This window comes from Heterocephalus glaber, unplaced genomic scaffold (genome assembly GCF_053883595.1).
Source record: "Heterocephalus glaber isolate CG9 unplaced genomic scaffold, H.glaber_assembly_v1.0 deba00001606, whole genome shotgun sequence".
NCBI classification, from domain to species: Eukaryota; Metazoa; Chordata; class Mammalia; order Rodentia; family Bathyergidae; genus Heterocephalus; species Heterocephalus glaber.
Genome location: NW_028258377.1, coordinates 29681539 through 30149302, shown reverse-complemented (window position 1 = coordinate 30149302; position 467764 = coordinate 29681539). Strand labels below are relative to the sequence as shown.

Below are 467764 nucleotides of genomic sequence, written 5' to 3'. Positions count from 1 at the left end.
TGAAGTTACAGAGAAATTGAAACTCTCATACATTGATGGTAGGAATGTTGAATGGTAAAGCACTGGAAAATAATTCAGTAGTCTTCAAGATTCCAGGGCCAGGGATTTAGCTCAGGGGTTCTACTGCCTGCCTTGAAAACACAAGTTCCTGAGTTCAATCCCCAGTACAAAAAAAAAGTTAGCAATTCCACTCCTGGTTTTACACCAGGAGAATTGAAAACATGTTCACACAAAAACTAAAACTCTTTGTACCCTAATGTTCATGGAGGGCGTACTCACAATTGCTAAAAATGGAAACAACCAAAATATCTGTGAAAAGCTGGTGTATATGCACAATGGACTATGATTCAGCCATGAAGAGAAATGAAATACTTAGACATCAATGAATCTTGAAAATATGATGCTAAGGAAAATAGACTAGACACAAAATGCCCATATTGCTATCACTATTTTTATGTGAAATGTTCTGAAAAGGCAGATTCACAAAGTCAAACTGTATTAGTATTTGCCAGAGATGGGAAGAGAAGAGAATGTGAGTGACTGCTAATGGCTGTGTCTATGCTCATGTGAAATTACACAAAAAATGTGACATATATTATATGTCATTCATTATATGTGGTGCATAATATAACACATGCGTGAGCCTATATGGGAAAGTGTATAGGATTAAACATTTGTATTTAGGAAACATTTATATTTATATTATATTATAAATATTTATATTTAGGCAAAACTGTTTTGAAATTGTGCTAAACTTTTACATTTATAACCTGAAAAAGAAGAGTAAATTAAAGCCAATGTAAAGGAAGTAAATATTAAAGATAAGACAAGAAATCAATGAAACAGTGAACCACTACTAGAGAAATCAACAAACCTAAAAACTGGTTGCTTGCAAAGATTATTCATATTGATAAAAACTCTACAAAGGTTGATTGTAAAATAGGAAGAAACACAAATTACCAAAAAACAGGAATAAAAGAAAGACATCATTCTAGGTTTTATAGATATTAAAAGAATACTTTTTTAAATTGAAAAATACTATGTACCAATAAATTTGATGATTTGGATTAAATGGATAAATTCTTAGATTCAAAAAATCAAAAATGACCAAAAGAAACAATTATAATAGCACTTTATCTTTAAAAGACATTGAATTCATAATCAACATCCCAGGGAAAAGCAGACAAACAAAAACCAACTTCTTGACCTAGAGGGTTTACCTGATTTATTCTAGAAGGCATTTAAAGAAAAAATAATTTTAATTGTACACATATTTTAGGGGAACTAGAGAAAAAAGGAATACTTCTCAATTTATCTTGAAACTTTTACAAGTAAACTCAACAATAAAAAGACAAATCAATTAAAACTGGATAAAGAATATACATAGACGTTTCTCTCAAGAGAAATGTGCAAGTTGTCAGTAAGCACATAAAAATAGACTCAACATCATTAGCCATTGGGGAAATGCAGATCAAAACCACCACTGGAATAACAATGATCAAAAACCAGACAATAACAAATATTAGTGAAGATATGGAGAAAATGGAACCCACACATTGACTATGAGACCAGCATGCCCCTGATAACAAATCCTTCAAGAATATTATAATAAAGATTGCTCTACTTTGTAAATGTAGACCAAAAAACTGCTAACACATATCAGAAAATAGAATCTAGCAATATTTAAAAGGACAAAGTATCATGATAAAATATGGTTTACTCATGGGAATGGAGCGTTGATTTAACATCTGAAAATAAATCTGAAATTCGCCACTATTATGAAAAACAAAGAATATACAATCATCTCAATAAATGCAAAAAAAAGCATTTGAATTGAGTTGAATAATTTTGTCAAACTGTGCCTACCCAAGATTATGCTCTCTACCAGAGAGTCTTCAGAATTCCTTCCTTTTAGGGTGTCTGTAATAGAGATTTTGTTATGACTTCTATGCTCATATAAATAGGAACATATTCTATGTGAGCAGAGCCTCCTCTTCCAAAGTAACTGTATTAGTTTATTTTCTGAGCTTCTGTTCACTTAACAAATGCCTGTGGTGAGAAGTCCTATAAGGGAATTAAACAAGGTGATAAGAGGCGTTATAACAGAAGGTGTTATTTTGAGAGCAGTGGGAATCAACTGAAGACTTTGTATGAAATGATCTGATATGCTTTGTGTTTCTAAATGACTGCATGGCTACCAATGGAGACTAAATCCAAGACAGGAGGCACAAAGTTCTGTAGTACCAGAAGGAGCTTTATTTAGGTGGCTATCTTGGTTCTCTAAGCAATAGTGATGGTGATTTGATTAGGATTTAACCAGTGGAGATGTAAGGGTGGCTGATCCAAGATCTAGTTTATAGATGAAAATAAGACACCAGCAATAGATTGTACTGGATTGGGAAGGGAATGGGGAAATAAAAAAGGAATGTTGGTGTCAACTTGAGCATTTGAGAGACTCCTAATATCACTTCCTCTAATGGGTTGCCAGTTTGACAGGGGAAAGAAGCCATGCATTTTCGTGTTTAGGACATGCTACTTTGTGTCTGTGAGATATCTAAGAAGACATATTAATTAGGCAGATTTTATAAATGTCTAAGTCAGAGATAGAAAGTTTGTAGTCCCCATAGCTTATGTGGTGTGTAAGACACTTAAACAGGATAAGATTATATAGAGGGTTGAAGGAAGACTGCGAACCCAGAGACACTAATGTTTCACGTGTCAAGTAGGGGAAATCAAGAAGTCAACAGAATTGAAAAGAAACTAGGAAAATACCTATAAAACAGAAGTAAAAAGGCAAGTGTCTGAAAAATGCTTCTAAGAGGACTTGTTCTCCAGGACACAGGAGTTCCACAAACTTCCACCAAATGTACCAAGTTGTGGGAAGAGAGGAAGCGAATATACACTGAGCTCCCATTGTGTGCTTTATGTAGACTAGTTCATAGTAACTCCATAGAAATCAGTTTGAGAATGAGAAATAGACATTCAGAGACTTTGTAAAATTTGTTTATGGTCTTACTCTGAGAAGTTTCAGAGAGAAAATTACAACCCAAACCTGTCTGACTTTCAAAGTAGTTTTTTTAGCAAACCATGCAGCCCTTCTAAATTATATTTCTCAATGCACTATTGTTGATTAATTTAATTGTGTCTAGAGAAGGGTGATACAGGAATAGCTTCAAAAAGAAAAGGATTTTATCATTTTAGTTATAAATTAATGCATACTAGTCACTAGGGAAATGCAAATTACACTCACATTGTGATACCACTTCATGTTAACTAGAATGGCTAAAATAAAAGCAATAGAAAAGATCCAAGTGTTGACAGAAATGCAGAGCAAATAGAACAGTCCTAGCTTGATGGTGGGAGAATAAATAGGTATAACCAATTTTGAGAACTATTTTATTAAAAGTGAATGTTGCTGTACTCTCTGTCAGATCAAGTCCATCACCAGGCATATAACCAACAAATAGGAGGTTATTTGTTCACAAAGACACATGTTCACAAAGACATGCTCTATAATATTCATAGGAATGGTATTTATTGTAGCCCCAAACTGAGAACTGTACAAATCTCTATCACAGCAGAATGCATAAATTAAAGTATGTTCACATGACGGGACATTCTGCAACAATGAGAATGAACAAACTACAGCCAAACATAATGATTTGGTCACAGCTTAAAAACACAATGTTACATGAAAGAAACTAGACACAAAAGAATATATTTTACATAACTTTCTAATATATGATTTACGGCTTTGTTTAAGATTCAAAACAAATAAAACCATTCTATGCCTTTAGGAGTCTTAATAGTGATTGCTCTTGGGATACTTATTAGTGACTAAAAGAGGAGAAAAGAGGAATTCTGGGGTACTGATAATATTCTGTGTCTTGACCTGGGTTCTAGTTACATAGATTTGTTTTAATTTCTGAAAATGCATCAAAGTATATACATATAATGTAGATACTTTTCTGTGTACATATTATGAGTACACAATACACTGAAAAATCTGTGAATACAAAGGAATAGTCTAAATAAAAACTATGCATGGTCCCACTAAGGCATTTAACCATTTATATTGAATTTATATTGCACTACATTCCCTGTTTAACATGCTTTTGTCTTACGGCTATGGTAAATGTCAGTATATTATGTTTTGTTACTTAGTTCTGGAATCTATTCAATCTTGTGAATATAATTTAATTATCCAGAACCCTATTCTTGGAGATGAGGGTTGGGTCTGGTTCAATCTTTTATGTGAGTTGTTATGGAATGAAGAGTTGTACAGGTCTAACTTTTTCTAGGAGTAGAATTAATAGGTTCTTTTTTTCTAAGACTATAATTGTTGGTCAAGAGGAATGCAATTATAACTCTTTTAAAAGCCCTTGATAAAGTGTTTTAAAATCATTTTCCAAAAAAATAAAACAACAAAATTATACTAAAATTGTGCTTCCATCAAATTTTATGGACTGACCCATTTCCACTGCCAACATTGAGGATTTTGATTCTTGTTTATATTTTCCACTTGTACTGGGCCAAATAAATTATGTCTTTATTTTGTATTTTTTATTATTGCACATTATTTTTACAGTGCATCAGCCATTTATAATTCTTCTTGTGTGAACTGCATATCCATATACTCTCTACATGTCTAGAATACTTTGTCCATTTTATGTTTCAAATATTATTTCCCAAATTAGTGTTTATTGATTTCCCCATACCATTTTAGAAATATGGGATCATAATTTTCCTATAATTTATTTTATTACATTTTCTTAATTATTGTTTTATTTTAAAATTTAACTTCTTAATTTATCTAGATGTTACCTCACTTTTTTACAAGAACCATTTCTCTTCATTTATTAAATAATCTTTTGTAGGGCTGGTAAATTGTAGGAAGCATTTGATTTTTTTAAAAAAGGCTGATAAAGTTTTAAGCAAAGATCTTAGCAAACCCTAAAGTTCAGAGAAGTAGATTTCTCTGATGATTTAGTATTTTATTTAATATACTAAGAACAAAGTTGTGCTTTTCAGCATTCCATCTTGCTTGCAAACCTTTTAGCCCCTTTGGTCTCTCTCTGTTGAGGATGTTAAAGCTTTGTCTTCTAAGATACACACAAAACTCTGTTTGCGTCCATTTCTGTCTTCCTGCTTAAGAATAATATACTATGAGCAGCATTCCTTGAATCTGGGAATTGACAAATCTGAACACAGCAAAACAAACACAAGAAGTCCTACTGTTCATTTCCTTCACAAATGGGATGCTAGTCATTTGTTAGGTTGTGTAAGATGCTGGGGTTGCAGGGAAAAAGAAAGCATATTTCTCCTTTTTTCTTTTTTCTTTTTTTTGCATTTGTAAACGAGAAGGGAAGAAGGGTTGAAGGGAGGGGAGGGGGATGGGTAAAAGAAGAAGAATTAAGATATATTATGTACAGGTACAAATTCCTTATGAAAAATGTAATCAATATGTATGACGAATATCTACTAATAAAAAAATAAACTTTAAAAAAGGAAAGCATATTTCTTTGTGTCTTTCCTGAGTTCACACTTAGATGTCATATGGCTGGAGTGGTTGAGTTCATTCTATCTTTACCTGTTTTATTATGTGAGATGAGGTATCTGAGATATATGTGGAACTGTTCAGAATTCGTAACTAATTACATGTAGCATAATGAATACATTGACTCTCAAGTAGTTATGAGACTATAAATATGTTTGCTTGAGCTCATTCCTTAAAGAGATTATTATATGTACAGCTTTTTTATTCATTGCTTGTGAACCAGGGTCCCCACCCATTTGTCCCTTTGAATCATTATAACCATTGATGTATGTTAGACTTCTTTATTATCACATTGGTAATAAAGAAGAGGAACTGGAAGATGAGGCAGAAGAAGGAGGAAAGAAAACCTCACATTGGATAAGCATAAAAGGAGTTTATTAACTCATGTAGATGAAAAGCTCATCGTGGTCAGACCAAGAGCCTATCTTTTTGCAGTTTTTATCCCTAATTTCTTTGTTCTTGGCTTTTCTTCAACAAGACTTCATTATATGGTTGCAGCTGCTCCAGAGTTTTAGACTTCTAGTTTAGCAATTTCTCCAGGAAGTAAAAGAGCCTCTCTCCTACTAGCTCTGGCAAATTTTCCATGTATAGTTACTATTGACCTGCTCATGGCCCACACATGTTAGAGATGAGTGGACTATTCCCATCAAGCAGGCCTGTGTCACGTGCCCTGGGCACCGACGGAGTGGAATGATAGGGTTTTTGTTGGCAGTTATGTGAGCAGAAGGCAGAGGATGTGTGCAGACTAAACAAATACCTGTACTCTAGAAAATTGAATAACAGGCGATCTTGTTTCCTTGTTCCCAAACTATAGAGTACTGCCTATCATAGAAATAAGAAGAGCTATCTTATAAAGGGACTTTAGAAAGTGACTTTTTAAAAGCACTTTCTTTTAAAGAAGAGAGACATGCCTTCACCTGCCTCCTTAGCTACTAACATTGAAACACTTGTAACATTATTTTCTTGCATTTTGTTTTGCCATATGCCATTGACTGTCACATTTCACAAGTTAAGAAATATGTTATTTCTTTGTTTATTTTGTCAGTCTTTGGTATTCTCTGGAGAGAAATTATATATCTCTGTTTCAGTGGAATAGATTTAATCTGTTTGTCTTGTCTCTAGACTTATCTAACTCCTTGTCTTTCACAGTCAAAGGTTTTTCTTTTTCCTCATTTGGAGAGAAGGTGAATTTTTCCCAAATTCTGGAAGATACAGATTTGTAAGTAATCGTGTTGAGGACTAGAAAATATAGATGCCTAAGTATATCATATTGAGGAGTTTCTAATGTAGAAGTTGCCCTGGAAACTTTACCTCTTCTCCAGTGTTTTTGAAATTGTTCTGTCAGGACAATTACTCAACAACTCAAATGGAGCCAGGACCTTATACTTTTAATTTTTACATCATTCTCATCATCCTTTGTCTGCAGACCCTCTTGTTAATTCTCCTATATAGCAAGCATTAGCTTAAGTTACATAGTACATGTATACTTGCACATCTAAAGTTGAGGTCTGGAGCAAATCCTTAGAATATTTGTCTTCTGGTCAATAATAAGGATTGATTGGAGAATCTTGATCATGTTGCAAAAGAAGAAAATAGGGCACCACCTGTATGTTTTACTGGATGTGTCAATATTTCCTTAATAACAATGTTTGCCTCCTATCATTTAAAGTTTAAGAAAGTTTAGAGCTCTCCATTAGTCTTCTTTATTTTATTCATCTTAAAGCTGACAATTTATTTGCAGGTTACACCTATATATTACAAATTATTATCAGCCCTATGTATTACAAATTATTATCAAATCATTATATATTACAAATTATTATTTGTACCCTATATATTACAAATTATTATATATATAGCTTAGCATGTGTATATATAGCTATATATACATAAACTGTATATATATTCTTAGCATATAAATTTCTCATTATCAATAATTGAATGCAATAAAGTTTTCACTAGCTGTCTTCAAAACATTAGTGGGACAAAAAATAGAGTCCTCTGATTCATAGATTCTCACCAGGAATTTGCCTCTATTTGGATCTCACTAAATTATCCCAGAGTTTATCTAAAATACAAACCAACGAGGGCATATTTTAGCAGATAAGAATTTATGGAATTCTTAAATCTCACTACCTATACATTCTTATCTAAATTAGTATATGAGAGCATGCAGAAGAAATCCAGTTCTTTGCCTCACCTGTATGTTATGGTCAACTGAGGTAAAACAAAAACTCAGTTAAGATGTCTGCTGCAAATATTTTGTTATTAGCCTTTCACCCATATTTCTAGATTTCTAATAGCTAAGTATGAGGTACTTAAATTATCATCATAGAGTGAATTCTTAATTCGCTTAGTTATTGAAAATAAGTTTCCATATGCTCTGAGTTGAGATACTAGGTATTGGAAAAATCAAAAACATGTAAGACTTGATTCCTCAAAGGGAAGATATGATTAACACAAATGAATACTTAATATTTAAAATAATATATTGTTAGCAACCAAACTGAATATAGAGTAAGCTCTTGATATTCAGAAGAGTTAAGTCCAGAAACCATTTGAATCCCCCAGTATGTACAATTTTATTACAAAATGTGTAGGATGAGAACAACAGTGATTGAGATGTGAATGATGATTAGAAAATTCAGCTCACTCACCAGGTAATAGAGTGGCTCATTCAGAGAAGAGCTACTTAGCTCCAGTTCAGAATCTCTGCTTTGGCCCAAATGAACAGTAATTCTGAGTTGGACATTTTGGAAAACTACCACATTATTAACCAAATGTTAAATATTGAATGCCAGAAGTCTACTGCAATCATGTGAATGCATATTATGTACATATTTTAAAATGTAAATATCTGGCCACTTAAGAGAAGTGTCTAGCTTTGATTATGAAAAATAGAAATCAAAACATACACTGGAATATTAATAGAATTATAAAACCAGAAGAACAATGTTCCAGAAGATTGAATGGAAATTAGGCAAGTCTAAGCTCTACCTCAAAGTAGGGGCAGTCCCTGGGAACAATATTACAGTTAGTCCATATCCTCCTGAGAGCCCTTCTCCTGAACTCACACTTCTCCTTTTGACAGGTAATCTCCTGTCTTAGTCACTTTCCTGTCACTGAGACACAATACCTATTTCGGCTCATGGGTTTTAGAGGATTTAGTTCATAGTCAACTGGCTCCAAGGCAGGAAGGCACGGTGGAAGTATTTGGGCAGAGGGAAACAGCTTATGTCATAATGGCCAGGAAGCTGAAAGGAAAAGAGGAGCCAGGTGGGGAGATATGACTGCCCAGGTTACACCTCCAGGGACCCAACTCTACATAAGCCCTACCTCCTAACAGCAAGTCTGCTCTAGCCCCTCAAGATCCAATCACCTTCCAAAGCCCACACTCCTGGGCACATAAGAGTTTTGAGGGTCATTCTTGACCTAAACTATAACATCATCCAATCATTATGTCCCATCTTCCCATTCATATTCTGCCCCAGGACCACTAGCACCACATAGAATCATGTGAGAGAAAACACTTCATAGAACAGACATATTATGTTGGTAAAATTATTATAACAATTTTTATGTGGATGGCACTGAAATATTCACTGCAAACAAAATCAGTGTCTTATACTTGTTTCATGACTCATGGAAATAATGTTTTGAAGAAAGAGGTATCATTTTCTAATTTGTACAAAGGTACCACAAGGACAATTGGGAGTCTCCACTCTGTTCCTTATTGAGTGGTCAGAATCATGGGCATGTTTGGGAGGAATCAGTAGTCTAGACTCTCCAGCTTGTCAATGAACGTGAAGTAAAGGAAGAATAGCCCATTATCTTTTTTAATGGGTTAATTCTATTTCTTGACTTTTGTATCTTTCCCTAAAGTGCTTGGAAGATGAAGCAGTCTGTGCTTAAATTGTTGTTCTCATATTACAAAAGATCAAACAGTGTTATCTGATCCGTTAACATTTTTGTGCATTATAAATTGTACCCAAATGTGCATTCTTTTTCTTTTAAATTTAGTACTTTGAATTTGTTGTATTCTTTGTGTACATGATATGAAGCCTCACAGTGAAAAGATTTCACAATCTGGAGAGTATTCTGTAGCTTGTACACTTTTTCCTTTTTTTTTTTTTTTTTTTGGTACCAGGGATTGAACTTGGGTCTTTGCGCTTTCAAGGCAAGTGACAGAACCATTGAGCTAAATCCCCGGCTCTCTTGTACACTTTTTAAAGGAATGATTGGTAGTCACCACCTTGTCCTAGTCAGCTATGTTTACTGTGGCACACAGATGCATTTCATGTCCCTTGGACAAACTCTAGATCAATTTTCCAAAACCAGACTCACTAACTGATCTATCTGACAGATTATCAAGTTGCTAAAAATGTCAAATACTTTTAAATCAAGGCTAGAAAAATCAGCTAGACTCCTGAGTCCCAGGCCCTAAGCAGAAACCACCCAAAGGTCAAAATAATCTACATTATTTTTCTGTTCTTTGAGGCTTCTGCATTTTTCGAATGAAAACTCCTTTTATGTTTGAAGTGATATATTTTTAATTGCTGTGTATATTGTAAATGATAGCTTGAAATTCTCTTCCTCTTTTCAATTCAGTCTATTGTGCTACTGTCATCTCTTAGTCTAAGGATCTGTTAAACTAGTTTGATTAAATGTGTATTGTGTCTGATATCCAAATTTGAAGTCTCAATTTTTCATATAGAAAAAGGCATATATAAATATACATAAACATATATCTTAAATTTCATCCTTTTGTATTTTTATGGACTTGTTCTCCAAATGGTGAACTCATATGCATGTTAATTTTCAAATATCTATGACAACTTTCCTAATTGCTGGAACCAAAATATTTGAAAAGCAAATCCTTAAAGGCTCTAGAAATCATCTTGTGCAATACAAAGTCTATAAACTTGATTATTTGACCGATTGATTATTCAGAATTGCTCATCTGGCACATTGATCCCCTTTCCATGAAGCCTCCTGCATACATCCCCCATCTCAGTACACACATCCTGGTGCTCTCCTCTGGAAACAAGATGCTTCCGGGTAAGAACACTCCAGTGTTCTTGTGTGTAGGCTTGGGAGGACATGCATATCTCTCTGCCGTGTTACTGTGCCTCACTGCTAATGTGTCCAAGGTTCTTGACACAATTCCACCTTAGTTGTGTCCTGTCCGGCCCCAGCCACTACATTTCCCACTTCTTAAAGCTCGAGAGACCTCTGCAGCTGGCTGTAACTCCTTTATTTTGCTTTATAATGAAACAACTTATAATGGTGCTTAGGGAGCGATCCCTGCTGTGTCCACTGTAATTCTTTATTGCTGAGTGTCTAAGGGCTGAATTTTCTTTTGACTTCTATTTTGTTGGTGGTGTCTACATGGGAGTTTGCAGCTGTAACAACGAAGCACAAGGATCCTAGTAAGGCTGTCTCTGCAGCAGCTAACAACTGAATGTGCAGTAAAGACACTGATATCTGGTAATGTTGAGTCATGCTCACTAATCTGGATTTCTAGCTAGAGTGACCGTCACTACTACATGTAGATTATTGCTTTTCCATGTCATAAAGAGATAGCATAATTTCCTGTAAAATTAGGTCAAACAATTGCACCTTTGACAACCGGCAGTGTGCTTTAAGAATTTATGAGGTTTCAAAGTCTATCTTATTCCTATCAATTTTGAGTTTACCATAGATGTATAGAAATTATTAAGAGAGGGTTGTAACTGATAGGATATTGGATGATAGAGAGCTACAGGGTGCTGATTTTTCTAAAGGTATGTGATTCTTTAGGATTGCTGGTTGGTTTTTGTTTGGGTGGAAGAGTAGTTAGTAGGGAAAAATCGGAGTGGAAAAGATTTTCTGATTTCTCACTAGAGTATAAATATGATTACAGTTCCAGGGCCTTTGCTTTGTCTAACTGAGTCATGCTCACGGAGGTACTTATTTAATCTAATGAATTAGGAGGTACTCCTCTCTTCTCAGCCATTGAAAGAAATACCCAAGGTTCACTAGAAGAAGTGCACACTGGGCAGATCTTATAAATTAGTTCTTGGTTAACTTGACCTGGAGTTAATTTCTCTTTTTAGTAACTGCACTTCCTTGGCCATTGACAGAAACCTCAGGACCCTCTCCTCAGCCTTCGGGTGTATTTCTAGCAATGCTCAGGGTGCCTGTGTCTTCAGATTAGTAATCTAGGCTGTGTGGCTGTCAGAAATGGCTTGGAGGAAGATGGAGGTGTGATTAGCTCTAAATGAAGTTCTAAACCACTGGTACATGAAATGAAACTATTTTTCTCTCTCTCTTTCTTCTTCCCCTTCCTTTAACCTGAGCTCCTGATGTAAGTGGCTCTAATTTACTTCCCCTGAAAAACAAAGCAAAATAAAATGAGGAATGGCAAAAAGATCCCTTTGTGAAGTGTAGTGCTTCTGCTCCTGATAAAAGGGAGTCATTTGCTGCTTTCATGGTGTCAGTATTAATTTCCAAGCCGTCAAAGCCACTGCTAATTTATTTACAGAACAATCTCCTTGCCCAGGAGCCAGGCTGGTGAGGCCATGGTTTCCAGCCTCAGCTTTGTTTGTTGACAGCCTGATTTCCCACAAGGCCGTTTCCACCTGTGTTTCTGTTGTTTTTAGTGCGTGTCTCCGTTTCTTCTCCCCCGCCACTGCCTCCCCAATGGCTGCTGAAGGCCCTTCTCATCTCCGGTCTCTCTCATCCACTTCCTCCCTCCAGCCTAGAGGACTCCCGGCAGGGCTTTGCAGTCACTCTGCACTTAGAGTCTCTGCTGGGAAAGTCCCAGGGGGAACTGCATTTCTTTCTTTCTTTTTTCCCCTTTTTTTTTGTTTCAAGGACACAATTCAAAAGAGACTGCTACAGACAGGTTGTAGGGTGCACCCTCAGATGTGCCTTCAAATAGGTCTTGAGCAAATTTGAATATTTGTGCTCCTGGAAATCAGTCCATAAAATTGTCCCCCAAAGCCCATTAAATTCTGCAAAATTGCTCAGCTTTGAGGGCTTCATAATGGAGTCCAATTTGGGGCCCTGGCACCTGGTTGCCAAAGCACACATCCCCAAAGACTTCCACGGTGGAAAATATAGAGCTATAGAGCAGCTGATTTGGCCCTCACTCGTTGCATATCAAAAGGCAGGAGGCTGGGAGGAAAGTATCCTCAGAGCAGCAGAGCTGCTCTCTGCACATGCCAGAGCCAGGCAAGTAATATTTTGGGTTGTTTAAAGCATACTTCTCATGTACACCCATCCACTTGCCTCTCTGCCATTTTATAGCTCATCTGCAGGGAGACACACACAAGGATGAGGGATGTTTTAAATCAGTGGTAATACCGCATGGGGATGGAGCGGGAAATAGGTAGCAAACAGCCCATTTTCTGGATTTAATATTTGCTAAATCCATACCCATACATTGAGACCAGAAAAGAAATTCATTACAACCTGCTCCACATGTTGCCTCCTTGGACCTGTGATATACTTACTGGTTAAAATATGCCAGGGGCTGGGGATGTAGCTCAGTGGTGCTGCAATTGCCAGGCAAGTGAAAGGGCCTGAGTTCAATTCCCGGTAATGGGAAAAAAAGATTGTAAATGTGGCAAGAAGTGCCAGCAGTAGAATTTTGACCAGAAAATGTGCCTTGGGCCTAACTGTTCAACCTCTGCACACTATGTGCAAATTCTTTTGTGCATTTTCTTTTGCAGTTGCTATTTGTCTGGATGCTGAGGTTGTTATTAGTTTGTGTTTAAAGGTGCTGTTTAAAATACCCACTCTGCTCCCAAAGGAAAGTAAAGGGAAGGAAGAGCACAAAGCTTTGTCTATTGGAATCATACAATTATGCTGTGGGGTAATGTGGAAAATTATAAAGAACCCGGGGCCTGGTAAAGGGAATTTTGTTTTCTTTGGTAGTTGAACAGAGCAAAAGTCTAAGAAATATCCTGTGGTTTCCATCCCTTGGTAATTAAGTAATTAAACTGAAAAGCATGCACCTTGTTAACAGACTCTGCCTTACCTCTTTTACCACCCACAAACTCCTGAGTCTTTTTTATCCAGGCTGTTTTCTCCCAAGTCTCTGAGATTTGTTTTTTGTTTTGTTTTGTTTTGTTTTTTAACCAAGGATGCAGTACTCCTGGAGTTTGAAAGTTCAGCCATTTCTTAGTTCTCATTCCTGAGCTCTCCGTGACCAAAAACTCTCCTATTTATTTTGAAAGCAGAAACAGTGTCATTTCTTGCCTGCATGCATAACTCCAAGATGCCTGAAACAATTTCACTCAAACTTCCTACCAACTCACCTTTGGGCTGAGACTAAACAGGGAAAGTTTGGGCCCCAAAGGACAATTTTTCAGAGAAGTTGGGAGCGGATAGAAGCAGAGCCAGCCGAGTGATGAAACTCATCTGACAATTGTCATCTGCCCTCCGTGAGTCTCCGGTCTCATTCCTCCTGTCTCCTGGGACGCCTTACTTTTCTTTGCTCTCTGTAAAGCTAGCAGTTCCCCACTCCCCTCCTCTTGCCTGCTTGTCCTCTGGGATGGAGGAAAGGCTTTAAACCAGTAAACTGTATACATTTTCTCCAAAATCAACTTGAAACTCAGTTTAAATTGGATGGAGAGGAGACGCTTAAGGAAGGCACAGCTGTGGACCCGCACGCTGATGGAGCCCCTGCGTGGCCGGCTGCAGTCCGACGGCGCGTGGGAGCTGGCCGTGTGTCTGCAGATGGCACTTTCTAGTGTGTATCTATAGGAACCTGTCCCCCTGCAAAACTCCGAGGATGTGAGGTGAAGCTGTTTTTCGTTCGCCAGCAGAGGCTCTTACAGGTCAGAGTGCTCTTTAGCCTGCGTGTGGGAACCAGCCGAGGTCTTAGGAAATGGACAAGATAGCTACAACCCTAAGTCCACTGGGAGGTTCCAGGAACGGGACTTTCTCTTTCTCAGTGTGTAGCTGTGGGTTCGAAACTGATTCCATGGGCTTAGCCAAAACTTAATCTCTGTCAGTTTGGGGCTTTCCCAGTCCCTTTCCCCCGTGGGTGTATTTTAGCTCTGGACAACCACTGGGGTTCCCAGACCTTGGGAAGTCTGACCTAGGCAGATGGCTGCACCCTGGCTGGTCCTGGGTGGGAGTGATGCCGGTTGTTGCTGAGCCTTTCCTCCTTTCCATCTCATGCCGTCTGCCCTGGCCTTTAACCTATCCGGTTCTGTGCCATCTGTGGCCAGGGGTGCTACGCTGTGGCCAGATTCCTCGCTGCAGTGCGGAAGCCCTGGAGAGGCTCTCCATACACCTTGACCTGCTCTCTGCCCTGGCTCTCTCTCCGCAGGCCTTGGGGCACAGGAGGCTCTGCCCCAGGGAACACGGACCATCTTTATCTGAGATCTGGGCATCTCTGCCTCACTGCTTCCCTTCCACCTCTCCTCTTCCTGATTTCCTGGAAAGCCCAGTTCTTCCTAGACCTCCTTGCTCACTCTTGGCTCCCTTCCCCAACTTCTCATCAATACCTGGAAGCCTCTTTATTTTCTCTGAGGGTTGTTGGAGCACCAAGACCTGAAAGAAGTCCCTCTTTCTTAACTTGGCATCCTCTTACAGCCATTCACAGAATAGGTCACTTGGACCACTGCAGCAGAATGGCTGTCGGAAGAGGAAATCTGGAAGACAAAGGACATATTGCCATTGTTGCACCACTCCCCGCTTGGTATTAGTTACAATATCCCCACTTATTTAACCAGTCTTTTGATCAGTGACTCTTGAAATAACATTCCTATCAAAAGCCAGTGAGAACAGGGTACAAAGCTAAGGCCAGAGATTAGTATTTTCTTACTAAGCAGCTCCTTTTAATAGTCTTTTAGATCCCTTACGTGGCCGGTTGTAGTCTGTGAATTACCACTGTGATTAAAAACATGAACCTGGGAGTCTGACACAGCTCTGGACTTACCCAACAGCCCGGTGGCCTCATGCAAATTAAGGAACTGCGCTGAACTTCCTGGTCCTCAGGTGTGAGCTGTTGTGGCATTGTTAAAAAGTGTAGATGAACTAATGTGTGCAAAACTCCTAACACATGGTAAATATTAATGCTTCCTTTACTGGCTTTAGTATTCATCTTATATTTCCATGCACTGCCACTTGAAAATATTTCCTCTTATGAAAAAGCATGCATAGAATAACTACTCAGAAAATGACGTGATATGGACTGAGGTGGTAATTTATAGCCAAAATTACAGGGAAGCAGAGAGAGGTGTACTTCTGGTAATCTCACTGGACAAGCACAAGAGGAACAGTAAATAAATTCTAAGTTAATTGTTCTATAATCTATAATATACTTTTAAAGTTTAAGACTGCTCACAGAATAGCACATTATACATATATGTAGATGAGAGTGGGTGCTGAGAAGGATCCTGGATTTGACTATCTGTTGATAATTTCTCCTGATGTTTCCAGTGAAATCTGGCCATGTGTTACTGAGTGTATCATTAAATCAGTTTCAAAAATGATACAGTATGTGGGCTATTGTGTGAAAGCCCTGGAATAAAAAGAGGGCATTTGCCTTTTTATTCAAATCTTCAATTTCAAAATGCCCCTTTACAAATAGCTATTTTTACTAATCCAGAAAAGTGAACTGGAAACATCAAACTCCTGTTTCACTTTGCTCTTGCTTGTTGTGGGAGACAAGTCCCTTTTCCTACCTGAGTCTGTCTTCTGGGCTTGTAAGTAGGGACATAGAAGGATGATCTCCAAGGTTATATTTTCTGCTCATCAGGGTCTGTGATCCTTTGGTTTGGGGTCAGAGAAAAGATCAAAAAGTGCATCATTAGCTACTGATTTTTGTCATTGTGTACCTGGTAGGAAAAGGTTCATATTATAGGTTCTCTTACTATGATTTTTCATTCCTTTGCCTAAAACCCTATGTTGGGGTTTAACATCTTGATAACACTCTTTGAAAGTAGGTAGTTTCCAATTACTTCCTCCCCACCTTCTTTTAGCCAAGTTAAGCTGGGCCATGCTTACTGCTTGCGTTGATGTATGAGCCAGAGCTCTGAAGCAGAGCATTTGGGAGCTGGCTTGTCATCATGCTAAGTCTCAGAAGCATCACTTCTGTGCGCATTTCTGGGCTCTCTTGCTAGTTTCCTCTTCCTGCTGGCCACCTCCAGGAAAATGTGATCAATGGCACAAGTTCTCTTTCTGTTCCCACTGCCCACAAATCAAGCTCTTAATAGCCCAATAAAATCATGAGATTCAGGATAAAAAAGTGATTGCCTTGCTTAGATGCTAATGAGGCACATATATCTGAAACAGCTGATTAAAGACTGTGGAAAGGAGGTCTCGGCACAACATGTGGGGCGGCTAATTTACAAAAGTATGGAGCATTCCAGGTAACAGAATGACAGGCACATTTCCTTCCAGAAGATGTGTTTAAAATATCCTTCTTTTCCTTACATATTTTCCTAAGAATTACTAGGATACGGATGAGGTGAGTAAAAGCAAGAGAGGTGAGTGACTCTCCCTTCAGGGTCCTTCTGTTGGCCAGGTCATAGCCACCAAATGCACCAACCTGGCAGGGCAAATGTCTCCAATACATGTCTTGAATGTGTTGTGCAGTTGGTAATAAATAAAATGCTAAGATGTGTGATTACATAATGATAGCCACATTCATTCACTTGTCTATCAAAGGAGCCATATTTGAGTTCGAGCTCCCTGAAGATGGAGTGTTATCACATCGTCTTTAAAATTCCTAGCAACCCTGAGCTAAGTGCAGTGGGGTGGAATATAGTCCCCTTTGCTCAGTAATCCATTAGCTAATGGGTGTGAGCCTGTCAGTTTTCTATTTATTCCTTAAACCATTAAGGTTCACCTGCTGTGCCTGAGACTACACTTGACAAAAAAGAGTGATAGTTGAAATAAAATAAATATCAAGCCTTACGAGATCTGATGGGTATTGTTTAAAACATAATGGGTTTCATGGAAATGCAAAGGTGAACAAACTATTACAAGTTGACGCATAGCACCCTGGGTGTGATGAGGCCAGCAGAGCTCCTCATTGGTGTCCCAGGCAAGGCATTCACTAGTGGGGGAGAATCTCTTAAGAACTGTCTTCCAGGTGATCCCTGATATTTGCCACCAGAGTAGGAGCATCTTGCAAGATGGATTTCTTGGATCCATTTCGATGGATTCTTCTAGTCTGTAGATAACATTCTAGTCCATCCTGGTTCACTGGAGGCTCCGAGTGGTGTGGGTGTCCCCTGTGTCTCGCCTCATCTTTTATCTCTCTTTCCCTGACCCCAGCCACAGTGATCCTTTTCAGGTCTTTTGCAGCTAATATTCCCTTTCATGTTCTTCCTTAACCTTATTCATCCTTCCAATCTCAGTTTACACTCAGTTTTCTCCGGGGAAGCCATTCTTGATTACTCAAACAAGGTCAGATCTCAAACTTAATCCTCAGGTGGTTTCCTGTCCTCCTGCATAACCCTAAGAACAGTTTAATGTATTTGGTCACATGAGCATCTTATTTATGTCTGCCTCTCCTCCTACAAGAAAAAAATCACTCCTGGCCTTTCTTATCATGATTTTCCAAGTACCTTCCATAATGCTTATTAAGTGAATAAAGAATCAGTTCCATTTTGAGAGAGTTCTGTGGACAGAGAATATGTATAGTAGAACATGAAAGGCTACTGAACATTAAGTCTTGGCAATTTCTTATTTCATTCTTTACATTCGAAGTTTACTAGGTGGTACCTATCTTTACCCCATAAGTTTCTATTATTAACTCCATAATTACTACTTGGCCCATATAAAGAAACTTATCAACAATGAAAATATTCAAGATGGGCAGATTGGAGTTAGGACTGAAGCAAGGAACTGTACTCCAGCCAGCTTCTGCTACATTAAAATGGATCATTAGACAATTGTTTTCCACAACTCATGGATCTTCCCTCTGGGGATTATTTTGCTCTGCTATAACTTCTGAAGGTGTAAGGAAAGAGTTGAACTTATTGGACAACTGAGCAACTTTTCTCCTACTTAACTCAGTCATCTTTTTTACATCTCCAACAGCCACAGTCTTTTCTAGGTCAAGATGGTTGCATATTTTCCAATATAACTCTTTCAAAAACTATGTGGGTTTTTTATGTGTTAGGCTGCAGTAAATTCCATATGCTAGAGCCACACCACACCTCTTTTCAAAAATGTCTTGATCTCTAGACTTGTGATTCTTAATTTGGCCACCTCAACTTCTGTGTGATCTTGGTAGGAGTCCCTTTGTGCAGTTGGAAGGGTCTATGAGGTGCCACATTACCCTCTCAGAGGTCTCCTGGAAGGTTGTGATGGCCCCTTCCTTAACTTGGAATGTGCTCTGGGCTCTATCTTAACGGCCCCATTCTTATTTTCGTCTTTGCCCTCGGGCTGTATTTTACTTTGGGGAATATTTCATTGCATGGAGGGTAAAGATCAGAAAGAATATCATTTTCCAAAATGCACCTCCTAGATTCTCTGAGTTATTCTACTCTCTCAATTGTGTTTGTAAACTGGACGGCTCTTTTTGAGCTCATGTGTTTTGTGCATCACTTTAAATGTACTGCAGTGTACTGCACAAATGTGGCTACCTATAGCCAGTTCAGACATTTAACATTCTATTTAAAATATTATCACCCCTTTCCAAGTTCAAGAGGCATGGGTCTGCCTTTCCAGATGACACTGGTAATACTTTCACTAACTGTTTCTCCACTGCACAACACAAGTCATAATTTTCCGAAGCTTCCTATTGCTATTTCCCCACCACCCACTACTGGGATTTAAAATAAAAATTCTCAGGTTTTTCCTCCAACAATGCCTACTTCTAGGTTTCTTTTTGAGTCTTGTAGTTAGTGCCATGAAACAAATCACAGGAAGGCGCAGTGGCTTACAGCAACATCAAGTGTTAATTCTCATACCTAGACATGCAGAGTACAGCTGCCATGGGTAGGAGTGGCTCAGTGATTTAGCTCCAGGCCACTGCATTCCCAACTTTGCCTACCTTGCTCACCATGCCTTGTTCAGGTCTTCTCTCAAACATGAGCAGATCAGTCCATCTTGATGGACATGCTTATGGCTCCCTATTCCTGGCCGTCAGAAATAAAACAGGTCAAAGCTTATGAAAAAGAGAACATTTATAGTCTCTTCCTTCCCACAGCCTGCCAGAGGAAAGCACATTTGACCAGCACAGTGTCTTCTTTTTTTCCTACTCTGCTAGACAGGAAAGATTTTCTTGCTGAAAGAGACTTAGTAGAAAATAAAGCAGTGAGAGGGGTTTGGGGTGGAAGAAAGTAGGAAGAAAACCATGAAAATTCAGAATAGAGAAGGAGCTCTGGGTCAGATGGACTGAGGAAAATAATGTCTGAATTAGGCATGCAGTGAGAAAGAAGACAATAGCAGAAAGATTATTTTCATAGGTATCCCTGTGGACTTTAGATTCTTTTTAATGCCCTTTGAAGGATATAAATAAGGAATTTGATTGTTCTTTAATTGATTTTGGCTTTTGAGCTAGGCTTGCCTCTATGCAGATTTAAAGCCACATGCTCACTCAGATATATTAGGGTTACAGTAGCGTTTATCTATGTGTCATTATGTTTCTGCAACAGTTTGAGTCATGTCTCTCTCTTCCTAAGGCAGTCATGAAAGAACGAAACAGGTCATTTTAAGATGCGACCATATTCCCAGCCCTTAGCATAGCGCCTGACTTTACAAAGGAGATATTCAGTAAAATGTGTTGAATGAAATAAATGCTTTAAAGAAGGCCATGTTTGGCTGGTTCTCGCTCATTTCTCCTTGCTTTCCTGGAACAATCTATCCACATCTGTGTTCTCGAATGAGTCACCTTCAACAGGTCTTCTTCCTTTTTATTGACATTTCATCACCATCTTTGTAAAATACTGAATTCTCTTTACAGGATAACTCCTGGCACAAGCTATTTCCTGCAGAAGGCCAATTATCAGGCCTGTGGTTAATTCAGGGCTCAGAACGTTTGTTCTTAATATAGAATGTGAAAATTCTACAATCAAGGGGGAAAAATGTATGCTAAGTAGATAAAAAATCAGTCCCACTGTAGCATAACTCTCCAGAGAAAAGAAATAAAACTGCTTGATGCTTTAGTTAAAAAAAAAAAAATAACAAAATATTTCCAGTTCCGGAAACTGAATTTCATTCCTAATGTAAATATAGAAGCCTCTGGAGAAGAGGATCATATTTGGAAGAAGAAAGAAAAGCAAAGGGAACATGGGTAGAAATTTCATCATTGGCTCTGCAGTAGGGAGAAAGCCAGAGAAATCAAACCTTCCTTAAACAGCAGTTGCTCTTGTCAGAGAGCTGAGCATTGTACATTGAGCTCGGTGGTAAAGCCCTGGCCAGCGGTGCGTAAGACCCTGTGTGCCATGTTCCATGTTCCTTCCCCAGTACCAAAAAACAAGACAAACATGAGGATTATCCTTTTTTTTTTTTTTTTTGGAAACTTGTGTTTTATTTTCCATCAAGCTCATTTCCCTTTTTCTCAAGAGTACTGTTCCATCTGGAAATCCAGGTTGGTGCCACCTAAGTGGGTTCCTGTGGCAAGGAATTTGAGGACATCTTCCTCCTTTGTTTTCAGGACATCAAGGGCTCTGGACATTGTGAAAGTTTCCCTGTAAGTTACGATGGGAATCAAGAACAATGCTGTATGGACCCCTGCCTGGGCAGCACGGAAAGGCTATCTTGACTTTTTCTTCTCCCTCAATCCCCACATCGCGATCATCAAATCCTGATGGTTCCATCTTCCATGGAATTTTAGTCCTCCCTGTTTTCCTCCTGCTCTCTCTCCTCATCCAAGCTATGCATTTCTTGCTTGCTCTGCCACAATGGCCTCTTGGTTGCCCATAATACCCCTCTGCCCCTCCAGTTCATTCATATAGCTACCAAAATGACACCCATAACATGTATAAATTGAGATGCCTTGTTTACAACATGTAAAACTCCCACTATTCATCATGACAATAAACATCCATTGTGATGGGGATCATGAGAAAATCTAAAAGAAGGAGAGACAACTCTTCAGAGTTTGCTATAAGGGGCCAGGACAGTGGGTAGATGAAAAACGAAGTGAAGTCAAATCATTTTTATTTTTCCAGTGGGATCATATCTGTAGGCTGATCAGAATATAATAGTGAGAAATTGATGGTGCTAGAAAGAAAGGAGATGATCATTTCAATACCAAAATTCTTGACAGTGTGAATTATTTGGAGCATGGTATGTTAGAAAAAGTTTACTTCTCTGAAATTTTACATAAAATGAATTCATTCATGAGGAGGTTTCTGCAAGGCAAAAGAGATTTTTAAAAATTGACCTATACATTGTACACTGAATGTGACTGCTGCAAAGGATAGAGGATTTTTCCACAAGTATATGATTCCACTTTCCCATATCTCTGGAACTCTTTGTTTTAATAGTTTTTTTGTCCTCAAAGAGTCAGCTCCCAGAATACTGACCATGTCTTCCTTCTATGTTTGGAGAACTCCTATCTGTCCTGAAGAGCACCACTTGGTTATCTTCTTTGCAGTATTCCTTTATCTCCAGAGACAGAACATACCATCGTGGCTACAGAAACGCTGCCTTTAGTAACTTGTCTGTTGGCCAGAATATCAGCTCTTCTAAAAGTAGGGGATCATGGGCTTTGTTTGCCTTATACTGTATTTTAAGGCACTTTTTTGAGTAGATGCCGTTTGAAAAAAAAAAAAACACATCCCCAAACAAGTAACATAGCTGAAATTCCCAAAAAGTGAAGATGAATATCACTGGGTCCACATTCCAAGGTGACAGTAATTATATGGAGAAAGCAGAGGATGCTCCCTTGAATGGAGTGTGCCATCCTCACCTCTTTCTGGCTGTTTTACCCCCAGCACACCCCTTTTTAATCACCACTGCCCTGGCGTGATTTGACAGTGGGACTAGGTTGACAGTGCCATGCATGGGGAGGTGTTCCGTGCATGCTCTGAACTGAACTTCCAGGCCGCTCAGTCCCATCATGTGCATCTGTACTCTATTCACATAGTCCTTGAGCTGAATTTGCCTCACCCACCCCATGGCTTGGAGTCCTGGCACCTTCGGCCCACTCATCCTTCCCATCTCAGCTCAGTTGACACACTCTCAGGGAGCTTTTCCCAATCCTTCACATTAAATCAGATACCACTATGGTGTACTAGCCAAGATTCCAGACTTTTTCTTCATTGCCATTATTAGTTGGTTAAATCTGCATGTGTGGCTTAATATCTGTTTGCTTTAGTCAAATAGAAGCACCAAAAGTGTGAACAGTGACAGTGTCTTGGGTGATCCATCTGTATCTCATCTGGTGCTGAGGGACAGTGAGCACTCAAGCTCTACATGAATAAATGCATGAATGAATGAGAACATTGATAAGAGGCAGGACTTAAGGAAGGAGGAAGCCAGCATGTCAGAAGTGTGCGTGACAGTTTTATTCTGTGGAGGATTGTAGCATTCTGCCTCATCCTGTCTAACCATTCTAGTCTAGCATGATTTGAATACAAGGTTGTCTTGTCTGAGACTATGAACATCCAGAGGACAGGAGCCCTTAGCTCAATTTTTATTTTCTGTGTGTAATGCAGAATTTCAAAAACATATTGATGACCAGCCTGGGTTCCCTCTTTAAGAAAAGAATGGCAGTTTCTCCACATATTAGCTTATGCATTAAGCCTTTTCATGACCTCAAATTGGGTCACTTTCCACAGCCAAAGTATATCTTATCAGTAATGCGCATCATAAGTGATGGTGTTGGTGGTGACCTTCTGACATCTATTACCTCTGGCCATCAAGCGTCTGTCTGTCCAGGGCTTATTTGCTGAGGTTTTGAGGCATTTTACAAGCATCATTAGCCTTATTATGTCCAATAATTGCAAAAGTAGAAAAAAAATAATATGTGCAATTTTATGATGGAACTGAAAATGAAAAAATGTCACAAGACTGCCTACTTAGTTTGTGGAATGTTTGAATCTCGATAAATGTGTTTTTGTCCAATAGGAAAAGTATCTTAACACAGGAGATTAAAAAATACAAGTCATAGAAGGTTCTGAGTTCACACGTTTCATCAATGAGCCAGGGCACATAATTAATTGACCAGAAGGCTCCGTGGGATTAATTAGCAGCTGTGTGTGAAAAGCTTTGTTCAGACTGGTAGCATAGGGGATAGCTTTCTGGAATGACCAGCACCTGGGTTCACAATTTAATCACTGCAGTGGGGAGTCTCGCTGTTTGATGGAATTGGGGCTCCTAGCTCTTCTGTGGGTCAACACAGGTACTTGTACTTTCGGCTACAGCCAGCAGAGGGCAGCAATGCGCTGCGTGTGTTCAATTTGCATCCCAGATGAGCAAATCCCCAGGGACCTACAAAGAAGGAAAGTGGGTGCCCCAGGACTATCTTAAATCCTTTCTTCCAGGTCTCAACACTGGTCTGAGTAATTGCAAACACAGACCTGTTGAGTACATTGGACTTTGGCTCATCTGAAATAGAGAAATGAATACACAACTAGGAGCTGCCATCACAGACAGGAAGTAACTTTAATTAAATATCGTGAAAGTTGAAAAGTTTTTACAGCTTGAATTTTTGCAAAAAAAAAAAAAATTATAACAATCTCTACAGTAGTTAGGTTCTCTAACAATTGAACTGTACAGTGTGTGTCTATTCAAAAAGTTTTTGATAAGAAGGTGAAAGGTTAGTAGATTTAGAGATGACTTCGTTAAGCTGCATCCTAGTACAATGCGAGGCCAGGGCGTGTTACACGATCCAGTCATCCAGAAGTTCTATTCTTCCCCCAAAACTGAAATCTCAATTTAATTCTCTACTTCACTTCCTTCTTAAAGCCATATTCTGCATTTAGGGGGACAAATTTTAAAAGAACTTGTGAAACTATTGTGTAGAAGAAAGAGGGTGAGAGGGCCAGAATATGTTTCCATCTAATCAATATAAATAGAAGAAACAAAACACAAATTATACACATTTTAAAGGCTCTTTGGACTTTCAAGAAGAGTTCGAACCATGGCACATGGCTAACAGATTGGTGGCATCTTTTATCAGGGTCTGAACCGGACACCGCACCGGCTTGACCATTCTTTCCTTTGCAGTTAAGGGGCTCACCAGACAAAATATGGCTTTAAATTGTATACATCTTCAGGCCAGCACTTACCACACGAATTCAGACAATCTTTCTGAGTACCGAGAAGCAATGCTAAACCTCGCTTACATTTTCCAGTTTATTGTTATTATTCATCATTATTTCTCACCGTGAAAAATCAGCTTTCATCCCTCCCTCCCCCCACCACCACTCCCCTCCCCCACCCACCCCAACCCATAAAAATCGCACTCTGACAGTCTAGTGAAAACCATTGCAGTATCCATACGGGGGCATGCACAGTTGCAGCATTGTTGTAAATGATTTCTTGCTCTACTAGAAAAAGTTACATTGTCTTAAGGTAACAAAACAGTTCTTTTGTGCTTTTCAATTTCTTTTTTTTTTTCTTTTTTCTTTTTCTTTTTTCTTACAATGTTAGTGATGACTGACAGTTCTGGTGCACAGTTACAATGTACAAGTGAAATGAATATGATTTGCATTGTTAAGGCATCCAATCTGCTGGTTTATATTTATGTGAAAGACAGAGGAAATATACAAGCAGACTTAAGAAAGAAAGTATGTTCATTGATTTCTATGAAGTTTCTCCCCCGAATTTAATGCACAAAATGCGTCACTCCAAAGGGAGAGATCCCATGCATATTAATAGAGTAAAACAGCATTAGGTTTTTTGTAAGCTTCCAAAGCAAAGGATACATTTTTTTAATCTACAGAACTAAATACTACAAGAATAATATGCTACTATTTTTTGCCATATATTGGGAAAAACTTCTTAACTTACAAATAATACAAAAATAGACAATGGCTTTTGGGTAGAAATAAAAAAAATTGAAGCATGGTTTAAAACAATACTAAAAATACAGTAACTATAAATGAAATGTTTAAAAATCACATTGAAACAGCTAATACAACTGTAGGTGACCAAACAAATACGCACTTTTCACATAGCAAACATACACAATAAAATAAACTAGGGGTGGGAAGAAGAAGGAGGGAAAAGCAATGTACAAATTCCAAAGATAAATACATTATTTATATGGATATTTTACAAAATCCCCATTAAAACAAAAAGCCTTTTAATTAACGTTGCAAATATGTGCAAGCTAAAGGTAGTGAGCTTTTTTTTTTTCTTTGCAAAATATGCAGTAAAATCTTTTTGTGAGATTGGAAAACTGTCTTAAGACAATAAATGTATAAATAGAACAACTTTGGCAAAAAAAAAAAAATCACAAAAAATCTACAGTATTTATAACTACATACAAAAACACAACAGCAAAGAAAAAAATCAGGCAAATGCATCCTAAGAGCTTTGCTGCATCTTTGCTATTAATTCTTATTTTTAAGAACACTTCTCAGTTAATGAGAGCAAAAATTCCCATAGAACAGAAAACTCGAGGCTTCAGCCTTCTCCTCCTTACCCCCAGTTTCCTTTTACTCTTCATTCCAAAGCACTTAACCTGTTGTTTTAATCTATTATGTTACAAATAATGTAAAGTCGGTGGATGGATAGAGGCCCTATCTTGCCAGGTTGCTTTTGTGGGGTTTTTGGAGTATTGGAATAAAGTCAGCATTTCAGATTTCAGGATGAGTAAACTTTAAACCTGTGGATGGCAGAGCAGAAGTGAGATTTTGGCTTGCTAACTGCAGGGCGGTATGGAATTCTGTGCCTGGACCCTGTTCCATGAAGTCTCAAAGAGATTCTCACTCAGCATGTGTGCCACCAAGCTCTTGAGAGGCCATTGGCTTCAGAAGAAGTTGACATAAGTAAAGAGAGAATGACATCAGATTTAAGAATGCAATTTTAACGATCTGTCTAGAGGCACTGGATTTTTTGAGTAGAAGGGAAAAATGTAATGACTTACATCACTTTTTAACGTTCCAGGCTGCATTTATTTACACAGTTACTTAAGACAACAATACAAAAGAGATAAATAAGCTTGCACTGCTAAGGGATGGCATGTTAAGTTAGATATTGAAAATGCACTGTCTGAGCTAACTACCACTTGATATGCTTTAAGGCGTAAAAGCCGACCCTTAGTTTTCTAAAAAATCTAACTGGCATTCCTATTCTGTCCCATACAAGCTTTTTTTTTTTTCTTTTTTATTCTTTTTTAACTTTTTTGTAAATATCACCACTTCATTCTCCCTTTACACATCTTTAAAAACATCATAAATTAAAACATGGAGTCTTATTTATAGTGTCCCTTGGGTAGAGCTTTACGGTTTATAAAAGACAAATGATTGCAGAGTTAAGCTTTAAAAAAAAAGAGAAAGAAAAAGTGGATTTGCTTTTGTCGATACAGAATAAATATATCCCCCCAACACTTGAGAGGTACAACTTTAAACAACACCCTGCACTTGCAGATCCCTTCCAATTTCAGTGTTTGTAAAGTCGGTGATTTTTGTTCGTTTAAAAATCTGCAGTTATTGTGATTCCTCTTAAAAAGGCCTGAGTTAAAAGTTCCACTCTGGGACTTGTATCAGATTACTCTTGTAGCAGAATCCAACTTCTTCATTAATAAAATTCTTCAAGGCAATTCTTTCACATGGGAGGAACAATCATGCCAGATATCGCTATGGAAAGAGAAGACAGAAATCAATATTTTTGCCTAGAAATATCTCACTGAGGAAAAAAATTAAAAAGACCCATGCATGGCTATGTTGATTAAATATTAACCACTGATGTGTTCTCATCTTCTTGGGAATGAATTTTTTACAGAATATATGTACTTTATTAAAAATTATATCAGCATGTATATAACTTTAACAGAGCAGAATATCCTAAATATCCCTCCAAACCTGATTTCAATTTTAAAACACAATTTCCCAATGCTGCTAGGAAAGTTGCAGTCTCAAAACTTGCAAAATAGTGAGAATTTTCAATTTGTCACTGTTCTTTCCCTCCCTTTCACAACCAAAAAATAAAAAATAAAGAACTGGCTTATCACAAATGCTAGTGATTTCTGGAAAAAAAAAAAAAACCATGGCCCTCCCTGTGCTCTTTATTTTAGCAGGAAAAGTGAGCGACCAAGGAGCCATCCAGTGCCTTTGCTTCAGTCTGGAACTAGAAAAGGAAATGCCAGAGACCGAAGGCATTGTTCCCTCGGACTATAAAGCTGGGAGACAGCTTGGAGAGGGAGCAGAAGACAAATTTGCGTGAAATGGTAGAGTATCTTCCCTATCACTGCTTCACTCAAGATTTCGAGAATGATGTGACCAAGTTCGCCAGAAAATTGTAGCCTAGGATATTTGGGCTGGGATTCTGGGATGAACAAAGGTGGTTTGAGGGAACCAGAATTCTTTCAAAAGGCCTGGAGTCAGGAGGTCACTCCTAGTAGTACTTAGACAGCATGGAATGGGTCAGGCCCAGTCTCCACCTCCAGCTCCTCTGCTTCTGAGTACATTGCCCTGAGGTAGTTCCTTGACCCTCAGCCTTCCCAGCAAGAACATGCAGTTGGTCACAGCACTCAGGGTGACTGGAGATTTAAATAAAATAACAGGTGTCACATGCTTAGCCTAGGTTCAGCTCCTAGACAGGACCTCAGAGAGGCTAGCAGCTAGGATTTTTAACCCTCCCCTTCCGCTGCTCAGCTAGCAGGGTGACTGGGCTCACTGTGTAACTTCTCTGGGCTGTGTTTCCTCTTTTATCAGCTAGGCACCATCCCACATGCATGCCTCACCTAACAGATGTGAGGGATAAGGGGACTATTGTAAGAGAATTAAAGCAGGGTGGCAACTTGAAATACATCAGAGTAAGAGAGATGCCTACATGGGAAGCAAGAGGCAGCCATCCTTGGCTCTCAACGATGGCTTAGTGTCCTCTCAGGCACGGACAGAAAAAAAAGGTCATTGCTTTCTTTTAAATGGCAAGTCTAAACTTCAATTAATGACCTTGTCAGTGATAACTGTCTAGGAAGTGACCTTCTTCACTTGTCAGCCGTTATGTCTGGGAGAATGTGCCTTTTGGGGAGTGAACCCCACTACCACAAATCCTGCCATGGTCTCAGGGAGGCCAGGTTGGGATCCAATCCCTGAGGCCCCACATTCTTCCTGCTTCCCTACCCCCACCTGACATTTTAGATCCAATTAAAAGAAAAACCAAAAAGTATTTTGCTAAACACTTTTTCCGTTAATTTTTAAACCCATCTGTATTCACAAGGAAATTCAATCCACATGTTTCTGATTCATTTACACGTAAATCATCCAAATGCTATTTTGTAAGAGCCATTTTGCAGTCCAAAAGCTCTTGGAGTCCTTTTCATAAGCCTTCATAAGCTCTTTTTTTCCTTAGAAACAGGAAGTTGTCTTTGGCCAAATGCTGACCAATTTAAGCCCCCAAAGATTTGGGATCAGTTGAAAATGCAGTTCTCCTAAGATCCAAGTGAGCCCTAGATTTGCCTGAAATGGGGAGCTCAGTATTTCAGTCCCTGCCTTAACTTGAGAACTCAAGACACTGTAGTTCCAATGGCAAAGAGGGGTGCAGGTGCCTGCAGGGTGACATCCCAGTGTGGCTTTGCCTCCAGGAGGATCTTTTTATCCGGGCTCCAGGGGGGCCCAGGCACCCTTGTTAGACACTGTGGAAGTTGGAAACCTGTGGCCAGAGAAGCTAGTCTTCTGCATCTTCTAAAACCTACTCTGTGAGCCCTGCATGAAAGGGCAGTCCCCTGTCAGACAGTTGGGCAACTCAGGCAGTGCCCATATGATTCACAGCAAAGCAGAAGGCTGACAAGCTTCCTGCTAATTTGGTACATAGATCCAGCCAGCATTTATCATTTGGGCCATGAAAGCATTTCCTTTGGAGGGCCAGAATTTTTTAAAAAAGTCCTAACAGTGTGTTGGTACCTGAATAATATGTTAGATTCGATTAAGCATTCACTTAGGGTCACATTAAAAGTTCTAAAGCAAAGAAAACAGACAGCAGTCTGTAGCAGATGGCACTGCTTAACATGGAAAACAGGGCTGCAAACTCCAGCGACGGAAGAGACCCAGTTGGGCACCTAAGCAAGCAAAGAGCCCAGGACAGGAGTGAAACAGGTGCTGCCTAGTGCTGCAGAGTGGGTGGCATCTTAGCTTCCCCAAAATGTCGCTGCACGAGAATGCCTGCTCATAGCCACCAGAGCTTCTAGATTATTTTAAGAGAAATAAAGATACGCATTTTTTAAAAGATTGAAATAATCCAGTTTATCCATGTTAGCAAATAATTGACATTAACAGCAATCAAATACAGTATATCTGAGGAACCCTTGGGGTGGATTTGGCCCATCCTGCTTTCCCTCTTCTTTGTTGGCCACCAGTGTTTTCTGGGGGTCTAGTGGAAGCTGTGGAACACCTCTGCAGAAGGGATTTTTCTGGATGCCTATATAGCATCAGGAAATTCCAACAAATCTCATGTATAACTTCCTCAATTCAGAAGGCAGGAAATAAGTAAAGTTTAGGAAAAGATTGCTGATGGTAGTCTCTCTGCCTGTGCGCCTCAAAAGAGACCTTCCATAAGGAAACCCTCCCTCACGACCTTCCCAGGCCTAAAGGCTGTTCTTCCCATATGTGTGCTGCAGTCTGAAAATCAATCATGTGGGGGCGGAGGAGAATGGGTGCCTAACCCTTGGAATGTTCTAGAAATGCCACTGGTATGCTGAGCTGCCCGAGTGGAGCCCCAGAAGGTTCCCGAGAGGAAACCACACTGCACACTGTGTGCCAAGACGTCACAGAATACAGTAGCTCTGCCATTTCCCCTAGCAGCTTAGTGACCACATTCTCTGGTGAAACCCAAAAAGCTATAGGTTTGAAAGGAAACACATTTTCAATACAGTGTCCACGTTGTGATAAGAACAAAGGCAAAAATGGAATGTTTTGCAGAGCTGAGAGAATTTGGGATGGGAGGGTGAAACATGCTCTTCCCTAAACCACCACATGGATAAGAATTGTGAGTTAGTCAGGTATGGGGTAAGAACAGGAGTGAGATCTTACACAAACTGAGTATGTACATGGAGGAAAAAATTTCACACGATTTGGTACTAGAATGCATGGTATCTAGGCACAAGAAGAGGTAGCCAGTCTGAGCTTCAACAAGGTGGAGAGAAAGAGAATCAGTCTATGGGTACTGTAGTGGTACCTCAGTTCACAAACACTTCTGATTGCAAACAAAAATGTTTGGAAAAATTTTGTTTTTGTTTGCAAACTCTACATCGGGTGACAAACACTACTACACCACCTTTCCTGGACAAACACAAACGTGACCATCTTTTCCAAACTTGTGGAGCAAATTAAGCTCCTGAACTGAGTACCACTGCATTTCCATGCATAGTACCCTGGCCTTTTGTTTTTAATATTTCCATTGCACACACTGACCAGGATACGGTGAGGATTTAGAATTATATTAGTGGGGTTATAGAGCATGTGACAGCTTTCTTGGGGATGCCTCTCTCCAGAATGAAGCCTCTTGTGTAGAAACCATCCTCTGAGAGCCATACACTGTAGGAGAAGAGAAAGGATACACTTGGTCTAGGGTCAGGATTTATTGACTTCATCTGTTTAAGAAGGGGAGGAGGGTTCTCTGCATGTTCACTTTTCAATCCTAAGTACAGCTGCATTTCCCAAATCATGTAGGCATTTGTCTTTCTGTGCCTGGTTTATTTTGCTTACTATAGGACTGGGGGGGCTGGGGATTTAGCTCAGTGGTTCTGCTGCCTGCCTTGCAAGCACAAGGTCCTGAGTTCAATCCCCTGTACCAAAAAAAAAAAAATAGAATAAAAAAAGAAAAAAAAAGGACTGGGGATTTAGCTCAGTGGTGCCTCACCTGTCTTGTAAGTGCAAGGTCCTGAGTTCAATCCCTGGTACCGAAAAAAAAAAAGGTAAAATATTTTGCTTAATATAATATCTTCCAGATATTTTATATCTGTGGTTGGTTAAATCTGCAGGTACTGAACTCATGGATGTGGAGGGCCAATTGTATTCTATTTAGTTTGCTAAATTTATTTGCCTATGTAGTACTTTTTCACATATTAAGACCAATTAACATCAAATGAACAGCTTTGTAAAATGAAGCTAAAAGTTGATTTCATAGAAGTAGAGAATAAAACCGTGGTTACCAGAGCCTAGGAAGGGTACGGGTCGGGGAGGGAAGATAGAGAGAAGATGTAGTAGAGAGAAAAAAAGAACTTCTAATGCTGTATAGTAACAAGCAGGGTAACTGTGGCTGACAACAATTGAAAGGGTCAGGGATTTAGCTCAGTGGTTCCGCCACCTGTCTCACAAGCACAAAGTCCCGAGTTCGATCCCCGGTACCAAAAAAACAAAAACAAAAAATAATTAATTGAATAAGTCAAAGTAAATAGAAGTTGTTTCTGCATCTTCTAATCTATTCCACTGATCTTCGGGTCTGTTTCTTTGCCAGTACCATACTGTTTTTATCATAGTAGCTTTGTAGTATAGTTGCAAGCTGGGGATTGTAAATAGAAATAGAAAAGACTGTAAGTATTCCTAACAAAGAAATGATAAATATCAGGGGTAAAAGATATGCCAGTTACTCTGATCAGATCATTAAACAGTATATATGTATATATTAAGATGTCATATTATAACATATGCAATTGCTATTAATAAGATAAATGATTAAAATTTTTAAAATCTTTAAAAATTTCTAAAATTCAAGGCAAACTGGATCTGTACTGAACATGTAAAGATTTTTCTTGTCACCATCTCCTAAGCAATACAGTATAACAACCATTTAACATTTACATTGCATCACCATTTTTGGTACTGTAGGTACTCTAGAGACGATTCAAAGTATACAGGAAGATACAGAAAATCCTACACCATTTATATAAGGGACTTGAACATCAATGGATTTTGGTATCCATGAGAGTCCTTGAACTAATTCTCTGTGATTCTGAGCAATGACTTTAGTCATTTTTATTTAACTGCAAGATTTCTCAGCACTATGTACATAGGCTTATGTACATGGTGTCTCTTCAAGACAGTGGTTCAGAAAGCACTATCTTCTAAATTTGCTGAACACAACAGTTTTACTTTTTTAACAGAACATCCTGTGAGGCTCTGGATGTACTGAGCCAAGAGTTACTTTGCCCTAAAATAATGTCTTGGACATAGGGTAAAATTTCAAAGGTTTTATCTACCTGGGAGACAGACCCAGTTGGAATCACAATAGAACCTGTAAGTTACTAAATACACAAGGAGGAACAGAACTTATGACCTCTCGGCAAGGACTTCATTTTCCAGCCTTATCCTTGCTTCCTGGCCCCTCCACTATGGGTTGCTAAGCCACATACTGGTTACTGCACATTATCTGGGATGTGCCTGGCTCTGCTTCTTGTCTCGGCTTGCCGTAAGCCCTTCTGCTTAAAATGACCCTCTCTCTCATGCTGGAATGCTGCTTGTCATTCATCTGAGATACAGTTTCAAGGCAGCTTCTGCCAAGAAGTTTTCCCTCCTCGGTAGCACAGCTGGGTGCTCAGCGTTCTGATGCCTCTGCCCTGTTGACTTTGGTGTCTTGTCTTCCGTCATGAGGGGAAAGATTTCAAAGTTGGGATAGTGTGGTCCTGGTGGGCCTGAACACAGTACAGTGCACGTCATGGAGGCGAGACAGAGGAAAATAGAGTTTGTGTGCCAGACTTCCCTCTCCCTAACTGAGCAACTCTGGACAAGCCATCTCTGTCTCAGTTTCCACATCCAGAAAGCGGGGATAATAAGCAGCCCACATCAAAGGGTGGTTGGGAGGGACCCAAGTGATCTCCAGGAGCCCGGTCCCCTCCCGGGTCTGGGTGGACACCATCCTCATTGCTGCCACGCTTAACTGCAGTGCTATGATGGAAGGAGGCTAGGTAAAAGGCTGCTGGAGAAGAGGTCTTTAAGGAGTAGGCTTAAAAAAAAGGATGATGTATAATTAACAGAGTGGTAGTTGAAGGTAAATAGGCCTTTAAAATACTTAAACTGTCTAAGTGTGTCACCTCTAATCCTGTTTACATGGTCAATTTGCTTAACCAACTCTTCCTTCATCACTTGCCCTGTCTTAATGATCACAGTTCTGAACTAGATGGGTCCCAATGAAGTAGGTGTCACTGTACCACTGAAAAGGAGGAGGAGGAATACAACACTTCAGTGAGCCTTACCCACCTCAGTCCCCTTTGAAGGATAGAAGTGGAGTTTAGAAAGTTAAAGATGAAGTAATGCTGGAACCCACTGTCACAATGTCACTTTTCCCTAAGACTCAAGCAACAGCGTCACGAAAAAAGGTGTTGCCTCCTCTAAGACTGGTTCCATCCTCCTGGTTCTGCCTGCGATGGCATGGCGGGGGGGGGGTGTGTGCAATTCCCAGTGGGGGTTCCACCTGGTGAGTGCAGAGGCTGGGGCAGATAGGCAAGAAGTACACTTTAAAGTAAGATGGTCTCCATTAATTTGCCCTGAACTTCTTAGCCATTGTCCCACTACTGCCTCTCCTCAAATGCAGGGATGTTTATACATGACAGGACTACAAACATAATAGGTGCCTTTTTTCCTTTCTTTTCATCATGCTCAATAGTCAAAGTATCTCCTCAACACATGTCGGACTAGAGGAGGGCAGTGTCAACCACAATGGCAAATCTAGCACTAAGTGTGTCCCTGGGTCAGACTCCAAACCATCCAGGCCCCATACCTCATGTTAGAAAGAACAACATGAGAGCAGAGACTCAGCTGCTGTGAGGTAGGGAACAGACTCTGTACTTTCTGAATCTGTAATTGAGTTGGAATTGGGTTGGATAAGCCCTGGAGGACAAAAGCACAAATCTTGTATGTGACTGAAGCCTTTTTATCGCCACTTCAATACACATACCCTTCCAATACTAGATCTGCTAAAATCCAGGAGGTTTACAGTCTGGACTCAGCCCCTATTTTCTGCCCCTCTTTCTCCCTGTTAGGTCCACATGGCAGGATGACATTCGGCCTCACCTTGGGCTGGTGATACAACTGCGGACCTTCCAACAGCAGGGACAACCCTTCACCTATTAAATGCAAACCCTGTTATATCTTGTTTCTGATGCTTAGCCAGGATTGAGACTCACAGCTCAAGAATGGTAAATTTCTGCTTCCAGTTCGTATTACTGTTGGATGGTACAGTTACAAGTCATGGGTGCTTAAGCATTCTATCCCTAGTGTACCAGCTGGAGTAGAGTGGGGGTGACAAAGCATTATTTTTAGATGAAAAGAGTCATTCTGGCATGAATGGTTGGCTCCCTTTTGTGGGGGCGAGCATTTCCCATCACAAATAACATTGCCTGGGCTCTAGTTCCACAGTGATCATTTCCTTCTTTTCTCAAAGAAGATGGATTGGCCAATAGATGTTACAATGAGGGCATCAGTGTGCTATGCTGGGCACTGACTTAGCTGCACTGGGCAGATTTGCCAGCAGGTTTCTGAAAAGGTTTGAAAAGCCCTGGAGGAGGCAGAGTGATAAAGTCCTCAGGCTCTGGAGTCATAAGGTTTAGGTTCAATTTTGGCCCCATCATTAACAGGGTGACCTTGAACAAACCAAGCTTCAAGTTTTCCTTCTATACAATGGAAAGAGTGTTGGCTTTGTACAGTCCTGAGGAGAAACAGTTCATGCCTGCATCAGAGTAAAGCATCCAGCAGAATCTGTGCATGTGAGTGGAAACATGCATGCGCTTAGAAGAAATAGACTGCAAAGCCCTAGAGGGGTCACTGCCCTCTTGACCCCTCTTTGGCCCCCATGGCTAACCACTGAGTGACATGCCAGCCACATGGGAGGGAGGCACCACTGGAAGCTGTGTAGAGAAGGGGATGAGGACATAGACCCCACTGGGGTTCACATTCCTCTCCACTGTTGGCTGGCTCTGTCTGTGGCAGGTACTTGCCCAAAGCTTCCTTTCATCATTTGTAGGATGGTGATCCTGAAAGCCTTCGTACTTCATCAGGAAGTTGTGAGGATTAAATCAGATAAAGCTAGCTCCATGCTTAACACAGAACCTGACACTGTTCAGTGGCTGATTATTTTATTGATCTTATTTCCCTGCTGGCTGCTTTGGGCATCTGGGATGTGTCCTCTTTACCCTCAGTGAGTAATAACATACTTGGGAGATGGAAAGAAGAGATGAATTTTTGAGCCTGACTTTGAAGCTGTGTTCTGCCACACACCAACTATTAGGAGTCAGGCACCCCCTCCAACCTTTAGTTTTCTCATCTCTAAGGTAGGGGCTATGAGTGCCTCCCACACAGTCCTGCTGTAGGGGAATGGATGAGGTTGTGCAGGCCAACACTGTGTGCCATGCCAAGTATATGAGAAAAATGGGAGAAACAGTGGAACCATTTTTAAAGGGTGGATTTCTTTTTCTCAGTGAGTGAAAGATCACCTGAAGGCTTGATGACTTTGTTACTTTCCATATTCTGCGGTTAGGCGCATGCTTGAACAATTTTAATTTTAATCAGAATACTCTGGTGCTATTTTTAGGGCTTCTGGTCCTGAGTAGTAGATCTTTGGCCTTTGGTGTACAATGTCTTAACCTTGAGGCTCTGACTGGGCTACAGTCCAGCCCCTCACAGTTATCAGCCCTGCATAGGTTTGCTCTGATACAGGGACAGGAAGAAAGGTGGAGTGACCTGCTTCCGGAGACGAGAACCTGCACTGGAGAACTTGCTAGAGTTCACAGAAGGCCAGTCTGATAATGGCGACAGTAGGAAATGAAAGAGGACTAAAGAGAAACAAAGGCAAGTAAATCAGGATGCCAAAGCAAATCTTGGGCCTGAGCAGAATTGCTGGATTTGGAAAGAGAATTCCTCAGGCAGCTTCAGCCGAGCAGGGATGAGTAGGACCAGTGGCCAGGACCAAGGAGAGGGAACAGGGAGCAGCGGGCAGGGCCAGGGCTGATCCCTTTAGCAATAGGGTGCACCTGCTTTGGGCCCTGGGAGGTGAAGTCCCCAGGATCCGGATAGGCTGGTTGGCCTGGGGCTTACCTTGCAGGCTGTTCCCATTGGTGCTGGTGCAGGTTGGAGGTGGGGAGGTCTGGGGTCTGACAACAGGTGCGAATGCACTCTTCTGTTTCACGGCCGAGACCATGTTGGCTGGTGAGAAGGAAAAGATGCCAGAGGAGCTGCTGCAGTTGGAGGGGAGGCTTGTAGAGGAGGCCATGGTGGGGCTGGATGGCACAACTGAGAGAGACAAAAGCAAGGAAAATCAGGGCCCCTGTGGCATCTGGAGACTAGGAAGCTCAGATCCCACCCTTTCCTGGCCATCCTGCAGGGGCTTGATGGGCATGAACCTTCCCTAAACTCTTAGGTCCTGTCCATGTTCAGCATTTGGTACTTAACATGTTTGTGTTCCCTTTCACAGTTGGTGATCTTCTGTGGTTTACTGTGGGCTTGCTGAGTGTCTAGGGTAGTAGTATACTAGGCATTGGACAGAGCACTTTCCATCAGGGGAAATGACCCCTTCTAATCAACCCCAGGCAGTACCCAAATAAACATGCTCACTGAGCACACTATGGAGCAGAACACAGATGCGTCTTCCTTTGCATTTTTTTAGGTCAGGAAGCAAAAGTACGATGCCTTCTTATAATGGATAGGGCAGCAAAAAACAGCAACAGAAGTGGGCATGGCCAAGTCTGTGGAGAAAACCAAAGAGGGCTGCACAGAAGAGGTGTCAGGAGCACGGCAGATGGGGATAAAAGGAGGCCAGCCTGAGAGGACGTAGTCACCGATAACAGAATGAGGAAGAAGGTAGGTGGAAGTCAAGGCCAGGGTTCCAATTTAAGGCACTGGCAGATGGTGGTGTGGGTGTGGCTTATTCTCTCCGGGAAGTTGTAGGTCTCTTAAGGATGTGACAGTACCTTGATGCTCCACAATACAGAAATGGGTAGGCAGGATGGCGGGTGGGTAAACAGACTGCCAAGTGCAATATTTGTGGAAGATGCAGAAGTCCAAGTTCTAAAGTCTTCAGACTCACCTCCTATGGAGCTCTACATAAATGTTTGTGAATTAAGCAGAGGGCTAGCAGCTTTATGTAAATACTCATGGGCTGGTAGTAGTGGGGATGTAGATAATCAACAATGACAGAACTTTGGCAATTCAGAAAGAGAAAACCCAGCTGCTTGGGGCATGAAAGAGTCTGGTGAATGTACGTTCTGTACTAATCATAGTCCTCTGCCTGGCATTTCATCGTTTGCTTAGGGTTATTAATCTCTTGGTCACTTCAGGAGACAGAGATTTTGCACACACTATACCAAGGCTAATGTCCATTTCCTGTAGAAAATTATGAATCTTGTCCAGTGATTTCCAGGCACTTAATCCGAATCCTAGGCACTTCCTCCTGTTTTATGTTTCATATTATTCAATAAATATCAATATTTCTTCGTCATGCACAAGAATCTTCACATTCTTTTTCATGTTGTCATTGACAAAGCAACATTAAGTGAGAAGTCTATAGCATATTTTTTTACATCTGAGCAAACTGAAACTCAAAACGCCAAGAGACATAGCTAGAGTGTGGTAAAGGAAAGAATCAAACCCAAACTCAGTGCTCATTCCACTAGCTCACCCTGGAAAGGAAACAGATCTCCAAAGGAAAAAGTCCTCTTCCCTGAAGCCCACCAGGGTCCATCAAACTATGTGGGTCATCTAATCCTTAGCCTACTGGCTTTGGAAATTTAGAGAAGTGGGACTCAAATCGGTCATAGGCAGCAGCTGCCACGGGGGAAATAACCCCTTGTCCTCAGACCGAGGCACTACCCAATCGAAATACACTAAGTGCTTTATGGAGCAGAACACAGAACTGACATCCTTGGAGTTTTCACAAACATTTTCTAAACTGTACTTTTCTTTTAATGAGGCCAGCATTTTTATACATCTCTTAGGATTTGTAAATGTGAAAATACGTTCAATAATAACACCCATTTAAATTGCAAAACTACTGCACTGGAGGTTTGATTTTTAAATATTCGTAGACTTGAAATCCTGCTGGTTCACTGAGGAAGGCAATTAATCTCCTTGGCAAATGTGATCATTATGTGTATTTAGAGGTGGGGAGCTTGGGGGGCTGGTTAACAGAGAAAGGGGTGAAATATAGTCAAGCAGCTCCATTTGTTACATCATTATTAGTTATCAGCCACTATACTAGAAAGTGTGTTCACCAGTGGAATGTCTTATTTTATTTTTTATTCTGTTGGAATTTTTCAACATGAATGGTTTATGAATAATTAAACATTACAGAGGCAAAAATTCAAATCAGCTGGGCTTTGTGTTTATTGTTTTATTTGCATTCATGCAAATAAAACCGTCCCATCTGAGGGCTTATTTGAGAATTTAATACTATATTTGTGAGCACTGAGGAAATCAATTAATGGAAATTAAATGTTCTAAGTTTCACAGTCTGACAGATGCAATCTCAGGCTGAAGTCACTGGGTGCCTGTACAGGCTTGAAAAGGGAACCAATCCAAGCCCCTAAATTGAATTGCTACCATATAGCAATTAGTTTATTGATTTAATTAAGAATGCCACCTTTTAATTTTCAGGTCATGACTGAAACATTTTCTGACTGACTAGATGGGAGAACACTGAAATGATAGATGTATGAGGAACAATCTTTCAATACCTCAGGATCTAATGTGAAACTGACCCTAAACATTAACTCTGCCTCTCTGTCAGACAGCCGTGATATATGCAGAGTATTTGGGGAATTTCAAGTGTTCAACAAACTGCTGGCTCCAAACAAAGTATAGTAGAAAAATAAAATTTAGTTATACCTTGAGCAAAAAAAGGAACCTACAAACTATGTATACTTTCAGAAGTAACCCGTAAAGGTCAAAGATGACATTTCCTCTTTGAAAAGATTAGTGCATCCCTTTGCACTATGGATGACAATATTGTTTTTTAATATTTTTAGCTAAGGCTAGTTTTTTAAAATCATGACTATTCTTTCACCAAACAACGCATCTTCTGATTTTCTACAAATGTCTATGAGTTTGACCACATCTTACTTATCAACAAAGTCCCTCACTATATTCAAGATGTACTTGGTTGCATATGTAAAAATTCTCAGAGGGAAATTGAGAGATTGTGAAGACAACTCACAACATTTTATAGAGAGATGCTAGTCTGGCGAGGTTCTTTAGATGTATTTTATATATAAAGATGCCAATTTGCTGAACTACCTTAGATACGATCTAAATGTACCTGAATATATCCCTTTAGCTAAACTTCTTTAAAACAAGGGACAAGGCACCAAAGAATATTTGTTATGTGTTTTATCTTGCCAAAGTTTCAGAAAAAAATAGAATTAAAAAATTTTTTTAAAGAACACACTAAACACAATGAGGAAAAATCCAAGCATTAAAAAATAAAGAAATCATTTTCCTTGAGGGGAGCTTGTAAGTTTTAGACTGCTGTTACTACACTATAGCACCACAACTTATTCTCTTTCTATCACTGTCATTATGGCTTAGTTTTCTGAACTTGTTTCTTATGTGCCAGGCCTCAGAACAAAGCCAGAGTGAGCACTATCATGCCCACGTCTCACAACAGTGGATGGGGGGTGCTAATTCCTTCCCTATCATACAGGTGAGAAAATAGAGGCTTGGGGAGGAGACAAGTTTGCTTAGGCTTCCAGTTAGTAATCAGTAGTAGCAAGCATCGACCCTATCGCCATTTGACTTTAAGCATGGTTCTTGGCATGACATTCTGGGCCTGCTTCTGGTTCCAACAAAGTTCTGACTGCTGGGACGACACTGGGTGTGGGCAAGCTGGGAGCTCAGAAGTCTGCTGCATTGGCAGCATGACAAGGGCAGTGCCCTGCAGAGGGCCCTCAGACAGAGGAGCCCTTCTGTGATGTGCTCTCCTAGGGAGGAAAGATGGAAGGACAAGGACCCGCATCTACTTACTGGCATAGGGCGAGTTGGCAGCTGAGCCGTTGAGGAAAGTTGGGGAACCACCCAAATTGGACATGGCAGCAGAGCCGTATCCGTTCATGCTTGTGGTGACAGAGTTATAGTTGGTCTGCTGGGGGGTGGTGCTCGGCACGTATCCATGCGGTGACACACTGCTTGAGTTGCGGGTGAAGCCTGAAGTGGGGGACAGAACCAAGGGTGAGGGTAGCATTCAGACAGCAGCAATCCCGGAAGACTCGGGGCAAAGCAGGACTGCTTCTTGCCCCTTACCACAAACCCTGAGGGAAGGGAGCGGGTGATTCATGTGCGCCGGTTGGTGGTGCTAGCTCTGTGATTAAAATGGGAAGCAAGCGAGCAAAAGACACATTTCTTAACAGATCATAAATACTTAGCAGGGCCATAAGAAGTGGCAATGCAGGGCCTATAAATTATCATTTTGGAGCAGAAATAAATCCCAATCTAAGAGATGTACCCTGGAGTTAGCAGGTTCCTATTCCTTGGGCAGGAATGATGTGCTCTGGCCCCTCAGAACTTTAATTCCAACCCTCTTTGGGGTCTGTCATGCATGGTTTATGGTGAAAGTCAAAGGTAGAGAAGGCTAAATGCATGCATCCTTTCTAGCCCCCATACCAGATTTCCAGACATGGAAACTAGAAACAAAATCCTACAATAACATTTGATATATGAGAACTAGAAATCTTATTGGGAAGAAAATCTTCTTTAAATAAAAACTTGTTTTATGTCAAGGTGGAGCATGAGGTTGGGATGGGTCAGGAAAAAATGGGAAGGAAGAAAAGAGCAGTCTTCTGACCCTGGTTGGTGGCTTGCGACGCCTCCGAGACATTCACAGCCAGTTGTCCACTGAACGAGTTCACACCCATCATCCCTGCATGGACCGAGGTGTTGGCGAGGGCCGGAAGCTGGTTGTGGTTGCGAGGGACACTGTAGAGGGCCTCTGCGATGTCGGCCGCTCTCTTCAGGATAATTTCCTGAAAAGTCAAAGGAACATCCCCTTCAGCTGTCCCAGTCGGATGATTACTCCCAATCATGCCGTTTTCCAGGTGCTTACTGCCCACCAGCTACTGTGCTCAGGCTGTCAGTGGCTCACTCTGTCCATGCCTACATCTCTGCCTCTGCAGACAAACCTGTGAAGTTAGTCTCATCATTGTGCCACATCACAAATGGGAAAACTGAGGCTTGGAAAGGTAAAGAAATCACTTAAGAACACTCCTTGTTTAAGGACAGAGCTGGGGTTCCAACACTGTCTGACTTTGAAAGCCCATTATAGTTAGTACATGCAGCACCCCGGCTTTTCCTTCTCTGTATAATACATGGGACCCTGAGGCTATTGAATGAGAGGAAGAGAAGGAAAAGGAGAGGGGGAGAGGGGGAGAGGGGGAGAGAGGGAAGGGGTAGTGAGAAGGAGAAAGAGAGACTGTGACTCATGTTCCCTTGACCTAGGATCCTGAACTCAGGAGACAAAAAAGAGTGAAGGATTTGTCGTACTTATAGTTTCCTGAGCAATTTGAGTTTTATATGTAGAGTTGCTCTATGAGACAGAACCAGACAGCACTATTCAGGCCTCATTGTACTTTTTTGGGAGAAGAAATCAAACCCCTTTCTCCTCCTAAATTTGCTTGAAAACCTAAGAGACATAAAATAAAGCACCAGTAACTCTCTTCTTCAATTATGAAGTACATTCCCAGTAGAGATTAGTTTTAAGTGGAGTACTTTTTCTGGTAAAGAAAAATGATTCAATAGAAAAGGCAATAAAAGATTACAAAAGAGAGAAGGGTTGAATAGCCCTGCAACATACCATATCTGAATTACTTATGCTCTTAACTCATGAACATGGCTTTTATGTTTTCTATGCTTTTTCATACAAGAAGGAACCTGAGATCTTGCATTAAATGAGGAAGTGCACAAAGCTATGAGACCCAGAATGCTCACCTGGTTGTTGTGGGGCATCCCATACAGGGCTTCCACCAGGTCTGCAGCCCTTTTGAGTATCACTTCCTGTCAAGAGAAAGTAGATACATTCCTCTGAGTGAAGACAGGTTGTCATTATCTCTTCATATTATTACATTCCAGTCTTTCTGGCCGTACTTTGCTAAGGTACAGCTATAAAAGTAGCACCTTGGGGATCCCCAGAATGCTGCTAAATCACCAATTTATCCATGTTCACATACACACTTAATCAAGTCAAAAGGTGAGCATCATCGGTACTGCAAGATAAAATACATTACTCAATAGTCTGCTATAGGCACGATAAAGCACTCATATGTTTATTGCTGAATACAATTCCGGGATCATTTACTAGATTACTTACAATCGATGTCATTCAGTGCATGTTATGAATCTGTAAGATGTGTTTATTTTGCACTTAATTGCTTATTCCAAGAACCATGACCTTATCAGACAGGTCATTTTCGAGGAATTTCCAATCAATCTTGAGCTACTAGAAGCATGTAGCATTAAACTTCTTTTGTTTATCTCTCTGGTGTGGCAGAGGCATGACAGAAGGGGGTGAACTCATGTACTGAGGCAATACGCTGTTTATCTAAGCCTCTTGCCTAAAAATTCTCCTCTCCTCAGAAGCCCCTCTGTACCAGTTTTCATGACTGACAGTATGTTTCTTTTACGGAAATTCTTTGCAGTGTCAGTATTATTTGTCATTTTCCCTTTTGTGCCCTCCTTCTCATCCTAGATAAACACTTTGGTGCTTATTCTGGTTGAAGAAGAACTGCCTCCCTCTATTAATTTAGCTGGGCTTCCACATTTAACTGGCACAGTTCTAATAACATGAGATATGCTAAAAAATGCATGGGCTGGTAATTTTTTCATTCTGACAAAAAGAAATCATTCTTCCTTCTTTTTTGCCCTAATTATCTGAAAAGTTGTTTATACTGGTATGTGCAAAGGGAGGCAAAGCTAAGCTGCATGCATGCACAAATGAAAGTTTAGCAGAGAATCAAACCCAAGAGTGGGTATGATTATCAGAGGTGATTTGCAAGAAGATTTGTTTACTATTTCTTGCTGTTGGGAAAGTTTCAAACAAAAGTTTAACTTTAAATATTTTACACAATAGAGTTCTGCATGGAGAAGCAGTTCTGTTCAATTTTCATATACTGCAGACACTGATCAGAAAATAGGGATATAATTGCATTCATTTTGCTGTCACCATAGCCTCTTCAAAAATCCTTGAACAACTCTTGAAATGACAAGCTTTTAGATACATATTAGCATTTTTCAATTTTAAATTCTCTATAATATAAGATGAAACAGTTGTCATACCGTAGTAAGTACTTATGACATACATAATGTCCTAAATTCAAAAATGAGATAGAGGGGTTTTCAGTTCTCAATAAACATTTATGCCTCCCTTATGCTGCCTGACCCCCTTATAAAACAATTCAGTGATTTTTCATGTAGGGAGTGAAAGGAATTATATAATCAATTGGGTTTGGACCAATATATCTGAAATCATTTCTTTACTTCTTAATGCAACCTACAAGATAATTTACTACTTTTTGTTTGCAGTATCGTCTGACCAAGCAGCTAATAATTTACTATGATGTGTGTGTGTGTGTGATAAACCCTATCCTCAGATCAAATTCAGCTTGTGCCTCTTTCACTAAAACCTCGAGGCTTTACCTGGCTCCTAAGAAAGATTAAAACGAAACAGATCAAGTTAGTTTATTTGCTAAGATTTGACTTCTCTGAGTCTATGTTCAGTTATTTCCTCAAATAAATGTCTATGCCAATGTTTTGGCTTGGTAGAGAGTATGTTTTTTTCCAATGTAGGAAAAAAAACCCCAAAACAAGTCTTCCATTTGTCAAAACACAGTAAGGTGCAGAAAGACACTATGCTTGTGAAGTTCACTCCTGCGGCACTATAATTGGGGACTTTCAACACACCCTTCCTTATCTTAATAAATTTCACAGAACCAGGAAAGAGAAAAGTTCAAAATTAACTCAAAGGTCTTTGAAGGTTTTATAACCCTGGAAAGTTCCATCCTTTCGTGTATATGATGTACTTTTGTCTTACATGTCATTGGTAGTAAAGTTCTGATGATATAGTTCACCAGGTATTTTGGTACCAGGGCTGGTCACCATTTAATCCTTTAGGGTGAAGCACATGGATCTTGTCTCCTCAAGTTGAAGCCTTCTTTGATCCCCGACCACGTTGCCTTTCTTGATCCGTGACAGTGAGGCCTGTTTCCACTCGGCATAGTGCTTCAACACAGTGTCATCAACACAGACTTCCTTCAGGCCAGTGGACTTAAAAACTGATGAGACTGAACTTGGGCTTCTTGTCCTGGAAGCTACGTCCTTAAACGATATTGCTCCCATTTTAAAGCGCCCTTAACTACAATGCCAACTTCGGGGTTTAAGGGAGATCCACATTTGGCACAGCACTGACAGTGTGATTCAGCTTCTATTATTTCTGCAAATGGGGAGAGAGGATATTTCTGGGTCCTCCATGAGTTCGTGCAACAACCTGGAAGATGCCTGGATTTCGGTGACCGGAAAATTGCTCTCACCTCCGTGTCATTACGTTCCCAGTGAACTAGCCCCTAAGCGTGTTTGTGTTGGGGATCTAATATATTGCCTTTCAATCAGAGCTGAGAGCCACTGAACACACAGACAGAACATGACGAGCAGGTCAGGAAAGCAATAAAGATTTTACAGAGCTGTCCAAGGTGCTAAATTTACTCAATAATGGGTTTGGCACCATAGTGTTAACCTCTCATTTACTACCAGTTTGAGGGACTAAATTGAAGTAGCTGACTTCATTTACCTTGAAATGTATATTTTATGACATTATGTAAGTAGATTGAAAGGGCACTGCAGTTTTAACAATTTAAAGGCTAAAGCGTGTTTAAGATGAAACTTGAATATTTATTGTATATTGCACTTAAAGTATATAGAATGTTAAAATGTATTGATTAAATTTGTAAAAGGCATTATAAAAATGACAGGTAGTATAAAAGATATATGCCTTTTAAAATCAAATTGATAGTGTATGCTATCTCTTCTGTGGTCACAAGTGTAATTTTTTTGCAGTTTTATATGGTAATTTGAAAAATCTGTAATTTCACATTAGAAAATGATTGAACCTGGGATGTTAAGAAAAAAAAGAAATTTCCCATAAGAAGAGCTGGATATTTCACATAGCTTTGTGTCCATGAAATTGTTCCTTAAAGTCCTATTTTTTTGTGACATTAGGAGGGAACATAGGATAAGGATCCCTTGATTCTAATATTCAATTTTAATAATTCTGAAAAGAAAAAACACTTGGTAGAACTAATAGTTAATTTTTCAAGGCATTGATTTGTCAGGAGGGATTTTATCTTCTTTTCATAATATTTAAAATGTCTCCCTGCTTGCAGTTTCAAACACAAGTGTAGAGATTAGACTCTTCTAAAATAATCCTACCCTTGGATTTTAAAAAATCTCATTCAGGGATTAGATTATGAGGACAAATCCTAGTATTGTAAAGCTCCAAGTCCTCCTTAAAAAGGCAATGCTCGTTCTCCAATCTACATCCTGAGTCACACTATTTTTTCTTCTCATAGCTTTAGATTTTCTCTCTTAAAGAAACAGAAAATGTGTAGACCTTAAAAATAACTTTCCATCAACCTATTTCCTCTCATAATCGAAATTTGTCTTCACCTATTTTGCAATGACCATCGATGATTATGTGAGTGAGGAGTTGTAGGAAAAAGTGGATTTGTTATTCTAAGTCTATTTGGAGTTGACAAAAATACTGGGGAGACTCAATGAGAAGTAGGGTTCCAAGAAACAGTTCAAATGCAATTGTTGTGGGTTTTACTTATGACTCAGAACCTTCATAATAAAAATGCTAACTGGGCTACAAATACAAAGAAAAGATTCAAGCTTACTTTCCACGTTGCAAACCAATCAGTTGGTGAATAATTCTTGAGCTCCTTGCTGTTCCAGTTATCTCGTGTGGATATGATTCTCCAGCAACTTTCAAGACTCCTTAACTTTGTAGCACTTAGCTACGAGGTTCTGTAGGGGTTACACAAGATTGCCTGCATTCTCTGTTTCTGTTTCTTTATTTAGTCTCCCCTGCATCTGAATAAGTGCCCTCTATTCTGGTCTACTTACTCCTCTCTGGCCTAGAAGCAAAAGGTTTGGCTCCTTCCTATCTCTACACCCTCATTCCTTTTGCCATTCCTTCTGCTGGGTTCCTTCTCTGGAACACACATGTGAACTGCCTCTTGCTCTTCAAATGCCTGGTACTACTGAAGGTAGTGGTAGTGGTGTGTTAATGAAAGACAGAACTATCTATCTTTCACTGAAAATGAAACACGAACTCAGTCTTTGCTGAGAGCCTCTTATTGTACTGTTCTTGTTACCATTTGGCAAAGGAGGAAACTGAGTCTAAGGCCAGATAACTTACCCCGAGTTTACCCAGATGATCAGTGGCTGAGCAGGGATTTAACCTCAGGTATGTTAGATGTAAGAGCCTGAGCTCTTGACAAGTATGCTAGTCTCTCAGGAATATTCTACCTTCACCAGTACCCCAGCTCCTAATCTCTCACATTTTTCCAAAAAGATAGTGTTGACCATCCGTACCACCCAGTATGGCACAAAGTACATGCAATGAAGGCCATTTTGCTCTGATACAAGTATGTAATTTTTCACCCTCCACAGCTAGAATGTAGACTCTCTTTGAGGCCGTGGATACATCTTAATCTCTTTCTTTAAACCCCTGGCACAATCAGTAAAATATAGGCCTTGAGAAATTCTTGCTGAAGAGTTTATTCTCAGATAACATAGCTGATTTTAAGAAATGCATGGATAATTTATATGATGAAATGACAGTCATATATTCAGTACAGTTTATAAAAGCAGACTTAAATTTGGTGTTCCATTTGGCTGCAGACTTTTAAATCCAATAATAAATTCCCAAAGGTCAAGTTTTGATCACTGTGAGTTTTTATGTCACTTTTTTAATGAATTTGCTCTTTCACTCTTGCTAGCTTGTGCTTACACTTTAATTTTGTGATTAACATAATGAATCATGTCTAGCACAGACATTATCTCAAGTTATAGGCTGTGAGCAACATGAGGTTGGTCTTCATGTACATCAACCTTTTATTAACTGTATTCTCGGGCCCTTAAAAACACTGAGGTATTTGCACATTCACAGAAAGCCACCTTGGGAACTGGGCATATCATGTCAAATAGGTAGACACAGCTGACTCATTTTTCCTTCTACTTAAAGGCAATAAGTTCTGAAGATTATTTACTATACCTTGGGATCTTCTCTTTTGCATTTGTGCTCGTAGTCACTGGCTACATCTAGCCTTCCACACTGAAGGGGAAGTTGTCCAATTGACCGATATTGTGCTCATTTATAAACCAAATTCAATACTTTGAGAAACTCAAACCCAGATGAGCAGGGGAAATGGCCTGAATTTTCTTTTACTCACACACATTATAGACCAACTCATAAAGCCATTTAGCAACATGACATTAATTTTCAAATCCCAGTTAGATTTTGAGACACTGAGAAGTCTCTCATAAAATTAAGACCCAGGGATGCTTCAACAATTGGAGAAGATGATGTGACCTTGACCTTACGCTTGCCCGACTGGGGTATGATATTCTGAGGAATGTAGAAGAAAGCAGAAGACACCTATAACCATCAACTCACAGAATCAAGTTGGGTTAGGTGATTCCTGAGAACGAAGTGCATTTCTTTTCTGTCACAGCACATTTTCCTGACCCCTACTTAGCACAATGTACTTTGTGGTTTCCAAAGACCCAAAATACAGCAAGCTGAATATCAGCAACAGAAACTGAACTGGAGTGGTAAAATTCCTCCTGATTTAGAGACGATAAGCATCTATCAGTGAAATCAGCCCTGATTTCACCTGCCCTCCTCACTCCAGAGTTCAGGTTTCGCCCTGATCCCAGGACTTTGAACCCAACTCTTTTCCCACTCGTTTCTGAAGGTCTGGGTGGTATTACTGACTGGGAAGGAAAATGCTGACAAATTGATTGCAAGTTTCTTGTGGCCCATTTCCTGCACAGCCAGTGTACAATCCAATAAATACTAGTTGTACCAAGACATATTCCTTTGGAGGATACTTTGATATCCCAACTTCCTTTGTGTTTATTCAGCCAAATGGAAAATTCCACAGTGCAGTCTAAAAAATCAGTATAATGAGAGCAGTGAGGGAAAAAGTAAAACAAACCAAAATAACACTTGGGTACTGTTTAGCTTCCAATCCTCTGAGACATTCCTCAAATTTTTCATTTTTCTTGTAATATGAACTTCTCGAAATAGAGCTTACCGCAGATCATTAGAAGACTTCAGTGTCACACTTTAAACACTCTTTACTCAGAAGCTTTATGTCTGAGAAGAGTCACTCACACTTAGCATGGATGTAATTAAACATGTTTCTGTGGAAAGGGGAATTCTCATTATGGCTAAGGACCACTTCAGAGTAATTGAAATGGAAAGGAGGAGCATAGATGAGGTGTAGGTATCAAATGGTTATTTCCAGGGAGGGATAAAATGCCAAATGTGTGACAATTATTTTTTACAACCCTTCATTCTAAAGACTTCAGAGTATTTTATTATAGAAGATTCAGCTGAAGTTTGACTGCCCTCCAGAACATTCTACACACTTGTTGTCCGTAGTCTTTCCAAAAATATTCAAAGCACAATCAAAACATGCAGCCAAATTCAAAAATGAAGGAATTAAATATTTTGAAAGTGTTTACTGTTATTACTGTAAGTTAAGGTATCAAAAGCATTCTAGCCTAGAGAAACTGTAGGGGGGCCTTGGGATACTCCTCTAATTCTAAAGTTGATTTTATGTTCAGATTAGATGACAGCTTCCCAAACATATTATTATGTATCCTCATCCAGCATGGCTGGAGGTACACCAGAAAGCCCTGCCTTTGTTGAAAACATGGTGTAGGAGACTTCTGAATCATATGAAATTAAAGTAGGCTGTAAGCTAACACAGCTGTATCCAAGTAAGACACTAACTTACATGATCGACTTTTACAGTGCAAAGAAAAGGGTTGTTTTCAAGCAGCTGTTATGGCCTCAATAGAAAAAAAAATCAATGAAAGTGAAATGAACAAGAGATTTTGTCTGAGTTGCAGTTAATACCACTGAAGAGCTATGGATATTAAAAGGTCAACAAATAAATTAGCCAGAGTGTTATAAAATGAATGATTTGGCTTATCATTTTATTGAGTGAAAATTGTTCACTGCCTATTAGACCAGGTAATTTTTATCTGGTACCTCAATTATTGTTCTGTAAGCAATAATATAGTTGTAGGAGCTGCTGGTTCGATCGTGTGACCTCTGAAAAGCTGGCTAGGACAGCTGAGTTCACTATGATGGATAACTAAGTTGGTATCCATGAGGTGCCAAGCCTCCCCTTCCTGTGAGGGGATCTCAAAAAAGAAGCATTATAGCTTGCTTCATTTTGCCAAAATGTTTGACTTTTCAGGGGTCAGCAGTGAAGTGTACATTGTGAAAACAGGTATTCCTTGAAGTTGTGACAATGGCTTTCCCTCCTCTCTTTGGTCTCCTGGCCTTCCCTTCTAAATGGTGTCATCGTAATTGGTGAATGGGAGCCTGGGGTGATTCCCGCCACACATACAGTGAAGAACGGCATCTGCACCCTTGAGGATGTGACCTGCTCAGAGGAACAGAGCTGCACCTGGTAACCTCCAGCCGGCTCTTCTTATTCCGATTCATTGTACTGGTTTAAGACCAGCGCTCTGGGTTAGGTCCTGCCGAGTGGCCTTGGAAATCGACTTTCTGATCAGGATAAAAGTCTCTGCCGAAAGAGAAAGCGCTGGACAGAGGGGCCTTTTTCAGGGGCAGGTTGTAAAGTCAGCACATGAAACAAAAACTGCCTAGAGTCAAAATTATCCTTGAAAATCTTTTAAGTCACCTTTAAGTAGCCAAGGCCTGGCCTTTCAGAAACACATAAAAGGCAAAAATTAACTATTTCTGATTTCCTTTGTCTTTTAACTGTGGCTTTTCTTTCCCTAGAGCAAGGCAGAATAAATATCTAGCTTGAAAAGAAAAAGACTATTGAATAAAGACAGAGATGTCCTTGTCATATAGATGTGTGTGTGTGGATAAATACACAAATATAAAATAAATTTTGGGGCATCTGCTATAGTTAAATTTGAACCCGTTCCTGCTAGAACTACACTGCAGTTTAAACATACTTAAGGAGGAAAATATAGTTTCTTTGTGATTCTTAAATTATTGAATAGCATCAGTTATTATATGACTTTTAGATGAGTTTCTGTAAATGATGATTCCCAAGGTCTTTACAGATGGTCCTGACAAAACTGCGATTAAAATGTACCAACTCAAGTCTGCTGGGCTTACAAGTCTCACTCCGACGCTTAGCTGAAATGTAACTCAGGCCTGTGAACAGTGAGCAGACCGTGTAAGGTCCCTGCTCCTCCTGAGGGTTTTGGGCTGTAAGAGGACAAGGCTGACGGCTGGGAGGTGGAAATGAGCTTGCCTCTTGTTCTTCCTCTTATTTCTTCTTAAACTCAGGAGTAATTATATTCAGGGCCCCTGCACATGGGCTATGATACGAAGGAGGTTAAACTGGGTCCTCCTCATCAAGAGTTCAGAGCTAAAAAAGAACGCGAGCAAATCCCAGAAGTCCGCTGTTGGAGGACTGGTCTTGGAGTCCTCACCACAATGACTCTGCAGCCCAAGAGAATGATCGCCACGATTTGTCTGTGTATGTTTTTAATTCTTGCTGCCACTTTCGTCTAGCTCAGCCATTTGTGAGCTAACCTCAGTCGATGCCACCATTTCCCTCCTCCTCCCATACAAGCCAAGGGATTTTGCGATTAGTTTGCAAAAATGCCTCTCCTTGAAATTCCCTTTTCTTCCTTCTGGGAGGCAGTGCTTACTACACTGGCTCTGGGCCTCAAGTCCAAGGGACTTGGCTCAGATCCATACCCTTCCCCATGTGAGCAATGTCCAGTGTGTGCCTGTGCTTCCTCACTGGTAAAATAGAGTTGGTACCGGCATGAGGTTCAGCTGAGTATAGTCAGTGCTTATCTAGCAACAGCCAGCAACAGTATTTACTGGCAATCTTTACTTATTTTCCAGAGAACTTGGGCAAACTACATATATTCCTGTCTGTAGTCAGTGTAGATTGTGTGCCTAGAGCACTGTTGAGATATAACCTTATTTACAAAACACTACAGAAGATTCTGAATGGACTAATGGTGAGGAAGTATGGTGCAGTCAAAAATTCTATTTACTCCTCTCTGAATCTCAGTTTCCTCATCTCTAAAATGGGTATAGTACAGTAAAAACAGGAATCATCTACCACAAGTGAGTTAAGCATAAATAGTTTAAATAACTGAGAATTATTATTTTGTGGGAGTCATGGGTTTTTGTTTTTGGTTTTTCCCCTGGTACCAGGTATTGAACTCAGGACCTTGAGCTTGCCAGGCAGGCTCAGTCCCACTGAGCTAAATCCCCAGTCCTGTCATGAGTTTTTTAATGAAGCTACAATCTCTTTCCCAGAGGTACACACACACATACACACACACACGCACACACACACACACACACATGCACGCACGCGATGCTGCATACAATTTCATACGTACACAGGACAGGCCTAGGCTAAACTCCTCAGATAAAAACAATGTAAATAGCAGGGGCTCCCAAAGCCCTATAATGAATACATTATTAAAATGGAGAATGGAATTTGCCTGTAACTTTTCTGGCAGATATAGAGGAGGGAGGGAGAAATGGACTGCATTCCAAAGTATGAGTTTTTTACAAGAGAATGCAAAGACAAAATGTTTGCAGAGACAAAATGTTTCCTGGAATCAGAGTGGTTTTTCATAGAGTTGAGTATAGCATAAGATTTACATTTATTTCTGTGTTTTTGTTTGAGTAAGGTCACTTTCATTTCTACATGCAATGTTAATAGAGTTTCCTTACATCAAAAAGGAAACAATCTAGGCATGATGACACATGCCTGTGAGCTCAGCATCCTATGAGACTGAGGCAGGAGGACTGCAAGTTCAAGCCCATCCGAGGAAACCTAGCAAGACCCTGTCTCAAAATACAAGGTAAAAGGAAAGGAATATGAAAGGGGGAGAGAGCGACAGTGAGGTGGCGGGGCGGGGGGGGACAGTGATGTAGGATTTTTCTTGATCCTTTACTGAAAGAAAGCCTTAGTCATCCCCTTTTTCTGCTAGGAGGCAATGTGGTTATTCAAAGATTTCTTATTTGTATTTTCACTGATGCAACTCCAGGTTTTGAATTACTGATAGTCTTTGTATAAAGACTAAAACAATAAAAGCATAATTAGGATACATTGTATACAGCCGACTCCAGTTTTATTTTGCCCCAGCTCTGTATTTATGATAAATCACTAAACACGAATGCTCTTTAGGGAGGGTGATTTTGGGTCTCGTTTCTCTGCTGAGCAAAAACAGTGCCTGTGACTGGAGTCTGAATTTCAATTTTGCAAGTGTACAGTTGAACTGAATATTACTTGGCACAATGTAGCACACAACTGAGCCACTAAATGGCTGATTTACTAAATTATTATTAGATGAGCCCTTGCTGTTCCAAATGAAAGTGCAGTCACTGGCTTCCTTCATGGTGTGTTCAAATTGTTCTGTGTTTAAATATTCAGCATGAGGCTAATGTGAACTGATGAACTGAGACTATAAACATTCACTTTCGATACAGATAGAGCGACAGAGAGGCAACATATCATGTGGCCCACGGAGGTGAAAATGATTTATATTTAAGGATGTTGCTGCCTACTTCCATTACTTTAAGGTACTATTAATTAGCCTGGTGTTTGAGATGACTAATTCCCATGTACAGGAAGAGCTGCTTCATGGAAACAGAATTTCAGATGCCAATGAAAAGAGGCTACCAGGAAGATTTGCTGCTTCACTTGTGCCAAGCTTTGAGTTTTATTCGTGGCAGGCTCTACAGCAAAAGCAGAATGGTGGGTCTGCCAGAGCAACGGTGGTGTTTGGCATTTGTTGTGTTTTCAGCCCCCCCCCCCATAGGATCTACTCTCTGTCCTGTCTACTACCCTTCCCCTGCAATCCAGCTCCCTGACAGTACACGTCTTCTCGCTGGCCACACCGGCACGCACCCTCCGCCATGGACAACTAGCTTCTGTACTGACACCTGCTGGAATGAACAGCCCTTAACTTCTTGGACGGATAGAAGCCCTCCTGTCTCCCCTCCTTTGAGGGCAGTTATAGGCAAGCACTTAAAATACTGTGATCACTTACAGTAGATTAGAATTTTTTATTGGTGCTGTGTTGCCATAACAACACGAAGACAGCAGATGACTTAAGCTAGGCTTGCAAAGCAAAAGGCTGCTCATCTGGCAGTTAAAATGAATACAGTTCATTTCACAAGTTTCCCATATGGACTCTTAGTGTATGGTAATGAGGAGACCATATGGTGAGAGAAAATGCACTGAGAACAATTGGGTTCCACTGGCTGAGTGGGAAGCTAGGAGAGAAAACCCGGGTGAGAGATTCTCGTATGCTCTCTGGGTTCAAGGTTTGGCTGAGGTTTGTTTGGGATGATTGTTTTCCATAAGGGTTTCGAGTTTCTTAATCCGTTCCTTAATATGTCGGCTGTGCGAAATGACAAACATCTTGCAAGTTTTGCAATATCATTCATCACAAACTGTCAGCAGTGTTTGCAAATCTGACTTGCAAGATCTTTTAAATGTGTTGTTCTTAAAAGGCAACAGTACCAAGTTTTTAGACAAAGTGCAGGAAAATTTAAGCACTTCTGACAAGCAGAAACATTAACAGTAATCATTTTTAAAACACTCACATCTTTTGCCTGCATGTTTAGCTGTAAATAATGCTAGAATGTATAAAAGCTTTAAAGTAAAAAATGTAATAAATACTTTTTATTATGTTGCATAAAGGATAAAAAGTGCTCCCAGCCATGCATGTGTGGTATCTATACATGTGAACATATAGAGATGGATCACTCCCGCTCTCCTTACTACTAACCAGATTGGAAACTGAGGAGGACAGCTTGGAAAAGCCTCTACAGTGGATTCTGTACTATACATGCTTCATAAAAGATGAATATAAATGCATTAGTTAGACACGGTGAGCTAAATTAGAAGGTCAGGCAGGGCTGGGAGGACTGAAAAATCACACAACCAATGAGTGTAATTACTCTTTTTTAAGTCTATTAAGTGGTGTTGTTCTATCAAGGCTCAGGGGTATGGGACATGAAGAACAAGATAAAGTAATGTGTATTTATTACTCCCACTGGATCAATTTACCAGATATTTTCAGCTCCATAAAGCAAAATACACAAATGCAGCCTTTGTTACTTTCCTCAAACTGCTTTATTTTCTCTAAAAGAGGGACTGACTCTTGGGGGGAAAAAATCTTCGCCCTGTGGAGGTTCCTATGCCAGCCCCTCTCTATGGAGGGGTGAGAAAGCTGCTGAGAATCTAAGCAGTATAGAAGCTGGGTTCTGATGAGGAAGAGGAAAGAGGAGCTAATCTAGACTCCAGGAAGAATTATTTGGGTAGCCAACAGGGTTGGAAGGAAAAGTGGGAACTCAGTGTGGTGGCCAGTGAGGCTTTTGAGCTCGAGGACCTGAGCTGGAATCCTAGCTTTCCCACTTGCTAGCTGTAACATCCTAGCAAATCTCCAGACCCTGGGGCTCTGAGTCCTCATCTGTGGAACGGGGGACACACACTGTGCAGGAATTAGTGGTCCTCATTGACTGCAGTCTCCCTATATGCAGCCATACCTCCCTGCCTACATTATCTCCTTAACGCCTGACAACAGTGCAAGGGGCAGCTGCTGTACAAAGGAGAAACCTGAGGCTGAGGACTTGCATGCTCCAAGTGGTGGATCCAGTTTCCACAATCCATGTCTGTCTGGCTTGAGAGCCCACTCTCTTGGCCTCCATGCTGTACAAAAGCCTTGAATAGCACTGCTAGGCTTACAGTAGGCACAAAGTAAACATGTCCTTGCTTCCCGGGTTCACAGCTAACACAGGGAATGTGAAGCTCAAGGTGTGCTCCCACTGCTTGTGTGAGCTAAAGCTCATGGACCACTCATGAAGAAAGCGAGGCACTGAAAAGGAATGGAAACATCTCTGGCCTTCAGAACTGAGAGAGTGCTTTGCCCAGTGTTTTTGGATTGCAGCACTGAGCCTCCAGTAACTCAGAGTTTCTGGCTGTCCACACTCCCCACTCCCTTCACCTCTACATTACAAGGAAAGCCAACCTTGACCCCAAAGTCACATTCCTCCCCCTCCTGCCATGATCCACAGAAGGCAAGTCTGGTGAAACAGAACAGAATCTGTGATTTAAAACCCTTAGCCTCCCCTTCTCCATGTGCATATGAAAAAGGAAACCAAAAAACATCTAGGGTTAGCATAATTATAGTATTTAAAATATGTGTGTACAGCAACTATCACTGATGGTGACTTTCAGAGACAAAATAATTTACAGAGCAGGATTATGCTTGCTCCTGTTTGGGAAATGTGAAAACTGCCTGCTTTTCCAGCTTCTCTCAAAAGTGAGGCTCCAATAAAACAAAGCCTGTCCAAGCTCTCAGAAAACGCATAAGCCTGTATACAAAGGCATATTATTATGGAAAGCTGTCTGTTTGGTCTTTGGAGCAGTTTCATTTGACAGGATATGTGGGTGGTTGTATGAATCTAGCTTTGTCTATTCACAAACACATGGGTTTAATAAAGTGGAGTTTGTTTTTTGAGGTGTGTGGTCCACAGCTCACGGAAACACTCTTGTTTGACAAACACTGACCATGATTCTGAGAAAGGTGGAGCCCATTTTCATCCCCCAAACAATGGACGGTGGGAGTATAAATCTCCCAAGTCCACAGGAATACCTTGTGCTGGCTCCATCCGCCACTTCCTGACCCTGCCCTTGAACCCGTGCTCCACCTTAACATTCAGAGCCAAGAGGACAGACACGGTGCTCTGAGTCACACTGAGAGCTTCCTGGGGTGGGCTCTGGCCACAGTCCTTGCACGGTCAAGTAGCTAGATGCAAGCTGCGGAGTGTTTCCTTAACACACAAATCCATTGTGTCTTTGATTACTCTTCTTAAACCCAGGAAAAGGGGGTTGAGTATTTCACCATCAGGCCACCAGGGACAAAGTGACACGTGTCTATGCTATTTATCCAACATTTCTGAACATAACATGCAACTGTAAAAATATTTTTAAAAGTAAGCACACAAAACTCAACCCTAGGTCCCTGTTTCCTTTCTTCACAAATAAGAAAAATACTGCTTAGCTTCTTCAGATCTCAACCACTAAATAATCAGCTTTGTCTCCTATTGTTCATTAAGGTTTTTAGAAGGCCAAGTATGGGCCAGGTACTATGTTGACCGCACATGCAAGATTACCTCTTGATGCTTACATGATCCTGTGGAGTCAACATGATTATTATTCCCATTTTATAGTCAAAGAAAATGAGGCACAGAAGATACTCATCTGGGCCAGGGATTTAGCTCAGTGGTTTCGCCGCCTGCCGTGCAAGTGCAAGGACCCAAGTTCGATCCCCGGTACAAAAAAAAAACAAAACAAAAAACAAAAAAAGAAGATACTCATCTGCTCACAGGATTAGCATTTCCTGAGCTGCAGAGATTGGGTAGAAGAGCTGTCACAGGCAAGGGTTCCACTCTCAATCAACTGGCAAATAATCATAGCTGCTCTCTGTTGAGGGCTAATTTAAAAATGTAACAACCTGACAAGGTAGGCCATGCCACCATCCATTTGACAGAGAAGGAAACTGAGACACAGAAAGGTAACCAAGTTTGACTTAGATTGCATTACTAGCAGGTGGCTGGGCTCTGAGTCCCACCTGGTCCATCCAACCATTCTCCAGTCTGCACTTTCAACCTCTCCAGCAGACCCTAGAGATTGGATGCTAAATCAAATGCTAAACATGAAGTGAAGATGCTCCCCATATGGGAACAATATCAAGAATCTAGGATTCTGTTCTACCACTAAGACAGGTAGAGCACTGAACATTATACACATACACATCATTTTACCAATGTACCCAACAGGAAATAGGTGGGAACTATGTTCTTGCCAGACAGAGGGACCTAACGGTAAATCTCTCCATTCAACATCTATGCTATGCAAAGAGACCAGTTGCTCACCAAGAATCAGTCAAGGTCAAAGGGGGAAGGGATGGCCCCTTTCAAAGACAAGGATGTGGACATGTTGATACATTGTAAGATTCCTTCCTCAGGTGAGGAGCTTTCCAGATGTTTTAACCAAAGTGAACAGATTTCCATACACACACACACACACACACAGACACACACACTTGTTCTGGGGCTGAGTGTGAAACCCTTGGGGTCAGGGTAGTGGACAGAGACATCTGTGCCTATCATGGTCCTTCCTCTCTTTGGGCAGGTATCACCTCTGGGTCCCCCACCCCTCACATCTGTGCAGTGGCCTGGGAGGCAGTTGAGTGCCTGGCAGGACCTGATCTGACTGGTGGCTATCATAACTGCAAAGGCAGCCAGGACACTGGTAGGCTTTGACAATGACCTCATCTCTCAGGGAGGTTCACTGAGCTAGGAAGGACACCAGCTTTGTTTTGTGCATGTTATGCGAGAATCCATTGTCCTAGAGATGACATAGCTCTGGACTGACTCCAGCAAGAAACGGACCTCTCAACTAGTCATTTAATTGATGATTTTCACCTGTGTCACAAATGACATTTCATCTTGCTGTCAATATACAGTAGTCCAATTAATTCTGTACTTTGAACTTCTTTAGCATCTAACTGTTGTCTATGCTGAGTTCTCATAAAACTTTGGTTGCATTTTTATTAATGATCAGACACTAGTTTTTATTATGCTCAGCTGAGTTTTGCAATCTCTCCCACACAGGGCCCAAGTTCCTCAGGTACACAATAGTCAACACAGGTCCATTTCCTTCTTTCTGCATTGACAATAAATCTGACCTGAATGTTTGTTATGTTTCTTATATGTTTGTGCTTTCTTTTCCAAATAGGCAAAGATAGGGCCAGAGATTTAGCTCAGTGGTTCCGCTGCCTGCCTCGAAAGCTCAAGGACCTGAGCTCGATCCCAGGTACCAAAAAAAAAAAAAAAAAAAAAAAGTTGCATCTACCAAATAGGCAAAGATGCCTCAGGATGAAAGAGGGTGTCTTTTCTGCCCAGTCTCAAGATCTTCCAATAAATTTTCTTTTGAGCTCTTTCTATCTTCGACAGGGCTAAGAACAGATCCTTGTGTAGGTAAAATTTGGTGTTCTCCTTGTTCACAGGAACTGGCGTGATGTGGTGATTGATTAGCTCAGACTCTGGAGACAAACTGTATAGGTCTGAGTCTCAATTTAGCGATCTGCATGCTGGGTGATCTTGGGCAAATTATTTAAGCTCTCTTGGCTTCATTATTTTTCTCCCTGAAAATAGGAAAGTTAATAGTACCAACCTCAGGGAGTCACTGAGAGGGTGAAATGACATAATATATGTAAAAGTGAGCACAGCATTGCCTGGCACATAGAGCTTACTACTTTTATTATTTCTTGCCGTATGGAAGCAAACTCACAAAGCACAAACAGATGAACTTGTTATCAATAAACTAACTTTTATCCAAAGCAGGTTTTCTTTGCCATTCACTTCAGTCCAACATTCCAAAAAACATAATACAGAAAGGAAATATTCTGACCTTCGGCAGACGCTCAGGGTCACCAGGATGCCTGGGAATGACCTTTTGTAATCTCTGGAAACCATAGTCGATGGTGGGTTCGTTGAGTGCTGCAATGAGAAGTCAGGCAATGAGAATATTTTCAAGAAATAAAGCAGAACCTGATTCGCAAAATGGACGCTGCAGAAATAACTGAGCAGTGCAAAGTTTAATTGGTACTCTTGAATTAGATCATCAAGCAATCCTATGAAACATCTCTTTGCTGAGCATTTCCACCATCTACTTCTGCTATTTACCATGCAGGGAGTTCAGTGACCAAATTCTGTGTTCGTGGTCATAAATGGAAAGTAAAATGGTATTTGATGTGAGGTTTTAGCATTCATTCAGTTTAGTTCAGAAGCTCAGATCAAAACACACAAGGGCCTATCAAGGGGACATCTACCCTAAACAGTAGAGGAACTAAAAGTTTCCACAAAATCTCTAGTGCACCACAGCTGACCCCATTATCCCAGCACCTTCTATGCATGGGATGGTGGGGGCACAGGCAGGGGCCAGAAATGGCTCTTCTGGGACACTTGACAGAGTCTGAGAAGAGATGGGTACTGAACATGCCCTGACTCAAAACTTCACATCTGACATTACAGATTCTTCCACCAGCATTGGTATCATTTCAAGAAGAAAACAAATCTCTGTGGAGCACTAGCTTAGAGTAACTGAGTGTCCAAGAATAATTCCTTAAAAAGACTCAAAGAGCAAACCTGTAATAACATTAGGAGATAATTGGCCATCCTGTGCCCTATTAATTAAACTCCCATACATTAAACATAACATAGTCTGGTCTATCATTTTCAAGAATTCCTCCTTGAGATACAAAATATCTTTAGCCTGTCTCATCTGAGAATGTGGAAAACACGGCAGCACTGTCCTCTGCCCTTTCATTGTGTATCCTCTAACTAGTGGATAGGTGGCACTTATTTATCCCCCGCTTTTTTGTTTAACCAGAGTATTCAGCCACACATTTTCTCCCTTCCTGAATAAAAAGACAGTTTTTGTCATACCAGCCTTCAGCTATACATTAGGAAACAGTTGCCACATACTTTAAATGCATTTTCCATTAACCTAAATTTTAAAAGTAAGATTCATACTACTACTAACTTTAAAAAACTGTATTAAATTCAAATAGGTCCCAAGGCTAATGGAAGCAATTTGTATACCAACCCAAACTGACTGGCCCACTTTTCAAAATACAGGTATGATAATCTTGTGGTTTTAAAAGGACATTTAAATTGAAAGACTGTGAATTTAGTACATAATTATACCAATAGAACCCTTTAACTTGTCAACTTGTAAATCTAAAAGGCTATCAATCATTTCTAAAGAGGAAATAAACCTTAAAACTCCTTGATTGACAGTGCTTACTTTTTATGTAAGAAAAAAAAAGGGGGGGGAAAAGGCTGCATAAAGTGGCCAGAAATCCATTTACAAAAGTACATTGTTTTACATAGGTGAGTAAAAAGCCAATAATTACACCCCCAAAAGACACATAAAGCAGAGTAAGTACTTTTCCCACATTTGTATATTTTAAGTTGGAGTAAACTTCAAGTAACTTTTTATTAAAAAGATTTTTCCCAAATGCAATGCTTATTGAAGTTAATAAAGTTGTATTTTCACTTAGGATATTATAATCATTTTTTCAACTATTCGAGTTAGCCAACCCTCCCCCTTACCAAACAGTCAGCTTTCAACTCATCTCTTCTGGAAATTAACTCCAATTACACCCAGGTGTACCAAATCTCTCGGTGCTGGTATTTGAGTTAAGGCACAATATTTATTATTCCTCATACTTTATGAATTACTTTCTAAACCCTTGAGAAGTCTTTTCTCAAATTAAACTTGTAGAGTAAAAGCCATAGAACTGGTTATGCAGGAACCCCCTTACTCGTAAAATCTATGGTGTTTAATCAAAAAATGCATATGACAGGAATGAGGGAATGAGTACTGAGGAATAAATTATTTATCATATCTACCCCACCCATAATACTAATTGCTAAACAAAATGTTTAGCCATAAATAGTAGCTTGAGGCAATTAAATGCATCATTTTAGCATCTGAAAACATAATTCAGCATCCTAAAAAATTCTAATTCTTGATTTTATTTTTTTAAGTCTAAGCCACCAATAAAATTTGAATAGTTGACCTACCCCTTCAATCATTTGCCTAATGAAGTCCTATTATGTCTAGAAACTGGTGGCTCTTAATTGAAAAGATTAATATATTGGGGGATAGTGTCATTTCTGGCTAGAAAGCCAACTCACAGCAAAATGACTGACAATATCAACAATCAAAAGAATCAATTCAAATATCATATGGAACTAATAGCTAAAGAACTGAGGAGAAGTCATTCTGCTACCACAAAGAGTAACTGAATTAGACATATTAAATTCATTATTCAAAGAAAAATAAGCATCTGCTCTATGAAAGTACAGTATGAGAGAGGACATACAAGGTAAGGCTGCCAATTTATTTTCCATGCCTTTATGATTTGCTTTCTGCTCATAGTTTTAAACACATTGTGCAAACTCCATTTAGGTATGGAATTTTACAAGGGAATTGTCTAAAGCTACCAACCATGCTCACACTAAAGGTAAGCAAGAGAAAGCACACTGTCCTAAATCGAAAGGAACTGGTGATTTCCCTGAGTGCACTGACTACAGAAAAATCTTAAATCAATTACTAAGTGGGAGGGGACATCTAATAAAGATTGTTACTTAGAAACACAGTCCTCCCCCCGAAAAAAGATTAAAAATTGTGGAAGGGGGTGCAGAGTAGAGAATATGATGCAAAAGAGGACAGAATATGATGAAAAGGATGTGATACAATAGAATAGAATGTGATGGATCACATGGAACGGAATATGATGTAGTCCATAATAGCAATGTCATGGGAAGACATTGTTTGCTGACATATATTACCAAATTGAAAAGCAAACTATGGGATCATGTATGATATGGTTAATTTTTTAAATGAGCACAAATGGAGTAAGGAAAATTTGTCTATGTGCAAACTGCTGAATATTAGTTGTTTCTAAGTAGCAGGTCTGAAAGTGCTTTTTCCCCCTTTTTATGCTGTGCATTTTCTGTTTTCCACAATGAACATGTATTACTTTTATAATCAGAGAAAAAGGTTAAGAGCAAGAGATTGTTGCCAAGCTGGGATTTGACCTGCTTACATAAAGTAATGACATAAGAAACTATGCCTTAAAAGGGGTCTGTATACCCTTTAATAACCTGGCATAGGTTATTACAGACCATAAGAAAAATAAGTAGTATACTTTTGGCCAGTTGTATAAATATGTGACTATTCGTAAACTCTCTGAAAATCAACAGAGAGGGTAATGGAGAGGAATCATAAAGAATGGTATATTTATTTCATCAGTGGGGTCAGTTGTACCTTAGGGACATACATCTACTCAGCAAGAATGTAATATAAAGTTAGCTCTTCAACAAAGTGACCTCATTGTACTCAAGTGCAGGGCTCAGGGAGCACCAGTAGAAATGTGTCTATTCGACATTTTCTCCCACAAACTTGGGGCAATTCCGAAAATCCAGTAGAAAAAAAAAAACCAACTTAATTGGACATAATTAGCCACAAATAAAGAAGCACGAGCAACTTAGTGGAAAACAGAAGAACAGATCAAGATGTAAGCTGCAAAGGAAATGGAGTCATCAGAGCAGCTCATGTGGCCCTGATTCCAAACACCTCATCCTTTCTGTCTCTCTGAAAGATCTGAGACAGTGCTGTCCAAACTAGTTAGAGATGATAACAGAAAGGCTCAGTGGTTTGGTTTATCCCAAATAGGCAGATCTTAATGACTAAATCCTCAGAATAAAATGGGCCCGAGGTATGCATTTTTTGAATTGCAAAAGACATCGGATTATCCAATTATTCAGTCATCATTTGTAGAGCCTACATTTGTAAGAATTAGCTGTCTTGTATCACAGTATCATAAGCCATTAGAAATAAACACTCTGTATCCATAATCCAACCCAAAAGGATAGATGGAATAATTTTTGATTGTAGAATTGGAGCCCTGCTCAGACTCTCTCAGCCAGGATTCTCGTCCTGTGCAACAGCCCACTGTCCTGTCTCCATCGGTAGCACTTCTGCTCTTCTTTCTGACAAAGCCTTCACTAGGGTCACAGGACATTTAAAAGGGACAGGAGCTTAAGTGGTGATCAGGCTACTGTGGAGCCACAAGCAATTGAATTCAAGACGCTTTTCACTCGTCCCTTCCATATGTCTGTAGACATATTTACTGAATAAGCTTAGTAGGACTTTGCAGAGCTGGGAGCAATGTGCTAGGAAAATCCTGGAACTTTCCTTCCTTCTGATAAAAACAAGATCAGCTGTCCTCCAACAGGAGAGCAAGTTTCCAGGGCACATGTGAGGTGTCAGAAGGGCCATCCTGCACAGCTATGATGGGACCCTGGGAATGGATACTCTGACAGAGGTGTGTGGTAAGCATGGGGTTGGCATTTCAGATACATTAAAGCTCTTTCTGTTGAAAAAAAGTTAATTAAATGGTTAAAAAATCAAGCCATTCCTCTGACTGCATGGGGCTACTTGTAAATAACTTCAGGTTCCTTCTCTAGCTCATCATCTTAGAATTCTCTAATGGAAACCAGTAACTTTCCATTCTGAACCAGTCTCTGTTAAGCCTTTGTCTTTATGGGCTTCAACCCAGTTGCTGGGCTCTGGTTATAGAAAGTTATTTTTACAATGTTCAAATTTTCATGCAGCATGAAATGCTAGAATCAAAGAAAATTTAGATAACACAACTAGATTTTATGCATTAATACTAATCATAATATTATCAGATTTAATTAAGACATCTAGTAATGAGTAAATTTTAACCAAATTTATACGTGGCCTTTTCGTTTTTAAAGGAAATCTACTTCACTAACATGTTAAGTTAAAAAAAATAAAACTCTTTCAGGGAATTTATTTGGAACTTAAAATCCTGTAGTTAAGACAGATAGATATATTGTCAGTTATGCAAATTGATTGTTCTCTGTTAGGGGATTCCTTCTAAAAAAAAAAATCACTTCTCTCCATCCTCTTTAACTTTTTGAATACTTACTCCTAGACACAGTGGAAATGAGAGACTGGAGAGCAGTGTTTCCAAACACCAAGAAAAAGTACTCTGGGTGCTTTTCTACCTGAGCTAGCAGAGTTCCCCACTTTTATAGCTCAGCATCTCACTTAGGTGCTTTAACATATTTCTAGGGTTTTAATTTCCTTTTTTTAATGGTTTTGTGACATGATGTCATTTTGACTGGAAATAAAAAGAAAAGCAGATATTAGGAAGGTAATATTTATATTCTATTGCCATTTAATGTCCAAACAAATATGTAGACTCTACGCCAAGTAATAAATAAAACCTCATAGCTGAGGCAATGATAAAACTAGCACCTGGGTCTCCAAGCTTCCCTGGTGCCTATTCTATATTTGAAGTAGAGGAGTAACAGTCAAGCATTTCCTTTCAAGGCAGATCCATTCTGGATATGAGAGTTATTGCATATGTGTTAGGCAGAGCCTTTTCTTCCATAAGGGCCACATTTTTCTCTCGGTCACTAAATTAACAACCAGAGGTAAACAATAAAACAGCAAGTTATCTTCACGAACTTATCATTAAGACACGACTTTAAAAGATATAAACAAGGGGCCAGGGATCTAGCTTCCTGGTTCTGCCTCCTGCCTCGCAAGGTCAAGGATCCGAGTTCGATCCCCGGTACCAAAAAAAAGATATAAACAAAAAAAATCAGGCAGAAACCTAAACAAGAACCAGAAATATGGTTACTGAAGATACTTACTACATTTGCAGCCATTTGATTATTTCATTACCTGCCTACATGTTCAGTGCCAAGCAGCGTGCCAGGTCGTCAATGAAGAGATCATCATCAGTGAAGAGATATACTCTCTGAGAAACTGAAAACCGAAAACCAGATCCTTTGCCAGGGGAGCCCTGCTTTCAGTGTAGAATACTCTTCCAGCCTGGAGGCTGCTGCAGGAGCCCGGGAGCTCAGGATAGCTTCCTGAGCAGGGTCCCGCAACTGGGGAAAGCTGTGATTTGAACCAGAAGGGACTCAAGATGAAACCAACATGGGCAGAATTAACCCATAGGGGCCAAAGGAAAATTGGTCCCAACTTATTTGTTGTCTTCAAACTTTTTGATCTGGTGCAACAGCTTCAAGATTCAGTAATCAAGCAAAGGAATAATATGTCTCTTTACCAAAGGCACAGTTAGAGCTACCAGGTAGCTTGCATGGCGAAGTCCTTGTGTGAAGGACTTCACATGGGAAGCATGCAAAGCAACTGGCTAGGAGAAAAAGCCAGCGGAAAGGAAAGAGCCCAGGATGGAAAAACAAAACATGCAGAGGCCGAAAAAGAAGACCCTGAGGACAACATTGAAATGCAAAGAACTAGTGTGTTCATGTTTACAAATTAATAACTCCTCAAGAAGCAAAAGCAATCATAGAGAGGAAGGAAGGATAACTTGCTTTTGTTTTTAAAAGTGAAATAGCTTGGCTGGCTTTGTAAATCTATAAGCAAAACATTCTTATTATATAAAAACATTTTTAAAATACAAAAATGGGAGGAAAACCCCAAAATATCTCAATTCATATATTAGTATTTATATTTTAGTATGTATGTATTCTTTCAGACATTTTCAAAATACTGTTTTGTATAAACATAGATTATATGCATCTCTATATACACGGCATTCATTTTACTGGTTGCAGCATATTATTTTATATAGATTAAAATAATTTACATAACAAACTCCCTATTAAAATGGATGTAGGTTTCCTCCTCCTCTTCCCCAAATTTTCACAGACTTAAGGAGTACAAAAATTAACAAAACTCAGGACAAATTCCTGCATGAAAGAATATGCACATTTCAAGTCTTTCCATACATATATTTCCTAACTGTCCTTCATAAAATTTATACTGATTTATACTTCAGCGAGTGACTTTTAAAGGCATCTGAAAATGAAGACTAATTTTTAAAGATTTCACATCTTGAACTCAATTATTCTGTAAGTTATAAGGACCTCTGAAGATTTTTAGTAGATGTTAATGATCACAATGATTCCTTGTAGAGGTGTCATTTCAAACATACCCTGAAGTCATATAAGACTCTTTTCCCAGTAATACTAAAGTGTTTTATAGACATTACTTCATGGATACCTATAACATGCCCTTGACATAAATGTTAAAAATTACTACTGTCAATTGAGAGATGGGAAACTGAGGCACAGAAAGAACTGGTTGCATAAATTACTGAAGAACCCTGAGGATTTTTCCACAGGGCAACTATACCGATGTGACTATTTTATTTTAATATTGATGAATCTCAATTTGCAGTCTATGGACAAGTGCTGATACCAAATTAATTAAATTGTTCATCTTTTACTATATAACTATGAAACAAAACCCTAGCAGCAACAGGCATCTTTATGTCCTAAATCCTGACTTTATACAGATGAACAGGTACCTTGTTGGTCTGATTTCTTTACTAAAACTCACTACACTAACAAACAAAATATTTGGGGGCTGTTACCCTGGGATTTTAAACTTGCCCGGTGAATCATCAAGAAACTGTTTTCTGTCTCATCAAGTTCTCCTTTTACCTCTGAGCTTAAAAAGTCTTTTGGGAAAAAGAGACATAGTGTTGTTGAGGTACATTAAACCAATTTATTTCATTTCAAAACCACCCGGTATTTTCTAGATGATCCAAAGTGCGAAGTTCCTGGCAGAAGTGGGGCATCTCCTCGTGAGCAGACCCCTGCTTCCCTGGAGGCTCACACTATCTAAAACAGGATAGAGGTGAGCTGACAGTTAGGAAAAACTGTACTCTCTCTAAGTGTGATAGAGTTGATAAGAGAACTTGCCCCTGTTATTGTGCATGATGTGCTGTGATCAGATGGCCTTCCAGGAAGCTTAATTTAGATTTCCAAGTTTAAAACCAAAATTAAATCCCTCAAGCAAGGGGAAGTTTAATCTTCATGATTTTTCCCCCATTTTAATCTTTTACTTTGGATTATTTTTTAAATTGGATCATTTGTGATTGGTTTTAAGGCCAGATTTACTCCTTTAAGGGAGAAGGGAAGGATGGTTCTCCCTGTGTAATAGATGATGGTGTTTAAGTACTGAAGGCCAACATACTCTGTCTTTCTTAAGGATAAATCCATAATTCTCATCCCTGCTGACATATCTTCTGATATAACAAGAGTAATATTACTTCTATAATTGTTCTTCAGATTTCTTCCCGAAGAGTTTTGACAATAACTGTTATCAAGAGGGTAAAATCACCTAGCCTGTCTGATAAACATGTTTTCTTAGCCTCCCACTCCAGCGAGTGCTGTGACACCGAACTTTTATCATCCACTGTGTTCAGAATGAGCTTAGAACAGCAATTGCCAGGAATAGGCAGGCGATAAACCGCATTGATTTAACACATCTTGTTTTCAATCATGCTTGGATTTTCTGAGCACGCATTTTTCCTGTACTCCAGCTTGTAGCTTTTATCTGACGAGCTGATCCCTTTTCACTGGAAAATGAAAAGGTCGCACAATAAGACACGGTTTACTGGAACTTGAACACGCACCAGGGAAAGTATTTTAGATAAATACTGTCAGACATAGTGGAGCTGAATTTCAACAACACAATTGCTAAACAACAATACTTATTACTCTCCTAGAACAAGCCTACCAGCAACTTAGGGCTCTCAGCAGGGAACTGCACCAAGTCAGGCGCCAAACCTGAAAAACCCTTTTCAGATCCTCACGCTAACCAAGCACAGAGTCCTAGGCTGAGGTCTTACTTGTGATTGTTAATATCACAGTTTTATGAGACAACTTGAAAAACTACTCCCACTGTTCACAGAGTCATTTTCTCTAAACAAGTGGGCAGGTTCAGAAGAGTTTGGATAAGGAAGTGACAGCAGAACTCTGAGAACGGGATGATAGGGGAGAAAAATATATCCCAAGAAAAGTGAAATGGAAGTGGTTCCAAAAAATCCATTAATTCCACAAATGTGACAGGAAAGAACCTATACCTGGGAGATACGAGAGGACGAATGGCGTCAAAAAGAAATCGTAACATGCATTCCATGCCGACAGCTACATTAGCCTTGCAGATAAGCCTAGAAATTTCCATTGGCCTGAGCTCTAACTTAAATAGCATCTTATTGGGAAATAAATGAAGTCAGTTTTCTTCAGCATAAACTCAGCTGAAATAGTTATTTTTGTTGAGCACCATTGTCCCATAACTTAGCCAGAAGGCCTCCTCTACCTGAACCTTAGAGTCTGCAACTCTTTCCTTTGGGCCTTCACTTGCTCCTTTTACCTGTATTCAGTGTTGGACCCCAGAGTCATTTCCAACATCTCAGGTACCTCAGCAATCCTTTCAAAGTATCTCTAACCCAGAAGAAGGGCCCAACAGTTCTCTTAACTACTTACATCCAAATAAGTTAATATTTATGTTCTGAACAATTTAGTAGCAACTTAGTTAAAAAGGAGATACTGAAAGAAAAATTATAACACCTTTATTTCATTTGAAAATCCCAATCACTTACTAATAAAATATGTACTCTGGGTGGGTACCACACAACTTTGCAGATCTTGGAATCAGACTGAACACCAGCACCTTCATTTTCTATTCCACGTAAATTTCCATGTGGCACTTCCTTTTGACAGAGTAACTGCTGAAAACCCACTTCTGCAATGGTACGATATTATCCAAAAGAATGCACTGCAATCTAATGTTAAGCTATAGGCTAGCTTGAACTACTGGGAGCAGTTTATGTGCTATCTGACAGACTTAAAATATCACTATTTCTTCCAACTTTAAAATATTCTCCAACATCTCTATTAATTTGCAGAAGTTCAGGAAATATGGAACTACACAGAAGCACACAATTAAAGTAATGCTAAGGTGCTGCAGGGATCCATTCCATTCATTTATATGTGACTTGTCTTTTAACAATAATTATTGCTATGACAGCAGTGGCCCCAGTAGCTAACACTTCCAAAGAACTTAATATGTGCCCAGAATTTTACATAGATTAACCTATCTAACCTTCACAACATCTCATGAGGAAGCACCATTATTATTCCCATTATACAGAGAAGGAAACAGGCTCAGAGGATTTAAGTATCTTACCTAAATCCACAGAACTAAGAAATGAAAGAACAGGGATTCAAACCCAGACAGTCTGCCTCCAGAGCCCTTAACTTCTTTACTAGAACAACCATATTAGGACAACTAAGGAGACTTCAAAACAAGTCTCAGATAATTTTGGCTTCTGGGACCTTTGTAATATTTTTCTTGTCCTCCATATACCCTTATATCTACAGTTTGTACTAGTCCTTTTCTAATTCTCCACTTCTGTCCCACAGAAACTCATGTCCCTCATTTGACTTCCAGTTGTCCAACAGCACAATCGTCCTCCCTTCATCCCCACCCTTTTGGAGCGACACACAATTACACTTACATCCAGGCTACATCACTCACCAGCTATGTGTCTTTTGGAAAAGGCACTTACATTCTTTGACTCTTCCTTATCTGTAATGTGAAGATTTGATGTACTATTTGTTCAGTGTTTAGCACATAATAAATACTCACTGGGCAGTTCCTGTTACTACAAATAGAATACTCACCATGGGCTAGAAGTAGGAGAAGAAGGAGGGGATATGGGGTCAATAAGACATCCTTGCATATTTCTCACTCTCAAGGCACTCCAGAGTCTAGATTGGCAGAAAGACACAAACAAAACTCCAACACAACAAGACAAATGTGACAAATGAGGATGCGAAATTCTAGCCAGAGCCCTGGGGGTTTGCTTGTCTCTGGGCCTCAGCCTTTCTTCCTTCCTTTACATGAGCTTGAAGCTACAGTTCAAAGAATTCTACTACCTCTGATTCTCAAAAACTATTCTAAAATATGGCTTTATTTAGACTAAGATGCAACCATTTTTAAAACAATATAAATTCTGTGAATGAATGGGAACAAAAATAGGAAAGTCCAAAGTTAGATAAGATTCTTTGCCAGACCTAGGATATTACACATTCCTTAATGAAATAAAACTGGATGCTGTATACAAGGCCTCATGCTTAAGAAAATGGGGCAAAAGGAAGTATAACACAGGTGCAATGTTCTATGCATCCCCAACTACAGATGATTCAGCTTGAAAAACTCCTCTAGATGCTTTGCTGTATCCTTGAGGAATGTAAAGCTCAGTGAGGAGGCAGGTCTGTAATTAGCTACTCAGAGAGGTACAAAACCATAGCATTACCAGGGTACTCACAGTTCAGTGCACAGAAGGGCAAAAAATGATTCTCTGAGTGGGAGAAATATTTACCAAACAGGCTATTTTTGAGCTGAATATGGAAGGAAAAGCAGGATTTTTCTACAGTAAAGGACAGGAAAAGTGTCATAGGCAGAAGGAAGAGTATGAGCCCAATCAGGGAGCTATAAAAAGGAGTCTAGCCCGAGTCACGTGGAACACACTGAATCAGCCCACTGCAGACAGGCAGGTCTGTGAACGCCCTACAGAGGTCCTGAGTCACGCGGAACAGGGCGAATCACCCTGCGCCCTGGCAACAATCCACTGGACATCCCCCCACCCCCACCCCGCTCCTCTGTACAGCCACCTGGTTCCACACTCCAAAGACCCAGAGGACACTGGACCACCAGACCACGATACTGAGTCTCGCTGTTCCTGGTCCAGAGGTAGGGGCTTCTGAGCCACCATCCCACTGCTCCTGGACCAGAGGAAGGGGCTTCCCAGCCACCATCCCTCCCACTGCTCCCAGCCCAGAGGAAAAGGCTTTTGGGCCACCTTCTGTCCCATCGCTCCTGGCCCAGAGGAAGGGGCTTCTGGGCCACCATCCATCCCACCACTCCCGGCACAGAGGTAGGGGCTTCTGAGCTGCCATCCCACTGCTCCTGGACCAGAGGAAGGAGCTTCCTGGCCACCATCCCTCCCACTGCTCCCAGCCCACAGGAAAGGGCTTTTGGGCCACCATCCCTACCACTGTTCCTGGCTGCTGTCCCACCTCTCCCAGCTCAGAGGAGGTAATCTGTGCAGGTGCCAACAGCACCCCCCCCAAGTCGAAATGAGAAAAACACCTAAATAAGTCTCAAAAGAAGACTTCCAGATCACCTACAGCAACCCCAAAGGGAAATGAGATGGAACACTCTGATACTCAACCACCTGGACCCACTCAACTGGCAACAAAAGGGGATCTGGAAAAAAGGAAATCAGAAATAATGTCTCAGATAACAGGAGAAATTGTGCCCATAGTGCAAGACATGATTAATAAATCTTGAGAGGAGCTCAGGAACATGATGGAATCCCAACATAAGAAACAAATGGAATCCATAAAACAAATGCAAATAGACTTCCAGGACATGAAAAACTCCACTGAAAGTCTACACAGCAGAATGAGCCAATGTGAGGACAGAATTTCAGATACAGAATATAAGATTGCAATTAGTGACCAGGAAATGAAAAATTGTTTCAAAATTATAAGGGAGCATGAGAAATCAAATCAGCAGCTGCTATATGATGCAAAGAAGAATAACATAAGACTGATTGGAGTCAATGAAGAAACAGGAGAGAGTGGAGATGACATAAATAATCTCTTCACAGAAATAATGGCAGAAAACTTCCCAAGGAGGGGAAAAGAGCTTGACATACAGATAAGTGAGGCATATAGGACTCCAAATAGCCTTGATCAAAAATAATCTACACATAGGCATATAATTGTTAAGATTCCAGAAACTCAACAGAAGAACAAAGTTCTACAAGCAGTTAGAGAAAAGAAACAAATCACCTACAAAGGAAAGCCCATCAGAATCACAGCAGACTTCTCAACACAAACCATCAAGGCAAGAAGAGCTTGGAGTGACATATTCCAAGCCCTAAAAGAAAACAGCCTCCAACCCAGATTGATGTATCCTGCAAAACTATCTTTCAAAGCTGATGGAGAAAAAAGACACTTTCATGATAAAGAGTACCTTAGGAACTTCGTGAATACCAAACCAGCACTCCAAAGAATTTTACACAATATCCTAGGAACAGATATTGAGGATCACAATCCCAGGAAGCAAAGCAGAATGAACCCATCTGGCATGACAAGAAATTAAATGGAAAGGGGGAGAACCCAACAAAAAGAAAAAGTCATGGCAATGACAAGTCAATACGTTTCAGTTATAACCATCAATGTTAATGGTCTCAATTCACCAATCAAAAGAAATAGACTGGCAGAAGGGGTCAAGAAGCAAAATCCAACAATATGCTGCATACTAGAAACACACTTAATTCAAAAGGAAACTCATAGACTGAAAGTCAAAGGGTGGAAAACAATACTCCATGTGACAGGAACCCAAAAAAAAGCAGGAGTCGCTATCCTCTTTGCAGATCAAGTAGATTTCAAACCAACACTGATTAAGAGAGATGAAGAAGGACACTACATCCTTGTAAAGGGAAGAATCCAAGAGAAGAGATGACAATCATAAATATCTATGCACCAAACACTAGTGCACCCAACTATATAAAACAAATACTAATGGGCATGAAAAATCATATATGCACTAATACAATTGTAGTGGGGGACCTCAACACTCCACTGTCACAAATAGATAGATCAACTAGACAAAAAGTAAGTAATGAACTACTAGAACTCAATCGAACTCTTGAACAAATGAACTTAATAGATGTTTACAGAGTCTTCCACCCCACAAAATCAGAATACACATTCTTCTCAGCTCCACATGGGTCATTCTCCAAAATAGACCACATACTCACACATAGAACATGTTTAAGTAAGTGCAAAGGAATTGAAGTTATCCCCTGTATATTATCAGACCATAGTGCGATGAAATTGGAGATCCATAGCAAAAGAAACTGGAAAAATTTCATAAACACGTGGAAATTGAACAACACACTTCTGAATAACCAATGGGTCACAGAGGAAATTAAAGAAGAAATCAGACAGTTCCTTCAATTAAATGACAATGACAATACAACACATCGGAATCTGTGGGACACAATGAAAGCAGTCTTATGAGGGAAATTCATAGCAGTAAATACACATATTAGGAAAACAGAATGAGCCCAATGAAACAACCTGATGCTGAACCTCAAGCTTCTAGAAAAAGAAGAGCAGGACAACCCCAAAGCTCATACAAGGGAGGAAATTATAAAGATCAGAGGAGAAATCAATGCAATGGAGACTAAGAGAATGATACAAAAAATCAATGAAGCCAAGAGTTGGCTCTTCGAAAGAATCAACAAAATTGACAAACCCTTAGCCAACCTTGTCAGAGAAAGGAAAGAAAAGGCCCAAATCCATGCAATTAGGAATGAAAAGGGTGAAATGACAACAGACCCAGCAGAAATCCAGATGATCATCAATACCTACTTCCAGAACCTATATGCCAATAAGATGGACAACACAGAAGAAATGGACAGATTCCTAGATACATATGAATTACCAAAGTTGAACGAAGAAGACCTAAAAATTCGGAACAACCCAATATCAACCAATGAAATTGAAAATATAATTAAAAACTTATCAACTAAGAAAAGCCTGGGCCCTGATGGCTTCACTGCTGAATTCTACAAGACATTTAGAGAGGAACTACTGCCACTACTGTTTAAACTCTTCAATGAAATTGAAAGGGAAGCAATACTCCCAAATTCATTCCAGGAAGCAAGCATCACCTTGATCCCCAAAGCAGAGAAAGACACAACCAAAAAGGAGAACTATAGACCAATCTCACTAATGAACATAGATGCAAAAATCCTTAATAAGATAATGGCAAACAGAATGCAGAAGATCATCAAGAAGATCATACACCCTGATCAAGTGGGATTCATCCCAGGGATGCAGGGATGGTTCAATATATGAAAATCAATCAATGTAATACACTATATCAATAGAGCCAAGGACAAAAACCGTATGATTGTTTCCATAGATGCAGAAAAAGCATCTGACAAAATTCAACATGCATTTATGATAATAACCCTATAAAATATTGGAATAGATGGTCTCTACCTCAAATTGATAGAAGCCATCTATGAAAAACCAACAGCTAATATCATACTAAATGGTCAAAAACTGAAATCCTTCACACTAAAATCAGGAACAAGATAAGGATGTCCACTATCACCACTCTTGTTCAATAGACAAGGGAAAGAAATAAAAGGAATAAAGATAGTAAATGAAGAAGTCAAATTGTCATTATTTGCAGATGACATGATACTCTATATAGAAGACCCCAAGAACTCCACCAAAAGTCTTCTAGACTTAATAACCAAATTCAGTCAAGTAGCTGGTTACAAGGTCAACACACAGAAATCAATAGCTTTCCTCTACATGAATGACAGACTTACTGAGAGAGAAATAGGGCAAACAATTCCTTTCACAATAGCATCCAAAAAACTGAAATATCTAGGAATCAACCTAAAGAAAGAAATCAAAGTTTTCTCTGAAAACTATGGCACTCTGAAAAGAGAGATTGAAGATGATATCAGAAAATGGACAGACATCCCCTGCTCCTGGGTAGGAAGGATTAATATAGTGAAAATGGCCATACTTCCAAAACTGCTATATAGATTTAATGCAATTCCAATTGAGATCCCAGCAGCATATTTCATAGACCTTGAGAAAAAAATCCAAAAATTCATTTGGAACAAGAAGAGACCCAGAATAGCAAAAGCAATTCTAGGTAACAGAGACATGGCAGGGAGTATCACAATCCCCAACCTGCAACTCTACTACAAAGCTACTGTGATAAAAACAGCATGGTACTGGCAAAGAAACAGACCTGAGGACCAGTGGAACAGATTAGAAGATGCAGAAACAACACCAGACACACTCAGCCATCTCATCTTTGATAAAGGAGCCAAACACCCTCACTGGAGGAAAGATAGCCTCTTTAATAAATGGTGCTGGAAAAACTGGGCTTCAACTTGCCAAAGATTAAAACTAGACCTATATCTCTCACCATGCACTAAACTAAAATCAAAATGGATTAAACATCTAAATATTAAAATAGAAACTCTGAACCAGTTGGAACAGAGGTTAGGTAGAACCCTTGAAGACATTGGTGTAGGAAAAGATTTTATGAACAAAACCTCAGTTGCCCATTAACTAGCACAAACAATCACCAAGTGGGATCTCTTCTTATTAAAAGGCTTCTGCACAGCAAGAGAAAGCACCAGCAGTGTGAGGAGACAACCCACAATGTGGGAAAAAATCTTCACCTGCTATTCCTCAGACAAATGTCTACTATCTCGAATCTATAAAGAACTTAAAAAGATCAGACCTCCCAAATTTAAAGACCCAATCCAAAAATGGGCATCTGAAATGAACAGACATTTCTCACACAAAGAAGTAGAAATAGCAAATAAATACATGAAAAAATGTACAACATCACTAGTCATTCGAGAGATGCAAATGAAAACAACCTGAGATTCCACCTCACCCCAGAAAGAATGGCTGCTATCATGAAATCAACCAATAACAAATGCTGGTGGGGCTGTGGGAAAAGAGGAATCCTGCTCCACTGCTGGTGGGAGTGTAGACTGGTGCAACTCCTGTGGAAATCAGTATGGAGATACCTCAAAGAACTAGGACTGGAAGTCCCATTTGGCCCTGCTATTCCACTGCTGGGGATCTTCCCCGAAAAATTAAAAGAATCATACCACAGTGATATATGTGCGCCCATGTTCATAGCAGCACAGTTTGTAATAGCTAAAACTTGGAAACAGCCCAAATGCCCATCAACTGGAGACTGAATAAAGAAAATGTGGTTTTTTAATAAAATGGAGTACTACTCAGCCATTAAAAAATTAGAAATTAGAGACATTTATAGCTAAGTGGATGCACATTTAGTTGATACTCTTAAGTGAAATAAATAGGACACACATGAATAAATACCGAATAGTTTCTCTGGTGTGAGAAACTGAAAGTGTAAATAAGGACTAAATGTATAATAGGTAATGTGAAATAGGAAGAAAAGGGGCAAAGGGGAAGGAAGTGGGAGGGCTAGGGGAAAGGGTAGAAGGGAATGGGATTAATATGAGAAAATGGAAAAATCGGAACAAAATCTTTGTGAAAAGGGAGGAATGGAGGGGTTGAAGGGAGGGCTGGGCAAGGGTGAAAAATGAGAACCAAGAGAGACTATGTAAAGGTGCCAATTTCCAATGATGAATGTCATTATATTGTATACCTAAAATGTACCAATGATTAGAATGAATAATTGATAATGCAAAATAGGAAGAAAAGGTCCAAAGGGGTAGGGGTAGTTGGAGGGGCAGGGGAAAGGAAAGAAGGGAAAGGAAATATGCTGAGAAATGGAAAAAATGGAAATAAAGTCTTTGTAAATAGGGAAGGGTGGAGGGGGTGAAGGGTGGGCTAGGAATGGGGAAAAAATAAGAACCAAGATGCATTATGTAAAGGTACAATTCCCAGTGAGAAATGTAATTGTGTTGTACACCTACAATGTACCAATAAAAGAATTTAATTTAAAAAATAAATAAATAAATAAATAAATAGAAAGGAGTCTATCCAAACAAGGCCAGATAGTGCAGTGTGTGGGGAGATCACAGCCCATGTGGTAGGCACTGAAGATTAACCCTAGGGAACAGTACTGGCCTTGAGCATCTTGCTGAGAAATTTCTTCAACAGCAAGAAGGAGCTATATTTAAATTTTCCATATTTTTTGAGTGACATAATCTGATCTGTATTTCAAAGAGATAATCATGAGAGTCAAAGAGTGCATTTTAAAGGCAGCACTATTGAAATAGTCCAAATGGAAAATGAAAGCCCAACTAATGATGGAGTGGTCATAAAATAAAAAAGATTTCAGAGACATCTTAGAATAGAATTTAACATGGCTTTAGTAATATGTTGGAGGTGAGAAGTTAGAAACAATGGAGGATGATTGATATTTTCAATTTATCTGACTGGGTAGAGCGGTCTTTTAGCAAGATAGAAAACATAGGAAGAAAAAACTATGAGAAGGAAAGAAAATATGAGTTCAATTTTAGACATGCTGAATTCTAGATGCCAGCAGGACATTCAGGTAAAAATATTTAGTAGACAGTTGGAAATAAAGCACACAAGCTAAGGAAAAAGATGAAAGACTGAGTTAATGCTATGGGTAACACCAAGATACAGATAATAGTGAAACCATTCGTATGCGAACAGAACCAAGGGCAGATACCACTGTGAGGAACACCAACCAGCCGTGTGTGGTTAGAGAAATAGCCAGAAATAAGAAAAGACAAAGGCAGTTCAAGAAGGTAGAACGAACACCAGGAGGGAATATCTCTGATATCAAGTGAGGAGCTTAAAATGGAAGGAGTCGCAACATCCTATGAAGCTGGATAACCATCCAGTAGAGGACTGAGGAGAAACTGGAAAGTAGACCATTCTAAGATTTTTTAGTACTCATGGCAAGCACCATTTTAGAAGACTCATGAATGGTTTAATCCTAGGCTCTGGTTTTGTTTTATTTCATTTAATAATTCCCAGTTCAAAGATCTGAATACAAGTAAGTGTTGTCAGCAGACTTGGTAGCCCAGTGATAGCTTACCTTGTCCCTTGAGGCAGAGAGGGTGGAGGGTATGCAGCCTCAGGTCAGATGGAAACTCTGAGGTTCACCTTGAGAGCTATGATGAGGAATCTAAAAATCCACCATCAGATTTGATGATTTTTGTTAGTCCACTTGGAGGGGTAAAGATAAGGGAAATCCCATGGCTTTTGATTTTTTTTCTGCTTCTACTCTCTTTTTTCCTATTAGTGCATATCTATAATCCAGAATACCAATGTTCATTTTGGGGAAAGGGTATATTCATATAACATATCTTGATCATTTCAATCCTTTTTACCTCTCTCCGTTTCCTCCCTCTCAATTCCCTTCTTCCTCTCTAAGAATCTGTGTTCTAGTTTCCTAGCATTATTTAGTTATTTATATTTGAGGATCCTCACATAAGAGAAAACGTGATATTTAACTTTCTAAGTCTAGCTTATCTTACTTAGTATTACAGTCTTGAAGTTCCATCCCTTTTCCTGGAAAATGGATTTCATTCTGCCTTAGGCTGAATAATATTCCATCATATACATGCACCACATTTTCTTTATTTGTTCATCTGTTGAACGTAAGGCTGTTTCCAGAGCTTAGCTATAGTAAACTGCACCATTATAAACAGGAGTATGCATGGATCACTATAGTCTGATATCTAATTCGTTTGGAAATGTACCCAGAAGTGGTATTGCTGGGGTCAAAAAAATTTGTTTAGGAATTTCCATGTTGATTTCCATAGTGATTGTACTAGTCTACATCCCACCAGCATGGTAGAAGGTTCATTTTCTCCTTCATCTCCATCATCTCATCACTATTCATTCTTTTTTGTGTTCTCAATTACAGCCACTCTGGCTGGAGCAAGATGGAACCTCAAAGCAGTTTTGATTTGCCTTTTGCTATGGTGAAAGATGTTAAACGTTTGTCCTGTTTTATTGACCATTTGCACTTCTTCTTTTAAGAAGGGTCTATTCAGTTCATTTTCCCATTTTTTATTGGGTTGTTTGTGGAGGGTTTTTTTAGTTCTTTTATATTCCAGGTATTAGTCCTCTATCATAAGGTAGCTAGCAATAGTTTTCTTCCATTTTGTAAGTTTTCCCCTCACTCTGTTGATTTTCTGCTCCCACTCTTGAAGCCTGTCTCTTAAGAAACAGATGGGACTAAGATGACTACTTGATGGACTTCAATAAGGTTTTACTTGTTTTACCCCTAGGTTCAAATTTGAATCTGGGATACATTAAAGAATGGGTCTCCTGGCCTTAATATTGAAAAAATACAGTGTATATGTAAACAGAATCTAATCTTCCCTTTTGGATCCTGGTGGTCTTAATATTGGTCCCTGGTGTCTTACAATCAATAGATGTTTAGTAAGCAATTCACTTGTTTTGGAGCAACAGTTATTATGTGGGCAATAGGTATGTGGCCACTTCCTCAATAACCCCATGTCTCCTGATAGAGTGAACATTACAGTCACACATTTGTTGCTCTTAGCTCATGAGATGCTAGAAACTAATTTTGAAAAGCAAGTAATAAAGCACCACATAAAAAATAATGGTGTAATTATTTCTTGATCAGGTTAAACCTACTGTGACGATAAAAACCAAAGGCCACACCAAGAATCATAAGTGGATTTGCTGTAAATTTGACACTGGTCCTGAACTTAAAAGAAAAAAAGTTTGAACCCTGCAGTCACCTACCTAAGCCAAGTATACAGGAGACCATTTATGCATGTGTCTTCACCAAGGCTCTATTCAAAGCAATTTAATGGTTTTTTCCCATTAATGTCTATGTCAGCTCTCAGGAGCCTGAGAGACTAGACCAGTCACCAAGCAACAGAGCTAAAGGCTTTCAAATTCTCCGTTGAATTTAGGCCCCAAAGAAGAGGCATCAGAGGAAAATTGCTATGCTGATATAAGAAGGGATTGGTGTGGGGAGAGGGGGATCGAATTGGAACCTAAACTACACTGTGCAGAGGAGTTGAAGGAAACACGAGCTATTGCTTTTTTTTTTTTTTTGGTATGGGGCTCGAACTCAGGTCCTTGTGCTTGTGAGGCAGGCGGCAGAACCGGTGAGCTAAATCCCCAGCCCACATGAGCTATTGCTATTCATCTGTGAGCAGATACCTTGGTAAGTCTTGAAGACAGACACAGGAAACAAACCAGCCTCCACTTTCAGGCAGACTCTTTCACTTACCATCCAAGTGCTAAAGAGGATTCCCTGACTCACATGGAATACTTTATGTGTGTGAGTGGGTGTGGAGTGTAGGAGTCAGGTTTAGCCAAAGCTACAGCAAGAACTTTAAGGGTGGCACATCACAGTCCACATTTAAGGGTACCACGATTAGGTGTTCTTTAGTGCTGCTTTGGGTTATTTCCAGCTCTTGGAGAGACTTGTAGTTAATATCTCTGTTTATCTCATTCCATACATTTCTCCTAATGTTTATGTATCATGACGTTTTCTATGGAAGATGCTGTTGGAATAGCACCATTGGGTACAATACAGTTGGTAATTGTTACTAGTATAAGTGACATATAAGTTAAATTCTCAATGACAGCAACTTGATTGTAAATGTGACAATTCCTGTACACTGACCCACTCAGTGGTTAGCACTGGGTATGAGCTTTCTGGAGGACAAATTCCTACCTAGAGACAGAGCAATGGAAAACTAAGCTTAAAGACTGGATATTCATGAAGTACAGAGGTATCCCCAGGAGGAGGGCCAGTGGCGACACAAACCATTACTACTGCCTCTATTTCCTCCAGCGCGAAAAGGCCCACACCAATCATAGCAGTGTTTTCAACCTTCAGAAATGCCATCTGATGCTGCAAGAGGACATTTTTCCTACTAAGGCTCCTTTGAACCTCTGCGTCCTTCTCACTGGCATAAGAGACCGAAGTGGCCAGAACCAAATCTTCTATTTCTCTCTCTCTATTGATGGGTGCAGTGTACCTGTTTAAACTGAGTAGCAAATGGGAACAAGGAAAAAGAAGTGACCTTCCTTCTCCACTTACTCTTTATGATTTTCCTGCCCCTACTGAAGGCTGGTGAATATAGAGGAAATGAAAATTCATATTTAGCTCCATCTGTGGAATTCATCTTGCCCGAGGCCACTGTGTCAGATACTGTTACTGGCTTTTTTCAGAGGACTGGGACATATCTGCAGGGACAGAGATCAGCTTGATAAACTGCTGACCTATTCCCAAATGGAAAATTTTTATGATTATATTGGGATAATAGGTATTGTGACCCTTTGAGGACAAAATCAAACATACTGGATTGCATTTTTGAAAAGCTACCAAAACAACTTTTAAGTACAAATACATTCGTCTAAGTCTCCCTTCTAACTCTGGAATTAAGAACACGATCTTGATGTGGGCATGTAGAGGTGTAAAAGCACATGCATTCAATCAGCTTCAGGACTTTATTGCTGCAAAAAGCTTATTTTTTTACAGAAAACACAACCAAGATTGGAGGGTGCAGCTGACCAGTGTGAAATAAATAGCTAGTTAACAGTTCAACCCCAACTACACTCCAGTGTGGGACCCAGTGCCCTCAGGTAGCCTGCATCATTCCTCCAGGTAACCCTGATTTAAAATGACAAAGATCAGTGTTGTGAAGTGGTACTATGCACTTTACTTTTATTAACTTCTTTTCTTCGACACCCAAAGAGGTAAATATTCCTATTTCACTGGTGAAAAAACTGATGCTGTTAGGATTGGCAGGCAATGAACAGAAATGGGACTGAATTGCACTTATAGAAAATGACAATGTCAAACCTGCCCTTCAGACTCTGTCTTCACATCCAAGATCCATGTCCTATAACTACGTTAGGGTCATTTCAAAGGTAAATGGGGCCGGACAATTTGTAAAATGAGCACTCATGGTACAAAAGACCAAGCAAGACTCTCAGCACCCTGACAGTATCATGGAATCTATCTGCAAAGTCCACATTGTCTTTAACCATTGCCAAAATGTCCTTTAACGTCTATTTTGCAAAAACTCTTAAGGTTATAAATATACGCTGACTTTACCTAACTATGTGTAGTGGAAATGAGTTAGGAATAGTAGCCTGTACTACCAGATGGCCAGTTACTCTATGTCAGAGACCATGCCGAGCACTATAGTGTAAATTATCAATTCTTAGCTGTGTCTACGAAGTCTCTACTATTATCTTCACCATCTTTATAGACAAGGGAAAACCCTGAGGATGAGGGAGAGCGGGCAGATCTTGTCCAAGCTTCACAGTAGGAAGAGCTGAACCAGGATTCAGAGAAGCACAGTTTTTCAGTCCCTATTTCCACCCCCATTCCCACCCTTCACTCTTGGCTCCCCAGTGGAAGCATTTAACTAAGATTTGGGAAGGGGTAATGTTATTGCTCCTTTCAGAGCAACAAGAGAAAATAAAAGCAAGTAATAAAAGCTGTCTCGAGCAAAACTATCTAACTTTGATGAGAAAAATAAAAACTATATCCACCTATGCTAAATAAAGACAGAATTCAAATAATAAATTTCAAAAGGGAAATTTTCCAAAATGGATCACACTTAAGCATAAAGCTGTTTTCTGTGAGATGCATGGTGGTGATGTCACCCATAGAAAAGATGAGAAATGACACACACTTCCCCATTATCACCTTCCTGCTTGTTTTAATCTCACCTGGCAAGCTTTCCTTCATTGAGTAACTTGAAAATTGTACGGGATCTTGAGGCAGCTCCGGGGAACATGGGTGGGATTTTGATATGCTTTCTTCATTAACTGCCCATGCCCCAGAAATGAGAATAAAGCTGCTCTTCCTGGGGAGTCTTTTAAGTGAAAAACTCATCTTAATTGAACGCACACATCAGTTTGCTATCTTCAGATTCACCAACCATTAACATCCCATTTGCACCAAGTGCCTGCTCTTCTTTCTGGCTTGTAGAAGAGCTGCACTCTCAGGGCTGTGCTTAGAGGGATGTGAAATTCAGCAGGAACTCAGAGAGGATGGGAGAGGGAAGAAGCAAGCATATTAAGCACTTGTCTTCACAACCAAATGAGTGTTCTGGGGCTGAGCGGGAGCAAGTGCAGCAAATAGTGCTGCCCTTGCAAAACTGACATCCTCCCATCACTGCTGCGAGTCAATTGCAAGGGAATCACAAATAATGCCATTCTGCCTTCTGAATACCAGTTAAGCAGGCTTCAAATGTGCCTTCAGAGGAAAGACATGGCTTGCAAAGAGAGCCCCTCATAAAAGGATGGGAGAAAGACGAAAAGTGGGAGTATAGGGGAGTGGAAACTAATTGCAAATATCTCTCCTGAAATATTTGACCTGTTCCAAAGTTGCACTCTTCGTTCTCTACAGCAGAAAGACCTGGGCAAGGGTTTGAGGCAGGGGCCCAAAGGAATCTTGCCAAGTTGCTGCCCATAGCATGGCAAGGCTCTGTGAAAGACAGTCCAGATTAACTGCTCTTTGATGCCAACAGCAGCAAGCTTCAGGAGGAAGAAGTATGCCCGCTCTACCTCTTACTGAGCATGTGGCCTCTTTAAGTCAGAAGGGTGTGAGATTACATGTTGCTAATGATGAAGACATTGTATATAATTAGATTCTGTAAAAGATATAAGGATAAAGTTCTTAGCACATATAGAACGATTTGGGCCCTATTGAAACTTTTCAGAATTGACATGAAAATATTGGAAAACATCAGGAAGATCCACTTCCCAACATATACAAGGCTATTATTTCAGACATCCTGCTTTTGCTTTGGAAATAAACTCAGAATCAGACAGTGTTCCCCTTGGCCAAGATTCTAAAACCAACAATGACTATAGTCCTACAAACACAGAAAGAGATTCCTGACTCAGTAGAGCCCTGACCCTGAAATGTTAGGATTGAAGACACCAAATCAAGTTATTTGACTCCCAGACCAGCCACACCACAGTGAAATCCACACTTGGTAGGACCAGTGCAGAAGGCTGTGCCAATACACCTGTGAGCAATGCCATTAATTGTGACATAAGCCAAAAAACTCACATAGAAGTCAGGACTGGGGGAAAACAAATAATAATATTACATGAGGGAGATAAACACACCAGGGAACAGAAATTATGAGTTTCCTTCACATGGCAGGAATATTTTCTTGGCTGTGGGATTAAGCATAGAACAAGAGAGTCTGGGGATGCCAATTCTTGAGTTTCATAAGCCTGCCAGAACATTTAGAGGTCTGGGCACGGTAAACTAACTCTTTCCTGTTTGTGCTAAAGGAGAGTTGTCATAGACATGTCCCAGTTTGAGTGTTAAATTATCTTTCTTCATGATGATACCAACATTGACACTTTATAGAAAGCTTCTTTTATAATCAGCAATATGGTACACTGCATTTTATTTCCCTTTGGACAATGAGATTGTGGTTAGCATGACACTGTGAATCTAATATCATTGGCCTGTGAAAGATCTTTTTACGAAAGCCAGAGAGTTTGGGTAGAAAAAGGCACACCCAGTTGTAGATATACAAATCTCACAAGAGAAACTAAAATCAATTCTGCAAGCAGCAGAAGCCAGAGAAATATTGGGGTTATTAAGCACCTATCATTTTTAATATTCAAACAATGAGGTATTTACTGAAATAGCAGATCAATTTTTAAAGGATAGCTATTCCCAGTGGGTTTATTTGTGGTCCTCTTCCAACATCCATTAAACAGGGTCCCTGTCTTTAGTAGAGTGGGTTCAAATAAACAGGAAGAGAGGAAATAGATTCCATTCTCTCTGTTTATTTTATTACTATTGATTTCTGAATTCCTTCCAATCTATTTCCTAACTGAGCAGATAATATACATTTAGTACCAAAGGTAATTATGCAAAATGAATCCAGTTTGCAGTTGGGTGATTAAAAAAAAAAGAGAAGATGCTGATAGATTAAACACTTCCACATTAAAACCTACAGCTGATTGTATTTACATATACATACAAGGCCCTGGACATGCTCACTTCATGGCTAGATGTAATTTTCTAGGCAAATCGAGAGTTCATGTGCATGCCTGGACATATTTTATTTCCATTTATTCTATATTACTTTATATTATAAATACTAAGATAATAAAAATAAAATCACTTCAAATAAGTTTTTTAAAGAAAGAAAGTATCTCTGACCAAAAGGAATTATTTAGGACAATATTTTTCAGATCTTCAAAAGTTTTAGAACATGTAGGTGCCAGAAATTACAGTGGGGATCATTTTGGTTTTATGTCTTGTATTCAACTCTAAATATGGTATAGTGAACACAACACTACAATTAATATTAGCACATAGTAACTATTACATTGAACATTAATACAATCATTATCACTCTGGATAGAAAAGTATGGATGGACAGATAACAGAAAAGCCATCTAAAACCACTTTGATCTCACATTCAGCAGAACATGAGCACCGAAAGCAGAAAAGATAGGGAAGAGCATACCACATATAAAACAATTTAAATATCCAAGACTAGCAAGTGGATAAATAAATATTATAAATTCACACTGGGAAATTATGTAGCTTTTAACATTATATTTATGACGTTTTAATGCATGGAAAATGCCTATTAGACTATGTAAAAAAAGCAGGACATGAAACTGTATAAACACATACACAGTATAGTAAGAAATATTAAAAATTCATATATAATCAATATGCATGGAAAAACAAAAATGAAGTTCTTATCAGTGGCTATCTCTAGGTGATGGATATTATATGACTATTTTTGGTATGGAGGATCGAACTCAGGACCTTGAGCTTGCAAAGCAGGTGCGGTGCCACTGAGCTAAATCCCTGGCGGGTATTATATGATTTTAACTTTTAAAATTCTATTCTGTTTTCTCTGCATTTTCTATAATTAGCACATGCTATTTGAAAAATTATTACTATGAAATATATTTAAATCATTTTTCTAACACAGAGTGAGGGACCACTTGGCTTGGATGGAAGGCTTGGCATGGGCTTTGTGTCCCCCTGGCCTTTAGTGATTCAAGGGCACTCACATTCCTGTCCTGGCACTTCTTTGGAAACTTGCCATTTGCAGGGGGAATTTTCTGCAGGATCCTGACAGATATGTCCACACATCAGATGCTCAGGGGTCACTGTCCTTTCTAAGAAGGTATATAGCATTCTAGATATTGACATGCTTCACCAAGAATTTCACTGGCACGGGTAAGATGTGGAATTCTGGAGTCCAGTGGTGGCTCTTCCACTCACTACTTGTGCTATAACTGGCTAATGACTTAATCTCTCTGTCTCAGCCTGTATTTGTAAAACCAGAACAAAAGAGTACCTATCTCATAAAGATGTTAGGAGATTAGGTCTGTTTAGGTTTATAAAATACTTAGAGCAATGCAATGCATAACAACTATTTAAATTATTTGGTAAATAAATATGTAAAATAAAATTCTCACTTGGTCAGAAGAAAGTTACACAGAAAAAAACCAGACAAGGTTAACGTATTTGTAAAATATTTGAGCATTTGTAATTTTTCTGAGAAGCTTATCTAGAGAAAGGATATAATTTTTTGCTGAACATGAGATTAAAGTGGTTTTAGATGGCTTTTCTGTTATCTGTCCATCCATACTTTTCTATCCAGAATGATAATGATTATACTAATATTCAATGTAATACTTCCTATGTGCTAGTATTATTTGTAGTGTTGTGTTCACTAATCTATACTTAGACTCTAATATAAGACATAAATCCAAAGTGATCCTGGGCCAGGGATTTAGCTCAGTGGTTTCACCCCCTGCTGTGCAAACGCAAGGACTGGAGTTTGATCCCCGGTACCGGAAAAAAAACAAAAACAAAAACAAAATGATCCTCAGTAAATAGTTACTCAATGAAAAAAAATGAATGAATAACTTCACCACAGCTGGATCAATCTGTCTAATTACGGATATATTTCCACAAAAGGTCCACGGTCAAATGAATTTTTCCTCTAATTAAGAACTAAGGTTGAAGTCAGTTCAATTCCTAGAATCTAAAACTTTACTATTAAAGCGTGGCAACAATGAGATGGTAATTTTTAAAAAATCAGGCAAATGAAAAAACTATTTAATCCATAAAAAATAAATCCCAGTTTGACAGTTGAATATTTTGAAGGGTTCTCTTCCTGGGGAAACCACAGAGAAGTGAGAGTGTTGGGAGAGGAGCTACCAGGACAGCAATAGCAGAAATGATGAACAGAAGCAGGCAGTTCACCTCCCTGGCTCTGGGGTTTTCTCCTACTAGGTGGAGCGTGACCAGAGAATGTCAAAGCAACTGAGATCAAGGACAAGGCCTGAAATAAGAGCTGTCCAAAATGGCAAATTTTACGGTAGTAAATTTCATTACTGAATGACGAAGGAAAACCACGTTTTAGACACTGCCCATTGTTTTGTATGTATTCAGAGTTTCTCGTCACACATTTAATTTTTAAATTTATAGTGTAACTTTGATCATTTTATAGAGGTCTTGGCTCCAACAGCAGAAAAGAAGTGAAATGCCCCATGGCTGTAAAATCTTGATAAGTTCTCTGTGTCACTTTCTTCAAACGTGGAACTGCTCAAACCACACAGATAATTATAGATGACCAGATTGTAACTGTCTTATTGCTTCTTTTTCTCCATAAATTTTAATTTTGGAAAGTTAAGTGAAAAATGTGGTTTCAATTTTCTACAAATTGTACACAATTTGGTTTTAACAAGAAAATAGAAAGAAAGAGTATGTTTTTAAAAGTGAATTATGAACTAGAGTTTGTTTTTGCTCACTCAACACCGCAAGAATAATAAAGCACAAAATTTAGAAAAGATGCCTTACAAAATGGAAATCATGAACTGTAGTCAAAAAAGCAGAAAGTAATGTTTTATCTAAATGTGATTTAAGCAATCTAATGGAATAATACAATTGAACTACTTTTTTCCCCTCTAATGAACAAACAAATGTTAAAAAGGAAAGATGGAAGGAAACAAAGAAAGAAGAAAGAAAGAAAGAAAGAAGAAAGGAAGGAAGAAAGGAAGAGAGGAAGGAAAGAAAGAAAAGAAAAGGAAAGAAAAAAGGAAGGAAGGAAGGAAGGAAGAGGAGTTGAAGCTGACAAACTTAATACATGTATAACGGGAAACCTCTTAATAAGAAAAGGCTGTGCACATCTTATCTTATTCATTCCAAACGTGCCACCACTAGAAAAAGAGCAATTAAAAACTATTATAATTGAGGGCCAGGGATTTAGCTCAGTGGTTCCGGCGCCTGCCTCAAAAACACAAGGTCCCGAGTTCGATCCCCAGCACCAAAAAGAAAAAAACCTATTAATATTGAAATCATTTAAACACACACCTCGGAACAGAACAAAAGACAGGAATTGTTCAAGGGTTCTTGAGTAGAAAGACATCACAGCCTTCTCTTGGATTCTAGCTGTTATCTTAATGTTAGAACATGCTTCCTTTCGTCCAGGTAGTGATCTTCAACAACTACCATGTTAAAGACAGGAAATCCATGAAGTGTTTCTACCACACCAAACCCACCAGCTGTAAAGCAATGAATAACCAACCAGCTGTTTTTCTCCTTTTTGCCACACTTGGGTGATTGCATTATTTTCTTTCTTAAATTGACCTCTGCTTCCATTTTATTAGCAGAGTAGATTATATCTAGGTGTTGAGCAAAATAAATTCTTTAATATCAAATTTTTATTTTATTAAAATTTTTATTTTATCAAAATTGTCTATCTATATTGCACAAATTCTGTTACTTGATAGCACCCCTATTAACTTTCCCAAATTTCCATTGCAGTGATGTTTACTTTTGGACATATTGTGACAACTACAAAGACTACCTGTGTTAAGTATCCTGATCACCAGATGTTAACATGAGCACCTGGTAAAATATCACATCCCTGGGTTTTCCTTTCTGTCCAAAATATAGTATTTGCTAACGCTTTTCCTAACCAGAATTAATGTTGCAAGTCCTGAAGGCCTCTGCCTGTTAGAACACTAAGTTCTGGCTTAAGAAGGTCTAGCTATAAACCAGAACTTGGCAAACTTAAGGTATTACTCATTGACTAATAATCCCATTAGTCAAAACTGCAAACTCCTGGTCAACTACATACTTTACATATTACTGCATGAAACTCTAGCAGAAGTTCCCCATCCCAAATGTCCTTTGAAGGCATCACAATTAATGTGAGGGGATTTACTTTCTTGAAATACAAAAGCTAACTTGTCTTACCCCAAATTGAATAAATCTTTGGCCTTGCTGAAAGGCCATTCCTTACCTGTAATGATGAAGTAATACAACCCCTGGGCAATGATTTTTCAGTGAGCTCAGACCTGGCTGACCACAGGATTCACATGTGTCTCGGACCCAAAGATTCAGTTAATAATGCAATCTAATAGCAATAGTGGTGCAGGAGAATGGGAGCATTTCACAGCACAATGCTCAAATATTTCAATAATCTCAGAAATTATACTAGGAATTTGAGAAGGTGCTGTCAAGTAACAGAGGCTTACTCATAAATCCAGGTTGGGCCTTCTTCTTTCACTCATTCTTTCAACAATTTTTCCATAAGCCCCCTCAACCTATGCCACCCATTTCCACTAGTTTTATTTTCAGGTCTATGACATCAGAAAAATATGCCATCCTCACTTAACAAGCATCCCTAGGTACTTGACTTTTTGCCATACACACTTTACTTCTCTCTAAGAAAATGTGTCGAGGACTCCAGAGGAACACAGGAAATGCTGCTCATGTCAATGCAAGTAATCTCAATTGCAAGTAGTTTTTCTTACTCAAAACTGAATTCAAGTCAATGTCCAGGATTTCCAATAGTGAGATGAACAAAACAAAAATACCTTTTGTGCCCTCACATCACTCATGAAGGTTGAGAGAGAGAAGAAAAGAAGGCAGTCAGAACAATGCAAACAATGACCTGGGGAAATCACTTGTATATGGATCGTGGAGTGTTGTAGAACATGTTCTGACTGAGACATAAAAATAAGAGGAGATGAATGGGGTAAAAATTTTTCCCATAATTTCTTGAAATATATAGTTTTCTTACAAACTGATATTTTATTTGATTTCTTTAGATATAAAGACTGCACACTGTGTACTCTTAAGAGGGTGGGACTCGATAATTAGGGAGAAACTGGAACACTGGAACTCAAAGTAAACCTGCCTGGGCTCACTCCCTAGGTGAACACCTTCTCCACTTTTCTAGTTCCCTGAACTCACTGGCCACTTCCAAGACTTTCTGCAGAGGACTGTGACCCTCTGATTTGCATCACAGGCAGCACAGCCCACCTGTGCTCCTATTTGCTGTGTGTCCAATTCACGTTTGTATTCCTAGTGCTATGCACCACACTTGGCACATAGTGGGTATTCGATAAGAGGCAGAGAATGACATTCAAGAGAACAACAGGTTTGCTTCTACTTTGGGAAGTTCATTTTCTTATCAAATCCCTAATCCTTTATTGAGATTTGTTAGTAGAAGGCCTAAAAGCACAAAGGACAGGGATGGGGAGGGGATTTTGAGATATTTTATGAACTTGGAATTCCCACAGAATCAAAAAGAAAGAAACTGTGTCATGTAAAGGACCTATGACAATGCCTGACCCAAAGCAGGTGCTCATTCGCCACCTGAGCTCTGTGGGACATGGTGGCCCTGGGTGGGATGTTGGAGAACCTGCCGGGACAGGGCCTGCTAATAAAACCAAACACTACAACCCCAATATTCAGACCTGTTTGGTGAAACATCATCTAGTAATCACCGAAGATGCTAGATGAACTAGTATGACAACATCTGAGGGTTTTTCCTACTAAAAAAAAAAAGCAAAGCGTAGAAATGAACTTTTAAAAGGCTTTCTTCCTGAAAACTCTAACCTGGACAGATGTCTCTTAACAGCTTACAGAGCTGGGTAAGCTCTGGAGTTGGGCCCTCATGGTGCAGTCACACTTGAGCCTTCAGATCCAGCTCTGGCAGCCCTCCTTCCCTCTGGCCAAATCCCACCCTCAGCTCAACTTTCCCAGTCTCTGCCGACGAAGTGTTTGAGCTGCCTTCGGACCAAGTGGGAAAGAGTTTTGGGGTTCTGGGGTTCTTTCTGTTTCTGACATAGGGTACAGAGCTTTTTCAGGATATTCAGTCCTCTTGACTGGTGACCCAGGCAGAGGCAGACGGAACTAGGAGATCCTACATCAATGGCCTACTTTGTAAAACTACTGAATTCTCTTGGGACAGGTTTGATTTGGTTTTTATTTTTACTTTTTATTTACCCTTCTTTATCTAATGACTTATTCTTCAAGAATTACTTGGAATATTTTAGTTGAATTCAATCCTTATTAAAAATAATCTCCTGAAGTATAAACATAGTGGTTTTCTAACTCTTGTTTTATTCTCTCGTCAACCTGTCTTTCCACAGCCATTACTGACTTCTCACTTTTGCCCAGACATTGTGCCCAACATGCAAGCTCTGTCCTTCCAGGTGTGTACCTTCTCATTCCTTAACAAATACTTGGTAAACAGAGAAACAAATGAATGAATGCACTAATGAGTTAACTGACTAATGAAGAGAGGAGATCCATACAGGAAAACCCAGCAGAGTAGTATGAAATTCATATATGAGCATGGTTAGCACAAATAGGTCAATCTAGGAAATTCAGCCATAGATATAAAATGGGAGCACTTATTGACCCTAATTCCTAGGGACTTGAGAGTGAGGTCCTGTACATAAATGACAAAGTTGTTGGGACTTTTAATAAAACACATGGACTTCTGGCTTAGGTAGTCAGAAGAGAAGATAAAGAGGGCTCTTTCCAGATACCTCCTCATGGGCTGAGCCAGGAATTTGTCTCCTCGTAGTCAGGCTGCAGGAATATTTGGCTCAGTCTGGACCCAGATGTAAGAGATATGGTGTGGACAGCAAGGCCACACATTTGCTCACACTTGTAGATTCTGGGAAGAAGGTCCTTGGTGACTTCCAGGACCCACATGCATCCTACATTCTCTATAGAGAATTTGGAATGTATGCTGGATAACCCGTAACAGTCAGTACAGTGTCACCTTGGCTTCCATCGGGGCTTTCCTACACTCTCATTTCCTCAACTGCTTGTAGTCTGCCTTTTGTCACATCAACCCAGGCTTCAGTCCTGCACTGTAAAGGTCACTGAGGATGACACATGATGATCTTAAATGTGAGGAAATCAGACCTATTAAACTATGATCGCTATGAGGCAGAGGACTATCCCCATCCTGTATATGGCAGCTCCAGTAATGAATGTGAAGAGAATGATGAATCACGAATGGGTGGATGGAAGGATGGATGGATGGATGGATGATGGATGGATGGATGGCCAGGGCATAATGCAACCTCTCTGCAGACCTCTGTGTCTCGATACTGAATATCATGCAAAATGCTCCAGAGCCTTGGCTCTGAAGCCTGGATTCAGATTCTGGCTCTGCCACTTCCTAGTTGTACAGCCTTGAGCAAACTCAGAAACCTTCTTTGGTTCAGTTTCTTCATTTGTAAAGTAGAAATAATAGTACTTGTCTCATAGTATTTTTATTTTAATGGTTAAAATACGTTAGCCAGGTGTGGTGGCACACACCTGTAATCCCAACTTGGGAGGCTGAGGCAGGAGGATCACTGCAAGTTCAAAGTCAGCCTGGGCTACACTGTGAGTTCAAGGACAGCCTGAATTATATAGTGAGACTATGACTATAAAGCACAAAATAAATGCCTTGTGAGTGTTAGCAGTGATTGTTGTAATTTGTTAATAGGAATCAGGGGAGTGTTCATTCCACAAACAATTTGGGGCCATCTACTCTGGGCTAGGCATGGTAGTAGGTATTGGAAAAACACTGGTGAAAAAAATAAAACCAAGTCTCTCAGATAATCACTTCATAAGTGACAACCTCTTAAAATCTTCAACAATGGAGACTTCTATTTCTAAAGTTCTTGGATGCTCATGGTTTATAATATGCTAACACCATTACTCACAGTATCCATTTCAGACATCCCAGTAAACTAATGAAGAAAATATGTGTATTTCTCCTGTTATTCAGTTAAGAAAGTAGAGGTTTAATTGGTCAAGTAACCTGTCCAAGGTCAGAGAGCAAGGTCCTGACTCCTCCCACTTATTCATTCATCATCTACTCTGTACCTCAAATAAATAGCTCTGAGCTGATGAGAGAGAATGCTGACACACTAGAGTACTACAGTGACAGCCACTGGCTTGTTTTTCAATAATCAGCCTGTCTCAAATTAAAAGAATCACACAACAGAGAAGGCTTATCATAGATTAACTGTGATATGACATTTATCTTCATGAATTTGGGACAACAAGATGAAACAACCAACACAATGGCCGAGTTCATTTTGACAATTATTTGCCAACAAGGGGGAAAAAACTCAGAATTTTAAAACAATCCAAATGCATCTGCCATTTATAAAGCACCAATGATTTTTTAAATGAGCTATTAGAAAAGTAATCTTAATGTTCTTTTTAATTCAAGCACAGCAGAAGCTAGATAATCACTGTTGCCATTAATTGCTTTCTTGTTGCTTGCCACTGTTTTCATTACAAGAAATTAAAGGATAGAAGCAAATTATACAATATATATTTGAGCTGAGATGATGTACGTCATTTATTGTATTTGTATTTTCGAAACATTACCTGGTTATTCTTTTAAAACTAAAATTCTTCTAGCTCCAGAGTGACTTAGCATATGCCCTGCAGTGCTCCACTTGATAATCATGACTCAAAAATATGAAGCTAGAAGAAGCTGAGATAATATGTTGTCACTGCCATATTTATCACATTTCCTGAATCATCCAGCTTCGTAATGATGATTTCTTTCCATTCTTTGCACTGTTTGGCAACTACATGTTTTGTGAATACTGAAGAACGCTGATAAATATTCTCTTCCCTTGCAGCCAATAAATCTTTAAAATTAAAAGACAAAGTTAACATGACTTCTGCACTTCACCAATGTCTCCACTAAATGTACCATACATCTCACAATTTCAATATTCACAGTTTAAGGCTCAGTGATGACTATCAATCTTCCTGCGTGGAGGAAGAAGGAGGGGTATTTTTTGCAGTTTATTGAAAGCTATTTGGAGAGTTAATCTTGGTGGTTAAATGTCTTATTCTTTCTCCTTCTCCACCCTTCCCCCTCCATCCACTTCTATTGGAACCACACATCAGCCTCTTCTTATTCCAAAGAACTTTTTTCCCTTCTGGTTAGAGTCAGAAATGGAGAGACAAATATTATAGAAACAATTTCAAGGATCTGGCGCAATGACATGGATCAATGCTTATTGAAATTTCAGGAAGGTTGATCTGCTGAGGACATAGTCAGCTGGTACAGCTCATATTTCTAGATAATGATCACAGAGCGGCTGGGGGGTGGGATAGGGACAGAGATGCTCCTGGGTAAATGACAGCATGGCTTTACATGGGGGAGAGTCCACGGATGCTTGGAAACAAAAACATGGCCACCTGGGTGATGCCTTGTGGGTTCCAAGTGCCAATCCTTTGTGTATTTCACTAATTCTAATGGACAAGTGGCTGTCTAAAGAAGCCTTCTCACCCTCGCTGTACTCCATGAGATCACCCTTCCCCTTTCTTTCTTAATATTGTTGCCAATCTGTCAAATATCTGCCTCTTAACCTGTGTGTTGCCTTCTTTCCCTCACCAGAATATGTGTGTCTTGGGGCAAAGAACTCAACTTTCACAGGACCTGTAAGAGGCATGGAACATGAACCGGCATTTAAAAGTTTATCACTATTATTATTAAATTGGAATTTGAATATTACTGGACTCTCCCCATCAAAAGAAAAGGAAAGACAAAATTAAATGAGACCAAGATATTCATATTTCCTCAACATTACTTATAGGATAACCCTGAAGTCTGGAAAGAACCTAGAATTCTTCAGCTATGAAAGCCAAGCTTCCATTTGAAAGTGTTACTGAGGTGACAGTGCCTCAAGTTAACTTGTCATCTACAACCTTAGAAATCACAGATAGATTTGTAAATTCACAGTAATCATGAAAATGTCAGGTTATATTTATTCACATATTTTGCCTACAGACGATAACTTCCCTGCCTAGTCCCCTTCCAAATTATCTTAAAATATAAAACAAGGCCTTATTTAATCTTAGCAAAAGCTAAGATTTTCCATGGGTCAAAGTAGCATAAATGGTTTTTTTTTTTCAATTTAGTGACTTTACAAGATATACAATGCTTCCTCACCCATCACAGGAATTCCTCCCAGACAGGAGAATCCATTATGCAGGGTTAAGACTGTTTGGGCCCTAAATGAACCACACAGCATAGGAATTGTCATTAGCTATTATAAGGCAATGAAGAACTTTAAAGCCAGGACCAATGTGTTATTAAGACCAGGCATGGTAGCTTTAAGGCAATATAGATTTCTGAGCTATTTATTTATTTATTATTATTACTGCAGGCCCCACTCTCCTAGCTGCAACAATTCTAACTCTGCAGGACCCGTGTAACAAGGCGATAGTATCTGAGAAATAATGAGCGAAGGAATGCTGTGCTTTCTTTCAGAGCAATCTCAGGTGCGATCTTATACCGCAAAGGACTGGATCAATACTCCCAGCAGCAAGCCGCTCGATACCCCCTGAATTATTGCTTCATTTTTCTTCTTATTAGAGATGAGTTGTGTTATTATTTTCCCCAAATCGATATTTTACAACCTTTTTTATCCGTTTCTCCATAAATTTTGTGATTACTTTAAAGTGGGAATTCCGGTACACTAAATAAGATGCAGTATCTGAAAGGGACAGAATGTACTGACATGTTTTTTGTTTTTGTTTTACTCTTTTAGACACAATGCCCTGTTTAAAGGCACATCATAATCAATAGCCAAAGCAAAATTTTCATGGAGAAAAGTTTAACATAACCCTGTGCTTGCAAAATAAAAGTGCAAATCCTTTAAAATGGCAGAAGCCCAAAACAGCACAAAGCTGAAAAACACAAAAGAAGTCATGATTGATCAGCACTTTGCATCTGAAATTTCATTCCTAATGCTTTTTCTCCCCTCCAGTTAAAGGGCCAATGCAATCCCCTTAAATTGTTTCTCACAAAGGAGATAATTCTATACACCTTGGAGAGATTTAATTGGCTTCTATAGCTGTCTCCTGCTAAGTGTTTAAAACATCAGCAAATCAAATCATGTAAACTCATACCCTATTCTGCTGTCGGTTTGTTCCAAGCTTGATTAGTTAGATGCTAACATTAGCAGTGCCTACACAACGAAAGAGATCTGAAATATACTCCACTCCATGAGTTCTGGGATGACTTGAGTTAATTCTGTGCTTCCTATGAAATAATGTGTGTTATTTGGCAGAGAATACTCAGTGGTAACTAAATAATCATTACAGTGCAGCCAGTGGTAATTACATGGTAATTCGCATTAACTTCATAATAAGCACAGTATTTTTCACTATATCCATTTGAGAATGAGGCAGAATCATAGTCTTTCATTTCTTTTTAATGCCACCCAAAATAAAAATAAAGTAAAATCATTTTAAGGGCAGAGGGACAAGGAATGTAATCCTGGTGAGTTAAGTTACAGATTTCATTAAAGAAATACTTAAATCCATTAAGTCCAATTAGACATGACATCCCAGAATTCACAAACAGTGGTTCTAATAAACTCATTAAAAATTTTGGGCAGTTCCTTTAGAAAATGGGAGAATATTATATTATAGTCTGCTATATTACATTAAGGTTTTATAATTTTATGTGGCTCTTCTCTTTTTATGTAAAAGCCTATGGAACTTTATAAGAATAGTTCTACTTAAATCAATGAGTCTTAAACAACAATGTGCTTCTTGTAACATGTACTTAATAATTCAATAAACTATTCTAAGTATCATAGAATAAAATGGGAAGCACTTTATTCTGATTGGCTGAAAGATATTGGGATATAGGGGTTCAATTCCTTATAGCATTGCAGTGTACAATTTATACTCAAATCTCCATTTGTATACATATTATTTAACTTGGGAAATTATGAAGTCCAGCAAGCATTTTTCCATTACCACTTGGACCTTATAAAGATTCACACCGTGAATGCATCATACAGAAGTATGTGAACAAGTGTTCTGAGGAGAAGAAAGCACTGGGAACAGCGTTAATTGAATACTTATATTAGCGAATTAAATTAGGTCTGTTTTTAAATGAGCTGTCCTTAATTAGCTGCTGTGGGGAAAGTGGAATGAATATATTTTACTTTTTACTCACCACTCATTCCATTTAGCATCAGTGGACAACTGGCCATTTTGGGCTTTTCACTAACAACTGAGAACCTTTCTTAGGAAGGCCTGAAGAAATATTCTTTCATTTGAATTCCAGGGCATGCTCCAAATAAAGTTTAGAACAGAAATCTCTTATACAATCATGACTTTTTAAAGAATGAGGATGTGCACTGATACAGTGATGCTGTTCTCATCTCTGGCTGCAGTAGAAACCGGTTAGCAGTGCGCACACTCACTCACTGTCAGCCTGTCACCCTCCTTTCAGGCGTGCAGCAAGCAGTGACCAAAGCAGCTCAGAGAGCTTGGCACAGAGCAGAGAACTTTTTTCAGGCAGGTTGTAACCTTGGGCCTGAACCATCATCATCTTGCAAGTATTACTCTCTCATTACCCCCAATAATTTTGCCTCCATATCCACTAAGATCACTAAACACAGCAAAAGCCAATGCCTCCTATCTCTGAGGACCACCAGGGGACTGAGGTTTCAAGGCAGAAGGGAAGCTAGAGATGCCCTGTGGCTGAGCGGAAACACCACCTAAGTGGCTTTACACTGTGCGAGTCCAGTGAGGGACAGTACATTCTGGTGGATCCCACCACATCCCTGCTTGACAGGACCCTGGGAAAATGATTCTCTAGTCCCAGTGAGGTCCCCCAGCAGTGTGCTGGCATCTGACAGACACCCACCCTGCTCTTATGCTGGGTCTCCACAGACTGGAAGAGGAGATGCCCTTCAACTGCATGACCACACTTCACAGATGGTGCCACTTGGGTTTTCTGTGTGACTGATTGACTGAGAGGTGAAGAAACGCTGCTTTTTCTTTTGTCAACAAAAAGACAAGGATGTAAACAGTCCAGAACAATGATGTCCGTGACTCCCTTTTGTCAAGAAATAACATGTTGGGAGGTACAAAGAATCACGAGTCCACACTACCTCCACCTTTTCTTGAGAGTTTACTCAAAGCCTGAGAACCTCAAAAAATGAAAGAGGAGCTAACCACTGGTTGTGATGTTGTTTGCTGAATGCATTTCATGTATATTCAAACATCTGATGTCTCTACATGTCTGGATATTTGGGGACCCATTCACAGAGCATTTAGTAAATCCACTTAGATATAATTTGCTCTGGTTCTGTATGCAATCCTATGTTGGTTTGGAAAAGGCTTTTCCCTTATTTGTGCCTCTATTTTTTTTAATTACTAAAATTGGTTCAGGCTGTCTCTGAGGGCCATTCCATTTTGTAACTCAGATTTACAGGTATCTGTTCTGAGGGATTCTTTTTTTGATAAGACCCACCATTAACTAAATACTTACTCTATGCTATGTACTACACTAAGGTTTTCATACACATTATTTCATTGAGTCCTTCCCATAGTACTATGAAATATTTTACAGTTGAGAAAATGAGGTCTCAGATTGGATTTTTTAAAAATACCAAGAAATTGGGCCAGGATTCAGACTGGAATCTGCATTCCAGAGATCTGTGGCATAATAGCTTTGGCTAAAAGAACCAAACAATTTAGAAAGTTACGCAGAGTGAAGACAAGCTCTTGCTCAAGAGAACAAAGCAAAGGAATCTGATATAAAGATCTGCTGCTAGTGGAGAGACTTCAGCTCAGGGTTTAAAACTCTGTAAGCCTCATTTTCATTATCTATAAGGAAATCAATACTCATCTAACTAGGTTATCTCTAAAGCTTTTATAAACTTATGTCTTCATATTTTTACCATTTCTTCACTCACATCCATTCATTGATCTGACTAGTATCTATTCTGCCCAACTCTGGCTAATCACAGAGAATGCAGAAGTGAAGGAGACCCTCAAGGACCTTCCTTCCTGTAGCTGATATTCCAGAGAGACACAGACCAAACATACACAGAAAAATCATCCAGATCTCATCAACTGGTGATAGGTGTCACTGATAAAACAAAAGTGATGCATGAAATCAAAAATGTCCATGCTGGGAAGGCAGCCTCAGACCCTGCAAGCCTTTCTCATTGATGAATCATGCCCATAGAAAACTAAAAGGCAGAGATATCAAAAGGTGTAATCAGTTACTTGGAGGAATACAGATCTGATATCAGACTCATCACGAGGTGACCTGTGACCAACCACAGATGAATCACTTCACTTCTTTCTAAACTTTATTGTTCATATTTGAAAACGGGGTCAAAAATATTTTCCCTTCTTACTGCACAGGAAGCAAAAAAAAAAATTGATGAGTGGAGAAGGCCTGGTCAACTATAAAACTTCATTTAAGTAAATTTATATATTTATATAGTCATACAATAAAGATGAGACATACAGAGATTCAATAACCAGGCCTATACTTCGGCCTCTGACATATTCTGAGAAAGTCTCAATAATTTTTTTTGTTTTGACACTAATAATTTTATTAACTGAAACTTCTAAACCTTCAGATGATCCTCAAATATCTTCTGAGCTAACCAGGGCAAATATTTCACTTTTCTGATGTTGAAGAAATTGGAGAAGTACAAGAGTTACAAGCTTGCTCCAAATTGAGTCTCCAGAGATAGCCCTCAACCCAAATGCCCCAACATCCTCAAAGAGGAATCTTGGCCTTTATGCTGATCTTAAAAATCAGCTACAACTAAAAGGAAATGATGCAGGTGTGTAGATGACTAGGGAGGTCAGACTCTATGCAGACATTTCAATGTGAATGTATTTCTGACCGTAAACCAAGTTCTAAATTAACTCCATATTAACTGGGAGTCGGTGCTTCCTGATGCTCATCACAGAGGCCAGACCCAGGGGGCTCTGCCCAGCAGGCCAGCCTCCCACCCAGGATGTCTAGAAGTTAACCACAGTCGATTCATAAGAAGAAGATCAACAATTACATGTACGAGGTTGACAAGCAGTAGGTAGAAAGGGAAATCTGCTCTATTTTGTTTCTGCCTGTGATTTAAACTTCTGTCTACCCCTTGCCACTGAGAGCGATTACAGAAAGTCTCCAGCCTCTGTTAGTGGGGTTGGGGGCAGGTAGCCACCTGCACTTTCAGTACCTTGAATAACACAGGGTCCACAGAAGGGGTGAATAAACCTTATTCAAGCTGAAAATACTACATAGAATAGATGATCAGTGTGTACCAGGCATACGGCAGATGATTCAATGGCAGGAAAGGGCTATCAATACACTGAAATAGAGCTTTCCCCTTCAAAAAATTGTGAAGTCTATGACAAAGTACTTTCTCAATTACATTAGTTTAAACTCAATAGGGGCATGAAGCAACTATAATCAGTGGTGGTTTGGGGATGCTTGCAGAGGTGACAAAGTCAAGAAAAACTGAACAGGAAATTAACATAAATTTAGTAACTTTTCCCAGGAGATTGGCCTCTTGCCATTACAAGTGTTTCTCAACGCGGGCTTTTTGAAGGTCGGTTTTAGAAGCATTGCCAAGCGTGGTTCTATGTGGAAATTTAAGTATAGCACGTGGTTCTGTAAGGCACAGGCTAAAACTTGTAGTGAAAGCCTTGGGTGCAGGGTTGAAAAGAACTCTACCATAAACAACTCTGATGGAAGAAAATATACTGTGACAGTTTTCAAAATGGCTTTGGCTTTGATTTAAAAAATGCTCATGTTAAAGATAACTATGAATAGTTTGAATAAAGGTGAAAGTCCTCAAAGGATGGAAAGTTATATTTGAAAAGTATATATTTGATTTTTTAAATGTATACATAACTAAATTAATATGTAAAATACTGTAAGTATACAGTTGATAATTCATTGGTATCTATAAATATGGTTAACTGGGACCTAAAACTTTAATATCTCATTAGGAAAATAGGGAACACCTCATATTCAGTATCATCCTATATCTAATCTATGTTAAAAGTTCTATCAAAGAAAATGTATATTGTCTAACAATACAGGAATGATTAAGCAAATTACAGTGCAGTCATAAATGGACTATTATGATGATATATATTCAGAAAGAATTTGACCAGAGGAAGTATTCATTACATAATATGAATTACAACATAGGACATAAAGTTATATAGACATACAAGTACTGTGAGTCACTGATAAAATACATAAGAGTACAAAAAATATATTGGTAATCAAAAATACTAATAGTGAGTATATCTGAGGGATGGGATAATGGCTAATAATTTTTTCATGCTTTTCTGTATTTTTAAAATGTTTTCTATGAGCATGCATTATGTTCCCAACCATCTAACTTGATTAAAATACTTAAGGCTTCAGTTCCTGTCAGCCTCACATGTCCTAGAAATGCCCTCATTCTCCCATCACCAACAAAGTGATTTCAAGGAATCAGATAACTGCAAATCAGCAAGGCGAAGCAGGCCCAAGGAAGTTTACTTCCTATAGGCTTTGGTATCCCTTGAGACAGAAGATTAGGGTGTGGCAAAACTGGCTGGGGAAGTACATCTGGCCTGTTAATTACAAAATCCCAGGACACTTGTGAAGAACAGTTCCCAAAGCCCAGCATATGGATTTCTTGCAAGAATTCAAACAGGTTTTCCATAGAGTGGCCTAGACCTGACGTCAGCCTGAGGAGTGAGTGATACAAAAAGGATCCACACTGACCACTGTGACAGAACACATTGCCACTGTGTTTGCTTTTGCATGGTGGTCCACCCTCATTTTGTAGGACAGTAGTGGCGAACCTATGGCATGCTTGCTGCAGCATGCAGAGCCCTCTCTGTCTGCACACAAGCCAAATCACCCCAACATTGCCCCAGCAGCCCAGCATTGGATAACAGTGCAGATAAGGGCAGTGTTGGCACTTTGCCATATATAAGTGTGTTTTGGGTTGCAGTTTGGGCACTCAGTCTCTAAAAGGTTCACCATCACTGCCGTCGGGTATACTTCTTTTCCTACTTTTACTTGGCCCAAACTCACTCTGCAGAGCCTGTTTCTTTTACTACCTATAATAAAGCTTTGCTACTATTTGCACTTGTCCTGACCAATTCTTTGCTCAGAACAGAAAGAACCTAGAAATCACCTCTATAAGGAGACTCCAGAAACCCAAACCCTGATACCATCTTGGCCAGGGTCTGAATCTTGACTCCACCACTTACTACTTAAAAACCCCAGGCAGTCATTCCACCTCTGTAAGTTTTTATGTTGTAGAAATAGACTACTGACAGAGCCTGCCTGATGCAGATTGGGAGGGTGTGCTGTGTGTTTCAGTAATGTATAGAGGAAGAAGACTGAGATAAAAGATAGAGTTAGCAGGGAAAAAGCGGAATAGGAGGGAACAACAGGATAAAAGTGAGCAAAGGATGTCAGTTGCCCCTTGAAGTGGAGAACCAGTCAAGGGGGAGGAAAAAGGGCTCCACAACTCTAGTGAGAAAGACTGCTCTCCTTGGGAGAGCATAAGGAAGGACCTGTTAGCTACTTACAGTTAACAATGTTGGATGTGATTTCAGATATGGTACAGGTTCTAGGTGATTTCCAATTTTACTTATAAGAAGTACAGTTGTGCATTACCTAGCAGGGGGACACGTATGAAATTCATGGACCCTGGAGATTCTGGAGGATGAAAACGGAAACAGCTCTTGGTTGTGGCTGAATGTGCTTTGGGGAGCAGGTCCCAACTCCCAGCAACAGCAGGTCCTAGGAGCGACATCCTCGTGCTCACCTAGGAATGGCTGAGAAGTCCCAACCAAAGTGGCTCCCTCAGCATTCCAACCCCGAAGAATCCAGGTACAGCACTACTGACTCTGTGCTGCAGATTTTTCAGAAACATAAACAAATAAGAACCCCAATTCAAGGTGCCTATGCTTTAACAAGAAGAATATATATCATTATAAAATTCCTCTGAGACATGAAAAGATTATCAAATACTAGAAATTGTTTTAAACTCATTATGTGCTGATATTTATGATGTCCTGTTAAATGAAACAACAAATTACATAATATCATATAAGGTATTACTATTTTGATAACAAATCAGGAAAAAAGAATGCAAGACATAGACCATGAACAATAATAGTATTAGCAAATTGGGCATGGTGGCACATGCCTATAATCCCAGCTACACTGGAGGCTGAGGCAGGAGGATTGCAAGTTTGAGACAAGCCTGGACAACTCAGCGAGACCTTGTCTCAAGAAAGGGGGGAGGGTTGGGGGCTGGGAGCTGAAATTCAGTGGTGAAGCATTTGCCTAGCATGTACAAGGGTCTGGGTTCAAACTCCAGTATTGACACAATAACAATATTAACAGCTCACATTTGTTGTTTATGTTCAAAAAAATTGATAGGAATATGGCAAATTGTAGTATTATTTTAATTGTTTTTTATTGATGCTTCTTGAGTTATCTGAAAATAGCATGTAATACTTTGCAATGTAGAATGAAAAACAAGTTTTAATGCTGTACTGAACACCCCATTTCCTAGTTAGCTTTCACTATGAACTTCCATACTACTGCAAACATGGACAAATAAAATAGAAAATACCTCTCCACCAAACATTGGGAATAAATCTTAGGAAAAGATAAATAGAAAGAAATTTATTTTCCTTTCCTCTTCCTACATCCAAGATATTACAGAAAAGTCAAGATATGTAGTTTAAAAACTGAAGGCCTAATTTATCACGATGCTAGATTTTTAAAAAAACAACAACCTTATCCAAAAAGAAAAAGAAAAAAAATCTTGAAAACTTCCAAGTAGTTTATTGGCTTTGAAAAGCAAATCATGTTCTATCATCCTAAAAAGATTAGAGCTTCGAGATTTTATCATATTGCATTACATTGGCAAGAATACATATAAACCCTAGTTCCTACCTTTATTGTTAATAGCTTTCTAATCCCTTACCAGAAATTTATAGTTTAGAAATGGCAACATATCTTAAAGATTAAAGCCATGTGACAAATAGTTCATGTCCCTTAATAACCAAATCACATGCCTTAGATTGGGCAAGCTTATCTGCCTTTTCCTTCTATACGGTTACATTGGTAGGAAATACTTTATATCCCTATTACATGAATGATGAATGAGATCGTTGGTTATGGTCTGTTATTTGCTTGGCTGTAGTCAATATGTTTTCTTTGGACAGGGATTTCCGTGATTTATCTCTCTCCCGGCCTTATCACTTATTAACTCTGAGTAGACAGGAAAAAGCCAAGGTTGTATATAAGGCCTCATGGCCATTTAGACCTCTAATGTCACTGAAAATATCCCTTTTAATGATCCTGTTACACTAGCTACTCAAGCCCTGATTACGCTCCACTCCAAATAGGAAATAAAGGTCATATTTCTTGGAAAGTATATACATAAAATATGCAAAATAATATGCTTCCTTCAGACTAGCTTTATTCTTGGCAGAAATGGCTTTCATTTTATAGATGTCACAGAAGTACAATGGTTACTTTTAGTGATTTTTGTTGTTGCTGTGCGTGTTATGTTACCAACGGTATTTACTCATACAAACACCAGCAGATTCAGAATCACCAATCCCATCAACATACATCAGATTAGGGGCAAAATCACATTTTGTGAAAAAGAAACAATACTCCCTTCAATGGAAAGAAGATGGGGGCCTACTCTTCATATCTCAAAAGCTGAAAGAATAAACATTCCCTCTGCTTGGAATTTTTTCCTTTGCATGTAAACGGCTCATTTGGAATCTTATTTGAGACATGTGGACAGAAGTAGCCTATGAATATTTCTTTCTTATTTGGTTTTTTCCAACTAGGACACCACTAAGGCAGAACTACTAGTCAAGTGTTCATTACATGGCTGAATCCTGAGTGAAAACAGTCTGATAAAAAAGAAAATATATTTTTGCCTTCCTTTCCCCCATTCTTTGTGAGCTTGCTTAGGCCTGTCTTTGTAACAGTTAACATATGTGTAAAATATTACCCCTTGCAAAAATTTTCATGTCCATTCTTCCACTGATAATCACAAGACCCTTGGGAAACACAGAGAAGTGATGGCCCCACCACCATCAAGCTAGAGAAGCTGAGAATCTGGTAGCTTTAACCCTTTGTCTCCTGAAATTCCACATCCAATCAATCTCAAAGTCCTTTCCACTCTTCCTCTTAAATGCTTTCTGAATCCTCTCACTTCATTCCCTCTCCACCCATTACCAACTTAACTCAGACTTGCCAAATCTCTTCCTGTGACTACTGCAATGACCTCCCAAGAGGTTTCTGACATCCATACTGCTCTACGCTCCTCCCACTAAGTTATTTTTCTTCTGAAATGTAGATCTGGTCAGGTCCATCTGTCATTTCAGACACTGCAAGAACTACTCAGAAGAGCACCACGGAACTCCTCCCCACGGCTTACAAAGATTTGTACAGACTTAGGCTTGGCCACTTCTCCAACTTTGTCACTCACCATTCTCATTCACACTGTCAAGTCTCCAGTCTCCCTGGAATTACTGCAGCCCTCCAAGATGCCACATTCCATCCCACCCAGTGCTTCGTACACACCTTATCTGCTGGAACACTCCTTTTGTTTCCCCTACCCCCACCCTTCAATGATGGCTGCCTTAACTCTTGGTCTTGCTTCAAACCTCAGCTTTGGCATCTTTTCCTCTGGGGAAATATCTCTGACTCCTCAGTGTTCCTTTGTTATATCCTTATCTGAAACCTCTTTGTTGTATTTCTGGAAACTTACCAAGTTTGGAATAATAAACTTATGAAAACCCACATTCCCTGTTGAACAATAAGATCAATGAAAACAGGGACTGTATCTGGTTTTGCTCAACACTCTTTCAGAATATCACTAGAACTGGTATAGAGCATCGCCTAGAATAGAACAAGGAATCTGCAAACATTTGTGAGATAAATGTATGACATAACAAAAAGGAAGTGGCAGAATCAGAACAAAAACCCAGATCTTCTCATTCCTACTCTAATACCTAGAAAGAAACAATTTCTTTCATCATGATGAAAGTTGGCACATACATAATATAAATCAAAGCGTGGTCTACTAGCCAGCTTTTTGGATTTTCAAGAGAGACAACACTCCCACTATCTGCTTTTCTTGTTTTAAATGAGCATTCAAACTGGAGCAGACATGGTCAGCCCTACATTATCTACACTGAACCATATACTCCTTAAATAAAAGTACTTTTAAAATATCTCCATTTTACAGATGAGAAAATGAAGAATATAAATATACATTTTTCTTTAATAGAAACCCCAACTATTGTGTTCCATGCATAAAAATTCAAATGAAATGGGATAGATTCTTAATTAACAGCTCTTATTTACATTCCGTGTCATCCAGAGCACAAAAATCAATGAGGACCCATTGATCCTTAGCAATACGTCAATCAATTATTAGAGAACATCTATTGTGAGTAAGATACTGAGTGGAGATACTTCAACACAGTATACAAAATAGTATAAGATTGAGAAGGGCCATTTCTTTACAAAGTGAGTGGACTTTTTATGATTTGTCTACCTAAGAACAGAACAAGAGAGGTATGGGTATAAGAAAGTTAATAATGAATGAGTGGTCTAAGCACATGGAACAAGAGAGATCCAGTCAATCAAGACAAGCATTAGGGGATATCAAAGTCACCTTGTCTAATTGGCTCACTTTACACTGCAGAAACTGGAGTCCAGAGCACATAAGCAACTTGTCTTAGGTCTCATGGCCAGTTAAGAGCAAGGCTGGGGCAGAATACAGGCCTCTGTGCTCTCAGTCTTGTTCTCTGTCTGCTATACCTATAGTATCCAAAGAACACTCAAAGGAAACAGAGTTTGAAGTGGAACTAGGTCTCAAACATGCTGGTGCAAATGGGAATTGCCATGTCCATAGGAACTGAATATGAAGTGATCCTGTGTCTCAGCAAGGAGACTGGTTTCAGTGGACCTGAGAAAACACTGTTCCCAGAGCAGAATAAGCTGAGAACACCAAGCAGACAGACGGTTTGGGGCTACCTGTTATATACAGTAAACAAACGGAAGCTTTCTCCACAGGGCAGTGGCAAGAAAGTGGCTTTTCAGTAGCTTAACAGGCAATGACCTAGTATAAGAACAAAAGCTAAAGAATGAAGGGCCGAGGGATTTAGCTCAGTGGTTCTGCCGCCTGCCTCGAAAGCATAAGGACCCCGAGTTTGATCCCTGGTACCAAAACAAACAAACAAATAAACAAACAATGGGACATGCATTAGGTTCCAACTCATTTCTCCCTTAAAACTGATGACTTTGTTCATACTCAGGTGGTAGGTTTCATTTTGTGCAGGAGGTTTCTAAAACACCAAAAACAGCACTTTCTGGCCTGAAACCTCTTGAATCTGGACTTGTAGCTGATTGTAAACTGAACAATCAGGGAGGTGGTGCACTATGGCCTGCAGAAAAGAGGCAGGAGTTTGAGATGGAAAGAAGAGGGACATGAAAAATTCTAGAGAGCTTTACAACTCAGGGCTGCCTTATCCGAATATGTATTGTTTGAGGCCATTCCTGAACAAATATTTCTTATAACCTGCTAGAGTTCAAATGCCTTTCTTTCTCTAAGGGTTCAAGTACTGGAGGGCTGGTTTCCAATGTAATATTAAGCCAGGACCCTACTGGAAAGTAATTAGGTCACTGAGGGTGCAGTCTTTGGAAGGGATTAATGTAACGCTGACAGGACGTTGAGTAGTTCCCCTGAGACTGGGTCGTTATCCCTAAAGTAAGCATGACCCCTGAATCCCTCTGGCTTCCTATCTCGCCATATGATCACTCTTGCACACCCTCCTGCCACCTTACCATCTGCCATGGTGTAAGGCAGCCCCAGGGGCCCCTCACCAGAGGCCAAACAGATGAGACCATTTGATCTTTACTTTTTAGTCTCCAAAAGTGTTAGCTAAATTGAAACCTCTTTCCTTTATAAGGATTCAGTCTCAAGTATCTTGCTATAGCAACAGAAAATAGAGTGACATATAAGAAAGTGTTATGTTCACATTTATTTAAATCTTGTTCATGATACCATATTCGCACTTTGCTCTTTTTTATTTGTGGTTGACTCTCACCAACTTTTTAGAGAGCAAGTAGAATACAGCTCTCAGTGCACACCTGTGCTGACTGAACATCATCCTACAGCTCATTTTCCCCCTCAGACTATCCCCAGACAGAGAGGCCTCTCTGATAGTCCCTGGAATGAGGGCAAAACCTGCGTTTGGATTAGGCCACTTCTTATCAGGAAAACCAAGTCTAAGAACTGCAAAGAAGTAGCTAAAGTCTCCTACAAATCTTTTATTAGAACCAAGGACATTCAGAGTTTAGCAGGAGAGATCAGTTTTAAAAGATCCAATTCACTTAAAGATTTAATGACTGCAAGGAAGCATGCTGTGATAATAATAAAGGCACAAGAGAGACCCCTAGAAGGAAGTGGAGATTCCTATTGGATTGAGGGGTGGGGCACAAGATCATAGGGCTTTCAAAACAATCTTGCCATTAGAAAGGGTTTTTAGTTCCTTCTTTTAGGATTTTTGTTTAAAATTTAAGGTCAGCCTTGCTCTGAATCTACATAAAAATAATTGAACACAATAAAGTAAGATCTGGAAAGTGCTACTGAGCTTTTTTGTTCCAATCAAGTTGGGATTCACTCCCCCTGATTGTAATTGGTCAAATAAGAGCACTGTACATCCGGTGGCTGAGAATTCCTTATGTGAGCTGTGCTCACCACCCTCACGCAAGTGGAACTAGCTTGCAGGGAGTCTGTGCCTAGTCAGATTCTTTCCTCACTCCCCTAAAAATCTGTCTGTATTTGCATAGATGAGATGAGACCAGGTTGCTTCCCTCCCTCCCTCTCTTTCTCTCTCCCTTCATCTTCCCCCGCCCAATGTTTTAATAATTATAAATCAATTACTGTATAAACCTTTAGAGCTTTCCACATCTATACACCCAAACTGTCCCGCACACTCTGAAAGCACTCATAGCACCTTAATTGTGGAGTGTTAATCTTCAGCTCTATGATATTTCTTTTTTTTTTTAGGGTAAAAATTTCACGTGGCATTCCACTAAGAAACAAGAGATTTAGCTCACCCAGTCCAGAAAAATAAGTATCACATTTTGAAATTCTATGGACATTTGAAAAAACTGAAGTGTAAATTTGTGTGGGTGGACAAAGGAAGTGTGCGGTACATCTATAGTGATCTGAGTAATTGTTTGGATTCAAAGAACAGAGATGTTTTATGGCCTCTCTCTGTACTTCACTAGTAAGTGCTGAGGACCAGAGAGGTAAACTGAGCAACTCACAGGAGACAGGCGCCCCAGCCATGAAAAAGGGACCCTTTGCAAACACCTTTAATGCTAATGATTATGAAGCCTACATATGATTTCGCCAATTAAGAGATGCCTTTTTTTTAGAAACATGATGTCAAAGTGACTGTTAATAGCCAACAAGAGCAATGGGGAACTCTTTATGCCAATGGCTTCAAATTTTTATTTCTCTCTCCCTCCCCCCCCCCCCCCCTCGTCTTTCTGCCTGTTGTCTACAGTGTGAGACAGGATGACCAGGGGCATTTTCCCCTATTCTAAATTTCCCACACATGTATATTTGAGCAGACACGCCAACTTATCATTCTGCTCTTTAACTACTTTCCTAGATTTGCAAATCCACCACTTTTATCTCTGATCTTAATCCCAGTATGAAACAGATTTTCCAAGATGTGATTTCTTAAATTGATGGCAATTTTTTTAATGGTTAAAAAAACTCAAAATAATGATGGGTCCCTAGCTATTTTCTTTTGAGAATTTAAGTAATTTAATGGGGATGAAGGGTTTTTTTAAAAAAACTTTTATGGCCAGGTGGCTCTAGGGGATATTTTGTTGAACACTGATTAAAAATAATTTCTTCTAAATGAGACCTGACCACAAAATGGAACCATTAATGGGTAGGGACATTGTCACCAAAGCGGAAACCATGGCTGATTGCCTCTTGTACCTCCCACCACACAAGCATTTTCTTCTTTTTCTTCTGCTTTTCTTGTTCTTAATAGCAGAGTAAATAAGCAGCCAGTGAGGCCTAAATGTTTTCAGCCAAAAACAGAGTCCAAACTCCTCAGAGAAAACATTTGGCCTCTGTGGTTTTGTAATATGTTCCAGAACACCGAGTTCAGTGAGGAACATTGTGAAAAACTCCCATCCATTGGAATGATGGTGGGGAATGTTACAGTATCAGAAATTTCAATTGGTCCTTTTCCTGCAAGCCCATAATGAGGCTTGTAAAAAAAAAAAAAATAGTGCTATGTGGAAGTTCTCATGGGAAAAATGAATGGCAAGAAATCCTAGCTTTAAAAGAAACAGCTAATCTGCTAGTTTGATTGTTCTTCAAAACTTACACTGAACCAATGAGCCTAATTAAAAACACTTGGCCTACTTCTATAAAGCATCATAGCTTTCTCTATGCTTCGTTTGTATACACCACAAAACTCCAGATAGACTATTATTTTTTCAAGTGCTCACTAACAAAGTGCTGACTTTGTTGGGATGGCTGAGCTAATTTCTTGAACTCAGTGTGAAACCTTAGCTAAACAAAATTGTAGTAATTTTCCTTAATTTGTAAAAGTGATTGGAGTGCAAACAAAATTTTCCTCTTGGGTCAATCCTATAATTTTCAATTAACTAAAACTAATCGTCAGGCAGGCACCAAACCTGCATTTTGTTTAAAGGGCTGGGAGGCATTTCCAAGGGTCAAGTTGCATTAATTGTTTTTATAATTTTGAGAGGGACAGAGAAACAGAGACAGACAGACAATGACTAAGAACAATGTTCGTTTTTGTTTCTGGTATTAAAACACAAGGGAAAAATGCTTTGAGGTAAAATCTCACAGCAAAATAAAGTCTGTCCGTTTCATTGTTTGGTTATAATTAGAATGTATTAACAGAGCTATCCTTTCACTGCTCTGGATGTCTTTGTGTGAAATCAACTTCCCCTCTGTCCTTCTCTGGCTTTATTGTCCTTTCTGGGTAGAGAAGGAGACCTGGAACCAGTTCATAGTGACGACTAGCCAGATATGACAAAGATTCACCACTCCACGTGTAGTCCTCTGACCAGCACCATAAGCCTCGCCTTTGCCTTCCAGGGTGTAAGGATGAAGAGTCCCGGGATCTACCCAGAAATACTATAATGGAATCTGACTTGGAAAAAGAACCCTGAATGTTTGGTCAGCAGACTACAACCTGGGGCACTCAGACCATGCACTGGGCATGTCCCCACATCCTGCCTTGCCAGATCCTGCCTGGTTTGCTCCACATGATGAGAGGGAATTCACAGTCGCCCTGTAACCCTAGCTTCCTACCACAAGGCGGGTCCATGTGCCAAGGCTGTTTTCAGAGGACAAAATGCAGTTCACTGGGAAAGAAAGCACTAACCCAGAATCAAATATAAAAACTACCACTGTATTTAATACAAATGTTATGTGCAGCTAGAAGTAGGCACACTAAAGTGCACTGTTCATTAAAGTGTACCTCTATACCATAAAGCAAATAAATCCCAAAAAGCTAGCTTAATATACAGAGACCACAGGATTAACTAGCACCTCTTTCCCCCTCTCGTATTTCTCATGCTGCTTCTTTGGGTATCCAACCAATTATTTCAACAGATCCTGTCATTCAACATGGACAACTAGATAAATTCTTAATAATAATAATAATAATAATAATACCAATTCAGTGGGCCAAAGGGGGAAATAAAGTAGGTCTTAACAGAAACTAGTGTTCTGAAAAGTACACACACATACAAGATATAGCAAAGGACCCAAAAGGGCCCAGGAAGCTATGAATTCACTGTCTGCAATGGTTCTTACCTGTGTAAATGAATCTGCCCGGGGTCCCTTTGCAGAACTGCTTAGATTTGTAGGACAATGTAACTTCCACAACACCCGGGATGTGCCGAGGAGGTGTCTGCACACGGATGGCATGAGGAGTAATCAACTGGAGGAGACATTTGGGGGGGAAAAATGGTCATTGCAATATGTAAAGGACTCGTTTCACAGTTGCCTTATCAGCTCTCCATAAATGAAGGTTTAAAACACATAATTAACCTGTCAATGTTTAAACACAATCTTGATGGAGACTGTATAAAAGACACTGGCAACAATATCACAAGTGCTCTAAATACAACCATAACAACATTATCTGAGTTTTCCTACACACCAGGCACTGTGTTTCCTGGTCTGAAAAGGGAACCTGGGCTAATGAAATGATTTATCTACTACAGGATATCCTTTGGAAAATCTCTGTTTGAAGCAGACACCCAAATCAGAGCTGAGCTCTGCTGTGCCCCTCCTGAAGCTGACGGACCTGGTGTTTGAAATGAGCCCTGAAACATGTGGGAGACCCAGAGGTAGAAGAACAGTAGGGCCAGGCACTCTGATTAGCTGCAGAGCACATGTCTGAATAAGAGCTCCCGAAGACCGTTTGGTGCATTAACTACCAGAGGCTCAATCAAAGAACTTTAAAGGAGAAAACCAAGAAGCTACCTCCCTGGAATCGCTTATGGATCTGGCATAACTAAGGACTCTCCATAAAAGGGAAGTAGAAAGTTGGGAGAGGGCTGCAGAGTGGTCTCTAGCCCATTATACACAGCCACATGCATGGTGAGAAAGTTCATTTCTGAACTCTGTTGGCAATCAGATTACACTGTGAAGCAGAATTTATTTTTTATTACTCTTATCTCTGTTTATATAACTAAAATGTTATTAATGGCCATAAAACGGGCATTATCTGGTTCTTTGAAAAATCCAGCCCTGGTATTTGACTGGTTGACCTCTGAGGGGCTGGATTCTCCATGTTCCTTCTCTATGAGGTCACCCATTGCCCACACTGACTCCCCTCAAATGCACTTAGCTCAACATTTGTGGTACTGAGGCCGTACACAGTGGATCTTGTGTACAGTCCATAATGAGTTTACACTGATTTATGCTTCTGCTATTCTCAGGAGGATAAGTGAGATAGGACTTTTATTTTAATGTGCAGAATGGGCCCAGCTCAAGCGTTTTACCCAAAGAATCACAGGTGACACAATGAAAAGCCAAATACAGCCCCAGAGTCACCCACCCCCTGTGTAAACTGCCCTAAAGCCAGGTCCTGGGGAAAAGAACGAGAGAAAGTTGCTGCAGTTGAAGTCTATACGTGATTTCTGTCAAATGTTCCTGCTTGAAACAAAGAAAAGGCATCGGGATAAAAGTCATCTTAATTTAGGAGCCAGAAATACCTTAATCTGTCCCAAGAACATACAAAGCCTGAGCTAATTTGCTAAGGATACTTGGGGAAGACCACGATTATATAGAACCCCTTGAGACTGAGCCAGTTTCCAGGGCTGAGTGAATGTCTTAGACAGCTGAGGGTTTATTCATAAAAGCACAAAGAATATTGTCTTTAAACTTAGTTCTTTGCATACTGAAAAATCTTCAAAATATATTGTATGCTTTGTAAAATATGTAAAGTATATATAATTTAACTTAACCTTGGTAAATCAAGATCATCATTTGGAATACCCTGTATTATGTCTTGCTGTAACATTGAAAAGCTCTAAGTGATGACTGTGGGATGAAGGGTTGTTTTCATGCTCTAAATGCTTCCAAATAGCTATAATTTGAAAATTATTTCTATTTTATTCTGCTTCTTTGTCTTTTTCCTCCTGGTGTTTCTTGTACCTTCTAATCTGTGCTTATAATATGTAAGCATAGAAATCAGGAAATTAAATTTAATATTGTTTAGAGAATAGGAGAGGAAAGAAGTTCTGAAGGGCAATAAAAAATGATCTTCCAAAATCAAGGGCATCTTAATCTCAACTCTTCCAATGGTGTTAGTTTAAGGCTGAGAACTAACTCTTCTGCAGGACCTTTGTAGTATCTGCCCAATGTTGCAGATTTTAATTTTTACATATAACACTAATTTGATCAGGTCCAACCCCACCCCCGTGGTATTGATGATTGAACCCAAAGGCACTTTACCACTGAGCTATGCCTCCAGCTATTTTTATCAATTTTTTTTGAGATAGAGTCTTGCCAAGTTGCCTAGACTGGCCTTAAACTTGTGACCCTCCTGACTCAGCCTTCTGAGTAGTTGGGATTACAGGTGTGCACTACAGTGTCCAGCTCAGTAGTGTGTTTATAATCCCTTTTTTCAAATGTGAAACCAGACTTTGAAAATGGCTAAATTGGTTATATAATACTTTCCTTGTAATCTGTAAAATAACCCTATAAAATAGCATAGGGGACCAGGTTAACTCTGTGGTAGAGCATGTGCTTAGCATGCAGGAAGCACTTGGCTTAATCCCTAATACCAAGAGGAGAAGCAGGAAGCAGAGGGGAAGGAGGAGTAGGAAGGGGAAGTGACAGAGCAGAAGGAAGGACAAATCTTCCTTCTTTTATTCACCAAGAAGAACTGTTCATATGGAAACTTTTTAAAGCTAATAGTAATAAACTACAGATTTTCAGATCCAAAGACTATATGTTTAATTTTTTCATTTCCTTGTCATCTCCATTTTTCATTTATTGCTCTATCCTTTACTATATTTTTGAAGGTGAAAACTGTCATGTTGTTATGTATGAAATCAGTGCGATGTTCCTATTTCAAGAGTTACTTAGGATGCAGAATAATGTTCATTCTCAATGATAATTAGAAGAAATTTCAGCCAGTCAGAAACACTTCCCTTGCCTTCCCTTTTCTTGAGGGAACCCAAATTTTAAAATACGGGAAAATATTAGTAAGTAGACGGATGAAAATCTTTTAAGTCTAAGAACTTATTGCTTATGAGTTGCAACACTAAAGGACAAAATTTGTGGGCTTTATAGATTGATTAGATATGACCATGATGAAACTAATAATGAGAGAGAAATTTTAACATAAAGCACTATGCTCAGGAAAGACGTGCAAGTTTTCATTTATAATTTCATTTTCAATTTTAATCAATCACCCTAACTAAAGCAGATATTCCTTCTTGAAACAACTACCCTTCACAAGCGAGGTTAGAGTCTGAGTCATCACAAGAGAATGAAATAGTTAATATTTCCCCCACAGTGGATGTCATTCTGGGAACAGTCTGTAGCACTGACCCATGATATTGATGATTAACAGAGGAAAAACATCCCCGCTAACTTCTACCATTGGAATGCATAGGCTTATTTACTGTAACTAAAAGAATGATATAATTATTGCTGGAAGCAATGTTAGTGATCACGTACAACTAATCCCTTCAGTTGGACAGCTAAGGCCAGGACAGTCCAGAAAAGTCTAGTGGCTTCAAAAAATGACCCAACATCTTAGGAGAATGACAAGATTTAGATCTTAGAATCTAGAACTCAAGACCTTCAGATCACAACCCAGGACCGTTGTCACATGCTGTCCCAGGCCAGCTGAACTGCAGCAATCGCTAAGCAATAGCAGGAGTTCGGGCTGCACAAACCCTGACTTTCCCAGCGGCCTTCATTGCACACCCCTTTCTCAGCGTCATCGTAGCTATATATCGCCTGTGCGAGTGCATATTTAACCTTTTTTCTTAAAACTTGAGTAACAGTTTTAACAATTTTTATTTTATAAAAAATCTGGTATCACTAGCATAATTAAAACACTAGCATCCCCAAATAAGAAATAAATACATAAGTACATAATAAATACATAAATGAATAAGTACACGATAATTTCCTTTTTCAGTACTGAGGATTACACTCCGTAATAAGCTATGTCCCCAGCCTTTATTTATCTTTTATTTTGAGACCAGGTCTCATTAAGTCATTCAGGGTGGCCTTGAAGTTGTGATTCTCTTGCCTCAGCCACTCGGAGCACTGGGATTACAGGTGTGTTTCACTACAACTGTCTTGTACACACTAATTTTAAAGTTAACGTGTTAAATTCCAGTTGGAAGCTCTCAATACCTGAAGCAGTTTGTTGAGAAAGGAGGCTACTTAGTATTAAATATAAAAAACTTGTTGCCACCTGTTGAGACTTCTTTTGCCCTTAATATAAATCAGAGGATAAAAAGAGAAACAAAAAGATAGTAACTTTTTCACTATATGATTCAATTCATGTCTGTATGAAATACAAAACTGGCTCCTATACTGTATGGGGAACACGTTTAATACTTTGGGAAATACTGTTCTAGGTGACTAGAGGACAGATTCACTCTTTTGATTTAACTTTCTTAAATCAAAAAGAGCCAAAGAAGTGCTGTAGAAATAAAGAATTAAAACTGCACAGTGTCCAACACTGCCTTTTCCCTCCTTGGAGGCTTTTATTTGCTTAACTTTTGAGACGCTAATTATAAGACTTACAAAGGTAGAATCTTTTATAATTTATCTTTGTGAGATTCATATTTGAGATAAGAAAAGTTGAAAGGCCAGTTAACTGATACTATTTAAACATTTGAAAATAAAATAATGTTTTAAATCTGTAAATAAGATTTTTCCCAAACTTGTCACTTAGCTGTTGGTTCATGATTATTTTGATTTTCCCCATTTGCTCCACTTTTCTGCCAACTTGCTAAGTATGGAGCCTTCAGTTTTGTCCTTTTTTCCTTTTTACATATACTTCCTGATCTCACTCAGCCACCTCAGCTGCACTAACTTTCAAATTTACACCTGTTGACGTGATCCCTTTGGCCAAGCACCAAGTTTTATTTCAGAGCCCCTGGAATCTCCCCAATTAACTTTCCTCCACCTCCATCTCAGTGTGGCCCCAGCTGCCACTCTGTTACTGTTGCTACCTTTATATTCCTTACTCTTGTCTTCCCTGTCTCCATTAAAGGAATGCTATCCTTCAAAACACTCAAAATAGAGCACTTGGGGTTATTTTTCTCTCTCCAGTCTTTAAGCCATGTTGGTTATTGTCCCCACTAGGCCCTCTGGCTCTTCTTTGCTTCTCCACTTTCTCCTGTGTAGGCCACAACCCTTTGTTAGGTTATCAAAATACTATTACTTCTAAATTGTCTCTCTCTACCTCTACTTTCCCTGCCAAACATTATCTTCTTCAAATACAATCTCATCATCTTATGCCGTGACATAAGCTCTCTACTACCCTGTTTGCCTACCAGATACAATCCACACTCCTTGGCCTATCTAATATTCGGGTGCTCCAAAGTCTGACAGCCAGTGTCCCTTACTAGTCCTATTCCCCATGCCTTTCTACATTCTGCAGTGCATAAACACACCCTACCCTTGCCTAACATCTTTTGCTTTATTCTTAACACTTCTTTCCTAAACATTCCCCTATCTAACTTGTCCTCTAAAGCCCTGATCATGCCTTCTATGCCAGTAAGTTTTACAAGACCCTACAAGTCAGAATTACTTGTCTCTTTGTAGAAATACATACAATTCTAGCATTTATACTCTAACTTTAGCAGTTTATACTGCTTTGTGCCATAAAAAGTTTCCTACCTCTCTGTCTCTCATTAGATAGCCCTTGAGATCAAGGACAGAATCTAATTCACATTTGTGTCCTCAAAAGTTGTAAAATTAAGGCTTTACACATATCCCAAAGTACCTTTGGAACAAATGTGCATTTGCAAATTAGGTCACAACTGTACCAGTAGGCATAGGAGTCCTTATCCATAAGTTTACTCATCTTAATCTGGTAATACTTAACTCTCATTCCCTAAATTGTTCTTTATTATCAACTGCTTCAGTACTTGGGTCCCAATATGAGCACTGGACTTCTGCTTTTACGTCATCCAAGTGGTAAGAAAGAAGGGCATGTTTCAAGGTCTATGACCCCAGTGAGAAGTGATAATATTTTTTAAAAAGTGTTAAGAAAACAATACCAAAAATATAGACCACAAAAGAGCTATGCTAAATGTTAAGTGTATTTATTCCTGAACTGACAACTTTAGATGTGATTTTTATGTCTTCCTTATATGAATGCATGCAAGTACATGTATAAATTCTTCATATTTGCACAGGAAATAATAATCATCTAAATAATTACAGAGTAAATAGTTATACATATGCAAAAATTACTTCTGCAAGAAAAAATACTAAATATTTTTAAAATAAAAGCAGAATAATATAAATGCAGAGCAATATGTATTCCATGGAATTATGTAAGAATTAGATATAGAACAGCATTGAAGGAAGCATGTCAAGGACACACCGCCTGCAACAATCCTACCCACTCTGAGCTGCCCATATGAGTGTTCTCCTCTCCAGACTCAGAACTCAGGACCAAAAGGCCAGGTGAGGGACATTCATTGTGGCCTCTGGGTGCAAAGAGAAGCTACTGTGAAGGAATGAAAGGGCCTGGACATGAAGGTGGTCCAATGGGCCATTTCTGACAGAAGAGCTGTAGTAGGAGAGAGGATGCTTGCAGACTGTGCAGCGGTGCACGAGCCAGCAGAACTCCAAGACTGCAACCTCCAAAGTCTGGAAACCCAGAAAAGGGGCACAGGAGAGGACAACTCTCCAAATTGGCTGTCTCAAGTCTCTAATAGACTCAAAAGTATGGCCCAGTGGTAGGCAAATGAGAATACCAAGTGTTTAAAAACATGAATGAACATGTTGTAGAATTACAGGGAAAGGGGGAGTCGTGGAATTGCTTTCTTCTCTGAGAGGTAGTTGCATTTATTATCCGTTTCACTCTAGGCATCACTAAGCTGATGAGGGGGATGACCTCGGCAGTAAGGGCCTTTCACTGTGTTCTTATGATGCATCAAGCACTGTGTTAGAGTCTGTCAGTGACTTATATCCTGCGGTATTAGGAACAGGTATGGGCATTACCTGGTCCACAGATGAGGATAATGGGTTTCAGGAAAGTTAGGAAACATAATCAAGGAGCTAAGGAGCAGCAAGTTGGCCTGCCTAATGACCACTGTTACACAATCACAACTGTCTCTCCCTACACTGTTCACGGTCTTTCCACAATTCCCGGCACATGTACTTTGTACCCTCCCTCTGCCTTTAGCAGGAAGTGTACCGTTAGTGTTTCCTGTACCTGCAATGTCCTGGGAACAATTTAAGGACTCATAAAAACCTTTCTCACTGGTAAAGGTAAGACAAAAATGATTTCCCAGCAAAACAAAACAAAACAAAAATACAGTTCCAGGATAAGCTTTTATGCATGTTTTCTAACTAATGGAACAATATGAAAGAAATGCAGTTGAACGTTCCAAGCCACAAAGCCAAAAAATAACTGGGATTATTAGAAAACACACTACTGATTTTTCATTACTAGTCTTAGGATTTAATATCTTAACCTTAATCACATTCAACACTAAAAAATTAAAGGAAAAAAAAGTCCCAAGCAAGCAAAGATTCAAAAAAGAAAGGTAAAAAGAAGGAAAATTTTGTTCTCTGGAAAAATCATTAACACTGTAGCTAAGGAAGTCCTAAAGTGGAGACTAGTACAGTGGTATACAGGGCCTGGGTTCTAAGTCAGCTAGCCCATTAGCCATTGTCATTCTGTGTGCCTCAGTTTACCAATCAACTCATGTACTGAACCACTGGCTCCAGTCTTCTCTGTGGAGGAACTGATAATAATATTAAATATGTTTTGTGTCTGTGTAGTGCTTCTCTGGGGACCCAAAAGTGCTTTCCAGATTAATTTTTTAATTTATGTATTAATAATTCTCACAGCATTCGCCCTGTCCCTCAATTAGGGTGATACTATCCATCTCTTTTGAGATAGGCAGGGGGTACTGAGTGATCGACATGAAGCAGACACTTAAATAAGAAAACTGTAACATAAAAACATAATTAAAGCTTTGAAACCAAATCAATCTAAGGATTTTAAAGAGATACCACAGTGTTAGTGAACAAATAAGCAATCTAACTTCCTCCTCCCTCTGAAGCATTCATTTTTTTGTAGTTAGACACCACATTTTAAAAATATTATTTTCAGGAGCTGCTAAAGCAAGCTAAAATATAAAAAGTGCATATTCTTGGAGCCAGTACTGGCTGAACCTCTATACTCTATTCCCCTGAAGAGGATACAACAATATAAATCAGAAGATGCCTCCTGAGTTCCTCAGTGTATTTTGGTTTGTTCCCTAATCAGAGTTCTCTGGGTTTCGTAACACAGATTCTTTCATTCTCAAGAACTGCCTGTCTCAAAGGCAGTGTATGATTTCTCAGGGAACGTGAGAGAAAGCCAGTGGAGGCATTTACTGTTTCACAAACATTCTGGTCTCCTTTTGTCTTTTCAAGAAAATAGCTTTAAACCAATGTTTAGCAAAATATGTTGGGTCACATGAATTCCCAAAGATAAACTTTATGCATGAACGTCATAGGAGACTTTGGAAACTAAAGTCTAGTGAACTGAATTAAATAGGGGATTTAAGCGCTAGCTTTTGAATAGTCAGCAGTCTTTCTGAACACTCTCTGAAATTTTCCTCAATATAGATAGAAACTGACACGGAAAGATAGTAGAGACACGTGGATATGCTTCCTTTTTATTGTCTACATCCGACAAATAGAATATAAGCCCCAGCAGGACACACCCTTGGGCTTTCTTGCTTTTCCTGAGTTTCCAGTATTTCATAGGGCCTCGGAACTAATGAGCCCTCAATAAGTATTTGTTGAACATGAAATGAATACATATTGTGCCACCATTAACCACAACAAATAAAGATTCATTAAACTTCCTTATGAATCTACAAAAATGAAATTATCAGGGAAAGGGGTGGAACTCAGTGGTAGAGTTTTTGCCTAGAATGCTTGAGACCTTGAGTTTGATCCCCAGCACCACATGAAATAACATCATTCCTTTCAGAATTAGTTGTTTTATATATATATATTTATTTATTTATTTAATATATAAAATATATTCTATGTATAATATATTATATATTTGTAATTTCTATATATATGTATATATATATAATATATATACTTCCAGACAGTATTCATATATATTTATATATATGTATATGAACCTTTTCTTGCCTGCCACAAATTCTCTAGTGTCCTTCTTAAATATGTACAATAAATATATTACCCAGCTCTTTTGACCAGGAAGCTATCCAAGACCCTCAGTCAATGCAGTTAATTGTACAAAGGAAAACAACAATGAGCATATTTTTTTAAAACAACAGATCTGGGGGGAAAAGACTAAGATAAATACATTATGATTCAACTACCTTTGGGGTTTGCGGACTCATTTATTTATGTATTTATTTTGTCATTTGTTTTTTAAATAAACTTTCTCCAAGTTTTTTCCCAGGATATAGAGCTTATGCCAGTTGGGCCTCGTTAAAGACTGGACCTCATCCTGGTCATTTGGGAGCTGCAGAAGTGCCGGTGAGCTCAGGAGATCTAGGAGAGGAGAATCAGACACCAGCACTGCCAGCCCCTGCTGTCTGAAGCTGCACAATGAGCGCTTTCTCAAGGCTTGTCCTTCCGCATTCAATCAAGAAGGAATATTAGGGCTCAAGGTCCTGTGTCCCTGCCTGTTTGTTTAGAAATTGAAGTATGAAAGAAAAGAGAAGGCCAGATGCATTTATAGGAGGGGCTGAATATTTGTTATCACAGCTGGTGGTTTACAGGGAATCTCTGCCTGTGGAATTAGGAAAGAAAGCTACAAAGACCAAAGACTGATAAATGGAGTAAGCAGAGAATGAATTTGGCTTTGACTAAAAGAACTTTACAGTCTTTCAAAGGGCTTTTAAAAAATGATATCAAGGCAGTAAGACACAGAAACTCATTCTGCTATCTGCACGTATGTTCAATGACTTCTCATGTACCATGTCCTCAGTAATTGTTCATTTACCATGTCCCCTCAGGTAGTGAGATATTAATAAGGCAGTGCTACAGAAAATTGAAGTAAAATCTTTGAATACTGTACTCCTCCAACTGCTTTGAAGTATTTTAAGAATGTGTTACATACTTCCTGTTGTTTTAAACATAATTTATTGAATATAATTGGCAGCTCTTTCTTGATGACTCAGAGCCACCATCATTATGAATAGACATTAATATGCTGCACAGTAATACAGTTCCATGTCTGCTTTTTATATATCCCATTTGTGCTCCTAGGCACGAGGCCATCAGCTGTCACTTCTGCTGTGAGTGAGCCTGTTTCTAACAACCTGTCTCCACATATGACCTTCTCTAGATTGCTCCTTCCAATGCTCTGTGATCATCATTTGTTAAAAACTATGGTTGTGGCTGGGCATAGTGGCAAACACCTGTAATCCCAGCACTTGGGACACTGAGGTGGGAGGATCTCCGTGAGTTCAAGGCCAGCCTGGGCTACATAGTGAGTTCAAGGCTAGTATGAACTAATAGCAAAATCTTGTCTCAAAAATAATTTTTAAAAAATCACAGTTATGGTTATCTTAAAGTCTTTTATTCTTTTTAGTTTGTTGTTAGATTTGGTTTCATGCTGAATTTTTCAGTATTGAGGTTATTATAATACTCTAAATAAGTTTTAGATGGTTAGGAAATGGTTGTAGAATCAGACAGACTTGGGTTCAAAGCCAATTGTGGGAAATAACCACCTGTGCCACCTACAGACACTCATTTGACCTCTCTGATCTTTAGTTTCATTATGAGGGAATGGGTTTGGGGAATGGGAGGAAGACTAGCTATTTACTAGTGTCATTATAAGGATTAATTGACACAATATCTATGAGTGTTATGGCTTGTATCTAGATGTCCCTACCTAAAGTCTCATCCACTCAAAGTTGGGGCTTTTCAGAGGTTGCTGGATCTTGGGTGTATGAAAATGGATTAAAGGTGTGTGATAACTAATTTGGTCCACTGATTGGTTTAGCATAGGTCTGGGTGTGGATAATGGGGGGGGCCACCAATAGGCTTTGTAGACTGAGTGGAATAAAAAGAAAAGGAAGCTCCATGCTGCTAGTTCTCTGCCTCCTGCCTGCCATGCTATAGACTGTTTCTCCTTCATGATACCCCTCTGCCATGCTGGCCTGCCTTGGAGCCAGCCAACTATGGACTGAAACTTCTATAAACTGTGAGCTAAAATACACCTTTCTTCCTTTAACTTGTGGCTGTATGGTGTTAGGTCTCAATGATTAAAAAAGACAGTAAGTGGGCCAGGGATTTAGCTCAGCGGTTCCACTACCTGCCTGGAAAGCACAAGGTCCCAAGTTCAATCCCCAGTACCAAACAACAAAGAAAAGACAGTAGTTTAAGGAGCATTTTCACCTCTCTCAACCACTCAAAATGTGCTAGCTTTATCACTACTTAATCCTTATCATTTCCAATAGATTAATACTAAGTTATTTATGAGTGTATCTATTACAATAAATATATCTAAGTATAAACTACCTCCCCACATATGCATTACCAAAAACCAAGCTACATCTATTCTGTATTGACACTTTGAAGCATAATGAAATATAATAGTTGCTAATAAAAAGCATTTGCTTGAATGAATGAATGAATGAAAAGAGAAGTAGTGCCACTCAACAAACTTATTGCCTCTAGTGAGCAAGGCCTCGTACTAGCCATAACAGAGATTAGGCTGTATTTAAGGGATAGAATAGCCCTTTAATTCACAGTATTTAAAGATAGAACAGTATAAGGAATACAATATGGTAGAGATAAGTCAGTGGAGGAATTTGGACACAAGAGTAAAATATATTGTACTTGGAGCTGTGAGAGAAGATCTCACAGGAAAAGGTGATATTTTATAAGATCCTAAAGAGCAAGGAGATATGGGCACAGGCAGGATGGAAAGCATTAAGAGGGGAGGAATGGCATGAGCCAGACAAGAGCACAGGGACAAAGAATGCTACAGACCCAAGACCAGCCAACAATTTGAGGCGAATAGACTACGGGAGAGGGTAGGTGAGGAAGCAGAAAAGAAAGAATCAGAACTTTCAGTTGGTATGCTTTATTCCCACACTAAAAAGTAGGAAAGAGGAAACCAGTAAAAGTTGTGGAGGAGGGAAGTCTTTAGTTCAGAGCACCAGGGAACCATTCCGGGGATCAGTGCTGAACATCCATGGGAAAGGAATACAGAACTATGTAGATATCCATTTTCTTCATAAAAGTTGCATGATTGCAGCCAGGTGTGAATTTTCTTTGATTAATATTAAAATTAGAAATGCATCACACTTTCAGGCTGCTATTTTCAAGTTATGGGCACATACGTACACCTCCTGAAACACGCTATAAACAACTAGCTGAAAATGCCATTTTAAAGTCTTTTTGAGTATACCTTAATTATCAACATAGAGGATAGATCTGAAATTCCTTGGCCATTAAAATTAAAAATATAGACAAAAGCATTTCTAGGAATACAGTGAGCATGGCTATAACTATGCAACTATATTAAAATGGCCATTAGACTATTTTGACCTGGGATTTTTTTTTAACATACTAGCTCATTTAGAAAAGATTCCTCATAAGACTACTTGGGCTTGAAAGTTGCTCTTTTCAAAGCATATTCAGAGTTTAATGCAACTAATTCAGACAAATAAAATTTTTAATTTTCTATGAAACATGTTCCATATAATAAGTGGCCAATAAGTACATGTCAACTATAGACTGAAATACCTATTTAGGAAAAATTAGACAGATACCAATTTATTTCAAATCAAATCACTTAATCAACTTTGAATTCAATTTGTACATGTAAGCCTCAGTACATGTAATAAATGAGCATAACTATTTTCATTTATCATATTTTTATTATGAAGTTTGGAACAGCTGATATGTGAGATAATGTCTTTCCCCTTCTTAATTTTCTTTTTGTTTTTAGTGAAAATGTACCTCACGTATAATGTGATTTATAGATAAGTCACTAGAATGCTAGTACAAGCATATTTAAAATTTGGATAGTTTGGTAAACTTATAAAAGTATCTTAAAAGGTTATGGAAACTTCTGAGAAAATCTGGTACCAGTGAAAAGGGAAGGACTCTGGGCATCAGGAGAATTGAGTTCTGACCCCAGTGGTTTACATGCTCCTAGGGTACGTCATGGTACCACTCCAGAGCTTTTTCCTCTTCACAAAATAAAAAGTTGCACTTGGTGACTGAGGAACATGACTCAGTGTCCTGAAAGATTCAATGGCATGTGGTTAGATCAGTCAGAGTTGGACAGAGAGGCCTAGGAACATCCCCAATGGGCTGCATATGTATGTTTTAGTCTTTATTCTTTATCATCATGAAAAAGTCATCTTGGTGCTTACAATCAGTCCTTTAAGTCATATATGTAAATGAGAATGGAAAGTAGAGATAGATACGAGGAATTAATCAAGACATTCAATCTTTGTTTTCCAGTTTGGGGATTCAAGTGGCAAAATTGCTTCCCAGCCCTTCAAACTACAATTTACCCAACCACATTCACCCCCAGATCTCTCCAGCAGTTTCTTTTGACTTCAGTCCCTCTCTCTGGGAATGCAGTTGGAAAACATTCATCTGGATGAAGAAGACAACACACAGCCCCTGTGTGAGGCTAATTGGTTTATACAGCGATGAAACTTTGGCTTCTCCCATCTGACCTGAGCAGTACTGCCAATCTTTATATATAGCTGTCCTACAAAATCACATGGCATCTAATGCCAAGTGTGCACTGACTAAAACCAGATGCAAACTATGAGAAAGATTTTGTTCAAAGCCTTATAGCATTACAGAATAATGGCTCTACACATTCCTGGCCTAATCTGAATAATATTCTGCAAATATTTCAGGCCAGTTTCTCACATTTATTCCAGGCCAATCACTTCATGATTGAATTTCATGACTTGGCTTTATTAACGTAAAATCAAAATGCACTTCAGCCAGCACCAATACATCTTCCTGTAAGGTAATCCTGGAAAACAAGGGTTCTATGGTTACAAAAGTTTGGGACATATTGAATACTGACTTACACTGAATTTGTTTGACTCAACATTTCCCCAATTTACTTGGGAAAATCTCCCTCCCTCAACTCCCAGGGGATCTCTGCTAATAGCTCTAAGAACTAGTATTCCACAGAACTACCAGCAAGATGAATTAGGGCACTATTGTAATATAAGTCTCAGGTTTATATCAGATATTAGAATCTAAGGTAGAGAGAGTAAAACGATTGACTGAAGGCATATCAATAAGGAAATCTGATTTGGTGGCTAATCAAGCTGTTTTGAAGAAATTCAGAGAATTCTTCCACAAATAAACGTGATATTGGTGTGGCACAAGTATGCAAAGAAAAGAACAGCTGTGGAAGAAAAGAAATAGCTTTCCATCCACCATTACTATCTCCTTCTTCCTTTAGGGAGAGTCTCAGGGAATAAGTTCTAAGGAAAAGGAAGTACAGCACTGATTTCGAAGAGGTCTTGGTCTAAAGTCTTCTTTTTCAGATGGGGAAACTAAGCCCCAGTGACCAATGTTACCTAAATCTAGACCATCTGGGCAACAGGACTGCAATAATTCTCTAGGTCTCTCAAATCTCTCCTGTCCACTGCAACCCCATGAAATCAAAACCTTTGCTTAGGGTATTATCTTCTGTTCCTCACCAATCCCAATGTAGTACCATTTTTACAGGCAGATTGAATATTTTAAGCTGTATACATTTTCTCAGATATTCCTGTGATACAATAACAGGATCATGCGGGCACAAAATACCTAGCAGAGAACCATCCACATGTAATTGGAACTTGATTGGGTTTTTGAACAGTCTCTTTCTGACTACTCCATTCTTTCTGCCTTCTAGAACCCTGCTTTGGATTTTAAACCACACATAAATTTAATAGTAGATTATATAAATATATTATGCAACTCTCTAATTTGCTTCGTGGGAGCAAGTTGACTTTCCAAATAAAACACCAGATCCCACAAAGCCCAACTTTAATGACGCATGGTACCTATCCCAGTGTTAGACAATCAGAAAGCAAGCCAACCAGTACTCACTGTTTAGAAATTAAAGGAATTCAAAAGAAGACACTAAAATAATGATGAGCTCTACAAAATAGTAGCAGGAGCCCCTCACTGCTCCAACTCCCATGTGGGTAAAAAAGCAAAACAACCAAGTGCATTTCTGGTTAAGAAAAAAATTCAACCCACATAAAACATTAGCACACATCACCCCCACTGGTTTTCCTAGATTTCTATATAAAGCACTACAAGGATTTTTCTTTTAAGTATTTGGAAGTAAAGCAGGGAAAGGTACCCAAGAATATCAGAATTTACTTTAAAGGAAGGAGAGGATAAAAAGGCAAGAAACAATACAATCAAAGCAGCAAACCCAATTCATAAGAAAGCCTTATGAACTTCGGAGCTCACAGAAGGCAGGCCTGAGTTAGGAGCAATGGAGGCCACCTTTCTTTTCTCTAACCCTTAGGGGACAATCAGGGAGCTAAACTGAACTACTCATTTGCAAAAGATTGGGTTAGTAGAGGAGCAGCACAGATGAGGGTAAATTAAGCCAACCCTATTTTCCCTCGCTCTTTTTAAAATTCTTCAGCTAAAAATAGACTCCAAATAATAGCATCAGCTACTAATCTAAAATGTTATCTGCTTGTCCTGCCCTGACAGCCCACTTCCATGGTGCTTTGGGCTATAATGAGGAAATGGAGATCAAAGGATACGTGTAATCAGATGTCCTAGATCTTAGAGATGCCAAGAACCTTAAAAATCACGTGGTCTGGTGGCAAAGACTGTGGATAAATAGGGGTCCAGTTCTAGAGATGAGGTCCAAAAAGGTGAACTGTCTTGTCCTGGCCTAAGGCTTGTATTTTTTACTTCATAAGGATAAATTCCTCCTAGAATCCAGTGGCTCCAGTCAAAATGATACCCAACTAGAAAATGAAGAGCCTTTCTCTTAACACTCTGATCCCTACCTTGGGAGGTGACACTACCAGCATGAGCATCAGTGGCAAGGTGGGGCATAAGGCCTTGGTCAGATAAGGCAACAAGCTAGGGTAAAAACTGGCAGATGCTAACCATGAAAGGTTAAAAAGTTGAGCCCTGGAGCCTTGGTTCAAATCCTATCTCTATCACTGCACAACTTATTGACTGAACAACTGCAAGTTCATCATCAATAGAATGAGAACAACATCACATACAGCTGCCAAGAGGCTTACATGACAGCCATTCCAGACCCTTGATGTATTTCCCAGCAGGAACTAACTGCTCAATGAATGTTACCTAATCTTAATCAAACTACATTTTCCTATAATTTTTCCATAGCTATCATCCCTTAAATATTCACAGTATCAATTTCTAATTCTATCTAACACGTGCCTTGAGAAATTGATTTCAAACTTGGTTAATTTTTTCTTCTAAAAAAACAAAAAGGCCAGGGATTTAGCTCAGTGGTTCTGGTGCCTGCCTCGCAAGCACAGAGACCCTAGTTTGATCCCTGGTACAAAAGCAAAACAAAACAAAACAAAAATTGCCAAAACTTTCTCCTAGAGATTTCTTAGTATTTTCTCTGTAGATGATCATTTCATCTACATATAAAGATTTTACTTCTACCTTGCCAATCCTATGCCTTAGTTTATTTTTATTGCCAGACTATTTTGGTTTGGGCCTATGTTTCAAAGTTTAATGGACAGATAAAGAGTAAGCATATCCGCCCTTGTTCCCCACCTTAAGGAGAAAGCATTGTATCTTCTTCATTCATATAAGGCATTTTTGCTGGAAGTATGGAGTACATGTCTTTAATCTGTTGAGAAGGTCCTGTTCTACTTCTAGTCTCCTGATAGCTTTTACCATGAACAGCTGTGGAATTTAGTCCAATACTTTTTCTCCAACTAATGACAGGATCATATGGCTTTTTCCTTTCCACGGTTAAAATGATGACTTTTGGGGGTGGATCTTCCAATGCTGAACCAACACTGCCATCCCTATAATAAAATCACTTTCTACATACTGCTAGATCTGACTTTTAAGTTTGTTTTGTTAAACAAATTTCTATCTATGTTCATACATTTTTCTTCTATTATCTTTATCCAGTTTTAGGATTAGCATAATGTTGATTTCCCAAAATGAGGGGAGAAGTGTTCCTTCTTTTTTCTGCTTTAAATGTTTGAAATAATTTATCAGTTAAAATGTATATGAGCCTGCTGTTGTCGTTATATAGGTAGGTTTTCAAGCTAGGAGTATACTTTCTTTAATAGGTGCTATTCAAATTTTATATTTCCTCCAGCGTTAGTTTCATTAATTTGCTTTCCAAGGTACTTCGTAGAAGTTGTCAAATTTATTTCAAAAAAGATTTTTGTAATATGCTTTCTATATCCTTTTAAATTCTGTAAAATCTGTGGTAATGTCTCCTAGATGTTGATATTGTAATTTTAAAAATGTATAATTGATATTGTGTAATAGGATGTAAAGGTCTAAAGGAGCAGGGGAAGTGGGAGGGGTAGGGGAAAGGAAAGAAGGGAAAAGAAAAAATATGAGAAAAGGAAAAAAATGGAAACAAAATCTTTGCAAATAGGGAAGGGTAGAGGGAATGAAGGGAGGGCAGGGGAAGGAGAAAAAATAAGAACCAAGATACTGATGTAATGGTACAAGATCCCAATGATGAATGTAACTGTATTTTACACCTAAAATGTACCAATAAACTTAATGGGAAATTTTTTTGTTTTAAATATAAGGTCTTCACTTCATTTTATTTGATTAAAAGCAAAAACTCGTATTACTACTACTATTGGTACCACTATTATTTTCTACTACTTTTTCACTTTGTCTCTGTTTCCTTTGTCATTCTTCCCTCTCTTCAAACTCCATTTTCTCTCTTATAAACCAGAACTTTTACTTCTTCAAAGTATACACTATAGTTCAAACCCAATCTCTAGTATTACCTGGCTGTGTGGCCTTATGCCAGTTTCTTAACCTCTCTGAGGCTCAGTTACTCATATGTAAGCTTAAAATAACTAGAGTGTCTAACATGGGACTTTTGTGAGGATTAAATGAAGTAATACCCATAAAGTGCCTGCATATAATTGCCCTTAGTGTGAGCCACTTCTCCATTTCTCACCATTATACAATGAATTTTAGGCAGTACCAAATGCTTTTTGCACAAAAAGGAAAGAAAATTGTATCTGCTAAATATTTTGTATGAAATAGAAATAGTTTAGAATATCATACAAAAAGGTGCATCTCTGTGAGATGCAATATTCTGACTATCAGAACATCGTGAGGGTAACAGTCCACATTAAACTTCTTTATCCAGATATGCATCTGCTAATGCTGTAGGGGTTTGGTTAATTTAAAAGAAGAGCTACTCAGGTACTTGGGGAAACTACACAGTCAGTCTCCTCCAGAATAGGGTCATAGTTGATTTAGGACACAGCCACAAATGAGGGCAGCTGGGGAGGAGGGAATGGTAAGGAATCGGGGCTTCCCTACACCACCTCCTGGGGGAGCACCATGACTTCTGGGGCATGATGAAGAGGGACTCTGGACACACACAGACAGAGGCTGGGGAGGCAGAGGAGAGGGAGGAGGACAACAGTATTGCTTCGGTGGGTTTTCCTTCCTATCATTTCTATCAGTCTTGCTATATGCAAACAGAACTTTAAAGCAATTTGAATAAATCTAAATTAGATGATAATCTCCCTTAGCTGTTCCCAAAAAAAAAGGACTACACTTGGGAAGTGAAATAGTGACCTTGTCAAGGCTAGTGAGGAGATAGAGAAGCAAGCGAATGATTTCTTGATGTGCCCCTTTTCCACATCCAGTGGAGTCCACTTGGGTCAAGATGGGCACGAGCTTTTACAGGAAGCTCAGAGGAACCCACCCCCTTCTCAGAAGGTCAGTAAGACTCAATGCCCATTCTGATCCCCCTGCAGCCTCGCTCTGATGACAAGAAGAAGGAACAAATATTAGATTTATTATTTCCTCCTTCCAAATTCCATGGAAAGCAACAGAAAGAGTATAGGAAGGGATGAAGCTATAGCTCACAAGACCAGGGAGAGGCTATCTTTGTGAGGACTGTGGTCTGCAGCAGGATGAAGCCACCAGGCTGGCATCACAATAGGCCAAGTGTGTGCCAGTCCTCAGTCACACCTCAGTGGTTCCAGTGAGTAGTTAAGGGCAGTGGGCAGGAGGAGTTTGGACCACCTTTCTGGCCTGCAGTATTTCAACTTGAATAACAATTAGTTGCACGGACTGAGAAGCCCATGTCAGACTCAAAGCTTTGATTCTCCAGCCAAGTGCACAACTCTTGTTGGCTGAGAAGGAGATACAAAGGCAGCACCTGCACAAGCCGGCAAGGGTTCGAATGAATGGGTTGCGGGTGGTGAGAAGTGCACATAGACAGCTTTAAGAGAAGTGCAGGCTCTGCTGTGGGTGTTTTGTTGGAGACTCATGCACGACTACCACAGTCTAAACTCTCTGCTCAATTACTTGGGACCCTAAAGAGAAACACACACATCTTCATGAACCAGACTGGTGTCATGGAAGGACAGCTAGAGGTAGAATTAGAAGATCCAGGTTCTGGCTCCTGCTGTGCTTCTGGTTTCTTGTGTGGCCGTATACCTATCACTTGTGCTCTATGGGCACTGAGTGGCTGCTCTCTCATTATGTAACTATCTATCTCTGAGTCCCAGAATCCTCATCAGAAAAAGATACATCTAAGAGCATTTACTTAGTATAGAGAGAAGAGTGAGATAATCTATGTAGAGAGGTCAGCACACTACCTATCAAACTGTAAGTCTCAATAAAGTATAGCAGTTAACATGGATACTCAAAAAGCAAGTGGAGAGAATGCACTACGGTCTCCTGTATCGTTTAGCACTGTTTCTAGTCTACACTTTGGTGGGTGAAAGAAAAGGGCCTCTGATCCTGCTGGCTAAGAAGTCTAGGCTAGAAAGCAAAGACAAGTTTGTCATGACATCTCTAAATGGTGATGTTTATGCTTTGTGAAGTTAATGCTAATTTTTTCCATAAAAGTCAAACTGCAGTTAAAATAATGATCACAGTGCTGAACAAACAGAACACAGTCATTGTCATGTGGTTGCAGTCACACCCTGAGGTATTCTCCAGGGCTATAAATTCCTTGAGCGGAAAAATGACCTGGGTTCTTGCAGGTTCCCTCAGTGAATTGCAGTATTCACTCTCTGATGAAAAGTCATTGCATAAGTGGAGAACCACCTGGACCTGGATCACTACTGTCACCTGAACGATATTCTTTGAAAACTGGCTACAGTCGACTCTGCATACAGAACATCCAAGATTACGCCCTTGCTAAAGTTTGTATAGCTTTTCCCATACTTTTCGTAACTTTGCATCTCCTTTGCAATTTCTAGTATACAAGAAGACCTCCACACCATGGCAAACCCAAGAGGACAAATTATGAAACAAGTTTCCTCCATGATCATGGACTGGAGGATGGAAGTCATTCCAATAGAAATTGCTGCCTCCTGGCAAACACATTTCACCCTTCCTAGTTTCCTAAAGTTCTATGGACAGACTAGAGCCAGCCTATCCAGGGTGGCACCACTAAATTCTACACACTCTATTAGAAATTCAAGCATAGGCACTATCTTCAACTACACCAAGCTATTAGATATTAATGTTCAGACAACACCTACCTCACTCCAGACCAGCATGGTACCGAATATGACCTGTAACCCATCAAAGAAATTGTCCCCTATGATGATCACAGTCGCACCTCCCGTTGTCCATCCTTCACTCGGGCTGATGGCTTTGATACAGGGAGTAGCTGCTTTTCAACACACATGAAAAAGAGAAGGAGTCGGCTGTTAGAACCAAACTTTAATGATGGGAGACTTGAGAAAAAGAAAAAAAAATCTTTTATCTTTTTAAGAACAGAAAGTCCCTCAAGATCTCAGCATTTCCTAGCTGCATTAGGACTCGAAACCTAAGGGTGCAACTTCAGTTCTTAAAAGCATTCTTTTCATTGTTTCTATTAAGAAACATACATTTTACCCAGATCTTTGGCAAACTTAAAATCTCATAAAATGTAACACAGAAGTAAAATTGAATTTATGAAATACTAGGGATTCTTTAAAATTGGGTGACTTTTTTGGAATGTACTGGAAACCTTATAAAACTGTTTCATAATTAACTGTATCTCCTGAAAAGAAAGCTTACACATTTTTAGATAAACATTTCTGACCAATGAGATGCTAAGAAAGGGAGCAGGCCTGAGTAGGAATGATGCTTGCTCCGTGCTTCCCATCTGTAACACTAACATAGCAACATTCCTCGTTAAAAATCATTGCAACTTTTTTCAAATAAATGTCATGGATCCCATTTTATAGATTCAAAGAGCACAGGTCACTAAGAGAGAGTTATGTAACCAAATAGCTGAGGCAGGGCTCCCCATGACCTTTGATTTGTTGTGTTTCCCAGGCATAAAACCCTAGGACAACATTTTCAAAATTTCATATCTCTTCTCTTTCCATTTTAAATGGCCCTTGGAGATGGGAAATAATTTGCAAATACTGCAATTCCAAACAGACTGGAAGTGATTTGCCTAATGAGAATGGCACACTTTCAACAGAATTGCTAGGCATAAATGCAATTGTTGGATTATGCCTTTGAAATCTCTCCTAGGGCACCTTGGTACCACTGAGGGTTTTTGACTCCAGAATACCATGCTGCTTTTCTCATGATTACTTTTATAAACAGCAACAAAGCAGAAGTCTAGAGTAAGGGAGATATTGTATACGAAAAGAGAATGAGGCCCTTCACTTTAATAAAAGTTTATTAAGTATTCAAGACTGACTTTTTTGAGCATTGAAGCCAATGAGAGCACTAGTTAATTTTAACAGGGTAAAAATTGGCAAAATTATTGGAGTTTGTCAAATTTGGCAGAAAGTCATGCTTTAACTTTTGCAAGACTGAAAGAAAACACAAGCCCATCCCCATGGGAGCATTGCTCACGTGCCACCACACAAACAAGTAGAATGGCTTTGATTCTGATTCAAATTAATCTTTAAAAATTGTACGGAGAAATTTGGAAACATCCAAACTAAACATTTCATATTGGCTGGACTCATAGCCATGCATCTGCAACTAAAACCAAGAAGTTCGGTTGACTTTATTCCCCTCCACTTTATCCCCTAAATAAAATAATTACTCAAGAAAATGTAAATGACTTATGACTTGATTTCAAAACTCTTGTCCAGTTTTGGCAAACATAGGGGTTGTGATTAGTGTTCCACAGGCAGCAAACTTTTTCTAAAACAAAAGCTTTCTTTAAAAGTAAAAATGTTTAAATACTGAAACAATGGTAAAATATGATGTATGCCTCCAAACAATTTATAATATAAACAATATTTAACACTATTAAAATTCTTAAAATATAAGCCATTTTAAAACATTTTATTACTATCTCCCAACTGTTATTTTTTAATTTATAACTCAATATGCTTGTTGCTAGAGTGGAATAGAAATGGTCTTGTTACCTATCTGGCACTTCTAAGAAACACTGGATATTGGCTTAATGGAATATCAGTCATGATAATCCAGCCTAGTAGCAAAGCAGGAATCCAGTGGTATCATTGAATGCTGACCCTGTGATTACACACATGGACTGAAAAATGGTCATTATGCTTACTATCTATATTAACTTTGGGATTTCTGTCAATGTTTCCTCTTTTAGTGAACAGACGTATTCATTTAGATCAATAATATCTCCTCTAGGCTTCTCAGCATTGAAGAAGAGGAGCCTGAAGGGTGTGTCTGCGCACCTTAGAGAGACTTTCCTGTAGTAAGAGCTCGGTGGTGACAGTCACAACCTCCTGCTTTTACACCCAACTCCTTTATCTTATTTTCACTTGTTGTGTGGAATGTATGGGTGTGTGTGTGTGTCTGTCTGTGTGTACTTTCAAACACATATATCAACTAGTCAGAGGAATGAAAGAGCAGTGAGCTATGACCTAATGAGAAAACAATATGTGACATCATCTTCTTAGATTTTTGGAGGAAAAAAGTCTTGAGGGAAGTGGCCCAGGAAGAGCAGCATACTCTTCTGTCACCCTACCTCCATATTCAGCTCTTTCTCTCTCTCCTGCACAGGCTACAGGCCATTCTTAGAGCAGCTAAATCGTGCAGCTCTTTCTAAGTTTACACGCCAAGGAGTTCTCAAGGTGCCACTTATCCCTATCTCTTAGCTCACATTTGTCTTTAGAGGAAGCTCAGTGGTCCTTCCCTGCTGGCAAGTTGTCAAAAGACATAAAGGATTTGTGGGCTTTTCCACTGACAGACACGGTGGCAAAGAGAAGCCATTGGCATTTAATAGCTAGAGGTCCAGAATGCCGTGCATCCAACCATGCACGCGATAGTCCCCCAAAACGAAGAACTCCAAAGTGCAAAAAATGCAAAACAGAAAATGTTCTGAATAGCTAAAAGGAATGAGCCCCAAGAGCTGTTACTAAGAATTCATAGATCCATATGGGACAAGATGACAAACACAAATGAACGCAGCACCTCAGGTGTCAGAACAGGCATGAGAGAAAGGGCTGCTGACACTCAGCATCAGAAAAGCCATGGGAATGAGGCCTCATGGAAAGCTGGCCAGGAAGCTCAGCTCCAGCCTTTGGCAATCCCGTGCAAATGCAGGGCCAGCATTCTCTAGCCTTCTGATCTTTCAAAAGAAGCCAGGAACATAGTTTTTACATGAAATTTCCCAATCTTTAAATGTTGGACTAATTCAGTATTTTTTAAAGAATGCAATGTCTCTGAGCTGGCTTTAACTCATAGGCTGCCATTTTATACTTTTACCCTACAGTCACAAACAAATCTGCCAGACTAAAGCAGACCAGGAAATACTTGCAATTGTGGCCAAAACTACAGGTACCCAATGTTAATTGCAAGACTGACAGTAAAAACTTCTAACAGGTAGGTGTCCCTAAAAGGAGAGTGCTTTAAAAATCACAGTACCTCTATACTGTAAAGAATGAAGAATTTCATTAGAATGGATGAAAAATTCTATGAAATGACATGAGGAGATGTCAAAATATGTTAGTAAGTGAAAGAAGTAATTTGTAGGCTAAAAAATAGTATGATCCTGCTTATTTTTAAAATGATATAAATGAATATATGCATGAGTGTGTGTATATGCACTTGTGTTTAGTCATCTGTGAAGCAGCTATGCTAGAACTCGTGGAAGGGAGGATGTACATCAACTGCCCACCAACTGCCTTATGAAAAGGCAATGTGACTAGAGGGGTGTGGACAGAAAAGGAAGCCTGCTAAGTTTTACTCTGCTGATATTTACATAGTTCGAATTTTTTCAATGAGCACACAATATGATAATAGGCTATAATAAAAGATTAAATGACAGCAGAACATTTGATAACAGTTGGACTTTTAACAGCAAATCGATAATAAAAGTCAACAAACTACCCAAAACCAGCAGAGCTGATTTGTAGACCCTGAGCCTCTCTTTCTGTCTTCCTTTTGGACAGGTGTTGTCTGGGGATGCACAGAGAACACCAGAGGAAGCCGGGGACTTGTTTTTGTTTCACTCAGGATACCCAGAGACAAGCGGAGGGAAGACAGAGAAAGACCATTTTTAGTAGTCACGGTGGTGGATGGATTCAGCAGAATTTGAGAGTGAAAAGATTTGTAAAAGCATTCAATTCAGTCTAGAAATGTAAAGATCAGTACAATTCTATCTCCAAGAAAATATTATAGAACGAGGAATGAGGGGGTATGGCTGAATACAAAAGTATTTTTTTACCAGTAAATTCTTGATTTAATTAATAAAAGAGCCTTTCTCCCTCATGGATGAATTTCTACACTCTGTCCACCAGACAACAAGCCAAATTCTGGTTCTAAATTTCACTAAAAATAAGTTTAGGGTTTTTTTCTTCTTGCCTCTTTTCTTTAATCCCTCCCCCACCCTTCACCAGCCACCAAAGTAGAGGAGATTTTCCTTCCTTCAAACTATGACAATAACATGATTACCCCACCAGTTTAGCATAATGGCTCTGAAATGCTCGTGGCACATTGCAGAGTTAAAGTGGAAATTATTAGGTAGCTCTTCTTTGTTATAATAATGATCACTCCACAAATAAAAGCTCTTCTCCCAAAGGTACTGCAAGGCACAAAATGCTAATTCTGAAGATTATGTGTGCGCTTTTATTAAATATTACTATGCCCTGCCTGTCTGAGGGCTTCTCTGCTCTGATTGTTTTATGAGTACCATGTTAATGCCATTCCCATCCTGCTAGCAGCAGGCACACATTTTAGCGTTTGTATGAGAGTTGATCAAAGGCCACGTGCTGGGGGAATTGCTGAGAAAACACGGACAAGCGATAAAAATCTAACAGATTAATTGGTTTAAATTTCATTTCAGGGTGTTGAACTTTGGCTCAGGACTTTAATACTACACTGTGAGTCAGGGCCTAATTACCAGATTTCCAATTTGCTTCTGAACAATGGTTGTGGTGAGACTGGAAAGAGAAGGAAGAATTAAATTTTTTTAAAAAAAGAAAGAAATCGTTCAATCTTCAGTACATATTTAACAACTCATGTTCTGTGTGCAGACAATTGCACCGGGGGACAATAGCTATCACCTGCTTTACCTCCACAGCATTTATATTTTCTTCCAATAGGCTCGGAAAGCAGGAAAAGTCATGGATGCCCTCGGCACTTTAAAATTTTCTGATTTACAGAATCAATGGTACACGATTCGCACGCCTGCACACACGCACAGAAGCAGCAGGCTCTTTATTAGCAAGGTGAATTTATAAGCTAGGCCTCCAATAGAAATGATCTATTTCATTGATAGAAAGCAAGGGCCAGGAGAGCCATGTTTACCTCGGAGTTTATAGGTGGCCTTGGGAATAAGGGTTAATTGAGCTCAGAGGTGCCTGCCATTGAGGTGAATTAGTGGTGTGTGTGGCTATCAGCAGGGTCCTGAGCTGCTCTTGCCTTTGCCTCTGAAATCCCTTTGTGCTATGATCAATACCTCACTTGTTTGGGGAAGCCATATACTGTAGATGACCCCAGTTCAGCATTTATCATATCTCATCCCCCACATGAGGTTTTGCTGACAGTTGATGTCACTTCATGGAAGCTGATTAGAGACGCATTGTTTGGCTTTTCCCCCCATTCCTGTTGGAAGGAATATATTCTATTAGTTGGTAAAATGTACAAATTTAGAAAATCCCTAATCCTGTTCGAAATCTCAATATGAAATTCCACTTCAAAGCGGACAAAAGGTCACATTCCATTTTGATTGTGTGCAATGTATGGGAGCAATGGCAGCTCTAAGAATCAGTATTTGTGCAATGCAGACAACTGAGACTTGCAGTGGAGGTGGGCGTGCTGCTACTTCCCCTTATTGGTGTTTAAATGACAATATTATGGCACACTGATTTTTAACATGTATTTAAAAACGGCCTAGTCCTCCAGTTGTTAAAATTCTGTATCTACCACTTCGTGCATCCCTGAAATAGTCACTCACCCAAGTTGTAGTTTCCACATGGGTGATAGCTCACAGACTTCCAGCAAAATGCGTAGAAAACATCTCCTTGTGTTTGGCTTTACTGTGTCGGTCAGGCACACAGAATGCTAGTTGCTTCCATCATCAGTATTACCATCATTGGCTCCTCATTAACCAGGGTTTATTTATTTTCTAGAATAGCCTATCGTCTCCTCATTTCAGATTGTATCATCCATTGTAAAACTTTCCTAAGGACTTCCAGTTCAGCTGCTTGCTAACGTGTCCAGCTTATGGCATCAGTTCTTTCCAAAGTAGAATGTTTTCTTTTTTAAAGATCTCATTTGCTTGGAATGAAGAGTAATTGGAAACTTTTCAGATAATTTTCAGACAGAGGAACTGGCTTTACCATAATTGTCTCTAATTTTGGGACTTATCAGAAAATATTGTAAAACCCATGAACTCAGCTCACATCTATGGAATATCTGTGATCTCATAAAATCTCAGGCCTTTCTCTCTTTTATCTGCTCAGTTTTAGGGTTTTAGCGATGTTTTGTTAGTGAGCAATTCTGTCCCAGAAGCTGATGGGGACACAAAGTAGCCCCACTGGAACTCTGTACAGATACTTGCTTCTCCCATTCAGAACAATTGTTTTTGGTGGGTTGTTTTTTTTTTAAGTAAAACCAGGATTTTGCCCAAGTGCTCATAGATCAGTAGCACCAAACCTACTTGCTTTGATCCTTAAACTAGCATGATAACTGGGACACTGACCCTCTACATTGTCACCATGTAGAGAAGCCAACTGGATGCCTTAGAAACCAGTGGTGGTTATAATACCCAACCTGAGCTCCATGCTAGTGGGTGCCAGCTTCACTTTGACAGCACTAAAATCACCACTGGCTCCAGGAGGTATGTAAGCAAATGAATTTGATGGTCTCCTCCTCCAGGTATAGCCATCTTTGTAACACATGCTCTTGCTTTGATTTGAGTCACTAGAAATTTGTTTCTGCCTTCTTTTATTGTCTTCAATAATTCCATTATGCAGTTAAGCATTTTATTGTTTATAAGGGTTTTATTTCACTTTGTTTTTTTACTGGTCTGCATTTATTGCCCTCTCCACTAGAATATCAAAATATTACTTTGAAAAGCATCACACATTTTTTATAAGTATGCATGTATGTGATAGTCTGTCTCTCTGTCCCTCTCTGAGTGTATGTGTGGTGTTTGTCCCTTTAAAGAGAAATGTAACCCATGATATAGAGATTTCTTGATACAGATGCAATTAAACCTATTAAATATTAAATGAGGAGATTGAGAATTTCAAGTGTTTTTCATCCTTTATTCCAAAGTGACTTCATTTGGCAAGAAAACCTTTTGCTTTGACAGCATTAATGGCCCCCATAGAAAAGGAGGAAAGGAAAAACCTTCATAGTCGCTGGATGGAAATGTTGCTCTGATGTCCATCTGCATCGAGGCAGAGTGAACCTGGTGGTGGATGTCTGGATGTACTCACACACAGAGAAACAGCTTTCAGCCCCTAACTACACCATTTGCTAAGTACAGCCCAAGCCCGAATCCTCCCTACTTCCTGCTTACTTTACAGTTTTCTTATTTTATTCTAGAGTTGCACAGTACCTCAGCAATTGGTGGACGTAGCACTTGAGAAAAGGAAGGACTGAAATATTACTTTAATTGGAAATATTCCAGTGCCAAGTGCTTTTGGATTTCTGAATTTGTCTGAGATCCAGAACTCTGTTCAAGTTTACTCTGCAGGGTTATTTAACAATTTAGCAGTGAAAAATCTTGACATTTTGATGTACCTGTAAATTCTAAATTGCACTTAAAAGATTTGTTGAAGGCTGTTTGATTTAATGACACACAACATAGCATTGTTTCATAATATGCAAAAATTGTTTGTTAAATGTGGTGCAGAAGTTCAGAATTTTAAAACTCAAGGAGGAGTGAATATACTGTTTTCTACCTTGTGTCTGATATGCCAATCCAAAATTAAAATATACAAAATACTAATCCTACAACAACTAAAGGCAAATATTACAATCAGTTCTTTCTCTTTTTTTCCCCTTGTTCTATGATTGTCAGCTACTTTATCACAAAGTAATAGGGAAAAATTGTCATGGAGAGTAAGAGAACTCTGAATGAATTATTCATGTGTCCAATTATGACATTTGTTAAAATAATAGTAAATTCACTTGCCTCTGATTACACAATAAGCAAATAATCATTTTTTCCCAACAAGGAACACTTTCATGTAAAAATTATTTTTATCCCAATTCTCCTTATTATCCTGTTGTAAGAAAAGTTTGAGAAATAAAAACCAGGGTAGAAAAGGTAACAAGAATAACTCCAAAAATGGACACCCCATATTGGGAAAAAGAAAAACAATGTTCAGGTTTAAAAAGAACAACAAAATATCATGTAACTGTTTCTTCAAGGAATACTCAAGTCCTTATTTGAAAGCAGTCTTCCTGGGCCTAGGAAATCATAAAGTCAAATATAGGCAAGTCTAGTGGAAAATCTGTGACGTTAATCTTGGCTGGAGTTGTATTTTTAACAGGCCTTGAATGTGTGTGCCGGATTATCCAGATGGCCATACAGGAATCGGCCTGATAGGATTAAACCTTTATGCTGAACTCTGCTCCATCTGTTCACCTTTGCTTATCTGGATATGAATTTTTAGTCTACTTATGTCTGGGAGCAGGACTAGATACAGCATTAAAAATATAGATGCATGCAGTTAATTAAACATCTGATTAGTTGGTCCCTGTTGATATTGTCTTGGTCTTTCTCTAGAAAACATTTTTGTTAAGAATTTTGCTAGTAAGAAATTTAAAAGCATGCAGAATCTTTTTTTTTTCCAGTCGGAGTTCTGTCTTTCTCTTCCTACTGAACTCTAGGTCTGATTCCATTCCCTGCCATTACAGGGGTGTACATCGACATTTACCACAAGACAGAAAAGGAAGGCATGGCATGCCCTCAGCAGAATTTAACCCTGATGATAGTTGGTGTATAACTCTGATTGGATGATAGACCCAAGCAGAAGACATTCATGTATGTTTTGCCCTTTCTTTCCTCACAAGGGGATGGGCACTGGTTACCATTTGACAGACTAGCCACAACAAATACCTCTATCATTTTCATTAGGTCTTCTATATTTTTAAGGAAGTTTTTTTGCTGGGGGGAGGGGTTCTGAGGGGCTGTGATCCAAAGCTTCATCTTGAATGAAGCAAGCTGATGTTTGTTTTGTCCTCCCATGCATTATTCCTAAAGGTAGTGAACTTATATATCAGCGGGCTCAGGGCAGGGTTCGGGGTAGAGCCTAGTGAATTAGAAGGCCAGACCTTGGTAGATGGTTCTGGGGTTTCCAACTCCATGACAAAGACAAAGGGTGGCTGGACCACAAGGTTTGGTGAAAAAGGGCACTAATAAGCTGCCCGGGCAAACAACATGAGAATGAATAAATAAGTTGTATGGGAGAAGGATCCTTTTAGGGTCTTACTTGGAGGCTGGGTTACAGCAATGTGATCATTAGATACGTTCAGTATATTCATAATGAAAACCACAAAATGGCAGCCTGTGGGGCTTCGGCTCTGAGAATATAAAACAAAGATTTAACAGTGATTTCCATAGTACCATAAGCCACACTGGCTCTTGGCTAGAACATCCAGGGAATAGAGTGCAGTGAAACTCCCCATTTAAGTGTAAGATGACTTTATTTATAAGTAGGAATGTGCATACACATATCTCTCAAACATATGTTTTGGCTCCTTCAGATGACAAGAATTCTACTCAAGTAAAAAGGGATGGTTATCCTTTTGGAAACAGATGAACCTAAGCAATAGAGGCCACCATAAGCCATCTCTTGTGATATGGCTAATACACACACACACACACACACACACACACACACACGTCTAATACTTGTCCTGCACATTTTAGTCTAAATCAGGATACTGAACTGGATGTTTAAGCCCAATGTTTAATCTACTTTTCTCAATTCAGTAGCCATTAGCACGTGAAATTTAAATTTAAATTTAAATTAATTAAAATTATTTTCTCAATCATACTAGCAACCATTTCAAGTGGTCCATAGCTTCAATGGTTAGTACCTATAATAATATTGGTTAGCACATCCTTGTCTTCCATTATCATAGAATATTCCATATTGCATTGGACAATAATGAACTGAGGACCAAGTTTGGACAACTGAGCCTATAAGTGGTTAAGACTAATCAGAATTGCCCTTTACAGGGTGCCCTCTGTATACCAGAAATTGTGCTAGGAATAATAAATCTCTAATTCTTCCGACAGGGATCACAAAAGTAGGGCCAGGCAGGAAGTTAAGTTAATGAAATGGGCTAGGTGTAATACAGTAGGAGCAGTGGGAATCATGGCTAAATATAGTGTGTGCACCCCATCCAAAGAGACACAATTTTCGGGTTTGACCTAACTATTGGCGTTTAAGAATATGGATCCAGCACTACAAGATCTTCAGATTATAAAGGGAATTTATAAATCTAGATTTTTGTATAAAATCTTTTAAAATTTTAATTGTTACCAGCAAATACATAATTTGCTAAAATATCATGCAAGCCAGGCATGGTGGAACAAGCCTATAATAACAACACTCAAGTGGCAGAGGCAGGAGAATTATGAGTTCAGGGCCAATCCTGGCTACATAGTGAGTTCAGTGCTAGCCTGGACTACATAGTAAGTACTGTATCAAAATAAATAAGTAATTAATTAACTAATTCAACATTCAAGTCATTGCTATATTTGGGTAAAGGCTGGATTCCATCCATGATCCACCAGTGTATAACTTACTTAAATCCTCAGAAGGCCAAGATCATCTTTTAGTTATCAATTTCTGTAGCCACACAACTAATCCTGCCACTGACTCATCAAGCAATGAACATAAAACAATAGGGAAAATTCTGTTCTGTTGAAAGTCTCTTCCTAAATACACAGAAGTCTCCAGCAAGCCTTCTTTTGCTATGCATAAGATTTCCTATAAGCAGTTTGGGAGAAGGGCTTCCAGCCCCTGAAGGATTTCTATTGTCATCAAGCAAGACGGCATAGATAGTAACTTTTTAAGGAAACCGTGTTTTGAATGTGAACAGTATTTCAAAATCAACCTTGCCAACCTTTAATAATGCCCAAGTCCTGCTCTATGCTTTTCCAAATAGTTCTGCTTATATATCTCGCCACAACCAAGGCTGCTATTACTGGTGTGTTTGAGCAAACTTTCATTACTGAGAGCCTTATCACTTTGAACCAGTTTCCTCTCCTCTCTGACACATGCAGTGATGCTTCCATCCAGCATTTGTTATAGCACAGATGTTTCCGTGGTGATGATCTGTGACGTCATAAACACAGGTGTGTATCATCAACGGTATCCATGCAAGATGAGCAAAGAAGGGTGGGAACTCTACTTTTGTCATAGGATATTCCATAGGACAACCCAGAGTTTAGGATATACTGACTCAATTTCCTCAAAAATAATTCTCTGGGGTCTAGTCTTTCCTACTTGGACTGTGAAAAGCAAACATTCAAACTTGTTTGCGATCCAGTCTTACTAACTGATTATTAATTATGTACAAACTCCAGGCTACCTACACGAATTTAGGTTAGCCTTGCTCAGATGCCAGGTTTCAAAAGTTAGGATACAAGATCATCTACCTCAAGAGCCTGACTGATTTTCCCTTTCTGGGTTTATTTCCTGGCTCTCCCAACCAGGAGGCAGGATTCAGTGGCAGTTAAGAGATTTGGTTCTGGCTTCAGGAAGCCTTGAGCTTACCTGCCAATTTTGCCACTTATAAGCTGGGGGAAAATCACTTTTCGTGAGCCTCAGTTTCTACCCCTTTAGTTGGGAATAATAATTGTAAAAGAGCCTGGCTCATCAGGTTGCTGTGCGGGTACTATCAGTTAATCCATATACAGACCTTGCATGAAGTAAGGAAGGAATATATGGGAGAAGATAAAAAGAAGGAGAAGAAGGTTGGTTGCAAGAGGAGATGATAAGAAAGAAAAAATGGAGATGATGATGACAGGTTCTTCAAACCCACTGTCTCCTGACATCCCTGGCATGTTCCCACCATTTCTTTTTCTGGAAAGTTACTTCACACACTGCTAGCCAAACAATTCTTTGCCAGAAAGACCCATCTCATAGGCAAAGCTGTCTCTTTCTATCCCCTTTTACAAAATACAAACCCTTTAATCAACTCCTCCTGCCTTTTTCATTCATTGTCTCTTTCTGAACCTGTATTTAAACTTCTATCTATCTATCTATCTATCTATCTATCTATCTATCTATCTATCTATCTACCTGTGTATATTTACAAGTGGGCATGCATCCATGCAGATCAACCCAACCACTCAGTTTTCTCCAGAAGACAGAAATCTCACTCATCCACAAACTGAATCTAACGCTTGATGATTAGCATTGTTAAGTTTTCAAGGGCTTACTTACATATTATCTCTATTATTGCTAATATTAACTTTGAGCACTAAGAAAGCAGATGCTATTCTTAAATCCACTTTACAAATGATGCAGCTGGATCTCTGAGATTCACTTACACTTGGAACTCTTGAGAATCAACTTGATTGACACAACCAAATACTTCAAATCCCCAAACCTCCTTTCACTTTTGGCATTTTTCTCAAATTTTTGCTCAGTTTGGCTAAAATATTCACTTCAATCATATAAATACAGCCCAAGTCCATAAAATCATAATTGTATAACTTCTTATCCCCAACACAGAGGATGGATATTTACTAACTTTATAGACTATTACTACTCTATTTCCAAGGAAAGTTATCTTCTCCCTAAGACTCAGACCCACATATGAATTATAGTAAAACCCTTCTCAATTCTATTTCCAAGTTCACAAAATGCCATCCTATCATAATACCACAGGTGCCAATTTAAACACAAGAACATTGAAAATACTACCAATCTTCTATTGTTACAAATTGGCCTGCTAAACACACACTCAAGGTTTGAACATCTAACACCAGTGAGTGCAACACTGTGAGAAGTCACAGTTGTAAAGTTAAGGCACTGTTTCTTCCCTCTCGTTTTCAGTGTGGAAACAGAGATGTTGTCCATCTCTATGGCATTTGTTACAGAACTTTGCATGAACTGTATAAGTAATACAAGTTTGCTGATTAACAAATAAGGAACCTTGAAACAATTCCTTAATATTTTCCCCAACTTTTGTTTTCCTTTTGAGCAACAAAGATTGGATTCTATGGGCCTTTAGCTAACCAAATCAAGAAGAGTTTCTAGAATTCTGTCAAAGTTGAAAGGTAAAGGTATAGAGATCTGACTTTATAGATTTGCAGCCCATAATAGTTACTATAAAAGCACAGCTGGTTTGGTGATTCAGCCAGAAGATACTGGCAAGGACAGACCAAAGATACACTCTCTTCTTCTATCAAGAAATGATAAAGCACATTTAGGCCTGGCTGGGACACCCCCTCACCCACCATCCCACATATAATATGCCTAAAAGCATGTGCTGCAGGCCCAGAACAAGTAGGGCCTCGGTATTTGTTGGTTTCTCCAACTTGTGCTCAAAAGAAAAATGGGTAAAGAAAAACAAAGAATTAAAGAAAAGCCTCAATTTGCACCAATCATGGTTTTATGAGAGTTTTTGTTTGCTTGTTTTTTTGTTTGGTGTTTTGTTTTATTTTGTTTTGAGTTTGGGAGATTAAACCCAGGGTCTTCCCACTGAGCTACATCTCCAGTCATTTATTTTTATTTTTTATTTTGAGACAGGATCTTTCTAAATTTCCCAGGCTGGGCTAGAACTTAAAATCCTCCTGCCTTAGCCTCCCAGAGTCATAGGATTACAGGCTTGTGCTCAGCCCAATCATGTTAATTTTAATCATTCTTCTAAATAATGTTCCAAGTATATTGCTATGTGTTCATATTTTACATATGTATGCATCTTCACATTTTTATTGCTTTGTCCCAAGGTTGATGGAAGAGGCTGCTGTGTTGAGAGGGGCTTCAACCTTATAATCTCATGTTTCTGGTTCCCTAAATTCCCAGCTACATTTCTGCCCAGAACCGTGGATGAAGAACGTGGATCTCAACAGCTGGTGTCCTGCTGGTTACAACTGTCAATTAAATCAGCCAGCAACACAGGAGCATAGGTTCGTGTGTAAAATATTGATTAATTATACAGATTGGAATAAAAATCTATTAATACCTGGTTCTGCTTTCATCTTTAGTGGTCAGATCCGTGTTCACTCAATGAAGATCTATTTCTGTGCCCTGTGCACTTGAGAGTGTTACTTTTGTGTTTCACTTTTCCTTCTCTGGCTTCCCACCTTGGTGCTTCTGTTATGACTGACCAGCACATAGGTTTAAGTAAGATTTTAGTGATGGGGTCACCTTCCAGCCAATTTGCCCATGGTGGGCTGGCAGTGAAGCCACAGCCTGACAATCCTTGGACTTTCTCTTGCACCTCTCTAGGTAAATCTCTTATTCTCGAGGATGCTAAAATCATGCTGATGGCATCGTGTTCATCTGATAAGGACGATGATCACCTAATTTCTATAAAGTTTCATTGTCTGTCCACTGAGTATTTCAGGTTGCAGAACTGGCACAGGGAGCTCCAGATGGGGCACGTGATAGTGAGACATGATACCAGGAGGTTTTATCTCAACCCAGAAAATTCCTTCCCGTATATCACCACACATGCCAACTAACTCACCCTTGGGATTGAGCATAGATCTGGCTTTTCAGGTTGCCTTTGAGTCATGTTGTCAATTTTCTTCAACTGAAGCAGGTTTTACATTACGTGCTCAAATAGCAAGAGAATTTCTATCTCCGATGTCCAATGTGTGGGAAGTAGCACTAACTAAACAATGGGAAAGAACAATGATCGTGGCCCTGTTTTTCAGCCACTTGGAGGTACAAAAGCTGCACAGACAGAATCTAACTCTCTTTCTGGTTAGCTGCAACGAAATCCTTAAAGGATGGCCTCGGTTTCCCTTAGTCATTAAATGGACCTCATAACAGCAGTGGCCCCCTATGGCTGTTAAGAGCCTTAAAATAGATTATGCAAAGTGTTGAGCCCTGAACTTGGTGCATAGAAAGTGCTAAAGGTGCTGTCATAACAGCAAAACCATCATTACTGGAAACACTGGTCTAAAAGCCAGCATTTTACTGGACTCTGCATTCTATTAGCCTGTGATTAATAAAATGCAGCAGGTTCATATGCCCAAGTCAATGAGAAGGTTCCAGATGTGTTTCTCTAAAATGGATCTTAGAGCTAACTCTCCTTCTCTATTAGCCCTACCTCAGGCTTCTGATGTTTTGCCCTGCCTAAAATGCTCTTCCCTCTTTACTTTCACTAAATGCTACTCATTTTGATTTTACAATTTTGTTTCCTTGATTTTTCAGATATGGCTGAGTCCATTAGCAGTCTGTATTTCTCTAGTATGGCACTTATCAGCACTGCAATTTAAATCATTCTATGTGCCATTATTTCCTTAATATCAACACATAAACATGCATATGCATGTGACTGTATACTTCATAATGTCAATAATGGTCATGGTTCACTCAACTCTGTACCCCAATGGTCTACTATAGCAGGCAGTCAATCAATAAGTATATGTTAAATACATGAATGATTGGATGAAAAAGCAAATGAATGGAAAAGGTATTCAAATATTAAAGAATTAAACTGAGTAGCTTGAAAGTTGAGAAGTTATCCAGCACGTATTAACAATTGCCATTGCACCTACAATGAGTTTCCTATGTGGATAAGCAGCAGCTACACAGAGACCTGTTTCCTGGGCTGATGGGGCCCCCATTCCGGCAGCAGACGCTCCATTCTCTTGAGGGTTAAAATTAGTAAGCTCCCCCGAGGTGGGCTCTAATCATGCAAAGACCCAGGTGGATCTTGCTGACAGATGTTAAGGTTAGAAGGAAGGGTAGCCAGCAGATGAGAAAACAGAACCACCCGCTTCCGGAGGTACCAGGACTTCCTGTCTTTAGGCCCTGCTGGTTCCTGCCCGCCCCGCCCCTCCCCCACACATCAGCTTCAACACAGTCGCTGCTCTTTCTGTCATTTGAACTCAAATCCTATCTCGGAAATTGATGGGCGATCCTGCCCTTGACAACACAATGTCAGCTTTGCTCAGTGTCCAGCTGGTTCCGTATATATTATCATAATGTGCTGCCTGGGTGGACCCTGGCTGATGCTCTCTCTTGACTTAAGTCCTCTTTCCAAACTGATTTCTGCTCCGTGACGTGCAGACACTACTTATTTAAAAATAAAAACAGCGTTAACAGCTTGGGAGAGGATTTGATTTTTAAAATCCTATTAGGATATTAAGACTCTATTCTAATGGTAAGCTGAGCCTAAAAGTCTTTTAAAAAGCAATATATTACTCTTTTTAAAAATATTTCCAAGTGCCCTACACAGTTTCCGGGAGATTCAAGAGAATTATTACTTCCCTCAATCCTTTTAAAGCTCTTTCTAACAGCATTTCCCAAACTTCAGTCATGGTTTTGCTCCATTAAGTGCCACTTCGACTACTATTTATTTAATTTTATTTAGTTGTGAACTTTGTTTATATCAACTTTTTCTTTAAATTTAGTCATACCCTAAGCAATAATTAGCTGTGAGATCACGATTTTGGAGTTGTACTTTTTTTTTTGCTTATGTGTTGAGATAAACATGGCTATATAACATATTTTAATATTTGCTCCTCTCTCCTAAAGTTATGCCTCATACTGGTCTAAAAGGTTACTGCTAACCATCAGGTGGATTATACACAAACACCCTCTCGACACTGAAGGGATTCAGGAGAACATCCACTGTGTGCCTACAGCATAAATGACTCTGTATGCCATACATGGTGGCTTTTTCAGGCCTCCCTGGGCAAGCTGCAGACCTCCTGCAGAGAGGCCAAGGTACAGGGAAGTGGCCTTACATCTTTTCTGTGGAAGGACCATCACCTCGGCATGTTGGTAGCTGCTCCCTAAGGCTGTGTGTGTGTGGCTCCTCAAGAAAGAGAGCTTCCCACAGAATTAGCTGATTTCCAACAACGAGTGTCAGAGACTGAGGGTCTCTACCAAGCCTGTTGAGGAAACTATGGCCTAGAAAATTCTAAGCTCATACACACAGTCATGCTGCAGAGCAGTACAAAACTTGGTTGTATGTCATGTATTTCTGCAAGTATACCTGAAAATGCCCAAACACATATAACACAAACCTAACTCCTAAATATCTCATTGTAAGAAGAGTTTAGGAACAGTGAAGGGAAGCTTTTATTTGCATATCAGAATCACTTGGGTCTCCTGAAATTCTCAAGTGAGAGAAGCTCCTGTGTTGGCCTGGAACAATCATCACACGCAAATCAATACAATTGGAATAATGATATGTGTATAGTCAAATATAAGACAAAAAGTAGGCTTCAGAGGAGTTCTGGCCAAAACATGGGCAGAAAATACACCGCCTCCAAAACATCACACTGTGCTTATAAAAATAATGAAGTGTAGCCTGGTCATGTATTGGATCAAACAAAATACCAACTGCTAGAAATTTCCCACAGCTTACAGGCTTGTCAAGAAATTCATATAAGAAAATAGCCTCTTCATTTCCCTGTCCGCTTCCCATGGTATTTCAGCACGAGGATCGGTAACCCTTCACACCCTAACACTTGCTTAGCCTACATTCCCACTTATCTCGGAGTCTATTTCCTTTCCATCTTGTGAATGTATCAAAGAGCCTGTACAGTTAACAAGTGATTTCCAGGGAGATGAGGCTTGGTCACCAGCAAGCAGAGCAGCAGTCTGAGCACTAGTTCACCTCTGTCACCAGTTACACTCACGAACTTTTCAACCTGCATGAAGCTGAGATCTTGCTGGCTCCCAAGTCACCAGTGTGGATTTCTGGCATAACCTGCCTTGTGAATTACTCAGGGAGACTCTGGAAATAGTCCTCACTTACATCTTTGTTCTTATCTAGACTACTGTCATGTCCTTTCTATTTTAAGGGGAAACAAAAGGCATCTTACTAAGCAGTCAAAGCAAAAGGCCCAATCTGACGCTGGAAAATCTGGGATCTTCATGCTTTATTTTATGAAATGGCTGGATATTCTTAAGCCCCTTATTGCTTTTATCTTCCGTTTTCAAGTGGGAAAATCAATTGGCAAGTTGTAATATCCCACCTCCAGTTCACAAAAGATGACACTAATGTTTTTCTACTTAACCTGAACCCTTCACCCACATGCTCTTGCCTAAGTGAGTCTGGATGCAGCTTTCTACCACACCCCATCATGTCAAGGGCCACTGTCTGTGTGGGGAGCTCTGGGTCATTCATCCTCTGTCCCTCTGTTCTGAGTGTGCATTTCTGTCAAGGAGCCGGAAGGACGGCATGGACATTCTTCTCCTCATCCCTGGGATCCCAGATATCCTGGAGGCAGTCTACATCAGCCAGGATTGTAAAGGCATCAGGACCCCATTCCTCCTCCAACACTGCTACCTAGAGAAAGGGAGCTATACAACCCCCAAATCTATACTTGTGGGCCAGCATCCCATGGGCAAGTGCAAAGGGCTATCAATGAATTTTGACAGAAACTAGGTGGGTTTCTTGTTGTTGTGTGTGTTTGTCTTTTTGTTCCTTGGTGTGAACAGGTTACCTGCCCTCTCCAGGGTCTCCAGCTCCTCCGTGTACCTGGGGAGGAACGGAAGTGAATGATGTGGTCTTTCCATGCTTGCTCCACCCAGCAAGAGCTCAGGATCAAAGGGGAGAGAGAAATTGGGAGGGGAAATTTTCTCTGTTGTTTTAGTTTGTTTTCACTCCTCCAGTGATTTTGTTTCTTTGGGGGTAAGATACATCTCATAAGTAAAATAATGCAGCAGCCTTCCAGAAGGCGAGATCTACACATGCTCAAAAACAAGTCAATAGGTAAATTCTTTTTATGCTACTTCCAGAAAAGTAAATTGATCATACCAAACCATCTGGTGAAAGAGTTCTCAAAATTCTGAACTGTCTTTTAATATTGAGCACAGGCACTATTGATGCATCCAGGAGCAATGGGGGCCGGCACCAAGGCACAGCCAATGACTTGCTAAGCTTCCAAAGGCCAGCAGGGAAAGGCAAAGTTAGAAAACTCTCAGAGCAATCTGGCCTAGGGCTTTTAGGAGACACCAGGACCTCACGTAACTGAAGCTGAGCTCATCCCAGCCCTGTTCTCACTCCCGTGCCCTTTCATAAACACGAGGCCGGGGCTTAATGGGCCCAACAGCAGTGCTAAGGGATGAGGTCCTCACAGCCTCACCAGCCTCCTCTCTCACCACTCCAGTCACCTTTGGTTTCCTCAACTCAGCTAAGTGAGCAAAAGAGCCTCTGCCTACACTGTTCCCTCTGCCTGGTGAAAATTTCTTCACTTCTTAGATTTTGGCATAAGTGAGATTCCCTCACAGGCTTCCCCAACACCTCACTATTCCTCATCCTTTATGTTTTTGGTCTTCCTTTACATGGTACTCTCATTACTTACTTGCAAACTTTGTTAAATATCTTTCTTCTCAGTTTACATCAGGAATGCTGTGAAGACAGGGACCATGTCTGTCTTTTGCTGCTCTATGCAGCTGAGTGCCTGGGAGGTAGCGTGGATGCTTAGAATGAATGAATGATTTGAAGTCCACTTTACTGAGACCTGGGTCCTTGGCCAGAGATTCAAAGAAAGATTTATATTGGGAGCCAGTTGTGGCGGTATATGTCTGTAACACTCTATGGCACTCTGAGAGGCTGAAGCAAAAGAAACGTAAGTTTGGGCCTACCCTGGGTGATTTAGTGACTTAGACCTTGTCTCAAAATAAAAATAAAAAGGGTTGGAGATGTAGCTCAGTGAAAAGGCCCTGAGTTTAATCCCTAAAAGCGGGGGGAAAGAGTAAAAAGAAATAGCGAGGGGATTTCTCCATTGCCCCAAAGACTTTTTTCTCCAAAGATCCCTTCTGCAGGAAGGCATGTGTGGGTGGCTTCATTCCACAGCCTCGTACAGCGAGTGAGGCACACTGAACAGAAGTCTAGGAATGACTCGACTCAGTTCTCATAGGACCACATGCAACGAAGGCCCAGACAAGCAAAGTGATCCACTCAGAGACACACAGCAAACTAATGGCAGAGTCGGGACTAACAACGAGCTCTGCAATCAGCCTGATCTTTTTCCTAGCAAATTCTTAAGGCCTTGTTCCACAGAGGGAGAATGAAATGGGTTGCTCCTTTCTGTTAAAAGCTCTGTGTGATTCTCTCAATTTGGAGTAATCTCCCTAAGCTTGAACTATCTTTCTCCACATGGCCATAAAACAGCAGATTTACGTGCAGCTGGGTAGAGGAAAGGCAGTGAGGCTGGACCCCCAGGGGCAGACAACAACAGCAAAAACTGCTCCTGTCTGGAGCAAAGGGATTAAAGAAGGTCATATGCCAAAGATCAAGAATAACACCATATTGTCAGGGACAGCTGGAGCCAAACGGTCAGAACTAACTGGTAGTGGTGAAAACCTGATTCTATTTCTCTAACGCTGTAATTACAACCAGGGGATGGGTGCGTGCAGGGAGCCTATTACCACTCTTTACTCTCCAGAATATTTTTAGTTTGACCAAAGCCCACTTTTATTTTGATTTGTTCTATTTTGGGATCCTAGCACATTTATGCTTCATGTTATAATCTTTGTAATTACTTTGAAGGGAAATTGAATTCATTCATATCTGATGCCCACAAAAGCTAAATTTCAGTCATTTTCTATGTTTAAAAGGTGGGTGTGTTTTAAAAATAACTATATTTTGAGCAAAAAAAAAAAAATGAAATCAACATCAGGTCAGAGCCCATTAAATGTTGCTACTCTGAAAACTCCTGAAAAATTCTTTCACTTATTTCTTCCCCCAAATAATGATGGTTGTACAAATTCGTAAGAAAAAAACAAAAAAACCTAGATGTGACAAAACACCCAATTGGAAAGAAAGGGCCCTACTGATGGGTGAGCCTCTGAGCTTCCCAGCTTTCCCTGGTCATCTGGAGGGAGGAAAGGCCTCCAATAATCCAAAGAGGGAAAGAGGCGAAAAGGGAGAAAAACATGTGCCCACCAAAATGAGGAAACACATATATATCCCCCCCAAAACAAGCATTTAGACTGCTTGTCAGCTGGCTTCCTGACAAAGCTACTAGAGTGTATTCACAGGCATTTGCATAAATGCTGCTGGTGAGTTCACCATCGCTACTAGCGCTAATGGTACATAAAGTAATTTAGTCACTTCTCCCGGCATTCTGTGTCAGGATGATGAGCACCGGCACTTTGCCTTGTTGCATATTAGATCATTAGATAATAAAGTGTTAGTGCATGCAAGCTGACAGGGTCTCTGCACTCTTGCATGGTGAGGGCACCACATTTTGCCACAGGGGAAGAAATAAAGAAACTGATGCCACAATTGGCCTTAGATTCAAGCAAACACAACCTGAAACTCAAGAAGAACAGCAAGGACAATAACAACACTCCCCAACTCCTGCAAAGCTCCCCAGCACACAGCTACTGGAGGACGAAGCAAGCATACACATGCCAGTGCTGTCTATCTCTGCAGGAGGCCACAATGCAGCTCCCTTGTTTCCAAGCCCCTGCTTTTTCAGAACTTGGAACCCTGAGAGCAGTTTCATTTTGAGGCTGCCTCTATCCACAACTGTACGTCTTCCATAAAACTACTGCTTAAATGCTCCCATAAATATCCAGCCAGAGAAAATCCCAGTATTTATGAATGAAGAAGATGTGAGCGGGGAGGGGAGAATTACCATGAGCTACTATGTGCCAAGATTCACCCTCATTAGGCCATGCAAGTTTCTATGAAAACAGTTTGCCTTTGTCAGCCCTCATATGTGAAATCCAGGGACATTTATCTTAGCATGGGACTTTGAGGCCATGGGTCACTCAGGGAAGACTGCATGAAATGTAAACCATGATCTTGTCTCCACTTATATGCAGAAAGATAAGCCACGAAAGGAACTTTCCTCCAACAGTCTGACAAGCAGGATATAAATAGAGATGTGCAGTTGCTCAAAATAATTCAGGCTACCTGTAAATGAGGTGGTAAAAAGCCCAGAATGGGGGAAAATGAAGATTGCCACAGGTCTCCAGGGGTGAACACGCTTTCCAGGCTCGGTGCAGTAGCTGTCTGAGGCAAGGGTGGGGGTGGAAAGACAGAGGGGTGAATGATTCAGAAACGGGACATTTTAAAGTAGGATTTTCAGTGGTGAGATCCAGCATCACTCTCAAACCAACGTGAGTTGGCAACTAGGTCCACTCCCACACATAACCAGTGAAAGAGTTCAGTAGTTACCCTTTGCTGAGCAGATATTTATGTATCAGCTTCAAATGTCTAAAAGAGTGGGTGGTTATGTGTGGTTAGTTGATTCACTGCAGAGGAACAGATTTCTTGTGTTACTGTACAGTCACTTCATCATTACTAAGGATCTAAACGTGTCTACCCTTTCATTCCACTGGCAAGAAGTAAAGTGAGGCTTTGGGATGAATGTGAAGACCCAAGCTGAGGGACATGGGGCATAGTTAGGTCCCCAACAATGGCTAACTATTGATATGTAGTGAAATGTCACCATTTTCTTGAGGAATATCTTAATAAGGCCATTGTGGGCTGGTAAACTGAAGCAAAGGAGTAAAACATTGCCATTAAAATTTGGAGTAATACACTATCCCAGCTAAAATATTAATAAGTTCTCCTAGCAAAGAGAATTCTTGAGCTGGGAGAACATTTAAAGCTGTTTTCAATCAGGGTCTCAAGTAGCCTGTGATGAATCCTAAGTGTCCCTCCCTCTCCCCATCAGCTTCCTTCAGTGTTCATACATTTTGTAATTATTTATAAACAATTAAAATTACAAGGGTTTTAATCCTTACCAAACATCTGGCCCCGGTGGGTTCTTTTTCCCCTTAGCAACACTGGCTGGGGCTGGGGCAGCGGAGCATGCACGTGCTTGTCTTAACAGCCTCCACCCAGCCCACTTCCCTCATCAACACTACCTGTTCCCACCCAAAGCACAGATTTGATTTTTCTTTTTACAACCCTTCCAAAATGGAAGCCTAACCTCTGTAAAGAGAAGGTGGTTTGTCCAAGATCACACAGAGGCCACAGTGACATGAAGAAGTGAGTCTAGGTTTCCTGACACCTATTTCAAGACTTAGTCCTACACATTACATTCCAAAATAATGCTACAGAGTTTCACCCCTAGAGACATTCTTTCTAGCAGGCTGTATTTTATTTGTTTGCTTTGGGTGCTATTGTTGTTGTTGTTGGAGGGATAATTGGCATGGTGTCAGAATCTCTCTTACAAGTTTCCTGAGAGCAGGGATGGGAGAGAGATGTGACCTGAACTTGGAGCATCTTTTGAAACTGTGAACTCCACAGATTTCAAACTGATGGTTAAATCTGTCCCCCAGGCTGGGCAAACCCACTGCAACTACCCAGTCACAGTGAAAGACACAACTGCAGTTCCTAATCCAGGGCCCCTCAAATTGTGTCCACTAAGTACTTACGTAGCTTTTCCTCCTTTCACGTAAACACCTTTAGTCATACAATGCCTTGAGTGACTCCAAAGGTATTAAAAATGCAACATTACTTTAAAGCGAGTATCAGAATAATTTTAAGTACAGAAATGGAACTAGGAATGTAATCATGAGCAGGTGTTTCAAATGGCCTCCTGCAAAAAGTAATATCCATCCATCTCAGCACTAATGAAACCATAAAGAAGCAGCTTTTGAAAGATGATGGTTTCCTTTAAAGGACTGTAAAACTGGATGTGGTGAAGAATTCCTTCTAGGAGTGTTACATCTGGCTAATTAATAAAATGTACTGTTTGTGCATTCCTCAAGCGCAGGGTGGGAAAACAGGCAAAAATGATGACAGTGGTGTGTTTATTAAATTGGGATGCTGGTAGGAAAGGCAGTTTTCTGCCTTATGAATTATATCAAAGACAGCCTGTGGCCCATGGAAAAGTCAGGCAATTGGCTGATAATTTGTGTGGTAGTATTCTCAAAGAATCCTGCTGACCTAGCAAATTGGAAAGTGAAGCGAAGAAAACAGGTTAAGAGTTTAACTAGAGTAGATTAGAGAAAATGTAGCATGATGACTGATATCCAGTAGTCTCAGTAACTGATTCTTGGATGGATGGATGATGCACACATAGATGGAAAGATGGATTTGTTAAATAAACATGCACCCAATTCAACATATGCTTCTGCTGAGTAGTGTTCACTCCCCCGGAAATAAAATTTTATCTGGTTTCCTCCAATCCTCTCATAGGCACCACTGATTTGCCCTAATTCTCAAGACAAATATGATTTCTCCCTACCAAAGTCTGCCTCCAGAAAGCAAGCTCTATCAAATGGCAATGAAGGGAGAGCCGTGCACAGGATACAGAAGGGACATTTGGCCTGAGTGCCACATTCAGAAGGCACTTCCAACTCAGACTTTGAACCTGATTTCCAACTGAAATTCAATAGGTGCACCAGCAGGTTTTTATGGTCTTTTCTGATTTTTCCCTATGGCCTGGCATTTCCTTATTTTGTAATCAAATGGTAGCTTAAAATGAAGCAGAGTTATAGGTCTCTTTCTCCTCACAACCTGAAGCAAAAAGTTATCAACCATTCCCAAGCCCTGAAATAAAACAGAGGGGACCTCTTAAGTTATCTCCCTGTCTTTACATACCCAGAATCTTATCTGGAGGAGTAAAAATCCTAGAGAATCAATATTGATCAAAAGAACATTTGGGATTTGAAATAGTAGAAAATATGGTGGAGTGGAAGAAAGAAACCAAATAAATTCACAGTTAAAGTAACAATGCCAACCAATGAAAATGATTCGCCTACCATGTTCCAGATAAGAGGGCGTACCTTCCGAGGGGTCAAGCCTCCGAGCCCTCCGCCCATGCTTCGAGTTATTATGAACAAACATGTTATCAGAGACTGCCAGGACATGGCCATCCACGTTGACTGTTGTAGACACCACGACCTAGAGACATGAGAGAAAAATGAATGAACATTTTAATATAAAAGCATGGTGGGTAATAAACTCAAGTTAAATAAATAACAGCTGGGAGCTGAAGAAAATTGCATAGCTATTTCACATAATAACTGGTGCTTATGCTGTACAAGTCTAACAAGAGGAGCTATTGATGAGTGGGTCTTTGGCATGGAACGCTTTTGATGCAGTTTTAAGTAAAATTGCACAGTTTATAGTTATACAGCAGAAGGTACACTGTTAACCATAATTTTAACAAGAGGATCTTTATTAGCATATTTTTTACACAAGGGTGGTTGTGTTTCACCTAAATTACCCTTCAGTTTAGACGCTGAAGCAGATATCACAGTTGATCATGCAAATAAAAGTCTTTTGAATCTTTAAAATATTTCCTCCCCACTGTGTCACGATGAAGAGGATAGAGAAATGAAAGAGAGAGTTCAGTGGGAGCTGAGATGCATTTTTCTCTCTTGGGTATCTCATTGAGATTTTTTGTACTTTTTTCTTCCCATGTTAGTTTGATTAATAAAACCAAAATGCCCCTCACAATTATCACCCTCATGGCCTCCCTCAAAAGAAATCCCTGTTAATTAAGGGTCTTAGATCTGTTGCAAAGAAATAAAAAATTGTGGATCTGGCCCAAGGCATCCTTCAGACACCCAACCCATCTCATAAACTGACTCTCAGGTTTCCCAGAAGGGACCAAGGCAAAGTGCGTCAGAGAACTTTCACCAGAACAATGAGCAGAAATGACCTACACTTCTCCTTATATGAAATGGGGAAGGGGATTAACACTGAAGCCCACAGAGATATGTTTATTCATGTGACCTCTTACAACCAAATATAATAATTGTCTGTAATTGCAGCCTCAGCTCCTACCTCATGCTTTGACACGAGAAACAGCAATCAGCCAGCTCCCATTTAATCCACCTATTATGTTGACTAATTAACTTTGCCCGACAGTTTATTTCTTCCTCCATTATCAGCCCCTGTCAGCCACAAGCACCCCGCAGCATAGGGGAAACCTCCGGCTCTTTGATTGATCACCGATAGATTGACATGCAGATTAATTTAATTAGAATCACCTCACTTGAGAAATGAAAGACAATGGCAAGAGGGCTAATAGATCTGCTCTCATAATGAGGCAAGCCTCCAGAGCGAAAGCTGAGGATTTCTGATTTATTTTGTTCAATTCCCCAGTTGCTTGGGAAAGATTCTAGCTTTAATTGTTCTTGGTGTTGAGAGGCATTAACCTCTGAAGAGGTGAACTGCTTTACAAAGGTTGGCACAAACTGAGGCTTCAGTTTCTGAGGAAGGCTTTTCTCCCAGCTGGCTAAAGGGGGCACTAACTTCTAGAGTCTACAGTGATTTTTATCGCCTGATGGGCCCTGGAAAACACCAAGATTTGGCCCCTGCCTGGGAAATGTCAGCCCTGCCTGGCGAAGTGCTGCCCTCTTTCAATCCCAGTTCTCACCAACCATGCCATGTGTAAAAAATCCACTGTCTCTCAGGCTTACCTGATGCATCTTGGAAATATAAGCCCTTTCCCAGAGTCTCAGAGATGGCAATGAAGTGAAAAATACAAGCACATGGCTCACAATATATCACTGAGCTGCGTTAATTTTCTAAATCCGTTTTATTAAAATGCATAGTAAGTAACTAAGGGTGTTCTCTTTAGTCATTGTAAACTCCAAAATTCCGTCTAGAACAAATCATTCTTGGGAAGATATGGAAGGTTTACGTGGTAGTTTGCAAGGTGGTTCTCCTCCTTATTCATGATTGGCCAACCGGTTCTGACAACCTGTGGCTGCTATGTCCGCTCCATCAACTTTAGCTTCATTTAAAAGGAGGAAGAAGTGGGGAGGTAGTCTGTTATTTTCCAAAACCATTAAGTGCAGTGGCAGAGTCAATATCATTTAGGGCAACAAAAACTCACTTTCCTTTTTGTCAGGGAGATGATCTTGTAGGACAGTAACAATTATGTAACAGAGCTAGGTCTTTCAAAGAAATGTTGATTTACTACAAGACCACATTTGAGTGGTCACTGGAGTCGTTGGCAGAAGATACTATAAAAGGAATCCCAAATGTGTCTGTTTCCAGGGTCAGGAAATAGAAAGTGGTTACTCTAGAAGTCTGTTTTAGGAGGAAAAGAAAGCAATGACATTTCAGCGTGCACCTGTAAGATACAAGCACTACAAACTTATGGTTTAAAATAGTATCTTTGAAAAACACTGTCATCTAATTCCTAACATTGAATTAAAATGTGCAAAAAACGGTTAAGGGGAGAAAAACTATACCATGTGTATTTTCCTTTGCTTAGTGAGAGGAGGGCCACATGCATAACAGAATCACTTGTGAGGCCAATCAAAACTGGTGAAAAGATAATACAGAGAATCCTGTGCCATTGTTTCTTGAAAATGGATGGCTCAGTTGCCCCTCAAAAATTCATAGAACAACCTCACTACCCCAAAATAATTTCTCCCGTTCCAATTTGAAACGATCGAGAGAGATTTAAATAAAATGTGCATATTAATTCACAGAGCAATTTGTCAATTTAAAAGAAAAAAATCTGTGAGATATAAAAAGCATACTGAAGATTCCTTTAAAATTAGACCAATGGTAGAAGGGAAGGGGACCTTTCTAGTTCAACACAGATTAATGAGGTGCTGATAGACGGCCTGCCAAATCTTCAGCCTTCCCAAATTCTGTCAATAAAACACAGCTCGAACTGGGGACACGTGAACAAAGAAAACTATTTTGCTTTTGGCTTCAACCACCTCTTTCCTCTCTGTCACCCTTCTCACTCCTCTGTCCCAAGAACGAGATGATGCAACTCTGAAGAACAGGTATGTTTGCAATTGTACAGTGTCTGTTATAATTAAACCTTTACTTTCCAGACTTGCACTGAGCGATCCAGTACAAACATGTGGCTGTTTACATTTAAACTAAGTAAAATTTAAAATTCTACTTCTTAGTCTCAGTAGCCACATTTCAAAGGCTCAGTAGCCACAGGTGGTGGGTGGCCAATAAAACATGTTTTTCCTTATAGAGTGCTCTACTGGCCCTGGAATGATTTTGAAAGAATTTGTGTCAATTTATTTATAAGGATAAACTATATCTCAAGCTGTATCTCCTGAAATAAATATTGGACTAGTACACAGGTTTAGGATTGTGTACATAATACACTTTTGTTGCTGTACTTTTTAGAATCAACTTTCTACTGGAGGAGGACTGTGTTTTTAAATATAGTAATCCAGAAACATGCTAATTAATAGTCAGCAAATTCCATGGTACCTTTTACCTGACTCCCACCCTCTAGGTGAGGGCATTTGGTGGGAGGGGTTATAATAACAGAAGAGAAATCTATGGCAACCTGAAGAGTTTTGAGATTTTACACTAGTATTTTCAATCTCATGACTTACTATTGGTAATTCAGAATCTGCTCTGTTGTATACTTTCCTGGACCTAGATATCCCTAAATGTTATTATTTTTATTATCTACCCCCTCTATTTAGAATTTGAAAGAATTCGACAAAAAAATGAATGATTCCTGGCTCCCTAGATTTCTTAGTTGAGGTGACTCTGGCCAGGTAAACCTTTCTCAGTCCCAGTGTCCCTGACTCTCAGATGGGAATAATATTGGCACTTAATTCCTAAGATTACTGTGAGGCTGAGTTCATCAAAGTGGCCTGCTTGGTTCTTGGTCCATATCAAAGAGCTCATAAAAAGCAGTGTGGTAGTTGTCATTTTGTAATTGATGTCAAACAAAAAGTTCAAAAGAAGGTGCCGTGATGATAAACTGAAGCATTGCCTCTAAAGAACCCAGCATAAACTGTTATTTAAAAAAAGAATAGAGTATTTCTCCTATGCTCAGCAATCAATGAAATCTTCCAGTTTTAAAGACTTTTGTCCTTACAGCACAATACCATATAATTTAGCCCTCTTCTGAAATGCAGTTCTCCCTGATTTGAGTAACTTTGCTTTCTAGGATATTTCTCCACCTTAGGCTGATGAGTTCTAGACTTGAAACTGAATGAATCTTCGCTGCTTTGAAAATAGTCTTTAAATTAGACATCTTGTCATTTTATTCTGCTTTTCCCAGTAGCTTACATCAGGGCAGGTTTTAGAGGAGTTTTGGTATTGATTAGTTTTTTCCTCACCGTCATTTCGTAGGCTGTCCTTCTTCCCTTGATGTGACACAGGAGGCATTGTATGTCCTGACTATAAAATCTAGAATTCAAGGACTATACCCTCTCATGAGCATATTTCCCCAAAATACAAGTGGCTAAATCAATCACAGCAAGTAGCAGCCCATGTGGAAGAAGGGTTAAACAAAAGCAACCAAAAGACTTGAAATCTGCACTTTGCACATTTCCCCAACAGACATAGAACAGAGGAAAGATTAGACTACATAAGTATTTTCAAACTTTAAATTTATAATATTTTGTCAGTAAGTAACTCCCTCCAGAAAATAACCACTTCAGCAAGTTAATTTTGAGTAATTATTAAAAATTATACACCTTGGTTTTCCATGCTTGCACATGGAAACTTGGTAGAAGGAACTTAGTAGTAAAGCTGCTTTGTTCTATTGCTGCTTTACCCCTGAGTTCAGCTCATTTTATTTTTGCATTAATCCAGAGACTTTGATAATAAGGCTTTAAAAGGAGTAACTTTAAGCATGTGAAATAAATAGCCACTGAGCAACATTCCATGAAATGGTACTCAGCAATTTAAAAATACAAACTATTGACACATGTGTTTTAATCTTCAAAAAAATATGTAGAGTGAAAAAAGCCAATTCTAAGAGATTACATGCTGCATGTTATGGATTAAACTCTGTTCCCACCACAAAAACTCAAAGGTAAATCCCTTAGCCCCAGTACTTCAGAATGTGGCTGTACTTTGAGACAGGACTTTGATTACTTTAAAACTATGCCATTGAGGCGGTTCCTAATCCAATCTGACCAGGGTTCTGATAAGAGGAGACAATTTGGGCACATGGGAAATAGGTAAGCATGAGTGCTATGAAAGTGTGAGGGAAGGATCATTGTGGCGATGGAAATGCACAATACTCTGACTGTGGTGGTAGATATACAAACCTATACCTGCCATAACATTATATAGTATTAAAAAATATACCCACACAAGGAGTACATTTAGGGAAATTTGATAAGTTGAGTGGATCGTGTCCTGAATATTGTAGTACAATTTTGAAAAAAATTATATTACTAGTGAAGGCAACTGATTAATGCATATGTGGATGTTTCCGTATTACTTCTTACAACTGCATGTGAATCTACAATTACAACAATGAAATATTCAGCTAAATATAAGGCATCCGCAACCAAGATGCCCTTCAAAGGGTGAATGGACAAACAAACTGGTAATCCATACAATGGCATATCATTTAGTGATAAAAAGAAATGAGCTGTCAAGCCACAAAAAAGGCATGGATGAATCTTAAATGCATATTACTAAATGGGAAAAAAAGCCAATCTGAAGAGACTGTACACTATATGATTCCAGCTAAATGACATTCTGCAAAAGACAAAGCTATGGAGACAGTAAAAGAGCTCTGGCTGCCAGGAGTTTGGGAGGAGGGAAGAGTGAATAGATTCATAAGGTAGTGAAACTCTTCTGTGTAGTATTGTAATAATGGATACATAACATCATGCATTTGTCCAAACCTATAGAATGTATAACACACATATGGACTTTAGTTACCAATAATGTATCAATACTGACATACCAATTGTAACAAATGTGTCACATGATATTAATAATAGAAGAAAGTGAGGAGGAGTCTTGTGGAGTCAGAGGGTAACTCTCATGGACTTCCCACCAATTTTTTTCCTATAAATCTAAAACTTCTCTATAAAATAAAAGTCCATATATTTTTTAAGGAATTGATTTCTACCCTGAATCCCTTACAGCCTGCATTTTTCCCCTACTTGTCTACTGAACCACTTCTTTACAGACTTGTCAAATGGCACAAAATCAACTAATCTTACAGTTTCTAAGAGCTTTCAAATATAGGAAAGGGGACAACAGTTGCAGAAAGGAAATCCTAAATACTCCAAAATAAGGCTTATATTAAGAATTCAATAACTTTTCTTTGTCTGGGACTATATCTACTCCATATGGAAATTCTGGTTATCTCATGCACATGAGAAGCTCGGAACTGACAGTTTTACATAGCTTAGAATAGTTTTAAAGCAAAGAGTGATTTTTTTACTGCAAAAATGCAACTAGATTGAAAAAATATGCCGTCATATGAGATCTGTAGAAAAAAAATGATAAAAGGAGACCTCAGCAGTTATGACACTGCAAATTTGTGCAACACCTCCTTTTACAGCTTAGAAAACTAAGGCTTGCGATGTTTTAAAACATCCTCAAAGCCATAAGACAAATTAGGAGCAGAGACTAGCCTGAAAGGAACCCTCCAGATCCTCAGTCCACTTCTCAGCCACGGTAGTACCCAGCACAGGCTTAAATTGGCTGCCTGGATTCAGCTGGTACCTTCCAGAACAAATCTATGGTGTCTGCATGGCTGACTACAGTTTAAGTATTATTTACATAAAAATGGTCTGAAGCATTTAGGTCATCATTAACTTTGTCCTTTAAAATATCCTTGACTGGTATGAAATGAGATATTCTCAGAAATGTGCCTGATTGCTAGTTTCTATCTGGTTGAACGATCCCAAATAACTCATTAAAAATTATGAGGGACACGTGAACCTACAGAACGTAACAGTGTGGAACTGCTGGAGGAAGGGAGTGGCTAGCTGAATTAAATCTACATTAAAGATTCAAGGCGAAACCATCTCTTAACAGAAAGACAAGAGCAGACACTTCAGACATTTGTGCTAAACAAGTTCAGGCCTTTGAAAAGGTAGACTTAGCTTCTGACTCCCAAATGGTGACACATGCTAAACCTGAAAAGCTCATCAATGATCTAAACCTCACTCTCTCCACAGTGGATCAAGACACATTTGATGATGTCACTGCTGTGTAACTGTTTAACTGAAACTGTGTAACTATCACTGGTGCCCTCTGTTTATGTGTCCCCATTTCAACTAGGCATACAGAATTGTCTCTAATGAGGGTACTACGGCAGACAGACACGGGGAAGACAGGAGCAAGCTAAGGGCATTCCTCAGCAGCTCAGATTACAGGTCAGGTAGTCCTGACGTTCATCTCCAAACTCTGTCACAACCAGTTTGTAACCTTAGATAAATCAAATTATAGGATTGAATTAGAAGCCTACTATGTGCCAGGCATTATTCTGTGTCCTGGAGAAGGGCCAATGAATAAGACAGATACAGCATTTCCCTACCAGGAATTTAGTTATTACTGGGGATGTAGAGGGGGTCAGACAATCAATAAGTAAGCAATAAAAGCAAATTTTAGACTTTAATAATGTCTAAGAAAAAATAAAAGAAGGGAAATGCCTAGATAGGAGCTAGTTTTGATGGAGTGATTAAGAAATGCCTTCGAGGAGGTGACAGTTTGGCTGAAATAAGAGTAATGAGTATCTAATCATTCAAGGATGTGACAGAAGAGTTTCCCAGGGAGATGGAATAGTAAATGCGAAGATTCTGAGGCACAAATGACTTCATGTATTCAAAGAAAATGAAGGAAGAGAAGAAAGACCAATATACTTGATTGGAGCCAAGTAGAAAAAGAGACAGGGTGATAGAAAAAGATGTATACACTTGTTACACTTAGTACTTACACTTAGTACACTTAGTACAGTGTAATAAGAACTCTGTAAGGCACAATTTAAAAAGTGGATGAATATAAGAATATTTTGTTGTTAAATCCCAATGACTATAAGCATCAACCAAACCAACACCCATTGGTGACTACTGATCAAACCAAATATTTTACATCTATCTTTTAATGTATTTTACATTTTCTTCAAAGACAACTATACTTAATGTAGAAATTCACTCCCTGTAAGTGCACAGCTACCACTCACAGAATCCTGTTCATAAGGATCCCTTCTCAGGAATGCATATTTTCTGCCAAGACTTAGCATAAGGCTCAGGCCAAGTTACATATTTGCCCAATCAGCCATAATGGTTTAATATATCAGGTTGAAAATTCACCATTTGTATTTACCATGTTAATGTGAATTAATCCTGTATTCTGAAACTATCATTAGAGCTGCTTTCAGTATAACTAATCAGCATGGCACATTTTGAAACTATTCTGTATGGGGAGAGTGAAAGCAGCTCAGGTTCCTGGCATTCTGTTGGTAAAGAATTTAATTGCAAGATGTGCTGTTTGTCAAAACAATATAAGTACATCCGAGATAGAGGTGGAGGGGAGTGGGGGAGAAATGGAAGAAAGAGTATTTCTCTTTCTGTGTAAGTGCCTTTAAAAGCAGACTGCAACTGCAGAGGCTGGGCACATATTTTAAGAATCACACCCTGAACATACTGACTGGGGACACCATGGTGTTTGTTTCTTTTACCATGGTGTCTTAAATAAATACAAATCCTCCACAATTTCTAGACTTTACTTTTTAAAATTAACTTCTCAAGTTAGAGCTCATGTCATCATTCTTAAAAGGAAAGCATATTTTTGTGGGAACTGGGAAGAATAACCTGATGGTTTCCCATATCTCCTATGCAAATGACTAAGCAAGAGAGACTGTTCTTCGTCTTAGCTCAACACGAGCTTATGTTTGTTGTTCTCTGTGCTCAGACCTTTCCTCTGACCCTTCTCAGCATGACCCCAGTCGTCCCTTGGTGTCTGTGGGGAACGGGTTCCAGAAAGCCCTCCTGATGGATGCTCAAGCACCCTGTATAAAACAGCACTCTATCTGCACAGAGCCTGTGAATCGTCCCATGTTCTTCAGATAATCTCTGGATTACTCACGGTACCTAATGCAGTGTGAACCCTATGTGAATAATTGTTATGTTGCAATGCTTGGGAAATAATGATAAGAAAAAAAATCTACCCATATTTAGTACAGATACAATTTTTTCCCAAATATTTTAAATCTGCAATGATTGCACCCATGGATGTGGATCTGTGGGTATGGAGGATGATTGTACTTCTGAGCTGTAGCTCTGAGCTTTAATGCCACCCTCTCTGGTCACCAGCTTTAAAGTAGTTTCCTACATCCCACCCCACACTGTTTTTCTTTCATAATATCTTGTTTAATTTTCCTTAGAGCAATAATTAAAATTTCTAGTTATTTGTAATTATTTGTACACATCTTCATTATGGTGGCTAATGGAAATTATTCTTTATTCACTCATTTAATCTTCTGTTTGGGCTGCACAACTAGATACTACTGGCAGGCCTCTCTGTGGCTATTGTTGGCCATGTGGCTGATGCCTAGCCAATGAGATATGAGCAGATTTGACAAAGACTTATTTCTAATCCAAGGATTTCAGGTCATGCATGTGTCCCTTTGTACACCCCTCATTCAGATAATTGAGGCATTCAGATAATATTCTAGAGGATGGAGGAGGCATGGAACAAAAAGACCCCAGGTTCCAAAATCCCTTCAAAGACAAGATCTTCTCATCAAGGCAGAAAAAACTCCCAGCTACCATTATGTGGGCAAGAAAGAGCCGTCTGTTGTATGAGAGCCATTGTATATCTTTTGCTGTATTGGCTCTAGCAGTTAGTGTTATCCTAAAAAACAGACCTGAATTGAAATATAAGTTTCATTAGGGCAAAGTCTCTTTCTTCTTCACCACGACAGACTTATCAACTAGCACTTCAATAAATACTACTGGGTGCAATGCATGTGTGGACGAATGAAGATATCTTACACCTATATTCATATATGCTGATGCTCTAGATCTAGTATTTATATGTGGATACAGATTTAAAGCTTATGTAAAAACGTTTTTGAAAGAAGAAAATGAATGTAGAAATTTATGTGGTATTCCAGTCTCTCGGTATCACGGCATCATGGTGACAATTTGAACCCAATTCTTGTTCCTCTTCTCAGTACCTTCATTCTGCCAGTCCCAACAAGGAAAGCTATAGATAAGGATTTAAATCTCAGCCTTAAATTGTCTGGTTCCTGTCAGTTAAAAACCAGACTGTGACAAGGTTTTAGCACAGTCCTTTGACATTAGCATCTTTTTAGTGTCAAGATGAAGAAATGGGCTCATTTAGACACATTTAATTTCTGCCTGTGTCATGGGCTCTTTCATCCCCAATTCCTCCCTCCCCCTTCCTCCGTCTTTCCCCACCCCCTCCAGACCTGAATGAAGGCTATATCCACTGTTGTATTTGAGCAAGTTTGTTGCTCTAACCACAGCCTAGGGATTTCAGAAGAAAACATTCATTATGAATTTTTTTAAAGAGATTGTACCAGATTTTCTACAAGGTTTATGCTATACTGCCTTAAAGTACGAACGCAGCCAGCTCTGCGGAAAGTGATTAATTTCTTGAAAACAGTCAGGTCACACTAATTGACATGACCTGTGTAATTAAGCAGTCTCTGTTTACATACCAGAAACCCAGCTGCTGTGAGGCTGAGTTTGCTTGACAGAATGTCTTTACATGTCAGGGGATCAACAACCTTTCTTATGTCCTTCTCAGTCACCTACACAGGCCCCTGATTGCTGTTCAGAAGAGACACGCTCTGCCACTGCTGTGTGAAGATCAGGCTGGCCTGGAAAGCATACAGAATGGGATGGGACAGACGCGCGGTGACAGTGACAGCTAGAGAGAGCCGCTTAATAGGCAGCGGAGGGTGTTTCCCGTCAGACGTCTCAGGACTCGGGTTTGATAGGTTAAGAGTAGACCCGAGGTTTTTCATGCCAAAAAAGATACTGTTTCATTCCCCCTCAGAGTCGAGGGAGACATAAAAATGTTTGAGACCAGCTTCTCAGTTCATATGTTATGAGGAAAATCATGGAAACATATACCTTTTTCATAAGACATCGTCAGTCAATGTCACTATGACACACAGGGAAGCTTTGGGGAAAACTTTCTCTCAGTCTTGCATCAGTTCTAAGACCTAGGAACCTCAGTATGATTTTTTTTTCCAGTTCTAGAGACTGAATCCAGGGTCTTGGCATTGAGCTACATTCCCAGACCTCTCTATTCATTGATTTATTTTATTTTGAAACAGAGTTTCACCAAATCGCTAAGTTGCCCAGACCAGGCTCAAATGTGTGATTTTCCTGCCTCAGCCTTCCAGAGTGGTGGGATGACAGGAGTGCACCCCTATGTTCAGCTCAGTATGATTTCCTAACGGGATCCTCTGAGGTGTCTGAGGGCTGTTCATTCCCACCCTGTGTAAGGAAATGGGATTTCTTGCCCTGAAGAACTTCCCAAACCTCTCTGGCTGAAGTGAAGCCTGGGCTGGCTGCTGAGGGAGAGCTCCTTTATCCAAAGTTCCTAACCTGCAAACTGCCCGCTCGGGGGCTCTGTTCTGGAACAGTGCTCAGGCCAGTTCCCTTCCATATAACCCCACCCTACTTGATGAACTTTGGTGGTGTGTCACTGTTCTTCAGGTAGATGGCATCTTGGGCCTATCTTAGGGTGAGTGCCTTTTGGAAAACCCCTCTTGGGCTTTCCGGGGACTCCAGAGCTTTTTCTAAAGTAGTCTCTATGACTCTCAGGTGTTAAGAGCTCTTCCTATTGCTTCCCTATGTACCTGCCCACAGACTCTGGACAATTTCTTTATTGTTCTGAAGTGTTAGATAATATCTGAATCAGACTGCTTGGGTTAAATCATGCCCTCACCACCTAATAGATGTGTGACTCTGAGCATATGACTTAACTGCAGTAAGCCTGTTTCCTCATGTATAAAATGGGAATGATCCATATTAGCATGTTTCTAAGAGGGATACTGTGAGGATAAATGCAATTCATTTCAAACAGTTCTCATAATGCCTCTCACAAAGTCATTACCCAGTAAATGTTAGCTGTACCATCATCATCAATATCCTTGGGTACACATAACACGTGTGTATTTGCACACACAAATATGGAACACATTGAATGTAGACACTGATATAAACAATCATCTACCCCATGTTTAATGAAATTAGAAATGAACCAATGCAGTGAACCAGGGATCAGAGAAGGAAATTCCAGCTTAATGTGGAGGAAAAAAAGTGAGAATGCCAATGAATTCTGTTCGGGGCTTCTGAGATGAACTTTCTGGAGTTGTACAGCAGGCACTTGGACAGCTAGACCTGAACCTAACCACAGGTCTTGGAGACCCACACTCCAGAATCTTCAGTGGTGGCACAATGATGCTAGGAGCAGAGAAGATACTCAGGAGAGCCTGGAAGTGAGAAGAGGTCTTAAATGTCTGAAGGAAAGGTGGAAAACGCCAACCTTCACAGGGTGACAGACAGTTGCATCCAGAGTGGGGGGAGGCGAGAATGAGTGAATGGGATCATAAAATCCACAGGGGAAAAAAAAGGGATTCCAGAAGGGTGGAATGGCCAGCAGCATGAAATGATGCAGCGGAAGATGGCACTAAATAGTCATGAAAGAAAAAGGCTAGAAAAAAAATTAAAAGACTTGGTAAGAGATACTTGAGGTTTGCTTCAATTTCTCAAATCAATTCATCCACTTCTGGTTGCACAAATGCCCATGTGCCTACTCAGACAAGACCAAGTGATAACTGCATAAAAACTACAATGAAAGAAATGTGTGAATGTGCAAAAATACAATATCAAATGAGTGTTCATCTTGCCACAGGGTTAATCAATCTTCACCTGGAGGCAGCAAGGGTGTGATGGCTAGAAGGCAGGTTGAACTTGAGGTCCAGTAAAGAGTTTGTCATCCCTCATAGAGATGTACCTCTTCTTCAACTCAAAAACTGACTCTGTGGTAGCCAAAGTAGCTGTCCCTACTGAGAACATTTTTAGAATTGTTGAGAATCGCAGGCATTGTCAGGGTTCAGATAAATCATACCAGTGTGACGGTCATTCTGTACCTTGGGGTGGGCAGTCCTCATACTAATCAAAGGTTCCACTCTGGGGATACTAACACTGTCACCAGGAAGATTGGTAAGAGGTCACCAGGTATAATACAGAACCAGAGGTTCTCAATCAGAGGCAGTTTTGTCTCTCTTCTCCATGAGGAGATATTTAGCAATGTACATTTTGAGTTGTCATGGCAGGGGAGGGGGCTGTTCTCTACTGCTATCTAGTGGGTAGACACCAGTGACACTACTAGACATCCTACAATGCACAGAACAACTTCCTCCCAAAAGAGCCCAGATCGTTCAGTCTGAAATATCAATGACATTTCATGAGAAATGTTGAGAAACCCTAGTCTGAATTAATGATCTATCTTCAGTTTACCACAAGGATTTCTCTCCAAAGGATTTCATTTATATTTTATCTTTTACAAATTACTTCTATAGTCAGGTTCAAAATGCTTATCTTTTACATGTAATGAAATAAACAAAATCATCATTCTACAGCAGTACCTCAGTTCACGAACTTAATTCTTTCCACAATTCTGGAAATCATTAATTCTGGAAAGAATTAAGTTCATGAACCCAGGTACCACTGTACCGTCATTTTAAAGTAGAAGAAATTAAGGCCCTAAAAGATTAGCTGACTTTTCATAAATACAACTTGTGTCTCCTTATTTTAGTAGACCTTCTAAGAAAAGAATAATATTTTATGTGCAAAATTAAAACTTTCTAGACACTCTAATAAAGAATAGATTGAATTGACTTCTCATCTTGTATAAGAACTATATTCCTACAACCCAAGACTTCCAAACATCTTACGAAGGCTCAAAGAATTCTACACAAACGCTCATTTCGGTTCTCACTGCCACCAAAGTCCATCTCAATTCTACTGCTCTGAGAGGCACAGCAAAGCTGATCCTGGTATTCGTGAGTCATTAGACATATTTACTAGGTATAAATTGTTTCATGCCTGGATGTGCTTAACTCCTAACCCAAACTTGGCCAAAAGAGAAATATGGCTCATCTTGAGGCCAAAGCAAACCATAAAACAGTGTATACCAAAACCCAACTCGTGTTGCAAGACACTTAGCAACACAGACTTTGTAGCATTGCATATGTGGCTTTACCAGCTTAATTGCAAAGCTGACTCCTGCTCACAACAAAGTCCTGGGGGTCGGGGGTGAGGGCACTTATGTTTACAAAGTTGGGATCGGGAGCTGGCCAGCAGAAACATATTCTTAAAAACTAGAAATCTCTGCGTTCTCCCTGCTTATTTCTGTTAAGATAAAAGGTAGGAAGGCCAAGATGATTTTTCCAAAAATACCTCAGAAACTCAAGAGACAAGGTCTTTTCCCCATTGAATTTGTTCTTTAATAAAGCTAGCAAGTCTCACCTCTTTTTAAAATATCACTTGGGAGACTATGTGCAGCTAAATTTTTTCAAAAGCCTCTCAGAGATCATACACTGCGATCTGCACTTAAAGCTGATTAAATAGACATAAGAGCATACTTTAAGCACCACGCTATTGCTCTGATGGACTGTACAAGCATACATCTATGGGTCATTACTCTGATGGGGAAACTAACATTGATCATGCAAATAAGTTAGCCATAAAATTAGATGGAGAGCAATGCAAGGGTCTATAACTTTGCTACTCAAAATGTGGCCCATGGCTTTGCCATCACTTGGGAGCTTGTTAGAAATTTCAATCCTACCACAGACCTCAACCAGTATTTTAATAAGATCCACAGGGGGTTCTCAGCACCTTAAGTTAGAGAGGTACAGTGTCTAGAATGCAGCAACCTTTCCTAAAACCCACACACATTTTGTGTGTTAGACATTAGCACATTCGTTTTGGGTCTTTGACCTTTTGTTAAGGTGTAATTCTGTGATGCTAACACACCACTTGCGCTGTAACTGGTGGCAGGCCTGAGAACATTTCTAGATGCTGTGTAAGAACATTTCTGAAAGAGAACTGAGGATCACCCACACCACTTTAGACAGGCTCTATTCTTAGGAAGTCCTTTTAGAATAGTCAATTGTTACTACTACCAGTTTCCAAGATTGCAAGAGGAGAGCAGAAAGAAAGAGAAGGGGCCATGTTTTTTTTTTTTTAATTTTAACAGTTTTCCTCTTATGTATTAGTTTTCTGGTTATGAAACTTTTAGGAAAGAATTCATCATTTTATGTACTTTACTAAACTGGGTGTTTCTGCATGTGAGTCCATTCAGGTAGACACAACTGGACTCCAAGGACATTTATGTCTGCACCAGAGAACACAGGTGGTTCAGGGCCAATTCCTGTTGAATAAAAACAAAAAACTCCTAGATAGCAGATGCCCAAGGGAGCAAGTGCCTCACCTGCTCTTCACCTCTGGGGAAACACCTGCACCCCACCTCTTCTTCTGCCTAAAGCTTTACACCTTCTCCTGATACACATGTCATTGTTAAGATTTAAGAAAGATCAGACTGACCCACCTGGAATCTCCGCATGTCACGTGGGTTTCCTGCATTCTTTAGGCAATTTTGGTTGCATTTGAGGAAAAACTTCAAGAAGAACCTGTCAAGAAACAAATTATCACTGTTAACATTTCAGTTCTCATGCAGGAGGCAACAAATCAGGAAGTTATTTCTGAGTTGTGTGTTCTGTTCTCTTTATGCATTTGCTGAAATATTCGCAATGATTTTAGATCAGGTATTTTGTTTGAGGTACTAGTCTATGTTTTGCATCCAAGCTGGACCTTCTTTATGAAAAAAATGTTCTTGGTACTGCCAATAGATCTCGCTAAAATGTAAGCCCTCAAGGAGAAGGAAGATCTCCATCATAGTTTAAGATAGGTTCCAATTGTCTCTAATTCTTTAAGAATCCTCAGGGTCCCTAAACACAACATGTAACTTCAGCCCTACAAATTCACAGGTGATGAATGGCAAAATACATGCTTGATGAAAATAAAGACCCCATGAACACTTTTTTTGAAATCTTAGCATCTCCAAACAAAATGTTCTAATTAGTAGTACTCAGGAGAAGTAAGTAGGATTCACAAGTTAACTAAATCTCTTTGATTGCTCAAATATTTTCTAGATGTTTTTATTAGATTTCCTGCTGTAGATAAAAACTATTTGTGATGGAATAAGAATCTGCCTCACAGTACCATGGTTTCTAAATTGGTTCTATAATGAGATCCATGCGTTTTATTTGCTAAAGTGACCAAAGTTTCCAGTTTCACAAGAAAAATCCTAGCTGCACTAGTATAGGTATCAATAGTGGCTACTTTAACTCAAAAATATCTTGCTATCGATGATACCTTATAACTTTCTGACTTATTATTTATGTAACTATTGTATTTGTCAAGGTCCATTGTAGAAAGATGGCAAGTATTTAAGGTATCATGTAGCCAAGGGTGGTGGCACATGCCTATAATTCCAGCCTTTTGGGAGACTGAGGCAGGGAGATCAGAAATTTGAGCTTAGCCCAGGCAACTTCAGAACTTGGCAAGACCTTGTCTCAAAATAAAAAACACAAAAAGAGGAGGCTGAGGATATAGCCCATAGTAAGGGCTCTGGATTCAATCTCTAATATGGGGGAAAAGATTAAGGTATTCATGTTAAGGCATTCATGTTAGCTACCTACATTTAAACCCCTCCAACTATTTTCTCTTTGGCAATTTTTTTTTTCCTTTTTTGCTACCAGGGATCGAATGTTTGACCATTTTTTTTAATGATTTTTTTTTTTTGGGTACCAGAGATCAAAAGGACCTTGCACTTGCGAGGCAGGCATGGTGCCACTGAGCTAAATCCCTGGCCCTAAAAAAGTTATTTTTAAGGCTGTATAAGTTCTGTGATTTCTTTTATGTTTAGGCCTAATGTACCTATGGATTTCTAGCCTAAATATTTTTCCAATAATATCAGAATGCATTAAAATGTTAGTCAATTAAATTTTTTGTAGAAATTATCTTTTCTTCAGCTTGATCCCCCCCCCCTTCAGGTCTATACTGGAGTAAAATTCTCATTCAATTCAATAATATGTGAAGAACTCTATTATGGCTTGTGTCTAGATGTCTCCCCAATGCCTTATGCAGTCATAGGGTCATAGGTGGAGCTTTTTAGGGATGGCTGGATCTAGAGTATGTGATGCTGGGATTAAGTATGTGATTCTGATATTGATGCATGTTGTGATGCTAGGATTAAGGGTATCCCACCCCAGGTGTAAGTACTACCTGCCCTAAAGGTGGGTAGCCTGGATAGAATATAAGGGACACAATGAAGGCTGCTGTCATTGCTTGTTGCATGCTGCTTACTACCTTACCACTTTGCTGCCTTCTGCCTACCATGAGCTGTTTCTCCTCTGCGATGCCCCTCTGCCATGCCACCTTGCCTTGGGACCCGTCAACAATGAACTGAAACCTCTACAAACTGTAAGTCAAATAAACCTTTCCTACTTTTTCTTTGGGAGTCAGGTATTTTGTCTTAGCAATGAGAAAAGTAACTAAGAAAACCCCTCACTCCATGATGCCTCCATCTGAATTTTACTCTGAGCACAAAGTCAACGACTTTGGTGCCCTATAAGAACATTACACAAAATACACCAAATATTTCTGAATACTAATATGAGAAAAGTCCCAGAACAACTTCTCTCCTGCCTGATCCCTTAGAATCTGCCACAATGAGAGTAGCTCTTCAAAGGAAAAAAATGACTTTTTCAACCAAAAAAATATGATTGTAAAATGGAAACATCTTACTAGAATGGCTCAACATTAGGAAACCTTAAACAACCCATCAATGAAAGGATTCTGGATAAGCATTGACCTCCACTTCTGGGTTCTCTCCACAGAGAATAAAGCTATCAACTTTTTATCCAAGCTAAATGATTCATAGGATGCTGCTGAATGAAGCCCAGCTTTGGGCCCCTTCCCCAGAGCCAGGAGCCACACTGACACTGCACAGGCCAACTAACAGCCACTAACTTAGGTAGGGCAGGCCCCAGAAAGGAAAGATTGAGGGTATGGTCAGACCCTAATGCCTTTGCATTTCCCCATTCCTCTGAGCTCTGAGGAAAGGATGCTACTGGTCACACATAGCTTCTAGAAACTATCTGCTGTGGCAGAACTGCCAGTAGTGACCCCCCCCCCATATAGCTGGGCTCAATTCTGTACCCAAAGATAGCTGAAATATGAAAGCTAGTTGCTTCTTTCAAGTAGAGCTGGTTAAAAGGGCATATCTGAAAGGCACTCAGGTCCCAGACAGGACTGATCACTACTAAATGGACAACATGAGTTGATGGGGTATGGTGGAGAAGCCACCACATTTAGAAACACTCAGAACAGAATTCATAACCTGACTCTGCCGGATGCTACCAGTGTGATTTTGCATATGGAGCTGAACCCTGACTTTTCTTATCTATAAAGTGAGTATAATAAGAATGTCCACCTTAAAAGACAATGGTGAAAATGAACGAGATAATGTACAGTACCAAACACAGGACAAGCATGGTGATGGTGGGCATGATAATGGGCTCTACAGATTAGGTGCTTACCATGTGCTCAGTACAGCACTAAGAATTTCAAGCACGTCTTTCCATTAAGTCCTTATAAATACTATTTTCCATCAGTCCTAATAAATACTCTTTTCCATCAGTCCTATTTTGCAGATGAGAATATAGAGTCAGAGAAGTTAATACTGTAACTTGCCCAAAGGTGAGTAAACACAAATCTAGAATTCAAATTCAGGCAGGGCAGCTCCAGAGGCTGTGCTCTTAAACATCATGCTACCAATGTTATTAGTAAAAATAGAAGCAGTGCCGTATGATATTAATACTAATTGTACCATTGATAGCAATTGTACTATAATAGCAATTGTACTAACAGAGTACATAAGAGTAATGATACTACGAAGAGGTATGATTAACATGCTTATTTCCACAACAGCAATGTGAACGTTATGGTGAGGGATCACACTACCACTTCCCCTCTAGTGAGCGCCCCCCACCCCAGCTTCCCCGGAGTTGATAATATTTGCCACCTGTGTGTGTTTAAGCCTTTTGAGCCCAGACCCTACAGCCGGATTCAGGTTGCATTAGAAGGACCTGTCAGCACACCCTCTGGCATCTTCAAGTCAGACAACTGCTAGCAACCATGAGGGGGTCCATCTGGTGCCAAAATGGATTTTAAAAGACAGGCAAACAGGACACTAGCTCTGCCAGACAGAAACAGAATCAAGGGAGCAGGGGATCTTCTGCCTCGGAGATGAGCAGGGGCAAGGCACCTGTCAGCAGCCCATCGTTAGCACAAAAGCTATGCTGGGCACACACCAGATCCCCGTTACCCTAAGCCGCCCTGCCACTTGGTCTGCTGGCAGACTCCCCTGCCCACCCCTTCAGCAGCGGATCACTTGCTGAAATTGAAGTCTTGACCATCTGTCGTGAGCAAGACACAGCCGTCAACTGGTGCCTGGGGCCTCGCACAAGCCCTTATGTGGCAAACACTCTGAAAGCCAATTCTTTTGGGGAAAGCCAAGCCTACCCCAGGGAGAGCCTAGGAATTCTCTCAAAGTTTTCCTCTAAGTAGAAGCCAAGTGTCTGACCCCTTCGGATCACACTTCCTTAAAGGAACTGTGTAGAGTTAGTAGGAGTTAAAAATATCCTCACTAAGAGGCAGAGTTATACATAGCACACAAATTTGGGGGATGATTTGTGAGCCTAAATGTATAAGGCATTTGTAAACCCACACCTTGCATGTCTGCATGACTACAGAAAAGATCTCAGGTTCCGAAGGGGCTTTTAACAAAGTAGAGGTTATTGTAACTCAAAACCTCACTTTTGTCTAAGGAATTGCTGTATTTTGTGTGGCGGTTGTGTTTGATAAAGTGTTGTCAGGAGACAGAGTGTGGCCATCTTTACCCCTTCTGTGGGAAACTGACCCACAAGTGGACAAAGCTTCTATTGACCCTGAAGAGTTCCAAGGAGTTCCATAAACTCCAGGACACAGCCCAACTGGGACTAAATTCCCTTTTAACTCTTTTTTTAAGAGATTCTGGGGTAGGTGGTGAGAAACTCAACACCTTTCTGTTAACTTTCAATATGAATAATATCTGTGTTCATGCAATGTGTTATTATTCAAAGCACTTAAATCCCTAATATCTCATTGAATCCTCATAGAAGTCCTATAAATTAGGCATGGCAGGAATTATCAGATCTATTTGAAAGGCAAGACCTCAAAGACTCAACAAAATGAAGGGATTTACTAACAGTCAAAAACTAATCTCCTAGGTTACCAATAGGACTAGTCATGGTATAAGATCTCCATGAATTGTAGGAGTTTAAAAGTGACCTTAGCCACTTAATCTAACCATTGCATTTTATGTAAGAAAAATGAGAGATCTGGAGATATGAAAATGTTCACATAGTTAATAAATGTTATGAGAGGTAGAGCTATAATCCACTTGCTCTGGCGTTTAGTTGTATAATTTTTCCAATGTGAGGCTAGTTTCTCAAAAGCCAATCAAGTCAGAGTTCAACACTTCAGCTCTTGAACTTTTTAGTCTACTGCTTCAATTAAGGAAAGTGACAGTCATAAAACCAAAAGTGCCATCCTATTGAAGTTGAGTTTAGGTTCATCAACCTGGCTGATGTAAGACATTAACCCATCATTGAACTAACCGAATCAGACACACATACTGTACAACAAAACTGTTTATCCAGTGGTGCATTTGTATGGCAGTTTTACCAGCCAGCAGATATTCAGTACCTAGCCTAACTACTGTATGCAAGCTTCTAAGTGACTGGCACAGTACTGGAGAGCAAAAAGTAACTCTGGACTCCTCCAAAAGGAAAAGTAATTGAATTAACCAACAGGATCAGAGTTATCTATATGAGGTTTTAAAATAGCAATAGAAAAGCTGTCTCTATCTACACAGCGCATGGCACAAACTCTGGAACCACTGGATATTAATACATACTAGTTTGAATAAACAGAATCTAGGGCCCCCTGAAGGGATAGAAATGGGAGCATTCTGTGATAAAGACAGCACTGGAATATCCTGGAAAAGAGACCTAGGGTTGGAGACAAGACAAACTTGGGTAATTTTCAACAACTCCCTGAACTTCAATGGCCTCAATAAAATAATGGTACCTCTCTCTCAGGACTGCAGAGCAGCTTTCATCATAATCTTAGCTTTATTGTTTAATTAACTGTTTGACTTTAGACAAATTATTTAACCTCTCTGTGCCTCAGTTTTCTCATCTTTAAAGTGGGGGAAATAACCAAACTGACTTTAGAAAGTTAATGATAATGAAATGAGATAACATATGTGGACTATTGAATAGTTTCTGGCACTGAGGAAGCTGTAATTCTCTTCATCATGATTTATCCCTGACAACTGCCCACTGTCTAGCACCAAGAGATGTTAAGAATTTCAGCTATGAAAAGTATTATTCTCTCTGTGACTGTCAAGATTAAGGAAAGAATACCCTATGTACCCTATGTAGTGAGAACTACAAGTTTCACTGGATGACCTACAGAAAGAAAAACAAAACAACAACAACAACGAAAAAGACAGCAACCAAAGAAAGGCAATAATGAGTACAGCAGCTTTACCCAAAAGCTAAAATGCAAAAAGGCAAGAGCTACGGGCTTAAATCATGGAGGACTCGAGCTCGTCAGAACTGAAGGGTATGCACAGTAAAACTGCCCATTAGATACCAGCTTGTGTGTCATTAATTATTATGCAGAGCACTGTGATGGATCTGCACTGAGCAGGTTGAGTTTTTACCTCCTCCGAACCAAATTCCGAAAAATCACGTTTGGATGTTTGCAGCTGTTCTCATAATGTCCATGCTGGCAAGGAAAAGCATCAAGGCACACCTAAACCAAGGCATAAAACCCCCATTTGCAATCTAAAATTCTCCCAAAGTTCCCTTGATGTATTCCCACAGATGGCTACGTGGCAGATGATCTTTCCCAAAGATATTCAGGACATGAAGATGCACTCTGGTCCAATGCAGGAAGCAGCTGTGGGGAAACAACTCTGGGGTCTCTTCTGTGTAAAGTTCAAGATGCTCCCACATACAGAGTGGATGGTATGGAGGGAAATGCCTTGTGGTTAACAGGACCTCTTTGGAGTAGTCATTTCCATAAACTGTGCTGTCACCTTTGCTACGACACAGCATATAGCACTACTTGCCTCTCAGGCCAAACCTACAGCCCAGAAAGAATGAAGTCAGTCTTTCCAAGTGTAGAAGGATTTCCCCCACTTGAAAGTATTTCATTAGAAAACACCTATCTCTCCCCCAGAGTACCTAAGCTTCCAGGGTCTGTCTCAGAAATCCCACCAGTACCTCATGGTGGCCCTCAAAGATGTATAGCTTGGTGAAGAGGTACACAAGAGCCCTGTGGCTGCTGCCTTGAAAACAGGCCACTGCAAAACAATTTGAAAAAGAAAACTCTGTTTTCAATGTCAACAAAAACTCTTTGGCTCCTGATACACAGAGGGAGTTGTAGAGTACAGTTCATCCATGTGAAAATATGATACCCAGAAATCTGCCAATGTCCCAGGGATGCCCCAAGGGCAGGCTGAAGAGGCTGATCCTCTTCTCCTCTCCTGACACCAAAATGCACCACTGACAGAGGCCCCCCGACTCAATCCCCTGCCCCTAGTTCTGTCACAAGGCTAGAAAGCTGAGGGGAGAAGCAGGGACTTCTACACAGATGAAGCAAATTCTCTCCTTTCCTGCAGCAGCAAGGGGAATGATACCAAGCTGCAACGCTATCTTGGGGGGTTCCAGAGTGTGAGCGTGTGGCTGTCCTTATTGTTGGCCATTGACTTCAAGAAGTTTACCTTTATCCCTGGCCAAGGTCCCTCAGATCTTGGCCATTTCTGGAAAGTGTTGTGAGCCTGAAGGGATGAACATGATCAACCTGAAGAAGATTCATTACCTCAGAACTCAGTTGGCCCTAGTGGAAGGACATAATTTGGGGCAAGAAATTAAATGAATTTTTTAAAATGTATTAGAATAGCATAGACTAAAGAAGATAAAAATAATTTTAAGGAAAAGGACGCTCTGCAGAAGGTCTCCTTATGACAGAATTTAAATGTGAAAGGCAGTTTCACAATACCATCCAAAAAACTGAAATACCTAGGAATCAACCAGCAAAAGAAATCAAAGACCTCGTCTCTGAAAATTATAGCATTTTGAAAAAAGATCTTGAAGGGGATATCAGAAAATGGAAAGGCATCCCTTGCTCCTGGGTAGGAAGGATCAACATAGTGAAAATGGCTATACTTCCAAAATTGCTATATAGATTCAATGCAATCCCAATTGAAATCCCAGCAGCATACTTCATAGACCTTGAGAAAACAATCCAAAAATTCATCTGGAACAAGAAGAGACCCAGAATAGCAAAAGCAATTCTAGGTAACAGAGACATGGCAGGGGGCATTACAATCCCCAACTTGAAACTATACTACAAAGCTACTATGATAAAAACAGCATGGTACTGGCAAAGAAACACACCTGAAGACCAGTGGAACAGATTAGAAGATGCTGAAACAACTCCAGACACACTCAGTCACCTCATCTTTGACAAAGGAGCCAAACATCCTCACTGGAGGAAAGAGTCTCTTTAATAAATGGTGCTGGAAAAATTGGGTTTCAACTTGCCAAAGATTAAAACTAGACCTATATCTCTCACCATGCACTAATCTAAAATTGAAATGGATTAAAGATCTAAATATAAAAACAGAAACACTGAACCGGCTGGAACAGAGGTTAGGTGGAACTCTTGAAGACATTGGTGTAGGAAAAGACTTTATGAACAAAAACTCAGTTGCCTGTGAACTAGCACAACCAACAAGTGGGATCTCTTTTTACTAAAAAGCTTCTGCACAGCAAGAGAAACCACCAGCAGTGTGAGGAAACAACCCACAATGTGGGAAAAAATTTTTATGAGCAGTCCCTCAAAGGTCTACTATCTCGAATCTATAAAGAACTTTAAAAAATGGGACCTCCCAAATTTAAAGACCCAATTCAAAAATGGGCATCTGAAATGAGCAGACATTTCTCACACAAAGAAGTAGACATGGCAAATAAACATGAAAAAATGTTCCACATCACTGGTCATTCAAGAGATGCAAATGAAAACAACACTAAGATTCCACCTCACTCCAGAAAGAATGGCTGCTATCATGAAATCAACCTATAACAAATGCTGGCAGGGCTGTGGAGAAAGAGGAACACTGCTGCACTGCTGGTGGAATTGTAGATTGGTGCAACCACTGTGGAAATCAGTATGGAGATACCTCAAAGAACTAGAACTGAAAGTCCCATTTGACCCTGCTATTCCCCTGCTGGGTATCTTCCCCCAAAGAATTAAAAGAATCATACCACAGTGATATATGTGCACCCATGTTCATAGCAGCACAGTTTGTAATAGCTAAAACTTGGAAACAGCCCAAATGCCCATCAACTGGAGACTGGATCAAGAAAATGTGTTTTTTTAATAAAACGGAGTACTACTCAGCCATCAAAAATGAGAAATTAGAGACATTTATTGCTAAATGGATGCACATTGAGCCGATACTCTTAAGTGAAATAAACAGGACACACATGTGTAAATACCGAATAGTTTCTCTAGTGTGAGAAACTGAAAGTGTAAATAAGGACTAAAAGGTATAATAGATAATGTGAAATAGGAAGAAAAGGGGCAAAGGGGAGGGGGAAGTGGGAGGGGATAGGGGAAAGGAAAGAGGGGAATGGAATTAATATGAGAAAAGGAAAAAATGGAAACAAAGTCTTTGTAAACAGCGAGGGATGGATGGAGGGGTTGAAGGGAGGGTAGGGGAAGGGCGAAAAATAAGAACCAAGAGAGTATGTAAAGGTGCATATCTCCAATGATGAATGTCATTATGTTGTACACCTAAAATGTACCAATAATAGGATATACAAAAAAAATACGTGAAAGGTAAAGAAAAGAGCCAGGATAGTAAAAGGTAGAGGAGAGGATAAATAACCAGTGAGCAATGGGAAAGAATTCATTGCAATTCCTTAGAAATGACACAAATGGATGTCAGAGAGAGGGTGCTGTGACTAAACCCTGGCTCAACTGCTTCTCATCATCCAACTGACTCTCCTAGCAAGGTTTGACTGGCCATTCAGCAGAAGGGATGACATCTCCAGAGAGTCCATAAGCACCTGTGTGGCAGAGGTGTTCATCTTACAGGAGGTTCTGCAAGGTTTCTGCTAAAATGTGCGAAGGTACAATCTGGGTCTGGGAAGACATTTGAAGCATCCTAATAGTCTGATATTCAGGAGGAATGAGGCAGACAACAAAAACTAAGGGTTTGTCCTTCTTGGGGTTAGGAACAGACTGAGGACACATCCGTCTCAAACAGAAACTCAATCAGCAGGGAATCACTGGGTACCAAGCTCCCCAGGGAGTCTTGGACATAGGTGTCAAGCCAAGTATCAGGTCTTGGGCCCTGCGTGACTGATGCAGTCCTTCCCCGGGCTGGGGAAGGTTTCAGCATAGGTGGCAACTTTGCTACAGTAACAGTGGCCCACCCACAACTCCAAGCATAAAGAATGAGGCAGGAAGAACCTCCATACCTTAGTGGTTTTTATAATAAGCACATGAATGATACCACATGTAAGGCTCTGTTCTAAGTGTTTTACATGTATTCACTCATTTACTTCTCACAATAGTCTTGTGAGGTTCTGTTTCTATTCCATCTTACAGATACTGCTACTGAAACATTATATAATTTGCCCAAGGTTTCCATTCTAGCAAGTGGCAGAGCTGGATTTGAATGTAGGCAATTTTAAACTATATTTCTTTATATGAGATATATGGCATATATATATATATATGGCCAATAGTAGATCATTGGCCAAATCTGGCTATACTCATCATCACCAGATTCATTAAAAATGAGAGTTGAAGCCAGCATAAACGTTTCTGCCATTTTAAATAGAATAATCCCAATTATAAAATTATAAATTTTAATGTTTCAGTTTTGCTCATGACCACTGTCACTCTATTAGTGATCCCTCAAATAATTTTTTTGGCAATATGAACTACATCCCCAGCCCTTTTTATTTTTTATTTTGAGACAAGGTCTCATTAAATTACTAAATTACAAAAGATGAGTTCAAATTTTCGATCCTCTCACCTCAGCTTCCCAGAGTGCTGGGATTAGACATATGCACCACTATGCCCAGGTCACATTTTTTAACCATAATAAAAAACTAGAAAATGAGCTTGATTACAGAACCAAACCAAATATGGAGAATGATGGCTGAAGCAAAATCAATATAGTCTGTGTTTGCTAGAGGAAGTATATGTAGGTATGAATCCACAGTCACTGCCTTTGAAAGTCCTTCATTCAGACAGAAAGCCACAGGTTGAAAATGAAAGGCTTTTAGTACCCTTGTTCAATATACATGCATTTAAAATTCTGAAGCATATTCATTTAGAATCTGATGTTAAATTTTCACTTTTCCCTTCTAAGAACTCAAAGGGTTTCGATATTACTTTCCCCTGTGGAAATCACAGATGCCAGAGAGAGATCAAGAAGCATAAGTCCCCAGCAACCGAGGCATGTAGCTTTCCCTGGACATTTAATTTATTACTCTTTTCAAGTCCTTAGAAAGTATAAACATTCATTGTCATTCATTCATTCATTTAACCATCAAACCTTTCCAGAGAGCCCAACAGATCAAGATTCTCCCTTAATACCAAGTGTACTAAGACCACAATCACTTTAACACAAGTTTTATTCCAGAAGAAAAACAGAAGAGGAGGTAAGCATTTAAAAATTCAAAATTTCAGGCCAACTTTTGACTCTTAGAATGGCCCAGTATTTGAGTCATTGCCAGGGAAGGTTGACTAGCTTTAAAATATTAATGTAGTGAGAGTTTTCTGGCAGGGACTGGCTCAGTGAATCTTTCAAAGTCCCGAATAATGTCAACAGCTGTACCTTTCCAGGCACATTGCTCTCCTGCCCTTTCCCTCTACCATCCTCGCTTAGTCTCCCTGCACAGGAAGTCCCCTTCCTGCCTTCACCCTAGGCTGCATCCCTGGGTCTGAAATGCCTCTCCCACTCCCACATCATCTCAGCTTCCCATAATCCCACTGCCCCTCCCCAGGGTAGCACCAACGCCCTGTACCCATGAAACCTTTGCAAATACCCCAGCTACAATTCACCACTTCCTCTCTATTCTGTGACAGCACTCATCACACTTGGCCTTCATGGTCAGTGCTGTGGTTCCCCATGTCATCTCCTGCACCCTCTATGGCACCCAGGACCCTTCAAAGAGCCTTTCTGTTCTCATAGTGGTGCCTCGTATAGCTGTACTCAGGAAGCACCAAATGAGTACCTGGCTCAAATTGACTGTGAATATTAATGGCAGCTAACTGATTTATAGTACAAAGATTATTTCTTCTTTCCATTTCCTTCTACATTTCTGAATATACACACATTATTTCAATGGAAAAATAAACAATTTTCTTGTTGTAAAACTTGAAGTGAATATTATTCAGCAGAGACTAGGGAAGGTTGCCCCCATTTTGCAATGGATAAATTAGGAAATGAAAATGATGAGTGGTTTTCTCAGTCTCTGCTCTCTAACATTTGCCATTTAACTCACACAAGAATAGTTAAGGGTTATCCATCTCACACTCTGTAAAAGGTAGATCGCTTATTATTTTCACATATGCATAATTCATAAATGAGGAGATTCCACACCATTGGTGTCCTTAATTTCCTACTTAAAACTTTCTCAACATCGAAGTTTAACATATGATCTCTAAGTTAAACCTGTCATTGTTCTTAAGACACTTAAGTATAACCCAAAGGGATAAAAGGCCATGTAACTAATAGTCTGAAATGGATCTCCTCTCTCTAAAATTCTACAGGCTATTCTGTTGACGTGTTAAAAATCTAGTGCTTAAATTCCTTAATGGCTTGCTATTTCTTCATTCAGCCTCCTTCCTTAGGTCATTCATTTATTAATTCAGCACATTCTCCATTCACAGGTATTTACTAAGCACATGTGCTAACTGCAATGCATACAGAGGCCACCTCTTCCTTACTCTTTTAGAAGCTCATTAAAGTACAGTTCTCAGGCCATTTTCATCAGAATTAACTGAAAGTTGACCTTACAGAGACAGTGGAGGAGAGAAGGCGTTCATACAATTACAGTGCACTCTGAAGCCTGAAAATTGATAGCGAAATGACTTTAAAAATCAACAAAAATGTAAAAAGTGAATTGAAGAAGGCATGTGCAAGAAATAATGAACTGTAAAGAAAGGATGGATGGATATCTCATCCTGTAGCACAGAAATTTAGCACAAAAAAATTAATATCAAATCACTAGTGAGTAAAAAGAAAAATGAGATTTCCTTACACATTCCTTCTTATCCCTACCCACAGAGATGGCAAAGGCTCTCTTATATTTGGTTCAAGAAAAAAAAAACATAACTTTTCTATAGAAAATAGAAATATAGAATAGATAAATTGGCTGGATAAGCTCTTCCTTAGGAAAAAGACATATAGCCTTTCCAAGGACGGAAATTATTCCAAAATTATTTTAAATCATCATCACCTTTAAAATTTCATACCCCATATGTCCACTTTTCCTGACTTGCCCTCCCTGACTGCAGTCTTGGCACCTGCACATGCCCTCTGCCATCCCCTGAGCTCACACACAACTGGAGTTAATGAATTTAATTGGAGCAGTGGCTTCCACTGGGAAAAAAATCCCTGCATTCCAACATGCCACAGAAGCTGAGTTCAAATAAAAACAAGTGACTCCTTAATTTGGATTCAAAACTCGAGACCAATCTCCAAATAAAAGTGATGTGGGGGCTTGATGGCCAGAGAGCACTGAGAATAATCTCATAAGCATCCAATTATCTGAGTTCATATTATGGACAATCCAATAAGTCGGTGTGTTGTAGTTCATACAAATATAAGAAGAAATTTATCATTCTGAAATCAGAATGCAAAACAAGAGCCTGACACTTTATTAAGCACTATTTCTCATGAGAGCATACAGATGCTGGTGGAAAATGAAACTAAAGCAATATCACAGAGGAACAATGACACCATTTGAACTTTCTGAGGTGCTTTGTAGCTCACAGGTCACTCCTCACTTGCCCTCTCCACATGTCACTCTTGAACAGCTTCAGTTTGAACCATCCACAGTGGAAAGCAAACTCTGGGAAAGTATTTATTACAAAAATTAGCCAATCATTCATTAAAACAAACAAGGCTACCATGGGAAGAGGATTTAAAATGATCTAGTCCAGATGTTCTAACTTAGAGTGCCCAAGTGGTCTGCATGCAACCTTTGGATACCCCAGTATTTTATGCAAACGTGTGCATACATCTTTTTTTGTGGGATGGGTCCAGTTGTCTCACAAGACTATGGAAGGTGTCTGTAGGTTGACTTCCCAGAAAACTTTTTCTCCATTTTTTAGAACAGTTACTGATCTTCCCTTTGGAGAACTTTGCCCTCATTCAAGAGTTTGTATTTTAGTGGCATGAAATTATGCCACATTTGGACAAGACAGGTACATGTAATTGGGCCCGGGCATCCATCCCTCCTAAATATGGCTACTTTAGAAAAAGGTATGTGGCCAAGTCAACTCAATCAAGCCCAGTCTGAACTAATTTGCAGGACTTTGTTTAAGTGGCTTAAAGAATAGATGAGTTTCCATCTGCTAAAGTTGAACCAGGAAAGATATGAGACTGGGTTGCTGGAATTTCAATACATTAGAGATGAATTATAGACTATAGTCTATTTGTATTCTTCCATCACAGATCACAGGGCAAGTGAATTCTGACAGGTGTGGGAGAAGGAAGGTAGGGAGAGCTCACATTTTCCAATGGCCCCCAAGAAAGTTGAGGTAAAGTGAAGATGGAAATGTTGACAGAAGGATTATACTGAGCAGGTAGCAAGAAAAGGGAAAGCCTCAGAAAGTATCAGTGTGAAAGACAGAAACTGTCATATAGAATCCTGGTCATTCTCAGGTTCTATAACTTCAACATCCTATACCCTCCTCTCAGGGCAATCATAAATGCACACACACATATGTAGACACACACAGGGATTTGTTTTCCTTTATGAAAAGTGCTTGGTACTGGAAGTGTTTGGGATTTTGGGTGTTTTCAGATTTTAGGATACTTAGCTATCCATAATGAAATGTTTCAAAAATGGAACCCAAATCTAAACCAGAAATTCTTTTACATTTCATGTATATCTTATACTAATAGCCTGAATGTAACTTTATACAATATTTTTAGTGCACTTGCGTTTTGATTGTGAGAGCCATCATATGAGGTCATGTGTGAAATTTTCCACCTGTATCTTCATGGTAGTACTCAAAAAGTTTTGATTTTGGAGCATTTTGAATTTCAGGTTTCCCAAATTAGGGATGCTCAACCTGTACCCATTCACATGTACACAAACACAAACACACATATATTTTACTCATTAGAGAATTAATGTATACTTTAAAAGTGGCAGAAGCTTTCAAATTAGGTGCCTAGAATACAGAACCTATGGAGCCCAGGCAGATAGCATCAATGAGCAAACCACACACAGTAATAGCAACTGTAAGAACTGAAAGGTAATGTCTTGTCCATAGCAATGGTTCAACTCTTCTCTGGCCAGCTGGAGTGACATAGACAGTGCTGCCAGATCTTTCCATCTGAAGAGAAGCTGGAAGTACATATTGGGAAGTGTAAAATTTGCCAATCTTCTAAACAATTAAGGGCCAGACATAACAAATGTGGGAGAGAGGCTTGAATTTGCATCTCCTGCCCTAAAACATAACCAAAGTAGCAGCAAATCATTTGACTACAATGTAGGGCAGGGCCTCTCTGTGCCCACATTTAAATTTAAAAAATAGTAATAATAAAAGACAGGTCCCTATGGCTCCACTAAGTGGAACTCTTCTAATTAAAATAAAAGTAGTTCTTGCTTCTGAAATAATATGTCTTTTTGTTTGATTTGTTAAAGAATTGTGTCACTTGAACTCCAGTTGTAATCAAGCTTGCTTTTCTCCCAGCCCCTTGGCAGCTGATATGTTAAGGGAAGGGAAAATTTGGGGAAAGCATCTGGGCTCAGAAGCAAAAGTGAAGGTGTTGCATATATACCAGCATGAGGCCATCCACAGACAGTGAATAGAGACACAGGGAAAACCTCCAATGCCCACCTGTTCTCAGCTGGATTTCCCAGGGCACTTACTGCAATCAGAAGCTGTAAGTTTCAGTAGCATGTTGCAACCAATTAACCATGCAGGAAACAAAACATCTGACTCTGGTGCCTTCCTCCCTATTTGCAAGGCATCTGTGGCCTCAAAAATCAGCAAATTAGAACTCTCTGTACGGAAGAAGCCACCGCAAGCAAGCCTTCCCCTTCTTCCACTGAGTGGGATGACTCGTGAATCTGGCCCGGCATCCCAGGCTTGGGAGCCGTTCCCACTTTAACATGCAGAGTCCCTATTTCACTCAGCATGTGCCAGGCCCTGGGCGAGAATCAGCCCTATGAATCCTCACCACTACCCCATACTTAGGGTCCATTCATATCCCTACTTCACAGATGAGTAAAGAAGGGCCAGACAAATTGGGTCAAAGAGGCCAAAGTCACACATGCCAGAAGTGGAAACACCAGGATGTGAACCCAGGATATATAGTTCATAACAGAGAACAAAATTTTAATGTAGAGTTCACTGCTTACCCTTGGAAACTATGTGATGAAAGTGGACTTTTCATATTGCAGAGATAAATCTCCTTATACATTAAATAGGTATGCCGACTTGTTTTAAGTTCTATTTGCCATAACTCTTCACTAAGTTAGTAATAATTTTAAAAGGCTGTACTTTTTAACTATGTGTAACTTTTTTAAAAAATAAAAAGTCTAGGGCCAGGGATTTAGCTCAGTGGTTCTGCCGCCTGCCTCGCAAGCGCAACATCCCAAGTTTGATCCCCGGTACCAAAAAACCAATAAATAAATAAATAAATAAATAAATAAATACAATACAATAAAAAGTCTTTCTCATCTATACTTTTAACTTGATCCTCACAAAAACTCTTGAAGGATATGCAGGAGCTGGACAAAGTCACCTCCATTTTATCAATGAGTCAGCCCAGTGTGGCTCAAAGAAATCAAGTGTTAGGGCCACAGTCACTCAGCTGATTCGAGGCAGATTCTGGTCCTGACTCCTGAGCACTCCTGCCAGGAGGTTAGGAGAAGTACTCTTCGTGTCCACAAATATCCAAGCCTTCTTCACTCTGGGTTCTGGAATGATGCTCTGGCTCTAGTTCTTTCTCATCCTTCAGATCTCCCTTAGATAACTTCTCCCCAGGGACACCATCCTCTGCGACCTCCTGCTCAGCCCTATCACTGTCATTCTTATTCAGAGCCTATCACAGTGCTTGGCATTTGTCATATATTTACTGAATGAATGAGTGAGTGAATGAATGAATGGAAGCCTGATGGGTTCCCAACTTTCTGAATTGTCTTTTGCTAGTGGTAGAGTAACAGGAGTTTCTCACCCTGCACTTCTGCTCAATCCCCTTGTAGAGTAACCAATCAAAATAAATCCTGCCCTCCTCATGACACTTAAGGACCCACCTCCTGGAATGTGACCATGGTGGGACATTGCCCAGCCCTGACTCAAACACACACACACTTGCTCTTCAATGTCTTTCCAGTTGACTCAAGACTGGATTCATAACTGTGGTTGATGGGAAGTCCCACACAACATGGTAGAGAGAAATAAAACTGTAATAAGCAAATAGTTTTTCTTATTACAACAAAGCAGAGTCTTCTAAGTTAAGCAAAGAAGAAGCCGCAGGTAGGGCTGGAACCCTAGGACAGACATCCCTAATTCTCCCCAAGCTTCCTCTTCGCCCTCTGGGTTTCTCCTGCTGGTGGCAATGACAGGTGAGGGAGAAGTCTCTGGTGGAAACTGCCACAACTCTCCTCCCAAGCTTAAGCCAAGAGGCATGGCCAGAGAACACTGGGTCTGCTTGAGCCCTACAATATGTGCTCCTCCCAACCAGTCTATTTCCAAAGCCATTTCCCTGAACCCTTACAGTGTTTTGAATATTATTTTAATAAAACTTCTTCCTTTACAGTATGATGTTGACAAAGTATTCTTAAAGCAAGCAGACTGGGAAAGTAAAGGATTCCATGTATTTCTTTCCTTGACCCAGCAGATCAAGTTTGCAGGAATATGCTGGTGTGATGACTGTCAGCCATGAAGATTTAGAATTCCAATTTCCTCCCAAGGAAAGGTTGATCACTTTGTGAAAGAGTGCTCTGAAGGGGCCGGGGATTTAGCTCAGTGGCAATATGCCTGTCTCCTAAGCACAAGGTCCTGAGTTCGATCCCTGGAACCACAAAAAAGAGAAAAAGAAAAAAAAAAAAAGAATGCTCCAAAATAGCCCATCTGAATACTTTACCAAAGTGTAAGGCTTTACAAAAATGAGAGTGGGAAAATCATAGCGAATGTTCATTGAATAGTTACTTTGTGCCAAGTCCTATGCTTAGTACACACTTTGTTTTCATCCTCACAGCAACCCTATGCTCCCCTATCCACTCACTCACCTTCCATCTGCCCCACTTCTCCAGGTAAGCAAAGAGGTGAACCATGGAAGAGAAGTAACTTGTCTAGCCAGTGACACTTCAGGGACAAAATTTTTCACAGACAAAATTTGAATGCAGTCTTCCTGGATAGCCTGTGGTTCTCTGAACTGGGGCACAGCTCTCTGAGAACCTAGGCTCTCTCTGTCAGTGGAAGGTATGGATGCCAACACAAACATAGGAACTAGAAGATACTATGCTCCTCGTGAGGTCTAAGTACGGTGTGTAAAATCTGCATACACCCGTATGGAATTTAAAATAAACTTAAAGCAAACAACACTTCCTTTTGCCAGCAAAGCAATCACCTCTTTTCAAGATCCAGACAAAACCTACCCAGCCAGCTTCCCGCTCCCATGCTCTGCCTCAGTGTTTATGTTGCAGTCACACTGGACTCTTCCCTCTCTCAGGATCCTCTCTGCTTTGCCAACAATGCACTGTGGCACGGGTTGTGGGTCTCCCTCCTAGCACACTCCTCTGCCTCTCCTGTTTCTCTCACCTGAATGATTGATCACCAAATATCACACACCCCAGGGCACCGCCCTGGCTCTCTCTGAGAAATACTTCAAACTCTCTCCTCAGTGCCTGTACCACAATTAGATGTTGCAAACAATCAAGTTTCAGATTTCTGTTGCCCCTAAAGAAAGCTTCCACCTACTCACTATGTCATAAATTTTTATCAAAGTTCTAAAGATCAACATTTTACCAACATTCCAAGTATAACTTTTAGATGCTATTAATTATTGGCCTCAAATCCTGCACCAGGTTATTTATATTATTTGTATTGTTCATGTTTCTTCCCTCCAGAACTAAACAGAAAAGTAAGCAGAAGTGTTTTTGTGCCTCAAATAAGACGGTCCTTTCACCAATATTGTCACGATGGTGTTAGGTGGCAGTTTTCTATACTAAACACAGAGAGAGGGAAAAAATCCATTTAACACTGATTTGTTGCTTTTTGCTAGAAAGCTTTGTTAAGTTGCTTCTTGGTCTTACCTAGTGGAAGGGTCGCTGCCTTAGCTGGAAATGTGACAAGCCTCTCAGGAATTAGAGTACTTTATTATCACATTAGTACTGGAAAAAGTCACATAATTAACAGAATTTATCCTCATTTACTCTGTAAAAAGCACTAATATTCTATCTCTCTGCCTCTGTTTAATTACTTTCTTTAACACAACTTCTTTTTTTCTGAGTTGACCCTTCATGGACTCATCTACATAAATGTGTTAAAACTTTTTTCCCCTCCACTCCATTTAAGTCGCTAGACTTTATTCACTTGAATAAGCGTAAAAGGTGCACCAGGGTCTGTCATAGTTCACACAATGCCTATGAATTAGCAGCCGTGACAGTGTCGTGCTTTTGCTGGAGATCCTCTCTTCAGAGCAAGTGATGACAGCCACCAGAATTACTGTTAATTGTAATATGACACTGGCATTTCACTGGCTGAATCTAGTGGTAAACTAGCATTAGTTCAGGTGCCTAAGAATTCAGAAGCTGAGACATAGCAAGGCTTCAAAGAGAGCAGCGGACCGCCTCACACATGCCGCCTTCCTGGGGGCCGTTTCTTTATACGAGTCTGCTCCAGGGACTGAGAGGAACACACAACATATGCACTCACACACAAAATAAGGGTGCCATTATATAACAAAGTCATCATTAGGTACCAAATCTGGAAGGCACCGCGCTTGCTCTTTCTTTCTCTTAAGACAGCCTTTTTTTTCTTTTAGGAAGCCAAGTATAAAGGGCAAAAATACAAGGCTTAAATGACAAACATTTAATAGAGGCTGACTTTCTGTTGCCCTTTTTCGAAACATAGATTTCAAAAAGATGCCTCTAGCCAGGCATAGTGGTACATGCCTGTAATAATAGCACTACTGGAGGCTGAGGCCGGAGGATCGAAAGTTTTGAGCCTAGCCTGGCCAATTTAGTGACTTAGTGAGACTCCATCTCAAAAGAAAAAAAATAAATAAAGGGCAGGGGTGTAGCTCTGTGCAAAGGCCCTAGGTTCAATCTTCCGTACAACAAAAAGTACCTCTGTGTGGCACATGCACAGTCAGGAGAATGGGGGCTTGGAAGAAAGGACCGGGTCTTTGCCTTGGACAGACCCTTTGGTCCAAAGGTACAGGTTCACTTCTCCTGGAAGGTAAATCCCTCCTGATGAGGCCAGGGGCAGGGCCTAGGTTGGTCGCAGTGATGCAGCAGATAAAATGGGCAGTGATTCTGGATCCTTAAATAGTGAGTTTCAGAAGACAAGGGCTCAAGTAGTCCTCTCTAGCCTAGGATACCCAGGTAGCCTGAGAGATGTTTGCATAATTATCATTCCTTTTGTTTTTCTGTCAATGGAAGAATCAGCCTCATTTCGTTTTCCCTACAAGAGATGCATCTGGATCGGGATGTGAAAAAGGGAGATGTCCATTTTATCCAAGGCACAAAATCCAAACTATATTCATCTTTGTCCCCAGTTAGTGGGGACAACTTTGTGGGCCTTCATACCTTACACGGCCCATGTTTATTGGAAAATAAGGGCCTCTCCAGCCTCCAAGTTTTAGCTTAATAGTCCTTTTTTCCTACAGTTCCTTTCTGTCCATCTCCAAGTCCCTCTGTCCTTCAAAGTCTGGTTAAGATTCTTCTATCTCCTGGATTTTCCAATTTGGAGTTATCGTCAATGTGTTCAAGTTATATGAATATCTTTTATGGTACTTCCAAGGTCGTTTTATACTCAGGAAATCTTTACATGACTATGACCACTTCACTTGACTATAAACACTGAAAAGGGATTAGAGGAGTTGAGGCTCTGCCTATGCTTAGTGATCACACGTGAGGTCTCTCCTGGCTAAAACGAATTCATTGCACTTCGCTTCTTCCGAAACTGCTCTTCATTTAATCTTTGATCAAACACTTCATTATTCCCAGAAAGTTTGCCATTTCCCATCTCTAAGCCTCTGCACATATTGTTCCCTCTACCTGGAATGTTATCCATCTACTAGAAGAAAATCGAGTTCATTCTTCAAAGCCAAATCCAAAATCACCTTGATCAGATTGGCCAAAATAGCACTATCAAAAGCCCCACAGCTTTGCTTATACATCACTGGCCTATTTCTACTTTATAATTGCATATCAACATTTTTATTTCTTTTCTAGCCAACTAGGCCACAAGAATCTATATATTTGGATATATTTTATACCATCCTGTTTCCTCCACAGTATTCAGTAGGACATTGTTTACCATTGTATAAACAAATGACAGCTGGTCACATATTTTATTTTTAGATCTCCAGGAAAATAAACCAAATAGTAATGGAGAAACTCCCTTAGGACTGCCAATAAACTTCATCTGCTGCTACTCTTAATGGTGATATTATCATACTTACTATTGTTCTTAAAAGCGTTACTATCGAATGCTTATATGAGCAAGGTATTTGCTAAGCACTCTACTAACCTCATCTCATTTAATCCTCATAACAACCCTAAAGTGGCAACTATTAAGGTAGATATTACTCACAGTCCATTTGCCTGAGGTCAGAAATCAAATACATAAAGTCTGGATTCAAATCCATGTCTGACCAAGGCCAAAACCCAAGAGCTTCTTCATAACACCATGTGCATCCAGCCTGTCGCGACTCAGAAGGTATTCAGAACGTTTGTGAAGGACGCCTTTCCTTTTGCCACCACATACTCAGCCTAAATCTCAGATAAAGGAATGAGGATCTGGAGTATATAAAAGCCCTCAGAGTTTGAGACAAGCCACCATTAGGCGGAAAGAATGCACTTCTTATGGTTTCCATTGGTAACCAATTTGGCAGCCATCTTGGCAGGATTCTGTTCAGTGGAACTGAGTCCTCTTCGGTTTAAAAGGGCAAGAAAAATCTCTCACCCTCCTGACTCTCCCACTGCTTGCTTTCTCTCAAGCCACGGGATCAGCTTGAACTCTGAAAGGATTGTTGCTTAAGGCTATGAAAGGTAAACAAACGCCATTTCTGTCCTTCCTTTCTGTCTCAGTCTGTGGTACATCCTATGACTCCATGGACACAAATACTTTTTGCCTCAGAATTCTGGTATCATCATGATGACATCCACCTCCAATGCCCCAAACGGAGGTGAAGTTGAGACTTCTCACCTCCACCTGTTCCACTATGTCAGTACTATAGCAAGCAGGACACACTTCCAGAGTGTGGTGGATTCACCTCCAAGATGACACTCAGTTTTAGCTGTAGCTTCCCTAAATCCTCAACAAAAACTTTAACAGCCAGATCTGATTTAGGACTTTAACAGTAAATCTCCTCTCTTCTCATGCACTCGCTAAAGGGATGAGTAGAATCAATTCAGACCTCTTCTCGTCGCTTGTGCCCTATATTCCCTGGCGGATTTCAAGGTGATACATAAGAACTTTTGTCATCACGAGGCTCACTCAAAGACAGGCTAAAAAAACAATGAGAGAAACTGGAAAGTGGAGAGAAACATTAGTAATTTCTTCTATCACATGAGAAGCACAGAATATAAAACACAGATGGGAATTTCTGAAAATATTTAAAGCCAAGTCATTCATTTATAGAAAGAAAGCCAACCTAGTGGAATGTTAAAAACAACAGTAACTGAACTTATACTCAATTCTTAGAGCCTTGCTGATCAGTGACTGAGCCTGGCCTTGGGAACACATCTCCTTTTCACTCAAGCTAGGATCTGCAGGGGTATTTTCAAAAGTAAATAAATGGGCACAAAGAACAAAAAGGATCAGTAAAGAATTGAGCCTCTCAAGAACATCCCTGACAAAATAAACCCCATGTTTATGTACACTCACTCCCTCAATTGGCCTAAGCCAGAAATCTTCCCTGCAACTTAAAACCAACTGCACAGGAGTTGAGAGAAATGTCCGGAATTAGCTTAGTCAAATGCTGCCTTAAATAAATGCCCCTCTGGTGCTTAATGACATCCTAGTGCCAGGGCAGTTTAGTTTGACTTTAGCAATTCTCACTTTTTTAGCCATCATGCGCTACATTATTTTTTCCTTTGTTTATATAGCATCTTAAATAGAGATCTCCATAAATTTCCAGATGTGTGTGTGTGTGTGTGTGTGTGTGTATTCTTCTTTTCTGGTGTTGGGAACCACATCCAGTGTCTTGTACATAGAAAGCAAGTGCTCTACCACTGAGCTACAAGGTGTGATCAAAATATATCGTGAAAATGTAAATTTTTTTTTTAATTGTATAAAGTAAAAGAACACATTGCCATTAATAACACTCAATATACTACCCTTAGTTGAATTCACTTATCCCATCATTCTTGCCACTTTCTGAAGCAGTTCTGGAACTCCTTTTTAGTAAGCACCTTTATAAGTTGTGATCAAAAATTATGGTGAATTCTGTTGCTGAGTGTCATTCAAAAGAAAGTCAGGCATGCAAAAATATTATAGTGTGTTCTTACCACCTCATTCACTCGACTTCTGGCTCTTCCTCAGAGTCAAAATGACCCTGAAAAGTAAACATTTTGAATTGATTCAAGACATCAAGGCAGCCATGATAGTGCAACTAAAGACACAAAAGAGGACTTCCTGAACTGATTTAGAAAGTGGCAAGAATGACTGGATAAATGTGATCGAAGCAAGGGGGGAGTGTATTTTGAATGGGATTACTGACAGTGTGTCTTTTACTCCAGTCAGTTTTTTAAATTTAAACATTCACCATATTTTTCTCTCATACCTCATATATCCATGGCCCTGAGTGACAATTCTTAAATAGTGTTTAGATTGTTCCTGATAATAAAAGTTGATTTATTATTTTTTTAAATGTTTAAAATTCAAAAGCAGCAAATAAAAGCTGTTCACTTTCTATTTCTTTCTAGTATTTTTATAGATTATATATCCTTTGTTTCATGTAATCAAGGAATCTTCAAATGGTGATTTTTTTCTTTTTCTACATGAAATTCTGTCATATATAGCAGATATCCAACCAATGTTCTAACTATAACAAGATTTTGCTGTTATAAATAGTGCTTAGTGAACACCCTTGTAGATAAGATGTATCTGCATATCTAGGTATTCCCTTAAAATAGCTACCTAGGGCAAGAATTACTGGTTATGGTAACATATTGTTGGAGAGGGAGTGTAAAATTGTTTCATTGGAAATGTTGCCATAGGTCAAAGTAATCTGATATTCAATCAAACGAGGTTGATAAAACTCCAAAAAGTAGATCTTTCTGTACCATTGGGTACTGGGGGTTTGGTAACTTAGGTTCCAGGGCCATCAAAGTTTATAAAAGGCAAGACACAGGGAAAACCCCACAGTGAAACAAGCAGCATGTATTGCATAACCATAGGTCCAACATATTTTCACCTGCAGCTGTACAATGGGTCGACACTCATGACAGCATAGCATCATCTTGTGTTACAATTAAGCACAAATGGAGGCTGCCTATGCTTATCTCACTCTGCTTACTACACGGATGACAGAGTGACTCAACCTCAGTGAAACTAGCTATAGATTGGACATGCCTAAGGTTTCTGCAAGGCCTATGCTACCACCAAGACATCATGTCAAAGAGCAGGGTCAGAGACAGCTCATTTTAAAAGATCTCTGATCAAAGCATGAGAAGCTGCATCCTTTGGAAGGGATTCCACATTATGAGCTTATGTATGCTTTAAGGAAAATTCAAAACAAAGGACTTGCAAAGTGGTTATTAGGGTTTTCTTAAACTATACATAGAAATAATCCAACAGGATTATTCTATCAGAGAATGTTAGACTAACATTCTCAAATAATTAAATTCCAGAGACCCTAACTCTGATTCTTGATGATATTTTGTTTTTTCTTGAGACATCAGCCTCCAATAACACTGTTTCCTAAACCTTCTAAGTTCTCTTAGCTCTCTCTCTTTCCCCTGAAGTGGACACTTACTCTGCCATAAAAGAATTCTCTATATTTCAAGAATTATCGCACTTGCTACCTCTCTTTGTAAGAAGCCTTCACACGTTCCTCTGGGCACAGGTGGACTGCTCCACCCCAGGCTTCTCTGGTACACTGCCCCAGAACCCCATCTGTCCCAGAGCTCCTGGACTTTCTAATTACTTGATGATCTCTCCAACTGGAAAGCAAATCCCTGAAGATAAGATCCATGGTTTTTCATCTTTGTATCTTCATAACTTTAAATGCAGCCTATAAAATCTACTTGATTCTGACAAGAACTAATGATAAAGTGCTACCTACATTGAGAAATAATTGAACATCCAAAACAAACTAGCAAGAGTACCAAGAGCCCCAAGACACTCTATGCAGAGCATCATGGTTTATCGTAAACTATTTGAGAAACCAAACTGTACTAATGAAAAACAACCACAGCTTTATACTTCATGGCCATCATCTTGACATTTTTTTGTAAAATAGAGAATATCAGTGTAGTAATAAATACAAACTATAAAGTTGCACAAGCATCATCTGAACTTTTTATTTGGTTCATTGTAAATATATTTTACATAAATGATGCCAAAGTCTCATGCAAACACACATGACGCCAAAACTGAATGGCAGTGCATGTACAGAATCCCAGAGTTACTGAGGGGGTAAATCAAATCTCCTAACCAAGTCATTTTAGATATGAAGAGTACTGATTTTTAAATCAACCAAGGGGTGGCAGTGAGATGTCTCAAAATCTCAAACACTCCCCCACCTTTCTAGGCAAAGGAACAAGGGTAAACCTGTAACAAGGAGATACCTGTGAGCTACAAAAATGAGAATGAAATCTAGGCATTATGTAGTGCAGCCTCCACCCAAAGATGGAATACCTCCTCCATTGTCCCTGACAAAGGGCATGAAAAAGGATTCTGTTCTAAGAGCCTGAATGGAAAAGGGAAGAAAGTTGTCTCCCACCATAGGTCTGCCATGCTAGTGGGGAAGACAGACAATAAGCAAGGTAAAATAAGTCACCAGTAAATGAGATGATGTCAGTTATTGATTAAAGCTATTGGAAGAGTGGAGATGGCTGGTGGAGAGTGATTGCTATTAGAAAAAGAAGAACTTTCCAGAGAGTAATCAGGGAAAATCTTACCAATCTTGACCTTAGAAATAATAACATTTAGGCTGAGTCCAGAAGGACAAAAAGGAGTCAGCTATGCCAAGATCCAGAAATGCTTTCCAGCTGGTGCAAAGGCCAGTGTGGCCAGGACATAGTGAGCAACATGGAAAGTGAGGTGAAAGAAATCCCAGAGGGAGGCAGGATTATCCCAGCTGTCCAAGTGAGCAGTCCATGGTAGGAGGTGTTCTTTTCCATCCCAACTGGATGGCTCTGCAGGAAGCCCCCTTCTCTTGGGAACTGAATTCTGCCCTCTTGTCACCCATTCTCAGAAATTCCCATTTAAAACCTAGGTACGGAGAGCAACAACATAATCCCTTCTTTCCTAAGATACTCCACAAATACTGTGAAAATGGGCAGCTTCTCTTGGGGGGCGAGGGAAGTAGTTCAGTGGTGCTGCACCTGCCTGGCCAGTGTAAGGTCCTGAGTTTGATCCCCGGTTCCTCAAACAAAACAAAAATGGGCAGCTTCTCTACCTCGGGACAGGATTCTCAGGCCCTTCTCCAACCTGTTGATCATTTTTTCCAAAACTCTCCAATTAGATAACAGCTCTCCTGAGTTATACCAGAACTGAGCCAGCCCTCAGAATATTAGAAGCAGTACAGGAGGTTGGTTAGGACAGAAAGTTGGTCAAACCCAGTTCCAGTCTGGGTTCTGCAACTTGTCAGCTGTATGAACTTCACTCAGTATCTCTGAGCTTCTGCATCCTCATCTGGAAAATGGGAATCATAACACCTGTCTGGGAAGATTATTTTGAGGATTAAATATGAGAGTACATGCAAAAATCGAAGAGCCATAGATGACATACATTGTATTCGTGCAAATACACTTAAAGACATACTTCTGTCATGCTGTGTTGCAGACCTGGGGCTGGGAGAACAGGTTGGGCTTAGCAGGCATCTGAATGACTATGAACCTCTTTGTCCTAGGTCCTTTTGCATATAATCTAATAGCCCTAAACTGACCACAGAAATAGAGAAAGATCAATTAAGAGCTAAACCATGGAAGTGGGATGCATCTAGACTCCAGTTACTGTAGGAAGTATAAGCATCTCCCTATCACTTAGATAACACCACATATACTAAAGGGATGGTGATGAGCATCTTCCAGGGCAAGAGAAGGGTCATATCCATCTCGGTGGTCATCACTAGAGCTATACCTCAGTCCTCATAAACATCAGTCAGAGTGAAGGAAGGGGGGGGAGGGAGTTTGGTTAGAAGTCTCTGTAGGCTTACAGTGTCACATTTAATGATCAACCCCACACAATGTTTGATCTCCAAAAGACCCATCTGAAAAATATCACAGGCACAGAAAGAGAAGCTCAGACAGGGTAAGGAGACTTGCCTAGGATCACAAAACTGATTTGCACCAAAGCTGGGTCTCTTAATCTCTTATGAGAAAGTCATTCTGACTTAACCACAGACTGGACATCTTGCTCTCCTTCGAAACCTTTTCATGGACACATCTACAGGGCAGGGGAGAGCCAGCCTTGCCCATCTCCAGGCTGTGCCCCGAAGTCATCTGAACTCTGAGCTCCTAAGGGAGTAGAAAGCCAGGGCTGGCATCGCCAAAGCTCCGTAAATCTCTCACCTAGGGAGTATCATCATTTTTCTCTTGTCACAACCCTCTCAGCCTAATATTTGACAGCTCCGATAGGGTACTGTCCAAACATTTATTAAAACATTTTAAATGATGAATATATCCAATTATTACTATTAATGCAGCTAATACTGACTAATGAGGGGGAAACGCAGGAGCCGGTGTCCTGCAATTCATTACCCCTGCCTTGTCAACAATTCCAAGCCCGAAACCTAATCATCCATACCGGGCCCTGTTATATTTCACACGTCACTTTTAATAAGTCACTCAGTGCCTATAAATTAATGTAACATGTCGGCGTTTATGAGTGTGGCTTTGTCGCTGTTAACAAATGATGTTCTGGCCTAGTCTACAATAGCTAGGCAGTGACGAATGATGGAAGATGATTTCTTCCCAAAGTATAAAGTATACACTGGGGACTCCAGTAATACGTATGTATATATAACTACATATTACACATATCTAAGCATACACAGACACACACAAGCTAACAGTGCATGGCAACACATACAAAGATACAAATGCAAAACAAATATGATGCGTACTTTGTGGCAAACAGCTATGTGATAGCCCCTGTACTTCCTTCTCCAAAAGATTAAACATGCAGCCCTGGGAACCATGACAGTCCCATAAATGTGGTCAGTGCCAATTTCGAATTTGTTGTAAGTTCTGGTCTACTGCTTCTGGCTGGGTTTCAGGACAGCCTGACATCCCAACTAATAGCAAAGGCCCATGGTACTGATGAGACTGGGAAGGCCGATGTGACTGCCTGAAACATCAGCAGTTAGAGGAAGAACCTGCATTTTTATGGCAAAATTGATGGTCACTGTGTGTTCGGGTGGAAGAGGGTACTTAGTTGCTTCTAAATAGACCTCAATAATTTATATCCCCTTCTAAGCCATGACTTCATAGTTCACAAAATCATTAGTGCGTAATTTGGGTGTAACTTGACCTCCATATTTTCAAACTCAGTGTTCAAGAAGAGATATGGCATTCCTTTAATGAGTGTCCCTTTTTAGTTTCTTTGCACACATCAGAGGCAGCTCCGGCACAGATGACAGTCTGGATTTTCACACACCTTGGGTTGAACACACTATACAACAACAAAACTCCAGGGGCGAAAAAGGCCAGAGATTTCCTCAGAAATTAGTCTAGGTACCAGGCAACAGCTGTGAGCACTAAGTTTTTGGCAGAGGCAACAATTCTCTTTACTTGCCTAGGTTTTAGAGAAAAAAAGATTCTCATTTTTTGGAGTGTGCCAAGACTCGAGTGTGCTTAGATATTTTGATTATTATTTTCTCTCTCCCTGCCATCCTCTCTTAAATTCAGATCTAATTGTTATAATAGCCATAAGAATTAACAAAATTTTAAAAACTATATACTGGAAAGTTTGGAGCAGATCCTGCAGTGTTCTTATTTGTCTCCTCTTTGCCAAGCTTTCAACCCTTAGGGCCTAAGAATCTGTTTTTACTTATTTTTTCTACTTGTCTATAAAATTCATTATATAACATCATCACTGAACTATATAATCCCTTATATAAGTGTTAATTTCCCCCTTCTAAAGATTATATACTATACCTGGGAATTCTTTATGTAGTTTTATCACAAGGGTTTAGCCCAAATATAGTGGCCAGAATTCAAATTAGATTTGCCCAAGAAACAAACAACAATGAGGTAACTCCTATAAATCTGTGTCAATACTCCCCATTCTACCATTAAATTAATATGGATAAGTTATAGTCTTGAGATTCATGTTTTAAAAACCCAAAGTTTAGGGAGTTTAATCATGTGCATGTATATGTGGCTGAGAGTTTTCTTCTGAACTTTATGTTAGAAACATTAGAGAGATAAATGTATTCTTTTTTGTCCCTTAAAAATATCACTCAAAATTTTCAAGAAAATTAAGGTAAGTGCTACAGACACGCTTTAACTAGATGTTTATAAGCAAAATATTGCATTGCACTTATTTTAGTGGGGGTGCCTATTGTCAAATTTGTTTTTCTGGGGTTTGGGAATTTCTAGTTCAAGTACTAACACCCTTTACACTCGCTAATAGATCAGACAGAACTAAAAAGTGATGCAAGTATATTGCTCTTTTTGTTATTTCAAAATTAGGCGATGTCTAAAGCTCAAGGAAATAGTTTCAAAGTATAGTCTGGAGACCCAGCCTCGTACATGACATAGCTGGAGGCACTATCGGTCCAACAGGCTACATCATGGCTTGGTGTCTCAATCTCTGAGAGTTTGCTCAACTGCTAGGCAGGAAAGAGGTTGAAAATGCTACACAGTGGTCAAGAGCTATAGCACGAGCTTGTCAGGGGCAAATGGGTGGGAATGGCATAAGCAAAACTGGAGATGATTTCAACATGGGTGACGCTGAAAGCATTTACCTATAACCTATTTTGAAAAGGTTCAAAATGACTTCATAAAACCAACTAACAACAACTGAAGGATATTCGATGTTTCTTTGGCAAAGAGGGACCAGAAAAGAAAGAATGACAGACATATACTTTCCCTTCAGAATCATGAAGTGTGGCCTATCTTTTTCCTTCAGAATCTTGAAGTTATTTCTCCTGCCAGGACTGCTATCTTCTAAAGGGTGCCAGAGGGAAAAGGCACTGAATTTGGGCAATATGTGTGTGTCATATAAAAGTGAGGTAGAAATGCAAAACACTAGAACTCTGGGCACAGTGTGGAACAAAATGCAGAATGCTTTCTGCTCTGGTCGCTCTATAAAGATATCAAGCTGAAGGAGACAGCTGAAAAGCACTTTCGGCAGACAGGGCTTCACAAGGTGCAGTGAAATCCTGCTGGGAATAGGAACGATTTGCATAACAATGTACTGTTGCTTATCCAGAAGAACCCAGAGAAGGTGAGAACCCTTACAGAAAACACCACACTTTCAACACACATCCTTGCAGAGAAAAGCAGAGCAGGTCAGGTGGTGGGGGAGAAGAGGGAGGATCTCCCTTTGAGCATGATTTTACCATCCAAAACCAATGAGACTCTCATATTTCCCCTTCTCCAAAACACTCTGTTATCTTGTTGTTTTTCCCCCTCTAACTTTGGCATAGGTTCTAACACACACACACACACACACACACACACACACACACACACACACACACACTGTTCTGTTCTGTTTTGTTTGTATCTTTTGGAACCTGCCCTACTCCAAAGTTTCCCATTCCTTTTCTGCCTTTACATGCAGGTCGGCGGGGTAGGCTCAAATACACACCCACTCTCTTATTGATGATTGTCCTTATTCTTTCAGGAAGATTATTAGAGAGTTTATTCTCCCGGTACTTGGTGATACTAATTTGTCTTTCTTTTAAAATAAAAAAGAAGCATGTCTAAGGATGATACTTAGTCCTGCTGGTTTGTTTGTTTTTTGTCCCAGTTAAGTAAGCTGTTGAAGCCAAAGAAACCCAGAGAAGTTAAAACACTTGTTCCACAACATGCCAAATACTCATAAAATCCAAGATTTCACTCTCCAAAGCTGCGTGTTTATCAACAAGGTGTCCACTTGGTGACAATTTATAGGGGGATTTTGGGGTTTGTTTTGGGGGATTTGGGGGTTTGTTTTGGGGTTTGTTTATTTGCTTGCTTGCTATTTGTCAAAGCACATTGACAAGGGCTAGATTTAGAGAATCTGAAACAAAGATCCTTATGTGCTCCACTCAACCAAAGGTAAAGTAACCTTTGGCCATACTACTGAAAAAACAGAATTGAGGTGGTATAAAGATTCTACTCCATTCCCCAGTAGATTGACTGACCACTCCTGAAATCCCAGCTTTTCCAGATGTCATAATTTAGAAGAGACATGGTAAAAAGTTAGGGAGTTGAATTAATAAAAATTTATTTAGCATCTACTGTAGCCCCTGGATGATGTTAGATATCTTCAAATACTATCATCATTTTAAGGACCAGAAACTAAGGCTCACCCTGCGGCCCAGGGCCACATGCCAAAGTGAATGGCACATCTGGTGTCTGACATTGGTTGGACCCAATGCCTGTGCTCTTGGTAATTTGGGCATATTTAACATAGAGGGACCAGATGACTCAATGGAATGCCATAGGGAGAATATCTGAGAACATATAGCCTGAAGGAAAGAAAATTTAATGGGACAAGATAGCTGTTTCCACAAGTTGGAACTATCTGCTCTTTGGATGACGGGGAAGAGTTATTCTTAAAAAGTATATATGACAGAACCTATGAAAATTTCACCAGATTTGTACTCAATAGACAGGCTGTGCTAACCATGAGAGTCAGGCTGCCTTATAAGATGACTTTCTCAACAAGGGCACATGTTCAAGGAAAGACCAAGCACCACCAGTAGAAATATCCAAGAAGTGGAGTGCTCAGTTAGCTGGCCCCTAACTTCCTTTTAAGTCACAGGAACTTAAGGTGTCCAAAAGCTTAGAGAAGTTCAGCTTCTGACATACAGATCGCTGCAGAAAACAAATTAAGATGTCAAAACCAAATGCCAGGTACTTAAGAAAATACAAAGTTCTGTATAACAATTCATGACCACCCCCTACTTTGGTTATTAAATGGTGTTCTAGACACATTTTATCTCCCTTGGAAAAAATTCCAAATAATTATATTAACACAACTGTTGCTATTAAGGATAGTTGCATAATAAAAGCAATATGCAAAGAAATGGAAACATGGAGGGAAACAGCCAGTGAACTTGCAGATGCCCACACATGTCTAGATAGGCAGAAACAAAACATACTCAGAAAGCCATCCATCCCGTTGAAGATTATGACAGATGACATTCTGACATTATCAAGCCCCTTGGCCAGGGAGATGAAACTCCTCCCTCCAGTTATGAACAGGGGTAAATGGAACCATAAAATGTTAGCCAGAGAACCCCTAACTCACTTCTGTCATGCTACAGAAGGAAAGGCAGAAGTTCATATTACATTCAGACTTGGTTAATGACACATAGTTCATCACAGGCAGAGTTGGGGTCACAGTCTTCCTCAGATCTACGCTTGGGGTTCAGGACCTCTTCCCACACAACAGTGTACCAAGTTCACCCATCTAAAATTGAACTTCAAGAATGCACAGGCACCAGCTTGCAACAGTCATCGACAATGGAAGGAGAGCCTAAAAGAAGGCTGACAGTCACACGAGCAGGTGCAGAGTATTTGCTGGAATTGCAGCTGTAGTTTTTCCAAGACACAGAATGTTGGCTAGGAAAATTTTAAAAAATGCTTCACAACCAAATTCTGTTGCCAAAAGAGACACTAACAAGTAGCCAGGAGGGATGCAAGAGACCCAGCTCCAAGGTGGCCATAAGCTTCCCTCCCACCCTAGACAAGATTTCCCTGTTTACCCTACTAAAAAGGCTTTAGTCTTTTCTGATTTGGGTGATAAGGTGGAAGGAAATAAGAACACAAGACACTGCAATGTAAATTTTCATTTGAAACCCTGCTTAGCACACAATTCACTCTTACCAAGTGAATTGTCATAAGTCCATAAGAACTCTATAATTTATTCCTAGGCCACCCCCAGTGTACAGAAATAGGCATTTACTCTGTGGGATACACTGAGTGGATGAAACTGTGATCTAATTTCATCTTTAATCATATTCTACTTTCTGTGTGTCTATTTTTTGAAGACATTCTAGTTAATCAGAGCCTGGTTACCTAGCATTTACTCAACTCCACGCAATAGGTATGCACTGAGCTCCTACAAGATGCCTTGGGGAGACACCAGAAATCCAGCAGGACATATGCCCCTGGGATAACAAAATATGCTAATATCTTGATTTAACAAGAAGAGTAGCTTTGTGCAAGGGCTCTTTCTAGAAAACCGAACTAATTTCCTATGCTTTTATCGACATGACTCTTCAAGATCCATGATGGCTCGCAGTGACCTACCTAATCCCTGAGAACCTTTGTGCACTATGATTGCCAATTTTCCCCCTACTCTGTCTTACTAAGATGGGAAAAGGAGGGTCCTACACCTTAGATGTAGATAATAGGAAGTAGGGAGGTAGATCTTTCTCAAATGGAAAGGGATCAAGAGATGGAGGAACAGAGGAAGGAGGGGAAGGAAAGGGATAACAAGGGGAATTAAAATGTGTTATGTATCTGTAACAACTCCACACGAGGAACGTAAACATTATGTATTGCAAATGTACTGATAACCTTCAGTTAGTCAGAGAAGAAAACTGAACAGAACCCCATTTAGTTAGTGGAAATTCTACTGTCTAAAGACAACGATAACTGAAGGTACACGTCTTCATCTCCTCCTTCCTCTCTACATCTTTGTGCCCCTCCCTCGGCCTTACCATTCCCTTTGGTTATGTGGAATCCTCAGTTCTCTAGAATCATTCACTGCTGTTTGTCCTCATTACAGTGTTCATTGAACTTCAATCATTCATAAAAAGACCTTAAAATTTTTGTCATTTTATCTGTAATATCATTTGCTTAACATTTATATGTACTGAATTACTGCTTTTTACCCCCAATAAATTTATTTTTAAATGACTCTTTCCATTGCTATTATGAATGAAAACCTGTATCACTTGCCTGAGCACAGAGAAGAAATACAATTAAGAGTCTATGAAAACAAAACAAAATTTACTAAATTTTAGCTAGATCCAGGTGTCTGCCACAGAGTAATGAAAAGGAGTGTGTGTGTGTGTGTGTGTGTGTGTGTGTGTGTGTGTAGGGGCGTCAAATGTGAAAGAAGGATTACAGATAGATTAACACCAAGCTGAGACTGTGGCCTAATCAGAAGGACGAAAAATTTTTTAATGGAATTACTTCCTCATCACTTAATTCAGTACCATTTAAAGTCACCTATGGATACTACTTAAAATCATCCAGCTACCAATTTCCTATCATACCAACCACCAGCAGTGTGTAAGAATAGAGCATTGATGATATGGGTTGCAGGAAAGTGCATGTCACATACAGAAAGGAAGACAACTTCAGTGGTAGACAGAAGGCCAGAGGGAAAATATTAATCAGTCTTTGGAAGGGAGAGGTTTGTTAAACGATTTGGAAGGAATTGGAAGTTCCTAGACCAGCAGAAAATCCTTGAGTTTCCACTGATAGAGGACAGAACTAAAATATATCAGTAGTAGGTTATGAGCTGCCATGAATCTTTTGGTTTTCTTCTTTAACCTGGAAAATAATAGTGAAATACCAGAAAAGTACACTCTGTGGTGAATCTGGCTTTTGACATTCATCAACATGAACATGTACTTTTGAAAACTAGATAGCATGAGAAAAGGGGGGGAAAATACAACTACAAAACATTCCTACACTCGGATAAATTTCAAAATAGTAGGATGTACGTGAAATAAACATTAGTTGGCAGGAAAGGGGCAGGGGGATTAGGAAGGCGAAATGAATAGGTGCAGAGAAACTGTCACACAAGTGAATGGAGACTCAGTACTTAATTAGAGACAGCAACCTTGCAAGCTTGCAAGGCTCCTGGGTAAATATCCATGGAACCAACCACGTGTTGGTTAACACTGAGACACGCAAACTGATCAATAGTACAAAACAAAAGGGCTCAGGTATGCATGTAAAGTCATACATCATTTCAATAAATTATGCTGTGTGTAAAGACAGGTTTTTTTCTCAGAACAATCATTCTGAGATCAAAAACTAAATCATTGCAGCCACATCCTGATTTCTGCAAAACATCGGCAGAAATTATGAGGTTTAATAGCCTTCTGACAATTAGCATATTATAAATACAGAAATGATATATTAAAGGGAGAGGAGAAAAAAAGGCCAGCATTTTACACCTTCAGTAATATAATTCCACTACTTAATGCAAAGTAACAGGCCTCAGAGTGTTTGGGATCCTCTTGTATGGTGTTATCTTCTCTATCAGTAAATGAGACTATGTGAACGGTACAACCTATAAATAATTCAAGGCCTGAGATGGCAATTATAGAACCATGCACAACTAGCATGAATATTTTATGAAGGCTAAAACAGCCCTCAGAATGAATCATGGAGAGATGAACACACACACACACACACACACACACACACACACTCACACACATACAGCAGTTCTGGCCAAATTGCATTCTAAGACAAGGCTTCTCTTTGATCCCTTGAACACTTATTTTATAGACACAGTGCTGATAGTTATATATTTTTTCTTTCTTGAATTAATTGCCTCAAATCCAAACACAGAGGAATGAAGGGGTGGATTTACCAATAGTGCAGAAGAGCTTCTTCAAGCTGAAAGGACAAGCCATTTTTGACCCAAACTGGTGCAGTGAATTCTGAGTGATTTTTTAAAAATCTCTCCAAATGGATACAAAAAGGTAGACTTCCAGTGCACTAAAATTGAAACTGAAACCAAGCTTACTTCTTTATGACTTAAGAACACATCCCAGCTGAAAACTTCTTTGGTATAAATAAGCTTTTATTCCTAATTACTCCTTAAGGAATACCTGTAATCCTGCCTTTCACTACATTTATAAGACAAAACAAATATTACTGAGCCATAAGCCTGAGCAAACAAGCTACTGTATTTAAAGGAGCAGCCCAAATGTCACGGTCTACTAAGAAATGAGGAATGCCATTAAATCCAGAGTTGCTTCTGTAACCAAAGGGTGTGCTTAGATGAAAAAAAATGAAATCATATGAATTCACGTCTTGGTGTCTCTGTGCAACGCACTTTACTATTTGAATAAGAGTTAGTACTCATTTGAATTTTGCAGAGATTAGTATTCATCTTTTTCACCTCTTATTTACATATACCCAGATAATATCAATATAGTTAGAGAAAACACTATTGATTCCCTACAGTCAATTTTAGTGTAATTCACTTTCTTAACTACAACCTAAAACTTTAAAGATTTTCCCCAGTTCCTACATGCAAGAACTCTAAATTTGTGATCCTTATGGTGGGAATATATACATTTCTCATCTGATTACGACAAAAAGAGTGAGACATAAAGACTCTAGAATCTTAGTACAGGAAGAAACCTTAATATCACCTGGCCCAACTGGTTCATTTTACAGACAATAAAAGTATTGAAGCTAAAAAATGATGTTGTAGGGCACATTCCAAATTATTTGAATCACTAGGGCAAATAATAATATAAAATGTAATGCAATAATATTAGCAAGAATAAAAATCAATAATGACTCCAAATATTTATGGTGAGCTTACAATAAGGCAGATAGCACCCTCCTTTAGCCTTGTAATATCTGAGACAGGTTTGTACCATGATTGTTCCTATAAAAGAGAAGAAAACAGAGGCTTAGAGAGATTGCTAACCTCAATCCCTTGACCCTTCATTACTGTACTCTTCTGGAAGCCACATCAGAATTGTCTCCTTCAGTTTTGGCTCTTAGACATTTTTATGACATGGAAGCTGATTTTTACCGGAGACTTCCTAGATATGAGACACACTGATGTTTTTCGTCTTACTGTGCCTGCTGCTTTGTGAGACCTCTGAGGGCAAAGCAAAAAAGAAAGCTCCTCCAATCTATACCATAAGCACTTCAGGAAAAATAATAACTTGCTATATAAAATGTTTGGCATTGCCTTGTTACCCAGTCTCAGAAGTTCTTAGACACTGGTCCACCAGCATAGCCTGGATTATACCTTTACAATCTGCAAATCTAGAGGTAACAAAATGAAATGCCTTCTACCACCATTGGCATAGGGCAGGCTAGTGCTTTTTGGTATCCCACATTTGAATTTATTAATACCAAGGAAATAAAACATACCATGACTCTCCCTTTCTCTCTCTGCTGGTGCATAGCACTGGATTTTCATAACAAGAGGATAACATATGCAGGTGCACTAGTCTGGTACAAACAAAATTGCCCCATTTGCTGTTTTCTTTAGGTGCTTCCTCCAAAATATGCACAACCTTAGACCACAAGGTCAGAGAAACACCCTGTTATCTTGTGAAAGTACAAGGATGTGAGAAAATGAATTGGCTTTTGGCACATCGTATTTCCTTTAAACCTCTACCTCTTCCTCCTCCTCCTTTTCCCACTGCACCCTGATTCACTTCAGAGCCTCAATCCTGCAGTGGTGAGCTCAAGCTTGAGAAGGTATCGAGAAAAGGAAAGCCAGGTAAGTGAACAAAAACCGCTCTCTGGACCCCTCCTCCTTTATCACAGAGACTCTAGGGAGCTGGAGTGTCATTTATTATTTACATGCACCTGAATGGGTTAATCTTCCCTTTTCCTTATTTTGACAACTATGTTTATCTTTTTAAAAGGCTAGCAGAGGCACAGTGTGGCACCAGAGTGCTAACTGCTAACCCATGGGCTGCACTACATCTCGGCAGAAATTTCTCTCATACTTGTACAGGCATCCCAGCCAAGATCAACACTGTGAGTTTGATTTTCTTCATCATGAATTGACAGCTTACTTATCTCCATGGAAGAACTTTCTAAGCCCTTTAGGCACCCAGGCCACTTAGGAGGCATTCAGCTGACTGTTCAAAAATATTATTGCTTCATAAAAAAGAGACTAAATTATTTCACTCCTGTTAGACTACTTTCTCTTTACAATGACATTCTGATGACCCTAAGTTATGATCTTAGCTTATAACCAAATACTACAAACACACATACCCTTTCTCAACTGGCATTCAAAACATTTCTAACCCTAATGCCCTGCTGGCAGTACTAAGTTTCATGATGATGCACACTTTTCATAGATTCCTTTTCCAATATTGCTCAGGAGGGCTCATTAGAATAATTAGGGAAGAACTTGTTTCTGTCTGCCATGTCTTGCTATGGAAATGATGACTTCTGGTGCCTGAAAAACCAGCAAGAAAAAGAATGTAAACTCTGGCTCCCAATCCCCAGTGGAAAAGAACATAACCCCACATTGCTATATGGAACCCAAACCAAGTGCAACTCTGTCAGGCTTTCTCATCCAGAGAAAGCTTGCCACTGCTCATGGAAGACATTTAAATCAATTTGCAAGTAGAAGATGACCCAGGAAATACTAATGAATTGAGTATAAATTCAGCATCCCAAAAATGTTTTTGCTAGTTATAAATCACCTCCAACGTTGCAACAAACAACCGTGAGAACAGCAACCTGCTTTGGGGTGCAGACAAATGTGTCAAAAAAAATTATGTGAGCATGAGAACTGGCCTGGAGAAAGGGAGGGGAGAGAAAAAGGATCATTGACTAGATTTGTCTAATGTATGAATACAGAGCTCCCAAATCAAAGCTGTGCCCATTTCTCTGAGAGATCATATTCAAGTAAGACACTGTTTCTGGTGTTATGATTTCCACATAACAATGACAACATTAAAAAATACAGAGTCCTTATTGTGAGCCAGACGCCCTACTAAATGCTTCCATTCATTTTCATCTCATTATCTCCTTTAATCCCCACCCCAACCCTATGATGCAGGTATGGTATGTATATTACTGCCTGCAGTTTTCAGAGAGAAAAATAAAGCTTAGAAAAGTTCTTTGCCCAAGATCACACATTTCTGCTTTTAGTCAGCCTAAATCTCTTCATATATTTCTAAAATCCAATAAATGGGATAGAAAAATACTCACCCTCCTTACAGTTTTGAAAACACAGCTGCACTTTTCTTCTGTCCTGTCCACACCACACTAGTCCCTGTTTCCTGATCACTACCATCCAACCTGCCCAGTACTGTCAGATATTTCCCATCTGTTGGCTGAGTGCTTTGCACCTAAAGGTCTAGAGTAGGAAGGGTGGCACTCTGCAGTCTGCAGCTGAGGACGCACACCTAGCAATGATCACGGTGATGAGCGCATAAACTGGGGGTGCCTTCCGCCCCTGGATCAAACCTCAACTGTGCCAGTATTCGTAGGTGGGCACATTATAGGAAAGAGCGCACATTAGGTGAGTCTTCCCAGGAGGCCGCTCCCAGAGAAGGAAAAGTTCAAGTAGAAACACTCTTTTTTTTTGCTTAAATTCCTTTCTTGGTACATTTTAGGTATACAATACATCTACATTTATCATTGGGTGCTTGTACCTGTACATGATGCATCTCAGATCTTAGTTTTTCCCCATTGCCTGTGTGCCCTTCACTCCCTCCACCCTTCCCTATTTACATAGATTTCATTTCCATTTTTTTCTTTTCTCATAATTTTTCCTGTCCCTTCTTTTCTTTCTCCCTTCACCTCCCACTTTCCCTACACCTTTGGACCTTTTCTTCCCATTTCAAATTATCAATTATTAATTTTAATCGTTTTAATTCTTATTTACACTTTCAGTTTCTCACACTGGAGAAACTGTTCACTATTTACACGTATGTCCTATTTATTTCACTTAAGAGTATGGCCTCAATGTGCATCTATTTAGCTATAAATGTCTCTAGTTTCTCATTCTTTATGGCTGAGTAGTACTCCATTCTATTAAAAAAAAAATCACATCTTCTTTATCCAGTTTAGAAACACTCTTGAGTCTTTATTCCTGCATGCTATTGAGTGTGAGAGAAGAAAGGCACAAAGCAAATGTCACCTTAGAAGAAGGTATATAGGAAAGAACATCTTATGGGAGCCAATATGGAGTATGGTAAAGTTATTTGCAAACTGCCACTGCCTGTTTTAGGGGCTCTTGAGAAGTACAGTGCAGGGTCAACTGAGGGTATTTGGAGAAAGATAAAAAGAGAAGGTCTTAGTCACAGACCTTAGGCCCACACAGATACCGGTCACCATCCACTCCTTGCTCACAAGCGCTATACCCACAATCAACTAGAAACCACCACTTCAGAAAACTGATAAGGGTGCCATGAAAGCTCTACATTAATGATGTTTAAATGAAGAGGGTCTGTTGGAAATGTGGCAAAAAGAAAATTTTGACGGACTTACCATCAATTTGGTCGTAAAGATTATTGGGTAAGACATGTGCTGTATGCACACACACTAGTTCATTCTCACACCTGTGCCCCGCATGGCTTTAATTTGTGTACATATTTGTTCAGCAGAATCATTCAAAGTCCTCTCACTTAGAGTCGTTTTCAAATATTTCTCCAACATGATGCAGATCAAAATGCAATATACAAAGGCAGGTAATGTTCCCAGCACCAAATTAAAATAGCTAACCGGCCAACAGATGGCAGCTCAAGCAAATCACTTGCCTATTTAAATAAGAACAGTGTTCGGTTCAGTTGTGTACATTTTTCCAGACAGAAGTTGACTACTAAATGAAGTCAACTAACTTCAGAGCCCAGTTGTTGGTAGTGTAAAGGGGAAATTACAAAACACAAAAATGCCTCTTTTGTTCCTGGAACCCAAGGTGATTCACAAACATGGACATCCCCAGGACTTCTGATTTTAAATCACTAAGGTGGAAATGTCATTCACCCAGGAGATTATTGATTAAAATAAAGAGCAGGAATGTTTTCTGCATCAACTTCACTTCTATTGGTAAGGTTACATCATTTAGATACTGAAAGGAAAGAAGGGAAAGAAAGCCGCAGAAAGAGGAAGGTTCAGAACAGTCACAGATCAGGAATAAATAACACGAAGAAGCTTTCTGGCCTGAGGACAGAGGCAGAGGTTGACGTTATTTTACATTAGAAACACTTCATATTCAAAACGGTAATTGATAGCAGTGAGTGTTGGGGGAAGAGCCACTTGCGTCTAGGCAGGCTGCCCTGCCAATCAAACTCAACCTTTCTTTGAATGAAGAAAAGCTTCATTGCCCTATTATGCTGATACAGTCAGACAGGACTAAAGTAGCCTGTTGGTCAAGTTTATGTGCACTGCCCCAAGCTACTTAAATTCTGACACTTAAATAATCCCCTCAAAATCAGCCATGATTTTGGATTCAGTTCTCTTTTTACCAACACAATCTATATTTACCCTGAAATTGCCCACGACTCGCCCCAGACGGGGGTGAAAAGTGCCAGATCTTCTCTGTTTCGGTGCAAGGACATTTGGCTGTCTTTTGTTTACCATCCCCAGGGCTAAAGTGTTCTGCACGCGAGTCCATCTGTCCTGCAGGCTGTCTGAAGCCTGCAGACTTTTGCCAGATTCTGTGTTCCCAGCTCTGCAGGAAGTCAGTGTAGAGAAGACTCCCCAGTGCCTCTCCAGTCATTAGGGGTTGGGGTAAATAGCAGCAAACCTTGCCTACTACTTAGTGATCGATGAAAACTGAAGGGCCTGGGGGGATTTTTCGTTGCCTCCAGCATCACATCAGGGATTTGGAAAGTGACACTGCACCCTGTTCCAGCAATGCAAGGATTCAAAGGGCAGTCTTTAAGCACTGGGGGAGTAGGGCTCTGGAGAGCTAGAAAGGAATCCACTCCCCTGCTCCCTTTACAAGCCTGTGTGCCTTTGGCTTCCTTGGTTGCTTCTGCTTAAAAATACATGTGACAAAACTGCTTTGTATTTGCAAAGAAGGAGTCGTGGGTAACAATGAACATGCAATTGGGCTGGAAATAGATTTATCAGGCTTCAAGGATTATTGTTTGCTGAGAGATGGTACACACATTACTATTTCACAGTTCAGCTATGACATTATTAACCTACTGTGCAAGGATTTTATTGCCAGATTGGTCCATTTATCAAAAATAAGAGAAACTCAAAACCCCATAAGGAAGTTAACATTTCAGGCAGGCTTGGCTTTCACTTAATGCCATTAATCTATCTATTTACACAAGAGCAAGAAATGTTCATTTAGTAATGTCTCTCCATTTGGTATAAAAGCTTTGAGACAGTACTGGATGCAAGCATGTGAATGTCATGCTCATTGTCACAGGAAAAATGACTGTTTTCTCCTTAAAATGAGTTGGAATCCCCAGAGCCTCCCATATATTCGGGTTACAATGTGCTAGCAGCTCAGAACTCAACCTGCAAAGGGCTAAATCCCACCACTGGAACCTTCCAATGTCTAAGCCCACAAGAGAGGTATGGAGGAATGGGGACTCTTGATCACTTTGTGACAACACAAGATAAAAATACATAAAATTTCTTAAAGGAAGAAAATCTTATGCAATTGTATCACCACAATGAAATCTTATAATGGAAAGAAAGGGACAGGAAAGCAATGGCAAACAACTCAATAATTCATAGAGACACAATTGATTTTGGATTACAAAGATAGCAGTCTTTTGACATATCTTCTCCAAGGGGGTTTCAACAGCACAGGCATACACATGGAGCAATATATGTTGTCATGTTACACACCATCAAGTACCTAGCACTGCATGTACACCCTGAGATGTCACAGAGCCCCACTGCTCATGTAGGAATCTGCATGACTGTGTTAGAAAACTTACTTATTTATAGGCACAGGCCCTTAAGAAAAGAAAATGGGGGCCAAATTACTATGTTCCATTTGTCAATTTTTCTTTTTGTTTCCTTCTTTTTTTATTTCATTATTTCTTTTTGGAAGACAGAATAATCCTTAAGTCCATCAAATGTTTGGAATCACTAAAGTTGATCTCAGCCTTTATTTAAGGTGTTGGAAAAAGTGAAAAGAGGCTGTGGAAAGAAGAGGAAGATTCCTTTTTTAGACGTGTATATACACGTGTGGGTGCACGTATGCATCTATGTATGTATAGATGCATACATGGATGCCTAAAAATAAAGGGAAGCTTTTGCAAGACAGACATTCATTTTTCTATGTGTTATATACGCATTATGTACACACACATAGTACATATCAAAGATGAATGTCCTCTCTTGTGAAAGCCTCCCTTCACTTTTCTGTGTACTTAAATGCACACACGTCAGTATCTGTAAACACACACTCAATAAATGTAAAGAGTTAACAAACTATTCACAAGCCCTATTGAGCATGCTCTCTTGAAAAGGCACTGTATGTACTGGAGAAATAAGTATTCCATAAATAGTAGCCTTGAACCAATACCAAGAATGTACCAAGTGAATTACAAATATCACTGTTTCCAGTTCTCACAACAGTCATACGAAAAGTGGTGTCTGGCCCCATTTTATGAAGGGGAAGCTGAGGCTTTGGCAAGTTATAGCAGCTTACTCAACTCATGCAGCTGACAAGCTGCAGAGCCTAACTCCAAAGCCTGTGTGCGTCCATTTCCCCTGCTGCTCAGAACCACCTTACTTGGGCATCATGCAAGGAACCAGACAGCGTGTGACAATAAGGAAGTGGTGGCTTCTCTGGAGGAACTCACAGTCTGGCAGAAGAGCTACATACACAACTGAAAGATAAGAAACCAACAAGCAATATCCCAGCAGGGTAGAAAGTTAGGGAGTTCGGCGCTGACTTGAGAAGGAGGCATCTCCATGGAAGCTTTCGCTCCAGTGCACATGTGCCCCATCCCTTCCCAGGTACGAATCTGCTACAGCAGGTACACAAGCACGGTGCCATGTTGTCTGGCATAATACTGTTATCTGTTAAGATTTTCTTCCCTGAAAGCTTTCATCACTTCTGCCTTTATTTTCAGGGGTTTATTTTGGTTCAAGGAACAGAACAGCTATGATGATAGGAAATCAGGTGTCATCCTATTCCACTCACTAAGAATCACAGTACCCAAATATGATGGGTAAGTGATAGTGGAATATACAAAGGGTTCAAAGCCAGGAAGTCCTAGCTCCATCAGGTATCTGATTATAACCCCCTCCCTTTGCATGTAAGAAATATGAGTCAAGTGAGTTATTTAAACACTTTAATAAACTTCTCAAATTATCCTAATCTCACTTTTCTTGTCTGTAAAATGAGGATAATGTATTCAATAAGCATCTAATTAGGCATAAGTACTTGTCAAGCACTATGTTTGTTGCTGGAGATAGAAAAATGAAAAGGAAAAAAAAGGAAGCAAGGATGGCCCTCTGAGTAGGGGAAAGACAGAGAGACAACCGGAGTGCTGTACGCATGTTTTCTTCTGCAGAACCCAGAGCAAGATGGGGGGTATGCAAGGGACAAACCCATGGGTCACAGACACCATAGTTATACACCATAGTCAGAATCCTGGAACATTAGCAGGAACAACTCTAATAACTATTATTAAATTACTGATATTACTATGACATTAATATCTTACTATGAGAAAATATTCAACATAACGCATAGCTATTTGTTCATTTGTACCTACTGACAATAAAAGTAGCTGGAACTATTATCCATAAAGGTGAGAAACTGTGGCACAGAGAAATTAAGTAACTGACTCAAAGTCACCTAGCTACTGAATGGGAAACAGGACTCAGATACAGGTGACCTAACCCTGAGTCTATCCCCTTGGTTTCTGTGCTGTTTATCTCACAAAAGGAGAGAAGGGTGTTTCAGGCACTAGGTATAGTATGCACAAAGGTGCATTAGCCTGAGATTAAACAGTCCCCTCTTGCAATGGCAGAGAGCTCTGTGTGGCCAAAGGCCAGGTCTATGACTTTGCTGAGGATGCAGAGGAAGGAGAAGTGACCTAGGGATGATCGCTAAGGACATGTGCTACCTGCTTATGCATCAAGGTTCATCTGGAAGGCAATGGGAAGAACCTGAAGGGGTCAACCCAGAGACTGATGCTTTAGAACTAGCTCTCTAGCTGCCTTCGAAACCAAATGAAAATAGAGCTGCATAGAACAGAGAAGGGGAACCGTCCTAAGACAGCCATAGTTACTGGGAGAGAAAAGAAGGCGGGCTTAAGGAAAGAGAACTGAACCAAGATGTTATGGCAGCAAAATAGATAAGAGATGACAGACTAATCCCAGCTTTGGGCCAATCAAGTTGGATGAATGATGATAAAGTTGGAAAAGAAAATTTTTTTAGTAGATCAGTTAAATAATGCACATGGTCCAGGAGTACTGTGAGGAACAGAAATGGTACAAGTGACAACCATCATATTACACTAGGTTTACTGAGCACCTGGATAGGCCAGGCAGCCACCTTGCACTTTAGCCACTTGCTCATCAGATCCTCAATACTCCTCTGGAGGAATGATTCTGGCTCCCTTACAGAGGCAGAAATAGCATCCACAACATCTGAGCAAGCTACTTAATTGTCACACTACTAAGTAGCAGCACTGGGACTCAAAGTTAGGTCTGCCATCCCCGAAAGACCATGTTCTTAACCATTGCTCTCCACCATAATGTTCTATGTCATTATTATTTTATCTTTCTAGCATAGTAAAATGTCAGAAAATACACAATTGAACATAATGAGCCTACTATGCAAAGTGCTTATTGAAATTCCTTTTCCACCTGGGTCCTCCCCATGACTGCCAACTCTGCTCCAAGCGCAGCTGGAAGAAGGTTGTAATAAGGCAGGAAGAGGAAAGGAGTCTGGCCCTGCTGGTGGCACTTGCAAATGTGCTGCCTTTGCCCAATGCTTAAAAGGCACTCATCTATAGCTGCCTTCCAGATTATTTGCAAGGATACAGCTGTTATCTGTGCCTTGCAAGAAGAAAAGTTACAACTTGAGGTATTTCTATCATCGGCATGTCACACTGGTGTGGACCAGCAGCTACACTGCAAGCTATTGAAACCCAACAGGCATTCCCTGCATTGGCAATCAAGTGCTGGTCTGAAGCCAAGTGCTCAGTGTCTTCCAGCAATACTCATCAATAACTGACAAATTCCATGCTATTTCTGAAGTATAATATTCCAAGATAGATGGATGGGCATTTGCTTTGCATTGGTGTACTCAAGCCCCCCCAAAATTCATAAATACATTCTTTAGATGAAAGCATTTCAGTACAGACTTGGGGGGGTGAAGGGAGAGTTGTACCATGGGGAGAGCCATGCCTAGAGCCTATATGTATCTTAAACAATTTAAAGAAGAGATATTCCTGCTTCTCTTTCAAAATAAAAGGACTTTATCCTGGCCCAACTTTATATAAGAGGACACTGCTTCACTACTAGCAGATTAATATTTAAGAACAGATACAGTCACTGTGAGAAAATGAATATTTGTTTTGGTTACAAAACACAAGTAGGATGATGATCCTCTTCACAAAAGAAGTGATGTTACAGAAAAGGGCACCATGGAGGGAGAAACCTACATTTTTTCAAAGATCCTAATTTCAAATGTTCAGCCTCTTCCTGGCACTCTTAAAGGGTCTTTAATATAGTTTGTCAATTTTTATTGGGATGTGGTAGAGGTATGCATTTTATATTAAAAAGATCCAGTCATAGAAAATGTTTTCCTGATAACTCACTAAACAAATTTAGCTCACTGGGTGTGAAAACTTTCACTTAAAGAGTATTTATTCCAGATTATTTGCAAGGACACAGCGGTGATCTATGCCTGCATGAAAAAAAAGTCATAGCTTGAGGTATTTCTATCATCAGCACATCACACTGGAAAAGCAGTGTGGACCAGCGGCTACACTGCAAGCTAGAGAAATTCAACAGACCCTTAATGACCATTATGTCCCAATTTGATCTGAAAAATACATACAACAGAACTTAACCAATGCAGCGATGTCCTTATCAATAACTTACAAATTCTTTGGCCCTAAGAATAAGCCACAAAATTTACCATAGTTTAATTACCCTAGATTTTCAAAATAGGTTTCAATTTATACATAGTTTCTTCAGAAAAAGCCATTGTACCCAGTGAAGTGTACCCGTAGTGCTGCTCAGTTCCTGAGCCTGGAATTAATGAGCTTTATGTTAAAGCTTATCCCTGGAATGTCCTGTTTTTCAAAAGTGGTTAGGACTTGATTTTCATATTCATTACCGTGTCCTTGAACATTTTCCCAGATAATTATTAAGAAAAGCTTATGGTTGAGTAACCATTTTGATTGGCCACCTTCATGGGCAGATTCTACCTTCAAACCCAGTAAATCTCTCTGTGGTTGGAAGCTTCTTTTACACTCCTCTATTTATTTTCAATCTAACCCAGTATTCCACAAGTGATTTCCACTCCATTTTATATCACCTTGTAGGATTCACTTCGGTGGGAGGCCAGGTTATGAAACAATATATTTAAAGCATTTCATGTTTATGACTCAGACAGGAGGTAGGTCTAACCCTGAGCTCTAAAAAGTTTGCCAACAAATTTCCAGGGGCCAAGGTGAAGAATGATTTGTTTTGCCTCCATATGAATTGCAAAATTCAAATGATTAACCTCACTTCTGGGCTCTCTGTTTGCAGGGGAAACGGGAGAAAGGATGTTTTCTCTGCTTAAATCTCTAAATCAGACCGCATGAAGTAGTGCTGGCAGGTGAGGTCTTGGCAGAAGTCACATCCTTTTGTCATCGAAACCTTACAAATTATTTATTTGATCTGGAAAGAGAGCCACAAAAGGAAACATATATTGACAGTTACTACTACTGAGGGTTTTTCTCCCCGTTTTTTTCCAGGCGGTGAAGAAATAAAAGAGGCTCTTGAAATTCAATCCTCATTTTTGTGTTCTTCTGTATGTGTGTAGATGTTGTGGGTGTAGAGTGGGGGATCAATGTCTGAGTTAAAAATAAAAATATCAGAGCATTGACTAGGGTTGGTGTATATTATGACTAATAAAATGTAACTGGGCAAGACTGTTTTCGGAAAAAGTTGTGTACATTCCTAAGAGGCAAGAACATGAACCCAGTGTATAATCATAAAGGTAATAAATCTACATAGCTACAGAAAGCTTTCACACCCAAGGAGCTAAATTTGTTCAGTGAATTGGCAAGAAAACATTTTCTATGACTGTATCTTTTTGATATAAAATGCATACCTCTACCACATCCCAATAAAAATTGACAAGTTATATTAAAGACCTTAGAATTGGCACTGATATATTTTGAATAGAGGAGAAAAATTTGCAGTGAGAAAAAGAACAACCAAAAGGGTTTGATTTGTGTCTCTAATAAGAATTTTCTTCTATGTATTCCTGTGAATCTCCCTTCATCCCTTGCAGAATAAAGTTTTCCCTGGGCTTTTCCACCCCAGGAATCCTCACCGCCAGTTCCATCTGTGTGCCTAAGGGGCTCCTCATCCTTCTTCCAGTCCACCTTCCCACTAGATTTTCCTCCTGCTGCCCTCCCCTAGAGTAGATGTGTCCGACTCTCAACCAGCACAAGTACATTTTCTTTCCTCTCCTTTCCCTACCAATTCCTTATCTTCCTTTCCTGCCCTCTCACCTGTATCTTTAGTCTCCAAGTTCCCATTGAGTGTAGTAGAGTTTTCCTCCCAGTCTATACCCCACTGAGAAAGACATTCTCACTCCACTACTAATACCACCTTGATTTCCCATATCCTCAAACCCCACTTTTGAGGAAATGCCCAGAAGTCTGTAATGCTAATTTCAACACTGACTACAATTTGCCTAGCCCATGGTAAGCATTCAGCAAGAACTTGCTGAGTGAACCACTAATAAATATCTAAGTCAACAGATGGAGGATGATATTTGAAAGTAGAATACAGATAGAAATGAAGGATCCTGCTAAACTCAACCAAGCCTTTAAGTAGGAGCAGCTGAAGAGATTCAGTGTCTTTCTACTGTGATTTCTTAAAGTAAAAAATTCTTTTAATGAATTTGTACAGTTCCTAGTAATTTATCTACTGCCTAATGATGCTATATACAAGACTTTTTTTTTTTTTTTTTTGAGTACCAAGGACTGAACCCAGGGAGCACTGAGCTACATTCCCAGCCCTTAAAAAAAAAAAAAAAAAACAGTTTATTTATTTATTTTAGAGCTCACAAAATCCCCCAAGCTGGCCTCAGACTTTCAGCTTCCTATATAACTGAGATTTACAGGTGTATACAACAATGCCCAACTATAAAGGGAAATTTTGAAAACTCAGAGGATGGCAAAAATGAGTAGAAAGCTTGAAAATAATGCATCTAAGAGAATTGTGATGCTGAGTCAAGACAGAAGAATTTTAGCCTCTGCCATCCCCCTTTCATTGGTGAACCTGAGCAACCAAAGATTCTTAGGACTGAGAGCACAAAGGCTTTATCAATTATTTGCTCAGAAACTCTCACTGTTTGGGGAAATTAAGGGAATTTGTGAGAAGCCAGAGTAAGCTACTAGCAGAGCTGAAGCAAAACCTTCATGTCTTCATTACTCACATTCTATATTCTTCTTCTGTTGTTACTGGACATAATAATATCCTCCCTTCTTACATTCTAGCTGTGAGAATTAATTAAATGAAAATGTATTTGCTAGATACAAAAAATGTTACAATGTCAAAGCTATTACATAAGGCATATTATAAAGGATCGGGCAATATTGGTTTGTTTTTTTTTAATTTTCCCATAAGTGTTATGCTGATTTAATTTTTTTGGAATCTTAAACCCCTGCTGTTCTGGCCACAAGGCCTTTATTCAATAATTATGCTTCCTGACAAGGAAAGTCAAAGATGGTCTCTGTACTTCATTCATTTAAAAGCCCTTATCCTCATGTTTAACACAGAAGACATAGCTGCCAACCCCTTCTGCATGCCTCTCAGAGTCAGGCAAACTTCTTACCAGGTCCCTATTAGTCTTTTATTTTTCTTTTCTAAAGACACAGACTTTTTTCCTATCTAAACTCTGGGACTCTGTAGCAATACCTCAGTCATTTCTCTCACTGTTACAAATGGAGACAAGAACTGAAAGTGCCATTATAGTAATTTCCTCCAGGTTACTGTATATTCAATACTTCTATTTATACTTTTCATTTTGTCTGCTGCCTTTTGTTTTCAGTCCCTCCCCCACCTTTGCCACCCTGCTGCTAAGCCTTGTATCATATATATAAGAATTTTATTATTGCAGCTGAGATTATGCCATTTTTCCTTTGGCTGGAGATGGATCACTTTTGAAGGAGTAGGCTTTCTATTTAACATTTTAAAACAAAACTTGGTAAGTTTTAATGGTATTAGCTCTACACTCTCCTGAGTCTTCACAACGTGATTCACTGACAATTAGTATCAAGGTTCTTGCTCTGCACCCCCCAGCTAGTGTCTATCTTATTATGGGCATGGAAAGGGCCATTCTTAGTTTTCTTACCCCTGCCTGGAACATGAAAGACAAATGAAACACCTTGACTCTTGAACACAAGACAGATTTACTAGTATCTCTTAAGGAAGCTGATTCACAAACCAATTTGCTGCATTAGTCTCTTTCCCATGACAGAATTGCAAGGTATTCTGAAGTTGGAGGAAATTAAACTCAGTTTCCTACTGCACACAGTGGATCTTATGGGTATCTGTTTTGTTTTAGTTTGAGCACAACCACAGCTCCTATTTTGGGGGTTGGAACACCATTTTTAAACCCATGTCTCCTTCTTGCCACTGCTTCTTATTTTGGCTTTTAAGATAAGATTTCCATTTTTGCCAATTTCTGAAATTAGAAAACTAAGTGCACTGGCTTCTGAGCAAGACAAACTGCCTTCATTGGAAACAGTATGCTTGCAGCTGTAGGAGGGAGTGCACCATTCCCTTATGGTAGCAGAGGCCTCTTCCCACTGTACTGATAGAGCACATGTGTGCCTTTCCCTACAACTCACTTCCTTGCAAGTAGAAACAAATCTCCCTAGCAGATCTCCCTTGTTATTTCCTTTGGAACTGAAGCAGACCCAATGCTAAAGCTTGCCTTTTCCAGAACCACCACTATCCCAGGTCATCTTTATTTCTCTGATACTTGGCCCTAGAGCTAGCTGACTATTGTGTGTTTATATATGTGTATATTTGTGCATACATGTATATGTATATATATATGAATGTGTCTATGTGGAATATAGTGAAGACTATATATAATATATAATATAATAGTATTATATATAGAATAGTATATATATATATACACACACACACACAGTAATTAACCATCTCTTGGTTCATAAGTTCTCCTTGGCAATGTTTTGAATATTCAACTCTCACTGTACAGCTTTCCAATTTCTGTGGACCAGGAAATCTTGGGAGGATTTATATTTCTCATGAAAAACAAAGAAGCAAAAATCAAAATTGGCTTTATTTTCCCTTTATTTTAGCTGATTAAATAATCTGTTTTGCCAGTTGGTTACTTTTCGTGCAAAAGGTCCCCTTGTACTATATGTACGGTCGATACAGCCTCTATTGAGTGCATCTATAATCACCATGATTGTGCAACATATCAAGGGTTATTATATGGCAAGATATTCCCCTATATTTTACTCATACACATACACACATATGCATACATAAATATATATGCATACATACACATTTACAGTCCTTCCTGATAATTTTAAAACTCTATCCTACAGCATTTTATTCTTCCATCTATATACAACTGAATACAACATGTGTGATAAATATTATTTTCCCATTTCACAGGTAAAGATGGGAAAATTGAAGTAGAGAATTAACAGGCCACCCGGAATATAACCAGGACAGGAACTCATTTGTGTGTGTATAAACAACCTCTCAGTATTCTCAGTTCTGATCAGACTTTGACAATGTAACTTTTCATGATAAAATTCTTTCCAAAAGAAAGAAAGAAGGGAGCATGGAGGGAAAAAGAAAGAAAGGGAACACTCCATTTCTCTTCTTACTCTTTCTTATCCTTTAATTTCAAGCTATAATGATTTCACTTCCTCAGCATGTATTCCAAGGTCCCCTTTTACCTCTTTTCTCTCATCCTTACTTTATACAGTATGCTATTCTTTTCATTTTATTGCCACCAGCCTGACACTTTCTTCCTTGCTGATCTTTTCTAAATAGTTTATGTCCCACAATATTTATCCTTCTCCCCCCCACACACCATTCATTTTCATTACTCGTCCATGATTTGGCTATACCCATCATTTCTGAAATAGAGAATGCCTGAACTTCTTTGAAAATCCACATGTCAAAATGTAATAAAAATGTTTTCATTGTTATATTGTTTAAGAGAAATGAATGGCTTGCTCAACCACCAATTCCAAATTTATATTCAATTTTGGGAATATATATTATTAAGCCTCTTTTCTCTTCCCCTGGTTATAAAAGACTCGGCTTGACTCTGGTCGTGCATGGCTGGGATTAGGAGTTAAAGCAGTCCTTATAAATCAGTGTAATCTTCACAACAGGGCATTGCTGTATTGAGAATTCCTCTTTGTATTGTGCATTTTCAATTATGTTACATGTTTCTACTTAGTAAGCCAGCTTAATTCTACACAGTGTCACAATATTAGAACATGTCCAGGTTGGAAAAAGGGGCAATCTTACTTGTCTTGTAAGTTGTTTAGCCTTTGGCACTTATAAATCCACCCAAAACACATGGGAAATCCCTTTTCCTTGCTTTTAATATGTCTTTAGATTTATTACATGAAGAACCTGCTCACTTAATCCTTTGCTGAGGCCAAGGTTCATCGGTCTTCTAATAGAGGATCCACAAAGGGGAAGGAAGGAAACAAAAATCACAAAATCAGGTGTTCATGGGATGCTTCAAACTTAAAATGCATTTGCAAGTACATTCTCCACAAAAAGACAAGACTAGGCAGTAGCTTTAAATTACTCCACATAAACCCAAACCCATTTATCTTAGGCTTTATTCTTAGACAGTTCAGTGGGGTAAGCCGGCAGGCCAGAGGCTGAAGGGCCCTTCAGGGACCAAATTACGGTTTTAAAATGGGTGTTGTGTTCCAGGTGCAGGACAATATTATCTGAGAAATGTTACAGAGACTGTTGTTCTTCAAAGAGCTCTGCTAAAACATTTTAAATGATTGAAGGTTATGTCATTTTTTTAAAAAAGAGTGGGTTTAAGAAGCTTTAAAATGTACTTTAAGCAATTTTGGCCTAAATATCAATATATGTCCTTAAATGACTGAAGGAAATAAGGTCACTCGAATAAAAAAATTAACACCCTACCTAAAATGCCATTCCCAAATTCCTGGAAAAAGTGGCATAGTCCAAAAAGTGTTTAGTACAAGATAAAACAACCTTTAAATCCCCTATCCCAAAGTATAAAGCTACAAGAATATGTATGATATGGATCAAATCCTATTTTTATTCTTTTTCCAATTTTGAATTAAGGAAAAGGGAATTTATTTTTTTCCTTTGGTCCTTGAAAGTCATCTGTAGTCAAAACCGTGAAAAATATAGAGTACGGGGCAGAGAAATAAAAAGTAAATGTCTTCTAATGTCTAAATACATCTTTTACCTTTTTTACCTTCTCTCTCCTCCCTCTTCCCCTCCCTTCCCTCCCCTCTCCTGACTCAGTCTTGAAACTTCCCCAAGTTAAATTATGTCAAAAGGCAAGTTCGTCTCTATGACACTAAGATTTCAAACCAGGACACGTCATTTCTCTCTTTCTGTAGTTACTTGTGGACCTAGAGACTAACTCATGCTTTAAATCCAAGACCAGATATCACCTCCTCTGTGGTCTTGGGTCTTACAAGCAAGATTAGGTTCTTTCAGCATCAGAGCAGGCACTGTGGTAGGAAGAACACAGGACTCAGCCACTTACTATGTCACATGGGCCAGTCATCTAAATTCCCTGAGTTTTCATTCCGTCATCTGGTAAAAAGAGTTCACAACTGCCCTCCCAATTTCAATGGACCTTTGCAACAATCAGATGGGGCCAGTGGATGTACAAGTATCATAAAGTACAAGTTCCTCTACATCTCTAAAGTTCAGGATTCCTTATCGGGGTCCTTTTTAAAGAGCCAGATGTGTTTCAGAATTCTTTAGATTTTCTAAAGGTGATACAGCACATGTATTACACATACTACATATTCTGTAATACCTCATCAGTGAGATATGTGAATCTAAATATTAAATGGGATGAAGATTACAATGAATGCCAAAATATATTTCAATCCATAAGCATTTTGTCCAAATCCTTTCATTTAACAATGGAGGAGAATAAATTAACATTTTCTTGTATAGGACTAGAAAATCAATAATAAGTGAGATGCCAGATAGGAAATGTTGATCATAACAATACTCACTGAGCATTCACTATGAGCAGAGTTCTCACTGCACCACATTTTGAATGAATTAAAAAGCAGTAAAACCATGTTTGTTTGGGTGTTTGATAATAATAATGGAGAGAGTAAAAAACTAATAATAGTATCAGTGAATAATTACGGAGCACTTACTATGTGCCCTAAGTATTGTACATGCATTATCTCATTAATATTCAAGTACTATACACAATCTATGGAGGAGAGACAACAGATAAAAGAAAAGTCACTCGCCCAGGCGAGTAGCTAAAGATAAGGCTATAGTTCTACTGAGGGCCATGAATAAAGCAGCTTTTTGCTGAGAAAAGAACGGTAAGTAAATCACAAGGAAGGCATAATCTAGCCTAGAAGATTCTGAAGTCAAGCGGCCTGAGCCCCACCTGCGATCCCTTGAGACAGAGGTGAAAACTGCTCCCAGCTGTAAACATATCCGAAGACTGAGCTCCCCAACCAGCTGCTGAAATGCAACTTCCAAGTTCTAAAAATAAAACTTCCAAGATCAGGCAAATCATGCTTTTGGAACTATTGATACATACAAGCATTTCTTTTTGGAAATCATTCTTGATGCAGCATAAAGAGAGAGGCAAAGAGGAGAGAAAGTTTTAAAAGGATCGAAGACAGAAATTTCCATTTATTCTACTCAGTGAATAACTGGAAGAAAAATTAAGGGCAGGGGCAAGTTGTACAAGGAAAGATCCCTTAGACACAAAGACTATAAAAGAATAATATGGATTGTGACCTCTTCACAGAAGGCAAGTTCCAAATCACTTTCAATCAAAATAAAATATTCCCTATATTGACGGGAAGTTGGGTTTGTCCCTGCAACTATTATAGATTAGAAAACAATCTCCATAAGGCAGAAGCCCTGCGTCATTCTTTCTTCTATGCCCTTAAATCTTTACACACGTGAAGGGCTAAACACTCAATAAATAGTTCATTCAAACATACTGTAATAACTACCATTTTTTGAAGGCTCATAATATACCATGTGCTGGTTGTTTTTCATAATTCTCCCATTTAATCTTTTCTTTAGGGGAGTGGTATTGCCCACAGTTTCCTGACGATGAAATCAAAGCTTTACAAGCTGAAGTAACTGCTCAAGACCACACAGCTAAGTGGCAGAGGCTGGGATGCAAACTATGATGATTTCAAAGTTCCTGTTCTCTGATGTTCTGCACATGTGCTGTGCCTATTTACACACATAGGCAAATCCTCACGGGTGGTTGTTTTATTTTCCATGAGTCTGCAACCTTCTTCCATTACCCCTCAAAACTGTCTACTAGTCCAATGATTCTAACAGCTTTTTATTTAGTATTTTCATTTGGAAATATTTGCAGTACATAATGATTATACTCCTTGCATGGAGTTGGTACATGTACATAACACATCTTAATTCCTCTTTTCATTTCCTTTCCCTCTTCTCCCTCCCTCCATCTATCTCTTGATCCTCTTCCCATTTGAGAAAGACCTATCTCTATCTCCCTATTTCCTATTATATTTTATTTTGCTCTTTACTTATAATTTGGGTTTCTCATGTAACAGAAACCATGCAATATTTAAGCTTGTGTGTCTGATTTATTTCACTTAATATTAAGGTCACAAGGTGCATCCATTTTCCCACAAACGACTCAAGTTTATCTTTTTTGTGGCAGAAGACTACTCCATTGTGTGTAAATACCACATTTTCTTTATACATTCATCTGTTGATGGACATATAGGCCACTTTCAAAATTTAGTTATTATGAATTGTTCTGCTTTTAACATGGGTACACATGTATCACTGTAATATGATGTTTTCAACTCTCTCAGAGTGATACCTAGCGGGGTCAAATGGAATTCCAAGTTTTAGTTTTGTTTTCTGGTTTGGTTTGGTTTTGTTTTGTTTTTGGTACCAGAGATCAAACTCGGGACCTTGCATTTTCGAGGCAGGCGGTGGAACCACTGAGCTAAATCCCTGGCCCTAGTTTTAGTTTTTTGAGGAATCTCCATACCTAACAGCTTTTTAGAGCCTTCTGTAAAACAAACAAAACATAGAAAGAAATTCTAATTCTGATCATTTAATTTTTCTCTTTCGGACATCAGGAGAAACCTGGATGCCTCTCCTCCCCTACCAATTCTATTCAAGTGGCCCAAATAAAGTCCAGCTGGGCAGGACTGGGAGTGGAATTTGGATCCTTTGTCTTGTGACTTTGTGATCCAGTCTCCACATTAGATTATACCATAGTCCTGGAAAGCTCCTTATCCTCAAGTAATTAGAAAATATTTTAGTTTGATTTAAAGTGATTTGAAAATTATCTTCTGTGAAGGGTTAACAATCTATATTATTTTGTTCTTTTATTGTCTTTGCGTCCATGGCACATTTAAACTCAAAGAATATTTTGAGCCACCAGTTCATATTTATTAAATATCTGTTACACACTTGGCACTACTTGGGAAAACTAAGAAATGACCTGTTCAAATTGACAAAGCTTGCAAAACAATTTCAGAGAAACCACCATCCAATGGTGGAAAGAGTCCAGGCCTGAGAGTCACAAGACTTAGCTTCAAGTTCAAGTCGTGCCACTATCCCCATGGTTGTTTTGGCTAAGTGACTTTCACCTTTCTGTTATAAGGAGATTCACTTGGGAAAGGAGAACAATGTCTTGTCTCCAACACTGAAGGGTGACGTGAGCTTCTGCAGTGGAAATGGAGATATTAATAGTACCTCCACTGGGCTCCTGAGAGGAGAAAATGAGACAATGCACAAAAGGCACTGGGCAAGGTGTCCAGAGTGGCTGATGATTATGCCTTGCCATTGAAAGGTCATTGCTGATTTCAAAACTGTGTAAAAGGGAATATTTTGCAAGAAGGCCCAGTTCCACAGAAGACTCCAATCCCTTGCTATTTAAAGACTATGAGAGTTTTAAGTTTACCCTTGATCTTTGAAACATTAAAAATAATTATGCCATTATTATAGAGCACATATAATTAGGTACTGAATACTGGAGACATCTGTCCTGGTCTGAACAGCCCCTGGTCTGTTTTTTTGAGATCTCGAGGTGCTCTGCTTTGACTGAGATTTGCATTGGCCACTGTTCCACATCATTACTAAAGACTCGACATCAGGATGAAGCATTTCTAATGCTGGCAGAGGAGTTCTCACCTCTTCCAATACTTTCTCAGAAATTACTCATTGTCATCAAATGTCCCCAGGTCCCTGAAGCATATGTGATAAACCACTGACAAAAATCAAAAGTTCTTTCCACCACTTAGCCTTAAAGTGTTTGACCCAACTTTAGAATAAGATGTTTCTTTTTATTTTCACAATGCAACTTTAATTTTTCTCCAAATCTCCAATATCAGAGATGTTTCTAACTATGGCACTTGTAAACCTTGAAAGTATAAAAAACAACTGTGACTGTAAATTGACATCACATTTTTATTTCCCCCACTTTGGCTATTTTTAAAACCTCAGACTTTCCATGAGTACAGCTACATTCAGTGTAACTGTCACCCCCACATTAAGCAAGGGATTATCTTATCTCTCAGCACCTCTTTTTGCTATTAACAACTTCAACAGACAGAAGATGCAATGCAGTCTAACAGTGAATCTTTAGGAAGGACCCATGTCACAGGGCAGCAAGAGGCTGCCTGTGGCCATAGTCCTGCCAGTCCTGCAGAAAGAAAACTAGAAAGGAAGCTTAAAATAGCCCCCTCTGCACAGTGACACACAGCCAGGTTACAATGAGCAGTGATAATGGGGTTTCAGCAGATGTCCCAGCCACTTTCCTGATGAATGCAGAACCATCAGCAACCCAAGATTTTCAACTTATATAATATCATTTTCCCAATATGGTTAAATACAGATAACCCCTTCCCAATTTGTAAACTATACAATAATGTATCTGAACAATTATGCAAGATTGAAAATTATATGTTAAATTACTCCAACAGGTGCCACTTAAAAATTAGTCTCTGCCTTGCCTGCACCCAGAAAATGCTGCAATTATTTGCAAGTTAAAGCATGTACACTAGAATAAAAACACATTACAGACATATTACAGCACACTACTCACACTGAAAATAGGCCTTAGCCAAAACTAAGGATTTAGTATAACACACATATGACAGCTACAATGTTCACCATGTTGCTCGTGTAGGTCTGTCAGTGAGCAATTATAAGACAGAAGACATTCCTGAGTGGTGGGAATCAGATGAAGCAGTAATCTCATCTGGAATTTAATAGTCCTTTTTGTGTGTGTGGTTTTGATCATTTTCCTTTTATGAGTGCCGTATGCACAGACCCTTGATTGCTTCTGCAATGGAAAAAGAAGAGGATGTCCCTGTGAATCCCAATGACCTGCTTTGGCCAAAATCAGACACCAAAGCTGTTAATAGAAGGAAGACTTGCAATACGGGAAATCCTTTAATGTAATGGCTGTTGCATTTGGTTAGAAACTCTTAATACACTCCCGAGTTGACAGAAGATGGCAGTTCTCCCTGACAACTATACAGCTAAACCTATTTGTCCTTTCCATTTAGACCAAAGGAAAAGGAAGGGAAATTGAATGAGTAAGTCTCTCTCTGTAGGTTCTGGGTGGCCAGGGCCATGTGTTTTAGGATGGTCTTTTCCCTGAGGAAGATGTGGTTTTGTGGGCAAACGTTGTAACCACCTTCCTCCTCTTTCCTCTGTGTCACACAATTAAGAACTGCGGGTGGGAGGAGATGGATTGCTCATTGCCCTCCCACTCTGTGGTCTTTCTTTTGGATGGCATCATCGGACCCAGATGACAAGCTGAGAGGCAAAAGGCTTCCAGCAGCAGCATCTGGCCCTCTGGCAGATGGTCAGGCCCTCCAGTTCCCAGCTTGGGCTCCCTCCAGATGTTTTCTAGTTCTTCTCCTCTTTGTGAGCTTCCTTTACCTCTGCAGGGAATTTCTCACTCGAAGACATTTTGGACCAGAAGAACTGGCAGGTCCTTATCTTAGAAGAGGATCTTATGGCTTTCTCTCTGGGGTTATATTTTATATAAAGTTACCTGGATCAGAAAGATATCTCTGAATGTATTATCAAGGCCATCTCCTTGGAAACCTGGGGTGCTCATCTGGTGGGGGAGGGATATGCAAAACAAATCACACTGTACCTTTCCCCCTCCATCACTTTCTACTCCTATGTTTTCCTTTCCTAGTGAAGTCAAAATTTTAATTAACACTAATGCTAGCTCAGAAAGGAGAAAATGAGAAAAGAATTGTCATCTGGGTGGAGCAGAGCTCTCTAGGTAGTTCTGATTTGGTAATGGCACAGGTGTAGGGCCTGGGGATTGGTAGTGTTTATATGATCCTCTGTTTTCAACAAGCCAGCTGCCACCTATTCCCCACTTACTTCCTTCACTTACTCCCTCATCATTGCCTCAGCAGGGAGGATACTCTAGAGCAGAAAAGTAAAGTAGTTGTCCTCGGGTCTTGATGACAATTATAACCTTTAAAAAGCCAACTGCAACCACAAATGCCACTTAAGGGACACTAGGTAATTTTCAAGCCTTGGTTAATTTAATTCTCGGGCCATTCCTAATGGATGTATCCATTCTACAGAGGAGGAAAGTAAAATGAAAAAAGTTAAGTAAGGTTCCACAGGTAGTAACTAATAGACCTAGGATGTGAATCATTCCATTCCAGATCCCGAGAGACATCTTTATCCAACTATCAATTGACAATAGAGAATCTTAGAGGCTTTACCCTGGAAAGAACCACTGAGATTATTCAAAGCAACCTTACATATCATGCTAGCATATCCCCAGACTCTATTTGCACTCCTCTTCTGATGATGAATTCACTGGTCTCAGGATAGTGGATATTACTTCTAGAGCAGAAGTATCTAAATTATCCAGGCTTGAATTCAGCTTCCTTGTTAACTTCCACCACATGGATCTACTTCTCTGGACTGACATAGGACAAGTCTTTCTCTCTTATGACTCTCATTAGACATTTGAATCTGTTCTCCAGTCTCCACTGTGGGATAAATAGAATCTGTTCTCTAAAACAGCCCTCATATTCAGCTAGAACCACTAAAAATTAGCACTATCTGAAAAGTAAGCTTGATTATTTCTTTAACTTGCTTATTATCTGCCTGCCTCCACTAGGACTGAAACCCATGAGAGCAGGAATATTAATTGTCTGGTTTATGGCTATATCCCCAGCTGCTTGCTGCTCAGTAGGCAGTCAACAACAAATGTGAATATATCTGTGTCTTCTGGATCAAGTTTATACTGCTTCCCATCCACTGATAATAAGGATTGCTTGTCTATGTGATTTTTTATTGCTTTGGGAAAGGAGAGGAAATTCTTTGGAGACTAACAAGAAAGCTTCTGACAAATCAGAGAGACAACCACACAAGGCGATAAAACTCTACCCATAATTACATATCAATTACAGAGCCAGAGTATTGAGAGTATGCTATACCCAGATCCTAAACTGCCTTGAGTAAGGCATCCATCACAATAGGGTGTGGCCAAAAAGCTTCTTGTAGAAAGAGAACAGATTTTAGCACAGTCCCCAAGGACACTCAGCTTCAGATAGGAAGAAGCAAGGGTTCCAAATAGGAGTATCTGACCCAAAATCCAGAAATAGGAAAGGTTCTGGGAAGTGTAGTGAACTTTGCTTTGTAGAATAAAAGGACAGTGCTAAGGACAGAGAAGGAGGGGAAGCTGAAAAGTTGAGAAGGACATCTAGGATGCACAGAAAAGATATTTCCAAAGAAAAGTACAGTTTGTAAATTAAAATAGCTGAGATCCTTACAAAACGCAAAGGACAAATCAGCACTGCCATTAGGCTGAGATTCGAGTAGGGAGGGGAAGTTTTTCTCCAAGGCTTTGGCTGTCAATGAGGGGAGAGCTCTTCTGTGGAGAAGCTTGTCTTGTTGGATTGTGATTATAATCCACAAAGCTCCCCTTCCCCAGGTCAGCTCACTCATTTATAAATAAGAAGATTACTCACTGCCTACATGCATAAACAGCTTTCTGAATCATCCTTGGGGTATTTTCCCTAAACCTTTCTGCATGCCTCTTTTCTCTTTTCCTCTTCAAATGCTCACAGTGTCTGGGTCAGGGTGCATTTCCCTTACTAGCTGTGTTCAATTAACAGTTCCAAGTCAGACCAGTGATGGCCTTTCTCTCTGGTTTCTCCTAAGGGGAGTCCCTTGATTAGGGGGTGTGGAAGGCACTGACAGCAGGGTGCTCTCACGCTCTGTCCTCCTGTCACAAGCTTGGCAAACAATGGGCAGGGTTTGGGCTGTTAACTCCTATTCAGAGATGGGCTTCTTTCTCTTGCTGGCTTTTCTCACTTAAAATAAATGCAATCTGCTAACTTTCCAGCCATTAGTGGTGGCTGATTAATTTTCAAAGTGAGTTCAGTTTTAAGTCAGTTCTACAAATAGACACCTGATTGAGTTGAAGAGTCAAGAAAGGACGCTATTTAATTGTATTTGATACAACGGCAATCAGTGGCTTCCCTATCTCCACTCTCTGTATCCACTGATTAATTATGAGTAATATTCTTTCCCTTTGTGTTGACAGAGCGCTTCATAATTTTCCACGCTCTCCTGCACAGATTCCTAAGGTAATCTTCCCCCATGCCTTGTGAGGTGAATAGGGTAGGTAATGTTATGTCCACCTGAAGAGGGAGGAAATAGAAACTTGGGGTGACAGGTAAAAGACCAGTCACTCAGGACCAGTAGCAGACATAAAACCAAAACCTAAGTCCCTGACTCCAGTTTCTTTTTATTTCCTGTTGTGTGACACCACCGCATCGAGAATAGGGACCATAGTCTGTGCTCGAGATCGCACAGAGCTAGCTGATATGAGTTCTGAGTCCATGTTTGCCTTGGAGGGCCTCAGTTTCTACCCTGGCAAAATGGAGACATAGTGGTAGCTGCTCATCATGCAGCTGAAGTCATAAGACTTCAGAAACTCCAATAAGGTAAGCCATGCATCCATTGCCCAGGACAGAACCTGCCACACACTCAGTCCTTAACCTCAGGAGTTCTATCTTCATGGCTGCCACAGGAATAAACACCATACATCACAGCCGATCCATCTCCTCCTGCTTCAAGCCTGAGACTTCAAAGTACAAGTCACAAACCGAGCCTGTGGCTTTTGTTGTCTTGGAGCTACAAAACATTTTTGTTTTGTTTTTAGTGCCAACATTTAAAAATTGTAAACTTTCACAGAAAAATCAAGATTCCCCAAATTTCTTGCAAATTCAATGTCCAGCAATACTAGGTTCACATTTCTGTGTGGCAACTATCAGCAGGGACTCTACCAACCAGACGCTGCATCTCTGCACAGGGCTCAGCATTCCAGCTCACCCTAGTCCCCACCACTCCCTAACGCATCACAAACTTTACCTGCCCAATTCAAGCACACCACTGCTTGGACAAGGCTGGATGACATTCAAGAAGGTCCTAGCTGGCACTGTGAATTCTCATTATTAACCATGGTATCCCGGTGCGTTCTCTTTAGCATGCAAGATTTTCACAAACAAATTTGCGCCAGGAGAAGAAATACATTCTGCCCGTCTTGCAGGCAGAAAACTTTTACTGAAATCAAAGTGGAATAAGTGGAAACAAAATGAGGATTACAGAGTTAGGCTTGGAATGATAGCTTTTACCTCCTGTAAAAATCTCCCCGTTTGCACCGATTCACATAAACGCTGCAGCCGTGTGACTCCCAACTGCCCTCAAAATATATTTTGTTACTCAGTAATCAAATTTGCTCATGCCATAAAATGCCTTAGCTCTTATGTGAGTATTTTTTAAAAAGCCAGAATTGAGGAATATTGGCTATTATTGGAAAATTAAAGGGCCTTGCACTCTCTTAATCATCAGATGAGCTCATTAAAGGTGCAGTTTGTTGAAGAGTTCTGACAGTGGCATTTTGGCACTGCGGTATAACTGGGCAAGGGTTATGTCATTTCTCAGCTTTTCTTGGCAGAGGCTTTTATTATTTACAATATTTACTTCAGGGAAATCTTGGCATGTGTCATATTTATCTTGCTGAAAAATGGGCCCATAAATGCATATCACCTTTCAGACAAAGCCAAATGTTGTGGTACTAATTTGGTTCATGAAGTGTGTAATTCAGTCCCTTTGCACAGGGGCAACATTTGTCTTCTGCTTTTATTAAACTACCATAAAACAATTTTTCTTGCTCATTATTGAAATATGCATCACTGGGGCTGAGGCAAAGGGAATTTAATGACTGAAGTTCTACAGGCGGTCCAGTGGTACTCTGCTCTATTCTGCTGTGGGACAAAAAAAACAACAAAAAACTAAGAAGAAACCAGTAAGGAGAGCCTGCACCCTTTCCCATTTAGTGGGTGGTAGGAAGGATACAGGGGCACAGAGGAGGAAGCAAAATAAAGCAGTCATTTTTATGAGATTATTTCCATGAAACACATGCTTTCATTAGTAGGAGCTATTTATAAATAGCTCCTGATTTATTTTTCATTTCACTCAAGTGTATTTTCAGTCTCTTTGAGGTTAGCAGCAAAGAAGCTTTGCCAACAACGTACCCAGGACCCAGCTTCACCACTGTGGGGAAGAGGATATGGTGGGGTGGAACAGCTAGTGGTGAAATCAATACATCATCTGCCTCCACTTGGCGATTCTGTCTTTGCCAGTCTGATGTTGTCTCATGTTCACTCTGTACCACACATTGTAAGTGACAGTTTCACTATCTCACCTGTAACAGATCACTTGTTTGGAAATAGGCTGCCTGTCTTTCTGCCCTGGCAATGCAGAAAAAAGTCAAAGAGAATCTGAGTAAAATGGATGCAACATTTTAAAAACTGATCACACACAAAAATGCATGTTCCCAGGCTAGTCTACACCCAAAAACCCTTGAAATTTAGATTAAGAGGATATGCCACCAAAAAGACACTGTCACCTACAGTATTTGTCATGTGTTGGAGAAGGAAGAGGCAGGTGCGAGAGCACACACACCTGGGACTTAGCATAGAGTACTTTACGCTCTGTACTGTGTCTTACTGAGTCCTGGCACCAACCCTGTGGGGCAGGTACAATTATTATCCCCATTTTTACAAATGAGAATAATGGAGAAAAATGATAGAGAGAGACAGATTATAGAGACAGATTAGAGTCAGAAAGAAGAACAATCAGAATTCATCCTACAAGCAATTTGTAATTTGGTTATGTTCTGTTGAGCACTTGGGTGAATTCGATCTTGAAAGGAAAATTCAAAAAATATAAGAGACATAGTATAGTCCCTGCCCTCACAACCTCTGCTACAGAACAGGTATAATAAGGTATAGACATGTGATGCTAATTTTAAACAGAAGTTGAGCCCATTTTTTTCTCATACAAATCTATAGTCTCTTTAGGATAAGGGATTCATTTATTCAACAAATATTGATGAGCACCTACAAGTTCAGATTGCCTGGGACTGGGGGTGCCTGGGGTTGGAACTCTCCATTCTGAACAGGGAAAGCCCTGGACAAACCAGGGCCTTGATCCACACTGAAAGTAGCTATGAATAGAAGCTGAGGGGTAAACACGATTTAGGCAGGCATCATCCCCACTTCCACCCAGCAATCAGTACAAGGAGACTCAGAGAGATAAACAGTGGATAAACAGAGATAAAAGGGACAAGGAGGGAGGCCAATGACACAGCAATGGTACAGACTTGCTGGATGGTGTCAAATGCTCCTCTACGTGTAAAAGTCACCAAAATAAACAAAACCAAAAACAAAAAAGTAGCTTTTATAAAGAATTGAAAAGGCACATTTAAAAAAAGATAAGGTCCATGTTACCACACAGTTTACAAATACTTTGAGGAGATGTATGTATTTCAGGCTATTACTACTCAATTGACATTAAAGTAATTTTGTAATATATTAAGCTCATCTCTGAGATGCCCTGTGCAATACTGTGTAAACTGAGAAGGCAAAATTTTCAGAACATGAGCAAGAGTTTTAGCTGTTACTATGTTATCAAAATTTTCTTTTTTCAAGGATGTCATGGTCCCATTAAATTGATTCTTGTGTAATCGATATCATTTATTATTTTAAATGAGTAAGGACAGAGTCAGTGCTCTCCTCTTCCTCTACCATCACCTAAGTATGTTTTGAGCAGTTATTACACTGCAGTAGCAATTAATGTCAACAATATAAAAAATAACAAACATTCAAAGGTGTAACCAAACAAAACCAGCATAATCATTCCCTGAGTTGTCTGTTGCTCTTTTGCTCCCAATGTATTTTTTACGTATGCAGTAGATTCTGGAAAATACTTCAGTGGAAACTTCTCCTGACATCATTACAATGAGTTAAGTAATTGAGAAATTAGAATCCACATTGATTTTTCAAAATTGTAACTAATAGTTTCAGAAAAAAAAGGAATCCACAAAACATTCACAAAATGAGATGCCAGTCTTCCTACCAACACCCATCATCAGGTTTGGGCAGGCAGAAATTATAGACCTGGAGTTTGGCACATGAGGAATAGGCACTAAGCCTAAAAGATGTTGACAGTGGAAACTCTGGGGCTCCTCCCACTATCCTTGTCTTTGCTTATAACGCATATTGTCTTGTATTCTTACTATTATTTCCAAATTACTGGGGAGAGATGGATACACACAACACTATATAGCTTTGTGCATGAGCTAAATTTCTTTGTACACATTTTTCATGTTATCAGTTAACTCAACCTCACTTACTCAACTCTAGTAAAGGGTTTATATTTTGCTGAGCAATTTTTCTGGTCCTCTTAAATTAACCACTCTGGATTCTGGAATACAGAAAATAGCAACTTCTGCCAAAAACACACCATGCATTCTGATCAGGTGTGTATCGTTCCTTCCACCCTGGCAGTTCCCCTCTTCATTTTAAATATGGCTAAGACGCCTCAAGAAATACAGATTTATAACCAAACACAAATTATGTTAATCAGGTGTTCCAGACGGCGGAGCTGAGGAAGAGGTGGTGTGATTATTCTCAGGAAGCCTCAGTGATCAGCAGCCAACTCATACTGAGAACCAGAGCTCATTGGCTTTTTGGAACCGTGCAGAGAGCATGCCTTCCTTCCTCCCCTTAAATAAAGGCCACTCCACACTCTACCTGTCCAGCGGGGCTGTGGTCAAGCTGCTCTGCTTGCCATGCATCAATGCCACTTTGTTCAAACCGACTGGCTGTCTGCACAGTGCCCCTCCTGGTATCTGTATTATTTAAAGGAGATTTATGGTTGGGTGTCTTGTGTTGTGAAACACGATCGGTGACCCCCTGAGCAGGGAAGCCAGCAGGGAAAAGCATTAATATTACAGCACATGGGAAAATGAAACTCATAGGCAGCAGCCAAAAAGAACAGAAATATAACCTGTGAGATATACAGAGATGTACGGAGGGTGTGAATTTCTTTTCTGAGGGAACCCCAATACATATTCAGGCTAGGGTGCTACATGTGTGCATGTTTTCTAATTTTGGTGTGGTTTTCTGTTTGTTTTTTTGTTTTGTTTTGTTTTTGTTTAGAAAACATAGAAACAAATGCCAAAAACAAGGGCTTCACATGAAAAAATATCCCACCTTAAGTGGAGCACCAAGAACCCTGGTTATCTATTGAAGCAGATTGGCTAATTACACGGCCACTATGACCACTTGAAGTTATGCATACTAAATTAAGAGTAATCAAAACTCATGCTTTGGGGCACAACCTGATCACTGTTTGGGTCAGGAAGAATTTGCCCTTCTTCTGACACTATGCTTTTCAGGACAAGTGAAACTGGCTATGCTAAGATTTTTTACAGTTACAGATCAGGTACAGTAATAAGAAGGGGAAACGCCAGAGTTAGAGATAGAAAAGCAAATTTCAGGGTTTCTAATATAAACACATGTGTATTTCCCAATTTCCCAGTTGCATACCTTTGAAATGAAGAGGCAATACCATCCTAATCGGGCCATGAAATAAGCCTGACATTTTATTACTGACTCCAGTGCTAGCCAGAAACAATTTGTTTCTTGTCCCTCTCTGATCTTCAGTGTTCTCATCTGTAACAGTGGGTATAAATATTCACCATTCCAATCAGAAACATGGTAGCCACTCACAAAGGCAGAACTTCTGAAGACGAGGAAAACTATACCAGAAGCAAGTGTTAGAAAATGCCCTTCACATATTGGCCTACCTTTCACAAAAACATGGCCTTTTGTTAATATTTCTCTTTGAAAAAGACATGCTTAATCCCTGTTAATAGTACTTGAAGTTTGTGGAAGCCAGCAAGGGGGTATGTCCAGGAAGGTGGGACACCATTAAATCCTAAATATACCCTTGATTTGAACATGTTTGGAGGAGACTTGTTAATTTCAATTACTTTGATGACATTAAATCCTACACTAAAGAAACAGTATGTTTAATCTCTAGAGCAAAGGTTATTTTTTAAACCACATATTCTATTTAGATGTAACTTCCTTTACTTTATGAAAAATGACTTGATGCCTGTCTTCAGATTAACCTCAGAAATACCTTGTAATTTTCCTCCCAATCTTTAAGGATTACTCAGAACAAATGGCTTTTATGATTTAGGGAAAGACCTGGTAATTGTGAAGCCCATCTTCTCTAGAAGAATTTGAGGAAGGATCTTGAAAAACTAGGCGAATGCCCCCAAAACAAAGGGTGTCGCAGAGATTCAATAGGACATTATAAAGTCCGGTGTGTGACTCCCCCCCGCAAAAACAAAACCACTATTCCCCTCCAGTAGGCCACAAAACCCTATTTCCAATTAGCACTTGCTTATCCAAAGTTTCACATTCAAAAGAAAAATAAATTTCCTATATGTTAAAACACAGTATGCTTCCTTTGGTCAGCGAGCAGTGGTGGGTACTTACAGCCCATTAGAGAGAATTTCTTTCTCCTGTGTAGGTTCCTTTCAATTGTCAGTCATGGAGAACACATCCAGAAATTGCAGCAACTCCCAGAAAACTGCCTTTAGTGAGTTACCCAGCTAAACAGGGAAACTCCACAGAGTTCTTATTTTTGTGAAATCGCTGAATGCTAAAATTAAACATATCTTAAATTTTATGCAAAATGTATGAGCCTTCTTTAATTTACTCTTTTAATGTTCAGTGTTTGAAAATGTATTTTTCTGTGTTTCATGCCTAACTCAGTATTACTAACAAAAGCTGTCAGCTCCCAGAGTAAGAGACATAACCATTGAATTTGTCTCTAACCAGCCTGGCAGTCCACTAGTTACAAAAAAAATTAATAAAAAATGTTTGATGAGGGTGAGAGATTTTTGCTTTGTGTTTTAATTGCTTATAATCAACTTAGTAGAGAGGTGAAACAAAGCTGACTCATCTTTAGCTCACCTAAAGCCAAGTTACACTCCATAATCACCACAGCCTAAAAGGCAGAGTATTTTCTGCTATGACAGCACACAGTCTGAGCAAATCAGAATAAAATAATACCACTCCCTAAAAGTCTCACTTGCCCCTGCCAGGCCCAGAGTGTCCTGAGTAGGACAACAAACCTGTGTCTTGTGTGCTCCTGTGTTCACCTTGGCTGGAACCAGTCAGCTGAGAACTGCAGCACCCACTCCTGGTTTTGCCCTACTTGGCAGCTAAAATGTAACTATTAAGCAGCACAGATATTAGATTAGGATGCTGTTGTCAACCCATTGTTATCCAATTTATCTTACTCTAACATGGTATGAAGTAGCTCTGCATCAGTAATGGTTAATAAAAAGTCACTGCTACGTGCTTTCAAAACAAGAAACTGGCCTCTCTTCCACTTCTCCACATTCATTTCTTCAGTAGGTGAGTAATGACAGTTCATTTTCAACATCTATGCAACTATAATGAACACTCACCGAATGACCTAGATACTTGGTTGAAAAGCCAGGGCTCCTCTACCTGGCCTCAGTCATATGGATCTCAATGGGCAAGTGAGTTTTTTTCCCCATAGAGTCTTCTGGATATACATACAAGATCCCATTCCTGTATACATGTTCCAAATTTCAGGCGATCACTGTTTCATAAACAGATTTTAGTGAAATCTGTTGTGGAAGCCAGAGTTCAAATTCCAGAATAAAGTTAATACTTACAATCCTATAACAGAGTTTTGCCCAATTTAAAATTTGATAATTGTAGGTACACTGTTGAGCTACTCTCTAACTACTTTGCACATGAGTCTTGTCTCCCTAAGAGACTGCATTTCATAGAGTACTTACCAAAAAATATACCAATGCCTTCCAAATTTGCTGACTTATAAAAATCATCGGAGAATATTTGTATATACAGATTCCCAAGCCCCACCCCAGACCTGCTGAGTTGGAATATCTTGTTAGATGAGCCAGGAACTGTGTATTTTTAATTTCTGTCAGTGATTCTGATGAGCGGGAGAATTTGGGAAACAGATAGGTCTCAGGGAATCTTCACAATAGCCCCATGAAGAAAGCAGGGACATGTTAGCTTTGTTTCACAAATATAAAAATGGGTCTTGAAGAGGTCTCTTCCCTTCACTAAGCTTCTGCTTCATTAGCTCTGTAACATGTTTATAACTCACCTGCATTTTCATATTTCCAGTTTTCTATCACTTCCCAGCAAAAGAATATGCAACACATGGCAAGGGACCTCGTGGTTATTCTGGGAGATGGTATGGTGTTGACTGCAAGAACAACTCCTGAGACATTTGCCTCAATATTTCCAGAGGATACCCGGTATACTGTGACTGACCCCTTCCTATTCCTTGCCTCATTTTGGGTCCATATTCTGATATAATTAACATCCATCCAAGAAGGCCTCCCTCTTCTGAGGAATTCAGCACCAGAAATACTGCACATGAGGATATAATATACAAAATATCTCCACAATACAGCTTCTTAAGGAATTATCCCGTACCACTGGGTCACATTATACAACTTAATATTTCCCATAACAAAAGTAGAGTTATGGGATTTTTTAATGCATATGTTGTTAAGTTTTACTTTAATCATTTGTGGCATTCTTTTATATTATTTTACTATTGGATGTCAGTGTAATCAGTGACAATTAAATTTTTTAAAGCTTGCATTGAAAATTAACTCTCATCAGAAATAGGATTAAGACCAGGGCTTTCATGGTTTCAGAGCTGAACCAAGTAGAGGGAAAGATGTTACACAAGAGGGAAATTTTCCTCGACTTAACACACACCAGTGGGCTTGAATGATTTCTTAGAATTTTCCATCAGTGTTTTCTAAAATAGCCTTTGGTGGTCTGTTCTCACGGCATCATTCCTAGTAATTTCAGCAGAAATGGCTGTACCCCAACAAGGAGGAAGCTAGGTACTGCCTGCTCCCGTTGAGATTTGGGGAGCGGTTGTGCAAACAACTGAAGCATTAACCGGACTCTACACCCTTTCTGTTTTATGTATTGCTGGGGAGGAGGGAGAGAGTGGAAAGGACCCTCAGTCTGGGTTTGGCAAGGCAGGGAGCAGGCCCTCCGTTTCTGCCCCTCGGACACCTACCAAGGACACAGCGTCTATTCAGAATCCGAGTTTGTGGAAGCATTTCAATCAATAACATATGGCCACGAGAGTGCTAGTGTTATACAAACAGACTGAAATAAATATGCTCAGCAAGTAAAATATCTGTATGTAAAACAACAAAGCTTTTAGTTTAACTGCAGAAAATGAAAAACAAGTCTACTTGAAACCAGGCTAAATGAGCAACCAGTTATTCAATGTGAGTGTTTGGAGATGAATGAGCTGGCAGATGCTTTATTCAGATTGTTAAAACCAGGTATCAATAATTTCTGAAAATAGGAGGCCAAACTCCCCAGAAACACCTTGATGCGGTTGGGGGCGCACACCCTTTTTTTCCCCGCCAGGCTGGTGGAGGTGTAGGGAAGACGGGGACCCAGCTCTTTGAAAAACCAGGTGGCTTCCACCACTCTAGCTTGTTAGCCTTCGTCAAACATGCATTTTTTTCCTCCCAGATTCATGATCTCAGATTAGGTAGGTGGTGGGGGTGGCTCTAAATATACCTTCCTGTTACCCAGGACCAGGATCGGGGAAGGTGCTTATTAATATCATGGAGATATGATTTTTAATGATCTCTGAAAACAGCCTATATGGGTGTGAATAATGGCACTGTCTCATTGCATGCGTGGTTTGTGCTTTTGTCTCAGACAGGTTCATTTTTCACTGGAGGGGAAAGGTTCATGCCGCACGAGGGGGGTAACCAGTTGATGTTACAAGGCTGACTATTAGGCCCCTTGCTGTTCCACATGTCACAGGGAAGGACTCCAGCCGGCAACCTTAATGCCTACTTCAGCATCTTGAAGAAATTAATGAACACAGCTTCTATGGCAAAACATTTCAATCAACCCTTACCAGCTGTGCCTACATTTAAGAAAAAGAAAATGGGGCGGGGGAATGCCCAGGTTTATCAAAAAAGTTTCTTCGAAAGATCAACCGTGCCATTGGCTGCATGTGGGGCAGTGGGAGGCGGGAAAGGAAAAGCAGAAGGAGGAAAGGGAGAAGGGTGCCAGTACCCAGTGCCAAAAGATGTGCTCTGGCCCCTGTGTTTGTTGAACAAATTAAGCACGTTCTGGTTTTTCACCTGCTGAAGTAGCAGCAGTGCATATGGCCTAGAAGTTAAAAATAAGGAAATATGCATACATTACCATACTTAATGGACGACCCTCTCCATTTAATATGCAAATTTCCTGAAATATTACTGAATGCCGTCTGTTCTAAATGAATAAATTTGAATTGCAATTAGAATAATCCTTTATAATTAATGAAAACTGTCAATTTTAGTTCATAAGTAATTTGATTAACAGGATGATGGGACACTTATCAAGTTCACTGGACTGCTCGGCTATGAGAAAACTGACAGGGAAAATGGGGCGGGCCAGGCACTCAGACTCCACCGGAGTATTATCCTAAATTATTGATAACACAAGCTAATGAACTTCAGAAAGTGAACTCTAGGGGCCTCATTTAAAGGGGCAGCCTCAGAGGGCGATGGGCAGCGGGGCGATGACGATCATTCAGCAAGCGTCTTTGCTGGTATTTCGGGCTCACAGGAAAATAAATGTTTAGAAATGCCAGGGCAAAGGAAAACATTGGCTGAAAACACAAATTTACCATTTCCAGCTGTTGCTGGAACAAAAGGAAACAATAGTCAGAGGATAAATGTAAGAAGAGAATGCAAAACCATGTGGAATGAAGTTTCTGGTAATGCATCACAGAAGCAGGCATGGCAAGAGCAGTGGTGCTGTCTCTGTTGCTCCCCTTTGTTTCTGCCTTCAGATAGACCAGGAACAAGAACTCTTTAAATAACATTAATTGAACATTTATATAAATCAAGGGGAGAGGGCATTCCTTTGAGACACACAGGCAGCTCTAAGTTATGGCTTGAGCAGTAAGAGGTCAGCTCATGTCGCCCTTGGAGAATAGACAACCATGCATTACCACTGAGGAAGGTGAAGAAGTTGAAAAAAAGGGTTAGTACTGCAAGAGAATTCTAGCATTCTTGTTCCCTGTTGTTAAGTAAGAGGAATACAGGGTAAAGAAAAACAAGGAAGAAGTTAGAAAATAAACTTGTTTTATCCTTTCTAGAAACTGATCACAAAACTCACCACAACAGTGCCAGATACGCTGAGACAGATCCACATTCTGGGCTTTCACTATCCCTGCCGGGGAGAAAGTTTGTGAAGAACCTTCACCTGGGGTCTCTGTGAGCAAGGATTTGGTTTTCCTGATTCGCCACATCCTGGCAGACCTTGTCTTCGCCTGCCTTCAGCACCTGTAGTTCCTGACAAGGGCAGTGACTGCTTGTTGAGGATGAGGCACCAAACTTGTCAGAGCTCATATTTCATCACTTCTTGCTTCTCCTATAGCCATGGAGAAGTACGTGGATTCCAAGGTTGGAAACATGGAAAGGCCCTATTCAAAGACTGTCCCTGAAACCTTGGTCAAGGTTCATATCTCAAAATAACCTGCCTGTCATGGTTATCCCAAGATTGTCAGGTAATAATTCCTTGAGAACAATACTAGTCCTAAGAGTATAGTCTCAGAGCCACACAAGGGGCCCTTCTTGGAAAATACCAGCGTTTTTATCAATTTCAATTAATCTCTGTGGGCCACCTATACTACTTAGCTCATCAAATTTGATAGAATTAAATAATAAACTAATCACATAGTAATGAAGATGATTTTTAAAGCACCCACAATTTACTTTTAAAAAAACCATTCTATGTGCCAAACATTGTGCAAAGTTATTTAAATCATTAAATACTTCAGGTAACCTTGGGCATACATGTGACAGCCATTTCACAGGTGAATAAACAAAGGCTCAAAAAGATTAGAAACTGTGTCCAAAGGATCACAACCAGAAAGTGGCAGAGTTGAGAATGGAATCAGAGGCTATCTATTTCTGGACCCTAAGCTGTTAACCTAATAGGTACTCTGGGCAGATTTCCATCTTATAAGTTTGTATTCAGAGTTGGCCGAATTTAATTATGCTATAGTTTCCCTCACTTTTCAATTACATTTTTATTCCCTTGCTCTGGACCACCATGACTGTTAAGTTGCAAGGATTTCCAAGCCAGCTCAGCAGATACACATTTGGAGTCATTGTTTCCTCCTCGCATGGAATAAGCAGGTCATAAACATTTTTTTCACTCTGCAATGTGTGCCCCCAAGCAATCCTTTTGCACCCTCTGCCTCCCACAATGTGTCTTAAAACCCATCTCTCTAGTTTTCAAAACATGACAAGCACGGGTAAGGCTCTTTCCTTGGACTCTGCCTGAACATCCTCTACTGCCACTGTCCTAACCAACCAACTTCAGCCTTGGGAGATCTGTAACAAAAGCTGTTAGCTCTTTGACACTCAATAAAAGAAACAAACAAGAAACCAATGATGTTCTTGGTTATTAATCTCCCTATTAGACCTAAATAAAATTAAGCAGCTGGTGGCCCTATGTCTCAACAAAATTAATATTAAAACCTCTCTTTGAGCCATTTAGATTCTTTGTACACACACTCCAAGCCTCAAGCTCTCTCACTCTTTCAAGCAATACAAGCAATTTTTTTCTTCCTCAATCCTTGCATATGCTTACAACACCCAGAGGATTTCTTTTTTTTTTCCTCTAACCGACCCCTCTCTGAAAACTCCCAAGGTGCTAACAAGAGAAACCTACCTGGATACTAACCTCACTGAATACTGGAGCAGGGAGGCCTTTGGAAAACTGTCCAGCTCAAAGTTTTCTAAAAGTTTTACACACACCACTGGTACTACACTGTTTTCAGTGGTTATTACTAGTTTGTGGGGGTTTTTAAATTAAGTGTGGGTACATCAAACTTCTGACTGCACAGATAGTACTGCCTAACTCAAACCCTAAGTCAATATTCTGGTAAAAAATATACAGTGAATAGGTTTCTTCTATCATAAAGACAAGAGAGTCAATAAATAACACTCAGGATGGTACTTGTCTAGAAAAATCACAAGAATAGTCTGTGAATAGGCGAACTTCCAGACATACTGATCTAGCCCCAACTCCCTCTTGGTGCTCAAGGAATAAAGGCGAAGCTCGGGGAGGCTCAATAAGTTTCCTATGGCTGTGTAGCAAGATGGAGACAAGGTCTGAGCAGGAGGTCTGACATCCTCAAGAGGTGCTCTTTCCTATGCACAGGGCCCTAGGCCTTAAGCAGGGGCCACTTTGGGGAGAAATGGGGAAGTGAACTCTGAGAACATTACAAGAATGCTGGAGCCACTGATGAGGGAGGGGCCAAGTAGCCATGTTCTTCAGCCAGAGCAGCTCCACTGGGTTAGGTATCTGGGGGTTCTACCCTGATTTTATTCGAGGAAAGGGATTTTTTTTAAAGGTTTCCACTGATACTCGCAACAATAGAAAGTCTTCAATATGCTAGAAAGCTCTTCGTTTTGATCTTATTGTGCCATTTGACCTTTTTCATGGTGAAGCAAGTTGGGCTCCACCAACTTCTCCCAAAGCATGGTTCAAGGACCATTTATGCTAGAATGCCCTGGGGTGGGCAGGTAGAGGGACTTCTGTTAAAATGCATATTCCTCAGCCTGGTGCATCCTTGCTTTCTTGCAACTTAATTCAAGGGTGGGCTTGCATACAGAAATTGGCTGTTGATAGACTTTGTATGACTTTCCAGCTAATGCATTCATTATCCATGGAGCCAACTCTCTCAACATACCACGACCTACAGTTCTCTGCAAATGGCTATTACAAATCTCATTTGGTGAAAGAACAAAATTCTTCTCCTTGGCAATTCAGCTCTGGATTCAGACTCCATCTGTTTACCACTTGTTGGGTCTGCAAGGATGTGCAGACACCCTTCAACGCTGACATGGGTGGTCACCTCCCAAAGAGCAAGAAATAAACCAGCTTTCATTAGCTTCTGGCATTTATGAGAACATTATAATGAAATTAGAAAAAATTTTTAAATGGTATTTTAGAATAATAGCAACTTTGTAGGGGGGAAATGGTACTCATGTTACTTGGGCACCATGTGGTCTTAGTAGCCAGAGGGGGAACCCTGGAGTAGGTTGTCTCAAAGATAAGATCAAACCTAACTAAAAGACCAGTGAGAAGAACCTGTGCCTGCCGCACTTCAATCTGTAACGTGGGATACCATCAAACAACGTGCTGGAAAATAACACAGAACATAAAGACCCCAAATAGGCAAGTAGATCTTTGAAGCTGTTGATGTTTAGGGAAGAGATATTACAACAAGGATATTCATTTTTTAGAGTAAAATACCAGTGAACTGGCCCAGGAAGCCTTGAAACAGAAATGTATCTTCTCTCCACCAAGTGCTCATTAGTGGTATTTGTGGGGACAAAGGATAGGAATACTCCGGAAGCAGAAATAATAGCATTTTATTTATCAAACACTTATGGACACTAAGCACTACGTGCACTCATTATCTCATTTAATCTGGAAAAAAACACCTTACGGTAGGCATTTTTATCGCCATTTATAGAGAGGAATGTGAAGTTTATCAAAATTAATAAACTTCTCAAATGAAGAACACTTTGAAGGCAAGATTCCAATTTCTACACCATGTTTTCTGCCATACAGCTATACATACTCCCACAAAAGTACAGGAAGAAAAATCTAGAGAAAAAAAATCAAGTCACTGAAAATATTCTCTAAATGCTCCACAATGAAAATAATAGTCACAGTACAGTGTCAAAGCACTTCATGTGATATATATAACGACATTTGATATTAATGATCCTTGCAGGTGTCACTTTTTGTTGTTGTTGTTGTTTTGGTACCGGGGATCGAACTTGGGACCTTGCACTTATGAGGCAGGCGGCAGAACCACTGAGCTAAAATCCCCGGCCCCGGTGTTACATGCTCAAGTTTAACAATGACTAAACTTGTTCCTAACCCAGCTCTGTCTGATGTCTGTCCTCTGGGCTTTCTACCACACTCTACTATCTTTACCTAGGCATGCATCTTCTTTTTCCATTCCTTCCAATGGGAGGTGACAGTAAACTGGAATCTTCAACTTCATCTATAAAGAGGCTATTAAAAGGATATGTCACTCGCTATGCTCCAAAATCTCTGTTTCATTCCACTTGGACATACAGTGGACCTTGACAGTCAATGTCCATTGTGAGTGCTGGTGTCATAAAGCCAAGGGCAGCAGGCAAACCCTTTCCCAAAGCCACAGGGACTGCAGTGGACCAATTACACCTAAAGAATATCCTTGCCATGCCATTAGTTTGACTCATGAAAAGCCACTTGGACAAAGAAAGGACAACTAGAGACAACGCCATGAATATCAACATCCTTGTGTGTTAATTTCCCTAAAATTCTGAGAGTTGTTAAAATAAATGCAGAAATGAGGCATGTGGGAACCTAGCTTGGGTATATATCTTTATCTGTCACCATATTTGGGTGGAAAACACCAGAGGATCACTGTTGTGTTTAGACTTGCAGAGAGGCCACTTAGAAGCAAACTAATATCAAGCACATGTTTATGCTTTGACCTCACTCCACAGTAACTAATGATGGTTCTGCAAATCGACTTGGAAAAATAAATGGATGACTGCAGAGGAGAGCTCCCCAGTGAGGGCGATGAGCTTCATTTCACCTATGTTAGCCCTTAATTCTTCACAGGACAGCCAGCACAAATTCTGTGTGGTTTACCTAAATGAAATCTATGCCTTATTCTGAATTCAAATCTTAGACCCAGTGCATGTAAAACAGTGCCTTAATAGCTTTCCAAACTCGCATTTGGCCTCAGTTACACAACCAGCTGACACTGAAAATAATTAATGCCCTTTAGGACTCGCATCTGCTCCTATGGTTCCAAGTCAAGGTTTTTAATTGGGCTATTTTGGCATTTGGAGACAATGGCAAGGTGAAATAACCTTTCTTTAATATTTTTGAGGTCAGCAGATAGTCCTGCCAAAGGTCATCCTTCAGGTTCACAAATGAGTCATTTGTATCACCTAATGCAATCTGTGACTTGCAAATTGCACTGGGATGTGTTAGCGGGCATTAATTAGTCCATGTGATGAATACTGAATTCATCATTACTAGCCGGAGCTTGTAGAGATGTGCCAATACTTGTTTTGGTGGTTTATGGTTGCTTATTTTTACTTTCCACTCCACTTCCAACTCTGGTCTAAGAGCTTCAACACCCAGAGCCCAATAATTGGCATAGCAGAGTTAACCCTCTCCCTGTGACATGAGTAGAAACTGGAGAAAGAGTCCCTGGCATAAAAGTATTGCAAAGCAGGAAGCAGCCACAGTCTTGCTGCCTTTTGGGTATTTAATCTGTAAAATGTGGCGCCAAAAGATGATTTCTTTTCCCATTATGATCCAATCCATAGCGAAAGGGAGAGAGAGAGAGCGAGCGAGAGAGAGAGAGAGAGAGAGAGAGAGAGAGAGAGAGAGAAAGAGAGAGATTCTATTTCCAATACCTCACTTAGAGCAGTGCCCTGGGTTGTGCTAGGTCCTCTCAGATGCTTGGCAGCTACTGCCTGTAATGAAGGCATTATTAATTTCAGTTTCAGGGATAGAAAAATCAGGATATGGACACTGCATGGCTATACCATCTGTGCAGTTGACATATATTGATTCATACCTTCTTCCCATCTGTCCTTGACACTGTGCAGTAACAGAGGTCAAAGTCTTCTCTTTCCTGGAATTCCCCCCAAACACAACTTTCTACCCAGGATCCTCTCGGTGACTTTCTTTGGTTGCTATTGTGCACTTCTAAGAAAAACTGGTGGCAGAGTGCCCACATCTGTCATCTTCCAGGTAAGTCCCTCTGACCCAGCAGAACAATAAACCACCACATCAAAAGGGACCATGAAAACAATAGCTCTTCCACTTGGCTCCGAGATAGATTCAGTGTGGGCTAGGCATTTAAAGTGAGTCCTCCCCGTCTCCAGAATTTCATGGATAACAAAGAAAATTAATGCATCACTCTAGAAATTAGCACATTCATTTTTCACAGAAAGGTACAGTAGCCAATTAAATTATACACAGCAGATCTAGAGGGTTGGAAAAGTAGATTCACAGAAAGTTATGAAGCTGAAAACCAGCAGGTGGGTACATCTTGCTCTACATTAAGGACCCTCAGAGAAAAAAATAAAGTCTCCTATTAATGGGGTATTGTGTGTATGTGTGTGTTATGTTTAATATATGTTTTTGAAAAAACTGAGAGTGAACAGTGTGTTTCCATTATTGGCTACTCACAGTGAGAATGCCTGAGCCAGATTTCTGAAGGATTTTATTTTGAGGACTACCATTTACTCTATTACTTTTTTTTCTAACTCCTCTCTATCCAGGTGAAATTGGACACACAAATAACTGAATTCACAATGGACTTTTTGAGGATTCAAGTGGCCACTTGTGCCTGCAAAGAAATAAGTGGCTAATTGCAGCCCAAGTGAAAGGCTGAGCCGACAATTAGCCGATTAGGGTGCCCCTTCAGGGAGGGGCAGTGTGGATGCAGAGGGCCGTCTCTGGGGCTGAGGCTGCTGAAACCCCAGGAAGGGCTGGGGACTTCTCCACCCCACCAAACTAGGCTGCTCAGAATCAGAGGATTCATTTTGCCAGTTTCTTGATAGAACTCTAAAATTCCCAAGGTTCATGTAATAAATGAGGCACTGCCTTCCAAATGAGGAAAAGATTTTAAAGGCTTTAACAGATTCCAGCACATCTTCACATTCAAAGTGAATGTCCAACCTTACCCTATCCACAAAATCACCATCCCTTCCTCCCTGCCATCACCTTCTCATGAAATTACCATTTAAAAATCCTCTGTCATTCTCATCCCCTATTTAAGGTTGAAAATGAATCCATCTTCACTTATGCCTGAAAGAAAATATGCAGCTTTCAAAATATTTTAAGGAAAATTCTGTAGCTTTGGAGGGTGGATCTCAGATCGCTCAACTTGATTTTGAAAGAGAAAATTTAATTTTGATTAAGCCTTGCAGCTGTACTAAGCTTCTGCAACACTGGGCAAGAAATAAAAGTCTTTGGGAACTGTGGTGGGATTTGAAAACGGCCACACTACACCAAAGGGATCTACTACCAGCTCCCAGAAGTCAGCTTTGGAGGAAATAGCATTCAATTAAGAAAGCGTGGACAGGTCACACTTTTCTCCATGTGTCAAACCAGGGCTGGCCCTAACTCACTCACTCTAAGGTGCATTTCGTATCCACATCTCAATGATTCTGAATTGAAAACCCATCTCACCAGCTGGATATGGATTAGTCAGAAGGAAGATTCGAGAGCATTGGCCTCTAACATTCAAAAGCCAAACCTGGACACCGCCTACCAATCCTGCCTCTTCCTCACAGCCCCTTAGCTGTGGCATCATTTTCATGACCAATCCTGAAACTTGTTCACACAGAGTTGTGCTGCTTTAATCACTTGCTGTTTTAAGTCCTTGAGACCTTCCCCATGGCCCAGATGTGTCATTTACAAAGTGCTCTCCCTTGTGAGTATTAGGCGACAAAGTCAGATGCTCTGAGAGACCTACTGTTTATCCCCTCACTCGCCCCAGCGGCCGGGAGCCCACCCTCTCATCACTGCCCTGCAGAGCACCTGGTGGCTGCTGTCTCATTTCCCTGTAGCCCTCCTGCCTTTTCACTGCAAGCTCACACTGCCTGCCTCCCCCGCACAGCGGCTGTGCTTTGCCTCCACAGCCCACAAGCCTTTAAGTATGTTGCCAAAGCCCCACCAGGGCACTTGGAAAGAACACAAGTCTCTCGATGCCACTGGGAAGAAAGTTGACATCCAGAATCATCTTTTAAAAATGATAATACGCCTCTGAGAAATCCAACCCCCGCCCACTCATGACTTAGCTCCTGGCTGCTTCTCTAAAGCCATCTCACATCACTGTTGCCCAGCTTTCTTCCCGATCCTGACATACGTTGAACTCAGACCCATCTCAGGGCCTTTGCACATGCTGTCCCAATTAGATGAAATATTCATCTCCATACCCTATCCACCACATTTGCCTGTCCAGTTTCAGCTGAGAGGTAATCTCTCTGGAAAGGCAGACTGCCTGACTGAAAGTAACATCCAGCCTTGGTCATCCAAGTCATATTAATCTGCTTTCTTTTCCCCAAAGCATGACTCAATTTGATCTTGTGCATTGTCTAGCTCCCCATGGAATGCAAGAGCCATCAGAACAGGACTTTGTCTGTGTATTGTCAAGAATAAAGAAAACATACAACAAGTAAACAATAAATATTTGTTGAATGAATGAAAGATGCATAAGTGGACGAATCAATGAAAGAGAAAATGAATTTTTAAAAACAAAAGATTCTTCATTTGGGGTTGTTGAATAACTGGGCTTTCAGAAATCCTTGATCTCTCTCAAATTACATTTAAAATCTCACTTAAATGTATTTTTTCAGATGAGAAATACCATAGCTTCCCTGGGACACTCAAAAGGTCTATAAATCCTAGAAGGTGAAACTGACTGAGGTAGAAACTACCCGTAATATTTATGTTCCCTGATTTTTAGGCAATCACAGAGCTACTCACTTTTCCTGGCCTCCTCTTGGTAGTGGGAATAATTCCAACCAATAAATGTGCAGGAAACCAGTAGGTAAACCTCCTCACAGATCTTTAAAGGAAAGGAGTTTTCCCTTTCTCCTTTTGCCTCTGAGAGGTGGGAGTAAGGGCTGGAGCTGCAGCAGCCATCTCCGATGGTTAAGTGACCTTGGAAACAGAAGCCATGAATAGCAGAGCAGCAAAAGAGAAGCTAGAGATGCAATGCCACGAATCATCACCTAGCTCTGGACTGTCTCTAGACTTCCTAAAGAAGAAGCAAGGAGTAAACTTTCGTCCTATTCAAGCTTCTGTTATTTGGTCAGGCCATGATGAGTAGAGCTGAGATGGAATCACTTATAACTTAGCCCAATTCTAATAAATATACTGCTTTGTACAAAGTAGGAGATGTCATACTCTCAAGAAAGAATCAGTCTGTTAACAGACACCATTCAAGGTACCACTCCCAACTACCCGTGTATTCAAGAACAAAGTTGGATGGGATAGAGGTGGGGATAGATAAGAAAACAGATACAAATAGCCACAGAGAAACTTATTTCACTAAGCTTCAAACTTGGAGACTTGTTAGAAGGCAAAAAACCGCAAAAGCTAATAGGACCAGTTTGATACATTTTATTCATATTTCCATCATTCTAATGTGCCTGTAATGTATACCTTACATTGCTAACAAAAAAAAATCCTTTCATAATTATTTGCCCACAAAGTAACAACACCTACCTGTGCACACCTGTCTATATTTCAACGATTAAGTCAAGTGCCTAGGTCATTTTTATTCAGATTTAGTTGTAAGCAAATTATCATGCTTTTTGGTGTTGAAGTTTAATGTTAATTTTTACATACTGATTCAGAAGACAATATAGAAATAATGACATCACCATACAAGTTGGGATTATTATGATATATTAAAATGTTCCAGTTTAGTATATTATTAGAAATAACTATCATATTTAAATTGACCCACAGTAATGAAAATGCCTAGGAGCTATTGTATGTTATCTGTGCATAATAGATTGCTTAATAAACTGTCCATAGAGACTTTGGTAATTTACTAATTGCAACTCAATCAATACAACCACAGAAGACATTATTATTATTTACAAAGTGATGTGCCAGTAGAAAAGCAAGGCTTAGTTGTTGATGTGAAGAATGCCAAGAAGTAAAGAGATCCAGATCTCTTTCCTCAACTATCTTCATCCCTACCTCGGGCCAGTTTGAGGTGGCTTCTCTCCATCTATGCAAAAAGAGGCAATGGCTGAGGTGAGAGGCTGCAGAGAAAGATTCTCAGTTGTAGTACCTTGGACAAATTACTTATCTTCTTTGGTCTGCATTTTCCTCCACTATAAATAGGGATAATACTAGTTTATATGTACTGAATGGGATAATTTTGCAGAGTGTTGGGACAAATAGTAAGCACTCATAATTGTCATCACTGTTTTTTTTTATGTTCTAGCTTGAGGAATCTGCTGAATTTTTTTCACAAACCACCACTCTGTTCTCTTTCCTGTCTCCTGGAGTCCCAAATGGTACCTTCAATTCAGTGGTTTCTTTGTGCATACAAGCTGAGCTTCGGTTAATGAATAAGGCTCTATACACCGGCAAGTTCACAGTTTACTGCTTTCTGAGTTAACATCATTGTTCATTCTAAAAATACAAGAATTAAAATGGCCAGGAAAGAAAGAGTAGGGAAAGGGAAGAGAAGGGAAGGGAAGGGAAGGGAAGGGAAGGGGAGGGAAGGGAAGGGAAGGGAAAGGAAGGAAGGAAGGAAGGAAGGAAGGAAGGAAGGAAGGAAGGAAGGAAGGAAGGAAGGAAGAGAGAGGGAAGGGAAGGGAAGGGAAGGGAAGGGAAGGGAAGGGAAGGGAGGGAGAGCTTTCTTACATCAATGCCAGTAGGCACAGCCCATATTATGCTAAAAACCACACTGGGCACTTCCCAGAAAACATCAGCAGCCAAGTTCCCAGAGGCAGCCTGCACCTACCGATAAGATAAAAAGGGAAAGAAAATTGTCCTGGATGAGACCAATGACCCTGCTGGCTTGCATTAGCTAACAGTAGTTTGGCTGTTACTGATCACTTACTGTGTTTCAGGCACTGTTCTGAGTACTTCAGTAGTTTCTCTCATTTAATTCTTTTAACAAATTATGCAAGGGAGCTACCATTATTATTCCCTCCATACTGTTGAGGAAGTGCAAGCTCAGAAAGTGTCAATAGCTTGCCTAACATCACACACAGCTAGAAATTTGCAAATCCGAGCTTTATACCTCGGCATCCTAGCTAAACCTATTTGTCACAACACTATACAATCATGTTCCAGGAAGCTGCTATGAACATTGAAACATTTATGGATCCCACTACCTTCTGCCAGAAACTTCTGATAAGAATTTATGGAGACCACCCATACGATACTAAATTAAGATCTCAGGATGTCAGATACCCAGAAGTTTAAATCCCAGGTCTGCCCCTTATTGACCTCCTCTCTCTTAGGGTCACTTTTTTGGTGTGTACGATGGGGATGAGAACAGGATCTGCTTTGTGTGAAAATTAAGTGGTGTGCTGAGCCAGAGTGCTTATTAGCACGGTGTACAGCACATAGTAAGTACTCAGGGTGTTGATTCATTATTCTCCTTCTTTAGACAACACAGTTAAGAAGCAAGAATAGAGGTCCAGTTACTTATCATATTCAGCCTTGAAACGCACCCCTCCACCCACATCTGGATGATAAATCTAATTCTTATGTAAAAAAAATAATTTTTCGGCATGACGTTCTCTATCTGCAATTACATCAAAATCACATTAATTGAGCTATAACACTGTCACGCTCAGCAGCTGGAAAGCGCATCCATACATTCTAAGGAGAAGGCCATTAATTCAGCGCTCTCCAGCACAGCAATGAAATTGGGATGTCCGTTCTCCAGTGTGATTTACTGTCTTTCAAGCTGCTTAAGTGGGAACCTCTACAAAAAGATTTAAGTTAAGTGACTCTTGTGCTGCTCTGAAGCTCATTTATTATTGAATTAAGTTTTCATTTTGTTTAAAGGGAAAAAGGAAATATAGTTTTATTTGAAACAAGGTAAAACATTTAAAAGAAATCAGCTATTATGATCCAGGAAGCCAGCTTATATATCTGCCAATGATCTCACTCTATACTCTGTGAAAAAGCCCAAATTTAAACTCATAAATATTACTAATATGCATATAATTTGAGACTTTTGCAGGAGAGCTTGCCTTTACTTTTCATACTTTATCATCCTCTCTTTTAATTTTTAAAAAATTTTTTAAACAAAGGGAGTTAATGAATGAGCTCTTGAAAAAAACAAGCAGAAATTAACATCTATTTTTGAAGTCTAGAATTTCTTTATGACATAGATGGAAAGGCAGGAGGGAAAGCCACAAGGCAGTGAGATATATTTGATAAGAGTATCAGTATGTGGCAGAAAAATTCAACTATAGTAGACATCTAGGATGAAGAGATTTACAACATTCTGGTCCACAGATGAATCGTGTGTGGCAGGCAAATGGAGAATGATTCTTTGCCAGTGGAGTATGCATAGATTTGGTGCCAAATTATCAGCCCTTGTATCAGGTGCATGTGACAAAGCCTCTTTGGCATGTGTGACCCTAACTGCCCCAGTCCAGATAAAAGAAATGATACATTTCTGTATAATCTTTCCCTCTCTGAGTCTCATACCCAACAGCCAAGAGTAATATTCCCCATACCAAGAGGTCCCCAAAGAACTAAGACTTCTGAACAAACTATATTTTTAAAAAATCTGGTAGGACCTCTATAATGGTGTCATTTACACTCCAGTCACATGTGTCCACAGCACAAGACCCTTCATAATTAGATATATACACTATACCAGCTCACTGCCTAATTAGCAAATTATGTTGAAAATAGCATCCTGCTAATTAACGGTTATTATGGCATTTCTGAAGCTGAGGCTTTAATTATCACCAACCTAATGCTTGGGTATGAAAAAAAAGTGCCCCCCCTTTAAATGATCAATAAGGGCAAAAGATTATTATAAGGCAAATCTGCTGACAGCTGATTAATTTGTTTGATGCAAAGTTGCTGTGTGTTTCATATTATTTTATCGGAGTTGCAGGAAAAAGGTACATAATTTGGTTTCATTAGCAACCTCTGCAATTTATCACTAGAAAATACACACCCCCCCTTTTTTGTTGTTTGTTCAATTCCCTCTGTGTTTTTGCCCGTACTGGCATCAAAGTCAAGAGCAGGAAGTTTTAATTAAGTGACACTAATGAGGTCGTTGAAAATGATACTTCAGCAATTCAGCATGCTGTTAAATGTGTTTATTCTATAATGTCATCAAAGGTGATTGTTTTCCCTTGTAATAGATAAAATTCATTACCATAAGCATTGTACTTTGGAGTGTTGGAAATACGAAATGCAAGTTAGTCAGGTGTATCTGTTACATTTTTCCCCCTTTGGCTGCCAATTCAAATTACTGGACCTAAAACAAAACTTTACCAAACAAAGCTCAGTGGGTTTTTTTGTTTTTTCAAGTGTCCCATGTTTAGTAATTAACAGATCCTGCCAGGGAGGAACAGAACACAAATGAGCAGGCAAATGACTAACCAAGGAAAGCTGGAATGGCTGGGACGGAGTGAAAAGATGTCCCTCTGAGGCGGCAGTTGTGTGGCAGATTCAGCCAATGTGGAGGGAGCTGCGCCCTCACTACTAGAACTCAACAGCAGAGAATGGGCCACTACACAGTTCAGCAGTTAACTTCAACTGCAAGGGGACATGTTGGGAGTTTTCTCCTTGAACATGGCTTAAGCCTCCCAAATACAATGATGGTTGTTTGACCCACTTTCAAAACTCAATTATGACGTTATGAATTTCTACACTGTCGTCTCCGTAAGAATTAAAAATGCTTCTTCACATTTTTAAGAGGTCTAAAGAGAACAAATGCCTCCATTTCACAGACAGGGCCAATGGAGGAAAGAAATGTAGTCCAGGTCAGAGGCAGACTATGGATAACCTGTTCCTCTTTATCCCACCAAGTCCCGTCACATCTGCAATTCAGAAAAGATTCTGGATTACCTCAGGTTACCCACTTGGTAATCCATTTTTGCACCTTACAGAAATTTAAAAGTTCTACAAGGTTCCCATGACATCCTGTTTTTCCTCTGGATGGGGCACCATTAATGACAATGAAGCATCCAACAGACCCTTCATGCAAGTAGCAGGTCCATTCTCACATTTTATCTAGATTTGGTCAAAACTCATTTTCACTTACAAAGCTTCCCATTTCTAGAGTTTGCTTGTTTGTAATGCCAAAGGAAACTGAGTGTGACCCACCGAGTTTCACAACTTAAAGCTGTCATTATGCTTCCAATAACAGGGCTGCTAACTCACAGCAAAGTAAATGTACTCAACTCCCCTTACTGGCTACACAGCTGCAGCTTAGCAAAAACAGGTGTCTGAAGACTTCTCCAAGCCACTCGTCTTAATTACTGTGACTGAAAACAAAAACTCTTCCCTTCTTCACCATATCGCCAGTGTAGACAGGTTTGATCCTGGGGTAGGGAAGGTGGCTGGATTAGATGAGCTAATGCAGTTTTTCAGGTGACTCTCAAAGACAGTGTCCATGAAAATTACTAGTCAATTCTCTAAAATGTCTCAGAAAATTTTAACATCCACACAATGGAATAAAGCAAACTTTGGCCTAGCCAGTTAGCCTCAGAGAACACTCAAAATGCATTATATTAGAAGTGCAAGAGGTCACCTGCTTTTCATCAGAGGTTTGAGCATAGGAAAGATGTTGGGGAGGCTCAGAAGTACTAACAAGGTGTAGAAGATCACTCTGGTCTAATGTGCATTAATTCAAAGTGAGCACAGACACAGGCTTGGGGGTGGCTAGTGCTTGGGAGGCTGTGAAGTGTGAGCCGGCCTCAAAGACCTGGGAAACCCTCTTCTACAAACTGAGGGCAGGCCAATATATTTGAACCAGGTATCTTTGCCAATTTCGGTTTACTGCTTAGAATTTAAACTCCTGCTTTTCTACATGGTCTTTTTCCACCTTAGCTGTAGCAGCTACTGAGATATAGCTCAATAAAATGGCCAAGCTGTCCCTAAATGAGAGCATGCAGGCCCTGGGAGCTCCGAAGGAGATGGCACTTGGGTGGGTGAGGTGGCCAGGCAGGAGTGCAGACAGGCACAGCCTCTCTGGAAGGCACTCGGGGACTGCAGCAAGGGTTTGAAAACACTCACATCCTCAGGCCCCGTAACTGCACTTCTAGGAATTTATCCTAAGGAAATCAGTGGTGTTCACTAAACCATTATTTCTAATAATGAAAAATTTAAAACATAAGTGTCAAATTTTGCAGATTGGTTTAAATAAATGACATAGTCACATGATATAACATTCTGCCGTCATTACAAAACATGTACTCAAGGAATACATATGAATAAAAATAAGGACAAAAGAGAGGACTAAAATGTAACCTTGTCTATGTATATGTAGTTATCCCATAGATGTATATATAATATATACATATACACAGAGAGAGAGCATGTTCTCATATCCACAGATTTCAATGCATCTACTTATGTAAGCATTAAAAAACAGTACAAAACAGATACAAAAGTATGAATAGTTGTTAACCCAGGAAGGTAGAATGAAAAATAATTTTAATGTTTATACATTTTTAAACTGTTCATTTTTAAATGCTAAAATTATAAACGAATTCAATAATACGTCTGGGAGGGCCGTCTCAGACGTTATTAGGAATTGTTATGCTATGGTTTTATAATTATAGCATTATATAATTTATAACATAATCAGTCTATGCATCTTTCCTCTATCAACTTCATCACTGTTCAGCCACACAAAGGCCGGAGCACAACAAAATGCTGGGGACTGTTCTTATGGGACTCTCCGGAAGGCACCCCCAAAGCACTAACCTAAAAGCTGCTCTCAGGGCTGGGGGTGTAGTTCATGCTAAAGCACTTGCCCAACACATACAAGGCTCCAGATTCAATCCCCAGCATGATAAAATAAACAAATAAATAAAGACTGAGGATGACTCTCCATATTTCATAACCAAAGTGGTAGCCTCATTTTGTTTGAAGTTTCCTGCAGATTCATAAAAGGAAAGAGTACAGCATTTAAAGTTGCAAATCATTTCACAGTACTGTGCAGGATCTCAGGGTGAATATTTTCCTTAAAAGTTTCAGTGACTCATTTTGCAGGTGATGGTCTCCCTCGCGTAACTCCTCAGAGTTGCAGAAGCCACTTTCACTCTCCAGTTAAGCTACATGGGGCTCAGGACCTGTGGAGTCAAGCCTTCTGATCTTGTTGGCTTTTTTGGTAATCAGTGAGAAACTGTCAACATATGCATACTGGATATTATTGAAATTTTGAAAAATGTTTTGATGTGTACTTAAATGTTTTTTCCTCTGAGCTTGGTTCTCTAAAGGACTGTTTGAAAACATTTTCTGCTCAAGAAGAGAGGGGACAGTTTACAGGCAGCTGAAAAACCGACCCCACCAGGATAATCATCACCATTCTGAAGGATAACATAATTACAAATAAAATCAAGACACAGAAAAGAGGTGCACAATACAAGCTACCTTGTTTGCTGGAGATGAAAGGATCGATACACGCTTGCCTAACATTTCCCAATCACATTCTTAATACAACCCAATTTATGTGGGCTTTGGGGATGCTCAGAAAAATAATATAGAAGATTTCCCTACTAGAGAATAAACTAAACTGCTCATCAAAGATTTGTGGATTGTTTGTTTGTTCATTTTTTTTTGTCTTAACCTTTTCAAAGCCATGACGAAGAGAAGGGAGAAGAGGAGGAGGAAGAAGGGGGGCAGTGAGGGGAGCCAGCTACAAACAAAGAAAGCTGAGCTTGCATTTTTGTCCTGTTGCATTTGGGTTCTATCACTTTAGGCAAGTAACTTAAACTCTCTGAACCAATGGTCCCTCAGTTTATTTCTCAAAGGTATGGAAAGGCTAAGTAACTCAACAGAGGAGGAATAGTAGATGATTAATGCAGATTTTTTAATTTTAAAGGTTCGAAAACCTTCTAAGAAACACAACACCTCCCTCGTGTTAAGCCTGCATGGAAAGAAAATCTGTACTGATGTCACAGTTTTAATGACTCTCTTTGGTGTTTTATTCTTGTATTAAGTCACACAAAAACAGAGCTCACTATTGCTCTATGTCTAACATGCCATTGAAAAGAAGAGATCCAAAACTGTAACATGGAACCTCAAACGATTTCATCGTGTCCAGTGCACACAGACAAATGGGAATGCATGCCTGGGCTGGGTGTAAGAAAGTGTATGCGGTATGACTATCAAGCAGGGTGACATGGAATCTCCCGAGTGGCTCCGGAGGCTGACTCACACTTCAGAGCCACATGTCATCATGGGCACACTAGTTTCTTCATGCATTCATTCACTCAAGTTCTGTAGTGCTGGTGCAGTATAATGCACTACACACACACACACGCACAGCAGTCCCACCAACACCAGACTCTATTAGCTCCTTAAAGTTACCTGGCAGATTATATGCCATGCCACTCCACAGAAATAGGAGGGGAGGTCATTTGAAAGAGAAAGGGACATTGAAGATTACATTTTATGAAGTCCTGGGATCCACTCCTTCTATTTCCCAAATCTCAAGTTCAAAGATTTACCATAGTTTTAATAAGCCACTCAAATTTCAACTCCCAGAGAAGTCTTGTAATAGGCAATGACAGCTATTTGGATATAGTGCAGGCTCACGCTCAAACTTGAGTTAGAATCCCTGCAAGTTATTTAGCCAAATAGCCTTGGTGTTCTTAGTCAATTATTGTGAAGATAAATCAAATGAAGCCAGGTGTGGTGGCATGCACCCATAATCCCAGCACTCTCAGACTCTGAGGCAGGAAGATTGCAAATTCAAGCCCAGCAGGGGCAACTTAGCAAGACTTCCCCTCAAAATTAAAAAAGAGTTGAGGATATAGCTCAGTATGAAAGCCCTGGGTTCAAACCCCAGTACTACAAATAAAAAACAAAAAACAGATCAAATGAGGCAGTGCATGTAAAATGTGTTTAATTCAGTGCCTGCCACCATGTTTATTAAATGTCTTTGCTACAGGAGCTAATAAGAAAACTTATACTGTCCTGTGATAAATGCTTTATGTATATAATTGTACTATAAGAAGGCTACAAGGTAAATACTACAATCCCTATTTTACAAAAGAGGAAACAGACTCACAGAGGTTAATTTACCCAACATGCAGTAAAAAAGTGTTAGAACCAGGATGTTACCCAGACAGGCTGGCCCCAGAGCCCAAGACGTTAATGGCAACAGTATTTTGTAATCTATTGAAAAGGAAAATCTGACATTAGTGTTTCCCTCTGTAAAAGGATGGGCCCCGTCCTCGCTTGGCCCCAGCGAAGGTACTCGGTGGGCATGCGCCTCTGCTCCAGTTCCTGACCGCACCCACACCCCTGGCTGAGGGACGGTAAGGGTGAGGGGTTTGCCAGAGGCAGCAGCTGGGCACAGTTAAGGTGAACTCCAAGAGCACATTCCCTGGGCGCCCAGGAGCTGAGGACACATTCCGGAGATGTGACACAAATGTGCCTGCTGCAGCACAGCCACCTCACTTACCCAGGAGCCTCCTGGGAGCCATGGGCACAGGTGCTGCTGCCCTCCTCACAGATTCGCAGGCGTGGACCTAGGGCAGACCAGCTGGTGGAACACCCCACATCCACTGCTGCAGGCTCGTGCTAACACACACATGCACACATGCACACACTCACAGACACACGCAGTCACATGTAAAGGGTAAGCAGGAGGAAAACTAGACCCATCTCCCCAAAAGGCATTTATAAAAGGGTAGCATATACTAAAAGGCAAACTACTCTCTTCCCTCTAGTGACTGTTAAAAATGATCACATAGCCCCATCGGTATAATTAACCATTTCTCAGCTGGAGCACATTTATAGAATGCAATAGCTCTCACTCTCTAAAAGCAAAAAATTCATCAGAAGTGGTGGCTGTGCATTCATTTAAATAAAAGTAATGAGCAGTTACTATTGCTGGATATATGACTAGAACAAGAAAATATTAATGTGATACCAAAAGTCTGCCAAATACCCAGAGGTTTGCCAAACATACAGATGATTCATGTTTCACTTCCATTCAGCTATTTTTGCACTGGATGGCCATCTTCTGAGGTATACAGAGCCCTCTCCCCTCCTATACTCCTCGTACTTAGAGTGGCTAAATTCTAAGCTGCTACTGGATCCCCCAGAAAATTCTTTTTAGAAAAAGAAGCTTGGTTTTCCATGGTCTTCCTGATACTGTGCATGCAATAACACCTAGCTGCGCATGCTCCCAGGATGTCTAACAGTACGGATGCCTGGCAGATCCCTCCCTTGCTTTTTGTCAATAAGTGTACGTGGAAGGTGACAATGCCCTTTGATTTGATACTTTGGGAAGCATGCTTCTGCCTCAGTTTCCCCTCTCAACACATCATGGATGGACTATCCACATACATCTGACAGTTGGCAGAAGTACTGACACCACAGGTAAAGTGTCTGCTCCAACACCCACCTCCCGGGTGGCTTTAGGTTAGACGCTTCGTATCTCGGAGACCTGATTCCCCCTTAGTACATGGAGGCAATAATCATCCCTAGAGTTGTTGTAAAGACTTGATGATGAGATACATATAGGGGGTGTAAGCACACTGCCTGACACAGATAGTGTTCCATCCAACTATCAGCTGGGTGCCTTGAATGAAGAAGCTTGCGCTGGATTCCCATCCACGAAGGGAAGGAGAATCTGTCCCAAGCCACACCTGCTGCACAGCCCACAGCTTTCCAAGCACGCTGCCACACCAGCAGCTGCCTACAGCTGCCTACAGCTACATACAGGCTTCCGCCTCAGGGCTGGAAACTCCCGGAGGCCAAGAATTGTGTCTTGTGCTTTTAATGCTCTTGGCCCCCAAAATCATGAACAGAATAGGTACCAGATAGAAGCTTACCACAAGGGTAAGTGAATAAAACAGAGAGCAGGAAGTACCCCAAAAGCAAGCCCTGCAAAAGCACTATAGTGATTCAGAGGAGGGCAGAGTATTGCTGTCTAGTTATACCAAAGTAGTGCAGGGTGAAAGGACGGGTCCTTGAGGGCTTGGCCTTGGGGACAGGATGGGTTTAGGGAGACTGGCTGGGGAGGGTCATTCTGACCCCTCCACAGCCTAAATTCCTGCTTCCTGTGCCCTCCATAGTACAATGAAGTACAGACGCCTGCACATCAGAGGGCTGCGGGGTGGTACCTTTCCTTGCAGTCAAACTCATTTTTCTCTGAAGTGCCCAGAGTCCCATCACAGGGAGTTCACATCAGCTCTGTCTTTCAAAGAGATTTTTATTTTCCACCCAACCTGGTTCAGCATCATCAAGAAGGTCTTCCATATAAAAGATTAATAAATAATATAGTGAGGAAGCCTAGGATTCATTCTGGGCCCTTCAGTACTCCTGAAAGAAATAGGCAAATTGGACAGAAATCAAAGCAGGGAAGCCACAAGGATTAAAGAGAACAGCAGCAGGAGCTACTTATAAGGGATCCCACAGCACCAGCCAGGAATCAGCAAAGCTCAGGGATGACAAAAAGAACCAAGGATCAAATACTCTCCCCGAGCCAAGGGTGTAGGCACGCCGATGAAGGGAAAGAATTGCTCAGGGTCACGCACAGGGGTAGAGCAGAGAGGAACGGGATGTAATTACAGAAAGGAAAACTTGGGCTGAATATCAGGGCAGCCTTCTTAGGCGTGGGCTCTATTTGAGTGCAGAATGGCTTCCCAAGGGAGGCGGTGGAAGCCCCATCGCTTGAGGTGCATAAAGCCACTGGACAAAGAGCTGAGAAAAGCAGTGTGAGGAATAATCTGCCTGGCCAGGGGGTGGAACAGGTGACCTCACAGGGCTCCACAGCTCCACACTTCAATGACACGTCAAGATGTATTTCATCAGGCATCCACTGGCGGAAGCCTAAAGCAGTGCCCCCACATCCCCTTGGCCATTGTGCTTTCTCAATGCTCCACTCAAGAAACGACCCCATTCACTTCAAGAGCCCCTCCAAGGCTCCTTGCTGCCAGCAAGATCCAAGAGAACAATATTACACAGTGAACCTGGTGTGTTCGCGCTTTAAGGCAAAAAAGTAGCTTTGAGGGGGAATCTTAACTCTGCTTCGAGTGCCTCAGTCTTTGCTCCTGGAGTCAGGATATTTTTATCTTTTTTTGTTTTGCTTGAGTCTCTTTGCAATTCAGAAGAAACTTATTACCCTTACCATGGATCCCAGACAGCCAATATAAAATTGTGATTTTTAACTGTATCCTTAGAATTAATCAAACAGCCCCCTTTTGCCCTCAGGAGAGAGGCTCCCAAGTTTCTAACCCAGACTTCAGTGCCTTGCCGCTCTGGCTTGTGACAGCCTATGCGGTCCTGACTTTTGCCCTCCTCCCTCCTCTACACTGCAGTGTTATGAGCCATTTAGGATTTTGCAAAAACTCGTTTCCTCTGCCTCCTCCAGGACTAGTCCTTGCTGCTCCCTGTGTCCCCAACCCACTCATGCTGTCATTGTTACTGCTTTCTTAGTCTACTCAGGCTGTCATGAAAAAGTACCATAGACCAAGTGGCTTCTGAGCAACAGAAGTTTACTTCTCACAGTTCTGGAGCCTGAAAGTCTAAGATCACAGTCCCAGCAGAGTGGGGTTCTGGGAAGGTTCTGGGATTTCTTTCCAGTTTGCCTATTTCTTTTTTTTTCTTTTTTTTTTTTTTGGTACCGGTACCGGGGATTGAACTTGGGACCTTGCGCTTGTGAGGCAGGCACTGGAACCACTGAGCTAAATCCCCAGCCCTGTTTTGCCTATTTCTTTCAAGAGTACTGAAGGGTCCAGAATGAACCTTAGACCTGCTTCTTGCTGTGTTTGCTCACGGTGACAGCCTGAGCTCTGGTCTCTCTTCCTTTTTTAAAGGAAGCACTAATTCCATGATGAGTGCCTCATCTTCATGATCTCACCGAAACCGAAATAATCTCCCCAAACCTCACCTTCCAGCAGCACCACATTGATGGTGAAGAGTTAGACACATTCCAAACCTCTCCCTCCTTCTGGACCTAACCCCAAGTGTGAGCTTCATGAAGTCTTTCTGGATTGGTTGAAGAGGACCCTCCAACAAGCACCCCACCATAGGATCACTTAATACAGCATGTGGTTGCTTATCTATCCAATCTTCCCACCAGTCCCCAGGAGGACAAAAGCTGTGACCCTCTTACTGCTTGCTGTGACTTCGGGACCTGGCACTCAAGTGTTCTTTCATGCATATAAATGAATCTAGAGGCAACACATTAAATGGGGTCTAGGGACACTTTGTGCTCCCATGTATTTTACACCTACTTGAGTGCTTACCATGTGCAGGACAAAGGCTGACTCTTGTGGAAACAAAGATGAATGAGAAACCAGTCTTCCAGGACTTATGGACTAAACAAGGAGAGATGACAACATACAAATATTCTGTACTTCAAAGTACAAATGGGAAAATACCATGAGACAGGGCTAAGTGCTGTGAACATTCAGAGGCAGGACAGACTTTTCCAGCTACCCCAGGAAAAGAGATCAGGGAAGGATTCCTCAAAATGCCTAGAGCATATGTAGAAGTGATGGCCAGAAAGTAGATGGCCAGATCAAGAGACCAGAATAAGGGTGTGGAAGCTGAAAATCTCCAGTGCCCCTAGTTCAGTAATTAAATTGAAATTTAACTCCAGGGAGGCTCTAGGGTCACAAAGCATTTTGAATGTAAAGTTTAGACTTTATGATGTGCATAGGGGCGTGACATAATCAGACTTTGTCCTATGGCATGACTTAGTTTAAAGTTGACATTTGCACTACAGTCTAAGGGAGGAGGACCCTGAAGTCACCTCCTTGTTAAAGAACCAGGCAGTGAATAAACAGTAATCATGGAAGGTCACCATGTCTGCTTTTCTAAGGGGGGTAGGCTGTGAACCAACCCCTTCCCTCAGAAATCACCTAACAAACTGCCATTGTGAACATCTGTCCTTAGATCTGCAGAGCCCAGGGTCCCTCATAGAAACAACTACCATGCTAATGAAACTCCTGCATTATGGCACCTGAATATCCTGATTCAGAATCTCGTCAAGAGACTCAAGGAACACACTCATACCCTCTTATAACACTCTTTATTAAAGACTTTTCCCAGGTGCTTTCCTGGTCTGCTTCCAACTGCAGCCAGCAACTCCATGAATACAGATGTTTCATTTACCTGGAAAGTAGCTGTAGCACCTGATGTTGCCCCCAGTGCATACTGGGAGAGGGTCCCTTGCTCCCACCTCTGTTTAGCAGAATTACCAGTTATAGTGTTTGCTGGCAAGAGAACTACAAAGCAACTAGCCAAGTGGCAGAGTACTGATGGTGTTTGCCTAGTGCTTCACCTGGAAGAGGATCAAATGACTTGCAGAGTGTCCCCTGGACGGTTCTTCAGTGTACACACCTGCTGATACCAAAGGGTAAGATGTGACAGAATGAGAGACCCCATGTCAGGAAGGTAATGACTCTAGGAAATAGTTACAACTACAATATAACATTTATCACAATTTATAGAACTACACTACATGAGTCCAGGCCATTTAGTCACATTTTTTCCCTCTAAGGCTCTGAAGTTAAAGTATTGTTAACACGATACGAAGGCTCAGGAAACAAAAGTTTAGAAAGGAAAATAACTTCCCTGAGAAAGCTAACGAGAGGTGATGGTGATGTAGGGATTCTCACTCCAAAGCCCAAGTTCTCAACCATTTCACTATGCTATTCTGTTCCCATAATTCTTGGAATATTCTTGGGGAAACAAAGAATATAGGAACTTCATGCAGAATACTCAGATTCCTCAGCATTTTTTTTTTTTTTGAGACAGGGTCTTGCTGAATCTCTAAATTGCGCAGGAGGACACAAACTTGGAATCCTCTTCCCTCATCCTCCCAGAGTGGTGGAATTACAGGCCCACGGCACCACACCCAGCAGGTTCTCGCCTTTCATAAGGATTGGAGATGAAAGACTCTTTTCACAGAGCTAGTCTTCTGCCCCCCAGTGGTCACAAGGGGAATGGCTCCAACAGCAAATCTCTAACAGAGGATGCTTCCCAGTGGATGATTCTTGGAATAAAGAGACTTTGGATGAGAGAATGACTATGTATGAGTGAAACCAATTATTATTATAATTATTATCAATGTAACATGGGTAGAAGACAGCTCCTAATAGCTTTCTGTACGAAGTTATGTCTCTCTGACTGAGCCGAGTTTAATTGAAAATGTCAACTACCTTGAAGATCCACCAGCTCCAAGAAAAGATAGAACTGAAAATAATCATCTGTTGCTGACAACTCACTATGTCAGGACAGATAAAAATAAAAGAATGAACATAAGTACTCTGGTCCTTCTGTAAGCCATTCAGGCACCGACTGCTCAAGTTTGCTAGGAGTCAAAGAGGCACTCGTGCCAGACACACACATTTTGGGAAGAATGATGATGTGAGAGCTGAGCCCCAAACAATGCGTGCTGCCTGGTCTGCTGAGGGCCATGTACAAATGCAGCAGACCTTCTCCCAAGCATGACTTCTTGTGAGAATTCAGCTATGCTGATGCAGAGCAACCAATGAAACAGAACCAGCTATAGCCAAAGCCTATTAATATTGTGAGTCTCTAAGGAAGACATGATTCATCTTGTGCCTCTGTCCTTCTTCTGCTCCTCCTCTACACACCTTATATGGACACAGACATGCACACCCATGCATGCATGCACGCACACAATGTATCATCAGGGTTTCCAATCTATTAGCCAAACTTAGCTGCCTTTGAATCAAAGACCCTTGATGTTAAGAGACTTAGAGCCTTGGTGTAGTTGCTGATAGTTTCCACTTAATATTTCTTTAGTATTTTTGAGGAAATAAAAGTATACAAACGCTAGAGAAAGGACACATGTTATAAATATGCAAAGTTCTTTTCACTGCATATACTGAAAATAAGAAAGGAAAGAGTAAGTAAAAAATCATAGATCACAGGGGGATTGCTCTAAGAAACTATGCTCTATAAAATAAAATATATATACAGTACTCTGTAACTTTCTTCCCATTGTGAAGCACTGTCCTAAGACGTCAAATTTAGCAGTGTGTTAGTGTGTTTATAATATACCTCTCTTGCAATAAACAAGGTACATCAATCATTAAATCATGAACTAGTTATCCAGGGCCCTTCCTCTGGAATCAGTCCCCTGTGTCTAACACTGATTGCTCATGTAACCTTGGGTGAGTTACTTCACTTCTCTAAGCCTCAGTGACTTCATTTATAAACTGAGGGTAAATAGAAACAGACCCTTAGGAGAACAGCACTTAGCACGGTGTTGGACACACGGTAAGCCCTCATTAAATCATAATCATTATTCATACTGTTCAGGCTTTATGGCATTTAGCTTTACTAAACATTAGGATTGATACATGGGACTGGATTACTAGATATCATGAATTCCACACAGAGGTTTTAAATTCAAATACAAGGAAAGAAGGATCCAGGAAAGGTCTCTTAAGGATACGTGGTATGACACAGGCCTTGAAGGAAGCGTCTGCTAGTGGGGTTTGATACAGTCGGCATGGAGCAGCCATTAGCAAGTCTGTGGTGACCCAAGGCTAACCCACACATCTGCAAGTGGGAACAGTGCAAAGGAAAGGGTCTCTACAAGGTTTTTAAAAGGTGAAGGAAGAAACAGAGGATGGGGAAAGAGGGGAGTGGAAGTTGGGAGGAAAGATAGAGGATAAGGGGGAGAAAGGGAAGAAGAAAGTAAAGAGAGAAAGAAAAAGAAGGAAATAAAGGAAAGGGAAGGGGGAAAGGAGAAAATGGAGACTAGGGAGGGGAGAAGGAGAGAGAGAAAAGGGAAGGGGCGGATGTGGAGGAAGAGAAGAAGAAGGAGGAGGGTGGAGAGGAGGAGAAGGAGAATAAAGAAGAGGGAGAGGGAGAGGAGGACATGGAGAAGGAGGTGTGGGAGGGTAAAGAGGAAGAGGAGGAAGGGCCGGAGAGAGAAGAAAAGGAGGAAAAGGAGGAGGAGGAGACAGAGGAGGAGGAGGAGGGAGAGAGAGGGGAGGGGAAGGAAAGAAAGAAAAACAAGACTGGTCCAGAGGACTGACTAGAAAGACTACAATGAGTCAAACACGAGTCCAGGGCAGCCAGCTGATGAACTGAATCTACTGTCTCTCACAGGGTCATATTAAAGCAAAGGGCAGCCAGAAGGACACACAGACCACTCGTCACTCTCATTGACAGTCTGTAGGGAAACTTCAGGGCTGACTTCCAGAGCCTAAAGAGTCCCGATGGCCACTTGTTCACTTCATTTAGCAAGTATTTACTTGTGCCCACCATGGACAAGACTCTGTGCTGAGCTCAGAGGACCCAGTGGTGGAGAGACAAAACACTGTTTTTCTGGAGCCCACATTCCGACAGAGTAGCCAGCTATGAAATAATTAATTCGGTGCAGTTGTACTGTGTGTTCTAAGTGGCTTCGCTGCTCAGTTCCAAATCCTTCTGGAAATGTTCTCTCACAGGATCCCCATACCCAGCTTCTAGGAGCAACCTGAGGCCCAGATTCAGAGGAGGGGAATTCATGCCTGGTCCAAGCAGAAGCCTGTATTCCTGGCAAAACAGAATGACTCCTGAAATCTCAGCTGAAATGAGAAACAGAATGGGAGGTCTGGGGGTGGGGGTCCGGAGTGGTCTCTGCAGTACAACAACCAGTGACAGGAAATTCCACTCACAGGCCACCACTCCTCCCTCAGGTACAGTGAAAGAAGGCAGGGCTTTGCCGTCACTCTGGTTTCCACCGAACTCAGATTCTGCCAGGCTGTCCTCACCAACAAAGCACTCCAGGCACCACGAGCTATAGATTTGTGAAAGCAGGAGGGACAAAACTTACTTGGAATTCATCAGTTATTAAGGTCCCTTCTGTCCCATGACAATCCATAAGTCTAGAGCTTGGGGGGGAGGGGGGCTGCACACAGAGGAATCGTAGCCAACAGAAATTGCAAAGGAGGAGTAACCGTGTGAAAGCAAAGCCAAATATGAAAGTAAAAAGTAGAGATGAAAATCACCTCTCTCCTATGTAGAAAAGGGTGATGGACAACACAAATGGGGAGCAATTTATTTTGAAAGATCCCTCACTAAACAGCTAAAGCAATCTTACTCCATTAAAACCCAAGTTTTGTGTATAAAGCATAACTTCTCTCCCTAGTTTTCTCCGGCCCTGAGACATTTTAACATATTCGAAAGAACTTCTAATGATCTTTTAAAACATAAAATCTTCCATTCCTAGAGAGTGAGTGTGCTTCCTAAGAACTATTCAGGAACAGAAGTGACAGCCCGGCTCAGGAGCAGAGACACCCAGCTTTTCCTGTGTGGGGGCAGGTGGGAGGAGCCAAAATAGCCACTACTTTCTCCCAGGCTGGAGCCTTTCCTCTCTCCTTTGCTGGAGGCAATCTGGGGTCTTCCCACACAACTGCTCTTCTGTGTGTGTCAGGGAGGCCCGAGGGCAGGCCAATGGCAGCCTCCGCTTAGCCAATGGGTGTCAGACAGGTTTACCATGAGATGTAAATAGAGCAACCAAGCCCTTCCTAGATGGATGGTACATTGGAATGCTTTAAAAAGGGACACCATTATAGCAGGCACATTACACATGGGTACCATGTAAGGGCCAATAGTGCCTAAAATGGTTCTCAGAAAGACAAGTCTTTCTGTAATTGCTTCTCAGGTGTGTTATTTTTGTCTGTTCTGCTGGGATTGTGCATGGCCTAGAATCCCAGCTTGAAAAGGAAGAGCAAATTTCACACTACCTGCTAACTCTCCATATTTGTCAGTACGCATCAAAAATCTGGATGTGGACACTGTGGACACAAAGAAAGCACAATTGCAGCCTGAGTGGAGGCTGGCATGAGCCACATGGACCCCAGGTTGCTTCTTTCAGTCTCCAGCCCTGCTCAGCAGCTCTGCCTTTGACTGACATGTGACATTCTTGTCTTCGTGGACACAGAAGCCAAGCTCTTGATGGTTATCGACATCGGAAAATGTCATGTCTAAATATGCTTCAGCTGGACCTTCTCTCTCCACATCATTCCCTGCCTCCTGCCCCTCGGTTTATTTTAATTATACAATGAAAACTCTCAAGTGTGGAATGGCTGCCTGCTGTACCACACAAGCCCTTAATTGTGCTCTGGAGTTGGATCGTGGCATTTTATCACCCTGCAACAGTAAAAGGCACATTTGCAACAGGAGTCAGTCGTGGAATATTTTCTGGAAATGCCAGTAGATTTCAAAGACCCTCCTTTTTCATACTGGACATTTGTGGTTTTTGTGTACATAGGAAAATACTAATTTGTATTCTCTAATATATGTTCTGACTCTCCTTACAGTTCTATACAATTCTTCAACCTTTTCTTAATATTGATGAATACTAATGGCCTAATCCAAAATCACTTGTTTCTTATCAATCCACAAAAGCATCTCAAGCAGAATTAGTTTTTTGTTTGTTTGTTTTGTTTTGTGTTTGGTACTGAGGATTGAACTCAGGTCCTTGTGCTTGCACAGCAAGCAAGTGGCGAAACCACTGAGCTAAATCCCCAGCCCCAGAATTAGTTTTTGTATTACTGTAATTCTTACAACCTGTTGGTGTGTCCATTTATAGTTCTTGCTCTTTTAAAACATTTTTTATCAGAGAAAAGGATAGATCACAATAAATTAAATTTAGGCTTCTTCCAAAGAGGTCCCCCAAACAAGCAATTTCCTAGGGAGAAGAAAAGAGACCCATACCCAATCTGGACATGGCTGGCCAATTTGGGACTTTGGTCCAGATGTCTACATTTGCCCCTCTCCATAAATATAGGACTGTACCTTCACATGTATTTAATAAATATTCATTGAACCTGCCCAACTATGAGCTTTGAATATACTCTAAATCACATGCATTCCACCTACCTTTAACCAAGGATTCCAAGCTCCCAATGTTAGATGTTAATGCCCTAATTCACACTGGGAGAACCAGTTCTCTCCTGGTATACACCATTGCCTAGCTCAATCAAAACCTCAAGGAAGAACGGTTCCTATGTTCACATGGTTTGTAAGGCATGCTCCCTACAGCAGCATTTTTCACCTGACAGATTCGTGTTGTATCATTTTTAAGCAATTCCCAGTAGGACTCCGTGGTGCCTAATCACAGCTGTTTTCTTAATATTGCTAAGTAAAATGAAAAGTTTCAGGCTGGCTTCCAGGGAGGCAGTGAGCAAAGGAGAAATAGATTACGGGTGCTTTTCTATTTCCTGACCCAAAGGTCTCTAATAACACTCATGAAACTGGCTTTTCTTGGCACTCCTGCTCTCTTCCCTTAGATAATATTTACTTCAGGACTTGGGAAGAAGCATGCTGTTATGCGTGCTTCACCATACATTATGTTATGTATGCATCACCATACATTAATCCTTAGGGAACACACCCAAGAAAAGGTACTCCAGGCAGGCTGAAGGCCCAGAGCTACTGAAGAGTGGTGACCTGTTCTTCACGCAGCCATTCCCACAAAACTTCACTCAGGCAAAGGTTTCACTGTCACAGTCTAACACTTTCCAGGGACTACTGCCAAGTCGAGCCTTTATGGGACTGAAAAGCAGCTGATTTTGTGTGAAAAGTGCCTAGCCCAGTATCTTGCAGAGAAAATCAGCATAATAAAAATTATTTCAAGATCTAAAAAGAAATACAAGAAGCGTTATTAGTGAAATCGGCTCTGATGTGAGGACTATGTAGAAGGCAACAGAGTTTCCTAATGGCCTGGGTGACATTCATGTTTTAATCTGAGAAAGGGAAACCCTGTAAATGAATGACATGAACTATCTGAAATCATATTGAGGTAAGAGATTAGGGCTGGGACAAACCGGACAACCAACTAGGTGGAATGTGTCAAAGGTCATACTTAACAAGTTGAGTGAGATGTTTCCTAAAAAGAGAGGACATGCACAGAACATAGGACCCCAAAATGATGTCAAGTTTACAGCTGACCACTGTGGTCCAATCAGAAAAGTGCTATTTTCAGTCCTTCATTCAAATCTGGCCTATTCTCAGGACCAATCAGAAGATCCTCTTTCCAATCCTTCATTTGCATGTGAGCACAACCAATCAAAAAACACTGTTCCTGATCCTTCATTTACATCTCGTGGGAAGCCAAGCAAGTTTTTTGATAGGAGAGTTTAAATCTACCATAAGGCCTAGTGAGTTTTTGACAGGACAACTGTCCCAGTGCTTTCTTTGCATAAGGTGAAGGACAACCCAGGAACTTTGGACACTAAAGACCTCTTGCCCCTTATCCTTGGGGCCGCTGTGAGCCTTTTCACCAGTCCACTCTCACAGGGCATGCTTCTCTTTCACCTTCAACACATGTATACCCTCACTACCTTTTCTGTATGTCTTGTCCAATAGTTTGTTCAAGGCATCAAGGACCTGGAAAGAAGCCCCACAGAACCCCTCATAACAATATCATGAATAGGTGGAAGTGTGTAGAGTTTATTTGGTGGAGTCTGTCCAAATGGCAACCTTCCCTGACCCCTCTTATCCACAGTCACTTGTACCTCAAATCCCATGTACAGTACCAAGGTAGGAAACTTGAATGTCTACAGGCAGTAGGCCAGTGAGCTATCCAGCTGGAGAGGCCAGGGCCAAGTGCGTAGTTCTGCCAGTTTCTGCCTTGTGGGAATAGTAGTCCCATGTTGCTAGACCTCTGACTCTTCAAAACAAGGAGAGTTGAACTTTAATATAAATCCCCCAATTTTAAAATGTGAGTTCAAACTAGGAAACAAAAAAGTTTAAGCCGAGTAAACTGCATCTGACTGTAAACTGAGCCTGATGCATGCAATCCCAAGCTCTTTGATTCATGTGGCATGGAATCATACACTACTTCTACATTATTCCACGTTTCACTTAGCAAGCTGTGACTTCCCAAATGGACTATAAAAGCTGTTAAATTGACATAGTTTTGGCTGGGTGTGCCCTGCAATGCCAATCAAAGAGGGATTGTATTCTATATTAATATGTTGAACAATAGCTCCAAGCAGATGTAGTATTTCCCAAAAAATAGAATGCAAAGGCAGAAGGCAAAACTTGCTGCCAACTTCAGTGACTGCTCCTTCTTCTCTACTCCATGCCCCCTCCAAGCAGGTGCATGTTTGTAGTGGTGATTTTTCATGTAATTGCTCAGTATTTCCACAGCACAATAAAATCCTTCCTGGACCAGACATGGAGTATGCTAATTCCCCATCTCTCTGATAATGCAAAGATTCAATGAGGTCTTCCCACCCATGTGTGTTCACAAATGCCATTAATAGTAATGGAAGTTAAATGCAAAATATGACTGAGTGAGTAGACCCTAGTGCATGAAATATACTTTCAACCACAAGGACAAGCTGCCACACAGCTCACTGCGTACTCTAAATTAGGGGCTGGTGATTCTCAGATGTAGACCAAGATGGTGATAATGACAAATAAAAAGAAAAAAGCCAGTCTCTTTTCTATGCTTCTCCACTCCCAAGACTATCCCTGATATACAGGTCAGAGACAATGAGGAGCTTTGAAACCTGAAAACAGAGACAGGGTGCAGAAAGATGCAAACTCCAGGTCTTGGGGGGAATTAATGAAACACAACTAAGCCAGTTCAACAGGGCTGCCCTTCAGTCATCCTGCCCACTAAAAGACACTGTTAAAAACCTGCCACCTTTTATTAGCAGAAACAAATGAAGTCGACTACTGAGCACTCAGGAGTTTTTCATCCTAAAAGTCCAGGATGGCTTTGGCATAATAAAGGTCATATCCCCTAACCATGGTAATGTTCACACAGGAACTTGAGCTCCAGGCAGGGCCAGGCTGGCTTCTCAGTATCCTCCTGCAGAAGGTGTTGCCGATTAAACTATCACATTTCAAAGGGCTTCTTACAGTAAATAGGAAAGAAAGGAAAAAAGAGATCCAGGGTCTTTTGTTAGTCAAAAAGCTAGGGAAAGGCGATAATTAACCCATTTTTGTAGAGAAATCATTTGGACAAAAGTCAAGGGATTTACCACCCTGTCAATTGTTAAGTCTAGATAAGGACATTATATTCCACTGCACAAAGGGTGACTGAGATGGTGAATGGAAAGTAGGACACTACTACTACTTTACCTCACATTTGAAAAAAAGACTTTTTTGTCCTACTGATGCAGTGATGGACTACAGGATCCCCCCACACACACTCCTTGCAATAAAAACATAACTTCAGAGCCTGGCTTTTGCATTTTGTTAAATATTCAAAGGTATTGTGCAATTAGCATGTCATTAATGAATAATTAATTACAGCTAAAGCAGCCTTCAGATTTTTGCAGCTAAATTATTTAAACAGCAAATATAACAATACAATGCAATGCTCTCATTCAGTGTTTTGTTATTGCATTATTTGAAAGGAACGGCAATATTACTTTTCATTAGTTGTAAGAATTATGTGCAACAAAAGCTGTTTTCATTTTTTTCTTACCTAAAACGTGCTTCATGTGCCCTAAAAGGGAAAATTAATTCAACTCAGATTAGATTTCCTAAGAATTAATTAGCTGCGAATATCTGAAAACTGTGGCTAGGGATATAAGGCTTAGATATCTGACTTAAAAGACAAAAAAGTAAACCTATTTAAACCTGTCCTTTAAAATGACTCCTGCATAAAAGTACTTTTTTCTAGATATTTGGTTACCACTTTTGAAAGAAGAAACCCATTAAAATTCCTTTTTTTTTTAAGCAAGTGAATATTACACAAAGCTCCTTCCAGCAAATAGGTAAGAGTTAAATACAAAAGTAATTTGTTGCTTCTTACAGACATACATCACCAGTAAAACATGAGTTTATATTTATAAGCTGCACATCTGGGATCAGTTGACTTATCCATCTGCTAACTACACCAGTAAACAGTATGTCTAGGACCGTCAAACCCTTGCATCCATCACAAATTCCTGCTTTAATTGTGTGTTTACATGGCAAACCTCGACTTAAGTATATTTTAAGACTGTTTTAAGCAGTTGTAATTGCTCCTTTCTTCTTCATATTAACTCCAACACGTTTTATTTACCATTATGACAGGCTATGATTTTGCAGCCCTCGTAGATAAATAAATGCCAGAGATCAGCATCCTGCCTGGAAAGAAGCAGCAGAGGCCTTGAAATGGAGAGCTTTAACCTGTGCCTCCAGAAGAGCTTGGGCAGACTCTTCCACTGAAGTCAGTACCCTGAATCACAAGATCACATCTCCGTAACACCAGTTTATCCTCCACTGTTCAGAACTTAGAAAACTGCCAATCATACATTGATTGCCTTTTGGAAGAAAAGAACAAAAGAAGAAGGAAAGGGAAGACTTGGGGAGAAGGTTCAAACCACAGTTTGGAAAAATAAGACTCCGCCCACAAAGGTTCTCTTCATTGTCCTTAACGACCTCTAGCTTTCTGTGTACTGGAGATACCCAAAGCCTGAGAGTTTTATGAGAGACTTTCATGGCACTGGGAGAAAGGATGATCCACTGGCAGAGGGGAACAAGTATTCAGGATCTCCAAAATCAAAGAAGAGTATATCTTAGGACCTCACTGGATTTTGACCCATGATTCTGTAATTGAGTTTGATTAGCAAGCTGAAAGCATGGGCAAAAAAAAAAAAAAAACGGAAAGGAAAGGAAAGATAGCTACCTTCCATAATTAGGGAAAAATATGCACAGTTCTCTGCATAAATGGGGGGATTTTACTGTATTTTTCCCATCCTGCCTTTTACATTTATATGTAGAGCGGGTTGTCAAACTTCACACGATGTTGTTAAACCACTTCTTGGGTTTGGGGAACTGAAAGTCTTATGTGCCTGTGTATTATTGTGCTGATGCAAATAGTTAAATTTTCTACTTGATTAACCAACATTTTCTCAGGGTATTCTATACACAGCTTTCAGTTCCCAGCTTCTCGGTAAATGTTGAGATCAGTGTACAGCCGACAGGTGGGGGTTACAGGGGTTGACAGCTGAAAACCCTTCCTGGAACTCAGGAGTCACTGTGGCTCAGTCCAGTTAAATAATGGGATAATGGTGGACCATTCACTCAGGCCAAGGAAACTGTGCCTTGTCAAGGACATTAAAATCCACTGGTGCCAGCTATGGTGCCAAATGTACTGTAGGCCTTGCAAACACATAACCCAGACAAATGAACTGAACTCAAATCAGTTTATAATTGTTTTTAAAAGTTGTACCATGAGAACAAATACGCCACCTATTTGTCATTGATTGTCCTTAGGGGTGTCCCTATGTAATGGTGTCTCTTTAAGCAACAAAATCCTATTTGGTATGGATTGCTGGTATTGGTGCCTAACCTAATGAGGGGTGAAAGGAAGTGGAAGAAGGTTCCAGAAAGCTTTCTATCACCCTAGTAGAGTCTGCTAGCTGGGTGGTAGATAGTGTGGTCCCCTGGTCTCCTGACTTCAAATGCAGCCTCACTACATCAGAGATGCTAAAATAAATGAGAATCATATTCCCCTTTTTGAGGCACTGCCTTTTAGGACAACATCTTGTAAGTACAAATATTCATGGGAAGAGTCAGACAGAGTAAGGTGCTAAACCTTCTTGTGAATTCATTTCTCTCTAGGACTTAAGGAGGTAAGCAATGTTAGAGTACTTAGTATACGTGAAAAGGAGGCTAAAGTAATGTAAAAAGAAATAATCCTGAAACTCAACATGGAATAATATGTGTCAAGCATATTTTTATCTTCCAATGGGGGGAGGGGGGCTACAGAGAAGTAACTGCAGAGCAGATTCATGAGATAAGCCTTGGGTTTTATAGCTAATAATTGGCAGAGCAGGATGCAAAGACAGAACTAAGTCAACAGCCCTAGACTTTAACCCTCTGCATTTCATACCACCAAGAGTCACATCACCCTTTTTCTCTTTTTTGAGAGTGCAAAGGCCCATATGAGATCTGAAGTGAGGCTGATTTTTAAAAAAATTAGAACTGCACATCAAAATGAATCCATTCCATAGCAATCCATCACTTTGGTGGACTCTGCTTGAGACCACTTACAGCTCTTCTTTCGAATATAGGCAGAATGCTATGACCCCATTTCAATATAGCTCCCTCACAGACATACAGCATTTCTGATCCCAAGGAGTCCTTCATAGATCTGTTCCACCTGACTTGGCACCAAATCGTTGCTGGCTGTTTCTCCAACTCAGATCAATCCTCCAAGGTGATGTGTGCTGTCACTGGGAAGAGTCATAGAAGACACTGCAAGTTCAGTCTCCAATGGAAGGAAAAGCAAGAGTAGAACTGTGCAGAGCCATGACATTACTGAAAGAGGAATAATTGTAGCAATGGTGGTCATTCATTCATTTATACAAGTATGTATCTGGTACATTTATTACTTATTTGTTTCCAGGTCCTGATAGAATATGCCAGACATTGCATTAAATTAATAAATACCAGTATGTGTGCATATGCATCTTCATACACAAGATTTGAACCCAGGTTGAACTGTAGCGACTTGCTCCTTTCCATGAACCATACTGACAGTGAAGCGTCTACTTTAGAGGAACATAGCCATATGTGTCACAACCTTTGCAGGCAAATATGATGCTGCAGTTTCCTCTCATGGAGATGCAGCCTGATGATCTCTGCATGTTTTTCATCAGAAGAATCAGGAGAACTCCTATATTTGAAAGGGCATTTGTGTATTAAACAATAACTCAAAAAGAAATCCAAGAGACAACAAAACAAGACTTATGTTAAAATTCTCTCTCTCTCTCTCTGATATTCCTTTTACAACAATCCTTAAGAATTTATTTCAAATCATGACCTTCCAAGTTCTTTCCAAACATCCAAATAATATTTGATTCTGTTTAATAAGACAATGCTTACAAATGGTTCTGGTTACTAAGCACGCACCACCATTTCCATTACCTGATGCCTGCACCTTTCCTACTAATAAAACAATGTTAGCAGCTCCCAAATGTTGTCTGAGTGCCCTGTGCCAAGTACTCTGCCAAGTGTTTTATGTATGTTATATTGTTTACTCTTCACGTGCACACTGCAGGGGTAGATATTATTGACCCCATTTTACAGAAAAGAAAGCTGAGGCTTTGCATATTTAAACATCACAAAGGTGAAAACAAATGATAGGGAAAAGATTTACCAAACCTTTCTGTAATGGGTGAAATGCCAGAATAAAGGTATGATGTGTGCATAAGTATAGCATTCAAATGGCAGAGATCAAGCCATGTAAGAAAAATAAATTGATGAACATCAAGTTTCAAGAGGGCAGAAACCAAGTCTATTTTGTTGTAAGTTGCATCTCAGGGACCGGCATAATGTAGGACATGCTGAATAAACCATTGGTGCTAAGCATAGAAAATAAGGGCCAAGTAAGTGTATCAGAATTCCCAGGACATATTACTTCTCAAGCTTTTGGTTAATTAAGATTTAAGAAAAAGTTGCCCTGACCTTGCAAGTACCATTTTCACACTCCTGGACCAAGAGTGTTTCAGTTAAACCCCAGTTTGATGGCATGTGCTTCTTATTTTCACAGGGTGTGGGCAACAGAGACCCAATCAGAAAATCTCTGTTTTTCTTTGTCCATATTCTGCCATAGATGGTTTCTCTGCCAAATGTTTCATAGTTACAAAGCAAAACAATATTTTTCAAGGGAAGTTATTGGCACACAGCCATTACCTCAGATGTAGAAAAATACCAACATCACTCCCAGACTTAAATGCCTTCAAGGAGACCCTCAAATGAAATAGTCCTTACAACAAATCTGATTTTTTTTTCCCACTCTCCTTTTGTGGAAATACCCTTTACATGCAGCTTAAAGGGAAAAAGGAAAAAAAAAAAAAAAACCGAGAAGAAAACGTAAAGAAAAAGAAAACCTGTCTGAAATGAAAAATCCCAGTCTTGCCTTTGTAAAAATCCTCCAAGCCCAGTGCGCTGCCCCTCCCCCTTGATCCAGGCCTCTGTGTTTCCAGGCAGAGGGGTTAGAAAGCTGCTGAAAAACATTGTCCTGCTGTATTGAGAGTGACATCTGACAGAGCGCCGTGGTGTCCTAACTTGGGTGAATTTAAATGACAAGCTTGGCTTTATAAGTCAGGGATCCTCTTCTACAATAGATCAGCATGATTGCTGCCCGGTAGAAGGGGAAAAGAGGAAGAATCAAAGTTTCCTTCAAATCCCCAGTGGTGCCATTGACCTGTCAGAAGGTTGTGACCCACTCCTGTTAATCCATGCAAATCAGATGCCTCCAATTTGTGCTGCTGATTGGAGCACCACACCTTTAAATTCAGGAAGTGGCCTTGCAGTGAGGTTCCTATCACAGAGTTCAGTTCACCTCTCGTTTTTTTTTTCTTCTTCAAAAACATGATGACAGCTGACTTCCTTTCCACCCTGCCCTTGCTCAGTCAGAAAAGACTGTCTGATGGTTTCCTGATTAGCATCAAGGCAAAAGCAGCATGTTTTTCATAGACTAACGCTATTACTGAAATTATAGGCCTGTTGCTCTCAGCGTTTTCCCCCATGGACAGGTTAATATACATATCCCTCTGGTCTTACTGCTTTGCTACAGTCACCCCATCATTTTTAAAGGCCTGGCGTTCCCTGGAATAAGCTTTAGGTCCAGATGTGAGAATCTTAGAAAACCAGAAACACTGTCTTCAGATCATCTCATTCAAAACTTAACCACACTCCCTGGGTTCAATGCCGTGTGTCATTCATCTTTTGAATGATGTGTAATTTCGAGCAGAAATATTCAGAAAAAGGACATTTTAAGGCTGGCATTTTGAGTACCAACTACATGTGACTTTGGCCTTGTGATTTACACATCACTCCAGAATGTCCAGAAGTCATTTTGAACTGCTTATTCTAAGTGGCTAGAATTTTTCCGCATCATATCAAGGCTATTTAAAATCTGGGCAAGAGAAAAAGTTAGGTAAGGGACTTTAGTAAAATTTCATTTTCTGAAACTTGGAAAATTACTATATTAAAGAACCTTTGAACAATTAACAAATATGAATAGTAGCAATAACTATTTTGCCAAATTAGAAAAAATTATTCCTAAGTGCAAAAAAGATAAAATGAACAAGAACAAATTCAGTCAAAAATATAAAGGCAAACTATACTTAATGAATGTTGAAGACTTAAATAAACATATTTTTTTAAGGTAGTAAGATTCAATACAATATACAGAGTTCTTCCTCAGTCTTTAATACAATTTTACTCAATATCCTAAAAGAATTATCTTAACCTTAAAAAAAATGACTGTATCATTTTCATATATAAGAATAAATAAGAAATAATAGTTACAAAAATAGAGTAGGGTTGTAAAATTAAAATACATCATACAGTCATAGAAATTTTAAATGTACAATAAGAGAATTCAACTAGACTGACCAATCAGTCATATAGAACGTAAAGCCGTGTGCCTACAGGTATATCCTAAGGGGTGACATTCAAAGTAGCAGAAATGACACCTGCATCATCCCTGGGGCTCCAGTCTGGAAAGCCCAGGACCACACACACACGCTTTCCACATCTCAGAGAAGACTCTTTTCCTTGGTACAAAAAGATCTTAGTTGAGGGGAAGGAAAAGATGAGGAGCTCAGAATATCACTATTCACCAACCAGCCGGGAGGTATTTTAAGATTTTGATAAGGGCTATAGCAGTTTTGCAAGTATCCGCTGAAAATCCACCTTGTATTTATTGATAATGAAAGAGGCATTGTAAAGCTTTAGGAGAAGACACACTTACTCTAAAACTGCCACTAAAATAAATGTTAATTATTTAGAAAAAATGAGTATTATCTAATACCACACTCTACAAATTAATGCTAGGAATACTAAAGAGGCTACATGTAAAAAGTGAAATCAACAAAGAACTAAAAGAAAATATGGGTGAATATTTATCAGACCCAAAAGTAGGGAAGACCTTGCTATGCCTAAGTGAACAGACAAGTACATTAAATTTTTACATCTCTGGGTATGAAAAAAATTAAATTTGAAGGAGAAACAGGAGGAAAATACTTAAAAGACATATATTTTTTTAAGATGTGGCTTTAAAATGCATCCACAATTCTTTAAGAGGTGATGTTTTTCAACCAGTGGAACTTAATTCCCTTGCCCTGACGGTGGGTGAACCTAGTGATCTGTTCCTATTAAAGAAAACAGGGCAGAAGAGGCAACCTGTGACTTCCAAGAGAGGTGGGAAAGCCATGACAGTTTCCATTTTGCTCTCTTCCAGTCCATGCAGTCTGGGAGAGCCAGCTGCCCTGTGATGAGGACAGGGAAGCACCCAGGGAGGGCCTCATAGTGCCTATAGCCTTCTGAATGCACCTTCTTAGAAACAGATCTCCCTGCCCCGGTCAAACTGCATATAATTATGGCTGTTCATGAACTCCTGCGAGACAAGAAATACTTATTGTTTTAAATCTCAGTGAAAGCCCATGAGAGAAAAAAGAAAATGAACAAGCAATTCACACACACACACACACACACACACACACACAATTAAAACATAACTGACAAGGCTGGGGATTTCGCTCAGTGGCACCACTCTTGCCTTGCAAGTGCAAGGTCCTGAGTTTGATTGCTGGTACCAAAAAAAAAAAAAACTGACAAAAACACACAAAAATTCAAACTCAACAATAATAATGAAATGCAAATTAAAATAGGAAGTAAAGTATGCGTTTCAGTTTAGCAAGTAGGCAAAGTTTTTAAGTGAAGTGCATTGAGGATGCCAGTGAACTGCTCTCTTGTACAAGGGGGTAGGAGTAACATTTCAACTCCTTCAAATCTGAGACCACACTTAAAGGAGTTTAGACAAAAGAAAGACATCAGATTGCAACCCAAATATTGATTTACAAGATGATTCATTGTTCCATTTTAACAATTGAGGAAAAGTTAAACAGGTTGACTATTTCACAGCAAAGGGGTGGTTAAATAAGTTATAACCATAGGATGCAATGCTATGCAATTATTTCAAAAATTATGAGATATGTTAAAATATTCACAATACATTAAATGAAATAAGCAAATTGCAGTATAGTTTGATTTCATAAATATACCATTGTTCTTGATATATAGAAAATAGTCTTTTAAAAAGTTATAGAAAATGTTAAAAGGTTTTTTTACAAATCTTAGTTAAAAGGTAATTTTTGTTTTCCCACCTATACTCTTTCAAATTTCAATCTTATTCTTCTTTGAAGAAGATAAGGTACTCCTTTCCTTTAAAAAAATCATTTTAGGAACAAAAGATAAATTACATGCTTGCCACTCACAGTTCAGTAAAACTCCCGTTTGTGGAAGATATTTCTATTTTTTCAAAACTTTTTATTTATTTGTCTAAGTTTCTGAGAGAGAAGGAAGACTTTTTCAAGAAAAGAAAACTGAACATCCCAAGTTCTGGAAAGTCTTTTTCCAGACAAAACGGGAAAGCCTTGCTATCTTTTGGATAAACCTGAGTGATTAGTAGCACAAATGTAATAATCTTATTTGCTTACGCTTTGCATCTGTGCCATACACAGACCAATTAACCATCTTTTCAGCCCAATGCTGAAGGTTGCCAGTTGTGACAGATTTGGACTAATGTTGATGGTGGCACAGGACTTCGTTTAAGTGATTTGATAAAGCTGGTGGCAGCTTGAGGGTTGGTGTGCTTCCAGATATGTAAACAACACTGTCAACAACTAGCCCAGCCCATAAACACAGCCTCTTTCTCAGTTCTGAAAATAAAATGGGCATCTCTTACTTACCTTCCCGTAAGTCCTAAACAAAAACAAAAACAAAAAATCACACGAAACTCAGAGTTCCGGATTCAGAAGCCTCTGAAACCAGGCCAATAATATAAGGGAGTGAAGCTGCAGAGCGCAGTGGGGACTGAGGAAAGCCGAAGATTGTGTACCTTACCATGTACCCTTATTGACAAGGCAATGACACCTCACCACCAAACAAAGTGCTTCCCCAAGTCAAATGTGATTACAGCTGCCAGGCTGCAACCTTCAGCTCTGCACACTCCCGGGAAGAGCTTTCAGAATCATGAAGATTCTCAAAGTATTATATACTCCAGAGTGTCACTGAAGTAAATCTTTGTTTCATCAGAGTGCAACTTCTTACATTCTATTCACTTCCCTCAGTGAACTATCAATGCTTTCTGTATTGGGCTGATTTTAAAAAGGAAAAAGAAAACACTCTTTAAAGTCTATGTAGGGGCTTCCAGAGTAGGGTAAAGAACAATGAATTACAACTCCAAGAGCTGAGTATTAATCACATCTGTTGGACCAAGTAGCTATAGGTCTTTGGGACAGTTGCATCATGTCTGTGGTCTTCATTTCTACTTCTTTAAGGATGGGTTTGGTCACACAGTGGGTAGGATCCATTCTGACATAAAAGGCCCACAATTCCACTGTTGAGGAAGGCAACTCACAAGTCATTTCTTACGTAGCCCAATCCTCTAGCCATACTGTTATTTACCAAAGAAGACAAAGAAATCTTTTCCCACCAGGAAAACAAGAGAAAATTCACAAACCACTTCATTCCCTGGGCCTCCTGGCCAATCAACGTTTGACTACAATAATGTATCTTTTTAACCTCTTGGAGGCTTATGGTTTGTATTTTCACTTGCAGACTATGGAGATCTGAGAATGAATGATATTTACTGAAGAATACTATCCTCAAATGTCAGTTCCACCATGGAACAATTATGGTAGCCACCAGATCTGAATTTCTAAAGAAAACCTCTCTGCACCCCACTCCAACTCTTTAAAATGTTCAGAGGTTAACCCCAGAAAACAAACATTTTCCAACAACTTTGCAATGATACTTTACTATTAACTTTCTCAGAATGACAATATAGACTTCTCCGAAAGTTTCATCTCCAACATTAGATTACAGTAAGAACAGCCTCAGACCTGACTTCCAAGACAGGCCACAACTCAGATTTAGAGAATACTCCAAAATTCAGGAAAGCTTTTCTCTCCAACTGAAACAGCTCTTCCACCTCTTCTATCAATTATAGGATTCTGCCTCTGTGAGAAACACATTACAAACCAAAGTGAAATATCATGGAACAACACTGGGAACTAGTGTTTTGAAAGCTGCTAGTACGGAAGAGCTTAGTCAATGGATCACTGCTGTGACTTGATTGAGAGAAGACAAAGATATAGAACCGAGCTATTAAATTGTGACATAAAAAGGCACCCATCTACCTATCAATAAACAATAGTATATGGAAGACCTAACGAAACAATTAGAACATTTTCCTCTGTACAACTTACTAGAGTATAAATTCTTGCTAGGGTTTCTTTCTTTTCTTCCTTTAATATTTACTAATTTCCTCCTTTGAATCCAAGTACTTGGAAACAGGCATAGAAAAACAATAATAATGTGTTCCCTGTCCCCCACCCTGTGCTCACTGATAGGGAAAAGCTGGACAGTAAGTTGCAGAGTGTCCCGTGGAAAGTGCTACCATAAAGAGCAGGATGCAGGCTGGCTAAGGTGGTCGAGCTAAGGAGGGGATAATGTTGAAATTAATCCTGAAGATAAGACAGAGACAGCCAGATGAAAGCTGAGGCAAGGGGAAAGCTGAGAAGGACATCCAAGTTATAGGGAAAACAGGTGCACAGGCAAAAAGCAAGCTCAGACGGCAGCGAGTTGGCATCAGCAAGACTGGGGTGGAGGGGGAGTAGCAAGCAGCAAGGCCAGGAGGGATACAACATGCAATGAGAAAGAGCTCAGACTCTGATCCTAAGACAATGAGGAGCCAGGCTGTCCAACTGACTGCCAATTTTAAGCAGCAGAGTGATGTCAGAAATGTCAAAAATATCATTCTCACTGCTGCATAGACAACAGATTGAGTAGGAGCAAGACCAAAAGACAGAGAAACAGCTAGGAATTTAGTAATCTGGTGGGAGATGATGGTGAACTCAATACAGCAAGACAAGTGGGATAGAGTGAAGAGGATAGAACAAACAGGAGAAGTGGTTTAGAGGGTCCAAAGGTATGCAGAATCTTGAATTGGTAACCTGTGAAGGTTCCTTTAAACTTGGCATTTCCACCTAACACTTCTCCAATTCCAGAAATATCACAGGTCACCATGGCCCAAGGAGATTCTCAAAGCTTGGCAGCACCTAAAAAACTGGTATGCAATCCTCTAAGTTCCTCAAACAGGTGGAGCCCACCAATAACCAAGGTCCCTCATTTTCATTTCCGCTTTGGCTGGACCAGCCAGCACAGTAGACTGCTTATCCCAAAGTAGCAGCTTTGTATTTTTTACTGCATACACAACATGACATCTGCCTACAAATAAAAGGGAATATGAATTTTTAGTAGTAGAAATGCAACAAATCCTCAAGATGTGTAAGGAAATACTTCACATTTGTCAAGCAGATCTGACTTCAGCAAACAGAAATATCTTAAAACATGATGTATCAAACAAATAACCCAAGGCATCAAGATATCTGGTAACCAGACTAGAGTTGTTGAGAATGGCACGGATGTGGAGTCCGAAATTTGGGTGTTTAGCTCTGGCCTGTCACTAACTGGTTGTGTAAGTGTTGTGCTCTCTCATCTTAAGCTGAGAGAGAATAAAAGACCTTTAGGACTCTTTTCAACCCAAAGGATCCACTTCCATGGCCTATGATAGTTTTCTAATAATGTGGCCACAAAAATCTTTGTGACAGAGAAGCCCTCAAGTTGAACTTCAAATTTCCCATCTTCTAGCCTGCTAGCATAATCCCCAGGCATCTTTTATACGTATTATTTGTTTAAAGAAAGGTTATTTTTTTTAATGTTTGCAAACTTGTGCTCAATGGATTTGCCTATTTTCTCAAAGATTCCAATTGTACTTTCATTTTTTAAGCAGATTAATATCATCCAGAAATTTAAGGTTTAACAGAGTGTAGAGATTGCTCTGCAGCTCTGGATCTTTGCAATTGTTTTTTTAAACCCATACTGTTAAATCACAGTGATTCACTAATGCAAATTCTGTGTTTATCCCAACCTCTAAGACTTTTGTGGCATTTGAGTTTATTATAACAGGTTTTGTAAATGTTGATTTAAGCTTTGGGATTAAGGTAGCAATATACCACCTGTCTTAAAGTTGACATAAACGTTGTAAAATGGAATGCTACACTTTTTCTAATCCTTGTCTCTAACCAGACCCATATGTAAATTTCACACAGTAGTATTTAGTAGCATAATTAATCCCTACTTTATGTTATGAGTAATATTTCGTATTCCCGACCCTGTATCGTCCTTTAAGAAGATCCATGTTCCAATTAGACTAGCCCATCGGCACTCTTTTAATGAGTAGATTAATCATTCAGATGGGTACAACGGTGTCATCACAGGTTTTAAATATGATAATCTACATCCTAATGGTGCTGCAAAGCCTTGGCTTAGAGGGAAAAAAAGGTAGACAAAATTGGTGAGAGTTTCATTTTGTTCTCTATCTGGGACAATGCAGGACACCGAAAACCTTGAGAAGCACAGAGGGGCATATTTGGAAAGTATTGTGAACATAATTGAGCTACAACAATTATTTCTGGGACAAGTCACATTGTTGGCTCCCTAAAACACTTGCTGGTATGTGTGACTTTGAGGCGAGGAAAATTTTTCATATTTCCTTAGCTAAACATCTTTTCTTTCAGAACTCTATACCAACCTTCCCCTTCTAAGAAAAGGCAGAGAAAGTGAACTTTGACATAATAGCAGTTTTAAAATAAAGTTAATTTTAGTTTGGCCTGACCTATGTTGATTAAAAGTTTCTCACATACGAGTATGAGAGAACAAAAGAAAAACAAGTCTTTCCAATGTGGTGACTACCTTTTCACAGGGGATTATAGGAACGGTTCATTTTTCTATGCCTTCATTTCTCCTCTCTACAAAAGTAGCATTACAACTGAATCTCAGAGAGCATTGGTTCTCTGGGCAATACAGGGCAAAACTACAGAAAAAATAAACTCACAGACATAAATGCCAATAAGCTGGAACTTGCTATAAATGATTCCCCTTGACGAAAAGTGCACACTCTTAGATGACAATTAATAGGCCCAAGAAACTCAAACCACCTACTCTCTCTCTTGACCTCTTAAGAGTTTTATCATAATTACCCTGAAACCAAATTCCCCGTTGAAGTCTTACATTGCTATCTAGGAAGCTGCCCCTGTCTCAATTAAACTTGTTCTCCCAAAGACAGGCACCTGGCTTGGTCCCGAAAATGAAGTTCAAAGCATCTTCTGGGACAAGCAAGCCATGACTATATTTTTAATAAAAATAGCTCAAGGCCAGTCCATCTGTATCTATAGCCAGGGGTGGGCTGCCAAGAAATCTCTAAAGAGAATACAAGCTGACTGGAGTGGAAAGTGAAGGCTAGTAACTTAGGGCAGATGTCAAGTACATGATAAAGGAACATAATGGGATGGTGCTGTTAATATGCTCAGGCCAACCCCGGGCTCATCAGAGCCATCTGTAATAACAACCCAACTTTCTGGATCTGCACGGATAAAAAGCTCTTTCAGGAGAAAAAGACATTTGGGGGGAGTTACTTAAGAGGGGGATGGGGAAGACTGCTCCTTAGCTGTAACTTCATGCAATTTAACAAATGTACATTAACACCTAGAAGACCTAGTACCACACACAGTGGTGTAGGACATGCACAGATCCCTTTCAAATTGTTCTCTAGTCCTCCACTTCAGTCTGGAATTAAAAGAATGAACAATATTCTTATTTTGGAAAGGTTAAAATAAAAGTCAAGTTCCTTTCTTAAAACTGTGGACCAGAATCAATACCTATCTTTACTATGAAATGGAGCCTTTTTCTGTGGAACACAAATTATGTCTTCCGATACCATCACGATCCTGATGGGAAGACTTATATCCTCTTCAGGGTCACTCCCATAACCACCTCCCAGCCTTTCAATATGTTCCCTAGCAAAACCTGCACTTAACAAAATCTAAAACTCCATCTCCACTAAAGAGTAAGTATTAGATGCAGATTTGGAAGAGGTCAGAATCCAAAGAATCGATAAGCTAGCATTTCAGACAGCAGCAAGGTTAAGAAGAAAATTTTACATGGGGAAAGAATGATGTGAGGCAGTTTGAGACAGTGGGGAAATGAGGAGGGGTTTTCTATCCCCAAATTCTAAATTTGTCACTTCAGAAGTTTCCTCAAGACACATTAGTCTTGCTTTTTGCACAGGAATTCACCACTGTGGGAATAAACATAAATTGGGTTTCAATGGGTTTCTTCCTAGGGCCATGATTCAGCAAAATCTACAAAAGGGCCAATTTCCCAAACTCAGGACTTTCAAAAGGTTGGTGAATGAATGATACACAGATGCTATTAAATGTAATGGCATAGTATTTTTTCCCTGTCCAAGGGAAATTCATTTTTAAATCTAGAAGATTTTGACTGAAATGTGGATTAAACGTGCAACTCAAACACGTTTTAACTCATTTCCGTTAAGTACCACAACGTGGAAAAACATGTGTCAACAACTACAAATAATTGCAAAAAAATAATTATGAATTAGTTCTAGATGTTGAAGTCAGTGAGATTCATTTAATGCTTCCACTGAGATCCCAGTCCAAGAAGAGTTAATCAAGCATAGCAGCTTCCTAATCAGAACAGTGAACTAATGATCCTATTTCTGAGTAATACCAGTCAGACAAAGCTCTCAAAAGGTAGTTAACATCACTTTGGTGGGAAGGAATGACAAGTGCAAGTCCTAGTAGGGGTAATGCATCATTCATGCCCCCTCTCGTTCTGACATTTTAACGTTATCTTGTTTTACTGTGTCGGCCTAACACTGCCACTGCTGGCAAATTAAACTGTGAACTTACAAAGTGGGTGGCAATAAATACAAATTATGAGAGTTCAAAAGATGTCCCTGGAGGTGCACTGCTAGACACAGAATGTCTCTGGTTTTTCTGTCACAGAGCAATAGACGAGACACAAGGCAGAACAGGCATTTTTGGAGGCAAGAAAAAAAAAAAGAGAGAATTAACTAGCTGATGAAAACAAATTAAGACCAAAATGAAGACAAACATATTGGGAAAACTGATTTGAAGAATTCACCAATGAAAAAGGAAGCGAGCCTACAAAAAGTATGCAAACATCAAAGGTCTTATTCCAAACCAATACCAACCTCTTATGCAAACAGCTTTAAAAATCTATTTTTGAAATTTGGCAAGGCATTTATAAATTATCAAGACCAGTAGGTAGGTATTTTGAATAAAACTGACAAGGAGAAAATAGGCATTAATGCCTGGGAGTTTTGTTATGGCATAAAATTGTTGTCAAATGAGATCTAAAACCCTGTGTCTACCACCCTGCCCAACAACATAACAAAGAGGAAATTTGTTTCTTATATGTAATTCTGGAGGTATCAGACTAGCATGAATATCACTCGAAGCACAAATATTCAGAGTTTCTCAGGAAGCAGGTGTAGGCCAAGAAAGGAAACTCTCAGAGACTCAGTTTCTGCAGCAATTTCAAGTGCTTTCCTGGACACAGCAGCCTCAGGGGTTAACGGGCAAAGTCAGGGAGAAGAGAGTAAAAGTTAAAATCTCTCTGGGAAGTCTGCCTATAATGAAAATCAGAAACACACCCCAAACAAAAGAATTCTACTCTTTTTTAGGCACACGAGGTGGGAGGAAACACAAGAAACAAAACAACAAGACTTAACAAGTACAACAGCCAGGGATTAGATTTTTTAATATCTTCTAACATGGAGACTTTTTGCTCCCAATTTGGTCTAGTTCCACTAATGAATCTTATAAAATATTTTATCTGCCTATTCCGTGCCCACAAACCATTCACAAGAGAGTTGGAAATCATCGCTTCTTCCAGAGTGCAGATATCAGTTGGGCCATATGTAACAACGGTCTGTTTATTTTTCCCATAAACCACTGGTTTCATAGAAACTCATTAGCATCACCTGTGTTAATTACACTAGCAAACCAATCAACAGCTCCTTCTTAATTAGGTTTTCTTTATTAAAGCCTGGAAATTGCCAAGGAGACAAAAGTCACCTGGGGAAATTATGTGAAAAGGAGTGTTTATGCCAAGTTACACACTAAAATAATAATAAAATAGCCTGGTTTGTTTACAGGAAAAGGAAACAATATTAATATTCAGGGTCACTGGCACACTCCTTATTAATTATTCTTGTTATATTAAATTGTGATCCTTTCTGCTTCAAGAGGATTGGCTTAGGAAAAAGTCTTTGCATGTGAAGTTGACTTGCATGAGATTTTAATGGCTGTGGTCAGCAGTTATGACTTGCTTATTCCATAAACACAAGCACCTACACGTTAAAGTAGTTAAGACTAATTTCATGAGCTCATGTCCCAACTGTAACTCAAAATCCTGTATGTCTGTTAGAAAACCTAGAAAGACTCATAAAAAACCACTATGAAAGGGAAAGATAGACATGTGACTCTTGGAATTTTCAACTCTCATAAAAAGGAAAAGGAAGAAAGACTTCCAACCATATTCCTCTCAGTTCCAAAAGCCATTAAGCAGAGGTGGGCAAGGAGACCACAGTACTGAGACCATAAAAGTACCTTTTAGAAGATAATTTTTTCCAAAGTTATCCTTAAAGGGAGATTCCCCTGGGACTTTCTAGTCTAAGGACTAGAAAGCAGACTTCAAGAGTTTCCTGTTCTAGTCCCAAGAAGGTGGAAAGGGAGGGGTACACTCGATGGCCTAGTAGGTCTTTTCATCTTCAATTTACTATAATGCTAAGTACATTTATCGTGGACTCAAAATCTACAGAATAATGAAATCTGGGCACACTCATGTATACAGTGGGGATAACAATGCTTAACCTGATTCTTGCAAGAAGAATGAGTTCATATTTAGAAAGCACTTTGATGATGAAAGTCACTGAGTGATCATTGTTCTTATTCCTACTGGTCTTGGAAAATTGCACGTCCAGAGAGGCCTGTGGATTCTGGCTCTGTGTGGACAGCCAAATGAATGATTGTAAAAAGCCAACTACATTTGGAACCTGGACCTCTAAGAAAAGCCAGTGTCAACTTTAATCAGCAACAAGCTTCAGGACCCATCAGTATGAGGTCCTTCTTGTATACTGTCATGCATATTGGATGCACAATTGTCACCTAACTACACAAATGGTTAAGGAGCAATGTCTGTTGTTGCATGGGTTGCCAGACACTTCCCATCTCAGGTAAAAATCTAAAGAGGCTCTGTGATATCACTTTTCAATAGAACTGAAGAAGAATTTGCCTTGAGCCACAAGAGGACCTCTTTGGTTTCTGGAACAAGTGCTACAGAATGAAATTGTCAAGGAAAAGGTGGACAAAAGATCACTATCAAAAACATTACTGGTAATACAAAAGCCTGAAGAGGTATAAAGATCAAAAGATTTTCATTGTAGTCTCTAAAACATCCAGCAAACCAACACCCATTCAGCATTAAGCTTCAAGAGCTAAGTCTCTGGGGACACTCGCTCACCTCTACTTTGTAAAAGTATCAAGAATCTAAGGCCCACTTTGAAATTGCTTCCTAGTGTTGAGAGATTAATATCAAGGAATATTATTCAAATGCTAGAGAGGGAAATAGAATAAGGATGCTTATATACAGGTGAGAAAGTATGTGGATGTGGACAACAAAGTGTATCTTTCTTGATCTCCTGCTAATTGCCACAATGATCTTTTACCTTCCTTTCAGAGATCACACTGGTTTCTCTGATGAAGGAAATTTCAGCTTACACAAAAGCCAAGGTGCGGGCGCTGAGTCTCCATGATGGGCTGATGACCTTTGTGGAAAGGTGTTTATCATGACAGGCCATTGTCTTGACTGGCCACTTCAATCTGCATTCACAGCTGCTTTTGCTTCTTTCTATCTTTCACCTTCCCAGCTGGCTATCTTGTCACTCAAGTCTCAGCTGCCTTCTCTTCATTCACCCTACCCATAGCGCATACATACTCTCTTGTATTATTTGGGTACATGTCATATAACTAGACAGACAATTAAGGGGCAACAGAATTTTAGCAATGGGATTATCAAAGCAGATTTTCATGAGCAAAATGAATCTGTTCCATAAACGCATCTTTATGAATCATGGTCAGTTTAAAAATCCTTAGTAGACTTGACCTAGAAGTTGTTCTGAAAAAATTAATTTCAAGTTACAGTGATTTATGGATTCACTCAAAAAATACCAGGAGATCTGGGATACCCAATTAAAGGAAGAGAACAAATAAGTAAGAAGGTTTTCAGATGATGAGGGAGATGTACACCAAGTCATTCAAGGTAAACAAGTCTGAAACTAAAGGAACACGTTGGCCTCCATCTTCGGTGGCTTCCCATCTCAGAGTAAAAGCCCAATCTTAACATGGCCCACCAAGCCCAACAAATGGCATCCTGATGCCTCCTTCCATGCTTTTCTTTCTCTCTTCATCTCCTATATTTCTCCATGGAATATTTTTCTAAACCCTACTACCTCAATGTGACCCCTTTAGCCTGCTTAATTGCCATTCTTCCTTCATCACTTTCTAAGAGATTTTCGTGACCTTAACCAGATCAAACCATCATCAACATACTACCTACCTGTATTAGGAAAGTCCAGCAAATCAGCAAAATAATGTAGTGTCCTCCTCTTTGTGAGCTTGTCACATTACATATTTTGCATTTATGTGTGTGATTTGGGCACACAACTGTCACATAACTATACAGATAGTTAAGGAATAACTTAGCAATGGGGTTGTCAGGGTTATCAAAACATGCAACTCCACCAACTATAAGTTCCCAGAGAATAGGACCATATTATCATCACACTCCAAGCTACTAGCACACAGAAGACATCCAATAGACGTTTGTTTTCGAATGAGACAAAAATTTATCCTCTGAAGTAAAAATTAATTCATATACTATTCTTAGCTAGGAGTCTTAAGAAAGTCTTAATGATTCCTAATAATAACTCCAATAATAGTACCTGTGATCAATGTCAATGTTGTCATTACCCACAATGTCATCCTTTGGTTCCCTTACCTGGGTCAGCATCCTTAATGTTTTGCTACTGCCTTGCACCTTGAGGAAACCTGCAGAAACCCAGATCTTACAAATACCAACCCCATTCTTAATCCTAAAGCATTTACTGGTGTTCTCATTCATCCATGCATCCACTGTAGGATTTGCCACTGTGAGTATATTTGCAGATCTGTATGCTCCCCAAGGGTACAAATGCAGCTGATTTTTTTTATATCTCTTATCCCCAGCACAGTGATGTATTCAATAAGTTTGAATAAACCAACAAGTAGTTGCCCTATTCTGACTGATTCCCAGCCCTCCTTGATTGGATGGCAGCCTATGGTTCAGAGAGCCCAGTAAAATTAAAACCTTGTCTTTTAAGGAATGCAGGCTTGAAGCAGAAAGTCTGGCAAATCACCCAATCTCTGGTAACCTATGTTCACAGCCTCCAGTAAACATAGCCAGCATTTCTGATCGTTTACATCCCGGAATTTCTCAGTTGCCACTTGAGAGGCATGGCGAAGATCCTCAACTTGGAACTGTCTCACTTTGATGAGGTGCCTAAATTTCAATCGTTTTGCATAATTATTTTCAAGTTTTTATTGGTGAGAAAAAAATCCTCATTGGAAATATACACAGCTCCAATGTGGTTTTGTTTTTTGTAGACAATCTCTTGAATACACACACATTATCTCCTTGATAGGCAATAATGGCTCTTTAAGGAGCTGTCATGATCAATCGTAGAAATACATATTTAGAACACTTTAAAATGTGTGTATTATAAAAATGTTTTAAAATGAAAACTATTTTCCCAAAAGACTATAATGGTTCTGAAGAGTATTTTGTAAATCCATATTTGAGACTTTAAGGGAGAAAAAAATATTTCTGACCTAGGAGATCATAACGACTTCACTGAAATCATTAACATTTATTGTCTCTCAAGGGCTAAAAAAAAATGTTGCAGGGAACATGTTTCCAGGTTGGAAAAAAAATGCAGCCCATCTTCTAACAAAGGGTCTTGGATGTGGCTCTCTGTCCTGCCCCAAAGGCTGACGGACACCAGTCCATTATACTAACTAATGGCACACTTAGAAGAAAATGCCATCCAGAGATGCTAGCCCAGGGACCTTGACTAATGGGCACTGTCTAATGTTCAAAGACCCCATCAGCTCTGGTCACTGATGAGACATGCTAAGAGTAGTGCATTAAGACCTTGGTAGAGAAAGTCACGGTGGGAAATCTGATAGGATGTATTGGATATTTGAGGGGAAAACACTCTTTATCCCTTTGGTCCCAAGCCTGATACTTGCAAAAAGAAATACTGATCTCATGTAAAAAACCTAGTCTCCTACACCTCCTGTATCTCTGTCTTCAGTCCTGACCCAAACAAACGTACAAACAACAAAAAAAAGACACGTATGAATAACAGCCCTAAGTCTCATATTTAGTACTTAACATGCTGTGTTTGCTAACACAAGAAAATACATTTTCTGATCAATAGGAAAAAAATAATTCTATGTCTCCTGAAAGGCAGAAAAATAGGTAAGCCCTAATGTTGTAAATACTATATTTCATATCTTTCCCAATTCTTTAAATAAAAGAGTTTTGTTTTATAAGAAAAGAAAGGATAGGGGGATGAAATGAAAGAAAATAAGGAGAAGAAAATGAAAGAGCAAGAAAAGGGAAGAAAGAAGGTAAAGAATGAAAGACTTCAGTCATCTGTAATATTATGTGCTAAGCCCTAGCCTGAAGCAAAATGTCACAGCCAAATTATAAACGGAAGTCAAAAATGGAAACATGGAAAAACTTACCACAGTAACACGAGAAACTTCGTTAGACGTGAACAACTGGGATGGGATTTGCAAGGGGCCTCATGGACACATTTTTAGTAGTACAGAATTCAAAACCTCTATTGAGCTTCCTCAAAAACTTTACCTATCAGGTCTGGATGACCAGCTGGATTTCATTAGGACAGCAATGTGCCCCGTATGCATGAACTGAGGTCTGAGGTGATTGGACTCTGCTTTACAGCAAAGGAAGTTAAGTCCCTAATAGTTAATGAAATGAGCAGATTTCCTTTCTTACACCTGAAATAACCTGTATCCCAGAGCTTGCCCAATAGACTGTTTCAGAAAGCAAATAAACCCAGCTAAGAGTATCTTCAAAGTCAAGCTTTCATTTATTGTCAAGGCAGAATCAAATTGATCCTTTTTTATGTAACACATGAGCTAGGCTGACCTAACCATTCATACACAGCAAAGTAGTGCTTCATTGTGTTGCCTTTTTTCTCTTTCTTGTAATGCTACAAAAAGAATCTAAATGCTCAAGGGTTCCTAAGCCTCTTGATGAGAGTACTTAGCTCACGTCAGTGGCAATGGGACCTAAACCTAAGCATTTTAGGCAGAATGGATTTCTTTGTTGGGTACTTTTCTTTTCCCCCGAGCTTGATTTCGCACCAGCTATGTGTGCAAACCCATAATAAATCACCAGGATGTAAAATACACTACACTTTCCTCCACTAGTTAGCCTGGGTCATTCATCATTCTGTGGATTTCAAAAAGATGGTAGTGTTTTTATTACAAATGCCTTGTCATTGCAAAAACTAGAAAAGAAAGTATTGATTACAATTAGATTGTATATTAGCAGCTTCTGATGCCTGTACTGCTAAGGATTTCAACCTAGATCATTCTCCCCTCTGTTAAAATTCTGGACAGCAATTTCTTTTATGTTAGAATAACTAGTATAAACCCATAAAATATAACCTAAAAATGTAATTATAATTGCCATGCCAAAAGCAAGCCAGTCAATATCTTTAAGATTCTAATAGTTTCAAGCACTATTACCTTAACGGTCTCACATCACAGTACTGATTAAAGAAACATTTTGTCTTTTTATCTGTATGGAATGGCCAGCATAATCACTGAGGCATAGAGAGCTAAAATATTTATTAGTGAGTATACATCTTGGTTCAGGCAGTGAATGTCGATTTAGGTGTAGAAAGTTACAACAAAGCTCTCAGCTCAATTCATTTCTGGGTTCTTCTAATGTTTGGGTGGTCATCCTGAGATGAGCAGGAAATCATAAAATCAACCCCTATTATGGCTTGTATCTAGATGTCCCCCTAAAGCCTCATGCAGTCATAGGTGGGGTTTTTCAGAGGTGGCTGGATCTAGGGTGTATCATGCTGGGATTAAGGGTGCCCTATCCAGAGTGTGAGCACTCCTCACCCTAAGGACAGGTAATCTGGATAGAATACAAGGAATAGAAAGAAAGCTGCTGCTGCTACTGCTGCTTCACTGCTTTTTTTTCTTTCTCCCTGCCAAGAACTGTTTCTCCTCTGCCATGCCACCCTGCCTTGGTGCAAGCCAACTACAGAATGAAACCCCTACAAACTGTAAGCCTAATAAACCTTTCCTCCTTTAACTTTGGGTATTGGGTATTTTGTCTCAGCAAAGAGAAAAGTAACTAAGACAGCCCCAAACCCAAGTGGAGCTCTTTTCAGATTTCACACTGGTTTTTAAATGATATTGACAATCGTGGAACCAGTGCCAACCACCAGGAAAACACATCTAAAAACCACACCATGAGGTCCTCCTGCCAGCCAGTTCTCCAATCCACCCCTCCTACTCAATAAACCAGACAGGCAAACAAACATATTCATTTAACCTTCATGATTTGAAAAACTTTAAACATATGCATCAAAACCTATCATTTCCCACAGAATACATAATCTATGATTTATATCTTAAAAAGGATATCATTACTCCAACAAATTGTCAAATTTAGAATGAGAAGGTACCTTCAAAGGGTTTCTTCAAGCTAGACACTTAAAATTGTTTCTTTTGCCAAACTGTACAACCTCACTATACAAGTTTGGAATCTAAGAAATGTAAGAAAGCATTCTGAAATGAACAGCATCATTTCTCTGAGAACTGAAAAGGTGTGTTCTCCCAATTAGTCAAACAGGAAGAAAACGTAGTGATCTATACATTCAGACATATCAGTATGGCAGCCAAACAAAATTTCTACCAGATGATGTGTGCAATTAATTTCACCACTAAACTTATCTACATTGCGTGCATTTCCAAAGCAAGATAGGAATGGAGTGGTTTTTTTAAAAATCCTGTTTATTTATGGAAATATACTCTGTGACTTGGTAAAAATGCAACCTGCTGACCTCCCAGTGGGCTGCTTAGGGAAAGCATCCATTCTGACTCTACTAGCTATAAATAAACAGAGTCTTGGGCCCCAAACACGCACACCTTGGGGAGAAGGGAGGAGAGAGGAGAGAGAAGAAAGGCAAGTAGAGAATAAGGGGGTGGAAAATGGGTGATTCCCACTCAAAAATTAAGCAAAACTGCCAATCTTGTCACCCTGGATGGCCAGACAAAAGCAAGAGGCCGCCTCACACCTCCATGGTCTACCCATGGGTTAACTGGCATCTCTAATACTTCTCACCTAGTCTGACTTGACAGATGCCTAACCTTAGCTTCTGAGTGGAGACAGGCTGATGGGCCTTGGCCATGCCGGGGGAAAATTTTTGATGCTTCTCACTTATGACATGATTGATTTTCTTTCAGCAGCCCTTCACTTTGGGAAGTGGCGAGGGCTGCCTCACCGCGCCCCGGTGCGCCCTGACCCCCGACATGCGGCCGCTGTGAGGCTGGAAACCGATGACGGCAGAAACCTAAAAAATCAATAGGCCCTGTCAGTCAGGGGCGAGGCGGACGTCTTTTAAAAACCCAATCACGACATGTATTTGCTGCATGGTGTGGATCTACTGCACACTTGAGAACACACTGAATTTCCCCTTCCCTTATTTATTTATTTGGCTCTGCTTTACGCTTCATTTTACCTCTTTTCTGAGGAGGAGAGAAAGCTTTACCTTGAAGGTGGCCAGGGAAAGGGGGCAAGCCCAGTGGTAAGGTTGGTGCTTCGTGATTTTAACAGGATAAATTCCCTGGAAACTATTTGAATAGTATGAAATAAATAGAGCACCTTGCCGCTGCCAACATAAACAGTGACATCATTTTTTTCTTTTTTTACATTATCTGGAAAGAATTTAGATATAAGACTTTTAAGTCTAAAAACACATGAGGACAAAGCTGCTTAATAGACTTGATTAAGGAAAGACTATTGTTTAATTTTTCTTTAAGGTGAAAGAACTAAAGATACAAACACACACACATACACACATCTGTAGTTCTCTGCTGGGGAAGAGCAAGCACCAGGAGAAGGGCTCAGTTTCCAACCAGGGTCAGTGTAATATTCTCCATTCAGTGTGGAAGAAAAATCAAATATGCATCCTTTCTTTGGAAGACACACAATGCAAAAGATGGCATTTAGCTTCTCTGTGATCTGGGGGGGGGGGGTGTGGGAAGAAATATCAACTGTGACAAACCAGAAAGATAAGAGAAATACCATCGACTGGAATGTTTCAGTGCAAAGAAAGAAACCTTCCATACACAAACAAAAAAGGAAGGAAGTGAAAAGGGTTTGGAGACTATAGAGGAACAGAGAAGAATACTATTAGAAGGGCCCATTAAAATGTATATTTAAGAGCCATGTGAAAGTATATTTCAGAATTTCTGTGACATGCTTTTCTTCTTTCCTTTCAGGAAAATAGATAGCTATATTATATATCATCTTAAAATCCACCAAGATAAGCATCATACATTAAAAATAAAACGAATAAACAAAACCTGTATCCAAATTCCCCAACTAAGCCCAATTAAAGGTTTCTTTATGGCTGTAAACCTGACAAGCTACAATTTCCCCCCTGTTGCAGTGGGTGTGTGTGTTTTAATGTAATATTAATGAGCCAGGATGGAGGGTCATAAAAAGTGATAGGTTTTTGCGATGGTAAATTATAAATCGGTATTGATTTTTCCCGGCACTAATGCAGCCAGCTTATTGTAAGACACCACAGGCAAAGTGCACTTTATCAGATTAGACTGGGGCCGGTATCAAATATACATGAGAATAAGGATGCATTTGTGAGTTAGACTAGACTTTTCTTCCCTAACAATGCATGAAATTTTTAAGGAAAAAAAAAACAGACAAGAATACTGGGAAATTCAACTTTTTTTTTTTTTTTTTTTTTTTGCCAAAGCAAAAATTTCCAGGATTGTTGCTCTTGGGACAATTTGTTTCAAAATGAATAGAAGGCAGTAATAACATCAATTAAATTATAAACGGTTTCAGGTAAAGCTTGTTCTAAGTTTCTCTCGTTAATTCGTAGTGTAAGTCTGTGCCCCCAACAAATGGGCATCCTCCGGGCCCTTCACAGCGCCCAGCACAGGCACCATGTCATTGTTCTCCCTCCATCCACACGTCACTGGAAAGGACCACAGAGAGAAAGAAACTGCTTTTTTCAAATACTGGGGCTCCTCTCCATTGGCATTTTGTAGTCAGAAGGACTTCATTACATTCTCCAGTGGAGATATTTAGCTACAGAGAGAAGAGAGGAGCCCAAGAAAGAACAAGAACAGAGAAAGAAAAGAAAACGACTGGACTCCATTTCTTTCAACAAAGATGTTATTATTTGTCCCCTCTTCAGGGGACAGCCTCTGACTTGGTCAGCCTCTGACTCAACTTCACATCTCTTGTGTCAATAGACAAGAAAGTCTTCACCCTAAGTGTGTGTTTGCCTTTTGTTCTTTGGAGAGACTTCTCCGCCAGCTTTGTTGGGAATGCTAGCAGCCCTGTTTCCAAACACTTCCCGACTTCTTCCTAATAGCTGCTGGCAAGCTCTCTATCAAAATCTGCCACTTTCCTCCCTCACAGGACGCTGCCTCCACCACGTGACTGTGAGCTGTGCCCAGCTCCCAGGCCGGGTCCTTGGCCAAGTCTCTTCTCTCTGTCTCCATGGCGTGAACGGGAATTGGAAACCAGCACGCTCCCCCCAAAATAGTCTTTTTTAAGAAGTCAGGGAGAACATGTGTTTATTGACAGTTCATTAACAAACATCAACCCCCCTGCAAGCTGTTTACTAAGGAATGTAGTGAAGTGAAGAAGTGTGAATATAAATAACTAACAAAGGGAGAATGGAGAGAAAATATCTCAGGGCAGTTTGCTTTTTAATGCATTTTGAATCTGTTCTCTTTTCTTTGGGAAACATGATGCTCCTGAAGGTCTATCTGCAACGCACAGGGCAGCTGGTAGATGTTTGTATCTAGAACATTTAAATAAAATAAAACTAGAAAACTGGAGTATGACCTTCTTTCTTGTTTTTATTCCCTCCTTGCCTGTATCAAGGGATTAAGCAATTTTCATAGAAAAGGAAAAAATAAGCTATTAAGTTCCATAATAAAATTAAAGCTTAATATTATTGCTAATTTCTAAAATACAAAGGGTGTTCAGAACTGTAGCAAAAGTTCACAAAAAACAGGCTCCAAACTTGAGAGTGTAAAATCTAAGTTAGAGGTAAGCAAAATCAGCAAAAAATATGTACTATCCAATAAGGTGTTTCTCATTTGTTACATCAAGGCTCAAAGTGGGCTGTACTGAATGAGGATGGCTATTTTCAAATGTTAAAAAAATGTTTTCACTGCAATATTCTTGCATCGAAATGACTCCAGCAACTACAAAAACAAGGCAGAATATTTTGAGACAAGAACAAATCAGATAAAACCTAATAAAGACAAAGGAAATTAGAAAAACAGAAGGTTGTTTTGAAGAGAATTTAGTCTTTTTACTGAAAAGTGATCTTTATTACATGTGGATTCCACATTTTAAAGTTCTTCCTTATAAAGTTACGAAAGTAAAAGCATACATTTTTACCTACTGTAATTTAACTTTATTAGTGATGCCAAAATCCTCATCTACATTTTTCATAAAATCTTGCAGAGGTTCTCTTTGCTTTAGGGATAAAGCTAATAAACAAACACATAAATTAGTGTATTTTAATTAAACATTATCCCATAAAGTAATATTGTACACCACTGCCTAAAACAACAGCAACTTTCTTAAAATCCAGTACAATATTAAAATATTAAAACTCATTAAAAATTAATTTTAAAATATTTTATAAGTGTTCAAGTACTCTGAGTTCTGTATTTTTAAAACTTTAAGTTGTATATATGATGTAATCCACAAGCTTGTAGCGAAATGGTACAAGAACCTATGGTTACTTTGCAGAATTGTACAAACAGAATTGGAACAATTGCTACTGCTTCGTTTTAGATATTCTATCAAACACTGCTGCTAGTATCTCTTTTTTAAAACAGTCCAGTAGACTCATATAGCAAAACAGTACTGAATAATGACTTCAAATCATTATTGTAAAGATCTGAGAAACTTGATTCAAGATCTAGCCAGGTAAGGTTCTTGATGACATCATTTTATACTTGTACCCAGTTAATTTGACCTGAACTTAAGTGACTCCTAGGTACCTAAAATGAGCTCCATACATGGGATTTAATTATCAATTTATGTATGGCCTGGAGAAGAAGATTCAAAATAGGTTACAATCACCTCGACCAAACCACAAACTACTGTAACTGAAACTCGCAAAAATGTAGACAAGTTTAAGACCATGCCTAGAAATATCTTTACAAACCCTAGGGCAAATAGATAAGTGTCCTAAGAGAATAAGCTAATGAATGTAAATTGTTTGACATTTATTAAATAAATATTAGCTGCCGCAGTTGTTACTAATAGTATTATTTGCTCAGTAGGATTCAATCAAAGGCACAGATTGACCAAAGCTTAAAAAATGGAGAAGGAAAGGTTGCAGGTGGGCATACTTTATATTCACATTCATAATCATTTATTGAGAGGCTATTGTATGCAGACACTGTTAGGCATAAGGAATGTAAAGATTAACAAGATTAGACCAAGCTACCTAAGGGCTGCAACTTTCTCTGACTCTTTTACCTCTATGTTTCTAGATCGTAGCATACTTCTTGGCACACACTGAAGATACTTCATAAACATTTTTTGAAAAAAATGAATTACAAACAAAACAAAAATCCCTATTGACAAGACTAAGTCTATTTTTGGCTGTACTTGGATTTTCCATCACAAATCCAGTTTGTTATTTTTGAAAGCGCCTTCCTAGCTAAAAGTAACTTTATAATATCTATGATCTCTTGAACCAGAGAATATAAACCCATTGATAGTTAATAGAAAAGATACATATTGGGGTGCATCCAGTATCCTGTGTATTAACCAGAATTACTCTGGAAGGAAATCCAACATAACAAGTGGTCAGAAACTACAAAATCCTTCCGGTCAGGTCTCCTCCTAGGAGCTGCTTTGTCACCTCATGGGACAAAGCCAACGCAGGAGCTACTGCCCCTGCCACATAGGTCCCCATGCTATCCTTCATCTAAGGAGCCCTAAGTATCCATCTTGGGGGCTCCCTATTCATCCCATCCTCTCTCAGATCCATGGCAGAGCTCTTGTTGGAAAAATATCAGCTTTTCATGTCAATCAAATTGCTGTGACACCCAGAATGTGGTAAAATAGCACAAGGGTTCCCTTTGGCAGCAAGCCTTGAAAAAGTCATGTCTTTTATTGGGTTGAAATTCTTAGCAAACCTAGAGACATAAAAGAAGAAAGGAACAATGGACCCAAGGAAACATGTAGGGGCTTTGTGTGTACCTAAGTATGTTTTGAAGAGATACATTCACTCACCAATCTTTCTGTAAGTACGACTGACTTGATATTTCCAATACAACTAATTTACAACATGGTCTGAACTCCACTGCATCCCCTCATGGAGGCAGGAGGCATCTTATTCCAATATTGGTGGGATGTTCTCTAGAGTAGTATTGATTCACAGTGATGGGAAACTACAGGAACAACCTGAACTAATTAAGCAATAAGCCCGAAGACTACCTACCTTCAATACTGTTTGAAGGTACATTTAATTATTATGAGGCTGCAATGACACAAAGAAGAGCATGCCATTTAAGTAAATGTATCAAAGAGTATTGACCAGAAGATGAAGACTCCCTATCGGCTCTAGTGTCTTTGGAAAATCAAAGGGAATAAGAAGCAGATATTTCAATTTGGAAGGTGAATGCTAACACATAGGTAGAGGTGGGGTGTGGGGAGTGGGAGGAAATAATGACCAATCCTTATATAGTGCCCCAATCAAAACCGAGAATAAGTTTGAGCCCTAGGACAGGCATTTTTAAATGAAGTATCTGGGAATATTTTGGTGCTTTCTCTGGGTAGATCTTATCCTGCAATATGCGAGTGTCTCTAAATAGAGAAAATAGAACTGTGTGTCTTTAAATGGAAATCTAATATTAATAACTAAGATTAAAGTGCTGGTTATTGTTATATTTGAGTTCTTTAGTTAGAAGTTTATTTTCCATGAATATCATAGACTTCCAAATCACATCCAGAATACCAAATGGACTAAAAACATCTCTTAAATGTGGCCACTGCTTTAGTTGAGACCACTGCTCACGAAGTCTAGTAACAATCATATGTTACTGTTGGCCCAAACATAAATGGTAATATTTTCACCTTTGAAAACTGATTGCTGTGATGCCATTCATGATTACTTCATGTTTTTAGGGTTTCCTAAATTTGTGAAGTGTCTTGTCTGATGGCCTGAATTTATACTTCATTTTCCTATTTTATGGTTACATGACCTTCTTTTTACACTACCAACTATACTTATTATATAATTACCACCATCACACTTGAAGCAAAATAAAGTAGCACCAATAATGCATTCAGGACAATTTCAGTGGCACAAGTATAAGAGCATTAAATAACATCAAATCACAGAGTGAGAAAGTCATTCCCTTTTCAATTTTCTCTTAATTGCTCTGATTAAGTAAGTCAATGTGAGAGTCTCAGTTTGGTGCTGGCACTTCCCGAATATCTAACACTTGCTGTGTCCATGTTTAGCAGAATCATTGGCTGGCCATGGCGTCCAACTACTACATGACAAAGCTGCTTTCTTTTCACTGCAGGTATGTGGTGGCTACCTTCCTTAGGGCAGGTGAGGCTGAGCTGCACACAACTGCTGGACTATAAAGTTTCCTATTCAAATAAATACAGATTTTAAAAGGGGACTGATATAAATACATTTATTTTTTATAATAGTACAGATGATACAGAAATATGGCAAAATCGTGGATGTGGTATGAGAAGGATATTTCCAAGGAAGCCTTGCATTAAAGAAAGCACATTGGGCTGGGACACTAACAACCAAGGGTTTCAGTAGTAGTTCTGCCATGACCCAGCTTTGCAATCATGTAGAAATCACCAGTCATCACTCACCTTGGCCATAAAGTAAAAGAGTTAGATCAATGTTGTCAACCTGACTGCACAAAACAATCACCCAGGGGTCTTTTTTTTTTTCTTACCTAACAGTTTTTAGGGATTTTTTGTTTTTGTTTTTTGGTACCAGGGATCAAACTCGGGACCTTGTCCTTGCCAGGCAGGTGGCAGAACCACTGAGCTAAATCCCAGGCAACAGTTTTTAATTTTTAATAAACTTGCAAACAAAAAAAAGCTCCCATTTCAAAATAAAAACAAAATCGCACATCATATAGCTGTTTACACTGATTACTTTTTCTTTCCAAGTTCTAGATTCATATATTCTTTCTAACTTTTACTGATATCAGTTTTCAGACCACTACTATCCCCAAAAGCTATTAATGTGCTCTTTTGCAACTCCTTGGATCAGTAATAAAGCCACTAAAACAGCAGCATCAGAATCTAATGTCAGGAGGCCTAGACAGACAGCCCAGATTTTTAGCTCTTAGTTCAGTAACTGGAAAGGGGGATCAGGAGGAAGAGAGGGTCCTTGACTGGAATGTCACTGAGTCCCATGAAGTTCAGCCCTTAGATCCAAGAGTAGATGGAAAGACTGCCTCAAAGCTCCCAGATGTGGCTTGCCGGCTAAAATGGCATCCTGGCCGAGGCCCGGAGCCAGCAGAGGCCTGGAGCATTAGATGGAGGGCTGGTGTTCTCCACATACCACTTAAGCCCCTTCATCAATAACCACTTACCCTGGGAATGGCACATCAGCAAAGCCATTCCGAGCAGCCTGGCTCTTCCATCCAGCAGCGGCCTCAGGTCAGGGGGCAACAGCGTGATAAATGCAGAGCTGCAAGCCAGGCTGTCTCTCCTAGCCCCTGTCTCCTTCCTCAGATTAATTTAGAAACAACATGTTTCCCATCCCTTTTGCTCTGGTTTTCCTTTTATCTCCTCTTTCCTTGGCCTGCAATGGGGAAAGCTGCTCTCTACTTCATGGTATGGCAGGTAGAAGTGAGTGCTGATGACAAGTCCTGGACAAAATTAGGAACAGGTACAATACTACTAGATATTTTAATTAAAAAGAGTTACTTCCATCTCCTCCTCCAGCTCTCCCAGGGTGACTCGTGTGGCTCTGAGTTAGGGCTCTCAAACTCACTCAAACACCTACAAGAATTCGTGGAAGGGTTCCATCTCATGTAAAACAACAGCTGGTAGGTGCCAGGCAGGTGTGTGACTCCATGATTGTACCTTTTTCGATTTTATAAGAAAAGTCAGAGAGATACATTTGAATGTAAAATCTGATTTTATGATGTTGGCATCTAGTTCACATTTTTCAAGAATACACGCATCTTTGGACTGAATTGAGTCAGGGGGCTGCACACTTTGAAGGCCGGGGGAAGCAGGGAGGACATTTCAAGGAATTTAATCTTTCCCATTTCATTGTACTTGTCAGATTTGTATAATCCCCACCTGAACTCCATCTTAGCAACTCAATAATTCACCAATCAATTAATAATTACTATTTCCATAGTATTTTGTATGTACTTCTGCTAAACAGCCCTGTGAATAAGATACTGTCATTACACCCATCTCCCAGTACGGAGTCTGAGTGTCAGAGAGACACAATCACTCAACTGACATCACACAGCTATGAAGCGTTAGAAACAACTTGGAAGTTAAGATTATAATTCTGGCATCCACATTTTAAATTATGCATTTCCAGTGAAATTTCTCACCCTGGAATAAGATATCTGTGAAATGTCAAGCAGTTACAAGAGGGATAACATTTTCTCATGTCATTGAGGGAATAAAGTAGACAGGTTTTTTTATTAAAATCCAGGCTTCCCATGTACCAAACATATTGAGCAAGCTATTTCACTTTTATGAGCCTTGGTTTCTTTTTTTTGGGGGGGGGTACCGGGGATCGAACTCGGGTCCTTGCACTTGCCAGGCAGATGGCGGAACCACTGAGCTAAATCCCCAGCCCAGCCTCGGTTTCTTCATCTGTAAAGTGGAGATAATATATATCCTGCTATGCTAACATTATATAAAATAATCCTCATGCAGGTTTATCATGCACCTGTAATACAATAGACACTGGATAAAGTAGGATTACTATTGTTATTATTTTATTATCTTTACTATGAGTCATCACTTCTCATGTTCATTCCCCTACCATAAAGCCTCAGAATCCTAATATTCCCTTGGGCTCTAAGAACACTTTTCAATTTTTCAAAGCCATTTAACATCCATTACTTTATTAGCTATTCCCAACAATTTGATGATGTAGGCAGGGCAGGGATTGCCTCACATAACAGAAAAGAGAAAGAAGACACAGAGAGGTTGGGAGGATTTCCAGACTCACCCAGGTAGACATAGGCTCTGTAGCATTGCACTTTCTTCTAGTTACCAGATATTCCAAGGACAACATGGTAGAGAAGACCACTAAACATAAAAACACCATGTGTCCAGAGGTACTTGAAAATTTAATAGGGATAATAACACAACTAACTGCCCAGGAAAAAGATTTAAGAACACTTCTGAAGAAACATAAATGAGTTGGAATTAATATACTGCAAATTATGTGGATACGTACATATAAGGGAAAATTTACTAGAAGCAATGTTAGCATGACTGGAAGCTGGGATAATGTAATATGAAGAACTGCCTGGAGAAAGACAATCAAGGATCCCAGTGTCCCCTCTATGCATGTCCCAGACTTACTGGGATTGGGAAGGAAGTGTCCTGCTAGCTCACTGGAGCAGCCTCTATGTGAAAGGCTGGCTTTCTCCCAAACTCCTGTGTCTCAGGGACACATTTTATAACATGGGCAATTATTAAATATTGTATTTTCACCATGCTGAATATAATATATTAGTGGGCTCATGGTAAGTGCTCACAGTCAGTGGAATGAAAGAATGAATGAATACCTATGTTCACAGAGACAGAAGAAATGGTAAGCCCATCTTCATGGACCTGGCTCACTCCAGTGGATGTTTGTTATTTCTCCTGCCCAATTCTCCCAACTTCTCTTTGTAACTGAACTTTTCCCTTTAAAAACCGTCCTTGTCTTATTCTTCACCATCTTAGGGGAACTAATAATCATGGCAGCCAATTTACCTCTCTCTCCTGAGACACTGAATCTTGAGATGAGTAGGACATTGGAGGAAGACAGTACAAGCTCAGGCCTTTGGCAGGCAGCATCCTGAGACACTATTACCCACCAGATCTCCAGGGCTGCCCAACATCCTCATCTTCCCAACACTTAATTATCCAACTCTTCTGACTTTTAAGCCCACCTATTATCTCTCCAATAAATCCCTTTCTCTTTGCTTATGTTGTCACGTGTCAGTTTCTACTGCTTGTAACCCAAGAGCCTGAGATACCCACCACCCTGTCTTCAAAGGGAAGAGTTGAGTAAATAGGGCCGCTATTCTATCAACAGATGCAATTCTCCAAGGGCTTTAAATAGGACTCATTGTTCTTTTGAGTTTGCCTCCCAAAACATATCAATAGTAATATAAATATATAGGAGTGCATAGGCTGTTAAAGTTGCCCCTAGCTGAGTCAAGCCAAATACTTTAAATATTTTCCACCATTTCTCTCCTTCTGGTTTATTCTTCTGGTTATTGAGCAAAATATAGCCAATGAGGTAACACAGAGAGAAGGATTTTAAATAACAAATCTGGACTCTTCCAAGGGATCTCCTCCCTTTGCTTCACTCAGCAACTGACACCCCCAGTTGAACTACGTCCTTCATACTTTGAATAGAAAACCCTCCGGCTTCTGGGTTTCCTCTGATAGCCACTGGTCTTGCCTCCCATAGACTCATGTCCTCTTCTTTGCTCCAGAGGAAATTGTTGAAGTGTCCAGTGAGCCTGAGGGCCCGAGGCACGTCAGCAGATGTGTGTTGACTCCCTGGCTCTCTGGTACCCAGTAAACACTCACACCTGCCTCCAGTACTTAACCAATCCAGAGATATCAATGAATGGCAGTTGGACAACTGCAGTCTGCACCTCTCTTGGCCCAGCAAGAAACAGAAAGGGATAGAGAAGGAGGGCTCTCTACAAAGCTCCTTTTCCATCCCCAGGTCAGACAGCTAGGCTTCTTGGTTTTTAACGAAATGCACGGTACAGTCTGAATGCAGACTACTGAAGATGGTTGTTCCAGTGCCAAATAATGTGCAATTTCTTGTCAGACTGGAGAGCAGACACAAACCTCTTCATGTCAACTGATGGATACAAATAGCTGTAAGGTTCTTGGAAAGCCTCAGACAAGTGCTTAGTCATAGTGATCACTGCAATCCACAACCAATTAAAACTAAATGCAGGCATTCCTGTGATGGAGGCAGACAGAAACCTGGAGCAGGGTCTGCAGCCTTTCCTATCAAGGTCTTTCTCCTTTTGTGTGCAGCTCGAAAGCCAGCTCATGGCATGAGAGCTAAGTGGCTGTGAGCAATGAGAACAGAAGAGTAGCAAGGCATTATTGTGAAACTTTCACTGCTTACCTCCCTTCTCAAGATGATGGAAGGGCCTATAAGAGGTCAAGAGCAGATCGCAGCCATTCTTTCATTCATGACATATTAATTCAATATTATTCAGTCATTCAAGACATATTAATTTATGATAACAGCATCCAAGACATGCTATAGCTCACTCCTTCCTTCATTGTAGACAGTATATGCTCCCTGCTTGACTTGCCCTGCTGGCTACTATGCAGCACATTACTTTTATGCAAAGTTCTAAATGGCATGGCCCTTCTGGAACTTACTTTCTTAGTGGGAGTAATAAAGCATAGAAAAATAACTAGAATACAAGATGGAAATGATGGATGATATTAGAGATCTAAAAACAAAACAATAGGATGTCAGAGGGGCCACCATTGGAGGGAGTAACCGTGAGACAGATCAGGAAGCTTTTGAAAAAGAAGCAAAGAATGAACATCCTGGTACAAGATGGGAAGGACTCTAAACACCAGGTGAGGTGTTGGGGGTTTCAAAGGGCAGGTAGGAGAGTATGAAACACATGCTCAAAACACACCATGAAGGCTGGCTTTTGCTGGAGATCCATCAAATAAGTCCCGGTGCCCTGGTACTTGAAGCTTTGGGTTCACATCAGGAAGGTTTTGGAGACGACACTCAGCAATCCTGGCTTTATGAAGCCAGCTAAAGTTCTTTTCTTGGAGAGAGGAACAACAGAAGAGACATTTTAAAGAAGATCTCCCTGTCTCACTGCGGAAAAGTGGGTTAGAGGAGGAGACTATCTTAGGCAGTGTGTTGAGTAAGAAGGCAACTGAAGTGAGATCTTAGCTAGGGTGTGACTGCAAACGGGAGCAACGTGGAGGCTGGCTCTCTCTGTAACGTCACTCATACAATCCTAGGAAATAAACACCAGGATTGACTCTGAAAAACAATGTGGTTCTGTACCAAATGGGGATCAGTCAGAAAGTCTCATTTCTAGCCCTAATTCAATCAAAAGCTAGCTGTGTTACTTCAAGCAAGTCCCTAACCTCCCTGTGCCTTGTTCCCCGTATTCGTATCTACCCATAGTCACTCTGGATGGGAATTATTGCTAGGATGAGCAGACAAGAATGCATTTTCACATTTTCTTAAGAACTAAAACAACATAGGCTATTAGAATGTCAGAGCTATGGATCTACCTCTAGGACTGGGCTAATCTCAATGAAAGCCATCACCTTCCATTTTCCTCAGACTGATAAGCCAACTGATCACATGAGCCAGTGAGATGTATAAAAACTCCACAAATAAATCCCAACACTGATCCGAGGACATAGGACCTGCTAAATGTCTTAACATCCAGGCTCTGCAGAAACAGTAATGGACATCGTAGAATGAGAAGGAGGCTGAAACTCTGAGCTCTGCTATTTACTAGCTATGTAATTTTAGGTGATTTTCTACCGAACCTTAATTTCTCCATCTGTAACAATCCCAACTTTCTAGCACTAATGAGAATATTAAATAAATATGCTCCACAGAGCACAGTACCTGGCACATAGTAAGCACTTGATAAATAGTGGCTATTACTCACTGTTATTTTTATTATTGGTGACATCATAAGCCATTGTTTCATTAATTTCAGACTAAAATATTTTGTATATCCACTCTAGCATACCAGATGGTTTCTCAAAAATATCTGAATCACGTATGAAAACAGCTTTAGACATTCCATTGAAGAAGCAAAAGAACTAATTTATTTTTTAAATTAAATAAATTTCATATTTTATGCAAGATGTCTTTGTAGAGATAGTCTTTTGAAAAACACTACCACATGTTTTTCCACTACTTCTTAACAAAATAGTTTTCAAGAAAAGAAAAAAGCATACATACACACACACACACACACACACACACACACACACACTTGTTCTGGTGTCAAGAAAATATATCAAGCTTGAGATGTTAACATTGCCAAAAGATGACAGTATTTGGCAGACCTAAAAAATGTTTGTCATTCTAAAAGTATTTATACAAAAGCAGAAAATAAACTATTCAATATTGTAGTCACTTGAGGTGATTAAGGCAAGTCATTAGGTTTGGGTTTAAAATGTTCTTAAAATGTTTGCCCTTTCATCCTTTTGCGTATCAAATTCAAACCACCTCGTAAGTTTTTTCTTTTTACCTGTGGAGTTTTGGCTTTTGCAGAAGGCAAGGGTTGAAATGTCCCTCCTTGCCTGCCTAATCTACCTTTTTCTAAGGTTTTTGTAACACTTTAAATTGAAAGCCTTAACTAGCTGTACAACCTTCAGCAACTTACTAACTTCCCAAGTTTCCATTTCCTTTTCAATTAAAAAGTTGTGGTGGGGGTAGGGTAGGAAGTGGAATATAATATAAGGCTTGCCTGGCTCACCCTCACCACACAGGGCCAAGAGAATGAATCTGAAAATCTTTTTGTTAATGGTAAAGCCATGGCGGGGGGGGGGGGGGGGAGGCGGACGGACATGGAGGAGTTTGAAGTCATGAAGTAACAGCTTATTCAACTAAGACTTGCTTCAACATTTTCCTTCCAGAACCCTTAAATGAATCCTTGTAAGAACAAAAAGGTACCCACTTTACCAAAATCCAAGTCACTGTGTTGTGTTCATGAGAAGTAGAAGCCAAAACATTCTCAATGGCTTTCCCTAATGATTTTGTCAATCAGCATTAAAGAAATGTATGCCCTTTTGAAACTATTTATGAATGTGTATCTTGTGAAGTTACAAATACATTTAGAAACATTTAGATCCATTTCTCTTCCCTTCTTATAAAGACACTGATGAGTTTTTTCTGACATGCCTCGTGAACTCAGTCAATCACAAGTCTTTCTTAATGGAAACCACATGTCTGCCCAGAACGATGTAATTATAATGCTAGGATTCTTGGCACTGCCAGGAAAAGGGGCATTGTCAAACCAATTAAAGTTTATTTACTTACATACCATTTCTGGATCAGAATGTTCTTTCCTTTATGCTGATGCTGAGAAAATATATATCTCATCAAGTTGTTGTAACTGTTTTTGGGGACAGATTTATGTTTCTTACCAATTACACTCCTGGTTTTCAGTTCTTTTGCATGTAACTAAAAATTTCTTTAAAAAGACATCAGGAACAGCATCATGAGATGTTCTGTAAATAAGACTTTGCACATTTCACACCAAAATTACTGGGCTTGTCTATTTTGCTGCTGAAATGTAATTTTATAGGATTTGTCTCCACGAAGGGGTATGTTAAGAGCCCTGCTGTTTCCTTTGGACTTGTTGGCAATTGAGTATGACCTACAAGGAGGTCTCTGCTTGGTATCTGGCTCAGCTGCTAAATCGATGAATTACCAGGGGAAAACAGTTTCTTAAAGTCTCAGTGTTTTTCAGTTAAAAATAAAGATAAAAATTTTACTCGGGCATAGCAATGTTAATGGACAATACCATGGTTAGTGCAGAAGATGGTGAAATAATTATTTGGAGGTAAACACAAACTAGCTGAAAGAAAATCCCTTCCAAGACTCTAAATCTTCTTTTCTTTCCTATAAAACAGGACTAAGAATACTAATTCCAGGAGCTCAAAGAATTGCTCTGAATTTAAAATGAAATAAGGACAAAGCATTTTGCAGTGTGCAAAACAACTTACCACTGCCACTGTCTCTATATCCAGGCTTTTCTTTTCTAATAATGGGTATTGAACCCAAGACCTTGGCACTGGGCTACATCCCCAGCCGTTTTTTATTTTGACACAGGGTTTTACTAAGTCACTGAGCCACCCAGGTGGGGCTTGAATTCACAGTCCTCCTGCCTCATCCTCCCAGAGTGCTAGGATTACAGGACATAGCCCTGGGCTTTTAAGGCTGAGTTGAGAACCATGATCATAAACCAATAAAAGTAAAATCTAGGAATAAACTTAGTCTTAGATCATGGTCAGAACAAAGAGATTAAAGGATTAAACAAATCGAACCAAAAACCTCAAATTCTAGTTCAACTGGGGAGGAAGGGATCAGTCTAAGAGTAAGATTGTCCTAAGGAAACAGGCAGGCTAATAAGAAAACTACATGTGCTTATGTCCCCTCACTTTGATTGTTGAAGAGAAATGACCTCAGCTTGTCGTCAAGGCAGATAAGAAGATGGGATAAATCATTTGCATTCTCTTGTCTCATTCTCAGGCTGGTTCCCCCATCCCAGCCGAACCTCCTGTCCAGTAGGAAGGAAAGAGAGAAGAGGCATCAAGAAAGCCATCCACACTCTTTCTGGCAGGAATTCATCCTTCCCACTTTTTGCATGTGGGCATGTCTCTGAGGTGGGACACACAACCACATCTGTAATCAGAACTAGATCAAATGACTGTGAGATGCCTCTTTAATTTTCCCACCAAGGAAAGACAAATGGAAATTCCACCAAGATGAACAGACTACAGTGAAATCTAATGGTCTATGAGCACAACAAGGAAGAAGATTTGACATATTGTTTGGTCATTGTGTAGAATGGCTTTGCCCAAACCCAGCAAGCAAGCCACAATTAGCCTCTCTAAACTCTTGGTCTTAGAGGTAAAGGGGACTTCAATGTACAAAATCCACCACACATAAAAAAAATCTGAACATACTTTATTACAGGGGGTTGTGTCAGTACAATCACAGGCAAGGATGACACAGTCTGGGAAATACCCTGATACCAGAGTCTACCAGTACAGCGACAATTCTGTACTCCTATTGAGCACTATGTTTCTTGGAACTCCATGTTGAAGGTTTTGCCTGACTTTAACATTTATAATCACATTAGCTTGATGCCTCATAACAAGAATGACTGATCTTGCATTACTATTTTGCATTTCACCATTTGAATGGTTATTTTTATCAGAAATTCATTTCTAACTTAAAATCCCCAATATACTATTACATGAAGAGATTTAGTGGTGGGGGCGGGGGGGAATACTCATAGTTTTGTTCAAATTAATCAGGTAGAAAATTCATGGAGGACTTTTTTTATTAAGTAAGAATTCTTCATTCTGGGCAGTGCTAAATTATAAAACTCGCCTAGTTCATTTTGATTTTTTGGAAAATTCAAACTAATATAATGCAGAAAATTCAAGGTTAGTTTTTCCCACCATGCAACAATTCTTAACTGGATAGCACGTTCTTCTAGATCATTTCGGGTTAGGAAGGTTAATTCTGGATGAACCATCTCAGAATAGATCAATGACCTAAGAAGTGCACTACCAGTCCTCAGCTATGCATGCAGGGACCACAGAGCCCTCTGATGAATCACTAGCCATCGACTGAGGGAAGCCAGGGCCTTCTAGTTGGTATCCATTGGCTTTATCCAATAAGGCATCCATTTATATCCTGATCTAGCTTTGAGGAAAATGGAGTTTCTACCTCAGAGATCATCTCCTCAACAGAAGAATTTGGGGAATGACTAAGTATATAAAATTGGAGAAAGGGTATGCTAGGGCCTTCCCCAGGGACCAGATTTTCCTTTTCATATTTCTTCCAGCTGTTGCATTGTTCTTAGATTCTTAATAAGTAACAAAGTAACCCAAACCTAAATATCAACAGAATCCTGATGTTTGATATAGCAAGGGGACAGTGGTTCAATGTGGTACAGTCGCTGAAGGGGAAACTTGTAGACACAGTAGCAGATCCACGGCAGGGAGACTGTCTGTATGGCTCAGAAAGCCTGTCAGTATAGCAGCAGGCATGCAAGCCTCACGAGAGCTGTGACTATAAAACCTCCAAGCTCCCTCTGAGCCCTGCCTAGGAGAGTAAACCATAGTCAGTTTGGTGATGAGGAAAGAGCCCAGAAGAGGGGGTCACAAAGAGAGCAGTATGACTCCAGGATCTGCCATTTATTATGCTCTGTAAGCTCAGCTATTTTCCTTAACCTCTCTGACCTTCCTCATGGTCACTGTGAAAATTAATTAGGCAGTTAAAGAAAGAACTCAGCACCCTGACTGGCATAGAACAGCTGAATGACAAAACCTTAGTCCTCTTCTGTTTTGTGTCACAGTGCATTCTCTGCTACTCCACCTGTGGGTAGGAAACCCCTTGCCTGAAACATGAGCTAAAAAAAAGTGATCTCATCTTCAAAACATGCAAAACAATTTTATGGCACGATGCACAGAGGCCCCCAAAATGTGTTAGTCAAACCAGCTAGACTCCAGGGGTGAGATCACAGGTAAAGTACTGCAACAAAAAAGTTCAACTCTGCCTCCTGAGGATCTCAGCCCTGTTTCTGGCAGTCTGGCTTCCAGCCTTGGAGAATATAAATGGCTGTAACAGATTCTGGGCCCCAAATCCAACTTTAATTTACGGGTGACCTCATGGCTTTCAGGAGTATTACACAGGACTTATCTGGAATTCACTCTTTCCTACGCCCTTTATTTTATTGGATAAATCTGATGATCATGCTGATTTCTTGGATTTTTTTTATCAAGAAAGGAATTCTTCTGGAAGCACTTAGTATTGTTTTAATCAGATCAAGAGCTATGTCCAAGACTTTATAAATAACTTGTAAGCATATAATATCTTAAAACACTTCCTTGGTAAATTAGTGATGGTTTTGGTCCAATTTTTTTCTAATTTTTATGAAATATTTTAATTAACTCTCACTCTGTAGGTCAACCACAAGGATTACTGTTTAGATTTGAGATTTAGAAAGTTGTGATTACTCTCTTTTACTCCAAAAGGGAGGTGGTGCTTCACTTTCTCCAAATCTAGTTTCTAACAGTGACTTTTAAATGTGGGCTTCTCTCGATTTTTTTTTTTTTTTTTTTTGCGGTACGGGAGATTGAACTCAGGACCTAACGCTCGAGAGGTAGGCACAGTGCCACTGAGCTAAATCCCCAGCCCTCTCCCGATTATTTAATTCCATTCTAGATGTGCATTGATGGGCTTCTGGGGAGGCTGAAGACATGACGATACTGGTAAGAAGGGAGGTAAATCTCCACATGCTGTCTTGAAAAAATTCACGTTTAATAATATTAAGTTTACTTAATTAGTCTTAAGTACTATTTCTTAAGCAGTCGTATAGGAACTGAATACTTCTACCAATTATGAAATAATACCAATATTTCTAGTTTATAGGAACAAATTCAAAGCATTATATCCAGGGCCCTTCTTAGTAAAAGAGGACTCATATATCACTTGTCTAAATATTTTAAAACTATAAAAAACAAATAAACACAATTTAAATGAAATATTATCCCTCCCTTCTTGACAAATATTCCTTCAATACAAGTTCCAAGGCCAAGTCACTTTTTAAAATCTCAGACTTTTCCAAGTTCCATTCAATGAGTTGATGGCACAGGGATATTGTCCCAGCCATGCCCTGTGCCCTCCTCCTACTTCTGCCTCTCACCCACATCTCACGGCGTCTCCAACAGATGTGAGCACACCTGCACTCATGTCTCAGTGTCCTTCCCCATCCTCCACCAGCAGCCCTTTGTCCACCCTGCTGACGTAGGGTGGACACATTAGAACATTCCCCTTGAGAAGGCAGGACAGGCCTGGAAAGTGGGCTCAGGGCCTTTGTCACAGTGAATTTGGGGGTCCAAGAACTCTGAGTGTGATCTGGAGGACTGGGCAGGTTCCAGGTGGCTCCATGGATTTCTTGCCCCATGGAGAAGATAACAGGGCCTGGGGATCAGGGCTCTCAGGAACAGAGTTCAGGCAAAGGAATCTATTAGCTGGGTCTGTGAGAGGTACTGGACATTCAGCCCCATTATTAACAGTCACATGGCATTCTACTTAGGTTAATGCTAAGTAGTTTCCAACTCTCTAAAAAATGCTCCTTCATGTAGCTAAAGTTGTTTGTCCTCCCTTATTCCTCACTGCCCGCAAATCCCAGATTCCACTCTCACTGCACAGATTAAGTTGCTTTAAATTCACACATGGTCCCCATTCTGCCAAATCCAATTAACCCTTGTAATCAGTTACTCTCTTTTGGATCTTCCTGACTTCTCTCCAGCTGCCCCTCCCAGGTCTCCCTGATGCTGCTCCTTATTAATTGACCCCCCAAACATAACAGTAACAACAATGGTGCACATGTGATGACGCATCATGCTCCTGAGAGAGCCCCTCAGCAGATCCCCACAGCCCAGAGAAAGAAGCCTCACGCTCCTGAGTTGGTGAGCACGAGGCCTGTGCTACCTCTGCAGCAGGTCTCCTCCACACCTGCCCTCAGCCCTGAGGGCCTGCAGTACCAAAGCGCCTTCCAGTTGCTTTTCATTCAGTGCATATCTGCGGAACACCTCCCGTGGGCCACCTATAAGCAATGTTTAACAGCTACACCTATGTGATTCCCTCTGCAGCTAGCGGCCCTGCCTTGCCCTTCCCATGTCTCCTTCTCCAGCTCTCTCCTCCTCATTCTGAATGTTTCATTTCAGGACAATCACCTCTAGGAAATCTTCCATGAACTCATTTCCCATCACTTAGAACAGCCATTCCCTTCTTCCTTGTTCCCAAAGTACCCTCCTTACATTGCCATTACTGAACTCCATCTCATTAAATTTTAATTAAGACCTCCATCTCCAAATTATGAGCTGCTTCTGACCAGTCTGATCTATATTCCAGAGCCAAACACACAAAGCATGCTTACGAAATGAACTAAACAGTCTTGGATGGCTTCTGTTCATATGCAACCTCCTCCACAAGGCTTTCCTTGGCCTCTCTCTAAAACAGCACATTCTAGCCCTTAGCCCTGCTTTATTTTTCTCTATCATACTAACCGCTTGACACTACATATTTATTTCTTTTCCCCACCTAGGAAAAGCTCCACAAGAGTATTGACTTTGTTTGTATTACTGACTGCTGTGTCTGTAGTAGCTGGAATAGGCAGGCATTTGACAAATAATGTATAAATAGATGAATGTATTAATCACATCTGAACCAGTTCAGCTTCCTTAAACTAAATTATTCATACTGTATATCACCTTGTCAATCCACTCTCCACCCTTATTGTCATTTACTTAACATTCTTTAAATTGTATTTAAGTAAAGTTATTGTTAAATAGAATACCAGAAAACTAAAGGTAATTATAAAAGTAATCATATCATAATTAAATTCAAACTGTCTATCTCCTAAAATCATCCTATAGGCTAACACTGGTGCTTTCGTTGATAACTTGCCACACACTTTGGGAAATGTTGTTGACTTGATCAAATAGAGCATCAATTCCCCAATCCTGCTAGATAGCAGAGTATATTATGCATGCTTTTCACCTACTACTGAAAAATATCCACAACCTGAAATATTTAGTGCCTACACCCTAAGCATTTCTCTGTCATGGAAGCTTCAAAGGCTTAGCCCAAATACCACACTTCTCAGATTGCAGTGAATTGAGCCTCAAACGCACACAAGAGTTTTTGTGTTTCACTTGCTCTTTGAAAGAAACAAAATTCTCACAGAAAATGAAACAGAATGAAAGACCTATATTGGTGGCTGTTACCCAGAGAATCAACTCAGATTCATCTATGCTGCAGCTAGATCACTAACAATGCCTAAGTCTGCGTAATGCCCCAAGAATAAGAAATATGACCAATAGTCACTCCAAACAATGAAGACATCCTTCAAAAAATATTAATACTTATGACTAGTTTCCATAAAATCCCACATTTTCTTCAGTTCAACCAAGACATGACTATTCTTTAAGAGGAACTCCTTTCAGAAATAGTTTCGTATTTTTATAAAACTCCTTAGATCTAGTTAGAGGATCTGTCTTTCAACTTTCACTCTCTTGGCTAAGATGAAACATGAGATGTTTTCAGTTACAGAAAAGCAAGCTTTCCGAGCATTTGTGAGAAACTGGTGGGTTTTGCCTCTTAAAATGCTGTAACTATACACAAACATTTAAAATCTATTCCAAGTAGCTAGTCTTCAAGATTATAAACAGAATTGGTATGTTTCAATGTTGACATGGTAAAAGTGAAAACTAAGTTCAACAGTCATTGATGGCTTAAAAAGTATGCTATCCACTGATCTATAGTGGGATTTCTCCTTCTTATTTGAAATAAAGCACAAAGGCTCAATGAGAAATGAAAACCTACCAACACTTTAACAAAGTTTCTATCTGTTAGTACAAACTCGTGTGTGAAAATATGCAATAAAAAGTTATGGTAAGAATACTAATATCTGACTCTTCTGTTTGCTTTTCCTGCTGTTTTGCTACAGTTATTCACATATCTATCACTACCATTTTTTAAAGACGATGTTACATAGAGTATCAGTTCTCAAATGTGATCCTACAGAACTTTGAAGGTCTCAGAGTCTTTTAGGAGGGTGCATAAGGTCTCAATTATTTTCCTAATAAAACTCCTGGACTGACATACTGACATTTGTGCCAAAACTACAAAAGCAATGATGAGTAAAGCAAATGGTGTCTTGTAAGAACCAAGGCAATAATACTAATCTATACTTAGTAGTCATCATATTCTTCACCCTCACGGACTTGGAGTAAACACACAACACACATACACAAACACACCCAGAAACACACAGTACGAAATATATTTCACTTAAAAATGTTTTCTTTTTTTGGTACTGGAGATCAAACTCGGGCCCTTGTGCTTGTGAGGCAGGCAGCGGAACATTTAAGAATTTTCTTGATGGGGCCAGGGATTTAGCTCAGAGCTTCCGCCGCCTGCCTCACAAGCGCAAGGTCCCGAGTTTGATCCCTGGTAACAAAAAAAAAACAACAAAAAAGAATGTTTTTGATGAAGCAGTGAAACTATGAATGTAATTCAATCTTCTTAAAATGTTAAATTTTATTAAATCTTGACCCTTCTTCATTTTAATATTCTTTGAGGTGAAATATGAAATATGGATGAAGTTTTCTACTGTATGCCAAAGCACAATGGCTATTTCCAGCTAAGGCAATTGACAACTGTTCGAGCTATAAACTGAACTAGTTGGGTTTTTCTATTTGTGTGTGCATGTGCATGTGTATACACAAAACAGTGTTTTTACTTGAGAGTACAAGCATCAAACTATAGTTATATCATAGTTATAGTATAGACTATGGTTATATCGGACGTGGATATTTGGAAAACTTTTTCTCAAAAATAAGTGAGACTGCCACTTCAAAGAAAATTTGACAGTATGAGTTGCCGGTGACAAAATTCAAGCTTTTGAGTAAAAACAAGTGTTTTAGAAAACCTGTATCTACCACTATGACCTTGAATGGCTTCTCAATAACTTCTGGTGAGATGAGTACCAGATTGAAGAATATAGATTTTTTTGAAATTGTATAATGAAACATGTCACAAAAAACTTAGTGAACCAACATTTTCAAAATGACCAAGACATGATATTACAAAGTGAAAGATAAGCCAATGGAATTTAACAAAAAGTTATTAAAAAGTTTCTTAATATGGTCTCAGCTTCCATGCCGCAACTAACTTTTAAGAAACTATCACTTTTCAAGCTGGTAGCATCAAGTGTAGTATCAAAGAATAATAGTCACAGTTATCTGAAAAGAACTATTAACCACTCCCATTGTCAAGCAGCATATATTTACAAAACTGGATTTCCTCCATATACTTTAATTAAAATGTCATATAGCAACAGAATGTAAAAGAAGGAAATATGAGAATATTGCTTCATTAAAGAACACTGTAAAATGTAAAACAGTGACACTCTTCACTAAATGTTTTTGGTTTGGAAATCAGGCATTACATCAGTTAAAATTTGCTTATATTAATATCTGATGGGTTTGCTAGTGTTATTTTTAAATGAGTAAGAAAGAGCTATTTTAAATGTTTCATTCACAACATAGTTAATATGGATAAATATAAGTCCCATAAACAAAATGTCTTCAGATCCTCAACAATTTTTCATAGGGTAAAGGGTTCCTGGGGCCAACAGGTTTGAGAAGCACTGATGTAGCACTGAAGAGACTGGAATCTATAGTTAAGAGAAATCCACACAGTATGACTGGTCCATGAACTGGCCATGTGACTCTACATCCCTCTGAGTTCCAAGTTTTTCTCTGTGAAGTCACGTCATTCTCCCCATAATAGCTACACATAATAAACTCTTAATCATTATAGTCACTGATATTAACTTCATTGTGTTCTTTTTGGCCAACTTATTAAGTTGATAATAGTCAGAGTTGTTCAGCTGGGAACAGTGGTGCACAGCCTGTAACTCCAGCGCTAACAAGGTCAAGTCCCACCTGGGCAACTTAGCAAGACCATCTCAAAATAAAAAGTTAAGACAAAAGACTAGGGATGTCGTTCAGTGCAAAAGCCTTGGCTTCAACCCCCAGGACTGCAAAAAAGAAAAAAAAGATTCTGAAGGAGAGAAAAGAAAAATGAGGAGGCTTCTCCGTATGGGCTATCTGTCCACAGAACTTCTTAGTCTGAGTGACAATTTACCATACTATTGCTGAACACAATGATCCCACCAAAGTTTAGCTCTTTTCTGACAACTGCTACAGAAGGGGAGTGAGACCAAAGATGGGAAGAAATTCTATCCCTCGCTAAGGCCACCAAGGTCATTTCCATACATAATCTTGAAAACTTTTTGCCATGATCTTAGGAAAGGACAATCAGCCCTTCAAAATAAGATGAGAAATAAAAGGAACCCCTTTTTATTTGTTTTCCATTTGCTAAGTCCAATGGATAGATACACAAACTATAAAAATACGATGTCTCAATTTTCCCCTCATACTTCTTCCATAATCTGAAAACTAAAGCTCTTTCCACTGGCTGCCTTTCTAATTCTCCTTTCTATTCTTGTTTCAGTGCAAAAAGAATTTTGCCAACGAAAGTGCTATAAACAGCCATGTCCTCTCTGAAAAAGGCAATATGCCGTCAGCCTGACATATACCTCGTTTTTCCGCTCATTGTCAACACAGTGATTGATGGTGTAGTTCATTAATGTGAGACGATTGTCAGCTTTTCCTGAATAAATATAAAAAGAAACAAAGAAATCCCCACCCTTTTCAAGCCAGAGTGAATGATTTCCTATTTTCCAGGCTTAGGTTTAAAGATCCATAGGGCATTCATCTCCAAGTAAATGATAAACATATTCTTTAATGGAAGAAATTTTTAGTTTGGGCTCAGAGATGATATGTTATTCAAAAGGATAGAGGAAGTTAGGCTCCTAAAACTGTATTTTAAGTAATACTTCAACCTTAGTATATGTACTCAAATAAAACACAAGAAATTATCACCTTTGGCAACTTGTAAAGTTAAAAAGGATCTGTCATATGCTAAACTACATATAGCAAGAATCACAAGAAAAGAAAGTGATAGAGTGAATGGATAGTTAGAGGACTAATTTGCAACTGGGAAAGAAAGTTGATGAAAATCAGTGTACATCACAAGGAAGTTTTAGGGACATAAGAAAAATAGATTTTTTAAAAATTTCTCTTTACTCATGGTGCAAGTTAGGAATGTTTTCATTGCCAGATGAATTTATATACAGAAGTTGCAGAGAAGCAAGAGGGCTACATTGTGATCACATGTGCCCATTTATCAAGTCATTGCCTCTGCGCTGGCATCCTTATCTTTCTGTCTCTTTGAACTGTTTTAATTGGTCTTTGCTGAATCCGTTAGTCACAAGATCAACAAACACTATTGGGTGTGTCTTGCTTTTAGCTTTAGTGTACAAAAGCAACATCTGAAACAAAAACATCCTCATATACATGATGCCCACGAGTTGTTCAACACATAGCCTTTCACTCTGGGCATTCTATTCTTATACCTATTTTTCTGGGTAGTAATGTGCAAATGATAATAATTTATTCTGAAGATGTGCTAAATTTCTTGAGTTGAATTTTAAAGTACTTTGAATACCACTGGAAGGCACAGGAAACTGAGAATTGTTGAGAAAAACGGGCAGTCGGCCACCACTTCAAGACCCAATCTGATTGTAATAGAAGGTGATTATCCATGACTAAGCAGAGACCTTGGATGATTTCCTCTTTAAATGACAGCTTGCCTGTGTAATGTCAAGCACGCACACTCATGTGCATGAGTCTATTTGCAGGATGTTCTAATTCTTAAAAATGTAGGTAAAGGGACTCAGAGCCTAACAATAGCTTATACTTACTGAGCATTGAGCACACAAATACCAGCAGGCATCAGGAGAGGCTTTATCATTATTCTCATTTTAAATATGAGGAAGAAAGGGCTCAGATTACATAAGCAACTTCTTCAAGATCACATATGAGTAAGACAGGATTCTCACTCAGCCCCGTCTGACTGTAGGCTTTTCACATCCCATTGGCTCAAAGATTGCAATATGAAGGTTCCCATAGCTTAATAGCAAATTAATGCAGATGTATTCCTGGAATTTGTCAGGGCCAGGTCTTGACATTCACACAGAATATCCCACAAAGAAGGAAATAATTCACAAGAGCAGTAAATTTCATTCAAATTGCAAAGTGTTCCTCACTACTGACCTTAGAATTTTATGATGGCAGAGAATGACATGCACCTGCCATCCCTTAGACTACAAGAGCCTAACCTGCAGAAGTCCCACTATGTGTACTCTTCCCCTAAATATCATCAATGCAGAGAGTTTGTGCACTTACTTCTTAAAGATGTGTTGACTTGTGGACCAATGAAGAATATAATGAACCAACACTGATAATGTACATACAATGAATTTATTCTGTATTCCAAAGGACTCTTCCTTCCTATTTTCTCCCCAGCAAATTGAAAATTATGTTTGTAACCTGATTTTAAAGCACTCTGAATGTGCATTTCTCAGAGCTATTAACTGAGTTTGGATAGATAATGTTTTATATTTCTTTCTTGTATATTTATTATAGGATTCCAGGAGGGAGAAAAAAAATAAGGATCGTGGAATAGAGTTGTGCATCCTTTTGTCTCTTCCCCATAAAAGGAAACAGAACATCAATTTTTGAAATAACACAAAAAATTATGAAGACAGAATTGTGTGGTTCCTTACCCTTTTATGGCTGTGAGTCACTTTGAGAATTTGATCAAAGCTTCTCCCTAAGAAAATTGTTATTTAATAAAAAATGTTGCATCATTTTTAAAGTTTCATTGTCTCACCCTTGAAATTGTGTATTGAATTGCACATAGGTTACATAGTCCGGAATTATAATATCTTAAATATCAGGAAAATCTAGTGGATTTATCATATCCTTGTCATAGTCATAGGTAGTATTCATGGTTTAATATTGTAAGTTCAGTGGCTTTTGGAATTTTACTGTAACCCAAACCTCCTTATCCTCTCTTTCGTCATTGAACGCATTACTCTGTGTCTGCATGTTAGTGTAGAGGAGAACTAAATTAAAAACATTATCAAGACAGAGCTGCCCTTGCATTTCTGCCATTTAAGACACAGGCCTCAGAATGGGGCTTCTCCATCAAGGAAAGCAGTGTGTTCTTCAGCAAGCTGGATGGGTTGCCCTTCCAAGAGACAACTGGGGATCCAAAGGAAGTCAAACTCTTCAGCAAGCTGGATGACACTGCCAACAACTGTGTGATGATTTCCACTGGGGAATTTAGTGGAACTGACACCATGAGTCCTTCACCATTGTCCAGGGTGATGACAACTCTGTCCATTTCTACAATCTAATTTTATAATAGATTAACTTGGAAAATGCTGAATGGTAAAGAAACTACATGGGACACATGACTGGAACCAAATCAACTTGGTCATTAGTGAGGACAGCACTTTTATTTCCTTCTTACAGAGAGGGCTAAGTCGAGAACCATAATCAAAAATCACAAAGCAGCCCCAGAATCATTTCCAGGTAATCTACCTCTGATGTTGCCCAGAAGTTAGGTTTAAACTTCATAAACTCATACAACAAACCAATCTCAGTCATGCCTGAAAAGGGCATGTGAACATCTCAGGTTCACATTGATGATGAAATTCAAGCACAGAATCAGTTTTCCAGACTTTACCCAACACACAAAAAAGTTTGCCTGCTAAACAAAGCAGGGAAATAACTGATTTCTATTCTCTACCAACAGAAGGTTTCTCTAACTTCTTCTCTGCCTTATGAAGCCATAGAAATTAGTCTGACTTGCAGAATTCTATTTTTAAAAATTCTTCCTATTTACATATCCTTTACTTTTCAAAAGAATGTCACCTTCCTATTAATGCAACACTTAACAAAGGCAATGTCAGAAATGTGCTGCTGGTGGGGGCTTTGTTTCTCACTTGCCATGTTTTGATTGGGAACTGTGCTAATTCATGTGCCCTCATTGTGAGACAACTGAAAATTATCATTGTCAATACAGTTTCCTAACAATCTCAGAACCCTGGCAATTAGGTATAAATAACTCATTGTCGGCAAAATAAGGAATGTCATCTAGTCTCTCAGATGAATAAAAGAAAGAGCTAGAAAAGGAAGGCCAGAAGAACAGAGAAAGAAGAAAAAGGGTGACATTGAACTTTCTTATGAGATAGTAGTGAAAGGAAAAACTTCATGGCCTAAATAAAGACACTAAAAAGCAAATATGCTTGAGAAATCATTATCCAGTACATTTTTAAACCAATTCCTAAAAACGGCTTTTCTGAAATGCTTTTGGATGACTGTTTATACATTAAAGTCAACATTTAAATTGTGCTACAAAGCTTATTGTGCACTACATAAGCAGTTCTAAGACCTCTAGAACAACACAGCTTTGGGTCTAATCCACTGAAAACACGCTCTCTGCACATGAAAATTTTGTTCGCTTTGGTTGGGAAAAAATGAGGAATGTGCTCGCCTCTGAGTTAGAAGAGGGTCAAGAAAGCACTTTTAAAATCTATTCCTCCACAGATGACCCAGTAGTCAGGGCCCCTTCACACACCTGAGAGATTTGCTGGCCAAGACGCGGCTCAATTCCTGAAAGAAGCATTCATACCTTAAATATCCATCAATGCACTCCTCAAAATGCAGTTCCAATTTTTTTTCAAAACTATGAGTTCAGAAATGAGAGGAGTTGAAAACACATAAGTCTTGTTTGTTTAAACCAATGTAAGTATCATGAGTTGTGAAGGAAAGAAAAACTTTTCCAATCAGATAGAACCCAGTTAAAAAAATACTAATATTGATTTTGCAAATCACTTTTTCCAGATTGGAAAGCAACTTCCTGCTGCAACATACAATGAGGACAATGATCCATTTAATGATGACACAGAGATATATTTTACTCTCTAATCTGTCAGAGCTGCTTCATGTTCATTACTTTTTAGTATATTATTTAACTTAATTATCTGAACAACTCATAGGATTTGCTTATATAAGAGATTAAAACAAGTGGTACAAACAAAAATAAAATGAGATCACTAGAAGTTTAAAAAGTCAAACTTTTGACCCAGGAATAACATGTCTAGCAATCTATCCTAAGACCATAATCAGAGTCACAGTTAAAGATTTATTTATATTCAAAGATGTTCATCATAGTGATATTTATAATCATGAAAAACTAGAAATAACCTAAAAATCCAATAATGAGGGAATGGTTAAATGGATAATAAATCATCATAAAATATTTTCTTCAAATGCCTTGATGACATAGGATATCTCATTAGTCATAGTGGTATGTCTCGTGGCATTCTAGTAAGAATTACAGTATTCAAAGTAGTAATATAGATAATCACATTGTATTTGTATTAACTTTGGTTTGCAGCACATGGGATCTACAAATATATATTATTTTCATTTACTTTAGTTAAGAAACAAAAACAATAAAACATCTAGGAAAGAAAATTAAATATTTTCTTTCTGGGCATGCATATCTCTAAGTATTGGCACTAAAGAATTACTTTGGCTTCCTTTTAACTTTTCTATATTTTCCAAGATTTCTACAACATTTAATAGCAAAGGGACTTGCTTGAAAAATAAAATTCAAAGTGGCCTTAACCATTTTATCAATTTACATTCTAATATTATCTCTTTTGGACCTGAAGACTATAAGATGCTAGGAACATGGGCTCCAGCTTGCTCCAGGGCTCAAGGGCAGTCTGTGGCTGAGGGGGGAGGCCAACCAGGGAACGACCAGAGTGGCTTTGCCTTTGTGTAACATTTTGAATTTGCTTCAAGTCAAACTCTTCAATTTACAGATGAAGAAACATCCTAGAAAAGTGAGAGATCTTGTCTAATTCATATAGTCTTTTAGTGCAAGACCTCAGTTTAGAACTGTTGGCATTCAGATTACTCTATGTCCACTATGTGGTTCTGTCTGTCCAGCAAAGAGCATACTTCTTTAGTCAATTGTTTCATCGTGGTAAGAGACCCACGTAGAGTATCTCAACTATCTTACACAGCATCTACCTCCTCCTTCAAAACATTCCCCACCCAGGGACCAGAAAATTTGACAAAAGAGCCCTATTTAAGAAATGGAATGGAAGCCAGTTGAAAATGAAATATGAGACTCTGTTCACTACGCCAGTCTCAGCTTCAAAACTCTTTGAAAATGATTACTTATCTCTTTAGTCTTCACAGTAAAAGTTCATGTTATGATTAATTAAAAAGATGGCTGATTTTTAAGGACAACTTCCTGTCATTCATCAGATAACTATTTCAAATATCACATATAAAACCAACAGAAAAAATGTGTTAAAAGTTTAAAGATTAAATAGTATATGATATTAGTACAACTGACATTTGCTTTTTCATGCAGAGGAAAATTTCAAAATCACTACATTTTAACTCTGAACAATTTGTAATTTTTTATAAAAGTAATCAGAGTTTACTCCCTTTGAAATTATGTTAATCTAAAATTTAGCCAACCCTCAAAATAATAATCATTGCACCAAGATATCAAATATAGGGCTTGACTAAGATACTAAGATAATGCTGGAATCATATTTAAATGATGGTGCATGGTGAACACGCAAGTACACAGTCCAAAAGAGTAAAGCTGATTTTTGAAATAAAAGATTGAAGATATTCCAGGACATAGCATGGGCAAATTTTCAAAAAGGTATTTGACCCAAAAGAGCTCAGGATATCCCTTTCAGGTCAGATGGAGGTAGATGGAGTGAGTGGAGAAACCTAATATAAAAAAGCAGTTTGGATGATTCAGAGCTGGATAAATAAATAAATAAAGTGACCTGAAGAAGACACCAAAATCTCCATTTGCAAAAGCAAAACCAACTTATGCTCTTACAAACATTCAATATTCTACCTGCTCTCTACTTACACAATTGCTTCTTCATTTGCTCTATTGTTCCAAATATTATTTATCTTCTTGCATGTAGGGAGGAAATGGCCAATGCTAGGTTTATAATCCTGGAAAATACTCCCCCAGAAGCATAACTAGTTTGCATCTTTTGGACAACTAAGATTAGAGTGATTTAAATGTTTATTTTTAAAGTAAACCATTTATGCTGATCTTTGAAACAGCCCTCTCAACCTTTAAGAACTATATTTGTCAAATAAATAAATAAGTAAAAATAAAAAAATTTTAAAAAGAACTACATTTGTCTCCACAACTGTTTTAGAGCTATACCCAAATCACACTGGTCACCCAAGACAACACTATCAGGGCTGTGAAGCCTAATTTATCTGACACACTCTCAATGTCAGCTCCACAGGGAGTGGATCCAAAGGAGGGCAGGAAAATGCACAAGGCTAGACCTATTAAAGCTGTAGCTGCCACATGCCCTTATGGATGCTGCACAGCTAGCTTTCTAATTGGAAAAAAAGCTGCAAAGAAACAATAGCAAGGGGAAAAATCATAAACGCTGTTATTTGGGATTACTTAAGAAGGTAACCTCTGTGAATCTCCAACTTCTGCTTTCAGAGAAGGAAGTTAAATTGAAGGACTAGTTCTTTGCACATTATAGACATACGCCATAAAGCATTAGATTTTAAATGCCACCACAAAGTCTTTGGGGGAGGGTGAGCCCCACTCCTTCTTTTTAAATCTGAAGGATGATTTGAATTGCATTAGGGTCACCGTATCTGAGGGAGTTTTCCCAGCCGCCTGACTATTTCACATCTCAAACACAGCGCTTCTTTTATGAAAACTTAGCTTAAATATTAATGTGTGTTTTCTTAAGGAAGTGGAAGGCAAATCAACTTCCTGGTACCCAGGGTATCTGATTTCTAAAATGGTCTAACACTGATTGTCACAGGTCCACCAGATGTGAGGGGTGAAGCTGTATAAAAACGGAAAGGCTGGCTTTCAGGCTCACTGCTGTGCGGGTCCCACGCCTCCTGAGCTGCATCCTCTGACAGTATATTTTTGTTAGCTGGCTGCCGGAAGCCCTCAGTTGCCCGAGTTGTTTTGCGATCCTATGAGGACCTTCCCAGCTCTGCTGTTAGCCCTGAAATCAAGAGTGTGTTTGTGTTGGTAAGTTTGGGGAAGCTGGTTAAAATAATATGAATTATCGTTAGCATAGCCACTCAGCAGAATATGGGGGGTGGGGGTGAGCACAAGAACGGGGCTCACAAGTTTGCTAAAAAGCCTATTTGGGGCAAACCTTTGTTCTAACACTCTTGTTACCTCCTGCATCCAGAAACAATGTCTTTTGTTTACTGACATTCTCAATACCACGCAATACAAAGAGTATTTCCTTATATTAACTCCAAATGTCACAAAGAACAAAACTTGGTTCTAAAGAAGCCTGTCCAACCAGATAAGATGCCCTCGGTTAAGAAAAAATACAATGAAAATAAATCTTGCTCTTTAATGTGGACCGCATAAACTTAATAGGGCTTATGCTCTGGCTTTCTTGCTGTGTCATTCAGAAACCAGCTGGCTTTGTACCATTCTGACCAGGCGACGACGCTGGGCCACAGAGGTTCTAGTCTCCACTTAGAACATGCTGACAATGTGCAATTTGAAGGACATTACATTTCCATACGAGTTAAAGTTCACAATGTCCACTGTCATGGGCTGAACTGTGTCCTCCTCCCCCTTAAATTCACACGTTGAAGTTCTCACCCCAGGTACCTCAGAGTGTGACTATATTTAGAGATAGGGTCTTTAAAGATGTAATTGAGAGTAAGATCATCAGAAGAGGACCTTAATCCAATGTGGCTGGTATCCTTGTAAGAGGACATTAGAACACAGACATGGCTGGGGACGGGGGAGGTGGTACATAAAGACACTGAAGATGCTATGGATAAGCCAAGGAGAGAGTCCTCAGAAGAAACCAACCCTGCCCACACATTGATCATGAACTTCCAACCCTCAAAAATGTGAGAAAATAAATTTTTGTTTTTAAAACACTTATTCTGTGGTTCCTCGTTACAGCAGCTCTAGCAAACTAGTATACTTACTAAGCAATTGCCAAGTTTAAAAAAGAAAAAGAAAATAATTTTCAAGCAGCTCTTCTCAATTACCAGAGGATGATTTGTAGATAATAAACAGATTTCCAACAGGATTTACTCTGTAAATATTTGTTAAACATCAGGCAACATCATACAGGACAGGGTAGTGAAGAAAAGCAGATGTAGTCCCTTGCCCTTAGTGAGTTTACAGACTAAAGGAAGGGGCAGATGCAGGCCCATCGCCTAAGAAGCACACCTCTAGATTCCAAGATGAGCACTCTGAAGGAATGCAGCCCAGTGTAGTGAGAGCACAGACAAAAGCCTGGCCAATCCAGGGGTTCAGAGAGGCTTTCATGGGAGTAAGATTTGAAGGATGAGCAGGGAGTAGGCAATAGAGAGAAGGGAGGCACTTCAAGATAGAAGAGCTCAACTTCAGAAGAGCCCAAGGTGACTGGGTGCATGAATGAGGCTGGAGGGGAAGAATGCTGGCCCTGAGATCCAAAGTGAAGCTGTGAGCCAGGTGGAGGTCACAGCCCAGAGCCTTGTGGTATACAGGGGACCAAATCCAGATGGATTCATTCAGCTGGGAAGTCAACGGAGGATTTCCTCTGAACATCCAACTCATCCCTGACTCCTGCATTCACGTCTCAAGATTGAATGTACACTAAAGGCATGATGCTCTCTACCCCCACACACATTCCTCAAGCTCACACACCTTCTCATCAAAAGTATTAAATTTTAACTGTGATCATCAGTGTGTTCCAAAAAGCAGAGACCTCCTGCTTAAAAGGTCTGCATTTCTTCTAAGCCAATCTAATACAGTCATAACCTGGACAGACATACATAGACCCAAATGTAAAATTTCATACTTAACCCCCTCCTTTAAAGAAAAAGTTTGAAAACTATCTTAAATTGTGGTTATATTAACATTCAGCCTTTAAGCATACACTGTAAAATTGAATTCTACAAGAAAATGGAATCATCTATGAGAATATCAATAGAAAGCAAGAAAATCAACATTATCTTATATGATTTTTTTCTCCAAACATTTTAGGATTCATGATCAGTGAATCTTACCGCATCAAACTGACAAGAAAATAGATATTAAACTAAAGTTACATGGAAGCCAGGAGATTCAATAGTATTATTTAATAGAGAAAATCGTACATGAGGGAGAAAACATAGAAAACAAGCATCTTTCTCTAGTGACTGTGTCACCATGTACACAAAGTAAACAGGTATAAAGAGGAATTAGTCGTGTTATAATTAAAAAGAGCTAGCCAGGTGCAGTGGCGGCACACACCTGTAATTCCAGAATTCTGGGAGGTGAAGCTGGAAGATTTCAAGTTCAAGCCCCAGAAAGACCTTGTCTCAAAATGAAAAATTAAAACTTTTCTTAAAGGGAGCCGAGGATGTAGTTCAGTGCAAAGGCCCTGGGATCAATCCCCAGTACTGGGGATGGAGAGTGATGTTTTAAATGATACCAGCTACAGGACTCTAGGCCAAATGCTTTCCAGAGAACCTATTACTAACTCATCATTTCCATTTTACTAATGTAACAACCAAGAAGAGCATTAGGTGACTTGCCCAAGGTCACTGTGGTGACTACAGTCTATCAAACCCCAAATACTTGTTTGTTCATTTCATCTCAGGTGATAACATCTCCAATATTTATCTGAACATGTGGCTACCCAGAATAAAAATTGTGTTTCCCAAAATCCTTTATAATTAGGCAATGCCATGAGCAAGCCTTGGCCAATGACATGAAAGCAGAGTGATATCTGTAATATCCAATATCATTTAGAGGAAGGATCTACCCAGCCCTCTTCCTTCCTCTATTCTACTACTAGGGATGCTGCTGTGATGGCTGTCACTCCATCTCAGAGAGGAGGGATGAGGCCACATCCCAGGGAGGAGAGAACACTGTGGCAGAGAGAGCCTGGCTGGAGGACTTTGAGCAGAGCTCCCCCACCCAGCTGTAAGCTGCTGACTCCCAAGGTTCATCAACATGAAAATAATAAATTCCTGCCTTATGCAGGCTACTGTTCTGTTGAGTCCAGCTAGGGGTTCCATCACTTTCGGCCCAATCTAACCACAGCTGATATAGTCACCTAAAGAAAAACATAATACCCTGAGCAAATTATTGAACCTCTCTCAATTCTCTAATCTATAAATGAGGACGAGTAAAACCTACTTCACAGTATTATGTGAATTAAGTGAGATACGATGTTACTGCAATATTTAGTATGCAATGAGTCCTCAGTAAATTTCAGTTTCCTACCACTGTGTTTTCACACAACAGAACTCACAGCAAACTGTCACAGTCAATGAATTTCACTGGATTCTTCTCCCTAACAATCATGAATCTCCAAGAGCTCCATAATTGGCACTCTTGAAACTTGCGGGGACTCATTGGAGATGGTCTTGAAGCTCTTTCTAGAGATAACACAAGCATGGCTTAAGTGGAGCCATGGCACTCTGAGGAAACTGTGGGTTTTGAATCTAGGAACCCTTAAGACAGGCTGTTTTACCTTTCAGATTGCCTGTCTGCTACCATCTCCACTTTCAAATATCTTCCCTAAACACTTTCCAGATTTCCACTCCCTAACTTGTAAAATAGAGACTACGTAAGCTTCGGTGGGATTTCTCCCCACCCCACCAAATTCCGTATTGAAAACACATATTATTCTGTAAGCACTGGGGACAACAGCTATATAACCCTATCTCTGTATCCAACCACCCGGAATCATCCACTAAGAACTTTTATACATATTTGGAAGTTAAATACATTAGCCATGAAGTCAGGCTCAAAGTTAACACGGAAGACAAAAAAAATCACATATAGTAAAAAATACCCTTAAAATTATTTATATCTATAAATGACAACATATGTAGATTGGTATTAAGAACTCACTAAAACTTGAAACCCACTGAGTTGGACTAAAGAAAGGAACAAAGGAAAAACCATATCCTCATAGCTGGGCATTCAAACTGTCCTGCCATTAAGAAAATTAGGAAATCCCTAGCATGTTTGGAGATGGATGGAAAATCTAAAGTGTTCCTCTCTGTTTCTCTCTAAATTAAGCACATAAAACTTCAACAGAGGTTACCAGATGTGCTTCATGAGGTAAGAATTAAATAGGATAATGTCTGTGAAAATACACATAGGCATAGAATCTAGCACCTAGAAAGTAGATTAATGAAGCTTCCTGGATTTGAATCTAGAGCCTGTTTCATTAGATCCACACATTATTGTCTTAGAAACAAAACAAAACAAAAAATCTGGAGAGACGACGAACTTAGCCAGTGACTTCACATTTTTCCAAGTTTGTGCTGCCAATCGCACTCCCCTCCTGGGTTGCTATCCTCTTACCTTTAGGAATTTCTGTCTCTTGGATTTGTTTCTTGAGGTGGGGCTAAAAGGTCTGATTAGATATGAAATCATTGAAATCAATTAAAACATGAGCCTCCATGTAACTCAAAATGTGTTTTAAGGGCCAGGGATTTAGCTCAGTGGTTTCGCCGCCTGCTGTGCAAGCTCAAGGACCTGAGCTCATCCCCAGTACCAAAAAAAAAAAGAAGTGTGGTTTAAATGGGACTCGGGAGGTGATTCTGAAGCTTACCTTCACCAGGGTAAATCTAAAGTGCTTACTCTTTGTTTCCAGTATAAACAAGCTTGTAAGCAAAATTATGGCAAGCAAAAGAAGTGTGATTCCCAAGAGTTCGTCCCGTCTTCTGAAGAACCGAGGTACCCAAGGGCTCAATGCCCAAGACCGAGATGCCAGATGTCAGGGTCAACACTACTGGGACCTGGGCGAGGACAGCAGGAGGCACATCTGCCAGCCAACCAAAACCTGAGCTTGAGGCGTGAGATCCATTTATAGCTCTATCCTTGGATCAAAACTGACCTGGCTGGAGGACTCAACAAAAAAAGCAGATCATTCTTGACCTTTAGGTTGGTCTAAGAAAGAGGAAAGAACAAGTAGATAAGTTCACAGACCTCCACCTCCAGAAAATCATTCATACAGAGGAAGACCTGGCTTAGCAGAAAGACCTGGCTCAAGCTCTCTAGAGCAATGTGTCCACTAGAACTAGAATGCAAGCTGTAAATCCAAGTTGTATATGTAATTTTAAATGTTCTTGGGAGGCATTTGTTTTAAACAATACGGTAAAATTAATTTTAATATAATAATGTTTTCTTAAAGCCATCATATTCAAAACTTAATCATTTTAACATATACTCAATATTAAAAATTAATGATATAGGGCTGGGGATTTAGCGCAGTGGCACTGTGCCTGCCATGCAAGCGTAAGGTCCTGAGTTTGATCCCCGATACTGCAAAAAGAAAAAAACAAAAACAAAACAAATAAATTAATGATGCATTTTACAATCTTCGAAATCCACTATATATTTTACATCTCAATTCAAGCTTGTCGCTTTCCAAGAGCTTAATACCTGCCAGTGGTGGCCACACTGGACAATATAGCTCTAAAAAAAAAAGGAGACGTACTTTCTGCCCACAGCCAATTTTGTTCTGGCTTTCTTAATGATTGGAATTTTTTTAATTGGCTTCTATCATTTAAAATCTGATTTCACCTTAAAATACCAACTTCTAGCTTCTGTAGTAAAGTTGTATCTGGTAATTATGGGTTCAAATTCTCAATAGCAACAAGCAGGCAAGGCTAAGAGTAGGCTGAACACCGCCTTCCATCCCCTGCAGAAGGAACAGGCACTTTCCAGTTTGCCATCATCCTCACTCCCCATTCCTCACACTTCCTGTTTGGCCATATCCCAGTAGGGAGAATAAATAGCAAAGTCACAATCTTATGGAGCTAAATAACATCAAAACTATTGGCTTGTTTAATGTGGTAAATTCTGAAAAAAGAAAGGTATTTACGCATTTGTGCTTTATTTGTTTTCCTACCACTGACCATTTATGTTACCATGAACTCTGAATTTAAATAAGGTCACATACACAAAGAAGAAACAAATCCTTGCTTATTGATTCAGGAAAACACGGAAATCAGCCTAGGGAAGGACATGATCCTGTTTACTCTGTTTTCCAAGTAACTGAAAGACTTAAGGCTAAGAAGGCCAAGAGACATTAGAACACCTAGTTATGCACGCCACTAAAAGGATAGTCTTTAACAAGACTAGTGTAGATATATACACACCTTTCTGTCTGTGTTGTTTATTTCCCACAGGAGGCTAAGCACCCAATCAGTCTACTCTCTGTACCTCCCATTTCTCCAAGGTTCATTTCTTCTCTTCCCCAGAGCATATCAAGTTCTCCTAGCAAGGGGAATGGCCTCTCCCACCCCTCTTTCCTCTCTCCCTCACACTGGACATCGGAGGATCTTCCACTACTTCTCCCTGCTCATTACTTCCTTATCAAAATCATCCAAAGACATCTAGATTTAATCCAAGGTCTCAACTGTAGCTTTAAGTTATTCCATCAGCTACACTATTGGATCTTTCACATCCAGCCAATAACAACCACACAGCAACAATACAATGGCTTCACCTGTGATGTACAAGTTACCACCTCAAGTCACGTATAAAACAAAAATTACATAAGGCCAAATTAATCCTTGGAAATTCCTTAAGCTACACATAGAGTGCAGTCTGCATGTACTTATAACCTCACACATTGTTATCTATGTACAGAGTCCTGAATATCAGCAGGTTTATCTCTCAGTCTTTCTGGGGTGCAGATACACAATGAGTGGTATAGCAACATTATTTAAACTGTTCTTTTATCCTAGCATTCTTTTTTCTTTTTTGCTCAAGTACACATAGCTGAAATCAGGAAGTAAGTGCATGCACAGTAAGAATCAACTGTGATAATAATTTCATAATAGCTATCACTGGCTAATAAGCATTTATTATGTGCTGAGTCCTGAACCAAACACTTTATAATTAGTCTATGATTTAATTTTTTTTCAAAAACACTCTCATGTAGGAATTATTCTTTTTGTTTCCATTCTGCAGGAATAGGCTTAAAGTGGTCAAAAATGTTGCCTAAATCATGCAGCTAATAAGTAGCAGGGCAGAGCTGAACCCAATCTGTCAAAAGTCTTCATTTTCAACAATAAAGCCAAAACCTAGAGATGCACTTCTCCCACTCTTCTATGAACAGAAAATATATCTATAATTCCCATCTACTAAATCTGAGGATCCACTCACCTCCTCTCCACAAGACTATGAGCCACCCCAGATCTTGGAGCTATCCTATATTCTCTTTTCTCCAAACATTGTGATGTCTTCTCCAATCAGCAAGAGTCCAGTAAGTGTTTACAGATGGTCAGTGTTTAGTACCGAAAGTTCAGAAGACACCCAAGACAATCATAATTCCCACGACTAGAAGGAAGTCTTAAAATGTTGATTATTTAGAGTCTACTGGGGGTAAAACTCCCCCTGTCCTTCTCAAGACTCCATGAGAAAGCACTTTAGTAAGCCACTACATAATTTACATTTTCTCATTTTCGACTGCAAAAATTACAAATCTCTGTATAATTTCCCACAACATTTAACAGAATATTTAAACTAAGAAATGTCTTGTGGATATAAAAGTCAGGCTCATATAACTAAGTATGTCACGTTATACGGCTAAATAATACCCTAGACTTCCTGTGTGCATCTGCATAACAGTACTGTAAATATAAATGGAAAAAATAAGCAATAATTTATGAAAACTGATTTGCATTTCCAAATATAAAATGTGTAAAATCCAACTAATTAGCAAGAGTGAGGGCTGAGGTGTTTCTATAGCAACTATAAAAATGGTAAATTATTTTTTCTCCAAAGTGTTTTATATCTGCCTCATTAATGTTTGTTTTTCCCATTTGTTTTGTGGATATTTCCAAAGTGAAAGGTTTCAAAGATTGTAGAGATTCTCTGCTTTATTGCAAAGTTCAAGATGAGGTTTCTCACTAAGAAGTGTCTCATGTGCCGACAGCAATGTGCATTAAAGCTGTATTTGGTGGAGTGTATTTCATGCTTGCTGCATCCTTTGTTCTTAGCTTCCTCTTACATTCTCCTTTTACTGCCCCGATAGTTCTCTCTACATCTCTGCTAAGAAGACATTAACCTAAATTCAATTTTTCATCTTGTGCCCTTTTGGACCACCCTGGTAATTCTTGAGAAAAGTCTGATCCCAGCAGAAAAAGTCTCCTTCAGCTTAGGGTTAAAAAGAGCCCTTAGGAACACCTTGGGCTGGGGTGGGGGGTTTGGCAGTGACCCCAGCCTCTGGATCTGTTCTCCCACCTAAAAATGAGCTGGACGGACAGCAGCCTGTCTCTAACTTTCTCTGTGGCTCTTTCCAAAGGCTCCTGCGGCCTCCACATCAGTTAAACTCTTTTGCCAGGATTTTAAGTCTCCCCACCTTAGCCCCACAAACCAGCCCACCTTATACCTTCAGCCCACAATCCCCATGAGGCAGCAGTTCTTAACTTTAGATCAAGAATTGATTTATGGGCTTCCAAGAACCGCAGGTTTTTTTTAATTTGGTGCAAACAAAATGTTTACTTCAGTGGGAAGGTGGGTAAGTTGAGAATGGCTATAGTAAAGCTCCACATTCCCTGAAAGTAGGACACTGTCTTGCCTGTGTGTGTCCCCAAAACTTGATACAGTGCTGGGCAGAAACAAAGTCCTGCCTTATCCCAGTCTTGGCAGGGTCCCCCAACCCTACTCTGCTCAATGTCTTCCAGGCCTCACTTGTTCTCTCATTACCCCTTTCCTGTGGTCCCATTCCCAGTTCAAAGCCCATCTGCTCCCCACTCCGAATAAGCCTCTTCACACAGTTTATCCTATCTTTGAACTCTCATCATCCTCATAAGCAGTACCGCAGAATCCAGCTCTGAACAACCTTCTCCTTTCATTAATCTCTCCTTCACAACTCCACTGCAAAGTTCCAGAAGCAAGAATCATGTCTGATACAACTCTCCCTCCAAAGCACCTAATACTGTAGAAACCACAAAGTCAAGGCTAGTAAATAGGTCTGACCCAGGCAAAATATGGGAGTGATTAATAGCAATTATTTAATTATCTATAATGATTCAATTCATACAACAGGGAGGGGACACACATTATAGTATAATATATGTGAATACACTTAATATGGTGACCTACTTGATCTGATTTGCAATCAACACATTCTGACCCGTGACCTCCTCCTGAGATACAGGCTGATACTTATGTTTCAGTCTTCTCTAGCAAGTGTCACAGATAATGCTAGCAGTATTAATTCATACCATGTTTACTACTCAAGCTCAATAGCAACTTTGAATTTATTCCCAAATTTCTCTTTGCAACTTCTTTTTTTTCCCACAGCACTGAGGATTAAACCTAGGGCCTTTAACATTGAGCTATATCCTCAGCTTATTTTTTATTTTTTATTTTGAGATAGGATCTTGCTAAGTTACCCAGTCTGGGCTCAAACTTGTGTTTCTCCTGCCTCAGTCTCCCAGAGTCCTGAGATTACAAAAATGGGCCTTTTATCAACTTTAGCAAATTGAAACTGCTGAACCCTAGTATTCAAGTATTGCTCTAAAACAGTCTCCTGTTGTTTGATTGGGTGTTAGGGGAACTAAAATATCTGAACATTTAACAATGCTACCAACCTCAGAAAAGATTCTGGTAATCTATCCACATAAAGGGCAACCACATTCATAGGAAAAAAATAAAAGACTAATGTGTGATGAGTATAAATTTCTATTATTTCTGAAAAATTTGGGGTCCAAACAAAATGCTGACAATCTAACACTAATTCCCTGAAGTTTGCCAAGTTTCAAACTGCACAAGCTTGTAGCACAATCCAAGTAACTCAAACCAATGTATGGTGGTCTGTGCAAGTGTGGCCAGGCAAACACGTGCATGCATAATCCCTCGTGTGAGCTCACAGGTGTGTGCCTGAAGAAAGACAAGTAGACAGTGCCCAAGAACTACCCAACTCCACTTAACTCTAAGCCCAGTTTAATCAAACACTAATTCCCAGTCTTTTGCTGGGTGTGATTTATACCTTCAGCAAAGTACACAGCATCATGTCTAAATGATCATGAACAATAAGGATATCTTTAAAGGACTGTACCGTTGACAAAGAGCATATACAACCAACCCAGCTGGGAGGGATTCACTTATAATGCCCCTTTAGCAATAGCTGTAATAATTTAATGCCATTAGTCTCCGTCTCCACTATAAATGGCCCTAATGGACCCTGCGGTGTGCCTTCAGATTATATACTGATACTGGGGCACAGCTTTTATGCTCACATTACCGCTGCTAATTGTAAAGCACTTGTGCTGTATACACTCGAGTGTTGCAATAAGTGTCTTCAGTTAACTTCTTAAAGGCACAGCTTTAAAAGGAGTTTTTGTCAGCAGGAGAAAAAAGGCAAGGGAACGTTTCTTCTAGTTTCAGCATTGAGGGGGATCCTGCAAAAATCTGATTGCTTCGCTCCGATTTCTTTGCAACAAACACTGTTGCTTCAAAACTTGTTAGCAGCCATCTCCTCAAAGGATTTATTTTGATAGTTCATGAATGTGTTGTCACACAGCATAATTAAAGCCTACAGAACTATTATCAAAACACAGAGGAAATATGCTCGGGGAGGCTGATGGCTACCCGGCCGCCTGTGTCTGCCACTTCCCACAGGATGTGCACTGACTGACCAGCTGGCTTCCAAGTTCTGACACTAGGCATATGGGGGAAAGTCAGGCCTCGGGGTAAAGAGCGCAAGCAGGCTTCACTGAGCAATCAATTACAAGTAACAGCCAACCCCCGCTTGGTGACTGTATATATTCCCACCATCACACACTGCCAGCTTGCCTCTATTTTGAATGCAATAAAACTTGTAGGGAGCCGACTCATGTGAAACTCTTAAAGATATATGGTAGGGATTACGGAGAAAACACTAATTAAGGATAGGCTGAGGAAACAGGGGACAGGCCCAAAGGCTTTCTGCCTTTTGTATATAACAAAGGAGGAAAGGGATTGGCCTTGGGGTCTTCTGTTTGTTTTCTGAAGGCTGCCTACTGGGATGAAGGTATAAGCTGCTTGGCCAGTGCTCTGCTGGTTCACATAGTTCTTGAAGGACTCCTCACCTTAATGGTAGTCAGAGATGGATGAACAGACAGAATGGAGAAGAAAATGTGAAAACATTTGTGCTCCAAAGTTCCGCTTTTTTTTTTTTTCCCCACATGTGACTTTAAAAGATATTTTCAAAAAATATTTTAGGCACTGAATAAAATGTGAGGGAGACTTGGGAAATTAAACAATGATATCTCCAAATGACCCTGAATTTGGACCTTGTCTTCTCAGTTCTCCCCTCAATACAGCCAAGTTCTTGGGCATATTTCTCTGCTTTGGGAATTGAGGAACCTCAGGGCCACTGACAATAACAATAACTGCTTCACTTGCAGGAGAGAGAATTCTTAGGCAAATATTAATTTATTTTCTGTTTCACATGCCAGAATTTTCTCACTAAAAACTCCTGTTAGTGCATTTATGCAAATGACTTTAGACAAAAGAGAGAATCAAGAGGTCACTAAGTGTTGTCATTTTATCATGTACTATGACAAGTATTATGGAAGACACTGCCCCAAAACCTGATGAATCGGAATTGTGCCCATTGTGTAGATAAGAAAATGAAGCTCAGACTGAACCAGGCAAGGCTTCCCACTGTGAAGAAAAATGCTGAAATTCAAACCCACTTTTTTTTCTGAGACGATATCTCTCCATGTGGTCCAGGCTGCCCTTGACCTCACCACATAGCCCGGGCTGGCCTCGAAATCTCAGTGATTCTCCTGCCTTCCAAGTTCTGGGATCATAGGGGTGTGTCACTACTCCCAGCTCAAACCCACTTCTGCATGATGCCCATTCTATGCTCATTTTATTGGTCTTCTCATTGTCCTTTTACTTCTGAGTGGTATCCTTGATGCCCATTGTGTTCTGCATCCAGAAGGATATTCCTAAGAAAGTAAGCCTTTGAAACAGAGGAGCCCTTCCTCGGCAATATTATGTTGGCAAAGTTACAAATTTATATGATTTGTAATGTGCAAGGAAAGGAGAAGAAAATGATAAGAAAGGAAGATGTTTAATTTCTACATTACTTTGCTTTATACTCGCAAAAGCTAAGTTCTAGCAGCAAGTTTCCATAACATCCACTCTCCTCAAATGCATAAGGAAATTCAGACACACGCTAAAAGAATAGTCACAAATGTGTTGCTCACCATAAAATATCATGAAATATGACAGGGAAAGCCTCGATCACAGGAAATCAATTCATGTAAAAAGAATCCCATCTGCCTATCAAAATAAAACCATCCTAAGTTGAATGTGGAGTAAGAGAAGGAGGAGGGAAACAGGGGAGGAAATGATATAAAAAACATTCATATTCTCTTAGTCCATAGCTTTATGAGTTAATTTCTTTGGAATCAAATTCTTCCTTCAGATTGCTATAAGGGTTACTCACACAAGGAAAGAGAAATGGTTAGTAAAAATAATGATTGAAGGCCAGAACCTTATTTCCTAAGAATAGGAAAACCAACTGTTTTCAAACATAATCCCATGCCCTGTGTGGGCCACTGAGATCCGGTACCCTTTCTTGCTCCACAGACCATCTCTAGAGCCCCAAAACCTGCACAGACGCAAGCAAACAAGGAACCAAGGTCAAGCCCATAATTTTTTTTTTTTTTTTTTGCAGTCTGGGAACCAAACCCAGGGCCTTCACACTGAGCTATCTCTCCAGCTCTCTTTTTAACTTTTTATTTTGAGAGAGGGTCTCTCTGAGTCGGTAAGTTGCCTCTGCTGCACTTGAACTTGCAGACCTCCTGCCACTGCCTATTGAAATGCTGGGCTTACAGGCATGTGGCACCATGCCCAGGCTAAGATCATAGACTTGGAGTGACTCACTAGAAGTCCTTTCCTGAGAATAGAAGCATTACCTTCACAAACTTGTTACCTGAAACTATAAAATGATAAGGCAGGGCCGGGCATTTAGCTCAGTGGTTTTACCGCCTGCTGAGCAAGCGCAAGGACCCAAGTTCAATCCCCAGTACCCCCCCCCAAAAAAAATGATAAGGCTGATTCCTAACCAACATGCCTACCAAAAACTAAACCTTGAGGAAGCTGTCATTTTCCCAATTTTATGGCCAACCCTTGTAATATAGTTTTAGAATATCTTGTTTGGAAAGCCCTGCCAAAAAGAAAACTGAACAAAAAATAATCAGAATTCATACTTTAGAACCTAAGGTCACATAGAAAAGTCATTTAACTAGACCATCTTCTTGACTAACATTTACCTGTTTTCAAGCAGAGCCCCAAAGATGAAGATCTGTCACGACTACAGATATTCAAAGCCATGTGCTCCTGATTATGGGCAAATAGCTCTGAGGCAACCATAGATGTCCATGGATTCTCTAAAGGGAAATGTAGATTTGAATGCATAGATGGGAGTGGGCTTTCTTTAAGAAATAAGCAGCCAGGCACAGTGGCACATGCCTATAATCTCAACCCTTGGGGAGGCTGAGGCAGAAGGACTGCCAATTTTCTCCTAGCCTGGACAATTTAGTGACTTAAAAAGACTGTCTCAAAATATTTTTCAAAAATTTGTTTTAAAAAAAAAAAAGGGGTAACCATATAGCTCAGTATGAAGGTCCTGGCTTTGATCACCAGTACCACAATCAATTAATCAATAAATGTATATCCTGTGACTGTACTCAAGTTTTATAGAACCCATCGCTAAGTGAGAGTGGATACTAATCACAGCATTCTCCATAGCCACTGGGTTTAGAAGTGGACATGAAACAATAAAAGTGTGGCTCACAGATCACCCAGTTCTCAGCCCTTTAAAATTGAGCTGGAACATGTCACTTCCACGCTAATGTAGGTAAAAACAGCCACCTCGTCTGCAGGATTTCCATTCCGCAGGACTTGCTGTGGCCAGTGGCAGATGTCTAGGTGCAGGAAGGCATTTCAACTGCAGAGGCATCAAGACCTTGCACTTGTTATAAGAAGTAAATAAATGTACAGAATAATCTAAAAAATCCTTTGGCCACCAAAGCCCTGCATCTCACTGGTCATCAGGGCAAACTCAGCCCACACAGAAGGCATGTTTCTGACCTCCCTCTCCGGGGCAGAGGTCAAAGGGGCCTGAAAGTGAATCACCTCCGTGGTGTGGCAGATTATAATGGCCTTCCACTGACATCAGGTGCTAACTTAAACTGGCTCTGTTCGTCCTATATTTTACACTCTGATTGATGTTAGAGAATTCTCTCACAAGGAGAGTGATGATTTCCAGAGAGGACAAGAGGCTGATTAAGTTTCCGAGTGTGCAAATAAGATGCCCAAGGAAATAATCTGAAGATGTCCCACCAAAGAATTCCTGCAACTACTGCCTAAGTATGTGAGTTATGATTTTTGTTTTTCCTGCACAGTGTATACATGATGTGACATGCTTTATTTATTGGAGCTGATTTATCTACACTGCTTTATTGTTGACCAGTTTTTATTTCTTCTTTAACCTTATTAACCCTTGCTGGTATTTGACAGCTTAACACCCTCCATCACTCTGCAACATTCACTCTGAGAACCGACGTGGAACTAATAGCAGTCTTTTTATTTCCAGTCCTTGAGGTCACAAGCAGCTGGCCTAGCCTGAACCCTATAAGATTTTTCTGTAGGTAGTTCTCTTTCGATGGGCCATCTCCTTAATGTATCCCTACTGGTCTGTCTAGATATTTGAAATGGGATGTGATTTCTGCTAACTTTGGTCAGTGCCAACGCACACCTCAGAATAGAAGGAATAAGTTTTACCTCTGGAAAAAAAAAGCCGGAGAAATTCAAGTGAAACAATTTGGTGATTTTCTTCTTGGCTGTTTTGTCGCTTTTCAAGTTACACCAACGAGTATCCATTTGTGAACACCTCTCATTGTCTCGACAAACTTCAACAGTGAAACAAACTCCCAAACTTCTATTACCTGATGTAAGTGTGAATGAAATAGAGCATGGTAGGAAAGATTTTCTTGCTCCGTTTTTCAGCCTGGATTGATTAACTCTAATAAATTTAGGAAGGTGATTTCAGATGATGCCCATCAAGCTGGATCTTACAGCCCCATTGTTTATTATTTCGCACTGCCCTGGACTCAGTCTTTGACATTCACCAGCCTAAAAGGTCATAAAGTCAAATTCTACAGCCAGATTTAGTAAGTCTTTTAGTGACCAGGCTCTTGTGTTATTGAAGACTAGTTTTCTTAGAAATTAGACTTAGGGAAGAAAAAATTCCAAGTTGAATACAAATATCCTCAAATCAGGAAATTCATGCTTTCAAATAGCTGTGTCAGTATAGGAACATTTGAGGCCACAAAAAAAAGGAACAGGCTATGGAGGGAAGCCAGCCAATGCCAACAAGCCAGGCAAACAAAGGAGTTAAAAACTGTGGGGGCAAAAATAACATGTGCCCACCAGCAATAATAGGAAACCCTGAGCCAAGAGCTGACAGCCAGCAGAGTCCCAAGCTGACCACATTGTTCTTCCCATCCCCAAAATGTCATCAGACTTTGCTCATGAACTGGACTTACAGTTCTCCATTGTACTGTCCAAGCTAGAACTCCAAGCCTTGTTAGTCAGACATGTTCTGAAATCAAAAATCTCTTTCCCTAAATACAACCCTTGACATTGGAATCAACTGTATCACAAAAGCACATAGGTTTCAGAACATCTACTTAAAAAGTGCGTGGCACAGTAGACAGGCAATGGGTCAGGGCCACATTCTTTACTATCCAACCATCAAATCATCCCCTTTTTGTCTCCCTACCTTCACCCTCTGGGTATCTGTAAGCTAACAGAAAGAAACAAACATATGCCTGCCACACGCACTGTTCTCACAGAGGAGTCGGACAAACCGAGAAGTGAAGAGAAAGAAGAGATGGGGTCTATTTCATTTGCTATGGGCCCTGCCTAACTTCCACTAACCCCAGTTGGCTTCTCTGGCCTCAGGCTTCTATCTGAACCATTAGTGCACATCCTTGTGGCCACCTCACACCCATTTGTCCTCTTCTAGAAAATACAAAGAGGGTGTTGCAGCATTTCAGCAGGGGCACTGCACTGTATTTGTAGCCTGATTTTTTTCCCATGAACAAGAAACCCTACTTGCATGCTACTCCCATTCTTTATCATTTATAGGCACACACATTGTATTAGTTTATGGTAAAGAGCATAACACTTTCAGGGAGGTACTTAATTCCTCCTCCCATTAATCTCTGGGTTATTCTTATTCTATCCCCTCCTAGCTAATGCCTATTCCTCTAAGTCACTACCGAATTATCACTTCTTCAGGAAGCCTTCCCAGACCACTGCTCATTGCCATACCAGGTATCCTGAAATACCTCTCCTAGCACCTGGCTTAATTCTTAACACAACCATTATTTCCTGTTAGTTCCCCACTACTGAATCCGTACAATGCAAAAGCCCTTACAATGCCAAAGAATCTAAAGACAGCTTGTTGAAAGTGCCAATTTCCAGTCAGTTATCCCCAGAAGTTGTGACTCTTCATTTGACCAAGATGATTCATACACAGGTGCTCCTCAGATCACACTGACCGGAAATGTCAGCTCTTATCACAGTCACTCCCCTACTCCTCAGCATTGTGCCTAGCTTGTGGCTGGCATTTAATAAGCACTTAACAGACTGAAAAGGTCATACTGATTCTGGCTCCTGTCCATCTAGTCCTGAGTTTCCAGCTCACATACAACAGTTGTGCTGCAAGGCAGGCCACCACTGAATCTTGCATAGGTCTTTGCAGCTCCTGAGCTGGACAAAATTCATACAAGGGTGTCCTGCTCAGGATTCTCTCCACTCACATGGATCTTTCACTTATTCTTGGAAGATGAACTTTAGCCCATTCCTTTTCCAAGTAAAGCTCACAAGGGGGAAAAACATTACATGAACTTGGTAAATAAGATTTTCTATTATTAAAAGCAGGTTGAAGTTGGGGCTTCATGCAACTGCTTCCTACTTTCTGCAGTGACTCTATTTTAACTGTGTGGATAGTGCTTGAAAATCCCAGCAGACTCTGGATGAGACAGCATCATCCTCATTAACACAGATGAGACCTGGGCTCATGCTCTGAGGGAAGAATACATCCTCCCTCTGGGTCAAACCTAGTGAGCGGCACTATGCAAACAGGAGGACTTGGATAGGGGTGGGGAGAGAGGGTAATCCTTAATTTCATTCTTTGTAGGTGCTCAGTGACAAGATAGAGAGAAACCAATTAACAGAGACTAAAAAGTCTAAGCTTCTGAAACAATGTCATCAATATTCCAAACAACTTAAATAATACTATAACAGAGGAAACAATGGGGGATTGAAATGTGTATTCACTCAGCAAATATTTATTTAGCATAAAAGGGCTGTAACATAATGTGAGCAAGAGGCGTAAAGTACCTGTTCATATTGAATTGCCATTCTTCCGTTGGGCGGTGAGGAGTCATACAATCAGAAAGAAACAAGCAAGAGTAAGATATTCCATGTGCATGAGCAGAGATTTCTTCTATTCTTCTCACAGCTGAATCCTCTCCAAAAGGTAGAGTGCCTGCACACTATGTGGACTCAAAAGCTTTCATTAAAGATGAAAGAAGGATTGAAGGACTGGACGGTAGGATGCAAGGATTGGGGACAGCAAGGGGGAAAATAAACAAGAAAGGTTTCTCCTAGAAGGTGACGTTTGAGCTAAAAGACAAGAAAGAATCAGCCATGAATGGTTGGTCTGCTGTGAGCTGCAGAAAAAAGGAACAGCAAGTTCCTGGGGCATGAGCTAGTGTGGTGTGTCAGGGCAAGGACAGTGAGACGAGGCTGGGTTGGAAGGTGTGCTGGGCATTGGGGACAGTGACAGGGTGAGAGACTGCAATTTAGACAGGGCCATAATGAGGATGGAGCATGGAATATAATAAGCAGTTACCATAGTCTCATTACCCATTCAACTAGTATTTTCAGAATATTTGATACATAAAAGCCTCAGTACCATGCTATGGAAAACACAAAGACACCTTTACCTTAAGGTACTTACCCAGAGTTTTATAGGAATAAAATCTCAGGGGTTTGTTTTGAAAACAAAATGGAAGCATCTCAACCCTGTCATATGTATGACACATTATTTCTAAAAGCTATTATCTTTATTATATAAAGATTTGAGCAAACTAATAAGAAAAGTACTGAGATCTCAATAAAGCCATAGTCAATGGGAATGAAATAGGGAAGTCATTGAATAAGACATGTAAGTAACAAATGCACTATGGAAAAATGCCCAACCACACTCATAATAAGAGAAGTGTACACTTAGGTTCAATTTTCATCTATTAAGTTAGGGAAGAGCAAATCCAATGATAGCTACACAGTGTTGGCACAGATAAGGTATAACTGGGGCTCTCACAAATAGCCAACAGGATTTTGCATTCAGAACTCTAGTTGTTGGAAAGCAATTTGACATTATGCATTGAGAGCTTTGAAAATGTTTGTAATGTCTGAAAAAGTGATTCCTCTTCCGAGATTTAGCACAAGGCTTTCGAAGACTTTTCTGCAAAGCCCTCAGATTCTGCAGACGTGCTTCACAACCTCCAGACAGCACAAGCTGGGGAGTAATTATGGAAGGAGAAGAATGGTTAGGGCTTAGGGACCCTACCCTGATAACAATCAGCCCAGTTCTGTTTTATGTATCCTGCTTCACGTTCACTTGAAAAACAGAATTCTACCAGCTAACTTCTGTGAAAAGTATGTTCTCTTAAAGAAAATATTCAAATTATACAAATAACTATAAATATGAATGATTCCTATTTGTAAATCATACAATATTTTTGCCACTTACAAATAATAGTGAAAATTTTAAAATTCCACTTTCAACAATAACAAAATAATTTATGCTCCAAATAATATGGGCTTTGTGGAGACATGGAAAAATATTTGTGCATTTGAAAAGAGAGATTGAAGATGATATCAGAAAATGGACAGACATCCCTTGCTCCTGGGTAGGAAGAATCAACATAGTGAAAATGGCCATACTTCCAAAACTGCTATATAGATTCAATGCAATCCCAATTGAAATCCCAGCAGCATACTTCACATACCTTGAGAAAACAATCCAAAAATTCATTTGGAACAAGAAGAGACCTACAATAGCAAAAGCAATTCTAAGCAACAGAGACATGGCAGGGAGTATCACAACCCCCAACTTAAAACTATACTACAAAGGTACTGTGATAAAAACAGCATGGTACTGGCAAAGAAACAGACCTGAGGACCAGTGGAACAGATTAGAAGACACAGAAACAACTCTAGACACACTCAGCCACCTCATCTTTGACAAAGGAGACAAACACCCTCACTGGAGGAAAGAGAGCCTCTTTAATAAATGGTGCTGGGGAAATTGGGTTTCAACTTGCCAAAAATTAAAACTAGACCTATATCTCTCACCATGCATTCAACTAAAATTGAAATGGATTAAAGATCTAAATACTAAAACAGAAACACTGAACTGGCTGGAACAGAGCTTAGGTAGAACTCTTGAAGACATTGGTGTAGGAAAAGATTTTATGACCAAAACCTCAGTTGCCCATGAACTAGCACAAACAATCAACAAGTGGGATCTCTTCTTATTAAAAAGCTTCTGCACAGCAAGAGAAACCACCAGCAGTGTGAAGAGACAACCCACAATGTGGGAAAAAATTTTCACCTGCTGTTCCTCAGACAAAGGTCTACTATCTCGAATCTATAAAGAACTTAAAAAAATCAGACCTCCCAAATTTAAAGACCCAATCCAAAAATGGACATCTGAGATGAACAGACATTTCCCACACAAAGAAGTAGAAATAGCAAATAAACATATGAAAAAATGTTCAACATCACTGGTCATTCAAGAGATGCAAATGAAAACAATGCTGAGATTCCACCTCACCCCAGAAAGAATGGCTGCTATCACAAAATCAACCTATAACAAATGCTGGCAGGGTTGTGGGGAAAGAGGAACCCTGCTCCACTGCTGGTGGGAGTGTAGACTGGTGCAACCACTGTGGAAATCAGTATGGAGAGACCTCAAAGAACTAAGACTGGAAGTCCCATTTGACCCAGCTATTCCCCTGCTGGGGATCTTCCCCAAAGAATTAAAAGAATCATACCACAGTGATATATGTGCCCATGTTCATAGCAGCACAGTTTGTAATAGCTAAAACTTGGAAACAGCCCAAATGCCCATCAAATGGAGACTGGATAAAGAAAATGTGGGGTTTTTTTAATAAAATGGAGTACTACTCAGCCATCAAAAATGAGAAATTAGAGACATTTATTGCTAAATGGATGCACATTGAGCTGATACTCTTAAGTGAAATAAACAGGACACACATGTATAAATACTGAATAGTTTCTCTAGTGTGAGAAACTGCAAGTGTAAATAAGGACTAAAGGGCATAATAGATAATATGAAATAGGAAGAAAAGGGGCAAAGGGGAAGGGGAAGTGGGAGGGGTAGGGGAAAGGAAAGAAGGGAATGGAATTAATATGAGAAAAGGAAAAATAGGAAACAAAGTCTTTGTAAATAGGGAGAGGTGGAGGGATTGAAGGGAGGGCTGCGGAAAGGGGAAAAAATAAGGACCAAGGGAGATTATGTAAAGGTGCAAATTTCCAATGATGAATGTCATTTTATCGTATACCTAAAATGTACCAATAAAAGGATATACAGTTTTTAAAAATTGTGCATTTAAAACAAAGACAAAAGTATAGGAATTTTATTATAATTTTTAAATGTAAAAATACAAGTAATTAAAAATACAATTCAATGAGTATGCTATGGTTGTGGATTTCTTCTTTCCTTTGTTGTTTCTATTCCAGCTGTTCTGTAACATAGTTAAATTACCTTTATAACTTTTTAAAAACTATTTAACCCAGGAACCATGTATCATTATTTATGTCTGTATCCCAAAGTCAAGCACAGAAGATACTCCACAAATATTTCTTGAATAAACAGATATACTTTTCAATTAAGATCTGATCCAAATAAAGTGCTAGAGGGAGGCAGGAGAGATTCCTTCTCACGGGGCTAGGAGAAGGTTCACACAGAACAATGTGTTTATGGGGCCCTTTACAGGCCAACAGGATTCCACAGCGGCAGGGGAGGAGCTGGGAAGGGTAGCCAAGCAGAAGGAGCAGGGGAGACAAAATTTAAGAGGGAGAGAGGGAAGAAGTCCAGAATGCAGAAGCTCCAGGCACCTAGGAGGAGAAGACCAGGAGGCTAAAAAGGTATTTTGAGCCCAAAGAACAAATAATGAAGACATTCCTTGGAGGAAGAGGGTTCTAGTAAAAGTGCATGAGTGACAGGTGGAGAACCAGACCTCAAGGAGACCAACATGACTAGAGCATGCACAGGGACCAAATGTGGGGCTGAGCACTGTGGGAAGAGTAGAGAGACTGGAAGGTCAGCTCAGAAGGGAGGAAAAGTTGGAACTGAACGAGGGTTGGGGAAAGGAACAGACAGAATTAGAAAACCTCTGGCTGGAAAGGACTATAAAGTGGTAGAACTCTCCGGCAGCATGCCCAGAATCCTCTGGGATGGATCTGTCCTTAGGAAATCTAGAAACTGAAGGAAAGGCAAAAACTCTTTCCTAATCTCCCCACCTCAACCAGGCAGTAAGGCCCTAAATGTACGTGCCATGCGTGTGCCCAACAATTACAGCCTCATTATTCCTCACATTTGTTTATTAGCAATCTCAAATATTTCCTGTGCTATATAAAGTTTACCTTTGACTTCAACTGGGGAAGTGAAGGGTGGAGTCGGTAGGAGGGGAGGGGGCAAAAGCTGTGGTACAGTCACTAGCATAACAGCTACAGTTTTAAAATAATGCATGCACTCTGAAACCCAACTCAGAAGGTCACAAATGCCCATAAAGTACTGGTGATTTAGGGCTCCCTCCTATACACAGTTCAGCAATGCACGGAATGTAAAAATACATGGAAACCACAACAGAGCAGGGATCTTGCTGTGCTGCTGGCAGAAATCATCGTTTCCCACACAGGCCCTAAATCTGACCCAGCGATGAAACTTTTAAAATTTGTAAAAATAGAACAGTTGGGAAATCTTGGCCACTTTTAGCTAAAATAAAAACAAAACCACCATCTTTTGTGGGTGCAGTTGAAAATTTGCCACACTCCTCCCCTCTCTGAAGGAATTTTAATGGTAAAGGGAAAAAAAAAGACATTTTCAAATGTCAAGCTGCACTTTCTTTTTAGGTTACCTAGCAAATGCACTCTAGGATGCTCCAGTGTATGCAGAACATTTTCTGTTTTGTACCTTCTTCAAAATGAGTACCAAGGGTCCAGTCAATACCAATGGGTAGAGCAAATATCCCTGTCTAATATTAATAGCACAAAATGTCACTTATTTGTGCCTCGATTATGGGCCAGAAAAAAAATCTCCTGAAATTCTCAATCCTCTAAGGGTAGGTACTACTCTTCCCACTGGACACATTTAAAGAATTCAATTTTTCCAGGTACAAGTAAGTGGTAGCTGGGATTCAAACTCAAGACCGTCTAATTCCAAAGTCTAAACTCTTTCCATCATATTCATTTTCCAGGAAGGAATTTCCCTCATCTACAGTTATATTTAGAAATCAAGACATACCACTAGTGACTCGGTCAGCTCTTAATTTCTTTCCTTGAACTATTATACAAAGCTGGCATAAAGCAGTCATATTTCTAGCCTGCTATCTATATATTTATGTAAATATCTATTATTATTATTATTATTAAGCATAGGGAACTCCTGTGCCTTTTGGCAGAGCCCAGAGTAAGTTAGAGATGAAGTCTATGGAAGCAAAAAGCAGTCTGCTTCTCTCTGCCTCTTAAGCTACCCCCTCTTGTAAAGCATCTCTCACCACTATTTATTTAGGAATTGCCATGAACAGTATTATGAGAGTGGGTTCCTTAAAATTTTAACATTCATGATTAGCCCTTGAAATAAGTATATCCAGAGTACGCACTTTGTTCAGTGCTTACAACCAAATTATCTCAAGAGGCTATCAAGAGCTCTGGAGTCATTTTGTTAACTACATTCACCACTGGACCAAACCCCACAGAGAGACAGAAGAAAAGGGAAGGAAGTCAATTCTTAAAAACAGTACACACACCAAAAGAAAAACACAATCAAATATTCTATATTCTCTCTCTCTCTCTCTCTCTCTCTCTCTCTCTCTCTCTCTCTCTCTCTCTCTCTCTCCAGTCCCTACCTTTTCCAACCTCCAGTATCTGCCCCACACCAAACTAAATGCAGGGCCAAAAATCAAAATCCAAATTTAAAACTTTCCCAAGTGGTAGTCAACAAATCAGTGTCAAATGGAACACAAAAATTAAATGGCATACCCAAAGTCACATGAGCGGCACAGGGAAAGTGGGAAGTGGGGTACACCTGCACATCCCTTAGGAAGCTCTGCACGTGTTCACCCTGCCTTCCAGCTGTTTCTTCCTTCACTGCATCCACAGGAAAGGCTCTGAGCACAATGCCAGGTCCCTGGCTTTTCCTATCCTCAGGATCTAATCATCAGGTTTAGTTCCTGGAGACAGTAATGTCAAGTGATCAACAAACATAGAATTAGCACTGAACTGAAATTAATTTTTCTTTTCCCTCACTGAAGGGAGAGGGGAAGAAAAGCTTCACGTGCCTTCCTTTTCATGACCTACAACAAATTCCATTAAACTTCAAAAACAATGCTTTGAGATGCTGGAGGATGCAGACAGGAAACTGAAGAAAGACTTTACACACAAGTTTAAAGCGTATTTTTGGAAAGAGGACTACAGCTAAGGAAGGGTTTGTATCTTGACAGTGAGAGCTCATGGCAACTGAGAACATAATTAGATTTGAATGTCATGTAGTTGTGACTGGGATGCATAGCACATCAAAATAGATTTACCGCTCAGAGTAGCAGAAATGTGTAAATGCCACTAACCAGTAAATAATTAATGATTGCCCCAAAGTTTACAAATGCATAAAATGCCCTACAGATTAAATTTCATCATATTTTCAAGTTAATGGAAATTATCTTTTTTGGAGTGAATATCAGTTATCTGTTTGTGACTGATTTATTTTTAAGGTTGCAAGAGTCCTCATCCTAACCACCCACTAACAACACCCCTTTGTTTCTTGGGACACTTAGTTTATGAGTGGTTAGTGTAAGCAGATAAGCTTTCCAAAAATGGCATAATGAAAAGAGACTTAGATGTCATCAACATTAAGAAATCTGTTATTATAAGATGTAGTAAAAAAAAATGTAGTGTTTACAATGAAAATCATGCTATGCCTGTATTTCATTTGCATTCATAAAGTTGAAGGGAAGCTCTTTGAAATTTGACTCAAATAACTGAAGTTCAACACCAAAAACCTGCTTCAAAATGATATTCAGCAATGATTTTTGTTGAACCTTTTTGGGGGAGCACTCAAACTATGCTTTTTATCTTTTCTTTTTTAAACATTTTTTGACTTGTTGGGCCCAAAATGCAAGAATTAATCTTGATTGCAAAATTAAGAAACAAAGATATGGACCTATTGTGCAATAATCAGCCCAGATTTCAATGAATAAATAATATTTCTCACAATCCCGAGTTAGATAGTGGATTTATTTAACCTCTTGGGGTCAGGTAATAAATACTAAGTGAATTATTCAGCCCAATGGCTAATCAATACAATTCCATGATATATTTTTTGTGTTTCATAAAAGGTTGTACACTAAAGGCAGTGAGCAATTATGGAAATTGAGCCAGAGCGCCTCTCAATTCCTCTCCCGCTTGAAACCCCAGCAGGCCACCTTGACAGCAAATCGATTAGTGCTCCAGTGAAGCGGCTCTGTGACCCCTGACCCGCTTCCAGCAGGCCTGACAGAGGAGAGAGTATTTTATATTTATTTTATTGAATTAACTCCATCTTGCCTGTACCACACTTTACACATATTAGGCAGTAAGCTACAAGCTACTTCACTGTCATTGTTTTCCACTGCTCTTGGGAAGCAAGCCCCACCCTTTGTCCTGAAGATTTCTTTGTCCTGATTTTCCTTTCACTTTTGGCCTCAATATAAGATTTCAATCCACCCTGAGACTCATGGTGGACCTCCAGGTAATAAAAACGAAGAGCATAGTAATCCTCCTGCCCTATGGCTCCTGCCTACCTGGTCCATTCAGGACAGTGTCCTCTCCCAATTATTTTCCTCATAAAGTTGTCCCAATAACAACTGGCTGACTATTCAGCTCTTTGGGAAACACATACAAAAGAACATCAAGGATTGGGAATGTTCCTATTTGAAAATCAAAAATAAACCAGAAGCCATAGGTATTCTCCATTTTTATGGACAAATTATATTATTGGCTCTGAAGCATCAGAGACAGAGAAAGAGAGACAGAAACAGAAAGAACCAAGCCATTGCTTCACTGAGAAGCAATAAATACAAAGGGTTATCAACTATCATCAACTGCCAACTTATAAGAAAGAAAAAGTCCTAAATCACCAAAAATGTCTCAGTTTTAGGTGCACTATGTGGAATATCAGTAGCCACATCAAAATAAATGAAAAGTGAACTCCAGAAAGAAACTGTTAGAAAATCCAATTGGCAGCTCTAGGTAATTAAGCAATACCAAAGGTTAAGTCATCAGCAGAAATTTTATATTATAAATCATAGAACTGAGGCTCTTGACTATATTTTTAGGAAATGATATAGAATAGAAGCTTAGTACCTAGGTGCTGAAATTAAACCATCTGGACTCAAATCCCAATTTTTCTACTCAAACTAAATGCACACTCTGTACAAGTCATTTAGCCTCTCAAATCTTCAGCTTTTCTCAACTATATACAGTGATACTTCAGTTGTTGAATTGCACCAAGTTCAAATTTTCCACTACTCAAACAGCAAAGTTCAAAAAAAGTCCACTTGATGTTCGTAACTTTGCTCAACAGTCAACTGAAAATCCGACTTGAAAAATCCTATGGGCAGAGAGCAGAGCGAGTCATGCATCACGTCTGGCCACAGACACAAGGGGGTGACCTTCAATCTAAGAGCCACTCCCAGCCAGACAACATATAGTGCTTCTGTTAATGCACTAAAACATTTGACATTGTCCTCTTTTTTTGCGCTTCATTTGAGTAAAGAATTGTAACCACGGCTTCAAAGAAAGTTAGTGATACCAGCAGTAAAGCTAAGAGAAAAACCGTGAGATCCACAGCAGAGTTAAAGAAAGAAATCATTGCAAAATGTGTTAAAGTTCTAGAAACATGGATTTATAAGTGTTAGTTTTGGGTTTCAGAACCAATCATTTGGTTTTCCATTATTTCTTATGGGAAAAATATGTTCAGTTGTCAAACTTTTTGGTGTTCGAACAGGAATTTGGGACGAATTGAGTTCAACAACCAAGGTATCACTGTATTAGGATGACAATATTTGTCCTGAACAAAATGAGTAATGTTGGCGGCCAGTATGGGGGGCATGAAACTCTTTCAGTGTATTTATATCACCTTACCCTAGTCAGGAAAGACTTGGAGGAGTACTGGCCTCGTGGGGCAGAATGACAGATGGAATGTTTGGTGCAGGGTAGGAAACTAACTCAAAGGGAGTAAAAGATGAGAAGAAAAGGATTCTAGTGCTGTATGTCAACTGCTCGATATCTCACCAGGGATGAACTGGCACTCATAGGTATTCTTCTTCTGGAGGAAGATAAGCTCATCTCTTGTGTCTCCCAAGCTCCCTCAGCAGTAAGGACCATCACCACCTTCTCTACCACCCTATCAGCTACCTGCAGATGTTCCAGGGAAACGGGACTGATGCATGAGCCCATCAGCAAGGACCATGTTGGACAAGTGCCCTTCCTTCAGCTCCTGGATAATGCCAGAATGACAGGAGATGCCAGCTGCCAAGACTGTTTCTGAAGGACTTAACTCAGTTTCTGGGACCATGCAAGGGAAGAGTGTCTTGATGTTGGCCCTCGCCCTTCTCTGCTCTTGCTGTCCCAGGGATCCATAGTCCTTGCACTGCATAGCAGCCTTTTCTCTCCTAAACTGCTGCCCACCACTATGGCAGTTAGCAAAGTGAACTCATTTTTCTCCTCCATTGACCTACAGATTTCATGACAAAAAGCTTCAAAAGTAGGAGGGAGATGAGGGAAACTCAGTCTCCCCTACAGTAAGAGCTCAAGTATTTTACATTTTTAGAGAGCTTTCCAGTACATAATCTCCAGTCAAGATAGATCCTAGCCATGGTACCAAAGAGAGACATCAACACTCAGGGTCAAACACTTAAACAAAAATCTAATGAAGTGGTAGATCTGGAATTTCCATTGAAGAGTTTAAGGCATGATTATTTGGGGGTGTATGCAGTGAAGGGAGTTAGCAAACTCATCTAGAAGGCACTGCTCCTCAGCAAGTAAGTGGTATATTTGCTTAAATTGCATATTTATCTGAGAAGGCTGGGGCAGCTGAGAGAAATTATGGGGAAGGAGACTAAGGCCTTCCTTCTAAGCCATTCCTAGATTGTACCGATGATCTAGAGATATTTGGTTTGCTCTGGGCCGCCTGACCTATTAGCAAGAGACCATCAGTGACACTTCCAAAGTAACCCCTAGATTTAATGTTTGGGCACCGCATTGCCTGTGAAACTGTCAGGCTCCACCTTGGCTCTCACCAGGAAGCTTAATAGACTCAGTAAAAAAAGAGATCCTGGTTCCAGTGCCCACTGGCTGTAGGACCGTGGCCTCTTCTCTGGAACCCCATGTGTACTATGCAGAGGCTATTTCCATCCAGGAGAAACATTATCCGATTCAAAGTAGGGTGTTTATCTGAAAGTGTGAGAACCCTAAGCTGGAATGCTCACTTCCCTCAGAAAAGTGGAATTTAACGGCCAAAAGAGTCTTTTTGCCTCTGAAGAAATTTTTTTTTAAAAAAAGAAATTCATTTACTCTACCCCAACACCTAGACAAAGGGAGTCCCTTGTAGAAATGAGTTGGCCAAGAATTCCACAAGCACCCACTCACAAGTCAACCCCACTCCCTGAGTCTTTTTGCAAAACAGCACAGCATATTCTTCCTGGTCCCACGAAAAAGGAAATCTTTCACACCTTTTATAACTCTGTGCATTAAGCCATAAATTATTCTTCTACTTTCTTCCAATTTCAGAATCTATACAAAAGTGATTACCTCAGTCGTTTTTCAATATTACTTTCATACACTGAAAATGCATTTTCAAAAAGTTATTTATTTTTCACAGCATGTCAGGTTGTTATATTGTACTAGTTAAAATAAAACTACTATATAAACTACTGTATACTTTTGGATACATTACATTTTCCTACAAATGCTGTGAAGTAGGATTTTCACAAGTCATAGGTATATTTATTCTAAATATTATGTTATACTTTATTTTAGCACTACTACAGATTTTAAGAAAGAAATAGGAAAGCCAATTTCTAAAGTAACTTACCTATTAAATAACTTTCTTATTTGAAGTTCTCCCATTGCAGAAGAAAATTTATTTAAATATTAAAAATGGTTTTACCATGAAACATAAAACCAACTCATACTATTATTCCTTCTCAAGAGTTCTCAGAACAGCTAAAAATGTTCCTTTGGAGCTGATTCATACTCACCTAAAAGCAAAATTTGGGCAGCAAGTAAAACCATGTAAATATAAAATATCGAATACGTACAACCAAGCATTTCTAATAACAAGACCCATGGACTCTTGATACATATGCATAAGTTTAAAATATTTGCTGGAACAAGGTCTAAAAGAGGACAAAACAGAACAGAAGCATTGTTGGTGATAATCCTAATTTTGTGTCAAAAATTGTTTCTGTTCAACTGTAGTAGTAACTATTCTCTAAAGTGCTGTCTTTAAAATGATACCTCAACTAAAGGGTCCTTCAGTTTAGCCATACGGGCTCTCAGCTATGGACAAGGGGCATTTGCTGTAGGATAATCAGCCAAAATGAAGCCGACCCTTGCCTGGAAGCTTAAGGATCTAGACAGCTGCACACTGGCATCACACTAGGCCTAGGAAATGCTGCTCTCTGGCTCTCTGTGGCTGAGTGAGAGGCAGAGAGAGGAAACACTTAAATATTTAATAACGATTCTGTAAAGGCTTTTGAGCCCTGGCACGAAGGTCTGAAAGCATGATCTACTTTTCATCCATTGAGATCACCACTAAAACAGCTACGATCCAGATTACAGCGATTCAAGAAACTGGTTTTCTTTCTCTTTTTCTTCTTCTGAAGCTGACTTAGCAGTGTCCTATCTCAAAATCTTTCAGAATTGCTTTCATCTTTCATTTTAGTTTCACTTCAAGCCACACAGAAGGTCCACCCTCAGTGCCCTCGGGGTCACCAGGCAGTAAGTCCCTGAACACAGGGAAAGCTTCCTTGGAGAAATGCAGAGAGCCAGAATGAAGAAAAGAAAGCAAAGAGATTCCACATGTATTTTTAACACAGCCAAATTTAACTAAAATGTGCTCTCTGGTAGTGCTTTTAACTAACAAGCAGGCAATGTATTGCTCTGTAAAATGTTTTATTTTAACACCTTACAGTTTTTAGATCTGTGGCTGTTGCAGGTATATCCATTAAAAGCAACACAGACTATAAATCAGAATTCCATACCTTTTCACAGAGTATGAATCTATTCTCCTGCTGGTGAGCATACAGCTTTTATTGATGCTGATGGGGGTGACATATACTTATGCAGGGGAGAAGAGACCACTCTATACATGTGAATTTATGTTTTTAGACAGGTGGCTGTATGTAGACAAGAGACACCAATAGACAGATTTTATTGGAGCTGTTTAGAAACAGATTCTGTGCTACATATCTACTGAAGAACAATCTTTTTTTTTTTTAAGGAAAATACAGAGGCCAACCCTTGGCAGAGTTATAATCTGAAGTTCACTACCCCACAATGGAGTACCTTCCTCTCTCTCTCTCTCTCTCTCTCTCTCTCTCTATATATATATAGAGAGAGAGAGAGATATCTATATCTATAGATATAGATATCTAGATCTAGATCTATATAGATCTAGATAGATATATATATCTATCTAGATCTAGATAGATATAGATATATATATCTCCATGGTTATTTGAAGTAAATTTGAACAATACTCAATGCCTTACCAAGCTCGCAGTACTTCTGAAATAAGTTGTGCTGCATCTAATTGCGATATCGTTCATCTCTGCCACAAAAACACAGTGAATACCACATGACAGAAAGCAGATGTCAACTTTTTAATGCTCTGTGCAACATAGGTACCTACACAGACACAAGGTATAGATTCTCAGAGGAATAGGTTTTTCATGAAACATAAGTCTTTTAGATCACTGCTAAAAAGACTGATATGCTGGCTTTAAGGGAATGTACTTCTCATGTTTAAAAAAATAAACACTAAAATAGTTTGTGTTGAGTATGGATTCTGTGTGGTTATTTCATATATTTCATGTCTTTAAACAATATTTAGTTTGATTTTCTTTATGCATTTTATTCACTTCCAAAAAGGGAACCCTAAATATGCAAGTTTAAAAAACAGATGAAGAAAATGTTTTTTAAAGCAGTCTAAATTTCCATAATTTACAATAGATATTCACACCCAAATAAAGAGTTGACATTCAGCATATGCATCTAGCTGTGTGCGGTGAACAGAGGGCATTTACCAGAAGAAAATATCTATTTCCATAGAAATCCATACATTGGAAACAAACCAGCTCCCATCTTTAGCTTCTTTCTGCACTTCATTTTAAAGACAGCTTCCTAGAAGATACTGGAAGGGTCAGTTCATTTTTGTTTCCTGCACACACATTGCTTATGATTGACACTGTTGCGTCCAAGTGTTCCGGAGACTTGAAGCCCATGACAATATTTAACTACTCACTTTGCTTGCATGGCTGTGGTAGAGAGAACCACAGAATACTGATCTATCCAAAGGAGAAAAAAATTAGAGAGTGGCACAGTGGAATTTATGAATGAGAGTGCTTTGGCTGCACAGCATTCCCATTATAGCCCTCAGCCACCACAAAACTGCTGTGTAATTGGAAGGGAACTTTTTCCCATGCAAAGAAGCTTGCTGCCGGCGCCAACCCAGAGGCAGTGCACTGCATTAAGGGAAGCATACCTGCAGCAGCTTCTCTCCTCCTGGGGAACCTGGCCCTATACCCTGATCACAAAGGGGCCTGGATCACAGAGACCCAGGCTGAAGGACTGTTAGACTCTGGACATCATTTCTTCCACTTAATTTAGAGGTGAGGAAACTGAATCTCAGAAAAGCAAAATAAACATGTCTCAGGTGCATTGCTCATGAAAGGCAAAGCCAGACCAGAAGGCAGCCTGCTTCCTACCTTCTAGACCAAAGCTGCTCTTCTTACATACATCTGAAAGCTGACCCTATTTTAGAGTTTATTTACCTAAATCCATGATCAACCAACACAAATATTATCCCAAACGTCACTTGGGTGGGAAACAATCAACTTCCTCCCAACAAGTTAGACATATTACTAGTTTCCCAAAGGAAAAAGAAATTACTTTCTTTGTGTGTACATATGTGTGTGTGTGTTTGTTTTCTGGTGCCCCAGAAACAAAAACTGCATTTAAACTTAAAATAATAACCATCTTTGGCGCTTACTTTTAAAAAATCCATCTTCTAAGCAGAACTGTACCACAGATCTCATATTTAATAATACCTTAAACTGTTAAAAGTCTACTTAAGGTCAGCAGAGGGCTCACTGGCTTTGACAACTTCCTAATGTAACTTTTACATATATATATTTATCAGATATTCACAATTCAAAATTAAAAAGTTGCCAGGCATGGTGGCACAGGCCTATAATTCCAGCACTCTGAAAAGCTGAGGCAGGGGGATCCATCAAGCCCTGTCTGGGCAACTTCGTTACAGCCTGTCCCAAAATAAAAAGAGCCAGAGATGAAGTTTAGTGCAAAGGCCTTGGGTTCCATCCCTCGTATCACCCTACACACACACAAACACCCCAAAATTTAAAAATTAAATGGGATGTGGTGATTGGGAGCTACTGGATAAGCTCTTTAGCTTGTGTGGACAGTAAGGGAAATTTACAAAGATTTCTCTAGAAACAATAAGGCCTGATTTACACAGTTCATAGTTTATCATAAATGAACTAAAAATAGTTGATATTTACTAAGCACCTACTATCTCATTAAATCAAGCATTTAAAGAAAGTAATGGTTCTATAACACCAAATAATTAGCAGGTTGGATGTTGCTTTCAACAGTTTGCAGATAAAAACTCTTAAGCTTCAAAAAAGATGGTACTACATGACCTAGATCAACCAGAAAGTTACTAGCAGGGAGGTTTGGAGCCCTTCTCCATCTGACTCCAACATCCATAATAATTCTACTCAACCACACTGGGTCCTAAGGAGAGCATGTAGACATAAAATATTTGCCCTGTTTGATCATCATTTCCTGGAGAACGCTTCTCCTCTGCTATATGTCATATCGTCCTCCTGTTCTTTCCTTCATAGTGCCTAACACAATTGTAACCTCACCTCCATTTATGAGATTCTTTGAGAGATTCTCTCCTCGACTGTAAAGTCTATGCAAAATCTGTAACAGTCTTTGTTCATCACACAGTAGGTACTCACGGAATGAATGGATGAATTATACTTCAAACTTAGCCTTACTGTGAGTAATTCAGCACAAAATATATAGCCAGGAAATCTCAAATGGCTATCACCATCTCATTGTTCCAACCAGATCTGATAAGAACCACAACTCAGATTCAAATTAAGCCTTTCATTTAAACATCTCAAATCAAAATAAAAAAATAAACAGCTGGAAATGGCTAGCAAAAAATGAGTGAGAGAAATAGAGGGAGAGAGAGAAACTAAAATAAGTTTAGGACTCTGCTAAAGATCTTGATGGAAACAACAAAATCATAAATATCTCACCACACTTCGTACGCCATAAGGACTTGCAGATGGAAATACCAGCATCCATTCTCTGCTCCTGCTTTGGCTCACTGAGATACTACTCCAAGTGAAGGTGATGTGATTTATCCTACATTCTATCATCCTGAATCTTCTATTAAGCAGCACTTGCACAGTCACAGTACAATGATAAATGACAGTCATAATTATGACCCTATTTCACAGCAAGTCACTAAGGTATCCTCTGAATCACACAAAAATGACATTGGGTGAGAAGTTCTTTGAGTGAAGAGACCACTTCGTACAATTCCCCAGGGGCTTTATACAACACTTAATTATTGAATCAACTATATTGATCATAACTATGTTACTGTATCTGAAAATGATGTTCTGTGTGTGCCCTATAAAGAAATTATTAAACAGAATGTTTAACTACATAGAATAGCCATTAATGTTTGTTAAGGGAAATTTATCTCAGTGTAAGTAGGAAATGATGACAATTTTAGTGGAGGACATTTGGGACAAACTTCTATGTACTAATCAACAAAGAAATTACAATATTGGGAATTTCCAAGGAGTCCTAAGTTAATGGACATGTTGCAATGATTGTTGTTGTTGTTATTGCTGCTGCTATTGTTGTTTTAATCTACCACTAAAGACTATTATCTAGATATTAAATTCTGATATAATTAAATAAACCAAAACTATGAAAAAGAATTTGGTCTGTTTCACAGGGGATCCCAGCTGGGATGCAAAAGAGGAGAAGTCAACACAACTCACGCAAATTCATGGCAGATAAAAATTCATCGCATTTTTAACATATAAACTAACCATTCCTCTCCTTTTCCAGTTTAAATCACATGGGAGAAAATATAGGCAAACATGTACATTACAACAGATTATACATGTGATATAACAATTTTAAATATAGTTTATTCTTCTAGAGTCCAATAAGCAACCTATCACTTACTTTTTTGTCATTTATTCAATAACATCTAGTGATAACAAAGCAGTATAATATAAAGAACATAGTTATTGTAAAAATATTTCTTTTTCTCATTTGTACCATATCTCCTTTCTCTCATTCATTGTATTTACATATTTCTTTTTTTTTTTTTGGTACCAGGGATTGAACTTGGGACCTTGCGCTTGCAAGGTAGGCGCCGGAACCACTGAGCTAAATCCCCGGCCCTACATGTTTCTAAAGTAACTTCCTAAGAATCATAAGGAAATTAGTGATTTCTATAAACAAAACCAAAGGGAGAAAAAATATCTTCAATGTAGCACAGCTAAAAACAAAGGCTCAAAAGAAAGGGAAAATATTAAATAAACTTTAGACCTTACCAAATACATTTAATCCTTTGAATAGCTGTAAAAATATTTGAATGTCTTTTATTTGTGTTTTCTTCCTTTTATTATAAAGTAAGATTGCTTTATAAAGTAAGTCCTTAAAAAAAAGCGGAAAAAAAGAAATTGTGGTTTATTATTTAACTTCCGAAAAGTCAACATCAAAGGTTAAATTCTGGCATTCAAGACCAGATCATTTATACTTTCTTCTTTTTCTTTTTTAATTTTTATGTGGAGAAGAGTCAGAGATCTCAGGAATTCTTATCTGGAGGCCTCTTTTAGCCAAGTGGAGTTGATGGGAACTATTCTTTTTTGCCAAAACCAAAACCGAAAAATAAAGCTGTATACAGTCCCTCCCTTCATCTCTCTCTCCTTCACACACTACTTCTGACTCAAAATGAAAATATTTTTATTGTGTTTTCACCTTGCACTTAACACAAGAAAAAAAAGAACCCTAGATGTATTGGAAGTGTGAAGCTACAATATCATTACATAAAAGAAATTATCTGAAACTCCAAAATGTATTTAACAAATCCACAATGTTTATTTAGGACTAGGGTAGGGGGTGCTTCACATTTGCATACCTTATCCTGTGAATTTACTACATGCCTAATTTTAAAGTACTTAATGAGTGATTCAAATAGAAATGAAATTAGGTTGCCGACAATGACAGTAACGAAACTCGGGAACAATGAAATAGGATGCAAGTCCAAAGCTGTTTGACTAAATCCAATTTTTCATTGTACAGTCCAATTTCTACTAAAACTGTGCATCTTGAGATAAAGTTGCCATAAAGTCTCATCAAGATTAGTCAAAAGAACATGAACATCAAGAAGCCATATTTGGAACATTTCAACCCTCTCGTCTGCCCACCACAAACAGAAATGGGTAAGAAAGGATACAGGCAATTCACCTTCATGCTCTTCTCCCTCCCCTCTCACAGCCAGTCTGACTCTCTTCCCCATCCTCTCTCTCCCTGCCACCAGGACTGGCCAACACATCTTTGTCCCCAGATTATTACCACCACACAACTTCCCAACATGACCCCTTGCCTCTGGCTCCCACTCCCTACAGGTCTTCTTAAATCCCTCCAAGTCCAACTCAAATATTACTTCTCCCTCAGTCACCCAGCAATGATATGGGTGCTCCAATACTCTGCCCTACCATCTAGGGTATCTTATTAGATAGCTCTCTGTTCGCATATGTCTGTGTGCACAGGCTTTTAAGGATAAGGAATGCCTCTGCAATACTAGTATGTGAGAAATAGAGTCTCCCCACAAAAGGTCTTCAACGATTTTGCTGAATTAGACTAGCTTGACTGTGGAATTTAGGTATCCACCTAACTGTATCAGTTTGTTCATGATGGCAAGAACCTTGCTTTGTAAAACATGCTTCTCTAACATGAGTAAAATGTGTAAAAGTGAAGTGGTGGATGGAGAAAGCCCCAAAGTCATCCAAAGTAACATTTCAAAATTCCTTTCTCAAGGGGCAAGTTAAATAGGATGGACAACACAATGTGACTAGAGATTCAAGCTGCTAGTTGGCTTCTTTCTCACTTAAAAAAAAAAAATGCTTATTGAATTGTATGTTCCATAACAGGTTGATAATTCTAAGTCTAGTAAGTTGGGTTCTCTACCCTCCAGAAACCTAATGACAAAGATGCAATACGGAAGAAAAGTCTGAGAAACTAAAGATTTGATAGGAATCATGAATGACAGAATTAGTGGTACTCTGGTAAACTAGGGAGGAGGGAGCCCTGCTTTGTACTGTTTGCCAAGTTCATGGTACAAATAGCCTCACCATGAACGATTTCAAGCTACCAGTGGATCTGGGAAGAGATTCCTTCAATTAGTTTTCATGAAGCTGAGCAAGCCAGTTCCACTACCACAAAAACCAGCGTATAAACCCCGTGCTACTTCGAGCTACTCTCCTTTTCACCCAACTATTCATTGGATTTTTGAACATTGAGAGTCTGGCACTGTGCGGGTCAGAAAGAACAGAACACTCAATGAACCAACAGCCGTGGCCCCCGGCCACACGTGATGCTTACGGCACTCTTTGCTAGGACCTGACCCAGCTGGGGAGAACAGTGAGGGAGTCTCTGAGGACTAAAGAAAAGGGAGCCTGGATCTGATGAAGTGAACATATCAAAAAGAGGAAGGAGCATCCCTGATAAAAGCAACGGGAACATCACAAGAATAAGAAATTTAACCTTTATCCTAGGAGAGATAAGAAGACGTTGATGGGTTTGGGGCTGGAGAATGGCAGGATCAGACTTGAAATCTTCCAAGCTTGCTCTGGCTCCTATGTGCACAGAATGGATTCTAGAGAGGCCGAGGGCACGCAGAGAAACAGATCTGAAGCAAGGGCCGGAGTCAGTAGTGTGAGTGAGGCTGGTACGAAAGGGACAAGTTGAGAAAGAGAGCGTGAGTGAGGTACGTGTAGGAGAAGGCAGAGCACTTGGGATGATTCCCAAAGCTCCACAACCGAAGGGACAGGGGAAACTCGCATTCACAGGAGGAAGATAAGCAACTCAGAGAAACGAGACTAAGAGCTCACGCTTGTACACTGAGCTCAGCAGCATAGATTTTTTCTTTTTTGAGACAAGGCCTCATTCAGTTGCCCAAGTTGAGCTCAAACTTGTGGTCCTCCTATCTCAGCCACCCAGAGTGCTGGGATTACAGGCGTGGAACACCACACGCAAAAAGCACGAATCTTATGTCTTGCTTTATATAAATGGCTCGCTACACACAATGACGCAACCCTTTCACCCAGGCGTCACATACTCCATTACTGCTATATCCCTTCCCCTGCTGGATCCCCTTTCGAAGACTTTCAGGAAACTCACAGAATCCCATCACATTTTTCCCTAAATCTCCCATTAAAACTTGCTTTCCAGTCCTTGCTTGCTGGTGAGGGGTAAACGCAGCAGCTAAGAAGCTGCAGAAAGGTCAGTCTGCATTTCAGGCTGAAGACAGGAAGCTCCAATTGTCACACTCACTTTTCACCTCTGGGACCTGTGTCGCTCTTACCTATTCTCACTGTCCTCTTTCCCACAGCTTCATAGGATCATGCTCACATAACTGCCTTCCAAATCCCTGTAGAAGGTCTACTTTTGGGGGAACATCAAAGTAGGACAGCCTCTGGTCAAAGCCACGGTTTCAGTATCCACACAATATTCTCTCATTCTGGCTAGTACATTCCACACAGAAAACAGAGCCATTCAGCCACACTTCCAGTTCTGCTGTTCTCAGAGCAGCTGTGGGCAGGATGCTGCTGTTGAAACAGTACATAGTAAGTGCTAAATACACATCTTTTGAATTAAGTCCAGGTAAAAATCCAGCTTCTTCACATGTAGTAAAAAGCAGGTCATGTATATGGTTTCCCAAATTATTCATTTGGTCACACTGTTTCCTTGTTTTCTTTGAACTCTGATTTGGTTCTTTTTCCCAACCTTAGTCCAGCATATGAAGAATATGTTTATCAATATATTTAATGCTACTTAAACTTCCTAAAATGATCCCAGAACAGAAAAAAAAAATGCTTCTGATTTAACATTAAACATACTCAAGCTATCCATTAGCATGACAAAGTCTGCATTTTATTTAGACATTGCCATTAATAATGAAATGATGTATGATTTCCACTCCTGCAGCTCTTCCTTCCTTGAACAATCAATTATACATTTAAGAAAATACTTAGAGGATAGAAGCCCTCTCTAATTAAGCATCACTTGAGGGAGCCTTTAAGATTCTTAAAACCAGAGACGATCTCTCAGATATGAAGGATGATGGAAGAAAAAAAATTCCACTTAAAACGTTTGAGCTGAGATTAGAAAATCATAAGTGTCCATGTATTCTGAGCTGAAAAAAATTAGGAGAAACTTATATACACATGTTTTAACCCAATAAAAACTGAATTAAATATTCTGCACAATACAAATGCTTTCTTTTCTTCGTTCCAGCTAAGCTGCCAGAACTAAGTTGAAATTAGATATTGTGAGGGAAACTCAGCCCTAGAAGTGCTGTCCATTAGACAAAACAGTCTTTTCTGTCAAAAGCATCAAGGATTTAAGGTAGTTTTGGTTCTGGAGAACTCTGGAAATTGTCCAAAGTTAGAATCAAACAGAAACAAGATTTCCCAGAAGGTAAAATGAGGATAGTTTTTCTCACTAAAATTATTACATATCACACCCTGTTGTGGGGAGGGGTGCTCAGCTTGGGACAGTCTCCAGTTTAGCTTTGCATCCTGGCTGTCCTGAAAAATTCTCTCAAATACAGGGTAACAAATTCACTCCACTGGCCAGGTCCTGATGCTTTCTCTTTCTCTCCCTCTAGAGGCAGAACATGAAGCACTAAATAAGGTTAAATTTAGGGAATTGAAAATAAAACCGGGGATGAAACCACCCTGACAGGAACAAAAAAGTAGGCCTTGGATGGAAGAAGGCAAGGGCTGTGTCAAGAAACCGGATACAGGAGAAATGGGGATAGCAGGGTAAAAGTTCTCTACCTGCGCTCTCTCCTCCTTTCTTTTTCCCCTCTCCACTTTCTCTCCCTTCTCTCTGCCTTGCTCTTCCTCTGCCCCGGTCTCTGTGGCTCTGTATCTCAGTTTCTGTTTCTTCTTGTTCTCCCTCCTGCATCTTGGGTTCTCCACCCAGGACCATCCACCGTCTCTGCATGGGATTGGTCCCTCCTGGCCACATGGCTCATCCTACAACAAGCAGAATCGGTGAGTTCTCAGAACTGCTGGGCACAAGGTATAGGTGTGATGACCAAGTCGCCAGAAACAGCAGACATCCCCTGACTTGTTTGGCTTGGTCTTCAGGAGCCTCTTGTTTCTCCATGAGCCTCAGTTACAGCCTCAGACCAACTGCACTAAGGAAAATGGACAGTGGCCACATGGGCCTCAGCATGGTTTTAATATACTTGTGTATGAAGTAACTTCTGACTAGTGACTGACTCTGTTCTTCCTTCTGGTGGGTCCACGGTCCTGGCTTGTTCTGGGAGGAGCCCTCCTCTTCCCCATCAGGGCCCAAAAATCTTAGAAAGAAACTCAGAAATACAGTCAGCGAGCAAGTCTCTCCTGGGAAGGGGTAGGGGGACAAAGCTGGGTTGCCTGTGCTCTTTTTAATTCCACATTCTGGCAAAAAGAAACCTCAGGTCTGACTTTAGAGCCTTTGACACATAATTGGTAGCCAATTTTCCTAAGTGGTGAGTCAATTTTCTGCTTGTGAAATGTAACTTTACCCTGGTGAACACCAGGCCCCAGGGTTTTCAATGTGGCTTAACAGCAATTATATGAATGTTAGGAAGGGGGGAAGTGTTAAAGTCTCTGCATTTACATTTGTTCATGTTTTTACCTCTTAAAGGGGTAGGAGACATCTCGTAACGAACTAGCCCTTGAAAAAACCCACCCAAAGAGACACAGGATATCCTGGAAAAGAAGATCATTTTGAAGTCATACTACAAAGGGTAAATTTTTTTAAATTCTCTCAAACATTCAGACAAGTAGTGCGATGTCATGGGGTGGGGGGAATCCTCTCATCCTTTTCCTAGTTCCCCCAGAGCTATTTACTTGCCCTCACCCTAACCCCTTAGCTTCCCACTCCAGCCCACACAAATCCCCGGGTGGAGCCGCAACCCCCCTCCCCAGTCTGGCGGACTCTACACCCCCACCCCGGCCGCCCCTCCCCCAGGCGGCCAACAGCTCCCTCTCCACATGTGCGACTGGAGTTTCGGCTTTCACTGGCGACAAACTGGAGCCTGGGCCTTTCCGTTCAGGAGGAACGCGCTACGTGTCTCTAACAACAACACAAACACCGCCTGCCCCTGCTCGGTGCTCCGCTGCCCACAGCGCTCCGTACCATGGATGAATTTATAGCAAGGAGCCCCGACTGTAAGAAGTAATTCATGAGTCCCCACAATGCCACCACTGAGAGGCAAAGCGGGTGGGGGAGAAACGGGGTGTTCCCACTCTGGACCGCTATCCCTGCAGATCCGATTTGCGGTTGTACACAATCACATTCACGGCCCAACACATGCAGTTTGTCCTCATTAATTTGTTATAATTTTTTTTCTCCATATAGGGGGGCATCTTCATCTTCTTTTTGCTTAAATGTTCTTCGGTCATTAATAGTTATAACAGAAGTCATATTACATGAATATGTTCACACAAACCTACATGGTGCAAACACATACACATACGTGCACACACCCAGGCTCACAATACACTCACATGCAAAAAAAAATTATATCACTTTTATAGACTTCTCTGGAAGAGTGAATATGTTTGTTTCAGAAAGACATTGTAATTTTAAAAAAACCAAACCTAATGTGGAAAGCACCTACTGTGAATGAAGTTTTGGAAAGATGAAGGAAAAGATATTTAGGAAACAATAAGTAACAATTACATGATGTTTTAAAATAATTTAACAGAGAAAAAACATGCAACCTAAGAACTCCACCCAAAAAGAAGGAATCCTATGACATGTAGGCATATGTCACTGTTTCACAACCTCAGAAAAGCTCCTAAACATCTCAAAGAGAAAAATATTGCAATGTAAAAACTACCCTAATCCAGAGGATGCAGAAAAACACTAGGGCAAAAACACACACGTGGAACTTTGTAACAGATTTTGTATTAGCGGTAGGGCTGTCAGGTCCTATGAGATATCTGGGAAGCCTGCTCTGCGGCTTCCAGGCCTGGTGTTCAGTCTGAGCATTGGGGTTTCTTTCCATCCAAGCCCAGACTGTAAGACGATTCTCAATTCTCCGCAACACCAGCCTTTTAAATGCTGTGCCTTTGTTTTTCTCTCTAACTCTTCAATGAACAGTCTTTGAGTTCCTGCTTCGGTCAGTCATTCCAAGCTGGAATGAAGAGCCCAGTGGATCCTTTACTCTGAGAATTTGGAGTTTTGAGCCTTTAGGAGTGGCCTAGCAGGGATAATTGTTTTAGTGAAGCTGGCTGCCTCCTCAGTGGTCCGTGAGATGCTGCTGAGTGGGCTGCCTACCTTTGGCAGCAACCCAGGGCAGGTTCAGGAAACGGTTTCGTGATCCTGCCCTTAGCTTTGTGTCAATGAAGCCTGGCACATCTTTTTTGTGGTTGTAATTTAAATGAGACAACCCACTGCACAGCTGTCTCGGTCAAATTATGCGGGGCCATGTGGCCTTTCTTCCATCTTTAAAAAGTCCAGGGCACCTCTGACCATGTTTGAGAGAAGCCCAGGGGAGCAATGACCAACAAAAGGAATAGCTATTATGCCAGCAAAGGATGGAAATTTGCCTAAATGAATATATTAAAGGCTGCACTCAGAAAATGGAAATGTTAGTTTTTATATAGAGGCAGAACAGTGTCATGATTAAGACCCTGATCTTTGGGGTCAGGCATGGCAGGGCTGGTATCCCAGCTCCACCATTAACTAAGCAGTGTTGACATTGGGCAAGTTATTTAACCTCCTGGAACCCTAATTTCCTTCTCTGTAAAATGGGGAAAAGAAGAATACTTAGCAAATAGAGTTGTAAGGATTAAATGAGAGAATTCTCAGCAAATCTATGGCTTAATAAATGTTGGTTATTATCATCTTCATCAGTAGTTATACAAATATAAAGCATGCAAATGCCAATACCAATCACCATGCCACACAAGTCATCTGTAACCGAGGAGAAGATTAATTTTACTCTGCCTGTAGCCCCTTATCTTACATATCACAGAACTACATCCTTGACGAGCTGCACATAAAACTAATATGACTGAAATTTCTTCGATCCAAATTTTATTTATCATTTATTCTGCACTATTTTCACCTCCCCCAACAGAGAGAGAGAGAGAGAGATGAATAAAGTCATTTATGTGGCTGTGTGCTATAACAGTACAGACCAGCATATATGCAGGCACAAAACGAGTAAGTAAACCCCAGAATGAAAGGAATGGAATTATCAACTTTATTTTGACAGTTATATTCAATGATCCCCAATTATGCATTACATCACAAAAATAAACCCTTTAAAATACTGAAAGCACACTCATTGTGTTTCTGCTCCTAGGAGCCCTTTAAAATAGAGGTTAAATTACAATCAGGTGGCAAGAGGACAAGGAACGCACCTTGGGGCACTTCCTTGGGATAAATGACCAGTGCTTGTCCACACTGGTAAGGCTTGCTGCACCATGGGGCCAGTGACCACTTGCTGGTCATTAATCGTTACCAAATTCACTGGAACCAAAGTCATTATTGCTAATATAAACTTAAATAAAAATTCCAGAGACAAATGGATTTCTTTTAATAGTCTTATTTCTCTTGGGTTTTATAGGACATTTCTATCGAATTAATGTTCTATACATTAACTCTGCAGTTGGTTTGTCTTAACACTTGATGCGGCTTAAAGTAAAGGTTTATTGGACATAAAATAAGAAATGAACGAAAGCAAATGAAAAACAGGAAATCCTAAGAGGACTTATCGTTTACTTGGAATTCTTAGAAAATCATTATCCGTGGGATTTACAACTTTGTTTATTTGGGGATCTGTCAAAATATTATAGTGTTTATATGTAAAGGTTGGAATACTTTGAATTTAAAAAATAGAAGGGGGAGGAGAAGAGAGAGAGATCTTATTCCTGTCCTGGAAAAAGTTTTCTCATTCTCTCTCCATATAACAAAAAATTCAAAATTTTGTGAAATACTCATTTCTTGAGGAATACGTACTATATTGTAACACATAAGCCCAAGACACTAGCAAAGCATAAAATTTCATAGCTTCATTAAAGGTATACTAAGAGTTATTAGGCCTTAAAGGGAATTACCTACCTCAAAAGTACAGATACAAACGGAGAATGCTGACAATGAACAACTATTTAATGAGCACGTGCTAGGCCTAACTCAGTATATACCCCCCATATAACAACTTTTAAGCTGCTTCACCTGGAAGATAATTCTAAACTAGAAGAATCCAGTTAGACCACATGGGGACATTATGTAGGTAGCCTCTGCTGATGGCCTTTGGGGGTCACTCTCTCACACAGGTCAGTGTGTTGGTCCATGTGCTTTGCATTTTACAAGCCTACAATTTTCTTTTTACTAGATCCCTTCCCCATATTGCCCAAGTTATGCTACCAATAAATTAAATATACCAACTCAATTAGCCTTAGAAGGTACCTCATCTAACGATCTCTCCCGATAACCCCTGGCCTTAAGGTACATGTTGGCAATAGAGGTGAGCTGTGAGCTGCTTTATCCTCTTATTACCCACCCGGTGCCTTGGACAAGGTAATGAAGGAGGAGTGAAAGTAGTTGAGAATGATGCTAGTTGTTCAGTCCTAAGGTTGCAATTGTTTAATAATAGGCTACCATCCAACATCAGATCCCAGAAGTGGCCAGGTTTATAGATGTTTCGAGGATTAAAATCATTAAGAGACAGGGAACCTTAAAGATCCTAAGTGTCCAATTCTCTCATCTTATAAATGGGAAAACTGAAACCCAGAGAAAGTAAGAGCCTTGCCCAGGCTAGGGTATCTAAATACCAGCAGAGGCTATATTAAAAAGCAGGGCTCCTGTGTCCTAGTTCAGCATTATACACCAGCTTGCTTCTTATTTTCATTAGAAATGGAAAAAAATCTAACTTCAGAATGGGCAATTGAACTTGTCAGGCCCATAACAGAATCAAAACACGTTTGCTCCTTTACAGAAGGGTGTTCTCAAATTTGGATTTAAGAATGTAGGTAACAGTACCTTAAAGACCAAAAATGAGCACAACAGGGCATCATCCTATACTAAGTCTAATGAGTAACGAATGACTTTAAAGGGTAATATTGAAAGTGGGACAGTGACCTGGGAAGGGCCAGGTGACGCTGGGAGACAGATGAATGACTCAATGCGTCGGGTGGTGATTTGCAAAAGATAAAGGGTTCTATATCACATGCAATTTTCTTAGTGTATGAGCACCCTGGAAGGGCCACAAAGTACCTCTGAGACAGTTCCCAAACTAGGAGGAGGGCTACAATTTATTTTATATAGTAAATGCTTCATGAACATTTATTGAGTAAGTTAATGTGCTGGTTCCTTTGTTTCTCCTATTTGAGATCAACAAACTCAACTGAAACCAGTTTTTGTAGATTAGCAGAATTATTATTTCCAAATGCAGACATCAAAAGATTTGAGAGCACAAGGGAATTCAGTTTGTGGAATGGTTATGACCATTTGGGAAGAAGAAAAGAGAAGAGAAGATACATAAATTTGAAATTCCAGCTTTTTAAAATTACAGCATTGGCCCTAACTGACCACATAGTGGATGAATGCAGGGAAGAAAAACCTGGATCTTGCTTACATTCAGTCTCATCTTTGAACTACGATGGAAAATCAGAATTTTCCCAGACCAGGTCAATCATTTTAGGCAGGTCGGATAAGCATGTATTTCAGAGGCTGAGATAATTTGTTGTTTCCTCCTTTTCCTTACATCTTGAAAACGTGCAAAAGCTGCTGACTGTCTGCCTGCACCTGTCACTTACTGAGTGAATGCCCCTTGCCTTTTGGAATCATTTTCCTGCAGTTCAGCTTGAGACGAAGCTAGGGCCTAATAATTTCACTCAGCATCTTACCCATGACTTTTGCCCTCCTCTGGTCACTCAAAAGGTGTGAGAAACCTGTTAAGGCTTAGGCAGAATCATATACAAAACTAGTTTTTGAGTAGGTAGAAATACAGTGTACTTTTTTCTCCTTTCAGTAAGATATTCTTTCATTATTTTATTATTAAACTTTAATAATAAAAACTTAGTATCAACATTTTAAGTTTAAATATAAGGTGATTTTTTTAAAATGAGTACTTACTTTGAAAATTGCCAAGTTTAGTACTTATGTATGTCCTTTCCTTCCAGAGAAAGATAATAGAAACAATTGTTCATGATGAGACATCCAGAATAGTAAGAACCTTTCTAAAATCTCTACTGAAAAATGGCCATTGACGAAATACCTCTAACAATAAACACAAACATTTTTCACAGTGCTATGACGTAGTATGAACAAGCACAATTCCAAATAAATGATGGACATGAGCTTTTACAAATATTGTGTTAAGACAGGATATTCTGTAGCTTCCTCCTCCCCTTGATGGTTATAATTCTTGAGAAACATTTAACTGGTGATTGGTGCACAGTGCTAGGCCTTGTTAGAGACACAGAACTCAGGGCTTTCCTTGGACCCAAACCCAGACAATACAAGTTGTACCCTTTCCTGAGGCTGATTTCACACAAGGTGAAATGGATAGCAGAGCAAGACCCAGATGGCCCAGCATCGCAGCAGAAAAGCCATGGAATCAGAGCCAGCACCTTGGCTTCTGGTCCTGGCTCAGAGGCTAATTAGAGCTTTGGGCAAGGTTGCCCAGCTTCTGTTGGCCTTAGCTTTCTCATCTATAAAATGAAGGGACTGGGCTGTAATCTCTACATGTCCATTCAGCTCGAATGGAAACCTATTTTCTTCTTCTAATAACCTAGATTCTTCAAAAAAAAAAAAAACTGCCTTTGAAAACTAGTTAGATGATGTATTTGCTTGACTGAACTAAATGATTCATTGTCCACATCCATGAAATGGGTACAAAAACCCTGCCAATCCCAGCACTGTCATGGAAACTAAAATGATGTAGAACAAAGACTTCTGTACACTCAAAAGAGGCAAGCCCACGTAAGATCTTTATTTCCTCTAAGAGATACACGAGTGATAGAATTAAAGTGTTGTTCTTCCCTAACTTATACACATCTTAGCAAAGATCAAAGGTTCTTAGCTAAAGGGATAAGATTCTGACAGTGGAATTCCAAACATCAGCCAGAATTGGGTGGGAAAACCTTCCCCACATTCTTAAGAGCTCCACAAATATTCCATATTGTTTTTAAACTCAGCTGTTAAATCAAACCTCAAGGAGACTTTTGGCAGATCTCACAGACTTGTTCAAACGAAAAAGAATACCTCTATGAGGGGAAGGGGCAGTAAGTAAATTTTTTGTAAGTGAATAAAGATCCCATATTCCAAACCTTAAAACCCTCATGTTATTTTAGGCCCATCAGCTGAAGCACAAAGTTAGCTTAATAAATCATAAAATTAGAAAAATTTACTTTGGTGAGTTACACCAGAGAAGTTCCCAGATGAAAGAAACCTTTGGGAAATATCCAGTCTGCCCTCAGCCCTACCTAGAAATGACACAAATGAAGCTATTTGCTGGAGAATCTGAAGTTCCAATTCTCAATTCCACGATAACCAATTTGTGTTGGGAAAGTCCCCAGGAATCATCTGTATAACTGAGGGAAGAAGAGAAGCCCTCTTCAAACTCCAGTTTCAGTGGACCTGAGAGAGGGCTTCCTGGGAATCAGAGCAATGGCACCATTCGTTGTCCCCGGGTCAAACTAATTCAACTCCGAGGAAAAAAGGATCACATTCAGCTCACGAATTCCTTAATAATACTTGACCACAGCTACAACTTTCCTTCTGGGTAGTTTCCATGTATCTTAGAACTTGATGTGGTGATTCATATCTTCATTTTAAATTTCTACCACTAGGGTTTCCTCGAAGGAATACTGACCCATTTGTGATGAGAATCCTCCAAACAGTCCCAGGAGAGGATTCAGGTAGCATTTTTTCCAACAATCAGAAGGGGTGCATACCTTGCTTATGTGAGTTGTTATTTCTCATCACTGCCAAACCCCTGACAGACATCCAAGGGCTGTGGCCATGGTAAGAACCAAGGTCACCATCATTTCAATGAGGCCTCTTCAAACAATGTACTTCTAGCTTTCACAATATCTAGGTGGCAACTGTAGCCCAATGGGTGTCCATAGATACAAATGAAAGAAAGCTTGCTCAAACTGTTTCTGGGAAGCTGACTAAATTTTCAGACAATCTAACTATGCACACAGACAAAAATAAAAGATTTGGTTAGAAGAGGAAGAAACGTACAATGTAACACTGTGTCCTGAAATACATTATACCAAACTTCCATGATAGATCAAGGAATTGGACTTAATTTTGCCCAAATTATTTTGGGTATGTCATTGTTAATGTTGCAGGAACATCTTTAAGCCACTGTCTATCAGCAATTTGATGAAAGAAAAAAATTAGTGTTTCACAAGTAATGTTGAAAACACAGTAATTTGAAAGAAACTACTATCAGTAAACTCAACAGCATACTAAATAAAGCAAATTACTGCTGCTAAAATACACTGTTTTGAGAATCATCAGGAAGAATACTGCAACGCTAACACTGCTGTATATAAGAAATTATTCAAGTATGTATCTGAGTAATTCTGCATTTTAATTTAACCCTTTGTAACATTAATCAAACCATGGCTAATTATAGGAATTAAGGAATTAAACGATGGAATCTTCTAAAAGATATTATTTAAAAGGCAGTTTATACAATTACTTGTATAGATGTTTGCTTTAAAGAGGAAAACAGTTCTACTATAATGAAAAGGGTCTTAGAAAATTAAATTAACAAGGGGGGACCAGGCTGATATGAAACTAAATTAGCATCAAATGCAAATTACAGGGTACTTAATGGTAGAAACAGGTGCAGAGAAGAACCCTAAATGAGATAAATGAATAAAACATCCCTCTCCACAAATGTGGAAGCTGACACAAAGTCAATGATATGAATAATTCAGCAGCCTCCACACTGCTGTTGAGGTCAGCCTGCCTTGACCTTTGAAACAGGAAGTAAAATTCAGTTCAAATTTGAGTGACTGGAAATATAACAGTTATTTGTTTTTTATATTAAAAAACCCACAGAATTTTTTTTGAAAAGACAGATATAGGAAATATATAATTATAGTTTGAACTAAAGAGATACTATATAGCCAAAATAGTTGATAAAAAAAAATCATTAGGTTTTACCCAAATCATGTTTCATTTGGAAATCCAAAAATAAAAATAATTAAAAGTGCATATACCAGTGCTCACCTTATTGATCAAACTCCCTACGGGAATCAATTTCTAAATCTTTACTGTTTCTTCAAATTATTTTGTTGTGTTAATGTTCACATAAAGGAGTGCATCATGATGTTTTTAAAGGTACATATTTTTATTAGTAACGCAAAGCAATTGCTCTCATTTGCAAGATTAAATTTGGTTAAATTAGACTGTGTCAAGCTTTTTTCAATCCTTAACCTCTGATTTAATAAATGTACATCCCCAAAACACATTCATCTTACAAAAATTCAAGCTGGGTTCTAAAAACAAATCATTCTTATAACTATCGCCTGTGGTTTTATATGTCTTTTATGCCTTTCTTCCTTCTTTGCCTGCTTCAAAAGTATTTTGTACAAATAGTGAAAGAACTCTCATTTCAAATTGAATTTGGTGCTTTTAGAGATTAACAGAGTATGACAACAAACCAATTTCTACAAGCTGGAAAGACAGCAAAAAATATATATGGTGTATCACCCTCATGCTTAGCTTACAGGATGGCATAAAGGGTGTTTGATAACAGCAGTTATCTCTGTCCTACAATTGGTTCTATTAATGGGACCCACAACTTGGCTCTCTACCTTTCATCTGTCTACTGCGCTTGTCAGACAAAAGATTATGTTGAAAGATGAGCTTAATTTTATTTTCTAGATTTAGAGAGGGTTAAAGCCACACACACACACACACACACACACACACACACACGCACGCACACACACCCCTCAGCCATCCACGAAAGCCGTGGTAAACTAGGTCTACAATTAAAGTTTGAGAAATGTTCCTTCCAGACCTGAGTGTTTAGCTGAGGCAAAATTAAAGATGCGGTATGTGTTGATTTTTTTTTTTAATTATTACTATTATCCTATCGGCTAAATCACTCCTCGCTCAACGTTTAATAAAGGGTGATAGACCAAACACTGCTGATTTGGGGTTTGTGGTAATGACTGACCTGAGTGAGGGCTTTGTGTATAAAGTGGCTCCCCATTAAATGAGGGCTCTGTGGAACCAGCTGGTTCTCATTTTGAAACAACCGGTTTCTCTATCCCCAAGTGCTAAAGAAAATAATCCCTGCAATCTATGACTACACACTTTCACGGAGACAGCAACGAGAATTTGATTGTGGAGACAATTAAAGTCATTCCTGGAACTTCCAAGAAAAAAAAAAAAAAAGAAAAAGGAGGAAAGAGGTGGGGTAGAAAGAATAGTCAATGATAGTGTTTAAAATTAAACTATGACAAATCATTTGAGTGGAGAAGAGGGAGGAGGAAACCCGGCCTGGATGGAATTCGGGTGAACTGGCTTCATTTCCCCTCCACTAGGCTGCTCCAGGAGGAGGCCGGGGATGCGATTAGACCAGCCACAGCCCCCAGGGTCCCACTTGGAAGCCCAAGAATCAAAATGTGGTGAGAGAAACTACTTGTCACTGAAGACACAGCACACACAGCGAGATTTTTTTAAAGTTTCAATCTTATATAAAATAGCCAGGCAAGAATCTATCTGAATTCTCCAATGAACGGTCTTTTCTAGCTGATCTGAAATGTGGACATTATTTTTTTTTTGTCTTTGACCTATTAAAAAACAAAGACAGTATCAGACACTCAGAGCCACTCCATCTTTCCACCTCAAGAAGAGCTCGTTATTTCGTTGTATTTTATTTTTTAATGCTACACTGTTCTACAATAAGAATCTGTGCTCAGATAGCCTGAGTGACTTTCGGCTAAGCCTACGTTCTCTGCCCGCCTACAGATTTCATGAGCTTTGAGGAGAAACAAAAATACATGTAAGCTGTCTGTCTGCACTATCTGCCTTTAACAGCAAGAAGAGATGGATTCATTGTGGACATTCAGGGCCTCTCAATTAACCTGATTAGTTCAGCACATTGCTCTCATGAATGACACCTTATCTGGAAAATAAGGGAGAACTTCCTTCCTCCAGTAGACACAGGAGCCCCCTAAAGCCACAAAGATGCATCTTATCCAGTGTGAGCGCCTCTGCTTTCCTCCTCTCCCCAGCTCACAGGTCAGAGAGACTGGCAGACCAGGCGCCTGATTGGATTTCGTGTCCTAAGGACAGAAGGCAAGCTCCTGTCTGCCCAGGTGGCCTTGGAGAAGGCTGGGAAGAGGGATGCCCTGTGGGCAACTTCAAGCCCCGTCTTTCAGAATCAACCAGGCACATGATGGGATTGGGGGTGGGGTTGGGAGGATTGGGGGGGGGGATTTATTAACCCTTCAGCCACCAGAGCGGCTTGTCAAAACTATATTTGCCTGAAAGAAATAAAATGATGACTTAAGTTTTCTAAAATTACCTAAAACAAAGGCTCTGCTTAAACATGGGTTCTCTCAACAGTGATATCATGTTTGACATAACAATGGGAGATCAGTGAATTGCCCCTACAAAAAAATCTAATTTCCCCCCAAACTCTCTGAAATAGGCTGCCTTGCTAAATATGCGACATACATGTGTTTTTTAAATGTCTGTTAGCATGTGTAAGAGACATACTAGTTAACAGAACACATTCTTGAAAATGTGCTTGTGAGAATGTCAACAGCAGGGTTTTTCACTTGCTTGTCGGCTCCGTGATTTACTTGATCAATTAAACAGGCTATGAGATTTGCATGGTAATCGTGTGAAGATTAACATTTTTAAGTGTAACAAATTTAATATTTTATCTTACATTTTCTGTTTCTCATCATTCTTTAATGGCAATGCCATTGCACTTTATTGTGTAGCTATAACAAGCCTGTCTCTAGGCAAAGAGTTGAGAATATTAGATTCAACAACTGCATTTCTAGCTCCTTTAATTCTTACTTTCATTTCACAAAAACATACTCTAAGCAGCTACTACACACAGGCGAGGTGTTGGGCTAAGTGCTGGGGATATGCACCAACCACCGCCGCCAGCCAGTCACTGCCCTCTTAGGCACACAGACTACCTTCTAAAGAGTTCATCTGCCTCACTAGGTACAGCAATAAGTAAGGAACATAAATTAGGATGCCATAGCTGGAAAGGATTTTAGCGCTCTCTTCACTCCAGCCTTTATTTTAAAAATAACCATCACAGCATACTGAATCTGTATTATGTGTCAGGAGTGTTCTAAGAATTCTCCACATGTTACCTACTTGGTCTTCACCACCACCCTCTAAAGGAGGAACTACTACTCTTATCCCCATTTTATAGATGATAAAACTGGGACTTAGGGCAGTTATACTGGTGGAGCTAGGGTTTGATCAGAGGCAATCTGACTCCACAGCCTGCAGTCTTCCATGACATAGGGACTGCCTCAGAGGAGTGCAGTGAGCTCAGGGAGTTTGCCAAAGTTCAATCCCACCAGCTCTGAGCAAACAGGCACTTCAACTTGAGGATACCTTTTTTGTACACCATGATCCCAGTCTGAAATAGTGTATTTTTGAAGCAATATATTCTTCATTTACACTTATTATTATTCCTTTTTTTCTTCCAACTCTGGGACACTGAGAAAGTACTATGAGGCCAGGAAACATATCTCTGGATCTGGAGATATGTCTGAATTTACTAGCATTTATTTTTAATCTATGACCTTTTACTCTTCAGCTTATCTGGCCAATCCTGAAAACAGTGCATAGCATATAATAAAAGCTCAATAAGTACTTGTGGAAACAAAAACAAAATGAGTGACTCCTCATCCAAGCAGACTTAGCTACCATGATTAACTTCAGTGAGCTAAGTGTGCTTATAAGAAAGTTCCACGGCAATGATCACATTAATAGCAATCTACATTGTGTACATCATGTTCAAACTGCAAGAGCGACCTGATTTTAAGCACCTGATATATGCCAAGTCCAGTGCTAGTTATTTTGATCCTCACTATCCTTCAAAATAGAAATGACTTTTCCAGGCTGGGGATTTAGCTCAGTGATGCCCTGCCCACCTGGCAAGAGCAAGGTCCTGAGTTCGATCCCTGATACAAAAAAAAAAAAAAAGAAAGGAAGGAAGGAAGGAAGGAAGAGAGGCAGGGAGGGAGAAAGGGAGAAAGAGAGAGAGAAAGGACTTTTCCCATTTTGAAGATGAGACATGTTCTTTCCATTTTGAAGATGGGAAAACCGAGCACCCGATCCTAAGTAGCAGTGGAGGGATTTGATCCCTCAGACAACAGAATTCAAGGTCGATGACTTTTCTATCATACTATCTTTCTCCAGACTTCTCTCTGGATTAGCACCTGTTTTTTCCCAATGAAATAAATACAAAAGCAGTTCATTTATCAAAAATAAATGAGGACCCATGAATGCAAAACATTGCTCCAGCAATAGGTAAAACAATTGATATGTCATATTATTGTCATTTCTTAATCCCAAAAGTTAACTGTGGAAGCAACTAAAAGAACTAGATAGGTAAATGAGTTTAGAATAAGACATAGAAATTTAATTGTAGATACCAAGAAAAGTAAGATAAATGAGACATGAAATACTACAACTAGTGCTTTTTTTTTCTGGGTGGGTGAGGGGTTAGGCTAGAAGATACATAGCAAATGCCTCAGTTTGCAGATCTGTCAAACAGAATCTGTAGGAAAAGAATTCTCTGAAATGTTATATTTTAAAATGCTCTAGAGGCCAGGGATTTAGCTCAGTGGTTTCGCTGCCTGCTGTGCAAGCACAAGGACCCAAGTTCAATTCCCAGTAGCGCAAAAAAAAAAATAAAATGCTCTAAAACTTTGCAGGAGCCATGGAGAAATAAGTAACTATTAAATTCCCAGTGGTCAGAAATTCTGTTCGTTTCATTTTAAGGTGTTCATAAGTCAGGATCGGATGTTAGTTTTTATGACAGTATGTGGACAACCAGAATAGGATGCTCACAGTCCTATGGCCATAGAAAGAAGAACTTAATATTTCTGAAGATATTCTGAGATGTATGCCACACATCCAAGATTAGAATCTGGCTTTAAGAAACACCAAGATTGTGCAGGAAAATGTGGGGTTTTGCCACTGTAGGTAATAGCTTTAAAGATAACCACATGAATGTTTAACCAACATTTTTCTAGAGAACTTTCCAGTAAATAAAAGACACTGCTCACTTTTTATCTTCCTTTTTGTCTTTGTAATGAGAATGTGTATACAAGTAACCGAACCTGAGACAGGTCCAGAGCTCTTCAAATTAACTTCCCATGTTATGAGGGAACTTCACCCAACAGTGCATCCAAGGTATTAAAAAAAAATGTTAAGTTATTGCTAACAGATCAGAATACTAATGAATGGGAAGCATATTTTTAAAAGGGTCTCAATAGTTTACTCATTGAACAATAATAAATAAATTACAAGAAGTGTGGTTATCGGGTCTGCAAATAGAGTTTTAAAAAGAGAGAGAGCGCTTTAAGCTACCATGGTGGCTTTGGAAAAGTGGGGAACAGAACAACCTTCTGACCATTAAAAATGTCAGGCCTCAGGGAAGCTTAGGGTCTATGTCAGTGCACACTGTCCAGCCCCAGAGGAACATTCATTGTCCTAAGAGAGGAAACCAGGCGAAACAGAAGCAGCTGATAACATGAAACAAGATATCCTAACACTTTGCTTTGATCGTTTTCAATTATTGATTTAAAAAGAAAAGAAAAAGTTATTTTAACCTTAAAAATGTCACATCCTGAGCCCTCAGTGCTCATACCCATCAGAGAACCTCTTTCTACTCACCCGCTTACCCAGCTCCGTGCACAGTATCAATATTTGGTCAATTGAACAGCAAATGAGCAAAAAAGAAGTTCTGTTCTTGAGGAATTCTTAATACTGATGAAAAGCACAATGTTTTTAAAATCACCACCACTGCCACCTTTAAATGAATCAAAAATCAAGAATCTAGCCAAAGTCCTATAAAATATGTACAGTGATCATATCCAGATTAAAAACGCCCATGTGCACTTTGATTACTATTTTCACTTTTCCCCATCCTAGCACTGAAAGTGTTAAAGAAAACAATAAAAGAACAAGTGAGTGTGCAGAGTAGGATTTACTGGCATTTACTTTTAATCTATGGCCCTTCACTCTATAGCTTATCGGGCCTCTGTCAGTCCTTTTTCCTCCTTTATATTTCATGAGGAGCCCCCCATGCTGCTACTGAGAGACAGAGCCCAAGTGTCCATAAGCTTTTTGTCAGGTAAAAAGAGAAGAAAAAGGGAAGGAACAAGAGGAAAAGCAAAGCTAAGAGGCATCTATTAGATGTCACTAGGCTTTTGTATTCATGTCAATGATTCAGGATTAGAGTATTTGAAATAATCTTATTGAGAGGAATCAAAAGGTCCACCGAGTGAGAGGCAGCTCTGTAGCATATGGCAAAGGCACGAACAATATCTTATTAAAGATGTGTTGGCTAACATTATTACTTTATATTATATTACAATACTAGTGTGCCTCAAACAGTTAGCAGGACGGTATAGTTACCGTGTGCCATTTTGGAGGTTATTGTGTGGGTCTGAGCTATATAATTTCCCAGATTGTCTAGTTAAGTCATTATAAGTAGGGCTTTGGGGCATGTTTGGAACTAGAGGCAAGCACTTCACCTTCAAAAATAAAAATTCCCAAAGCATACTGAAGACCATTCTGTTCCCACTGAAAGTGGAATACATACGTAAAGATGAAACATCAATGGCTTGTCTTTCACAAGAATCGCTTAAGTTTACATCATTTACCATGAGTGCCCCCCTCAAGGAAAATATGATAGGTTGTTTTTTTTACTCCTCTCCTTTCCCCATGCAAAATATACATACACATACATACACACACACTCAGTGTCACACTTTAGCAGGATTAGGGCAATTAAAGTTCTATTATATGAAGTACTGTAATGTTAAAACCATTTGCTCCAGACAAAGGCTTGTAACAGGAGAAATGGTTTGCAAGGGAGATTTATCTTCATCTACGCACACCTTTAAAGGCAGCAAGCAACTAAAGACAAACCTGTACTGTTCACCATATTCCAATGGCTGCAATAGGAGTATTGGGTCAGTTTTATATTTTCCTGGACAGTGTATAGTTACAAAATTTGTAAAGAGAGGAATAGGATAGGCACAGGGCAGGGCAGGCATGAGAAGGAAGAATTGGCAGGCTATTTTAGATAACATCACTGCAAATTAAAATCACCAAAGTACCACCTCTTTAGGCCAGAACCTCTGAATGGAGTTTTTACAATCTTTTTTTACTAGAGGGTTTGGCTGGGGCCTCATAGTAGGGGAAATGAGGAGAATTCTTATTAACAGAGAGCTGTACTTGTGGATATTTTTGCCCCAATTTTAATCAACTTCTTTTAGAAAAGTAAAAGCATGTTTAATACACTGATATGCTAGCATCACAAATTGCGCCAAGTTGTTACTATGACACACAGGGGACTTTGCACTGCTTTTCTATGTGTATTTTTCCAGAACTATTACAAAGGCAAAGTTATGATGACACAAGACATAAACCCACACCATGAGCGGACACTCAGGCCATGTTATACATACATATTGCTGATTCTCTAAAGCTCCGTTAAATAACATTTCTTGGAAGTCGCTGCCATTATTTCCATTACAGGAAAACCACTGTTACTCATTATACAGTGTCTGCAGTAGTATTATACCATGTAAAAGTACTTTGCATTATGATATATTGTCAGCATATTTGAAATGCATTTTAATGTATCCTGACTGTGTATTTGAGAATAGCTGATAGCAAATGGAATATAGACTATTAGCTTATTGTATTAGTTATTTTCTTATCACAGTAGCATACTGCACACAAATGTACAAGGCTCATCTCATATTTAGAATGGCATTATCTGATATGTGATAAAATTTAGAATGATACTTGCTCAGATAAGTCTCATTGCTAATAATCACATAAGAATTACCAATGAGAAAACAAATGTTTAAGCACACTAGGGGTAATATACAACCTTAAATTCATGTTCTGTGTTGATGCTGGCTTTCAACTTTTGAAAAATGCAAACCTCTCAAAGCAACCAAAAGGACAGCAATTATCCTGCCTGGGGAAATTTTTAAAAGTAAATTCCTCTTCCTTTTATTTTAACTGAGCAGTCAAGGTTAGGAAATCAGGTAGTTTAAAAAGGTTTAACAGAGCTTTGAGAAATGCATTTACATCTCTGGTTCTTCATGACCCAGACAGTTGTTTGTGTATTGTGCAGAATGATTATGTTTGGTGGTTGGGCCTTCTAAAAATTAGAGCAAGACCAAAATAATAAGAGTCGAAAGATTAATGAAATGAAGTCGTGAAACTCTGACTAAAAGTCTTATTTGCAACATTAATAAAAGTACGTCTTTAGGTTCATATTAGTTGGATTTTATTTTTATGGAAAACAAAAAAGAAAAATATTTTAATGAATTTTGGGATTTACCACTGATGATAAAAAAACAGAAGGAAATGCCTTCAAGCTTTTAGAGGAATTTATATCCCACTCTACCCCCTCCCAATGATAAAAGAAAAATACACATATATATCCTAAGTCTAAAGTTTTACTATTGTCATTCTCCTGTTGTACAGATAGGCATATATGTTAAATAAATACATTGAGATCAATTTAGTCAAGAAAACTAGCTTGGTGATAAAACAACATGACACTTTTCTGAAACATCTAAGCACTGCAGGTTTACGTCTTACAATGAGTTTTTAATAAAATTTTTTCCCTGAACAATCCTAGCATGGTTAAAGTTTTCTGTTGGAATGATGTACAACATGTAAAGTCATCAGGTAAAATGAGCACTCTAATATTTTCCTTACTGAACATTCTATTTCAGATAATAATCATAACACAAATCTAATTCATATTTGCTAAATGAAAGTGACTTACATGTGAGTGATTTTTCAACAATTCTGGAAAATACAAATATAGGTTCCTCTTCTGTAATTCTCCAATTTTTCTTATTAAGAGCACCTCTCTTATTAAGAGCCTAAAGTAATTCCAAACAGACTAGAATATTCACATTATAAAATTCATGTATTTCTTTTAATATCACATGTCAAGATCTACATCCCATAGCTGTAAAGAGATACAGAAATTCTTCTAAGTGGGAAAGAAAGATATGGCAAATCTGTGAATATAAGAAGCAAACTCCAAATTGTTAGAGGTATATTAATAATGGGCCTTAAAATACATGTTTTAAATATTGGCTTTGAGGAACCCAAAGCTTGTAGGTTACTTGAGCCACAGTATATCCTGAAAGAATTAAGTCTAAATCCACATAAGCTAGGAGTACAAACTTTGGGAAGGAATTTCATCCTTTATTAATTCTATCCAGGAAAAGAAAAATACACTTGTTAACATCTAAAGATCATACTACAAGGACCTGAAGAATTGGGCCCTTCTTGTCCCCCCTTACTTAGTAATCTATTTCATCAATCACACTGATGCTAAATTGAAGAAACAAGCAAATATTGAGCTTCTACCTACCCCACATACAGTAGCCAAAAACATTAGGACTCTATGCAAAAGGAAAACAATGATACAATTTGGAGAAAGAAATGTTTTTGAAAGACTTGTATTCATCCATGTCATCAAAGATAGCTTAGAAAAATGAAGTTTTATGAACCAAATCAAATGAGGATGGTAATTCTAACTAACTAGATAGAGATTAATGTTCTCACTCAATATATGTAGTTCAAGAATTTATAAAGAAGTTTCCATATAGAATGTGAAAGACTTTTTATGAACTCAGAAAAACTGGGTTCCCGGTCCAGACTACCCTATGTGGCTTTTGTCCTTATCATCTTTTCTGATTCTTACAAAGTAAACCTAATTAAGAACTTCCCTCATTAGTCTTCCAGAAAAATTAGCACAGCTTATGCTAATTACTCCTGCAAAATTTAATAAACTCATTGAAATGGGAATAGTTTAATGAGGTTTTATTTATTGAACTAAGATAACTCCAAAGAAAAAGGTTAGGACACAAGGATATCCAATGTAGTAATAAAACTACAATTTATTCAATTTCTAAATATGAATTTTATTGCAAACCTTTTAAATTCAAATGGGAGTTAGTGTCTGACTATGTTAAATCAATCTCCACTTTAATTCAATAACTAGAAGTTATTTTTTGCTTTTTACTTTAACAATAATTACCACACACAGCCCTCTACCTCAGTGATAATGAAATTTGCTGTTATTAGTTCCTGGTCATCAGCTATTAAACATAACACATTTGACTTTTCCCCATGTCTGGACAGCCCAAATAGCTGGATCATTGGGCACAGCCTGTGTTTTATAATTCTTAATCAAGCTTATTGGCATAAAGCAGAAATGTAACTGAGGAGTCAACTCCAAACATGCACTTTCTACGTTTTATAGCAGTTTTCCTGTGAATATTTTTGTAGTAACTCAACAAATTGTCATAATTGTAAAAAAGAATTTGGGTCATACTTTTCTTAATCTGTTGCATGTTGCTAGACGGAAGTAGAAATTCATTTTCTAAGTTATGGTATGCATCTGTTGATTCCACCTTTTGGTAGAATATGTCAAGACGATGTTCCCCAATCACTGGAAGCAGATAATGGCCAACATTTGACACAGAAATAGCTTGTTAATACAATCATTGTCGTATCACCAGAAAGCCTGGTCTATCTATCCTATAAATAGTTTTCCTGAATAACCACTGTGGAAAGTCTTTCGACTGATAACGTAGTAGTGGTCTTCCAGATTCCAAAGGATGTGCAACAGGAGCTAAGACATCTTGTCTTGATGTCCAAAAGGTGACTGGCTGTTAACATTATGCTGAACCCTAAGGTCAAGACAGACTGTACTCTTAGCTCTCAAATTGCAAATTGCATGCATCTTGTAAAAATAATCACTATTACTACTGAATGCAGGCCCCGTAGCCTGTTTTTATGAAATATTCAGGGATTTGCATTCATAAATCTGAAAGCAAATCAAACTCTAAGCACACAACAGGTATTATGCAATCAGAAATCAGAAACTATGAAATTCAAACTTGGCTGCCATCGTTTCTTTTTTTCCTTTATAGCAATTTCATGAAATTGAAAAATCTTTTCTATTTTGCCCTTCCTTATGTAAGTTCTTTTCTTGTTATTTTCTTTTCTTGATAAAAATAGAAGTTTCACGTATCAGCATGGACAGAACTAGAGTTTTTAAAACTTTTGGCAGACTGAAGGACAACTGAATTCTGAACACCCAGATGCAAATAAAAATCTAAATGGGGTTTTGCATATGAACTGGTAACACTGCATGAAAAGAGAGTTCATGTGAGACAGTGGCGACAACCAGCAGGTAAACAGATGCTGGGACTTGCGCACGCGCACTACGTTTCAGCCGTTTTTAAAGTACTCCTATCCAAAGAGACCACAATTAGCTACACACTGTTTTCTACTTGTGCAACCAAAAGGGAGGAAGAAAAGGATAAATGTCAAGAGTAATATCTCTAAAGCCACCAACCGCATAAAGTGCATACTTATTTTGCCTAAATTGTTTGAACTACCACAGCCAAGAAAAAGGTTTTAAGTACCCTACGGGGACAGATGCAAGGCGGCAACAATAGAAGCCCCACTAATGCAATCCAGGTAACACAATCCTGTTTCAAAAACACGAACTGGGCTAATTACAGCGCTGCTGAGTCAAGTTCCTTATGCCATTGCAATCCACAGGAACAGGTCAAAATCAAATGTTATTCAAACCACAGTCCTGTCAACCTTCTGTATCAGAGTCATGGCTTAAAACCAAACAAAGAACTTAAAAGCTTAACCCATTCACAAGCAAAAACGTGTTTTCATTGCGGGTGGCAAAGTAAGGTTCTTGTCACCATTTAAACCAAAAGGAACTGTGTGGCAGAACAAAATGTTTATAGTTTTAAAGTTCTGGGGACTATTTGGGCTGATCCCTTGAACAGAATATGTTCTTTTCAATAAACGGATAAGAAAAAACTAGCTTAAAATAAGAAACGGTATTTTGAAGAGGTATATCTAAATGAAACAAATAACATAAAGGTTATATTTATTTTTGACCTTACTCACTTGAAGACTTATCTTCCATTGCAGAAAAAGCAATTACATGAATGTCATATCTGCTCTCACAGATAAACATGCTATCCTAATTTTATAGGCAGCATACAATGTCACTGTGCATTAAACTTTCCCATCTTTTAACTTTGAATCAATTTATTTGTAGTGCTATCAAGTAAAAGTGTATTTTGGTGACTATTAGTGAGAGATATTTAATTAAAATATCCAAAGGAAACATAACTTTTATAAAACTACTTGGCAATCGATATTAGGTTAAAGCATAAAGAAGAACATAGGTCAAAATCAATCATCTTTGACATTGAATATGATGAAGCAAAGTAACCAGCTTGTATCTTTAGCTGAAAAAAATGATAAATCAAGACCAAAACAGTTGAATAATTTGAAAGGCGGGGTTTTTTTCCTTGGGTGTTGTTGTTCTTGTCAAAAATCAATATTACCAAAACCCCAAAAGAGACTTGTTTGGTTGACTTCCCTCAATGAGAAGATCAGTCAGTCTTATTTGCAAGACTTTCTCCAGCTAGTAGAGGATCTAGGTCTTTTCCTAGCTGACGATTGACAATATCTATAAAGCTTCCAGGCCATTTAACTCTCAATGAGTAATGCTATGGAACAAATGGTTTATCATACATGTTTCTATACAATGAATTTCAACAATTAAAATGTAAAATGAATATTTGGAATGCAACTTTGCATAATGTGTGCACACACTGACTCAAAATTGCTCTGAACAACTAAAACAGATTTATTGTTCTATAGTGATTTACTTGGTCATGTCAGATTAGTAATATGGATCTGTTTAAAAACACAATAATTAAGACAAGCAGGATAAATTAATCAAGTTACAATACAGTCTGAGCTGCAATCAAACCCAGGAAATAACAGTAGAAAATCTTGGTTCACAGATCTCTTTAAACTGCTTTTATGCATAAATAAAACCTTAAAATGTAGATGGATTACATCCAACAGAACTACTGTAGCTAAAAGTGATAATGATTCAAACATTTTTCAAATAAAAGTTAAATATTTATAAGCACCCAACCACATTTCATAAATCACAAACTATTATTATTTTATTTCTGAAGCTTCCTGGCACAGCGTGAGGATTGAGCCACAGAAAGTCAGAAATGAAAAAAATATTCCTTTAGGAGCATGAGTCAGACACAAAACCGGAGTAATCCAGAAAAAGGCTTCCAAAGAAAATTCCATATGGCTTTCCCAGGAATCACAATCCGTCGGCGCAGCATAAATCGTGACCAACAGGCAAATTTTGGCCACAAGGCAGGTGTTTCATTACAATGAGGAATAAGAGTCCAGTAAAAGGAGAGTGGTCCCTACCTGTCAATTATCACTGGATCTGAAGGAGTCTCATTTCGGTTGCCACAGCTTTTCTTGTCACAACAGCGGCTATGGAGCAAAAGCGAAAGGATTTAGTAGAACCATTACAATGTAAAATCATCATTTAAGTAGACAGAAGGTTCAAATTGCTGGGTTGCAAATGCTAGAATTACCACAAAGCTATACCTGGCAATCAACGGATCCCTGGGACAGAAAATTCTACTTGGGTCACCTATGGGTTAATGGCCAGGCTTAGCCTCTCCCTGCTCAGAGTGGGAGGGAAGAGAAGGGTTCTCCCAGGGCCAGGAATGACAGCCCTACGATGGGGTCTCTCCATCTCTGCCTGCTTTGTCGGCAGAGTTCAATGTGAAGCACATTATTATTACATCTACCCAATAAGAATATTCAGGGCTGTGGGTGGCTCAAACATTCTTCCCACAAGATCACACTAATTTTGTGGAACGCATCAATAATGAAGTTTGAGTGATTTCTCCCCCTCTAGTTATTTTGTATTAAATGGATTCCTTTTTCTTCTCCTTTCTCTTTTATGGGTGGCATTGCCTTCAACCACAGACCTCCTCAAAATCCTATCATGGTAAATGTTTGCTTTTAAACTATCTTCATGTGAATAAAGATTTCACAGTAATTAAGACAAGGAAGCGATAACGTAAAAGAAAGTGGAGGTTCACATCACAGTCCTCTGGCTTTTTAGATCAGCACTGGGAGCTACTCAAGTTTTCTGAGAGTATTATGGGCAAAGGATCCAATGGTTAGCACAGCCATGATCTTGTTTATTAAGTCACAGAAAGAAAAAGGGCCGGGGATTTAACTCAGTGGTTTCGCCACCTGCTGCGCAAACACAAGGACCCGAGTTCGATCCCCAGTACCAAAAAAAAAAAAAAGAAAGAAAGAACAGCTATGAGCAAAGTAAGTACCTGCTACCAAAATCCCACCCATTTGTGACCTTAGGGCTGCCAGCATTTTTTTTAACTGAGGTGCTTTTAAAGGGAGAAAAATTCATGTTTTTGAAAAGTACCCATAATAAACAGAAAACTATCCATCTGAGAGTTATTTGTAAATAATAAATATGTCCCTTGGCTGGTCTACACCCAGGGGTACACTATGAAAGCATATATTTAATCAATCAAGAAGGTGAAGAGGTTATCCAAGGGTTAGACTTTATCATGCACACCAGTAAAAAGAGCACTTTCCTCCATCCTCTTACACACATATGTGTACATGCACACCACACACACACAAGCTTACGACTTGGTGAATCATACAGGCTAAATTTAGAAAGCTGCTAAAAAGAACCAAATATTGAGTTGCATTTTCAGGACCCAGAAATATATTCCTGCATAGGGAATCTTTCAATAACATTGAGAAGTCTCCTTTCTCACCATAATTATATCTCTGTAAGGAGAATCAGCTTCCAAACTTGGTGCTAGTTCTTCAAAAGGTAATGTTAAAAATTGTATTTCCATTATCAGCACCCCAGCTAGAAAACCACCACATCTACCTGATAGGCATGCCCTTCCTTATTCACAAGAAACTATTTCCTCTGGGCTTTGGGTCTGCCAGGGTCTACCAGAACATTTCAAAAAGCACAAACTATTTAAATTTCTAAGAAACAAATAAATAAACAAGGGACAAGGGAGTATAAGTTGTTGGAATGCATACAAAAAAATAGTTTCAAAAGTAAACATAATCTCCTACACCTACATTTCACAGGCTTGCCTGAGTAATAGAGTGGTTAAGAACACTTGCTCTGGGACCAGACAGAGCTACCAGTATCACCTTTAGCAATGTACTCTACCTCACAATATTTGTTTTCTCATTTGTAAATTGGGGTAACGGTAGTACCCACATCTAAATGCTCAGATTCGACACAATAAGGACATAAAGCCTGGGTTCCATGGCTAGCCCTATTGAGAGCTCAATGAAGGGCAGCATCATTACTGCTCGCTGTGCTTATCTCCTGCAACCATCTCCTTCTCCATATCTGAGCAAAACTGCCCAGTGCTCTGCACATGAAGCCGGTCATCAAAAGCAACCCATGCCCCAGTGCCAAGGAGCAGAGCTCCCCACAGCACAAAGGAGGTGAACCTTCCAGGCAGCCATACCACTGCCCCCAGTGCCCAGGAGAAGAGCTGTCCCCAGTGCAAAGGACATGAACCTTCCAGGCCACCGTACCACCACCCCGCGTGACAAGGAGGTGAGCTGCGTGAGCGCCGACAGCACACATCGCCCCCTGTGTACCTCCCCATGTTGAAATGAGAAGAAATTTAAATAAGTCTCAAAACCAGACTCCCAGATCACCTAGAACAACCCCAAAGGGAAACGAGATGCAAACATCTGATACTCAACCACCTGGACTCCCTGAACTGGCAATAAAAGAGGATCTGGGAAAAATGAAATCAGAAATAATTTCTCAGATAATAGCAGAGATTGTGCCCATAGTGCAAGACATGATTAATAAATCTAGAGAGGAGACAGATTTAAAAAATAGAGGATCTGAGGAACATGATGGAATCCCAACACAGGAAACAAGTGGAATCCATAAAACAGATGCAAACAGATTTCCAGGAGATTAAAAACTCCATTTAAAGTTTATGCAGCAGAATGAGCCAATGAGAGGACAGAATTTCAGATATAGAAGATAAGATTGCAATTAGTGACCAGGAAAAGAAAAATTTCTTTAAAATAGTAAGGAACCACAAGAAATCAACCCAGCAGCTGCTACATGATGCAAAGAAGAATAATATAAGACTGATCGGAGTCAATGAAGAAACAGGAGAGCGTGCACACGACATAAAAAAACTGTTCACAGAAGTGACAGTAGAAAACTTCCCAAGCAGGAGAAAAGAACTTGACATACAGGTAAGTGAGGGATATAGGACTCCAACTAGCCATGATCAAAAAAAAATCTATACATAGGCATGTAATAGTTAAGATTCCAGAAACCCAAAAGAAGAACAAAGTTCTACAAGCAGTGAGAGAAAAGAAACAAATCACATACAAAGGAAAGCCCATTAGAATCACATCAGACTTCTCAGCGCAAACCCTCAAGGCAAGAAGAGCTTGAAGTGACATATTCCAAGCCCTAAAGGAAAACAGCCTCCAACCCAGATTGATGTACCCTGCAAAACTATCTTTCAAAATTGATGGAGAAATAAGATACTTTCATGACAAAGAGCACCTTAGGAACTTCATGAATACCAAACCAGCACTCCAAAAAATTTTAGACAATATCCTAGGAAAAGACAAAAAAGATCACAATCCCAGAAAGCCCAGCAGAATGAATCCATCCGGCACGACAAGAAATTAAATGCAAAGGGGGAGAATCCAACAAAAAGAAAAAGTAATGACAATGATAAGTCAATACATATCAGTTATAACCATCAACGTTAATGGTCTCAACTCACCAATCAAAAGAAATAGACTGGCAGAATGGATCAAGAAGCAAGATCCAACAATTTGGTGCATACAAGAAACACACTTAATTCAAAAAGAAGCTCACAGACTGAAAGTTAAAGGGTGGAAAACAATACTCCATGTGACAGGAACCCAAAACAAAGCAGGAGTAACTATCCTCTTTGCAGATCAAGTGGATTTCAAATCAACACTGATTAAGAGAGACAAAGAAGGAGATTACATCCTTGTAAAGGGAACCATACAACCAGAAGAGATGACAATCATAAACATATATGCACCAAACACTAGTGTGTCCAACAACATGAAACAAATACTAACAGACATGAAAAATCAAATAAGCACTAATACAATAGTAGTGGGGGACCTCAATACCCCACTGTCACAAAGAGATAGATCAACTACAAAAAAAAAATAAGCAACAAAATACTAGCAGTCAAACAAACTCTTGAACAAATGAACTTAACAGATTTTTACAGAGTGTTCCATGCCACAAAATCAGAATACACATTCTTTTCAGCTGCACATGGATCATTCTCCAAAATAGACCACATACTCACTCATAGAACATGTTTAAGTAAGTGAAAAGGAATTAAAGTTATCCCCTGTATATTATCAGACCATATTGTGATGAAATTGGAGATCAATAGCAAAAGAAACCACAAGAATTTCATAAACACATGGAAATTAAATAACACACATCTGGGGCCAGGGATTTAGCTCAGTGGTTACACCACCTACCTTGCAACACACTTTTAAATAACCAATGGGTCACAGAGGAAATTAAAGAAGAAATCAGACAGTTCCTACAATTAAATGACATTGACAATACAACATATCAGAATCTATGGGACACAATGAAAGTAGTCTTATGAGGGAAATTCATATCAGTGAATACTCATATTAGGAAAACAGAGCGAGCCCAATTACACAATCTGATGCGGAGCCACAAGCTTCTAGAAAAAGAAGAGCAGGACAAACCCAAAGCTCATACAAGGGAGGAAATTATAAAGATCAGAGCAGAAATCAATGCAATGGAGACTAAGAGAACAATACAAAAAATTAATGAAGCCAAGAGTTGGTTCTTTGAAAGAATCAACAAAATTGACACATCCTTAGCCAATTTTAACAGAAAAAGGAAAGAAAAGGCCCAAATCCATGCAATTAGGAATGAAAAGGATGAAATTACAATGAATCCAGCAGAAATCCAGAGGATCATCAATACCTACTTCCAGAACCTATACGCCAATAAGATGGAAAACACAAAAGAAATGGACAGATTTCTAGATATGTATGAATTACCAAAGTTGAACGAAGAAGACCTAAAAATTCTAAACAACCCAATATCAATCAATGAAATTGAAAACAATTAAAAACATACCAACTAAGAAAACCCCGGGTTCTGATGGTTTCACTGCTGAATTCTACAAGACATTTAGAGGGGAACTATTGCTGCTACTGTTTAAACTCTTCAATGAAACTGAAAGGGAAGCAATACTCCCACATTCATTCCTGGAAGCAAGCACCACCTTGATCCCCAAAGCAGAGAAAGACCCAACCAAAAAAGAGAACTATAGGCCAATCTCACTAATGAACATAGATGCAAAAATCCTTAATAAGATACTGGCAAACGGAATGCAGAAGATCATCAAGAAGATCATACACCCTGACCAAGTGGGATTCATCCCAGGGATGCAGGGATGGTTCAACACATGCAAATCAATAAATGTAATACACTATATCAAAAGAGCCAAGGACAAAAAATATATGATCATCTCAAGGGGTGCAGAAAAAGCATTTGACAAAATGCAACACACATTTATGATAAAAACCCTCCAAACAATTGGAAGAGACAGTCTCTACCTCAATCTGATAAAAGCCATCTATGAAAAACCAAAAGCCAATATCATACTAAATGGTCAAAAACTGAAATCCTTCACACTAAAATCAGGAACAAGACAAGGACGTCCACTATCACCACTCCTGTTCAATATAGTCTTGGAAACATTACCCACAGCAATTAGAAAAGAGAAAGAAATAAAAGGAATAAAGGTAGGAAATGAAGAAGTCAAATTGTCATTATTTGCAGGTGACATGATACTGTATATAGAAGACCCCAAGAACTCCACCAAAAGTCTTCTAGACTTAATAACCAAATTCACTAAAGTAGCTGGATGCAAGGTCAACACACAAAAATCAATAGCTTTCCTCTACACAAACAACAGACTCACTGAGAGAGAAATAGGGCAAACAATTCCTTTCACAATTGCATCCAAAAAATGAAATACCTAGGAATCAACCTAAAGAAAGAAATCAAAGACCTCTTCTCTGAAAACTATAGCACTCTGAAAAGAGAGATTAAAGACAATATCAGAAAATGGAAAGACATCCCTTGCTCCTGGGTAGGAAGGATCAACATAGTGAAAATGGCAATACTCCCAAAACTGCTATATAGATTAAATGCATTCCCAATTTGAAATTCCAGCAGCATATTTCACAGACCTTGAGAAAACAATCCAAAAATTCATTTGGAACAAGAAGAGGCCCAGAATAGCAAAAGCAATTCTAAGCAACAGAGACATGGCAGGGAGTATCACAACCCCCAACTTAAAACTATACTACAAAGGTACTGTGATAAAAACAGCATGGTACTGGCAAAGAAACAGACCTGAGGACCAGTGGAACAGATTAGAAGAGGCAGAAACAACTGCAGACACACTCAGCCACCTCATCTTTGACAAAGGGGCCAAACACCCTCACTGGAGGAAAGATAGCCTCTTTAATAAATGGTGCTGGAGAAATTGGGCTTCAGCTTGCCAAAACTTAAAACTAGACCTATATCTCTCACCATGCACTCAATTAAAATTGAAATGGATTAAAGATCTAAATACTGAAACAGAAACGCTGAACTGGCTGGAACAGAGGTTAGGTAGAACTCTTGAAGACATTGGTGTAGGAAAAGATTTTATGACCAAAACCTCAGTTGCCCATGAACTAGCACAAACAATCAACAAGTGGGATCTCTTCTTAGTAAAAAGTTTCTGAACAGCAAGAGAAACCACCAGCAGTGCAAAGAGACAACCCACAATGTGGGAAAAAATTTTCACCTGCTGTTCCTCAGACAAAGGTCTGCTATCACGAATCTATAAAGAACTTAAAAAAATCAGACCTCCCAAATTTAAAGACCCAATTCAAAAATGGGCATCTGAAATGAACAGACATTTCTCAGACGAAGAAGTAGAAATAGCAAGTAAACATATGAAAAAATGTTCAATATCACTGGTCATTTGAAAGATGCAAATGAAAACAATGCTGAGATTCCACCTCACTCCAGAAAGAATGGCTGCTATCATGAAATCAACCAATAACAAATGCTGGCGGGGCTGTGAGGAAAGAGGAACCCTGCTCCACTGCTGGTGGGAGTGTAGACTGGTGCAACTCCTGTGGAAATCAGTATGGAGATACCTCAAAGAACTAGGACTGGAAGTCTCATTTGACCCCGCTATTCCCCTGCTGGGGATCTTCCCCAAAGAATTAAAAGAATCATACCACAGTGATATATGTGCCCATGTTCATAGCAGCACAGTTTGTAATAGCTAAAACTTGGAAGCAGCCCAATTGCCCATCAACTGGAGACCGGATAAAGAAAATGTGGTTTTTTCATAAAATAGAGTACTACTCAGCCATAAAAAATGAGAAATTAGAGACATTTATAGCTAAGTGGATGCACATTGAGGCGTTACTCCTAAGTGAGATAAATAGGACACACGTGTAAATGCCGAATAGTTTGGTGTGAGAAACTGAAAGTGTAAATAAGGACTAAAATGTATAATAGATAATGTGAAATAGGAAGAAAAGGGGCAAAGGGGAAGGGGAAGTGGGAGGGGTAGGGGAAAGGAAAGAAGGGAATGGGATTAATATGAGAAAATGGAAAAATAGGAACCAAAGTCTTTGTAAACGGGGAGGGCAGGGGAAATGGGGGAAAAATAAGAACCAAGAGAGATTATGTAAAGGTGCAAATTTCCAATGATGAATGTCATTATATTGTATACCTAAAATGCACCAATAAAATTAATTTTTAAAAAATCAGCCCATCAATAGATCCCCAGTCTCCATTACCCAGGGAGAAACACAGGTGGGTAGGAAGGCCTATTTCTCCTTTCTTTTCTTTTACAAAAACAGCAAAGGAGCAACACAAGCTCCTGGATGCTATACCCTCACCACAGTCCTGCCTGGATGACGGGCCTGGTAGGGACTCTTCTAACTTGCTTTGATGCTGTCTGTGGACACGAATCTACCCCTCAAGCCTAACAGAGTCTCTCCTTCTTCATTGCCACTGGCCTTATCCAAATCACTTTCATTTCTCTACTGGATTCTGCAGTAGCCTACCACCTGGTCTCATCACTTCCACTCTGACTCCTCCAACAGATCTTTCCAAGTGTCCACAGGACTGTGTCAGTTCACTGTCACAGATCTTTCCATGGCTCCCCATTGCACTTAGAATAAACCTGTGATGGGATGTGATGCCACACCACCTTCTGACCTCCTGCACCCTCCCTCCAGCTCACCAAGCTCTGGCCTCCCTGGCTAACTCCAATACCTCTAATGCACTGTGCTTGATCGAGCCTCGGTCCAGGCCCAACCAGGCTCCACTGCCAGCCAGCCAGTCCTTCAAGTCTTCCCTAGTTTATTAGCCTCTCCCACCCCTCATGCTCAGCCTGTATCCCCTTCCTCAGAGAGGTTTTCCCTGATAGCCTGCCCTTACCTAAATTAGGGTCCTCCTGGCACGTTTTCTTTTGAGGCACTCAACACAAAGTGAATTACATTGTTATACATGTATTCTTGTATTTTTTGTTAGGCCTTATCCCTCCCAACTCATATGGTTCATAAAGGAAGAAACTGTCAATTTTACTTACCAAATGAATAGCATAATGCCTGAGATAGAATTTAAAAACTCAAATATTGAATGACTGAATGATTGAATGACTCCATGAATGAATATGATATACTAAGAAGAAATGACAATTCAGGAGAATAAGAAGGTGACAGATAAAGGAAGCCAAGCTGATCCTCATAGCAACATGGCTAATGAAAGGAAGGTGCACCGCACCCCATGCCACATACCAAACCAGCTCCCCCAAACAAGTGCCACACTAGGCCTGAGATATGTTCTTTGACTTAAGCATGGTCCTTACCTTCTTAAAATAAAAATTCCCCTGAGGGTAGCAAGATGAATTGAGCCATGCTTCTATGCTGTGCCCCAAAGAACCCAGGCAAACAGGCAAAGGCAAAGAATAGAAGTGTAGAAGGAAGGATAGAATAGAAATAAAACAGGGAAAATGAAGAAAAAAGAATGAAGAGCTAGGGGGGTCACTTATCACTTATTAAAAAAAAAGTTATGCAGAATATGAAAACTAGCTCAGGCTGGGTGTGGTGGTGCATATCTATAATCTCAGCTACTCAGAATGTATCTGTCTCAGTGCTCCAGGTTCAATCCCTAGAGCCTCAAACTAAAAATAAAAATAAAAAATAAAACAAGAGATTTTCTGTTTCTTGCGTCATCACTGCATTACATACTCATTTTTCCTAAAATGGGCTATTCAGGCTTTTCTTTCACACCAGAACAGCCACAAAATAACCTAACAATGGAATATGTTGCATTCTGTATTAAAAATATTAAAAAGAATGAAGGTGGGGAAGTGATGCACTATTAAGGAAAGAAGTCTACATTATATTGTGAATTGAGAAAAATAAGTTGCAGAAGAGTATGTATACTATGGTCTTCCTTGAAGAAAAATGAACAAGGGAAAGAAGGGAAGATAGAATTTTTCACAAACCTATCTCACTCCTGTTTCATTCAAGTCTAAATGATGCCATTGCTTTAGAAAGGCCTACCCTGACTACTACAGGATTCTCTAGATCCTCAGCCTGCCACATTTTTCTTCATAGAAGTCACTATGTTGTATTTCATGTTTGTCTTCTTTTATTGTCTCTCCGACTCTAATATAAGCCCCACAGGGACAGAGTTTTAGACTGTTTGGTTCTCCCCTACATCCCCGGCAACTGGAATGAAGCCTATCATGCAGTAGATCTTCAGAGCCTAGCTTACAGTAGGCCTTCAGAAATTAAATTAATAGGAACATCGAAGAGTTAAACCATAGGGGGTCAAACAGGCACTGGGGAGATTGGATAATATACATTTTATTTTCATGCTTCATCAGTGTTCTGTTCTGTGTTCAAATATCACTTTCCCACTAAAAAATTAAAAGTCAGCCATGAGTGGAAGGCAGGTCTTTCTTCAGAATGAGCTGCCATCTATTGTGTAACTTTCTAGCACCAAAGAGAGCAAGGACTAGTCCTTCATCCTCATGACAATCTCTTTGCTGTGTGAGTTCTTCCTTCTACCAAACTTAGACCAAAACAGATGGGCACTAGTCTCCACTACATACAAGACAAGCGTTGACTCAGAAGGACAAACTGAAAGGACACATTCACAAATGTTTTTAGGATAGAATGATACTTATGCTGAAATAATCCAATAAATGAAACAATTGCTAGAGCAATTGTTACAGGACAATTGTAACAACAATTGTTACAGGAAAGTTACTGTGTTACTAAGAGAAAACACAGTGATCATTTCGTCTTTGTTGTTCAGGAACCAAGGCCTTCAGCCCTCTGTGTGTCCAAATGGACTTGGTATATGTTCCTTAAAGCAGGCATCTCTTATAGAGCTTAGAGTTTTCCTGATTTGCTTTGTCACCAAAGCAGGATTCCAAAAGCCACCACTATTTACATCCCTCCCCAATCTGCAACCCAGGTGACAGGAGTCATGTGGCTAGTCACAGCAGTGGGTCCCCCACACCTGGTGTAGTACAGACACTGTAGACTCAAAATAGTAGTCCTCTCGCCAAAGGGATCATGTGTCTCCCAAACAATTCTCTACATTCAGAAAAGAGCAAATTTCTAGGTGATGAATTTCTAATGAGCTGACTCACAGCTTCATAAACCAGGGCAAGGAATGTGTTCTCTTTCTATTCTTCCATGCCTGTCACCCCTATCTAAACCCATAGCTTCAACTCTCACCTTTGGGAAAACACCCTCAAAGTCAGTTATCTTTGATCCTGATTCTCTTCCAAGCTCTGGGCCATAGGGCCACCCAGCTGTGGCCTCTCCACAGAGAAACTTTGCCTGGACCACCAATAAACATTTCTCCATGCACCCTGTGGAGTCCTTCTCCTATCTCACTCCTTTCCCATTCCTGCTGCTATGACATACCCACAAATACCCTTCCTCCTCTGCCTAAGTCCTTTGCCTTAATCTTGCATCACAGTCAGGCCTTTCTAGAGCCAAGTTCGGCAGTCTACTTACAAGTCCCAACTCCCAGGCTAAACCATAAGCTCTCCTAGTGCAGGACCCCACAGTCTTCTGACTCTTCCTCCCACAAGGCTTTGCACATAGTAGATACTAAAGAATGAATGAAGATATTCTTCACCACCACAACTAGAAGGAACAAAGTACACTCACATTTTAGTAGACGCTCCTTTTGAATATTCCCTTATTATCATTCACTCTGAGCAACAATGTACCAAATAGTTAGACAGTGCAGATATTGCTGCCACTGCTTCTATTAATAACAATAGACATTCAATACTGACTGTGTCAGGCATGGTGATAAGCATATATGGGAACTGTAACATTTAATCTTAACTGTCACCCTATGAGATAAGTAATATTAAAACCCAATTTCATAAATGAGTCAACTAAAGAACAGAGGAAAAATCAAATAACTCCCTTGGCTTCAAGAAGCTTAGCCTACAGAGAAGGTGAGCCAATCCCAGAACCCAGGAAGGGGCTCCCCTGCCACCATTCCACACTCCTAGGGCAGAGAAGGTGAGCTGCACAGGTGCCAGAAGCACACACACACACACACCCCACCTCGTGGAAATGAGAAGACATGTAAAGAAGCTTCAAAAACAGACTTCCAGATCGCCTAGAGCAACCCCAAAGAGAAATGAGATGGAAAAATCTGATACTCAACCACTTGGACTCCCTGAACTGGCAACAAAAGAGGATCTGGAAAAAAATGAAATCAGAAATAATTTCTCAGATAACAGCAAAGATTGTGCCCATAGTGCAAGACATGATTAATAAATCCAGAGAGGACACAGATAAAAAAAATAGAGGAGCTGAGGAACATGATGGAATCCCAACATAGGAAACAAATGGAATCCATAAAACAGATGCAAACAGATTTCCAGGAGATTAAAAACTCCATCAAAAGTCTATGCAGCAGAATGAACCAATGTGAGGATAGAATTTCAGATATAGAAGATAAGATTGCAATTAGTGACCAGGAAAAGAAAAATGGCTTTAAAATTGTAAGGGACCATGAGAAATCAATCCAGCGGCTGCTAGATGATGTGAAGAAGAACAACATAAGACTGATTGGAGTCAATGAAGAAACAGGAGAGAGTGCAGATGACATAAAAAAGCTGTTCACAGAAGTGATGGCAGAAAACTTCTCAAGCAGGGGAAAAGAACTTGACATACAGATAAGTGATGCATGTAAGACTCCAGCTACCCTTGATCAAAAAAACTCTACACATAGCCATATAATAGTTAGGATTCCAGAAACCCAAAAGAAGAACAAAGTTCTACAAGCAGTGAGAGAAAAGAAACAAATCACATACAAAGGAAAGCCCATCAGAATCACAGCAGACTTCTCAATGCAAACCCTCAAAGCAAGAAGAGTTTGGAGTGATGTATTTCAACCCCTAAAGGAAAACAGCCTCCAGCCCAGATTGATGTACCCTGCAAAACTATCTTTCAAAATTGATGGAGAAATAAGATACTTTCATGATAAAGAGCACCTTAGGAACTTCATGAATACCAAACCAGCACTCCAAAAAATTTTAGACAATATTCTAGGAAAAGACAATGAGGATCACAACCCCAGGAAGCCCAGCAGAATGAATCCATGGGGTGTGACAAATTAAAAGCAAAGGGGCAGAATCCAACAAAAAGAAAAAGTCATGACAAGGCTTTTAAAACTTTTAACTTCGGCTGGGGATTTAGCTCAGTGGTTCCACTGCCTGTCCCACAAGCGCAAGCACAAGGACCCGAGTTCAATCCCCGGTACCAAAAAAAAAAGAGGAAAAAAAACAACTTTTAACTTCATCTCCCTAATGAGTATATAATTCGATCTTGTTATTGTACGGATTAGTATTTTTCTGCTTCTAGTGTTGCACACCTTTCCTTGTGCTGTACTAGCTATTTATCATCTTCTTGTGTCTACTTTTTAATTGAGTTGTCTATTAATGAGCTGTAAGAGTTCTTTATATATTCTAGTCATAGCTTATATGCATTGTAAATAGGGTCTGTTTAAGGACTACTTTTCATTTTAATGATGTCATTTAAAGTTCTAAATTTTGATGGAATCTCATTTATCAATTTTTTTCTTTCATACTTCATGTTTTTTGTATCCTAGGTAGTTCTTGCCTACCCTAAATTCATAAACATTTTCCCTTATAATTTCTTCTTAAAGTTTTATACTTTTAGGCTTTCTTATTTAGGTTCATAGATCCTTTCAAGTTATTTTTATGTATGGAAATAAAGGGTTGAGATTAATTTTTTATATACGGGTACCAGGTGTTCTAGTGCCATTTGCTGAAAACACTATCTTTTCCTTGGCTCTTGAATTGAATTTATATTCTATAAAATGTTAATGTTAAATAATCTTTCAAAACTCAGTGGACCATATATGTGTGGTTCTATTTCTAGATTCTCTGTTTTATTCCAATGATCTATATGTCTTTCCTTACACCAACACTGCCTTGATTATTGTAGCTTTAGAGGAAGTCTTAAAATCAGGTACTAAACATCTTCCAACACTGTTTGTTTCTGGGTTTTTTCTTACTGTTCTAGGTCCTTTGTACTCCTACATAACTTTTAAATCTCAATATACAATTCTTCATTTATAGCAAGTATACATAGACCTGAATTTTTATATAGACCTTGTGTTTTCTAATCCTGCTAAATTCAAATACAAGTTCTAGGGGCTCCTAGAGATTTCTTAGTATTTTCTCTGTAGATGATCATTTCATCTACATATAAAGATTTTGCTTCTACCTTGCCAATCCTATCCTAATTGTGTCATTTTATTGCCAGACTATTTTGGTTTGGGCCTAGATTTCAAAGTTTAATGGACAGATGAAGAGTAACCATATCTGCCCTTGTTCCCCACCTCAAGGAGAAAGCATTGTATCTTCTCCATTCATATAAGGCGTTTTTGCTCGAAGTATGGAGTACATGTCTTTAATCTGTTGAGAAGGTTCTGTTCTACTTCTAGTCTCCTGATAGCTTTTACCATGAACAGCTGTACAATTTAGTCCAATACTCTTTCTCCAACTAGTGACAGGATCATATGGCTTTTTCCTTTCTTCTGTTAAAATGGTGACTTTCAGGGGTGGATCTTCCAATGCTGAACCAACACTGCTATCCCTATAATAAAACCACTTTCTACATACTGCCAGATCTGACTTCTAATAGTTTGTTTTGTTAAACAAATTTCTGTCTATGTTCATACATTTTTCTTCTATTATCTTTATCCAGTTTTAGGATGAGCACAATGTTGATTTCCCAAAATGAGGGGAGAAGTGTTCCTTTTCTTTCTGCTTTAAATGTTTGAAATAATTTATCAGTTAAAATGTATATGAGCCTGTTGTTGTCATATAGATAGGTTTTCAAGCTAGGAATATACTTTCTTTAATAGGTGCTATTCAAATTTTATATTTCCTCCAGAGTCAGTTTCATTAATTTGTCTTCCAAGGTACTTCTTAGAAGTTGTCAAATTTATTTCAAAACAGATTTTTGAAATATGCTTTCTATATCCTTTTAAATTCTGTAAAATCTGTGGTAATGTCTCCTAGATCTTTATGTTGTAATTTTAAAACTGTATAATTGATATTGTGTAATAGGATGTAAAGGTCTAAAGGAGCAGGGGAAGTGGAAGGGGTAGGGGAAAGGAAAGAAGGGAAAAGAAAAAATATGAGAAAAGGAAAAAAATGGAAACAAAGTCTTTGCAAATAGGGAAGGGTGGAGGGGGTGAAGGGAGGGCAGGGGAAGGTGAAAAAAATAAGAACCAAGATACTGATGTAATGGTACAAGATCCCAATGATGTATGTAAATGTATTTTATACCTAAAATGTACCAATAAACTTAATTGGGAAAAATAAATAAATAAATAAAAGACAGACTATGAGCATACCACTGCAAGGGTACTGAGAACTGTGAAGGCAAATCACACGTATACAGGACTGCATGAGAAAGACATGCCTCAACCCAAAGGCCAGTGTGCTTCCCTGAAGAAACCATGAATGAAGGCTTAGAATATCCGAATAAGCTACAAAAACCATATCAAGGGAGCAGGCTAGCCTTGGGAACTCATGGCCTTATAAGAAACCAGACACTGATAACAGAAAAACCACTTTCTTAAACAGAGTACCTGTCCCCTGAAATTGTCTAGTGCACTGGAAATGGAGAAAACCTACTTCATTCAGTCCACTTAGGAACTAGGAACTAGATTTACCTACCAAGCGGAGTTCCTATTTTCCATTCACATTTAAACACAGGTTTTCAGGATCCCCTTATAATCAAATCTCTTATAGAATTCTTCTCTAAAAGAATCACTCAAGGGACCATATTATTTTAAGAACTTCACAACCAGGTATTAGTAAAACATAATGATTGGTATGATAGATATCAATTCCTCAAAAGGCAGGGACATTCCCAGAATCCTACAGAAGAGCTCCATGTCAGCAAGTCAAAGGAGGGTTTGTCTCTGAGTGGTAATAATTATAGTTCAATGGTGGCAATTCCTTGGGCCAGCCTATGTCATGGAGTCACTTTCTCTAGAGAACAAAATGGGATTTTAAAATTTGTAACACCTGTGACATGGCTCTGAGGTGATTTTTTTTTTGGTACCCGGGATCGAACTCTGGTCCTTGGGCTTGCATAGCAGGCGGCAAAACTACTGAGCTAAATCCCCGGCCCCCTGTGGTGATTTTTTAAATTTTCTTTTTCTTTTCTTTGCCTAAAACAAATCATACCAAGCCTTTTTTTTGTCTATCTAGATTTCTGTCTCCCTTACCATACCCAATGTACTATAAATATACAGCTTTTGCGACATCAACACAAAGTTTTATTGTGCTGTTAGCTTTGATAGAAAGCACTGCAGAAAGTTGTTTAGAAATTAAATATCTAAAACGGGCTATTTTAAAATCCAAGGCCCTCACTATTTCATGTCTGCAATGAAGAAATTTCATCTTGGGGAGAGCAAGCTGTCTTTCACACCATATGGCTAATGGTGGTGCATAGCAATTAGCCAGGCTGATTAATGGTGAACAGACTCTAATTTTATGCTTATAATTGAGCCTGCATTTGCACCCCTGGTGCAAATTCAGCACATCCCAACTTCCACTTACAACAGGCAAGAAATCAAGAGAAATAGGATGGTGTGGAAAGTGAGAATTTTTTTTCCTAAAGCCCCCTAAAGAGCATCAGATTTGCAATTTAAAAGACTGTTAGCCACACAATAGATGACAGGTTTGTGTAATGGGGTCATGGCGGCCTGGTAAACAAACAAGTACCCCATACACATCTGTAGGCAGCCAGAAAAAGCGGTAATCTGTAACATTAGCTGGATGACATTTGGAATATGGGTTTTCCCTCTTAGCCACACAGTACAACAGCATCATTTGCCTTCAGTGGCTTGAAATTTTTATTTTTGCTATTTTTATGTTTCTGAAAAATAGAGATAACATCAGCAGTAAAGCACACCGACCAGCATAATAAAGCACTTTGGACCAATGAATTTTAAAAACAAGAAAAATATAAGCTGCCTTAATAGAGGGTAGGCCTGTGTGTGAAAGGCATAATATATCTTTAAGTATTTCAAGAATAGAATTATTTCTAGCATAGTCGAAACGTGTAGATATGAGACACAAATCTATGGTATACAGATATTACTTGGCATATTGGTTAAGATCTATCCTCCTGTCTATTTCCTACTTTGCTAGAATCACATGTAGTAAAACATGAAAAATTCAGTCTAATAACATGCTAATTATAAAAAGCTAAAATAATAGTTGATTGATTCAAAAAATAGTAAGACAAAGGAAACCATATTTCAATGCTTATCAAAATGAATTTTACTCATTTTATTCTGAAAGGTACAACTCAGCTTTATTAAATAGTTGTTATATAAAGTATAACCCTAATTTTTGCCTAGTAATATAAGAATCCCATGACCATATTTTTGGGCTCTGTTACAGCCTTAAAGTTAAAGAAAAACAACCTGTTTGGGGGATAATTAACAAATTTTGCAAATCACTGAAGTGAAAACTTGTGACACTCCTGCATATTTTAGAATAATATATTAGAAGTGCTTTTTAAAGGGAAAAATGAGATTTTTATAGACATAGAAGTTAATATTAGGAATTTTACTCAGGAAGCACATTAAGCCCTTTCAACTTTATTTCCACCTGTAGAGTTTTAAGATTGCTTTCCCCACAAGGCCATGAATAGCAAATAAAGGCCGTCCATGCCGAGGTGGCAGCTGAAGCCCTAAACGGGTTGGTCAGTATAGTCAGCAGCCAAGAACGCTTTGTGCCAGGAAAAGCTGCACACCTAACAAAGCAATTAGTAGCCTTTCTCTGATGCACAGTAGCATCTTCATGCTTTATCCAATCACTCGGAATAGACTGGGAGCAAAGGGCTGGTGTTATTTTATGAAGAATTTGAATACAAGTTACAAGGCTGTTCCCTGGTCCAGTCCCTTACATGTGGAGGTCTTGCTGAAGCCAGGGAGGTGAATGTGGTCTTTCTGCCTATTTTCTAATGTAGTTTCAGTCTGATTGCAGGAAAAAGTAAAAACACTCATTTCTAATATGAATTTTTGTACTTTTCAGGAACTCATCTTTGCCATCCTTGCAGAAACACAAAACTCACTGTCTCTAAGAAATATCAGCCACACTGTCAGTTATGTACAGGGGAACTAAGAAATCAAAGGCAAGGAGTGGGAGGAAAACGAAAAGAAAAACATCATACTCAGTGTAAGGCGAAACGGTGCACATGTATAGATGCTCCTATTTATGAGCAGGAGAATTAAAAAGGGGGAACTATAATTCTCAACTTCGCCCAAACAGAAGCCTCTGCCAACTTCACTAGAACTCTTACTCATTTTACGGGCAAAGCAGTGGAATCCATTTATCAACAATAAGTTGGTTGCACTGCATTTTATTTAATTGTAAAGGAAAGAGGAGGAGACCATTAACAGGATGATATCAGAATGGAAATAAATGTCTTTTAGGATGAAGTCTAAGAAATAATTTAGAACTACCGTGATACCCGACCCTTTACTACCAAGTACTCATGTCTAAGAATTCTTTTATATTATCTACTAGAAGCTAGATAAATGCATAACCAAAAATAGACCTGAGTTCATCCAAATTCAAAGGATAAATTCATCTTCTCTTTGCTAATGAAAGAGAAAGATCAAGGTTTCTTACCTGCACATGATCTCATGCGTGAGCAAGACTCGGCACATTTCAGGGTTCTTGTCTTGGCCTTCATACACTATGGCCTGAAAGCAAAGGCATGGTTTCAGCTAAGCAGCAGAACACAAACTATAACTATTGAGTTCCTGACCCATTCATCGCTGCTGAGGACCAACGAGCTGTTGGGAGCCAACAGCCTCACTGAGAGGACTGTTTCAAAATACACGGTTCACCATCAACCCAAACTGTGTGGAATGAGATATGATCCTCTCGGCCCCGTCAACCACCTTATTAGAATGCACATCTCTGGATCAGTGTGATGAGTTTCTGTTGTTAAGACAACCATAATTCTCCTCTTGATACACAATAAAAATAAGCCTAATCAATAAGGAGGAAAAAGCCAGAAGGCTGAGTAGGTTGAGATACTACTGATCTAAAATACAGAACAGCATGCAAGCTTAATATTTAAATGATATGCTTTTGCCTCCTCACTTGACTACTTCCAGCCCCAACATTTAGCCTTTTAGTGGTAAGCAGTAGAAAACAAGTGTGGGTGAAGCAAATGAGTCCATTCACTCACTGTGTCATTTTTCTAAGTGATTCATCAACCAGGGAAAATCCCTCTTCCCACCAAGAGGCTGAAAACATGTGCTCCCCAGGGGTGTACACCCACCCAAACAGGAGTGCTCGCCGGCATCTGCTGTGTGGGAACTGTACACCATAGAGTTATCTCCTTAAACTAAGAAGAATTACATCTCACTCTCAAAATCTGGAATCCCAAACCACCTCAGCAGCCTTTGTACTTTGTAGGCAGTGTTTGAGCCTACTTTTTATATTGTGTGCACAAACATTTTGCTTCTGGACACCAAGAAGTCCTCCTGAGAGCTCCGCTTCCTATGGACCTACATGTTAATACCTGAGCCAACAGAAAGCACAAAGCTATTAGCAGAGCAGTGCTCTGAAATGGGATACATTTAGCTGATTTAACACTGTATCACTGCATAACACTAATATAACATAGCTTCAAATTGTTAATAAAATTATTTTCACACATTCATATAACCCTCAATTTCTTGGTGACAAAACTACTTAAATTAACCTGAGACTGTTCTTATGTAATATGTAAAGATGTTACTGGTTCTAATGTGCTTTGTTTCTGAACCTGGGACTTCCAGAAGCTGTTATGATGGGTGCTGCTGAAGGCTCAGCGTGTCTAGACCCTTGGAGCGGGCTTTGGGTATGACATCTGACCACAGGACAGAACAAACTCAGCAACAAATTAGACATTAAGGAAATTAACTTACATGAGGATAAAAAACACGGTAGATCCTTGAGTTACAACTGGCCTGACATATGAACAACTTGGGTTATGACCGGAATTTTAGTTTAACTTATGAACAGTCTTGAGCTATGAACCAAATGCCAGCTGCTTGTGCTTCCAGATGGTCTCAGATACAGATTTAACCCTTAAAGAGTCCTGGAAGGAACATTACAGCATTCTTCCTGTTTGGAGTTCATTGAGAAATCCTGGGCCAGTGTCTCTTTAAGGACACTGAGATCTGCCTGTGTACAGAAGAGAGGCTTTGAGGGCTGTATAGAGGAGCCTGAGCCTTCAGATGACCAACTTCAGTTACATCCAGCCCTCAGGAAGGAATTGAGTTCATAAGTCAAGGGTCCACTGCATTACCATTGCCCATCAAAACCACTTTTATGGCTAGCTTATCATAATCCTGTATTGTTTTAAAAATATTTTTACTTTGACATATTTGTAGACTTATGGAAGAGTTGCAAGAATATATAACAAAGTCCACAATGTTTGTACTCAGATTCCTCAAAGGTGTTTGTGTACTAATAAATCTGCTTTATTCCTTTCTTTTTTCCCTAAATCGCCTTTTAGTAAACTGCGGGCATGTCCTGAATATTTCAGTGTATTTCCTTCAAACAAGCAATCCTCTTACACAACCACAGGACAATGATCTAAATCAGAAAATTAACATTGATACAATACAATAATCTAATCTCTAGACCTTATTGAGATTTATCAATTATTCAATAATGTCCTTTACAGCCAAAGAAAACCCAATACTAATCACTGTGTTGACTCATCATTTCTCCTTGAAAATGGAATGCTCTTGAGTCTTTTTTATTTTGTCCCATTTTTTTTACAAATACAGCTTAGGCCGGGGATTTAGCTCAGTGGTTTCGCCGGCTGCTGTGCAAGCGCAAGGACCCAAGTTCAATCCCCAGTACCAAAAAAAAAAAAAAAAAAGAATGCAGGTTAGTTATTTCATAAAACATCCCTCAGTTTCAGTTTTCCCAGGCTCAGAGTAAAGTTTTGTCTCTCAGGAATATCACAGGGGGATGCTGAGTTCCTGTGTTCCGGGTCTTGCTGGTGATTAGTTCCACCGCTAGCAACATAAACTTTGACCGTTTGGTCTAAGGTGATGCTTGCTCTCCACCAGAGATCACCTGCCAAGTTTTGCACTCAAGAGTTATTACTCTTGCCTATGCAATTCATATCTACCTTCTGGGGAGATAATCTCTATTATGTTAATATCCTATTATGCCTCAAATTTTCATCTACTAGTTTTAATATGCATAGATGATTCTTTCTTGCATTCTTTTGTTTTTGTTGTTGTTGTTGTTATGTTTTGTTTTGTTTCCTTTGAGATGGGGGGGGCCTCACTATCTAGTCCAGGCTGGCCTCAAACTTGCAGCGATCCTCCTGCCTCAGCCTCCTGAGTGCTTGGATTACAGGGATAAACTACCAAGCTCAGCTTTATTGTATTCTTGAAAGACTCTTTTAAATACCCAAAAAGTTGCTGTACTCAAGAAAATATGTTAATTAAAAATGCTCCGAAAACACAAAAATATATCTGCCTGTTGTATTTCCTGTAATCACTGCTGGAAAAAATTTTTAAAGTAAATTACTGATTTAGATCTAATACATGCTAAAAAATTTTAATGACGCATTTCTGCTAAATGCTATTGCCACAAAATTATTTGTATGTTCTCTTAATACTCTAGATAACCTCTGTTTCAACTTTAATACTTGTCTAGACAAACTAAAATAGGTAATTTGGTAAATAAATTCATAGATATTGGTGATTTTTTCCCTATTGTAAAAAAAAAGATAACTTGGGGGGGGGGAGTTACACCAGATCTTCTCATTCTGATTATTTCTAGATGTTACAGACATTATTTTTTGCTGGGTTCCACGATGGTATCCAATTAAAGACATGCTACAGTGCAAATCTGCTCATGACTCCCCAGAGGAGTGGAGAATATGGACTCCCAGAAGTCCCATGTTTTTTCGTTCATAACTGAACATCATTTGTTTAAGGCCCAGAGCCTCTGTAATACATCTCTTTACAAAATACCAAACTGCCACTTCGCTTCTGGCAGCAGAGTCAAAACAGAGAATCTTTCTCCACATCAAGCATAGAAAAATGAAACCAGGAGTTTGGATTTGCTCAGAAATAATTAGGAACTCTGGGGAGAGTTGGAAGCATGAAGTGTCTGCTCTCCCTATCCTTAGGCTTAGACAGAACAATTTTCTCACCACATAAAGGCAGAGAAAGAAGTGTTGCTCCTGTGACTTCTGAATGAAAAGCAACTGAAACTCCATCATGGACTAGGACTAAAATCCTGTAACTCTAGTGAACTGGAGCCTCAAGAGTTAGCTTTCACGTGAAACTCAAAGGCAAAGGCACCTCCAACCCCAGCCAAGTAGTTTTAGTTACTGGAAAGGCTTTTTAACACACACACACACAGAATGCATGGACCCAGAAATCAACATTCTGATGAGATCCAGTATAGGAAAATAAGATAAATTTATATGGACAAACATCTCTGATGCAGAGTAGCAATAATATAACAGATTTTAAAACAAAAATTCTTCCAAGGTCTCTCTCCAACTTGCATCCCAACTGACATCCCCTATCAACTCTCTACCATCTACAATTAGCACACATGCCAGGATTGGCTCATAGTTCCGCAAACCCAGACTGTAACCTGAAAGGATATGGATCCTCTAACATTAACTTAAGGGGAAATTTCTGCTTTTCTTCCTAATTAAAATATGTGCTTCTGTGGGGTATGAGGAACGCTGGTTGAGGTTGGGTCAGCTGGGAGATCCCAGGAGCACATAAGACAGCACTGACTATTTAAGTGAAACCATTTTAATAGACAGCTGGTTTAGGTCAGACAATGAAACACCAAGAAGAAGGCTTATTGTCATCCTCCATAGTAAATCATGCGTCTGCTCACTGGCAGGAAGATAGTCTGCTGCAAGAGCGACAAAGACAACAGTAGTTTAAATAAATCAATGTGTTTATCAGGAGTGAAGATGGAGGTCTGCTACAGAGATGGGCAGGATAGGGACAGAAATTATATAAAATATATTATTAATATAAATCCATTGATGGTGAATCAAGTTGAGCTTTGAATTCTAAGAAACAAAAAATACAATTTCCTGTTGAAAACAGTGTTCACATTAACGCTGCCAATAGCAAAGAAATCCCTTAGGCATTAGGAATGCTTGCTTGTACAGAAAGAGATGTAAAATAGTAAGCAGCAATAACTTCATCTCAACTTTAAAAGCCTAGGTGATATTGATAAATAAGTTGTCAAAGCTGAACATACTTTGAGCAGACTTGTTTTCCTGATGTACTGGCCTCCCTTATCTAAATCTTGTCTACTAATAAGCAAATAAAAAATATAGGCATTGCATATTATTTTTAACATTCTCTTCACTTTCAGGTTTTTTTCAAGAAATTTTTTAAATAATTAACTAAAGAAGAAAATAAAAGCATGAGTTGTTAAAAATTTCACACCCTGATGCAACAACAGTACTGGATATTTTATTGTTAAAGGATTAAAAAGGCTCCATTATAAATAAATCTGCAACATCTTTAAACACCAATCAATCAATCAATCAATCAATATACTCGGGTGCTCCTGTCACGGCTGTCTTAGAAGGCATCTTTGAAGTGTAGGCTCAACCCTGCTTTTCTAAAGTATCACTAGTTCTCAAAAGTTAAGTGAAATTTACTATGGGTAAAGACCACACAGTAAAACAAAAAATACACATTGAACATGCAATAACATCACACTTCAATACCAAAGGAAGTACATAGAGTTGAGCACGGAATTTTTTTGGTTTACTTTTCTAATAGTTTTAACCCTTTGTGGTCCATGTCAAAGCAAGGGAGCACAGAGAATTCTTTTGATTTTGATTCAACAAAATGTTTTTAGACACAAAATATTTCCATTAGGAGTCTTTTGTTTGTTTGGAACCAAAAAATAGAAGACTTGCCACTATTAGTTTAAAAAAGAAGAGTGCATGAGTTAAAATAAATAAGAAAGAAAGAAAGAAAGAAAGAAAGAAAGAAAGAAAGAAAGAAAAGAGAAGGGAGGAGAGGAGAGAAAAAAAAAGAAAAGAGATTATAACTAACACAAACTCCTAATTTTTCACTTAAATCAAACAGTAATCTTGAAAATCTTACTTCTTTTTCCACATTCAAAATGAGAGGTCAAATCTAATTTGTTACCTTAGAGAACAAGTTCATGAATGTACAAAATATCTCTTTTCATTAGAATAGAAATGTCTTCTGAATGTGAACTATCAACAAGCCTTTGGTAGCAAATTACCAAGAACTGAACTAATCAGAGAATAATATGAAGACCTCCAATATCAACATACTGCAATAATAATCAGTATATTCAGCCACCAGTTCCACAGCCTGTCCCTTGAAAAGGGTGTAGCTAATGTGGTCCTAGAAATCTCTAGTAGGTGAAGGAGGCTTAGTTAAAAGTAAACCATGCCAAAAAACACACCATGAATCTGACATTTTATAAGCAATTGTGTCAAACAGCAATTCAACATTAATAGTGGGATAAAATTTTTTTTTAATTTCTTCAATTAGCAGCTTGGCTACTGGTGAACAAATTGCAAAGATGTAATTTCAGCTCAGCAGTTAAGCAGGCCCATTTTCAGAAGTGAATTAGGAAAGTCGCAAAGGAATGATATCATATTCAGTGCGCTGTTCAGTTCGATCACAGCCCTGAATAAAAGTGAATGTATACCAATGCAGTGAGCTTTAGAATGCATCTTTCATGTCTCAAAGAACCAAAACCCCTTATATTATCCAAATACTTGAAAAAAAGAACTAAATCATTCTAATAATCTCATATCATATTTCTTTTCTTAGCAGTAATAAAAGATACTTTACTCTTATGGTAAGTACGTTAACATCTATATTAGTAGATACAACTGACTTTGTCAACTCAGTGAAGCAATAATAATAATAGAATAATAAAAGCAGCTAATTTACTAAGCCCTTAGTATGTGTCAATCACTATTCAAAGCCATTTAACATGTCTGAATTCATTTCATTCTCACAACAGAGTTTTGAGAAGGGTGCTACCATTATCCCCATTAGTTTGATTCCAAGTGCTTCTATATTTTAATTACTCACTAAGACAAATCTTTCTTGCTCAACAACTATGTAAACAATTCACCAATGTTCAAAAACTCCTTCATCCCTCTCAGCAATATAAGTAAAGACAGAGATAACAGACTGTCTGTACAGTCATACAAGTTCGATAAATGCATCCCTACTAATATGTTCGTTTTTAATGCTGTTCAAACATTCACATGGAAACAGCTCTAGCGTAAATATCCCCGAACAAATGGCTGTATATTATCCAGGAGGGAGCAGTTGGACCGCCAGACTGGGGAAGTACTAGGCCATCTGGCTCCGGCAATCTCTCCAAAACCATCAGCTTTGTTTTCACCCCCAGACTCCAAACAACACATTTTCCTCTGTGATGAGTTTACATTTTCCCAAGCACAGGTCCTGATCATGCATAAAAATCCCAAACTCCTTCATTCCTCTATGTGCAAAGAAATTTAAATCACCTGCATTTTTGACATGTTATCAAAGGAGACAGAAAGCTGCTGAAATATGGCCCCTGGTTATAAACTTGCTCCATCCTTTTCGTTGGTTTCCCCAAATGTATGGAAGGACCTCTCTGCTGGCCTAGTAAGTTCCTTGGGAACTTATTGATACATTAAAAATGTATTTATTTACCACTGAAGAACTATGAACTGAAAGGGTTGTTAATCAAATCTACATAGCTGTGGCAGCATATAATGAAACAATCAATAAAGAAAAAATGCACTTGCATCAATAACTTAAAGTACTGGGAATATCAAAAACAAATATATAAAGAAGTCTGGCTGGGAGGAGAAATCTAAGGGAATTTCTGATTATTGTACCTTGGAATCCCCACACAGCCAGGATTTTTTAGCATCCACTTACCATACTTCCTACCTTTAAATCCAGACATATAAGGATTATGTGACTACTGTTTTCTCCTCTCCAAGAACACTATTGTTTAGGGGCAGGCAATATAATGTTTTTGGTAACTTTATGAAATTTGATATCCTTTCTTTGAGTGTTGCTGTAGAAAATGTCACTCTTTTCAAGCAAGATGGAAGGAGGGGAGATGAGCTAAAGTTTTATTTTGTTTTCTAGCTGTATAAGGATAACTATCTCGCTGAAGCAATCACAGACTACAATCATATTTCAAGGACTACGAGCAAATCTGAAATGAGGCACATTAACCCTCAGATCTCCCCACTGGCTCGTGTGAGTTTCTGCAGCAGATATTATTTCCGGATGCCACAGCCATAAACTTCTGGATCCTACAGAGGTTTTTGCATGCTCACTAATAGAATACCAAAAACAGCATTGACACGAAAACAATCTATTTTTAGTCCAGCTAAACTTGGTTTTGAGCAACCCTTCCCAAAAGGAAGACTTGTTTTTTAGTTGGTAGAGAGTTTTTAAAAATATTATGTCCTATGTATTTTATAAAGGAGGCTTAGGGATAAGGAACCTCAGATCTTTACCGATCCACCTCTAATGAAACTCCCATTCCTGGTGAAGCCCAAAACTCAGAGTCTTTATCCCAAATAGTCTAATGAGACACTTTGAAAAGGTGTGAAATACTGTGTCATACCAATACATCTTGGTTGATTGAGTACATTTCTGTTTAATCTCAATGTTGCTAACTCCACTCAGGATCAGGAATACTCTATGAAAATGTAGAGTACACAGCTAGTTTTCAGGTCCTTTCCCCAAGATTCCTTTTGAACTTGAACACCAGCACATGCATCAGGGATATGACATCACAAACACAAAGTCACATCTTTGATATTAAAAACATTATTATACAGTAACTAAGGGGAGACACTTGGACAGCAGCTAGGTATTCCCTCCCCAATGATAATGTTATTAGAACGTATATCCATAGCCAAAAGTATGCTATTCTGCTCTCTAAATATCAAACTCTGGAAGAATTTCACAGAAGAAAAATGTAACCATTTAATGAGTTAGCTTTTCTCAGGTTTTACAACTGATGGAAGGGGCTGCTGTATATTAAGTAAAATCAAAATTTTAAGAAATTGTAAATCAGATCGGGCATTTAATTATCAGAAGATAATTTCAAGGTAAACGAAAAATCACTGTTTGACTCATTAAGGCTGAATATAAATTATGTCACAGCTAGGAAAATTTAGACTGCTTCATGCTGACCTATCTGCTTTTGGGAGACCATTTTATTAAGTGTGTACATAAGAAGCCAACCTACTTCCAAAGCTTATACAGCACTAGCCAAAAAACAAGCAACTGTATAATGAGCAAGGATTGTCTTTCAAAGTGAAAGCTACAGAAAAGGTGGTTATTTAAACACTCATTATGAAAGCACATAGGTATATCTTGAAATTTCCCTTTTCTGGATATTTTTACACTAATTTGGAAAATTACTAAACCTTCTTCAGATCACTCCCCACCAAAAAACATAATTGCATACATTTATAATTTTAAGTCTTACTAAGATATCATATATGGCAAACGACTTGCTTATGCTTGCTATCATAAAAATAGACCACATTTTGTTCTTTTCTCTCTCTCTCTGTCCTCTCTTGAGCTGCAGTTTTTTAAAGTTCTATAGCCTTGTTAGTAAAATGTATTTGACATATTATTAAAAAATCAAAAGATTATTCTCCCCTCCATTTTCATATGCATGTATAAAGTCAATTAATTTCATAATGGGAAAATCAATTCTTGATGGCACACTTTGTTTAGCAAGATCTAAAATAACTTTTAAAGAGGTTTAAATCAGATGGAATCACTTCAAATATGTCCTAATTTTGTACTTTTAAAAAAGGTTTGATTCACAGTGCTGCCTATAATTTAACATTTAAGTAGTTAGTGTTGTACAAGCCTTACATACTTATCAGCATGTGCTTTTTATCTTTTAAAAAATAGATCCCAATAAATACATATAGGATATGCATCAAAGTTCATTCTCTCCTCCCCTCCCCTCCTTGAGAATGGCAGGAAAAGATATCCAAGATATCAAAGGCAACTTTGAAAACAAAATTCCACTTAAGACTTTGTTGTTTTTGGTATTTTAAAAGAAAAAAATTACTGAAATGAGGCTTTTATGTTTCTGTTAGGCAGAAAAAAATTAAATAAAAAATAGTGTCCAAATAAAAGGGAATTACCCCACCTAATAATACAACCCAATTAAAGAAAGTAAGACCAAGGCTAAAAGTATAAATGGGAACTTAATCTAAGCTATCAACTACAAAATAAAGAGAATCTTCGAGAAAATTTTTAGGGAAATAACATGAAATTGATCTCAATAAATATCTATGTGTTATTTTTAAAAATATATTTCATATCCTCTATTTTTCTAATTGGGTCACAATGAAATGTGAATATAATAATCAAAATTAGCTGTTATTGAGTTGATTGTTGCTGAGTAGATTTTAAAACTCCCAACAATTTCTTAATATGCATTTTGAACAACATATTTAAGCCATGGCCTATCAAAAAGCAATTTTTAAATATGCATGCATACCCTAATTTCAAATTTTCCGGAGCCAGTGTTTATGAAAGAAGATCACTTCCCTTACTATAAAATGGGAACATTTAAAAATCTAATCTCCTTACTAAATTGCTGGTTAGATATAATGGATAACTTCACTCTTTTGTTTGATTTCTTTCTCCCACCCAATAAAGCTGTCTTCTCTCTGCTACTAAGTTCTCCAACTACCTAACCAGCTACTTCATTCTGAAACTAAACATTTTTTAAAAATTAAGAAGAAAGAAAAAAAGCTCCTGTGCCTCATTAAAATGTCAAGCCTCTCTTCTGACTCGGCTTATAATTATATCTTTTAAACCATAACTCAACCCTAATGTATACTGCCTGACACCCTAAGGAAACGCTGTCTATGTACCTTTAAGACCACAAGCTCACTCATGCTGCCTGGCTTCCTGCCAAACTTGGAGGCAAGAGCCAGAGGATTTTTTTGCAAAATATTCTCTAACAATTGTTGCTCCCTATTCCAACAATACCCTCCACCAGCACCCCCTTTTAAAAAAAATATGTGGAGTGATCATTTGCGCCCTCCGCTCTCCACCCATCTCCCCATTCCTGGGGAAGCTGCCTAGCCTAGGCCCCCACCCTCTGGCTCCGCTGCTCTGGGCTTTCTGGGTTAGGCCCCGGCTGGCTCCAGTTTCAGAAGTTTAGTTCTTGCCGCTCAGGGGTCCCTGGGCACCTTCTGCGCCCGCTTGCGCTCCAGCCAAGGAAGAGGAAGTTCAGCCCTACTGCCTTCCCTCATCACCCAGGGGCTTGGCTCACAGGGCCTGAGTTTCCCTTGGAGCCCCAGAGCCCTCGAGCCATCCTGCCCACGCGGAGGCGCAAGTGCGTGACCCGCCTGGAAAGCCACGCTGGGAGCTTGGTCCGAGGTCCACCCTGGCTTTCAGAGTTTGAGTTCCAGCCCTTCTGCGTGCAGCACGGAGCTTCACGACTCTCCCGAATCTCATGACCTGAATGTCACCCAACTGCGCGCGGGTAGAATTAAGAAACTTACTTGTTTTGTCATGGAGTCAATGAGGCGCACGTAGAAATCTTGCTCTGTCCTTATCCCTAGAGGGGAAAATGAGGACACGGAGGAGAAATAGGTGAGAGGGGATCAGCTGGGAAAGGATCATCTAGACAAAACCGATCACAGTTACTACACACAAGAAACCGAACTCCAACTGTCCTGGAAGGCGCACCAGGACCTCCCGCGCCCACTGCCCAGAGAGGAGCCCTGGCCTCTTGCAAGCCAGGCTGCAGGCTGGGCAGCCAGGAATGGGACCTGACCCTACCTGGCTGCTCTTGCTTCGTGGACAGCAGTCCCTCTGCATCCCCTGAGCCTAAGGGGCTTTGGGCCTGGTATTTGGGCTAAGAGGAAAGAACAGGCCTCTGGAAGGGGAGAATGGATGAAAGTGGCCCAGGAAGAGCTGAGGCACCACACCTGGCCTCAAGTACACGCTGGACCCACAGAACCTCCCTGGGCGGCTCGTGCTCCAAAGGTGAAACTTCTGAGGAGGAAACTTAAGAGGCCGGCTCACCTGGAGCAAAGCCGGTGACTGGGCTTCGCTGGGGGCTTTTGTCCACTTGGAGCTGCCTGACCCCCAGCCCTGACCCAGAGCCCCAGAGTGCAGGCACAGACCCCAGGGGAGCCTCACCATTGCTGTAAAGGAGCTGCAGCCGGTAGTGAATCCCGTTATTGGTCTTCTCGCTGTTGGCTTCCTAGTTTGCAGCAGGACGCGGAGACACAGGAGACGCAGGAGAGAGGTCGAGTGAGCAAGTGGACCAATTTGGGGGCAACTTTCCCCAGCCTGGACCCCTAGTGGGTGAGCCAGCCAGCCTGGTAGCCACAGACAGTAGGGCAAACTGTGATCCCTCCTCCACCCCCATCCCACACAGCTCTGTCTCCCTTTCCAGAAAATTCCGCAAGGCTCCCTGGTAATCCTGTCCCAGGGCCTGAGCCTCGGGCCTGTGCCCTCAGGCAGGCGCTGCGTGGTCTCTAGTCCAGGGTTGCGTTTGTCCCAGGCGCCTAATGCTCTGGACTGTGAAGCCGGGCTCACCTGGCTCCAGCTCTGGGGGCTCCACTGGAACTTTTTTGGAGCAGGACCCCGTGGACCGGAAGCCCAGCTTCGTCCGGGACGGGAAGTGGCCTGGGGGACCCCCGGGGGAGTGTGTTAGGAACGCTTTGCACTCAGAGGAGCTCGCCTCCAGGGCGGTCGGGTGCGGTTGCCCGGGCCGCCTCCTCCCCAGCCGGGGACACGGGGAGGCAGGCGGCACTGCGCCCACTTACTTTTTCCTTCTCCACGAACCCCACAAAGGCTGTCCTCTCGATCTCCACAGGCTGGCCCTGTCTGTCGTAGAGGGCCAGGACGAAGTGGAAGAAGTTGGATTTCCGAAGATTGGAAGGCGGCTGCTTCTCAAAGTGAGCCCGGGCCAGACCCACCCCGCTGTGGCCAAAGATTCAGAGTTAGACGGCTAAGCCGGACGCCACCCGCGCCTCCCTTGTCACCCAGAACATAAGAGCGACCCCTCAAACACCCACCTCCTCTGCCCCCGAGACATACAGTGGGCGCCCTTCACCACCCCTCAGGCGCTCCCGGCGCAGCCAAGGACCAGACTCCTACCCCCTGCACTTGCGGGTCTCCCCGCCGGGACCAGAACGAGGACGAGCGCGTCCTCAGAGCATGCCAAAGAGGTGTGAAAGTTTTGTTTGGGTTTTGTGCGGGAGACGAAGCTCCATCAAGCTTTCGCTCGGACGTGAAGCGCGCTGCATGGGGAGGAAGAAAAGTGGAGACGGGAGTGCTGAAACTAGTAGGTTCAGAGAAAAAAGCCCAAGGTTCACAACTTGGGGGAAGGGCGCCGGGGAAAGGGCGCGCTGCCGCTTTGAATCTCGCGGCTGAGGTTCGGGCAGGTGGGCCCGGACGAGGACGCGCTCGGCTGCTCCGGCGGCAGCTGCCCTCCGGGAAAACGCCCGCGCCCCGGGCGACAGCGTGCGCCCGGCCTCGGAGCTCAATTTCCACCCCAAACCCAGCTGGTGAAGGGTCCCAGGATGCGACTCAGCTGTCGGGCTGGTCGCTGTGGGAGTAGGAACTGGGGTGTTTTGAAAGGACCCGTGTCGACAAAGTTTCGCTGTTCTCCCGAAATCCTCGTACTCATTCCTGGAATCCTAAGGGCCGGGGCTGCGGGAAGCTGAGAGTCGGGCGCCGGGCGCCGGGCGCCGGTGGCCTCTGACAGCCGACCTGCCCTACAGGGGCGCGCAGGGGCACGGACAGGCACGAACGCGCGCGCCGCGCACACTCACTTTCGCTTCCAGCCCAGTTACCCGATTCACTCTCACTACCGGCCACCCCCAACCTTTTGCGGAGCGGAGATGGGAACAGTGCTGGGGACACTTGTCTCCAGCCCCGGGAAGCTGCAGATGATGTAATTACTCATTTTCCTTCTTCCCCTTCCGCGCTCTCTCAGTCCGACAGGGCCTGGGGCCGCCAGATTTCCCACTGCCTTCAGCCCAGCAGCTGGCCAGGAATTGACAAGGGACCATTTCTCACTGGGGACCAGGAGCTTCTGGAAAGGGTCCGGGGTGTGCCCAGGAAAGTTCCTCAAGTCAGCCTCGGAGGGCAGGGGCTCCAGGCCACGGCGGCCAACAGCCAGGGCGCTTCCGGGGGAGAGGGGCGGCTGGAAGAGGCCACGCTGACAGGGGGTGGGGAGGACCTCCAGGGGATGTCAGGATTAAAGTGGGGAGTCGCTATTCTACGGATGGACCGAGGAAAAACCGAAGCTAGAGAGAGGGAGGGTGAGCCAGATAGGAGAAATAAGAGAAGACTCCAGGGAGAAATGGGGAGAGAAAACAGAAGAGACAGAGAGGTAAGGCAAGGAGAGGGGAGGGAAGCATGGAGAAAGAAGAGGAAGGAAAGGTGGAAGGGAGAAAAGGAGGGATGAAGGCAAAGAGGGAAAGGACAGAAGGGAATTAAGGAGAAGAAAGGAATGGAGAGAGGAGGAGGGAAGGGAGGAGAGAGAATAAAAGAAAATAAAGTAAGCAAGGAAAAAAGAGAACTGAAGAAAGAAAAGGAAAGGGGACAGAAGAAAGAAAGAAAAGGAGAACACGGAAAGAAAGAAAAAAAATGAAGCCAGCCAGGAACGAAAGAGCGATCTCATAAAAACAGATCTCCAGCATCAAGCTGGCCAGACGCCTCTTCTGGGTTAAAACGAAATGAAAACAGTCGCAGACGAAGCAGGGGAAAGCGCCGACAAGGCGTGAGCTGCTCGCAGGCCGTTCCCGGTTCTCCGGCCTTGGGCGGCGAAAGCAGCACAGCCGGGAGCGCTGAGCCCCGGGCAGCGGAGCGGAGCGCGGCGGAGGCACCAGCGCAGCCCGGCCCGGCCCAGCAGCCCCGAGCCGCCCCGCTCCCGCGCGGTACCCACCTCTGCGCCGCCGTGTTGGCGTCCAGCACCCCGGCGCCCTGCATCCACGTCCGCACCGCGTTCATGCCGCTGCCCAGCGGCTCTTCCTTCATGCTGCTGCCACTCCGTTGGATGCTTTCCTGAATCCCGAACATGAAAACAACCTTTTCTTGTGGAAAATCTCCTCCCCCTTGAAAATATTAAAAAAAAAAAAAAAAAAAAAAAAAAAAAAAAGGAAAGAAAACGCCAACGAGTTTTTTCTTTTTTTTCTTTTCTTTTTTTTTTTTTTTTGAGTCGATGAACTCGCGCTAGAAGATCAAGGCGGGCTGGAGGCAAATTTTTGAAAAATGTAAACCTTCGCTCAAAACTGAGCCATAAGCCAGAAAAAAGAGAGAGAAAAAAAAGAAGAAAGGGAAAAATCCAACGAAAAGACTAAAATTAAAAAATTACAGATGTATGCTTGGCTGTTGGGGGTTGTTTGGTTGGTTGATTTTTGGTTTGGGTGCTTTTTTTTTTTTGCTTTGCTTTTTTTTTTTTTTCTTGTAGTGATCACAGGCCGGTGGAGGACAGGAGGGGCTGAAGTTTCCTTTTGTAGAGGTACCCTTTACTTGAAGAAGCAGGAAGGAAAAAACAAAACAAAAAACAACACACACAAAAAAAATCTTGATGGCAATTTAAGAAACAATAGACTCAACTCGCGCTGCCGGCTTTGCTACTTCAAGTGTCATTTTCCACAACCAGGCAAGTTTTTTTTTCTTTTTTTTTCCTCCTCTCCCAACCAAAGATGTTTCTTTCCTTTCAGTGCGTATAGATGAGGAGGACGCTGGCTGCCGTAGACGGATACACCAGAGAGGGTGGGGGAGAGGGAAGAGGGGGAAAGAGGAAAGGGGGGGAGGGAAAGAGAGAAAGAGAGAGGAGAGGGAGAGAGATAGAGGGGTGGACCCTGCTGGATGGAGATTCTGTTTTCTCCTTGCTAAAATAGAAGTGATTTGCAGGCTTTCCCTATGGAATCCAGTTTGACTCTCCCCAGAGCTAAACACAAGCACACTAACCCCAATGGGAGGAGGCGGGGCCCGCGCCCCGTGGCCCCGCCCTCCTTTGCAAACGTCATCCTTCCGCCTCGCCTCGGCCAATCGCAGCCCAGGAGCCTCCTGGCTCTCGGCGCCAGGCCACGCTCCCTCATTAACATCCTTCTCCCGGTGGCGCAGGAACGCCGGCCAAAGTAACTCGCTAAGTGGCGAGTGAGGGAGCGCGGAGCACTGACGGCTGAGCTCGGGCGGAGAGAGAGGAGAGAGAGAGGGGCCGAGCCGAGCGGGAAAGGGACGGAGGGAAGGGGGGCGGTATCCCTCCCCGGGATCTGAGCTGGAGATCTGCACCCCGGCTATGGCTGTCCTTTAGCGTTCTTGCTGCGCCCTCAAGGCGCACAGGCTTTGTCGTCCCAGGGCTGATGCCACGTCCGGCTCCGTCGTCCTGGGACGCCGGGGCAAAAGTGGAGGAGACGGGAGAGCCCAGGCAGAAAATCAGGACGCGCGTCCCAGGTGCCCACCTCTTCGCTCTGAGGAGGGGTGGTGGGGTGGAATATGGGTGCGCGAGGTCGGGGCTGGGCGCTCGCGGAGGGGCTCTGCTCTGGGAGACCGGGGGGAGTCGGCTCCCGCAGGCGAGGCTGTGTGGGTCCCAGCTAGTCGGGGCTCTGTCCCTGCCCGGCCTCCAAGGCGCTTCTCTCTCCGCGGTAACCTAGAGGCCGCTGGGTTAGGCACTCTTCTTAACAGCTCACTTCTCCCAGGCAGCCTTGGGGATGAGGGAAGGGTGGAAGGCGTGGTCTCAATGGGACTGGGTCAGGGTGCGTTTTTAAATATTGTCTCAGGTATAACCCCCGCCCAAAGTAGTATTTTTTTTCTTAGAGTAACTACCAAAGCGACAACGTATACTATTTCTGATTAGGTGGTTATTTGGTACAGGGTTGGGAGGGGTGGAAAATAACTTCTCCAACTTCTGTCCTTTCCCCAAAGGAAAAGAGGGAGGGAGAGAAGAGAAGGAAGAAGGATGGGAAAGAGGAAGTGAAAGGAAGGGAAAAGAGTAAAGGAAGAAAGGAAAGAAAAAACTGTCTTCTACCCCAGGCCTTTTGGCATGTATACTTGTGGCTGGCAAAGGAAATAGCTAGATTTTTCTGGTAATGTGCCCCATCATTTTTTTTAGCAGGTTATAACCTCTAATAAGCACGCGGTGAACTTCTGTTTCATTGTCCTCAAAGGAACTCCCTGACTGCAGCCAAATCTGCTAAGGACCCCTTTGGGGAAATGCTCTGAGAAATCCAGGTCCCTTTCTCTGGCTGTCATTGGCCGTTTGATTTAGGAAGGTCCTGGAGTCAGTGATGGAAAAGTACACGTGCCCATACGGAATGGTAGAAGACAGGGAAGAGTCAGGCTTCCTGTTCCTGGCAGAGCAGGAAAGTAGAGCCACTTCCTGATTCCTGAACTGGATGGAAGAAAGCGTGTGTTCCAGGCCTACAGGACCCAGTGTCCTCAAAGCTTGCTTCACCCAGCTCTCATACCGTTTATTCTTCATCTCTTGTGCTGAGGACTCTCTCCCTGGTGCCAGAATTAATGCCATCTCCTCCAAGAAGCCCCTGAAGAAATTGGTCTGATTCTTCAGGTTCCCCATAGCCTCTACCAGAATTCCTGGTATACACCAGGCACTCAGGAGATCTATGAGGGTGGAGAGACTAGAAGGGCTGTAGGCTTGTGGGGAAAGGGAAGAAAATGTAGAGCTTTATCGAATTTAAAGGCACAATTGAACTAGGCCTGCTAAAGGCTTCCCAAAGCTCCAAGTTTACCCTAAAGCCCCACGGCCAAGGACTCTCCAGAGATAATTCCCTTCCGAAGAGGGCACCCTTCAAGTGAGAAGACCTGGAAGCAGGGGCCACTTTCCCACCACTGAGTCCCAGAGAGCCTCAGCGTAAGATGCAAGCCTTCCTCTCATCAACCACTTCAGGCTCCATTCTACTTTGCAGTCAACAGTCTGCAGGACTCCAAGTGGATGTGGTGGGGGACAGCTCCACTCCTGAGAAACACACAGTGAGGGAACAGATTCTGCAGAAGGTACCAAAGAAAGGAGACACAGCTGCTGGAAGGAGCAGAATGACCAGGGGACACACAACAAATATCTGGGGGCCAAGCAGAATCTAGATACATATGCAAAGGGTGTATTTGTTGAGGCACCTGAAGCTGACTATCCCAAGTGAGAGATTGACATAGAGAAAGAAAACTTTAGCAGCCCAATTCCTGCCCCAGAGCCAATCTCTCTAGGAAATAGACATGAGAGAGACAATTTCCACATCAGACAGTCCAGGAAAAGGAAGAGAAATAAAAGGGGGCAGGAGTGTTTTGATAAGACTAATTCCCTCTGGCTGTGCAGAGGCAGCAGCCACCTGGGTTTAATGGAGCAGCGTGTAGTCAGAGCTTTTCTTCGAGTGTCCTTGTGCTTTCAACCTGGTGTTCACATCCTGTAATAAATGTTTAAGTTGGACAGAGTCTAAAGAGAAAGTGGAAAAGAGACATAGCAAGTGACAGAAAACTGGTAATGACACCTAAGCCAGCAGAGTAATAGCTTTTCATGGATATTCTCTGGTGAATATTAAACCAGCAATGTTAAACTGAATATCTGAATTAAAATTGAATTGCAATTTCTAAACTTTTTGGAAAAGAATCTCTTAAGTACTTTTGAATCTTCTCCTCGTGTAGGTTAGCATCACTTCTCAGGATAAAGCATGAGCGAAGAGGGGCGACTGAAGTGCACATCTCCTGTGAAAGAGATGCACTGTGCTTGTGTGTTTAGCCTTGCTTAGGCCTTGGGAGCCTAGCTGTGCTTGGCTGCAGTGTAGTTTATAAACTGGACTCACAAGGGGAAGGGAAGCAAGGTGCGTGGGGGAGGCTTCTTGGAAATGCACATTTCCGGGCCCTGTCTGGATCTGCCTCTGGTGTTAGCCTGGGAATTTACACAATATTTAAAGATATTTGGACACTCTTGATCATATATAAAAGCGGGAAGGAGGAAGGAGAAAAGAACCTATGCACGAGTTAAAAACGCAGCACCAGCTTGATCTGGACGGAGCCATTGGAGAGGACTAGTGGTTCTCCTGGCTTCGGGTCTCCCCGCTGAGCTCCGAGTTTGGGCGACTGGGTCAGTTTCCGAAGGCCCTCGACTGCTCCTAACTCCGGGGCTGCCCAGTTCACAGGGTCTGTAGCGTCGGAGGGAGCTCAGGCCGGAGAGCAACCCCTCCCTTCCAAACCCCACACCAAACTTCTCCCCCTTCGCTCTCTCAGGCTTCTCCAGGCACAAGGAAATCGATTCCCTTTCCTGAAGGGCATCAATCGCCACAATAATTTCTAGGCGCGCAGGTAGAAACACACCCGCCCCTTCACTTCCCCCAAAGAGAAAAAAGACCCAGGAAATACAACCGAACTAGATGCCGGGGAAAGGGGGAGAGAGGGAATCGGCTCGGCTCGTCCGCCCCCACGAGGCGAGTCTCAGGACTGGTCCTTGGAAATTCCCCGTCGCTCCGCGCCCTCCGTGAGCGCGCGCCGCACAAGGGCGCAGGGGCCAGGAAAATGCTCCTCACCTTTGCCACTCCCGGAATTGGCCGAGCGAGGCAGGACCGACGCCTCCCTTCAGTGCTCGGAAGTCGGGGGAGGAGGGGGTGAGGCGACAAAGCCCAAAGGCGCCCTGTCCCTCACCAGCAGTCTGCTTGGAGAGGGCTGAACCCCCGGCCTGGACTCGGAGGCGGGACAGGGGTGGCCGCAGCCCAGACGCTGCCCGAGGGGGCGCGGGGCTCCCGGGGAAAGCGGGGCGTGCAGCTCTTAGAGGGAGCGGAGCCGAGCCCCGGCCCCACCGGCCGCAAGAGCCCGACGGTTTCCCTCCGAGACCTCCACCCGCCACGCTCGGGAATGCGTGGGCGCAGCGGGGCACAATTCCGCCCGAAACTCCGACTCGGATCCTGGTCCGTCCCGGGCGTCAGGCGAAGGCCCCCTTTCTCCCCTAGTCTGAGGGTCACTCCCAGTCCCTGTGAGTGCTCCTACCCCATAGTCCAAACAGGGAAACTGAGGCCTAGAGGACCAAGACGCCCACAGAGAGGAGGTGGAGACGGAGCAAATAGCCCCGGAGGGATGGGGGGGCGGGCATGAGGGAGAGCTCAGTCGGCTTCCGACCCCGAGCCTGGGGGAGTGGTTCCGACAGATCTTTCCCGGACCCGGCCTGTGGGCCCTCGGGTTTCCCCCGGGGCGGTCCCAGATAATAATAGATCCCATTGGTTGAAGGCTTTACGGTCATGAACTCGCTGAATTTCCACCACAGACCAAAAAGGCAGGTAAGGTCACTCCCTTTTCACAGGTGAGGAAACTGAGGACCCGGGAGAGAAGTGAAACAAAACTTGTCCACGGCCACACCGCGAGCAAAGTTACCAAACCAGACTTTCTCCAGGCCCCGTGCCCTTAACCTTGGAGCCAAACCGTCCACCCGGCAGCGGGATCTCCTACCCTGGAGCGCTGACTGGTCCCCGGGCTCTCCAGCCCCCGATCCGAGCTCTTTGTCCCAAAGGGCGCGAGTCGCTTCCGGAGGGCAAAGCAGCGGAGGTGAGCAAGGGAGGGGGAGACTCCGAAAGTCTTGACGGAGGCGCGGACTGAATGCGCATTCAGGCACTCACACGCCAACGAGCTTCGGTCGGTCCCCACCCGCCGGGGACGGGGCACAGCAGGGGCGCGCAGGCTCCAGCCCCGGCTGTCACACTGACTGTGCGACCTGCAGTCACCCTTTCTTCCGGTTCTAGCTGAAGTCTTGGCTCTCACTCGCGCAAACTTGCCAGGGGAAACACGCTGAATACAGATCTGTGGGTTTATCCGCAACACCCATCTGGGAAGGGAATGTGAACACCTGCGAAGACGCTTCAGCTGGGAGCAGATTTCTGCCTTGGCGAGTCCCTAAATAGCTAAAAGCTCCTATGGTTCTGAGTCAGGAAAATAAGGCTGCGGACACGGATAGGATCTCTAGGTGCAAGGCTGCCCCAGAGTACGACCACACCCTGCCCTCCCCAAGTCCCCTAGACTGTGAGATTCCCCCACCTCCACTCCACACTCCACCTCTGCTCCTCGACAGGACAGAACGTTCCAGGTCGGTGAAAAGAGCTCTCCAACTGTTTGGAAATTAGAGTCCTTTAAACAGCTCAAACTCAGGTGGAAGAAATTTGGGCCTGAGATTTGCAGGATAAAAAGAAGGCCTGTTTACTTAGGGGAAAGTTGAAAAAGGGAGAGCGAGTTTAGTAGACTAGCTTGGGCTCTGAGGCGCAATTTGCAGGACATTTACTCACAGCTTTGCACAGCGAGGTCCTTGTTTTGCTACCTTTGTTTGGGAGATGCATAAATGGGAGCGTGCAGATCTGCGTGAAGGAAGGGTGGCTGCATATTTGGGGGCCCGTACAATCCGTGTTTGTGCGGCGAAGCGACAGCGTGCACCCGGCTGTGCGTGTGCGCGAGTGTTTGATGAAGCAGTGGCGCGCGCAGGCAAGAGTAAACGTGTGCCCATGTGGACAGTATATGCATGTGGCACACGTCAAAACGCGCGGTTCATGTGATTGAAGTGTACACGTGCAAAAGTTTGACTGTATTATGCGAGCATCCTGCACGCAGGCGAGAGCCTGAGTTCACACGTGGTTCACGCGTACATATGTGTGGGTGAAATGTGTCAAAGAAGTTGTAAAACATCTAGGTTCAGCAAGGGGAAAGTAGCAGGCTGGACGCAGACTGTGGAGCCAGCGGCAGGCGTCGAAAGACTACTGGTCCCTCGGCTAGGGCCCTCTGGGAGAAAGGGGCGCGGGGCACGCCCAGAGGCCGCCTGCCAACGCCAGATCAGCTCCTGGCTCGAGAGGCCGATTCCGCTGCAGGCCCCCTCACAATGTGGCCTGAGATCGGAATGGTCCCTGCTGGACAGTTCCGAACTCTTAATCTTTCCTGGAGGACGCTTTCTGATTACTGACGCCATGTGTCCTAAGAGAGGCCGCTTCCAGGTAATTTGCTTATGTACGCATTCTCTTTGCCACCGTCCTTATTTGGTGGCTCCGGTGAAGACAGTGCCAAAGCTACTAAGTCCCTGCTGCCCTCTTCTCGTAGGCCCCTCTGAGGGCGAGGGGGAGCTGCAGCTGCCAGCCTCCCACTAAGGTGGAGCCACAGCGCCACCTCGCGATCTTCTAGCCTCTCTCTGTTCACTGCTACCAAAAAGCCTCTAAATTCCTGCTTCTGGCTTCCTCTTCACTTTCACCGTTTCTCTCTCTTTCTCTCCGGCTATAACGCTCGCCTCTCCAGAGCCTCAGCGCCCCCCCCCCCCCAACACGCCTTGTTGTTACACCTTTGTGCACCACCATGCTTACCACTTCGCCTGGTGAAGCTCTGCTCTCCACATAGTCACCAGCTCAAAGGTGGCCTTCCCAGGCCCCTCCAAGGGTCATGCCTTTCCCAGGTTTTCCTAATGCTCATATCAAGTTGGTCAGGAAATACTGTTTAAATGTCTCTCTACTTAATCAGGGAGCTCCTCAACAATGGCTATTGACGTTTATCCAACATCAATGAAGCAACGATGAAGCATAGTATTTTATTGAATGCATATTATGGAACTTCTTATGCAATGTACTGTGGTAAGCACTTACATTGTCTTCCATTTCTGCTGCAAAAATTACGAAGTGGGAACTAATGTTATTTCCCATTTTGCAGGTAAAGAAACCTAGGCTATGGGGAAGATCCCCAGCAGGGGAATAGCGGGGTCAAATGGGACTTTCAGTCCTAGTTCTTTGAGGTATCTCCATACTGATTTCCACAGTGGTTGCACCAGTCTACACTCCCACCAGCAGTGGAGCAGGGTTCCTCTTTCCCCACAGCCCCGCCAGCATTTGTTATTGGTTGATTTCATGATAGCAGCCATTCTTTCTGGAGTGAGGTGGAATCTCAGCGTTGTTTTCATTTGCATCTCTCGAATGACCAGTGATGTTGAACATTTTTTCATGTATTTATTTGCTATTTCTACTTCTTTGTGTGAGAAATGTCTGTTCATTTCAGATGCCCATTTTCGGATTGGGTCTTTAAATTTGGGAGGTCTGATCTTTTTAAGTTCTTTATAGATTCGAATGTCATTATATTGTATACCTAAAATGTACCAATGATTAGAATGAATAATTGATAATGTAAAATAGAAAGAAAGGGTCCAAAGGGGTAGGGGTAGTGGGAGGGGCAGGGGAAGGGAAAGAAGGGAAAGGAAAAAATGATGAGAATTGGAAAAAATGGAAATAAAGTCTTTGTAAATAGGGAAGGGTGGAGGGCGTGAAGGGAGGGCTAGGAATGGGGAAAAAATAAGAACCAAGATGCATTATATAAAGGTACAATTTCCAATGAGAAATGTAATTGTGTTGTATACCTACAATGTACCAATAAAAGAATTTAATACAAAAAAAAAAAAAGAAACCTAGGCTAGAGAGAATAAGTACCTTTACAAGGTCACACAGCAGAGCTGAACAGTTCTGCCTGTCTGCTTGCTTGTTTTAACCTCTGTGCTTGCAGGCTTATCAGTTCCATATCCACAAGTTTTATACACCAGACAAGGCAGAGTGGGCACTCATGCCCTTATGAATAAACTTACCATTTCCCATTTAAATGCTTTTTTCTCTGAGAGAATTGGGCTAGGAAAAGCATTGCAATTATCAGACACCTTGATTCACATATCATTAGAATGATAAATCCCAAAGAATATTCCACTACTAACTAGCTAGGTGACCTTGGTCAAAGATCTTATCCTCACTTTCTTTGTTTGTAAAGGTAGGTTTACTGTAAGGATTAAATGAGGGGGAAAGTGTGAAGTACTTGACACAATGTCTCACACTCTAGTCACTAGTCAATAATTATAATAACTCAAAATATATTGATATTCTGTAAAACTAAAATAGAAAAAAACACAATTAGCCTACCCTTCTCACATGTAATTCTCTAGAATTAAATAAAACTATCTCATTATTATAGCTTCATTTTCATCTTGGATGAGAATTATGTAATAAAATAGTTTCCTTTATGGTGGTCAAGGTGTTAATGTTAACCTTGCTTTGTTATAAAAATTTAAGGGGCAGAGGGGAGGGATATAATTAAATAGTAAATCAGCAGATTTTGCCTCTCACCCTTTCCTCCTGCTTTGTACATGTTCACCAAGAAAGATTTAAAGAAAGACTATAAAAGGGCTTATAATTCTGAAAAGTACAAAACTATTTTTTAAATTAGAGGAGATTCTGAGATTTTCCCCCTTGAAAAATTTTATTATTACTAGTACATTGCAAGTTTAAAAATGTGTGTCTAAGCAAGTGTTTATACCCAAATAAAAGAAACCAATGAAGTTTATCTGAACACATTCCAGTCTTTCAGATATTTTTTGAAAAGGTTAAGTTTTAAAGGTCTAGGGTTTCTTTCACTAAATAATTACTTCTATTAGCAATTTAGGTAAAAATGAACTTTTCTGCCTGACTAGGCCATAAATTTCCTACTTTTGAATTACTTTGGAAGGCGTATTGACTAGTATAGTTATGTCATAAACACATGATTTCTCTAAAAAAATCCCCATTTATCTCACCCATAATCTTCCTCTAGAAACTGCACTAGAACCACAATTTAGTTTAGTTTATTTGTACCTGCCTGCCATTCTGTGCAATGCTACTGTATGAAGACATAGACTTGCCTGCAGCAAATTAATGTGTTCAGAGTTTTATTGTACAGCTAACCATTATTTTATTATCCTTGATCAGGGGTTTGATTCATATTAATAATGAGAGACACTAGGCTTTCTCACAAGTTAGGGTTCTGTTCTATTTTCTTCTTTTTAAAATTCCTACTATGGTAGTCATTAGGGATCATCACCAAAATTCTGGATTTTCTTCTTCCACCAGTTTCATAGTAAGAACAAAGTGTTCTGATCCCTCCACATTTAGATGTGACTCAGTTATTTGCATTGGCAAATAAAGAATTGGCAGAAGTAATATGTGTCATTTACAGGCAGAAGCACGAAGAGCCATTATACCATTCAACAAATCCCCTCCCTTGGGCAACAGGGACTGATTTATTACAGCCTGCTACTCTGCAAAGATGATATGGACTAGAGACCTACCCACATGGGCATTTAGAATGAATGGGAAATTATTCTTTGTTACGATCAAGCCCAGAGTTTTTTGTTTTTGTTTTTTTACTGGAGCATAATCTAGCCTTTCCGGACTAATGCACTTAGGGAGGTACTTATCTTTACTTTTCTTTTTATATACAGTAAGAAAATTCTTCTCCTAAAATAAAAAAGTCACTTCCACACCTAATTAAATAGGATAATCAGATAATGAAAACACTCAACTAGAAATCTGAATCTCATTTTTTTAGTCCATTCATACATTTCTTGGGGTTTAAAACATTATTTAGAAAACTCTAAAATGAGGAAGACAACTAACACTTAGAAACCATTAAGAGGAAACTCAAAGTCATAGCTAGATCTCCATAAGCATTCTCAGTGGGATTTGCTGCTCATTTTCAGGTGCACCATGAGGTGCTGTGAGGAGCAGCGAAAGATGACCATCTGCACACCAGCGAGAGGCCCCTCACCAGGTCCTGACCACACTGGTGCCTTGATCTCAGACTTCCCAATTTCCAGAACTATGAGGAATATATGCTGTTTTAACCAGCTGAACTGTGGTATTTTTTAATAGCAGGCTGAGCTAAGACATCTGGAAAATGAAAGCAGTTAGACTAGGGTACCATCCAATGCTGTTAGAATTTTGAGGTATTTAAGTGATACTAGTTTAGGTGTTGAAGCTGCAGTATAATCTTCCTGTGTTTCCATCCTGAACATTATTGGGTGAAATTCTTTAATGTTTTCCATAGTGATTACATCTTCACTGCTTCTTAGGCAAGATAGATAGTACCTCTTTTCTTCATCCTCAAATTTTAAAAATGTTACACTTCTCCTGGAAAACTGGGACATGTAGATTTGGAGCTATGTGTAGAAATTTGCTTCTATACTGAAAAGTTATTCTCTTTAGGTTTCAGTATCTGACCACCTAAGGAAATTTTCTGTGAATTTTCAGGAAACTTTTGTGAGAAAATATTGATTGTGTGACCAGTGCCATAGGGTGAAATCATTACTATCTATTCTTTATCCTTGCTGTAACATGACAGATTGCCAAGAATAATACTACTACTTTCATTTGGATAATAATTTAAAATTGACAAAGGAGTTTCACATGATTTATTGTCTTGATTTCTCTCAACAAACCATACAACTGACATTTCTTCCCTGTTTCACAGGAGACGAACAGAGGTTGAGATCTGGCCATGCCATACGGCTGGTAAGTGGCAGGTTTTGGCAATGACTCCAGAGCCACAGCTACCTATGACATTAAGAAAGCTGTCTGCACCTTTTAGTCAGAGATGGAAAGTGTCAAAACAATGCCATAGGCCACTCCTAGAAAGATGCATGGTGCTTTCTGTTGCAGACATTATTGCCTTTAATGAACATAGGCTTTCACTCCCCTCCTGGGTGCACTTCTTGAAGTGTGCTGCAGTCATTCACTTACTTGAGTGGGAGAATTTCCTTTCAGGTGAGAGAATGCCTGGACCACTCCTCTATTTCTGAGGCTAGATCCATCTGTTTGGTTCCCCCTTTGATGATAACCAGGAGCAGAGTTTTTTACCAGTATGCAATGAGTTTAATGTGACCAAGTGGTTTAAGCCACTGAGAATTTGTGCTTGCTTGTTTTTGCAGCTTAAATTAGCCTGTCTTTACTGGTAGTTTCCTAATTTAAGTCCTCTGTAAAAGCAAACAGTCTCTGTGGGCTGGATACTCTTAAATTTGATTATACACATTTAAATTAAAATATTTAAAGAGAAAATAATCTGCTAGACCATTGACATTTTTATTTAAGTTAATTTCACTGTGTTAGTTAACTATGCACACACATAAGACTAGGGATAAATTCTTAACATATATCAATATTAAACAACTATGAAACCAAATTTCAAAGGGAATGAAAAAGAAAAATCTCACTAAACCAAAGATTTATAAACAAAATGAAATATGCTTGATTCCATTGGTTTGAGAAAACTAAAATACTCCCCAAATATCAACATGGTTCTGAATTCAATAAAGTTGGTTCTTTTGGTTACATCATCTCTAAAGGTTCAATTTTTCTACCACTTTTCTCTTTTTCTGAACTACTACAACTAATTAATTCATATTATTATGAAAAGTTTAAATGAATCATTTCAGTATCAAACCTGCTTCTGCCCCTTTCTTATCAACATATGATGTTTTAAGCATCGCTGTCAGTCCCAATAAATACTAAATTTTGAGCTTAGCAATTTTGTGTCAATATTCAGTTTGCTTCATTCAAGTTCATTTTATTCAAGAAAATAATCTCACAACCGCGCATCTCTGGTTAACTCTGATACATGTCTAGGGGGACAGTGACAACTTATAATGTCATAGATATTGCATCTATTAATTTCCCTATATGCAGGATTATTTATCTGATAGTGTTCTCTTTATTTTCCTGATACGAATTTGGAAGGTTCAATAAGGGGATAAACAGAGGAATAATCCACATTCCTTGTCTTTAAAGGAACTGTAGGGAAGAAGGGAAACCCTGATATTTACAAGGAAGCATCTATGCCCTTCAGTACCACATCAAGGATTGTTAACCAGAGACACACGGTTGTGACACTGTTTTCTTGAATGAAGCAAATAGCACTTGGCTAATTGGTCTGGGTTATGCGGACAGGTCATTCCCTGAAAGGGTAAGTTTCTGGAACCATTCTAAAGTCACCACTGGTCTCCCCTCAGCTCTTCCATAATGCTCACAGCCTGTCTCCTGCTAACCTGACACAGCACCATTGTGGGTTGGTATTTTTACCCCTAATTTATAACTAAAAAGCCTGAGACCTAGAAAGGTTAAAGAGATTTTCCGCATTATATGCTGGAAACTGGGCTTGCCTTGCTACTCAGCATTGGATTCTGCCACCTCTAGGATCTTATCAACTTTCCCTATTTGAAATGTATTTGTTGGGGAACAATTGACCTCAGAATGAATAATTTGTCACTACTCTAAGTAAGTTTCACCAAGTTTCAAATTTTCCCATTACAAAAGGAAAATGAGAAAAATATGTCCTAGATACCACAGAGAAAAATGCTACATTGTCTTAATTGCCTTTCTATTTCAATCAAGGAAGGCATTTAATTATTTCTGAACTACATTCAGAACTCTCTCTCAAGAATATTACTCTCCCTAGGTGCATTAATCAAACCTGTGCAAAACATTTCTCAACTACGAGATTATCAAATATCCGTTGAGCACTTTCCATATGCCAGTGACTGTTCTAAACTCTTTCCATTGACGACCTCATTTTGTCTTCCACAGCAAGTCTGTGAAAGGGACACAATGGTTATTTCCCTCTAATGGACAAGGAAACCGAGATGCAGAGTGATGAGATCTTTAGGCAATGCGCGGTGACATCAGCATTCAACCTTGGGGTGAAGTCGGCCTCCCCTGGGCCCTGCCACTCTTCGCACCACAGCGTTAACCTCTAAAAAGAGCCGTGGTTTTCACTTTGAGATGCCCATCTCTGGGAATGATGAAGTAACCATAGGATGCTGAGCGTCAGAGAGCCTGGTAGGGCCTAAGGCAGCAGTGCTCATCAGTAAGGACTTCTGCCTCAGGTTGCTTAAGAATCCAGACAAACTGGGCTGGGGATTTAGCTCAGTGGTTCCATCGCCTGCCTCACAAGCTCAAGGTCCCGTGTTTGACCCCGGTACCAAAGAGAAAAAAGAATCCAGACAAACTGCCCCTGACCCTATAGCTGCTGGATGACCTACTTCAATTCCCAGGGGATGGAGACCCAGTGTGACCCCTTTGGAGCTGCGTTCTGGCCTTGTGGATGATTCTTCTGCATTGCTTTTGTGCACATTCTCATGAATTGACTGTAGCATTAAAAAAGCACCTAGTGCTAAACAAAACAATGAATAGATTTTAAAAATGTGTGGGCCACATCAGTAGGAAGTCGACACTTAAAACGTCCACAAGGACTTAGAACTTTATAATAGGTCAACGGCAGAGTACCTGATATATTCAAACCAGAAGGTTCCGTAATTCGAGTTAAAATTTTTTTAGTTTTCATAGCACTCTAGTTTTAATAGTGTAATTATTTTCAAATATTTTAATAGAAATAGTCTTTCATTTTGCATAAAGGTACATTTGAGAAACATTGTTTTAAAAATATTTAAAATATGGTTTCTAGACCACGCACCTGAAACTCATTTTTGTCCCATTGGTTTCATCTTAACTCTAACATCATGTCTGGTTCTAATGGTGCCAAAGAGAATTCCCACAATAAGGCTCGGACATCGCCTTACCCAGGCTCCAGAGTTGAATGTAGCCATGAGAATGTAGCCTTTTCCTAATGAGAAAGTGGGCTGGCTTGTTGCATGGCAAGACTATAACCCTGTGGAGTATCCTGCCCTCTCTGTCTTGGCTGGACCCAGGTGGGCGGATCCTCAAATCAGTGAAAGTACCTTTTCTCCAAAGTTTAATGAAAAGGATGGGCATGTAGAGAGAAAGAGCCAAGAATGGCCTACATGAAATTGAAAATGGAAGACCCAGAAATCCTGCAGAATGGACAGGACTGGTTGGCCGGGGGCTTTTGGGGACATGGGGCCCACATCATGCTGCAGATCCCATTATAACCAGGTGGAAAAGGGACAGCAGTGGAAATAAAATCACCCACCCTGTTTCTGGAAAACACATCTTACAGTTTGTTGCAATAAAAAGGAAAGACTGTGGAGAGTGGGCGATCCCGGGGGGATGGTGGATCCAGGAGAGAAGATTAGTGCCACACTGAAAAGAGAATTTAGTGAGCAAGCTCTCGACTCCTTACAGAAATCCAGGGCCGAAAAGAGAGAATTGGAGGAGCAGGTACACAAACTCTTCAGCCAAGAGCACCTAGGGATATGTAAGGGATATGTTGATGATCCTCGAAACACTGACAATGTGTGGATGGAGACAGAAGCTGTGAATTACCAGGGTGAGACAGGTGAGATCATGGACAATCAGCCCCTGGAAGCCGGGGACGATGCCGGGAAAGTGAAATGGGTGGACATCAGCGACAGGCTGAAGCTCTGTGCCAGCCACTCTCAGTCCTTCATCTGCCTTGTGGCAGAGAAGCAAGACGGTCGCTGGAGCAAGGACACAGAAGCTGACTGCCGTGGCTCCTAGCCTGCGTCTCCAGGTCCTCAGAGGCCAGCAAGGAGCAAGTCCTGAGGAGAGAGAGAGTCACGGAGCCCGTGCTGGGGCAGGCCAGGTCACCCAGAAATCATTTTATCCATGTTCAGGATGTTTATATTTAGGTTTGGCATCTGAGTAAAATGAGTAAATGTGATAAAATTTTCATCTTTCTGGTCAAAAGGATTTGATAGAGTGATATTTTGTATATGCCCTATTTAAGTATGCTGTAAGCTAAATTTAAATAACTGATGCTCTTTGGAGAATTGTTAACTAGAATAAAAATAAATTCTTGATTGGCTGTAAAATATATATATATATGGTTTCTTCATAAATGTACAAATATTATGTGTGAACCAAAACTATTAATAATAAATTTTAAAATTAAAAAAAAAACTCAATCTCTAATGAGCCAGAGCGGTTGTTGATTCTTTGTATGTCTTTAAAGGCTTCTATTCACAAGGCTGATCATTTGTTTAAATAAATGTATCTCCAATAAATATGTTATCATTTTTGAAAACTGCATATAAAACTTTGGCCTTTTTTTTTTTTTGGTGAAGCCACTTATGGGTTGGCATGCACTCTGCCCCTGAGCTACACTCCTAGATCCAAGTTTATCTACTTATATTAAGATTTGTTGATACTGTACAGCTTTGACACAACCAAATTGTTGAAGATTTGGACCATATTCTTAAATACCTAGAATTAGATTAGAAATCTAGACAAAATTAATTTTCTGTTTGTTTTCCTTTATGCTATTTCACAGCCACATACATAGTACTTTACAAGCATTTAAGTGTCCAAATTCCATTACATTTGAGGCTATGCTAACTTAGACATATCCAAGGATGTGGCAGACTAAAAGCAGTATCACTGAGCTCCCAATTTGCAGTCATGGCAACTACAGCCAGCATTCAAATCAACCCCCTTTTCCCTACCCCCAACACAGACAGAAAGAGAGAGAGAGAGAGAGAGAGAGAGAGAGAGGCTAAAATATGTTCTTCCTCTCTTTAAAAGATTGAAGAACCAATACAGTTGTGAGGAGCTCCCAGAGCCAATTTTGGAGAAAAGATCTGTAATCAGAGAGTGGAATATTAGATACCGAAGTACTTATGCCTGAGAGCATTTCTGGTTAGAGGTCACTTGAGCTTCTGCCCTGGGGCTGGGTGGGGGGAGGCAGCAAAGGTCATGGCTCAAATTTGTCCAAGGTGGTACATTTTCAGATTTTCTCACATTAACCTTAGATTTCAAAGCACTACATTTTCATCATCAGAACAAAATAGGTCTCAATGTATTTCCCTTCCCAAAACTCTGGGGATGTTTTACCCTTCACTGGCCCTAAAAAGGATTTAAAGCCAGGTATTCACAGCCTGAGTTAACTAAGGAATCCCAGCTTGCAGAAATGGCTTAAAGTGACATCCACCAGTAGTGCACCCAGGTACCTGATAGAAGCAAACCCAAAGCTTTCGACAGGAAGGACATAGCTATGCGAAGCCTTAGTAACTCCTAATAATAATTTTACAAGGGTAAAGAAAGCAAGCAATCCAAGGTTAGCAGCAACACAATGAAACACACGGTGAGAATCAGCAGAACACAGAAACACATCTGCACATTCCTCAGATATTGAAGGTATCATACAGGCTAAGATATCAATATAGTTAATGAATGTTTTAGAAAATAAATGACAAACATAATATCTGCAGGAAAAAGTATAAAATTTGTTCTAGAGATTTGAAAAAACTTATAAAGACTAAAACTTAAAAACTCAGTGGATGTATTTAATAGCAACTTGGATAAAACATAAGTAAGAGTTAATGAACTGATGGGCAAATTAGAATAAACTATTCAAACTAAAATATGGAGTAGGAAAAAATTTAAATGAAAGTAAGACCCAAAGAGAGTATAAAGAGACATCTTACCTACATTTGATCAAGTTCTCAGGAGGAGGGGAAAGAAAGGATGAGATAAGAGGAAACGTCTACAGAAAAAAATAGTTGAGAATTTCCCAAAACTGTAGAAACACAGATATATAGAGTATGGCAATACCGGGGACCCTAAGCTAGGAAAAGGAAAAAACAAGATTCACTGGTAGGTATAAAGCTCAGTGGTACATCATTTGCCTAGCACACATGAAACACTGGTTTCACCCCCAGCGCCAGAAAAAAAAAAAAGTAGATGCATAACAGAGTGTTGTAGAAAAACAAGATAAAGAGAAAAATCTAAACAGCAGCCAGAGAAAAGAAGATAATGTGCTCATTAAAGAATGACAGACTCCTAGCAAACAGCTGGCTGTTTTCTCAGTCGCAATAATGGAGGAATGGTACCTTTGATGTACTAGCAGAAAATAATTTCCACCCTAGAATCCTGCACCCAGTGAAAGACAAACTAACCCTACGAGAATTTGTCACCAAGAGATTCTCACTACAGAAATGTGTTGCCATGCTTCAGGCACAAAGATCTGAAATGCAAGAAAATTTGTGGGACATAAAAAATAACAAGTATGGGTAAATAAAATAAGCATCGACTGTACAAAATAGTAATGAGAGTTTCTAGTGGGGAAAAAGAGGATTGACTAAAGTAGTACACAAAAAAGTATTTGCATTCAAAGAGGGAAAGTGGAAAAGAGATAATGATTCTTGTGTGTGGGTTCCTTGGGTCCCTTGTTTGTCTGGGAAAGGGTGAAAGCTCTGATTATGTGTAGACTGGGATAAATTAATTACAGAGGTTGGAATTTCTAAGGTATGTTCCTTGCTAGAGTTGCCATAGCAATGTGCCCCAAACTGGAGGGCTTAGACAACAACCAAACTGTATTCTCTCACAGGTGTGAAGGTTAGAAGCCCCACATCAAGGTGTCAGCAGGGCCATGCTCTCTCTGCAAGGTCTGGGGAAGAAAGCATCCTGGCCATTTCTCACCTAGGCAGCCTCAGGCACTCCTTGGCTTGTGGCAGCATCGCCCAATCTGTGACCATTGTCCTGTATGTCTCTGACTTCTCTTCTCACAAGAACACCAGTCATGTTGGATTAGATCCCACCCTAAAGGCCTCATCTTAATTTAATTATATCTGCAAGATCCTATTATCAAATCAGGCCATTGCCAGTACTAGGGTGCAGGGTTGAGAAGTTAGGACTTTCATATGTCTTTGGGGAGGGCACGGTTCAGTCCATAATATGAATAACAACAAAAATTGTAGAACTAGAATACATTTTTCTGAACTAGTAAAGGAAATTAACTGAATAATTGTGAATGTTGAAGATTAAAGATACTATTGACAGCAAATTCAACAAGAACAGTATAAGAAAGTTAGTCTTACCGGCTGGGGATTTAGCTCAGTGGTCCCGATGCCTGGCTCATAAGAAAGTTAGTCTTATGGACATAGGTTTTTAAAAACTAAACACCATATTAACAAACTGACTTTGCAATATACATAAAAGGGCAATATCTCATGAACAAGTAGAGTTGATCCTTTGACTTTAAGTACATGTAACATAATGAAAATCAGGTGATGTAATTTGCCATATTAATAGATTAAAAGAGAAAAGTCACTCTGGGAGGCTGAAGCAGGAGGACTGCAAGTTCAAGCCCAGACAAGGCAACTTAGTAACTTAGTGAGCACCTGTCTCAAAATAAAAACTAACGGTCCGAGGATTTAGCTTAGTGGTTCCGCTGCCTGCCTCACAGGTGCAAGGTCCCAAGTTTGATCCCTGGTACCAATAAATAAATACATACATACATACATCATACATACATACATACTAAAAGGGCTGGAGATGGAGCTCAGCACAGAGGCCCTGAGTTCAATTCCCAGTATTTGAAAGCAGGAGAGGGAGAGAAAGAGAGAAATGTTGTCATCATCGTGGTAGATGCAGGAAAAAGAAGCAGCTAATGTAGACAAGAGCCAGGCATGGTGGTGCATGCCTGTAATCCCAGCACTCAGAAGGCTGAATCAGGAGGATTGCTAGAGTTCAAGTCCAGCCTGGACTACAAAGTGAGTTCAAGTTCTGCCTGAGCTACATAGCAAGACCTTGCCTAAAAAAAACAAAAATTAAAAATGTACACGATAATAGTACCTACCTCACAAGGTTGTCATGGAGATAAATGAATATATATATAATGAATATATGTCAGCATAAAAGCAATCAGTAATGTTATCTATTATCACTATTTATAAACTCAGGCTTTTCACACACATCATAAAATACATCTAAATAACCAAACGTGTTGATGATGCTCAACCTCATTAGAATTTAGACAAATACAAAATAAAACCAGAATAAGATATTATTTTTCCTATTAAATAGGCAAAAGTTTAAAACCCTGACAATTACAAGGGCTGCCTAATCACATAGGACCTCTCATTTACTGCTAATGAGTACAACCCCTTTGAAAAGCAGCTTGGCGTTATTTACAAAATTTTTTACTGTATAATCTGGAAATTCCATTCCTATGTATACACTCTACAGAAATGCACATTTAACCACCTAACAAGACAGGGATAAAGCCCTCTTGATCATAAAGACTAATCCTATCAATACATTGCTAACTTCAACTTTCTAGAATTTTGTTTAGAATTCTTGTATTCTTATTCATGAAGGAAATCAGTCTGTAGTTTTCTTTTCTCATGTGGTTTTTGCCTGGCTTTGGAAGGAGGGTAAAGGAAGCTTAATAAACTTAGTTCAGAAGTTTTCCCTCCTCCTCATTTTGGGAAGAAAAGTTTGTGAAGGATTGGTGTTATTTCTTCTTTAATTATTCACTAGAATTTACCAATAAAGTAATTTGGTTCTGGGCTATTCTCTATGGAAATATTTTTAATTGCTAAGTTAATTTCTTCACTTTTTTTGTTAGGGAGTACACTGTGTATATAACAGGTTTAGCAACAAGTGTTGAAGTCTTGTACTCTCCAAACAGACTCTATTCTTTCATTTTTTAATTGTGATAAAATTATACAACATAAAATTTACCTACCATCCTAACCATTTTAAGTGTGCTGTTCAATAGTATTAAGTACATTCACATTGTTGTCCTACCAGTCTCCACAATTTTTTTCTTCTTGCAAAACTGAAACTGTACCTCTAAACAACAAATAACTTCCAGTTTCTCCCTACTGTAGCCTATGGCAACCACCATTCTACTTTCTGTGTCTATGAATTCCAGTACTCTAAGCACCATTCAGTCTTTCTTTTTGTGACTGACTTAATGTCCTGCAGTTCATCCATGTTACAGTATGCTCAGAAGTTCTTTTGCAAGGCTGAATGACATTTCACTGCATGTACCAATTTGTTTATCCATTCATTTGTCACAGAACACTTGGGTTGCTTCTACCTTAGGGCTATTGTAAATAATGCCGTTATGACATGAGCATCCAATTTTCTTATTTCTTATAGAGTTATCCATTTTTCTATTTATTCCTCAGTTTCAGTAATTTACATCTTTCTAGCAACATGTCATCTAGGTTGCTTAATTTGTTGGTGTAGTTATTAATAATACTCTCATGTAATTCTGTTAGTTTCCATAGGGTTGGTAGTGATGCCTATTCTTTCTTTCTCGATTTCTAAAGTTTTTGTTTCTTCTATTATTTGTCATATTTGCTAAGAAGATGTTGGTTTTAAAAATATTTTCAAAGAAGCAACATTTCTTTTCATTGATTTTTCTCTATAGAATAGACAAGTCTATTTCAGTGATTTCTGCTCTAATCTTTTTTATTTTCCTCCTGTTTATAGTTTCTTAAGGAAAAATTTAAGTTATTCATTGTAGACTTTTATTATTTTCCAATACAAGCATTTAAAGCAAAAAAAAAAAACCTTCTATGTGCTTATTTAATTCATCCCATAATATGATGTGCTGCATTTCATCCTCATTTAGTTAAAATATATTTTAATTTCACTTGTCATTTCTTGACTCATGGGTTATCTGGGAGTATGTTGTCTCCCAAATACTATATTTGAGATTTACTCAGAAATCTTAATATTATGAATTATTAAGTTAATCATGCCATAGTGATAGAATAAAGTTTGTTGACTTTAATATTTTAAAATGTATTAAGATCACTATATGATCTATCTTGGAGAATATTCCACACTAACTTGAAAAGAATATGTATTCTGCATTCAATGGAGTTTTGTCCTATAAATGTTAATAAATCAATATGATTGATAGTTTATTTAACTCTTCTTCTATATATTCTTGATTTTCTGTCTAGTTGTCCCATCAATTATTAAATGTGAGATACTGAAATCTACAGCTATGATTGTTGTCTACTTCTTTTAATTTTGTTAGATTGTTTTATGTATTTTGAGGTTCTATTATTTGGTGCTTATAGATAGATAATTGTTTTATCTTCCTGATGTGTTGATTCTCTTATCATTATGTACATTTTTGGTAATATTTATTATTTTAAAGATTATTTAGTCTGATATTAAAGTAACCATTCCCACTTTCTTCTTGTCACCATTTGCATGACTGATCTCTTCTTTTTAACTTGTTTGTGCCTTTGAATCTGAGATAGATCTGTTGTAGATAGTGTATTATTGGCTCTTGCTTTTTCATCCAGCCTGACAATCTCTCCTTTCAGAGAAGAATGTTTACTCCAGTCATGTTTAATGTAGTAATTGATAATGTTTGAATTTATGGTTGCCATTTTATGTGTTTTCTATTTCTCTCATGTATTTTCTCTGCTCTTCTTTATTGCTTCCTTTTGTGTTAAATAAACATTTTTAGTATGTCACTTTAATTGCTGTTTTTTTATTATATCTTAATTAGATATTTTCTTGGTGATTATATTAAGAATTACAATATGCATTTCAATTTATCACAATCCACTTCAGAATACTACTAGCTTAATTCTCGTAAAAATGTAGAATCATTGTGCCAATATATCTCCTTTTTTTCCTCCTTTCCTTAGTACTATTATTGTCATGTATGTCTATATATGTTATAAAGTCTGTAAAAGTAGTGTTATAAGTGTTGATTTATATCTTCTAAAGAAATTAAGAAAAAGATTAGAAAAATACATTTCTAGAATCTTTTATCTTTCATCATATATTTACCATTTCTGACACTCTTTGCTTACTCTTTTGAATTAAGGTTATCACTGGTGCACTTTCTTGCAGCCCGACAGACCTCTTTTTGTAAGACATGCTTGCTGGAATGTGTGCTTTCTGTCTTTCCTTATTTATAGAACATCTTTACTTTGTATTCACTTTTGAAGAATAATATTGTTTGATATATGATTATACATTTGTAGTTATTTTCTTTCAACATTTCAACTTTGTCATTTTACTGCTTTCTGGCCCTAATTCTTTCTGATAAGTCAAATATTAATAACATTTTTGTTTCTGTGTTGTTTTTCTAGATGGTTTTGAGATGTTTCTGTCTGAATTTGTCTTTCAACAGGTTGATTCTGATGTATTTAAAGAGGATATTTTTGAGTTTATTCAATTTGGGGTTCTGTGAGTTTCTTGAATCTGTATATTAATAGGTATTCATCAAATTGAGAAGACTTGATTGTTCTTTCTTCAGATTTTTTTTTACTCTATTATTTTCTCAGGAGGTCCATCTGAGATTCCCATTACACATATTGGTACATTTGATGTTATCCCATGGATCTCTATGTATTGTCCATTTTCTTTAATCTTCACTTTCTGCATTTTTCAGATTGGATAATTTTTAATTCATCTATTTTCTAGTTTAGTTATTCTTTTTTCTATCATTTCAAAACCACTTCTGAGTCCCTCCAGGGGGCTTTTCATTTCAGTTGTTATTCTTTTCAACTTAGAATTTCCATTTGTTTTAAAAATTTTTATTATTTCATTTTAAATTTTTGAGACAGGGTCTCACTAAGTTATCCATGCAGGCCTCCAACTTATGATCCTTCTGCCTCAGCCTTTCCAATAGCAGTGATTAGAGGTGTGTACCACCATGGCCATCTTAATTTTTAATCTCTTTCTTGAGATTCTCTATATTCATTCAATCATTGTCATCATACTTTTCTTTAATGATTTCAATTTTTTCTTTAATTTTTTCAACATATTTGTAATACGTGCTTTGAAGTTTTATCCCCCAAATCCAATATCCGGGCACATTTAGAAATAGTTCCTATAGACAACTTCTTTGAGTTGTCATGCTTCCTTGAGTATAATCATGCTTTTGATTTTTTACAAATTTCATGATTTTGTATTAAAAACTGATGGTAGCAACTCTGGACTGTGACTTTTCTTCTGAGGATTGTTTTTTCCTTACCTATTTTTTAAATTAAGTTACTTGACTGGGCTGAAGTCTGTATTTTTCACAGTGTGTGGTTGCAGATGATTTTGCTCAGTTTGTTTCTATTTCTAAGTATGGCTTCTTAGGGATTGTCCTCTATCTGCATAGCGTAGGAGTTTAGGCAAAGATTGGTCAAGAATAATGTTCAAACACCTCAAGCTAGTAAGACTTCCAGTCTTTGCTGATGAATCTGTTTTGAACTGGGGAGCACAGGGAGCTCAGGATATTTCCAACTGGCCCCAGCTATTATATTTTGCCAAGTGCTCTTCTGTTTCAACTGTGGATGTGTGGGGGTTCCATTACGCAAGCATGCATAGTGTCCTGGGACCAATCTGGTTTCTACTTCACCTGAATGAAGTCTCCAGTTTTCTTAGTTATTTTTCTTGTTCCCGGGACAAAACACCCAACACCCACATGGTTTTTTTTTTGGTACCGGGGATCGAACTCGGGTCCTTGCGCTTGCGCAGCAGGCGGCGAAACCACTGAGCTAAATCCCCGGCCCCCAACGTCCACATGTTAAAGGAGGAAAGATTTATTACAGCTCACTGTTTGTAGAGGGTTCAGTCCATAGTTAGCTGGCTCCAAGGCAGGGGAGCATGGTACAGGGGCATCACAGAGGAGAAACAGCAGGCAGGAGGCACAAAGTACCAGCAGCAAGCCTGCCTTCCCTCTCTTCCTTTATATTTCATCCAGGCTATAAGCCTATTGATTGGTGCCACCCACACTTAGGGGGCTTCCATTATCCACACCTAGAATTATGCTAATTCCAATCAGTGGGCTAATTGAGTATCCCACGCCCCTAATTCCAGTATCACACCCTTCATCCACATTCACACATGCTAGATCCAGCCACCTCCCAAAACCCCCAATTATGACCATATGAGGTTTGGGGGGCTGCATCTAGATACAAGCTGTCTTAGTTACTTTTCTTATTGCTGAGACAAAATTCCCAACATCCAAGAGGAATGGTTTATTATGGCTCACAGTAGAGGTTTCCATTCATAGTTGGCTGGCTCCAAGGCAGGGAGGCATGGCAAAGGAGAAACAGTTCAAGGCAGGCAGAAGGCAGCAAGGCAACAAGCCATGAAGTAGTGAAGTCACAAGCAACAAGTGACAGCAACAGCCCTCTTTCTGTCCCTTATATTCTATGCAGGCCACACACCCTTAGGGCAGTTAGCACTCACACCCAGGGTGGGCCTTCCCATTATCCACACCAAGAATTATGCCAAACCAATCAGTGGACTAATTTAGTAATCACACACCCTTAATCCCAGCATCACACACACTAGGCCCAGGCACCTCTGAAAAGTCCCACCTATGACCCCATAAGAACTTGAGGGGACATCTACACACAAGCCATAATACCAATCAACCCAAGACATGTGGAGAATTAACCCTTTATGGCTATCTCATATCTGGACACCTCTGGCAGCCAGTGAGTCCATTGCGTGTATCAAATAGGACCGTAATCTCAGGCCAGTGGAGCTGTTGGCTTTCCCTGTCACCAAGATTTCCATTTTAATCAACACTTTTCCAAATCAAAAAGCCTATTCTGGCAGCAGCAGCAACAAGTGGTTTTCATGACTTTGCCCTCCTGGCTTAAGTGCCATCATAGAACCAGGGGTGAGGGAAAGGATGGGAACATCTCAGGCAACAATAACACAGATTCATGCTGCTCTTACCCAAAATTCAGGAAATTTTATCAATTTGTAACACATTTTTGGCCAATTTCTAAAACAATGAAGAGATTGTTTTTGCAGTTTTGATCAGGTTAATAGTTGCTTTTTTGAGGATGTGATTGATGAATCTTTTCATCCCATCACACTGGAAGTCTGAAAGTTGAAACCATAATCTCAAGTGAAATTATTAAGGTGCAGAAAAGTACATATGATATAGTTTCATTTATACCTACTTCTAAGTACATAAAAACCCAAACAGTATGATTGAGGGATGTGTATATACACATTAATACTATGAAGAAAAATAAGCAAATTATTCTGTCACAAATGAAGATAGTAGTTGCCTCTAGGAGAAGCAGGTGTCATGGCTAGAAATGGATAAAGTGTAAGGACAATTTCTGGGATGCTAGTACTATTTGTTGCCTTGGGTGGTGATTAAAAAATATTCAGCTTAGAGCCATTTTATATATTTTTTTCTTTTATATACAATATATATATTTCTACATATGCATTATATATTATAATAAAAAGTTCTGTAAACATACTACATAATTTATTTAATAAATATTTATTGACCAACTCTAGTATAAAAGGCACACTTCTAGACAACAATTATATAAAGTAATAAAAAGTCAGAGAAGTTCTCATGGAAACTATAGCTTAGTGAAGAGACAGATAAATAGTGACTGGCTCCAAAGAGTAATTTCAGATTGCAATGAAGAGTATGAGAAACAGTGGTAGAGGGCCAGGGATTTAGCTCAGTGGCATTGCGCCTGCCTCGCAAGTGTGAGGTCCTGAGTTCGATCCCCAGTACCAAAACAAACAAACAAAAAGAAACAGAGTGGTGGACAGTGGAGGAACTGGGGGTCAGCTTTTTAACTTCATTGGTCAAGCAGGTCTCTGAGGAGATGAGACTTGGCTGAAAAGTGAAGAGCAAAGAGGAATCAGCTGTATAAAAATCTGGGCACGTGCATCTCAGGGAGAGAAAATTACAAGTTCAGATCTCAAAAGAGTAGAGAGAAGGGGAGAGTGGTGCTGGAGATTTGCAAGCTGACCTCAAACATCTGAAGGATTTGCTTCAGATAAACTCAAGGATCAGCAGATAAAAGTCATAGAGCCTGAATTATCCTCAAGGAAAGCAAGGCTAACAACCATCAGAACTTGTCAAGAGTCAACTTAAAGAGTCAAGATAGTTCATGTCTCTGGAAGCAACTGTCACTCCCTTGAAAAGGCTAATGAACATGTGTTTTATTCCCCTTCTCTCTTCCTTGGGTAACATTCACCAGTTTTCCTTATGTTAGTCAACTTTCTAGTAATATATCAATAACTGAGACAGTCAGCATATAAAAGATAAAAGACTTCTTTTGGATCACAGTTTTGGAGAATCCAGTCCATCGTTGATTGGCCCCATTGCTGCTCACCCTGTGGTAAGCCAGAACATAGTGGGGGACTCATGGTGGAGCAAAGTGGCTCACCTTATGGTGGGGGAATGAACAAGAGAAAGGAAGAGACAGAGGTCTCACTGTTCTTGAGGGCAAATCCCCAGTGACTGGAGGGTCTCTCTTGAGGACCCGTCTCTTTGAGTTCCACCACCTTCCAATAATGCCACACTGAGATCTAGGTTTTTAACATATGGGCCTTTGGAGGACATTTCAGATCCAAATTGAAGCACCTTTCCCCTACTATAACAGCTTTGCCTTAAACGATGACTCTAGCTCAAGGTGGTCATATCATAACCCAACACTGTCCAAATGGACTTTCTGCCCCAAGACCCTCCTCCCCACAGTAAGGAAGTCAATGCAAAGCTAATGCCTCATAATAGTTGTTTCAGTGGCAGTCTTACAATTTCTATGTAGAAGAAGATTGAAGTGGCAACCTTATTGAAGTGGCAGCCTGGTGAAGAACAGGATTTGGGGCACCAGGTTAAACTGCCCATGCATGACATTTTGCCTACTGGCAAGAAATCTCAACTTCCTACACAAAGTAACTGGGGTGGAGTCAGAGAGTATGAGGCTCCTTGGATGCCCACCTTAGAGTCACCACTCTGTGACATTACCAATCAACACCTATCACTCAGATTCCCAGAGCCTCTGATTCCTGAGCCTTCCTAGCATGGTTCTTTCGGTTGATTTTATTCTAGAGGCCACCCTTCCGACATAAATGCCCTTTTTGGTGTAACTTGCCTAGAGCTGGTTTCTGTTCCTTACACCATAAAGGCTGATATGGTGGGGCACTGGGCACTAGATGAGGTGATGGGGTCTTTAATGTTGGTATCAGTGCTGTGATTCTACGATAAGCATAAGTACAATTCGGTCTCTCTCCCAGGAACCAGTAGATATAGATGTGCTGGAAGGACAAGACGTGGTTCAGTATCTTAAGCAGACACTTCAGCTCTGACACTTGAAAACAATGAAATATGAAATAATTTGCAGCCCTAGCAATGTAGTTCTGCAAACAAGCTCAGAGCACACGTATGGTGACATTCAAAAGGCCTTGAAAGGGGACTCTGCCAACAATGCCATCATCTGCTAAGGCTGATGTCAACACATAATAAAGAACCAGAGCAAATGGCAGCCAGGAATCTGTAACAGGAAAGAGAATAACGCAATCATAAACACTGATCAGCATCGGGAGCAAATGAGGCTCAAGGAAACCTGAGAAATTCTTCAGAAAATCTCAAGTGAGCTTATCACCAGAAAACAACCATGCTTCACATTTAATTCCCACTTGTGTATGTAGTATATCTCTGAAATATTTTATGTGTTCACCTTGTTTGAATCTTGGCACTGTTATGGTAATGAAAACTGGGGAAAATAGGGGGTTCTATTCTGAAGTGTGTGTTTAGTATTGTTCTACAGAGTTTAATAGAGAAAAAAGTTTGTCTTGATTTATAATCAACCTTTTTCACAAAGATTTCTTCTGTAGGGAACTCTCTCTAGGCAGTGTTTGCAGAAAACAGTGTTTCCCACTACACACAATGCATTCTGTTTGTTGAACAGTGAAATGAACCTCTCAGCTCCTGAGCTTCTAATGGGAAATTAAATCACCTCATGGAGAAAAGAAAATTATGAAAAAATAACTTTTATAATACAGGAGATCATTGATGTATTGATCTTTAGGAATTTCCTGATTTCTTTACCTTGTAATCCTTTTCCTTAATGGCAACACAGGCATTAAGAAAACACGCATATTTGATGGAAATCCATTGTCTTCTGCTTTTTAAATTATTTAATAACCTTGGGTAGCTAAGAAATTGTCTCTGCTTGGATAAAATCCCCGATGCTAATTGTGGCCAGCAAATTAGTGATGATAGCAGATTATACAAGCAGGAAAGGGTAAGCTAATGTCAGGGAGTGCAGAGTGCAATTAGGTGGTGAGGCTTATAGTCTTCACTCTGAATCGCTGGGAAAGATGAAGAAGAAAGCTCTGCACCAAAATTGAAGGGGACCAGTTTTCTGATTGTGTCCTAAGGGGTTTGGATAAAGCTCAAGCAATTTGAAGAATACCCTCAGGTTGTACTCAGCAGAATTCCTGACCTCTGCCACATCCTATGTATCATAAGCCTTTATCAGGAGGAGATGCCAAATCGCAAGCCTTTTGGTGGCATGTAATTGCTTCAACATTGACAGCAGAGGGATGCTTATCATCTCCTCCCTTAAAAGGTGAGCAAGTGTTTTAAATGGAGGAAGAATGAATATAAAAGTAAATATAAATAAACATTAAATGGAAGTTAAACCAATACAGAACCAAAATGGATACCAAAATTTTTAAAAAGTAAATATTGATTACAAAATAATTAATAATGTATGATTTCTAATCACATCAAGAGGAGAGAAGGAAAAGAAGGAAGGAGGGAGGAAAGGAGGCAAGGAAGCAAGGGAGGGAGAAAAGAGGGAGGGAAGAAAGGAGAAGAGAGAGGAGAGGAGAGGAGCGGAGAGAGCTTATGGAAGCAGGGGTCTGGTTTTAGGTGCTTTCTGAAGTACAGTGGACCCTCAAGTTATGACCAGCCTCACATACGAACAACTTGGGTTATGACTAGAATTTTAGTTTTACCTTACAACAAAAGTCTTGAGTTATGACTCAAATGCCAACTGTTGTGTGGTTATAAACAAAGACTCGTGATACCAGAAAAGCATATGTAGCATATATAAGCATCAGCCTGGATGTGCATGTTTGTGGATGTGATTTTGGTCAGTGCTTTATATAATCGCCATGATTACTGCTACCAAAATGGCCCCAAAACAGCTAGAAAAGAAGCTAAGAAAGGAAGAGAAAGTAAAAAAAGCAATCACAATTGAAAAGAAGGAAGTTGTGAAGAAACGTGAGATGGCATTCGTGTGCCCGTTCTCACTAATATGTACAGCATGTTGAAATCCATTATCTCAACGATCTTATGGAGAAAAGATCTGTATAAGGAAGATAGTGTTGCTAAAGGTGTTACTCAGTTAGTAAGTCACAATCCACAGTGTTAGACAAGGTAGAAAGGCTACTATTAACGTGGATAAACAAAAGGGCAGATGGCAGGTTAGAGCCTGTCTGTGTCTATAATTTGTGAAAAGCTATGGCTCTAAATGCAGATCTCATAAAGGATAACCCATCAACAAGTGATAATGGTGAAATATTTCATGCCAGTAAGGGGTGGTTTCACAATTTTAAAGCAAGAACTAAGGTTCATAGCATAATTAGGCAGGTGAAGCAGCCTGTGTTGATAAAAGGGCTGCTGAAAATTACATACACCACTTCCAAATGATGACACAGGGAAATGACTTTTGCTCTCATCAAGTTTTTGACTGTGATGAAACTGGGCTTTTCTGGAAGAAAATGCCCAAGAGAAGATACTTTACCCAGGAAGAGAAGAAAATACCAGGCCACAACCCTGTGAAGGACAGGCTAACCTTACTGCTATGTACCAATGCGAGAGGTGACCTCAAGATAAAGCCTCTCTTGGTTTATCACTCTGAGACCCCTAGAGTTTTCAGAAAATACAAAGTCATGAAGAACAGATCATGTGGAGATCTAACGAAAAAGCCTGGGTAACAAGAGTACTTTTTCTTGAGTGGATCAGGCAGGCTTTCTGTCCCACTGTTAAGAAAGATCTAGAGAACAAAGATTTACCACTCCAGGCTCTCCTCATCGTGGACAATGCTTCTGCTTACCCAGAGGTTTGGGAGAAGAATTGGCTAAAGAATTCCCATGGCTCTCAGTCCAGTTCCTCCCACCTAATACAACTCCTCTGCTGCAGCCTATGTACCAGCAGGTTATAGGTAACTTTAAAGTCTATACACCAAGGAGCTGTTCCTGAAGTACTTCCAGATGGTCTCAGATACAGATTTAACCCTTAAAGAGTTCTGGAAGGAACATTACAGCATTCTTTCCTGTGTGGGGTTAATTGAGAAATCCTGGCCCAATGTCTCTCTGAGGACAATGAGATCTGCCTAGAAGAAAGTGTGGCCTACAATTATACAGGAGAGAGACTTTGAAGGCTGTGTAGAGGAGCCTGAGCCTTCAACTGACCCTGTGGTTGTTGACACTGTCACTATAGTAGAGTCCATAAACTTGCAGGTAGAGGTGATGTTGAGGAACAGGTGGAGGATTAATCAGAGAAATTGTCTAGAGAGGAACTTCAGCAACTTCTGGCTAAGCAACAGAGAATGGCAGCTGAGGAGATTTCTGAGGAGGAGGGGGAATATTAATAATCAGTGCAGCAAAATGCTTCCTCTGAAATAAAGGAAATCCTGAAAACATGGACAGAGCTACAAACATTGGTAGAGAAGACCCACCCAGAAAGAGAAAAAGCTAATTGTTGCATTCACTTGCTTAATAACAATGTCATGTCATACTACAGAACAGTGTTAAAGAAAAGACAGAAACAGACAACCTTAGACCAGTTTTTGGTTCTGAAAAGGGTGAGAACTAGTAAGCCAGAAGCAGGCCCTAGAGGGCCACAGACTCTCCCAAGGGGAGAAAGGACACCAGAGAGCTGGATTCCTGATGTTCTTATGGAAGGGGACTCTGCTTGCAAACAGTAATCACCTTCCATTTCATCCTCCCTTCCTGCAAGCTAAAGATGTCAACCTGAATGGTGAGCACAGTATGAAATTGTTGTTTCTGGTAAACTAGGCATGTTTTGTAACTTTGGTGAATACACTAGGAAAATTATTCATGTTTCTGGTAAATTAGGCACACTACACAGCCCTTTTTTTTTATTATGAAAAGGTTCATTAAAGGGTACTTTGGGAGGTTTGGAATACATTATGGGTATTTCCATTATTTCTAATGGGAAAAATAGTCTTTACTTACAACCAACTTGAGTTACAACCAGCCCTCCCGAACAAATTGAGTCTGTAAGTCAAGGGTTCACTGTATTGTATTGGCTTCACAGGTATAGAAAGGTTTTCTCTGTCTTGATTCCTTTGCTTATCTCAAAAGGAGAGACTCAGTACTAGTCTGTTTCCAACTTCTAATACTTTCAAACTTTTTTAAAAATATAGGAAAAGTAGCCAGGGATGTGGCTCAGTGGTGCAGCGCCTGCCTGGCAAGTGTGAGGCCCTGAGTTTGGTTCCCGGTACAAAACAAACAAACAAACAAAGCACGTGGTGGCACATACTTGTAATCCCAGTATTTAGGAGGCTGAGCCAGGAGGATCGCAAATTCAAGGGCAGCCTGGGCTACCAAGCAAGTTTAAGGCTAGTCTGGGTTACCTAACAAGAGCTCGTCTTTTAAAAATAAACCTTGCTGGGCATGGTGGCTCATGCTGAGGCAGGAGGATTGCCATGAGTTTGAGGTCAGACTGAGCTACACAGTGAGCTCCAAACCAGCCTGAACTACGTGGCAGGAGCCTGTCTAAAAAAGAGAGAGGCTGGGGATTTAGCTCGGTGGTTCCGGCGCCTGCCTCGAAAGCGCAAGGTCCAGAGTTCAATCCCTGGTACAAAAAATAAATAAATAAATAATAATAATAATAAAAGAGAGAGAGAGAGCAGGACATGGGCCCTGACCTTCACCTTCAGATAATACCATCCAGCCAAACTGTCAAATTCAATTACACTCTGTTGTTTTTTATTGTATTTATACTTGTGGTTACCTTCTACTTACGGCAAGTGAAGTACTTTCCCTTTGTAATGAGCCTGTAACATATTATTTTCCTTATTTACATTTTTAAAAACTGAGTCAACTTAAAGACAAACAGTAAACAAGTAAGAATATTGGGGGGGGGAGGAAGAAAAAAACAGTAAGGTGAACTGAAATAACTTTAAGAAAACATCAGCTCAGGGTCACAGACTATCAGTGGTACCAAAGTTGGAAGCAGCGATCCAAATCTGAAATAAAGGAAATCCTGAAAAAATGGATGTTTTACACAGGAAGAAACCAAGGCTCAGGGACTGGGCGGGAATTGCAGTACCAGTTTATAATAGAACAGGTTAGATCTATGCCTGCTGCTTCCTCCTGCGTTTATTTTACCATTATTTAATTTTTAGCCTTCTCAAAGTTTATCTGTATTGGAATAGTGAAATTATGTACAGTCTGCAAGTCTAAGGAGGAGCCCCCCAAAAGAATTTATAAAACTTGGTGATTTGCGGGACCATGGTGACCTCATGTGGCAACATTTGGTAATGCAACCCTTTATGCAACTTGTTATAATTAGAGACCATGAACGTGGAAATATTTCGTAGAATACCCCTTTGGTTTGGGTTTGTTTGCTGGCGATTTAGATATATTTTTAACAGGAAAACTACTAAGTGATGTGGTGTCCCAGTGCTTTATATCAAGAGGCACAGATGATGGTTTGTCATGTCATTGGTTATGATGGCCCCCCACCTGCTTATCCTTTATAAGGTTATTGTTTGCCCCTGTCTAATTAATAAAAGACTATTGGGATGATATTTTGATACTATATAAATACGTTTTTCCTTTCCAAGTTTTTATCCACTAGTTTTAGCATCTATTGATAATGTTTCCCTAAATCAACTATTAGTATTATGGTTGCAAAATAATTTTGTCGTTTTTTTACATTTTCATTCATTAGCATTTTAATGAAGAAGGAATCTTCCTTATCCTCTTACATGTTTGTATTTATTAGTATAGACTCATAAATTCTTACATAATATATAATCTGTGAAACTAGAATTCTCAAGTCTATTCAGGTATAAATCACAGATATATAATATATTAGATAGAGTATATATTCACATATATACCACAGATTATATTTCAAGCTCCCATAAATTGTAATCTATTTTTGTTTTACAGGGGGCAATCTAAAATGGAGAAAGTTTATTTTGCTTTGTTTTTATTTTTTGAGACAGGGTCTCACTGTGTAGTTCAGGTTGGCCTTGAACTCACTATGTAGCCCAGGTTGGCCTTGAACTTGTAGTGATCCTCCTGCCTCAGCCTCCCGAGTGCTGGAATTATAGGCATGTGCCACCGTGCCTGGCCTAAAATGGTGAAAATTTAAATTTTAAAAAACTTATAACAATAAAAGTCACACTGTCAAGAACCTGGGGATAAATGAGTTTGAAGGAAGAGTATTTTGAAAGGATTAATGGCAATATTTTGACTATTTATTTCTCTTCAAAAATATAAACATTACAAAAGTTAAGAAAAAAAAAAAGCATGGGGACTTGTAGATTAAGGAGACCAAAGAGGTACGACAACTCTGTGTAATGCAAAATCCTGGATTCAATTCTGTACAGGATCTTAGGTGAGGCATTGTGCCATAGCAAAAAAAAAAAAAAAAAAAATCTGTCTTAGGAAACACTGAAATATTTGGAGGGAAACAGACATTAGATCTGAAGTTTATTCTCAAGTGGTCAAAAACAATCTGTGTGTGTGTGTGTGTGTGTGTGTGTGTGTGTGTGTGTGTATTGTGAAAGAGAAAGCAAATATAGCACAGTGTTAACAATAGGCGAATCCGGTTGAAGGGTACATAGACATTTAGTGACTTTTCCATCCCAGCACTGAGGGAGGCTGAGGCAGGAAGATCGCAATTTTGAGTCAACTTCGTGAGACTTAGCCTAAAAAAATGAGTGAAGAATAAGGCCCGGGGATGCAATCTCCAGTACCACCAAAAATAAAATAAGCATAAAGAAAGGAAAATAAGATTTAAAGGAATTTTCAAATGTTTTATTTGTTTTAAAACAGAGCTAAATACACTTCAACCTAGAGGCTAGAGAATTTCAAACTCTCTACTCAATTTCCTTCACTGCTGCACGCAGTTTGAGCTAAAGTGCAGCTCTTTTCATTAGGGAATTATCTTACTAGTCAAGGAAATCTATTATAAATTATTAGTTTAAATTCCCCAGATCTCTAAAGAATTCCTCCAAGGCACACACACTTGTATAGAAGCTTATACTCCGACGTCGTCATGTAAAAAAGATGGGTTGTCCAGACCGAGTCTTAATCTTGAACCCAACCAACCCACCCAGACGGGATTGCCCTTAGCGTAGACTAGAGGAAGCTGGCTGTGAGCAACAACAGAGCTCTGAAATAGAATCCTCCATCCTACCAGGAAACACAACTGGAGCGCTGGCGAGGGTCAGTCGGGAGAGGGGTTTGCTGGGTGTGGAGGGCGAATGAAGGGCCGCCAGCACACAGCCGGTTCAGCGGTGATTCGCGCTGCATCCCTTGATTGCTTGCCCTTGCAGTAATTCCAGCATACCAACAAGCACATTGCTGCCTGTACCTTTACAAACTAAACAACGGAGCAGACAGGACTCGGTAGCAGAGATGGGAGAGATGACACACTACCGTCTCAGACGTGACTTTTGGAGTGGTTTGGGGTTAGTGTTCCTCAGACCACAGGACTGTGACTCAAAGTCTCTTCCTTGTCCTCCAGTAAACTACGCTGCTGCACGCCACTGGACTCCATGAGTCTGAGAGCTCTCGTTTCTCTCTGCTCTATGTTCCCTGCCCTCTCTTCCAGGGAGTGAGCATTATATAAGAGGAAAAACCCCCGAGGCGTTGGAATTAAAAGTCACACAGAATCACAATTCTGGGACTTCCTGTGTGCTTAATTTAATCACTGTGAAACTGTTTGCTCGCCTGCAGGATCAGGGCTCTTTTGAGTGACTGCGCTGCACTTGGTTCTCTAAACCCTGGAGCTAGTGGACAATCCATAATGCCTCATCCCTGGAGCACCCTCGTCTCTCTGCAGGACTGCTACAGCCTCTTAACTGGCCTCTAGCTTCCAGTCCACTGGCACATCTCTGGTCTTTCCGATCCATTTTCAGCAGACCAGGAGCATGAGCTTCCAGAAAAGAGAATTTTCAGCACAAACTTCCTAACGTGCGACCCGGCCCACTCTGAGCACATGGTTGCCCCTGAGTATCTCTCTAGACTCCTCTCTCAGGATGCTCCCTCCCAACCACTTTTCTTCACCTCTCACTCTCTAAACCCGATTTTTCTGCAACACTGGATATGTTCTAGGTCTGTTAAATCCAGTATGGTCATTACTAGCCATGCATGGCTATTGAGTGCTTGAAGTATAGCTAATGTGACTTAGGAACTTAATTTTTCACGTTTGGAATTATACCTGAATTTGAATTTCAATAGCCATACGACTAGTGGTGACTATACTGGATGAGCAAGCACATAAAACTTCTTCAGGATCCCAACTAGCTTGTTTCTGTCTTACCTCTCTTTTCCCTTGCCATTCCTGCTTACACAAATACCTTTCTTCATCCTTAATGTCTCTGCCTACACATCACTTGCTATGTGCTTTTAGAGGGTAGAATAGGACATGATGTATATACACTCTGCCATGTAATCTTTTGTTGGTCCAAGTAAGGTTACTTCAAGGCAATAACACATTAATTGTGCCTTTTGCTTTCCACCAAGAGACGTGCAATGTGTTTTTCTCTTTGCCTTTGGCTTTTCATTAACTTGTGGTGGAGGGCACCGATGGATGGTTGCAGGCCACAGTTCATCCCATCAATGTGTTTGTTTGGCTTTTACAGGGTTGCTAAATGGAGCCAACATTACAAATAATAGAAGAGATTTCACTAAAATATACAGATTCCTGAAGACTCTGAAAAAAATCAGAACATCCAACCACACCAAAACCACATTCATTTCTGCCCTGCAATAATCAGCTAGACCCATTCCAATATAGAAACCACATATGGCAACTTAAATTTAAATAAAAATGAGCGAAAATTTACAATGCAGTTCTTCAGTCTCATTTGCCACTTTCCAAGGATTCCACAGCCACATGCAGCTAACGGCTACCATACTGGACAAAGCAGCTACCGAATCTTTCCATCATCATGCGATGTTTTACTGAGCAACACTGACTAGAGCCTGACAAGGAAGGGTTGCCTCCTGCAGGTGGAACAAGAGTTCTTCAAGGTCTCTGTCTCCCACCCAGCTCTCTTTTCTCCTTACATTACCTACAGATCCCTATAGGCATTTGGTCTACCACATGCTTTTGAGTTTGTGTCGTTTGGTGATGCTTTGAAAAACCCCACTACAATCTAATCACTCCATCAGGAAAATACAAAAAAATAAGAGCTGGAAATGATTGTGAAGAGTGAATATGAAGAGATCATAAACTGGGCAAGTAGAGTGTGTGTGTGTGTGTGTGTGTGTGTGTGTGTGTGTGTGTGTTTCCTTCCCAGAAACTATTCTAAATCAAACTGATAGGAAAGTGCTGTACTATGTAGTCAGTACTCAGCAAGATAAACAACAACTCTGTCGAGGTAGAATAATTCTTGTGTGCATGCCCAATGCAGGTCACACTGGACAAAAATGATGAGGAACCTGGACCCAAGGCTCCTGAAGAACAGGGAAGTAAGAAGGAAGTGCGCATGCATTTAAGGGGAAGAAGCCCCTGAACTCCTGCTGAATGTTACGTTAAAAAAAACATTTAAACCTTATTTTTCCCAAAGAAACCAGTAACCCAGATTTTTTAACATGAGAGCTCCTAAAGTTTAAGTTATTATTTCAACTTTTAAAGAAACACTGTCCAAGCAAAACAAGTTTGCTGGTGGTTCACAGGTGTCACTTTGCTATTGTGAGCCCAAAGACTGGCTTGATGCTGATTCAGATCAGGTGTGGAAAATGCAAGGGTTCGGTCCACAGAGAAATTGTGCTATGACCCAGGGAAACCAGCTGTAAGGGAACCCAACTGCAGGGTGCCAATGTGAACCAAAAAGCAGAGATCTGATCTACTGGACACTATTGTTCTCAGACTTTAATGCATAGCGGAATCACTTAAGAACTTTTCAAAATCCCCATGTTTGGGTCTCACCCCAGCCCAACAGAATCATATGAGTAAGGTCTGATGGAGGTCATCTTGTGGCAGAAACCTTCAGGACCCAGCACATAGAGGCACCCAGGAGGTGGTTACTAACGTGCCTTCCCTAGTACCTCTACCAATTTTAAGAATGCAAAATTCTGAAAAAAAAAATGTCTATGAACAGGTACAATGATGTAATGGTTAAGGGGATTCTGAGGCCAGACTGCCTGGGTTCAAATAATTGACCACTTTGTACTCTAAGCGCGTCATTGCATTCCTCTATGCCTCGGTTTCCCCATCTGGAAAATGCAGATCGCCATTCTTCCGGATGTACAGTTCAGATGTTTAGAAAACATGGACCACCAGCAAAACGTCAATAAAGCCTGAGGATCAAAACAGAGCAGAACAGGAAACCAAACTCTGTTTAGCTCTCTTGAAACACATGGCAGTGCTCACTGAAAAGATCACACGATTTGGTAAAAAGAACTAAGCACAAAATGATAGCCTCACCCCATGCTGGGAGGCAGTTGGTGGGGGCCCTTTAAGTCCAGGTGCTACAGTGGTGTGTTATTGTGCTTTCATATTGGTTCTTGAATGTATTGCATTGAACCTAGGTTTATTGAATTCCATCCACCTCTCTCTTCAAGTGGAATGTAATTATATGCATGTACACATGATGAAGCAAAATGCTCATTTTATTTGCACTGGTGATACATTACATTAAAATATTCAAGCTCCTTTTCTAAGACAAGACTGTTTTCCATTCTTTTTATGCAAAGGGGTTTTAAAAGTTGTTGTTACATTCTTCCCCCAAAGTACCAAGTGCACACTGATGGCAAATACTTTGCATAGGTATCATCTATTCCAATTATTTCCTTTTTTTCTCAAGTGTGCAAGAAACCACAAAAACCTAAAGGTAGAACAAAAGATAAATGGCAATGGCATGGAGGCAGGCTACAGGCTCATGACGTACACACTGAAAGTTTTAGATGTTAGGATCCTAGTTAGCTCAGTTCCTCTGCTCCACCAGAATGCTCTTCACCAGATCTTTCAGACAGTAACCCTTCAACAGCACAAATGTCCCATCGTGCAAGTTCCCTTGTGTTTGAGCCATACAATATGGTTCATGATAACAAAAATAAACATAAATGTCCTTTTAAATTTTCAGCTGTTTTCTTCAGGGAAGGTGGGTATTTAGGGTAATTTAGAGAACACTAGCAGCTTTGGAAAAGATAATTAAGCAACTAGAAAGTGGGAATTTATAATGTTTGTGTCTATCTACCTCAAATGTGCTTACACTGATTTAATACTTAAGGAAGCAATTTTATATTTTTGAATTCTCTAAAGCTAAACTAGACTCCCTGTCTCACGCATGTCCTATCCGTTCCTGCAAACTATGACTTCATGGTCTACACACGACTGTGGCTCCAGCTAATGCACAGGAAGAATTTTCACATTAAATGGTGCAAGGATATTTTGTAGCCATCAGCTCCCAACTTCTGTATCGTAATGAGCCGTGACTTGCCATATATTAACATTTATTCTACACCTCAATTTTTATTTAATTCCTCTTTTCCCTTTTTACATGATTCACCAAAAAAATCGGACTACAAATTGATAACTGAGTATTATCCCAGAAATTCTCGCCATTTAATCTTTTCACCAAAGTCCGCTTAGAACAGCTTTATATTTAATAAAACAGTTCTCTTGAATGCAACATAACACATTTGAGTATCTGCATCTTTTCTGGGGTGACAGGTGTGACAGAAGGAGTGCTGGCCTGGAATTCTGGAGGTCTGAGCATTGCTTTGCCATCAACTGTGTGCAAACATCTTGCATAGGTTGAAGCTGGTCTAGTGTAAAAACAGGACCACTGCTCTAGATCTCTGAGGGCTTCGATCACTTCCAGTTTTATGGTTCTTTAGTTCTGTATAGTTGGGAGGGAAAAAACTGAGTGTTTAACCTTCAAGTAACAACAGCTTTAGATCTCTGTGAGTCATCAGTCAACCAAAATGGTTAGTTAGACACGGCCAGTTCTCACTTGTGCACCTGCGTCACGTGTTGGCCAGGCTTTGCTGCCCAGATCGCTGTAACATTTGCTGAAATCCTTAACCACATATGGTCCTCAGAGGCAAACATCCTCATATGCATTTCTTCTCTAAGAATCAACATTCATAACACACTAGCTCCAAAAATAGTATTTACAGAGCTCCTGGCCTGTGCCAGGTAGTGGGGATACAGTAGGAAACCAACTCTTAGCTAAGTTTAATACCTGGCAGTGCATAAAAATATAAGCAGCTCACTAAAATGACAGGAATATCTGTGTTAAGTCAAGGCTTCTCCCATGTCCGCAGGATCAGAAGAATCTGACAATTTGGTAGAAAGATAACAGATGCTCAGACTCCATCCCAGACCTAGCAAGTCAGAATTATGAAGTAGGACTCAGACATCTGTATCTTCCATGTACTTCCCAGCATACTTCCAACACCCAGCAAAGATCAAGAAACAATGGTACAGGACCTGCAACAAGACAGCGAGATTGCAGAGTGCAAAATTCAGGTGTAGACCCAAACTGAAGACAGTAGGACCTCTGTATCCCACAGCACCATATCCATGGATTCAAATGAACTACAAATATTCAGAAAGAAAAACTGTAGCTACACTGAACATGTACATTTTTATTATTATTTTCTAAACAGTACAGTCTAACTAGGATTTACATTGTATCAGGGTATTATGAGCAATCTAGAAATGATTTCATATGACAGGACGTGCATAGGTTGGATGTCATTTTTTATAAGGGACTTGAGCTATTGCAGATTTTAGCATCTGAGGAGCAGGTGAGGAATCAACCCTTCCAAGATACTGATGCTATTACTGTATATTCAAATGGAACACTTGGTCACTAACTACTATAATTAAAGAAAAATGATACTATAGATTCTACACTGTCATAAACGAACATCAATTTCTCCACACTCCTCTGGTTTTTAAATCTTGTATTTTTCTTCACTTTCGTCAATAATGGAATAACTGCACTACACCTATTCACACAGGATTTGACTGTGCATCAAACTTGCTCAGTGCCCATTCCTAGCATCTTCTATGCAAAGGGAAGAGTTTGCTGATAACAATTAAGCTTTTCAGAACAGGCAGTAGTGGGGCTGGGAAGTGGGGTGAACCAAAAACAGCCACCTCAGCTTCTACCAGCTGTTGCCAACAGGTGTAAGTAACCCATGCAGCTGGCTCTTCCCATTTTTCACAACTGAGTTTGCACAGTACACAATCTTGCAGCTTTAAATGGCTGGCGACTAAGTCAAATGCTTTTTAAATCACCACTTTAAAACGCACCATTGAGGCCAAACAATAAAAGAGCGAAATTCAACAGCCCAGATTTCACCCGAAGGCCTCAAATTTGTCACCGATGTTTTAGAAATACTGCGTTCAGCATCTAAAATTCATTAACCTTCACAAACCACTCGCAGAAAATGTCATCAGTTACCATGTGATATTATGCTCTCCACCTCTAGATACAATTCTCTGCCATGTTTAAACGACAGGGTTCACCCAAGGAGCCAAAAGGTAATTTCATTTGCTCACTCAGTATGTATTTATAGAGCTCCTGCCCTGTACTAGGCAGTGGGAATACAGTGGTGAACCAACCCTTACGTAAAATAGTATTTGGCAGAGCACATAAACAATACTCCTCAGACACTGGTAAATATTAAAACCCACATGGGCAAAACCTACAATAGCATGATACCTCAGAGGTTTCTTTTTTTCTCCAGATCAAGTTGAAGCCCAGAAAAACAAAGGCTAGCCACACAGCCTGAGGAGGTGAAAACCATAGTTCAGGGCTCCCACCTGGTGTCGGGATCTCCTTTTCCCTCCA

General features: G+C 39.9%; 1 protein-coding gene, 1 long non-coding RNA gene and 1 pseudogene across 14 annotated transcripts; 2 read left to right on the top strand and 1 right to left on the bottom strand.

The window, feature by feature from the left end:
* Positions 1-26560: 26560 nt before the first annotated feature.
* On the bottom strand, positions 26561-432100 carry Ebf1 (EBF transcription factor 1). 12 transcript variants are annotated; one of them, XM_021240444.2, is made up of 17 exons: positions 431908-432100; positions 424269-424425; positions 424039-424128; positions 423637-423700; positions 422994-423049; positions 412055-412128; positions 394056-394124; positions 172865-172946; positions 157339-157456; positions 132574-132707; positions 111965-112091; positions 59340-59428; positions 42532-42597; positions 41393-41570; positions 40576-40755; positions 36658-36852; positions 26561-27267 (listed from the first exon to the last, which is right to left on the bottom strand). In XM_021240444.2, exons 1-17 carry the CDS (start codon positions 432060-432062, stop codon positions 27236-27238), a joined length of 1866 nt encoding a protein of 621 aa, XP_021096103.1. In that variant the 5' UTR covers positions 432063-432100; the 3' UTR covers positions 26561-27235. The 12 variants fall into 12 exon arrangements, with proteins under 12 accessions (XP_021096103.1, XP_087051029.1, XP_021096107.1 ...); XM_087194903.1 differs by having other exon boundaries at positions 157315-157456; positions 431908-432078; XM_021240448.2 differs by having other exon boundaries at positions 132574-132704; positions 431908-432078.
* LOC110344887 (uncharacterized) lies at positions 426945-430066 on the top strand. Its single transcript, XR_015444820.1, has 2 exons — positions 426945-427117; positions 428573-430066. It is a non-coding gene; the product is annotated as an uncharacterized LOC110344887 (long non-coding RNA).
* Positions 432101-437030: 4930 nt separating the features above from the next.
* LOC110344884 (ADP-ribose pyrophosphatase pseudogene) lies at positions 437031-442393 on the top strand (annotated as a pseudogene). The gene is made up of 2 exons (XR_015444819.1): positions 437031-437777; positions 439845-442393. The product of XR_015444819.1 is annotated as an ADP-ribose pyrophosphatase pseudogene (transcript).
* The last annotated feature ends 25371 nt before the right edge of the window (positions 442394-467764 follow it).

Bases quoted from the DNA above. Each gene is read 5' to 3' on its own strand.
- Ebf1 (XM_087194903.1), bottom strand. From the start codon at position 432,062: ATGCGCATTCAGTCCGCGCCTCCGTCAAGACTTTCGGAGTCTCCCCCT. The intron at 423,701-424,038 runs GTGAGCCCGGCT...GCTGCAAACTAG, and splicing joins GCCCCCAGAGCTGGAGCCAG to GAAGCCAACAGCGAGAAGAC. The intron at 27,268-36,657 runs GTAAGCCCCAGG...CTCTTTCCATAG, and splicing joins CAATGGGAACAGCCTGCAAG to CGATATCTGGCATGATTGTT.